The sequence below is a fragment of the Bos taurus genome, chromosome 17 (assembly GCF_002263795.3).
Source record: "Bos taurus isolate L1 Dominette 01449 registration number 42190680 breed Hereford chromosome 17, ARS-UCD2.0, whole genome shotgun sequence".
Lineage (NCBI taxonomy): Eukaryota > Metazoa > Chordata > Mammalia > Artiodactyla > Bovidae > Bos > Bos taurus.
This window is the reverse complement of record NC_037344.1, coordinates 16,467,260-17,007,339: the sequence shown is the minus strand read 5'-3', so window position 1 is coordinate 17,007,339 and position 540,080 is coordinate 16,467,260. Positions and strand designations below refer to the sequence as shown.

Sequence of the window (540,080 nt, the reverse complement as noted above, 5' to 3'; positions counted from 1 at the left end):
TGCCTCTTGAGAAATTTGTATGCAGGTCAGGAAGCAGCAGTTAGAACTGGACATGGAACAACAGACTGGTTCCAAATAGGAAAAGGAGTTTGTCAAGGCTGTATATTGTCACCCTGCTTATTTAACTTATATGCAAAGTACATCATGAGAAATGCTGGACTGGAAGAAACACAAGCTGGAATCAAGATTGCTGGGAGAATATCAATAACCTCAGATATGCAGATGACACCACCTTTATGGCAGAAAGTGAAGAGGAACTCAAAAGCCTCTTGATGAAGGTGAAAGTGGAGAGTGAAAAAGTTGGCTTAAAGCTCAACATTCAGAAAACGAAGATCATGGCATCCGGTCCCATCACTTCATGGGAAATAGATGGGGAAACAGTGGAAACAGTGTCAGACTTTATTTTTTGGGGCTCCAAAATCACTGCAGATGGTGACTGCAGCCATGAAATTAAAAGACGCTTCCTCCTTGGAAGGAAAGTTATGACCAACCTAGATAGCATATTGAAAAGCAGAGACATTACTTTGCCAACAAAGGTTCGTCTAGTCAAGGCTATGGTTTTTCCTGTGGTTATGTATGGATGTGAGAGTTGGACTGTGAAGAAGGCTGAGCGCCCAAGAATTGATGCTTTTGAACTGTGGTGTTGGAGAAGACTCTTGAGAGTCCCTTGGACTGCGAGGAAATCCAACGAGTCCATTCTGAAGGAGATCAGCCATGGGATTTCTTTGGAAGGAATGATACTAAAGCCGAAACTCCAGTACTTTGGCTACCTCATGCGAAGAGTTGATTCATTGGAAAAGACCCTGATGCTGGGAGGGATTAGGGGCAGGAGGAGAAGGGGAAGACAGAGGATGAGATGGCTGGATGGCATCACTGACTCGATGGACGTGAGTCTCAGTGAACTCCGGGAGTTGGTGATGGACAGGGAGGCCTGGTGTGCTGCAATTCATGAGGTCGCAAAGAGTCGGACACGACTGAGCGACTGATCTGATCTGATCACTTTCTGCCATAAGGGTGGTGTCATCTGCATATCTGAGGTTATTGATATTTCTCCCGGTAATCTAGATTCCAGCTTGTGCTTCTTCCAGCCTAGTGTTTCTCATGATGCATTCTGCCTAGAGGTTAAATAGGCAGGGTGACAATATACAGCTTTGACGAACTCCTTTTCCTATTTGGAACCAGTCTGTTGTTCCATGTCCAGTTCTAACTGTTGCTTCCTGACCTGCATATAGGTTTCTCAAGAGGCAGATCAGGTGGTCTGCTATTCCCATCTCTTTCAGAATTTTCCACAGTTTATTGTGATCCACACAGTCAAAGGCTTTGGCATAGTCAATAAAGCAGAAATAGATGTTTTTCTGGAACTCTCTTGCTTTTCCCATGATCCAGCGGATGTTGGCAATTTGATCTCTGTTCCTCTGCCTTTTCTAAAACCAGCTTGAACATCAGGAAGTTCATGGTTCACATACTGCTGAAGCCTGGCTTGGAGAATTTTGAGCATTACTTTACTACCGTGTGAGATGAGTGCAATTGTGTGGTAGTTTGAGCATTCTTTGGCATTGCCTTTCTTTGGGATTGGAATTAAAACTGACCTTTTCTAGTCCTGTGGCCACTGCTGAGTTTTCCAAATTTGCTGGCATATTGAAGGCAGCACTTTCACAGCATCATCTTTCAGGATTTGAAATGCCCAAGAGATTAATAAAATGCTAAAGAAACCAACTGCTTTCCTTGTCTTCTAGCTGAAGGTAACCTGTCAACAAGGATTTTTTTTTTTTTTTTAATGCCCGGACCTAGTCTGTCCAACTTGGAAGGGCAATAGTTCTAGGAGAGTATTTGTAATTTCTACTGTCCAGTGAGATAGAAGGAGAATGGTGATCAGTTGGAATGGGGAATAGTAATATTGTGTCAAAGATCCAAGCCTTTGCAGTAGCTTTGATATCTGATACAGAGACCTTCACAGTGGATCTGAGTTGCTCATCCAACCGGAAAAACTAGACCAAGCAGTCACCACAACAGTCTCCTCTGCAAGTAATGAGGCTAATTGATGATACCAAAGCCACAGTTTGGTTCTGTCAGCTGTAAGTAGCTGAACAGATCTGCAGCCAGGACCATCCTTCTGTATAGTGGGATTTGCAGGGAAAGATTCTTCAAACTACCTTTGATATCTAATAGCCCTACCTTGCCTCCATTCAGTGAATCACTCTGCCTTTTGAGTTCTGAGATGCTCTGGAAATCAAAACTGACTGAAATATTATCTCTCTTCATGTCAGAGAAGCTGTGGCCAGCTGACCTCTGTCAAATGCATCTGTGTTCCTGCAGTGAAAGAAGGGAAGAAGACAGCAAGCTCTCCAGGGAAGAAAAATGAAGAACTGTATTAGCAGAGAGCTGATTAACTATCAGTTAAGAGGGCATGTGTTAATGGCTGGGGAAGAACGACGAGGTAAAGAGCTTAGACCACATGGAAAAGTGAATACATACTCACCCCATCTCACACTCCTCCGCTGCAAGTTCCTTGAGGCCAAGACTGTGGTGAGATCATTCCTGTATCCCCGGGTTTAACACTGGAATCTCTGTAAATGTCCAACTGGGAAACGCTTATAAGACTCCTGAATTTCTAAACTTCAGAAAGGTTTAGTGATTTAGAAAGGGAAAGGACCTTTAAGAGACCCTGAGTGCAGCTGTGTTGACCTCATTTTATATACAAGAAAACTGAAGTTCAGAAAAGGGAAAGGACTTGACTTAAAAACTGGTTTTATCATTTAGGAGACAATTATGACCTCCAAACTTAATAGCAAATTTGCCTTCTTTCTGCAGTCATTATTTGTCACATTTTTCTCAAGCATTAAAATGCTATATGTTTATATAATGTTTTCATGGCCTTTATCTATCACTGTGGCCTGGGTGTTAGGATCCACTGATTGGCTAGAACTGAGTCACATTGTTACCCTGAAGAGGTAGTGGCAGAGGGTAGGGGTCAGTGGGTGTGGGGTAGTACCTAAAAGAATATCAAAGGGACTTCCCTGATAAAGAATCTTCCTGCCAATACAGAAGACACAGGTCTGATCCCTGATTCGGGAAGACTCCACATCCTGCAGAGCAGCTAAATCTGTGTACCACAATTACCGAAGCCCACGCTGTGCAACCAGAAAAGCCACTGCAATGAGAAGCCCATACACCACAACCAGGGAGTAGGCCCCACTTGCTTCAACTGGAGAAAAGCCCAAGCAGCAACAAAGACACAACACAGCCAACATAAATAAAGAAAAATTTGAAAAAGAGTATCAGAGAACTGTTATCAGACAGGTGAAGGACAGTGAGCAAGCCTGCTAGAAAACCTACTTTTGACAATTTCTTTTTTCTTTTTCACAGTTTGTTTTTTAATGACTATATCTTCTTGGTTGTAATTTTATATTGCATAAATATAGCATATTTTGTTTAATGCTAAGAAACCTAGTGGTCTGATCCTTTTGTTAATTAAGGTCAGAGGTCATTTAAGTTACCTTAAAAAAGAGAGAGAGAGAGAGGTTACCGTAAGGCTTAATTAGACTAAATTCGGCATGGAGACCTTCAGAAAGTTCTGAGACCAGTTTCTGTCCTTGTCTCTGTCTCTCTCAGTCTCTGAATCTCTGCTTCTTTGCATGTTATACATTGGCTCTAATATCTTTTCTCCACCAGCCAACCTCCTTTCCTTACCCATAGTTTCTGCTCCCTCATAACTCATGAGATCCTCTCTGGATCTTTCTGTTGTTGCTTCCAAGCTATAGCTCTTATCACTAATTGAATAATTTATCTAGATATTTCATGGCCATACCTCATGAGAGAGAAAGTGATGGGCTTACCTAATCTTTTCATCCAAGGACCAGATTGTTGCCCAGCTTATGACTGGCCGATGTTGGGTCAGATCACCAAAGCATGGCAGCCATGACTGTATGCATTTTTTGTACGACTGAAACTTCACAAATTTTTGCTTAAAGATTATTTTTATTATAAAATGAGTCATTCTGAGAGTTGACTTGGCCTTCAAATATTCTACCGGCTGGGAAATGTCTGAAGTCTCCCCTGTTTTACATAAGCCAAGCAGCCATAGAAATAAAGGCAAAAGCTCTTTAATGTGGTATGTTATTGTGGACTCTAGAGATTCTAAAATAGCCTCCTTATTCCTTTTGGGGAAAAGGTTTGTTTTTCTTCCATGGTTATGCTGCTCTTTTGCCTGTGACTCATTTGTCCATTCAATCTCTCATGAAACAACACAGACACACAAAATCCACTGTGGATAGTATTGGGTTGGCCAGAATTTTCATTTGGGTTTTTCTGTAAGATGGTAAAGAAAAACTCAGATGAGCTTTGTGGCCAATCCAGTATTTCTTCAATCACCACGAGTACTAGTACCAAACATGCAAATATGGGTAAAAAGCAGATTGGGACATTAATCTGTATTAACGATAGTGTGTTTTGTTTTGTTTTTGTTAATTTGGCTGTGCCAGGTCTTTGTTGCAGCATACAGGATCTAGTTCCCTGTCAGTAAGTAAGTCAGTAAGTAAGAGTTAGTCGCTCAGTCCTGCCCAACTCTTTTTGACCCCATGGACTGCAGCCCACCAGGCTCCTCTGTCCATGAGATTTTCCAGGCAAGGATACTGGAGTGGGTCTCCATTTCCTTCTCTAGGGGATCTTCCCAACCCAGGGATCGAACCCAGGTCTCCTGTACTGCAGGCAGATTTTTTACCGACTGACCTACAAGGGAAACTTGCAAGTTGTTATATGTAAGCTTCATGGTAAACACAAAGCAAAAACCTATAGCAAATACACAAAAGATAAAGAGAAAGGAATGTAAGCATACCACTAAAGAAAATCATCAAATTACAAAGCAAGAGAGAAAGACAATAAAGTAACAGTAGAGAACTAACCAAAAGTAGCTAGAGAGCAATTCCCAAAATAGCAACAAGCACGTAACCTATCAATAATTACTTCAAATGTAAATGGATTAAATGCTCTAATAAAAAGACATAAAGTGGCCAAATGGATTAAAAGAAAACAAAAACCAAGAACCATACACTTGCTGCCTAAAAGAGATACACGTTAGACACAAGAACACACAAAGACTGAAGGACAAGACATGGAAAAAAATATTCCTTGTGAATGGAAATCAAAAGAAAGCTGGAGTAGCTATACTAATATCAGACAAAATAGACTTTAAAGAGAAAAAAGAAGAGTATTACATATTGATAAAGTGGTCAATTCAACAAGATGACATAACATTTGTAAGTAGGCACTAAATTTAGGAGTACCTAGATATGTAGTGAAGTGAAGTGAAGTCTCTCAGTCGTGACTCTTTGCGACCCCATGGACTGTAGCCTACCAGGCTCCTCTGTCCATGGGATTTTCCAGGCAATAGTACTGAAGTGGATTGCCATTTCTTTCTCCAGGGGATCTTCCCAACCCAGGGATTGAACCCAGGTCTCCTGCATTGTAGACAGACACTTTACCATCTAAGCCACCAGGGAAAGTAAATATTAATAAACCTACAAGGAGAAATATACAGCAATGCAATAACAGGATTTTTAATATCCCACTTCCATCAATGAATAGAATATCCAGATAGAAAATCAATAGGGAAACTTTGGAATCAAACCACATGTTAGACCCAAAGGACTTCAATATTTATGAGACATTCTATGTCACAGCAGCAGAATACACATTCTTTTCAAGTATACAAGGACCATTCTCCAGCCAGTTCAACCACAGAACAAATCTTAATTAAATCTAAGAAGATTGAAATCATATCAAGCATCTTTTCTGACTGCAATGGTATGAAACTAGAAATTAATCACACAAAGGAAACTGGAAAATTTGCAAATATATGAAGATTAAATGGGGTTTCCCAGGTGGTACATGTGGTAAAGAATCCACCTGTCAATACAGGAGGTGTGGGTTTGATCCTAGGGTCGAGAAGATCCTCTGGAATAGGAAATTGCAACCCACTCCAGTATTCTTGCTAGGAAAATTCCATGGCCAGAGGAGCCTGAAGGGCTACAGGCTATGGGGTCACAAAGGGTCAGATACGATTGAGCGACTGAGCCTGAAAGATTAAATAATTTGTTGCTGCTGCTGCTGCTGCTAAGTCGCTTTAGTCGCTTCAGTCGTGTCTGACTCTGTGCGACCCCATAGACAGCAGCCTACCAGGCTCCCCCATCCCTACTGACCAACTAATGGGTCAAAAAAGAAATTAAAGAGGTAATTTTTTTAAATGCCTTAAGACAAATGAAAACTGTAGTGTAGCACACCAAAATTTGTGGGATACAGCAAAAGCAATCCTAATAAGGAAGTATAGGTAATCAATTCCCACCTCAAGAAATAAGAAAAGTCTTAAATAAAGAACCCAACTTTATACCTCAAGAGCATTGTGCTAAGTGAAATAAGTTAGAGAAATGCCATATGATCTCTCTTATATGTGGAATTTAGAAAACAAACCAAAACCCAAGCTTATGATGCAGAGAACAGATTGGTAGTTCCTAAGGGTGGGAGTTAGCAGGTAGGAGAAATAGGTGAAATGTTTTTTTTTTCTTCAGTTTAAGTTAATTGAATTTTAAAAATTAAAAAAAAAAAAAAAACTTAAGGGGAGAATGGCAGTTTCCTTTTCAGAATAATACAACTCAGCTGTCTTTCTATTATAGTGACAGCATTCTCATTAGAGAAATACTATAATCTATCTTGAATTTCAAATCTTCAAACTTTTTTCTAAGTGTTTGACTAAATGATTCAAAAGAAAGAACATCTAGGCACCAATACTAACACAAAGGAACAGCTTACTATCAAAGCCGTCTAATTGATCAATTATATTTAAACCCCTTACCTTTTTCTTTCTTTCTTTCTATTTTTTGGCGGTGGAAAGGGGCACTGGGGATCTTAGTTCCTCGACTAGGAATGGAACCCGTGCCCTCTGCAGTGGAATCATGGTGTCTTAACCACTGGATCACCGGGAAAATCCCAACCCCCTTACCTTCTAAATTCCAGCCTCCCAGAGCTTTCAAACAGGGTTACAGATCATAAAATTTATATGATTTGAAAGTCAGAAGTATTTGAAAAATTTTAGGTATAAAACAATAAGTGAGAAAATGAACGTATTCACCACACCAAAGGAGAAATAACAGAGTTCTGATCACTTAATTCCCAGCAAATAAGAGTGAGAGTTCAAGCTACCTTTATCTGAATTGAGGAAAAGGCAAAAAAAGACTCTATTTGTCCCAAGGCATTCTCTTTAGGCATTTATCACTGAGGTTTCTTTTACAGAAGGTACAGCCCTTCTATGATGTCTTTTATTCCTTCTATAAAATACAGACCTAAATAGGAATTTTCATCATAAAATTGTACTGGTGAGAATTTTTTTTTTTTTTTTTTTTTTGTCACTTGCAATCCTCTTATAGGCTGTGAATTGCAATCTTCCATAAAAAGAGATGCGTTAAGTCGCACTAATTTCTATTCCAATGAAAATTACAGTTTGCCTTTAATGGGAATGACTCAGTCAATCAAACTGAAAGCTGAGACATGCTGTCCCTGAATGGAAGTTTTAAAAACATAATTTCTTCTCTCTGCCCTTACACAGAGCCACTCCTCACTCACCCAAAGAACACTGAGGCGGAAGGCACATATTGAAAACAGAAAGGAAGACCTACCAAATGCAGCTTTGTGTACAAACTGTGGCCTCGGATTTTAACACAAAATCTAAATTTAAAATCTGTCTCGGATGTGCCAATAGGAAATAACAGAATTCTAAATAAAGATATCTGGTTGGTGGTTAAATGAAACTACTATTTAGAGATTAGATTTGATCAAATCAACTCTATGTAGCTATCTTTATGGCTATATTGGGGCTCCCTGGAGCTGGTGCCACATCATATGTAGGTTTTATCAGAAGATGGGACAGGTAACTATCTGTATTACAAGATGTGTGTCGTGGGGTTTGTGTGTGGGGGGAAGGGGTGTCACATGAGCTATTTTACAAATATAAACATCTCCAACTAATATTCCTTCTGATGTTTAATTTTTAATCACACAAGTGAATCATACTGATTGTAGAAAAGTTGGAAAATACAGATACGCAAAAAGTTTTAAAAGTTGAAATCTACAATATGTAGTGTGATTTTCTTTCCAATCAGATGTGAATTGACACCACACATAAACGTGTGTAACTTGCTGCATGAATATATTGTGAGCACATCCCCAGATTATTTTAAATGAACGTTTATATCATTACTTTTATTGCCTGAATACTATTTAATTATTTAATGGATCTTCATGTATTTAACTTGTCTGCCTTAATTATTTGCATGTTTAAAATATCATAAGTGAATGTTAATGAACTTGTTTGACTTTGCATCTTTGCCTAATTGTCTCCTTTTTTTCTTTTATAAGATAGGCTTTTGTCTTTGGGCAGAAAAAAACACACACTGATTTTAAGACTGGAATTTTAAGAACAGACACAACTAGTGATATTATCAGAAGAAAGAAATATCACTGCAGGCAGCTTTTCATTTGAAACAGCTTAAACTGTTGCAACTCAGTATTGCTGACTTGTCAGTTATGTAGGCAGCTTCACAGGAGGAAGCCTGACAAAAAGTGCAGGGGATTCTATTTTATGTATCTATCAGAGAGAAACAAGTTTAAAACCATGCCAAAATTAATCATTAGAAAGAATGTCAATAGGCACTGCCCTGTTGTAGATTAATAATACCTTATACTAGAGTTATCAAAAGAATCTAATAATTTTCTTAATATAGACTCCTAGAAGTAGAATTTCTGGGCCATGTAGAATGCATCTTTTCTTAGATGTAAAATTATATTGTATTTTATTTTTTTATTGAAGTACAGTTGATTTACAATATTGTGTTAGTTTCAAGTGTACAGAAAAATGATTCAGTTATTTATATATGTATATATTTTTTCTGATTATTTTCCACTATAAGTTACAAGATACTGAGTATTATTCCCTGTGTTAAACAGTAAATCCTTGTTGCTTATCTATTTTATACATAGTAGCATGTGTATGTTAATCCCATAATCCTAATTTATCCCCCCTTTTCCCTTTGGTAACAAAAAGTTTGTTTTCTATATCTATTAACCTTTTTTTTTTTCACTTATTGTAGGTAGATTCAGGTCTTCACTTGTAGCTCAGTTGGTAAAAAATCTGCCTGCAATGTAGGAGACCTGAGCTCAATCCCTGGGTTGGGAAGATCCCCTGGAGAAGGGAAAGGCTACCCACTCCAGTATCCTTGCCTAGAAAATCTCATGGACAGAGGAGCCTGGTGGGCTGCAGTCCATGGGGTCGCAAGAGTCGGGCACAAATGAGCGACTAACACTTACTTACTAATTATATTCATTTGTATTATTTTTTAAATTTCACATATAAGTAATAGAATATTTGTCTTTCTCTGTCTGACTTATTTCACTTAGTATAATATTCATAACTGAGCTACTGAGCACGCACACATAATATTCTCCAGATCCATCCATGTTGCTGCCAGTGACAATATTTCATTCTTTTTACAGCTGAGTAATAGTCCATTATCCCCTTCCCAGATCACTGCCTTGTAGTGGTGAAGGAGCTTGCATAACTCAATGAAGCTATGAGTCATGCTGGGTAGGGCCACCCAAGACGGATGGGTCATAGTGGAGAGTTCTGACAAATGTGATCCACTGGAGGAAGCAACGGCAAACCACCCCAGTATACTTGCCGTGAGAACCTCATGAACTGTATAAAAAGACAAAGAGATATGACACCAAAAGATGAATCCCCCAGTTCGGAAGGTGTCCAATGTGCTACTGGAGAAGAGCAGAGGAGAACAACTAATGTTCAGTTGCTCAGTTGTGTCCCAACTCTTTGCAGTCCCATGGACCGCAGCACACCAGCTTCCCTGTCCTTCACCACCTCCCGGAGCTTGCTCAAACTCATGTCCATTGAGTCAGCCATCCAACCATCTTGTCCTCTGTCGTCCCCTTCTCCTCCTGCCTTCAATCTAAGTAGTCTTAGAACTTCTAATAGCCCCAGAAAGAAGGAAGTGGCTGGACCAAAGCAGAAATGCTACTCAGTCATGAATGTGCCTGTTGATGAAAGTAAAACCGGATGCTGTAAAGTAAAATCACATTTCAGTTCCGGTGTTTTGGTCACCTGATGTGAACAGCTGACTTATTGGAAAAGTCTCTGATGCTGGGAAAGATTGAGGACAGAAGGAGAAGAGGGCATCAGAGGATGAAATGGCTGAATGGCATCCTCAACTCAATGGACATGAGTTTGAGCAAATTCCAGGAGATAGCGAAGGACAAGGGAGGCCTGGCGTCCTGCAGTGCATAGGGTCACAGAGTGGGACAGGGCCGGGTGACTGAACAGCAACAGCAGCAGTATTCCATTATAAATACACCACGTCGTCTTTATCCGTTCATCTTGATGGACACATAAGTAGTTGCCATGTCTTGGCTTTTGTTAATAGCTCTGCTATGAACATCGAGACTGTACCATTTTAATACTCTCAACATACATTGGCAAATAATAATCCCAGAAAGATTGTATCTAATCCTTTCCCCAGAAGCATGGGACAGCAGCCCACAACCTCATCTGATATTTTGTATGAATGTATCTCTGCTTTTTTGGGTGGAACGTACTAATGTGACTTTGAATTTTTGTTACATTTTAGGATTTTCAACAGATATAATAATACTTTCTTTCCCCTCAAGAGTAAAATGGTTTAATTTTTCAGATTATAAAAACACCAAATGTTTATTATTTTAAAAAAATGAACATAATAGAAAAGTATAAGAGAAGAAAGAAAATCTCCCCAAACACCAGTATTTAGAGATAACAATTGGTTCCCTGGTAGCTCAGACAATAAATAATCTGCCTGCAATTCAGGAGCCCCAGGTTGGATCCCTGGGTTGGGAAGATCCCCGGGAGAAGGAAATGGTAGTATTATTGCCTGGGAAATTCCATGGACAGAGGAGTCTGGCAGGCTACAGTCCATGGGGTCACAAAAGAGTCAGAGACAACTGAGTGACTAACACTGATAATTGGTTTTTTGGTAAATATCTTTCCAAATAGCAATCGCTATCTATCAACATATATGAACAAAGAGACAACCTTTATTCCCATAGCTAAGTGCTGTTTTGAGGTAACGTGTCTTTGTGTCTGTATCCCAAAGATTTCTTTGATGCTTCTTTAGTCTGTAGAGTTAACTGAAGGTCTGGACAGCAGTTATGGCCTCCTTCTCTCCAAGTATACAAAGGCAGGTTTGTTTACATTCCACGTTCTTATATGTGTGTAGAAATGGCCCTGAAAAGAGCTGTGAGAGTATATGAAAAGGTCACTGGTTACGCTAGCACTTGCTCAGACTTGAAGAAACAGAGGATCATGCAAACCACTCTGAACTCCCCTCTTTAAAAGAGACCAAGGGCTCCTATGTAAAATTTGTGGTTACCTCCCCTCTGCAGCTGCCAGAGCAGACACAGTGTTTCCTAAACAGTGAGACCCAGGTTCATGCATGCAGGAGGCCCACCTCTTAGCACAGCTGCCTCACAGTGCTTTGATGAATCTAACATGGTTTGAAAACTGATGCCTCCTCAAACTGCCTTTCAGTTCAGTTCAGTTCAGTTCAGTTGCTCAGTCATGTCCGACTTTTGCGACCCCATGAAGCACAGCACGCCAGGCCTCCCTGTCCATCACCAACTCCCGGAGTCCACCCAAACCCATGTCCACTGTGTCAGTGATGCCATCCAACCATCTCATCCTCTGTCGTCCCCTTCTCCTCCTGCCCTCAATATTTCCCAGCATCAGGGTCTTTTCAAATGAGTCAGCTCTCTGCATCAGGTGGCCAAAGTATTGGAGTTTGAGCTTCAACATCAGTCCCTCCAATGAACACTCAGGACTGATCTCCTTTAGGATGGACTGGTTGGATAGCAGTTAAAAATATAAGCATTTAATGTCATTTTAAATGTCTCTTTCCTAACCTATTTGTTATGATATGTTTTTCTTGGCAAATGGGGTTTTGCTGACGTGGTGCTTTCAAGAGTATCCGTCTTTCTCCATGAGGAGGAATTCCTATGCATGGATTCAGGGTGGACATGTGTCTCTTTGGCTGCTCATAAGCTGAATGTTCTTTGGCTTGTCAGGGGAGCCCCTCCAATGGCAGCCAGACTTTCTCAGCCAGGACTGGCTCAGCTCACACATGGCTCCTCTGCAGAGTTGTAGCTGGATCCACAGCCCTGGAGTCGCCACACCACACCCTTCTGGTACCACTAACCTTCCTCTCAGGCATGGAAACCCTTCCAGGCCTGCTGGCCACTGTTACTGCTTCCCGGTGATGAGTGGGGTGGACAAAGAGGAGATGGACATTTTTGGATCCTTCTCTGCCTCTCCTTGGGCTTCCCTGGTGGCTTAGACGGTAAAGAATCTGCCTGCAAGGCAGGAGACCTGGGTTCAGTCTCTGGGTCAGGAAGATGCCCCTGGAGAAGGAAATGACTACCCACTCCAGTATTCTTGTCTATAGAATTCCATGGGCAGAGGAGCCTGGCAGGCTATAGTCCATGGGGTCCCAAAGAGTTGGACACAACTGAATGACTAGCACTTTCATTTTCACTTTATGCCTCTCCACACAGACATAGCTCTTCCACCACACCTAGCCCAACTCCATCCCATTACAGCTAGCTCAACATGGTAGGCTGTGTGTGGATGAGGGGATTGGGGGGAATCAGGATGGGATGTTTTCTCACTGAGGCACATTGGTTTGCTTGTATGAGAGGCTAACATACTCCTGTTATCTTAGACTTAAAGCAGAAACTCTGCTGTCACAATATCACCTGGGATTTAATCTGAGGAGGCTGTAGGGGCAAGACTTTGTGTGTGTGTGTGAATATACAGACACTCTGCATGTTGTGTGGTTTGTATTTATGAACTATATGCCCAAGTCATATATATTATTTCATTTAATCCTCATCAGATCAGATCAGTCGCTCAGTCGTGTCCAACTCTTTGCGACCCCATGAAGCGCCGCACGCCAGGCCTCCCTGTCCATCACCAACTCCCGGAGTTCACTGAGACTCACGTCCATGGAGTCCGTGATGCCATCCAGCCGTCTCATCCTCTGCCCTCCCCTTCTCCTCATAGCAACCCCATAAGGTAGGACCCGCATGTACTATGAACTCCAGGTTATAGAAGAGAAAACCAAATCACAAAAAGCTAAAGTAACTTGACCAGCATCACACAGCTAGGAAGTGGTTGAGTCCAATTTCAAAACCAGGCAGCCTCAACCTAGCCTGCACTCTTCATCATAACCTAGTTCTTTCCTATAAATATTGTCTATCATCACCACTATTTTATATTATAGTTGTCTCAAAACTACCTCAATAAATGTTGTAAAGTGATGGAATTACTCTCACATCATCTTTGGTGTACGAGGGGCTTTTATGTGCTTTATATGCAGGTGGGCAAGGCTCTGCATGAGGTTGTACAGGAACTGAAAGGACAGTGAAGAAACAGTGGGAATTCCCTCTCCAAGGTGCTTTCAGCAGGGGACCGTTTTCTTGTTTTTTTTTTTTTTTTTTTTTCATATCTTCTTTCCTTTTATTGAAAAAAAAATTTTTTTCAATAATTTTATTTATTTATTTTCAGTCATGCTGGGTCTTTGTTTCTGTTTGAGCTTTTCCCTAGTTGTGGGCGAGCAGGGGCTGCTCTTCACTGCAGTGCATGGATTTCTCATTGTGGTGGCCTCCCTTGCTATGAAGCGCGGGCTCTAGGGTGCGAGGGCTTCAGTAGGTGCAGCTCCCGAGCTCTAGAGCACAGGCTCAGCAGTTGTGGCCCACGGACTTAGCTGCTCCACAGCACAGGAGGTCTTCCGGGACCAGGGATCAAACCCCTATCTCCTGCATTGGCAGGCAGATTTCTTTACCACTGAACCACCAGGGAAGCCTGAAAAGCAAAATGTTAATGACAATTAATAAAGGGAACAAACAAACGAACAGGGATCTACTAGTGGAAAACATAGATAAGATGAAACTAAAAATGCAATTGGCTTCTTTAATTGATTAAGAGCACAAAATGAAACAGGCAGAAAGTCTCTTTTAAACAATTAAAAAGCTGTGTTTTTTTCCCCAATTATCTCCAAGTCAGATATATATACGCCCAAGAAAATAGTGTGTAAAGGAAAACTGTCACACACAACAAGTTGTACCCTGAATTAAGGGAAACAGCTGTTGAAATACAACACAATTAATATAATAAAGTCAGCAACAGGTTAACACTTTAAAAACTAAGGCTTCAAATGCCAACAGGGAGCTGTTGAACAGCTCAAAATCTTGTATAGGCTCTGGTCCCCGTTTCTTCCCTCCATTTTTCTTCACATTTCCACCAAGAAACTCAGATTCCAATATTTTTATTGGTTTTCTTTTTTCCCCTATCATTTGAAAGTGATAAGATTTGTGTATCTCAGGGGTATCTCTTAAATGTTAGTGTGTCTAAACCCCCTGGAGGGCTTGTTAAAAGACCCCTGCCCCCAGAATTTCTGACTGAGACCTGAGATTGTGCATTTCCAACGAGTTCGCAGGTGCTGTTGATGCTGTTGCTCCAGGAGCAACACTTGCATGAACCACTGGTATAAATCTAAGGGTGCTGCGGCTGGAGGCTCTCTCTTAGATCAGCCTTGGGTCTATTTAAAGATACTTGCGGGATTTAGGTATTGCACCTTCTGCCTTGGATTAATTTATCCCTTGTCATTAGACTCCAATTTATGAAATGATCTAAACTCACTCTCAGTTGTACATCAGGCCCCATATTACCATGCGATCCTGTATTCATGTGTTGGATTCTATTTACAACCTAACACATTAATCCACTAATTGTTGGTGAACACATAGTCAATGCCTGGTCCTGTGAAAGATGCTGGAAATGCCAACACTGTTTATACCCTCAGGAAGCTTTTAGCAGGTGTATGTGCTTAGCATGTGCTTAGTCCCTCAGTTGTGGCAATCCCATGGACTCTAGCCCCCCAGGTTCTTCTGTCCATGGAATTCTCCAGGCAAGAAAACTGGAGTGAGTTGACATTTCCTTCTCCAAGGGATCTTCCTGACCTGGGCATCAAACCCAGGTCTCTTGCATTGCAGGAGGATTCTTTACCATCTGAGCTACCAGGGAAGCCCACTTTATAGCAGGTAGGAAACAAATAGGAACAAATATATGTAAAATTCAACTGTGTAATTGCTAAGGAGAAAGCCAGTGCTCCATGATCTCAAAGTTACAGTTCTTAGATTCGACTCTTAATTTTGATTCTCTTTCTCTTCTGTTACTAGGTGGAAACTAAGAAGAATCTGAAAAGTTGCTGCTCACAGCAGTGTGGTGAAAGTGTAAGAGTCCCACAGGTGTGTGTAGCAACAGAGAGAAGGCTGGCTTGTTCAGCAGACCAGGTGACTTTCCTGGTGACCCTGCCTTCTAGGATTATTCCCTAAGTCAAGTTCAAGAAGAGGTCAGTCATATGACATTTAGATGAATGGAGGTTGTTCAGGAAAGACCTTTGATAATGACATCGTAGAGAAGTATAGCTAGGTAGCCAACTAAAAAAGGCCTCCTGCTGTCTCTAAACGTTAGATGAATAGCTACTTTTGACAATTTTTTTTTCTCCAATTTTTAAATTTATTTCTAAGTTAAACACAAGACACATTGACTTCATAGGAAATCCACTGAGAAATGTTTTTGTAGGCTGAACACCTGTTTTCCCTAAATCTCCCTCAGCAGAGCATGTACATGTTAATTGCTTTCATTCTGTGATCATTGCTGTCCCACCGCTATACCACAATCACCTTAACTGTGGCTGTGATGTTCTGAATGTTCTTCGTTCGACCCCAACTTCATTAACTGCGAAAAATTTTCTCGGATAAACTGTCACTTGAATTCTTTCACTCATATTTATGAAATAAAATATCCAAAACTGCAAACATCTTCTGAATCAGAAGCTTATTTGCAAGCATATATCTCACACATATACTTGTACCTGTGCCAAAGATAAATGTACATTTATTTCATTGTGGCATCATTTGTATTGAAGCACAAAGACTGAAAAAACCTGAAAGATCTTTCGACACAAGACAGCTTATACAGTTTGTACAATATCCTTATAGATAACAGAAATAAAAATGTTAAAAATATGTATATGTAGGTCCCTCTACGTGTACATCTTCTATGAAATGAGTTTGTAAGTTGATAAGTTTTAAGAAAAGCAAGATTCAGTATAGTATACGTGGAATGTTCTCATTCATATAAAAAGAGAAGTTATATAACCATAAAGTGAAAGTGAAGTCCCTCAGTCCTGTCGACTCTTTGCGACCCTGTTGACTATAGCCTACCAGGCTCCTCCATCCATGGGATTTTCTAGGCAAGAGTACTGGAGTGGGTTGCCATTGCCTTCTCCAGGATATCTTCCCGACCCAGGGATCGAACCCAGGTCTCCCTCACTGTAGGCAGACGCTTTACCATCTGAGCCACCAGGGAAGTGCATAGATCTGTATATATTCTAATATGTTAATAGAAGCATTTTCCTCTAGAAATGGAAGATGGCAGGGGTGAGGGTCTGGGGTGAGAGGAAGAAGTTAAGCTTTCTCAAACCCCATGTGTACATATGAACATTTTACTATGCCCATGTGTGTTCCCTGTACAACTAATAAGAAAGGTTTTTTTGGTTTTGTTTGTTTGTTTTAGGAAAACGGGCTTGCGTATCCTCCTGGTCTACTCCAGCATGGGTTGGATTCTTTGAATTTCACAAAGCAGAGGTTACATTATATGTATAATAACCTGGTGTGTTAATCTGCTCAGGCTGCCATAACAACATGCCACAGACCGGGTGGCTTAAACAACACACATTTACTTTTCTGGAGGCTAGCAGTCCACGATCAGGCTGCCAGCGGAGCTGGTTTCTGATGAGGCTCCTCTTCTTGGCTTGCGGGCAGCTTCTCGCTGTGTCCTCACATGGCCTGTTCTCTGCACACGTGAGGAGGGGGGAGGGAAGGAGAGAAAGATAGAAGTCTTCCGTGTCTATTCCTCTTCTTCTAAGGACATTGGTCTTATTAAAATAGGCCCCATCCTTATGTCTTCTTACCCTAATGACCTCATTTAAAGCCCTGTCACCAAATACAATCACTTTGGGTGTTGTTTTTCAGTCGCTAAGTCTTATCCGACTCTTTGAGACCCCATGGACTGCAGCACACCAGACCTCCCTGTCCTTCACTATCTCCTGGAGCTTGCTCAAACTCATGTCCACTGATTCAGTGATGCCATCCCATTATCTTATCCTCTATTGCCCCCTTCTCCTCTTGCCCTCAACCTTTCCCAGCATCAGGGTCTTTTCCAATGAGTCAGCTCTTTGGGGGCTAGGGCTTCAGTATATGAGTTGGAGGAGGGCACCGTTCAGTCCATAACACCTGTTCCATAAATTTCAGAGCACTGACGTATTTCCTAATCAGCCTCGCCTTTCAGACATCCAAGAGCCTTTGGTTTGTGTTGCTTTTAGCACCAATAGGAGCAGGTGAGGAGGTAAGAACTGGAGCAAGAGATTGTTGGGGAAGAAGTTGTGTTTAAGCTGGAATTGATACTGCTTGTGGCTTTTATGTTCTACCACACCCTGACTCCCACCATTCTAGGGCCCAAAGCCAACAACTGAGGACACATGACCACAGACTACTCTGATTTCACCACATCCAGAATATCCGAGATCTGGGACTTCCCTGGTGGTCCAGTGATGAAGAATTTGCCTTCCAATGCAAGGCAACATGGGTTTGATCACTGCTCCAGGAAGATTCCATGCGCCACATGACAACTACGCACCGCAACCAGAGGGGAGCTCCACTTGCTGCAGCTAGAGAAAGCCCGCTTGAAGCACGCGAGACCCAGGGCAGCCAAAAATGAATGAATAAATAAGTGAAATTTTTAAAGATTTGGATTAGCAGATACAAACTGTTATATATAGGATGGATAAATACCAAGGTCCTGTGGTATAGCATAGGAAACTATTCAATATGGTATGATGACCCATAATAGAAAAGAATATGAAAAAGAATATATCTGTATAACTGAATCTTTTGCTGTACAGCAGAAATTAACGCATTGTAAATCAACTATACTTCAATAAAGTTTTTAAAAAGAAAAAAGGAATATGCAAATTATCTACAACAAAATCATTGATGAAATAAAATGGTATCCTGAATGAGTTCATTGTCTCAGTTTTGGAATGAGCTTCTTTTTTCTCCACTTTGGACCTTAATGGGATGAAGTCAGTTGCTAAGCAAGAAGCCTGAGGCCTTCCCCATCTTGCATGTGAAGGTCCTTGGTTTTATCAGTGCATTCTAGCCTGTGAACCATAAGGCATTATACGTCATCTTATCCCCTATGATAATTCACAAAGTCTCTGAGGGAGAGAACTTAATTGTCTAAGCAGGCCATGTTTTTGCTTCCAGTGATTTTCAAAGCGTGGGAGGGACAGCTGGTATATATAAGAAATATACACTTCATGGAGGTGAAGGATGAGGGTAAAGAGAGATCCAAGGGTGAGTCAGAAGTCCCGTGGCAACTCAGACGGATGCATTTGGCTCTACTCGGGATCCTGAAGTGTTCTGCCACAGCTTTCCAAATCAAGTCTCAGCCTGGTCTACAAGGGCACGCACCTCCCTCTCAGCCTCACCCTCCACAGTCCTGCCTCAAGCTCTATGCTCTGGCAATACGAACCTGTGTTGGTTGTTGATAGGTTCGTCTACTCAAGGCTATGGTTTTTCCTGTGGTCATGTATGGACATGAGAGTTGGACTGTGAAGAAAGCTGAGCGCCGAAGAATTGATGCTTTTGAACTGTGGTGTTGGAGAAGACTCTTGAGAGTCCCTTGGACTGCAAGGAGATCCAACGAGTCCATTCTGAAGGAGATCAGCCCTGGGATTTCTTTGGAAGGAATGATGCTAAAGCTGAAACTCCAGTACTTTGGCCACCTCATGCGAAGAGTTGATTCATTGGAAAAGACTCTGATGCTGGGAGGGATTGGGGTCAGGAGGAGAAGGGGACAACAGAGGATGAGATGGCTGGATGGCATCACTGACTCGATGGATGTGAGTCTGAGTGAACTCCGGGAGTTGGTGCTGGACAGGGAGGCCTGGCGTGCTGCTATTCATGGGGTCGCAAAGAGTCGGACACAACTGAGCGACTGAACTGAACTGAACTGAACTGAACCCCTTCACACTGACTCTAGATTCTTTGCCTCTGCTCGAGCTGTATTCCCAGGCTGAAATCTCCTTTCTATATGTCTCTGCTTTGATAATTAGATCTCATCTCCCAGCATTCAGCACACAAGTCATCACCTGCAGGAAGCTTCTTTTAGGTTCACAGGCTGAGTGCCTTCCTCCTGTGCATCTTCTGCTCTGATCACTTACTATCTCTCCTCATTCCTCCCTTCTTTTCTCTCTTTCTCATGACTTACTTTTATATTCTAACCAGCTGTCATAGTGCCTGCACACAGTAAGTATTTTTATAAAGCATATTTTGAATTAAACACTTTAATTTATCTAATGAATCTGATATCTGTTTGCAGAGATCAGAACTTTTTCCTAGTTAAACTGGTGATTGAAGATTGAAGTTGGGACTCCAGGTAAAATGTCTATACATAATATTATCACTAACTAGGAGTTCAAAGCACAAAAGTGCCTGCCTGCTTATCTGGAAGTAAAACTGGATAAACAGTTCACAACATGAGCAATAAGAGAACAGCTGGAAGGTCAAGAGCTCTTTACTTTAGGGTCTGGGTAAATACTCACTCAATTATTCATTCATTACAGCCTCACCTTAAGACCGGCCTGGCACTGCCTGCCCCAAATAAGACTCAGGCCCTGCTCTCCAGGAATTCACCGTCTTGTTTGGCTGATCGATGTGTAAACAAACACAGCTGATCCTTCCTCAAGCATGTAAAGTTCACTGCTTTGATGGAAAGCATCAGACAAGCAGTGATTCATCATTGAGCCCATGCCCAAGTATCAGAGAAAATCAGCTCTTAGTTAATAAGTAAACAACAATCCAACAACTCAGCCTATATTGGCTTTAACCTTCTTTATTAGTCTTTTCTCACAATGGAGACCGCAGTAGCTCTTTTTTATATGTTGTCTTAGTTTTATTTATTTAATTTAAATTCTTACTGAAGCATAGTTGCTGTACAGTGCTGTGTTAGTTTCAGGTGTACAGCAAAGTTTGTATGGAAGTGTTAGTCACTCAGTCGTGTCCCTTTCTTTGGGACCCCATGGACTGCAGCCCTCCAGGCTCCTCTGTCCATGGGATTTCCTAGGCAAGAATACTCTAAAGGGTTATCATTACCTTCTACAGGGAATCTTCCAGACCCGGGGATCGAACCCATTTCTCCTGTATTGTAAGCAGATTCTTTACAGTCTGAGCCACTAGGGAAGCCAGGAAAGTGACTTATATATATATATATATATATATATATATATATATATATATATATATATATATTCCTTTTCAGAGTCTTTTCCATTATAGGTTATTACAAGATATTGAGTATAGCTCCCTGTGCTATACAGTAGCTCCTTGTTGGTTGCAATAGCTCTTAATATGTCCCTGAGATTAGAAAATTAAAATTCTCACTCTCCTGCATATTGTAAGGAAAATATGCTCTATCAAAATTTTTGAGAACTTAGACATTTGCAAAGGAGATTTGGAACATCTCTATGTAATGACTGTGCACTACGAGTATGTATTTACTATCTTAGGTGATCCTAGGGATGGGGGAGAGACCGTTAGATAGGCTTGGTGAAGAAAGTAACAAATAGACAAAGATCCCATTTTCAGCATGAAAAGTATTTCTCTGTGACGTCCAAAAAGATCAGACTCGTAAGAAGACTAAGTAACATGAAGACTGGCTCCTAAAGTGGAGAATTTTCCCCCAGAGGGTGATTTAGGATTAAGTCTATAATCTAGGGCATATCTTCTTTCAAGGGACACATTCGTGATTCTAAAGAAAATAAATGTAATCCAATCTGATTCTTCTAGCAGCTCTGGCCCCGGAAAGCTCATGGTGCAGCTGGAGGGAAAAAAAAATAGGCTAGTTGGCAACCAGGACTAAGTTTAGTGAGATAAGGGGAAAGGAAGCTGGACCAAGTCTCTGGGTCCTTCCTCCGTTTAAAACAGTTCCTCATGCCAAGGGCTGACCAGTGACCTTCCATGTCTTGCCTTTAAGCAAAGCATCTATGAGAATGTTATATTGAAATAAAGCCCAGATAAGAAGAGCATTGCTCTGTACCCTACAAAAAATGCCACTCGACCTACTGTACCACCGGAGTATAATGAAAGTATTTTGTTTTGAATGGTTTCAACTTGGCAATCTGTGAGTGTATTGCAAGTTGAATATTGAGTGTGAGTTGTGCAAATTTGGAAAAATCTTATGTAAGTTTGTGGAAGTTAGCTTTCTTTCCCTTGGCAAATGTAATTTTATGTGAGGCAGCATGAGTAACATGTTTAGCATTTAATAACTGACATACTTGCATACTTTAAGAAAAGGAAGTACTAACTTTGGTAAATTCTGCTTTTGTTTTCTTGTTTCCTTTTTTTGTTTTATTCATTAGTTATTATATATACTTTTTTTTTTAAGATTTCACATATAAGTGATATCACACAGTATTTGTTTTTCTCTGCTTGACTTATTTTAATTCTTTTAACAGTTAAATAAGTCATAGCTGTTTTCCCTCTAGGACATCCTGTAAACTTGAACAATACTGAATTCAGTCTAATTTGGTCTCCTGGCTTAAAAAATTATCAGTTAATTATCGCTGCTTTCAACAGAATCCAAAGGTTAGACAGATCAAATGGAATGTAGCCTGGGTACCATGAATAACTCAAATGGTAAATTTGGTTTTCTTTTGAAATTTAATACTTTATAATATAAAATTTTGTTACTAAAATGAGCGGGGTAAACCTCATGCCTTTTATTGACACTTAAAAGGTACATCTTAGTAAAACCTGTATTTACCCTGAAAATATGTCAACAACATGTGAAGTGATATTTGCAGTGAATAAATTCATCTTTTTCAAACAATTTTTAAGTTGGCTTGTGGATTAGCTACTTTGACTGATAAACTCATTCTTGTTAATCTAAGAATAAATTAATTGAAATAAATATCTGGCTTAATTGATTTTTTGACTAAGTTGACTGATTGTTTAAAACATTTAGCCAAACTGACTTTTTTTTTTGGTATTTAGTAGTCATAACCACTATAATTAAGGTTTAATTTGCAGTCTAGATAAGCCAAGAAGCCTGGAGGGATCTCCTCATGATTTTAAAGATGACTACAACATAGGGAGAAAATCAGAAGACAGAGCTGGAAGAATGTCTTCTATAATATCTAGAGTACAGGATTTCTTAAGGAGAAAAATCTAGACGTGTACTATTATATTGCCAAAGGCATATCACATGATTGCTAACTTCCTTCAAAACTGAAACTTGAGTGTTCATACTTACGGGATGAATGAATGTCCTTTATTGCACAACAAAATATGCCTGTGCCTCACATAAGCTGGCTGTAAGCATGTGATTAATCTAAGCATCCTCTGAGGTGAGGCAGATGATGCATCATGACTAACTAGGGATCCGTTCTTTCCTGGTAGGTTTAATACAGTGGGGCAAGATGACAACAGGGAGGTAGAAGAGGAAGCCAAGTACACAACATATTTTGTAAAATTGTGCCTTCTGTTTTGTGAGCTGTACGTTTGGTCTCATATCTAAGCACAAGAAAAGAAGTATGAGGCAGAGTTTGAGTCAGCTTCTCTTTTCAATGTTGATCATTACCTTAAATTAGACCGTTTCTGTGTCTTGGTCCATCCCCCAGCTAGAAGCGGGGAGACGGGAGACAGAAGCATGACTGGGATTTCCTGAGTGTTTGTTTTGTGCCAGCCCTGATTCTGGGCATGTTCCCTATGACCTCACTGACTCAGAGCATCAGGACCAGTAATGTTAAGGGTGGACTCTGGCAGCAGGCTTCCTGGCTGACGTCTTGGGTTGGCCCCTGAAACCTGTGACCTTGGGCAATTCCTAGCAACTCACACTCATTGAGGTTTCCCCTGTACTAGACTCTGTGTCGAGTGTTTTGTTTGTTTGTTTATTTGAATCCTCACAACATCCTTATTGTAAGGTACTATTATTGTTATGTTAAAGACACTGAGGTAAAGATAAGATAAGGGTGAGAAACTGGTGTCAAGATTAAAAGCATCTGGTGGTAGAATGAATAGGAATCTGCCTGCCGATGCAGGATACATGGGTTCAATCCTTAGTTCAGGAAGATGCCACATGCTGCAGAGCAACTAAAGCCTGTGGGCTCCAACTAGCGAAACCTGCATGCCCTAGAACCTGCGCTCCTGAGCAAGTGAAGTCACTGCAGTGAGAAGCCTGGCACCACAACTGGAGGGTAGCCCCCACGAAGAGCAGCCCCAGCTCACTCACATAGAGAAAACCTCGTCCAGCGCAACCCAAAATAGATAAATAAACAAGTAATATACATTATATATATACTCATATATACATATATATATGTATATATATATACGCTGCTGCTGCTGCTAAGTCGCTTCAGTCGTGTCCGACTCTGTGTGACCCCATAGACGGCAGCCCACCAGGCTCCCCCGTCCCTGGGATTCTCCAGGCAAGAATACTGGAGTGGGTTGCCATTTCCTCCTCCAATGCATGAAAGTGAAAAGTCAAAGTGAAGTTGCTCAGTCGTGTCTGACTCTTAGTGACCCCATGGACTGCAGCCTACCAGGCTCCTCTGTCTATGGGATTTTCCAGGCAAGAGTACTGGAGTTGGGTACCATTGCCTTCTGCGAGATAGATATCAGATCAGATCAGATCAGTCGCTCAGTCGAGTCCGACTCTTTGCGACCCCATGAATTGCAGCACGCCAGGCCTCCCTGTCCAGCACCAACTCCAGGAGTTCACCCAGACCCACGTCCATCGAGTCAGTGATGCCATGCAGCCATCTCATCCTCTGTCGTCCCCTTCTTCTCTTGCCCCCAATCCCTCCCAGCATCAGAGTCCTTTCCAATGAGTCAACTCTTCGCATGAGGTGGCCAAAGTACTGGAGTTTCAGCTTTAGCATCATTCCTTCCAAAGAAATCTCAGCCGATCTCCTTCAGAATGGACTGGTTGGATGTCCTTGCAGTCCAAGGGACTCTCAAGAGTCTTCTCCAACACCACAGTTTAAAAGCATCAATTCTTCAGCACTCAGCCTTCTTCACAGTCCAACTCTCACATCCATACATGACCACAGGAAAAAACATAGCCTTGACTAGACAGACATTTGTTGGCAAAGTAATGTCTCTGCTTTTGAATATGCTATCTAGGTTGGTCATAACTTTCCTTCCAAGGAGTAAGCATCTTTTAATTTCATGGCTGCAGTCACCATCTGTAGTGATTTTAGAGCCCAGAAAAATAAAGTCTGACACTGTTTCCACTGTTTCCCCATCTATTTCCCATGAAGTGATGGGACCAGATGCCATGATCTTCGTTTTCTGAATGTTGAGCTTTAAGCCAACTTTTTCACTCTCCACTTTCACTTTCATCAACAGATGAAATAGATATATATATCTATTATATATATTATATTTATTACATATATATTATATATATAATATATATTAATTAGATATATATATATCTAAAAAGAGATATATAGATATATATAATCTGCTTCTAGAGCAATACTGCCCGGGTTCACATTCAGCTAGACCACTTATTAGTTGTGTCAGTTAGGCGAATTATTTAATCTCTCTGGAGACACATAGAGCATACTTTGAACAGTGCTGGGTGATAGGAGAACCTTAGTGTGATTTGGTGAAATAGTAGGCATCCCTGTTTGCAAGTATATTTACCGCTAGTATCCAAGGGAAGAGGCCAACGTCTGGTCTACAGGACTGTGATTTGGGGCCAGTCGGTGTACAGCACACATGGGTATGTGTACGTGAGTATTTAGGGCTGTGCGTAGCTCCCTGGCCTGTCTCCACTCCAACAGGGTCTGTGGTGCTCTTTTGGTTCCTCTTCTGAGGTGGGGTGGAGATAAATGGGAAGGGGATTGTACCATCCCTTGTGATGTCTCTGAAGAGCCCATCAAGGCTGCAGTAAGGAACGTCATAGAGTGTTCAGTCGGTGGTACCCACATCCAAGACCACCATCATCCTGACAAGGGCTGTACCTGTGACATGTAACACACCCAACAGAAAAAAACCTAATCAACTCAGAATTCTGTTTGGCTTTCTCTTTATTTGTGCTCAAAACTTTGAAGCACAATGGTGAGAACCATAAAATAAATGAAGACATCTCTATTATAGTACTTAGAGGATCCTTTAACTCAAGATTTTTGAACATGGCAAAAAGACTAGTTTACAAAAATGGACAATTACTCTTATAATGACAAATTTATGAAACATTTATTAATCACAATAAAGTGATGAATTGAGTTTGTGTTTAAGCTCATTTTCAATACTAGTACTTTGGCTTTTAAAAATTACCTTTAATTATGAAGCCAATTAAAACTTATAAGAGAAGACAGTCAATAAAGGGCAGTTATCTTTTTTAATAGAGCATAAAGATACTCATTCATGCTTCCCCTCATGAATTGCTGCTCATCCGAAGACTCTTTCATTTTGGAGGAGCTGTCAGCTATGATGGCTATGGATGCAGAGAAATCCTTCAGAACCAGAGAGGTCCCCTGCCACTTTGACAAACATGAAGCATGGGGTCCTTGGCTTGGCAGCCCCAAAGCCAACAAGCTGCTAGAGACCCGTGATCAAGAATACATGTCCACATTTCTGTCTGATGTAGTACTTCATTGTTTTTCTCAGTCCACCTCTTCTCTAGGTCTGACTCCCAGCCTATTATGACATGGGTTTGGCCCGACTACATAGAAGAATCTTCAGATGGAGATGATAATCTTGGAAGGAAAATGGCAACATCATTTGAATGGTTTCCATGGATCTTCTTTGGGGATACTTGAATGAGCATCTCCTAAGCAACCTGCATGGTTCAAAAGGTAGATTTCAGTGTTTCCTATCTGACTAGGGTTAGGTCTTCACTGAGATCACCATGGCAATTTGTTTTGAAACATGAAAAGGGCCTGTTAAAGGGCAGTTAATAAAGAGAAGGCATGTCCCCAGGTTTGGAGCATAGACTGCTATCTGCTCCTTTCTAAAGACAACACTTTCTGTTTTTGAAGTGAAAATAGACACATTTTAAATGAACTGGTACGGATAATCAAATAGTGTACGTAACAGTTACAGCATGCCTACTCCCCAGTAAGTTAAGCTATAAATAATAACCAAGATTACTTTCATTGAATTTTCTAATACAAAAACTTAGCTTAAAGAAAACTGTAAATATAAAAGTGGTAAAATAAAATTATGTAAAAATAGGGTGAGATTCCCTAAAGATCAAGAAAAATAGGAAGGATTAAAGTAAACTGCCTCTGGACACAGCTGGCAATGACTAGTTTCTTTCTAGTACATGGGTGCTCTAAAAGGGATGGAGCATAAAGTAGGCTCTAGAACTGGCTCTCCCCCATCTTATCTCAATGTTCTTGCATTCTTCCCTCTCTCCCCTACTCCCCCATGCAACAGACAGCATGGATTTGTGGAGCATCACTTTGGCTGGTGACCCAGGGTGGGGTGGGAGAGAGAGAGACCTCTTGTTTTATATGAATAGCAGCTGCAGAGGAGGTGCTCCTGATGCCCCTTTTCCTCCCACCAGGCTGGTGGAGGCTCAAGAGATGACAGGCAGGGAGTGACCTTTCCCTTCCTGGGTTAAGGCCATGATGTGTGTGTAGCAGAGGGAAGGGAGGAGAGAGAGTGGGGAGGGGGCACCTGAGACCCTTTCCCCACACTTCTCTCTGCATTGCAGGGCCTCAACGAGCAGTTGATAAGACCTGGAAAAAGCTTACCTCTGTCTCTGCCTTGGGCATTTGCAGAAGCTCCATTAATATCTGTGGTACAGTAACAGGAGGAAAAGCGTCAGGGCACAACTTTCAAAAGAATGACTTGGCCCAAGGATAGAACATAAGCCCATTAGAATCAAACGGGGCCAAGACGGCAGACAAGTCTAGATCTTGATCCTCAATCATCAAGTGAGTTTGACAGTTCCAGTTCAGTTCAGTTCAGTCCCTCAGTCCTGTAAGGCACTGTCAAAAGGAGTGGAAGCAATGCCAGACTTTGTTTTGGGGGGCTCCAAAATCACTGCAGACGGTGACTGCAGCCATGAAATTAAAAGATGCTTGCTCCTTGGAAGAAAAGTTATGACTAACCCAGACAGCACATTAAAAAGCAGAGACATTACTTTACCCACAAAGGTCCATCTAGTCAAAGCTATGGTTTTTCCAGGAGTCATGTATGGATGCAAGAATTGGACTCTAAAGAAAGCTGAGCGCCGAAGAATTGATGCTTTTGAACTGTAGTGTTGGAGAAGACTCTTGAGAGTCCATTGGACTGCAAGGAGATCGAACCAGTTAATCCTAAAGGAAATCAGGAGGAGAAGGGGACGACGGAGGATGAGATGGCTCAATGGTATCACCGACTCAATGGACATGAATTTGAGTTAACTGTGGGAGTTGGAGATGGATGGGGAGGCCTGGCGTGCTGCAGTCCATGGGGTCATAAAGAGTCGGACATGACTGAATGAATGAACTGAACTGAACTGAGCATACTCCACAAACAAGGTGTGGGCCATCTCAGAAAGTGAGTCCCTGAAATATGGCATGGTTAGTTTTTACAGGACTGGGTAATTTCATTTATAAAATGAAGCAAGACAGAAGCTAAAAGAGTGCTGCCAAGAGAATGCACTGGTCACAGCAAACACCTTCTTCCAACAACACAAGAGAAGACTCTACACATGGACATCACCAGATAGTCAATACTGAAATCAGATTGATTATATTCTTTACAGTCAGCAAAATTAAGACCAGGAGCTGACTGTGGCTCAGATAATGAACTCCTTATTGCAAAGCAGGGAAAACCACTAGACCATTCAGGTATGACCTAAATCAAATCCCTTATGATTAAACAGTGGAAGTGACAAATAGATTCAAGGGATTAGATTTGATAGACAGAGAGCCTAAAGAACTATGGACAGAGGTTCATGACATTGTACAGGAGGCAAAGACCATTCCCAAGAAAAAGAAATGCAAAAAGGCAAAATGGTTGTCTGAGGAGGCCTTATAAATAGCTGAGTAAAGAAGAGAAGTGAAAGGCAAAGGAAATAAGGAAAGACATACCCATTTGAATGCAGAATTCCAAAGAATAGCAAGGAGAGAAAAGAAAAGTCTTCCTCACTGATCAATGCAAAGAAATAAAGGAAAACAATAGAATAGGAAAGGCTAGAGATCTCTTCAAGAAAATTAGAGATACCAAGGGAACATTTCATGCAAAGATGGGCTCAATAAAGGACAGAAATGGTATGGACCTAACAGAAGCAGAAGATACTAAGAAGAGGTAGCAAGAATACATAGAAGAGCTATACAGAAAAGATCTCCATGACCCAGATAACCATGATGATGTGATCACTCACCTAGAGCCAGACATCCTGGAGTGCAAGGTCATGTGGGCCTTAGGGATTATCACCATGAACAAAGCTAGTGGAGGTGATGGAATTCCAGTGGAGCTATTTCAAATCCTGAAAGATGATGCTGTGAAAGTGCTGCCTTCAATATGCTACCAAATTTGGAGAACTCAGCAGTGGCCACATGACTGGAAAAGGTCAGTTTTCATTCCAATCCCAAAGAAAGGCAATGCCAAAGAATGCTCAAACTACTGCACAATTGAACTCATCTCACACACTAACAAAGTAATGCTCAAAATTCTCCAAGCCAGGCTTCAATAATACATGAACCATGAACTTCCAGATGTTCAAGTTATATTTAGAAAAGGCAGAGGAACCAGAGATCAAATTGCCAACATTCGCTGGATCAACAAAAAGCGAGAGAGTTCCAGAAAAACACCTACTTCTGCTTTATTGACTATACCAAATTCTTTGACTGAGTAGATCACAACAAACTGTGGAAAATTCTTAAAGAGATGGAAATAGCAGACCACCTGACCTGCTTCCTGGAGATCTGTATGCAGGTCAAGAAGCAACAGTTAGAACCGGACATGGACAACAGACTGGTTCCAAATTGGGAAAGGAGTACATCAAGGTTGTGTGTTGTCACCCTGCTTATTTAACTTACATGCAGAGTACATCACGTGAAATGCTGGGCTGGATGAAGCACAAACTGGAATCAAGATTGTTGGGAGATAAATCAATAACCTCAGATATGCAGATGATACCACCCTTATGGCAGAAAGTGAAGAGGAACTAAAAGGCCTCTTGATGAAAGTGAAAGAGGAGAGTGAAAAAGTTGGCTTAAAGCTCAACATTCAGAAAACCAAGATCATGGCATCTGATCCCATCACTTCATGGCAAATAGATAGGGAAATAATGGAAACAGTATCAGACTTTATTTTGGGGGACTCCAAAATCACTGCAGATGGTGACTGCAGCCGTGAAATTAAAAAACGCTTGCTCCTTGGAAGAAAATTATGACCAACCTTGACAACTTATTGAAAAGCAGACATTACTTTGCCAACAAAGGTCCGTCTAGTCAAGGCTACGGTTTTCCAGTAGTCATGTATGGATGTGCGAGTGGACTATAAAGAAAGCTGAGTACTGAAGAATTGATGCTTTTGAACTGTGGTGTTGGAGAAGACTCTTGAGAGTCCTTTGGACTGTGAGGAGATCAAACCAGTTAATCCTAAAGGAAATCAGTCCTGAATATTCATTGGAAGGACTGATGCTGAAGCTGAAATGCCAATACTTTGGCCACCTGATGCGAAGAACTGACTCACTGGAAAAGACCTTGATGCTGAGAAAGATTGAAGGCAGGAGGAGAAGGGGACAACAGAGGATGAGATGGTTGGATGGCATCACTGATTTGAGCAAGCTCTGGGAGTTGGTGATGGACATGGAAGCCTAACGTGCTATAGTCCATGGGGTCACAGAGTTGGAAACAACTGAGCAACTGAACTGAACTGAAGTGAATGAGTGGGAGGATTATCCCAACTATTTTGGGGAAAGTGGTGGGGATTTGCAGGAACTGGGCCACTGCCTACTTTTTGATCTTTGATGGTCAGCCTTGCAAGCATTTTGGTGCTGGTTGGTGTGTCAGCTAGCTTATGCTAATATATTACAATGAGCATTTAATGAGACTCAAGGTCTATTGGAAGTCAAATCTTCTACCATCTTGGATCCAGTTGGTTTTTACCAGCTTTTGTCATGTCATATGGTTTCCCAGGTGGCTCAGCGTGTAAAGAATTAGCCTGCAATTCAGGAAACACAGGAGACATGGGATCTTTCTGCGTCAGGAAAATCCTCTGGAGTAGGAAGTAGCAACCCACTCCAGTATTCTTGCCTGGACAATCCCATGGACAGAGGAGCCTGGGGGACTACAGTCTACAGAACCACGAAGAGTCAGACATGACTGAAGCTTCTGAGCACACACGTGGCCACATCATTCTTTTAAAGGCTGTGTCCTGCCCCCTTCCTTCCTGTTTCATTATTTTGGCCTCAGGCCAACTCCAATCCACTGTGGCACTCTGCCCTGGCTTCTGCTGCCTCAGGGTGGACTGCGGCAGGCTCTTTGAGATTATGGAAGGAATTTGAGATTCACTGAAGTCCCCGAGCTGTGAGAAGGAAGCAGTAACAGAAGTGTTGACTAAAAAGATGCACAGCTTGAAAGTTGCAAGCTAAATTTTATTGGGTGCAAAATGAGGACAGCAGCCTGGGAAGCAGCACCTCAGATAGTTCTGAGAGATGCTCCAAAGAGGCAGCAGGGGGAAGGTCAATATATACAATTTTGGTGGAGTTCAGTGCAATCAAGCACTTACTTTACAACAGATTTTCTACTAGTTAGGAAGATCTGATGTTGTCATGAAGGGATTTAGTGATTTTCTAGATATGAAGAGATGCAAGGACTGGGATCATGAAATCAGTTCCAGAAAATATCTAACTGTCTAAATACCTGTTTCACCAGATTCCCTGGAGCACAAAGTGCCTCACTCCACCCTGAACTCCCTCAGGGGTGTCAAAGGTCAGCAGCTACAGCAGCACAGGGTTCAGGCTCCACAGAGGCAGATGGCAAATACCCTTGTTCAGGCCCTGGCAGTGATCTTGGCAAGTGCTGATTTGTAGTTGACAGAAGGAACTAAAGCTATCTCAGAGAAACATTGCTGAACATTCAGATAGGTCAGGCGGGAGACAGATGGGTGCCAGGCTAGCCATTTACAACTGGCAAGAAAAAGATGGGCTTTGGGCTGCTGGGCGCTTAAAACTAGCCTCCTGTTTGTATTTCCTAAAACGGATGATAGACGGGCTCCAGGTTAGATATTTACAACCAGCTTCTTGTGGAAGTAACAACTGAAATGGTAAATAGCCAAGCCTTGTCTGCTATGGACAGCTTAAGATAACAGCCATGTAAGGAACAGTTCGGTTCAGTTGCTCAGTCGTGTCCGACTTTTTGCGACCCCATGGACTGCAGCATGCCAGGCCTCCCTGTCCATCACCAACTCCCAGAGTTTACTCAAACTCATGTCCATTGAGTCAGCGATGCCATCCAACCATCTCATCTTCTGTCGTCCCCTTCTCCTCCTGCCCTCAATCTTTTCCAGCATCAGGGTCTTTTCAAATGAGTCAATTCTTCACATCAGGTGGCCAAAGTATTGGAGTTTCAGCTTCAGCATCAGTCCTTCCAGTGAATATTCAGGACTGATATCCTTTAGGATGGACTGGTTGGATCTCCTTGGCAGTCCCAGGGACTCTCAAGAGTCTTCTCCAACACCACAGTTCAAAAGCATCTATTCTTTGGCACTTAGCTTTGTTTATAGTTCAACTCACACATCCATACATGACTACTGGATAGACCTTTGTCAGCAAAGTAATGTCTCTGATTTTTAATAAGTTGTTCAGGTTGGTCATAACTTTTCTTCCAAGGAGCAAGCATCTTTTAATTGGAGAAGGGAATGGCACACCACTTCAGGATTCTTGCCTGGAGAATCCCATGTAAGGAACAGAGAAGGACTAAATGCTGTTTGACTAAAGGATTAGGAGGTCATATATTTCCTACACTTAGGGCAAGGGAAACTTTTCACATGAGCAGAAAGTCTCCTTGGGGCCAAAATGGAGGGGGAGCCACTCATAATATGTGATGCTAATATGTGATCCCATAGGCCTCTGGGCTGAAGTCCATCTTAGAAAAATCGCACACCCATGTTGGGGAGGATCCCAAGGTAGGTCAGGTACCTTGTCAGAAAAAGAAACTATATAATTGGCTAAAGGTAAACAAAGACCTGGAGGAACTACCATATATGAATGACTTCAGGTCTCTCGATTGCACTCCTTCTCCCCTTCATTACATGGTGGTTTAGTCATTAAGTCATGTCCGACTCTTGGGACACCATGGCCTGTAGCCCCCCAGGCTTCTCTGTCCATGGGATTCTCCAGGCAAGAATCCTGGAATGGGTTGCCATTCCCTTCTCCAGGGGATCTTTCCCTCCAGGAATTGAACCCAGGTGTTCTACATTGAAGGTGGATTCTTTACCGACTGAGCTACAAGGGAATCCCTCTCATTACAGATGACACACACACCATTTCTTTCCGGGTGCCCATCTCTGCCTTGGTTCCCTCTTAACGAAACAAAACTGTTTCTCTTTATGCTCTCCCACTTGTTGCTGTGCTGTGTCTCTAATAATGAACTTTGTTCCTGCCTTTATAGTTTAGCCTCTGTGAGAAATGCATTTCTTACTCGGGACAAAGATCCAGGGAAAAACAGCTTCTAGCCTGTAGCCTTTGCTGATCTGGTGGCTAGGTTTCCTGGTTTTCATCCAGGGTACCCAGGTTCAATTCCTGGGCAGGGAATTATGATCTCGCTTCATGCCAGTGCTCACTGCTGCCTCTCCAAAATCAGGTCAACTGGGTCTGTGGATCACAGTCTGCATCAACGTGAGAGCACTGGAGTCACCTTATCTCTGAAATACCCTCTGTACCCTTGTAGAATAGAAACCATTCACCTCGGATTGGGACTTGAACCCATGTGGCTGTACCGGGGTCCAGCCCCAGCAGGATCCAGGGGTACCCTCAGGATGACAGCTTAGGCGATAAGGATAGCGAAGTGGAGAGATCAGAGGCTTGATCCTCCTTGATTAACACAGAAAGCCAATAAAGCTCCTGTGCCCCAAGGAGTCATCCTGAAAGAAGAACAGAGAGAGAAAAGGAGGGAAAAGGAAAAAAAGAATGACACGGGGAGACCAAGCTTCGGTGAGCAAGGCCCATAACTTTATTTTCAAAAGAAACTTTTATACCTTGACTTGTACATAGAGGGAAATGAAAGATGCAAAGTCATACAGAGTCAGCCCAAACATTACATCTGTTTTGTCTTTATCAAAACCAGGATTTTTTCTGCATACCTTTTCCATAAACAATGTTGTGTACATTATCTTCGGGCCTTGGAGGCCTGTGGACATTTTATGACCCTTTTTTGATAAAGGCTGCTCAACCAGAAAACTTATTTTCTCTTGAAGTGTTTTTTCTCTATTTTTCCCAGCCTCAGAAAATACTAAATAAAGTTACATTCTCATGGAGCAAAGGTGCAGTGGGTCACAACAAAGAAAGAACCAATTAGCTCAAAGGTCTGATGTGGTTAATTCCAAGGCTGCTGCTTGTTTTTCTTACATTCCAACTATGTTAACCAATGCACTCCCAGGTATGCAATGGATAAGGGATATGGGCACTTGGCAGCAAGCATTGGCTCAATAATGAAGCCCTTTACCAGTACTATCTATTCTAATCATTTTTCATCCCTTAAAGGACTCTATGCTCATTAGGACTTTTAGAATGTTTTGGCTTCCCGTGCCTTTCAAGGTTGGGGAGTTGTGAACAATCATGTGTGTTAATTGTAAGAGTATGGATAAACCTGTCAGGCAAGCTAGAAAGCCATCAGAGGGGTTTGAATTGAAATACTCCTATCATGCCCAAGAGTCTTATTAAAAGCCCTAAGTTGACTTTTTCCAAAGAAAGGTGGTCCGGGATAGCCCCCTGTTAATGTCAGAAGAGTTGGTGAAAGGCATAATATAGTAAGACAGACAGATTCTGGTTCAGGGGGTCCCTTGAGGCCTGATCTGCCTTTGCCTGTCAGGTCTCTTCCGCATGACCTTTGTCATGGGTGGGATCTCCCGTGGTGGCTCCCAGCATGGCTGGACCAGAATCTGGCCCAAATTCTGCTTGGGACTCTAACCCATGTGGCTGGGACTTGAAGCAGCCAAAACACACAATCTTCCAACTAAGATCACATGCCTGGTTTCAGGACCTAATGAAGCTCAGGTACTTGATGTCTCATCTCAGAAAGGATTCAAAGTGAGACAAAGTGGTAGATAAGAAACACCTACGCAGACAGAAACACACTCAGAGAGAAACACACTCCACAGACAGGCCACCAATTTGGTGTGGTTAGCTTTTATGGGCTGGGTAGTTTCACAGACTAATGAGTGGGAGGATTATTCCAACTATTTTGGGGAAGGGGTGGAGATTTCCAGGCATTGGGCCACAGCCCACTCTTTGGTCTTTGCTGATCAGCCTTGGAATTGCCTCTGGGTGTGTCATTCAGTTGGTGTGTTACAGTGAGTGTTTACTGAGGATCAAGGTCTAGCTGAAGTTGACTTGTCTGTGGTCATGGACCCACGTGATTCTAATCAGTTTGTGTTGTATCCTCGGGCCGTGTCATTCTTTCAAAGGTTGTGCCCTGACCCCTTCCCTGCTGTTTCAGAAGGAAAGACTGAAACTGCTGCCAGGGAGGAGGCTTCCCAGGTGGCTAGTGATAAAGAACTTGCCTGCCAATGCAGGAGACATAACAGACGCATAACATTCCTGGGTCGGTTAGATGCCCTGGAGGAGGGTATGGCAAGCCTCTCCAGCATTCTGGCCTGGAGAATCTCATGGACAGAGGAGCCTGGTAAGCTACAGTCCACAGTGTTGTACAGAGTCGGACACTACTGAAGCGCTTTCGCATGCATGCTGGGGAGTCTCAGACCTGGAAAGGCTGAAGGGCGGAGTCAAAGATTCATAAGTTAGAACCGAATTCACATTCACCACAGAGCAAACCAGTTATTCAAAGGTGATTTTCCGAGTTCCTCGTAGTCCTACTTCTCATTTTTCCCTTTTGATTATGCCCTTCCTTATGCTTAATATCCATTTAAATCTTCCTCACAAGACCCCTGAATAAAAGTATAGGTTTAGAGTTGGACACGACTGAGCGACTTCACTTTCACTTTTCACTTTCATGCATTGGAGAAGGAAATGGCAAGCCACTCTGGTGTTCTTGCCTGGAGAATCCCAGGGACAGGGGAGCCTGGTGGGCTGTCATCTATGGGGTCACACAGAGTTGGACACGACTGAAGTGACTTAGCAGCAGCAAGAAGAGAAAAATGAAAGCTTTCGGAAACCCTCTGTTGCCAGGTCACAACAAAGACACTCTTTGAGCAAATTCTAGTCAGGCTCCTCTGAGCCAGCCGGCTTCTCAATCCAGCCTCAGAAAAATGGTTGATAAAAATGCAGACCCACCCCGAGGAGGACTCCAGCACCCCGTTAAAATGCCTGCTTGAGAAAGCTCAGTGCTGCCGGGAGAATTCACTGTCTGTTCCAGCCCAAACCTGGTATAGGCAGATATGCTATTGAACCCTCCCACAGAGCAGATACTTTAGAAAAGTTGCAAATATAAATGTATTCTCTGCTCCTTTGAGACAGGAATTTTCTACCACCCTGATCTATCTTTTCAAGGACCTGAGGGCTGTCTCTTTGAAATGCAAACATTCCAGGAGATAAGGTCACTGTCTGTCCCCAGCTTCGTGGGCATCTTTTCTAACTGACACCACAGCCTCCTGCAGAAGTTTATTTCTTTTCTGAAAGTGAAGTTGCACAGTCGTGTCCGACTCTTTGCGACCCCGTGAACTGTAGCCCCCCAGGCTCCTCCGTCCATGGGATTCTCCAGGCAAGAATACTGGAGTGGGTTGCCATTTCCTTCTCCAGGGTATCTTCCCAACCCAGGGATTGAACCCAGGTCTCCTACATTGCAGGCATATGCTTTAACCTCTGAGCCACCAAGGAAGCCACCTGCATGAGTACAAATGAACAGCCCTAGATGGCCTAGTCATATGGACCACCCCCTTTCCCATTCTGCAGTGCCTTTCCTGAGCACACCTCAGCTGGAAAGGTCTGCAGCCTTTTGTTTCAGCCAGGGTGAGGTCAGTTCACACTGGACTCTTCTCCCTATTGCAATGCATTTGCAATGCATGTGCAATCAGTCACCCAGACTCTGCAACCCCATGGACTGTAGCTCACCAGGATCCTCGGTCCATGGGATTCTCTAGGCAAGAATACTGGAGTGGGTTGCCATTTCCTGCTCCAGGGGATCTCCCTGACCCAGGAATTGAACCCGTGTCTCTTATGTCTTCTTCATTGGCAGGTAGATCCTTTACCACTGAGCCACCTAGGAAGCCCTCTCTATTGCAATAGTTATTGTTGAATAAAGTCGACTGCAGCTATGAAATTAAAAGACACTTGCTCCTTGGAAGAAAACTATGACCAACCTAGATAGCATATTAGAAAGCAGAGACATTACTTTGCCAACAAATGACCGTCGAGTCAAAGCTATGGTTTTTCCAGTAGTCATGTATGGTTGTGTGAATTGGACTATAAAGAAAGCTGAATTGATGCTTTTGAACTGTGGTGTTGGAGAAGACTCTTGAGAGTCCTTTGGACTGCAAGGAGATCAAGCCAGTCCATCCTAAAGGAAATCAGTCCTGAATATTCATTGGAAGGACTGACTCATTTAAAAAGACCCTGATGCTGGGAGGGATTGGGGGCAGGAGGAGAAGGGGACAACAGAGGATGAGATGGCTGGATGGCATCACCGACTCAATGGACATGAGTTTGAGCAAGCTCCGGGAGTTGGTGATGGACAGGGAAGCCTGGCGTGCTGCAGTCCATGGGGTCACAAAGAGTCAGACATGACTGAGTGACTGAACTGAACAAAGTCCACCTTTTCTCCTCTAGCTAGATTCCAGCTTTGTTTATCTTTGACATTAAGGTGTTAATGCATTCAGCTTCTCCTGACCTCCATGTGCCTTTGACTGGTTCTCATTCCTCCCAGGTTTTCATCTTTCTTTTTCCCTGAATATAGGGAGAGCAATGGTCAGATTCTCCTAGCAAAGGATAAAGCTGCTTCAGACTGAAACACAACAGAGGATATGTGACAGACCTTGGCTAGATTATAATCATTAGCATATTGTCTGATTTTTTTTGAATGATTGACTCAAGTGTTGGATAAGACTTAATAAAAATCCATTTTCTCTTTGCTCATTCTTTTCTCTTTTCCACAACCTTTTTCTGTTCTTCCTGCTTATCCTTTTTGTAGAAGAGTTTAAACAAAATATTACACTGGCAGTCTTAAAATTATATTTGATGTATGAAATAAAAGGCATTTTCCCAATGTAACTCTGCTACCTGAAAAACTGCGTTTATCTTTTGGTGACATAACCAGACCAAAGATTGGGAGAAGGAGGCATTTATTATCTGTAGCAAGTAAGGAGAACACCGGGATCCTTTACAAAGCAGTATCCCCCCAAATAGCAGAACTGGGGAGGTTTTAAGCTAAAGGTATTCATAAAGGGGCTTTGCAGTTAACAGAGCCCTAGCATTAGCTGATTGAAGATCCCGAGGATCAGAAAAGATCAATGTCATCTTCTCTTAAGTTCCAGCTAATCCTGATAGTTGAGCTCTTCAGACTAATCTTTACAATTAAAACATAACTGGGAGTCTTTATAATTGATATCTTTACTATTGTTACTTCTTTTGTCTGACAACAGTCTTTCGTTTCTGGATGCTTTTGTTCCCTTAAGGTCATTCGTTTCTGAGACCTTTTCAAGGGCAATCCTTGTGCCCAGACTGAGATCACAAAGTGACTTAGGCTGAAAAAGCCATGCCTGGTTCTCTTTCTCCAGGGACCCTCTACCCTATCTGCTTACAGCTCTGCTTAACTAGGGTAAACCTTCTGAGCTCCATCCATCTGCTTTCCATGCCAGTTCAGGAGAATTGAAGGAAGGCTCAGGGTAGGAACTTCCAGGGACACTGCTTCACTTGAAAGCCAGGGTGAGGGTTGATCTTGTCAACTGAGGCCATAGGTGGCTTGGTGAGACCTAGAGTGGGGGTTGGGATGGTTTGACTGGACGTCTTGCCTGCCCTAGTATAGCCCTTTGCAGAAGAGAAACCCCAGAGTTAACACTGAGAAGCTGGTGTGGTTGGGTGAGTATCCAGTCACCCATCTGCCATTCAAATCAGCGATTGTGGGTCTTCCACATCTCTGTCCACACCAAAACACACATGCACGGCTGTGGCTGTCAAGGACAAGCTTCCAGTTGGGCATTTCCACCAACCAGACCAGCAAAGCAGAGACTGAGGAGTGTAACACCAGTGGCCAAAATCCAAACTTCCATGTGGGTGAAAATTCTTCATCCAGAAACCCTGAGTATTGATACTTCCAGGAAATACTCTAGGATGTTTTTTAAAAGTGTATAGTAAACACTTGATAATGGTTCAGATGGTAAAGAATCTGCGTGCAATGCTGGAGACCCAGGTTTGATCACTGGGTCAGTAAGATCCCCTGGAGAAGGAAATGGCAATCCACTCCAGTATTCTTGCCTGAAGAATTCCATGGACAGAAGAGCCTGGAGGGCTATGGTCCATGGGGTCTCAAAGAGTCGGACAAGACTAACACACACAAACTATGCTGCAGGCACTGTGTTAAGTGCTTTATAAACATCTCATTTAATCCTCTCAAGATCCTCTGTGTTGTTTAGTCCTTAAGTTTTGTTTGACTCTTTGTGACCCCATGGACTGCAGCACACCAAGCTTCCCAGTCCTTCACTATCTCGTGAAGCTTGCTCAAACTCATGTCCACTGAGTCAATGATGCCATCCAACCATCTCATCCTCTGTCGCCCCCGTCTTCTCCTGCCCTCAATCTTTCCCAGCATCAGGGTCTTTCCAATGAGTCAGCTCTTCGCATCAGGTGGCCAAATTATTGGAGCTTCAGCTTCAGTCCTTCCAATGAATATTCAGGGTTTATTTCCTTCATGATTGACTGCTTTGACCTCCTTGCTGTCTAAGGGACTCTCAAGAGTCTTCTCCAGCACCACAATCAAAAGCATCAATGTGTATAGTTTCTGTTTCATGCATGTGAGCTCAGTTGCTCATGTCTAACTCTTTGCAACCCTGTAGACTGTAGCCTGCCAGGTTCCTCTGTCCACGGAATTTTCCAAGCAAGAATACTGGAGTGGGTTGCTATTTCCTACTCCAAGGCATCTTCCCGACCCAGGGATCAAACCCATGTCTCTTGTGTCTCCTGCATTGGCAGCTGGATTCTTTACCACTGTGCCACCTGGGAAGCATATTCTATTACTACCCTTTTTTATAAAGAAAACAGAGATGAGAGAAGGTAAGTAATTTGTTCAAGGGCAAACTCTTAATGGCAGAGCAAGAACTAGAACTCATGATGTGATCCCTCCCACCTCTCTGATTTTATACCCTTACCAGGAGATCTCTCTCTCTCTCTCTTTTTGTGTTTCAGACCCCAGGTGGCCTCTTGGTCACCCCAGTGAGCTTCTGGCTCTTGTTCCTCAGGACAAGCACACTCTTCTCTAAGACCTGAGCACATGCTGGTCCACTGGCCTGGACTCCTCTTCCCTCAGATACATGTGGACTTCTTGCTCCTTTCATCCAGCTCTCAGTTCAAATATCACCTTCTTGGTAAGGTCTTTTTTAAACTCTCCTAATGTAGAATGGATGGAGAAGGCAATGGCACCCCACTCCAGTACTCTTGCCTGGAAAATCCCATGGATGGAGGAGCCTGGAAGGTTGCAGTCCATGGGGTCGCTGAAGGTCGAACATGACTGAGCGACTTCACTTTCACTTTTCACTTTCATGCATTGGAGAAGGAAATGGCAACCCACTCCAGTGTTCTTGCCTGGAGAATCCCAGGGATGGGGAAACCTGGTGGGCTGCCGTCTATGGGGTCACACAGAGTCGGACACGACTGAAGTGACTTAACAATAGCAATAGCAATGTAGAATGGATCCCCAACCTTCACCAATACTCATCAATACTTCATCAATACTCTGCCTTATGCTTTCTTCTAGCAATTATTTTTTTCATCCAGGAGATCTGTCCCCAACTCCAGGATGTGATTGCCAACTTAACATCCCTACTTGGCTGTCAGTCAGCTTCCTCAAACTCCCGAGAGGGAGCTCAGATTCCCTTCCTGCCTTCCCCTAACCTGCTATTCCTGCAATCTTCCTCATTTCAATTGATAGCAACTCTATTCTTCCAATCTTTTGGAGCAAAACCTTAGAGTCACTTCTCATGACTTTCCTTTTCTCACACCTCCTACCCAAACTGTCAGCAAATCCTCTTCTCTACCTGCAACATATACACTAATTTCAGCTACTTCTCACCTTCTCTCCCGCTGCCTGCTGCCTGGTCACTTTTGCTTCTCATCTGAATTATTGCAAGAGTCTCCTAATTGATTTCCCTGCTTCTGACCCAGGTCTCTTCAGTTTGTTCCCCACACAGCAGCCAAAGTGGTCCTCTTAAAATATTAGTCAGACCACATCATTCGTCTGCTTGAAACCCACCAATAGGCTCCTATTTCACTCAATGAGAGCCAAAGCCCACCTAATGGGCTAGTATCTTTGCACTCTGTGCTTCCTTAGCTTTTTCCTAAAATCTGGAATAAATAACTGCAGTATCTATTGGAATAATGAATGAACTGATAGCAAGACCTCCTTGTTCATCTGTTCGTTACCTGTCTTTCTCCACCTGAATGTAAATGTCATGAAGGCAGAGACTGGCTCATGGTAGATGTGGGTTCAATCCCTGTGTTGGGAAGATCCCCTGAGAAGGAAATGTCAACCCACTTTAGTATTCTTGCCTGGAGAATCCTATGGACAGAGGAGCCTGAAGGGCTACCGTCTATAGGGTTGCAAAGAGTCGGACGTAACTGAAGTGACTTAGCACACACATAGTAGGTACTCAATAAATATTGATAAGATGAGTGAACATCTAGGTAGATTCAGTCTATCTGAATATGAAAACATGTGCTTACCCCACTATACACCACCCTGTAAAACAGCTGAACTTCAGGACTCTCTAGTTTGTTCTGTTATTGGTTTTTTATGTTTATTTTACATTGTAGTATAGTTGACTTTACAATGATGTGTTAGTTTCAGGTGTACAGCAAAGTGACTCAGTTATAGAAATACATGTGTCCTTATTCAAATTCTTTTCCCATTTAGGTTATTACAGAATAGTCACCAGCATTCCTTGTGCTATACAGTAGGTCCTTGTAGGTTATCTATTTTATTTATTTCTTTATTGGAGGAAAACTGCTTTACAGTGTTATTGGTTTCTGCCATACAGCACAGCAAATCAGTCATCATTATACACATCATCTATTTTAAATGCAGCAGCCTGTATACTTCAAACCCAAACTCCTATTCGGGATTCTCTGGTTTTAGGATACACTGGGAACCTTTCTCCCAACATTATCTTCACTTCTCTGCAGCAATTTGACACTATAATCTTCTGCTTTCCCCTCTTAAAAGAGATTTCATGTGTGATACTTTCCTTCTATGCTAACGGTTACCAAACCCAGTATTTCAAGTTCCAGATCTGAATTTGAGGATAGGTGCCATGATGAAGCCTGATCCTTGAGAACAAAGTAAAAAAAGTCACGCCCAGTATCAGCACACAGTGCGCAGCCAATCAATGTTAGTACCTGTTCTCGGGATATTGAATAGGCGCATATTAGTTCCACTTTATGCTGGGATGCAGCTGGGGGAGATGGGGACCCAGAAGTAGGGTGGCTCTTTGGCCAGCAGAAAATCTCCATTTTATGTTATGCCTGCCCTGTAGACTTTGCCTCACTTGCATCAACCGGCAGAACATGGAAGTGAAAATCTGTCTCTGGCCACTCTGCCCCCACTCAGGCATCCCTGCTTCCTTCCTCTTTACTATAACATTAAGTGCTCTTCTTCCCTAGACAGGAGCCACAGCTTGCCATCCCTCTTGCATGTTTCATCAGAAACTGACTTCCAGCCATGCTCCTAGCTACCCCCCTGATGCATGTCACATCATTTTTTTCTTTTCGGTAAGAAGGAGTTTCTCATCTGCAGAATGGGTATACTATTTGCTCTGTCTAGTGTTGTGATGCTCAAATTAAATAACAGGATACAATGGAACTCTTTGGTTTCTTGTTTTTGTATTTTTTTCTCTTTATTGTTTTTTTATTTTATTTTTTGATTTTTATCCATTTTTTTGAGGTGGATTACAACATGTAAAAATATTTTATATTGAAGTTAGTTGATTTACAATATTGTGTTAGTTTCAAGTATACAGCAAAGTGATTCAGTTATACATATAAATGTATTTATTTTTTTCAAATTCTTTGGCTGCAATAGTACTTTAAAGATATTAATACTATGTGTATATAAACTTCTTTTATATTGGAATAAACGTATGGGAAAACAGAAAAGTGATTGTCAGGGGTGCAGGGTGGGGGAAATAGGGAGAAGTTGGTAAAAGGGTATAAACTTTCAGTTGTTAGATGAATAAGGCCTTAGAATCTAATATAAAGCCTGGTGGCTATAGTTGATAAAACTGTATCGTATAATTGCAGTTTGCTGAGAGAAGAGAACTGAAATGTTCTCACCAAAGGTAAAAAAGATAAATATGTGAGGTGATGGATATGCTAGTTAACAGATGGAAGTATTCTTTCACAACATATCCATATATCAAGTCACCACAAGGTACACTTGAACTGTCTTAGATTTTTTTTTTCCTTACCAGATTGCTGCAGGTTTAATAGTGGCCCCCAAAAGTATGTCCAAGTTGTAACCCCTAGAACTTGCAAAGATGACCTTATTTGCAAAACAATCTTTATGTATTGTGGATTTTGAGATCAGATCAACCTGGATTTAAGGTGGGCCCTTGTTTGTTTGTTTTTTTGATGTTCAATCATGTCAGATTTTTTGTGATTCTGTGCACTGTAGCCTGCCAGGCTTCTCTGTCCTTAGAATTTTTCAGGCAAGAATACTGGAGTGGATTGCCCTTTCCTACTCCATGGGCTATCTTACAATTTTATATGTCAATTAAACCTCAATAAAGCTGAAATTTCGGAGAAGGCAATGGCATCCCACTCCAGTACTCTTGCCTGGAAAACCCATGGACAGAGGAGCCTGGTGGGCTGCAGTCCATGGGGTTGCAAAGAGTCGGACACGACTGAGCGACTTCACTTTGACTTTTCACTTTCATGCATTGGAGAAGGAAATGGCAACCCACTTCAGTGTTCTTGCCTGGAGAATCCCAGGGACGGGGGAGCCTGGTGGGCTGCCGTCTATGGGGTCGCACAGAGTTGGACACGACTGAAGCGGCTTAGCAGCAGCAGCAGCAAAGCTGAAATTTAAAACATAGTAAGAAAGTGTATAGTCTATTAAATTCTTCCATAGTATGTAAACTTGCCTTATCTCAAAAACACAAGGACATGCCTCTTGAGTAAGAAGCTGAATTGCGCCCTCCATCTTGAACTCTCCAAATAGCAGTGACCATAATTTGAGATTTCCCTTTATAGAGAATGAAAAAAGGGTAGACTTTTTTCCATTTTGAGGCTTCTTCTGAATTTTCTTCTCACCCCCTCAATCTTTGCTTCCATTAATTTTTAAAAGTTTTGTGGTTGTCACTGGTAAGGTATAATAAAACACAATAAAAAATATTTTTAGAAGATTTAATTTAAAGAAAGAAAATGACATTATTAGTTTCCTATGGCTGCTATAACAAATGATCACAAACTTGGTGGCTTAACACTTTGACACATGTATTCTCTGCTGGTTCTGGAGGCCAGAAGTTCAGAATCAGTTTTTCTGGGCTCAAGGGAAGGTGTCACAGGGCTGTGCTCCTTCTGAAGTCTCTGGGGAAGAAAAATGTTTCCTTGCCTTTTGTAGCTTTTGGTTGCTGCTGGCATTTCTTGGTCCATGGCCCTCTTCCTCGTTCTTCAAAGCCAGCAATTTAACATATTCACATCTTGCTTTTATCATCATCACATCTCCTACTTTCTCTTCTCTGTTACATCTTCCTCTGACTGCCTCTCAGAAGGATGTTTGTGATTAATCAGCCCACCTGAATGTTCCAGGATAATCTATCCATTGCAAAGTCTTTAATCACATCTACTAAACCCCCTTTCTCTATAATGGGCTTCGCTGGTGGCTCAGTTGGTAAAGAATCTGCCTGCAACTCGAGAGACCCAGGTTTGATTTCTGGGTTGAGAAGATCCCCTGGAGAAGGGAATGGCAATCCACTCCAGTATTCTTGCCTGGAAAATCCCATGGATGGGACAGCAAAGAGTCCAACGTGACTACACGACTAATATTTTCATTTTCACTTTTTCTCTGTACTTTTCTCACCGGCTCCAAGGATTGGGACTTGGGTTATCTTTGAGGTCATTATTCAGACTCTACCCCAGAAAGGCTGCCACTGCTTATTTGTTTTTAAAGTTCAAAACTTTTCCATCAACTATGAAACTTTGATAAATCAATTATAATTCAATTGAAAAAACAGTTCGAATTTTTTTTGCTAAATAATAATAGTAATGGTAATACTTATATAGTGCATTCCATGTGTTAGACATGTTCTGAGTGTGTGTGTGTGTTTAACCATTTGCTTCTCACCTTGAAGATTTTTGACTCAGTTCTATTTAGAAAGTACAAGAGATCCTTTGGCCCACTTGCATCACACACTTCAATTTTCTACTAGTTAAGGAATTTAGTTATTCCAGTAATAGCAGTGAAATGTTATTATTAGAGCAACTGAGAGGGAAAGGGGAAGTGGAAGGATTGTCTATCTGTTTGTGTTTACAACACAAGTAGAATCGTTTAAACTTGAAGTGCCCTGTCTATCTTAAAATATAATTACAGGGAAGTTATAAGTCCAAAAAAAAAAAAAAATGTTGATGCAGTTGTTTAACAAAACCTAAGCTAGTTAGATAGCCAACAATAAACTATATGAATAACAATGAAGGTAAACTAGTCGGAATTGATAGCTACATGAACAAAAAAGAGTCGTAATAGGAAATACAACCATCTCAGAATAACACTGATGACAAGATGAGCTTTCTGAAGGCATCTGGAATGCCAACACACACCTGTGGGGGGTGTATGGGCAATAGGAACTTTGATACATTAACAATTGTTACCTAGCAACCAGCCTACTGAATTACAGTCCGTAGTATACTGTAGACTATGCTAGATTTCATTACAAATACTGACTTTTATTAACATTATACTTAGAGGCTTACTGTAACTAGTAAGTCTTGATAATAATGATGATGAAGACACATTTTTTTTAGCCCTTTCTATGTGCAAGCACGGTGCTAAATACTATAGTGTATTAATAGGAATTAAGAGTCTGAAGCACAGAGAAGTTAAACTTACTTCAAGTTAAACAGCTGAAAAATAATGGAACTGGAGGAAGAACGTTGGCAGCCCTTAAGAATTAAAATGGAAGGCTACACCCTCTTCCAACAACACAAGAGAAGACTCTATACATGGACATCACCAGATGGTCAATACTGAAATCAGATTGATTATATTCTTTGCAGCCAAAGATGGAGAAGCTCTACACAGTCAGCAAAAACAAGACCAGGAGCTGACTGTGGCTCAGACCATGAACTTCTTATTGCCAAATTCAGACTTAAATTGAAGAAAGTAGGGAAAACCACTAGACCATTCAGGTATGACCTAAATCAAATCCCTTATGATTATACAGTGGAAGTGAGAAATAGATTTAAGGGCCTAGATCTGATAGATAGAGTGCCTGATGAACTATGGAATGAGGTTCGTGACATTGTACAGGAGACAGGGATCAAGACCATCCCCATGGAAAAGAAATGCAAAAAAGCAAAATGGCTGTCTGGGGAGGCCTTACAAATAGCTGTGAAAAGAAGAGAAGCAAAAAGCAAAGGAGAAAAGGAAAGCTATAAACATCTGAATGCAGAGTTCCAAAGAATAGCAAGAAGAGATAAGAAAGCCTTCTTCAGCGATCAATGCAAAGAAATAGAGGAAAACAACAGAATGGGAAAGACTAGGGATCTCTTCAAGAAAATCAGAGATACCAAAGGAACATTTCATGCAAAGATGAGCTCGATAAAGGACAGAAATGGTATGAACCTAACAGAAGCAGAAGATATTAAGAAGAGGTGGCAAGAATACACAGAAGAACTGTACAAAAAAGATCTTCATGACCCAGATAATTACGATGGTGTGATCACTGACCTAGAGCCAGACATTCTGGAATGTGAAGTCAAGTGGGCTTTAGAAAGCATCACTACGAACAAAGCTAGTGGAGGTGATGGAATTCCAGTTGAGCTATTCCAAATCCTGAAAGAAGATGCTGTGAAAGTGCTGCACTCGATATGCCAGCAAATTTGGAAAACTCAGCAGTGGCCGCAGGACTGGAAAAGGTCAGTTTTCATTCCAATCCCAAAGAAAGGCAATGCCAAAGAATGCTCAAACTACCACACAATTGCACTCATCTCACACGCTAGGAAAGTAATGCTCAAAATTCTCCAAGCCAGGCTTCAGCAATATGTGAACCGTGAACTTCCTGATGTTCAAGCTGGTTTTAGAAAAGGCAGAGGAACAGAGATCAAATTGCCAACATCCGTTGGATCATGGAAAAAGCAAGAGAGTTCCAGAAAAACATCTATTTCTGCTTTATTGACTATGCCAAAGCCTTTGACTGTGTGGATCACAATAAACTGTGGAAAATTCTGAAAGGGATGGGAATACCAGACCACCTGACCTGCCTTTTGAGAAATTTGTATGCAGGTCAGGAAGCAACAGTTAGAACTGGACATGGAACAACAGACTGGTTCCAAATAGGAAAAGGAGTTTGTCAAGGCTGTATATTGTCACCCTGCTTATTTAACTTATACACAGAGTACATCATGAGAAATGCTGGAGTGGAAGAAACACAAGCTGGAATCAAGATTGCTGGGAGAAATATCAATGACCTCGGATATGCAGATGACACCACCCTTATGGCAGAAAGTGAAGAGGAACTCAAAAGCCTTTTGATGAAAGTGAAAGTGGAGAGTGAAAAAGTTGGCTTAAAACTCAACATTCAGAAAACGAAGATCATGGCATCTGGTCCCATCACTTCATGAGAAATAAATGGGGAAACAGTGGAAACAGTGTCAGACTTTATTTTTGGGGGCTCCAAAATCACTGCAGATGGTGACTGCAGCCATGAAATTAAAAGACGCTTCCTCCTTGGAAGGAAAGTTATGACCAACCTAGATAGCATATTCAAAAGCAGAGACATTACTTTGCCAACAAAGGTCCGTCTAGTCAAGGCTATGGTTTTTCCTGTGGTCATGTATGGATGTGAGAGTTGGACTGTGAAGAAGGCTGAGCGCCCAAGAATTGATGCTTTTGAACTGTGGTGTTGGAGAAGACTCTTGAGAGTTCCTTGGACTGCAAGGAGATCCAACCAGTCCATTCTGAAGGAGATCAGCCCTGGGATTTCTTTGGAAGGAATGATGCTGAAGCTGAAAGTCCAGTACTTTGGCCACCTCAAGGGAAGAGTTGACTCATTGGAAAAGACTGATGCTGGGAGGGATTGGGGGCAGGAGGAGAAGGGGACGACAGAGGATGAGATGGCTGGATGGCATCACTGACTCGATGGACATGAGTCTCAGTGAACTCCGAGAGTTGGTGCTGGACAGGGAGGCCTGGCATGCTGCGATTCATGGGGTTGCAAAGAGTCTGACACGACTGAGTGACTGATGTGATGGAATAATTTGGAGCAATCTTCAAGAATTGTTGTTTTAGACATTTAGACCATTGCTTCTTCCAGAGCTGATGTTCAAACTCCAAGCACTTTTTCTGACCTTCACTCAAGCCACTTTAGAATTGGATTGTCATTACCCATTTACTCATAGAATTTCTCCATTAAATTGTTAGCTCCTGGATATCAGACAACACTTTTATTAGTTTATTTTGTAAAGCCCTAGCAAAATATCTCACACAGAGTAAAGGCTCAATACCTGTCACACTCTTAACTTTAATTGTTTCACGTTGTAGAGCTGACCACCATGTTTTACTTCTTTGCTGCTCAAAAGACTTTATCTTAGTAAATATGTATGCAACATTCTAGCCATGGGTCAACCTCAGACTTGGGGACAGAGTGGTGATAAACTTACAAATGATGCCTGCCTTCAATGAGTTTGCATCTACTCGGGGAGGCAGACACTGAAGGAGCCCTTAAGATGATACATTGATAAGAAAAGTAGAGATGCCATCTCAGCACATGGTAAATGGGCTGATTCTAAAGAAAGGTCAAGAGGGACTTGCAGGCAAGTTTTTAAGGTCCAATGCTAAAAGCTGAGTGGTGGTGAAGTCAGATGAAAGAGGGAGGGAGCGGTGGAGAGGTTAAAGAGTGTCCTAGATGGGGGACAGGGTGTTGAAGGTGCAGAGATGAGAACCACTTAGATTCAAGTTCTTGAGCTACAGCACAAGAGGGAGAAAGGCCACTAAGAGGATTAGGAAAGGGCCAGCTCGTGTGTTAAGAGTATGGACTTTATCCCAAGGCACTGTGATAGGGGGTTTTTAAAAGGTTAGCGTCTTGCTAGGATTTACATCCAGAATGATTTCACTTGCTGCCTTGCAGGGAATGACTTGTAAGAAGAAAAATGGAAGGCAGGAAGACCAGTTAGAGGTTATGGAAGTGGTCTAGGTGATGGAACATTGTGGTGGCTGGATGGAGAGGAGTTTCAGAAGCAAAGGTCTAGCCAACTGAGAAGGTCAACCAAGTTCCCAATCAAAGTATTGGAACAAGACTTTCTTCAGCTGTGTGTATCATTATTCTCACCCTCTGTGAGCTTTGGGAGGGAAGAGTATGTGGCTTTGTTTTGTTCTGATTCTAACCTCCATCCTGAAGGTCATGGGAGCAATCTCCATAGTGAAGAGGAATGGTCACCTCTGGATGGGAGGACAATTGAGGGCTGAAAATGATGATTTTCAGTTAGAGCTGTGCATCCCAGTCATCTGTAGAGCCTAGGGCCCCATCTCAGGCCCACTGACTCATACTCTCTAGAGGTGTCTTTTTTTTTTTTTTCTTAAAATAGTATGGTTGATTTATAATATTATATTCATTTCAGAGGTGCTTTTGATACCTTTTGATTAAGAATTTTGTGTCTAGGGCAGGAAGTACTGAAGGCCTGAATAGAGCTTTTAAGAGAATATTGATGTGGAAATTAACAGGAAGGTATAATTTCCAGGACATGCAACCCACAGGATGTGACCCACAAAAAAGGCATGCTTCATTCATAAAGATATTTGCGGTTGTTCTCCAGGCCTATTGCAACCTGGGCAGTGCTGTTATGAGAATGAAATAGAGCCACCCCTCTGGGCAGCAGACTTCCCTTCTGCCCCCACAGAATACCGTCTTGTCCAGTCATCAATTGTGCGTGGAAGTCCTGGTTTCCCACCTACAGACTGGAGACCTAGGCGTCACAGGAGGTGAACTGGTGAGCAAAGAGGCTGAGAGGTTTGGTTTGGGTCGTGGTATGTCTGAGAGGTGGTAGAATATCCATCTACCTGTAGGCATCGCTGGTAAGCAAAGTGGCTTGTGAGCATGCTAAGTCACTCAGTTGTGCTCTATTCTTTGTGACCCTGTGGCCTGTAGCCCACCAGGCTCTTCTGCCCATGGAATTTTCCAGACAAGAATACTGGAGTGAGTTGCCGTGCCCTCCTCCAGGGGATCTTCCTTACCCAGGGATGGAGCCCATGTCTCTTATGTCTCCTGCATTGGCAGCCAGGTTCTTTACCACTAGTGCCGCCTGGGAAGCTCAGTAAATGAAGTGAGGGCTGCTGCTGCTGCTAAGTCACTGCAGTCGTGTCCGACTCTGTGCGACCCCAGAGACGGCAGCCCGCCAGGCTCCCCCGTCCCTGGGATTCTCCAGGCAAGAACACTGGAGTGGGTTGCCATTTCCTTCTCCAATGCATGAAAGTGAAAAGTGAAAGTGAAGTCGCTCAGTCGTGTCCAACCCTCATTGACCCCATGGACTGCAGCCTACCAGGCTCCTCCGTCCATGGGATTTTCCAGGCAGGAGTACTGCGGTGGGGTGCCATTGCCTTGAAGTGAGGGCTACTGTTTATTTAAAACCAAAGGTAAAGCCCAGAGCTATCAGCATAGCACAAAGGCCAGGCACTCCCTGGTGGTCCAGTGGTTAGCTCTGCACTTCCAGTGCAGGGGGAGCTGATTTGATTCCTGGTCAGAGAGCTAAGAGCCCTGTGGCATGGCCAAAAAATTTTCTTTTAAAAAAGGCCAAAGGTCAGACATTCATATTGCCAAAGGGAAGATACAGATAGAAAACAGGTTCCCTGTTACTCCAGCATAACTGATGGCAGTTACATGTACTGGGAATAAACAATCACTTAGGCAGTAATCAATAACAGAACAGAATTCCCTCCCCAAAACTTAAAAGTTAACTTCCTGAAACTTGGTATAGAAAACAGTACAGAAAAAATTTTATGTTTGCGTAACTTAAAGGCCTTAGGGGAAAACTAGCACAGAGGAACGGACCTTGTGGGAAGTTACAAATGTCACATTTTCTAAATTCAGACAATGGAGGGCACACTTAAGCAGTCCACTGCTGACACGAAACGCAGCCTGAATCAAAGGGCACAGGATGATTAACTGTCATGTAGCATCTCTGGCTTGCTAGACATTTCTCAGGATCTCTCCATTTCATGGAGATAGTTACAAATTCACTTCATATTACTGCGTGCAAGTGTAAGTGCTTAGTTGCTCAGTCATGTCTGACTCTCTGTAACCCCATGGACTGTAGCTCACCAGTTTCCTCTATGGGAAATCCATGGGACTTCCCAGGCAAAAATACTGGAATGGGTAGCTATTCCATTCTCCAGGGGATCTTCCCAATTCAGGGATCAGACCTGGGTCTCCTGCATTGCAGGTGGGTTCTTTACCGTCTGAGCCACCAGTGAAGCCCTATATCATTGCAGATGCTGCTTATTTGCACTTTAAGACATATTTGCTTTTTTCCTGTGTCTGGTTTCCTGCTCAAGTGTACAGGCCTTACTGATCTGGAGTTGTTTCATCTTGCTTCCTAGGATAACTCGGATGCTTGTGAAGGAACACTTGCATAACTCAAATTCCTCTACTTAGACACAAGGTTTATGAAGACTTCATCCGAAGAGAGCAGAACCTTGCAACCTGGCTTTGTCAGTTCCTCTTAGAGGTTTCAGTTCTTTTCCTCTGTAGACACCAGCTAATAACAATCACCATTTGTTGAACATTTCTCTGTGATGAGTGTTTTATATATGTTGTGCTATTTACCCTTACAATAACATTGTGAAGCGGCTATTTAGTAAAGAACCAGCCTGCTAATTGTCAATGCAGGAGACTTAAGAGATGTCGGTTTGTCCCTGGGTCGGGAAGATCCCCTGGAAGAGGGCATGGCAATCCACTCCAATGTTCTTGCCTGGAGAATTCCATGCACAGAATTCCTGGTGGGCTACAGTCCGTGGGGTCACACAGAGTGGGACATGACTGAAGCAGCTTAGCACACACTTAGTGGATTTATAGTGCTGTGTTAGTTCCTGCTGTACAGCTAAGTGACTCACTTATACCTATACGCCTTCTTTTTCATATTCTCCATGATGGTTTATCACAGACTGTTGAATATTGTTTGCTGTACTATACAGTAGGATTGAGGCGTGTATTATTACCATTTTTTTAGAGATAGGGAAACCTAACCTAAAACATTTGGTCAAAGTAATATCACTCATCAGTGGTAGATGTTAATTTGAACTCGAGGGAAGCTGACCATAAAGCTCTAAATGTTTTTTTTTTTTTTTCATTATTATAGAAAAATATTCATAACACAAATTAACCATGTTAGCGATTTTTAAGTGTACAGTTCAGGGGCATTAAGTACATTTATAGTGTTGTTCAACCATCACCCCAGAGCTTTTTCACCTTTCCAAATTGATGATCTATACCCACTCAACTACAACTCCCCTTTCCCCCTCTCCCTCACCTCCTGGAAACCATCATTCTACTTTCTGTCTCTATGAATTTGACTATCCTAGTTACTTCATATGAGTGGAGTCATACAGCATTTTTCCTTTTTTATCTAGCTTATTTCACTTAACACAATGTTTTCACAGTTCACCCACGTTGTACCATGTGTCAGAATTCCCCCTTTTTTTTTTTTTTTTTTTATGGCTGAATAGCATTCTATTGATAGGATACGTGTTGTGCAGTGCTATGGCACTCAGTCGTGTCTAACTCTTTGCAGCCCCATGAACTGTATCATATACCATGTTTTATTTATCTGTTCACTTGTTGATGGACATTTGAGTTGTTTCTATGTTTTGGCAATTGTGAATAACGTTGCCATGAACAAAATCCCGGCTTTTAATGTAAAGTCCCAACTCTGAAGCAGGGCTCCACAGAGCAGCAATTTTGCAGCTCTGACAACTGATGAGATGAGTCTGCAGTTGCTATTATATAATCCAGAACACCCCAAACATCACAGGAGAGGAAAGGAAGGCATGGAGGCACTATGCTGCCCTCTCCGTCAATCTCCCAGCAGAAAAACAGATTCTACTATGGTTGACCTGATTCTACCTGGAATCAGTTGCAGAGGTTGGAAACACAGTCACAGTTCTGTTTCTTCTCTTTCACAATTAAAAAAAAAAATCACCACGATAGAAAATACTTGTTTCTAAAGCTACTCTTCGGTATACTTTATATGACCATTCCATTTCAACCACACTTGTTCACCTGCCTGCTTTTCTCCCGGTCTATCCATGGGAGCTTTTGTTCATGCTGATCTTTGCACAGGTCTGTCTCACCGGAAACACAATCCTCACTCTCCTTCAATCATTTTCTGTCTTGACAGATAAAGTGGAGTTTATTTCTTGGTGATTAATCAGAAAAAGGTAAAAATAAAACTTTCTCTTCTTATTCTCCTTGGTATTTCAGTTCAGTTCAGTTGCTCAGTCATGTCTGACTCTTTGCGACCCCATGAACCGCAGCACGCCAGGCCTCCCTGTCCATCATCAACTCCCGGAGTCCACCCAAACCCATGTCCATCGAGTCGGTGATGCCATCCAGCCATCTCATCCTCTGTCGTCCCCTTCTTCTCCTGCCCCCAATCCCTCCCAGCATCAGAGTCTTTTCAGTGCCAAACATTTCCAACATCCCTTGTCTGTCTGTCTGTCTCTCCCTTTCTCACTCCTTCCTTCAGTTTCCCCGGATGCCACTGGTTCAGAATCCCTGGAAGAAATTAGGGAAGAGTTAGCAACATGTCAGGTTTGGTGAAACCCCAGGGTTTCAGGAGAAGGACCCACCTGCCTTTGCTGACATCCCGTCTCCTAAAGCTGCCCTCGGATACCATTTATTTTGCCTCTCCGTTCTCTCCCCAGCACCCAGAGCCACATTTTTTTCCCCAGTGAACCCTCCACAAGATGTGAACCTAAATTCTAAAAGTTGAAGGAAAGGTATGAGAACTAAATCTGAGCCCTAGAAGTTTCCAGCTGCCATCTGTCAGCAAGGAGGTAGCTATCCCTTCTTCAGAGCAGCAGGGGCAAGAAAACTACTGACCGAACCCTCCAACTGACCTGGGGAAAAGTCAGGGTTTGCAGTCAGAAGGCTAGGAAGAAAGGGCATGAGGCTTTTATTGTCAGGAATCAGAGAATGAAGCCAGGCTGAGGAGGAATCCTGTAGGGCAGGTCACCCGATAAAGGGAGACCGAACTGTGGGTTGAGGGTTGGGGCCAGAGCCCTTAATATGACTCCTCAAGTTTGGACAGGCAGGGTGAGAACCTATTAGGATGCTCCTGAAGATCTTTCGGGCTCTATCTCTCTATTTCAATCTCTTTGTCTTCTAAAAATAATTTTTAGTAATTAAAAAATGCATTGCTTTATTTGGCCGCGCCAGGTCTTAGCTTCAACATGTGAACTCTTAGTCGCTACATGTGGGATCTAGTTCCCTGACCAGGGCTCTAACCCGGGCCCCCTGCATTGGGAGCGTGGGGCCTTTAGTCACTGGACAACCAGGGAAGTTCCAAGAAGATCTCTCTTTTGGTAGTTTTCTATGGTTGCTCATTTCTAAGCCTAAATTGGTTATGAAGGAAAAGCCGTCTTAGAAGGCTTGGTAATATTTTTATTCAGTCACTTTCATTCTTAAGGTTCTACTATGGTGAGACTTTATGTACCTATGCACTAAGAAATCCACATTTTGGTACTAAGATCAAGTTCCCTCTGAATTTTTTAGGCAGCAGGTGGAATACCTTGTAATGGGATTCACAGAATAAGAAATTAGAATCCATTATTAATTTTGGCCTCAAAACTAATTTTGATATTCATTTTGCAATCAAAAATTAAAGCTTGGCTTCCCTGACACTCTGGTGCCTGGTAGTCAGCATTTGCAAAGCTCTTGCCATCCCCAATCTCTTCCCTCCCCAACCGAGGCAAGTCCTCTCCTGGCTCTTCTCACATTCAAACACAACCCCGTGTTCCAGGTCTGGGAGAGTGCCTTTCCTCTCCTGTCACACCTCCGTGCCTCGTTTAGGAGAGCCATTCTAAGGGAGGACACTAGCTTGGCTCAGCAGACTTTGTTTTCCAATTTTTCAATTAGGTCCCTCTATGTCAATTTTCTTTTCTTTTTTTTTAATTGCTTGTGATTTTGAGTTTTCTTTCTTTTTCTTATTTTATTCTCTGCTATTTTATTTTTAAAAATTTAATTTATTTATTCTGCTATTTTTCTTATGAGCTTAATGCTATATTATATAGCACATATTGTTGGATCTTTGTTAAGAATTTTACCCTTTGGGGAATTCCCTAGCAGTCCAATGCTTCCATGCTTCCACTGTTGGGGGGGACTAAAATCCCACATGCCATATGGCACAGTCAAAAAACTGAAGACTAATTTCTTTTTAAATTTAAAAAGAAAAATATTTCTCCCTTTATCTTACAAAGCATCCCACTTTTTTGTGTGTGTATGCCTATTTTAATGTTCTTTTTTTTTTTTTTTTTTAATTTTTGCCCTAAGTTAGACATGAATGGTGATTTTCTAAATCTCATAACTAGAAGACGAACATTTGGAACAGGGAAAGATGGGGGATTATTCAGGGTTTTACAGAGAGACAGAACTAACAGGATCTGTTTTTATCTATCTAAATCTATATATGAGAGAGGAGGAAACAGAGAGATGGATCTTGAGGAATTGGCTCATACAATTGTGGAGGCTTGGAAGGACCAAAATCCTTCCAAGGGGAGGCTGGCAGGTTGGAGTCTCAGGGAAGAGTTCCAGTCCAAGTTCAAAGGCAGTCTGCTAGCAGAATTCTTCAGTCTTTGTTTTGTTGAGGCCTTCAACTGATCTGTTGAGGCCCACCTACACAAAGCAGGATAATCTGCTTTATTCAGATTCTATGAATTTAAATGTTAATCTCATTAAAAAAATGATAATAACAAAACTCCAAAAAAACAAAACAAAAAGTAAAACAAACCCAAAAAGTCACCCTGACAGAAATATCCAGTTACATTTGACCGAATATCTGGGCACCATGGCCCAGCCAAGTTGACCCATAAAATTGGCTGTCACAGTCGGGGAAAGAGAAGAGGGTAAGACATTGGATTTTAGACACAGAGCTTCACCACCTGCTGGATTGAATGACAGAGGCCTTACGGAAAAGGCTTCTTAGAAATCTTTTCAAATGAGACTAGAAAACAAATAAGCTAAGCTCCCTAAATGGGAAAAGGTCAAAAGGGAGAGATGCCATTCAGATCCAGGCTGTTGGTTTTTACAAGGAGATGGACAGATGGGAAGACTTCCTGCTAAGAGCATAAGGCACCTCTCTTTGGGAGGCTGGAGACAGCTTTTGAGGGAGCCTCAGAGCTGCAGCCTGGCTGGAGTCTCTTTCTAGACCCCAGTGACCCCAGACTCAGCTGGTGGGCTCTTCTGCAGCTGACAGCTGCCCCCAGGAGTTCCCTTGTGGGCCTCTGCCCTCTGGGCCTCCAGCCAGAGAAGCAGGCCGGGGCCAAGAGTGCCTTGCCCCCTGCAGAGCCCCACCTGTCCCGCCCAGGCCGCTGAGAGGCCATCCTTGTCTTTCCTCCTCCACCCAGGCAGCTCCTCCTCTGACGCATCGTGGCTAGTTGCTTTCCTAAATACTTGGACTTGGTTGTGTGCATCAGACAGCATGACTCTAACATAGTCATAGTTCAAAGTCAGGTATCCCTTAATTGTTGAAAATACTATCTTCTAACCATAATTGTCTTCAAAGTAAAGAACATTTTTCTAGTTTACTTCCATTACAGACACTTAAGAGGTGTTCCCGAGAGAATAAACCAAACTCTAATTAGTAAAGAAAAACTAAGACCTATGGAACACTTTGGAAAATAATGCTATGTGAGAATTATAAATTCCTTGGTTGAGAACAGGTAAGAATTTAAAAACTGATATTTTATATACAATTATATAAAAATAGTCCAAGAATAAAATTCAGCAAGTATTCCCCTTTGCTCCTGTCACAGTGCTGGTATTTTCCTTAGGTTTACATGCCGCTTGTATTCGTCTATATCTCTGATTGCAATTTTTCAATTCCTTTAACTCTTATTTTCCTGTCCTCTTCCACCAAAAATTTTTTCATAGTCCCTAAGAACTTAACCATTCATTTTTTCTTTTTCTTACTCTCCTCAAGTCATTTTACTCATTCTCATACATTTTCTATACCCATACACAAGTTTTGAGTAGAATTCCACTTAAAATTTCCAAGTACTTATTAGACATCTGCATTTGAACATCCACACAGCTGGCTCTGAAACAACATATCTAAACTGGTCCTCTGACCTGTTAGTGATCTCCTTCTATTGTATTATCAACCTCTACCTGGAATATATAGAAAATCTGTAAGGGCTATAAGCAATAAGGAAACAGGAGTGATCACCACTCTCTGCTATCACCAGCAGAACATCTCCTTGATGAGATCTATCTGTACGGGGGCATCACGTGGCGTATAACATTGATGGTCATGGTGGGGAGAGATATAGAAGACACTACATATCAGGAGGGGTTACAAATCTGTTCTTTACCATTTCTAACCATTTAACTTTGGGCCAACTCCTCTATCTCACAGAACCTCAGTTTCACCAATAATTAATAAAACAGGGGAACTGAGAGCATCATTTCAGCTAACAATAATAATAACACCCTTCTAGGAGAGAGGCAACCTGAAGGTTGCTGCTGAGTGGAAGACAACAGAGCACAAAATCGAACAAAACCCTTGTCCCCTATTGTCTAGCACAAGAAACTCTGCTCAGTATTTTCTAACATCCTAAATGGGAGAAGAATTTGAAAAAGGATACATGTATATGTATAACATGTATATTATACATGTATATGTATAATAAACATGTATATGTATTATTTTTCTGGGCTCCAAAATCACTACAGATGGTGACTGCAGCCATGAAATTAAAAGACGCTTGCTCCTTGGAAGGAAATTTATGACCAACCTAGATAGCATATTCAAAAGCAGAGACATTACTTTGCCAACAAAGGTCCGTCTAGTCAAGGCTATGGTTTTTCTTGTGGTCATGTATGGATGTGAGAGTTGGACTGTGAAGGCTGAGCGCTGAAGAACTGATGCTTTTGAACTGCGGTGTTGGAGAAGACTCTTGAGAGTCCCTTGGACTGCAAGGAAATCCAACCAGTCCATTCTGAAGGAGATCAGCCCTGGGATTTCTTTGGAAGGAATGATGCTAAAGCTGAAACTCCAGTACTTTGGCCACTTCATGCAAAGAGTTGACTCATTGGAAAAGACTGATGCTGGGAGGATTGGGGGCAGGAGGAGAAGGGGATGACAGAGGATAAGATGGCTGGATGGCATCACTGACTCGATGGACGTGAGTCTCAGTAAACTCCGGGAGCTGGTGATGGACAGGGAGGCCTGGCGTGCTGCAATTCATGGGGTTGCAAAGATTCGGACACGACTGAGCGACTGATGTGATCTGATCTGATATGTATAACTGAATCACTTTGCTGTACACCGGAAACTAACACATTGTTAATCAACTGTACTCCAAGATAAAGTAAAAAATTTTTAAAAAGCAAAAATTGTCCCTTGTCCCTGGCATTAAAGAGATGGTAGCATTGGAAACAGGCAGAACTGGTGCTGAGCATGTTTGTGACTGCAGGGATTGGCAACATGTCCAAGAAGAAAGTGGAAACTAGGCAACTCTTTTGTGTTAATTCCTGGAGAAGGGAATGGCACCCCATTCCAGTATTCTTGCCTGGAGAATTCCATGGACAGAGAATCTTGGCGGGCTACAGTCCATGTGGTCGCGTAGAGTCTGACACAACAGAGAGGCTAAAACTTCGTGCGAATTCATCTTCTGGGTATGTCTCCCGTCTCCTTGACAGTAACCAGTTCTTCTGGAAGGTGGCAGAGTCAGAATTTCCTTGAGCATAGGTGGCTCCCACAGAACCTTCCTACTGCTGATGAGCAGCATGGGATGTGATGATGGGGTGCTTCGCAAACGTCCAGCGAACGATGAACATAGCTTCTGTTGCACACTCAATATCCTCTAGACATCTGGATGTGATGGGATGGGCTGTAGGGTCCATGAGATATTTCCTTATATGAGCGCATCTCCCTAACACTTAGGTTGTCATTTGGTCGTAATGAAATAGGTGCTTGACAGTAGAGATGCGGACATGGATAACAGACCTATGGACACTACAGGGGAAGGAGCGGGTAGGACAAATTGAGAGACAGAAGCACTGAAAAGTGTACATTACCACGTGTAAAATAAAGAGCCAGTGGGAATTTGCTGTACAACACAGAGAGCTCAACCTCGCACTCTGTGGAAACGTAGAGGGGTGGGATGGGATGAGAAGGGGAAGGCGGGTTCAAGGGGGAGAGGACACACGCACGCCTAAGGCTGATTCGCGTTGATGCGCGGCAGAAACCAGCATGACACTGTGCTGCAATTATCCTCCAGTTAAAATAATTTATGAAGAAGACATGTGAGCTCAAAATTATCACGAAAGACTTTACTTACATCCTTCAGAGTGTTATTCTACCGCCAGGGGTATTTAATCAGCCTGATTTACAGAACTTAGCATTTTTGATTGGGGAAAGAGAGGAAATTGGAATCAGCTCTGGCTAAGTGCGAAGAACTATTTTCAGAACATCAGTGAACTGAGGCTCATGGGCATGGTTCATATTTCAGCACCAGGAGAAGAAAATTTAAAAGAAAATCCTACAAATAATGGAAATCGTACAGTCGTGCTGCAGTTGTTCCAGTTTTGCTGGAACCCAAGCTGATGCTTCCTCTGCTGCTCACCACTGGCTCTGGTAACCCATACTCCACATCAGGCTGCTGGCTAAATGTACCAGGTATGGGATGCTCTTGATGAAAGAGTGACTAAACGTTTACAACAGCTATCACTTAATGAAAGCTTCATAGTGAAACACAAAACTGCATTAAGGTGAGCTGATCATGGAGCAGTGATAGAAACAACTCTTTGGTGTCGTAGCTGGTCAGAATGTGTGAGAAATCAATCAGGATAGAAGTATGGGGATGAGAATTTGGCGGACAGTACTGGCTCTATTCTGAGAGTTTCTTTCTCCTGCTAATCTCATCACTTGTGCCAGATGGAAGGGCGTGTATGTGCTCATTCAGTCGTGTTCAACTCTTTGCGACCCTGTGGGCTGTGGCCCGCCAGGCTTCTCTGTCCATGGGATTCTCCAGGCAAGAATACTGGAGTGGGTTGCCATTTCCTCCTCCAGAGGATCATCCTGATCCAGGGATTGAACTTGCGTCTCTTATGTCTCCTGCATTTGTAGATGGGATCTTTACCACTAGCACCACCCGGGAAGCTCAGGTGGAAGGGACAATGAGTGAAAATTCAAAGAATGGTTTTCAGACACAAGTAGGGCATTGGGAATCCAAGGCAGGTCTCCTCGGGGGGTCGGGGTGACAGAGGGTGGCAGATGAAGGCACTTTGGTGGTGCGGCTTTAAAGCAGGTCTCTGCAGGCTCAGTTGTAACTTGTACAGCCAGCCCTGGTGACCGAAGAGAAGCATCCCTGTTTGGGTTTGCCAGCAAAATTGTGGAAGAGAGCCAGAGCAGAAGAGAAGGAAAGCACAGATGTCTGGTGGTGGCATAAGGTATTTGTTTGGGGGTTTCCTTCTTTCCCAGAGAGACTTGAGGGGAAGGAGCAAGAGGCCCCACCCAAGTGGAAGGGAGTGAACCAAATAAATGTGTTAAATCAAATCACTGAGGAACTTGCCTGGTGGTCCAGTGGTTAAGACTTCACCTTCCAATGCGGAGGGTGCAGGTTCCATCCCTGGTCAGGGAGGGAGTTAAGATCCCACATGCCTTCTGGACAAAAGAACCAAGACACACACACAGAAACAGAAACAATATTGTAACAAGTTCAATAAAGACTTAAAAACATGGTCCACATCAAAAAGAATCTTAAAAAAAAAGCAGATCACCAAATTAAAGTATCCTAAATGCCTATCAGTTTATGCCCAATCTCAAGCCATGACATCACTAAAGAGACTGTTTACTGTTCTTTTCCCAGTTTAACTTGGTGACTTGGAGATTTCACATGGCACGGTCTTGTTAGATATCAACAAAGCTTCCAGAAGCCTCTGTAAGTTTGCTCTTCTGAGAAAAGACTGTGAAGATGCATTTGGTTTATCTCCTGGATGTCCTTCCGAAGATAAAGTTACTGAAAGATGAAAGTATTTCCAGGATTCTACAGTAGATACTTGGCCTAATTAGGAAAGATGTTTTTACACCTTGAATCAGCTAAGTGTGTATTATCTATGTATCTTTTCTTGCATGAACTTCTAAGGGGTTGCTGTCCCCAATTTCTAAGCATCCTTCCCTGCTCCTACTAATAAATGTACATTTTTTTTGTGATGCTCTTAAGCTCACAGAGCACATTGACCTAACTTCTTAATGGATTTCCTTCCCACAAGAAGGTATGGACCATGCTCTGTGAATGAAGGAACTAGTATTGTGTTCAAGGGCCAGCTGCTAATGAAACAGATGCTACCCAAACCCAGATCTCCTTCCTGCCACCAAGCCTGTATTCTCTTTTCTATGCAGAGGAATATGATACTACCATGAGTGTTGTTCATGAGTCATTCATTTCTAAAATGTTATTTTATCCAGAACTTATCAACCAAGTTGTTGAGCTGGAAAAAGGGACAGACTTCCCTCTCTCTGATTTAATGGAGAAAATCGACCGACATGCAGCCAGCAGGAATAAAAAATATTCTGAGAAAGCTCAGGCTGTAATGTGGGTGTTGGTGTATGTTTCTCAGAGAGAAGTTTGCTAAGACACCATTGGCTGTGTGCAATGCTGCTCTTTGTTAGTGCCCTGGCACCCGTGCAGAGTGCATGCAGAGGGCTGGCTCTGTCCTGTGAACTAGATGTCTTCTTTGCTGTCTGACTTCCTCATCTGAAGGCTGGGCATGGTATAAGCAGTTCGCCTTCCCTGTTGCTAAAACAGCAGCAGGCATTACATTGTTAAACCTACCAGCCATCACTCTTAAAACACCACATGGCAAAGTGGGCCTGGCCCATCCCTCCTGCTAGGTGACCCCCCAAACTCTGCCTTTTCTGATTTCTTTTCCCCTTCAACACCATTTTTTGGTGTTCCCATGAACGTTAGAAATCCACTTTTTAAAAAATTTTTTATGTTTTGGCTGTGCTAGGTCTTTGTTGCTGCTTGTGGGCTTCCTCTAGTTGCAAAGAGCAGGGGCTACTCTCTAGCTGCCGTGCGGGGGCTTCTCATTTTTGTAGTTTGTCTTGCTGCAGAGCAAAGGCTCTAGGTGTGCAGGCTTCAGCAGTTGCAGCATGCAGGCTCAAGGACCCTAGGGCGCACAGCTTTCAGAAGTTGTGACACGAGGGCTTAGCTGTTCCGAGGCGTGTGGGATCTTCCCAGACCAGGGATCAAAACAGTGTCCACCTCTGCATTGGCAGGCGGATTCTTCTACAATGTGCTAAAGGGGAAGTCCGTGTTCACTTGAAATTGATGACCCTCCTTTGAAAACTAGAGGCAGCCCCATGATTTCATTTGCCCCAGTCAAAATCCCTTTTCTCTTATTGAATAACAGATTTTGTATATTCCTCCAGGAATCTATTGTCTTAAAAATAACCCACTTGACTTCCATGTCATCTTAAAATATAAAAGCTCATAGGATTAATGTGAGTAAGAGTTTGAAACCATGGCGCCTGGTCATAGATGATTTGTGGACATCTGCAAGCTAGCTTCTTCCTTTGCTGTATTTGGAGCAAAGGCTCACTGTCAGTTCGGTAATACAGGAGAACTCCTTAAGCGCCAACCACAATGCACAGGACACAGAGCAGGAGAGTTTCCTACCAGTTGGGTGATTACCAAGGATAATTCAAGACACTCGCTATGCAAGGCAGGCGCCATCTTCCTGGACCTGTCATTTCAATTATCAGCTGTTTCAGTTTCTAACATACAAAAGCAGCGGTTATGTATGAAACACGCACTTTTGTTTAGTCGTTAGAGCCCTTTTGTTTCTCTGACTGTGGTTGGCTCAGTTCCTCTAATTTGGTTCCATTTGTGCAGACTATGCCTCATAGCAAAGTGCAGGCCCTGCCCTCACAGAGGTCTCCCCCGTGGCTTTGTCTTTATGGTGGAACCTGGGCTTGTCTTCACCCTGAAGCTGCTGCCCACTGGTGAAAAGTCACAGGTTCCTTCACAGGAAGCTGGTGCTATGGAGAGCCACGTTTAGATGTAGGAAGTGAGGGAGGGGATCCCAGACCATTTTTTTTGTTTGTTTGTTTTTGATATTTATTCATTTGGTTGTGCCGGGTCTTCACTGCATCAAGCAGGATTTTTAGCTGGGGCATGCAAGCTCTAAGTTACAGCATGTGGGATCTAGTTCCCCTGACCAGGGATCAGACCTGGGCCCCCTGCATTGGGCACGTGGAGTCTTAGCCACTGGACCACTAGAGAAGTCCCCACACGACCTTTTAATCGCTTGCTTTGTATCAATAACGTCTTTACATTTGTATCTGAAATAAATGTTTAAAAGCACTTCCAAGTTGTGCAAACTGTCTGATCTCAAGAATCGTGTTAACAGCAAGGATGATTATCCAGAGTCCACAAATGGAGAAATGTTTGCAAAAGCTGCAGATGCAAAGCTCAGACTGTACTTGTGGTTTACATATTCTCTTTGTGCTAAGGCAGTTCAGTCATGTCTGACTCTTTGTGACCCCATGGACCATAGCCCACCAGGCTCCTCTGTCCATGGGATTCTCCAGGCAAGAATACTGGAGTGGGTTGCCCTGCCCTCCTCCAGGGGATCTTCCTGACCCAGGGATTGAAACTGCGTCTCTCGTCTCCTGCACTGGCAGGTGGATTCTTTACCACTAGCACCTTACTGTCTACTGTCTATCTCCCCTCTGCTTAAATTTAACTTCCACAGGGTGGGGATCTTTATTTTTTCTCTGCTGCGACCCCAAAGCCTAGAACAGTGCCTAGCCCATGGTTGGCACTCAATAAATATTGGTTGAATGGATGAACTGAGTCTCTCCAGGTCCAGGCTTCCTTTTTAGGCATTTTAGTTTAGGAAATTTTCACGAAGGAATAGAGATGCAGAGAAAACAGTGATGCTCTTGGCTGTGACTATTGGTTTCCCCGAAGGGAATGAGACGTAATCTGTTCTTCGGGCTAAGAAATGAGATGTGAGTAGTAAATGGAAAATTGGTCAACGATGGATGTGTCGCTGTCATCTTCTCCTCCTCGTTCTTTCTTCCGTGCAGCTGGTCCCAGAATTGCCTGGTTTTCTCTCTGTCTCCTAGAGGCTTTCCAGATTGAGCAGGCGGGGGAGTGAGAGTCTGGGGTTGCCTGGTGATTTGGAGTGAGTTTTGTCTAATTAGAACAGAATCAGCAGCCCTTACCCTTCATCCCCCAAAGAATGAGGAGATGCTGGGAAGCAACAACTGCATTCCCCAAACAGCTCAGGAAGTTTAATGCTGCTATTTTTTCCCAAAGCCTTGTAGATAATAGGAAGTGATTAAGGGAAGTGAAGTTCCTCTGGCTGACCTCAACTATTTCAGTTTAACTTTGTTCTCACTTGTCTTACTCACTGTGCTCTTCAAGCTTAATGATTTTGAATTAAGCATAATTCTTTAGCTAGGCCCTTACCACTGTAATGGGTGGGGAGCGTGTTACAGTTTTACTTCGTTATCAAACTAGGTTAACACGCAAATATATCCAGAGGATGATGGGGAAAGAAAAAACAAAACCAAAAAATCACACCAGCTTTCTGCCTCTCTCCTGGAGCAGCTTTAGTCTACAGAGTCCAGTTCAGAAGGAGATAAAGCATCGTCCACTCGTTTCCTCATTTTTTCTCTGTCTACCCTAAAAGTCTCAGTTCTGCTTCTTCCTCTCTGGTCTGAGGTGCCCTTCATTTTTATCCCCCAAAGCATCTGGTTCTCCCTTGGAAGTGGTGTCAAGTTGTTATCAAACCAGGTTCATTTGCCCAATGCTCAGCAACTCAAAAGTCCAAGATGCCAAGGTTTACAGCAAAGGAAGGGTTTATTCAAAAGGCAGCCAAGTGGGAAGATGGAAGGGCAAGTCTCAGATGCAGGCAAGGGGCTTGAGATATTTATGGGATAAAGAAGCAGGGTGGGGGACTTCCCTGGTGGTCCAGTGGTTAAGAACCCACCTTCTGATGCTGGAGACAAAGATTCGATCCCTGGTCAGGGAAGTAAGATTCCAAATACCTCAGGGCAACTAAAGCCACGCACCACAGCTAGAGAAGACCACACACTGCAAAGAAGACCCAGAGAGTCAAAAAAAAAAAAAAAAAAGAAGAGGAAGAAGAAGCAGGGTGGTCTTAAGCATGGGGAAAGATAATGGGAAAAGTGAGGTAATTAGTATACTATACAGTGAAGTGAAGTGAAGTCGCTCAGTCGTGCCCGACTCTTTGGGACCCCAAGGATAGTAGCCTGCACCAAGCTCCTCCGTCCATGGGATTTTCAAGGCAAGAAGTACTGGAGTGGGTTGACATTTCCTTCTCCAGGGAATCTTCCCAACCCAGGGATCGAACCCAGGTCTCTCACATTGTAGACAGATGCTTTACCGTCTGAGCCACCAGGGAAGTCCAGTATACTATACAGGCATATCTGAATTACCTGCTTCTTCATGGGATGGATGGTCATAATTGGGGGTGCTTAGCAGGATTTGAGGGTGGAGTTTTTGACCCTCTGAAGTCAAAAGGTCATTCATCGGACACCTGAGCTGGTCCAGTTTTACGGTGAGTGGTCCCAACCAGTGTTGACCAGCTCCAGATCACTAGACGCAGCTGACTCCAAAATCCTGGAAAACAACTTAAGCAAACATCTTATTGTTTTGGCGACATGAGCCTTGGAGGACATGCAAGCGGCAAGAAAATAGTTAAAGCGGGCTAGCTCAGTGAAGGCAGAGGATATGCAGAGTTTTAATAAGCTGTAAGAAAAGCTCAAGACTTTCTGTTACTCAGGAGTTTTTGTAGCTTTTATTAACCCTAATGGGTATGGTTTCAAAGTCACAAGCAGATAATAAAGGAATGAAGGGAAGGGATCTTTTGAGATTCAGATTGTTGCTGGTAAGACTTACCATATTGTAGCTGAATTCTTCAGTGTTAACCTTTGTCTTGTAGAGAATTCCCTTCTTTCATTTATTTATTTTTAGAATGAGGCAAGGCCCCCAGATGAGGTAGACTTGTATCCTCCCACAGGGAGAGGATGAAAAAGGAGAAAATCTCCTCCATGGGTATCTGAATAAATGTAAAATCTTTAATTCTAGCAGGTAGGAGATTTCTTCAGGTAGCCAGATGTACTTGAAAAAGACAAAATCATGTTTCAGAAGATAAACTGCCAAGTGGGAAAAATAAAATATGCTAAAAAGTGTGAGGACAACAATTACAAATTGATCATGAATAAAAAAAAAACTTTGTCATTTTGATGAGCAGAAAAATTAAATTTTATTATTGTTTTAAACTGCATTTCTTGCAGGCTGATCATTTTTCCACTCGTCTGTTGCATTTCCTCTTTTGTGGTGTGTCTGTTCATGACTTTTCTCACTTAGAGTTTATATGTATGTGGCTGTTCCACTTAACTGTGTTAGTAACTTTTAAAGGAGACATTTGAAACTGCCTAAGGACACATATTGTCACCCTGCTTATTTAACTTATATGAAGAGTACATCATGAGAAACGCTGGGCTGGAAGAAGCACAAGCTGGAATCAAAATTGCTGGGAGAAATATCAATCACCTCAGATATGCAGATGACACCACCCTTAGGGCAGAAAGTGAAGAGGAACTAAAAAGCCTCCTGATGAAAGTGAAAGAGAGTGAAAAAGTTGGCTTAAAGCTCAACATTCAGAAAACTAAGATCATGGCATCTGGTCCCATCACTTCATGGGAAATAGATGGGGAAACAGTGGAAACAGTGTCAGACTTTATTTTGGGGAGCTCCAAAATCACTGCAGATGGTGACTGTAGCCATGAAATTAAAAGACGCTTACTCCTTGGAAGGAAAGTTATGACCAACCTAGATAGCATATTCAAAAGCAGAGACATTACTTTGCCAACAAAGGTCCGTCTAGTCAAGGCTATGGTTTTTCCAGTGGTCATGTATGGATGTGAGAGTTGGACTGTGAAGAAGGCTGAGTGCCAAAGAATTGATGCTTTTGAACTGTGGTGTTGGAGAAGACTCTTGAGAGTCCCTTGGACTGCAAGGAGATCCAACCAGTCCATTCTGAAGGAGATCAGTCCTGGGTGTTCATTGGAAGGAATGATGCTGAGGCTGAAACTCCAGTACTTTGGCCACCTCATGTGAAGAGTTGACTCATTGGAAAAGACCCTGATGCTGGGAGGGACTGGGGGCAGGAGGAGAAGGGGACGCCAGAGGATGAGATGGCTGGGCATGACCAAGTGACTAGCACATACAAGGATCTCTTAGGAGGAATGTTTAAATAAATCTTGGTATATAATTAACAGTGGCATTTTGTGTGACCATTACTGGTTTTGTGTTTGTTTTGTTATCCTTTTAAGACTGTAGACAAACAGAATTTAGTGGCCTTTGTGCATGAGACATAAGAGACTCAGGTTTGATTACTGGGTCAGGAAGATCCCCTAGAGGAGGGCAGGGCAACCTACTCCAGTATTCTTGCCTGGAGAATCTCATGGACAGAGGAGCTTGGAGGTCTACAGTCTGCTGCTGCTGCTGCTAAGTCGCTTCAGTCATATCTGACTCTGTGCGACCCCATAGACGGCAGCCCACCAGGCTCCCCCGTCCCTGGGATTCTCCAGGCAAGAACACTGGAGTGGGTTGCCATTTCCTTCTCCAATGCATGAAAGTGAAAAGTGAAAGTGAAGCTGCTCAGTTGTGCCGACTCTTAGCGACCCCATGGGCTGCAGCCTACCAGGTTTCTCTGTCCATGGGATTTTCCAGGCAAGAGTGCTGGAGTGGGGTGCCATTGCCTTCTCCGGTCTACAGTCCATAGGGTTGTAAAGAGCAGGACATGACTGAAGTGACTTAGCACACACGCACAGTTAATTTACACTGTTGTGTTAGTTTCAAGAGTACAGCAAAGTGATCCAGTTACACACACACACACACACATATTCTTTTTCAGATTATTTTCCATTATAAGATATTGAGTATATTTCCCTGTGCTATGCCATAGTAGGCCCTTGTTTTTTTTATTTTATATTTAAATAAAATATTTAAATATTAATATTTAAAATATTTAAATATTTTATATTTAATAGTGTATATATGTTAATCTCAAACTCCAAATTTATCTCCCCAACTCCTCTTGGGGTAATACAATCTGGGAAAGATTGAAGGCAGGAGGAGAAGGGGACTGCAGAGAATGAGATGGTTGGATGACATCACTGACTTGATGGACATGAGTTTGAGCAAGCTCTGGGAGTTGGTGATGGACAGGGAAGCTTGGTGTGCTACAGTCCATGGGGTTGCAAAAAGTCAGACATAACTGAGCGACTGAACTGAACTGAGTAATACATCAATGTATGTGTGTGTGTGTGTGTGTGTGTGTAATCACATCTTCTTTATTCTTCATCTGCCCATGGATATTTACATTGCTGCAGCACATTTTTTGAACCCTGCAAATCTGGCTGGGGGCAAGAAATTATAGTAATTAGCAGCATGGCAATAATTTAGTTTTGAGAAGAACATAGGCCCTTCTAATGTTAAGGAAAAAGTGGAGTCAAAACAGAGCATTGCCTTCTAAAATTAAGGGAAAATCACTGAAAAGTCATCAGTGTATAATGAATGAGAAGTTGACCAAGAGAGGATATCTGAATTTTAAAAAGAGAGCTTGTGCCTATTGAAATCTTGAAGCCAGGCCTAACTGAGCAGTAGGTACCCTCTCCTAATTTCATTAACTGCTCTCGCATCATGATTGGGGGTAGCTGGCATTCCTTGATGTTTGGGGAATATGACCAGTTTATTCTAATTCTGTCCTGCTGGAGATTCTCTACAAACAAGTTCTGAAAAACTTCAATTTCCTTCTTCCAGTGAACAGTTTACGATCTGTGCTTTGATGTGTATATGAGACAACCCATGCTGTCAGTTGAACAGAGTTTGTGGGAAGGACAAGAGCTTGTAAAACTTGACATTGACCTGTGTTCAGAAAATAACAAATCTTCTAGGAAGAAGAGATTGCTTTCCTCTTCAGTGAAAGTCATCACACCTGCCTCTAAGCATCTCTACCTCAGCTTGCAAAACTGTCACAGCCTCTAAAAACATAGTTACCCGACCTGAGACCTGGTGTAGGTCAAGAGAGACACAGAATCCAATCATAAAATAGGAACATAATTCAGAAAAAAATCAGGTGGGAAATGAGGTGAGTGGTAGAATCCATGGGGCTTCCCAGGTGATGCTAGTGGTAAAGAACCTGCTTGCCAATGCCGGAGACGTAAGCGATGAGGGTTTGATCCCTGGATTGGGAAGGTCCCCTGAGGAGGGCATGGCAACCCACTCCGGTATTCTTGCCTAGACAGTCCCATGGACAGAGGAGCCTGGTGGTCTATAGTCCATAGGGGCACAAAGAGTTGGACACGACTAAAGTGATTTAGTACACACAGACAGTAGAAACCAGGTCAAGAGGCGGAAAATCCCAAGCGATGCAAATTTCCATCTCCTCAAAGAAGGAGGCAGTAATAAGTATGGGAGGACTTGAATCCAAGGAAGTGGACTGCAGAGGATGAGTCCCTGTTGCAGCAGTGACTTTGAAAGGAGCTGGGTCATCCACTGGAGACATCGACGGGTTTGCCTCCAGCCCTAGATCTAGTGTCCTGCTTAAACTTTCTGGCCAATGAGCAATCCCGCAGCACGTAGACATTGTCCTCTTTTCTCTCATCATGGCAGCTCCAGCAGGGTCTGCAGCGAAGGGTACCAAACTCAAGTCACCACCATATCTGTCAGCTTTTAACCTGTCATAATTAATTTATTCCCACCCCAAACAGCTGCTCTGGATTCCACTTTATACTCCTGTTCCCCACCTGCTGCCCCTCTGCTTCCCAAAGGTATTCTTTTAAATAAGCACGAGACTATATTTGTTATCAGCTCCTGTGTAACAAACCACCCCCAGACACGGTTCACATGAATGACATTATTTTGCTCACAAGCCTGCAAGTTCACAGTGTTTGCCAAGAACAGGTCATCTTCGTTAAAGCAGCCTAAAGACTATGAGCTGGAAGTGAAAGTGAAAGGGTTAGTCGCTCAGTCGTGTCCAACTCTTTGCAACCCCATGGACTGTAGCCTGATAGGTTCCTCTGTTCATGGAGTTTTTCCAAGCTGGAAGACTTGAGTTGGTTGCCATTTCCTTCTCCAGGTGATCTTCCCGACCCAGGGATCAAACCTTGGTCTCCCATATTGCAGGCAGATTCTTTACCATCTGATCCATCGAAATCTTTCTCAGTTAGATGTCTGGTGCCTAGGCTGGGAAGATAAGAACAGTTCATCTGAGGCTCCCTGGGCATTGCCTCCTCCATGTCTGTTCAGTCTTTCTACACTATGGCTTCAGACAGCTCCCCTTCAAACATGTCAGCTCAGGGCTTCCAAGTTGTATGTCCTCAAGGGGAGAGCCCAGCGGAGGCTGTATTGCTTTTATAACTTAGTCCTTGAAGTCACATAACATCACTTCCTATGTATCCAATCAGAGACCCCAAAGTATCAAAGATCACATTGTAATTAGGATTGTAGATTGTTGCAGCCATCTCTGGAAAATACACTCTGCTGCAAAAAATTAAGGTAGGTTACTGGAATGGCCCAGATGTAGCTTTATGAAGGCTTGCTTCCTCACCCTGGCATGTTCAAGAAAGGCTTCACTGTGCATTGTTGTAGCTTAGTCCCTAGATCACGTCAGACTCTTTGAGACCCAATGGACTGTAGCCTGCCAGGCTCCTCTCCCCGTGGGGTTTTTCATCATATGCCACCAGATCAGCTAATTAGGGGCTTGTAATCAGTGTGTGATGCTCCAGGTAATTTTGCCTTCCTTGTTCTTCCTTTTTCACTTGTCTGGACTGTCCACACTGTCTGACAAGGAAGGCCAAGTTACCATGTGGTGGGCAATGTTCTGCCTGGACTGGTCAATGTGGGAATACAGTCCTTTGCAGCCTAGCTGATTACAGGGTGAACTTCCTATTAGACTTCCTATTTTATGTGGTCACAGGGGCTTTCGCTTTTCTCTTCCTCTCTCCAGAAGGTCCCCAAAATGAAAATTCAATATTTTTAAGGTGAATAACTGTTCTCGGATCAAAAGAAGCTTGTCTTTATTTGTACCCCTGGGATCCTGATTTCCCTTCATTGTAGGCTTGGTAATTCCTTACTGTCTTGTCTGTTATTTGATTATTTTAAGATATATTATTAAAATTCTCCAAGCTTCCGCAATATGTGAATCGTGAACTTCCTGATGTTCAAGCTGGTTTTAGAAAAGGCAGAGGAACCAGAGATCAATTGCCAACATCCGCTGGATCATGGAAAAAGGAAGAGAGATCCAGAAAAACATCTACTTCTGCTTTATTGACTATGCAAAAGCCTTTGACTGTGTGGATCACAATAAACTGTGGAAAATTCTGAAAGAGATAGGAATAGCAGACCACCTGACCTGCCTCTTGAGAAATCTGCATGTAGATCAGGAAGCAACAGTTAGAATTGGACATGGAACAACGGACTGGTTCCAAATAGGAAAAGGAGTACGTCAAGGCTGTATATTGTCACCCTGCTTATTTAACTTCTATGCAGAGTACATCATGAGAAATGCTGGGCTGGAAGAAGCACAAGCTGGAATCAAGATTGCAGGGAGAAATATCAATAACCTCAGATATGCAGATGACACCACCCTTATGGCAGAAAGTGAAGAGGAACTAAAGAGCCTCTTGATGAAAGTGAAAGAGGAGAGTGAAAAAGTTGGCTTAAAACTCAACATTCAGAAAACGAAGATCATGGCATCCAGTCCCATCACTTCATGGGAAATAGATGGGGAAACAGTGGAAACAGTGTCAGACTTTATTTTTTGGGGCTCCAAAATCACTGCAGATGGTGACTGCAGCCATGAAATTAAAAGACGCTTCCTCCTTGGAAGAAAAGTTATGACTAACCTAGGTAGCATATTCAAAAGCAGAGACATTAATTTGCCAACAAAGGTCCGTCTAGTTAAGGCTATGGATTTTCCTGTGGTCATGTATGGATGTGAGAGTTGGACTGTGAAGAAGGCTAAGCGCCAAAGAATTGATGCTTTTGAACTGTGGTGTTGGAGAGGACTCTTGAGAGTCCCTTGGACTGCAAGGAGATCCAACCAGCCCATTCTGAAGGAGATCAGCCCTGGGATTTCTTTGGAAGGAATGATGCTGAAGCTGAAACTCCAGTACTTTGGCCACCTCATGCAAAGAATTGACTCATTGAAAAAGACTGATGCTGGGAGGGATTGGGGCAGGAGGAGAAGGGGACGACAGAGGATGAGATGGCTGGATGGCATCACTGACTCGATGGACATGAGTCTGAATGAACTCCGAGAGTTGGTGCTGGACAGGGAGGCCTGGCATGCTGCGATTCATGGGGTCGCAAAGAGTCGGACACGACTGAGCAACTGAACTGAACTTAACCGAAGATGTATTATATACATATTAGGACTTCCTAGGTGGTACTAGGGGGGAAAAAAAAAACCCACCTGCAAATGCAGGAGATTTAAGAGACATGGGTTTGATCCCTGAGTCGAGAAGTTCCCCTGGAGGAGGGCATGGCAACCCACTCTAGTATTCTTGCCTGGAGAATCTCCTGGACAGAAAAGTTTGGTGGGCTACCATCCAGTTCAGTTCAGTTCAGTCACTCAGTCATGGCCAATTCTTTGCGACCCCATGGACGGCAGCGTGCCAGGCTTCCTGGTCCATCACCAACTCCCAGAGCTTGCTCAAACTCATGTCCATTGAGGCGATGATGCCATCCAATCATCTCATCCTCTGTTGTCCCCTTCTCCTCCTGCCTTCAATCTTTCCCAGCATCAGGGTCTTTTCAAATGAGTCAGTTCTTCACATCAGGTGGCCAAAGTATTGGAGTTTCAGCTTCAGCATTAGTCCTTCCAATGAATATTCAAGGTTGATTTCCTTTAGGATTGACTGGTTGGATCTCTTTGTAGCCCAAGAGACTCTCAAGAGTCTTCTCCAACAAGACAGTTCAAAAGCTTCAATTCTTCAATGCTTAGCTTTTTTTATAGTCCAACTCTCACATCCATACATGACTACTGGTAAACCATAGCCTTGACTAGACGGACCTTTGTTGGTAAAGTGATGTATCTGCTTTTTAATATGCTGTCTAGGTTGGTCATAACTTCCAAGGAGCAAGCATCTTTTAATTTCATGATTGCAGTCACCATCTGCAGTGATTTTGGAGCCCCCAAAAATAAAGTCTGTCACTGCTTCCACTGTTTCCCCATCTATTTCTCATGAAGTGATGGGACCAGATGCCATGATCTTGGTTTTCTGAATGCTGAGTTTTAAATCAACTTTTTCACTCTCCTCTTTCACTTTCATCAAGAGGCTTTTTAGTTCTTCGCTTTCTTCCATAAGGATGGTGTCATCTGCATATCTGAGATTACTGATATTTCTCCTGGCAATCTTGATTCTAGCTTGTGCTTCAGCCAGCCCAGCATTTCTCATGATGTACTCTGCATAGAAGTTAAATAAGCAGGGTGACAATATATAGCCTTGACGTACTCCATTACCAATTTGGAACCAGTCCGTTGTTCCATGTCCAGTTCTAACTGTTGCTTCTTGACCTGCAGACAGATTTCTCAGGAGGCAGGTCAGGTGGTCTGCTATTCCCATCTCTTGAAGAATTTTCCACAGTTTATTGTGATCCACACAGTCAAAGGCTTTTGCATAGTCAATAAAGCAGAAGTAGATGTTTTTCTGGAACTCTCTTGCTTTTTCTATGATCCAGTGGATGCTGGCAATTTGATCTCTGGTTCCTCTGCCTCTTCTAAATCCAGCTTGAACATCTGAGTTCACAGTTCACATATTGCTGAAGCCTGGCTTGGAGAATTTTAAGCATTACTTTACTAGCGTGTGAGATGAGTGCAATTGTGTGGTAGTTTGAGCATTCTTTGGCATTGCCTTTCTTTGGGATTGGAATGAAAACTGACCTTTTCCAGCCCTGTGGCCACTGCTGTGTTTTCCAAATTTGCTGGCATATTTAGTGCAGCACTTTCATAGCATCATCTTTTAGGATTTGAAATAGCTCAACTGGAATTCCATCACCACCACTAGCTTTGTTCTGAGTAATGCTTCCTAAGGCTCACCTGACTTTGCATTCCAGGTTGTCTGGCTCTAGGTGAGTGATCACACCATCATAGTTATCTGGGTCATGAAGATCTTTTTGGTACAGTTCTTCTGTGTATTCTTGCCACCTCTTCTTAATATCTTCTGCTTCTGTTAGGTCCATACCATTTCTGTCCTTTATCGAGCCCATCTTTGCATGAAATGTTCCCTTGGTGTCTCTAATTTTCTTGAAGAGATCCCTAGTCTTTCCCATTCTATTGTTTTCTTCTATTTCTTTGCATTGATCGCTGAGGAAGGCTTTCTTATCTCTTCTTGCTATTCTTTGGAACTCTGCATTCAAATGGGTATATATTTCCTTTTCTCCTTTGCCTTTCACTTCTCTTCTTTTCTCAGCTATTTGTAAGGCCTCCCCAGACAACCATTTTGCTCTTTTGCTACCATCCATGGAGTTGCAAAAGAGTCATACAGGACTTAGCAACTAAACAACAAATATACATATTATCTACACTTATTTCTACTTTATCCCATAAAAAAATAAGTTTTTACAAGGGTCTTTGGCCTGAGTAACTTAACTCAGCATTTCAGAAAATGGGCTAAGCTTTGTTAAGAGAGTAGATGTCACGCAACCTACACACTGTGGACAAAGAGAATCTCTTTATTATTTATCTCTCTGGCTTTACTTCCTCTGAGGTCAGCAGGAATGGATTTTAATCTCATCAGAAGTAGTAAATTCAGAAATACGAATGTTGTTTTTCTGAGTCTGTGTGTGCGGTATAGGATAACTGAATAATTAATAGATATTGTCATTCTTTCATTACTTGTGTCCTTGAGATTCAGATTTCTCATTACAGGATAAAGAAGATGCATACAGATGTAATAGAGAAGTGGTTAAAAGCTTTGCAGGACTAAACTTGAAGTGAAAGTGTCACTGTGAACTCAGGAGTCATTTTTCCTTCCTTTTTCTTTTAAAAATTGCATATATCTCTGAAGAGGCATAGAAACAATAACCAAGCCAGTAGCAAAGAGGATTGTTAGTGCCCACTGATATAATTTCTTAGAGCTATGATGAATTGCATCTTTGTGGCAGGAAATGTATGAGGTAACTCTGAAACATTCATTACACCAAGACAGTGGCAATGCTCTTTAAGAGTAGCAATATCATCAGGACTTAGGGGACTTTCTTGGTGGTGCAGTGGTAAAGAATCTGCCTTCTGATGCAGGAGACGCAGGTTCTATCCTTGGTCAGGGAACTAAGATCCCACATACTGCATCTAAGTCCTGATGCAGCCATAAATAAAGAAATATCAAAAAAAAAAATTAAATGAGAAAGACTTAGGAGTCAACTCAAAGAAAAGCCCATTGGCCGAACATAGGACAACTTGAACTTCTCATAGCAAAGCCTCAGCTAATGGAGTATCTTAATTGGTGTAGACCAGCTTAGCAGAGTCCTGCATGGAGCAGGGCTTTCCCTGGCATTCTCTTCTAGCTTTCTTTCTCTCAGTAGAGCCTCGCTTTGCTAGGGGAGGCTGATCTGAGTCTAGGGCTGAGTTTCCCAGGTCCCTGGTTTGATAATAATAGCCTGCCCCACCTGAATTAATACCAATACTTCATCTGCTCCCCATCAACACTGGTATCCCAAGAGATACTTCTTTAGAAGAAATGCCCCTCTGATGACTTGTCTCAAGTATGACACAATTTTTGCTCTATGCCATCTAATCTCTTACTCTTGTCTAGTCTTTTCTCGCATATTTGGCAGCTAACACTGAAGTGCTCTGCTTACATTATTTTCCCTCAATTTCCCAAACAGCTTGATATACAACACTCAGATATTACTAGTTCTAATTCCTGGGTAAAATGTTTTTTTTTTTTTTTTTTCCTTTTTGTGTGAAAAGAATAAAACAGGTAGTTGGGAGCTGGACTGCTGGCAGGAACTCAGTCTATCCTTAGGTTATTTATTGTACAAAGACATATAGAAAACTTATTCTGAGCCAGGTCCTGTTCTGGGCACTGGGATCCATGGAGAATAAAAACCTGAACCCCAATCTTAAGGAACATGTGATTTAGAGAGGAAAACGGATACCAACCTACTGATCACATAAGTGAATTATTAACGCTGGACATTGTCCAGTGCTACGTTTAGTATACGCTGTTGATCTGTGATTAGAGCTATGAGGGCAAAGTATAAGGTGCCATGTAAGCGTTTAACAGGGCTATCTGACCTAGGGGTGAGAGAAGCTTCCTCCAACATGTAGTGGCTGAGGTGAGATCCAAAGGGCAGATGGACATGAGCTCGAAGAAAGGGAGTGGGTCTGGAGCCCTGGGAGTGAGTGGAGAGTGTTATGAAATAATTCTGGAGGGTGTTAGGGGCCAGATTACACAGGACTAAGGAAATCATGTTAAGGATTGTTGTACTTGGACTTAACAGAAAGAGAAGGGCATTGAGTCAGTATGTGTGTGTGTGTGTGTGTGTGTGTGTGTGTGTGTGTGTGTAAGGGCTGCTCTTGCAGCTATGTTTAAGGTAAAGAATTAGATGCATGAGCTATCTTGTGAAATGCTATATGGAGTAAGACATTTGTGGCCAATTAGTGAAGAGATGCTACTGTAAGAATATTCCTTTCACAAGACTTTTCAGGAACACGGGTCTGGCTGGGGAGAAGGCACTTTTAGTTTTGACATTTCTAACCTGCTTTTCATCAGGGGATACATCGTTTCAGTAATAGTGACTTGGCCAAAAAGTTCGTTTGGGTTTTTCTGTACTTACATAGGGTTTTCTGGTTTAGTCCAATACACTTTCTTCCTTCTCCAAAACATTTGTTACCTCAACCGTGTTGGTTGGTGTTGTATGGCCTCCCTTTCCTACTGTACAAGTATTCCTGGAGAAGATTTCTGAGTAATTAGTCGTTCTCAAAGTTAGCCTGCAAATTCTGTTCCAAGTGGCATCTGCTAAGTTGCTTCAGTCGTGTCCGACTCTGTGCGACCCCATAGACTGCAGCCCACCAGGCTCCCCCGTCCCTGGGATTCTCCAGGTAAGAACACTGGAGTGGGTTGCCATTTCCTTCTCCAATGCATGAAAGTGAAAAGTGAAGGTGAAGTCCCTCAGTCGTGTCCGACCCTCAGCGACCCCATGGACTGCAGCCCACCAGGCTCCTCCGCAGCCCACCAGGCTCCTCCGTCCATGGGATTTTCCAGGCAAGAGTACTGGAGTGGGGTGCCATTGCCTTCTCCCCAAGTGGCATCTAGTACCTCTATTCGTCGACGCCAGGTCACCTTTTCCATTTGATGGTCAAGAGCGCCCCCTACTGGGAGAAACAGGTCAACGACACAAAGGCCCCACAAAGGGCCAGTGTTTCTAACATTCAGTGCTTTTGTGTGTATGCGGTTTACCATCCAACATTAAATGCAATTTCTGTGCACCAGCTAAGAAACCTACTCATTACCTTCGCCATCACTCTGACATATAATTACAAATGATTAGCTTCTAATTCGGTGCATTTTCCAATGATTCTGAATTGAAGAGTCATTGTAACAATACAAATCACAAATTTATACAATTAATTTATACAATTCATTAACAATTCTTACAAATCACCGAGGAGCCTGGTGTGCTGCAGTCCTTGGGGAGTCACAAAGAGTCAGACATGACCTAGTGACTGAACAACAATAACAGACATATAGTGTTGGAAAATCTGGAATTAATGTCCAGAAATGATTTGTTCCAGTCTCCTGCTTCAAGAACATCTGAACTCTTCAGGATACTGAGTACTCTGTTCTGTTCTAAAAATTTCTGGAGAAGGACAAATCTCAATAGCATCAAATACCAATTTCTGTGTTTTTAGCAATTTACTGGGTTCATACATTTGATAAAGAACATCTCTTTTAAAATAATCTTAATTTAGAATGGTAGGGAGTTAGGTGGCTCAGTTGGTAAAGAATCCATCTGCAATGCACGAGTCCTGGGTTCAGTACCTGGGCTAGGAAGGTCCCCTGGAGAAGGAAATGGCAACCCACTCCAGTATTGTTGCCTGGAGAATTGCAAGGACAGAGGAGCCAGGCAGGTTGCAATCCATGGAGTCACAAAGAGACAAAGCTGTGCGACTAAACCACCGAAACCGCCACCACCACCACCAGACTCGGAGGAAAGTTGGATAGTATGGAGAGTGCCTGTTGCCCCTCACTTCGTTTTCCCTGTCGTTAAGATCTGACATCACCCTGGTACATTTGTCACAGTTAAAGTCAACACTGGTATATTGCTATGAACTAAACTCCAGCCTGTATTTTTTTTTTTTTTTTCTTTCGGAGTTTTTCCCTAATGTCTTTTTTTGTCCCAGGATCCCATCCCAGATACTACATGTCATCATCATGCCTTCTTAAGCCCCTCTGATCTCTGAGAGTTTTTGTGACTTAGTTTTTGATGATCTTGACAGCTTTTAAAATAATTTTATTTACTTAACTTTTGGCTCTGCTGGGTCTTCATTGCTTTGTGTGGGCTTTCTCTAGTTGCAATGAGTGGGTGCTCTTCTTCCTTGCAGCCTGTGGGCTTCTCGTCGTGGTGGCTTCTCTTGTGGAACACAGACTCTAGTCTCTAGGCTTCTGAAGTTGAAGCTCACAGGCTTAGAGAGCGGGCTCAGTAGCTGTGGCACACGGGCATAGTTGCTCCGAGGCATGTGGAACCTTCTTGGACCAGGGATCGAACTCGTGTCCCCTGCATTGACAGGTGGATTCTTTACCATGGAGCCACCAGGGAAGTCTGATTTTGATAGTATTGGTCATTGATTTGGTAGGAGGGTTTTGGGAGGAAGATCACAGAGGTGAAGTAACACTCACATCACATCTTACACGGGGACACACTAGCAATATGACTTATCACTGTGGAAGTCAGCTTTGATCACAGTGACATCTCTCCACTGAAAAACAAAGTTACCTTGTTTAAATCTCTTCTCTTGTGTGTTGTAGAGCTCGAGAAACTTGCCAGGCTCTCCATTCAGAAGAGGGGAGGCAATGTAATGTGGTGAAGAACAGCTTTTATGAGCCAGAAAGACTTGGGTGTGTGAGCAGTTTTGCCACTTAGCACCTGAGTGATCCTGGATAGATCCAACCAGTCCATCCTAAAGGAAATCAGTCCTGAGTATTCATCGGAAGGACTGATACTGATGCTGAAACTCCAGTACTTTGGCCACCTGACGTGAAGAGCTGACTCATGAAAAGACACTGATGCTGGGAAAGATTGAGGGCAGGAGGAGAAGGGAACAACAGAGGATGAGATGGTTGGATGGCATCACTGACTCCATGGACATGGATTTGGGTGAACTCCATGAGTTGGTGATGGACAGGGAGGCCTGGCACGCTGCAGTCCATGGAGTTGCAAAGAGTCAGACACGACTGAGCGACTGAACTGAACTGAACTGCTCCTGGGTATGTTACCTCCTAAGCTTCACTATGAGAACTTATAAAACGGGCATAATGACAGCACTTTCTTCACTCACTAGGTGTTGGACGCACCATATGGTGTCTGTAGGCCCTGACACTAGCTGAATGCCTGGTGCAGGAACATGCAACCTAGTCTGACACTCAAGTCCTCACCGTCGATCGTAAACAGTATGTATTTCTTGAAGGTCACTGTGGGCTTAGTTTTTCGGAGTCAGAAGCAGCAATTTCTCAGAATGCTATGTGTTGCATTAATAATGCTGGCCTGGACTAGGGTCTTTGGGCTAAAGGGTTGTGCTCTTTGGGTACAGCGCCCCCTAGTCGGGAGACGTGGTACTTCTGCTTTGGGCCTTTCTCTACTGCGAGCCACGACAGACCAGTCATTAGTTAACTGTGCCTTGAACTCCTCCTGGGTCCTGAGGCTACATGGTTGAGCCAGGGACAGACGCCACGTGGCTGTGGCCCTGCTAGTCAGGTGGAGATTGTCCATATCCTTTGGAACTTGGTTTGTTAGGATTTCTTTGCAGCCTGAGTTTAAGACTGTTTCTCCAAGGACAATATGAGTTTGATTCTACCAAATACTTAGTGCAACTATCAGTCTGGGCCAATTTATTTTATTATTTTTAAAATGTTCATTTATGTACTTTTGGCCCCACTGGGTCTTCGTTTGTGCCCACAGGCTTTCTCTAGCTGTGGTGAGCTCTCTTGGTTGCTCTGTACGGGTTTCTCACTGCGGTGGCTTCTCGTGCTGCAGAGCACAGGCTCTGTCTAGGCATGCAGACTTCCGGAGCTGTGGCACACCAACTCAGTAGTTTAGGCTCCATGGCAGGTGGAATCTTCCCAGATCAGGGATTGAACCCTGTCTTCTGCATTGGCAGGCAGATTCTTATCCACTCCACTACTAGGTAAGTCCCTTTATTTTTATTTTATTATTTTAAAATTGAAGTAGAGTTGATTTACAATATTATATTAGTTTTAGATGTATAGCACAGTGATCCAGTATTGTTGCAGATTATATTCCATTATAGGTTATTACAAGATAATGGGTATAATTCCCTGTGCTATCCAGTATATTCTTGTTGCTTATCTATTTTATATGTAGTAGTTTGTATTTCTTAATCCCATAGTGCTAATTTGTCCCTTCCTGCCGAGTCAGACACGACTGAAGCGACTTAGCAGCAGCAGCAGCAGCCTTCCCTCTCCCCTTGGTAACCAACAGCTAATTTTCTATATTCATGAGTCTGTTTCTATTTGTATATACATTTATTTGTATATATCCAGAAAAAGTGAGAATGCTGATTTGAAAAGATATACGCAGCCCAGTGTTCATAGCAGCACCATTTACTATGGCTTACTCAAGGGAACAATCCAAGTGTCCATCAACGGACGAATGGATAAAGAAGATGTGGGGTGTATACACACACACACATATACACACTACATCTTCTTTATCCATTGTATATATATATACATACATATATACATTTATAAAATTATTTATAAAATATATATAATGGAATATTACTCAGCTGTAAAAAATGAAATATTACCATTTGAAGCAACATGGACAGATCTAAAGAATATTATGCCTAGTGAAATAAATCAGGCAGAGAAAGAAAAATACTATATATCACTTATATGTGTAATTTTCAGTTCAGTTTAGTCACTCAGTCGTGTCTGACTCTTTGCAACTCCATGAATTGCAGCACACCAGGCCTCCCTGTCCATCACCAACTCCTGGAGTTCACTCAGACTCACGTCCATCGAGTAGGTGATGCCATCCAGCCATCTCATCCTCTGTCGTCCCTTTCTCCTCCTGCCCCCAATCCCTCCCAGCATCAGAGTCTTTTCCAATGAGTCAACTCTTCACACGAGGTGGCCAAAGTACTGGAGTTTCAACCTTAGCATCATTCCTTCAGAAGAAATCCCAGGGCTGATCTCCTTCAGAATGGACTGGTGGGATCTTCTTGCAGTCCAAGGGACTCCCAAGAGTCTTCTCCAACACCACAGTTCAAAAGCATCAATTCTTTGGTGCTCAGCTTTCTTCACAGTCCAATTCTCACATCCATACATGACCACAGGAAAAACCATAGCCTTGACTAGATGGACCTTTGTTGGCAAAGTAATGTCTCTGCTTTTCAATATGCTATCTAGATTGGTCATAACTTTTCTTCCAAGGAGTAAGCGTCTTTTAATTTCATGGCTGCAGTCACCATCTGCAGTGATTTTGGAGCCCCCCAAAATAAAGTCTGACACTGTTTCCACTGTTTCCCCATCTATTTCCCATAAAGTGATGGAATCAGATGCCATGATCTTTGTTTTCTGAATGTTGAGCTTTAAGCCAACTTTTTCACTCTCCACTTTCACTTTCATCAAGAGGCTTTTTAGTTCCTCTTCACTTTCTGCCATAAGGGTGGTGTCATCTGCATATCTGCCGCTGCTGCTAAGTCACTTCAGTCGTGTCCGACTCTGTGTGACCCCATAGACGGCAGCCCACCAGGCTCCCCCATCCCTGAGATTCTCCAGGAAAGAACACTGGAGTGGGTTGCCATTTCCTTCTCCAATGCATGAAAGTGAAAAGTGAAAGGGAAGTTGCTCAGCCGTGTCCGACTCTTAGTGACCCCATGGACCACAGCCCATCAGGCTCCTGAGGTTATTGATATTTCTCCCGGCAATCTTGATTCCAGCTTGTGTTTCTTCCAGTCCAGCGTTTCTCATGAAGTACTCTGCATATAAGTTAAATAAGCAGGGTGACAATATACAGCCTTGACGTACTCCTTTTCCTATTTGGAACCAGTCTGTTGTTCCATGTCCAGTTCTAACTGCTGCTTCCTGACCTGCATATAGGTTTCTCAAGAGGCAGGTCAGGTGGTCTGGTATTCCTATCTCTTTCAGGATTTTCCACAGTTGGTTGTGATCCACACAGTCAAAGGCTTTGGCACAGTAAATAAAGCAGAAATATATGTTTTTCTGGAACTCTCATGCATAATTTTAAAATAGCATAAATGAATATATATATTCATACCTGGATTCTGGTCCTGGGCTCACTAGAGGGCTTGCCTGTGGTTAGGGCATCTGAGATGACAAGTGGGGTGGGAGGATGGGTACTCTAGAGTTTCTCTTCTTTATCTGGAACCAAGTCCTCCGCTGGTAAACACCTGTCCCGACTCCTTCTGCAGGCATGTTTTTCCAGTTTACCCACTGAGGTTTTCCTAGTGTATCTGCCACTGTGGGTGCTGATTTGGGGTCATGGTCTCTGATTCTGAACTTTGTCCCTGTCCCCTTCAGGAGAAACACAAACCTTTCCTGTGGGCTGCTTTTGTGTCCTTGAGCTAAGGACAGTTTTTAACCTTTTAAAAGGGTTGTTAAAACAACAATGAAAGAAAGTGACAAAAGTCATATGTGACTCACAAAGCCTGAAATATTGACCTGGCCCTTCACAGAAGAGAATTTGTGGATCCCTGTACCAACAGGGGTCAGCACATAGCCCAGGGGAACCTCTGGGTCTGGAGTTCCACTTTCCCCTCTGGGTAGTATTTTCTTATAAATTCTGGCTTTCAAGAAGTTTTCTTACTTTCCACCAATTTAGCTACTCATCAAAGAAGGGCTTCCCTTGTGGCTCAGCTGGTAAAGAATCCCCCTGCAATGCAGGAGACCTGGGTTCGATCCCTGGGTGGGGAAGATTCCCTGGAGAAGGGAAGGCCTATCCACTCCAATATCCTGGCCTGGAGAAATCCATGGACTATATAGTCCATGGGGTCGCAAAGAGTCAGACATGACTGAGCAACTTTCACTTCACTTCAAAGAAGATTTTAAAATATTTTGTCCAATGTTTTTAAGTATTCTGTAGTTTGGAGATTTTCTTTGGATATCTGATTTCTCATAATATATGGGAAAGACAATCCACTCCTCTGCTTCCTGTTAAGCAAGTCTCGGTGTTGTAGAACTATAAGAATGGCACATTGTTGACTATGAGTCAGTTTTGGAAGGTACAGCACCATAACAAATTTCACTTTTTAATTTTTTAAAAATAATTTTACTTTATTTTTGCCTGCACTGGGTCTTTTTTAAAATACATTTGTTTATTTTAATTGGAGGCTAATTACTTTACAATAGTGTAGTGGTTTGGCCATACTTTGACATGAATCCACCACGGGTGTACATGTGTTCCCCATCCTGAGCCCCCCTCCCACCTCCCTCCCCATCCCATCTCTGCACAAGTTTTCTCTAGTTGGGATGCTCAGGCTTCTCTTTGCCATGGCTTCAGTGGCTGTGGAGCACAGGCTCTGGTCCATGGGCTGCAGTAGCTGCAGCTCATGGGCTCTAGAGCGTCTGCTCAATAGTTGGTGCACAGGCTTAGTTACTCCGTGCATGTGGAATCTTCCCGTCCAGGGATTGAACCCGCGTTCTCTGCATTGGCAGGCAGATTCTTCTTATCCACTGTGCCACCAGCAAAGTCTGTAACTAATTTTATTTTGAAAGAATGAGCGTAGAGCCTAATACCTCACACTGGGATCTTAAGGCAAGGTGCTTTCTCTCATAACTAAAATGAGGCAACATTCCCTGGGACCCACCTTGTGGATGGTGTGTGTGTGTTTGCACATGTTCCTGCTTGGAGACTATGGTTGCATCCATCCTATTTCTGTCTCCAGATTAAAACTGTTCCTGTTCAAGGAGTGTTCCCTGAGTAAACAGCGATCTTCCTATCAATCTAATAATATTCAACTTTCAGGGGTTTTTTTTGCTTTCCATTCCTGAGATTTTTGAGCAGGCTGGAGATGCCTGCCCATTTATGGAAGCAGCCCCAGGGTTTCTGGCAAAGGAGTTGGGAAACCCAACCTTGTCAGCCCAAACTCTGGCCCTAAATAATATCCTCCCTTTTCTCCTCCTCCTCATTCCAAAAAAGACAGAAAAAGAAAGTAATATGAGGCAAACGGACCACATCTAATTTTCTCGATTGTTCGGGAAAGGCTATGTGTTGTTAGGTGCACAGGGGTTTTGCTGGTGTAACACCAGGCCTGGGCCCAATCTTATTCCCAGGTCTAACTCTGTTGTGTTCTTGTATTCTGTAATTAACTTCTCTGAGCTCACATTTATTTATAGATATTGATGTTATTCCAAAGTCCTGAATTTTTTTTTTTTTTCCTTAGAGATGTGAGACCCTTGGCTCCCGTTAGATCTATAATACCGATGACAGCTGTGTTGTGTGTACAGCGCTCATAGCAACCAAGGGCTATGCCCGCCAATGAAAACTGGCTCTGGTTTCTCCCCCGACTATTTAGTGAATGATCCTTAAGAACAAAGAAGGCAGGAACGTTGGAGCGAGGCACAGAATGCGGGCCTAGGTTGTGGGGGGAGGGGCATCATGACTACCATCTGACCTTCTGGATGTTTCCACAGGGGACAGAGTGGGAATGTCTTCCACAAAAGAAAGGTCTGAGGGCTTGGGCGAGTCTCATTGTTAACGTCTACGCGTGTGTGCTTAGTCCCTCAGTCGTGCCCGACTCTTTGCAACCCTGTGGACTACAGCCCACCAGGCTCCACTGACCGTGGAATCTCCAGGCAAGAATTCTGGAGTGGGCTGCCATGCCCTCCTCCAGGGGCTCTTCCCAACCCAGGGATCGAACCCAGGTCTCCTGCATAGCAGGCAGATTCTGTATCGACTGAGCCACCAGGGACCTGCCAGCAAATACGGGCTCCCCTCACACGCACGCCCCTCCCCGCCCCCCACCCACCGTTGGAGACTTTGGTGGTATTCTGCCTGTGCTAGGGTATGCGACTGCAGATGGATGAAGGGACGTCTAAGCATTTTTTTTTTTAAGTCTTTATTGAATTTGTTGCAATACTACTTCTGCTTTGTGTTTTGGTTTTTTTTTTGGCCCCAAGTCATGTGGGATCGAACCGTCTCCTGGTCTTTGATGGAGCAGAAAAGTCTCTTAATTTTTTTTAGTTGGTTGACCACCACTAAGTATGCATCTCTAGGAGATGTGTTCTCCTAGAGGAAAGTGGTTGTAGGCTTATGGGGTGGGGCGGGGCGGGGGGGAGGGAAGGGAGACAGTTTAAAAGATATTTTTATTTATTTGACTGCACCACCTCTTTGTTGCATCTAGTTCCCTGACCAGGAATCAAACCAGGGCCCCCTGCATTGGGAGCGAGGAGTTTTAGCCACTGGATCACCAGGGAAGTCCCTCCCTGTCCCTTATGCTTACTGCCAAGAACAGAGAATCACTGTGAGACCTGAGGGTGACTCTACCAACCAGTGGGATGAAATACTGTGCAAACTAATTTCTGTTGTTGGATCCCTAAGAATGATGGAACCATGGTTCTAAAACATCTCAGAAATAATGAAACCTGTCTAGGTACTGAATTTCTTGTCAGTTGGTACCCTCACTTTATGTATAGTAATTATCACAGAGCAAAAATAACCTACTTCTTCCCCTATCAGGCCTGTTTCCCCAATCTGGTGGAATGAATCATTCAACCAAGGCGAGGAGATGAGTGGGAATGCTGACATTGGCATAGAAAGGATCGTGAGACTTAGAAAAGAACTCAACACATATTCTTTCTTATTTGTTTGGCTGCACCGGGTCTTGTGTGGCATGCAGGATATTTAGCTGTGGCATGCAAACTCAGTTGCAGCATGTGGGATCTAGTTCCCTGACCAGGGATCGAACCCTAGCCCCCTGTATTGGGACCTACTGGACCACGAGGGAAGTCCCTAAACACATTTTCCTATGTTTTGAATAGCGGTTTAGCATCTAGTACTCCAAATAAGGGCATTAACAGTCTAGGAAACTGGGTGGTCAAGTTGGCTCAGCTGGCTTATTACAAAGCACTGTGGAGTTTTGCATTCTCCATTCTTGAAACGATGAGTATACTGCATGGCTTCTTAAAAGCCCATGAAGTGGAGTGTCTAAAAGGGCAGCGCCTCTACTTCCTGAATGGGGAATGGTAAATAAGCCATGTGGTCACCCCTGCCTGCTCCCTGACACACAGGTGACTCTGAGGGACCCTGGTGACCTGTGTCCCAGGACATCTCTGCTCCAGGGAAGTGGGCACCAGGCTGGCGGTGCAGGCTGTGCACGTGGCCCTTTTCCTGTTACAGCTGGAGCAGGGACAGCGCTCTGAAGTGGGAAACAAGGTCCAGCAGCTTTATTCTACCTCAAAAACCTACACATTCTCTGCAAGTGGTCTCATCTAGCACAGTGTTGAAAACTACGATCCTTGACAGAGAGGAACAGTGATGACTTAGTGAAGACCTGCTTGGAAGTTGTTAATGTGTTTTGTACGAAGCCTTGTTCCAGTGGAGTTGCCCTTGGGACTTGGCTGCTGAAGTTCCTAGCATAGTGAGAATGGGTCCCACTGAACACATTTGGAAGGACCATGGACGACGGAGTCAGGAGGGATGGCTTCCAGATCTTGGGTAATAGCTTCCACCCCAGATGGCAGCTTTGTTGGTGATCACAGGTGCTTGGGGAGATCAACCTTGTGATCGTGGAGGCATGAGCAAAATGGAGAGTGCCTCCCAATGTGGCACAGGCACAGTTACCAATAATCTCCTTCAAATGTCCTCTGACCTAGGAATGAAGCATGGATTGGCCTCTGATGCTTTCCAGCCATTCACAGAGCAGTGGTCACTTGGGCAGGAAGCAGCTCTGGGAGGCCAGGGCATCCAACATGGCTTGCTTGGCTTTTGCCAGCAAATAGTGTAGTGTTCACAGCCCCTGGAGGTGGGCCAGGCCAGGTGGAAGGCCTCCGTCACAAGCTGAACCACGCCAGGCACGTACGACTTGCCTGCCTCGAGGTAACACACTGGCATCTTGGATGGGCCGGACCCAGAGGCTCTGAGCCACACCAGGGCCTGCCTGGTGGGTGATAACAAATAGGGTACCGCTCCCCTTTTTCATCTTCCTTTCCTACTTCCTTAGGCTGGCATTCCCACCTTGCTAATGTGAACAAATTGCTGTTTAAAACCTGTTAGACGTGTACAAGTAAGTATAAATGAGGACTTGCTGCCCCGGCCCATCTGGTGGGCTCCGCAGTGTAACCTTCTTTACTCACTACCTATCTGCCCACTGGTAGCTCAGATCAAGTGTTCTGTTCCTACCCAACAACAGTTCAAGAGACTTCAGCAGCCGTTCTTCTCCTGAGCTGCTCGAAATATAGTTTTCAATTTTTAATTTTTGGCATGTGGGACCTTAGTTCTCCAACCAGGGATTGAACCCGCACCCTCTGCATTGGAAGCACAGAGTCTTAACCATTGGACCTCCAGGGAACTCCCTCAAAATCTTTTTAATTACTTCACTTAGAGCCACAGAGCTAAGAGGAGGTCTACCTGGCATTTGACTTACCCGAGAGAGATAAAGAAGTTATTAAAATCTCTAGTTCTTTGAACACAATCATGACAGCGATAAATATGGATGTTTTCTCACCCACAGTGCCACCATGGAATCCCAGATGAGGTTACAGTTAGGGAAAGGATGACACAAACATACGCCTCAGGTTCCATTTTATTAAAAAACAAAACCAAACAAAATTTTGCAATGGAATTTCCTGGAATTCACAATCCTTTTCAAATTTTCATAACTGCATGTTTTTTGAACTTTACAGAAGAACACGATTGCACTTATTTACATGATAGTCTTCTATATAATAAAAAGAGCCGTGTTGTATGATTGAATAATTCCAATTATTATCCTTAATATCTTATCATTAGCCCGTATGAGACAACAGCTTCTGCTCTCCAAGCACATAGAGAATAGAATAAATCAAAATAAAAGTTGTGTCTTCTAATAGAAGACAATTCCTGTTAAAGATGGTTTCTTTTAAACTTCTGTGTATTTCAAGAGGGATATAAAGTGCTTTAGAAGAAGTAAGGTAAGTGCCTGAGGTGGGGAAGAAGAAAAAGAGATTTATACAGAAAAAAACAAAATGAAACTCAATAACTACACCATCTGAACTAATCATTTAAATATGCCTGTGACTTGTATAGAAGATAATGTTTGGGTAGAACAGCTACATAATTCACTACTGAAATTTTGTTTTTTTTAACAATTAAGAACAAACCAAAGTCCAAATAAGAAGTTACTGGTGAAAATGCCGTGGGGAGTAACTTTGGTGATTTTGAGTCACGTGGCAAATAAAACAAGGAACAGTCTCATAATCTGAGTATCGTGAGAATGAGTTAGGGACCATTACACGTGGATCTTCAGACCTCAGGGGGCCGCTGAGTAAAACTCTAACAGTGACGTCATTCGTTTTACAATGAAAGCACTTAATCTGTGTTGGCAGGGGGTGGGGGGTGGGTAATAAATCCACTGAATTTTTTTCTTGTTAGTAGGAAGGGACTAGACATTAACTTAAAATGTCATGTCTGAACTATTTCTGAATGGTAAATTCATTCTTTGTAGGAGATTTTTTCCCCCCTATGGAAATAATAATATCCTACCTAAAGAGGTTAAAATAAGTTGGTTTTTCTTTCCTTTTCACATTGCGGAGCTGTCAGTTGCTGGTCTTGATCTGCAGTCCACAGAATCAGTGTCTTGTATATACTGCTTGGGAGGCTCTTCCCAGAAACTGGAATAATCATCCTTCCAGCTTGTGAACATTTAAAAGAATAACACCCATTATTTTTTCAAGAAATGAATGGAATGTAACTTTTCACAAGTACAAAATTACTTCAAGTTTTCTAAATATAAGGGACTTCTCACTATAAAAATAACAACCCCTCCCTCCCCTCCCCCACCTCGACATCTCTTTCTAATTATAAAATGGTACAACCATTTCAGATTACTAATGTGAAAGCAGGAAGTAAATATATTATGTACACGTACAAAACACGTCAGTATCTCACACCATTTACATTCATATGAAAGAAATCTGTTTATTGATCTTCCTTTGCAATTTGACAAGAAAAAAGTTGAGATAACGTTACAAAACAATCAGGCCCTTGTCTTAGAACTCTGTACAAACATTCCAGCCAGAGGCATCTCCTTTGCAAACAGAGCAAACAATATTCTTTCAACGTTTTCTGGAAGAAGGGGGCTGCTGACAGAGAGATGTTCCACGGGGCCCTCCTCCAGTTTTCAGAGTTTGTGACATTCCTCCCTATTCTGACAAAAGTGGATCAAATTCTCAACTACCGAGGAAACTACAAGAAAAGGCAAATCACTACCAGTTGTTGAGGAAATGGTGACTCTCGTCAGATGAGCTGGCCGAAAGGATAATGGCGAGGATTCCAGCAGAGGGCGCCCTGCTCCCTTGCAATAACATCCCGTTTAACACTAAGTACCGTAGACGCCAACGCAAACACAGACTGAAGAGTCCTTAAGTTAATAGTCCTGCCATTGATTCACGATCTATCACTACAGGCAAAGTTTGGTATTTTCTTCAAAAGAGCAGGATATGCTATAATTAACTAGCTCTTATACACGAAAATTCTTTGGCTATTTAAAGTCTTCACATTCTCAAAGAGAACAATATTCTGAGTTCAACAAAGCGCTCGATTTGTCTGAAACTTCTGAGGGAAAAGGAGACTAAGCACTCGACTGTCAGAATGGTGCAGTACTAAGGCCATGATGCTTTTTTTTTTTTTTTTTTTTTTAGATTTCTGGATATCATAAGAGAAATCCAGCCTGCAAGAGAAACCCCCCTAAGATTTCATTCACAGTTTCATTCAACCAAGTGAACCAACTTCACTTTTATTTATGAGCACATTGGGAAAAAGTTACACTAGCCACTGGAAGAAACATGTGTCCATTGGGAGGGTGGACACGTGTTTGGATGGTCTTTGGTTTATACAGTACACATGGTCCCCACCTGATGTTCTCTGCTTCTCCAAGTCTTTCACTTCAGTAAGGAGGACAAGACCACTGATGTCCTGCCAAGCAACGACTTTCGGTGACTCAGAATGAGCTACCTTCTCCATGGGTTTTCTCCCTCCCTCTCTTCAGACCCACAGAGCCTCTGGAGAGATGCATGTTTTTGACTTATTATCCTCAACAAATATTTGTCCAGTGGCTAGAGACAGAATGGCTTGGTGGTAAATGCAAATGTTAACAGTAGCACAAGGAAAAGAAGGTCTTTAATCACGGAGATTTCTGGAGAAGCCACTTGATCATGAAGCACTCAAGGCATGCATCATTTAGAGGACAGTATAGAGAGATGTAAATAACCTCAGCAGCTCCTTTGCAGAATGAGAGGGGTTTGCAATTAAAGGACTTGATAATGAAGAGTCTACATCCAGGACCTGGATGCATTGCTTGAGTTTTGGGATGATTAATTTAGTGACACCCAAAGGTCAAAGAGCACAGTGTGGCTACTCATCTGTGGGTCTTTATAAATTACAAGGGGCCTGGAGTCATGAGATGGGGAGGGGAGGGCAGGAAGGTAAGAGGTAAGTGATGAGAAATGCACACCTGCTTCTCAGAATTAATTTATTTTTCAGATAATCCCAACCTTCTTTGCAATCAGGAGTGTTTAACTCACAAGCGTTAAACTCCTTAAGATGAACACAAGGCCTCATAGAGGTCTTGTGGAGGATTTTAGTTTTAAATCCTCTGATTTAAAACTGATTCAGGAAGAGCATCCATGCACTTTCCCTGCCATCTTCTTTCCTAACTCCCTGTGGGTAAAAGCATCTCTGTGCATGAGTGCTTAGTTACTCAGTCGTGCCCAACTCTTTGCGACCCTCTGAACTATAGCCCAGCAGGCTCCTCTGTCCATGGGATTTTTCAGGCAAGAATGCTGGAGTGGGTTGCCATTTCCTCTTCCAGGGAATCTTCCCGACCCAGGAATTGAACTGGCATCTCCCACGTTTCCTGCATTGCAGGAGGATTCCTTACCCGCTGAGTCATCAGGAAGCTGTATCCTCACCACCTTTTAATTGCCCTTATCAAAAGTACTGTTCAGTTCTGGCCATGCAAATAACACAGAGGGAGTTCTGTGATGCAGGGCACCTCACAAGGAACTATGCATCCCTAACTTTGGGTGAATGGTTTCTTTTTGCTTCTTTTTCAGTTTCAAGGAAGAAGTGGCCTCTCAGATCACTTACAAAGAGCAAGTTCTTGTGCCAAGATGTTAAGAAGCAGGAGTGGACATCGGATACGGTACAGCCCATGTGTTTTTCCAAGAAATCCTAACCCTGGGGGCCTGTGGTGAACTGAGAAGGTCACAGATGCTGGGGGTAGAAGATAACAGATTAGACAGCCTTCTGGAATTGTTACCTTGCCATTATTTGCCTCGGAGACTTTGCTGGAAAGGAAGTCTTTTTTTTTTTTTTTTTTTTAAGGCAATAGCTAGAGGTGGTCTGTGATAAAATTAGTGACATGAGAAGTGAAAATGAGGCAAACTCCACTACAGAGGAAGTTAATTTGCTTTTATAGTCAACTGGTTTTCCTCATCAGAAGTGCAGAGATAGATTCTGCCACACAATAAAAAGAAGAAAAACATCAACAACAGGAAGGACGGTAATCACAATAATAACACCTCTTCAGATCCACTAAGGTTTTTCTGTCCTAAAAGATGGGAAAAGGATTCATGTGGGGGTGTGCAGACAAGGAAAGAGATAGGCAGTCAGAGAGCCAGAGAGAGACACACCCAGACAAAAAAGGAAAGAAATCTAAATGAAAGTATTATTAAAAAATGCTACCAGAAATGGCCTCAGAGGCTCTATTACCACAGAGGGTTGGAGCCTCCCTCCACAGAGGGTGTGACTCTCTCTGTGGTTTTCTGAAAGGGTTTTGCTTTGATGAGGTTTCTTTGTTTTCAGTCCAGGTGATGCCTTCAACAGACAACTAAATGCTCTGCAAGAATTTTCATCTCGACTAGATGAACGTGATGGTAGTAAGAGTCCAAGACAGGCTGTCTGTCATCGTTTTTGGTTCTGAAAGGATGTCAGCTTCAGGAATGTCAGAGCACTAGCAGAACTAGCCTGGGTACCATTGGTTGGGATGACCGAATCCAGACCCAGGAGCATGCAGGATGTTTCCAGCAGAATGAGGGAAAACAAAACAGAGAAACCTCTTTGACCTGTGACTGATTCATGTTGCTGTATGGCAGAGGCTAACACAATATTGTAAAGCAATTATCCCCCAATTAAAAGCAAAACAAAAAAACACCCTCTTTGCCTCCATGGTCATGATCATTACTCAGTGACGTCAGAAAAGGTAGATGCCTTTGCTACTTTTAACTTTCTACCTTCTCCAAGCTCTCCATCACTCCCTGCCAGGATGACAGAGTTGACACTTTAGGGGTGATCCAAACCTAGAGATGAAATCAAAATATCGATGCTCTATTCATGATCGAAGTTCAGTTCTGCCCAAAGGGACCAGCCACACAGGATACAGCAATTCCTAGAGGGGACTCTAAATTACACTGAGGGAATGGGGATGCCCGTTTTCTTGCCCACCTCCTTGGGGCCGAAGGGGGATGCTTACTTCTGAGTTGAGAGCTGGTTTCTGAGTTTCAGGGCATCATAATTCACAACTTGAGGCTGGAAAGTCACAAGCTCCTAAGACTTCTCCTGTATTGAGAAGGCCACACAGAGTCTCGTGTTTGGAGCCTGTATGTACCTTGCCACTTTTTCCTCCCAAATCCATGCATTTTAGCCAAAGTGATGGGGCTAGGGGCCACTGGGACTAGGAAAAGACCATCTGCAGGGGGACCAGGGGTGGAAGTAAATCTGCATTACTAGAATATGGAATTCTGTTTGGCTCCTGAATGCCACACATCCGTCCAAGGGTGGACGTGAAGGATATAATTTTGTCTCAGCACCAAACCAACATGCTTTGTGTGATTTCTTTAAAAAACAAACAAACAAACAAAAAAAAAACTGGTCAAGGAAGTAATGGCAAATGGTCATGGACAATTGTGGTAAGGTTAAACAGGCCCAGCAAAAATTTCAGGAAGGATGTTCTGAATATTTATCCATTATAAGACAAGTGGGTCTCTGGGCCTCTCATTAGGTGACCTGGGTGGGATCCAGTTCTCTCTAGTGGTAATTAGGTTTTACCCCCTTTTATTTGTAAGGGTCAGGGAATCTTGGGAGAACATTGGAGAAGCTCTAGTCCTGTGTTCTCCAAGGTGACGATGAACCACGTGTGGCTGCTGAGGACTGGAGCATCAGCCAGTCCAAATGGACAGCTGAGTGACTGTCAAACACACGCTGCCTTTAGTAGACCTAGTATGAAAAAGAATGTCAAGTATTTCATGAATACTTTTTATACTAATTACCTGTGGAAACAGTAACGTTGGAACAAAGAAGTATATTATGGAAATTACTCTTACCTGTTTTCTTTCGCTTTTTAAAAATGTGGCCGGTAGGAAATTTGCAATTACATGTGGGACTTCTACTATATTTCTATTGGAGAGTACTCATCTAGACCCTATGGAAAAATGCACATCAAGTCTGCAGATGCTTCAAGAGGGTTCCCATGTCCTTTGATACTTTCTACGAGCCACGGGGGGCCCAGGTCAGGGTTTATTCTTTGGGGGGACGATCTGTGTGGGAATGGTTCTTTCCATTTTTTTTTAACCCTTCCATGCCAGTTTTTTTTTTTTTTTTTCTTAAAATTAACAAAGTCATGGGAAAATTCTTCAGAAACACGTCTTTGGTAAAGGAGAACCTTCTAGACTCACAGAGCTTGCAGCAGAACTTTCCTAGGGTCAGGTCCACAGACTCAGCTCTGCCACCTGGGCTTGTCATCACCTAGGCAGCATCTTTTAGGGGCTGCTGGGCTACGGCACACATAAGCAACCAATTCCTGATCTACCTGGTCACTGGCAGGAAGAGAGAACACCCACCAATCCTAAAGGCATTTTCTCTCTGGGCATGGGATCCAATTTATGTAATTATCCTCTTCATTCCCTTTGACTTAATACCAAACTTTGTTTTGGACAAAGTGGACTGAAGGAGGGGTAGATGGTACAGGCCTTTGCTGACCTAGAAAAAGAAATATCTTGAGATGAAGAATTCCACACTGAGAACGAGGATTTGAAGGTATCCAGAGACTGCAGACTCTGTGACTAAGTGTGGCTTTTTAAAGCAAGGCAAAATAAAGCAACTCCTCCTTGGCCTTAGAACTTCCATTATTTAGACAGTCAGTCTCAGCCACACAGGCGTGCTGAGTCTCAAAAAGCTGTTGTTATATGTTACATGTCAAGTAACTCTGCCTGCCCAAGGTAGAAAGTCTGCTGCGTGTCATCACTCACCGCTAAAAATGGGTCCCCCTGGCAAAATGCTCATTAGTGGTCCTAAGACCGGCAGGAGCCTTGGGCATCATCTTGTTAAACACCTTCTCTTTACAGATGCTGAAGCCGAGGCCCAGCAAGCACGCGGCTCATCTCCGCCTCCTGACTCCGGATTCAGCACTGCCTTTATTCTTCCCTGCCTTGGACACCCTGAATTTCAAGACAGGACTCCTACAGTGATGTGACATTTCTGAAGGTGGTGACCATTTTCTCTGCCTTTGCTGCCTACTTAGAAAGTATCAAATAGGAAATCGTTAAAGGTAGAGAAAAAAGAGCCTTCAAGGGTCTCCCTTGACATCTACACCGTGTTCCAGCAGGCAGCCCAGTTTTACAGCAGAACCAAACTCTGTTTTTGCACGAGGATGAGTGTGGCAAGGCAGAAGGGCCTCATCACATACGTAAATAACTCGATGAGAGAAACGTTCTTTCCCAGGTAACCCATGCCCAGCAGCCTGGCCTTTCACAGATGTCGAGGTGATCCATCTAATAGTCCAGAGAAACAGTGTACACTGCCTTAGTCATCCATGCATCTGGAGAGTCTTGAATGTATTACAAAATTGCCCACTGAAAAAATAGCACATCTCTGTCATAGTTACAAAAAAAGAATAAAAACATAAAGAATTTAAAAACATCAGGTGGATTTTCAGAATTCATTTTGATACCTCGTTTCCTCTCCCTCTGACTTTGTCTCTCAGTCAGGAGAAACTTGATTTTAACAATTCCCACTCTGTACTTTTTAGATCGAGTGTTCTATTACACTCCACCTCCCACCTCCCACTTGGTATCTAGACGCACTCGGGGGAGCCCTGGGAAGCAGTTTCCTAAGGATTCACCTAAATCCTTCCTCGAGGTCTGGTGAGATTGAACAGAAGTGTACTGGAATTAAAGTAAGACCTGGATGCTCTGTGTTGGATCCAAAGATGCTTGGATCTTTTCTAAAGCTTCCATCTCCTGCAGGACCCACTTGTGGAGGTAACAGGAGATTGTCCCAGCCTTGGGGAAACCAATGCAACAGATGGTTCACTTTCAGGAAGGGTATGTGGTATCTGGTTTGAAAATTAGGCTTGTTGTCCCAGCGACGGACAAGCCCTACAGCCACTTGGAATGGCACTAATGCCCCGAGAGGGAAATTGTGATTTCAGCATTTCAGTCAAAGACTGCTAAGACCCAGAAGGATTGACGTGCCTCCCTAGAGCTTCCTCCTCAAGTCACGTGGGTCCTTAACAGAGCTGGGCAAGTGGAAGCCAGGGTGTGTAGCTGAAAAACATGAGCAGTGGCCTCCGCAGATTCAGAGCTCGGTGCTGGGCTCTCTGGCAGCTGGGAGTTTTAAGACCCACTTAAAGAACTTAGATTCTAAACGAAAGCTGGCCTTAGACTGTTTCAAGGTGCCGAGGCACTTCCCAAAGCCATGCACACTTCATGCTGAGAGGTCAAGGCCATTAATCTCAGAGATGGAATACAAACTGGTCAGAGCAGGAACTGATGCTTCTAAACAGAACTCAGTACGAAAGCTGGAGTGAATCAAAGGAAACACAAAGGAGTAAACATAACATACACTACACATAGTCCTTAAAAAGAAACTGCAGAAGAAATCAACCACATTCCCCAAACAGGAAAACAAGACCCCGGGAAAAACTGAAATGAAACCAAGAAGCCCTAAGAGTGTCCTTTCAGTCTGTTTTGGGAACTTCTGAAGTGTGTGTTTACAAGGACATGGGAGAGAAAATCAGCTTTCAGCTTCCCAGGTGCCAAGGCCAGGGTCTGCTGCAGAGACGGAGAAACTGCATCCTGATGAACGTGACTTTGGATATTGCTTTGCGGTACCATTCTTGAGTGGAGCGCCCTGGAGTTGCCAAGGTGTTCTGGAGATGTGAGTGCCGGGTCCAATCTTGGGGCACTCCTCCCTTCCTTCCCCTCGCATCCTACCATCCCTTTTTTCTCTATTTGCCGTTTCAAGATTTCACCTCTTCGCAGTCTTGGTCGGTGGAGAGTTCTACATCAGACAGTCCAACCTCCATCGCCATGATCAGTGAGATATCAGAATCACTGCTTATAGCTGGCTCCTGCTCACCTGAGGGGGAAACAAAGTTCATGGTGAACACTGAGCTACGTCTTCAGAGGCTTAATACGGTTGCCTTTAATAAGTAACATTTCATTGGTGCCAAAGTCTTGGTGGTACAGTGGCTAGCATAGCTGCCTTCCCTTTCACTGAAGCTCAAGAGAAGGTATCAGGAAAATTGCCTAGTTTGTAAAAAATAAATACATAAGAAAAAAGTCTAGTTATCTTATGCTAAGGGCATGTGTGGTAAGTCACATCAATTTGTGATCCCACAGACTGTAGCCCACGAGGCTCCTCTGTCCATGGGATTCTCCAGGCAAGAATACTGGTGTGGGTTGCCATGCGCTCCTCCAGGGAATCTTCCTGACCCAGGGATCAAACCCGCATCTCTTATGTCTCCTGCAGGGGCAGGTGGGTTCTTTACTGCCAGTGCCAACTGGGAAGCCCTTCTCATACTATGAAAAGATGTATAAGTATATATCTAAGGAGGAAAAAATACACTGAATATCTCTAAGTAGGGAAACAAATTCTATATGGAAAAACAGTTGAACAATTCACAGATGAAACGACTGAAAAATGTGTATAAAATTTTTCAGAATACTAAAAACATGAACAATAAGATCAAAGGTATATGTCACCCTGCGGAACTTCCCTGGTGGTCTAGTGGTTAAGACTTTGCACTTCCATTACAGGAGGCACTGGTTTGATTCCTAGTCAGGGAACTAAGATCCTGCATGCTGCATGGTGGCCAGAAAAAAAAAGTATTATGTCATGCTGGGAAAATTTGTAAAAAATTCACTGAGGGTTGTATTCTTAATGTACAGAGAACTTTTAAATAAATAAGAAAAACTAAGAGTCCAACAGAAAAAATGGGTAAAGGTTACTGTTATACAATTCACAAAAGAATGCAATACAATTGACCAATAAATATCAGGGAAAAAGGAGCTACTCCTTTTTGTTTTGAAATCTTCACTCTTTAAAAAAGACTGTATTACACACATTTCGGTAGATATTTTGATCAACTGCATTCAGAACTGTGAAATTTTCACCCTGTAATTTCATTTTCACAGTATATTACAGAAAAATAATCAGAGATGCAAAAATATCCATTTAAGCATTATTTATAGCAGCAAAACATTGCAAGTAACAAAGCCTAACAATAAAAAATTTCTAAGTAAACTATGTTACTTCTAAAAGACAATCTTCTTGTTATAATTATTAAAGTGATATTTCCAAAGAGTCTGTATTTACAGAAGAAAATGCTCCCAGTAAATGAAAACAGAAATATTCAAAGCTTTATGTGCAGTGAAGTCAACAGAGAAAGTTAACTGGAAGTAAGAAAGCCAACAATATTAATAAGAGTTGTCTCAAATTTGGGGATTTATAATTATTTTCTTTTCTTTAAAAAATTTAGCTTTACTCCTAAACATGCTTCAGTGAACATATATCATTCATTCACTCAACATGTAATTGAGTCCCTACTATATGCTAAGAATTGTGCTAGCTGTAGGGATATAGGGGTGAAAATGAGGGCAATTTCAGTCCTCAAGGAGCTTACTGTCCAGTAGGCAGGCAGACCATTGACTTGTCAATTACCCCAACATGATAAGCTCTTTGTTGTAAGATGTACCTGGTGTTATAGGAAGTAAGGGTGCTACGTAACCATTTGCTGAGTCTAAGAAAGCTTTCCACTGGCTACCATGTCTAAACTGAGTCCTATAGGATAACTTGTATTTCAGCCAGATGAATGAGAAGGATGAATCTTTTTTAAGCAATAGCAATAGCATGTACAGACGGTTGGAGTTGATAGACAGTTTTGTGCAGACATCAGACTGTATTTAAATATGACTGGGATGCAAAGGTAAGCTAGGGAGTATGAACAGGGGAGGCTGGAGAGCTCAGCTGCCTATAATTGAAAGTGTTAGTTGCTCACTTGTGTCTGACTCTTTGTGACCCAATAGACTATAGCCCACCAGGCTCCTCTGTCCATGGGATTCTCCCAGGCAAGAATACTGGAGTGGGTTGCCATTCCCTCTCCAGGGGATCTTCCTGATCCAGGGATTGAACCCAGGTCTCCTGCGTTGCAGGCAGATTCTTCACCATCTGAACCACCAGGGAAGCCTATCAATTCAGTTCAGTCGCTCAGTCGTGTCCGACTCTTTGCGACCCCATGAATCGCAGCCTATAAGGCAGCTTTAAAACCAGAAGATCTTGTATGTTCCATTACCCTACAGAAGAAACATGCAATTAAAAGACCAACAAAATATCTAAGTACTAAAGAATGCAGATGGTTATAATACTTTTGCTCTCATAATCACTGATATAATTTCTTCATGTTGAGGTACAGTTAAGAAAAAATAAATATGAGTTTCATGAAGGGCAGTGAATTTTCAAATGTTTACAAGGAGACAAATAGAGAACTGACACAGAGTTATGGTCTTAAGAATCAGTTTTAGAGAAATAAAGTGTCTCACAGGGGTGTAGCCAACCTAAAGACTGAGATCTATAATGTTTCCTAGACCCAAAAGTGCATGAGGTTCACATAACTATAGACAGATCAATGGGTAGAATAAAACTTTGGAAACAGATCTTGGGTAGAAGTATTTAGCTTTGTCAATGGTGGCATTTAACAAATTTTCAGGGGACTTCCCTAGTGGTCCACTGGTTAACAATCTGCCTTGCAATGCAGGGGACACAGGCTTGATCCTTTGTTGTGGAACTAGGATCCCACATGCCAGGGAGCAACTCAGCCTGAGCGCTGCAACTAGAGAGTCCGTGAGCTGCAACGAAAGATCCCACGTGTCACAACTAAGACGGGACTCAGCCATATAAATAAGTAAACATAAAAAAAACACACTCACACAAATATTCAATAAAATTATTCATGCAGAAAAAAGAGGAAATTGGATTCTTGCCTCACATCATATACATTCTAGGCTGGCTAAATATCTATATCTACATCCATTGATATATCTGTATCTACATCTATATCTATACCTATGCTGTGCTGTGCTTAGTCGCTCTGTTGTGTCCAACTCTTTGTGACCCCCTGGACTGTAGCCCGCCAGGTTCCTCTGTCTATGGGATTCTCCAGGCAAGGATACTGGAGTGGATTGCCATGCCCTCCTCCAGGGGATTTTCCCAACCCAGGGATCCACCTGTGTTTCCTGCATTGCAGGTGGATTCTTTACCAGCTGACCTGCCAGGGAAGCCCATCTATACCTACACCTGTACCTATGGTCCATCTTTATTTCGCATGTGTTACTTCCTTCTCATTTATCCTCTTCTCCAGAGCTATCTGGTGCCTTGCATCCCTGACCTTTGGGGAATTCTTTGATGCAAACTGGGGTGGTCCTCCTCTTCCTCATGTCTGCTTAGCACTTGTTTTCTCCGCATGGTTATGCGCTCGGCACCACCTGGTGGAAGCTTTCACTCTGCAATTGTAGTGAGCAGCGGGCAATGGATTTGGGCAGACACAATCTGCACAGCTAGACACAGAGGATTGCTCTGATTTTTAGGTCCACTAAGTCACTGACGATTTATTCATTTCCTCCCAGTTGCCCAAATTTTTCCAGGGTTTCTTCTTACACTTTCCCTGTCCATGTTGGAAAATCCCTTTGCTACAGCTTTTGTGGGGTTTTAGGAGTGCCTAGAAGTAATTTCACATGTTCAATGCATACTTTTTACTCAGTGTTCTCCACAAACATCACTTTTACAATGAGAAAACTATATGGGTTTCCCTAGTGGTTCATACAGTAAAGAATCTGTCTGCAATGCGGGAGACCTGCGATCAATCCTAGGGTTAGGAAGATCCCCTGGAGAAGGGAATGGTTACCCACTCCAGCATTCTTGCCTGGAGAATTCCATGGACAGAGGAGCCTGGCGGGTTACAATCCAAGGGTCACAAAGAGTTGGACATGACAGAACAAGTAACACTTAAAATTACAGCTATGAGAGCTGGGATCCTATCTTACTTTAGGAGACTGTAGTCTCAGCTGTAAGTAATTATACATGTTACTCTGTATAAGTCACTTTCTCCTCTGGGGCTAAAGCTTTAAAATCTATAAAATGAGAGTTTGTACTAGGTATATTAGATGTCTTTCCAGTTGTTACAGTTTACTTGTGTATATGTTGATGCAAGTCTAGCACAGTGCCTCAGACATGGTGGGTGCTCAATACATAATTATTTAATAAAATTACCAGTGATAAAGAGTTGTAAGTTTTTCTTTTGCCATAACTCTTCAACATGTTGTTTTCTACTAAAAACTTTTCTCTTAACAAAGAAGAAAGCCTGCAATTGTATATTTAGTACAAGTATGCACTAAATGTGAGAATTCACTACTCTGAGGTACAAAGAAAATGGGAATATTCTTATTCCTGGAGATAAAAAATGAGGGCTAAGGATATGGAAGCAATGTAAGTGTCCAAGATAGATGGACGGATAAAGAAGATGTGGTATGCATATACAATGGACTACTGCTCGGTCATAAAAAAGAACACTCTATTGCCATATGCAGCAACGTAGACAGACTGGGAGGGTGTTATGCTAAGTGAAATAAGTCAGATGGAAAAAGGCAAATATTGTATAATAACACTTATATGTGGAACCCAGAAAACACAACAAACTAGTAAATACAAGAGAAAAGAAGCAAATACACAGATACAGAGAACAAACTATGGTTACCAGTGGGATGAGGGGCTAGATAGGGCTGGGGGACTGGGAGGCACAAACTAACGTAAGACAGGCTACAAGGATGTAGTACAATACAGGGAATATAGCCAATATTTTGTAATAACTGTGAATGGAGTGTAACCATTAAAAATGGTGTAAAAATTTAAAAAAATTAAAATGAGGTCTACGTTGTAGAGATATATCCTCCCCCCTCCCACCGCTTCCCCTTTTGCATCTGTCTCCTCCTCCTCCTTGTTCTTTTGGGCAAAAGTCCATGAATCAATTCAGCTCATAAGAAGCCAAATATTGTAGCTCACAAGTAAACTACAAGTCAACCAAAGAGCTCATCACTGAGTGATTCTATGGCTTTCAATAGAGCAAGCACAAAAACAAAGCACAGATAAGAGCTGACTGGTACACAGAGAGCTCACTGTTCCTGCAGCTTCCCACCTTCACGCCTGTCTTCTCAGCCACCGGCCTCAGCAGATTTCATGGCTTCATTCTCACTATGGTGCTTTCTAAGCTGGAATGTGTGAATTGAAAGAAAAAAGGGCCGTGTGGACTGCTATAACTATTGGCTGTTGAATTTATGATGCTATTTTGGAAACTGACTGTCCTGCACAGCTCTAGGCAAAGATAAATTCAAATCAATACAAACAGATTTGCCAAAAGATGGTTCAATTTTCATGATGAGACATTTCGTCACCCACAGTATCTAATCATTTTTCATTCCAAAACTGTAAAAAATGATCTGAAGACATCTGAAATTATTCTTTAGTCTGTGCTATGTTTTTAATTGGACTTGGTTTGTTCCATAATTTTTGAAAACAGAATTTTTTTCTTGAATTGAAAGAAGAAAGAAAATATTAGTCACTCAGTCATGTCTGACTCTGTGACCCCATGGACCGTATCCTGCCAGGCTCCTCTCCCATGGGATTTCCCAGGCAAGAATACTGAAGTGGGTTGCCATTTCCTTCTCCAGGGGATCTTTTCCCCCAGGGATCAAACCTGGGTCTCCTGAATTCCAGGCAGATTCCTTACTATCTGAGCCTCCAGGGAAGGCTCTCTTTAATCAAAGCAGATGTTTTAATTTGAGACCATAATAGTACAAATAAAAATGCGGACACTAAAACATTTAGAAAGTTCTCTGTAGGTGGAACTAATTGAGGAGTATGAAATAACTGTTAACTATCAAAATGTTCACTGAATTTTACCTTCTCTCTTGTGGAAGTTAATATAAAATGAATACAAAAATAGCATTGGTCTTTACTGATTTCTCACAACAACCCTTTGATGTGTGGGTATTATTATTTCTATTTCACAGATGAAAAAACATTTAGTCCATTTGACACAGTTGCCCAATACTACTAGACACTCTTCCTTTCTTCTTTTTGTTTCATTCATTTTAAGGACATTGAGAGAATTTAAACAGGGAGTAATATGACCTGCTTAATATTTTAAAAGATCACTCTTGCAGTTAAGTGAAGAATAGATTGGTAGGTCAAGGGTGGAGGTAATCCAGCAAAAACCACTGCAGCAAAACAGATGAAACACGGGGATGGTTTGTTATAATATGAACAGAGGTCAGATGTTATATTAAAGTAATATTTTATTTTTTTACTACTTTAAAATTTTTATACAACTTTAAAGGTTGTATAATTTCCATTATAGTTATTACAAAATATTAGCTATATTCCTGTGTTGTACAATTCATCCTTGAGCCAGTCTTAGACCCAATAGTTTGTGTCTTTTAATTTCCCACCCCTAAATTACTTCTTACCCCATCCCCACTGATAACCCCTAGTTTGCTCTCTATGAGTCTGCTTCTTTTATGTTATATTCACTTCAGCACAGAGAAAGTATTTTGGTGGATTTAAGAATTGATCCCAAGTATCTAGCACTCCATCTTGAATCTCTTAGACGGTAAGCAGAAAACATGGCTTTAAATGGCGCTCTGTGACCTGTTTTGTTGACTCATAACTACTACTTGCATATATTAGCACATTTAATTCTAAGTAAAATCCATCAGTAGGCTAACTGTGGTTAACCAAAAAATTCTTAGTGGCGGGATTTGTTTTTATTAATTCCATTTAGTCCATAAATTATTCATATGGACTTTGGTTTCTTTGTTTCCTCTTTAATACAAAGAATGTTACCTAAAGAATTCAGTTCAGTTCAGTTGTTCAGTCGTGTCTGACTCTTTGCGACCCCATGAACCGCAGCATGCCAGGCCTCCCTATCCATCACCAACTCCCAGAGTTTACCCAAACTCATGTCCATTGAGTCAGTGATGCCATCTAACCATCTCATCCTCTGTCGTCCCCTTCTCCTCCTGCCTTCAAACTTTCCCAACATCAGGGTCTTTTCAAATGAGTCAGGTCTTCACATCAGGTGGCCAAAATATTGGGAGTTTCAGCTTCACCATCAGTCCTTCCAATGAACACCCAGAACTGATTTCCTTTAGAAAGGACTGGTTGGATTTCCTTGCAGTCCAAGGGACTCTCAAGAGTCTTCTTCAACACCACAGTTCAAAAGCATCAATTCTTCGGCGCTCAGCTTTCTTTATATCCAACTCTCACAGGTTTCCTTTTGGGAAACAGACACTGCAGCTGTAGTTTTGCTGTGGGTTTGCTATAACTATCTCTATAACAGTGGGCCTGGACGACATAACGTTCCTCCCAACCTGAGATGTGGCCTGTCCTGTCTTGGGCAGGATGGGGTCTGTCTCACTTAACAGGCTCTGGCCCATCCATTGTCAACATTCCCAACCCTCCATAAATAGGAGGCACTTGGTGAAATTGAATTTCCTCTCTGGACATAGGGTGTCAAAGGGTGATGCATAGGGTGTCAAGTTTTATGTTTTATTAACTAACAACCATAGAGTGCTTATTGACAACTTAGCATTAATATATGCCAGAGACTATCTATCTAAGTACTTTAGATTGTACAATTGAATATTCACAATTAACCTGTGACAAAGGAAAAATTATTATTTCTGTTTTCAAGTGTTAAAACTAAGGCTCAGAAAAGTAAAAAACTTCCTGGGTTTACACAACAGTAAGAGTCAGATTCAGAATTCACACCGAGGCCTCTCTGACACCAGAGTTCATGAACATGACTGCATTTATACTTCAGAGTTGAGAGTCTTAGTCTGAGGATGTCCCAGGCAAGAATGCTGGAGTGGGTAGCCATTTCCTTCTCTAGGGGATCTTCTTGACTCAGGAATTGAACCCATGTCTCCTGCATTGGCAGGAGGATTCTTCACCACTGAGCCACCAGGGAAGGCCTAAGCACCAGGAGCAATGCCCAGAAGATGTTGACTTTCAGGGGAGTCTGCGTATCCACAGTTACATTCACGCCTATATGGTTATGTGCTGCTGCTGCTGCTAAGTCACTTCAGTCCTGTCCGACTCTGTGCGACCCCATAGACAGCAGCCCACTAGGCTCCTCTGTCCCTGGGATTCTCCAGGCAAGAATACTGGTGTGGGTTGCCATTTCCTTCTCCAATGCATGAAAGTGAAAAGTCAAAGTGAAGTCGCTCAGTCGTGTCAGACTCTTAGCGACCCCATGGACTGCAGCCTACCAGGCTCCTCCATCCATGGGATTTTCCAGGCAAGAGTACTGGAGTGGGATGCCATTGCCTTCTCTGATATGTGCAGATATGCATTTTTCTGGGGAGAGGGTTGCTTTTACTAGAGTCTCACAGAAATGATAAAAGTCTCAGAAGCATGCATCTAAGAGGTTTTGTGCCTAGCATAAGTTGTTCTTTTTTTTAGGCTGTGTCATGCATCATGTGTGATCTTAGTTTCCTGACCAGGGATCGAACCTGTACTCACTGCAGTGGAAGCACAGAATGTTAATCTCTGGACCACCAGGAAGTTACCAGGGTAAGTTGAAGAAAACACTGTTGTCTGTAACCAAGAATGGCTTGGCTTTTTAATTTTTTTTAAATGCATTTTTTGGTTTACATTTCACTAACTGTGTGTTTCATTAACTTGATGGGACACTTTTCATCTGAAATCTCTGCTTTCCTACTCGATTGTTTCTAAATGATGGTTATTCAAAGCTAGAGCAGAAAATGAGCCATCCCAGAATGCGTTTGATATTTACTCCACTGCCTGAGCTATGAAAGGAGGCACAGAGCAGTAGTGGCTGGAATAAATCCTCCTCTGTTGGGAATTAACAAACGTCGCCCGCATAATGTGGTCTCTGTGTTGAGAGAAAGTAAGGGGTTGACGAATACCAACCCCCAGGTATTTTGATTCTCCGGTAAGTTTGATGTTCACATGTTCTGCACCACATAAAAGCTTATTTCCCCCCACCATGTACTTGAAAAATAAGTTTTCAAAGAAATTAGCATCCTTCTGGACATTAATTTGGATTCTGAGGCCTTCCCAGGTGGCTCTGTGGTAAAGAATCTGCCTGCCAGTGCAGGAGACATGGGTTTGATCCCTAGGTCAGGAAGATCCCCTGGAGAAGGAAATGGCAAGCCACTCCAGTATTCTTGCCTGGGAAATCCCACGGACAGAGGAGCCTGGCAGGCTACAGTTAACGGGGTCGCAAAAGAGCTGGACATGACTTAACAACTAAACAACAAACACTGCTTATGTATATATTCCCTGTTGTAATCTTAGTGGGAAAGTTGCTTCAATTCCAAATGCAGAGTATTTTCAGTAAGGAAATGTGTCTCTTTTACGTGTATTCCTTGCTTTTTTCTCTTTTGCTTAATAAGAATTTTTGAGAAGATAAACTTCTGATTTGGTTTAAATTTTCTGTGTTATGAGTAGATTCTTCTGTGGAGATGGTGAATCTTTGGGTCACTTTCTTCAGAGGCTGTGCAACAATATTAACAATAATTCCAGGCATTGCTCTAAGCAATTACATGTTACGTATGTCATCCTCACAAAGATGCTATGGAGTAGATGAATGATTACCCCAATGACTGCTTCACATTTTACAGGTGAAGTCAACTTGTCTAAGGTCAAGAACAGAAAGAGGCAGAAATGGAATCCCAACCCAAGAGCCAGTGGTGTCGACGGCTATGCTATTGTGCAATGGCAGTGGCATAGCTGCTAGATTTCTATCTGGCTGCTGTGGTTTAGCCGCTCAGTCATGTCTGACTCTCCACGACCCCATGGACTGCAGCCCGCCAGGATCCTCTGTCCATGGGATTTCCCAGGCAACAATACTGGAGTGGCTTGCCATTCCCTTCTCTAAGGGATCTTCCGGACCCAGGGATCAAACTCTCGTCTCCTGCATTGGCAGGTGGATTCTTTCCCAACGAGCCACCTGGGAAGCCCTAGGTTATTCCCAAAGATGATACTTGGCCACCTTGGAGAACCAAACATTCCAGGCTTACAATATAAATTCACCCATTTTAGCCAAGTGACTCCTAAAAATTGTTCAGATATAACAGGGGAACTTTTGCCTTTTTAAATGTTTGCTCTATAATCATAAATGTAAATATGGTGAGCTCAAATCAGGAAAATTCTTTCTCACCTGGGGACATTTACAGCATTGTTTTTTATTCTGACTTAGTATAAGAGAACTCCCTGAAGTTTGGATATCAAATTAGATCACAAGTTAGGATTTAACTCTTTGCTTTTATCTCTTTGTCATTGGTTTTCTTTCCCTGTGACCCTTCACCTAGCAGAGGAAGATTTTCTCCAATTGCTCAAATTCCTTTTGATTTCATTAAAAATTCATTCATTGAGTAATTCCTTACTGAGTGCCAAGAGAAGGCAGAAGATGACTTTTGCATTAGTTGTACATTAGTTTTTACAGGAAAGAAAGCAAAATCTAGTGAACATTTATGCTGTTAATAGCTATTTTACAATTCCTGGTTAGTACTACCTACAGGAAACCTTCAGCATTAAGCATAATATCTGGTATACGGAATGCTCTTGGTAATTGTGACTATGATTGGAATGAAAAAAGAGTAAAAGAGGGAAGGTTACCAGACAGGTTTAGAGAGACAGGTAGATATCATGCAGATATTAATTTCTTCAATTATAAAATTATATTTTATAATAAAATCATAAATTACATTAATTTATATTGCAAGTAGAAAATTATATATAGGCTTCATGTATTCATTCATCAATTTATCACTTATTCATCCAATAGGAATTTATTGAACACTTCTTAGGTACACAGCACTGTTGATGACCTTTGGAGGAAATAAAGATGAACTAAACACAAGCTCTGCTATTAACTTGAAAGCAATCTAGTAAAAGAAATCATATTTGTGTCCATATACATCTAATACTGGAGAAGGAAATGGCAACCCACTCCAGTATTCTTGCCTAGAGAATTCCATGGACAGAGGAGCCTGGCAGGCTACAGTCCATAGGGTCACAAAGAGTTGGACACAGCTGAAGCAACTTAGCACACATGTATGCATATCAAATATAAGATGATATATGCTAAAAGAGAGGTATAAATAAATGCTAGAGAAACAGAAAGGTAAGGAAAACTTCACCTCCAGCTGGGTAACCCTCATGAAGTAGGTTACATGTAAACCAGTGGTGAGAGCTGACTAGTGCTGGGAAGTATGGAGATGAGGAAGACGGCATTTGTTTTAAGAGATATAAGTACCTGTTATATCTGAACAATTTTAGGAGGCACTTGGCTAAATGGATGAATTTACACTGTAAGCCTGGAATGGTTGGTTCTCTAAGATGGCCAAGCATTGTCTACAGGAAGATGGCTTTTATTTTAGGAGAACCTACCTGACTAACCATCATCAGAGCGAATGTCAAGGCATGCGGATGGTTGATTCAGCTGTAGCTTAGGATATGGAGAACCATAGCAAAGTACCAGATCAAGCCCATAGACACTCTGCCCTCTTCTTTCCCTCTGTGCTTTCCCATTCTATAGGGAGCCAGAAGACTGGGAACTACATTTCCCAGCTTCCTTTGGCAGTTGGCTTTCTCTTAGGTCCTGCCAAGGAGATTGGAAGGTGGGAGGAGGCCCTTGCGCTTCTAGTTCAGGCTGGTCCCTGTGGGCTCCAGAAGTGTTGGCCGTGCCTTCAACAGAATCAGAGAGCGAAGGATCCTGACTGCCTACTCAGAGCTGGTGGTCTCCCCAGCATAAGCCAGACAGTTCTGGCAACATCAGAATAGTGGAAGTGTGCTCAGGATCTCGGGATATCTCGCTCTTCCAGTCTTCCAAACTGGTTTTGTTTTTGATAAATCTACTTTAATGAAGCATGATTTTGATGAGTTTTGATGGATGTGATGGATGTAAGTATTCGATTTCTATTTCCCCCAGAGTTTTGTCTTCTCTCTTTATGGTCATTTCCTCCCTCTGTCCCTGGTCTCAGCTTATATCTGATCTGCTTTTTTTTTAATTTAAATTTATTTATTTTAATTGGAGGCTAATTACTTTACAATATTGTATTGGTTTTGCCATACATTAACATGAATCTGCCATGGGTGTACACGTGTTCCCCATCCTGAACCCCTCTTCCACCTCCCTCCCAGTACCATCCCTCTGGGTCATCCCAGTGCACCAGCCCTGAGCACCCTGTATCCTGCATCGAACCCGGACTGGCGATTAGTTCCTTATATGATATTATACATGTTTCAATGCGTTTCTCCCAAATCATCCCACCCTCTCCCTCTCCCACAGAGTCCAAAAGACTGTTCTATACATCTGTGTCTCTTTTGCTGTCTCGCATATAGGGTTATCATTACCATCTTTCTAAATTTCATATGTATGCGTTAGTATACTGTATTGGTGTTTTTCTTTCTGGCTTACTTCACTCTGTATAATAGGCTCCAGTTTCATCCACCTCATTAGAACTGATTCAAATGTATTCTTTTTAATGGCTGAGTAATACTCCATTGTGTATATGTACTGATATGCTTTCTTTTTTATAACTCTTTTTCAGGGTTTGTCAACACTGGCACAACTGATACATGGGGCTGGAGAATTCTTTGTTGTCATGGGAATGTGCTGGGAATTGCAGGACATTTTACAGCATTCTTGGTCTCTACCCATTGATGCCATTAGCACCACCCCCTCCCCAGTTATGACAATCAAAAACTCTCCAGTCATTGGCAAATGCTCTCTGAGAGACAAAATCACCCCTAGTGGGTAACCATGGCTCGAGATAAATGTATATTTTCTGTAATTTTACATACCTGCAATTTTATAGTATGCACTCTTGTGTCTGGTTTCTTTCACTCATTATACTCATTGTGAAATCCACTAATGATGTCACATATATCAATAGTTCACACCTTTTTATTGCTGAATAGTGATTCACTGTATGGATATATCACATTTTGCTTATCCATTCATAAACTGACGAACCTTTGAATTATTTCCAGTTGTTTGGCTACTGTAAACAAAGCTTCTCTGAACATTTATGTGCAAGTCTTTTTGAGGGCATGCATTTTCATTTGTCTTGAGTAAACGCCCAGAAGCACATTGCTGGGTCCATCTGGTGGGTCTATGTATCTACAAGAGAAACTGCCAAGCTTTTGTGTGTGTGTGTAGCAAAAAATCACAGTGCATTAAATTCACTCTCAAAACAACTTCCAAGTATACAGTACAATACTGTCGGCCACATGCACATTGTCGTACAACAGATGTCCAGGACACCACCATCCTGCATGATTCTTGCAAGATAAGGGTCCAACTTCTTTCTTTTGCTCATGCATTTCCAGTTTTCTCAGCACCATTTGTTGAGAAGATTATCCTTCCCCACTGTGTAGTCTTGGCATCCTCGTCACAGAGAATTTGACCATATATGTGAGGGTATATTTTCGGGTTTTCTCTTTGCTTTCCTTGGCCCATATGTTTTTATGCCAGTTCTACACTGTTTTGATTATGGTAGCTTTGTAAGATACTTTGAAATCAGGAAGTGTGAGCCCCCTAGCTTTGTTCTCAGAGAATCATTTTGGCTGTTCAGGGTCTTTTGAGATTCCATATAAATTTAAGGATTTTTTTCAACTTCTGCAAAACACGACATTGGGATTTTGATAGAGGTTGCATTGAATCCACAGATTGCTCTGCCTAGTATGAACAGTTCAACAATATTAAGTCTCCCAATCCACAAATAGGGGATGGCTTTCTATTTATTTGCATCTTTTATATTTTTTCAGCAATGTTTTCCAGTTTTTAGTGTACAAGTCTTTCATCTCCTTAGTTAAGTTTACTCCTAAATACTGTATTCTTTTTGATGCTACTGTATGAGATTGTTTCCTTAATTTTCTTTTCAGGTTATTCATCCTTAGTGTATGGAAAAGCAACTGGTTTCTGTGTGTTTTGTCAAATGCTTTTTATGAATCAATTGAGATGACCTTGTTATTTTTATCCTTTGTTCTACTAAATTGGTGCATCACGTGCAGAGATCTATAACACATTTCAAGTTAATTTTGTGTATGGTGGAAGATAAAGGCTGGCGTTCAGTTTCTCCTGACACTTTTGTAATCAATTTCTTGTATTGCATTCCCCTATTTTGAAATACCTAGAGCATTTTCCACTTTCCTGACTGGTCTCACTGAATACAGCAAAGGGGTTGGAAAGATAGGCTGTGCTAAAACTGAAGAGTGATTTGAGTGCCAGGCTGAAGTGTCATGACATTAACATACCTGGATTATATCATGTTTGCGCATAAAAGTACTTGCTTAAATGGGTGAAAATAAACAACCTCAGTTTCCTTATCAGTGAAATAGTGACAATAATATTTTTGTAGTCTATAACAAGATCTGGTCTCTGTGTGTATGTGTGTGTGTGTGTGTGTAAACACACCGACATAGGGCTTCACTTCACAGTGTCTGGCACATGCTGTGCCAGATAAGAGGCAGCTATTATTGTATTTAGTACATGTACTGAGAACCTGCTTTATTCCTGTCCCATTAAGCCTCTTGGCTTCCTTCTTTGTCTATCAAGATCCTGATGGACAAAGGGTGCCCTTTCTTTCTCTGGCCACTACCCCACTGTTTCTGTAATGCTCTATTTCTTCAGTGTGATCAGATGTAGGTTAATGCATCAACATTTCATAAAGAGCTCATTTGCCATGTGACAGCCTTATCCCTCTTGCTGGTACAAGTGTCGCTCTGTTACAAGATAGTCCAACATAAGAGCCAGAAGAAACTAGAGAACAGGCTCTGATGGAAATACAAGATCTAGTTTAAAGGTCAAGCTGCAGAACACAGCAAAGTAGGGGATCCTTCACATCTCTCTAGAAGGGGCTGGGGAGGGGAGGACAGACACAGGAGCACAGTTTCTGACACGTATTTTTATTTTTAAAGAATGAAGCAATTTAAATAGCGAAACTGTTGAGATCAAGTCCTCAAAAAAAGCTTAAGCAAATTATAGGCAGATAAATAGCCAAGTTTCCCTGATGGCTTAGATGGTAAAAAATCTGTCTGCAATGCAGGAGACCTGGGTTTGATCCCTGGGTCAGGAAGATCCCCTGGAGAAGACAATAGCTACCCACTCCAGGGTTCTTGCCTGAAGAATTCCATGGACAGAGGAGCCTGATGGGCTTTTTTCCAAACAGCTCAGCATTAAACTAGAGATGCAACACTGCCATGAGCACACTGGAGTCTCCCTAACAGGCATCATTTTACAGCAACCTGTTTTACTATCACAATTGATTTAAGGTTTTTTTTTAAAATAATTATTAATTTGGCTACAGTGGGTCTTAGCTGTGGTACGCAGCATCTAGTTCCCTGACCATGGATTGAACTCAGGCCCCTTGCATTGGGAGTATGGAGTCTTAGTCTCTGGATCACCAGGAAGTCCCCTTGATTTAAGGTTTTTAATATAGTTGTTGTTTCTGACCTTTCTGACCACACACTTCTCTATAAAACACATGGAGAAGCCTGTTTAGAAAATGTCAAGACTGCAAGTCATTTGTTTAGAAGAACTCAGACTGCCTCCTCCTCCGATAAATACTACATAATTCACCTTTGGCTGGTTTGAGAACAGGTCACAACCTGGTGTTTGGGGGCAGGAGGGGTGGGCTCAAAGTGGTGACAATACTAAGCCCTCAAGAACTGATATACACACTATTAGAAAAAGGGTCCTGATGTTTTGACCCAGAGCCTGAGTTAGTATTGCAGCAATAAATGACTGAGATTCACCTAGTTGGATGTGTTTACACACCTTCCTGGAAAACCTAATGGATTCTATCTTCACCTTCTTGCAAGAGCAGTGGGCCAGTCATGCATAAAATCTGATCACAACCAAACCCATTCCTCTGGCTCACAGGATGCAATTTCTAGCTCTTTGTATCTAGAACAAAACCCAGACTTTTAATCAATATTTGGCCATGCAGTGGGAATCCCTTGGCATGAGTTTAGGGTGAGAATAAAGGTGATACAAATGAGGAGAGCTGTTCAACAAGGACAAGTAAAAGGGCAGAGGGCATACGGGGAACATTAAGCTGACCAGACATGCATATGGCAGGGGACAACAAAGCGGGGGAGTGTGCGTGGGTAACGGCACTGTTAGGAAATAGCCGGGAAACGGCTGAACCTGGGACTCGAACTCAGCTCTTCAGTTCCTGTTCTGAAGGTGTTCATGGTGCTCCATGACACCCTAGGGTTCTGCAGTGAGGGAATTGGGGAGACCGAACAGCAGAGGAAGATGGTGGTGATGACCACAAAGGTGACGACAGCAGCTAGGTCAAGGACAGCTGAGGCAGGTCCCCCCAAACCCATCACTCCCTGCTCCTCCCCTAGTATTCAGTGTAGCAATATTCAGAGGCAGACGACTAATTAACAGTGCAATGAATCTTTACTGAAATCACTTCATTAATCTGATCTTCATTGCCTTTGCTCATCTGATCTTTATTTCCTGGGAAGCCAAAACAAATCTGGTAGTTACAGTTCACTTCACCAAAATGCCTCTTTTTAAGATGATCCAATGAGGGAGGGGAAAGGGCCTAAACTTCACTAGACTCTGTGCTGGGCACTTTTCACTTATTTGCTTGAAAAACCAAAGATTTTAAACTTCCATGTTTACTGCATCTGAATTGTACACCCATATTGAATTATACATATGAAAGGGTTTGGCTACTAAAAACCCAAGTAAAAAGAAGGGTGTGGCTAAGTTCACCCTTCCCCACAATGGCATTTGCATCCTAACTTGGTCTCTCACAGGTGGAGTAGAAGCTCTGGATGACTCTGCTCCTGGTCCCCACTGATTCCTTCCCATCAGGGAGGGGTGTGGTCAGAGGTTGGAGGGTACCGTTGCCCACTGCAATCCCCCTTTTTTCTGAAGAACACCTGTAACCCACAACATGCCTGATACCTGATTAACAGCATTGCCATATGTCACTGTTTAAATAGATATTCCACCCATGGATGATTTTCTCTTACCTAGAGCAGACTGTTCGCTCTAAGAGGGCTGGAGCTTATTTTGCATAGCCACTACCAAACCTCTATCTCCTACACTATCCAAATAAAAGAAACACAATGGTTATCAACTAAATGAACTGAAAAAATGAGTGGGAAGATCGGAAGAAATCATATTAGTTTTTTAAAGGCTAAAAACATTGGGGAGGGAGATTCCTATTCTTCTGATTTAATTGTGAAGTTGAATACATTACACCAAGGCATCAGGCGAGCCCATAGAATAGGCTGAGGAAAACTCGAGATTAACATACACATACTACTATATATAAATGAGATAACAAGGACCTACTGTATAGCACAGGGAACTCTACTCAATATTCTGTAATAACCTATATTGGAAAAAATCTGAAAAAGAATAAATATATGTATGTACATATTAAGTCACTTCAGTTGCGTCTCTTTACAATCCTATGGACTGTAGCCTGCCAGGCTCCTCTGTCCATGGGATTTTCCAGTCAAGAATACTGGAGTGGGTTTCCATGGCTTCCTCTGGGAGATCTTCCCAACCCAGGGATGGAACCCTTGTCTCTTACATCTCTTGCATTGGCAGGTAGGTTTTTTTTTTACCACTAGCGCTACCTGGAAAGCCTCAACATACATAACTGAATCACTTTGCTCTACACCTGAAACTAACACACCATTGTAAATAAACTATACTCCAATAAAATTTAAAAAAATAAAAATACAAAAAATACAAAAAACCCCAGATCTACACCTCACAGTAAGTGGCTTATTTGTATGTATGAGCCAGGAATTTTACTTTTGCTCTTTCGAAGTCCTGCACCTTAGTAGGTATCTTCTATCTTCTATTTCTGGCTTCTTATTTCTCTTTAACGGTTTCAGAATTATTCTCAGCACCTCCTTGAGAAAAGGGGCCCCCTGTTTGGAATTCTGTCCCTGGAATAGGTGTGGGTGTGGCCAAGCCAGGTGGGGGTGTGACCAAGTCAGTAGCTTGTTAAGCTTGAAAATGTGAATTGGAAAGGTACCACTTATAGTTGGATGACCGTGACTGGGGAAACATATCAACGATAAACACAGAATTGAAAATGACTATAAACCCAGCAATGTTTCAGTAGAAGGATGAAAAAATCTGAGGCAGAAGTATTGCAGCCTAATATTCTTGAATATGTGTTTGAAGGCCAAGTGCCTTGAACAAGCCTGATGGGAGTTTCTGGAATTTAACGTAGGGGTTAAGGTCTTAGTGTTTTCTGCACCAGCCCAAGAGCGATCATTCCTCCTTCTCTTTTGTAAACTAACGAAAGCTATACAAATCCCTTATGTAGACAAAGCCTTTAGCAGATCTGGCAAATGATACCTATTTTTTAAAAAGAGCACTTGGCAAAGTAACTTCTACTTTGTACACATCTGTTTTACATCTGTTAGAATCTAAATTTTTTAGAGAAGGGGCAATTTTATCCAAGCTCAAAATAGGCATTAATAAATACTATTCTAAATCACTACCATCGTTGGCAAATGGTTTCATTTAATTAATAAAACAGACTTTGAGATTAACCTCTGGTAAGGTCTTCGAGATATTTTAAGAATATTTTACAATGTCTTTTCTCCCTAGTTATTCTTAATATTTGCGATTTTGGATAATTGAAAGTCATTCCAACATATGGCCCATGTAGAGTCTGAATTTTTAAGAAATGAATCATGCTTCTGCTTTTTGGAATGATTATTGATGTTTATAGTATATGTCCAGTCCCTCTCTCTCTCTCTCTTTTTTTTTACTCCATGGTTGATTTACAAATTTTGTCTGGGACAGTGCTCCTGCCTAACTTTGATTGCTCCATACTGTGTTTATCATTTTGCCAATGTTTTCCAGTAGCACACGACCAGTGAACATTTTGAACTTGCATTTTCAAAGAATCTGCAGCCAGATAACAAATAGGAGGTGCTATATTGCTAGAGAGATCTTACCATGTTCATTTCAATGTCCATTTTTTTTCCCGTGCTTTTCCTCCTTGAAAATATTTTATATTTCTTTGTCATAGAAGACCAGCTGCCTGAGACTATTTGTAAAGTCTCCTGCAATGTAGGATGCTTTATCAATAATGGTAAATATGGTGTTAAAAATTAGTAAATCCACAAATAACATGCAACATACTCATCTGATGCTAAGTCTCCATGGATACCACGGAAGCATCTTCAATTCCAGAGATGTCCCAGGGAGAGCAGATTACCTCTGGGATCTGCAAGCCCTGGGATCTGGCAAAAGCAGTGAGGGTCCTTGAGAACTTTATCTTTACTGGTTCTGTTTCTGAACCTACTAGGCTGCCTTCAATTTTCCTCCATTCTCTCTAAGGAAAATAAAACTCATGGAGAGAGACCAGGAGGTGTGAACAGAGTGAGAGCTGGTTGAAATTTCTGAGACTCCTTGAACATTCTCCCTCAAAAAGTTGACTGTAATTCCAGTATGGGGGCAAATACATTTTTCCTTTTTATGGCTGCAATTTTAGAGACGGGGTGTTTCTAGGAGGAAGGATACACATGTAAGCACCGAGAGAACCCTGGAGGTAGAAGATGGACAGATGATGAGCACAGACATGCATCACCATAAAAGCAAGTCCCATCAAACTGTCTTGGAGGATAAAAACTCTAAGAAATGAGCTATATACATTATGAGGATTAAGCCATGATTCTATATATCCCATAACTGCCACTGTCATCAAGACAGAAAAATAAAAGCAAAGAAAGACAGTTCCTACCATTATTACCTCTTTCCAAGTGCTGTGTGTGTGTGTGTGTGTGTGTGCTGTCGCTCAGTCGTGTCTGACTCTTGGCAACCCCATGGACTGTAGCCTGCCAGGCTCCTTGGTCCATGGGATTTTCCAGGCAAGAGTACTGGAGTGGGGTGCCATCGCCTTCTCTGTCCAAGCGTTAAGTTCCTCAAATATATTTTCAACACTATATCTTTGGTAGAAATTAATGCTGTGCAACCACTACCAACTAATTAGAACAATTTTGCAGGTCTGAGCTGCCAAGAACATAAAGGAACTATAAGATGTAACGTTGTTGCCTTATCCTTTTCTATTTAGCAGTTAATTTGATGACACTAAAGACCTCTTTTCTCAGCAAAATTACATATTTGAGAAAAATCAACTGCAATTCTTTCCAAACTCATCTTTTGCTCTGTTGGATCAAGGACTTGCTTTAGTATCTCAGATTGTTACAGGCTGCTTCTCTACAGAAAACAATTGCTTTTACCCTAGGTGATTCTGGAGTTAATGGTTCTGCTCACAATGTAATTGAATGCCTGCATCAGCACATAGGTTATACATCAGGTGTGCAGTGTTTCATGAGCAAAGGAGCAATTATAACAATAAAAAGACAGTGTCCTCTGCCCCATATAGCAATGTTGGCTGCCAGGATTAAGCCTCCATCAAGATCATAATCAAGGCAGGCTGAATAAAAATGTACTTGTATTTTCCATGGAGTTTCCTTTGGCATTGGGATCAGTATCACAGGGACCAGTGATGGTCTTCATCACAGGCATGGATAGACGGGGAGGGGGGTGTCTATGAAGAAGGATCCACCCAAGGACCAATCACACAAAACCACACTATTGTGGTCCGTCGGAAAATTTACAAAGCTGAGTCAACAAAGAAGGAGGTAACCTTAGTTGGGTTGAAGAGAATGTTCCAACTCCAGTGCCCCTGAATGCAATTACTATGGGAATAGATACAGACCACATTTAAATGGGCCCTAAGGATAAGATGGGCTTCCCTGATGGCTCAGCAGGTAAAGAATATGCCTGCAATGCAGGAGATGCAGAAGACCTGAGTTCGATCCTTGGGTTGGTAAGATACCCTGGAGAAGGCAACCTACTCCAGCCACTGTTGCCGGGAAAATCCCTGGACAGAGGCATGCAGCAGGCTGCTGTTCGTACGGTCGAAAACAGTCGGACCCAACTTAGCGACCGAGCAGCACACAAGGATAACGCTATGAACGTGAGTCATTCAGGTTCTGTCCTCCTTGGGCGCGCATTCTGGGGTAGAGGCATACATTTCCAAACTCTGGTTTTAGAAAGAATCACATGGGAAGTTTGGTAAGAATGACCGTTCTCAGCTCATCCATGGAAATTGTGATTTAGCAGATCTGGAGCGGAAGCTGGGGTCTGCACTGTAATTATAGCCTAGGCAGGTATTCAGACCACACTTGAGAAGCTCCAGTGTGAGACGAGACCCTGGGGTGTGGAGAAGGACAAGAGCTCTCATGCCAGCCTTCCACCTACTCGACGTAGGACTTCTGGTGAGGTTCCCAACTGCTCTCCACTTCAGTGTCTTGTATGTAAAGGAGTGACAGCAATTGTGAAGGTTAACTAAAATATGTAAAAACATTCTCTACAAGATCCTTGGCACATAGTATATGCTTAATAATGTCTGAGTTCCTTCTACCTCTTCTCTGAGAGATAATACAAACATGTTTTTTTGCTTTTTAACTTTGTATTGGCTTCCCTGGTGGCTCAGATGGTAAGAATCTGCCTGCAATGCAGGAGACAGGGGTTCGATCCCCGGGGTTGGGAAGATCCCCTGGAGAAGGGAAAGGCTACCCAGTTCAGTATTCTGGCCTGGAGAATCCTCATGGATAGAGGAACCTGGAGGACTACAGTCCACGGGGTTGCAAAGAGTCGGACACGACTGAGCAACTAAACACATATTGTATGGGGTACAGCCGACTAACCATGCTGTGATAGCTTCAGGTGGACAGCAAAGGGACTCAGCCATACATATACACGTATCCATTCTCCCCAAACTTCCCTCCCATCCAGGCTGCCACATAACATCAAGCAGAGTTCCATGTGCTATGCAGTAGGCTCTTGCAGAGAACACATTTTGAACACCCTTAATGCACCAAGTGCTTTTCTAACGCATTTTCATTACACTTAATCCCATGAGGTAGATGTTTTTCTTACTCTATTTTACAGGTGAGAAACAAAGATGCAGAAAAGTTAAGCAATTAACCCCCAGTTGCCCAATCAGCAGGTGACAGGGCCGGCCTTGACTTAGCTCTACTGCTGAGAACTTAAATTATCTGCAGAGGTGTCAATTAGGGATGGGAAATGTTAAAACCTCTCCATGCTGTCTCATAAAGGCCCACCCTCTGCTTCCCAGAAGCTTTGCCATCTGGCCATGTCCCCGATGCCTCACCAGCTGAGGATGACACGCTCAGTGTGGACACAAGCACATACAGCTGTGATCTGGCTGTAAAGTCTATCATAGGGCACAGGTGCTGGGAATCACTGTACCTTAAACTAGGAACTGTCTTACTTGTAGGGCTGTCTTTCCTTTGTTCAGATATTGGAGCCTTTAGATCTATTTATGGTCTTTCCTGATGGCTTAGATGGTAAAGAATCTGCCTGCAATGCAGGTGGCCTGGGTTTGATCCGTGGGTCAGGAAGATCCCCTGGAGAAGGGAATGGCAACCCACTCTAGTATTCTTGCCTGGAGAATCCCATGGACAGAGGAGCCTGGTGGGCTACAGTCCATGGGATTGCAAAGAGTTGGGACATGACTGAGTGACTAACACACAGATCTATTAAAGAAACAAAATCCTAATATAAATTTGGAGAGCTGTTCCCTTTCTAACTAGCTAAACTGGAAGCACAGTTTCACTCCTAGGAGGAGCAAATTGACAGGCATGACCAGAAACCCCAATTACCCCTACTGAGATGTAGTTAGCTACCGGGACACAAAGTTGTTGATCTTGGGTTGTATTTATGTCCACCTGTATGCCATCTAAACACAGAGACTACGGGTGTGTGTAAACACTGTTTGAGGCACTCCAAAAACTACATATAATATGCAGTTATGAACGTGTGTATACACATGTGATTGTGTGTATAAATAGGTGTTGCTGTGTTCCTGCTATACACATGTGCCTACACGTGAATGCTTCTACATATAACATGTATGCGCCCACACATGTGAGGGCTTATTTATCCTCCTGCATAGATTTTCTTCATCTCCATGACAGGGAAGACATGCCTTTGAATCCATTGTGTTTCTGCTTGGTTTGACTTCCAGATCCATTTTTCTAATTGACGACTTATTTAAATAACAGTTGAGGTATTATGCTGGCATTATTTTTTCTGAAAAAATTCATTCTACTGTTCTCGTTGCACAGCAGGAGTTTAATGCAGCCAATACTTTCTGGTGCTGACAGCTCTGATTAAGGCAGAAGTATTTAGATAAATAAGAATGATTGGTTTGACAAAGAAGAAATTCAATGGCACTTGAGTACAAATCTAGTAATCGCTCCTCCCTGCTGGGAACATTAGTTAGCAGTGAGTTTTAACTGTGTAATGGTTGCTTAAGTGACATACACAGTGGCTCTGCATGATTTTACCAGTAGGTATTACTTTAAGGAGACCCAATAGGACAATTCAAAACACTGACTGTCCCTGAGACATCAGTGCATATGGAGGAAGTATTCTGACCCTGAGACAATCCCTACATTTGGGGTTCAGAGGCGTGGTGAACTGCAGAGCACACGCCCTGTCTTGGGGCTGCTGCAACTCAGATCCAGCCAGTTGCCACCATCAGGGAATGAGACCCAGGATTGCTGTTGCTTCCAACATTTTCAGGTTGCCAATTCAGATCGGTACGGAAAGCTTTGCTGTATTTAAATGTTGGCTACTCACTGAACATAGGGCTTCTCAGGAGGCATAAGTGGTAAAGAACCCACCTGCCAACACAGGAGACATAAGAGATGTGCATAGATCCCTGGGTAGGGAAGATCCCCTGGAGGAGGGCATGGCTACCACGCCCGTATTCTTGCCTGGAGAATCCCATGGATGGAGAAGCCTGGTGGGTTACAGTCCATGGGGGTCGCAAAGACCCCCATGAACTGATCATGTTCAGTGAATGCGACTTAGCATGCATGCACTCACTGAACATGATCAGAAATTCTCAGGGCTAAGTCCAGCCCATCTGCAGGCAGGAGGAGTCAGATGGGACTTCGCTTTGCTCCCTCTGCCTAGAACATCTGGGAACCTCTAGAGATCTGTTTCCTCATGGTTTGGGATGATGAGCGAACACCCGGTGACCAGTGGTGGTGGTGGTGTGTGAAGTGCGCATGCATGCATGCCTGTGTGAGCACATGTGTATACCTGTGTGTATATGTCTGTGTGCATGGAACCTGGCTTGATTCTCACCCTGGTGCCCCAGTGTGTGCCCCACCAGAAACCTCTGGAGGAAGAAGGAAGGACAGTTCCCTACCGACCTGGCATCCTAACTTATCCACACCTAATTGATCACCAGCTGTGTCTTGGATAGAGCTGGAGAAAAGAGTTTGGCTCAATCCCTTAACCACAATATATTTTCTTTTCTTCAGAAGTTTCTCAGCAAGTTTTTCCCCCAAAGGGAGGAAGTGCAGCAAGGACCACCCCTGCTGAAGCCAATGAGTTCAAGATACTTCTATATTTTAACAGATCTCCTACTGGACTTTCTCGGTGATGGTGCGGGGCCCAAGTGCTGACAACTTGGAGGCTTATATCAATGGGTACATCCAAAATTTTTGCTCTGAGTCATTCCCTGAGATTTCACTTACAAATGCACAAAGGGCATTGTGTATGTGCGTGTGCTCAGTTGTGTCCGACTTTGGCCCCATGGACTGTAGCCCGCCAGGCTCCTCTGCCCAGGGAATTTTCCAGCAAGAATACTGGAGCGGGTTGCCATTTCCTCCTCCAAAGGATCTTCCCGACCCAGAGATGGAACCTGCGTCTCCTGCGTTGGCAGGTGGATTCTTTACCACTAGTGCCACCTGGGAAGCCCCAAAAGAACATCAAGACTTGGCAAATCTAAAATTACTAGTTTATCTTTTATTTAAGGCATCGGAATGATTTAGATCTGTTCTATAAAATATGTGACTTAAGAAAATAAAATAAACCAGTATAATTAAAAAAAATAAAACTACTGGTTTATCTACAGATCATTCCTCTGTCAGTCTGTATGCTCAAAACACTCTCTAAGATTAGTGGGAGGGCTGCTGTCTGTTGAATATAACCAAACACAAAGTCATACGTAGAAAGACATAATTATGACTTTCTAGGAATGACACTAATGGGTTGTTGATTGATAGATGGGCTGCCTAGTGATGTTGCTGATAACCTGAGAGGTTTCTCTGTAAATGGTATTATAAGGACAGTCATTATTTTATATGAGATCATGGTAATAAAGATTGCTGTTTATAATTCAGTAGTCCTCAAGTGATCAATTAATGGAAACGATAAATAACTAAAAGAGAGCATGCAGTTCTGGCTCAGGAAGTAAAGTAATTCTGTTAACTGAAGAAGAACAAGGTGATTTTTTTTCCATCTTCACAGGCAACCTAGAGCTATTGGGCCTTGGAATCTATCTGAGAAAGGTGGTTTACAGATATTGGTATAAGGACATTTCTATTGTGTTAATAGGTACCTGCGATGTGTCTGTCCAACGTGTGTCCTCGTGGGGAGGTGATGTGGAGGGTGGGGGGCAGAGGTAATGTTTGTGATTGAGTGCCAGGCACTGAGTCAGCAGCTGTCTATACACTGATTCATTTCATGCTCACAACATACTTGCAGGGTGGATTTTATTTGAACAATTATTTTTTTGGCCAAGCCACTGTAGCAGGTGGGATCTTAGTTCCCTGACCAGGGATCAAACCTGCACCCTCTGCATTGAGAAGTGAAGTCTTAACCACTGGACTTCTAGGAAATTCCCTGGTCAGTTTTAAAGATGAGGAAATTGAGGCCCGGGGACGTTATTTGTTGACCATAGCTATTTAGTCAGAGGCCAGCCAGTGTTTGGGCCCAGAACTGCCCAGTGCCAAAGATAACTGATTTCTCCAAGTCTATATTACTCTGGGTAGGCTCATCTCCACCCATCGTTGTTGTTGTTGTTCAGTCGCTAAGTCATATCCGACTCTTTGTGACCCCATGGACTGCACCACGCCAGGCTCTCCTGTCCTTCACTATCTCCTGGAGTTTGCTCAAACTCATGTCCATTGATTCTATGATGCTGTCTAACCATCTCTTCCTCTGTTGCCCACTTCTCCTCCTGCCCTCAGTCTTTCCCAGCATCAGAGTCTTTCCTAAACATCAGCTCTTCACATCAGGTGGCCAAAGTATTGGAGCTTCAGTTTCAGCATCAGTCCTTCCAAAGAATATTCAGGGTTGATTTCCTTTGGGATTGACTGGTTTAATCTCCTTGCAATCACTCATCATGGGTTAATAGGAAGTAGGAAGAGGGGTGTTGATGGTGCAAAACAAAAGATGAAGAGCATTTGAGCTACACTGGCCCCTGGGCTCTTAGTTTGAATGACATTCTCAGGGCATTTGCAGAAAGGGAGGCACAGTCAGGCAGGAGAGTCTTTGCCATCACATTTTCTTTTGCCACATTTTCTGCCACTTTGTCTCTCTCCACTGCTTTCAATCCCTTGTTTCTTCTGTGTAGTCCCATATCAATAATGATTAATAGTAAGTCATTAACCCATTTCTACAAGGCATTAATCTCCCTCCTTCCTTGTGATGGGGGACTAGTTTAGCATCTGTGCTCCTGTCACAGGGGTCTAGGGTCCCAGTGTCATCCTAGAGGAACAGGCTATAGGCAGAATCATTTGCTGGTGTCTTGGTCCAGTTTTGAATGTCCTTGGAAGACCACATACCTATTCTTTTCAAACACCAATATGTGTTGCAACATAGACTCTTCCAGTTCAAACTACTGCTATCGTTGCTTTCCTTTAACATTCAACACATCCATTCATTTATCTACTAATGTTATTGAGTCTGTGTGCATGCTTAGTCCCTTCAGTCATGTCCAACTTTTTGCAACCCCACGGACTGTAGCCCACCAGGCTCCTCTGTCTATGGGACTTTCCCGGCAAGAATCCTGGAGTGGATTGCCATGCCCTCCTCCAGGGGATCTTCCTGACCCAGTGATTGAACCCACGTCTCTTGCATTTCCAGCATTGCAAGCAGATTCTTCACCACTGAGCCACCGGGGAAGCCTGTTATTGAATCTAACCGTAGCCATAACTTGTGCTGGGTTTCAGAACATGATGGTGTAAAGCCAGAGTCCAAGCTCTGCAACCTGCAAGTTCAGTGGGGCAACAGATGATTCCTGAAGAAATAATAACAGAGATAATGGTTTGAAAGGAGATATTTTAGAACGATCATTAGATTCTTCTCAGAGTAACAGAGAAGGCATCTCAGAGAATACAGCAGATTAGACGTGCCTGAAGGATATGCAAGACTTAGCACCTACAGGGAGGAGAGCTGGGGCAGCCAGTCTGGAACCACTTACATATGCTTCCCTATAAAGCTCACCACTGGGAGTGGCAAAAAAAATCATGGAGAGCTATGCAGAAGCCAAATGCTTAATGATTTGTTTAGATTAGCCAGCTTGAGATCTTAACCCAGAGGGGATAAACATGTCTTGAAGATTTCTATAGATGATTATTTAGGCAGTGCAGGAATGCAGACAGACTTGGAGGATGGTAAGACTAGAAACAGGGAGAGTGAAACGGCAGCCACGGCAAAAACCAAGGTTAGAGATGCTAAGGTCTCTAATTATAGCCATGAGGAAGAAAACGGGACATGGAGAGAGATCTAAAAGGCACAATGAACATGGTTGGTGATTATTTGACTATGGAAGGCAGTAGAGTGAGAGAAACAGAGATAATCCAAACTTTACTGGCTCGAACACTGGAGAATAATTTCACTGTAAAAACTGAAGTCACTAATTTGTAAAATAAACCTATACACTTAAATCTTGAAAAGATAACACACATGTAGCATACTAAAAGGAAATGCTCTTAAAAATTTGCTACCAAACACATTTTCTGAAGCCAAGGAGGCCAGCCAAGAAGCTGTGATTCTTCACTGTAGTAAAAAGACATTATCAGGGTGGAATGCTAACTCAAAACATGTGTTGAAAAAGTGGATGAATTCTTCAATGGCATGTCAACTGACCCTTTTTGTTTTTCCTTAGTTTTATACTTAATTTTTAAATCAAATTAACTTTTTTCCAATTTTTATTTCATATCAAGAACATAGTTTAACAAGACAAATGTTATTTCATCTTTCAATTATTCTGTGAGAATTTTCACTCTGATATATGTTTTAAAATTATTTTTTAATTTTCAAGATCTCCTTCTCATTCTCAAAAAAATTCCTATCATCTGCTTCTTTTCCATAAATGTAATATTATCCCATATCTCTAGGATACAAATAATAGTTTATAGAATTTTGTGATATGAATTATTTTGGTTTCCTTGGTGTTTATTTTCATTTGTTACATCTCTCTCTCTCTTAGATTTCATGACTTTTTGCAATTCTCGAGCCATCCTTGCCCTCCATTCATATTTGCAATGAGGCACTACGATTAAGTGTGATGGGTGGGACACGTTGACTAGGGAAGGGACTTCAATAAGAGTCCGAGGCAACGACCAGGCAGCTCAGAATGGGAGACACAATCTGGGAGACATAAATGCTCTTTACACAGTATTTCACCTAATTTTCTTTTGAGCATCACTGCATACCACAGTCCTTCTGGGTATCTGGTGCCCTATACCCTGAGCTAGCTGCAAAACTCCTAGCTTCTCACTGGCTTCTCCCTTAGAGGACACTAAGAATTCAACCTTCCCCACTTCACTAAGTGAGTTTCCACTTATTTGTCTTCCAAAATTTGTTGTAATCTTTGCTCTAGCAGGTTTATACCTTTTATGAATGCTTTGGTGGGACTCTGGGGGGTAGCAGAGATAAACCTGTGGGCTCAGTCTGCCATGTACAGCCAGAAATCTTGAGCTGATTCTAGATGATTCATTTACCAAGAAGACCAGTGCTGATGCCTTGATTTAAAAATCATTCTCTGGGACTTCCTTGCTGGCTCAGTGGTAAAGAGTCCATCTGCCAATGCAGGAGACTCGAGTTTGATCCCGGATCTGTGAAGATCCCACAAGCCATGGAGCAGCTAAGCCTGTGTACCACAGCTGCTGAGCCTGTGCTCTCGAGCCTGGGAGCTGCAACTGCTGAGCCTCTGTGCCACAGCTACCGAAGCCTGCATGCCTAGAGCCATGCTCTGCAGCAAGAGAAGATGCTGCAGTGAGGAGTCTGCACATCCCAACTGGAGAGTAGTTCCCGCTAGCCACAATTCGAGAGAAAGCCTGCAAAGTAACGAAGACCCAACACAGCTACAAATAAACAAGCACAAGTTATATTAAAAATATTAGAAAAATGAAAATCATTCTCGGGACTTCCCTGGCCATCTAGTAGTTAACACTTCACCTTCCAATGAGAGGGTGTGGGTTCTATCCTTGATCAAGGAGCGAAGATCCCACAGGTCTCTTGGCCAAAGAGCGAAACATAAAAAACGGAAACAATATTGTAAAAATTCAGTGAAGATTTTAAAAAATGGTCCACATCAAAAAGCCTGCAAAAAAATAAATAAAAATCATTCTCCTGTGGGCATGCTTTGATTTAGTTTCTAACTCTATACTATCAGCATGGAAAAAGTGAGCTTTCTTTATAGGGAACCACTTAAACCACGTGATGGAATATTGGAAAAATAATTAGGCTGGGGCCAGAACTCGATTTAGCCCCTCTCCTTCTGTTTTTCTTCCTGGGATAGATGTTACTGTTTCTACTGTGCAGGAATGTTAGGAAGACAGAACAAGGTATTTGGGTGAAGCACACTTTGAGATGGTAGGAAGAATGATCAGTCAGTGAATTTAAGGTATTTCTTGGACTTCCCTGGTGGTCCAGGGGCTGAGGACTCCGAGCTCCCAACGCAGGGGGCCCCGGTTTGATCCCTGGTCAGGGAACTAGACCCCACATGCTGCAACTAAGACCTACTGCAGTAAAATAAATAAATGTTTTTTGAAAAAAGCCTTTTCTTTCTGCCAGAAGAGAGCAAGTCTCAAATCCCTGAAAGATGATATTAAGATTTTTTATTCTTGCAGCTTTAAGGATGGATGGACATGAATTATTAACACTTTTCTGCATCATAATTTCAGAGGCACAAAGAAAGAGAGAAATTCACTTTTTAGTATTCAACTTGTTAAACAGTTCAACTAAATCCTTAATAAAGCATCTGGAGCTTAAATATTTTAGTGACATGTAAAACAGTTAAGTTATAAAATATTTAGATGGATTGGAGCTATTCTTAGATGATTGCTAGTTTCCTTTAAAATTATGGGACAGATACATGAATGGATTCATACATAGTATAGACTACCCTGGAAATGGAGTCCAGTGAGAGAGGTTTTCTTCCTTAATTTCAGCAACAATGACTCTTTGCCACTCCATGGACTGTCCATGGAATTTGCCAGCCCAGAATACTGGAGTGGGTAGCCTTTCCATTCTCCAGGGGATCTTCCCAATCCAGGGATCTAACCCAAGTCTCCTGCATTGCAGGTGGATTCTTTACCAGCTGAGCCACAAGGGAAGCCCAAGAATACTGGAGTGGGTAGCCTATCCCTTCTCCAGCAGATATTCCCGACCCAGGAATTGAATCAGGGTCTCCTGCATTACAGGTGGATTCTTTACCAACTGAGATATCAGGGAAGCCCCCTGAATGGGATACTTGTGCCTTAATATCCTCATTTGTGAAGTGGAGATAATATCCATTCCAAATGAAGTCTTTTTTTTTTTTTTAACTAATTCCCTGAGAAAAGAAAATGAGACAACATATGTGGTATTTACTGTAAAAAAAAAAAAAAGAAAGCACTATACACATGCAAAAAAAAAATTCTATGTGTAGATGTGGGAGTAAATATCAAACTGTGTATTTGCATACATATGAATACATAAACAGACAAACACTGAAACCACTATCTATTGAAAAAAATAAAATGATTTTTTTCTAAATATTGCTTTCCCATTGTCTAGCATTACTATTAAAACAGAAGTAAGACAGTTGCTCTGTATACTCTTTTGGTTTATATGACTTGCCATTTACTTGCTGATGTCATCCCGATAGCTGTTATTGCTAAAATCAACACTAAACACTGTGTGTGTGTGTGTGTGTGCATACACGTGTGTGTTAATTGCTCAGTTCAGTTCAGTTCAGTCGCTCAGTCGTGTCCGACTCTTTGCGACCCCATGAATCGCAGCATGCCAGGCCTCCCTGTCCATCACCAACTCCCAGGGTTCACTCAGACTCACCTCCATCGAGTCAGTGATGCCATCCAGCCATTTCATCCTCTGGCGTCCCCTTCTCCTTCTGCCCCCAATCCCTCCCAGCATCAGAGTCTTTTCCAATGAATCAACTCTTCGCATGAGGTGGCCAAAGTATTGGAGTTTCAGCTTCAGCATCATTCCTTCCAATGAACATCCAGGACTGATCTCCTTTAGAATGGACTGGTTGGATCTCCTTGCAGTCCAAGGGACTCTCAAGAGTCTTCTCCAACACCACAGTTCAAAAGCATCAATTCTTCAGTGCTCAGCTTTCTTCACAGTCCAACTCTCACATCCATACATGACCACAGGAAAAACCATAGCCTTGACTAGGCAGACCTTTGTTGGCAAAGTAATGTCTCTGCTTTTGAACATGCTATCAGGTTGGTCATAACTTTTCTTCCAAGGAGTAAGTGTCTTTTAATTTCATGGCTGCAGTCACCATCTGCAGTGATTTTGGAGCCCCCAAAATAAAGTCTGATACCGTTTCCCCATCTATTTCCCATGAACTGATGGGACCAGATGCCATGATCTTAGTTTTCTGAATGTTGAGCTTTAAGCCAACTTTTTCACTCTCCTCTTTTACTTTCAAGAGGCTTTTTAGTTCCTCTTCACTTTCTGCCATAAGGGTGGTGTCATCTGCATATCTGAGGTTATTGATATTTCTCCTGGCAATCTTGATTCCGGCTTATGCTTCTTTCAGCCCAGCGTTTCTCATGATGGACTCTGCATATAAGTTAAATAAGCAGGGTGACAATATACAGCCTTGACGAACTCCTTTTCCTATTTGGAACCAGTCTATTGTTCCATGTCCAGTTCTAACTGTTGCCTCCTGACCTGCATACAGATTTCTCACGAGGCAGGTCAGGTGGTCTGCTATTCCCATCTCTTTCAGAATTTTCCACAGTTTATTGTGATCCACACAGTCAAAGGCTTTGGCATAGTCAATAAAGCAGAAATAGATGTTTTTCTGGATCTCTCTTCCTTTTTCCATGATCCAGTGGATGTTGGCAACTTGATCTCTGGTTCCTCTGCCTTTTCTAAAAGCAGCTCGAACATCTGGAAGTTCACGGTTCACGTATTGCTGAAACCTAGCTTGGAGAATTGCTCAGTCATGTCCAACTCTTTGAGACCCCATGAACTGTAGCCTGCCAGGCTCCTCTGTCCATGGAATTTTCGAGGCAAGTATACTGAAATGGGCACCCATTCCCTTCTGCAGGGAATTTCCTGACCCAGGGATGGAACCCGAGTCTCCTGCATTGCAGGCAGATTCTTTACTGTCTGAGCCACCAGGGAAGCCCATATATAATACTGGTTCAGACTTACTAGATTGATTTAATGACCCACAATTTGAAAAACAATTGATCTAGGCATATGATTTTGGAATCTATAAAATGGGGATGACACTCTCATAAGATTGTTATGATGGTCAAATAAGACATTCTATGTAGAGGACACAGAGCTTGTGTTCAATGAAAGGTAACAGTTAATAACTGTCTTTAAAAACAAAGAAAATGAACACTGTCTGAGTCTGGGCATAGCCAGCATCCCAGTGGCCCAGGTAAGTGCTGCTTGAGAGTCTTTTTTGAGCAGAAGGCTGTGACGGTCTGAGTACAGGGTTTACGGCACCAGGGGATCCTAAGAGGAATCCAGGTTAGAGTCATGTTGCTCTTCCAGTCCCTGACACTCGTCTGTCTTCTCTCCCATTCATTTTACAGGAAGATATACAGAAAATGTGATCTATAAAAGACTGGGCAGAAACTGCCATCTCATAGCGACCCTCTAAAGTTTCAGAGGATGCTGCAGCGGGGAGAGCGCCGAGCACAGAGCTCCTTGCTAGGATGACTTGATGGGACTGGAAGGAGAGAGGGATCAGGAAGGGCTTGTAAGTGATGATGCAAAGTCTTGACTGAGCCTCTCCTGGCAAAACTTGGAGGGACATCAAGAGAGGGAGTCTAATGTTAATCATAGAATTATGGAACCGGTCTTAGGAGTCAACTGCTGGTAAAAGTGCCTCATTCGACAACGGAGAAAACAAAAGCACAGAAAGGATAGGTGACTCACACGAGGTCACACAGCTAACTGGAGGCCACATCACACCTATGGCCCCACTTTTTTGTTTCTGACTAGTGGTGTTTCCATTATAATATCTGACTTCAAGTAGCTCCAGTGATGTTCTGACACTTTTTTTTTTTGGTCCTGAACCACTGAATTTCATTTCCAAAATATTTTGAGTTGTGGAACCCTGACTCTGAATTTTAAGAGCCAGTTCTTATGTCAGCTAAAGGATATTTTCAGCGCTTCCCTGCCTTCTTAATCTCTGAATGGTGGAACATGCCCCCTCTGCCACGTGCTTTAGAATTGAAAAGCAGAGAGAAACGTTATCTTACTTACACTTGATGCTGTTTCACCACTGAAAAGGGGCTTGACCTGCCAATTATGTTTCTTGCCATTGGATGCCACGTCCCTGCTGCAATCCATGCTCAGTGTGTCAATATCTGGTAGAATTCAGGTCTGCTCAACAGCTGTTTCCTAGCTCACTTTTGGAGTGTGTACTGAAAGGGAGACAGCACTGGGAGAAATTAATCAAACTGGAGATGGTGCTGCTGCTTAGTCACTTCAGTCGTGTCCAACTCTGTGCGACCCCATGGACTATAGCCCGTGAGGCTCCTCCGTCCATGGAATTCTCCAGGCAAGAGTGCTGGAGTGAGTTTGCCATGCCCTCCTCCAGGGGATCTTCCCAACCCAGGGATCGAACCTGGGTCTCCTGCAGTGCAGGGAGATTCTTTACTGTCTGTGCCACCAGGGAAGCCTGGATATGGTGCTATCAATAACTCAGAATATTTGAGACACTCTCCAAGCAATGGAAGGATTTTGCCTGCTTGCTGGGCCATTTCATTTTAAGAGGGCAGTGTCTCCCAAGTCAATGGCGTGTATCATACCTAGGCTGAGTGCTCCCAGCAGCAATGTATCTGTGGTCTAAACTGATGAACTCTCTCACAGGAAGCTTGTACATCTCCAGATCCTCCACACACTCGTGGCCAAGGCACCAGACACAGGACAGAAAAGTCCTGGGAGTCTGGCCCCGAGTGGGCTTTCTTAGGTTGGCAAATGCTTTCAATTGCAGAGGAATGTTGTTATAAAAAAAATCTAGTGGCTTGTGGATTGTCTGGTTGTCATTTGGGAAACTTGATGAAAGCACATGCATATCACAAAGATCTCTGCTCTTCAGAACAGTTGCTCCTCTCTGGAAGCCTTGATTGAGCTGGTGAGCTGGAGGGCTCAGAAACAAGGCGGGGACAAGACTCCATGGACCTGGCACAATCTGAGCTATCGAGATGAGTGGGGAGAGCAGTATCACTGTCTGCAAATGCTTCATTTTGTATAGAAGTAATTCACCATGGCTGAAATATTTCCTGAAGGGCAGAGAATAGTGAGGTCTAAAATCTTACCCAGTTGGCTGATTCTGTTGTCTGCCACAATGGAAGAGGCTCACAAATCAAAGCAGTCATCTTTCCAGGGCTAATGGGAATCTTATGGGTACCAAGGGACATCATTCTCGTTGATCATTCCAGCCGGCATATTTATCCACAGTCAAGGGGAGCTACTTTGACAGTTCAGGCCTATCTGATGCAAGTCAAAAAAGCAGAGGTGGCTATTCAGTCTTGTCCTTTCTAATCAAGGCTGGAATGCTTTCTCTAGAGGTGTTTATTTCTGGATGCACCAGCATATTTTGCAGTCACATTAAAACCTGGAGATTGCAGCTTTGCAAATGTAGCAAAATGTAGTTGCCCATTTGGAACAGAAATAGGATGTTCATGCCAAGCCTCCCTTTTGCTCTCAGTTGCCTTGACCCAGAGATTCAAAACTGAGTTCTCGGGAAAAGTCATAAATATTCTCTCTCTTTAAATTTTTACTGGAGGATAGTTGATTAACAGTGTTGTGTTAGTTTCAGGTATATAGCAAAGTGAAATGGTTATACATATATCTACTCTTTTTTAGATTCTTTTCTCATATAGGCCATTACAGAGCACTGAGTAGAGTTCTCCCTGGTGGTCTGGTGGTTAAGACTGCACTTTCACAGCAAGGGCGCATGGGTCTGATCCCTGGTTGGGGAACTAAGGCAGTACTAGTGGTAAAGAACCGCCTACCAAACCAAGAGACATGGGTTTGATCCCTGGGTTGAGAAGATCCCCTGAAGGAGGGCCTGGCAACCCACTCCAGTATTCTTGCCTGGAGAATCCCTTGGACAGAGGAGCCTGGCAGTCTATATTCCATAGGGTCGCAAAGAGCTGGACATGACTGAAATGACCTAGCATGCGCATGGGGGACTAAGATCCTCAAGCTGTGGCCTAAAAAAAAAAAAAAAAAAGTCACTCTTGTGTTTGTATTCAGCTTGTGGTTGGAGCAAGTCTGGGGGCATTTACAACTTTTGAATGTAGATATTCTGATGCTTCTTCTATGGCTCCCAAAATAATAAACATAAAACTTAAAAAAAGTTAAGAACGAACATCTTTTCTGGCCTCATTTTTAGAGAATGTGTTTTTAGGAATGAAGACTCCCTAGAGAGGTTCCTATTGAGTTCCTCAAAGAAGAGAAAACGGATCCTTCCAGAAATTACAAAGCACAAGTCTCTGAATGAACTCTTTGGGAGTTCTTTCCATAATTAGTATCTCATCTGTGTTCCTGCAGAGCCCTCAGCGCTTACAGTGATAGCTGGTAAATACGTTTGCTGAAAATGACTTTTTGCTGGGCTGCAGTTTCAGCTTTGCTGTAACGATTACTTTTTGTATCATGAGTATATTTTGAAGAGTGTGTGTTTGTGTGTTTTTTCTCTCTGCAAATGAACTGTAGTTCAGTTCCTGTGTGTGTGCGTGCATATGCATGTGTGTGTATGTTAGTCGGTCAGTCGTGTCTGACTCTTTGCAACCCCATGGACTGTAGCCCACCAGGTTCCTCTGTCCATGGGATTCTCCAGGCAAGAATACTGGAGTGGGTTGCCATGCCCTCCTCCAGGAAATCTTTTGGATCCAGAGATCAAACCCGGGTCTCCCATATCAGCTAGAAAGGTGCCCTCTGGTGAAGCCCATGGAGACATTTAGGGACTAACTCTTCTGCACTTGTGGGGCTCCTCCTGCCTCAGTTCCTACTGAAGAGCTACTGGCAACAAAGAACTCGGAGACAGCCTTTCCCACCTCCCCCAGCCCCTGGACCGCCCATACCACTGCTGGATGGAGTAGATGTGAAGGGCACCTGTTCGATGACTCTGGACCTCATTACCCAGTTAATGACAGTAACAAGGGGGGAGAGGGAGAGAAACGCGGGTAAATTGGAAAAGAGCTTAGCCAAGGAGCCAGCGTTGACTCGCTGAATCCCACTCCTCTAGAAGGGGTGGGGAGGGGCTACTGCCCAGGACCACGCCCACTGAGGGGTTCCTGTAAGAGAAACTCCACCCCCTCTACCACAAGGAGATTCTGAACTCTGCTTCATGTAGGTGGGACTCAGGGAGAACAAACTCAGGCCTTAGAGAAGCTAAAGCTTCTCTTCTTCAGGGACTTCCCTGGTGGTCCAGTGGTTAAGACTCTGAGCTTCCAATGTAGGGGACCTGGGTTCAATCCCTGGTCAGGGAATTAAGATCCCACATGCCTTGTGGCACAGCCAAAAGGTTAAAAAATGAAACAAAACAGAGTGTGGACTCAGGTCTCCTGTCTGCCTGGAGTCTGGAGGGAGGAGGCTGATGGTCTGTGTGGGGTCAGAGGATGGGAACAGGGCTGTACTGGAGAGGGCTGTCAGGACAGATGATGTGTGAGGTCCCAGAGGTGACCACCCGGGGAGTGAGAGGACTGGGCTCAGCTTGGACAGTCAGAGACTGAGCAGACAGAGGCCAGATGTGCAGGCGTTGCAGGAGGCCTTATGGGTAAGCAGTGGAGGCCCATCTGTCCACAGTGATGGGTCTCACAAGGGGAAAGGCCCACAGAATAAAAAAAAAAAATCCTTTTGTCCATGTTTGGGACATAAAGGGACTCTTGAAACTGTCGGTTACCTATAGGTGAGCAGAAAATTCCTGCTGGAACTTTCCTCCCCGAGCAGGGTCTATTATACCAGCTCCATATAGCAGGAAGTTTCCCAAAGGAAACCCACACCACGTTTCAATTCAGCTGGTCGAGTCTGAACCTGTTAGCCTGTATAAGGATTTATGTGGACTGCTTCCTTCTGTGAAGTCTGAAGACCAGGTCTCCTGACCAAACTCACTATGTCACGTGCTCATCGGAACATACAGGGGCGAATCTGGGAGAAATGGACACTGTCTATCTCCTCCCTTTCTAGCTCCCAGCTCCCTCCACCCCTTCCACCCTCCACCTGCCACCCCAGGGCTGACTGCTGATTCCTTCTAGCTTGAGTTGGAAGGAGTGGCAAGTGGGTAATGATCTGGAGGCAGCTAGAAGACGCCGGTAGTGACTCAATACAAGAAGTGGATGGTGGTGTCAGCAACTTCATTGAAAAACAATGGGAAGGTCTCAGACCCTCTTGAGAAGTGTGGAGGGATGTGGGATGTTTTGGAGGAGTGATAGTGTCTTCTTTTCTGTGTGTCTTTCTCTAGCTTCTGTCTGGAGTCTCTAAACACACCAGGTCTTTTGTTTAGCTGTGTTTTCCTTTGGTCCTAAGGAACTTTTTCCCCTGCTGAAGCCAATCCAAGAAGCTACAGGCTCAGAGAGTCAGAAGGCAGGTACGGTGCAAACAGGAAAGCAGATAAAGACTGGTGAGTGGGGACTTTTCTGGTGGTCCAGTGGTTAAGAATCCGCCTGCTAATGCAGGGGACACCGGTTCGATCCCTAGTTCAGGAAGATTCCACACACCACGGAGCAACTAAGCCCGTGTGCCACAACTACTGAGCCTGTGCTCTAGACCCAGGGAACCGCAACTACTGAAGCCTGGGTGCCCTAAAGCCCATGCTTCCCGACAAGAGAAGCCACCACAAAGAGAAGCCTGCACATAGCAACGAAGACCCAGCACAGCCAAAAACAAACGTGAATCAATTAATTAATTAAAAAAAAAAGATTGGTGAGTGACATTTGTGCATGCATACAAATGACTCGCTGCACCAAAGTGGAAGAGAAACTGTGATTCGGTGCTGCCGTGTGAGGGATAAAAGCTGAAATGTCAGAAACATTAACAAGATGCATATGAGAATGTCCTTCTCTCAAATGTCAGACTGGCAACCAGTCTGGATTTCCTTTCCTTTGTAAATGTTTTTCTTCTTTTTCTTTTCCTGGGAACTGAAGGTGATCCTTTACTGCCACATTTTCCCATTTTCACTCTAAAGGCAATCTGTTCTACGCTGTTCCCCCCGAGGGCTGAAATGACTTCTACGTATATTTAATTGACTCTAAACCAAAACTGTTTGTCAGGAAAGGAAGAATGGAGGTAGGGATGAGAAGGCAAGTTGAAACTAAACGCACTTTTGAACTTTCAGAGATTTAGAAAACTGGAGGAAGAGAGTAAAAAAAAAAAATGAAGTGAGCACCATGTTCATTTTCTCCCCTTTCTCATCCTGCGAACATAGCTAGGCATGCTCCTCAAGAGTCAGCTGGTCCTGAGAATTCCAGCTCCACCTGTCCCTAGCTTATGACCTCAGGCCAGTTACTTTAATCTCTCGGTGCTGCTATTTCTGCATCAGTAAAATGAGGTTAAAAATAATATTTACCTCATAGAGTTGTTGTAAGCTAATACACATAGATAATGTGAAAGGATGCCTGGTACTGAGTTGGTGTTAGGTATTTGTTAGCTACTGTTACTTCTTCATTTTCTGTAATTTTCTAGTCAGTGTCTGGATCTTTAGCGATGTGAGGTAGGAAAGGATAAGGGAGGAAAAAAAGGTCAGGTCCAACCTCCAGTGGGTTATTTGTGGTCTGTAGCAGTATCACACCCCCACATCCCCTCCTTTCACCATCTGTGTTTTTTTTGATAGCGTTAGGGAGTTGGTTACGTGGATGAGAGCTTGAATCTTTCTGCTCATTTATTCATGCATCTGTGTTTGGTCCTTTATTGATTATGCGACTTAGGGCACTATGCAATGTGCAATCTGTATAGAGAGAATTTTCCCTTAAGGAATCTACAGCCATTTAGTTAGTGGTATAAATCATTAACATCTAATCAGGCTCACAAGGGAGGGGATATATGTATACCTATAGCTGATTCACACTGTTGTACACCAGAAACCACCCCATCATTGTAAAGCAATTGTCCTCCAATTAAAAAATCTAATCAGAAAAATTATGTTTGGGATATTCTGTTAAATCCCAATAAAGAAAACTACTCAGAAATGGTCTAAAATATCATATGATATCACCAATATATGGGATCTAAAAAATGACACAAAAATAAACAAAGGACACAAATGAACTTATTTATGAAAGAGAAATAGACTCAAAGGGACAGAATACAGACTTACAGCTACCAAAGGGGAAATGAGGATAAACTGGGATTAATAGATACACATTTGTGTGTGTGTGTGACTCTTTGTGACCCCATGGACTGTAGCCCATCAGGGAATTCTCCAGGCAAGAATACTGGAGAGGATTGCCATTTCCTTCTCCAGGGGACCTACCCAACCCAGGGATCGAACCCATGTCTCTTGCATTAGCAGGAAGATTCTTTACCACTGCACTGCCTAGGAAGCCCAACAGATTACACATTAGCATGTATAAAACAGATAAACAACAAGGAATTAATATATAGCACAGGGAACTATATTCAATATCTTGTAATACTCTATAATGGAAAAAAATCTGAAAAAGAATACATAGTAATAAAACTAAATCACTTTGCTGTATACATAAAGTATTATAACATTATAAATCAGCTATACTTCGATTAAGAAAAGAAATGGCCTAGGAAAAGTATTTTGTGAGAACAATTCAGTTTCTGCACTAAGAGGCTGTATCTTTAGCCATATTGACATATGGCATTGGTCTTCAGACTACAGATGTGGTCTCTTGTCTCTTCATCTCTACCAAGACCTTCCTTTGAAATTACCTGGCATTTTTCCTTCTGTTGTGAACATAAGCTCCCTGTTCAAGTTTAGATCAAACATTTTTCACTTCGAGTCATTCAGTGAATAGCTACTGAATGCCCGGTATGAACTTAAACACTCTGAGTCCGTTTTAGCCAAAACCGTTGGAGATTATGAATTATCTGGATACAGACTTTAATTTCCTATTTCATTTTTGGTTGTATTTTCACTCATAAACTATGCCTTTTCATTTGTCATCTGGGCTTTACTGAGATGAAGTATGTGGCCACTTTTCAAAATCAGGAATCTAACAGACGACACACTTTCTCTTGAAAGTCGATCAATCATTTCACTGCAAGAAATAGAATCCATTTTTAATTTGATTCTTTTTATAGGCTCAAAAGGGATTCCCAGTTGGTATAGTGGTAAAGAATCTGCCTGCCAATGCAGGAGAGACAGGAGACACGGGTTTGATTCCTGGGCTGGGAAGATTCCCTGGAAGAGGAAATGGTAACCCACTCCAGTATTCCTGCCTGGAGAATTCCAAGGACAGAGGAGCCTGGAGGGCTATAGTCCATGGGGTCCCAGAGTCAGACACGACTGAGTGCAGCACAGCCTCAGCATGGGCTCAAAAAAGGTTCATGCGTTAAGTGTTTTTGAACTGCTAGCAAAATTTTATCAGGTCTTCCAAAATATTATACTTCACTTAGACCACTAATGGTGATATGCTTGATGGTAACTAACATGTCCAATAAATGAAAAATTAGGGGGTAATGTTGTACTTTGCAAAAAGAACTTAATATTTGATCTGAGTCAGTCACTTGCTTACTCCTCTGTTCAATTTTCCTATGGTGAAAACCAGAAGTTTATCACGGTTAAGATTAAATGACCTTTAAAGTTCTTAGATCCCTAAATTACTAGGATTCTAAGTCTGTGTTCTCCAATATGGTAGCCGGTGGCCACACATGGCTTCTGAGCACTTGAAATGGAGCTAGTCTAAATTGAGATGTGCTCTAAGTATAAAATACACACCAGGTTTTGAAGAGTTAGTATAAAATGAAGTACGTAAAACAGTTTGGCTACATTGGGTTAAATAAAATATTTTATTAAAATCAACCCTACCAACTTGTTTTTATTTAGTATGGTTATAAAAAGTTCAAAACTGCTTTTGTACCATTTTAGACCTTCAAAACAAAGGGATCATAATCTATCTTTAGGGACTTCTTAATGTGTAATGGTTAATGCTTCAGTATTGAGATCCTCATGCCTCTAAAAGTCAATTCAAAACTCATATCTATCCAAAACTAATACACCCTGCATGGGCAGATATTTAGCACCTAGTAACTCTTAAAAAAAAAAATTATTTGTGTGCATCAGGTTTTGGTTGAAACACATGGATCTTTTAGTTGCAGCATACAGGATCTTTTGTTGTGGCATGGGAACTCTTACTTGAGGCATGTGGGATCTAGTTCCCTGACCAGGGATGGAACCGGGGCCCCCTGCATTAGGAGTGCAGAGTCTTAGCCACTGGACTACCAGGGAGTCCCATCACCCAGTAACTCTTAGTTACTCTCCATGGGGTCCATGCAGTCCATGGGGTTGCAAAGAGTCAGACATGACTGAGCAACTGAATTGAACTCTCCGTTGAGGTCTTGTGAAAATTCTGTGGTTACAATAATGAACGTTCACCCCACGCTTATTGTCTCAACTATATCAAAAGATTATCAGGAAAGACACCAAAATGTTAACAGTGATCATTTCTGGGTAGTGGGGTATTGATTCATTTTTTGATTTTTTTCGTTATCTTTCAGGCTTTCAACAAACAATGAGGGCTGTTATGCTTCTTCATCAGAAAAATTTATCTTTAAATTTCAGTGTGAATGAGCTCCTGAAGTGTATAAACATCCTGAATATGTAAAAAAGAGGTCAATTTAAGAGGAAATATTTCAACATGCTTTCATCTGCTTTGCTTCATTTCCAAATTTTCTATAGTGAATAGGCTGCTTCTACCAAGGGAAAGAGTACACCTCATTTAAAAACTGCACTATCCACCTACCCTTTTAACCTTAAACCTAAGTTAATTTGAATGATGGTTTCCTTAGAACTGACACTTCTCTCTCTGCTGTATTAGACTGTAGAAGAAATACTTGAGGTTTTAGCTTCAGTCATATGCCAGAATAGCTATTTAAATATTTTTATACCTTACTGTCCACCAGAACAGCATTTAGTTTGTCTATGCAGGAGATGGGGAGGAAGCTCTAAGGATATTTGAATATGTCACCATGTAAGTGGTTTAGGTTTTACTGCAAGAACGTTCATGTAAAGGAGTGCCATTTGCATGAGTCTTGCAGCCAGAGCAAGGATAACACTCCTATGTGCTGTCCAGACCAGTTCAGACTGCCATGGACATGCACACTCAGGAGGGCTCTAGCTTCAGTACACACACACACACACACACGCATGTGTGGTGAGCCCCATCCCAGTCCCACTACCCATCCCCTGCAGTTGCTTTTCTCCCTTGCCTTCCACTCTTAGAGGTCAGACCCACTGCCCAGCTTGCTTCTGCTACCACGGGGTGTGTGCAGGGCTGTGGCATCCGTGTGTGGGTGAGCAAGACCCATGCCAGCTCTGCTGTCTGCCCTGCTGCATCAGGAGTGAGCTGGGCTTCTCAAGGACTGCCAGGTGTGACGGGTTAGCCTGGCAACGTTCTACTCATTTAATTTCTTTTCTTTCTTCTTGAAGACAAGTGCCTCTTTCCAGTTCTCACGAGGTGACAGCCTTTGGGAATAAGGGCACTTGGTGTGTGCACGGCAGAACTTACTGTTGGTGGTAAAGATGATCTCTCCCTCCTGAGGGGCGGGGTCTGGGTCCTGGACGACCTGCAGGGCTCCCACAGTCCGGACAGCAGGGTCCAAAGTGACCGAGCTTTCGTTTACGGTCGTGTCACTTGCGCCTGTGATCTGGTTGGTGGGCGGACCTCCCAGAGATCCCTCGTAGTCGGTGGGCAAGTCGTCTAGGCAGTCGGCGTTGGGCTGACAGGAGCAGAAAAGGACCTGTTCTTAGTGGACATCATCAAGTTAGGGATGAGATGTCTACAGCCTCAATATTTTGTCCTGCCGGAAACTAAGTCTTTTACTGTTTCTTCCTGAATCACTTTATTTAAAGACATTCCACAATATAGTTCCTGTAATTACCATGAAAACATCTTCCAAAATTTTCTTTCCAAAGTCTCTGTTTAGATCTAGAGACAAGGTTTTAATTCCAGGAGTAGTAATCTCCATACATTAATAAAATTAGTTAAGGGGAATAATATGACATTTATTTATAATAATAGCTCTTCCTTATATATAGTGTTTACTTCTCATAATAGGAAGTAGATGACAGCCTGATAATTTGCCCCAAAGACCCACATGTTGTTTGCAAATGAACTAATGGCATGAGAGGAGAGACAGAATAAGACTCATTGTGAATTGTTTATAAGAGACACACACATATACACACACACACACACACACACACACACAAGCACAAGCATTTGTTGTTAGCATAAGCCAAAAAACCAGCTGGAGAAAAAAGTCCTATTTGTAGAACATACAATTGATCACATATTTATCAAATTCTCTAAATTAAAATCTTAAAATTATAAAACAAGGGTGAGACCACCCAGTGTAATTACCCACTCACTACAGGACTCTTGCCCCCCTAATCCTTCACAGCTCCACTTGAAACATATAGAAATGGGGGGCTCCCTATTTGGTAAGGCAGCCTGTGTCACCAGCTTTGTAAACTATTTTCTTACTGGACTATCTTACAGTCTCACTCTGGTTATAGTTCTGCTGGCTGAAGTGGTATTGAATATATGACTATCTCCTCCGTATGACTATGACTATATGAATATATATATATATTCAACTATATATTGAATATATGACTATGCTCTTCCATAAGCAGCTTTTGAAAAATGATTTTCAATTGTTCTGCCCCTGCCCAAACTCATAAAAATTATTTTTAAAGGCTGGGGGGGGGTAGAGAGATATGATCTTGAGAAGTAGTAGGAATAACTACTTATCATTTTTTTTGCATCAGTCTGAACAGCAACATTGCCTTGAGTGATGACAATGACACGGCTTTGTATCCTTAAAGGCTTAGATAAGGAGAATCCTGGGTTGACACTGATTGAATTAACATCACAAAGACCAGATTGGGTGCAAAGTTTAAAGAGAAAATCTACAACTCATGGACTCACTGGGAGCACAAAGCAAGGAATTCAACCTGCTAGACTCCTGTGCGGGATTTCCATTCTGAAACCACGTCTCCTGAGCTCCATACCTGCGTTTCCAGCAGTTGGCTGGAAATCTCCATCATCCCACAAACCCTCAAATTCAGCTCCATTCCCTCATCCCTGTGTTCTCTTTTCTTTCTGCTTTCTCCATTTCCATTGGCAGTGAGTCAATTCATTGAAATTCGACTGGTCAAAAGTCAACTCACAGAATTGACCTACTGAGATGACTGGACACGAGCAGGTATGTTCTGAACACTTTTCACCCCATTACCAGTCTCCCCATCTCCCTACAGTTTCTTCCACAGTATGCTCCATTCTCCACTTTCTCACCAGAGTACTTAAAAAAAACCATAGGTATGATTTTTTTTTTTATCCCCTAAAGAATGAATGATAAGCTCCTTACTATAGCAAACAGGCAGTGTACAGTCTGGCCCTAGCCTACTTTTCTGGCCTTACCTTCAGCCTTTGGAATATATCCACTATTTCAGTGCCTTAGCATGTGCTGTTCCTCTACTCAGGATGACGTTTATCGCAACCATCCCCTTCCCCTCGCCCAGGCCAAGGGTCAAGCTTACCCTGGTGAACTCCTACTCACCCCTCAAATCCCAGGCCAAAATGCGTCTTTGCTGAGTGGTGCTCCCTCCCAAGTAGTCACCTTTGCTACGGTAACTTTTCACATTTCTCCAACTCTGTTGAACTCATCTGTTACTGTGTTTGTCTCACTCTACTAGTCTACAAGCTTTTTGTTTTTTAATTCCAATTTTATGGAGATATAATTGGCATGGAATATTGTATTAAAGTTGTACAACGATTTGATACACGTACATATTGCAAAATGATCACCACAATAAGTTTAGTTAATATCCACTGCCTCACACAGTTACAAATTTTTTATTCTTCTGATGAGAACTTTTAGAATCTACTCTCTTAGCAACTTTAAAAAATACAACACAGTGTTGTGAACTAGGGTCACCAAGCTGAACATTATATCCCCAGGTACTATTTTATAACTGGAGGTTTGTACCTCCTGACCCCCCTCACCCAATTTCACCACTCCCCACCTCCCACCTCTGGCAATCACCAGTCTGTTTTCTGTTTTTATTCCATGCGGATTCCACATACAAGTGAGACATAAGCTTCTTAAAGTGAATCAACTACACTGATCTTGAATTCTAAGCCCTCACATAGTGCCTGACAATTATTAAGTGCTTGATAAATGTCAATTGGGAAATTTTATGTAAGTCTCAGTTTTTTGCTCTGAAAACCTGGGAATATTAGTATCTGCCCAGATCTTAGATCAATGAAGGGAAGATTTGAGAAAATACTTAAAAAAATTCAATTTTTGTGCAAAGCTAAAGTATACCTTTGAAGGGTAGCAGAATGTGCAACCCCAAAGTATGCTACTTTGGCAAAAAGATTGTTTTTCGTAGAAACAATTGAGAAGTAGGTAAAGAAAGGCTCTCCCCACCTCTTGTCTAAAAGCAGAACATAAATTTGTAAGGGTGTCTCTCTCTTCTACTAGGAAGAGGACATTTTCATCATCAGCTGCTGGGTGATTTTGACACCAAAATGGAACACACAACAAACCTGACTGACATGCCCTTATCTGCCATTGGCTCCCCCATATACTTAACTTTCCACAATTTGCTGCCCTAGAAACTCAAAGTCCTTTCCTTTTGTCTCATCACTTCTCTAAAAATTTCTTGCTCTTTTTTTTTTTTTGGCTGTGTGGCATGGCATGTGGGATCTTAGTTCCCTGAGCAGGGATGGAATCCATGCCCTGTGTGTGGGAAGGGTGGAGTCTTAATCACTGGACTGCAGGGAAGTCCCTATTGCTGCTTTTTGAAAATGCTATATAAGCTGAAGTTCTAACCAGCTCTGGGAGTCGCTCATCACCAAGTGCTGCTGTGGCTACTCATGGCTCATATACTGTTTGATTTTCTCTTGCTAATCTGTCATTTATAAGTCTCATTTATAGGGACCAGCTGGTAAATCTAGAAGAAAAAATGACTTTTTTCCCTCCCCTATTCTATGTAAAGATGCTCGTGGGCATGTCCCGTTGTGTAGGGGTAGCAGGGAGGAGTTCCCGGTAAGGATACTGTGCCGGTTGGTCTTCCAGCCATAAACGTCTGAATGTGACCATAGATGCAATAACAACTGATATATTTTTCAAAATGTTGACTTTGCTTGCTGATCACGTTCCTGCTTTCTTTCTTTTTTTCTTTTTATGAAATTATTTTTATTAATTTTGATGCAGCATGTTCACTTTTACTTTGTGGGCTAGGAGGAACAGTGTTATGTTTTTAAGAGAAGGGACTAGAGGAAAAGAGAAACAGTGGATTAGCTCAGGGAGACTGTTAGTGAGAGCAGGCATGAATAATTTGGCTTAGCTATAGTATTAATATTTAACAGACCAACCTTACAGAACCTCACGGTTTATATCAGCTCAAAATGGTTCATCAAAATAGAGTTATATTTTGAAAAGAAAACCACTTTATACACCACTAAGAGAAATTACAGTCATAATGTTTAGTAAGAGATGTCAAAAGCCATCTGTAAGTGAACAGCATATAGGTATTCAAATTCAGGTTAGCAGGGAAACTCCTCAAATAAACCAACTGCTAAATAGTTAGGGACTAGTGAACACAGCAACTCCATGGGACTGTCTATTCATTAACAATCATCCTTCATACCAGGATAATAGTGAGGGAGACAGTGCTTGCTGGGATAAAAAAGGCCTGTGTTATATGGTGCCTTACCAGAGTGCTTAGTGATGTGTTCTGTCATTCTGCAAAGACACCCCTAAACCTGACTGGAGAGAAAGGAGGATGAAGCTCTTGAATGTAGATAAAGGGATGAAAATGCTCTGACAATAAAGGACTCCCCCACCCACCCCTTTCAGTTCAGTCTTTTATTTCTCTTGGCAAAAAATAATGGGAAAAGATACCATTGTGATGGGAATTTCACAATCCATGAGCCTCGCTCTCATTCTTTAGCTCGTTTTAGAGAACCTCTTACAAAAATGAACACGTCCCCAGCCCTAAGCTTCCCACTTGTATTTATTTGCCTTAGCGCACAGCAGACACAAGACTACTCAGTTAAAAACAACAAAAGAAAGACCCAAATCAAACACAAAACCCTATATTTGGACGATCCAGCGGATCAGGATTATAGCCAAGTCTTTGGTGAATGGACATTCCTCAAAGGAGAATCAGGGTGAATTTCATAAACACCCCTCTGTGACTGGCAGCCTTCCCACTCTGAAGGCCTACAAAGCCACAAACATTTACTGAGCTCTAAGCACGTGTAAGGGATCCAGAGATGAAGGACCAACAGGCACCAATTATCAGAGAGGCTGACAGGCTCTTTTCAATTTTCTTTGATGAGGAAGAAATGGAGCACAAGGAGTTTAAAAAAAATTATAGAACAAATTCTTTGAGCTGCATGAAAAGGGTTTCAGTTAGCTATAGGAAGTTTTTCCTAATTGAGAAGGCTGTGAGCCTGTCCATTTACACGATGAGTTCTAAGAATGGAGTGAAAACATCCTCTCTTTGGTATAATGTAAGCATGGTACTACCATGCTTAAAGGTTTGGAGAACAGCATCCCAAATTGGTCCCTGATCCAGACTTCAGTACCATCCTCCAGGACAAAGCACCAGGGAGGCATGGGGGCAGCCATATGCCTCTGTGCTGCATGAGAGGCAGCCTGCATGCCTGCCTTCTTCTTCATAGAGGACGTTCTGTTCTCTGGGGCCAGCTTGGGTGGTGTCATGTTCCTGTTTGACTGGCCTTTAAGAATCCTTGGCAAAATCCAAAGATGCTACTGACTTTTACTTTTTTGCAAGTGTGCTGAGTAAAATCCTATCCAGACTGGACAAGAAACAAACTGTGGCCAGGATGCCAGACTGCTAAAAGTTAAAATGTTATTCGATTCTGGAAAGAAGCCCAAAGGCCACCCAATAATTCCCTTTTAAAAACAATGATTAGCTGTATTCTTGAAGCATTTACAATTCTCAGATATTTACAAGGCCTGCAGAAGTTATACTTTCCCAGAAAAAGTCTGGAGTGGCATGCTATTTAGTATGAACTGTAACCACTGGGGGTGGTTTGGTTTCATTGTCCTGACTGAGAAGCCCTGGGGTTGAAAACTGGGAGCTTAGAAGATATCCTTAAGCAACAAGCCCTAGGTTAAACGATGTAACTGTCTACCTTTAACTGCGAACATGTTAAAGATTTTAGAACCCAAAGACACACATACACACATGTAAATACACACATACATACATTTCCCTCCTCCCTGGTAAAAACCAGTTAGAGCCAGATATGTGAAACATGCAAACAGAGAGTTAAATTTTCTAAGTCATTAGTATCTGATAGAGATGCTGGTTTTTTTGCTCATAGTTCATGTTCACTGTCATTGATTTTCACCTTGAATTTATTATGCATTGACAACACTGGTCTGAAAATTTAATGCATTGCCTTTTAAAATCTAACTCAAAGCTACAGTCACACAAGTTGATTTGTGTTTGGTGTACTGAGTGTAAGAAAAAAAAAATCAGCATACAGCTGGCAGAGGCAGCTGGTACAGGGCAGAAAATTCAGCCAGTTCATGACCTCATGATGCTTCAGGTGTACTCTGTGCAACAGTCACTCTGATCTTCCTGGGATAATTAGCCTTTTGGCATTAAATAAAGCCTTTGATATCTGAGCTGATCCTTTCTTCTTCAGTGACATCTTGGGACTTTAAAAATTCTATTTCTTCTCTGCCATGAGTAGTGAGGAGTGATGAGAGGCAGGCTGCAGCAAAGCGGAGGGGGTGAGAGGGAAGAGGGTCTCTGTATCCTGCTGGTCTAGCTTCTCTTAGACGGCACCTATGCCGTTCTCACATCTCTCCGCGCCCTTAGGTCTGGTGGCCTGGCTTGCTTCCCGCCCTCGTGACAGCAGCTGGTGTCTCACAGCCACCAGCCCGTGGCCTTCACTCGATATGAGCCCAGGAAAGTCCTTCCCTGGAGCATCAAGCCAGCCTGCTGGGGGATGTTGTGTGCACTGGGTGAGAGACTGAGTTTGCTAAAACATGTAACTGAGGGAGCCAGCTTGATGGGAGTGGGGGAATTTAGGGCTTCTGGCTCTGGTTTCCTGCTCTCTCAAGCTCTTGCAGAGATGTGAGTTTAGCAGAGGCCGCCGAGCCAGATGCCCAGAGGCTGACCTCTCTGCCCCTTGTCCGGAAGAGCTTGTCTCCTCTGGAAGCTGGGCGATGGAGGGAGAAGCGTGGCGGCTGGGTCTGCATGAGGACGGTGCAGGTAAATGACAAGAGAGTGTCATCAGCGTAGCCCTGGCCTCTGCTGGGGTCCGACCCGCCGTCACCCACTGCAGCCCAGAGGAGGAGCCCGTGAGCTGCTCAGGCAACATCTCGACTCACAGACAAAACAACAAACTCGGTGGGAGGGTCACGATGTTCTCAGATGGAGACAAAGGGAGAGGAGAAATGTGTCCAGATGGGAAAGTGCTCCCAGGGCCTCATCACGTGACACCGCTGCTCTGGGGTCGAGGGGACACAGACAACCCGGGGCGCTGTTTTCTCCCTGCTGAGTGGGAAATGTGGAGAGACAGACACGATGAGGCTGTAGGCTGTACTGTGCTTACCGGGATCCCTAGGGCTTTAAGAATGTTCATCTTGCACATGGGGCAGGTGCGATGGTCTAGGAGCCAGGGGTCAACACAGGACTTGTGGAAAAGATGCCTGCAATGAGAACCATACATCTTAGCGTGGCGGTAACTGCGGAGAGCACCGCGTCCACTCCAGCCCGGAGACTCGTCCAGAGTCATGCACCGCTCAGCGGCAGAGCCAAGACTCCGGGACCTCCATCTCCGAACACCCGGGCCGATAATGCTCTCTGTTACATCTGTGGTCATACAGTGAGCATCTGTCTGGCTCCCGGGAGGGTCATCTACGAATTGCAGCCAAGACTTCCAAGTTTCAGAAAAGACAGAGAACGTAGAAACAGAGAGATGTTTCTGGATAGAGAGACCCTTGAATGGAAAGAAGGCAAATAGGTGAAACTTGCACAGACCCTTCTGGGATAACTTGACAGTGGCTACTTTTAAATCAATCCCAAATGTCTTGTCCCACCATCAGAAGAAAACCACAAAACAGAGCCTCATTTCCATTGATATTAGGGCAACTCACAAAAGGCAGAAGAGCTCTTGGAAGCAACTCACAGCACAGGTGAGATTTTAAGCTGTTATGACCGGTGGCTGTTAGGTCAGAAACCAGGTGAGCGGTACCATAAGCTTTACTGTTCAGCCTCACGTGCCCACCCTCAGGAGCCTTCCTCTGTGTGGCAGGATAAGGGGGTGGCATTTAATAGGTATGGGGGTAGAGGCTCCTAACTTCCTCTCAACTTGGCTCACAGGAGCCCACTCAGAGATATCAGGGGCTGTCTTCTCATGGAAGTCTCACGAGACTCCAGACCACAGGCAGAAGTAGTCAGAATTTCCTGCCTGGGGCAAGAAGAGAGAGAACCATCTGTGTTAAGTATGCGGGCATCCTTAGGACACACCACCCATGCTTGACTCCTCAACCTTGCACCATTCCTGGAATCCTTCCAGACGCTTCCCTCATTCTTGTGAGCTATTGTTCTAATGATCCTAAGAGTTTTGTGTCGGAATGCTTTAGGCTCAAATGCTTACAAAGGACCTCTCAAATCAGAGAAGAAGCACTGCTTCTGAAAGTGACATGGAGAAGAACCCATGTGCCATGGCTGGGACTGGCAGTGTACAGGAAATGATCAAACTGGGGATTAGGAAACAGAGAGGAGCCTTGTTTAGATGCCCTACAGATTCCCTGATTAGAAGAAAACACATCACATTCATTCATTGCTTTATCCGTGCATCCATCTGACAAGTAACATCTGCTAAGAACTGTGTCCTCGCTGGGAAATCTGCATGATAGTGATTTGGTTCCTTTTCTTTTGAGAGTGTAACAGGAGAGGCAGACACTAGTAAGATAGAAATAAGCTACTTCATGAAGACAGTGCTATATACCTCATTAGAAGAACATGGTGTTAGCAGAGGGTGGGGGGAGCTTGTAACTGGAGATGGTGGATGCACATAGAAAGTTTCCCTGATGACGTGCTGAAGCTCAGACCTGAAGGTTTACACAGACATGGTCCACGTGAAGGGGAGGGGGGAGGAAGAAGGGTCTTCTAGGCAAAACGAATGGCTTGTACAGAAGCCCCGACCTGGGCACAGGAATGCACTGCATGTCCCAGTGCAGCAGTGGAATGAAGGGGCTGATGCTGGACAAAGCATCCTGTACCCCCCACACCTGGGTTCGATCCCCGGGTTGGGAAGGTCCTGTGGAGAAGGGCATGGCTACCCACTCCAGTATTCTGGCCTGGAGAATTCCATGGACAGAGGAGCCTGGCAGGCTACAGTCCATGGGGTTGCAAAGAGTCAGACACGACTGAGCGACTAACACACTCACACTTTCTGTACCCCTCACCCAAAGCAATGATCAGCCTCTCTACGTGCAGGCTCTACATTCAGAAAACAAGTTCCTAATCTAATTGTGCTCACTCACTGGTGGTGTTCCTGGTAAAACGGCAGATATTCTGGTCTCTTTGACTGTCCCTGGGAGGACAGGCTCTGTGGTGTTTCCTGCACGTATGCTGGAGACAGAAAGACAGCAGGGCCAGTTAGCTGTTTTAAGTCCCCAAGTCTCCTCTGCCTCATCTGTAAGATGAAGATATCCCTATTCCTCCCTGAGTCTGCCAGACACAGGAGCCAGTACTTACCACCCTAGGTGATTTCTCGCTCTGCACTGGTCATTCTTCCATCTCCTCTGGGAGGGTCAGTTTTATGTGTCAGATTGGTTCGGCTATAGTATCAGTTATTCAGTCAAACCCTAACTGAGGGTATTCTGCAGATGGGATTCATACCTACAATCTGACTTTATATACAGTAAGTCCCCTACATATGAGCCTTCCAGCTGCGAACTTTCAAAGATGAGGAAGTGCATTCCATCCACGTCAGGGGTGAGTGAAATTGCAGACTGCCCTCCATTTGCATTAGTTGAGTACCTAGGCTAGCTTCGTTGGACTTACGAACAAATTGGACTTAATAAACAGGCTCTTGGAACAGAACTTGTTTGTATGTAGAGGACTGATTTACTGTAAAGGAGATTATTCTAAATAATCCAGGTGGGCCTGAGCAATCAGTTGAAGAGCCTTAAGACCAAACAAAACTGGTTTCCCCGAGGAGGAAAAAACTGCCTCAAGATGGCAGCATCAGCCCCTGCTCAGCGTTTCCAGCCAGTAGACCTGGCCTTCAGATTTCAGGCTTCCCAGCCCTATAATCAGAAAAGCCAATTCCTTGGCTTTTATAGTGGGGTATAGTGGCCATCTGGAGAACTCTGACTGGTACATCCTAAAATGAGACTGTAAGCTCTCTGAGAGCAAAAACTTTCATTTGCCTAATTCACTGGTAGATCCCCAGCAACTAGCCCACGTTTTTGGCACACAGATGATGCGTCAGAAATATTTCCTACATGAATGGATATTTATCAAAAGGCTGGCCCTGCTCACTGCCTGCTCACGGCCATCAAGTCCATGAACGCTTTCTTTCTAAACCTTTCCCACCTTCATTGCCTCTTTTCTTCTCGCTGTGCTGCCCCCTCATTCGTGATCTCATTAATTGTTGTAACAACATCAGAACCGCTTGCCATGCCACCAGTCTTTCCCTGTTCCTTTCATCCCACTCATCCTTGCCAGATTTATCTTCCTAAAATAAAGTGTTAGCGACGTCACCCTCTTGTTCGCTCTGTTCTGGGCTAGGAGCTGGGTACCGAGATGAATAAGACAAGGTCTCTTCCTTCAAGGCAGTACCACAGTGCTGCAGAGGTTCCCTGGGAGTTGCATCAGAAAAGGTCATTGAAAGGCCACTCTCTGGGATCCACTGTTTTCTGGCTGTTTGATCTCAGGCAAGCCTTAGCTCTCCAAGACTTTAATCCTTTTCCCAATCAAATTTTATTTTATAGGTATGGAGTTTGTGAGTGATCGAGTCTGTGTGTGTGTATGAGAGAGAGAAGAAATAAATAACGCCCATGAAGCTTAAATCATTAAGTCCTGGCCCTCCTTAATTGTAAGCTACCATTCATCCTATTAATACCACTATTACATCTTGTTTTTAGATATTATGTTATCACTCTGATTTCTACTTTAAACTTTCTAATGCTAAAAGCAAGTAACTGCAAATTAAAAAAAAAAATCAAAGGGAGAACTAAGGGCAACAAAAACAGTGTTGAAATGATACACAGGGTGATCATGGTGGTTATTAATGAATACTCATTAACTAACGTTCATTTATTCCTGGTACCATATTTCTTGGGTTGGCCAGATAGGAAGACTATATTCTTATAATTGGGATTGCAAAACAATCTTTTTTTCCCTCTTATATGGAAAGAAAAATAGAAGTCACTAGACTAAATAAATAAAGGAATAGGGAGAAAATCTGGAGTTTAGCGAAATGCAGCAACAGTGTAATAAACATCTCTAAGGCAAAGTCTATCTCAGCTCATCCTGTCTGTAAGATTCACAGCAGGGCGCTGTCCCTTCCCATGCTTTAACAAAGACTGCATGAGAAAGTACACAGAAAGGAACAACAGGATGATAATCTGTCTCCTAACAATCCTGACAAATGAGAAGTACAACTGACAGTTGACCAAAACACCTCTTCTTCCTTATTCACCAAAGAGAAATGCACACTTTATAAAGAGGGCTTCAAAGCCCTGACGAAAGATGATGGCAACTGCATCACAATGCTGAGATGATTATGAATAAGATAATCATGTAAGTTCTCAATTTGGGGGCCAGTAATGACAAACCTTTGCTTAACTTGTTTCCACATCAATTGATTCTCTTTTAATTAATTTTTTTTATTAAAAATTGTTTTTATGGAGTATAGTTGATTTACAATATTGTGTTAGTTTTGGGTGTACAGCAAGGGTAATCGGTTAGACATACCCATATATCCACCCTTTTTTTAGATCCTGGGGCTTTCCTTTTGGCACCAATGCAAGCTGTTTCGTTCCCCTTGATGAAATAGTGCTCAGAGAATGCGAGTCACTCAGGGACCACAGAATCCCATTCTTCTAGGCAATGTGTTTAAATAAGATCTATCCAGTGGTTCTGTTGTTGCTGTTCAGTCACTAAGTCGTGTCCGACCCTTTTGCAACCCCATGGACTGGAACCGGCCGGGCTCCTCTGCCCATGAAATTTCACAGGCAAGAATACTGGAGCGGGTTGCCATTTCCTTCTCCAGAGGATCTTCCCCACCCATGATTCTATAGGGAGTTAAAATGTTTCTCCAGAGCTTCTGAATCTTCTTTGCAAAGTTGTTAATGAGTGAAGAGTCAGTGTTTAGTTAATAAACATGAATTTAATTAATAAACAATATCTACTGGTTACTGAAAGCTACCTAGCATATTATATATATTAATTCACAACAGCCCTATGAGGTAGAAATTACTATTCCCATTTTATGGAGGAGGAAGCTGAATCTGCTTAAAGTAAATTCTCCAAAGAGCTAATAAACTGCAGCTGCTGTTGCTGTTAAGTCACTCAGTCGTGTCCAACTCTGTGACCCTGTGGACTGTAACCTGCCAGGCTCCTCTGTCCCTGGGATTCTCCAGGCAAGAATACTGGACTGGGTTGCCATTCCTCTCTGCAGGGTAAACTGCAACACCAGGACTCAAACCCAGTCCTACTCTTCGTATATGGACCCAAATCTACACTCTATTATCCTTCCTCGCGGCACTGAATTGTCATGAGCAAGACAGGGGAGTTGGAGGAATTCAAAGTTTTATCCTTTCTCAGTGTATGTTTTGTGCTCCAGCTTCAAGAGGGCAGTAGCCCAGTTACAGACTGTTAGGGACTGAGCAAAACCAGTGGAAAAGTCATCTGCCTTACGTGTATTCACTTGGCTACAGCAGAGAAACGCTGTCAAATATTGGCTTCATCAGATCTACACTCAGCTATCAGTCTGCTTGAGTTTATTCAGGAAGATGGTAAAACTGGTCTCGAAATGTTCTGTTCTCCCTCATTCTCCATTGCCCAATAAATCTGGTAAATGTTATTTGGCAGCTCTGCACAAATTTTCAGATTCTTATCATGAAGCTCCACAGAAAGAAAGATCTACTTTTCCCGAGGCTCTTCCCAATGTGGTCTGGTTTCTCTTTCCAGCCTGAGGTTTCTAAAATACAAATATATCACTCCCCACACTGGAAATGCTTCAGCTACTCCACTGCCTACAACACAAAGTCACAGCACAGAAAGAAGGCTCACTCCGTCTGGTCCTTGTCACATCTTCTGCTCCACCCCCATGTTTCCCCCACATTTTCACCGTAACTCCGGAATGTCCTTCTCAATTAAAAATTTTTATTCTGGTATGGCAAACCTTGCTCATAATTCAAGCAAGTCACAGCTCAGATGTCCCTTCTCTTCCTTGAACATCCCACCCTTTTCCTCCAAACTCTGCCAAGGAGAGTTGGTTTCTTTTCTTTTTCTGCCTACTCTGTTTTCTTACGTATGCTGCTGCAGCCGAGTATATGTTCCAGTTTCAGGGACTGAAGAACCCTCCTTAGCTTTGTGATCTCTGGGAAGTAATTTAAGTTGCCTGTTATTCAGTTTCCTATGTTTTATGACAATGTCCTTTAACTGACAACACTCTGAAATAATAGTTCGCTATAACCCAACAGAAGGTTTTTACTATGAGAGAAGGACAAAGATCACAAACAGCAAATGAAGCTCAAAAGTTAGCAGAAGGAAAGAAATAATAAAGATTAGAGTGGAAACAAATGTTAAAAAGACAACAGAGAAGATCAATGAAACTAAGAGCTGGTTCTTCAAAAAGATAAACTGAATTCACAAGCTCTTAGCTAGATTCACCAAGCAACAATGAGAGAGAATCCAAAGAAATAAAATTAAAAATGTAGGAGGTGATGTTACCATTGATAACCTCAGAAGTACAAGTGATTATAAGAAAATATTGTAAACATTATATGCCAACAAATTGAATAACCTAGAAGAAATGAATAAATTTCTAGAAATGCAGTAACAGAATGAAGGATAAAAGTCAAATAATTGTCTCAATAAATGCAGAAAAAGCATCTGACAAAATACAACATGTATGAGAAAAACTCTTAACAAAGCAGTTATGGAGGGAAAGTATCTCAACATAATGAAGGCCAGACATTACAAATGCACAGCTAACATTATACGCAACAGTGAAAGCTGAAAGAATGTCCTCTAGCCACTTTTATTCAACATAGTATTGAAAGTATTAACCAGAGCATTTAGACAAGAAAAAGAAGACATCTAAATTGGAAAGGAGGAAATGTACTATTTGCAGATGACATGATATTATATATAAAGCACCCTAAAGACTCCTTCAAAAACTGTTAGAATGCATGAATTCAGTGAAGTTGCAAGATACAAAATCAATGTTCAAAAATATGTTGCATTTCTATACATGAATAACAAACTGTTGGATACAGAAATTAAGAAAATGATACCATCTACAACTGCATCAAAGAGAATAAAATATTTAGGAATAAATTTAACCAAGGAGATGAAAGACTGCATATTGAAAACCATAAGACACTACTGAAAGACCCTGAAGAAGACACAAATAAACGGAAAGATATTCCTTGCTTTGGACTGGAAGAGTCAGTATTGTTCAAATTGCTCTCTATAACCCAGAGCAAGTTATAGATTTAGTGCAATCTCTACCAAAATTCCAATGAAATTTTTCAAAGAAATAGAACAAACAATCCTAAAATCTTTATGAAGTCACCACTCCCCCTCAATTAGCCAAAGGAAGCACTGAGAAAGAACAAAGCTGGAGAACATGGCCTGATTTCAAACTATATTACAAAGATACAGTAATTAGAAAAGTATGGTGTTGGCATAAAAATAGACACATAGGTCAATACAACAGAACAGAGAGCTCAAAATAAATCCACATATATATGGCCAATTAACTTATGACAAAGGAGTCAGGAACATACAGGTGAAAAAGGACAGTTTCTTCAATAAATGCTGTTGGGAAGACTGGACAGTCACATGTAAAAGAATGAAACTCAACTATCTTATACCAGATACAAAAATGAACTCAAAGGAATTAAACCTGAATGTAAGATCTGAAACCCTAAAACTCGTAGAAGAAAATGTAAGTGATAAGCTCCTTAACAGGTCTTAGAGATAAGTTTTTAAAATCTGACAACAAAGCCAAAAGCAACAAAAGCCAAAATAGACAAGTGGGACTACATCAAATAAAAACGCTTCTGCGTAGCAAAGGAAACCATCAAAAAAAATAAATAAATAAAAAGAAAACTTTCTGAATAGGAGAAAATATTTGCAAATCAGGTATCCGATAAGGAGATAATATCCAAAGTATATATAGAGCTCATACAACTCAATAGTAAAAAGCTCCCAAATGGTCCAACCAAAGAATGGACAGAAGATCTGAATAGACATTTTTCCAAAGAAGACATTCAGATTGCCAACAGGCATATGAAAATATATTCAGCACTTTTAATCATCAGGAAAGTGCAAATCAATACAAAAATGAGACATCATCTCACACCTATCAGAATGGCTATTATCAAAAAGACAACAAATAATAACTGTCACTGAAGATGTAGAGAAAGGGAACCCTCATGCACTGCTGGTGGGAATGAAAATTAGTATAGCTGCTATGGAGAACAGTATGGAGGTTCCTCAAAAAATTAAAAATAGAACTACCATAAGATGCAGCAATTCTGTTATGTATTTGTCCAAAGAAAATGTAGATACTAACTCTAAAAGATATATGCACTCCCATGGTCGCTGCAGCATTATTTACAATAGTCAAACATGGAGACAACCATTGATAGATAAATGGATAATGAAATTGTGGTGTATATATACACAATGAAATATTATTTGACCATAAAAAAGGATGAAATCTTGCCATTTGTGAAGAAACCTTGAAGTCATTTTGTTAAATGGATAAGTCAGATAGGGAAAGACAAATACCACATGACCTCTCTCATATGTGAAATCTAAAAACAAACAAACACAAGCTCATAGATATAGGGAACAGATTGGTGGTTGCCAGAGGTGTGGGATGAGGAGTCAGAGAAATGGGCGAAGGGGGTTAAAAGGGAAAGAGAGAGACAAGTTTTGTTACTGATTAGCTAATGTCATTCCAGTGAATTGATAACCGTTGACTGCATGCTGATCTTATATCCAGAAAACCTGAAAATTATTTTGCCTGTTCTAATACATTTTTAATAGCAATTATTGTGTTGGTAAGAAATATTTCTTGCTAATTTTTTTGCTCAAACTCATTTTAAGACTTCAGATAAATGTGTTAAAACACTTGTAAAAACACTTCCTAACTAAAATCAGAAAAACGAAAATTATGCAAGATCATTCTTATTCATTCATAACTGGCATTTACTTTTAAATTCAATAATAGCTCACACTGGCAATGGTGTACACAGTCTTACATACTTCGGTGGGAATGTAAATTGATCGAACCTTTTGTGAGGGCAATATGCAGAGTGAAATCAATTTTGAAATGCATAACCTTCTTAATCTAGTTTAAAAAAAGGTTTCAGTTTATAGATTTATGTCTTCAAAGTGAAAATAAATATAAGTTGTTAAACAGAAAAGAGGACAAAAACACATTACCTGGCAATTAAGAAGCTGAAGTGTCATTATCTAATGAACAGTGATTGAATTCTTATTCCTTGCCAGTGAGTTATCTATAGTAGAGCTTACAAAGCACTTTCCTTAATTTTTATGGACTCTTAAAATATGAAAGAATCCTGCCTTCTTCTGGGGGCCTGATGAGGACATTATGGGGTTGGTGAGCCCATATTCTGCTCAGACTGTCTGGTCGACATCACACCAGGCCATTCCCCCCATGCAAATCTCATTTCAAGATCATCAATTTATGGATCTCGGCGCAGGCATTATCGAGGTCACTCAGTTAGAAAGACCAAATTGCACTGGTGATGACACTTATAGAATGTCAACTGAGCCCAGACAGTGTAATGAATATTGCTTAGGAGAAATGTCCCTGATTCCTACCCAGAGGAAGAAAATTTAAAGTGCCCTCATTGATTTTCTTTTTTTTTTTTTTTAATTTTATTTTATTTTTAAACTTAACATAATTGTATTAGTTTTGCCAAATATCAAAATGAATCCACCACAGGTATACTCATTGATTTTCTAAAGTAGGATTTCACTCCAACCATGCTCTTAAAATCAGGTCAATTCAATGAGAACTTCAGCAGAATCTTGACTGCCATAGCTTTGAAAAACACAGGGAAATCACTGACTACTTCTATGCATTATCTTTGTCTGGCCCAAATGCCATGCCTGTGTTCCAGTGACCAGTAACCCGAGCATTCAGTGTATCATGAAATTTCTCTGTTTTTTCTACTGTGCTGTACTATGCAAAGCAGTGGGTTTAATCTCCAACCTTGTTACGGAGAAAAGAGCCTTTCTGACGTGGTGGCACTTTAGCACAGTGTAGTATGGAATCTGGATTTCTAATTACACATGAGAGAGTCTGAAAAAGAGAGTTTCTGCATATTGTTAAAGAGATTCTAAAACTGATACTAGAACTCACTACTGGGAATGCTGAGTTCTGGGAAAAAAAGTAGGAAAATCAACACAGAATGACAATTCATTAATGTGTAACAGTTATGTGGTAGTACTTCCTGCAGAACATGGTGCTAGATGAATCAGGCATGCCTGCTATTATTTTTTAAGTCTTTTGAAAAATTTATTTATTTATTTATGACTATGGAGTCGGATGTGACTGAAGTGACTTAGCAGCAGCAGCAGCATGCTGGGTCTTTGTTGCTGCATGGGCTGCTCTCTAGTTGCGGTGAGTGAGCTTCTCACTGTGGTGGCTTCTCTTGTTGAGGAGCACAGGCTCTAGGCCACAGGGGCTTCGACAGTTGTGGCATGTGGGTTCAGCAGTTGCAGCTCCTGAGCTCTAGAACACAGGCTCAATAGCAGTGGTGCACGGGTGGGCTTAGTTGCTCCGCGGCACGTGGGATCTTCCTGGATCAGGGATCAAATCTGCGTCTCTTGCATTGGCAGGTGTATTCTTTACTGCTGAGCCACCAGGGAAGCCCTGGTGAAGTTTTTTAAATACAGAGTTGACAGGCTGATAGGAAGATGTACAACTGATACTGTGTAGAGCTTACAAACTCAGGCCTGGGGACAAAGCAGATTCCATTTTTAATCTTGGTTGACTATTTTGGAATAACCCTTTAACTTTTCCTAGCCTTAGCTTCTTCATTTACAAAATGAGGGTGATAATAGGACCTCTCTGAGGCACTCATGAACACTGTTCATCCCATCTGCCGGTTCTCCATCTTTAGGGACACAAGAAGAGTACAGGCTCTCACGGGCTATGGCCATGTGACTAATTCTGGTCAATACATTATGATGAGAAATAGCAGATTTCACTTCAGGCGATGGCATTTAATTACTGAGCTGTCAATGCACATTGTTCAAGATGGAAACAGCTTTGTTAGCCTAGATCAGCAGACTCTCCCTTCTGACACACGTAAAACATAAGAAAGATATCTTCATTGTATTAAGCCACTGAGAGTTGGGTGGTTTTGTCGTTATCGTTACTGCAGCAGGTCCTAGCCTGTCCTGACTAGCACCTTACAGGATTGTCCTAAGGATTCTACACTTGCTTGTGAAACGCTTAGTGTTCAGTGGGTAATAGTGACAGTATTTTAAATGATGTTAGTATAACATGCAAAGTGACAGATCATAAACACATACAAGCCAAAGTGCCACAGAATTCAAGGAAGGGAGAATTCTTGAATTCTGGGAAGAACTCTGAAGATTGGAGGAAAAAAATCCAAGGAGAAAGAATTTCCGTGAGAAAAGGCACAGCAGTGGTTTTGTGATACGTGTGAGAAGCGCAGCAGGATTGAAAGCTACACACACAGCCGACTCACTTTGTTGAAAAGCAGGAACTAACACAGCACTGCAAAACAATTATACTCCAATTAAAAAAGTGAAGAAAAAGTAGGAACAGTAAATAAAGTTGGAAAGTAAGTAAGGTCACTCAGTCGTGCCCGACTCTTTGCGACCCTGTGGACTGTAGCCCACTAGACTCCTCTGTCCATGGGATTCTCCAGGCAAGAATACTGGAGTGGGTTGCCATTTCCTTCTCCAGGGGAACTTCCCAACCCAGGGATCGAACCCAGGTCTCCTGCATTGCAGGCAGACACTTTAACCTCTGAGCCACCAGGTTGAGTCCAAATCAGTGCTCTGAAATCATCTAGATGGGCTGAGTAGGAGGCATGAACTACGAGGAAAATAATCATGGACTTGAGCCAGACTTGCCCTTATTCCTTATGATCATGAACTTCTTGACAAGTGACTTTCTTCAGTGGTGCCTCATCTTTCTATGTCTCCTATACAGAAAGTCCTTGCTGTGGTGACCATGCAGTATTACGGGGCCAGGTAAGTAGACGCCAGCCTCTCCCTATGATTAATTCCACCCAACCAGCCCAGTGCCTCTCTGTGGGGGTGATTCTGCTATTAGATTTGGTCTGAAATGTTTGGACCAATTTTGAGAAAATTCATTTCCCTGATTCCCCCTATTTAGTTTACATAAAAATCATTTTTAAAAAGGTGGGGGCAGAAAGAAAAAAAGGAAAGGACTTAAGACCTTTGACTCTATGAGTTAAGGTTCTCCTTAAATTACAGCCTTAATGGTCCGTGTGTGTGTGTGTGTGTGTGTGTGTGTGTGTGTGTTCAGTTGTACAACTCTTTGCGATGCCACGGACTGTAGCCTACCAGGATCCTCTTTCCATAGAATTTTTTCAGGCAAGAATACTGGAGTGGGTTGCCATGCCCTCCTCCAGGGGATCTTCCCGACCCAGGGATCAAAACTGCACCCGCGTCTCTTGGGTCTCCTGTGTTGGTAGGCAGATTCTTCACTACTACACCATTTGGGAAGCTCCAGTGGTCTCTACCCTAACTCTATTATAGGCTGTTTTAAGATGCAAAGTAGATAATATACGCAAAAGACCTTTGTAACCAGTAGCATGCTTTTCAAAGTCACATAGAACCAGTAGTAGCCATATTATGGCTGTTATAAACGGAATTGCTTTGTTTTGGCAAGCTCATCTGCTATGCTAGCAGTTTTACCTGGTGGAGAGGGAAAAAAAAGAAATAAAGTAAATTATGCAACAAAGTAAATAAAGCAATAAAGTAAATTATGGCTCACCTCACTAGCACAAACAGTGCCCTTCTGTGAAAAAGAGCTGCTCTGTTTTTAGGCCCACAATAACAAGCTTGGAATCATTGTGGAGAAAGCAAATTCCTTAAAGCGGGGCTAGATTTGATCTGGATTCCTTAGGGTTCTCAGACATTTGGCTTACTTAGAGTGAGATGGGGCTTCCTGAGGCAGACTTTCAGCCAAAACCACAGCCCCAGAGAGTTGAATGCACGGGAGAGTTACCTGGGGGCGGGGCGAGGAGGGGTTAAGTTGTCAATAGCTCTGCAGTGGTATCAGGACATTGGAAAGAGTACGGGCCCAGAAGTCAGAAGCCTAGTTGCACTCTGGACCCTATGATCCCACGAGTAAAGATTTTCTTTTAGTCAAATAAAGCAGTGTTAACAGGCCCTGCCCTAACTCTATTATAGGCTGTTGTGAGATGTAAAATAGACATTATATGTAAAAGACCTTTGTAAACAGTAGAATGTTTTTCAAAATATTATAATAAATGGCCACTTATTTCAGCCATTTGTCCATAGTTTGGAGTTTAAACAGCGTTAAAGAAAAACCAACAAAATTTAAAGAACCAAGAAGCCACATCAGATCCTCCTGCTACTGAAGAAACCAGTCTTTTGGGAATGCAATTTCAGAGGGAATTGCAGGATTGGCCTCTTACAGTGTGTCTCATTGCTTTGGGTTCTGGCAGAGGGAGGCTCTGTGCTTAAAACTTGACCCTGGTCTAATTATATTGTTTGGCTGGGGCAGCAGAGCTGGTTGGCATTCGTCCCGAGTGTCTAGTTGATGAATATAACTGGGGACCAGGACATTTGAAGTCAGAATGCCATATTTAACAAGGTTATTATGGTTCAAGACTGCTTTCTGAAGCATTTGCTCTGTTGAAAATAACAACAGAAAATAACACATCAGATATTTACCAATGTTGCTATCTCTTTCATGTTTCCTTCTTTTAATCCCCTAGATGAAGTGATGGCTAATTTTTGGCAGTTTATACACAAAAATCCAAAGTAATCAAAGAAAAATGATAAGAAAGCAACATTAGCAAACTCTGAATTTAAATTTTATGTAATTTTGACTAATGTACAAAGTTAATTTTTTTAAGTCCACAGCCTAGTTTTTTTGGTACTGTAAAATCTCTTTTATTATTTTATTTTATTTCATCTTATTTTGGCTGCGCTGTGTGGCTTTTTTCCTGACCAGGGACTGAACCCATGCCCTCTGCAGTGGAAGTGTAGTCCTAACCACTGGACAGCCAGGGAATTCCCCTTTCATTCTTTTAAATGAAGGCTTGCTGCTGCTGCTGCTGCTAAGTCGCTTCAGTAGTGTCCGACTCTGTGCGACCCCACAGACGGCAGCCCACCAGGCTCCCCCGTCCCTGGGATTCTCCAGGCAAGAACAGTGGAGTGGGTTGCCCTTTCCTTCTCCAATGCATGAAAGTGAAAAGTGAAAGTGAAGTCGCTCAGTCGTGTCCAACTCTGTGCGACCCCATAGACGGCAGCCCACCAGGCTCCTCTGCCCATGGGATTTTCAAGGCAAGAGTACTGGAGTGGGGTGCCATTGCCTTCTCCGAAATGAAGGCTTAATATACAGCAAAATGTGTAAATCTTAAGTACGCTGGATGATTTCTTAAGTAGGTATACATTTATGTACACACTACCCAGATGAAGATAAAGACTGTTTCTGTCACCTCAGAGTCCCCTCCTTCTCCTGACCAGACAATACCCACTCCCTGCCATGAATCTATCATTAGAATTTTTGTTACTGAAGATTAGTTTTGCCTGTGATTGAATTTCATTTAAATGGAATCATAAGTATAATAATTATTATCTTAAGTATCTATTTTTTTTTGCTTGGCTTTTTTGGTTCAACATAATGCTTTCAGATTCATCTGTGTTTTGATGTACATCCAATTGTTTGTTTCTTTTTACTGCTAAGTAATATTTTACTTTATGAATGTACCTTGATTGAACCATAGATTTTTCTGTTGTTAGACCTTGGGGTTAGTTTTTGGTTATTATGATGAAATTTGCTATGATGATCACTCTTGTACAAGTCTTTCTGTGACGGTATGCATTCATTTCTCTAGGGTATTATATCCACCAGTGAAATTGCTAGGTTAGAGAATAGAGAATAGGTTAACTTCAGTAGAAAGTGACAAATTCCCAAAGCACTTAGACCATTTTAAACTCCCACTGCTCTATATAACTTTTAATTTGGCAGAGTATGTAAAATTATGTTCTTGAAAGAATGAGTTTTTTTTTTTCTAGTTTTTTTTCCTCCAGTTTTATTGAGAAATAACTGACATACATCACTGTATAAGTTTGGGGTATACAGCATGATCTTTTGACTTACATATATTGTGAAACAGTAAGTTTAGTTAACATCCATTATCTCACTTTGATACAATAAGAAGAAAAGAGAAAAAAATTTGTCTTGTGAAGAGAACTCCTACAATCTACTCTCTTAACAGCCTTCCTATGTATCATCCAGCAGTGTTTTTTAAATAATGTTTTTCATAAATAATGAGTATGACTGGGATGCCCATATCAACATAAATTTCAGAGAAATCTGAAAAATGTACTAACTGCTCAGTTGTTTTACTGTATTTTGTTTTGGTAAAGAAAGACTAAAAGAAGGGGAGATAAAATTCATAAATTTTATAACTTTTTTCTATTAATCTAAAAGCATAAGACCAAAAATATTTAAATGAGAAAAAGCCCTATTTTCCAAAATATGAAAACAAAGTATTAAAAATAGTTAATATCACATTTTATCAGTTCTATGCCATATCATTTTCCTTTCCCACTTTAACATCTCTAAAATTAGGAAACATCTTACTACCAATGACGATTTATATTTACATTAGACATGCCAACTAAAAACTGTCTCTTGCTATCTGGTTGCACAAGAATGAAGTCAGTAGCCACTTGCTAACCTTCGACACTCCCCCAAAAGAAGTTCGAGGTTAAAGATCAGGAATGAAGTACTCTGTGTTCTGGGAAAAACTGGCAAAACAAGTCATCAGATAGTCTGATATTTTCAGAAGATTTTATGAGCCCAATTCCTTGCATCTTCTCATATATAGCAAAGCACTAAAATCATTAATGGAGACATCTGCTCTTCGTGGCTAGCATCAAACTTCTGCCAGAAGGTGTGCTTGCTGCATGTATCCCCTTCACCAAAATCACATGTACACTGACCCCTCCCTCCCCAACCTCTTCAGCATAGTTCCCTAGAGCCTTCTGTCTCCTGGGCTATGGTCTTCATTAAGCCCCAAATAAAGCTGAACTCACAACTCTCACACTGTGAAAACTCTTTCAGTTGATAGATATCATACATGAAGAGCTCTGTTTACTCAAGGGTAATATCTCAGAGAAATCAAAGGCACAGGAATTAAAGCTAAGTGCTACTGTGTATCTGGCTATTAGACGAGAAAGAGGGTTAAAAATGGTACCACTTCTTGATTCCAAAAGAACACTAATGCAAGCACATCCTGCTGGTGTGGGGTGTAAATCATAACCACTTTTCAGGAAAGCAGTTAGACAAAACTTATCAAGATCCTTTGTTAAGTACTTTTGACCCAGGAAGTTAACTTTTAGGAGTATATACTAAGGGATGAATATAGAAAAAAAAGATAAGTAAGGTCATGATTTTACAATGATGAACACTGGAGGCAGTTTAAATGGTGAACAATGTGGGAAGGGCAGTTAAATACACCCCAACAATGGACTATTATGCAACCACTAAATATTTTAAGATAATTTCTAAAGTTATAGGAAAATGCTTACTTTATAACTTTATTTACTTATTTACTTTATTTACTTACACTTTCTCAAAAGTAGAGAAAGTAGAATAAAAGCTGTATTAATGGCCTGACTCTATGTTTAATAACATACATGGGATGTTTATATATGCACATACATTATAAAAATTAAATACAGTCATATTAACAATGATTATTTCTGGATGGTGAGATTATTATTTTTCTTCTTTTTATTTTTCACCCTTTTCAAAATTTCTTACAATTAGCAAAGAAATGAATGTTTTCTCTGCTGTTTTATACTTTTAAAAAAACTTTCAAGGTTGTAACATGGGCATGAAAGGGTAAGTGAAATCTTATTAAAATCAGCCAGCATACATCACATTTTTAGAAAAACGAACATGGAAAAAGAAAATCTGTTTCTAGTCAAGCATATGGAACAGGCATGGCAGGGTAAAGTCAGGACAGGCCATTTCTGCCTGGCTAGAAAGCATCCCTGTTTTCCACTTCACGAGTTATAAGGCTCAGAGTCGGAATCCTGATCACATTACAGTGTTTTGCAAATTGTTTTTTACCCATAAAGAGTTTGGAATCTCCTGTTCACACAGACATTCAGTTCTTTGACTCATTCTTAAAATTAGATGGGTGGCTGGGGTTAGAAATCTTAAGGGGCCAGTGTTTATTTTTAATGCTTTGGAAAAACTTGTGATTTTTGAAGTTTTCAAACATTAAAATGATATTCATGTCTCAGTTCAGTCGCTCAGTCATGTCTGACACTTTGTGACCTCATGGATTGCAGCACGCCAGGCTTCCCTGTCCATCACCAACTCCTGGAGCTTGCTCAAACTCATGTCTATTGAGTCGGTGATGCCATCCAACCATCTCATCCTCTATCATCCCCTTCTCCTCCTGCCTTCAATCTTGCCCAGCATTGGTGATGCCATCCAACCATCGCACTCTCTGTCATCGCCTTTTCCTGCCTTCAATCTTGCCTGGCATCAGGGTCTTTTCCAATGAGCCAGTTCTTCGCATCAGGTGGCCAAAGTAGTGTAGCTTCAGCCTCAGCATCAGTCCTTCCAATGAATATTCAGCCCTGATTTCCTCTAGAGTTGACTGGTTTGATCTCCTTCCTGTCCCAGGGACTCTCAAGAGCTTTATCCAACATCAGACTTCAAAAGCATCAATTCTTCAGTGTTTAGCTTTCTTTATGGTTCAACTCTCACATCCATACATGACTACTGGGAAAACCATAGCTTTGACTAGACAGACCTTTGTCGGTAAAGGAATGTCTCTGCTTTTTAATATGTTATCTAGGTTGGTCATAGTTTTTCTTCCAAGGAGCAAGCATCTTTTAATTTTATGGCTGCAGTGACCATCTGCACTGATTCTGGAGCCCAAGAAAATAAAGTCTGTCACTGTTTCCATTATTTCCCCATCTATTTGCCATGAAGTGATGGGACCAGATGCCATGATCTTCGTTTTCTAAATGTTGAGTTTTAAGCCAACTTTTTCACTCTCCTTTATCACTTTCATCAAGAGGATCTTTAGTTCCTCTTCACTTTCTGCCATAAGGGTGGTGTCATCTGCATGTCTGAGGTTATTGATATTTCTCCTGGCAATCTTGATTCCAGCTTGTGCTTATTTCAGCCCAGCATTTCTCATGATGTACTCTGTACAGAAGTTAAATAAGCAGGGTGTCAATATACAGCCTTGATGTACTCCTTTTCCTATTTGGAACCAGTCTGTTGTTCCATGTCCAGTTCTAACTGTTGCTTCCTGACCTGAATACAGATTTCTCAGGAGGCAGGTCAGGTGGTCTGGTATTCCCATCTCTTTAAGAATTTCCCACAGTTTGTTGTGACACACAGTCAAAGGCTTTGGCATAGTCAATGAAGCAGAAGTAGATGTTTTTCTGGAACTCTCTTGATTTTTCTATGATCCAACAGATGTTGGCAATTTGATCTCTGGTTCCTCTGCCTTTTCTAAGCTTGAACATCTGGCAGTTCTTCGTTTATGTACTGTTGAAGCCTCACTTGGAGAATTTGAACATTACTTTGCTAGCATGTGAGATGAGTACTTTTGTGCAGTAGTTTGAACATTCTTTTGCATTGCCTTTCTTTGGGACTGGAATGAAAACTGACCTTTTCCAGTCTTGTGGCCACTGGTGAATTTTTCAAATTTGCTGGCATATCGAGTGCAGCACTTTCACAGCATCATCTTTTAGGATTTGTAATAGTTCAGCTGGAATTCCATCACCTCCACTAGCTTTGTTCATAGTGATGCTTCCTAATGCCCAATTGACTTTGCACTCCAGGATGTCTGGCTCTAGGTGAGTGATCACACCATGGTGGTTATCTGGGTTGTGAAGATCTTTTTTTCATAGTTCTTCTGTGTATTCTTGCCACCTCTTCTTAATATCTTCTGCTTCTGTTAGCTCCATACTGTTTGTCTTTTATTATGCCCATTTCTGCACGAAATGTTCCCTTGGTATCTTCTTTTCTTGAAGAGGTCTCTAGTCTTTCCCATTCTATTGTTTTCCCCTGTTTCTTTGTGTTGGTCACTTAGGAAGGCTTTCTTATCTCTCCTTGCTATTCTTTGGTACTCTGCATTCAGAGAGATATATCTTTCCTTTTCTCCTTTGTCTTTCACTTCTCTTCTTTTCTCAGCTATTTTCAAGGCCTCCTCTGACAACCATTTTCCCTTTTTTGCATTTCTTCTTCTTGGGGATGCCTTTGATCACTGCTTCCTGTACAATGTTATGAACCTCCATTCATAGTTCTTCAGGTACTCTATCAGATCTAATCCCTTGAATCTATTTGTTACTCTACTGTATAATTGTAAGGGATTTAATTTAGGTCATACCTGAATGTTCTAGTGGTTTTCCCTACTTTCTTCGATTTAAGTCCGAAGTTTTCAGTTAAGGAATTCATGATCTGAGCCACAGTCAGCTCCTGGTCTCGTTTTTGCTGACTGTATAGAAATTCTCCATCTTTGGGTGCAAAGAATATAATCAATCTGATTTCGGTGTTGACCATCTGGTGGTGTCCATGTGTAGAGTCTTCTCTTGTTTTGTTGGAAGAGGGTGTTTGCTATGACCAGTGTGTTCTGTTGGCAAAATTCTGTTGGCCTTTGCCCTGCTTCATTTTGTACTCCAAAGTCAAATTTGCCTATTTCTACAGGTATTTCTTGACTTCCTACTTTTGCATTCCAGTCCCCTCTGATGAAAAAGACATCTTTTTTTTGGGGGGGGTTAGTTCTAGAAGGTCTTGTACGTCTTCATAGAACTGTTCAACTTCAGCTTCTTTGCCATTACTGGTTGGGGCATAGACTTGGATTACTGTGATATTGAATGGTTTGCCGTGGACACAGAGATCATTCTGTTGTTTTTGAGACTGGACCCAAGTACTGCATTTCAAACTCTTGTTGACTATAAGGGCCACTCTATTTCTTCTAAGGGATTCTTGCCCACAGTAGTAGATATAATGGTCTTCTGCATTAAATTTGCCCATTCCAGTCCATTTTAGTTCACTGATTCCTAAAATGTCAATGTTCACTCTTGCCATCTCCTGTTTGACCACTTCCAATTTACCTTGATTCATGGGCCTAACATTCCAGGTTGCTATGCAATATTACTCTTTACGGCATCAGACTTTACTTCTACCACCAGTCTCATCCACAACTCCGTGTTGTTTTCACTTTGGCTCCACTTCTCTTTCTGGAGCTATTTCTCCACTCTTCTCTAGTAGCATATTGGGTATCTACTGATCTGGGGAATTCATCTTTAAGGATCCTATCTTTTTGCCTTTTCATACTGTTCATGGGGTTCTCAAGGCAAGAATACTGAAGTGGTTTGCCATTTCCTTCTCCAGTGGACCACGTTTTGTCAGAACTCTTCACCATGACCCATCTGTCTTGGGTGGTTCTACATGGCATGGCTCATAGTTCCATTGAGTTAAACAAGGCTGTGTTCCAAGTGATCAGTTTGGTTAGTTTTCTGTAATTATGGTTTCCACTCATGTCTACATCAAGTTATAATTCTTCTTTATATTACGTTCTGTGTTATGACCATGTTGTGTCTGGCAGGGAGACTGAATGAGAGCCCTAAGTTCAGAGATGAATACCAGAGTCCCAACTGTTCTGTTGCCTTAGGTTGTCATTAAAGAACCCAAGATCTGAGTCCCACATGAGAATTTCAGGGGAAGCAGGGGAGGCTATGAGCTGTCCAGGTGTGTTTGGTTGGAAGAATCCAAGAAGAACAAGGAAACTCTCTGGGACACAGTAAAAAAGGAGAGAGAGAGGCCCAGCAGATGCAAGCCACTGTTAGTCACACACTCCTCAGGCAGGCCTGGCACTGGCACCTACGTTAGCTCTGTAAATCTTACGAATTTGAACTTAAGGATGGTGGGCCTTTAGCCGGCAAGTCACTCTGGGAGCCTTAGGATTCACGTTTGTTCAGAAAGCTTTACAAGTGGATCCCTCTTCTGTTTGTCATGCATCTTTTTAAAAAAATTTATTTATTTATTTACTTGGCTGTGCCGGGTCTTATTGTGTGGCATGTGGGATCTGGTTCCCCTACCAGGGACTGAACCTGGGCCCTTTAGTGGTAAAGCTTGAAGTCTTAGCCACGGGACCACCAGGCGAGTCCGTGACATATACCTTTTTACTAGATCTTTCCCAGAGCTGTTTCTCTTGTAAAGGAAAACACCACATGTCCTTAGGGACAAGAGTTAATGAATTTACTATCTGAGGAGTCAATGATTAAATCCATGTTAAAAATATACATATGTCAGTCACATTAACTGAGAAAGGAAAGCAGTTGGTTGTTTAGGTAGACGGACAAAAATGAAGTATAAGCCTCTTGCCGATTCTAGACATGTGGTATGTAACAGACCTTCCGAGAATTCACTGCGTTAGAAGACCAAATCTAGGCCTTGACTTTTCAATAGCCTTCAGAAATTCTTTTTCCAAATCTCCAGGCTTACCCCTTTCAGTATTTCTCTGACTCAGAGGCTGGAATGTCATGAGAAATTCCTTTGCACATTGTGAATCTATTGCCCTGATTTGCGCATGTAAGCTTTATTACTCCTTCTCTATTAATTTGTTTTCTACTTTAACAATAACCATTTATTCTATTTGCACCTTTTAGCCTGGTATATTATTGTGTTTAAATCTCCATTTCATCTCTTTCAACACCAACGCTGTTAGTCATGTTCTGATCTTTGTAAAACTGTAGACTTAAGTTTCAAAGAAAAAGAAAAAAAGGAAACGGTATGATATATTCTTTGTTCTGAATTACTTAAGAGATCTCTTACACAGATACAATAGAAAATTAGGCTCATTTCTAAAGCAAAGAAATGAGAAAGAGAAAGGGTAGTGCAGCATTTACACACAGAATCTAACGACTGTCTATCCAAAATGGAACTTTGCCTAAATGGCCCAGTTACGGGATTGTTGCGGGATGAATAACTCAAAAGGAAATTTTAAAAAGATAAGCCAATGCTGGTCCTCAAGTGTTTTTTGTTTTGTTTTTGAGTGAGAAACAAAATCTGTTTAAACCTGTTTTGGTTCTTAAATGTTTCTTCTGTTACAGTATTTGAGTAGTAGTGAGCTAGCTGTTGGATTTTTTTCTATTGTTTAGAATCCAAATGGAAAGATATGAGCAGGTTTTAAATGAAAACAAATACAGATGTATCTATCAGTCACCATCTGACAGGGGCAGCTATTTTCAAGTATTCCAAATGGCTGACTCAGGCTAGGTTTACCTCCTGAATCTCCTCTGACTAGACTAGATCCTTCTCCCTACACGTCCAAATCCAGCACTCCAGTCAGGCCTCCAGCACTTCTTGCTTTGACTTTGCCATAGTCTTCTAACTGGCTCCTCTGACCCCTGTCAGATCCCTTTAAGCCTCACTCCACATGCTGCCAGTGTGCTGTTTATGAAACACAAATTGGACTCCTCAGCAGGTACCTCAGAAGTTGGCTTTAACCCTGGCTCCTCAGCATTCAGGTCCCAAGTGATCTGGACTGGCCTATCTCTCCACCATTATCCTGACATGGGTGTTGCATGTGTGTATGTGTGTGTCTGTATGTGTTTAGTTGCTCAGTCATTCACGTCCAGGTCTTTGTGACGCCAAGGACTGTAGCCCACTAGGCTTCTCTGTTCATGGAATTTTGAGGCAAGAATATCAACGTGGGTTCCATTTCCTACTCCAGGGGATATTCCCGACCCAGGGATTGAACCCATGTCTCCTGCATTGGCCGGCGAGTTCTTCACCACTGAGCCACGTGGCAAGGCTGACATGTGCATTATATTCTGACAATTCTAGGATATTACTTGGAGTAGTCTTCTTATCTTTGACTGACTGGAACATTCCTTCAGTACCACTTTCTGGAAAGCAACCAGGCAATTTGAATTTGTAACCTTAGAAACAAAGAAATGATCTGAAATGTAACTAAGGTCCACACACACATAGCTATTTATCACAGCCTTATTTGTAACAGCAAAAGAAGTACGTGGGTATGGAGGAGGAAATGACATAACTGTCCAAAAACAGTCAAATTACGGCACAGGGGATATTATATATCAATTAAAAATGACACTGAGAAAGTTTTAAACACATGGAAAATGTTTATTGTAGAAAGGACTTAAGGTGACTGGAGAGATGCAGATATCCAAAGGGATGCCGAAAAAAAAAAAAGCAGAAGAAAGAAAAATAAGAATAGAAACATAAAACAGACTCAGGAATGAAGCTAAAAAATCCCTTTTGGCTATGGGATGGACTACAGATTTGGCTGTTGGCTTTCTATCAACGAAACAGGGAAAAAAATCTGAAAAACAGCACAATTTTGTATCCACAGCATAAAAACTTTCTCCCATTCAGGAAAAAGGTAGGTATTATATGTGTGAACTGCTCTGGCGAGTCCTCACAATGAAATCAGAGTAGAAAATCCTAACAACAGCTACAATGGCAAAATTCCTAAGATTGCTTCTTACAGTAATTCCTGAAAAAATCAGTGGCAATTGCACTAGTTCACTCTCTTGTAAAAAGCGAATATGAGATAGTGTACCTTCTTAATTTTCTGTGAATTTACTTTGTTACAGAAGTCCTTTTGAGAGAAACAGAAGACAGAATTATACTTCAGTATAATTTTAAAGTCATACTTCTGATACACTTAATGAGTTTAAATTTGTACTCACTAAAAAAGTACCCAAGGTCCAGTTAATCTAGCTGGATAATAAAAAACAGACATCAGAATGAATGATTAAGGGGCAGGAGTAGAAGTAGGGAGATCAGGGAGAAGGCTATTGCAGAAAGCCAGAGAAGAATGGATGGTGGTAACGATGTCAGTAATAGTAAGAGGAACAGTAACAGTTCTAATAATAAGAGTAGCATCATATTAGTATTGTAATAATAGTAATAACGGGGCTTCCCAGGTGGTTCAGTGGTAAAGAATTTGCCTGCCAATGCAGGAGACACAAATTCAATCCCTGGGTTGGGAAGATCCTCTGGAGAAGGAAATAGCAACCCACCCCTGTATTCTTGCCTGGAGAATCCCATGGAGAAAGGAGCCTGGCGGGCTACATTCCATGGGGTCACAAAGAGTCAGACACAACTGAGCAACCAAACCACAACAAATAGCACTACTAACAATACCAGAAATACACAGAATTATCATTCACCATCCATTTTTGAATTGAATATATAAAAATCAATTTTTAGCTAAGCAACTTAAATTAGATTCTTGAGTCAAAATCTAATTTGTCCATGGACATTGTCTTCTGTTAATAAAAATCAAGCCTAAATTAAAACACACAGACACACACACACAACTCCAGACTGGGGGAATGGAGAGTTAATAATGTTATTAATGTTTAACGGCTACAGACTTTCAGTTTGGAAAGATGAAGTTCTTGTGGAGATGAATGTGCTGATGGCTGTGCTGTAATCCACTGAAATATAAACTTAAAAATGGTTCAAATGGTGGGGGAGGTTCAAGAGGGAGGTGACATAGGTGTACCTATGGCTGATTCATGTTGATATTTGGCAGAAAGCAACATAACACTGTAAAACAATTATCCTCCAAATATCCTCCTTTTAACTTATATCCACAATTATCCTCCTTTTTATTTATTTAAAAATAAATAAATCTCATTAAAAAATGGCTAAAATGATCAATTGTATGCTACATATATTTTACCACATGCACACATACACACTCCCTTCCAGAAATCTCTAACGGGTGAGCTTGTTCAGGACAAAACAATCCTATTGTGAAGACTGAGGAGTCCAACAAGCCATGGACCTGCAGAGCCGCTCACCGACTTCGTTCCCTGGCTTCAAAATACAAAGACCCTAGAAAAAGTGCTGGGAGTATTGACAACAGCGCCTCCTACAGAAGCCTCCAGGAAGCACCATCTACAAACCGTAACTACAGAAGGCAATCGGTAAGTACATTCTGTGTACGAACTGGTTAAATGCTTGAGGCGCAGCTATCTAAGATTATTAACTTGGGTTTTAGAGGATTTTATTTGTAATCCAACTGTGACAATAATAAGCCAGCAAGACACACAGCCTCCACGGGCCATTATTATCCAGACAAACTCTATTGTCTGTCTAGGCTAAACTGCTTTTCTCTCTCAGGGGCTGGGATGACGAGACATGAATAGCTCATCGATGGGTTACTAAGGAATGAGATGAAGGGAGTTAGGACACACTCAGGTTTTACCTCAGTGGACAATTCTGATGGGCCCACAAAGTGGCCCTGATTCTTGAGGAGTAAGAGCCAACATTCAGGGTGTTTGGTTGATTTATTCAACTCAGATTTTGATCAGCTTCTGCCTATGGAGTTGGAAGGTCAAAATGAGCCACAGAGAACTTAGTACTATTTCTAGCAAATTCTTTCAATGCTAAGTGAAAACAGCAGGATATTAAAAGAGAAAGTGAAAGTGAAAGTCGCTCAGTCGTGTTCGATTTTTTGCAGCCCCACAGACTATACAGCCCATGGAATTCTCCAGGCCAGGATGCTGGAGTGGGTAGCCTTTCCCTTCTCCAGGGGATCTTCCCAACCCAGGGATCAAACCCAGGTCTCCCACATTGCAGGTGGATTCTTTACCAGCTGAGCCACAAGGGAAGCACTGAAAGAGCAGGATATTAATTGCTGTTGACAGCAGTATGTCAAACTTGCACAAAACAGGCATAGGAAATAAAAGGAAATGATAAAAGTGTCAGCAGTGGATCCCTGTATGAGGAAGTTACACAGATGATTAAATATTTATCCTTTGACAAATTTTCTAAAATGAGGATGTAATGGGCAAAACAATCATGGTTAGAAAATATGAAGACATATTTGTTTCTGTGCTGTGCTGTGCTCAGTCGTGTCTGACTCTGTGCGACCCCATGGACTATATAGGAGACCCCACCAGTCTCCTCTGTCCATGGGATTCTTCAGGCGAGAATACTGGAGTGGGTTGCCGTTTCCTCCTCCAGGGGATCTTCCTAACCCAGGGATTGAACCCATGTCTCCTGCATTGCAGGTGGATTCTTTACTGACTGAGCCATCAGGGAAGCCCCTTTAAATCTACAGAGCCTTTCTTAACTTCCTGTGCCTGGTACTAGTTCCTCCAGATTTTTAATTTGTTTTATTATTATTGTTGTGTATATGATCCTCTGTGCTGTGACCAGTTAGTTAAATCCCCACCTCTCTCTCACTAGCCTGACTCCCTTTCAAGCAGGGACCATGCCATCCATCTTTTCATTTCTGGTACTTCACGCTATTCCTGGTAAACAGTTGCTACAAAAGAAATGTTTGTTGTTTCAAATAAAGCATTTAGGTACTAAAAAGAATATGGCAAGGGTCTGCTTATTGCCAAGGAGCTTTATAATTTTTCTTGAATTGTAGGGCAGAGTTTGCAAACAAAGGGAAAGACAGTAGATGAAACGAATATCTTCCCAAATTAGTGACAATGCTTTTAGCAGTAAAATAGCAATAGGAAAGGACTGTATAGGCAACTTAGAGAAAGCATGCGTACATTGCTTTGTTTTTATTTTTTATTTTTAATCTTTTTTTTTTTTTTTTGCCTTGCCTTGTGTGGGATCCTAGTTCCCTCACCAGGGCTTTAACCCTGCACTGGAAGGGTGGAGTCTTCGCCACTGGACCACAAGGGAAATTCTGCTTTGTTCTTTAAAAAACTGGCAAACAGGGACTTTTGCTCTGCCCAAGGAGATCATGCTCTTTCTGAAACACTGCATTTGCAATTGGGTAGTTAAATAGATTGAGATGAATAACCATTGAAGGACAGTTCAGACACCATAGGATAAAAGCCACGGAAGACTCAGAAAGCCCAGCTTATTCTCTGGACAAGAGAAGGCAACAGAACTTCAGTAAGATCTCCTTTGTGGCTAAAAATCATAACTGCAAGTTCAAACCTGAGTCACAAAAGCCAGCCTAAAAATACAGTGAATTGTATGCTTTGGCATAGGTATGCTACAGCAAAACTGGAGTTCCTTGGAAAATATCTTAGTGGTATATTAGGATCAACTCCAAACCTCAAAAGTTAGACCTGAGGTGTTCTGTGTGCGGCTGTGGGTCCCTCCCTCACATTAAATGTGTGTGTCTAGGCTCACCCCACGGATAGGCTTGCCTTCAAGCGCTAGAGAAGGACCCGACTTAGAAAGAACAAAGGGGAAGAAGTAGTCCATGAAGATGTGCACAATTTAACTTGAACAATTACCATGACTACAAAGAGGAAGAATCACTTATTAATTCATCCTAATTGTGCAAGTGCCTTTAAAAGAGACACAGTCAAGAGGATGATCTTGCAAAAGTCACGGCGCAAGTGATGCGTGATTTGGCAAGACTCCGTGCATGGTAACCATAGGGAAGAGGAGCCCAGCATGTCAGGAATTAGGAGGCCACGATAAAGAGGGGGAGAGAAGAGAGACAATATGCTGGAACATTTTTAAAACAGTTTTCATTCCAAGGAGATGCAAAGAATTCTGTGGATGAGTCAGCCTGGAAATAATGGGAAAGAGAGTCTACGAGGTTCATAGGAGCAAAGGCTTAATAATGCCCCAAAGGAAATTATCTAGCAAAAAGCAAATGCCAGTGCATTTGTTTGATAACATCCATTAGTGCAAACTGTCTGGCAGAGACCAGCAACAGGCATAAAAATATCTTGATTTTAAAAGCCGCATGGAAAAATTGCAAGAGCGCTTCAAAGAGTAGGACTGGGTGGCTCCTCTAAGATCAAACACTAACTATAACCTGCGTGTTTTTTTTTTTTTTTGTTATTTAAAGCAGGGCCCACAGGAAGGAATAAAGACAGATGGACAGTGAGGAACTTGAAGCAGAAAGAATCAAGGAATGAGCGGAGAAACAAATGATGACTCAATAAAGAGGAGCCTGAGGCCAAACTGAACTGATCTGGGGCAAGAACGTGAAAGAAAGAAAGTGAAGTCGCTCAGTCCTGTCTGACTCTTTGCGACCCCATGGACTGTAGCCCACCAAGCTCTTCCATCCATGGAATTTTCTAGGCAAGAGTACTGGAGTGGGCTGCCATTTCCTTCTCCAGGGGATCTTCCCGACTGAGGGATTGAACCCGGGTCTCCTGCATTGCAGGCGGATTCTTTACCCTGTGAGCCACCATGAATGTGCTGGAGCAAGAGCTAGCATAAACAAAATGAAAGTTCCTAAAGATTTGTGTGTGTGTGACAAATATTAAAGTGCTATTTTTGTCTTGGTTAATATTTCCACAAAAATCCTATAAAAGGAGATCTGGAAAAATATACTACAGCCATCTAAATACTGCTAAAGCAATGTAATTTGTCATAATTAAAAACTGAAATCAGCCAAATGGTCCACAACAGGAGGATGGTAAATTACACTGTGGTACATTTATGACCTGGATATTATGTAGCCTCTAGCAATTATATGCAGTCATATGAAATATACTCATGAAAGAGCCCTCAGTGAACAAGCTGTTTTATAAAATATGAATGACGGAGCTAAAGTAAGCCTAAAGATGTCCTTAAAACAGATTTTCTTAATTACATTTGTAAAGTTCTTTCGATATTCAGGGAAAAGATGACAGTGACCTTTAATTTTAGCTTTGGCTATTTTTTATTAGTAGGAGCCTCACAGGGCGCTAAGCCATCTCCAAAGGAAAGTAAAAGCAAGTACTTTCCTTGCCTATAGCTAGGAGGCTTTATAAAACTCCTAATAAAATACCGCAGAGAGGAACGATACTATCTGGAGAGGCTCTCTGCAGTTCACTTATCACCATTCTTGGCCAGCGTTTCAGAAATCACCAAGCAAATACCAAGTATAATGTCTAGGGAGAGAACTTATCTATAGTACCCTCATATGAAGGACGTTGCCAAGTATTGATGTATCCCAGTTTATGATTTGTTCTAGAGACGGTCAAGCATCTCTAAGAAAAGCGAATCCCGCTTGAAGGCTTCAGCTGGGGCCACCAGAGTGCACTTTCCACAGGCCTGTTTTCCTACCGATCAATTTGCGTGAGAGCACTTCAAGCCCATTCACTCCCCTTGGAGTGCGTGCATCTGTTTGAGTATCTTGTTCCTTTTTGTCACTTCTCTGTCATTTGGGGATTATTAAACTCATTCCTCTAAGGCATGATTTCTTTTGTGTTTTTAATAAATAGTTCTTAGCATTGCATTGTTTTATGACCAAATGAATTGTTTTATATCTTGGTGGTATCTGTTTTCTACTTTAGTTACTTAAATACTCTGAGAATTTTTAAAGGCAGGATTTCTAAGAGAAGAATATTTCTCTAAGGCAGAATTTAATTTATATTTTTAGGACACTTGCATAGATGCAAAAACACTAAAGAAGCTTTAAGCAACTTTAAGATATTTTGTCGAAGTATTTAAGTTTATTTAATTTGAATTGTATAAAAAGAATCTAGAGAAGGACTAGAGTTCTATGAGAATCACCCAGGCAGTTTTCCAACTACCTCTGTTGACATTCTACCCTAGATCCTAGAAGTGTGGGGGTTACTGTCACATTCTCTTTTTGTCAACAAAAAATAAAGGAAAAGGAAATCTGCCTTTGGCTTCCTGCCCACTCCTGACTATAGTCTGGTTGCTGATCCCTTCATGATCACCCAGAAGACATTTTTAAGAGTTTATTATTTTAATGAAATAGCACTGTAAAAGCGGGGATGATTTTGAGTATTACAGGTCTGCTGTTAAGAAAAACTTGAACTTGGAGCTACATGGTCCAACCGTGCATCATGAGGTTCTAGGTCACAGAGCCTTAGTTTGGTATGAAGAGGATGGGAAAACAGTGCTAATTTCACAAGACAGAATGTTTCCAAGGAGAAAGGTTATACGAAACGAATCAAGAGTGCTGGTTGTTTCTTCCTGAACCCCAGAAGTGTTTGGGCAGACTGACCTTGCAGGGCTAGGCCAAGCAGGTCGGAACCAGAGAGGCCAGCAGACACTCTCCACACAGGCCCCCGTCAGAAGCAGGCAGCTAGCCACTCACCGGCAGGGCAAGATCCGGACGATATCATTGGGCTTGTACCCCTCAATACAAACGGCACAGTTGTCAAAATCCGGCTCCATTTCCTGCAACACAGAAAGCACAGATGAGCCTGCTTTGCGAGCTTCAGCTTCTGTAAACACACAAGCAACAAGCCAAAGGAGAGCTTGCCTGGAGCAGGGCTTCTGACTCTCTCGAAGCTGGCTGTCTTAATCCATAATTTATTATGCACTGGTTCAGTTTCTAGTCCTTCCAACCTCCATTTTTTGTTTCCTGGTTCCACAGCAAGAGCTTTGACAAGGAAATCGTTTTTTAATGTACCGTTACTAATCATGCTACTTATTATAATCAGAGGTGACATAGCAAAGTCTCAAGGATGAGAGAAATGCTATTCATGGGGACTCATCAAAATGATATTTAATCTATCATTCCTCGGGAATCTAATGTATACAACTCTAAAATAGTGGTTCCAGCTTTCTTTTCAAATACTTAAATCTCTTTCAACACCCTGTAATACGTTACTTATGTAACAGTCCTTGTTCTTTTATTATTCCGTTTGAGGAGAAAACAAGTACTGAAAAAATATGCTTTAAATTTAGTGATGCTTTTAAAATGAATTTTATCCTATTAAGCTCAAAGGTATTTTTATATAGCTGAAAACCAGTAGCACCTAATTAGTGAGACAAATCAATTATTCACACTAGAGACAACACCTCAAATACAAGTAGAGCTGTGAATCTCTTACAGTGGCTCAAGGAGCCCCACATTCATGGACTGCAATCCACTGCTCTAAAATTTCTCCTGGGGGAAAAAATTCTCCTGGGGAGAACAGAGGTCTTTAGAGGTCTGTGGGCCCTGACCAGCTTGCATCGTGGTCCTTCCTTAGGACATGCTTCTGCTTTTGGCTTTATGTCATCATCCTACAGCTAGAGAGTTCTAGAATGACTGTCCTGGAATGAGTTCTGCTGTCATAACTTTGGGGTTCTGGAAACTCGGTTTCAGGGGGACTAAATATGCTTCTTGCACTTTTTTTATCGTTGTTTAGTTAGAGTCGGACACGACTGAAGCGACTTAGCAGCAACAGAAGTTGCTAAATCATGTCTGACTCTTTGTGACCCCAACTGTAGCCTGCCAGGCTCCTCTGTTCATGGAATTCTCCAGGCAAGAATACTGAAGTGAGTTGCCATTTCCTTCTCCAGTGGATCTTCCTGACCCAGGGACTGAGCCCACGTCTCCTGCATTGCGTTAGATTCTTTACCACTGAGCCATCAGCATTAACTGCAGACTTAAGTGGTATACATCACTTAGCACCTAAAAATGCTTTTCGTGCAAGGATTCATGGAAAAATTTTCTTAAGTCATAATTCCAGGAACAGGCATTTCATTTTTATCTAGTGGGACACTGGAATAAGGTACTCAGATTCGTTTGAATATTGAATATTTTCTCCTTTGCACTGGCTGCCAGAAAGCCCCAACCTAAATTTTGGACCCATGTCTGCTTTTCATTTCAGGTAATGAATCTGTGTACTATTTCATCCTGGTTTTATCTACTTTTCCTAAATTTACTTTTTAATTTCTCATATTTTTTCTCCAATGACTTTACGGTCCCATTGCATGCATTTTACAAACTGCCTTAAATTATATTTAATAACAGTGGGCATAATAACAGATGCTTATAGGAAAACTATTAGCATGTATTTCCCTTCCTCATCTTCTTATCTACATTGGTTGCTAGGAAACTCAGAAGCTTTAAATAGCTCCTCATCAAAAAGAAAAGACTTTGCCAACAAAGGTGCATATAGCCAAAGCTATGGTTTTTCCAGCAGTCATATACAGATGTGAGAGTTGGACCATAAAGAAGGCTGAGCACCAAAGAATTGACGCTTCTGAACTGTGGGGTTGGGGAACACTCTTGAGAGTCCCTTGGACTGCAAGAAGATCAAACATATCAGTCCCAAAGGAAATCCAACTCTGAATATTCACTGGAAGAACTGATGCTGAAACTGAAGCTCCAATACTTTGGCCACCTGATGCAAAGAGCCAACTCATTGGAAAAGACCCTGATGCTGGGAAAGATTGAGGGCAGGAGGAAAAGGGGGTGACAGAGGATGATCTGGTTGGACAGCATCACCATCAACTCAGTGGTCATGAGTTTGAGCAAACTCCGGGAGATAGTGAAGGACAGGGAAGCCTGGCATGCTGTAGTCCGCTGGGTCGCAAACAGTCAGACATGACTTTAGCAACTGAACAATAGCAACAACAAAAAGAAAAGAAGCTGTTACCTTGTCGCCCTTCTTAATGGTCCTGATCTGGAGCTTGCTGATTGCTTTCTTTGCTGCATCTCCCAGTCGACGCTGAAAAACCAAAAGCTGCTTGTTAGTAATAAAGACTTCTCATTCTTAACTTCGTGTCTGATAGCATTCAGTAAACCATGGCAGCTATCTCTGAAATCATGCACAAGTGGCAGGAATGTTAACGAAGATGGCTGGAGGAGATGGGGCAGTGACCTCTGTGCAGAGTGGCTTGGCTCACTGTGGTCTATTAAAGAGTTCAGTCATCGAGAGAAGCTCTTCATGCCTGATGTTAAGCAAACAGAAGATGACATGGGAAGATTCTGTCCCACAGCGACTCCAGTGCAGGTTGTATCCATGCAGAGAAGAAGAAAAGTTCCATAATCTGCCCCACTCTAGCCACTCAGTTTGTGACATGGAGATAGCCAGTCTGGAGTAGTTGGAATAGTTTTCATCTTTTGTTCAAAATCAGGGTTTATTGCTTTCATATTCCTTTCAATTTGGAATTTTAAGCAGTTTGCTTTGCTATATATATCTCCAACCTAGACTTATATTTGGTTTGTACTATTCTATCTAGCATCATCGACTCAACGGACATGAATCTGAGCAAACTCCGGGAGATAGTGAAAGACAGGGAAGCCTGGCGTGCTGCAGTCCATGGGGTCACAGAGTCAGACACGACTTAGTGACTGAACAACAACAAATTCTATCCCATCACTTTCTTACATGCCAATTTCATCTCCATTGTGTGTGTGAGTATACACATAGGAAGATACATAAAGCATACATACTCAGTTAGCTAATAATTATAAAGTGAACACCTGAGTAACTACCATCACTCATGTTAAGAAACAATGTATTAGGTATTCTTTTTTTTTTTTTTAATAGAGAAAGTTACTATCCTAATGACCCCTGCAGTAATGCAACGATAGAGCAATTTGGAAGAGTGGGAGAGGGAGAAGATGGAGGGAGAATTATGTTTTAATCTTTCAAGGAAAAAAATCAGTTTGCTTGTATGCTCGTGAATTTTCCACATATTGTTATCTTCTAGTTTGTGACAGATGTGCGTTTGCAGCAGTGAAACATACTTGAAGGACTAAGATAAATGGGGCAAACATTTAAACAGAATAATTACTTGTTTTCACTAACTTTATGCCTTTTGAAATAACACTCAAACTTCTCTCTTTTCTTTAAATTAGCACATACTACCCTGGTGACTCAGTGGTACAGAATCTGCCTGGCAAAGCAGGAAACATGGGTTCAATCCCTGGGTCAGGAAGATCCCCTGGAGGAGGAAATGGCTACCCACTCCAGGACTCTTGCCTGGGAAATCCCACGGACAGAGGAGCCTGGCAGGCTACAGTCTTCGGGGTTGCAAAGAGCCAGACACGACTGAGCAACTGAGCATGTGATGAACAGTTAACATATCCTAAGTACCATGCTAAAACTTTATATACAATATCAGCTTTCCCTTACAACAACCCCATGAGAAAAACATTATTTTATAGAATGAACTGGGACTTAAGTAAACTGTTTAATATCACAGAGTTAGGACAGGTAAGCAAAACTTACATATATGTCTTTTGAGGAGAAAAAGGATCATATTTCGGCAGAGATTGATGAAGGATATAAAGTCTGCACTTCGAAGGGGAAGAAGAGATGATCTAGACAGCTGGAAAATATGGAAAACCAGCTTCTGAGATATAGATGATAACTAAGGGACCTGGTAGAACTAGGCTTTGTTTTTTTTTTTTTTTTCTATAGGAGTTCTGGACTGACAAAATAAAAGGAAAAGTGCTGTAAAGTTTTAAAAAATGCTATGACCATTTGCAGGCAGCCAAACCTTGTCAATATAAGCATGTTTCCATTTCTTCTCAAGTGACATGAAAATCAGGAATACTGACTTCTGGATGAAAACCATTGTCTCATTTTCAACAATTTTCAAACAACTAGTTTGGATTTCTAAAATGCAAACTAATCAGAGAAAGACACAAACATTCTTAATAAAATGGCCCAAATAAGGCAGTTGTTACTTCTGCAGTTGATCTCTTAAATCTTTGGGTTTTTAACTGCACCGAGTATCAGTGAGTGGGAAGTCTATAGGCTGTGCTCAAAACAAGTCTTACACATAGTCTGAAGAGAGAATCTAGAGACTGGAACCCAAAGTCCATCACAAAACAGACTCTGTCCTTTGTGGTGCTCAGAAATGCAGTGATGTGATGCCAATAGATGGCGTAGGGACCACCTCAGGTCTGTGTGGGCCTTTTGTTTCAGGTAAGGATTACTCCCCCTTCTCCAGGGGGCTCCTACAGATTTTCTCTAGCCCAACCAGATTCAAATCATATTACACCTTTCATTAAAAACTGTCAGGAGTTGAGACATCTTGATAATTAGGTGCACTCATCATTTGATTGAAAAAGGTAAAAGAAAATATTTAGCAAGGTTATTAGTTCCTTGACAACAATGAAGATAAACAGCTTTATGGAAAATAAACACAGAACCATTTATTAGAAAACTAAAGTCTGACATAAATACCAACAAGGATGGTAAACAATGACAGACTCCAATTCAACTCAAGATGTGTAATTTAGCTAGCTCCTAAGTACTTAAGAAATCGAGAAAAATAAAGACATCCCCCTCTTGTCCTTCTCTGGATTATAAAGAGAAATGCAGTCAAGGTGAGAAAAAACTAGGAATAAGTATGCCAAACACAGCATTAAGTTGCACTTATGTTCCTCCTAGTTCATTGGGTTGAATAAATCGATCCTGTGCTTAGTCACTCAGTCATGTCTGACTTTGCAATTCCATGGACTGTAGCCCTCCAGGATCCTCTGTCCATGGAATCCCATAAGCAAGAATACTGGAGTGGGTTGCCATTCCCTTCTCCAGGAGATCTTCCTGACCTAGGGATCAAATCCAGGTGTCCTGCATTGCAGGCACATTCTTTACCATCTAAGCCACCAGGGAAACGCTAATTCTGTACCGTAACTGCCCCCCTTTTCTTCCCCGACAGCTATATTTTATAGTCATTGATTATTATCATCACCATCATAACCAAGCAGAAAAATAACTAGGTGTTTTCATGTTCTAGGTGAAGAGAGGGCATCATAGACCTAAACAGAATCGTCCCAGCCATGTGAAAGCTCACGTGGCCACGGCTGACTCTGACACTTCCTCACTTGCTCTCCTACGTAATAATGATCCTCCCAGGTCTGCTGGATGGGACAGAGATCATTGCACAGCCAGTCCAATCAATTTCTGTGATGTAGATCACCCCTCCATCCGTCTAGAAAGATGGATAAAAGATGCAGACTATTTTGGCGGCCATGGTGAACCACAAGGTGATGGCTTACAGTTGCTTATGCACATGTGGCACGGGATAAAATCATCATCACTTTTTAAAGTGAATTACTTAATTTTGGCTGTGCTGGGTCTTCATTGCTGCATGTGGGCTTTCTCTAGTTGTGGCCAGCAGGGGCTACTCTTCACTGTGGTGTGTGGGCTTCTTTCTGCAGTGGCTTCTCTTGTTGCAGAGCATGGACTCTAGAGCGCGAGGGCTTCAGTAGTTGTGGTGCATGGGCTTAGATGCCCATCGGCATGTGGAATCTTCCTGGATCAGGGATCGCATTGTGTCCCCTGCATCGGCATGAGGATTCTTAACCATTGGACAACCAGGGAAGTCCCAGGGTTCTTCTTTCTGGGAAGAGTTGTAGAGGAAATGGCAATGGTTGGGAGTTAGGAAACTCAGCTTTTGCTCCTGTTTCTGTTACTCACTGTGTGACTTAGGCCAAGTCACTTAAATAGTCCAGGCCTTAGTTCCCCTTATTAGTAACCTGCGGTATGTAAACTTATGCTGTTTCCAGCTTTATCAGCTCATCACTGTCATCCATACAGAACAGAACTGGGAGGCAAAGATCCCTTGAGACCTGAATTATGGAAACAGAGCAAACCAATGGCTAATGACCTCACCGAATACTCTGTGAATTGCTCTGTGTCCCCTGAGGGCTCTGAGCTTCCTCCAGCCAACATCAATCAGAGACCATTTTGGTTCCTGTTCTTTGGTTCCTGTTCCTTTATGAGACAGAAGCATCACCACCTACAGACCCTCCTTTGATGGCAGACACCTGGCCCACTTCTATCCCCTCCCCTTTCTCTTTCCTTGTGAAGTCCAAGTTTGTTTTAAATTCCACTACTTCTTTGGTTCCAACAAAACTTCAGCACTAATATGTGCAAAAGAAACCCAAGGGGCATGGACCATGCATATGCAAATAATAGAAGAAGCCATTCTCAGGGAGAGGGAGCTCTTTCAAGAAAGTTTGGCTGAATGCCATTACCTGATCTCAGGTAAAACAATACAACACACACACACACACACAAAAACAATACAACACAGGTTTGGTTTCCTTGGATTGGCCTCAGAGGCAATACTGCTTATTAAAAAAAACAAAAAAAGAACCTGATTCACTTTATCTGATCTGCCCATATCTGAAGAAGCTGTTATCTACTAGAAGTCCCTTGGTTCTCAGAATGCAGATCCAGTTCTTGTGTTAGAGGTGGGATATCCTCGGAGACAGTGAGACAAAGTCCCGGCACATGGCCCAAGGCAGGCTCACTGGCCACAAAGATGGCAGGAATGCTACCCACTGGCTTTGCTTTACCACCAGAGGGTTTCTATAAGGGGCTTCCCAGGTGGCGCTAGCAATAAAGAACCTGCTTGCCAATGCAGAAGACGTAAGAGACGTGGGTTCCATCTCTGGGTCGGGAAGATTCCTTGGAGGAGGGCATGGCGACCCACTCCAGCATTCTTGCCTGGAGAATCGCATGGACAGAGGCAGGCTACAGTCCACGGGGTTGCAAAAGAGTCGGACACGACTGAAGCAACTTAGCACACAGCACTCAGGATTTCTATTAGCAGGGTAAGAATGTGGATAGCAGCCAAAGTGGTGCACCTGGGAAATGAGGTACCCAGGGCTTCTTAACATCCTGGTGGAAGGGGAGGGCGGCCCATGGTGCATATTGGTGCTCATGATCAAGAGTATCAGATCTGGCTCCCCAGCTCAAGGTTCAAATAGAGGTCCCCGGACACAGAGGTCATTAGTGGGTAGAATGAAGAAGACCCCTTAGCATCCTCTGGGAAGCTCCCTGAGGTGGAGAATCTCAAAATAGATATGACAAAGGGCCTAGCAACTAATCTTTATTTCCAAAGCCCCAAAGGGCCAATCTTCACATAGTAGCATGGTTGGGCGTTCCTCAAGTTTCTGCTGTGACAGATGGAGGAGTGGGTGATCCTCCTTGTGGTTCAGGGCTCCTCAGGACCTGTATTGCGGAGGGAGCTTGGTCATTGGAAGCCACCCTGCCTTGAAATAAAAATCCTGCTTGTGTGCCCTTGGGGAAAACAAAATCACTTAACACCTCTTTTTCTCAAATTCATTACATCTAGTGTCCCCTTAAAATTCTAAATACTATGATTGGGAGTTTTGGATTGACATAGACATGTTGCTATATTTAAAATGGATAATCAATAAGGCCATAAGTATAGCACAGGGAACTCTGCTCAGTGTCATGTGGCAGCCTGGGTGGGAGGGGAGTTTGGGGGAGAATGGATCATGTATACATATGGCTGAGTCACTTCTCTGTTCACCTGAAACTATCACAACATTGTTAATCAGCTATCAGTTCAGTTCAGTTGCTCAGTCGTGTCCGACTCTTTGCGACCCCATGAATTGCAGCACGCCAGGCCTCACTGTCCATCACCAACTCCCAGAGTTCACTCAAACTCATGTCCATCGAGCTGGTGATGCCATCCAGCCATCTCATCCTCTGTCGTCCCCTTCTCCTCCTGCCCTCAATGCCTCCCAGCATCAGGGTCTTTTGCAATGAGTCAGCTCTTCGCATGAGGGGGCCAAAGTATTGGAGTTTCAGCCTTAGCATCAGTCCTTCCAATGAACATCCAGGACTGATCTCCTTCAGAATGGACTGGTTGGATCTCCTTGCAGTCCAAGGGACTCTCAAGAGTCTTCTCCAACACCACAGTTCAAAAGCATCAATTCTTCAGCGCTCAGCTTTCTTCACAGTCCAACTCTCACATCCATACATGACCACTGGAAAAACCATAGCCTTGACTAGACGGACCATTGTTGGCAAAGTAATGTCTCTGCTTTTGAATATGCTATGTAGTTTGGTCATAACTTTCCTTCCAAGGAGTAAGTGTCTTTTAGTTTCATGGCTGCAATCGCCATCTGCAGTGATTTTGGAGCCCAGAAAAATAAAGTCTGACACTGTTTCCACTGTTTCCCCATCTATTTCCCATGAAGTGATGGGACCAGATGCCATGATCTTCTTTTTCTGAATGTTGAGCTTTAAGCCAACTTTTTCACTCTCCACTTTCACTTTCATCAAAAGGCTTTTCAGTTCCTCTTCACTTTCTGCCATAAGGGTGGTGTCATCTGCATATCTGAGGTGATTGATATTTCTCCCGGCAATCTTGATTCCAGCTCGTGCTTTTCCAGCCCAGCGTTTCTCATCATGTACTCTGCATAGAAGTTAAATAAGTAGGGTGACAATATACAGCCTTGACGTATTCCTTTTCCCATTTGGAACCAGTCTGTTGGTCCATGTCCAGTTCTAACTGTTGCTTCCTGACCTGCACATAGGTTTCTCAAGAGGCAGGTCAGATGGTCTGGTATTCCTATCTCTTTCAGAATTTTCCACTATACCCCAATGCAAAATAAAAAGGTTTAAAAAAAAAAAAGGATAACCAACAAGGACCTACCACATAGCACCAGGAACTCTGTTCAGTATTGTATAATAACCTAAATGGGAAAGGAACTTGAAAAATAATAGATAACTGAGCCATGTTGCTGTATATCTACAACCAACACAACGTTGTTAATCAACTATATTCCAATATAAAATAAAAATAGAAACCATGATCCTGATATCAGGCAGTCAGTTCTCAAATAGATGAGTAGAAAGGCCAGATATCCAATGCCTCCAGTCCTCATACGTGTGGTTTCTCATCTGCAGCCTTTGTGGGAACCCGGGCTCTCAGGGCTGATCTGAGAGGTATCTGGGCAACACCGGGTACAAGTCCACCCTGGTGACATCAGGGTGCTACTTCCTTACAGTGCCAACCCAGGGCCATCATGAGGACTCGTGAGGAGACAGAGACGCATGGCCTAGCATTTAAAAATAGCCTTGGCATGTGCTAAACAGTAAGCAGATATTTCTTTTCATCATATAGAACCATTCATACTGTTCATGGGGTTCTCCATGTGTGAGAGTGGGCGGTGGGCTGCATCTCCCCTTCCCACACCATTGTGCCACCTTTACCCGAGTATCCTTGCACACTTTATAGGTCAGAGTGTGATGGAAAAGGCTTTGTGTGCCTCCGCACCATTTCCTCACTTCCTCTCACTTTGTTCTGCCCGGCGGGCTGGACCACTGTTCCTGTATCTGTGATTTAGATCCAGTTCCTGACTCCCAAGATTCCTAAGCTCTCCCTTCACTGGACTGTCCTTCTGTCTCATGACCCTGCCCTGCCCAAGTCTCTGATTCTACTTTGCTCCAAAACCAGAGTTAGATAGCAAACACTCTATTCATCCTTACAAGGTTCCAGCTCCTAACACATCAGCCTTGGTAGTATCCTAGATCCTCACTTAGCTGTCTGAGAGGGTCCCATTTATGTCTGGGTCTGTTTGATTATGTAGCAGAGAACTCTGGGCTTGGTCGGAGCTGAGACTCTGTTGGCTGGAATGTGACATTATGAAAAGCAGCCCACCTAAGGGTCCTGTGTGTGCTCTGAGCCAACCTGTACCCTAACACTTTCATGGGCTGCTTTCATGGGCTCTTCCGGGCCACAGGGTTTGTTCAGGACTGGAGTACAGGGGTCCAGCCACCTCCATGAACCTGAAATAGACACTGGACTCAGGCATCCACAGGCTGGCTGACGGCAAGGTCCCCAAGCAGCCTGGCCCTGGAGAAAAGAGGACAGAGCTTCATCAAAGATAAGCGATATGAGTGAAAGCCACAGCAGAGCAGTGACCCTGAGCCAAGGAGAACTGGATCCAGAGGGAGCATGAGGCTGTGGTCTCTGCTAACCAGCACCCTTGCTTCCACTCCATAAGAGAGCCTGTGGGCCAGGGGAAGGTACAGGGCAAGGAGGAAATGGTTTCAAACAGTGACAAGAACTGGGAAGAAAATAAAGCAAATAAAAGTAATATGATGGAGGGAGAAAGACTGGGGCACAAGTGTATACCCGGCTGTCTTCAGGCCTCTTCTCTGGATGCCCATTTCCAGGAGGCACTCACTTTGTTCTGACCATTTAAATGGCATCTCTGCACAGATAACTCTTACATTGCCACCTCCACCTCTTCTCTCCTAAATTTTCAGCTTGTATATCAAATACCTACCAGGCTTCTTTTTTCCAATGTTTATTTAGTATCTGCTTGTTTTTAAAAATTAAAGTATAGCTGATTTACAACGTTGTGTTGGCTTCTACAGTTTATTATCTCCATACCCCATTTCTGGCTTCTCTGGCCCTTCTGGGCCTCTTTTTCTGCTTTTGCTGTTTCAGTTAATGTTGCAGGAACTGACCTAATTGTACCCTTGATTCTTCGGTTTCCCTCACACATAAGATAACCATATGATTATTATCTAAACTGGAACACTTGTGAGAATAAATGGGTGGGTTATTAATAATTAGGTTAGTATGTGCGTGTGTGCCAAGTCGCTTCAGTCCTGTCTGACTCTTTGCAACCCTACGGACTGTTGCTCACCAGGCTCCTCTGTCCATGGGGTTCTCCAGGCAAGAATACTGGAGTGGTTGCCATATCCTCCTCCAGGGGCTCTTCCCCACCCAGGGCCTAAACCTATGTCTCTTCTGTATCCTGCATTGGCAGGTGGGATTTTTATCACTAGCACCATCTGGGAAGCACAAGGCTAGTATAGCAGGTATAAACTAGGATAACTGGTTTATATGCTACATCAAATCCACGGAATTTCAAAATATTGCCCTAATTTGATGCCCATCTGGCTTCTCCATCTCGCTTACTCTAGTCCGAACCCATCACCTGCTATCCTGATTCCTGCAGTCCTCCAAGTGGGCTCACATCTGTTTTTATGTGTATTCCTGTGATGTCCCTATAATATATTGCCATGTGAAGGCAGAGTCCTTGTGTATGTATAATAATAAATGTGGAAAGGAACTTTTCTTATTTATAGACACAGAAACTTCTGGAAGCATAGAAATGGAAGTGCTAAGGCTTGTTTCCTCTGGGGAGAGCTAGAGGGAGGGAAGTTGACAAAGAGTCTGGAGCGGGGGTGGCAAACACTTACTTTTAAATGAACACTTTTATTTTTGCCTTTTTCTAAAAACAGTGTACACAGTGTTATTGTGAATTAAAACACACTGTTGCATGGGAAGGTATTTTCCAAGAACGCCAGGTTTTTTTCTCTGTAGTCTATGGATATGTCCTCCTTTCCTCCTAACTCCGGAAAAATAATTCCATTTTATTTCAAACTGTGTCACCTGGGACGCAAAGCCCCTATCCAGACTTAACTATATGTGAGTTATGTAAGAACTTGTCTATTTAAATTTGGGAGGGAAATACTGTTTTCTAAGAGACGCTTTACTCATTAAAGACAACCCAGGTTGGGTTTTTTTTTGAGCATGAGCCACCCATTCTCCTTGACCGGCCCTGCAATAAATCTTTCTGTAGTCCAAAAAATGCAATCTTGTTAACAACTCTCTGATAACCTACATGCATTTTTTCATTGGGTCCTTGCATCAAGCCTGGGGGGATGACCTATGGTCATTCCCAGTTTACACGTGAGGAAATCTAGGCACAGAAAGGTAAGGACCCAAACAAGATCACACCACTAGAAACTGCCAAAGATTGCCGTCCAGACCCATCTGACTACAAAGCTGTGTCTTTAACTATCACCACACACTAGCACCATCTTGGTACAGTGTCTTTAGAAAACATGCCACACCAGTCAAGTCTCCCTCTCCATTTCAAGTCATGGCCCTAATCTTCCATGTCGTCATCTTAAAGACGCTGCAATGACACTACTACCATAACGAACACCTAGCAAATCTTACTCCATGGGACGCTATATTGCAATGATCTGAAAGGGCTAATGATCATGGAAGATGATGGTGACTTTCCTCTAAGTGTGACCTGCACCAAGCCAGGCAGAGACTGAGGTGTGCTGCTGGCCACTTCAAGTTCAGTCTCTTAATTACATACTGGAATGGCCAGATACTTCACCAATGTAACATTAATGCCTTTGATAGTCCATTTTAGACTGTGACTCAACTTCTAACCTGAGAGTTCCTCTTTTTGGAAGGGCCAATAATGCTTCAGGAAAAATAAATGACTTCAGTTTACCTGATGCTTACTAAAGCTATAGCTCAAACAGCTGTTAACTTTCTGTTGACTGGAACGAAGCACTCCCCATCAAAAGAGAAATATTTGTCTAAGGGAAATTATAGATCCTTATTTCATTCGTAAAAGGGCTAAAGTATGATGTCTATTTTGATCAAGAAATACTGTTTTCAGCATGATCCAAATTCACTGAGTGAACCAAAGGTAGCATCCTGTAATTCAAGGAAAGTTAATAAAGAGGGAGCAGAGTAAAAACTTAAACCTCATCCACTTCGTGCCATCCATTCTAATTTCCTTTTCACATATGTCACAGAGTTGCACATGTCAAGACAGAAATGCAATCTATATCTACCTGCACAAAGAGAACTGGCATTGGAAACAGTTACTCAACTGATTCAAGACTAAAAGTTTCATCCTTGCCTCAAATTCCCAAAGACTGCTTGGATTAGCTCTAGACTCAAAAAGATAGGGGTACCATCTCTATCATTGTTGGATCAGCTGGTAAGTATCTTTGTGATAACTGATTTATATTTGTACAGGTTCTTCAAATGTAACCTTGAGGAACCAGTGGAACTGAACTTATTTTTTGTTCCATATCTAGTTTCACTGCCTTGTGTCTAACCGGTAATGCATCCACTTAAATTCAAGAATATTCAGTAAAAGTATCAAAGTTGGAACTGTATGTAATGGTTATGCAATTTATATGATGGTAATAATGATACCATTCATTGAGAGCTCTGTAAGTGAGTAATTATGCTCAGGCATCTTAAAATATGAGACACTTTAAGCCATTTAATCCTCACTATAACTAAAAAAAGAAAGCATATTCCTCTTTAGAAATCTAAAGCATAAAATAACTTGCTCGCTTTAGGAGGTAGAACCCGACTACTATGTAGCTACTAAAAATCATGTTTTAAATATTACTTAATGATGGAGGAAATGCTCACCATTTAATAAAAAAAAACACACACAAATTTATATGTCTAACATGTGTGTCTGTATCTCACGCATCTATAACACACATATGACAACAATTTACTGAATATATGTATACATATGGAGTTAAAAGTCTGGAAGGTAATGTTCTTAATTGTTAACAAGTCAGTAGGGTGATGAGTGATTTGTTTTCTTTTAGTATTTTTCTGATTGCCAAAATTTTTAGAATAAACATGCATCATTTTGAGAGTCAAAAAAAGCAATAAAAATGTTCAAAAAATTGCTCCAGATTCTATAGAAAATTTAAACAGATGAGTTTTCATAAAATAAATAGAAAGTCAAAGAGTTGTCCTCCTAAAAAAACTTTGAATTTATTGGCTTACCAAAAAATCTAAAACACGTTAGTGAAGCAAAAGTCGCTCAGTTGTGTCCAACTCTTTGTGACCCCGTGGCCTATATAGTTCATGGAATTCTCCAGGCCAGAATACTGGAGTGGGTAGCTTTTCCCTTTTCCAGCTGGACCTTCCCAACCCAGGATCAAACCTAGGTCTCCTGCATTGCAGGTGGATTCTTTACCAGTTGAGCCACAAGGGAAGCCCAAGAATACTGGAGTGGGTAGTCTATCTCTTCTCCAGGGGATCTTCCCCAACCAGGAATCGAACCGGGGTCTCCTGCATTGCAGGCGGATTCTTTACCAACTATAATGGAAGCAAGCTCTATAATACATTAAGGGAAGTGAAGTGATGTCGCTCAGTCGTGTCCAACTCTTTGCGACCCCATGGACTGTAGCCCACCAGGCTCCTCCATCCGTGGGATTCTCCAGGCAAGAATATTGGAGTTGGTTGCCATTTCCTTCTCCAGGGGATCTTCCTGACCCAGGGATAGAACCCGGGTCTCCCACATTGCAGGAAGATGCTTTTAACCTAATTCCAACACTCTTTAAAAGGTTCTAGAATTAGGCCATCCTACAGGACTTTCCATGATGATGAAAATGTCCTATCTATGCCCTGCCATCCAGAAGCAACTGGAAATGTAGCTAGTATGACTGAGGAACACAATTTTAAATTTAATTTTATTACAATTAATTCAAATAGTCACACATGATTAGTGACTGCCATGTTGGACACTACAACCCAACTAAAGAAAATGGAACAAAATCTCCAAATTCTTCTTAAAAAACCAGTAGCACTATTGCCTAAACATGACAAAATGTAAATCGTGACTTCTCTGGTGGCGCAGTGGATAAGAATCCGCCTGCCAATGCAGGGCACACGGGTTCGATCCCTGGTTGGAAAGATCCCTTATGCCACGAAGCAACTAAGCCTGGACATCACAAATACTGAGCCAGTGCTCCAGAGCCCATGAGTTGCGACTATTGAGCTTGCCTGCTGCAACTGCTGAAGCCGGTGCTCCTAGAGCTGTGCTCCACGACAAGAGAAGCCACCACAGTGAGAAGCCTGCAGTGAGAGTGCTGCAACGAAGAGAAGCGCCCAACTAACTGCAATAGACAAAGTCCGCACACAGCAACGAAGCCCCGGCAGTCTCAAAGATACATACATAAATACAAATTTAAAAGGTAAACTACCGGCAAATTTCACATGCGAATATCAAGGTAAAAAGTAAATAATGTACTAAATAAGGTATGAACAAAACAATTCAGCACACATTAGAAGATTAGTTATGTACTGGAAATTCAAGACGGCTCAATATTAGGAAATCCGTTAATTTAAACTACTATTAATAGATCAAAAGAGAAAAGTCAGAACTATCGCTGTTGAAAGGCATTTGTTAAAAATACATTCCTGATTAAAACTCTGAATAAAATAGGACTATGTTTACATTTGCATAACATGTTAAATATATATCTCGACCTAGAAGACTGCATGGGGAAATAATAAAATTGAGAAATGATAAAAACAATCCATTAAACTCAGAATCGGAGAAGGCAATGGCACCCCACTCCAGTACTCTTGCCTGGAAAATCCCATGGACAGAGGAGCCTGGTAGGCTGCAGTCCATGGGGTCGATAAGAGTCAGACACAACTGAGCGACTTCTTTTACTTTCATGCATTGGAGAAGGAAATGGCAACCCACTCCAGTGTTCTTGCCTGGAGAATCCCAGGGATGGGGGAACCGGGTGGGCTGCCGTCTATGGGGTCGTACAGAGTTGGACTCGACTGAAGCGACTTAGCAGCAGCAGCAAACTCAGAATGCTCCCATAAATACTGATGCTCACTATTACCACTCACTATTACCACTATTACTTTAGTCGGTTCTAGAGACACAAGTCAGTGAAGTTAGACAATAGAAGAAAAAAGGAGGTTGAAAATTTGAAAGAAGTAATATATTATCATTCACTTCATATTATTAGTGTAATCCTGGTAGACTAATTCAAACAATTACAAACACTATAATGTACTGGTTAAGAGCATATGTTCTGAAGCTGTGATATTGGTTCAATTGCTGTCTCTATTAAATAATAACTAGCTGTGTGACCTTGGGCTAGTTATTTAAACTTTCTGTTTCCTTCTCTGTAAAACGGGGACAATAAAATTATCTACTATAAGGTTATTAAGAAGATTATGTATGTAAATATATTGAGAGCTCATATAACATGCCTGTATTTAATATATACTATATAATATCACTATTAAGATAATAAAATTTTAAATAATAAATTACTGAATACATGAATTATTAAATTATAGTAATGTGCAAAATAAACAAAAATCAAAAGTCTTCCCATATTAAAAAGATTTCATTTATAATTGCAATACACTGAACTAGGAATAAACATTTCTTATGTGCAAGAGTAAATGAGGATACTTAAAATGCTATTAGGGAATAAAAAGAATAGTTAAATAAAGGGAAAACATGTATCATTCTTAGATAGGAAGATTCAACATCATTAGGTTATAGATTCCTAAATTATTCTATAAATTAAAAAAACTAGCTTAAAGTGATTCTAAATTCATACAAAGATACACATGAAAAAAGCGAAGACAGAGCAATAAAAGAAGATGAGCATGAACAGATATGAGGCATAGTATGGTGCTAAAATATTCAAAAGAGTATGCTATCAGAATGTGAAAAGACAGATTAAAGCTACATTTTATAGAGCGTACAAACAGAACCACATATGCAGCTTTAATATATGCTAAATGGGGGAGGTTCTGCATATGAAAAGGAAAAGATTAATTATTCAATAAACACCAGTTACAAAAACCAGTAGGCAATCTGAAAAAAAAATAACGTTGGCTCTGTACTCGATTCTTTAAGTCAAAATAAGTTCTCTGTAGATTAGAGTTTTAATTGTCAAAGTGAAAAAAAAAAAGCAGTGGATGAAATACTGTTTTTCTATAATCTTGGACTATGGAAGATCTTATGATATAAAACTTGGGAGCTATAAAAAATTGGTAGATTCAGTTATGTAATACCCCCAAAGATACACCAGAGACAATGATAAGTTTAGAAGAAAAACATGGAATCTGGAGCAGTGCCACAAAGAGTTAACTACTCTGACCAGTAAAGAGCTTATACACATCAGTCAACGTGACCAACAACTCAACTGAAAAGCGGTCTAATAATATAAGCAGATACTTCAAAGAAAAACAACTTTTTCTATTTAATGGAACTTGTGATCAGAAACATGTGATGCCATTTTTATCTTATTAAATCACAAACAACGAAAAAAGCCGTAACATTTATACGGTGAGGATACTGGAAACAGTGCTTGTTATTAGTATATTGTTGTATATGTTAGTATTTGTTGTTTAGTCACTAAGTTGTGTCCGACTCTTTGTGACCCCATGCACTATAGCTTGTCAGGCTCCTTGTCCATGGGATTTTTCAGCCAAGAACGCTGAAATGGCTTGTCATTTCTTCTCCAGGGGATCTTCCTGACCCTGGGATCAAACCCACGTGTCCTTCATTGGCAGGGGATTCTTCATCTCTGAGCCACCAGGGAAGCCCCATATGTTAGGATAAGCAGTATTAATATCCTACTGGAGGAATGTTGTTTATATTAGTATCAGTATTACTATATTGCTGGTTCATGTATAAATTGGTTCAACCTTTCTGGCAGACAATTTGGCAGTATCCATTATAGTTTAAAGGCTTTCCTGGTGGCTCAGATGGTAAAGAATCCTCCTACAATGTTGGAGACCTGAATTTGATCCCTGGGTTGGGAAGATCCCCTGGAGAAGGGAATGGCAACCCAGCCCAGTATTCTTGCCTGGAGAATTCCACGGACAGAGGAGCCTGATGGGCTACAGTCCATGGGGTTGCAAAGAGTCGGACATGACTGAGCGACTAAGCACAGCACATTATAATGTAAAATACACATACTATTGCCCTAGCTATAACACTCAGAATTTACCATACAGATACACTCACAAACGCGCTGTGTCACATGTACATTTGTGTGTGTGTGTGTGCTCGGTTTTGTTTTTTGGTGAGGGAAAACACATTCATTGATAGGAGCTGGCTAAATAAATGTATTTGGAGAAGGAAATGGCAACCCACTCCACTGTTCTTGCCTGGAGAATCCCAGGGATGGCGGAACCTGGTGGGCTGCCGTCTATGGGGTTGCACAGAGTTGGACACGACTGAAGCGACTTAGCAGCAGCAGCAGCAACAAATAAATGTAGTATATGCAGAAAATAAAACATTATACAGGCATACCTCATTTTACTGTGCTTCACAGATGTTGTGTATTTTATAAATTGAGGGCTTGTGGCAACGCTGCATTGAGCAAGTCTATAGGTGCCATTTTCTGACAGCATTTGCTCTTTGTATCTCTGTGTCGTATTTTGGAAATTCTCACAATACTGCAAACATTTATTATTACTATATTTGTCATGGTGATATGTGGTCAGTGATCTTTGATGTTATTGCAAAAAGATTATGATGCGCTGAAGATTCAGATAATGGTTAGCATTTTAGGCAGTATTTAAAATTAAGGTATGTACACTTTTTTGGATATAATGTTATGACTACAGTATAGTGTAAACATAATTTTATGTGCATTGGGAAACCAAAAAATTCCTGTCGACTTGCTTTACTGAGATATTTGCTTCATTGCAGCGGTCAGGGATCAAACCCACAGTATCTCCAAAGTCTGCCTATACAGTCATTAGAAATGAGAAGACAGCTTGGATTGAGTGTTGATAGGAATTAATCTCTAGGATGACGTGAGAAATATTGGTACAGATTTATATGTGCTCTTATTGGTTTAGACACACACACACACACATACACACACACACAAGTATTTGTAAGCGCATAAAAAAATTCCTTGGGTGAGAAGATATTCCGGAGAGAAAAACTGCATAACTGAGGGACAGACATGGGAATGTAATTACTCTTCATTGTATACCATGTTGGGCTTCCCGGGTAGCTCAAATGTCAAAGAATCTGCCTGTGATGTGGGAGACCTGGGTTATACCTTTTGCATTTTATACTAAGAGTATGCTTTACCTGTTCCAAAATGTATTGCTTTCAAAATATATTTTATTTATTTATTTTTGTTTCTTTCTGTTCTCAAGGAGGAAATTCTGGCTCTTTCCATATTATACTGATACAATTAGCATAATCTTAGCTCTTGTCCTCTTTCCCCCTTTATTTGTGTCTGGTGGTTTAGTCGCTTAGTCATGTCTGATTCTTGCAACCCCATAGACTACAGCCAGCCAGACTCCTCTGTCCGTGGGATTTCCCAGGCAAGAATACTGCAGTGGGTTGCCACTTCCTTCTCCAGGGGCCTTCCTGACTGAGGGTTCGAACCCGGGGCTTCTTCATCGTAGGCTGATTCTTCACCAACTGAGGCACTGTCTAAATAGTAAATAACTGTCCCATGAATGAGCAATAGGAATGTGGGACAAAGCATGTCCATGTTACAGAACAATGTTAGCAAGACATTAAAATACGTATACCTGGAAAAGACCTGAAAACCTCTGCAGCAAATGTTAACAGTGTTTATCTTGAGTAGGGGCATCATAGGTAAGTTTGGTTTTGGTCATGGCATTTTCTGTGATCTCCAAAGTTTACACCATAATGTCTTACTGTGGTAATAATTTTTAAGTTTTTTTTTTTTCTTGTATAACTTTCTGCTACTCACCTGGTTCCTGTCCCTGGCATTTGCATATCGAAACCTCTGGATATAGTAGAAGACCAGCCAGGCAAGGGAAATGATCATGAGCACGATGAAGGAGATGGACACAAACACGACCGAGGTGCGGCTCACGTATTTCTGCAAGTTCCGGGTCCCGATGGTGATGTACATGGTCACAGTGATGTTTCTCTCCAGCAGGCTTACTATCTCCTTCCCCTTGGGCTCAGGGATCATGATTGCCACGATGTCTTCGACACCTGTTGTGAGAGGACAACAAGTGTAAGGGGATGAAAGAGAAGATCACCGGAAAGTGTGTGAACAGAATAACATGCATCAAATAATGGTACTTCTTTCAATGAGTCTGTGCCGGACCAGACAGCCAGGTCTAATTCCCAGCCAGAAATGGAGGTGAATTTTCCTTTCTTCAGCTACTATGGGATGCTGCTGTCTTACAGATGAGTAAAGAACCTAAAACAAATGCCTGTTTTTGGTACCAGCGAGGTCATGATCCTGCTCCTTTTCTAGCTCCCCAAGGTGGTGTTGGCCCTGGCCCAGGAAAGATGGACCCTCCCAACCAGCCCAGTTTACAGTTCTATGTTGCATTTCACAGTCACTCCACAGAGGGGAAAAGGTACTTTGCGCCCCATGGCAAAGGATAAAATACCCAAATTTACACCATCTGTCTGTGAGTTCTCTCCTTCCCCTTCACAGACACTAGGAGCACTCAGTCATAGACTTCTATTAATCATTTCCAAGACAGGCTTCTCCTACAATATCCAAAGCAATCACAAAGCAGATTTTTCTTTTTATTAAAGTATAGTTGATTTATAACATTGTTAATTTTAGGTACATAGCATCGTGAGTCAGAATTTTTGTAGCTTACATTCCATTGTGAGTTATTAAGATAATGGCTATAATTCCCTGTGTTACACTATATGTCTTTGCTGTTTATCTGCTTTATACATAATAATTAGTTAATCCCATACCCCTAATTTGTCCCTGCCCACTTCTGTCTCCCCTTTGATAACCACAAGTGTGTTTTCTATATCTGTGAATCTGTTTCTGCTAAACAAGTTTTCTTAACAAGCTCTAATATGACCTGCCAACATAAAATAACAGTCTCAGAATTATCTTCTGCTTATTTTACCTAATTCAATGTAAACATTTTGTGTATCCTCATGCCAAGCAAAGAGAGGAGAGAAACTGTACAGATAACTCCAGGATGGTTTCATCTCCACTCTCAAATACTCTTACTGCGGAGCCCCTGTTTATTGGACATTTTGAAGCAAAAGTGGTACCCTTCTTCAGTCTGAGATATCTGGGTCATTTTCCCTTCTCCTCATGGCACTCTGAGGCACAGCCTCTTGGTGAGGAGTTCAGAGGCCTCTGTAAGGGGTCTTTGGTAAAGATAATGATATCAGCTCCAAATGAGCCAACTCAACATGTCACTAGTGGCTGATGCTCAGATGAGAATAACAATCCCTAGGTTAGTTTTCAGGGAGTACCTCAACTCCAATCCATCCTACAATGTTCTTCATGGGCCCCGTTTCCACATGGAAATGCCCTATTACTTGAGGTCACTACAAATTAAACTGCAAACTTGCAATTAGGATGTAGGTTCTGGAGAGAATTAAACACCCCTTCAGCTGCTTAAAGCTGGCCTTATCCATGCACTGAGGTCAGTCAGTGAGACAGAATTACCAGATTATATTTGTTCAGGGTGTTGCAAGTTTCTTAGAAGCTATTTAGGGCTTTCCCTTGACCTTGATCTCTAGGCAGTTTTTCCATCCTAAATTCCTTGATGGTATTTCACTTAGGCCAAATGAATATTTTTAAAAGCCAGCTAGATACAAAGGTGTCTATGTATGAGACATCAACTATATGATTTTTTAAATTCCTGAAACCTTTGCACTGGCTCAACTGTAAAAATCACAGAACTACACAGTGTTTAGATTTGGCCGTTCTTTCTGGGAATTACTGAAACCGATGGCTTAGATTTCAACTCTGCAGAATTTACTGACAATCCTGATGCTCGTTCTCTCGTCATGTTTACTTTGGCTAATGGCTGTATGTGGTCTGAGGTTCTGTGAGGAATCAGAGCTTCTGGCAGGTTTTGGCTCTATAGAAATATGATCTTTGTATACTGGACTAATCTGGCCTGGTGAAGTTCACCCCGGTACTGGAGCCACACTGTAGATATTTAGTCAGTGATAGATCATAAGTTTTCACTTGATTTTTTTTTTTACTTTATATATTTTTCAAGTGAGTCTATTCAAGGTTCCAGAATGAGACCGTTTTTCTTTTTGGAGATGAGGTCTCGGGGTTATTTATATAAGACTTTGTATGCTCAGACTTTGGAGAATCCCATGGACAGAGGAGCCTGGTGGGCTACAGTCCATGGGGTCGCACAGAGTTGGACATGAGTGAAGCGACTTAGCACTCATGCATGCTCAGACTTAGACCAATTTCACTCTTTTTAGTAGTCAAATTTCATCAATATATTCCTTTATGACTTCTACTTTTGATTCTCTGTGAATGAAGCTCTTCTTCATCAAAGATGATAGAAATATTCATCTAAAATTTCTTTTAGCTGTACTTTAAATGTAGTTCTACTTTTTACATTTAAATCTTGAGCAATCTGAGTGCGGTTCAATAGAAACACCACATTTAATGTGATGGGCAGAGAGGAGACAGATAGGATGCAATTTGTTTTTTTCCTAAATTCTCAGACATACAGGGGTCTATTTTTGTTTTTTTTTTTTATTTTTATTGTAAGGTGGATCTATCTTTTGGCTCTTTTAGCTGTGGAGCTTTTAACATATTTACTATTTGGTAGCCTCTTTACTTAGTCATTTCTGTCCTTACAATATTCCTATTATCTATTTATATTAAGGGACCATTTATAAAAAAGAGATATCACAGAGCCTGATAGTGAAGGTTTGGGCTTTGAAACTGGACAGGTTTTTTTCCAAACTTCAGTTCAGCATGTTAAAAATAGGTAACCAAATTTTGGATATCTGAAGAGTTTTACATTACCCATCACCCACTTTCAGGACACAAGGAAACATCTTTTTTTCCTGTAAGGTATAATTTGCTATTTTAAAGCACTTATTTTAAACCTAAGTGCTCAGTTGTACTACCTGTGTTGTTTATCCCACTGCCGCACTTTCATGATATATGATATCTGCTCAAAAAGACTGAAAATGGAAATGGCGTGGTTCTTTTCATGTGGACCTCAACCTTATGCATTTTCAATGTTCATAATGAATTTCTAGGGCTAATGTTGGTAGAAAATAGATGGGATTCTGAGATATTTCTCCCTGTACTTTAGGCTACTTATTGTGCATGGTAAAAAGAGACACTGAAGGCATCCATTTATACCAACAGAAATAGTCATTAATAATCTTGGCATTTAGGGTGTCTAAAAATGGTACAAAGCAGACTTGTGAATTATTTCAGCAGTCTGATCGATGCACAAAATCTGCTATAGGACCTAATCTATTCAAATGAGATGTGTGCACCAATATGGGTTTCCAGAAAATTCCCAGATCTTTGCTTCATTTTGGAAGATGCAGCCAGTGTTCCAGAGAAGCTGGAAGATTCTCTCCAGTTAGCTTGGAGTGTAATTGCTTCTGAGGGTATGTGTGTGTTGGCGGGGGGGGGGGGGGGGTGCGGGGAGAAAGGGAGAACCAGGGGTGATGGGGGAGAGAGTGCTGAAAGCCCAGCTGAGTTCTCCTCGGAGGTAAGTGCTGCCCTAAGTATCAAATCTATGACACCCAGGAGGCTCTGAGTCTCAGGAGAGAGAAGTTAACAAAGCATATTTTATATGGGTAAAATCTACAAAGAGACCCCGCTATTGGGGCAATTTTATGTTTACTCTGGGACTTTCCAGGTGGCTCAGTGGTAAAGATTCCAACTGCCAAGCAGGAGATGGGAGTTCATCCCCTGGAGGAGGGCATGGCAACCCACTCCAGTATTCTTGCCAGGAGAATCCCATGGATAGAGGAGTCTGGAAGGGTACAGTCCGTGGGGTCTCAAAGAGTCAGACACAACTGCAGTGACTAAATAACAACAACAAATGTTTACTCTGATGCCCAGTCATTGTCATGTGCAGCTCCTCTTTTTGCAAATGATGTCAGCCTACCATCTATTTTCCTCCCAAAGGCACTCTACTTTTGAGTGATCACTGCTGTGTAATTATCGTGTATCCTGGAAAAGCTCTTCAGCCCTGTCCCGTGACCAGGACACAGATGACCCAGCTGCCAGACAAACAGCAGAAGCGGCCCAGAGTTTTCGTGCTTCCTTTTCCTGGGCGTGGGCTCAACTGTCATCTAATTTGGAGAAGGAAAAGCAACGCGCTCCAGTATTTTTGCCTGGAGAATCCGATGGACAGAGGAGCCTGGCGGGCTGCAGTCTGTAGGGTCGCACAGAGTTGGACACAACCAAAGCAACTTAGCACAATTTGGTACATGCAGATAAGTAAGGAATCAAAAGTTCAAAAAGCCAAATAATGTTGAATGTCAGGGAAATTCTTTACTTATGGATTCAAAACCAGGTTGTAAAAACTCTCTCAACAGAATGTTTAGAAAACCAGCAGAGGGCTAGATAGTTTACAGAGCTGGCAGTCCCATTCCTCCTCGTACATCCTGGAGAGTGATAAAATTCCTCGGAATTCATGCAAGCAAAAATCCTTTTTCAATTCTCTGTATCCTCTCTCTCCTCTAATTCTCATTTTAGTTTCATGGATTGTCCTTTAGAATTCAGTCAATACTAAGAGAAACCTGCAGTTTCCATTTGTAGATACTTTCTAACACTTCAGTTCAGTTGCTTAGACGTGTCCGACTCTTTGCGACCCCATGGATCGTAGCACACCAGGCCTCCCTGTCCATCACCAACTCCCGGAGTTCACTCAGACTCATGTCCATCGAGTCAGTGATGCCATCCAGCCATCTCATCCTCTGTCGTCCCCTTCTCCTCCTGCCCCAATTCCTCCCAGCATCAGGGTCTTTTCCAATGAGTCAACTCTTCGCATCAGGTGGCCAAAGTATTGGAGTTTCAGCTTCAGTATCAGTCCTTCCAATGAACACCCAGGACTGATCTCCTTTAGGATGGTCTGGTTAGATCTCCTTAAAGTCCAAGGGACTGTCCCGGCTTCTCCAACACCACAGTTCAAAAACATCAATTCTTCAGTGCTCAGCTTTCTTCACAGTCCAACTCTCATATCCATACATGACTACTGGAAGAACCATAGCCTTGACTAGATGGACCTTTGTTGGCAAAGTAATGTCTCTGTTTTTCTTTTTTTTTTTTATTTTTTTTATTTTTTATTTTTTATTTTTTTTTCTCTGATTTTATTTTATTTTTAAACTTTACATAATTGTATTAGTTTTGCCAAATATCAAAATGAATCCGCCACAGGTATACATGTGTTCCCCATCCCGAACCCTCCTCCCTCCTCCCTCCCCATACCATCCCTCTGGGCCGTCCCAGTGCACCAGCCCCAAGCATCCAGCATCATGCATGGAACCTGGACTGGCAACTCGTTTCCTACATGATATTTTACATGTTTCATTGCCATTCTCCCAAATCTTCCCACCCTCTCCCTCTCCCACAGAGTCCATAAGACTGTTCTATACATCAGTGTCTCTTTTGCTGTCTCGTACACCGGGTTATTGTTACCATCTTTCTAAATTCCATATATATGCGTTAGTATACTGTATTTATGTTTTTCCTTCTGGCTTACTTCACTCTGTATAATATGCTCCAGTTTCATCCACCTCATTAGAACTGATTCAAATGTATTCTTTTTAATGGCTGAGTAATACTCCATTGTGTATATGTACCACAGCTTTCTTATCCATTCATCTGCTGATGGACATCTAGGTTGCTTCCATGTCTTGGCTAATATAAACAGTGCTGCGATGAACATTGGGGTACACGTGTCTCTTTCCCTTCTGGTTTTCTCAGTGTGTATGCCCAGCAGTGGGGTTGCTGGATCATAAGGCAGTTCTATTTCCAGTTTTTTAAGGAATCTCCACACTGTTCTCCATAGTGGCTGTACTAGTTTGCATTCCCACCAACAGTGTAAGAGGGTTCCCTTTTCTCCACACCCTCTCCAGCATTTATTATTTGTAGACTTTTGGATCGCAGCCATTCTGACTGGTGTGAAATGGTACCTCATAGTGGTTTTGATTTGCATTTCTCTGATAATGAGTGATGTTGAGCATCTTTTCATGTGTTTGTTAGCCATCTGTATGTCTTTTTTGGAGAAATGTCTATTTAGTTCTTTGGCCCATTTTTTGATTGGGTCGTTTATTTTTCTGGAGTTGAGCTGTAGGAGTTGCTTGTATATTTTTGAGATTAGTTGTTTGTTGGTTGCTTCATTTGCTATTATTTTCTCCCATTCTGAAGGCTGTCTTTTCACCTTGCTAATAGTTTCCTTTGATGTGCAGAAGCTTTTAAGGTTAATTAGGTCCCATTTGTTTATTTTTGCTTTTATTTCCAATATTCTGGGAGGTGGGTCATAGAGGATCCTGCTGTGATGTATGTCGGAGAGTGTTTTGCCTATGTTCTCCTCTAGGAGTTTTATAGTTTCTGGTCTTACGTTGAGATCTTTAATCCATTTTGAGTTTATTTTTGTGTATGGTGTTAGAAAGTGGTCCAGTTTCATTCTTTTACAAGTGGTTGACCAGATTTCCCAGCACCACTTGTTAAAGAGATTGTCTTTAATCCATTGTATATTCTTGCCTCCTTTGTCGAAGATAAGGTGTCCATATGTGCGTGGATTTATCTCTGGGCTTTCTATTTTATTCCATTGATCAATATTTCTGTCTTTGTGCCAGTACCATACTGTCTTGATAACTGTGGCTTTGTAGTAGAGCCTGAAGTCAGGTAGGTTGATTCCTCCAGTTCCATTCTTCTTTCTCAAGATTGCTTTGGCTATTCGAGGTTTTTTGTATTTCCATACAAATTGTGAAATTATTTGTTCTAGCTCTGTGAAGAATACTGTTGGTAGCTTGATAGGGATTGCGTTGAATCTATAAATTGCTTTGGGTAGTATACTCATTTTCACTATATTGATTCTTCCAATCCATGAACATGGTATATTTCTCCATCTATTAATGTCCTCTTTGATTTCTTTCACCAGTGTTTTATAGTTTTCTATATATAGGTCTTTAGTTTCTTTAGGTAGATATATTCCTAAGTATTTTATTCTTTCCGTTGCAATGGTGAATGGAATTGTTTCCTTAATTTCTCTTTCTGTTTTCTCATTATTAGTGTATAGGAATGCAAGGGATTTCTGTGTGTTGATTTTATATCCTGCAACTTTACTGTAGTCATTGATTATTTCTAGTAATTTTCTGGTGGACTCTTTAGGGTTTTCTATGTAGAGGATCATGTCATCTGCAAATAGTGAGAGTTTTACTTCTTCTTTTCCAATTTGGATTCCTTTTATTTCTTTTTCTGCTCTGATTGCTGTGGCCAAAACTTCCAAAACTATGTTGAATAGTAATGGTGAAAGTGGGCACCCTTGTCTTGTTCCTGACTTTAGAGGAAATGCTTTCAATTTTTCACCATTGAGGATAATGTTTGCTGTGGGTTTGTCATATATAGCTTTTATTATGTTGAGGTATGTTCCTTCTATTCCTGCTTTCTGGAGAGTTTTTATCATAAATGGATGTTGAATTTTGTCAAAGGCTTTCTCTGCATCTATTGAGATAATCATATGGTTTTTATTTTTCAATTTGTTAATGTGGTGTATTACATTGATTGATTTGCGGATATTGAAGAATCCTTGCATCCCTGGGATAAAGCCCACTTGATCATGGTGTATGATCTTTTTAATGTGTTGTTGGATTCTGATTGCTAGAATTTTGTTAAGGATTTTTGCATCTATGTTCATCAGTGATATTGGCCTGTAGTTTTCTTTTTTTGTGGGATCTTTGTCAGGTTTTGGTATTAGGGTGATGGTGGCCTCATAGAATGAGTTTGGAAGTTTACCTTCCTCTGCAATTTTCTGGAAGAGTTTGAGCAGGATAGGTGTTAGCTCTTCTCTAAATGTCTCTGTTTTTCAACATGCTATCTAGGTTGGTCATAACTTTCCTTCCAAGGAGTGAGCGTCTTTTAATTTCATGGCTGCAATCACCATCTGCAGTGATATTGGAGCCCCAAAAATAAAGTCTGACACTGTTTCCACTGTTTCCCCATCTATTTCCCATGAAGTGATGGGACCAGATGCCATGATCTTCATTTTCTGAATGTTGAGCTTTAAGCCAACTTTTTCACTCTCCTCTTTCACTTTCATCAAGAGGCTCTTTAGTTCCTCTTCACTTTCTGCCATAAGGGTGGTGTCATCTGCATATCTGAGGTTATTGATATTTCTCCCGGCAATCTTGATTCCAGCTTGTGTTTCTTCCAGCCCAGCATTTCTCATGATGTACTCTGTGTATAAGTTAAATAAGCAGGCTGACAATATATAGCCTTGACGTACTCCTTTTCCTCTTTGGAACCAGTCTGTTGTTCCATGTCCAGTTCCAACTGTTGCTTCCTGACCTGCATACAAATTTCTCAAGAGGCAGATCAGGTGGTCTGGTATTCCCATCTCTTTCAGAATTTTCTACAGTTTATTGTGATCCACACAGTCAAAGGCTTTGCCATAGTCAATAAAGCAGAAATAGATGTTTTTTTGGAACTCTCTTGCTTTTTTCCATGATCCAGCGGATGTTGGCAATTTGATCTCTGGCTCCTCCGCCTTTTCTAAAACCAGCTTGAACATCTGGAAGTTCACAGTTCACATATTGCTGAAGCCTGGCTTGGAGAATTTTGAGCACTACTTTACTAGCGTGTGAGATGAGTGCGATTATACGGTAGTTTGAGCATTCTTTGGCATTGCCTTTCTTTGGGATTGGAATGAAAATGGACCTTTTCCAGTCCTGTGGCCACTGCTGAGTTTTCCAAATTTGCTGGCATATTGAGTGCAGCACTTTCACAGCATCATCTTTCAGGATTTGGAATGGCTCAACTGGAATTCCATCACCTCCACTAGCTTTGTTCGTAGTGATGCTTTCTAAGGCCCACTTGACTTCACATTCCAGGATGTCTGGCTCTAGGTCAGTGATCACACCATCTTGATTATCTCAGTCGTGAAGCTCTTTTTCATACAGTTCTTCTGTGTATTCTTGCCACCTCTTAATATCTTCTGCTTCTGTTAGGTCCATACCATTTCTGTCCTTTATTGAGCCCACCTTTGCATGAAATGTTCCCTTGGTATCTCTAATTTTCTTGAAGAGATCTCTAATCTTTCCCATTCTGTTGTTTTCCTCTACTTCTTTGCATTGATCGCTGAAGAAGGCTTTCTTATCTCTTTTTGCTATTCTTTGGAACTCTGCATTCAGATGCTTATATCTTTCCTTTTCTCCTTTGTTTTTTGCTTCTCTTCTTTTCACAGCTATTTGTAAGGCCTCCTCAGACAGCCATTTTGCTTTTTTGCATTTCTTTTCCATGGGGATGGTCTTGATCCCTGTCTCCTGTACAATGTCACAAACCTCTGTCCATAGTTCATCAGGCACTCTGTCGATCAGACCTAGTCCCTTAAATCTATTTCTCACTTCCACTGTATAATCATAAGGGATTTCATTTAGGTCATTCTACTTCATTATCATTTTTAAAAGAGTCAGCTCCGATTATCATGTATTCTCAACTGAGATAATGTATGTGAAAGGACTTACAAAAACTGCAGTGAACCATAGAAATGTGAAGCATTACCACCTTCTGCACTGATGTTTGTTATCTGTTTGGCTGCATTGGGTCTTAGGGCAGTGTTCATTGTGTCAGGTTGGATCTTTTGTTGCATGGATTCTCTGGTTGCTGCTTAGCTGCTTCGCAGCATGTGGCATCTTAGTTTTCAGACCAGGGATTAAACTTGGGTCCCCTGCATTGTAAAGGCAGACTCTTAACCACTGGACCACTCTGCATTAATTTAAAAATTATTTTTAACAAACACAGATGCAAAAAAAAAGCATTCACAAATGGATTCCAATCAAATAGAAAAAAATATTCATGATCCAAGAGGTTTATCCTAGGAAGGTGAGGGTGATGTAATATTGGAGAATGTGTTAATGCGTTTCAGTACATTAACAAATCAAAGGAGAGCAGCACATGGTTATCTGGTGTAGCTATCTGTTCTCCAGCATCTGCTGTCTTGCACTTCTGTGGTGTTAGTGTCTCAGATGGGCACAGGCTGTTGAGTGAAAAGCATTAATCATCAGCAACATTCCTTGAGGCTAGCTAGATGTAGCCATGTGATGAATATTTGGCCTTTGAGATGTTGAGTAGTGATGGTGTTTGCTACTCCAAGGTCATATCCATAAATGGCTGAGTATGTGCACTCCAGATCTTATCTCCCCCTTTCTCTGACTTCACATGGAGAGATGTCAAGCAGCCAGCTTCTTACAGAAGGAAGCCATATGTTGAGAATGGCACCCATTTCTCATTCTTATTAAGAGAAATACAAGGAAATTTACTTAATGTGATACAAAGCATCTCCTTGAAATAGTGCATTAAATGGAAGAAACAACATTAGAAGTTTTCAATTTAAATCATGAATAAGACAAGGATGAGCCAATATTTAGGACTTCCCAGGTGGCGCTAGTGGTAAAGAACCTGCCTGCCAATGCAGGAGACTTGAGACATGGCTTCCATTCCTATGTTGGGAAGATCCCCTGGAGGAGGGCACGGCAAGCCACTCCAGTATTCTGGCCTGGAGAATCCCATGGACAGAGGAGCCTGGGGGGCTAGAGTCTATAAGGGCACAAAGAGTCAGACTCAACTGAAGCAACTTAGCACACACACATGCACAAGCCAATGTTTAAAGTAGATGTTTGGCACAAAGAAACAGGAATTAGAATGGTAAGTCTAGGAAAGGAAGAGTACAGTTCAGTTCAGTTCAGTTCAGTCACTCAGTCATGTCTGAATCTTTGCGACCCCATGAATCACAGCATGCCAGGCCTCCCTGTCCATCACCAACTCCCAGAGTTCACTCAAACTCACATCCATTAAGTCGGTGATGCCATCCAGCCATCTCATCCTCTGTCGTCCCCTTCTCCTCCTGCCCCCAATTCCTCCCAGCATCAGAGTCTTTTCCAATGAGTCAACTCTTCGCAGGAGGTGGCCAAAGTACTGGAGTTTCAGCTTTAGCATCATTCCTTCCAAAGAACACCCAGGGTTGATCTCCTTTAGAATGGACTGGTTGGATCTCCTTGCAGTCCAAGGAACTCTTAAGAGTCTTCTCCACACCACAGTTCAAAAGCATCAATTCTTTGGTGCAAGGAAGAGTACAAATTGTCATTATTTGGGGGAATCACATGACCACCTAAAATGTCAAGATAATCTAGCTTTTAAAATTAGAAGAACGTTCAGTAAAAGACAAGATTCAAGATCCGCATACAAAAATTAGGAGGTTCCTATACACCAGTAATACCTAACCAGAATATGTAATGGAAAATGTGATCTATACTTATAACAACAGAAGTCATAAAATATCTAAGGAAAAGCCTAATAAACACTAGCCTTATATGAAGAAAACTATACAATAAAGTTTATTTGTATGACTTTGAAATCTGAAGAAGCAGATTTCATGCCAATGGAAAAGGTTATTTAGTACTATGCATTTAGTTTCCAAACATATGTGACCTTTAAAGTTAGCCATTTGTAATCACTATTATTGTTATTCTTTGCAGCCAAAGATGGAGAAGCTCTATACAGTCAGCAAAAACAAGACCAGGAGCTGACTGTGGCTCAGACCATGAACTCCTTATTGCCAAATTCAGACTTAAATTGAAGAAAGTAGGGAAAACCACTAGACCATTCAGGTATGACCTAAATCAAATCCCTTATGATTATACAATGGAAGTGAGAAATAGATTTAAGGGACTAGATCTGATAGATAGAGTGCCTGATGAACTATGGAATGAGGTTCGTGACATTGTACAGGAGACAGGGATCAAGACCATCCCCATGGAAAAGAAATGCAAAAAAGCAAAATGGCTGTCTGGGGAGGCCTTACAAATAGCTGTGAAAAGAAGAGAAGCAAAAAGCAAAGGAGAAAAGGAAAGATATAAGCATCTGAATGCAGAGTTCCAAAGAATAGCAAGAAGAGATAAGAAAGCCTTCTTCAGTGATCAATGCAAAGAAATAGAGGAAAACAACAGACTGGGAAAGACTAGGGATCTCTTCAAGAAAATCAGAGATACCAAAGGAACATTTCATGCAAAGATCAGCTCGATAAAGGACAGAAATGGTATGGACCTAACAGAAGCAGAAGATATTAAGAAGAGATGGCAAGAATACACAGAAGAACTGTATGAAAAAGAGCTTCATGACCCAGATAATCATGATGGTGTGATCACTGACCTAGAGCCAGACATCCTGGAATGTGAAGTCAAGTGGGCTTTAGAAAGCATCACTACGAACAAAGCTAGTGGAGGTGATGGAATTCCAGTTGAGCCATTCCAAATCCTGAAAGATGATGCTGTGAAAGTGCTGCACTCAATATGCCAGCAAATTCGGAAAACTCAGCAGTGGCCACAGGACTGGAAAAGGTCCATTTTCATTCCAATCCCAAAGAAAGGCAATGCCAAAGAATACTCAAACTACCGCACAATTGCACTCATCTCACACGCTAGTAAAGTAGTGCTCAAAATTCTCCAAGCCAGGCTTCAGCAGTATGTGAACCGTGAACTTCCTGATGTTCAAGCTGGTTTTAGAAAAGGCAGAGGAATCAGAGATCAAATTGCCAACATCCGCTGGATCATAGAAAAAGCAAGAGAGTTCCAGAAAAACATCTATTTTTGCCTTATTGACTATGGCAAAGCCTTTGACTGTGTGGATCACAATAAACTGTAGAAAATTCTGAAAGAGATGGGAATACCAGACCACCTGATCTGCCTCTTGAGAAATTTGTATGCAGGTCAGGAAGCAACAGTTGGAACTGGACATGGAACAACAGACTGGTTCCAAATGGGAAAAGGAGTTCGTCAAGGTTGTATATTGTCACCCTGTTTATTTAACTTATATGCAGAGTACATCATGAGAAACACTGGACTGGAAGAAACACTGGACTGGAAGAAACACAAGCTGGAATCAAGATTGCCGGGAGAAATATCAATCACCTCAGATATGCAGATGACACCACCCTTATGGCACAAAGTGAAGAAGAACTCAAAAGCCTCTTGATGAAAGTGAAAGTGGAGAGTGAAAAAGTTGGCTTAAAGCTCAACATTCAGAAAATGAAGATCATGGCATCTGGTCCCATCACTTCATGGGAAATAGATGGGGAAACAGTGGAAACAGTGTCAGACTTTATTTTTCTGGGCTCCAAAATCACTACAGATGGTGCCTGCAGCCATGAAATTAAAAGACACTTACTCCTTGGAAGGAAAGTTATGACCAACCTAGATAGCATATTCAAAAGCAGAGACATTACTTTGCCAACAAAGGTTCGTCTAGTCAAGGCTATGGTTTTTCCAGTGGTCATGTATGGATGTGAGAGTTGGACTGTGAAGAAGGCTGAGTGCCGAAGAATTGATGCTTTTGAACTGTGGTGTTGGAGAAGACTCTTGAGAGTCCCTTGGACTGCAAGGAGATCCAACCAGTCCATTCTGAAGGAGATCAGCCCTGGGATTTCTTTGGAAGAAATGATGTTAAAACTGAAATTCCAGTACTTTGGCCACCTCATGTGAAGAGTTGACTCACTGGAAAAGACTCTGATGCTGGGAGGGTTTGGGGGCAGGAGGAGAAGGGGACGACAGAGGATGAGATGGCTGGATGGCATCACCGACTCGATGGACATGAGTCTGAGTGAACTCCGGGAGTTGGTGATGGACCGGGAGGCCTGGCGTGCTGCGATTCATGGGGTCGCAAAGAGTCGGACACAACTGAGTGACTGATCTGATCTGATTATTGTTATTGTTGCATTATGGTCAAGGAACATTGTCTTGCTCTCTTTTTAACTTTTTATTTTGTACTGGGTTATAGCCAATTATCTCTCTTTGAGATTAAAGCCGATCTCAAAGATGCCACTTTCTTACTACCCATCAGCTTCCTCCTGGCTTCCCTTCTGTTCTCATTACCTAGATCACATGGCCCATAATTATAAGAACCCCTCTAAAAATACTCTTAACCCCCTTGCTCTTTCATTTCTCCAAAGAAAGTGCCCTACAAAGTTTGCTTTTTTTCTATGCCCCCACTTCATCATAGGAACACGGCTAAGAGAAAAACCTCACCAGTCATCTGTTTTCACTTTAAATTTATGATTCCTTTTTTCAAATGAACCCCTCGCCCTCGCTTTCCCCTTCCCAAATCCCTGATGTCCACTTATCTGTTCTCCATCTCTGTAATTTTGTCATTTCTAGAATGTTATATAAATGGAATCATGCAGTATGTAACCATTTTGAGATTGGTTTTTGGCTTAGTTTTTTCACTCAGCATAATGCAGACCATCCATTCTACTCTATTCTGGATCTGCTTTTCCTTTGTCTACGTGATGACCTCATGTCTTCATGTTTACATGCTCATATCTTTATGAGCTCATATCTTTATATACTTCAGTCATGTCCGACTCTTTGTGACCCTGTGGACTGCAGTCAGCCAGACTCCTCTGCCCAAGGGATTCTTTAGGCAAGAATACTGGAGTGGGTTGCCATGCCCTCCTCTCATATCTTTAATATCTCTCCTCATGCCTCCTATATGCTCTTTTCCACCCTCATTCTCTATTAGCAATCTTACTGTAGGATCACTGAGAAAAAATACACAGGGAAATATCCTGTCTGATTATTAAAGGAGGTAATTTATAGTGAAGAATGTTAGCACAGGGGCTGCCATATAAAACCACAATACAGACGGCAGGTTTTATCAGTGTCATTATTGTATTTCTCATTGGAAAAGACCCTGATGCTGGGAAAGATTGAAGGCGGGAGAAGAAGGGGATGACAGAGGATGAGAAGGTTGGATGGCATCACCAACTCCATGGACGTGAGTTTGAGCAAGCTCAGGGAGGTGGTGATGGACACAGAAGCCTAGTATGCTGCAGTCCATGGGGTCACAAAGAGTCGGACATGACTGAGCAACTGAACTGAACTGATTGTCTTACTACTGCCAAATATATCCTCAAACCCATGTATCCTTCCTGAAATTTGTGTTTCTACATTTGCTGGGAATGGGAAAGATGTTGTCTGGACCACAGTCTTAATCTGGACAATAAAAATTAGTTTTCAGGGGATAAAAACAAATTCACAGTAGGACAACTTTAGGAGTACAGAAATTGATTATTCAGGAACCAAAGTGATAACCTATAGTGCAAACTAGCTGATATGATTTCTCCAGAAGCCCTCTCAGTTAAAAATAGTAAAGGTTCATCCAAGTAGTTGAGTAGAAACTGGTCATTTGTGGTTCCTAATGCTTTGCTAACAACTTGAAATATGTCAAATGCTGGGAGTTACTAAAATGCACTTTATTTTTTTAAATGAAGCCAAAATCATAATTTATGAATTAACATATGCCAGTCATATGGACCAGGTAATCTTTCTTTTTTGAATGATTCTTTAATTTTATAGACCTTAACAATTTTTGGAAGTTTCACACACATGATTTCATATAATCACATAGTAACACTCTCCGCACCAACTCCCCCACCCCCGTACTGCCCCTCCTCCCTTCCCTCTCCCCATGGGTAATCACTAATTTGTTCTCTTTGCGAGTCTGCTTTTTTTTCCATTTAATTCTAAAGTGCACTTTAATTATGCACCGGATACCCTAAGTGGAGATTTGTCATTACACTTAGAGGGACTCCATAACAACTAACTTTTATGAAGTAAAAAAGAAATCTTTAAAGGAGATGCTAACGACAGCCAACTTTATTTTCTTTGGAAAAGCTCTAGTAATGAACTCACTGATGTTAGTTCCTCAGCTACATCTGAGATGATCAATGACTCGCATTTTTAAAATATTCATATTTTCCCCTAATTTAAAAGTGTGCAGAATTTTCTGTGAATTTGTAATAATTGTTGGGGGAGTGATGAATATAAAATAAGGTATTTTATTTATAGCCCACGTGTAAGTATTTTCATAGAACAGTCAGCACATCAGACTCAAAAATAACTTACTTCTAGTTTTTGTGAGAATTTTAAACAGTTAAAAATGCCAGAGTCCATGCTGACATAAAATAAATTGTAGAATACCAAATTGACTTATACAATAATTCAATTTTTATTGGAACCAGTAATAATGCTGAGAGAACCTTCTGTTTACATATAAAATGTTTTAAGTTCTAATTTTAGTTTGGACAAAAACCAATATACATATAAGTCTCATTAAGGAGCAGAATAATGGAATTAATTGCAGGAGAGGAGATTACAAGAGAAGAAAAGTCCCTAACATTATCTCTTCCTAGCAATCTAATCAATGAAATTAACTATCAGAATCATTTATTGTAACTCCTAGCTGGGTGACCTTGGAAGATTTACTAAATCTTCAAGCTTCAGGATTTCTCCAAGCCTCTAGTAGTAAATGTACCGAATCCAAATGGTTGAGTGAGAATTAAATGAGATAATGCATATAAAGAACCCAGAGTATAGTGTTTAATAAATATTTATAGTTATTATTATCATGAATACCATCTATCAAATAATTATTTTAAACATTTCAGATAGTTGCACTTAGACCAGAGGAGCTAAGTAGGCATGAGAAGGAACACACCAACTTTGGTTCGAGGCCCAGAAACAAAGAATGAGCTTCCGGACAACCTGGAGCCCCTGAATGCTACAGGGACCCCTCGACACAGCTGAGGGCCTCGTGCTGAGCAAAGTCCCATTTATGCAACGTGAAAGGATGAACTTTCCACCTCACATTGGTCAATGAAAGGAAACTACAGCATTTAAATAAAAAAATTAATCTTTGAAGGAAAAAGTGAACATACCTGGGTTAACAATTAGCAATTAATGGCCCAACTCATGTTGCTCTCTTAAAGTAGTAAAAAATAAAAATTGGATAATTTTTAGTTTGAAACTGTCACATAATCAATACAAACATGGATTTGTGTTTTGTTCTGCTGTGAACTACTGGGAAAAGTCACATCAATTATACCTCACTAGATAGCATATTAAAAAGCAGAGACGTTACTTTGCCAACAAAGGTCCATCTAGTCAAGGCTACGGTTTTTCCAGTGGTCATGTATGGATGTGAGAGTTGGACTGTGAAGAAAGCTGAGTGCCGAAGAATTGATGCTTCTGAACTGTGGTGTTGGAGAAGACTCTTGAGAGTCCCTTGGACTGCAAGGAGATCCAACCAGTCCATTCTGAAGGAGACCAGCCCTGGGTGTTCTTTGGAGGGAATGATGCTGAAGCTGAAACTCCAATACTTTGGCCACCTCATGTGAAGAGCTGACTTATTGGAAAAGACTCTGATGCTGGGAGGGATTGCGGGCAGGAGGAGAAGGGGACGACAGAGGATGAGATGGCTGGATGGCATCACTGACTCGATGGACGTGAGTCTGAGTGAACTCCGGGAGTTGGTGATGGACAGGGAGGCCTGGTGTGCTGCCATTCATGGGGTTGCAGAGTCGGACACGACTGAGCGACTGAACTGAACTGAACTGAGACTATTTTTAAAAATACACGGCCAGAACTTACAATTGAAAAACTATCATATTATCTTGGATCTACTGAACTTCTAGATATTTATTTTCTGAACTGCTACACAGAATAGAGAAATACACATGAATCATATCTTTTCATAATTTTTCATGTTTGGTAGAAATGACCTAGAATTCTCAATTCATTGCATAATTATGAAATCCCTCATTACTTTACTCGATTCATCTCTAGTTCCTTTTTAGTATCCTCCAAAGTTGTTTTCAGTAGTTTCTGAAAATTAGAAGTGAAAGTTTCCTTTATTAAAAGTTCATATTGGAAAACCCCTTGTGTAAGGGCAATTAAAGTTTATTAGTTTTGGTTTCTAGAAGCTGGGAGTCCCCACAGAGCTTTCCCTATGGTAAGATGACATGGACTACGAATTCAACAAATAATATTAATGTCAGTTAAAAGACCAATTATTAATATATTGAGAAAACATAAAAAATGGCAGAACTTGATGTTATACCTTGGTGGATAGTAAACAGCTTCTCATAGCCCAAGCTCCAAAATGGAAAACACTGCATATCCTTTGGCTGGACCCATAAATTCGAGCAACTTGTTGTGACAGACACTGGTATGAAATGATTCTAGACTAATAGGAAAGTCAGTCAAGTTTATAAGGCTCCTTGGTCTTTATGGCTGTATCGGTAGATCTCAGGACAGGGGGAACTGGGTACATTTAACATGATCTCAGGTCTAGGAAGGGGAAAAAGAGTTGGGAAATTCAGTATGAATTTTGAGACAGCTCCACATTATATTTTTGAGACATTCTACATTATAAGTCAGAATGTCTACAGCAGATGTTATCCATTACCCACCTGTATCCCCAGCCCGTACCATTTTAGTATACGCTGTCCTGATTTTCAACTGCCAGACTCAGGATTTCTTTGCATAAATGGCTTTCCTTGACCACTAGAGTCACTTGGACTGTGTGGGTAAGGAGAAGTACTATCTCTGGAGGGCAGTCTTGAACTAGTCACCGAGGATGCCGGTGCATAAATACCTCAGCTCCCTCCTTCCTATGCTGGTAGAAGTCTGTGGCATATTTCCAAGCCATTTCCCAGAGCTCCTCAGGGCGATCAGATTTCAGTGACTCAGGGTGGTAACTTGCTTAATAGCATACTATACTGGCTTCTTTCCCTCCCTCTTGCATCTCTCCATTCCCCAACTGGTATTTCCTGGAATCACCGCTCAAATAAATGGCTTGTACTTGAATACTTGCGTTAGGTCTGCTTCTGGGGAAACACAAACTAAGGCTGTCCCCAAATAATTTCTCTTCTTCTTTTCTTTCTTTATAATTCTCTGATATCCTAAATACTGTCTCTACTGGCTTGTACTTTAGTGATATATACTGCTTCATAAATATCCCTCTTCAGTAGGTTTACAGATAGAAAAACAATCCAAAGCAAAAACCTGAACTCCTCCCCACTTATTTTTTATTAAAAAAGTCATTTAGCAGAAGCAGCTCTTTCATACCTTCTCATGCCTACTTGCCCTCTTATAGTTGTAGTCAACGTATAGCTACTGAAGACTATCACTCAAACTACATATCTGAAGGGAGAATCAAGCACTCTTCTTTCCTATCTCTACCCTTAGGGAAAAAGAATATTCTTTGGATACTGAGTATCCGCTGAAATCATTTGAACACATACCGATCATTCTATAAGGCTTGCTGTCCAACATGGGAGCCACTAGCCACAGGCTGCCATTGAGTACTCGTAATGTACCTAGTATGGTTGAATTTCTAATGTTAATTAGTTTAAATTTTAATTTAAAACCATTACTCAGCTCAATTACTAGAAAACTAAGTATGTCTGAGATAACTTGTGTAGGACAATCTATTTTTTCAAGTGTTAAGTTTTATAAAATCTAAATACAGATCAAGTATGTCAGTGAAGATGTAGCATCCAGACTGAAATGTGCTTAAGTGTAGAATACACACTGGAATTTGAAGAACTGGCATTAAAAATATCATTAGAAATTATTAATATTTGATATTAATAATGGGATACTTCATGGTGATTAGATATTGAAAACATAGTTTAGATATATTGTTACATAAAATATACTAAATTTAATTTCTTCTGTTTTTCTTTTCTAATTTTCAAAATGTGGCTACTAGAAAGTTAAATTACATATGTGGTTCACATTATTTCTCTACTGGACAGCACTTCTTGGTCACCTTTACCCACAACTTACATTTGCTAGCCTAGTGGGTAAAATCACTGCTAAATAAAAAGATTAAGGCAAAAGAATAACATTCCCTTTTATTAAGAGGTTGGTATTTCAAAAGCAATGTCACAAGTTTGCTAATAATATTGAGGCCAAACTTAAGAGCAAAATAAAAAATAAAGATATATAAAACTTGCTCACTGACAGTAGCTGCTTTCAGACATGAATAGATTACTGATATTAAACTACAGAAAGCGATTTAAGGAACAATATTATCCTCGTTAAAAGCCTACAAAGCTTACTCTGCCTGAACAACGAAGTAAAGGCTTTGGCAATGTCAGCTTTTTAGAGTTGAATTGGATAAAATAATCAGGCAACAGGTTTGAGAAGGAAACTCATCATCCACCCTGACATCATCATCTCCTTCATTTTGCAAATAAGGGAAATATGATCTAACCAAGGTTAGGTGACTTTTTTAAAAGTTAGAAATGATTTTGCTCTTTCTCAAAGGAAAAGAAAGACATTCATTCTCAGATATAATTTAAGTTCCTATAAGTAAAACACTTTCCATCACTGCAAAGTTTATACACTGAAACCAGCGGTTCTCAGATGGGCCAACTCTTCTTGACACTTCTGCTCATATTTCCTTCCATATTTCTAAATATGTTGATACTAGTATTTCTTGGGTTATCAATTTTGGACATTTTCTATGGACATTCTGCCCAGGTAGATGACTTAACTCACACTCACTCTGCCATCCTTGTGTCTCCACTCAAGCCCTCACGTGTGTGTGTGCATGTGAATGCACACGCTTCAGTTGTGTCTGACTCTTTGCGAGACTAGAGCCCGCCAGGCTCCTCTGTCCACGGGATTCTCCAGGCAAAAATACTGGAGTGGCTTGCCATGCCCTCCTCCAGGGGATCTTCCCAACCCAGGGATTGAACCTGCGTCTCTTCCATCTCCTGCACTAGCAGGTGGTTCTTTACCACTAGTGCCACCTGGGAAGCCCCATGTCCCCAGAGAATGAATCAGGATTATTCAATGTAAATACTGTTCATTGTGTAGCCAGGTAGTATTTAAATTATTTTCATCATTTCTCCTGAAGTTAATGATTACATCATTCTTCCATTTGCCTGGTTTCCATATTTTTATTGTTCCTCCTGCCCCCCACGCTACTATCTCTGTCACATTTTCTAAAATCCTCAAACACGTTAGCTCTACTTGTCTTTTAAAGACTTTTTTTGATATGGATCAATTTAAAATCATTTTTGAATTAGTTGCAATATTGCTTTTGTTTTGGTTTGGTTTTTTGGCTGTGGCTCATGTGGGATCTTAACTCCTTGACTAGGGATCAAATCCACTGGAAGTTGAACCCATTGGAACACCTGCATTGGAAGCCGAACCACTGGACCTCCAGGAAGTCCCACTACTTTCTTTTAGACTGGGGCAGTTCCCTTATGGAACTCTCTGTTCTCCTGCTCCAATATGGCCTGAATGCTTTGAAGCTTGATCTGCAGCAATTATCTTATCTTACCCGACAACCTAAGGATGGGAAGATTTTACTTGATTTTTCACTTTTCAAGTCAACTGTAAAACTGTCTCTTATTTGTATTTTGTAGACATATATTAAATAAGAGCAAAACTGTTCTGCCACCACCACAGACAGCCCAACACTGCACACATTCAAAACAGTGACTGTGAGTTCTCATGAATATGTACAATGCAAAAGAGTGCCCTTATTTTAAGCACTTTGGTTTTTTGCTCCTATAGCAAATTCGCAAGCCATAGAAGTTTAGCCTCACTGCCGCCCAGAGCTGGTTGTTTCCAAAGTGGCCCTAAGGTATGGAGTACACAGGGGCTGGTGTCAGCGAGGTTTCCAGGGTGACTATCTATCACATCACTTTTGCAAAACAGCACCAAGAGGTTTTACGCTAAGGTAACGTGGATTTAGTTGGAATTTCAAGACAGGGCTTTATTATTGCGGTGGTGGTGGCATCTGGTTCCTGCTTGTTTAATTGCATCCAAAGCAAGTGCCGATTTTAAACTAGCTACCAAGGAGATGCTGATGTGGGCAGAGCTATGGAAAAGTGTTGTAGAACCACAAAGCTCTACTTCAGGGAGCCATCCAGAGACCACCTACAAGTTCAATCTCCGTATTTTGCAGGACAGAAAACGGAGGGCTAGGAGGCTTACCCAGACAAAAATGAGGCTGATGGCAGCTTCTAAGCAGGCTTTAAAAAATTCAGAAAGATGAAAGTAACTGACTGGTAATAGGTTAATTATGATCTTGCAGATGGAGCTTGTCATTTTGTGTAAGCTAAGCTTCCTCAAAGAAGCAAAATCATATAAATATTCATATCAATACTTCTAACTCTTGAACATTCACTTGCAATATTAACAAATTAAAATGTTAAACTGAAGCACAAATGGAAAATGTGTAAACTGAAGCAACGACTCACAATCTTTCTATCTTGTTGTTTTTTCCTAAACCACATGAAACACAAATCTTAAAGATATTATTTATCACCTGACTCTGGAGAAGACAATAGTTGAAGCAAGTTATAGATAAATCCTGACAGTCGGGCTGATTCTAGAAAGACCCAGACAGTCATAGGTTACCAAACAGAGAAATTAAGAGTCTTTCACTTCTTATTCAGAGAGAGCTTTGCCAAAATCCTTAGACATGGGAGTGAATTCGTTAACTTACTTGTATCCAGAGACAGTGGCCAGTAGCCATAAAAGAAAAAATGTTAAGAACTATGAACAAAATGAAAAAATAACTATTTTTGCTTTCTTCTGGATCTGTTTTTTATTTGAATTTTCCAAATTATAGCTAGATTATTCTAGACCAACCTATGAATGCACAGCAATTCTGGCATTTATAGTCACTTACATTCATGGCTTACACATGCCCACAGACTGTATTCTAAACATGAAGGAAGCGGGACTTCCCTGGCGGTCCAGTGGTTAAGACTTTGCCTTCCAGTGCAGAGCATGCAGGTTTGATCCCTGGTCAGGGACTTAAGATCCTACACGTCTCACAGCCAAAAAACCAAAACATAAAACAGAAACAATATAATAACAAATTCAGTAACGACTCTAAACATGGTCTACATAAAAAAGATTCTTAACAAAATAAACACGGAACCAAAGGCCTCTTTGGATACACATCACAAGCCTTCCATATGCTGCCTCCATGGTCAATACAGAGTGTTCATAATCTGGAGCTAATCGTTTCCTTTTGCTTATTCTAGAAATTACTACTTGTTTCTCTCTTGCAAACAACTCTGAAGTGAACAAAATGATAGCTTTCTTCACCATATGAACAACTTTCATTTGGAAAATCATTTGCAAATATTAGTTTCTGGAGCCTGAGAATCACTCTAACATTATAACTGTAAAACTTCATTTCCTCACTAGAAACATACCATTCTGAATGTCAAGACTTCAACCTTAAGTAAGATTCTAACTAAGGCAAAAGATAATTACATATTTGAGTTGCTGAGCAACCGATAAAGCATCTTTCCAAATCTGAAGCAAATAAATACATTTTAGGTGAAATTTAAGAACAATACATTACATGGGAATCATACTAACTAAAGGATAAATTTAGGGGGCAAAGATAAACATGGCTGACTGCCATGAATTTAGGAGACTCAGACTCTCTTTTCCCCTAACTGTAACCCTCTTCAATCTGAACTGGTCTTGGTGGCTCACTTGCAACAATGCTATTGAAGCAGAATGGCTGCTTCTTCTCTTCCGGGGCTGGCTCCGAAGAAGAGTCACAGCCTCAGTCTTGGTCACTTTGAGAATCTTCTCTTGAAATCCAGCTCCTATTCAGAGGGAACCCCAAGCCATATGAAAATTTCAAGCACTTTCGTAGACAGTTGCATATGAGTACCCACCCCTTTGAGTGACCCAAGAGTAAGTGCCAGTCTTTAAAAAATTTTTTAATTTTATTTTTGGCTGTGTTAGGTCTTTGTCGCTGTGCAGGCTTTTCCCTAGTTGCAGCGAGCGGGGGCTACTCTCCAGTTGCGGTGCGTGGGCTTCTCACTGTGCTGGCTTCTCTCGTTGTGAAACACAGACTCTACAGCATGGGGGCTTCAATAGCTGTGGCTCCCAGGCTCTAGGGCACAGCCTCAATCACTGTGTATGGGTTTAGTTGCTCTGTGGCATGTGGGATCTTCCCGGACCAGGGATCAGACCCGAGTCTCCTGCACTGGCAGGTGGATTCTTGACCACTGAGCCATCAGGAAAGCCCATGGATACCAGTCTTGAGAGTACAGACACCTTCCAACTTTTCTAGCCCCAGACATTTGAGTCTCCCTGAGATATTGGATACTGTGGTTTATCTGAATTCTTAAACCATATTTCTTGAAAGCATAAAAATGAAATTCATTTTATGCTATCAAGTTTAGAGTGGGTTTGTTTCAAAGTAATAAATGACCAAACCCTTCATAGTGCTATGAAGGCAGGCACTATTACTAATGGGCTTTAAGTAAATTGAGGCTCTTAAAGCTTGGTGAAAATAATAATGACCAGAAATATTTATTGAGCCCTTCAATGTGTCAGGAACTTTGTGCAGATCTCATTTAACCCAAATAAAACTCCATATAACCCACATAAATCACTTACAAAGTAAGTAATTTTTTTAAACCCAGCAAAAAGAGAGAAAAATTGTATCAACTGTAGAAAGACTGGAATCATGCTAATACTCTCATCTTCAGAGAGGGATCACCCTGAGAACTAAAATTCTTAAAATAATGCACAATGTTTTCTGTGGAGAGAAGGAAGAAGGAGAAGAGCATGGGATTAAACTGCTAGGTATAAAATAAGTAAACAACAGGATATATTGTATAATACAGGGAAATATAACTTATTTTGTAATAACTTTAAATGGAGTACAATCTATAAGAGTATAGAATCACTGTGCTGTACACCTAAAACTCATATTGTAAGTCAACTACAGTTGAATAAAAAAAGAATTAAGGAAAAAGATGACAAAGATATTCACTGGAGAAAAACTTATAAAGACCAAAAACTGGAAACAACTGAAATGTTTAACAACAAAAGAACGGGTAAATCATTTGTGGAATATACTTATCATGAAATACTAATATAAATAAAATATATGAACTACAGATTTTTCAACAAAAGATGAATTCACAAACAAAATATGGATGGTGATACTGCCTTTTTTTCCGGCTGGTTTGGCTGTCACTCTTCCCGGCTTTATTGGAGTATAACTAACAAATAAAAATTATATATATTTTTAAACACACACACACACAAAATGAAAAAACAAAATGTTTTCTGAAAGTATACTTAGTATAGTATATCTGGTTTGCTCCCAAGAGGAAGGGATTTTATTAATATGAAAAATCCTTCAAGGTCTTAGATTCCTTGGCCCAAAGGAATGTGCATAAAATAAATAAGCAATAAGGACATACTGTACAATACAGGGAAATACAGCCATTATTTTGTAATAACTTTCAATGGCACATAATCTATAAAGATACTGAATCACTGTGTTGTCCACTTGAAACTAAGCAGAGCGACAGGTGACCAGGCACTGTGGCATCCACTGTCCTCCCAAGAATCCATCAAAGGCAGAGCGGCTTCGGAGATGATGCCCCGGGGAGTGATCATCTTCCCTGCGGGTGTCAGAATCTCTCTTGGGGTTGTATTCATTTCCTTTCACTGCTGTGGCACATTACCACAAATGTAGCAACTTAAAAATAGTAATTCATTAACTTAACGGTTTTAGGCATCAGAAGTCTGAGATGGGTGCCACTGGGCTACTGTCAAGCTGTCTGCAGGGCTGTGCTTCCTTGGAGGCTCTTGGGGGAAGCCTATTTCCTTGGCTTTTCTGGCTTCTAGCAGTGGCTTGCATTCCTTGGCTTGTGGCCACATCACCCCAACCTTTGTTTCCCTTGTTACATCTCTCCCTCTCTCTGACCCTCATGCCTCCCTTTTATAAGATCCTTGTAGTTACAGTGGATAAGCCAGGATAATTTCCCTATCTCAAGTTCCTTAATCACGTCTTCATGATCCCTTCTGTCATGTAAGACAATGTATTCACAGCTTCTGGAGCCTAGAACATGGACCTCTTTGTTGGGGGGGCCAATAATTCCTGTCCACCACAGGGAGAGTGGCAGTAAAATGTAGTTTTGGAATAGGAAACCTATTCCAGGGGCATGCAGGTCTTCCCTAATCATAGTGAGAGCTCCTGATTTTTTCAGGGGTTTATGTGGCCTAGAGAAATTGTTTATGATTTTTCTAAGATCTTCATATTGCTTGAATAGATTGAATTCAGCCTGGTGCTGACTTCAATAAACACTGAAGTCATTATCTCTGAGTTGAGAAAGATAGTTATTCCTTCTCTGCTTTTTCCCCTCCCTCCCTACTTAGCTCCTACACCGCTCCCCCTTCAATGCCCCACTTCTTAAGTCCAAATCCCAGCCCCCCGGCAGGCATGCAGTCATGAGCAAGAACATGGGGGAGAGAATTCGAAGTAAGGCAGTGACAGTCACTTATCATAAAACACTGGCCCAGGAGGGATGACAGGCCTGGTCCATTCTGGCATGAATAAAAGTTGCCTGTGTGAGTGTTGTTGGCATAACAGTGGTGACTTGCCTCTTAGGATCTAAATATAGCTGCCACCAGCATCTGAGAATGGAAGAGTTTTCTAAATCATTACCCACTCCATCTCAGTTCCTCCAAACCTTTGCAAACCACATGGAGACATGCGTGCCTCTAGTTCCTCCAGGAGAACAGCTCGTGGAAAGGATCAAAACAAGAGCCGGCAGATTAACCATGTTTAGAGTGGAAATCCAAGGTCATGCCAGCTCCAAAATAGCCCTGCCAAATCCGGAAAGATTTTTAAGAGGGTAAAGTGTTGAAACCTGCAGCCAGATTAATGTCCCCCCTCCCTCAGTCCCCACAATTAGTTACCAAGTTGTCTTGAAGACAAAGACCCAAAGGATCCCATAGAGGCTACTCTAGAACCCAGTTGACCTGCATGCATATCAGACCAAGGGTGAGAGCCAGAGGTCAGAATAAGACTCATTGGGAAGTTTATTTATCCTAAATATCAGTATTGGTTGTGGAGTTGGTGCTCACACACTTAATCCACTGCCTGTGCAACCAGCCCTCACAAACTCAGGCCGGAAGCTAATATTCAACAGTGAGTGACCTCATTGTGGTGCCGGGTACTACCACAACAAAAACCACACTGAAAAAGCATCAAGACCAAAGCAAGGCCTGGGAGCGAGGAAACCCAGGCTATGCAAAAATGAAAAAAAGGTTCTTAGGTGACTTAGCATAGCATAGCGACTAAACAACCATCTGTAGCTCTTTATTATCATGTGCTCAGCACTGCTGCTGCTGCTGCTGCTAAGTCGCTTCAGTCGTGTCCGACTCTGTGCGACCCCATAGACGGCAGCCCACCAGGCTCCCCCGTCCCTGGGATTCTCCAGGCAAGAACACTGGAGTGGGTTGCCATTTCCTTCTCCAATGCATGAAAGGGAAAAGTGAAAGTGAAGTCGCTCAGTCGTGTCCGACTCTTAGCGACCCCATGGACTGCAGCCTACCAGGCTCCTCTGCCCATGGGATTTTCCAGGCAAGAGTACTGGAGTGGGGTGCCATTGCAAATGTTAAAAGAAAGCATGAGTCAGTGGAAAGGAAATGTGATTTAGAATAGTTAACACTGGATTAAAGTTCTGCCTTTACCATTTCATAGCTAGGTGACTTGGGCACTTAATCTCACTATATCTCAAATTCTTCACCTCTATGATGAAACAATAACAATACTAATTATATATTAATTAGATATCATACTAATACATTATTAAAATTTATGTAAATATGAACATCTTTTATCATTATTATTGCTATGGCTACTTCAAAACATAGAGGAAAGAATAAAATACAAAAGCAAAAATTCTTTTCTATCCTATTAAGTGTTATAAAAATTATATACTACTATTATAAAAGCAAAGTAAGTGTTGGTATTTTGCTAGGGAATCTAATTAGGGAAATAGTATACATACAAGAAATATTTGAAGAGAAAAATTATATTTAGCAAAGTGTTAGAGAGTCCTGTCTGTAAGTAGAGTTCATGATTCCTGTACAGAGGATCACTGCGTGGAACGAACCAAGAAAAAAAGTAAGAAAATGGTCATCAGGGAAAACTTCATGAAACAGAAGAGTCTGAGGTGGGGATAATGAAGCAAAAACAACCTGGGAGAACATTTCAGAGTACGAGATTTGTGAGTCAAATACACACAGATAACACAAAGCAAATCTGTGTAGTTTCTCTGCTTCCAGGAAACTGTCACATTTGAGATCCACTTACAACCCTCTCCCAGAAACCACGATGGGCAGTGATGTGAACGGACCTAGAGTCTGTCGTACAGAGTGCAGTAAGTCAGAAAGAGAAAAACAAATATTGTGAATATTAACGTACATATGTATAGATGAACCTATTTGCAGGGCAGGAATAGGGATGCAGACATAAAGGATGGGCAGGTAGGTACAGGGGAGGAAAGGGAGGGCGGGACAAGCTGGGAGAATAGCACTGACATAGACACTACCAGTGGAACACATTATACCAACACTGGTGTGTATACACTGACAACGGGAACAGTGAGAGACTTCATTTTTGGGGGCTCCAAAATCACTGCAGATGGTGACTGCAGCCATGAAATTAAAAGACACTTGCTCCTTGGAAAAAAAGCTATGACCAACCTAGACAACATATTAAAAAGCAGAGACATTACTTTGCCGACAAAGGTCCGTCTTAACCAAAGCTATGGTTCCCAGTGGTCATGTATGGATGTGAGAGTTGGACTATAAAGAAAAGTGAGCACTGAAGAATTAATGGTTTTGAGCTGTGGTGTTGGAGAAGACTCTTGAGAATCCCTTGGACTGCAAGGAGATCCAACCAGTCCATCCTAAAGGAGATCAGTCCTGAATATTCATTGGAAGGACCGATGCTGAAGCTGAAACTGCAATACTTTGGCCACTTGATGCAAAGAAACTGACTCATTAGTAAAGACCCTGAGGCTGGGCAAGACTGAAGGCAGGAGAAGGGGAAGACAGAGGATGAGATGGTTGGATGGCATCACTGATTCAATGGACATGGGTTTGAGCGAGCTCCAGGAGTTGTTGATGGACAGGGAAGCCTGGTGTGCTGCAATCCATGGGGTCACAAAGAGTCGGACATGACTGAGCGACTGAACTGACTGACATACACTACCATTATAAAAGAGCTAGTGGCTGCTGTATAGCACAGGGAGCTCAGCTCGGTGCTCTGTGATGACCTAGAGCGGTAGGGTTGGGGGGGGGGGGCTGGAGGGAGGGGATATATGAATACATATAGCTGATTCATGTTGTACAGCAGAAACTAACAACATTGTAAAACAACTACACTACAATTAAAAAGAAAAAAACAGGATAGGGAGCAATATGGTCATCTCCACCAAACCATAAATGTACACACCTTTAACAAATCTATTCCACTTTTAGGAACCTACCTAAGGAGGTATGTACATGAGTATACATATGTGAATAATATTTATAATCACTGCAGCCTCGTTTGTATATTTGATAGAGTTACAATTTAAAATCGAGAAATATAATCAAAGAGGTCAACAATAGAAGGAGATTGGTTAGAAAATTATGATATATCTACAATGAAGTATTTCACAGATTTTATGTGCTTCCTAGGCGCTAACCCATCTGCCAGTGCAGGAGACATAAGAGATGTGGGTTTGTTCCCTGAGTCGGGAAGATCTCCTGGAGGAGGGCATGGCAATCCATTCCAGTTATTCTTGCCTGGAGAATCCCATGGACAGAGGAGCCTGGCGGGCTACAGTCCTTAGGATTGCAAAGAGTTGGACACGACTGAAGTGACTCAGCATGCACACATGCACATATTTTATATTAATAGAAGGCAAACTATATAAATGTATTATTTTCACATGTACTATGTTAAATAATTGTCATGATTTATTGTTTAGTGAAAAAAGTAAAGTCTAAAACTGTGAGTATAATGTGCTAACATTTGTGTAAAAAAAAGTGACTACGTACAGATTGCCTATTAGTGCACAGACCACCTTATAAAAGTAAATAAGTCGCTATTAACAGATTAGGGTAGAGGAGTGAGAGAGACATACTTTTCACCATGTACCTTTTTGAGTTCCATACTACCGGATGTATCACTTGTTCAAATACTACTTTCAGAGTATGGTCCAGTGGCCCAGTGCTGTCAGAGACTCCAGATAAATTTGTACTCTGACTTCAATTTAGGAAGCCCAGATACATGTTCCTTAAAGAGCCTCTAATAGAAAAATTGCTTCCAGGTAGATAACAAGGTAAAATAAAGTTATCCAACCAAGAGTCTAGTCCAGTTCCCTGCGGATTTTATTTAATGGCTGAGTACTGTTATGGACTCAATTGTGCCCCCCAAATCATTGTTAGGGCCCTCACCCCCAAAGTGACTGTATTTGGAGATGGAGCTCTTAAGGAGGTAATTCGGGTTCACTGAGTTCATAAGCGTGGGACCCTGATCCTATAAGACAGTTGTCCTTACAGGAAGAGACATCAGACCTATCTCTCTCTCTCCACCATGTCAGGACACTGCAAGAAGACAGCCATCTACAAGCCAGGGAGAGAGTTCTCACCAGAAACCAGCCCTACTGGCATCTTGATCTTGGATTCCCAGCCCCCAGAATTGTAAGAAAATAAAATTCTGTTGTTTCAGCTACTTGTGCTCAGTTGCTCAGCCATGTCTGACTCTTTGCGACCCCATGGACCGTAACCAGCCAGGCTCCTCTGTCCATGGCATTTCCCAGGCAAGGATACTGGAGTGGGTTGCCATTTCCTTCTCCAGGGGATTTTTCTGACCCAGGGATCAAACACGAGTCTCCTGTATCTCCTGCATCGGCAGGCATATTCTTTACCACTGAGCCACCTGGGAAGCCTACTTGGTCTGTGGTATTTTGATATGCTGGCCCCAGCTGGCTAAGACGGGTAGCATCATGGACTCTTGGGGTGAGATCAGTGCTCAGGCCTTTAAGCCAGTGCTTATCCTCCAGCCAGAGAGAGCCAAGCTCAAGTGCTCACTGCAATGCCTGGCCTGCAGAGGAGCACCTCAGAAACACAACAGGGTGGTACTAGGTAAAACTGAGTGAAGGTGTGTAACAGCCCAGAGTCCTGGTTTCTGGATGGCCCTCCTGTCTGTGACCTCGAACTATTAGCCTCTACAAGATTTGTCTCAAGAATCTCTAAGTTCCTTCCAACCTGCGGGTTCCAAGATGTGTGACACACAGCAAAAATATGCTGCTGCCAAGAGTCAAGTTCGCTTCTAAAAATAGTGCAGTTTCATATTTGTGAGAGATAAATAGCAGCCCGTAACCCCAGAGTTCCCCATCAGTTAAGACAGATCTACTGGAGATGGCAAAGCCTTATGAAGCTGGCTGAAGCGGTAGCAGCTGCAGACACAGAATCTACCTACCCCCATCCAGTGCCCCTCACACCCACCCTGAGTATTATGGGCCTCCTTAAAGGTACGGAAGGTGGTGCAGATTCTACTCTGGGAATTAACTACTCCGAGAATCCACCTTTTCTGAAACCCTGACACTTCGAGGGACTTTCCTAGTGATCCACTGGTTAAGACTCCCTGCTCCCAATGCAGGGGGCATGGGTTCGATCCCTGGTAGGGGAACTAAGGTACCACGTGCCATGTGGTGTGGGCAAAAATAAATTAAATTAAAAAATAAACTAAACAAGTCTAGAAAGCCTCAGATATCTAAAAATGTAGGCAATTTGAGCTTTTTTAAAAAATTGAAAAAAGAAGAACTCTGACTTTTCAAAAAAAGGGCAGTAAAGAGGGCATTCTATTGCAAAAGCAGGCAAAAACTCTGACGATTCTTATTGTTATTAAAGTGATAAAGGTGGTATTGACTGAAACTCACATGGCTCAGCTATCAATAAGGAATTGACTCTGTTGATGTGTTGATTCAAATTCTGGAAAGAGAAAGATCCAGAAATACTCCTGTGGTTGAAACATACATCACAGTGAAACAGTAATATTGGAAAGTCTAACTGAAATGCTGATACTTTTTTTTCAGTTTAAGGTTTAAATTCTTATTATCAAGGGTATACATGACACAGCAACACCTAGGAATGGATATCCTCCTAGTGAGGACATAGATAACTTTTTTGCTGACAGTAAAGTTAGGGGAATAGCGTTGTTTGTGACAAACACTGAAGCATGTGGTTTCAAGAGAAAATTCAACTCAGAATTGTGGGTAACAATTTCAAGACTATTGAACTCATACTTAACTCTGAACAGAACACATGTCCACTGTATTCATCCCAAGCAAAGCTGAAGGAAGAGCTCTATCAGATGAGAACCTGAAATGGACTCGAAAATCAGTCCTGGAAGGCAAGTAAGCCTCTTAAAGGAAATCAATATAGAGAAATTCTGCCTCCATATCTCTTCTAGTAGATAGTCCTGAAGGTATGCCAAATTTTACTCACTTAAGTAGTTCAAAAATAAGAATGATAAGCTATTTAAACACATTCTTGATTTCTCAAGTCAGTATACATAAGGAAGAATCCTGGTTATAGTTCTTAATTTCTTAATCCTGGAAAATCTTTACAGCTCTGGGTGACATATGTTTACCTCTTGAATCCTTATTACAAACTGTAAGTATGCAAGATATTAATATATTGGTTTATCAACAAATATATTCAATTTTGAGCAACATCAAATTGCCAGGCAGCTATTAGACTAATAACTGTCAAAGTATTAAAAGTAAATGAAATTAAATTTTTATGCACAAATCAAAGGATGTTCAAATGATATCAACTTCAAGACAGATACAACTGCCTATGTGGATTTAAAATTTTTGACTTTGTTCTCACCACACACGTAGGTCAAGACAAAGGTACTAGGATTTGTTAAAAATTGGCTTCCCCACAGCCCTAATGAGATGTTGTCTAAAACGTTATATTTTAATTCAATTTTGTTTGGGAGGCTTCATAAATGTTAAACTCTCAAGATAGTCATCCTTATTCAAAAGTCATTTTAACTAGCTACAATTACAAATGGCACTGACTATAAATAACTACAACAATATGGAAACTTCTCAGTTGAGTTTTTCAAATCTTATGTCATAATAACTACCAGAGTGACTCATTCAGTACTAATTTATCTGTGGCCTTTTGCAACACAAAAAAGGAATTAGAAAAATTAGTCTGACTTTGCTTATAATTGAATAACTATGTTGGAAAATGTTGGAAATGCACAGACTTAAGATATAGAGCTAGAAAATTTCCTCTATCTACATTTGATCAAGTTTATGGAGAATTTTCAAGAGCTCATATTTCCACGTTGCCTATAGTCATAAAATGTAACCTACCTTTAAAAGCCAATTGAAAATCCTTCAAAATGAATTGAATTCTGTGTTATTCCATAAAAGCATAACTCTGGGAGTATATTCTGCCTCTTCTCTATAGATACTGCTTTACTGACTCTTCCCTTTTTCACCAGCTTCTCTCTTTTTTCCGTTTCTCCAATTCTTGCTCATTCTTGTAATACTTCCTCTTCATTTGTCTTTTCTACTCCCTTCTCTCCTGTTTTTTCAGTTTCAATGATTATTTAATAGAGATTTGTGTTTCCTACTCTTAACTGTAAAAGATGGAAGTAGTTTATATAATCTCTAATGAGGATTAAAAGTAAAACCAAATTTAATTTTTTTTTTTTTACTTTTCTTTTTATAATTTTCCATCAGTTTGTCTTCTGTTCTTTATAGACCTTCTTTTCCTACTTTTGGTTTAAAACAATATCCAAACTAACTCAATACATTTTTGTATTAAATGTATGCAAAAGAGTAAATATATTTAGTGAAGGAGGGTTACTGGAATTAGAGTATTCTTTTTTTTTTATTGGAAAAGACTTTCTTGAAAAATCAGGGTTTTCTTTTTTACAGGCATGGTCCAAAATTCTAAAGATAGTATCAGTAATTGAAATCTATTTAAATTTTGTTCAATGATTTACACATATTTGTTATTGGAAAAAAATTTTTAAGCTCTTTACAATACAACACACTTCGTTTTTATTTAAACTCACTCACTTGAGCTTTTGCTTTCATACAGATGAATAACATTTGTGAAATTATGGGTTTGATGTGGTTAATATATAAGTGTGTGTATGTTTCTATGCTATTGATGCCCATATCACCCGAGATCATTTCATGGTATAAGTTCCTACTTCAGTTGGAGGATCATCTCAGGTCTACTTAGAGAGAGCAAATGATTTTATTACAGATTATTACACAAAGCAAAGATTATTAGTCAAAGCTGCAGTAATTGAAGAGTTACAGTTCTAAGAATTAGTAATGCTTTTCATCAGAGGGTTTCTTGAACTTTTGTACTGTAAAAGCTGCCTGCACAACACAGCCTTTATTGTTTCATTAAGCTCATACCAGGACAGGTTATCTGATTCCTATCTTAGTTCTATCAACAGCCTCTCATTCTAAGAACAGATCTATGATGTCAGCCCTTAATCCACCTCCTTCCCCGAGCTCCTTCCTCTCCTCACTATCTTCAACTATGCCACACTGAATGATAAAGAGCTTGGGTCAAGATGCTGTGCTTACATAAACACCCACTATTTTTGTCTTAGGGAAATGCTTCCCCTGCAAGTTACTCAATATGTTTCTCAGCTCAGAGAATGCCTCTCCTCCCTCGACTTGCGTTGAAAATAATATGGCTTAGCTTAATCCCACTGACAAATTGCTAAACCTTTGAAGGAGGACTAATGCATGCGCCAAGTGACAAAACTAAGATCTGAACAGGGCTAGCAGCTCAGAACCAAGCCAGAGGTAGTGCAGAGTGAAAAGCTGCAGAGGGAGGGCAGACAGACCTGAGTTCTTGGTCTAATTTCAGCTCTGCCACCTTGGGCCATTCTCCTTCCCCATCCAGCCAGCGTTTCCTCAATGAGGAAGTCAGCTTTCATCATCTCCAAGGTTTTGCCCAGTTATGATGTTTAAGCTCTTCAAGGAGTGTGCTCTCAGTTCCACAGGGGATGGAAGTAAAGGGGCAGGTCGACCACTGCAGGAGGACAGGAAGCAGCCCCACAAGGCCTTCTGTGCCATCACGCAGCCTCCACAGCTAAGGACACCTGGCCCACTTGTGCCCAGCACTCTCTTTCCATTTAGTTCCCCTTACAGGTCTCATTCTCACCTTTCTTCTTTTCCAGCCCAGGTCTGAGTGGGCCTTTGATTTGTATACATTTTAAGTCGCTGCTAAGTTGTGCCCAGCTCTTCTGCGATCTCATGAACTACAGCCCATTGGGCTCCTCTGTCCATGGGATTCTCCAGGTAAGAATACTGGAGTGGGTAGTCATTTCCTTTTCCAGGGGATCTTCCCAACCCAGGGATCGAACCCGTGTCTCCTGCAGTGGCAGGCGGATTCTTAACCACTGAGCCACCTGGGAAGCTCCCGAGCTCTTGATTTATGCCATTAGAACACCACTCACTGGTTAAATCCCAGAATAGTCTGCAGATAGGGAAAGCCCATCAAGATCAGGGGTAAAAGGGCAGGTCTTTGAGTAAGAGGAAGGAATGGGGTTGTGTACCAGAAACAAATTAGAATTCTGAATTCAGTTTCTCAAAGACATGTTATACCTACAGTGGTTTGGTAGTTTTCAACCCATCCCTTCCATAGCATTCAACGAACATCTCTGAGCATTTACAAGATGTCACATGGAGATTAGGTAGTGCTACTGGTAAAGTACTTGCTTGCCAATACAGAAGACACAGAGATGTGAGTTCGACCCCTGGGCCAGGAAGATCACTGGAGAAGGGAATGGCAACCCACTTTAGTATTCTAGCCTGGAGAGTCCCATGGACAGAGGAACCTGGTGGTCTGGATCCATGGGGTCCTACAGTCCATGGGGTCAAAAAGAGTCAGACGTGACTGAGCACACACAAACAACAAAACAAAACAAAACACTGAGATCTGGGGCTGTAGTGATGGGGAACACAAAAACACATGTGTTCTGTATTTTCATGAGTTTAAAGTTTAGTTGAAGAGACAGATAAGAATTTGTAAAAATCTCCAACCATACATGTTCAGTTACAAACTGAGATGACCTTCAAGAAGAAAGGGAATGAGATTCTCTGGGAATGTTCTACAAAGGAGCCTGCCATAAGGGTAGGAGTCAGGACATGCTTTCTGGAGGCCTGACATTAAAGCTGAACTCTGGATAATGAGTTGGAAATTTTTCAGAACAGGTGGGAGAAGAAAAATGAGGAGGCATGAAATTATAACCTCCTTGGACTTTAAAGTCAAGACTATAATTTTCTACAGGACTTTGTACAGATATGGCTAATAGCATCATGTCTGAAAATTTTCTAAAAGACAGTTGTTTGTGAGAATACTCATGAGGTAAGAGGTTACAGACCCAAGGAATTACGGAGACAGGGTTCTTATTAATGACTCTTGTGTCATCAATTCTATGTCTTTTACTCACCCTTTTTTTTTGTATTTTGTAACTACACAGTTGTCCTTGTTGGATTGTTTTTTTTTAAGAAGCTGTCTTGAGACTTATGGACTTCAAAAGCGCTTGCCTTTGTAATAGAACCATTAATCCTGGTTGTCATAAGAAATTGCTCTCTACCTTGTATTTTACAGAAGAGCTTCAAAATTCTACCCTCTATGCTTCTTTCCTCCAGGCCTAAATGAGTCCACAGATAAGCAACTACTGCAGATGACTCCCTTCTTTAAAAAAATAAATGCTCAAGTGAGGGGACTCTGTTCTAACAGTACAAGCAAAGGCCCTGTGGAAACAAAGAACACAGAATGTTCAAAGAGTAATGGAGAGAAATGGATGAATTAGGAGGCAAAACCCGACAGATCGTGTAGAGACATGAATGTTGAGGGAGGGTTAGTGCTAAGAATGACCCTGAGATTTCTGATCTCCACACCTGGACAGATGGGACAGATCAGAGAAGGCAATGGCACCTCACTCCAGTACTCTTGCCTGGAAAATCCCATGGACAGAGGAGCCTGGTAGGCTGCAGTCCATGGGGTCGCTAAGAGTCGGACACGACTGAGCGACTTCACTTTCACTTTTCACTTTCATGCATTGGAGAAGGAAATGGCAACCCACTCCAGTGTTCTTGCCTGGAGAATCCCAGGGACAGAGGAGCCTGGTGGGCTGCCATCTATGGGGTTGCACAGAGTCGGACACGACTGACGCGTCTTAGCAGTAGCAGCAGCAACACCTGGACAGATGGGAGAGCTAGCCATTCTTTGAGCTGGGGAGACATGGAAGAAACCCAAATCTGAGAGAGAAGGCATGTTTTTGGATGTGTTTAATCTGAGGTGACTTTGAGAATTCCAAATGGAGAAACTGTGGCTAGATCTTGGAGAAGTTCAGGAGGGAAGATAAAAATTCAGAAGCTGTCAAAATGGACATGGTACCTGAAGCATGGCTGTGGATGAGGCTGAACTGGCAGATAGTATAAAGAGAAAACAGCAGGCAGCCTAAGGGTCAAGCATTGAGAATTCCACATTTAGTGCCGAGGAAAGGAGAAGAAGCATGCCAAAGAGTCAGGAAAGAAGCACCCAGAGACAGAGGAGAGAACCAGGTCTGACCAACACTGCAACCACGCCTGCTAAGAGAGGAAGTATTAACATTTTTTCAGAATCTGGAATTCTAGGATCAGTAGGCTTCTTTAACATGGTATGAGAGGGACTTCCCTGGTGGGCCAGTGGTTGAAACTCCAAACTTCCATTGCAGGGGCGTGGGGTCCAATCCCTGGAACTAAATTTCCACATGCTGAGTGGTGTGGCCGAAAGATAAAAAAGTTTTAAAATAATAAGTAAAATGGTATGTGAGCCTAAGCACTGTGCAAAATATTTTTACTGGAAAATTTACCCTGTATTGCAGGTGAGTGTATGAGAAAAGTAGCTACACCAAAATGAGTGTGAACCAAATAATATACATTAATTGTGGGATCACAACCCATTTGCAACTTGAGTACATCATGCACTATGATAGAAGGACTCATTTCATTTTAGTTACATCTTAAATATTTTGAGTGGATAGAATTCTTTTTTTTTAAGATTTTTTAATCGAAGGATAATTGCTTTACAATATTGGTTTGATTTCTGCCTTATACCAACATGAATTAGCCATAGATGTACATATGTCCCCTCCCTCTTGAACCTTCTTCCCACTTCCCATACTTTCCCACTCCATTTAGATTGTTACAGAGCCTCAGTTTGAGTTCCTTGAGTCATACAGCAAATTTCCATTAGCTATCTATTTTACATATGGTAGTATATAAGCTTTGATGCCACTCTCATTCATCTCACTAGAATTCTTAAAAATAGCACTTTAACCTTGGAATTTGCTATAATTTAAACTTCTAATTTTAAGAACTAGAAAGAAGAATAAAGAGAAATGAGACATACGTACATTTCTCCATTCTTTGTATATTTTTCTTTAGTTTCTGTGTGCCAGTTTAGCCACCAGTTCTATAGTTTGCTATAAACGAAACCCTGCCTTCTGTGTGGTAGCAGGAAGAACTGACCAAGAAGATCCTTGGTAAAGCGATGTCTGACAACCAGGAACTACAGAAGGGAACACAGCTAAAACCAGAGACAAGTGTCAAGTTTCTTTATATTTAATCCTCTCAATACAACTTGATTGACCTGGACACGGTTGATGACGCATAGGTGCTTGTTTGTTTCAGTTGACACGTGGAAATTTGAGGCTTTGGCTCTACTGAAATCCTTATCAGCTTTCCAGGGACAGGAAGGTACACTGATAAAGAGCAAGCTCTGGATTCCCAGCTGTGACGGGCCTTCACACCCAGTAGACTTTTCTAAATGTCAATAAATACTTTTGAGGTTAACAAATCTTTTTTTTTTTTTTTTTCCAGTTCTTATATCTGTATGTGTAAGTTTCAGAATGACTCTTCAAAGTGTAAAGCCTGGAGGAACCAACCGGATTTAGTTATTTCTTCCTAAAGCAAGTGCATATATACTTGAGTTTATATTGCACTGAGAATACATCTAGTCTAAAATATAGACATGTGTAAGAAAACTGCAGATGTCCGAGAAAGTTAGTTCTCAGTGGAAACCAAGAGTTCTGTGCACAAAGCTAGCTCTTAATAGGCATTCCAAGGTTTCGAATTTTGTCAATCAGTATATTACTTTTTGACTCTCAATATAATATACATTTTCATTTCCAAAGGCTGGAAAGGAATTGATGCACTAATCCACCCCACTTCCTCTTTTATAGTCTGTCTCCCAAATAGCCCACTGATTAATATCCATAGACCCAAAATACAGAAGAGCTGAAAGGCAGCTGGGGCCCATCCTTGGTTCAACGTAACAGAGATGTTCTGAACATTAAGCTGACCTACACGTGGGAGTGCGGTAGTGGCAATGACAGGCTCTCCGAAAACCCTCCTTCTGGAAAGTGAAAGGCTACCAGCAGAGATCTGGGGGACTTTAGGTTCAAGTCTTGCCTCTGCCCTTGTTAAACACATGATTTTGGCCTAGGAGTAGATGTCTCTAAAACACATCTTCTTCCTCTCTAACACACAGTGAGTGGACAGCACACGTTAACTTTTAAGACTTTTGCAAGATCTACAATCATACTTTTCTTATGTTTTGGTTGATCTGGGGTACCCTGAGTGCTCCTAATCTTCTTGGGTACTTGAAAGGCAGTCTGATTTGTTCTTTGTGTATTTAAATTTTCCTCTTGTTAAAAGTGAAATTGGATGTTGAATTAGAATTCCCCAATATTTCACCAACATAAAGATTGAAAGATTTTCTTTAACCAAAAGTAGATTCAAAAGTTGATCGAGTTACTTGGTGTAACAGGATGAATAGAGGTGGACTTTGTTTATAAACCTCTATTTCCTTTTGGGACTTAGAAAGAATGATGTGAGCTGAAATTCAGGTGAGGGTGTGAGGACGACCTTTTCATTTAGCTGCCAGAGGGCTGGCTTCATAGGTTTTAGTAGGTTTGGTACAAAATTAGGTTTGGCTAATTCCAAACCCCATCTTCCTTCTAATATATCACTTTGCTTCCAAGAAAGCCAGTTAAAGACTGGAAATTCCTTCAGTTATTAAAGGGAAAACAGCAGTCTATTACCTATTTATCCCCATTTCTTAACACAAAGCCGTGCTTTGTGTTGATATTAGGTATACAATGATTAATTTGGGAAGAGTCGGGGGTAACAAATTCCCATCATCAAAGTCCTAGCTTTATGTCATTTAACTTGTGGACCAGGGTACTGTATCAATTATAGCTCTTCTTTTATTAATAGACATCTTTGTAGATGTGGACCAAAATGACTACATCTTCATCTTGGGAATTGGAATGCTTGATGTTCTGATTCTGTATATTTCCGTTGCACAGCCTTCAGGATTTTTGTGGTGGGTGTCTGCGTGCGTGCATGCCCATATGCTTGAGCACATCTGACTAATTCCAGCGAGATATACAATCACCATTTCCATTCCCACCTCCAAACAGTAAGCATCTTCACAAGAGGGCTTCTTCAAGTTTTGAGAGCACAAGTATATTTTCACTTGCCCAAGGGAAGTGAATGAAGGTCCTCTGTGAAGTAAAAACCCAAGAGTAAGGAAGCCCGTGAATAAGAATAGAGAGACGTGTAGCTCCAGTCCTTAACACAAATTCCAGCAGTACTCAGCGATCACGGCCAGGTTCCAGATGCACTCAGAGGTTGCTACCTACTAAGCAGGTACTCCTATTAAAGATAAATATACTCTCTCTGTAGCTATGTGCCTTGGTGATTCAGATCCTTTGATTTTAGTACATAATTAAAGAACTGAATTTCAATGTTTGCTTGAAAACTCTATTAGCATCATTTCAATTTTTTTTGATATTTGTTATCCTCCTTCGTAAAGTGTCTAAACCATTTGCCAATTTTTAATTAGGTTGGCTGTCTTTTCCTTACTGATTGGTATGAGCTTTTTTTTTACCTCTAACTATAAGTCTTTTTTATTATATACATGTAATGCAAATATCTTCTACTGTGTGGTTGTCTTTTTATTCCCTTCAGTTCAGTTCAGTTCAGTTCAGTCACTCAGTCGTGTCCGACTCTTTGCGACCCCATGAATCGCAGCATGGCAGGCCTCCCTGTCCATCACCAACTCCCAGAGTCCATCGAGTCAGTGATGCCATCCAGCCATCTCATCCTCTGTCGTCCCCTTCTCCAATTGCCTCTCAATCCCTCCCAGCATCAGGGTCTTTTCCAGTGAGTCAACACTTCGCATGAAGTAGGCCAAGTATTGGAGTTTCAGCTTCAACATCAGACCTTGCAATGAACACCCAGGACTGATCTCCTTTAGGATGGACTGGTTGGACCTCCTTACAGTCCAAGGGACTCTCAAGAGTCTTCTCCAACACCACAGTTCAAAAACATCAATTCTTCAGTGCTCAGCCTTCTTCACAGTCCAACTCTCACATCCATACATGACCACTGGAAAAACCATAGCCTTGACTAGACGGACCTTTGTTGGCAAAGTAATGTCTCTGCTTTTGAATATGCTGTCTAGGTTGGTCATAACTTTCCTTCCAAGGAGTAAGCGTCTTTTCATTTCATGGCTGCAGTCACCATCTGCAGTGATTTTGGAGCCCAGAAAAATAAAGTCTGACACTGTTTCCATTGTTTCCCCATCTATTTCCCATGAAGTAATGGGACCAGATGCCATGATCTTAGTTTTCTGAATGTTGAGCTTTAGGCCAACCTTTTCACTCTCCTTTTTCACTTTCATCAAGAAGCTCTTTAGCTCCTCTTCACTTTCTGCCATAAGGGTGGTGTCATCTGCATATCTGAGGTGATTGATATTTCTCCCGGAAAGCTTGATTCCAGCTAGTGCTTCTTCCAGCCCAGTGTTTCTCATGATGGACTTTGCATATAAGTTAAATAAGCAGGGTGACAATACACAGCCTTGGTGTACTCCTTTTCCTATTTGGAACCAGTCTGTTGTTCCATGTCCAGTTCTAACTGTTGCTTCCTGACCTGCATAGAGGTTTCTCAAGAGGCAGGTCAGGTGGTCTGGTATTCCCATCTCTTGAAGAATTTTCCACAGTTTATTGTGATCTACACAGTCAAAGGCTTTGGCATAGTCAATAAAGCAGAAATAGATGTTTTTCTGGAACTCTCTTGCTTTTTCCATGATCCAGTGCATGTTGGCAATTTGATCTCCGGCTCCTCTGCCTTTTCTAAAACCAGCTTGAACATCTGGAATTTCACGGTTCATGTACTGCTGAAGCCTGGCTTGGAGAATTTTGAGCATTATTGTACTAGCGTGTGAGATGAACGCAATTGTGCAGTAGTTTGAGCATTCTTTGGCATTGATGAATATATATTCTTAATAATGTCCAATTAATCCATCTTTTTATGGTTGGTGCTTTTTATTTCCTATCTAAGAAATCTTTGTTCAACCCAAAATTATAAAGATATTCACCCATGTTTCTTCTAAAAAGAGGAAATTGTTTTATTGACTTGTGATCTATCTTAATTTTTTATGTCAGGAAGTAGGGTTCAAAGAACTTTTTCTTCTACACAGTTTTAACCGACTCGGAATCGTTTATTTAAAAGACCATCCTCAAAAAAAAAAAAAAAAGACCATCCTCTTTCCTCTATGTTGCAACGGAAACTGCTCAGATTAAGTGCTCCTAAATACTCTGGTCTGATTCTGCACTTGCCTTTGCTAGGCTGTTGTCCAACCTGTCTATCCTGGAACCAGTATCACACTGTCTTGTTTACTGCACTTTATTATAAGTCTTTATATTTACTAGTATAAGTTTCCGTACTTTGCTCTTCTTTAATACTGCTTCGGGTATGTCTAATCCCTTTGGATTTTTATATAAATTTAACATCAGTTTGTCAATTTATAGACACACACACACATACGTATATGTATGCATGATCTGCTTCAGATCTTAATTGTTTTACACTATCTATACACCCATTTGAGAGAATTATAGTTAATTAGAGAGACATTAAAATCACAATAGGATACCACTCCTTATCCAACAAAATGGCCAAAATTTACAAAAGGGAAAAAAATGTGATAATGCCAAATGTTTTCAAAGATGTGGAACAACCAGAACTCTTTTACATGGCTGGTGTCATACAAATTGATCCATTCACTTTGGAAAAATGTTTAACAACCCCTTTCAAAACTAAACATATTCTTACATTTTATGCAGTGATTTCACTCCAACCTTTCAGGCTGCTCCATGTCTGGCACACCTTCCTTCTATTATGTGTGGGATACCTTTCTCTCTACAGTATGTGGTTTACCACACAAGTCCTACAGGCAGACTGATTGCATCATATTCTCCACCTTACTGGCTGTGTGACTCTGGGTGAGTTATTTCATGTATCTCCCGTGAACAAACTGGTTAGAGTGTTTATACATTGTTTTATTATTTTGATCTTCAACTCAGGGATGGAGTGAATATACTTACCTACCCCATAGGGCTGTTTGTGCTGGGAGGACTAAATGATACATATAATCCACAAAGGAACAGTGCCTGGCAACTAGTAAGGGCTCAGTAAATGCTACCTATTATTATTATTTTCTCCCAATTATAAACCTATTTATTTTTCAATGCTTATCTAGTTCAAACTGCACCTCCTCCATGAAATTATTTTTAGACAAAGAGAAAGGAAATGTTAATTCTGAGAGACATTTAGTCTCTCCCTACACTTTGATTCTTCTTTTTTCATTCTCAGATCTGGCTTTGATTATGAATTGCTTCATTGGTGCTTGCCCTTCCAGACTGCGAGCATTTTCAAGGGGGAAATCTCTGCTCAGGTGAATGTCTCTCTAGATCTCTGCCTGTTGCTCTACTCCTAAGTGTTCAACAGACGCTCGTTACATTGCATCGAATGAAACCAAGGAAGGGAGCCTGCTAGGTTCTTTGAGTAATAATGATACTGGATGTGTTTGCTTCCCAAGAAGCTTGTCATTTGGAATTGTCCTTAAACAAATGGTTGAACTCAATGGACAGACAGTTTTTTAGTGATCTAAGAGCATGACAATGAGCCATCATGCTAATGTCCAAGAAAGTGTCTTGAATCCTGGCATGAAAATGTTTAGGCTGTCTAAAACAAATAATTGAGGTAAAATCTGTCTCTATTATGAAATGTAAAGATCATGGCAATTTCTCCTAATATAATCTCAAAAGTAGTAATTGCCTAAGAGGATATTAAGATACCTGTGTTTTAAAAAGAGAACTGGATTTTTCATGAACTGGGCTGAGTCTTGAGTTTGTACCTGGAGAACCTTGGGTTTTCAGTCCTGGAGTTTTTATTTACTCAGGTTGATTCTTAAGGTCAGTCTGTGCCAAAGGCTTTGATTTATTTTGCATTGAGTTTTACTTACAAAAATCTCTGAAGCACTTCAGTGAAAGAAGTGGTATTTCTCAGGCTGCTGACTGTTGCAGGAAGAAGTACATATTTACACCTCATACCACATGTGTAAATATGTACAAGGTATACAGTAAGGTTGTTATTGTTGAGTTGCTAAGTTGTGTCCAACTCTTTGCAACCCCATGGACTGTAGCCTGCCAGGCTCTTCGGTCCATGGGATCTCCCAGACAAGAATACTGAAGTGGGTTGCCATTTTCTTTTCCAGGAATCTTCCTAATCCAGTGATCAAACCCACGTCTCCTGCATTGGTAGGCAGGTTCTTTACCACTGAGCCACCAGGGAAGCATACATTAAGGTAATGAATTGCTAACAGAATATATTCTATCTTCCCACATTTATAATGACCTAAAAGCCACCCTCCAGAAGACGGACTTAGGAGAGAGTTGCTGGGTCCTGGTAGAGGGAGTTCTGGGATCCAGGAACTCTTGTCTGACACTGAGGGGAAAGAAAATTTGTTTTCTCTGTGTTGTCCTCCCTTGTATGGTAGGGAGGGTATGGTTTGAAGAAGACCCATATTAAACAAGGGTTTCCAATATCAGCCCCATAGCTGGGGTCTAGTCTGTCTAGTCAAGGCTATGGTTTTTCCTGTGGTCATGTATGGATGTGAGAGTTGGACTGTGAAGAAAGCTGAGCACTGAAGGATTGATGCTTTTGAACTGTGGTGTTGGAGAAGACTTTTGAGAGTCCCTTGGACTGCAAGGAGATCCAACCAGTCCATTCTAAAGGAGATAAGCCCTGGGTGTTCTTTGGAAGGAATGATGCTAAAGCTGAAACTCAAGTACTTTGGCCACCTCATGTGAAGAGTTTACTCATTGGAAAAGACTCTGATGTTGGGAGGGATTGGGGCAGGAGGAAAAGGGGACAACAGAGGATGAGATGGCTGGACGGCATCACTGACTCGATGGACGTGAGTCTGAGTGAACTCCGGGAATTGGTGATGGACAGGGAGGCCTGGCGTGCTGCGATTCATGGGGTCACAAAGAGTCGGACATGACTGAGTGACTGAACTGAACTGAAGAGCAGCACTGAAGCTACTTAAATAATACGCATCAAGATAACATATCTCAGAGCATTATTAAATGTTTATGTAGAGGCCCTCCTGCCATTCCTAATCACCAGTACTAGAGTGCTAAACAAAAATCTGTGTTACTTTTCTTTCCCCAACACTGAAAAGCCTTCAGCTTTAAAAAAAAAAAATGCATAGAAATGCTGAAACATAAGTAGTTACAAGAGAGCAAGCAAGCAATTTTACTTGGGCTTTGTTACCATCGTAATTTTGAAAGCCATGGACTTGGTGCCATTTTGATAATACATCGTTCAGACTAACTGAAAAAAAAAAGAAAATAATGTGAGATTTTCCTATAAAACCATGCCATCATGAGCCATCTGGCCAACTGGAGGATGTTATTGGTGAAGGCTCATCAGAAACTCTCTTCTCTGGCAATTTGAATTGAGTGGTCTAACCTCACTCTGCTTGGGCTTCCCTGGAGGCTCAGACGGTAAAGAATCTATCTGTAATGCAGGAGACCAGGGTTCGATCCCTGGGTTGGGAAGATCCCCTGGAGAAGGAAATGGCAACATACTCTAGTATTCTTGTTTGGAGAATCCCATGGACAGAGGAGCCTGGTGGGATGCAGTCCATGGGGTCTCAAAGAGTCAGACATAACTTGAGTGACTAAAACAAACACACACACACAACCCACTCAAGTTTCTGCATCTATGGGGGTCTACTCTTCTCTTGGAAACACAGACATTTGAACTTCAGATTTATTTGCTTACTCATTCTGAGAAAAAAAAAAAATGCTGTCATATAGTATTCGAGATGCCTTCCTGTCCAGGCAACATGTCTGAATAACTCAAAAAAAAAGCTTCCAGGTCACACAGATTTGATTTCCCTTTTAGCTCTGCTATTTCATCACTGTATGGCATGAGTGTGGGTAACACTACAAAGTTCACAAGCTATGAGGATTAGATGGAATCATTTCTATAAAAGGACTTGGCCCAGTGCTACGACATTCAATGAATGTTCACTATCTTCTCCTTTTTTCTCTATTTGTCTCCACTGTATTCAACTCAAATTTTTAAATCACCACAAAAGTAGATCCTTAATGACAAATTAGAACAAGTCTTGTTCTAATTTCATGTGTTCACTCTATGATTATAAATTCTGTATTAGAATGTATAAAATCAAAAGTCAGATTCACATGTGCAAAAGTCTTCTTAGAGTGGAAGGAATTTTGAAAGCTTATCAAGCAAGGAACCTGGTGGTTCGGAAGAACAAAGAACATGCTTGATATTAAATTGAGCTCCAAGACTTCATATTCTGAGGCTGTAGCTGCACTCACATTAACCTCACTCTTTTATTGAAAGAGCTTACAGCCACCTTTTAAGAAATTTCTTTGTCACTAATCACTGCCAATCATACGGGAGCTATTGCAAAATAAAGGATCTTTTCTTTCAAAAAGCCACAATTCAAATCATAACATGCAGCCCTACAAAGAGTTAGGAAAGTTCCCGAGATGGCTGCTTCTCCTGGAGATGTGCCCAGAAGCTACCTGCAAACAAGCTCAGAGTCTCACCTGTCCTTGGCTGCCCGGAGGGGTGGGGTGGGGCTGCTGATGCTGACTGAATTCCTATGAAGCCATAGAAATTCAATTTCCCTGACCTGAAATGTAATTGTTGGTTGTGCTTAAGTGACTTCAGTCCTGCCCAACTCTTTGCAGCTCTATGGACTGTAGCCTGCCAGGCCCCTTTGTCCATGGGATTCTCCAGGCAAGAATACTGGAGTGGGTTGCCATGCCCTGCTCTAGGGGGTCTTCCAGACCCAGGGATCAAACCCATGTCTCTTTTGTCTCCTGCACTGGCAGATGGGCTCTTTACCACTAGCACCACCAATTGTTGGCATCGCACAGGTAAATATGGGCTTCCCTGGTAGCTCAGATGGTAAAGAATCTGCCTGCAATGTAGGAGAACCAGATTTTCCAGGTCTGGAAGATCCCCTGGAGAAGGGCATGGCAATCCACTCCAGTAATCTTGCCTAAAGAATCCCATGGACAGAGGAGCCTGGAAGGCTACAGTCCATGGGGTCACAAAGAATCGGACACGACTGAGCAGCTAACTGTTTCACCTTCACTTTCATAGATAAATAAATTGGCTTTATTTCTTCTCACCTTTTACTTTGCAATACTGCAGTATTTTGAGTCTATGCATGTGTGTGTGCCATCCTGGCAAAATGCAAATATTCACACAAAAAATGGAAAATATGTACCCATATATGTGTCTGTTGTAACATTCTTTTTATATGTAAAATATGCTCTAACTTCTCTACTTAAAAAAAAAATCAGATCAAAGCTGCTTGTGACAGACAGACAGATGTTATATTTAAAGGGAATTGCGTGGGGACATATATTAATAAATTTCTGGTGTTTTTGTCTGCAAACAATTCAGGGCAACGTCTAACTGAGGCACTACTCCCCAAGCAGCCCTGGAATGGAAGCTTCCATTGGAAAAAAAAAATCAACTTTTAAGAGAAAAAGTAGTTCTTGCTGTTAGAAATATGCTAAAACAGTTTAAAACAGTTCTAAGAATGTATGAACTATATCACAACATCATCAGGGTTTCTAGGTTCTTTTTCTTTCACTGTGAAGAGTCTGAGCTACCAGTGAATGGAGGCAGCTGCTGGCAACCCACGGAGCTGGCAATCACACATGTATAGAAGCAAACAGCCAGGATAAGAGAGACCCCGATGGGCCTTCCAATCAGGAGCAAAGTTTTATTTTTCCCCCCAAAATTTAAGGATATTAAAAAGTGAGACCTTCTGATAGTGTAAATGTTCTGGTGAACTAAAGAAACAAAAAACATTAAAAAAAAAGAAAAGAAGGTGGATACCACACCTTCTTATCTCCGCATTATAAAACCATCTTCTGATGCTCTCATCCCTTCAGTCCATTGCCTTCTGCTTGTTTTCTTCCCTGACACCTGCTGTTTGCCCGGCTTTTGACAATGTTTGCTGACCCCACCACCTTTCTCAGAAATCAGCTTATTTTCCTAATAGTTTTACTCCTGTGAGGAGCATTTTTATTGCTATTATTTTAGTTATAGGCTTAAGATTTGGGGTCATCTTAGACCTTTTTTTCCCAATTAAATAGAATTTATTTTTCAGAACGGTTTTAAGTTCAAAGCAAACTGAGCAGCAAGTACGGTGTTCCCACAAGTGTCTCCCAAGCCTTCCAGTCTCCACCACCAGCACCCCTTCACCACCGTGGCACCTTGGTACGACTGATCAATGAACTTACACTGAAACATCAAATATCACTCAAAGCCCTTTGTCTATATCAGGATTCATCTTCGTGTTACATATTCTCTGGGTTTTGACACTTGGATATTGACATGCATTGACCATTACAGTATCATACAGATACTAAAAATCCTCTGTGCTCGCCTCTTCAACCCTCTCTCTCCACAAACCCATGGCAACATCTGATCTTTCTACTGTCTCCACTGTTTTGCCTTTTCCAGAATGTCATATAGTTGGGATCATACAGTCTGTAGCCTTTTGGGACTGACATCTCTCACTTAGTCACATGCATTTATGGCTCCTCCATGCCTTTTCCTGGCTTGGTGGTTCGTTTCTTGTTAGCACTGAACAACGTTCCGTTGTCTGCAAGTACCACAGTTGACGTACCCACTCACTGACTGAAGGACACCACGGTCGCTTTCAAGTTTTATTATGAGTAAAGCTGCTATAAACATATGCATGCAGATTTTTAACTCTTTGTTTTACTCCTCTATAAACCTCCAATAATAAATCCAATATAATAATAAATATATAATAGCCAGGACTAGGAAGCAACCTAAGTGTCCCTTGACAGAGGTGTGGTATATATACACAATGGAATATTACTCAGCCATAAAAAGAATGAAATAATGCCATCTGCAGCAACATGGATGGGCCTACAGATTATCATACTAAGTGAAGCGTGTCAGACAGGGAGTCAAATATTACATGATATCACTTACAGGTGGAATCTTAAAAACAGTACAAACGAGCTTATTTACAAAAGTGAAATGGACTCACAGACAAAAAACTTACGGTTACCAAAGAGGAAAGAGGGAGAGGTGTAAACTAGAAGTTTGGGATTAACATATATTCACCACTATACATAAAATAAACCGCAAGGTCCTACTGAATAGTACAGGGAACTATATTCAATATCTTGTAATAACCTACAATGGAAAAGAATCTGAAAAAGAATTTATATATACATATAACTGAATAACATACATCTGAAACTAACACAGCATTATAAATCAACTATACTTCACTTAAAAAATAAATAATCTTTCATAACACACTGCCAATAATAAAACACTGTATACTTCTTAGAGAATGTAAACATGTAAAACATACCATTTTGTGGGTTGCAGATACTATAATTTCCTAAAATATTCTGTTTTGTTGGATGCAGATATTATAATTTCCTAACTGCCAACACAGGATGGGGGGTGGGCAGGGCAGATGAGAAGCATGCATTTAAGGTGACACCGCGTGAAGGCGGACGCATGTAAACTTGAGCACAGCCTTTTCTCCTTAAGTGTCAGTCTTGTCCTTCCAACTTGCCAGGCCCTAATATTCTGCATCTTGAACCCTCCCTTTCCTTTTCATGTCAGCTCTCACCAGAGGGGTTCAGAAAGGGCCTCTCTGGCCTTTGCAAAGCCTCTCTCAGCGTTCTCCTATCCAGTTACACTCCTCTAGGTCCACCAGAGCCCTTCTCTGCTTCACCGCCAGGACCACATCATCCAGCGTCTTAATACCCTGAACCATCTCCTCCCTGCTTGTGAGACCTCAGGGTCTCTTCACTGCCGGCTGAATAAAGTTCAGAGGTCTCACTGTGGTACTCGGAGCCCTCCAGCCTGGGAGCCTGTGCCTCCCCCTGAACGTTGACATTCTATACATGAACAGGCATGGCAACACCCCTGGCCTTATCTAACTTCATCTAAGCCTTTGCCACTGAAATAAGCCTTCTGCCATGCAAATCCTCCCTACCTGGTTTTGGCACATGGCTTCCAGAGACAGACAGCATGAGAAGAGCGGCCAGAAAGGGTTCAGAGCTGCCAACTGCCTGCCAGGCGATCACAACAAGGATGGTAGAGAAGATGCCACAAGTCACTTTCCCAGCATCCTACAGTTGTATCCATACATGATTTTTTTTTTTTTAAGGGAAAATAGGGACTTCCTGCTTGGAGAGCTCAGATTCACATGCCTTGGGGCCAAAAAAAACCCAAAACATAAAACAGAAGCATTAGAGTAACAAATTCAATAAAGACTTAAAAAAAAAAAAGGGAAAATAAAATTGCCCCCAGAACTACTGATCTATTTTTTTTGACCCCATATTTTTTGACCCAAAGAAATAAAGATGGAAAAGGCAGTAGCTTCACTGAATATGGCACAGGACTTTTTCCTACGGGTTGTCCCAGTTATACGACACTGCCAGGCTTTTTTCCTATTTAGCTGTAGAGTTATCAAAAAACATCCAATGAAAGCAACTTGACAGCAAAGAAATATAAATATATATATATATATATATATAAAAGGAACTTTACCCAAGAAATGTTAATAGAGCAAATAAAATGAGTTCAGGATTTCCTGAAACATAATTTTTGATTTTGTATAGACCATATCAACATTTTAATCTTGTTTAACCAAAAGAGGCAAACACTTGGATTCAGAATGTAAATAAAAATCAATGGTCTAGAATGAAAAGATTCATGTCAAATGTAAAATACCTTATAATCATCAAGAAAATAATTTCAGGTATTTGTGGCTGGTGCCTCTTTAGTTCTATATAATTGATCTACAGCTCTATTCTCTACGTATGAAAAGAGATTTTTTGAAATATCACTGTCATGCTTGGTAGGAGTCCTAGAAAGACTATATTTAGTTCTTATTAGATGAAGAAAATCGACAATCAGATTGCTTTCATTCTAATGGGAATTTTACTGTAAAAATGTCTCAGAATGAGACACAGGGTTTTAAAGTGATTTCTCAAGTAAGCTGTGCTCAGGATTAGAAATATGCACTAAATTTTAAATTTTCATAATTATTAACATCACCTCTCCCGGGGTCCATGCCACACCCCCTCCCACTGCCCCCTCCCCACCGCCCCGTCAAATTTCTCAACATATGTTTATGAACTCAAGTGAGATTTAAATACCTTCCATCTGGAAATGCGTATGAAAACCTTAACATATCTCCAAGTCTGGTTAAGAGCAAATGTCTCTTTCACATGCATTTAATATTAACCAATTCAAATGGGTTTCTGAACAGCAGGTATTTAAAGTATAGAAGGTTCCCAACAGCAAGGTTATTTCCTTGGTCCTTTGATAGACCCTCTCAAGATAACACAGAAGAAAGCTTTCAATACACAAACTGACTAGGAGTTTATGGTTAGGCTCTAAATACAGCTTGTTAAGTCAAAATTAGCCTGGCAAACACCTTGAATCACCCATGAAGTATGATATAAATGCTAATATGTATACACTGTACCACCTGGTTGTATCCCCTCCTTTAACCTTCTGAAAATCACTGCTTCTCTAGATGTCCCAGCATTCAGCTGACTCATCCACAAAGCAGTCTCTTCTCAGCTCCTTGGCGACTGGAGACTTTTGTTGGCATGTTGGCTTGTTTTCGTTTTATTTTGTTTCATTGGTCGATGGCAAGAACAATCCTTAAACTCTCTTACACAGATATTTTGTAGGTTTCTCTAACTGTGTGACTGGTCCACGGCCTCTGGTACTTTGGCTGACTCTTGTTTAGTGGGAATTTTGAGAGCGAGTTTTTCATCTCCCTCTCTCCTCAACTCTCCGGTAGGCAAGAGTTTTATGGGTAATTTATATGCACAAGCGTTACAATTCTGTGCTGTAAGGTAAAGCCACTACAAAAGGCAGTACATGTTGGGAAACGGCTTTAGGCTGAGGAGCAAATGGGCTGGGATTCAGCCTAACCTCTGTGGCCCAATCCCTGTGCCTATGGAGTGGGGGCCTGCTCATGGAGATTTTCAGGTTTTCCCAGAGGTAATTTCTCAAGAGCCCTGGCTCTAAAAAAATACCGCTCGTCTGTCCTGTTTGCAATCCCTCTTTCTACTGCCCAGAGGACCAGAAGTTTGTGGGCATCTTTACGCCATTCTTTCAAAACAGGAGAACAGGACAAACTCTATAAACCGTGGCCAACCATCCAATTCCAAACTACTCAGCTCAGCTGACCAATTAGTCATTTGATGTATCATTTCATGCTGTGCCTTTTTTTTTTTTTTTTCTCAGAAGCTCTTCATGATCCGAGACGTTTCATTTGATTAGATTACTGAGTAAGATCCATGGAGGGTTGAGGAGGAGGTTCTGGCTAGACTGGACCCTTCACACTGCCCATGAAAATAAAAAAACACTGTGGTTAATCTGCATTGAGCAAATAAAACATTTTCTCATCCTCTTTTTCTGTTGTTGGTGGCGGGGGGCGGGGGGGGGCAGTTGCTGCACACTGAGAAACATCCCTGAGTAGCATCAGAAATCTTAGGGGTCAGGAGGTAACAGAAGAGGTGCATAATCATGAAATCTGGCTCTCCATGACTTTGGGGACTATTTTTTTTCCCTTCAGCTAACAATGGAGGTGACTGGGCAATTCCGTGCCTGCAAACTGGAATGCTAAACATACGGGTAACACGGGGAAGACATCTGATAAAAGTTACAGATAATTCCACTTCAAAGACAACTGAGCTTTCCACTTCCAAACGCTTTAATCATTTGGTCCATATGCCTGTTTCCCCAACATAGGCCCTTGGGGTAACAGATGTGTCTCACCGTTACAGGTAAAAGCCCAACACGTGGGAATCAGGTTTATCCGTAACACGCCCAAAAGCCACCGGTCTCTGGCGCCCTATACCCATACTCCACGCACGGAGAAACTGTGAATGAGATAGACTTCTGTGGCAGTGGGAGTCGAATAGGAAAGCATGAGACCTAGCTGAGTCACACAGCTTGTGAACTGCTCCTGTAACTCATAAACAGAGGAGAGTTTGCCCTGGAACTCACGCTGCATTCCTGATCTGAGCAGAATGCTGGGGCAGAAGCTGCACTGACTTACAGCAACTTGAGGCCCAGCAAATGTCCTAAAACATCGGTGTCCATTTCAGAGAATAAGGGTGACCAGAAAGAAGGGCAAAAATGATCTCTGGGGACAGTCAGCTGGTACACAACAGGCTCAGGATGCCTTGGCACTGGGGTTTATTCTGCAGGCTGGTGGAACAACAGCTCTCTGGAAGCCTCAGATATTTTAGACAAATATTTTATTTTACGATCCTCTTTCACAACGTTACTACTCTATCCTGCCCCTTAGAAAGAAAACATATGGACTTGGTTACAGCGGTAATGTGGGAGACCTGCATTCGATTCCTGGATTGGGAAGATCCCTTGGAGAAGAGAAAGGCTACCCACTCCAGTAATCTGGCCTGGAGAATTCCATGCACTGTATAGTCCATGGGGTCGCAAAGAGTCGGACACAACTGAGTGACTACCGCTTTCAATGTTTTCACTAATACAAGGCTTAATGGCTATATATAGATGGAAGTGAGGTGGTGCCTTTGTAAACTTTTCGTCTGACTGACTTGCCAGTTACAATTCATCTCTCAAGGTAAAGGCAAAATGCTATACAGTAATCAAGCAAGCTTCAAAATTCTGGAATGTAATAAATAATTTTTTCTACATCCCAGCAGAAGGCTAATTCAGGGAAGAGATTGGCTAAAATTTCAGAGAAGAAAATAATATCAAGTTGAGAAAGTTCTGATTGCATTCTTGAGATTCCTTAAGTCTTTTTCATGATATATTATGCCAAAATATTTCTACATCACCAAAACAAAGTGTGATGAAAATGTGGAAAATTATAGGGGTGTGTTGTTCTCCTCAGGCGATTGTCAAAAGCATTTATCTAAATTCATTTTCCTCAACTACTTTCCATCTAAATGTTCCACCTGGAGGGAACTGAATTCTATCCTCACCTCTTGCACTTCCTTCGATGGATGAATCTGATCCACAGTAAATCCAATATGGGAAGTGGTTTGCTGATATTGTGGGACTCATCTTTACAGCTCCATTTACAGCTCCAAAATCACTGTGGATGGTGGCTGAAGCCACGAAATTAAAAGACACTTGCTCCTTGGAAGAAAAGCTATGACAAACTTAGACAGTGGATTAAAAAGTGGAGCCATCACTTGGCACACAAAAGTCTGTATAGTCAAAGCTATGGTTTTTCCAGTAGTCATGTACGGATATGAGAGTTGGACCATAAAGAAGACTGAGTGTCAAAGAATTGGTGCTTTCGAACTATGGTGCTGGAGAAGACTCTTGAGAGTCCCTTGGACAACAAAGAGATCAGACCCAGTCAATCCCAAAGGAAATCAACCCTGAATATCCATTGGAAAGGTTGATACTGAAGCTGAAGGTCCAATACTTTGGCCACCTGATGCAAAGAGCCAACTCATTGGAAAAGACTCTGATGCTGGGAAAAATTGAGGGCAGGTTGAGAAGACAACACAGGATGAGATGGTTGGATGGCATCACTGACTTAATAGACATGAGTCTGAGCAAGCTCCAGGAGATAGTGAAGGACAGGGAAGCCTGGTATGCTGCAATCCCTGGTCATAGAGTCAGACATGACTTAGCGACTGAACAAAAAGTGTTTTTTTTGTTCAATTCATATTTATTGTGTATCTATAATGTACTCTAGTGTTGGTCAAGAGAAACAGGGGAGGTATAAATAAAATTTAAATGTGAAGGGGAAAGTGAAAGTTGCTCAGTCATGTCCAATTCTTTGCAACCCCATGGAATTCTCTAGGCCAGAATACTGGAGTGGGTAGCCTTTCCCTTCTCCAGGGGATTTTCCCAACTGAGGGATTGAACCCAAATGTAGCCACATTAACAGAGGTGATATTTAATATGTTTTACTCAATATATCCCAAGTATTACTTTAATAGATTATTAATATAAAATTTTATTAGAATATTTTACTTCCTTTTTAAATATTAAGTCCTCAAAATCTAGTCTGTATTTTACAACTTCAGCATGTGTCCACCACTATCCACATTTCAAGTGCTCCAAGCCACAGAGAGCTGCTGCTGCTGCTACTGCTAAGTCGCTTCAGCCACACAGAGCTAGCAACTTACAAAGTGGACAGCATTTCTCTAGACAAACTAAAAGATAACATACCGCCTTTGTGCTTTCCTGTCTCCCTTACTTGTTTGCTCCATTTCTTTGTGCCATAAAGTTTTTCTACTTTATCCATACATCCATTTACTCATTTTCCATGCAATAAACCTCAGTTTATGCCCATGTATAGTTAACTGGTAAATGTATTTCTTATGAAACCCTAAGAAATGCTTGCTAAAACATAACAGATATTCTTTGAAAAGCACTGCTAGGATTTTGAGCCCATGAGGAAAATTTGCAGAACCAAAAATTAGATAGGGTGGAGGTGGCGGTACCTGAATGGCCAATGGGTCATAGGCAACTGAAAAGTTAGACTTCTATTGTAACAAAAAACAAGATGTGCCAGATGCTCAAGACGTGAGTGGGAGTTGAGATCCATCTCTAGCAATGGAACTACAGAATGGAATTTGAAAACAATATAAAAAAAATGGACCTAAAGAAACAAGAATAGGGGCGGGAGGTGACTGGAGTTAAAACGTTCTAAGTTTCTTCTGAGAACAGGATACTTATTAGCTTTACAAATCATATACACATTAAAAATTTTAAGAGCAAAATAAAAGAACTTAAGTGTCTTTTAATCTTTAAAATATGTACAGAAAGAGGGGACAAAAGAAACCTGATCGTAACATTATGTGTCAGGCACTTTACTAGACTCTGCAACCCCTTAGCATGAACATACCAATCATCAAGGAAAGAAAACACACAGCTGATGACTAAGAAACATGGACAAATATTTATGACACATGGAGTAAAGCCACAAAGTGAGAGTATCCTGGAAGAAATTATTTGCTCTGCATAGAACGTTCATGGAAGAATTAACAAGGAATCCCACAGCTGCATAGAAATGTAATATGAGACATGTGTCAAGTGCATAGTAGTCCCGTGTGATCCGTGCTGACCACATTGGACCACACAAGTCAAAAGCAGCAGCTTCCAACTTGACGTTCTGTGTATCAGTGCCCAGGGACATTTAGGTGGGGTATGTGATACATTTTATGTGTTCCTAGGAGGAACACAATTAAACAAGAGTCTAAGCTGCAGAGCTTCTCAGAATCTTCAGAACATATATTCTCCCAAGAGGCGATATAGGATGCAGCATATAATCTTTCACAAATGTATTTGCTCATGTACTACTTTTTTGTCTGCCTCACAGCTGAAAATGCCTTCCAGAAAAATCTGCCATGGAATATCAGTGTGAGAAACTCTGGTTTCAGTCATAGGGAAAACTCAAAGGACTTGGCAAGATGGAAAGCTGGAAACACACAGGCAAACAGATCAGAACCTCATCCATTAGGCGAAGAAGTCAAGGTCTCACAATGATAAAGAGTATGGGACTTCCCTGGCAGTCTAGTGGTTCAGACTCTGAGCTCCCAATGCAGCGGGCATAGGTTTGATCCCTTGTTGGGGAAGATCCTGTATGCCATGTGGCACAACCACAAACAAAAAAACAAACAAAAAGCACGCAATCCTCAAGAAAAGGAAAAGGAATCATAAGGAATGTGAAGACCCGTAGGCATTTGAGCAGGGGAGTGAGAGGGAACGCCTCTGGGTCTCAAATGGGACCTGTAGAGCTATGATGCGCTGTGGCTGCCATTCTCCAGACCAAATTTGAGGTGGGGGGTAGTCCTTACAGTGACTTTTAGGGGCATGATTAGATGCGTTCCCCTAGTTCAACACAGACAAGGCTAACTCCTGTCTTATCACCTAATCACACAATCATTCCTTATTGGTGGGCCATACAACTGAGACAAGGGAAGGAAAAAAAATCCCCAAATTGAGGAATCCAGGTCATGGAGAGGTCTCCCCTGATTCTGGAACCAGTCTGGTTCAAAAGGAATTAGAGCATGTGCGTAAGCCATGATAAATGACAAAACCATCTGGAATACATGGTGTATAATTGAGGATAAGGGCCCCAAATGTTATATAGACAATGACTTTACTTCTTCTGAAAAGTGTCTTTTATTTTTGGAATAGGTTACATATTTACATTGTTCAAAGGACACAGAGACATACTCGGTTATACATTAAAGATGCCTCAGTTCTGCTCTTCTTCTTCTACCTGGCTCCCATCACTTCTACAACAGAGGCTGGGTAGCTAGCATCTCAACTTGCTTCTTCTGCACCTTGGCACACAAACTCCAATTCCCTGTCTCCCTCACGATTAGCTACAGCCATGGGATTAAGTCCTGGTCTGGGGCATATGAATCACCTCCCTGCCCGGACCACAACCACCTTCCACTTCCTTCTCTTTTCCCGACTGCTGGCTGAGCGTGGACACCCAGAGAAACCTTGGGAGCCATGGAAGGTGAGCTTCCATCAGCCTTGGTCCCCGAGTGATGGAATGGGGCAGAGCACACCTCCATAACCCCACTGTTTAGATTGTATGGACATATTCCAATTGTTTTAACAAGTATTGTTCAAGGACATTGGCTTAGACATGACTTTTTTTTTTTCTTATTTAAAAAAATTATTTATTTTAATTGGAGGATAGTTACTCTATGAAATTGTAATGGTTTCTGCCACATGTCAATATGAATTGGCCATAGGTATACGGGTGTGGCCTCCATCCTGAAGCCCCTCCACTATTCCTGCAGGTTGTCACAGAGCAGCTTTGGGTCCCTACATCATACATCAAACTCCCACTGGCCATCCACTTTACATATGGTGATGCATATGTTTCAATGCTATTCTCTCAAATCATCCCACCCTCTCCTTCTCCCAATGAGTCCAGAAGTCTCTTCTTTACGTCTGTGTCTCCCTTGCTGCCCTGCATGTAGGATCGTTGGTACCATCCTTCTAAATTCCATATATATGTGTTAATACATGGTATTTTTAGACATTGCTTTTTAATCTTTCCTGAACTGGCATTCTTCTCTCTCTTTTTTTTTTAATGGTAGTCTCTCTTTATTGATGTCTTCCTACCAAGTCATAAGCAAGCTTGAGTCTGAAGAGGTAATTGCTGTTCCCACAGAGTGAGTTGAAATTAGTATGATAGCTCTTCTTTCAAAAGAAAACCAATACTCTTTTAAACATTTATTAATTATTTTGTTTTAGTTCTTCATCCTTGCCCTAGTAATAGGAGCTTAGTTCAGAATTTTTTCTTCTTTTTATAAAAATTCCCAATCTACAATACTTTTTAACTTTTCTATATACCTTGACAAGAACCAGAACCATGACAAGTTCTTATCCAATAGAATGCAAGTCACCAGTTCTTTAAGAGTGCATTCTTAAAGATCATCAGCTAGTTCATGAGCTTAGAGTATGTTTTGGTCCACTCTTGCCTAATCAGGATGCGTATCTAGTGCAGAGTCACTCTGACAGGAACTGAAAGCTAGAGTAGAACAGACGATGGTGGCAGGGCTGAGCATGCTCTGCTACTGATGGACACCCTGTGGAAATCTCACTCTGCATACTGCGTGCACAGTGTCAGGACCAGCTGGAACCCCAAAGCTCCTCGGTGGGATTAATCACATGACTGTGTGGAGCGCTAGACAACTGCTGCATTCAAACGTCACTGATGTCATGTGAAAAAAAAAAATCCTGATGGGTTCACATGTGGCTTTCATTAAGAGGCAGTGGCTAGAACTACTCAGAGTCCTTGATGATTAATCTGTGATATGCATGGCTACAAATGGTGCTCGGTCACTCAGCCAGATGTTCCTCGTGGATTCTTCCGGAGGACTGGGGCATGTCTCTGAGATCATATGCTTAGTCATTTAACTAGAGCGCTTGCTTCTGCCAGCAGCTTGACAGTTTCAGAAAGAGTAAAAGCCTGTTCCCCACTGGAGATTTCTGGAATTTTGCCATAATCATTACATACGGTGCTCTTAGGAAATTCCAGCTTTATGGCTCTTTAGATAAATGGAGTGTGAATTTTACTGTCAGGAGAGAACCCTAAAAAACAAAGTAATAAAGCAACAATGCAGCACCATGCTCTTTAATCTCCTTCTTTAAAATTAAATATCGATTACAATCTTGCGATTTATTTTCAAGGAAGAATTGTTGAGTACTTGAGCCTCTGGACTTTAGGGCTGGTGTCGGGGTTATGGTGAAAATGAATGTTTCTTAATTTTAAAACACTACAAAATTCCCAAAGGTAATCTTGACTTTATTTCATGTTTTTTTAATAGTGAAAGTATCATTTCAAATTAAAAAATCCTTGCCAGTAGAGCTCATGTGCTAAAAGGCAACCAATTATTTATTGAACTTTATTTGATACAATGACATCAATTTAGAGAAGATTCAGAAATCAGTGATCAAAAATAACATTAAGGTTTATCAAAACTGATATCATTTATTAAAATATGCCATAATCATGAACAATAACTTGCTTTCTCCACAGGTGCTCAGGAAGCATTTGATCCTAAGAATGGGTGGCCTAGATATTTTCATAGTTTTTCTTGCAGTCACCCAAGAGTTAGCTGCATTTTAATGGAGAAGCCAGCTATATATAACTTGTGAACACACTGATATTCCCTTAGATGAAATGTTCTACAGAAACCACAGAATGCACATATTTCCTTAAAAAAACAGGCAAACATTTTCCCTGAATTCTATCCTGGTTACTTAGTATGTCATCTCCTTGATGATTTGTAGAAAGAAGCTCTATTCTCTTGCAATTCCAAGCAACTTGCAGATCATCTCTACTGATACAGCTTATATTTTCTCAAATACCATGGGAGAGGCCATACAGTACAAACCACACATCTCTCTTCACAAACTCAAGATCAGGCATATAAGACAGATGGCAAAACAAACTTTCTGTGCCAACTCTTCAGCTCCTGTTTAATTTGTGAAGAGCTTTAAATCAGAGCACCCTGTAACACTTTTCACATGAGAAGAGTTACAAGAAGAATGTAAAGTGAAGTGAAAGTCACTTAGTCATGTCCGACTCTTTGCCACCCCAAGGGACTACACAGTCCATGGAAATTCTCCAGGCCAGAATGCTGGAGTGGGTAGCCTTTCCCTTCTCCAGGAGATTGAACCAGGGATCGAACCCAGGTTTCCCGTATTGCAGGTGGATTCTTTATCAGCTGAGTCACAAGGGAAGCCCACAATAAAGATGGTAAGGTTTTTTGTTTTTTTTTCACATATAGTAGTTTTTATCTGTTAATCCCATACTCCTAATTTATCCTTGCCCCTTCCATATCCCCTTTGATAACCTTAAGTTTGTTTTCTATGTCTGTGAGTCTATTTCTGTTTTGTATATAGATTCCTTTGTCTTATTTTTTAGATTCCACATGTTAAGTGCTATCATATAATATCTGTCTTTGTCTGACTTCACTTAGTATAATAACCTCTATGTCCTTCCATGTTGCTGCCAATAGTAATATTTCATTCTTGATAAGTTTTTATTAAAGCTTTGGTGTAAAGAAAAGTTCAAAAACATTGCCCTTATTATTGCTATTGGTTTTATGGAAGCTAGATAACTTTAACAAAACACAGAACTGAATTCCCTAGTCAGTACTTATTTGGGCAGGAGAAATTACTGGTCATACATCAGCAAACCAAAGATAATTCCTTCACAAATAATATTAAAGCTAGTCCTATAAATCAATGGAGTGAAAAGGCAAACTACAGAATGGTAGAAAATATTTGCAAATCAAATATCAGATGAGTTAATACCCAGAATAAATAAGGAACTATAGTAACAAAAAAACAAATGACTCAATTGAAAAATGGACAAAGAACTTCAATAGACATTCCTCCAAAAAGGATACAGAAATGGCCAACAAGCATACGAAAAGATGCTAAACTTTACTAATCATTAGAGAAACGCAAATCAAAACCACATTTTCACCCTCATATCCACTAGGATGGCTACAATCAATAAAACAAAATAGAAAATAGCAACTGTTAGTGAGTATGTGAAGAAACTAATTCTTATGCACCAATGATGGGATTGCAAAATGGTGTAGTCACTTTGGAAAATAGTATGGCAGATTCTCAAAAATTAAAAACAGAATTATCATGTGATCCATTAATTCCAATTGTGGGTATATATCTAAAACAATTGGAAGCAGGATATTGATGAGATATTTGCACATCCATGTCCATAGCAGTATTATTCACAATAGCCAAAAGGTAGAAGAAACCCAAGCATCCATTGACATTTAAATGAATATATACAACACGTGTGTATGTGTGTATGTGCATGCACGCGTGCTAAGTCACTTCAGTTGTATCCAGTTCTGTGCAACCCTATGGACTGTAGCCTGCCAGGCTCCTCTGTCCATGGGATTTCCCAGATAAGAATACTGGAGTGGGTTGAAATTTCCTCCTCCAGGGGATCTTCCTGACCCAGGGATCGAACCCTGTCTTAACTGACTCATTTGAAAAGATCCTGATGCTGGGAAAGACTGAAGGTGGGAGGAGAAGGGGATGACAGAGGATGAGATGGTTGGATGGCATCACGGACTCAATGGACATGGGTTTGAGTAAACTCCGGGAGCTGCTGATGGATAGTGAGGCCTGGTGTGCTGCAGTCCATGGGTCGCAAAGAGTCGGACACGACTGAACAACTGAACTGAACTGAACTGAACGTTGGCAGGCGGGTTCTTTACCCTAGTGCCACCTATATACGTATAATACACACATATAATGGAATATAGTACTATTCAATCTTTTTTTAATATAAATTTATGTATTTTAATTGGAGGCTAATTACAATACTGAATTGGTTTTGCCATACATCAACATGAATCCACCACAGGTGTACATGTGTTCCCCATCCTGAACCCCCTCCCACCTCCCTCCCCGTACCATCCCTCTGGGTCATCCCAGTACTATTCAACCTTAAGAAGGAAGGAAATCCTGTGAAGCTCGAGGACATTATGCTAAGTCAAATAAGCCGGTCACAAAAAGTCAAATACTGTATGATTCCACTTGAATGATGTATCTAAAGTAATCAAATTCATAGGAACAGAAAGCAGAATGGTGACTTTTAGGAGCTGGGGCGAGGGGAAATGAGTTATTGTTTAATGAGTACAGAATAACGGTTTTGCAAGAAGAAAAAGTTCTAGAGATCACTTGCACAACAATGTAGATATATTAATGTTGTTCAATTGACACCTAAAAACTGTTCAGTTGGTAATTTTTTTTATAATTAAAAACTTAAAAAAATTATAAACAAAACAAAACATAGTTCTTTTGGCTGGTCTAGGAAACTAGTTATGAAAACTCCATTAGGGGATTTGCCTGGAGGTCCAGTGGTTAAGACTTTGCTTTCCAGTGCAGGGGGTGTGAATTCAATCCCCAGGAGCTAAAATCCCACATGCCTTGTGGCCAAAAACCAGAACATAAACAACAGAAGGTAACAAATTCAATAAAGACTTTAAAAATGGTCCATGTCAAAAAAAAAAAAAAAATGAAGAAAACTCCATTAGAACCCTATGGCTCTCAAAGGCAGGACTAGTTGCTCCTGATCTGACCAAAGCAACCTTAAGGTAATGACAGTTATCCTTTACTTTCAACAACACTTCACAATTTAATGCAAAAAGCCACAGTTCCAATATGTTTTTAGTAACTCTCAGGTTGTCAGGCACTTTTCCTTCCAAAGCTGAGTGAACAATAAAGGGACAAAACTGAAATTTGATGAGAGTGGAACTTAAATGTCCTCACCAAGAAACAAGTAATAAGGTGATGGATGTTTAATACCTAGATGGTGGGAATCTTTTCACAATGTATACCAAATCACCAAGATGTATACTTTAAACATCTTACAATTTTATATGTCAATTACACCTCAATGAAGCTGAAAATTTACAAAAAGGGACATGACTGAAAATGTTTCCTCTGAATTAGGTGTCCACTGTGGGGAATGGAGAAGCTGGCATTTGCCCACCTTAAGTGTCCTCTCGATGTGAGCCAGAATGCAAAAGGCTCCAAATCAGAGGTCCTTTCTGCTGCTGCTAACTGTTCACCTTCACAGCTGTCAAGGTCACAAACACCTGAGTCCTCATTACAGTTTAAGAAGAATGCCATTCAACGCTTAGTAGATGAATGGATATAAGGACACTCACAAAGTTAATTATGCACTTAATATCAATGGGGAAAGTGCATGTATCCCTAAGCCCCACGTGGTGAGACAAGTCTAAATCCCATAAAATGGCACTGTTGCTTCAGGAGACGATCCTTGTTATCAGAACACAGCATAACAAGGCAGTGACCCTCATTAATGACTCCACTCAAGGCTATACCCGCAATGATTCATGGGAGTCTAAGTCTGACCACATAAGACACTCATAATGAAGTATCAAATGGATGGCATTTGGTAGTATACAAATGAACATTTAAAGTAGAAATTAAAGGCAAGAGATAAATAAATACTAAATAGAAATAAACACTAAATATAAATGAATACAAATTTATATATAAGTATAAATTTAAAATGAAAGTATGGTGATTCCTTAAAAAGCTGGAAATAGAACTGCCATACAACCCAGCAATCCCACTTCTGGGAAATACACACCGAGGAAACCAGAACTGAAAGAGACACGTGTACCCCAATGTTCACCGCAGCACTGTTTACAATAGCCAGGACATGGAAGCAACCTGGATGTCCATCAGCAGATGAATGGATAAGAAAGCTGTGGTACATATACACAATGGAGTATTACTCAGACATTAAAAAGAATACATTTGAATCAGTTCTAGTGAGGTGGATGAAACTGGAGCCTATTATACAGAGTGAAGTCAGAAAGAAAAACACCAATACAGTATATTAACACATATATATGGAATTTAGAAAGATGGTAACGATGACCCTATATGTGAGACAGCAAAAGAGACACAGATGTATAGAACAGACTTTTTGGACTCGGTGGGAGAAGGCGAGGGTGGCATGATTTGAGAGAATAGCACTGAAACATGTTTATTGTCATATGTGAAACAGATCACCAGTCCAGGTTTGATGCATGATACAGGGTGCTCAGGGCTGGTGCACTGGGATGACCCTGAGGGATGGGATGGGGAGGGAGGTGGGAGGGAGGGTCAGGATGGGGAGCACGTGTACATCCATGGTGGATTCACGTCAATGTATGGCAAAACCAATACAATATTGTAAAGTAATTAGCCTCCAATTAAAATAAATAAATTAAAAAAAGAAATGTAACTTAGATATAAAAATATTAAAACAATGAAAGCAATGTATTTGGTGTGTACTATGAAAATAATTTTCAAGATGTTTTAATAATGCCACTTCATTTCACAAGTCCTCTTTTGTGTCTGTTATATGCAAAACACTGTACTAAGCCCTCAGTCAGGCCTGGGGAACCAGGAAAGCTACATAATGTAACACAATAGGGCCGTCAGAGGAAGAGCTTTATCGCTGGGTTATGTGTAAGTGAAAGTGAAGTCGCTCAGTCGTGCCCGACTCTATGCGACCCCATAGATGGCAGCCCACCAGGCTCCCCCGTCCCTGGGATTCTCCAGGCAAGAACACTGGAGTGGGGTGCCATTTCCTTCTCCAATGCACAAAAGTGAAAAGTGAAAGTGAAGTCACTGAGTCATGTCCGACCCTCAGCGATTCCATGAACTGTAGCCCACCAGGCTCCTCTGTCCATGGGATTTTCCAGGCAGGAGTACTGGAGTGGGGTGCCATTGCCTTCTCTGGGGTTATGTGTAATGAAGTCTTAAAAGATAAAAGGTCTAGAAAAATGAGACTTGAGAGGGAGGTGGAAAGCTGGGAGGGCTTTAGGACTAACAGAGTATCATAAACAAAGCTATGCTGCTGCTACTGCTGCTAAGTCGCTTCAGTCATGTCCGACTCTGTGCGACCCCATAGATGGCAGCCCACCAAAGCTATACAAGTACATAAATGTGAAGCGTGTATGGAGAATACTAAAGATCTATGGCAAAGCATTAGGAATCGAAACAAACATATAGTACCCCTTTCTGCTCTGGCAATATTTTATTTTAAATTTTGCAAGTGGGGCTGTGCTTGTATAAGTTTCTGGCATATAATGGGTGCTTGTAAAGATCTGTTGAATGGGTAAAGAAAGATGAAGCTAGAAAGATAGTGGAGGGGCCAGATCATGACTGCCCTCGACTGCTAGATTTAGTATGTGGGATGTATTCTGTGTGTGGTGAAAAATGGGTTATATAACATTTACTATCTTCACCATTTTTAAGTGTACTACTCAGTACATACACGCTGCTGTGTCACATCTCCAGAACTTTTCTGAGAAATTTGGAAGAAGACAAAAAATATGACCAATCTAATGAGACTATTGAAAGTGAAAGTGAAGTAGCTCAGTTGTATCCTCTTTGCGACCCCACGGACCATAGCTCACCAGGCTCCTCCGCCCATGGGACTTTCCAGGCAAGAGTACTGGAGTGGGGTGCCATTTCCTTCTCCAGGGGATCTTCCCAACCCAGGGACCGAATCCAGGTCTCCTGCATTGTAGGCAGACGCTTTTACCGTATGAGCCACCAGGGGAGTCCCAGTGAGACTATTAGACCTGCAGTTTTCTCTGAAGGAAATGAACAGTTCAAGGTTTGGAATTTCCAAATTACTTTGAGGAATGGAAACTCTGTACCACTGAACAACACGAGAACATGGATTCTGTTCTGTGAGCAATAATAAGTCTCTGCAAGTTTCTGAGAGAGACTCCTGCATTTGGGAACATAACCTGTAAGTAATGCTAATGGTGTGTTAGAGCCGCAGTCCCCAGCCTTTTTGGCATGAGGGACAGTTTTCGTGGAAGACAATTTTTCCACGAATCCAGAGTAGGGGGCTGGTTTGGGGATGATTCAAGGGCATTACACTTACTGTGCACTTTATTTCTATTATTATGACATCAGTTCTACCTCAGATCATCAGGTATTAGATCCCGGAGATCATTGGTTTCATGAAGGGAAAACCATGAGGTGGTTAGTGAATTTCTATAGTGAACTGGCCACACTTTATATTCCTATTTTGTTATGGAAAATCCTAAGTGCAACATTTTTGTTAGAATTGTTGATGTACAAATTTATCTGAAAAATACTGATAATGCTTACTCATGTCACATTTAATTTTTTTAAAAAAAGAAATTATTCAAAACAATATCCTAATACCAAACAGCACAGCACAAGATAAACGTATTCTTCATTATATCTTACTTAAAAGGCCCTCAGTGCAAAAGTACTACAGGTCATGGACAGCTGGTCTGAATGTATTTCTAACCACTCCATCAGCCTGAGTCCCAGCCTTTCGCCTTCCCCCGTGGTCTTGGCCCTGACCCATTATTTAGCACAGATGCATCAGCATTTCATTTATTTCCTGCATGCAATTCTTTAATACGATATAAGAAGAAATGCATATAGCGGTGGTTGTAGATGGAAATTATAGACTGGCTGGTTGTCCTTATTTACTCTAATGGAAACAGTATTCTATATTTTTCTAAAGTGACACTCCATTAAAGGTTTTTTTTTTTTTTTTAGTAAGCAAGATCACTTCTATCATTATCCTCCTACTAAATCACCATTTAGCTTTTTAGAAAGCATAAAAGCTAGTGACCATAAATGTACTGCATATCCCTCAAACAGCCAATGTAAATTAAACTACCCTACTTTAAGTCAATACTTAATCACTTATAAAGACTAAGAGACCAATGAAGAATGTTTACAGGGAAAACTTTAATGTGAGGATAAGCTAATAATAACAAGGGAAATCAATTTCTTTAGGAGAAATTTGGAAGAAGACAAAAAAAAAAAAAAACAGAACAAAACAGAAACAATTTGATGAGACTATTAGACCTGCATTTTCCTCCGAAGGAAATGAAACAGTTCAAGGTTTGGAATTTCCAAATTACTTTGCGAGCGTTTGGTCCCAGTTTCCCCCCAAAATAATATAATTTATTTTCTTTTCTCATCATATAAACAGAAGCCTGAACCATTTTTGCAATAAACTGTTAGATCAAAAATGCATTTTTCCCAAGATAGAAAGTTAAGGAGCTCAACGACAAGGACTAAATTGCTTCCAGCTGTAAAAGTTGATTTCATTTTTCCTGGGAAAGATGGTATTAGCTGAAGCCAATCTCATTTGTATAACGTTTAAGAAAGGACACATTAATAGAAGATTAACCATGTGAATGCTAGTGGGCCCCATGTACACAGTCTTAAAAAAAAATTTTAAGTTCCCACCTTAGATATACCTATTTAGAGGAACTGATCTTTCAAAACAGCCAAAATGAAAACAAGCATATATACTAACAATCTGAAATATATATTTTGCTAAGTGAAAGTACTTATAGTTTATAGAATTTATATTATACTTGTAGCACAAGCAGAGAAAGGGCACTCAACTTTGGAGCCCCATCCTTAGAAATCTGGGACGTCAGGCTAGTCCTTATGGAGATTCAGGTAAAAAGAATGCTTGACGGCTTCTCAGGTCCCAGAATAAAGCCCCCAAAGAGGTGGAGGTGAAGACCTCTCTCCATTCTGGGAGACACACTGGAGACAGCTGGCGGGGCATGCTGAACTTTGGAATATTCCTTAGAACAAGACCTTTGGTGGTACCACTTCAGTATCTTCCAACCTGTTCAGAGGACTCAGTCCAAGAAATCAAAAAAGAAGGCTGGAAAGTCCACAGAGCTGGCAGCTTCTTTTTGTGCTCAGGTCTGAATATTTGTGTTTCCCCCAAAACTCACACCTTGGAATACTAACACCCAGTGTGACAGTTAGGAGGCGGGGCCTTTGGGAGGGGTAGAATACAACCCTCTCTTGTATTCGACTAGAGACCCACGGAGCTCCCCAGCCCCTTCTACCAACTGAGGATACAAGACGTCAGTGCCCCCTTCCAGCCATGCTGGCACCCTGATCTAGGACGTCCAGCCTGTGAGAACTGAATTTCTATTGTTTATCATTTACCCAGCCTGCGGTATTTTGTTATAGCAGCCCCAGTGCCTTGACATTTGGGGACCTAACAATAGCTTTAAAAGGAAAATCTTCCCGTTTGATGACTGCAGGAGCAGAAAAATGACTTAAAACAGCAGGAGATGGTAAGAGGCGTGTAGAGAAGCAGAGACAACGGCCCATGAAAGCAGAAAGAATAAGCGGGAGTGGAGGTCACCTTTACTCATTATAGGCTGAGGGTCTCAGATGAGACACCCTCAAAACAGAGAAACACAGAGGCAAAAGCAAGGCTCTGGGGGAGAAGGGAGGAGGCTCTGGGAGGTGATTTGAAGCTCCATGTGGATGACAGATGAGGGTTCATGATGTTGAGGCCCCATGATTGAGGCCCCACCCAAGATGCTGTCTACCTTTGGGAAGGATGCAAAAGCCCAAGGGGCATCTGTATGGTACCGGGAGTCAGGGGACAAAATGTGGGAGTAATGTTTACAGAAAACAACTCAGAAGCACCTGGGAAAACTCACTGTACTTCTCCAGCTTATGGTCTGGGAATCGGTATCGATGGAAGACGTCCCTCCAGAGTTTGTTTAGTGAAAAGTAGGTGAAATCCAAACAGGGAGCACCACATTCTAGACAATGGTATGGAGCAAGAGAGGGAGAGGATAAGGTGGCTCAGCGGTAAAGAATCTGGCTGCCAATGCAAGAGACACGGCTTTGATCCCTGGGTCGGGAAGATCCCCTGGGGAAGGAAATGGCAACCCACTCCAATATTCTTGCCTGTGAAATCCCACAGACAGAGGAGCTTGGCGGGCTACAGTCCACAGGGTCGTGGAAAGTCAGACATGACTGAGCGTGCATGCATGCACTCATATGGAGCAAGAGATAACTTGAGACCAGTTTAACCGGTTAAAGTTAGTGAGTAATTTGCTCAGCAGGGGAGAAAGGGAGAGTAAGTGCAAATCAAGAACAGAGGAATAGCACAGACGAACTGCACGCAAAAATAATCAAACCCACGATACAAAAAATTATTGTTGTTTAGTCACTAAGTCATGTCCGACTCTTTCTGACCCTATGGTCTGAGGCCCACCAGGCTCCTCTGTCCATGGGATTTCCCAGGCAAGAATACTGGAGCTGGTTGCCATTTCCCTTCCCCAGGGGATCATCTCATCCCAAGGATCAAGCCCGAGTCTCTTGCGTCTCCTGCACTGCAGGTGGATTCTTTACCAATAAGCCATCAGGGAAACCCCACAAAAAAATCATACTTCTCACATAAATATAGAGCTGCACCTGGCCTATAGTCCCCCAGATACCAAGATTCTGTAAAATACAATCTGAAGCCTCTGACTAGGAGAATAATTTTTCAAATATATTTCTTTTGTGGGCTGTTTTAACATAAAGAAAGTTCCATGGATTACTTTTGCTTGCCACTGGGAAGAAAAATGAAGAAAAAGAAAACTACCATAGAATGAATGGAAGATGCCAATAAGATGATATTTGCTTTATATCAACTATAATGCAAGAAAACAGAAAAGAACTGAACAAAGTTTTCAGATGTCCATTATGTAGAGGAATATTGTAAGTAATATTTAACATTAAGTCTTGGACCATCTGCAAACACCACCATGAACTATGACTCAAGAAGCAACTCTGATAAGTGCATTTCATTCTTGGGAATGACAGGCCCCCACAGATAAGACCTAATTTATTTTCAAAGAATGTTTCATGAAGGTATATCTTGATAACTAAAAAATTATGTACATAATTATAGGTCTCAATGGGGCTCATACGAGAAAGAATCTACTTTCTCTCTGAAAAGTTAGTGATTCAAGAATATGAAATCATCAGTAAAAATTAAACAGGTATTTATTGGTCATGTTCTGGCAGCTGACATTTTCAGCTTACCTACCTATAATAAAATGAGGAGGAAAATCAATAAAACCCAACAACTCCTAGTGAATCAGAGAAATTCAATTTACTTAATAGCATCCTGAAGGAATCACTGTGCATCAGGAGGCTATTAGTCTTATTGCATAAAATGTGAGCCTCATTCTACCTAAAGAATTAAATTGCTCAAGACAAAATTTTAAATCAATCAGATTAAATAAAGGCCAATTCAACACTTCCAGGTCTCTCAACTTTGACATCAAATACCCACGACATTATTATGAAAGAACAAACTATTTCAAAGTTCTGAGGCATTTCAAAAAATGGATACTTTCTCAAAGTTCAGCTAGTTTCATTTGAGTTGGTTTTCTTTCCTTGAGGCTCTTTCTATGCAAGAATGAGATGAGTCTGAAAAAATGCAATTTGGCTCCATGACTACACTCTTGATTTTTCACTATGTGAGTGAGTGAGTGATAGTCGCTCAGTTGTGTCCAACTCTTTGTGATCCCATGGACTGTAGCCTGCTGGGCTCCTCTGTCCATGGAATCCTCCAGGCAAGAATACTGGAGTGAGCTGCCATTTCCTTTACTATGTACAAAGCAAACAGATCCTAAAAGCTCTAGGATGACAAAAGATACCAGCAATTGCTACCAGTATGAAACAGAAAATTGAATACCGGAATATATAAACTGAAAAATAAAAATCAGAAGTAATTAGCAATTTCTGTTGAAGGTGAAAGTGAAGTCACTTGGTCGTGTCTGACTCTTTGTGACCCCATGGACTGTAGCCTATGAGGCTCCTCCGTCCATGGGATTTTCCAGGCAAGAGTGCTGGAGTGAATCGCCATTTCCTTCTCCAGGGGATCTTCCCGAATCAGGAATCGAACCCGGGTCTCCCACATTGCGGGCAGTGATCCCTATTTCCTGTACAGATGTTCAACTTGCATTTTGAACGCAATATGCATTCAACTTGTATTCATATATTCATTCTCTTCCCCTCCATCCCAACTCCCTCCCTCTATGTGTGCTGGGGGTGATGGGGCTGGTAGTGTCTGTCCTTTCTTCCTTATATCCTCAACAAAAAGCACACGCAGAGAGAATCAGGGAAGGTTCTGAAGTCCTTGAAGTCTGTCCTCAGCATCCTCTTCCAGGTAAACTGAGAGGAGCAGTAAATATTCCAGGAAAGACTTTGGTAGAATTGTATGACAATCTTTTCTCAGACTGAAAATGTGCTTGCTCTGACTTTTTATTGGAAATATAGTCTGAGTACTGGTATGTAAAAAAAACAAAAAAATTCAAATCTAGTTTCTCTGTGGGCAGTGAGCCTGCAAATAAATAACAAGAGACTCATTTGGAAAGGAAAACTAGAAATCTTCCTAAGAGCTAGGGAGGTAATTAGCGAAGGAGAGAGTGGGATTTTAAGACACACAAAACTTGGTGTGTCTGTGAAAAACAGGGGTAAGCCACCTGTAGAACTGACTTCTGAAACTGTCTCATAAATGTTAGATGCCAGTCTATACCTAAATGACAGCAAAGAAGAGTTTCTAGAAGTTTACTGCTACTAATAATATGACAATGGGTCACTTTTTTAATGCAAAAATTCATCAAGTATTCATTTCTGCTACAAACAGCTGAACAAAAACATCTGTTCCGAAACGCTCAGTAATGCTAGAAGGAGGAAGCCTGATTCTAGGCATTCCTGGTCAAACTCACATGATACTTGAGGTTTAACATCTTGTCTACAGAAGTTCTATGTAAGGAGACTAACCATATGTAAATGCTTTCTTCCTACCAATACATTCTTGGCATCTGACTCCAGGTTTGGACATCTGATCTTGTACTGTTAACCAGATTAGCCATGGGTGAGCATGCAGAATTAACTTATTTTAGGAGGGTAGAAAATTGGAGGTTAGCATAAAGGGAAGGGAAGCCACTTTGATAGGTTTGGGTGTAAGGTCAGTGTTTGGGTGGCTCAATTAACAGCCAGTTTCTGACTCCAAGGAACACAATGGTTTAATTGTAATCATTCCTTTCTGTACTATGGAAGAAAGTCAAAGAGGTCATCCTGCAAGTGGAAGTATATGCAGAAGTAAAAATACTACTCAGGATTCATGGACGACAACCTTGATTTCAGGCCCCTAAAATAATCTCCCCACCCTCAACACACATACAACAGCATTAAGGTTACCTGGAAGGATCAGCGTGTGTGTATGCATGCTCAGTCGCTTCGGTCGTGTTCGACTCTTTGCGATCCCATGGACTGTAGCATGCTAGGCTCCTCCATCAATGGGATTTCCCAGGCAAGAATAATGAAATGGATAGCCTATCCCCCCTTCACGGGATCTTCCCGCCCCAAAGATCGAACTCACGTTTCCTGCATTGGCAGATGGCTTCTTTACCACTGAGCTACCTGGGAATCCCTCTGGAAGGATCAGGGAGACTCCAAAACAACCAACATCTAAGAAGCACCGAGGTTATTTACATTATCTCATTGAAATCTCAGAATATCCTTGTGGGGTATGTAGTGGGTTTGAAGTCAATATATTCTATTGATATCTATCAACATTTCCTTCTCTTCTTTATGCAAATTAAACATACATATGCAAAGTAACACTGCTACTGCTGCTGCTGCTGCTGCTAAGTTGCTTCAGTCGTGTCTGACTCTGTGCGACCCTATAGATGGCAGCCCACCAGGCTCCGCCATCCCTGGGACTCTCCAGGCAAGAACACTATATTTTTAAAAGATGCATGCATGATTAAGGTGACAGATCAAACACATCATCAGATCAGATTAGATCAGTCGCTCAGTCGTGTCCGACTCTTTGCGACCCCATGAATCACACATGCCAGGCCTCCCTGTCCATCACCAACTCCCGGAGTTCACTCAGACTCACGTCCATCGAGTCAGTGATGCCATCCAGCCATCTCATCCTCTGTCGTCCCCTTCTCCTCTTGCCTCCAATCCCTCCCAGCATCAGAGTCTTTTCCAATGAGTCAACTCTTCTCATGAGGTGGCCAAAGTACTGGAGTTTCAGCTTTAGCATCATTCCTTCCAAAGAAATCCCAGGGCTGATCTCCTTCAGAATGGACTGGTTGGATCTCCTTGCAGTCCAAGGGACTCTCAAGAGTCTTCTCCAACACCACAGTTCAAAAGCATCAATTCTTTGGTGCTCAGCCTTCTTCACAGTCCAACTCTCACATCCATACATGACCACTGGAAAAACCATAGCCTTGACTAGATGAGCCTTTGTTGGCAAAGTAATGTCTCTGCTTTTGAATATGCTATCTAGGTTGGTCATAACTTTCCTTCCAAGGAGTAAGCATCTTAGAGGATGGCTTTTGGAAGGGGGAAGGAGTGCATATAATATATGTTAGCAAAATGCTTTATTAATGATTATGAAGTCCACCCCAATAGAATCCCCATTTTATAGAAAAGAGAACTGGCAGCTTTGAGAGGTTGAGAAACTTGTACAAAAGCATTTGGCTAAAAAGTGTTGATTCCAGTAATGCAAGCCATGTCCTGACTCACTATGCTTTACTGAAACTCCCAACACTGATGTACTGGACTAGAATACGCTTTTAAATCAAAACAGGAGATTTCACAGAAGCATCTTGTTAAACGGAAAGTCACAACAGCCCTTTCACTCTCCAATGTGTGTGTGCCAGAGAAACTGGATAAGCACTGCCAAAATAATTATCTTCAATACAACAAACCCTAAATTAAGCTCAGTGAACCCTTATTAGGGCCTGACTCCATTTAAAATATTCTGCTTTGTATCTTGGGCTCTAAACATTTATGTCAATGATGTGCCTGATTTCAAGCAATTATGCTGATACAGTAACCTATGAAGTGTAGGGATCTATTTTTATTTACACACATATCCTGATCAATTATTATTATAATCATTTTTAGATAAATAATATCACTAAAGGGTTCTCTTAGTCCTCAAGTATAAATATCTATACAATACATTTTATTGGAGAAGGCAATGGCACCCCACTCCAGTACTCTTGCCTGGAAAATCCCATGGACAGACGAGCCTGGTAGGCTGCAGTCCATGGGGTCGTGAAGAGTCAGACACGACTGAGCGACTTCACTTTCACTTTTCACTTTCATGCACTGGAGAAGGAAATGGCAACCCACTCCAGTGTTCTTGCCTGGAGAATCCCAGGGACAGGGGAGCCTGGTGGGCTGCCATCTATGGGGTTGCACAGAGTCATTCAGATACACCATATTTCTTGGTCAAGGTCTCTACATGGAAGGTTGAGTTGAAATAAATTACAAAGGGAAAGGGAAAATGGTTTAACAGGAAAGCCAAAGAGAAGGGTTAGGAGATACAGGAGATGGGATAGAAATGGGAACATCTTAAAATTACAGAAATGCTGGAATTAATTAAGATCCTAAGATGGGATTCAGTACAACAGGCAAAAGGTTGTCAAGTATCAACTTGGTCTGATTGATAGTTGATAACGTTTTCTCTCTCTCATAACTTTGGATGGGCTGGAGGAGCTATTTTTCTACAAAGCTTTCAAACGTTGTTTCCTACCTGAACAGATACCAACACTCCTCTTTAAATAGAAAGCATTCTTTTCTGTTACTCACATTCATGACTGGACTAGAGTCTATTCTTTGGTTGCCAAAGCTTGGACCATTTATATAAACTTGTTATTGAAGCATTCTAGGAAATACACAACCACAAGTCTGGGAGGAAGCTGCAGAGTAGACTTTGCTTTCACAAAACTGTAATTTACTGACACCCACCAGGGCCAAAATTGAAGTTCACACTTGATGAGTCACTGGTTCCGTATCTCTGGAAGCATGGTGTATGAAGAATTCTTTTTAAACTGCGTCCTCGGCTTCCGAACATCTGTGTTGCTCTGTTCCCATGACCATTTTTATTTTGTTTTTTTTGCCAGCTGAAGATTAATCCAAATCAAAAGGCAATTCATCATGCTCAGTTTTCTCCACGCTTCGTCCACTGGTAAGGGAATTACTGCCAGACAGTACAGTCTTGTGGCCTCATAATTCGTGGGTCTAAGGTAAGAGGAGGTATGTTTGTTATTCCTTATAAACAGATATAAGGATGTAAGGAGATATCTTTTTTGTTTCACCTGGTTTGCAGTACATTTTTGGATCTTATCGTTTTGTTTGCCTTTTAAATCCTAACTTTTCCTAGTCACCAATTTTTAAAAATCACCCCTCTCCCCTGCAGAATTAAAAGAAAACACACACAAAAAAACACTCAAACATAGTCCAGTCCAGATCTTTCCAGGCTCATGGGAGCACAGGGTGTGTGTGTTTCCCTGCTTTAATATTTCACAGCTTGCCTAAATCTGAAAAAAGTTGAAGAAACATGCGTGGGGGGTTGGTTTTTTAAAGTTGCTAGTTTGACCTATGTCAAAACATACACGACAGTACTCTGAACACGTCATATGCCTTCAACCTTCCCTGCAGAAGGAATTTTGACCTCTTTCTGTACCCCCACAGTTCTCCACTGTCAACTGGGGTTTTATTTGTAGCAGAGAAAGGCAGAGGTTGGTCCCGATCCAGGATTTGGGCTTGGAAACTCTGAGCACATTCCCAGAACTGATCAAAGACAGATGCACACAAAGTGGGTGACTCATGGGATACATTTTTCATTGTAAATAAATAATCTCAAGTAATATATCAATGGATATTGGTTATAAATCATTTTACCTTGGAAAAAAAACAGAAAATGGAGCCAAATTAAGATTTTTTTTATTTGTCCAACTGCTCCCCTAAACACATAGGAAATTCTGTCAAAGGATGCTAAAGTGGATACCAGAAACTTCTTTATACTTTTGACTTTGTTCTTGGATTCCATGCGGAAGAGTACCTTCTAGGGATCACAGTTAGAGACACCTAAGGCTATAGACTGACTGACTCTGAAAAGGGCCTCATCAATTTTTGTTTGGGAGGGGTATTCTGACTCTTTCCATCCCTCCTTCTGTTAAAACTGTATCTTGTTTTTCATCAGTAAATTTAATGTGTCATATATTTCTACAGGATGTCACTTTTGCTCTTTTCACTCAAAGACGGCCAAAGCTGTCACTTGGAATGCAGAATTACCCAGGAAGCCTCCTACCAGTGATAGAGCAATCAACCAGGAGGGAAACAAGTAGAACAATGAGAGGATGGTGGATGATGCCTGAGAAACACATGGTATCACAGAGAAGACCAGGGAAAGCTCAAACCCAGAAGCGTTGTGACCCACTTTCTGCAGGCTCTTCAAAGACCAAGACACACTCTGCTCCTTACGTTCACTTTCATGGGCACGTTCATCCATGTCATGTAAAGCCACGTCTTACACTCCCTGGAAAACCAAGCCTTGAATGGAACCAGTGAGATACAGCTTGCTATAATATACCATCACTTGGCTGAGACTGTGTGGAGAAGTGACAGGGTAATTCAGAGCAGTTGCTGCATAGTGAGCTAAAAGAAGCTTCTGGAAATACAGTGAAGTGCAAGGTCTCCATTCAGCTATGTTTTGATGGAATGTTACAGATATTTCATATTCATAGGCCACCAGTGAACAGAGCCCATAAGACCCATCTTGGCATGCAGCCATCTAGGACGGGTCAGTACGGTGTGTAAGTGACAAAGAGCTGGCTGCTGTAATTTTGTGAGAATGAAGAAGAAAGCATGTTTACTACATATGGCTTTTGTGGAAGCTGCCTAGCTATAGCAAGATGACAGGTATCAACATAATCCTTCTTTCATTTCTCACTTTCTCTACTGGTAAAATCTAAAAACCAGGGTAGAAGTAACAGCCTTTCAAAATAAAAGCAGCAGGGAGGCATGATATTCAGCCACAGTCAGGACCTGGCCAGTGGCTCATGGTTGGCACCTATTTTGAGAGACAGGTATTACAGAATACTGTCAATATCAGCTGTCCCTCAAGTAAGGGATGACAAAACCTTAGAAGTATGAAGCAAAGGGGAGAATAAGGAGATAGATGGGGAAACAGTGGAAACAGTGTCAGACTTTATTTTTCTGGGCTCCAAAACCACTACAGATGGTGACTGCAGCCATGAAATTAAAAGACACTTACTCCTTGGAAGGAAAGTTATGACCAACCTAGATAGCATATTCAAAAGCAGAGACATTACTTTGCCAACAAAGGTCCGTCTAGTCAAGGCTATGGTTTTTCCTATGGTCATGTATGGATGTGAGAGTTGGACTGTGAAGAAGGCTGAGCACTGAAGAATTGATGCTTTTGAACTGTGGTGTTGGAGAAGACTCTTGAGAGTCCCTTGGACTGCAAGGAGATCCAACCAGTCCATTCTGAAGGAGATCAGCCCTGGGATTTCTTTGGAAGGAATAATGCTAAAGCTGAAACTCCAGTACTTTGGCCACCTCATGCGAAGAGTTGACTCATTGGAAAAGACTCTGATGCTGGGAGGGATTGGGGGCAAGAGGAGAAGGGGACAACAGAGGATGAGATGGCTGGATGGCATCACTGACTCAATGGACGTGAGTCTGAGTGAACTCCGGGAGTTGGTGATGGACAGGGAGGCCTGGCATGCTGCGATTCATGGGGTTGCAAAGAGTCGGACACGACTGAGCGACTGATCTGATCTGATCTGATCTGAGGTGCTTCAAGGGTTTATACTTTGCTAACAGTCAAAGAGAAATTATAGTCTATTATTAAGTACTAGAGATAGTAATTGAAAAGTGTAGCCAACACAATCAAGGATAAGGACATTAGTCTAAAAAAAATCTTAAGAAACATATCTAGAGGACATAACAAGTGGCACACTCAAGAGGAAAATGGTAAAAATAAGAGCTTTTAGGACAACAGAATTAAGGGGAAAATGGAATGGAAGAGGGGGAAAAGGTTACAACAAACTATAAGAAGTAAAGGGTTAATTTCTAGTAAAATTAAAAAATGTTTAATGTTTTTATAAATATTAAGAAATTAAAAAATATTTTTAAATAAGACCACCAGTAAAACCCCAATGAATAAGTGGGTAAGCAATTCAAAAATTTAATGAAAGATGAAATACAGAAGGTAGGAAAAAAAACCCCACAAAGTCATTGCTAATGATTAAAGAAATATAAAGGGAAGTATACCAGCAAATAGTCCAGCAAAACATTTTTTAATTAAAAAAAAAAAAATACTCTTCAGGGTTAGAGTGGAGAAAATAAACTCATTCATTGCTAATGACATTACAAATACCACCTATCTGGAGAAATATTTGCCCATGAGAAGACAATAAATATGTTCAGTGACTGCCCTGTTGTAAATTAATCTATGGTTATAATTTTAAAAAAGTGTATGACAATAAAAACTAACAGAAACAACTCCAGTGCCCATTAATGGGGAGAAGCCATGTACCTTAGAGGGCAATTAATACAACTGAATATGATGCTGTCAGTAGAAGGATAAATATGATTTTTAAAAATGTGGAAATTTACTAAATCGTTAGAAGTGGAAATATATATGCAACATACACATATAGTTATCCATACAATACTGAAATTGTATAGAAATTACTTAAACTTTCTTTCCCTTTCTGTTTTTGTGAGATATAATTAACATATAGCACTGTATAAGTTTCAGGTGTACAGCATTATGATTTGACTTACATACATCATGAAATAAATAAATTCAGTGAACATCAATCATCTCATATAGATACAAAATAAAAGTAAAATGAAAAAAAATTTGTCATGATAAGAACTCTTAGGATTTACTCTCTTAACAACTTTTATACATAACATACAGCAACACAAATTATGTTTATCACATATCACATTTACAGTTTATCACACTGTACATTATAACACTGATTTAACTTTCAACTGGAAGTTTGTACCGTGTGACTGTCTTCATCCAATCCTCCTCCTACCACCTCCCACCTTGGGTAACCACAAATATGATCTCTTTTTCTATGAATTTGTTTATTTTTGAACTACAATTGGCCTACAACACTGTCTTAGCTCCTGGGGCACAATATAGTGATTTGGTATTTCTATACATTACAAACGGAGAAGGCAACGGCACCCCACTCCAGTACTCTTGCCTGGAAAATCCCATGGACGGAGGAGCCTTGTGGGCTCCAGTCCATGGCGTCGCTAAGAGTCGGACACGACTGAGCGACTTCACTTTCACTTTCCACTTTCATGCATTGGAGAAGGAAATGGCAACCCACTCCAGTGTTCTTGCCTGGAGAATCCTAGGGACGGGGGAGCCTGGTGGGCTGCCGTCTATGGGGTCGCACAGAGTCGGACACGACTGAGGCAACTCAGCAGCAGCAGCAGCTGCAACCTGGCCAGCAAATGATCACCACAATAAGTCTAGTTACTATTGGTCATCATACAAAGATGTTACATTATTACTGACTGTACTCCTTACACTGTACATTTCATACCCATGACTATTCTATAACTGGAAGCTTGCACCTCTTAATCTCCTTCATCTATTTTCTTATATCCTGTCCCTCTCTTCCCTCAAGGAACTACTTATTTATTCTCTGCATCTATGACTATTTCAGTATGTTTGTTCATTTGTTTTTTAAATTACACATATAAGTGAATTCATATAGTATTTGTCCTTCTCTGTTTGACTTATTTCACTTTAGCATAATACCTCTGGGTTCATCCATGTTGTTGCAGATAGCAAGAGGTCATTATTTTTTATGGCTGAGTAATATTCCATTGTGTGTATATGTGTGTGTGTGTACAAGTGCGTGCATGCTTAGTTGCTCAGTCATGTCCACCTCTTTGTGACCCCATGGGCTGTGTAGCCAGGCTCCTCTGTCCATGGGGATTCTCTAGGCAAGAAGAGTGGAGTGGGTGGCCATGCCTTCCTCCAGGGCATCTTCCCAACCCATGTCTCCCACATTGCAACCTAGGATCAAACCCAGGTCTCCCGCATTGCCGGCAGATTCTTAACTGTCTGAACCACCAGGGAAGCCACACATGCAAAAACATATTTATACATATGTATTATACATATCTATTATATATATATATATATATATATATATATATATATATATAAATACACACACACACAAGCATCTTATTTATCCTATCATCTACTGATGGCCACTAAGGTTGTTTCCATATCTTGGCTATCATAAATAATGCTGCAATGAAGATAAAGGGGATTATCATTTTGAATTAGTGTTTTCCTTTTATTCAGATAAATACCCAATAGTAGGATTTCCTGGCGTGCTGCAGTCCATGGGGTCCCAAAGAGTTGGACATGACTGAGTGACTGAACTCAACTGAACTGAGTAGAACTGCTGGATCCTATGGTAGTTCTAGTTTCAATTTTGTGAGGAACTTCCATAGCATTTTTTCATAATGGTTACACCAATTTATATTTCCATCAACCGTGCATGAAGGTTCCCTTTTCTTCACAACCTCGCCAACAGTTCGGTTTTTTTTTTTTTTTTTGTCTTTTTGTTAACAGCCATTCTGATAGATGAGAGGTGATATTTCATTTTGGTTCTGATGGGCATCTTCCTCATAATTAGTGATGTTGAGCAGCTTTTTATGTGCCTGTTGATCATCTGTATGTATCCTTTGGAGAAATGTCTACTGAGGACTTCTGTTCATTTTTTGAGTTGTTTTTTTATGTCATTAAACCCTCATCAGACATATCATTTGCAAGTATTTTCTCCCATTCAGTAGGCAAACTTTTCATTTTGTTGATAGTTTCCTTTGCTGTGCAAAAGCTTTTTAGTTTGATCTAGTCCCTTTTGCTCATTTTTGGTTTTGTTTACCCTGCCTAAGGAGACAGATCTGATTAAATATTGCCAAGACTGATGTCAGCTTACTGTCTATGTTTTCTTCTGGGCATTTCATGGTTTTAGGTCTTACCTTGAAGTCTTTAAACCATTTTGAGTTTATTTTTGTACAAAGTGTGAGAAAGTTACAAAAATTATTTTAAATTTATAAATACTGAATATTATGCTGCCATTAAAAAGATATATATACACACATAAGTGTATATAAAGAAATATGGAGAAGTATTTATAAAAATATTAAAAGTCAAAAGATATATATGTACACACATATATTTTAATATATCATAATTATATACAAATTTGAAATAAAAATCAGAAAGTAGCACACAGAAATGAAACTGTAGCAGTTAGAATATTTAATTATGGATAAATATTTTTCTAGATACAATTTGATTTTTCCTATTTTTTATTATACAGGTAGATTCAAGAGAAAAAGTTCTTAAAACCCAGAGAAAAGCACGTTCCAATCAACCATACTCTAGATTATAACAAACCACCAAATAAATTGTGAGTTTATAGGCCTAGAAGTCTCAGGAAGGAGTTTGGTAAGTTTATAACTATGACAGACCATTGATATTTCACTATATAAAAAATCCATGTCAGTGAGAAAATATTCAAGACAACACTCAGCTCTTAAAGTTTTCCTTTCTCTCTAGAAATACATGACTAAAATTGATGAGTATAATATTTGATAGTGGTATATTTGATGTATGTGCAGAAAGTCGTTTCTTCTCACTGGCAATGAGCAAACTTACATGTGTAATAATTACAAATGTACACACACACACACATATACACATATGCACTGTACATTCACACACACATACACTCAGTGAATGACAGCCTTTTAAGGTAACTAAGCATCGTTAGGAGATGCAAGAGATGTGGGTTCAATCCCTGGGTTGAGAAGATCCCCCGAAGGAAAGGGCAACCCACTCCAGTATTCTTGCCTGGAAAAACACCATGGACAGACCAGTCCATGGGGCTGTGAAGGGCTGGACACGACTGAGCAATAGCATGAGCACAAGCAAGCATTGTTAGATAATAGAGCGAATGTTTGGGAGAGATCTTCTGAAAGCAGCAGAGCTCCACGTCATGCCTCCCCCTGCTCCAGCCACTCGATTAGGACTGGCTTCTGGTACACTTGAACATGCCCTGTTTCTGGGCTTTCACTGTGCTGTTCTTCCTATCTGGAATGCCATTTTCCCCATATAGTCACAAGGCTCAGCCAGGGGTAATATGAAATATATTCAACAGCTGGCATACTTCTGGGAAATAACCAATTAGTCCAAACATCTGGCCAATCAGAAGGACGCTGGGTGTAGAATCCATAAGGCTATGCAGGGTCCTCACACCAACCTTTGTGCCCTCACTCCCTTCAGGTCTTGGCTCAAATAACACCTCTTGGAGACGTATTCCCTGACAGCCCTATATACAGGAGCATCCCAGTCATTATATCTCATGATATCTTCTTTTTTTTTCCTATAGCACTCCTCATTACCTGTCAATATATATTATGTATTTATCTGTCAAACTTTGTATTGTCTGTATTTCTCCTATTATGTAAGTTCCAAGAGCAGGGACCTTGCCTGATCTCAAGGTTGCCTGTGACCTCCACTTGCTAACTCCAATAATCAATTCTTACTTCTCATTTTTGAGTTCTCATTAGCGATTGACCACTTTTTCTTTTTTGAACCCTCCTAAGCTCCAGGACATCAAGAGTGTTTAATTGTGTTTTATTTTTCTCTCTGCTCCTTCTCAGTCACCCTTCATCTCCCTGACCTCTAAGACTGGTTGGAACACTCCTGGCCTCAGACCTTCGTGTTCTCAGCAAGAACCATAGCTTTAAATAACGCTGTATGCTGATGACTGATTTCTACCTTCAGTCTGAACTTCAGACTCATCTATCCAGTTGCTTGCTTGTCATGTCCCCTGGATGTTAAACAGGCATCACAGACTTGTTTCAAATGGAACTCCTTGCATTACCATCCCCCAACCATGTTCCTCTTAAATCCTCCCTAGCTCAGTTAATATTAACTTTTCTGATTAGTCTGAAAAACTTCATCTCATCTTTGATGCTACTTTTTCCGTCATACCCCACCTCTGGCCTGTTAACAAAATGTGCTGATTTATCTTTCAAACGATACCCAGAATCTTATCTGTTCTCATCACCTCCATTTCCACTATGCTGGTCTGAGTTGACATGATATCTTACCATGCATTGTTGCAAAGGCCTCTTAACAGATTTCCCTGCTTCTTGCCTTGTTCTTTTCAATTTATAACAGTACCAGATCCAGGATGCTTCTGTTTAAACGTGTGAGTGAGATCATGTCATTCCCTTACTGAAAACCAGCCCAGGGCTTCCAAGTCATGTAGATGTCATTAGACCTAAAGGTTCATTTTGTCCTGGTTCCTTGTTATCTCTCAGATCGCCTCGGTCACTGCTATACCAGCCACACTGGGCTCCCCTCTGCCAAGCAGACATGCACTCAGAGACTTTGCACATCTTTCCTCTACCTGGAATGCTCGTCCCAAGATACTCACCTGGGTGTCTCCTTCATATTACTTAAAGTCTCTTCCTTAGTGAAGTCTTACCCAGCCTGTCTACCTAAATTTAAACTTTCCCCAACTATTTCACTCATGTAACACTTCATTTGATTATATTTCCAATGCTCCTAGTTTCAAGCATTTTAATGGAAGATGAGGCTTGAGAAGAATGCACAGGCCAGATCACAAGAGCCTTGTGAGCCATGCAAAGCCTTGACCTTTTCCACAAGGCAGTGAGGCTGCAGCAAAGGCTGTTTAGTCAGAGACGTGATACCATCACAACTGTGTTTTAAAATCATTATTTTGGCAGTGCCGATTTTTTTTAATTAAGCATAGGGAATATCAAGCTCTGGTATCACAAGGAAACCAACAGAATTTTATTGAAGATTTCACACAAAGCTAAAGTCTTCCTTAGTCAAATACTTTCCATTTCTATTCATTGCTCTATGACAGCTTTATTCTTCAGTGATTATGTTCACTGAGTCCATTTCCTAGGGACTGATTAACTTCAAATTCTTGAGCCACTTGGGACTTCACATGAATGATTCCCCATAATACTCAAAGTTACAAAGATTAAACAGAAATCCCTAAATAAAGCAAGATTGTATAGTATGATAAAATTCTAAGTGACATGAGCCCAACTGTGGCATGGTGGGAGGGAGCCTATTTCCCCTCTAAAGGAACAGATTCTACTCAACTCCAGCAAATTGTTGTCAAACCCTTCTATTTTTCAAAGAAAAGCCAAAATTCAGATGTTTATGTGAAAGCTCCCAAGGTTTGAAATACTGAAATGAAGTCAAACCTTCCCACAGTCGCCTTCAACTCCAGCTGTGGCAATCTTTGCCATCTGATGGGTGATTTTTGGAGTCTGCAATACTCTAGGTCACTATGTACTTGCTTAGCAGTTCTGTGCCTCAGTTTCCTTACCTGTGAAACCTGGATAACTCCACAAATAAGACTGCAGTTAAGAACAAATTATATCCTAAGTAGAAAGTGTTTCCACTAGCGCACGTTCTATCGTAAGTCCTCAAAAAAGTCACTATTCGCATGATCAGTTTGCCATTGGAAATAAACACTTGGCATCTGCCCACCTAGAAGTGACAACGTTTCTGGATCAACTGAGCACATTTTCTGATACACACTTGGTGGAGATCCCTCTTCTGAGGCCTGTGCAAATAGGCAAGGAAAATCAGAGTAAGTGAGCATTAAGTCAACTTGAGGACAGGCACCAATATTCATGAAATGGATATGAGGAAAAGTGAGTTGCTCAGTCATGTCTGACTCTTTGTGACTCTATGGACTGTAGCCCACCAGGCTCCTCTGTCCATGGAATTCCCCAGGTAAGAATACTAGAGTGGATTGCCATGCCTTCTTCCAGGGGATCTTCCTGATCCAGGGATCAAATCCATGTCTCTTAACGTTTCCTGCATTGGCAGGCCGGTTCTTTACCACTAGCGCCACCTGGGATGCCCAAAGTCCATACAGATGAGTCCATATAGGGTCCTTAGGAAAATGAATGTTTAGGCAGGTTTCAAACCGGGACCAGAGATGATGCTGAAACTGGTGGATACAATGGGAAAGAAAAGTAATGAGAAAGTGAAGGAAGATTTCATGGGTGTCATCCGAGTGTGTATGAGAAAGGCTGTCCCGACTAGAGAAGCTCTGGAAAGGGAAGAAGGGCCTCTGGCATTTGGCCATGAGGGCGGGCATGAGAAGAGAGTATCTGTCAACAGTGATAAAAATGAAAAAGAGAATGAGATAAATGACCCAGCCTCCTTTCCTCTGCTAAAGCCGCCTCTTCAAAACGTCTCTCCCTCCAAAGGGAGCAGTGTGGAAAATGTGGTCCCTGAAACTTCACACTGCAAGCCCTCTCTCCCCAGGCAGTAGGAAAACTCTGCAAGCACCTGGTCTGTGAGACAAATGAGATGTCCTATATTTATCTACACTTTCTTTTTTTTCTTCACGTTTGCTGTAAAAAAATCGCACGTTTGCTGTAAAAACCACATGATGACATTTAAGGGAAATATCTCAAATGAATAAAATTACCTTTATTTCCCAAAGCTAACACAATTCTCTGTTTTACATTTTTCTGTCTAATTTTTGTCTGTAAGTCTACTGCTCTGTCAAGTTATAATCATTGTGAATATTTAATTCAATCGTCTATTTTGTGCATTTACCACATAACTAAGTGTCCCTTGAATTTCTACAGTCAGCATTATGACTTCAATGTCTGCATAATAGTTCAAGTCAATGCCCTCTAATTTGCTAAAATATCAGGCATTTAAATACTGTCTATTCTTTTCTGTTAAAGAAAATGCTATAATACCCATCATTTTGTATAGCTTTGTGCTTTTTAAAAATGCTGTTGGACAAATCCTCAGGATAAATTCAAAGGAGTGGGATGCTTGGGCCAAATGGTATGAACATTTTTTTTCTTATTATTAGTTTTAAACTTTTTATTTTGTGTTGGGATATAGCTGATTAACAATGTTGTTAATGGTTTCAGGTGAATAGTGAAGAGACTTAGCCATATACATACATGTATCCATTCTCCCCCAAACTCCCTTCCCATCCAGGCTGCCACGTAACACTGAGCAGAGTTCCATGTGCTATTCAGTAGGTCCTTGTTGGTTATCCATTTAAAATAGATCTGTGTATACACTACCATCTCCAACTTCCTAACCATCCTTTTCTCCCAACCTTATCCCCAGGCAACCATAAGTGGTGTGAACATTTTAATTTCCCCATGAGTATGGACGGATTGTAACTGGTAACTCTGACTGCATAACCAAAGACACATAGCCTGCAGTGTGATTTATGCCAACTCACGCTTCAGTCCTCAAAATGCTCCACAACCTCATAAGGGGCTGAACACATTAGATATGGGCCATTACAGAGCACAACTGAATGTCAAGTCGTGCCTTTTTTTCCTCCCTAACTCCCCCAACAAAGTTAATGTGCTGATAGTAAAGACGTAAGTAACCACCTTCTCTCTTTGAATAAAATGCTCAGGAGAGATATAATAGTGAGTCTTCAAGCCTTGAAACCTAATAAACAAGAATTATCCATTACTGAGAAATCTGAGTGAGGCCAAGCTCTGACTGTATTAGGCACTAATATAATAAAAGGATGAGGTGAGCACACACATCAAATTGAAACTACAAATCACACAGAGTACTAGAGAAACTGTGATAATGAAGAACAAAATAGAGGTTAGAAAACCGGCGACATTTTATAAAACATTACTTTAAAATACACACGAAAAAGAAATGTCGAGGTTATTATTATTGAAGAGCACAATGAGAGTGAAACCACTCTGCCCATAGTTTTTAGTTAAGCAGTTAGTAATAAAAAAGTGCTTTGGAAGGAGTAGTGATAGATTTTAATAAAGATGGAAGGCCGTGGGAAAAAAAGACTAAATCTAGAGGTTAAAGCGTCTGCCTGCAATGCGGGAGACCTGGGTTCAATCCCTGGGTTGGGAAGATCCCCTGGAGAAGGAAATGGCAACCCACTCCAGTATTCTTGCCTGGAAAATCCCATGGACAGAGGAGCCTGGTGGGCTACAGTCCATGGGGTAGCAAAGAGTAGGACACGACTGAGCGACTTCACTTTCACTTTCAAGCTTCCATGAGGCAAGGTGAGATGAAGATTGGTTAGTCTTTTTGGCTAATCTCATTAGGAGGAAAGAACCAATTCTGGAAGTTCTGTAATTTCGCTTGACCATCTAGGGTAATAAAACACTACTTACTGCCAGGTGCCCAATGCCATTGGTGGGTGCTGGGCACACTGAGATCACGCCTCTAAGAGTGGCGATGTGCAAATCGCAGAATCAGAGCATGGTCAGCTCTGCTTCCCTTGGCTACCCACCCCATGGACCGAATAGAAAGCAGTCTCTTCAGTTATGCAGCAACCCCCAGGGAACGGTCAACTCAGCGGTGCCCTGCGTTGGCCAGCTCAGAGGCAGGGTGGCAGTCTGTCTCCGTCTCAGGCAACACCACCAGCTCTGACTCAGGACACTGGGTTCTTGGTTTGATCTCAAACTACTTTCAAAGGACATTACATGTCAAGGGCAACATGATGCTACATAATTCCATTTCCAGGAGAGTGGTGGTTTAGATGTTCCGAGGGGCCTTCTCAAATTTGAAACAGTCAGCACAGAAAAGTTGTATTCCCTCTCTGAACTCATATGATGTAAGAGAGACATCTGAGCTGAATAGTAAAAAAAAAAAACCCAGGGCTTGGAAAAGTGGTGTTTTCCTGAGAGCAAATGCTTATTGTCACGGCTATGGTGGGAGACTAGCATGTGAGGCAGTACCAAGGTGGCAGAGAAGAGCCAGAGGGCCCCTGATTAAGCCTGAGATGCTGGGCAGGGTCTAAAGTGGCCCTACATCAGCAAGTCCTGATGACAAACACAGAGAGTCTCTGGAGGAAAGGAGCCTCAACTTAGACTTTCTAGTTTTTCACAGTTAACATCAATCAAATCTGAACTTCATCATGAATAAGAAGCAGAAATAACAAACAACAGAGTTAGACAACAAGCACTTCATATGTTGGAATAAAAAATAAGTAAGGAATGGTTAAAAAATAAAAAAGCGATTTCCCCAAATAAGCAAGCAATCGGAGATAAAAAATGATCAGGGGACTGAAAAATGCAACTGTTGGAAAGAAGATGAACTCCTGAAATAAAAGTACTTTGCTGGGTCATGAAGATTCCCCGGACGAGGAAATGGCAACCCACTCCAATAGTCTTGCCTGGAGAATCCCATGGACAGAATTTCTGCCTGGCGGGCTACAGTCCATAGGGTCTCAAAGAGTTGGACACGGCTGAGTGGCTGAAGACGCACACACCGACAAAGACAGAATAAGTAAACAGAACGATGGGTCAGAAGAAATTACTGACAATGCAGCACAGAAACCTGGAGACAGAAAATACGCTAAAGAAGTTATGAGATGTGGAAGACAAAGAATAAGACGGTCTAACGTATATCTAATGAGAGCCTCAAAATGAACCATTGGACACAAGAGAGGCTGTATTTAAAGGTACAATGTCTGAGGATTTTCCCAAAGTGCTTAAAAAATCCAGAGATACAGGAAGTACACTTTAAAAAGAATGACTCAAGAGTTCATACTTCAAAAAAATGTCTTACCCCCTGCATAGTGGCACATTTTAAAGAAAAGGTGTTGCACCTTAGGTCAGCATTTATTAAATGGTCAGGAAGTGGTCTAAGCACTAATTTGCCAGAGAAGTTCATTATAATTAAGGTGTTCCTCTCTTATACTATGTAATCGTTGGCCCTAAATTTTGCATATTTTTTTTTCTTGAATCATATCTGAAAGGCAAGGTAGTATACTGCTATTTTAAAATATCCTATTATTCATATAAGACTTTTGATAAAGAGGGGAATCTTTTTACAAAACCAAATATTAAGAAACTGTGATTCTTCCTTCACACACTCCATTTTCTAGAAACAGGATGTAAACACATATTGTGAAAACGGCTATTTTTACATTGCTGTTAACATAAACTTCAAAATAAAACCTAAACACCTGCTCAGGCCCTTAAAATTAGAAGGATGTGGGCTGGTGAGAGAAACGGCTGAATAGTCAGTACTGATGATCTCCCAAGCACTTTTTAAACTTGTCAGAGTCTTAGGCTGCTCCTCAGCTCCTTTCTCCTCTGCCGGAGGCCCTTTGTAAGCAAATTTTAAAGACATGCAGCAGAAGGAGAAACAAATAATCTTTGCATTCCTCTCTTCCTCTGCACCTAATCTTCACCTCTTTCTTTAGTAGTCAAAGAAATGAGGAAGGGAAAAAAAACCTCTCCTTCTCCTCAGCTCCCGCCCCTGCCATCAAAGCTCCCAGGTCTCAGAAGAAGATAGAGGACCAGGGCCTATGAAGGCTCCCCTGGTGGTCGGGTGGTTAAAAAGCAGTCTTCTAATGCAGGGGTTGCGGGTTTGATCCCTGGTCAGGGAACTAAGATTCCACATGCTGAGGGCAACTAAGCCCGTGTGCCACAACTAGAGGAGCCTGCCTAACAAAGTGAAGACCCAGCACAGCCAGAACAAAAAGAAAAGACTTCTTGGCTTTCTTTCCTTTCCCTAGTCTTCATATATCTTTGCATACCTTTGAATATCGCAGAACACAGGCCCCAGGGCCCAGAATTTAAGAAGAAAATCTACCTATATAAAAGGCATAAATGTATTAAAAAAAAAAAAATACACGATTCACAACAGTAAGCGTGCGTGCATGCTTGACTCTTTGCGACCCCACGGATTGCAGCCCGCCAGGCTGCTCTGTTCATGCGATTCTCCAGCCAAGAATACTGGAGTGGGTTTAAGATAGGCATTCAATAAATGCTAATTCATACTTTTAAAGATTATATTTATATAAGTTTTATCTCAATTATGTTTTACACAATTAAAATTAAAGAATCAGACATGACAGAGCAACTTTCACTTTCACTTTTGCATTATACATAAATATAACTTTACAATAATTTAGATAAAGTCTTCACTTTCACTTTTCACTTTCATGCATTGGAGGAGGAAATGGCAACCCACTCCAGTATTCTTGCCTGGAGAATCCCAGGGACAGAGGAGCCTAGTGGGCTGCCGTCTATGGGGTCACACAGAGTTGGACACGACTGAAGCAACTTAGCAGCAGCAGCAGCAGCAGAAGGATATAACCAAAAAGGTTCACAGTGGTTACTTCTGAGTAGGAAGGTTAGAGATTGATTCCTTTTTCCTCATTTTACTTATCTGAATTGATTCCATTTGTCTGCAATTAATATGTATTACCAATGATTATAAAAAAAAACTCATTAGAAACCACTTGTTGAATAATTGAAACAACTATCATTTTTGTATGGTTATCCCAAATATAAAGACATTGAAAAATATTATGCTTCCTTATGTGACTAAGCTATCTTAGCTTTTATAAACATGCCCAGTATTCTGAAATATTCTTTGCAAAATTACTTTTTTGAAAAACATTATTCTTACAAAAAGACAGTGAAATTTCTTTGACCAACTTGTGTTTGCTCATTTCAAATCCTTACTGGCTCTAGAGAAAAAGTAACTGAGCGGGTGTTCCTTAAGTTTCAATACATTTGATGGTGTTGCTGTTAGGCTCTTTATCAGAGCATCAGCAAAAATCATTTTGTTTGCCAACATGAAATTTATAGTTTAAATAAATTTCTTTTCCATGCAGGAAAGAAACCCAACATATCACAACCACTGATGTAGGTGTCAAAATTAAGCAGAGATGAAGGGAATACACTGTCCAGTTGAAGGCTCTCAGAGCCAGAATGGGTTATTTAATTTGACAATAATATGGGATTAGGTATCTCAACCATTCAGATTCCCCAATTGGGTCTTTCTAGCTATACAGCCATGACGATGGTGACAGAAGCAAGTAATTATAGTTGGTAATTAAGAATAACAAGGGGACAGATGATTGAAAATAGATACTGAAAAATCATTCTATTTGGTTTTGGAATGAAGTTGTGATTCATTTGGCAAATTTGTTCTCCTTATTCCAGGAGTAAGCAGTTCACTCACGTGCAGAGAAATCAAAGACACTGGTCAGTATTCAATTTCTCTCTTTAATCCCATAAGGTAAATAATTCACATTAAGGTAATTAGGAGCACAATGCTTTGTTTGCTTTTTTATGGATGAGCTTTGACACTGGAAAAGAGCCCAGAGAAACAGTCTGCCTGATGAATACATCTCTGGTTCTTTAAAACAGAACGTGCGCACATGCTCAGTTGTGTCAGATTCTTTTGTGATCGCACGGACTATAGCCCAACAGGTTTCTCTGTCCATGGGATCTCCCAGGCAAGAGTACTAGAGTGGGTTGCCATTTCCTACTCTATGGGATCTTCCTGACCCAGGGATCAAACTCGTGTCTCCTGCATCTCCTTCATTGGTAGGTGGATTCTTTACCACTAGCACCACCTGGGAAGCCCCCACAAACACCCTGCTGGACAATCAATGAGCAGCTACAGCCCTCCACCCTGACTCTTCACATGCACCCTTTACTGTTGACCTGCCCCACTGCCTCCCAGGGGACTTCCCTGTGTCCTGGTAACTACTCACCCCTAACACATGCATTGACATGCCCGCAACAGAGCCCAAGTGTTCTGGTATATGCCCTCTTCTGCTTCACAAACAAATCTGGCAAGAGTTCAACACCCCACTCTGGGCATCTTGCCTGTCAACAAGACCAAAAATCCCTTTGCTCTGAAAGCAGTGAGCATGAAGACTCAACTTCACTGTGTAGGCCATAATAACTCCAAATAATTCCAAGTGATTCCTCCTAATTAAACTCAACATCACCTACCCTTTGATACAACTGAAATAATTCACTTTAAGCAACAACAGGAAGCCATGGCAGTGATTCCATTAACCACCAGATGAAACAACTCTGTGCACGAAATCAATGGTACATCTCATCAATAAACTGTGTACACACGATTGGTATTCTGATCTTGATATCCCAAATGAATGTATTCCTATTAAGATGAATGAACATCTATTTTTCTACCTATGGAAGATGTGATCCTACTGGAAACTTTAATAACAGGCTTCTTATTATAAAATTACTACATATTCACTGTAAATGTTTGAGAAATATACAAAAGAGGAAGAAAGGGGAAAAAAGAAGTAGAGGGAAGAGGAGGAGGAGGAAAACTCTCAACCTAACCATCCACAGACAATACTGTGAATAGTTTGGTGGCTTTTAAGAATTGAGAATATAATATACTTTCTGATTTTTAGTCTGCCTTTCCCCACAAGATATGCTACTAACATATTCTGGTTAGTACATAATCCTTACAAAGCTCTGGGAGCAACAGGAGACAACATTTTGCCCTTACCCGGGATCTAGTGGATCGTTCTGCTCTCTCCACTTTAAACCCAGAATCTTCCTGTGGCTACAGTGTCTGCTCCACAGGTTCCATTCCTTCTGAGTTACCCTCTTTGTCACCAGAGCTTTCTTGGCCACCAACAAACCAGCCAGAGCACCATACATTTAGCCAAATAACTTATTCCTCAGCCTCCTCACCTGTATTCTATGATCCTTTGATCCCTTCTGGACACAAACTTCAATGACTTGGGTTTTGCTTCAGTTCCACAAAGTCTCAATATACAAGGTTAAAAAAGCTGACCAATCAATCATCAAATGGAGAGTTCTACTGCTGATCTGTGTTAACCATATAGTCATACATTTAAAACAACAAAATGTGCTTTCATCAGAAGATTAATGGTTTTATCCCAAGGCCCAATTTCCTGCATTTCTTTTTTGAATTCATCCTACTTGCAGTTTGATATTCTCTGCAGTAATTTTTTCCTAAGGTAAAAGTTTCCATTGAGTATCATCAACTATTCACTAAGAATTTCAGTGAAATTTTAGATCTATTTGTATCAGCAAAGTAATTTGTAAAGTTGAGGTAATCTACCTGGAAATCTGAGATTTAAAGAATCTGGCTATTTTGGGAGAGTTTACAAGTTAAAAAACTTTATCTTTTATCTATGTATTCACATCTTAGAATGAAATACACAACTTTAACATCTTTAGTGTTCATATTTTTGGTTTCTAGTATTCTCTGCCAATTCTTTTAGGTTTCAAAGAAGAAAAGTATTTTATGAAAATTAAAATTTATAACAAAACTTATTTAATATAACAAAATTCTGAATATATGCTTTCTATGTGAAGAAGTAGCTCCATCTTAAGTGAGTTAACTGACTGTAAGAGGACAAAAGAAATAATCTAGACATAAAATCTTATTGAAGCTTCCACTGTATCATACATTATCTCAAAATGTATAATATCATACATTTTTTGAGTGATGTTGATATTTATTGATATCAATGCAAAATAAGCTAAGTTGCTATTTAACAGGAACAAATATTGGTGCAGGTTCCTTCCTGGAGAGGGTAGGCACTCAGCTCATGGGACCTAAGGTCAAACAAAGACTGGATCGTCAAGCATCAACTAAGGGTTAGACTGTACGAATATAAAAATTGCTAAAGGCAAAAGTAGATGTTTTTTAAAAAATTGTTTTACACTAATTTCACGTAAGCAAACAAAGAACTAAAGTGAAAGTGAAAGTCGCTCAGTCGTGTCCGACTCTTTACGACCCCAGGGACTGCACAATCCATGGAATTCTCTAGGCCAGAATACTGGAGTGGGTAGTGGTTCCTAAACTAGTCCTAAAACTTTAGGACATAAGCTATCAACATGACATGACTATTTAAATTTCTGGATAAGTGAAAATGTGTTATATCCTTCACTGTACTTGTATTACAATTACATGCTTCTTGCTTCTAAACTACACAAAGTCAACAGTTATCACCAACAATGACTATAACTGGATCCGAACGAAACTTCACAGTGACTCTGCTCCACTGAAATTTAAGAAAATTCAATCCAGGATTAACAAAACCTTTTGATTTGAAAGCCAGTTCTCGTACATTCTTCTCGTGTCATACCTAAATAAGTCCTCTTGTGACATTTCTTGCCTGAAACTACAGTGCATGTCCTCTCCTCCTCAGCTTTGTCTGACACTTTAAATTTAATTTGTAGAAACTGTATAAAAAATGAAAATCGTACTTCCAATCTGAACCTGCTATCGGCTTCCTGCTTTGACGCAAAACATACCCCTCGGCAGTGTACCCCACCAGCCCAGCGACCCCCTTCCTCTCTCTCTTTTCCTTTGCCCCGAAGGCACTTCTGGATTGCTTAATTCGTGCTCTTCGGCTGCCGAGACAGTCAGGACACCTAAGGCCATTTGGACTATCTCTCCTCGCTTCCTTCTTTTCTATGGCTAACACCACTTTCCTGCTTTTTTCCTATGGCTGACTCTCCAGACTTGGTGCTGTCATCAGGGGGACAGAGTCGATTTTGGCTTCGAGCTCCTGGCTGGTAAAGCTGCATCGCCGGGCACTCCTTGTTTCTTATGTGAGCTCCCTTAACCACTTCTCTCTTTTCAGTCTTTTTCTGAGCTGCCTACTGGCTCTGTACTTTCAGGCTTCTTTCCTTTATCCGGAAGTGCTTCTTTCTCCTTCCTTTCTCTTCGCGCTCCTTCTGCCTGCGGTGCTCTTCTTCCCGCCGCTTCAGCCACTCTCTCTCCTGCAGGATGCGCTCTTGGTCTCGTTTGTAATCCCGCTCCTTCTCCCTGTATTCGCTGCCACCTCATCTTCAGGTCTCTCAGGCTTTCCATCTTTAAATTCACCCTCAGAACGCTTGCGCAATGTACAACTCTGCCCACTGGCTCTTTCATCACTCAGATTCTTTGTCCGATTTCTTGAGCTTTATTTCTTGAGCTTTTCTCTTTTGTCCAGTTCTTTTTCATTTCCTTTTTCTGGCTTCTTGAGCAGCTTAATCTTTGGTTCATCCTTTAATCTGTCCCTTTCTGGAACTCTATCTTCTTTGGCTTTTCTATATCTTTCTGTTTTTATTTCTCTTTCCACTTCCTCCTCTCTTCTTCTCTTTGCCTTTTTCTTTGCATTTCTCACCGTCTCCTTTCTTCTCCCTTTTCTTCTCTCATCTTCTGCTTGTTTTTCAGGAAGCTCAAAAGTGGAGTTGTCTTTTTGGCTATTAGCTCTCTATTTTTTGCTTCTATTTCCTCTAGTAGATGGAGTAGATGTCATTTTCTCATTATCTGCAGCATAGCTCTCCAAAAATTTTCTTTATTCTGGATCATTGGTAGTCCCAACTTTAGTATCTTTTTTCTTAGTCTTATTTTTTGCAGCTTTTTAAAAGGTGCAAATTCTACGATGCCAGGATATTCCTGACCTTTATTGTCAAGGAATACATAACCATCAAAACGATCCCTGAACAAAATAATGTCCTCTTGGTTTTTAAAGTTGATGTATGCTCTTGCATACACATGAGGATACAGACCAGTATCATTACAAAAAAACTCAAAATAGTCATGCTCAGGCATAGGCTGACGATGTTCCTGAAGCTGCTCTTGGTCAAAGTGGGCGGTAATCTCTGAATTACCACCTGGGCGAGTCAAGAGGGTTACTCGCTTCTCCTTAGGCTTATGTTCCTTGTCTCTTTCATGGCTACAGCTTCACTCCTCACCGCGGTAGCTCGGCCTAAACCAATATCATACATCATTTTGAAAAATTCTATAATTAAGTTATAGAATCCAATAATTCTATGTTTTATTGAAAACACATTTATCTTCATGACAGAGAAAGCTGGCAATAAATCGCTATTATATAAAATTTATTTTAGCTTAGGAGCTTCTATGGATTACGATAGAACACTGTTCATAATTACTACTGTTACTATGGATAACTGTCAAATATGTAATAGATGAACCTAGAAAAGAATACAGACATGAAGAGTAAAATATTAGCAGGAGGAGTGTGTGGCTTTTGGGCTTAAATTTGTCTTATGTGCTAATGTAAATTATATCAAGATAAAAGAAATCCAAAGGGAAAACAGAAGTGCTTCATATCACCTCCCCCACGCTGCTGCAGCGTAGATGGGCACTTACATAAGACCCCACAGAGATCTGCTGGACTAGACATTCATCTTTTACGACTTCATAGAGGTTTCATTCGGAGAAGGCGATGGCACCCCACTCCAGTACTCTTGCCTGGAAAATCCCATGGACGGAGGAGCCTGGTGGGCTGCAGTCCACGGGGTCGAGAAGAGTCGGACACAACTGAGCGACTTCACTTCCACTTTTCACTTTCATGCATTGGAGAAGGAAATGGCAACCCACTCCAGTGTTTCTGCCTGGAGAATCCCAGGGACGGGGGAGCCTGGTGGGCTGCCGTCTATGGGGTCGGACAGAGTCAGACACGACTGAAGCGACTTAGCAGCAGCAGCAGCAGAGGTTTCATTATTCTTTCTATACCATTTCAGAAAATATATTTTGAGCTAGTGAGCCATCTGCTCACACTGTGGGGATAAATAAAATACACTCCTAAAGGATGCTTAGAAAAAAGAACTCACTAACACTATATCCTCATTTTATATGGTAGCAAATGAAGTAAGTCTTTAAAATAATCAGACCAGTGGTATGCACTATTTTAAATTTAGCCCAGTATGATTCACAATAAACAAAATGCAATATGACTCTTCCAGAAGATGGGAGAAGTAAACAACACACATTAGTGAGAAAATGCCACTGTAAAGGAAATCTGACTTGTCTTAGAAAATTAAGTAGAGCATAAAAAATTTGATACAGCGAATCAAAGAAAAATGTCAATAAATTCTTACTATAGCTTCAAAGGGACACTGGCAAATGTAGGCTTACTTGGCCTAGACAGCACAGTGGCCACTACATGTGAAAAAATTCAAGAAATAAAAAATTCATAAAAATATAACACAAAGTATTTTATCATATTTTAAATGAATCATTAGCTACTCTGCTTATTCTAGCATATTCCACCTACATACAAAAGGATCTGAATTAAGCAGGTTCTACTTCAATTAAATAAATCGCATTTCAAAAGTAAAGAAAACGTCTTCTCAAAGTATGTAGAGATTTTAAAATTTATCAAAGCATTTAAGAAAAGAGGCTCAATCAGATAACTATGAGCTGCAGAACTGTTATAAGCACATGAAATACTTTTATGAAATCACCTGTAACTGAGTTATCTTTTGATGTCCTAAGTTTGGAAGGTTTGAGAGACTTATTTTTATACTAGAGTAGAAAAACAAGCTTTTTTTTAAAAGGGAACAAAGAAAATGGAATATATTATACCCAAAGTAAAGTAAGATATAAAAAGGAAGTAAGAAAAACTGTAGTTAAATATTGGTTTTGAATGCATGGGATGATGAGTTTTCTTTTTGGGTTTTTGATGTGAAATTGATATTGTTTTAAGTTTCTTTGTATTATAAAAGAAACACACACACATATACACATGGTAAACATGTATATCAAACACCTGGGGTGCAAAATCCCCCATAATATCATACTTAGAAGCAGCACCTTTCAACAATATGGCATCCAGCCAGCTAACCTCAATCCTACACATTCTTTAGATAGCTGAGATTCTATTGTGTAGGCAATTTTGTATTTTTTTTTTACAGATAATATTATATTTGTGTTTTAAAAATATTTGTAAAGAATATGAATAACATTCATTCACAAATTTATACATAGAGGCATTGTATTAAATGAGTCATGAGCAAATTAGCTTATTTATAGTGTATTTTACTTACAAAAGCCTCTGAATTTTGTAGATGCTATCTCAATTGATATAAACCAGTTTTAAAACTGAATGAACTGTCTCCCAAAAGGACATAGATTTTAAGTTCTACTCATGCACACAAAGTTTATTTAATCATTTCCCTTTCTGTCCTTACAGCTATGTGTGTATGTGTTCAGTCACGTCTGACTCTTTGTGACCTCATGGACTGCAGCCAGCCAGGCTCCTCTGTCCATGGAATTTTCCAGGCAAGAATACTGGAATGGGTTGCCATTTCCTTCTCCAAGAGATCTTTCTGATCCAGGGATCGAATCTGCATCTCCTGCGTTGCAGGTGGATTCTTTACTGCTGAGCCACCTGAGAAGCCCAAATGAAGGCAAACAGGTCTGTACATAATGCAAAGTTATTTCTTTATGATAGAGTCTCAAAAGTTAAATTTGTAAGGTAAATAATATACATTATTTTTAAAGTTCTCAATGAAAATAAGCAAACTGCTTTCCTGAAAGACTGTGCCACCTTATGTATTTCCAGAAGTCACAGGTCAAAGTGATGGTTTAGAGCTAACATTGTTTTTAGTTCTTCAAGAAGGACCTGCAAAACTGGGCTTATGCATAAAAATAAACTGATTACTTAAAACGTGCCATTTCCTTCTCCAGAGGATCTTCCCGACCCAGGGATCCAACCCAGGTCTCCCGCATTGCAGGCAGACGCTCTACCGTGTGAGCCACCAGGGGAGCCCTAAAATATGCTATGGACAAGTTATTATGCTAGACTCCAAGAACACAAAAATAAATACCGTATTCTTTCCTTCACAGATCTTCCACACCCTCACAATTTAGAATGTGTATGCATTCCTGTGTGTGTGCATGTGTATCTGTTTGTGATGGCTGGGGTGGTGGGCTAAGGACAAAAACTGAGTAACCAAGAGTCACACGCTTTATTTTACTTGACGGCTTTGACTTTAGCCCCTCTTGCTTACTGAACTATAAAAGCCATTCTATAATGAATCCATGACAGAAAGTCCAAAGCAACTGATTGGTGACTCCATAAATGGATTTCATCAAAGTTAAAAAGCAGATGGCCTCAATGAAACCAAACAACTTTAACATTTCTTTTTATTTTATTTTATTTTTTACTTTGTAAGCTCTACTTAATAATCATAAAATACATATTGAACATCTGCTGTGTGTCAGATACTATTCTAAGCACTTAGCATACTTTGACTAATTTAGAGCTGGCAATACCCCTATGAGTTAAGAACCTATCAATTCCCTCATTTTATATCTGAGAAAACCAAGGCCACATTGCTAGTAAGTGGCAGAGGTGGGATTTGAATCTTTGTGCACCGAATAAGGAAATGCACAGTAGGTGTGCTTACTATAAGGTGGAGACTTGGAAAACATGAACCAGTCCTGGCTATGTATGTTTCTGTTTTGGCCTACAGGTTGTGAATACTGTGAGGTCAAGGGTTATGACTAGAATGTCTTTATGTGGCTTTCCTCCAATTAGTTACAGTTAATAATTAGTTCCAGTTCTATTATATTCACATAAAAATACAAAGACACAAAAGACAAAAACAAAAAGTAGTAACGTGGGGAGTAGACAGTCTCTCTCCAGGATTATTTGCCAAATTAAAGGCAAAGCAGAGGGACTTCCCTGGTGGTCCAGTAGTTAAGACTGCAGTTTCATTGCAGGGGGTGCCAGGTTGATCCCTAGTCGGGGAACTAATATACCATATGCCTCATGGTGTGGCCAAAAAAATTGTTTTTAATTAAAAAAAAAAATCTGTTCAGTTGCTCAGTTGTGTCTGACTCTTTGCAACCCTTCTTTGCAACTGTAGCTCGCCAGTCTCTTCTATCCATGGGATTTTCCAGGCGAGAAAACTGGAGTGGACTGCCATTTCCTTCTTCGGGGTGGGGGGAGAAATATATATACATATATACACACACACACACACATATATATATTTAAATCAATATAGATAAATGCTTATAAGATTTTTTTTCAAAAAAGGTTTAACAAACATAAACGAAGTCAGAGCAGAGGCTTTGACACTGTGATGTGGCTTTATAAGCTATAGATTTAATAGCCTGACAGTTTTAAATAAGTTCTCTGTATATCACAGGGCTCAATGTCTCCAAATCAACCTGCTTCTCTAGTTTCAGCATTGAATGAATGCACTTGGGTTACTTTGACCTACGGTGCTGGGGAAGCCACAGGCTTGACACTAATGTGAAAGGCAGAGATAAGGGGGAAAAAATGCCAGAGAGAAATATATGACATAAAGGAATCCCTTGAGACTATCTGTATCTTAATGCTTCTGACCCCTCTCAAAATAGGAAAACACTATTTTAAAATATTGAAACACAAATAGTTCCTAGAATTGAGTATAGGAAAAAAAAAAAAACGCTCCCTATTTGTAATATATTTCAAGTTTGCTATGCCAGTGGCTATTAGGTAACCATTAAGAGATGCCTCCTAAAGAAAAGGGAACCCTCTTGCACTGCTGGTGGGAATGTAAATTGGTGCAGCCTCTATGGAGAACAATATGGAAATTCCTTAAAAAACTAGGAATAAAACTATCATATGACCAAACAATTCCACTACTGGGCATATAACCTAAAGAAACCATAACTGAAAAAGACACATGTGCCCCAATGTTTTTTGCAGCACTATTTACAATAGCTAGCACATGGAAGCAACCTAGATGTCCACTGACAGATGAATGGACAAAGGAGTTGTGGTGCATATACACAATGGAATATTACTCAGCCATACAAAGGAACACATTTGAATCGGTTCTAAAGAGGTAGATGAACCTAGAGCCTATTATACAAAGTGAAGTAAGTCAGAAAGAGAAAAACAAATATCATATATTAACACATAGATATGGAGTCTAGAAAGATTGTACGATGAGCCTATTTGCAGGGCAGCAACGGAGATGAAGGGCAATGGAGACTAGTGGACACTGCGGGGGAAGCAGAGAGTAGGACGAACTGAGAGAGTAGCCCTGAAACATATACATTACCATCTGTAAAACAGATAGCCAGTGGGAATTTGCTGTATGACTCCACAACACAGGGAGCTCAAACCCGGAGCTCTGTGACAACCTAAAGTGGTGAGACAGGGTGGGAGGTGGGAGGGATGCTCTAGAGGGACGGGACACATGTATTAATATACCTATAGCTGACTCATGTTGACATATGGCAGAAACCAATACAACATTGTAAGGCAATTATCCTCCAATAAAAAAAATTAATAATAAAAAATAAAGAAACAGAAGAAAGATTAAAAAAAAAGATGCCTCCTAGGAACTTAAGACTTTGAGCTCCCAATGCAAAGGGGCCTGGGTTCAATCCCCAGTCAGAGAACTAGATCCCACATGCTGCAACTAAAGACTTCACATTCCACAACTAAAGATTCTGCATGCTACAGCAAGGATCAAAGATCCCACGTGCCACAACTAAGACCCAGAACAGCCAAATAAAGAAATGTTTTTCTTTAAAAGAGATGCCTCCTCATGAAAGGCAAACTTTCAAGGGTAAGGGTGTATACGCTCTAAGAAGAAATTCATTATAATTCACACTTAAGAAAGACTAGACTTAGCAATTTCATAATATTTCTCAAGAGGTCAAACACTGGAAAAACTGACCTTGATATCCTTAAGTCCACTGGGGTATAAGAGCAATATTCACTCCAGATCAGATCAGATCAGTCACTCAGTCGTGTCTGACTCTTTGCGACCCTATGAATAGCAGCACGCCAGGCCTCCCTGTCCATCACCAACTCCCGGAGTTCACTCAGACTCATGTCCATCGAGTCAGCGATGCCATCCAGCCATCTCATCCTCTGTCGTCCCCTTCTCCCCCTGCCCCCAATATTCACTCCAACTGTCTATCAAACTCCAATTCTTTGAACACATATGACCTCCATCTAACTACACAAAGCCATGCAACTTAAATAGATCTCCCCAATAGAGATGGTGTATAACTAGCATATCCATCTCTATCTGAATGTTGACATTGGCTGCAATCAAGTATCTTCACACAGTAACTTCAGAAAAGGCTTGCTTTCCTGAAGCTGTTCGTGATGAAATAACACATTGCAGGCATTCTCTCTGCATGGGTAGTCTGATCTTCCCCATCTCTTCCTTGTGATTAACTTCTAAGCCTTCTCACTGCTATTTGATTCATTGGATCCAAGGGTGTTCAATTTGGAAAGGAATAAATCAGCATGAACTTCCTCCTCCTACTGTTAAATTATTTCTCCTTATGACCCTTCTCCTCTAGATGTAGGAAGATTAGAGCAAGGTGCAACTATTAAAGGCTATCATTTGTTCAGTGTGTATGTAAAAATATCAATCCATTCCCCAGTAATTTGAGTACTCTACAAATTACACTATACATTTCAGAAATGGGTGTCTTCAAACCTGCAAGTCAGTTGATTCTTTGCAGCAATATCAATGCTTCCCTTCCAAGGAGAAGGCATCAAAAGAGACCCTCAAATTGTGAACAAGTGAGTCAAGGGCAATTCAGACACTGAAGCTTAATCTAAAAATGATACCGATGCCAACTTTATGGAACACTCTAGTTAATTTGCACTTCTAAAATGTTTTAGACACAAATACATCTTGATACTAAAACACTTATCCACATCAAGAACTCACATTAATTTTTTTTTTAATTTTAAATGAAGCATACTGTTCCAAAGCTTTCTAGGCAGAGGGTTAGAGCACTTTAAGTTAGCATTGTACTATGACAGTCTGTGCAACTAAAAGGTGTCCATAGATTTTTACTTCCTGACAGGCAGGGTTGACGGCCCAACTCAGCCCTGAAGCAGCTATAGAAGGCAGACTGTCACCTTTCAGCTTCCCATAAAATTATGGAAACAAAATCTCTAAAGCAGGGGAAGAGACAGCAAGGCGGCAGGGCATAACCTTTAAAAGAATGACACAGCCCAAGGATACGACATAAAGTGATTAGAACCAACAAGATCCAAGAATGTAGATGAGTCTTCTTCCACTAGACCCAGAGCATCAGTGTACACTCGTTGTATACTTACACATTGCGATGTTGTACACATCTGCAAGCTAAATGACATACCACCAGTACCACAGGTCACAAAGTAGGCGGTGGACCAATTCCTAGAAATCTCCACCCCTTCCTCAAAATATTAATAACTGGAATATTCCCCAACTCATTAGTCAATGAAATCACCCACCGCTATAAAAACCGACCACCTCATACCCTCATGCCTCTCTTGCCTTCCAAGATGGCCCACACTGTCTATGGAGTGTGTTTCCTCCCTAAATAAACTCTGTTTAAGTTTAATAAATAAAAAAACAAAAAGTCTCTGAAATATGAATTCGATCCAAGTACTTTTACAAATTTTTGCAAAGCAGATCCTTCCCCCAAACATCAAAGACATACAAAGCCACAACACATAAATAATGTAGACTACTTGGTTGGCTACTAATGTAAATTAGTGTAATAGTGAATTATTAATACTGAATAACCATTATGTACATGTTTTTAAATAACTTCAGATTAATTACTTGCAGATAGATCACTTGCCTAATTTAGTTTTCACATGTAATTAAAACAGATAAAATAATCTGTTGTTAGAATACAAATTACTTATTATTTGTAAAAGAACACATAATAGAGTGATTGAAGTTGTCAATCTTTTTGTAGAAGTTTGAAGTCATCCTTAAGCTATTAGCTTTCTAAGTCAATTTTTTTTTCCCCAGAGAGAAAACAGGTCAGTCTTATCAGAAGTACCACAAATAGATCAGCTTTATTCCAGCTCTTGCTACGAGTTGACAGGTTATTTTCTGTTGTCGTTCAGTTGCTAAGTCGTTTCCAACTCTGTGACCCTATGAACTGCAGCATGCAGGCTTCCCTGTCCTTCACTGTCTCCCAGAGTTTGCTCAAATTCATGTCCACTGAGTCAGTGATGCTGTCTCTAATCATCTCATCCTTTGCTGCCCCCTTCTCCTCTTGCCCTCAGTCTTTCCCAGCATCAGGGTCTTTTCCAACGAGTTGGCTCTTCACATCAGGTGGCCAAAGTACTGGAGCTTCAACTTTAGTGTAAGTCCTTCCAAGAATATTCAGGGTTGATTTCCTTTGGGATTGACTAGTTTGATCTCCTTGCAGTCCGAGGGACTCTCAAGAGTCTTCTCCAGCACCACAATTAGAAAGCATCAATTCTTCAGTGCTCAGCTTTCTTTACGGTCCAATTCTCACATCTGTACATGACCACTGGAAAAACCACAGCTTTGATTACATGGCCCTTGGGCGGCTAAGTGATGTCTCTACTTTGTAATATGCTATCTAGGTTTGTAATAGCTTTTCTTCCAAGGGGCAAGCATCTTTTAATTTCATGGCTGCAGTCACCATCTGTAGTGATTTGGGAGCCCAAGAAAATAAAATCTGTCCTTGTTTCCACTTTTTCCTGATCCATTTGCCATGACGTGATGGGACCAAATGCCATGGTCTTTCTGAATGTTGAGTTTTAAGCCAGCTTTTTCACTCTCTTTCACCTTCATCAAGAGGCTTGCTGCCATTAGAGTGGCATCATCTGCATATCTGAGGTTGTTGATATTTCTCCTGGCAATCTTGATTCCAGTGCATAATTGCATTTTTTTAAACACTGACAACATAGTGGCATATATTATATAGCCAATCCAGCCTGCATTTCTCATGATGTACTCGGCATATTTACTGGATTCATCCAAAGTCTGTGGCTCAGTATATTTTTATGGTAGAAACGATCTGACCAAGATTGTTTTTCTATGCAAGAATCAGAAAGTTCTAGACTAAGCATTTAGTGTCTCTTCGGACATGATCAAAACCAGAAAGAGGGTTTGATTAAATTCAGGGCATATTACCTCCCTGCTGTTGAGGAAAAAAAAATTCCTTAATCCTAATGATCTAGATTGGTTTTCAGGATCAATCAATATCATCACATAGTTATTTGTTAAATGACTTGACTATAAATTACAAGAAGGTGATCTGTTAAAGCTTTCACTTTTGATTCCCATTTTCAAGTTCAGAGAGGATAATCTCTCATAAAGGCTTTTTATGCTAAGATAGAAAATGTCTCTAAAAGCTCAAAGAAAAAGTCAAATAAACGAATTTTATACTAATCTAGGGATATAGGTAAAAATTAAGGATCTCTTTGGAAACAGTCACATATAAGATACTTTCCTACTACAGGGAGAGTCAAGATACAGTCTTCTAAATGAGCTAAATTTGCTTTTAATCACTCAGATTTTTATATGATAAGTTTTAGCACTGAGATCAAAACAAACCAAAAAGTATTAGTATTTCCAAGGCTCTTATCGGTGAACTTTGTCTTTTAAAAAATGGAATAAGAAAAGTGGGTGGTGGAATACAGTCAATAATATTGTAATAAATTTGTATGGGGCAGATGGTTACTAGACTTGCTGGCCATCTCATAACATATGCAAATATCAAGTCACAATGTAGTATACACCTGAAACTAACATTATGTTGTATGTCAACTATATTTCAATTAAAAAAAAAGAAAATTGTGTAGCATTTCCAGTTTGTCTTAAGAGCTGAAGACCTCAAATACTTCTGCAGTATCAACAAGAAGAAACGAAAAAGGAAGGAAGAAAATAAAGGAAGACAGTGAGAGAGGAAGTAAGTGGGGAGAGAAGGAAATTTCTTACTGGAAAAAGCAGAAAATATCTGACCTAAGAGTTTAATCAATTTAAAATATGGTTGCAATCTAAATACGTGGGCTTTCTGAGTGTGAAAACATTCTTCCATGAAAATACAGCATGCTATGCCTCTTGAAAGGACATTTAATGGGAGGCCCAGGAAAAGTTTTATGGGAAACAGAGTCACCTATACACTTTTAGGAAATACAGACATTTTAAAGGAAAAAGATAAGGATGGGAGCCTTGTTCTTTTGGAGTAAAGGCCATTCACCAGTAGTGAAATCTTGACAGCAACTGCATCTGTACAGCTCCAAAGCTATAGTGTCAGAGCTGACACTGCGAATCTGGGTAACACTTACTTGTTCTTCTTTATGGGAGATGAAAATCAAATACAAATGGGAGATTCTGCCATGCTTTCAAGCAATTTCAAGGGGAATGAAAGTGAAAGTGTTAGTCGCTCAGTTGTGTTTGACTCTTGGAGACCTCATGGCCTGTATAGCCCGTCCGGCTCCTCTGTCTATGGAGTTCTTTAGGGAAGAATTCTGGAGTGGGTAGCCATTTGCTTCTGCAGGGAATCTTCCTGACCTAGGGATCGAACCCAGGTCTCCTGCATTGCAGGCAGATTCTTTACCGTCAGAGCCACCATACTTTCAAGCAACTTCTAGAGGAGGGCTATTTCAGTCTCAATGTGCCTCTGAACCACCTAGGGGTCTTGTTAAACTGCAGGTTCAGATTCAATAGGTACAGGGTCTGAGACTGTGCAGGGCAGCGTCTGCAGCATGAACTCACTGGAGCAGAGTCTAGGGCCTCAGCACGGAGGACCCTTATCACCCACAACCACGCACCAGTGTCACCAGAACTGTTGCAACAGGCAGAGTGTTTTATATGTTGAGAGGAACAGATAAATGTACTTTATATTATGAAGGGATGAAATTCTTTCCTACCCACTGACCACTTTCGGAAAACAGAAACTGCCTTATCAGAAACCTCAATAGTGGCTGAGGGTCTCTGCAGAGATGTGACATATTGCCGTAGGTTAACAGAGATAGTACAGACTGAAGGAGATGCTAACACTTGTTTCTCTAGCATTCTGTAGTTCAGGCATGCATGTTTTCAGTGGGACAAAAAGGAAAGAAGATTTAAGATTTATGTGTATTAACTTGCTTTTATGGAACAGTCTAACTGTATAACATCAAATAATACAACATCTGTCTCCTACCAAGTAGCATATTAAAAGGGCAATCACAAACATAACTGCATATAAAGTCATTTTGTACAAACATTTGAAGACTGTAAATTATAAAAGACATATTAAAAGTACACATTTACCATCCTTGCCCCAAGATAGCATCAATTCTCAATCTGATTTTTATTCGATTTTTATTCAGCGCATCACCATGACCCACGAGCAGGACAGTATCATATTCAGTCTGGCTCCTTTTTGCTGAATCATCTCTAAGAGTCACAGCCCCAAAGCAGAGAGTTTCAATACCTAAAAGCAATGAATTTACATTGTTTTGAATCGCTCCACAGTCTACACTGGAAATTTCTCCCTTAGGCTTCATATTTGTCAATGTCCTCCACAAAGCTTGAGAGGTAAGTCATCACAGAGGACCGTCCACTCTAGTTCCATTATTCGCGATTCCTCAGGAATCAGGGTTTGGTATTGGTCACGCTGCCTGCTCAGCAGGGGATGTTAGTCACAGCCGCTGTGGCAGAGCTAGGGACATGGGACGCAGTAGAAGAGGAAGGAGAAGCAACTGAAGTGGAAACAACCTTGGAAACGTAGGGAAACGACCCCTCCAAGGCTGCAGCCAGTCTCTTTCAGCTTCTGGGGAATAGCCATGGAAGGTGGAAGTGACCATCCCAGAGACACGAACACAAGGGGGCGCTCTTGAAACCCGATGGGGCAGCACCGCCTGTGCTCTCCTCACCTCTGCTCCGACGCAAAACAAACATCTCAGGCATGCCTCATCTTCAACGTAAAATGTCAAGAGGACCAGCCCTTACCTGCACTCTGAGGTCCTTGTGCCTCAGCTTCTTACTTTTTATTTTTTAATTTAATTTTTTTATTGGAGTATAATTGCTTTACAATGTTGTGTTACTTTCTGGCTGTACTACAAAGTGAATCAGCTCTATGTATACATATATCCCCTCTTTCTTGAAGCCTCCCTCTCCCCCAGCCCCATCCCACTCCTCTAAGCCATCACAGAGCACCGAGCTGAGCCTCTTGTGCTATACAGCAGGTTCCCACTAGCTTCTCAATTTTCATAACATAGCAGTAATCACCACTCCCCACACCACCACTCCCAGATCGTGGAGGATGCAGAATAAAATAACACGAATAAAAAGACTGAGGAAAGAGAAAGGACTATACGATTCAACGTTATTATTATTACTCAGTGCTTCTGTTTTTTAAATATATCACCTGCATATCCAAGGAGCCAATTGACATGTGGTACTCAGTGAAAAAGCCTGGGGAAAAATGGCAGAAAGGTCTAATTTTTAAATTTGAATTCCATGTAATTCTTGTTGTTTTGTCTGACAAGCCAGGTCTCCAAGGAAGGAGCCCTTCCTTCCATGGAAGGCCTTGTAGCTCAGCTACAATCTGAGCTCCATGGAAGACCAGAGATGCAGGTACAATGGAAGCTTTAGCAAAGACACGATGGATGAATAGGGTTGTCCAGGCTAAGAGAGGGTGCAGGGGGGTGGTTCTGGGAAAGAACTAGAGGCTGGGTGAGGCGTGACAGATTGTTCAACTCAGATCCGGGAGCAGGGCTGGTGAGGATCCGGAAGTGGACAATTATTTCTGGATCGTCCCCATCCTGGAATTCTGGAGCAAGCAGAAGAATCTGGTAGCTTGAAGGCAGTGAAAGGAGGCATAGCCAACACAGGGGGACCATGTAATTACTGATCTTGAACTCTGAGAATATATTGTTTTAAAAATAATACCCAATGAATACAATCTGCTAGGAAGTGGCCGATATTAAGCAACACCTTTCAAGCAAAGCGCTGGCTTCTGGCGCACGCACATCACTGTCACAGGGACTGGCACACAAGTCTGGCCTAGCTGGTCGTGTGGCATGACCGCAGGCTGTTGACAAGCGAGGGCAGGTGCGCCCAGCAACCAGAAAAGGGGGAATCCTGACCATCAGAATGTGAACGGGTGACTCCAGGATTATTCTTGATGGCAGGCTAGACGCCACTATGGGTCGGGGTCATGTTTGAAAAACAGAAACCACTCTGAGTATGTCAAACAAAGGAAACTGGTTCACTAGGGAAAGCTGAAAAGCAAACAGGGGAGTTTGAGGCAACCTAGAGATTAGCCTCCACAGGAAATTCGACCCCTCTTGGGACTGGAGGAGCAAAAAGAACGAGTGTGTTACTAAGGCCCAGAGGCTGGGGCTGGCCTGCGGGACCCAAAACCAGAGTAAGGCTGCCCAGTGGAGCGGAACCAAGAAATGGGCTAAGCACTCCAGAGCTGCCACCCAAAATGAGTGAGAGAGAGAAATATCCAGGCTTCTCCTGCCCCTGCTTATATCAGCGCTTACTGTTGCCAAACCTTCCAACCAACCCGCTGGCAGGGGAACCTGGAATGCTCTCTGGAATACAGGGAAGGGCAAGGAATGCTAGCCAGCAGATGATGGAGACTGACTTTAGCTCCCCTGGAGAAGGAAATGGCAACCCACTCCAGCATTTTTGCCTGGGAAATCCCACGGACAGAAGAGCTTGGGTGAGCTACACTCCATGGGGTTGCAAGAGTTGGATAGGACTTAGTGACTAAACCACCACCACTACCAAGACTTTAGCTCAAAGAGTTATCCTATTAGTTAACCCCTCGCACTGCTCTTACACCAAACAACCTTCCAAACATCATTTGTTCGGTGAAGTGAAGTGAAGTGAAAATCGCTCAGTTGTGTCCGACTCTTTGTGACCCCATGGACTGTATAGTCCCTGGAATTCGCCAGGCCAGAATACTGGAGTGGGTAGCCTTTCCCTTCTCCAGGGGATCTTCCCAACCCAGGGATAGAAGCCAGGTCTCCTGCATTGCAGATGGATTCTTTACCAGCTGAGCCACAAGGGAAGCCTGAGAATACTGGAGTGGGTAGCCCATCCCTTCTCCAGCGGATCTTTCTGACGCAGGAATCAAACGGGGGTCTCCTGCATTGCAGGCGGATTCTTTACCAACTGAGCTACTAGGGAAGTGAACAGAGACTATTCACCAATCAGCAAATTAAGTATTTTGTTTCTCTTGGCAGCAAAATTTCTGACTGTAAATTAACAAACAGGAACTTCTGCTGGCCATGAGTTTTATTACTGCAATTCAACCTCTCTGAATGCAAATCAAGACCTAGGTCCTAAAAATGGAATCTGGACAAACGCTGCTGAAGTAAGGGTAGCCTTGGTTCCAGGGCTTACTCCAGGGTAAGGGGGTCGGGGGCAGACTCTTTTGGAGAGTCAGAAGGTAAGTATTTTAGGCTACATGGGCTGTACAATCTGTTGCATAGACTACCCACAATGTCACTCTGCAATATAAGGAGAAAGCAGCTCTCAACAGTGCTTACACAAATGAGTGTGACTGTGTTCCAACAGCACTTTAGATACAAAGAAGAGTTGTGGGCTGGATTTGGCTGTCAAACTGGGCCACAGTCTGCTGACTCCTGGCCCAGACCAATGTCAACCAAGTAAAGGAAAGCCCATCTTGAAGTAATTCTCAAAATGAAGCAATAATAAGTAGCTAAAAACTTGAGGGTACAGCTGATATTCATTGCTATTTACTAACTGGAATTATACCCTTTAATCTCAATTTAATAAAAGGTTCAAGATTTATTATATTTCCCTGAATTTCTCCTTTATATTACAGATCACTCAGAAAATCTCTTCATTTTGCCTCAGAGCAATTTTTATATTTGTGATGACTTTTGACTTACTGCTTTTCTATATAATTTGAGTTGTGTGTAATTATAACAGGACTTTAAAGAATTTTATGTTGAGATTTTCAAAATATTTTCATTCCTAGTACTTAAAAACTCTGCCACCATTCCTTTTTTTCTCTTTATGTAACATTTGGTGGGAAAATCTTTAGCATAAGAACATTTTCTTTCAAAAAAACATTTTTCTAGATCTGACTGAAAAATGATGATAACTATCCACTCAGTTGTTTTCAGAAAAATGTGTAAGAATATAATATCTATTAAAAGATTACATGCCTTTTTATAAAATTGCAAATAGGGACAACTTTTTAAAGATTTTTTTTGAAGTTTTCTAAAATTGCACAGGGTTTCCCTGGTGGCTCAGTGGTAAAGAAACCAACTGCCTGCCAAAGCAGGAGACAATGCTTGGGTCTGGAAGATCCCCTGGAGAAGGAAATGGCAACTCATTCCAGTATTCTTACCTGGAAGATTCCATGGACAGAGGAGACTGGCAGGCTACAGTCCATGAGTCGAAAAAAAGTCAGACAGGACTTAGCGACTAAAGAACAAGAAGAACAAACTTGCACAACATAAGCTGACATGCATAGGTTAAATCATTTCTAGTCCTTCTAGATTTTGCAAACTTAGCTCTAATGCCTTCTGCTGTTTGCCATTTGCTCCAAATTCATTTCTTCTCTCTAGCAGTCTTTCGGAGAAGGCACTGGCGACCCCCTCCAGTACTCTTGCCTGGAAAATCCCATGGACAGAGGAGCCTGGTAGGCTGCAGTCCATGGGGTCGCTAAGAGTCGGACATGACTGAGCGACTTCACTTTCACTTTACCCTTTCATGCATTGGAGAAGGAATTGGCAACCCACTCCAGTGTTCTTGCTTGGAGAATCCCAGGGACGGGGGAGCCTGGTGGGCTGCCATCTATGGGGTCGCACAGAGTCGGACACGACTGACTCGACTTAGCAGCAGCAGCAGCAGCAGTCTTTAGTTAGGCCTACTTCCCATTTCTATATTAAAACTGCTTTTAAAAAAAACTGCTTAAAAAAAAAACTCAGTTTTTCTTTGCATTTTTCTCTTAAGATAAATGCTCTCTTTTCCTTTATCTAGAGCACAAGATGAGGCCACAGATTCTAAGACACAAGCTAATCTGATTCAACTTAACCGGTCTCTCGGGGTTTGGCTCCTTATCTTCACAGCATATGTTTTTTTGTCAAGGTTTCAAACTGGTCTTTCCACTCTTCACATATTCGTCTTCTTGCAAAATTTATTAGCACCTTCATGTGGGTGGACCCTGACTCTCTGTTCCTGACTTCATTTACACATTAACTTTTCATCACATTGGCATTGGCCGGCCCTCTTAAGGGGCTTCCTGTTGCAGTGGTAAAGAACCCGCCTGCAGTGGAGGAGTCACAGGAGACACAGGTTCAATCCCTGGGTCAGGAAGATCCCCTGGAGGAGGCCACTCCAGTATTCTTGCCTGGAGAATCCCATGAACAGAGAAGCCTGATGGCCTACAGTCCATGGGGTCACAAAGAGCTGGACACGACTAAAGTGACTTGCATGCACACATGCATGCATGGCCCCCTTGAGATCTTTACTTCCAAGTCTCTGATTAAAAGGAAAAACACTGCCCATAAGACACAAATACCATTCCCTGCAAAATTCCAGATGATAAACACTACACGAAGTTCTTGACAATTTCAATTTTGCTTATGTTTAAATATTTAATACAGTCACATGGTAATAAGTGTTACTTTCTTCCCTTGGTCAAAATGACTCCATTTGGAGGAGGAGAGCTAATTCAATCACCACTCCAGTCATGTGATATCAATGGAATTGCTACTTTTGCCTTCTGAAGCCCCAGATGTAGGTCTAAGGAATATAGTGTGAGAGACAGCAAGCAGCCTCGGGCGTTGGAAAAGCTGCCTGGCTGAGGGCTGTGTGCTCTTTAGCTGTGCCTGTTATCCTTCCTTCTGACCACACTGTGAGAGAGGAGGGAAGAAAGGGATGGAAATCAGTGAGTTATGCCAGTTCAAAACAAGAGAGCCTCAAGAGAAAACACAGGTCCACACAACAGCCTGTACGTGAAGGTTTATACAGCCTTGTTTATAATCACCCAATGCAGAGATCCTCAGTGGTGAAGCAACGCACACAGCGTGGCACATCAGCAGAGAAGACGCCACCCAGGAGCCAACTGCTGATACACACGAAGTGAAAGGGAAAGTCGCTCAGTCCTGTCCGGCTCTTTGTGACCCCGTGGACTATACAGTCCACGGAATTCTCCAGGCCAGAATACTGGAGTGGGTAGCCTTTCCCTTCTCCAGGGGACCTTCCCAATCCAGGGGTCGAACCCAGGTCTCCCACATTTACCAGCTGAGCCACCAAGAAAGCCCAAGAATACTGGAGTGGGTAGCCCATCCCTTCTCCAGCGGATCTTCCTGACCCAGGAATCGAACCAGGGTCTCCTGCACTGTAGGTGGATTCTTTACCAGCTGAGCTACCAGGGAAGCCCACTGATACACACAATGACAGGGATAAATCTCAAATGCTATCTTTTCGGTAGAAGAAGTTAGATGTAAAAGGCCAAAGACCGTATGATCCCATTCATAGAGCATCCTGTAAAAAGGCAAAACTATGTGGATGGGCCTGGCTGCCAGAGGATGCTGGCGGGGGGAGGATCTGACTACGGAGTGGCAGCACCAGAGTATTTCAGGTGGTGGTGGAACTCTTCCGTATCTTGATTTTGGTGGTGGTACATGACTCTTGTCAAAACTCATTTGCTGTTGTTTGGTCTCTAAGTAGTGTCTGGCTCTTTGTGACCCCATGGACTGTAGTCTGCCAGGCTCCTCCGTCCATGGAATTTTCCAGACAAGAATATTGGAATGGGTTGCCATTTCCTTCTCCAGGGATCTTCCCAACCCAGGGATCAAACCCATGTCTCCTGCATTTCAGGCAGATTCTTTACCACTGAGCCACCAGGGGTCAAAACTAATAGGATTGTAAAAAAAAAAAATAATAATAATAAGTGAATTTTATTTACTATATGCAATTTTAAAATAAATGTTAAAAATGAAACCAAGATGCGACTTCCCAGGTGGTGTTAAGACTCTGTGTTTCCACTTCAGAGGGCACAGGTTGGACCCCTGGTTGGGGTCCTACATGCCATGTGGCTTGGCCAAAAAAAAAAAAAAAAAAGGAAAGAAGTATTTCAAAAAAAACAAAAGTAAAATCAAGAGAGGGGAGAGCCTCCTGGCTGTGGAAGCAAGAACAGAGACCAAAGATTAAATCCCCCACTGTTTAATTAATAACCTGGGGAAGAGTCTCGTCTTCTTTTCCTTAAGTTTCCCCTCCCTGGTGCAGTGTGAGTGGCCAGGCTGGTGTTCTCCTCATGTGTCAGGAGGATCTGTGTTTGCAGACACTCTGCTCACCCTGGCCCTGCCTGATTCTCTGACCACTGAGGCTAAGTCGTTTCTTCTCAACTAAATGATGGAGACTGATTTTTCTTGCAGCAGCTTGAAAACAAAACAGTCAAAACCCCAGCAGCTGTTGCCTGCATCTATCTCTGAGATTTTCATCAGGGCCAAAAGAAGCTCTTTTTTCCTTCTTGAAACCTAAGTGTCCCCGGGGAAGCACAACAGTCTGCTCTCAATTTTTTATAAAGTGTAATCACGCTCTGAAACTGAGAAGGCCACACAAATGGCATAAATCGGTTCTCTGGGAATTTATGCTGCTCCAAAATGAAACTCAACGCTAGTGTCAGATCCTGTGCTTGAAAATTCCCTGAGGCCTGACAGGGTTGTCCTCGGCCAACATGGACTTCGATGAATAAAGGGAACAGGTATCCATTTTCTCCCCTCTGAAATCTCAGAAGGTCTTCTGGGGTTTGAAAAGGTGTATTTGGAGGGAAGGGCCTCCATTTTATAAACTTCACTGCTTTGCAAGGGGAATGATTTCGCTGTCTCCCATATTTCACTATTACCAGGCCTGCTTTCAAAAGCAGAGGAGATTATGTCTATAGTTTTACAAGCAGTTTAAGATGAGAGATAAGTTTCTAAGAAACTCTCTTCCATTTCAAATGCAAAATATCTCTGCACAACTCTCGGAGATGGCACAGGGTTAGATTGTTCTGTTTAATGAAGAGCTATCTTGTTTCATCATTTTTATCAGTTGTCAGGTTCTAATAGAGACAATTTGTTAACAGATGTGCCTAATTCGTTGTAAAACATGATAAAGGGTATTTAGTTGCCGTGAGGCATTCTTAGTGTGGAGACTGTTTGGAAAGGTCAACTCTTGGCTAAAAATATTGGCTGTCTGCTCTGTTGTATTCAACAGATCCTATCCTGTTTTCAATGATCTTAAAATGAAGCCTTGCTTTATTCTGGAAAAAAAACACTAGGCCAACAAACGCCTAAGAAAGTCAAATGGCTGCTTTGATATCTTTTCCCTTTCTTACTTCCATTTTTCATTTTCATTCTTTGAGGAGCATATAAGTGATCAATTGCTAGAGTGAGACCCCGCCCACCCCTGCCCCACCCCACCCCCTACCCGCTGGGGCCCAAATTCTAGTTCCACCACTTAATAGTCCTATGAACTTGGGCAAGTTACCTAACCTCACTGGGCTTCAATTTCCTCATTTGAAAAATAGGGATGGTCAATGAGAGTACTTATCAGGAAGGATCATTGCTCCCCCCCCACCAAAAGAAGAGTTATAAAATATCAAGTACTTAGAACAGTGCTTGGCACAGAGTAAGTTCTACAGAAGTATAAGCAGCTATTGCTGTTATCAGGGCAACATCTGGTGAACACCACATATAGTAGTGCAATGAGAATGATTTGGCAGGTCAGGCAGATATGACCTTAAATTATACCCATGTATAGGAATCTAGGAAGACACAGTGATGAACCTATGTGCAGGGCAACAGTGGAGACACAGATAAAGACAACAGACTTAAGAGTGTGGTGTCGGGGAGGACGGAGAGGGTGGGATCCAGGGAGAGAGTAACACAGAAACATACACATTACCATATGGAAAACAGATAGCCCATGCGAATTTGCTGTATGACTCAGGGAACTCAAATTGGGGCTCTGTAACAACCTAGAAAAAAACAACCTACAAAAAAGATCTTCACAACCCAGATAATCACGATGGTGTGATCACTCACCTACAGCCAGGCATCCTGGAATGTGAAGTCAAGTGGGCCTTAGAAAGCATCACTACGAACAAAGCTAGTGGAAGTGATGGAATTCCAGTTGAGCTCTTTCAAATCCTGAAAGATGATGCTGTGAAAGTGCTGCACTCAATATGCCAGCAAATTTGGAAAACTCAGCAGTGGCCACAGGACTGGAAAAGGTCAGTTTTCATTCCAATCCCAAAGAAAGGCAATGCCAAAGAATGCTCAAACTACCTCACAATTGCACTCATCTCACATGCTAGTAAAGTAATGCTCAAAATTATTTATCCAATCCAGGCTTCCACAATACATGAACCATGAAATTCCAGCTGTTCAAGCTGGATTTAGAAAAGGCAGAGGAACCAGAGATCAAATTGCCAACATCCGCTGGGTTGTGGAAAAAGCAAGAGAGTTCCAGAAAAACATCTATTTCTACTTTATTGACTATGCCAAAGCCTTTGACTGTGTGGATCACAATAAACTGTGGAAATTTTTGAAAGAGATGGGAATACCAGACCACCTGATCTGCCTCTTGAGAAACCTCTATGCAGGTCAGGAAGCAACAGTTAGAACTGAACATGGAACAACAGACTGGTTCCAAATAGGAAAAGGAGTATGTCAAGGCTGTATATTGTCACCCTGCTTATTTAACTTCTATGCAGAGTACATCATGAGAAACGCTGGGCTGGAAGAAGCACAAGCTGGAATCAAGATTGCCAGGAGAAATATCAATAACCTCAGATATGCAGATGACACCACCCTTATGGCAGAAAGTGAAAAGGAACTAAAAAGCCTCTTGATGAAAGTGAAAGAGGAAAGTGAAAAAGTTGGCTTAAAGCTCAACATTCAGAAAACGAAGATCATGCCATCTGGTCCCATCACTTCATGGGAAATAGATAGGGAAACAGTGTGTCAGACTTAATTTTTTTGGGCTCCAAAATCACTGCAGATGGTGACTGCAGCCATGAAATTAAAAGACGCTTACTCCTTGGAAGGAAAGTTATGACCAACCTAGATAGCATACTCAAAAGCAAAGATATTACTTTGCCAACAAAGGTCCGTCTAGTCAAGGCTGTGGTTTTTCCAGTGGTCATATATGGATGTGAGAGTTGGGACTGTGAAGAAAGCTGAGCGCCAAAGAATTGATGCTTTTGAACTGTGGTGCTGGAGAAGACTCTTGAGAGTCCCTTGGACTGCAAGGAGATCCAACCAGTCCATCCTAAAGGAGATCAGTCCTGAGTGTTCATTGGAAGGACTGATGCTGAAGCTGAAACTCCAATACTTTGGCCACTTGATGCCAAGAGTTGACTCACTGGAAAAGACTCTGATGCTGGGAGGGATTGGGGGCAGGAGGAAAAGGGGACAGCAGAGGATGAGATGGCTGGATGGCATCACCAACTTGATGGACATGGGTTTGGGTGAACTCCTGGAGTTGGTGATGGACAGGGAGGCCTGGCATGCTGCGATTCATGGGGTCGCAAAGAGTCGGACACGACTGAGCGACTGAACTGACTGAACTGAACAACTTAGAGGGGTGGGATGGGGTGGGAGGCAGGTTCAAGAGGGATGGGACATAGGTATACCTATGGCTGTTTCATATGATGCTTGGCAGAAACCAACACAATATTGTAGAGTAATTATCCTTCAATTAAAATAAAATAAATTTAACTCTACCATGTACTATGTTCATGTCCTCTGAGCCTCAGTTTCCTCATCTGTAAATGAGGCTGCTAAGCTGCTATGTTGCTTCAGTCGTGTCTGACTCTGTGCGACCCCATAGATGGCAGCCCTCCAGGCTCCCCTATCCCTGGGATTCTCCAGGCAAGAACACTGGAGTGGGTTGCCATTTCCTTCTCCAGTGCATGAAAGTGAAAAGTGAAAGTGAAGTCGCTCAGTCGTGTCCAACTCTTAGCGACCCCATGGACTGCAGCCTACCAGGCTCCTCTGTCCATGGGATTTTCCAGGCAAGAGTACTGGAGTGGGTTGCCATTGCCTTCTCCAGTAAATGAGGCTAATGCCTCCTAATAGGACTGCTGTAAACAGATTTAATGCCTAGCATTTAGCTAGCATCCTGCTGCTGTATGGTAGCATTCAGAACTGTAGGCTCTGGACCCTTAAGTCTGTGAGATTTTGGGCAAATTACTAACCTCCTGGATATTCAGTTTCCTCTTAAATGGCAATAAATGTAGTACTGAGTTCATAGCACTGATGTGACGACTATATGAAATAAGGTCCATGAAGCATGCTGTTGTTGTTAGTTGCTAAGTTATGTCTGACTCTCTTGCAGCCCCATGAACTGGAGCTTGCCAGGTTCCATCCATGGAATTCTCCAAGCAAGAACACTGGAGTGAGTAGCCATTTCTGTCTCCATGGGATCTTCCCAGCCCAGGGATTAAACCCGTGTCTCCTGCACTGGCAGGCAGGTTCTTTACCACTGAGCCATTGGGAAGCCCCAGAGTAAAAATAATCGCCCAATTAGCAGGGCCTCTTTTGTCAATTTCACCCATATAAAATATGCTTTGTTAACTTCTCTGTCCCGCGTCTCAGGCCTCCTGGGTGTCAGAGACTCGATACTTAGGGCAGCGCTCACCTGTGAGGAGAGCTCTCAGCTGGGCTTTCAGCGCTCTCTCCCCTTGCCACCCCTGCGTCTCCCTTTCTCTCCCTGGCCTCACACTTACCCTCAGAAGCAATTACACTCCAGCCTACCTGGAGAGAATCTTCTGGCTTCTCTGGGATATTGGCCACATCTTCCAAAATGAAGCAAAGATCCGGGAATTGTCTGAAAACTGACACTGATGCACGCATCTCATTTGAACAGATTAGAGCCCATGGCAGCTTTTGACTCTAGATTTTGTGCACTGACCATTTATCAGACTGCTCAGATAATTCACCAAGTCTGCTCTGAACCATTTTTAGACACTCTAAATGCCAAAATTCTTAATGACTATTTCTATTGGGATAAATGGATACTATCTTTTTTTTTTTTTACCATGCACAATACGTAGCCTCAAGTCAGGGAGAAACATCCCAGAATCCCATCTATCTTTTACTATCATAAAGCATGGTCAGGTCTCATGATTGTTTAAAATTATAAGACAGTCACTCCTTTCAGAGAGCCAGCATACTGGAAAAAATATTCCTAATTTTAAAAGACATGTGGTAAATTACTTCAGTCATGACCAACTCTATGCACCTCCATGGACTGTAGCACACCAGGCTACTCTGTCCAATGGTATTATCCAGGCAAGAATACTGGAGGGGGTTGCAACAGGGAGATTAACCTAGAGCAGCACATTAAATCTCTCCATACTCCGTCATGAAGTCTTCCTGCCTCTTCTTTCAGTAATCTCTGAAATCTCTCTTTCCCCTCTTCCCCTACTGCTAACATTCTAGATCCATGTTATTACTATTTAGCTTCTGCTGCAAGAGACAAATATAAAGCAAAACCTCAAATTCATCATCAAATCTGAAATCACCTATCTGAATTCCGACTACTTTCCTATCTCCACCCCATCCAGGACCAGCTGCTACTATCCATTTAAGTTTTCCTTTCTCATTGTCAAAATGTGTCAGTGTGACCACTTAAAACACGCTTCCTAATTTCTTAATTAGCTTCACTTGATATTCTTTACTCATTTCAAGTATGTCTCCTTTTCACAACGTCTCCCAAGAAATGTTATATTCTATGAAATAGCAACTACTTATCTGAAATTGTGGGTGTGTCTTTTTTTCCCAGGTTTCTTCCTCTAAATGGATTATATTTGTGAGGGAAAGGGCAAGGGGACAACGTGTCAGCTGTTACAATCTAGGCTTAGCTCTGTGGAGGGCTTTAGATGTAGGTATCCAGACAGGCTGACTCTGATTGTGATGGGAGAGAGGGATACAGAAGCCATGCGTGCCCAGAAGGGGGAAGTGGACTCAGGGAGAAGGTGCAGGGAGGCTGGCACAGGAGGTCTTCAGGAACCTCTCAGAGGGCAGGGGGCGCCGCCACGGGTGGAACAGTCCCCAGGCGACCTATAAGCGGTGTGATTACCAACTGAGATCTGTTCATCTGACTGTGAGACCTCCATGGTGATAACCACAACCACAACCACACTGAACCACTGAGCAACAGCTGTGTGCTTAGTCGCTCAGTCACGTCCGACTCTTTGTGACCCTATGGACTGCAGCCTGCCAGGCTCCTCTATCCATGGGGGATTCTCCAGGCAAGAATACTGGAGTAAGTTGCCATGCCCTCCTTCAGGGGATCTTCCCCACCCAGGGATCGAATCCAGGTCTCCCGCATTGCTGGCAGATTCTTCACTGTCTGAACCAGCAGGGAAGCCCACAGGATTTCTAAAATATTACCCTTGGGTAAGTGGCCATCCCGAGTCACAGTGCTGCCGACACAGCCCTAAGTCTCAACTATCTGGATCACTTGCTGCTCTGTCTATGGCCTTCATGACTATCAGCCCCGAGGATACACACATTGTCAAGTGTAAGGAGCCATTACTGCTGGAACAGCTGGAACAGCTGGAACACTCAATGACTAGAAAAGCAGGTCTAGTCTAAGGGCATGTCAGCATCTGGGGAATTCTATTTTACAAACAGCTCTATCGGTCATTAAAGCACATGCTGTGTAGATGTTAGCTGAGCTGTTATTTTGAGCAGGGTAAATTTTCTCTGCTTTCTTTCTGTCTCTTCTCTGAGCTCCCTTCTTAACTTCATCTGCCAAGCAACTCACTCTACACAAAAGGCATCACAGAAAAGGGAACAGTTCTTTTGTCTATTGACAGACATCTGGAAACACTGTGAGACAAAAGGAAGAAACCTGCGTGTGTGTGCTTAGCCGCTCGGTCGTGTCCAACTCTTTGTGACCCCATGGACTGTGGCCCATCAGGCTCCTGTGTCCATGGGATTCTCTGGGCAGAATCCCTACTCCAGAATACTGGAGTAGGTTACCATTCCCTTCTCCAGGGGATCTTCCCAACCCAGGAGTTGAACCCGGGTCTCCTACATTGCAGGCAGATTCTTTACCATCTGAGTCACCAGAAAAGATCAAAAAGAAACCTATGCTGCCCCAGTGGAAGCACCTGAAAAGCTTTTGCTTCAACTGGACAGAGATAAGAAAAGAGCCTTGTCAACCAGATCTTAGCACTAGAGGGATTTTTTGTGTTTCATATTTAGAAACTTTAGATTCATGAGACTTCCCTGCTAAAAGAGTTGATTTTTTATCTTTCAAATTTTACTGGAAAAACCACCTAAAAGCATAATGTAGAAAAATAAGCAAAAAAAAGAAGTCTGTGAGGTTCAAAACTTTTTAGAACAAAGTAAGAATTGAATTATTCTCTCTTTCTCTCTGTATGAGACAAAGAGGGTGAGGGGGAGGAGGGAGAGAGAGAGGGAATATGTACCTAAATTTAGAGAATAGATTGTGTTTTCTAAAACTGATTGTTCCTTTAGAGACAGGCAATCTTTATGTGAGTATAAAGAACCACTTAAATTGATTTCTCCACTAATATTTGCATTCGGTCCCACTCAATATCAATGGAATTGAAAAGCTTTGGGTTTTCTTTTAGATTTCTACCCCCTTTGGAGAATTCTGCTTAATTTCAAAACTGTCAACTGTCCCACTTGTGCCCCAGGGTTCTTCAAACTTCATGGTCATTCTGCATTCACTAGTCTTTCACCGTCAACGTGTAATTCTGTGTTTATACCAAAGAAAGTGAATGCTGTTTGCTTCTCAAAAGCAGGCTTCAGCTTGGCAGCTTCTGATCCTGACTTCCCACCCTCCTCCTCCCTGCCTTTCTAACTCAGTGCAGAAGGGAAAAAATGAACCTAACCAAGGTGGGGGGCTGGTGTCTGCAAAGTCAAGACACAAGGTAAGAGTTTTAAGTAGTATATTAGGTTTTTGTTGCTGTTTAGTTGCTCAGTCGAGTCTGACTCTTGGCGACCCCATGGACTGTAAGCCTGCCAGGCCCCTCTGTCCATGGGATTTCCCAGGCAAGAGTACTGGAGTGGGGTGCCATTTCCTTCTCCAGAGGATCTTCCCTACCCATGGATCAACCCGTGTCTCCTGTACTGCAGGTTCTTTACCACTGAGCTGCTTGCAAATAGCACATTAAGTATGGTTTTTTTTCAAATCAGGGGAAGGAACTCTACATTAAAGCAATGGGTACAACAGTGAATCTGGGGGGGGGAAATATATATATATATAGCAACATTTTCTTGTGTTTACAATCTTTTAGACTCCCTCCTGATACTCACACTTATGTGCTCTGAAAATAAGCCTACCTTATGTTTTCTGACTTTCAGGATACAGTAAAAGGCATACTCCTAATGAACTATCAGAATGGTTCATGAAATGATGAATCCAATAAGGGTGCTTAACACAATTCCTCTTTATGCTATAATGCGATTTTTCAACAACCTCAAAAGCAGAGAGAAATAACCAGTTCTTTTGAATTTTTATAACTAGGAAATGAGATCCTTAGATACTGACTTTTTACCATAAACAGAAAAAATCAATAACCATAACCCAAAACCAATCTAATAACTCGCTGAAAATGCCTTATGTTCAAGGCCACAGTCTGGATCCTAAATTAAATCTTTTTCTTGCCTTCCTCCTCTTCTTTTTCTGCTCCAGAACTATCAGTGGATTTGATTGACATGTTGATGATGTTGGTTTCAGTGATCAATTTTGGCTCTGCCTTGTCTGGAAGTTACAAAGCTGAAGTTACAAGAGGTGCTGAACCAAAGAAGACACAGCATCATAAAAGACGCATGAGCGGTGCCTTCCCTCGGGGTCCAGTGGCTGAGACTCCCAGCTCCCAGTGCAGGGGGCCTGGGTTCAACCCCTGGCTGGGGAACTAGATCCCTCATGTTGCAACTAAGAGTTCATAAGCTGCCACTAAAGATTCTACATGCTGCAACTTAAGACCTGGTATGGCCAAATAAAGAAAGTAAAAAAGACAAGACCTGTGAGTGTATGAAGGGGAGTGAGATCAGTGGTCACTAGGAAAGCTATGCCATGAGCAGAGCTTTGTTATACATTTCCATTTGTCCCTTCTTTTTTGCCCAAAGGCAGAGAGACTCTGAGAATGGATACACAGCTGGTTGTGGACACACAGCAGTTCTGCCGGTGTGACTGAATGTGCACACACAATTCACATGTATATGCACCAAGCAGTACAGTACAAATCCCTCACATGACTGATATCTTCCTAGGCATGTATGAAAGCCACAAAGGCAATTGACTAAAGCTTTACTAAAACATGCGTAAATGAAGACTGAGCAAAGATGAAAAATATGCTCTTTGAAAGTATAGTGAGGAACCAACTCAACAGATTTTATAAATGCTGCATGTCCACCTCTGCACACAATACCTAATTTCTATCTCTTAGTAAGTAGTATCATGTGGTATAGGTCAGACTACCCCAAATGTGAATCATGTTTAAATTTATATAGAATGCAGACTCAAATCAAATGCACCCAATTCATTCCTAGGCATGAATCAGAAATACATGACCAACAATGACATACAGCTCAGGACTCTTTAATATTGACCATTTTAATGATTTCAGCTTAGCAGATGATTGTTTCTCTGATCTAAAGTTCTATCACTTTCTCCTAAAGAGTTGAAAAGAATACTTGGAGTATTCCTGTATATGCTGAAATATCTGTTCAATCTGTGCATCTGAAAGACAAAGAACATCCAGAGATAACTCTTTTTCCAGGAAACAAAATCAAATATAGTTTTATCCTTTAAAAGAGGGAACTTGCAGAGCAAACACAAAGCTAAATACAAGTGGTATGGCATTTTGAAAACAATTCCAGTGTCTATAATCATACTTATCTTAAATTTGCCAACTACAGAAACAAAACGGACCTTAAAAAACAGAGACACTTTCACTTTTCCCATCAAGTCAATTTGTAGCAGCTGAGGGCTGAGTTGATACTAAAGGATGCTTAGGTTTCTGACCAATAGAGAAGATAGTCATGGACAATTCTAGTAAAGATTTTGCATGAACTAGGGTAGACTCATGAATCAGCCCAAAGAACACAGAGGTGAAAAGACTGGATGGCTGAAATGAAGATGAATTTTGGCAGAATGTGGCTGGACAGTGTGGTAGACCATATTTTACAAATACACCATCACGATATCTCCCGTATCATAGATTCTTCTCACAGTGTGACCCTGTACACTTCCCACAGAGAGGCGGGGTCTGCGGCTCTTCCCTTGAACCTGGGCAGACCTCTGTGACCCTGTCCACCAGCAGAGTGTCATATTATAGAAGCTCTGCAACTTTCAAGTCTAGATCTAAAAAATGCCTCACCCCCTGTGATATTTGCTCTTGAGGCCTGCCTGCCACCGCACTGTGTAGGAGTCCAAACCAGTCTGGTTTAGACTCCATGCAGAAGCCTTATGGAGGTGCTCCGCTTGACACCCCAGTGAGTTCTCCACAGCAAACCAACACCAACCACCAAACACACGAGTAAAGATGATGTCAGTCTGTCTCAGCCATCAGGTCACCCCAGTTTTTAAGTCTTCTCAGCTGAGAGCCCAGCAATGAAAGTGTCGAGACCTAATCACTGGACCACCAGGGACTTCCCAAGTGAGCTTTGATGCTAACGGAGTTTGAAAGATAAGGGAGTGAGGGGAGTGTCACGGTTTTCCCAGGGGCCATTTGCAAGCAGGACAAACAGAAAGGAAAGCCAGTTACCAACAGATAGGAGAAGACAGCTAGCCTGTGTTTTAGACTCAGCACAAAATCAGCAAAATAACAAAAACAAGGACAGCCATAATTCCAAAATTTTTTAAAAATTTGAACAAGTAATCTGAATCTTTACTGAATTCTCTCTGATAGGTTTCAAGCAGGTAATCATACTATGAAACTGCATAAATGTTTAAAAAATCCTCTTTTGATTCTCTAGTGGGTTGCATAGTGGCTTCTAAGAAAATATGTCCAAGTCCTATCCCCTGGAATCTGTGACTGTGACTTTATTTAGAAAAAAAGGTCATTGCAGATATAATCCAAGATGATCTTGAGATGACAAATGTTCCTATGAAGGAAAGGCAGAGAGATGACCGGGACTCAAACATACAGGTGAGGAGGCTGTGTGAAGATGGAGGCAAAGGCTGGGGCCAGGCCACAGAATGCCTGGAACTACCAGAAGCTGGAAAGGCAAGGAAGGAGTCTCCCCTAGAACCTTCCAAGGGAACACAGCACTCCTGATACCCTGATTATAGACTTCTGGCCTCCAGAACTCAAGAGATAATATACTTCTGTTGTTTTAAGCCACCCAGTAGGGTAATTTGTTATTACAGTCCTAGGAAACTATAATTTCTCTCCAAAGGCCCATTACTCATTACAACCCTTTGCTACAAGTCTCTTCTTTTTTCTTCCTCAAACTCCAGCCAACCAGGGTCTCATCACTTCTCCCCAGCTCCATTCCACTCTTCCAAATATGCTTTCTCCAGTATGTCTGTGCTCTTTACAAACTTAGCAAATATGTCCAAATTTTTTTATATCTTTCTACTTAATTTTGCTTGATCTACTTATTTTTCATGAAGGAATGTTGAAATCTTCTGAAGCCTTTAGAGTGAAGCCACTAAGTTTTCATTACTTAGAATCTTTAGTGTAAATACAGCACAGAGTCATGACTATAATGTCTTCTTAGTGAATTGTTCCTGTTAGTAATAAAGAGCATTAGTCCTTATCCCTGTCGGTGCTTTTGCCTTAATTCCTAAATATTGCTATCATTGTTAAGGCCAGCTTACTTTCAGTTCATAGATGTGTGTGTGTGTGTGTGTGTACACAAAAGGAGTACATCAACATCAAACTAATTAGTACTATAGATGAACTCTACGTAAATATGCTTACCAGCTTAGTAATGCATACTTTCCTGTTTAGCAAGTAAAGGAATATACTTAACTGAACTGCTAAATCCAAATGTGTACAGCGTATAGTACTTCACTAATGTCAACGCACTCCTTTTGATGTCACACTGAAACACAGAATGACTCTTGCAAGTATTAAGGAGAGGTAACTGTAGCAGGTGGTCACAGCTGCCACTGCTTTCTATCCTGAGGTGTAGAAATAAACTACCACTGCACAGTTGACACGAAACAGCCATCTCCTTGTTACAACAGTACTAAGTCAACAACCCCTTTGAACAGGGCCTGACTACGAGTTTGTGCTTTGGAAAATGTTACTTTTTTTATTGCATATTTCCTTCTAGTGCCTCTTTTCTACCTCTACCTTCCCTCTCCCTATTTTTCTACTCTTTCCTTTATATTATTCTAAGAGGATAATAATCTGTTTCTACCCTAAAACTTAATTTCTTGTTTCCATGTTCCTTTCTTTTCCCCCAACGCTTATAACTTTGAACACTACAAAAACACATCTGCTTTGAAATTTTGAAATACTGGTTGTACAGTGGCTAATAAATGACTTTTAAAAATAGCCTCTGCCCTTAACTTCAAAATCAGCCAAGTTTTTATACATTTCTTTTTAAAAAGCCCAATACACTATTTTTTCTTCCACACATCACCAAATTTCTTATCATGGGTCAGTGACCCTCCCTAGAGAAAAAGTTCCTCATTTTAGCACTTACCAGTTGGACTATAAGAATGTTTCTGTAATAATGGCATTTATACCTTTTATGACGGCTGCTTTGCAGACATTATTTTAATCAACAGGAAAATGTAGATGCCTACGGGATGAATTCTGAATTCCTCAGGTTGGTATCCAAAGCTTCCCCCAATGAATCTCAGCAGTGGTGGGCAGCACCCCTCCCTGGAGGAGCAAGGTGGTTTAAGAGAACGAGGATGAGCTCTGAGGCCCATTGGAGGAGGTTTGCACATCAGCTTTGCCATTTGACTAGCTGGGTAACTGTGGACAGATTATTTAAACTTTTGGGGCCTCCACATACTCATACACAAACGGGAACATCAAAATCCACTTTTCAGGGAATTTTAAAGATCAGCATATTAAGGTCTGTAAAGCATCTGACACACAGTAGGTGTTCGCTGCATATTAGCTGTTCCTGCCATCTGTGCCCTGCAACTCACCCGAGTAATAACCCCGATTTCTGCTTCTCATTCCATGGGAGGGAAAGGGAGGAAAACACCAAACTATCACGTGATCAGAATGATCACACTTTAGGGATGCTTAATGCCATCTGGGTCGCAAAGAGTCGGACACAACTGAGCGACTAACAAACACACATACACAATGCCATCCTGAAGGAGAAACTGGCTGGAAAGAATCTGAACTGTGTGTCTAGTTCATACCAGAATGGTAGCCTCACAAATTAAAAGAATGTTCTCTCTTGCTTTAGAATTACTGATTAAAACCTTAGGAGAAATTTGCTTGGAAGGTGCTGCATTAAAAAAAGTAAAATAAAAGAAAGCAATTAAACCGTAAGTTCATCTACATCTTTTTTATGTTAGCTGGGCACATGGCCACTGTGAAGAGAATCAGCATATTTCAGCCTCTTTTGAAGCCTGATGCTGGCCCAAGTCAAGTGTCAGCGACACTGATAACAGTTGACTTCTGAGTGGTCCCAGAGAGTAGTTTGAGCAGCCCCAGAATATGTGTTAAAGATGGTGACACTACAATATTATGAGACGACTGGGTCCCTAAAAATCATGAAGCTGCTGGAATCACCCTGGATAGTACAATTCTACACTTCATTGCCATGACAAGGAAGCTTCTACTGGATTAAGCCCTGCTACTTTGGATTTTCTGTTATTTGCAGCTGTACCTAATCTTAAAAGACTAATAGTTAATAAGAAGGATACGTGAACCAGGATATAAAAAGGCATCAGAAATTTTTTAAAGGTAATATTACAAAGCTATAATAATCACAGGTATGGTACTGGCAGAAAAACAGATTTATAGATGAATGGAAGAGAACTGAAAGCCCAGAAATAAACCCACACACATATGGACAATTTATGACAAAGGAGCAAAAAACATACAATAAAGATAGGATAATCTCTTCAATAAATACTGCTAGGAAAACTGGATAGAGACATGCCAAAAAAAGAAGAAAAGAAACTAGACCACTGTCTCACATGATATACAAAAGTCAACTCAAAATGGAATAAAGACTTGCACTGGTAAGACCTGAAATTGTAACTCTCCTAGAAGAAAACAGAGGCAGGATGTTCTTTGACTTAGCCTCAGCAATAGCTTTCTGAGTATGTCTCCTCAGGCAAGGGAAACAAAAGGCAAGATAAACAAATGGAATTACATCAAACTAAAAACCTTTTGCTCAGCAAAAAAACAGCCAGATTCTCCAGTTTTTAGATCCTCCACCTTCGTTTTGCTTTAAGCTGTCATTTAATGACTTTACTTCTCGAATCACATTAAAGTCTACAGGAATGCCTTTCTTACTTACAGCATCCCACATTCACATAAACACTGCATTTTCAATATAAGATTAAAAGGTACTTAGCAAAAAGTGTGAATTTTTCACATCTCCCGGCACAGCTTCAGTGACAGCTTCACAAATTTCCTTTCTTCTTCCTTTTCTTTTTTTAAACGATGATCCTTACGTTGGATTCATTTCTCTCGAGATGGTAGGCAACCATAGCTGCAGGCCTCAATCTATAGTACATATCAGAGGATTCAACTTTTTCTTGTAATGTCATGACTTTTCTCTGTTTCTTGGGAGCATTTCCAGCATCACCACTGGCACTTCATACGGCTCAGTAGCATGCTTTTTTTTTTTTTTTTTCTAGCACATAGTTTTTTAGCTTTCTACTTATAGGTGGCCTCTAGTTTCATACTACTGTGATCAGAAAAAAATGCTTGATATTATTTCAATCTTCTTAAATTTATTAAGACTTGTTTTATGTCCCAACATATGGTCAATCTTTGAGAATATTCCATGTGTACTTGAGAAGAATGTGTATTCTGAATTCGGATGGAATGTTCTGTATAGATCTATCAGGTCCATCTGGTCTAATGTTTCACTTAAGGTTGCTGTTTCCATGTTGACTTTGTCTGGATGATCTATTCATTGATGTAAATGGGGTGTTAAATTAAAGTTCCTCGTTATTATTGTACTGCTGTCAATTTCTCCCTTGCTGCTGCTGCTGCTAAGTCACTTCAGTCATGTCTGACTCTGTGCGACCCCATAGACGGCAGTCCACCAGGCTCCCCCGTCCCTGGGATTCTCCAGGCAAGAACACTGGAGTGGGTTGCCATTTCCTTCTCCAATGCATGAAAGTGAAAGTGAAGTCGCTCAGTAAGTGTCCGACTCTTCGTGACCCCATGGACTACAGCCTACCAGGCTCCTCCGTCCATGGGATTTTCCAGGCAAGAGTACTGGAGTGGGTTGCCATTGCCTTCTCCGGCCTTCTCCCTTAAGGCTTGTTAAAAATTGCTTTATATATTTTGGCACTCCTATGTTAGGTACATATATATTTATAACATATCTTCTTGATGAACTGTCACCTTTATCATTATGCAATGTCCATATTTGTCTCTTCTTACCTTTTTTTGGTTTGAAGCCTATTTTGTCTCATATGAGCATGGTTACACCTGCTCTTTTGGGGGAGGGGCTGCCATTTGCTTGGAGTATCATCTTCCATCCTTTCACTTTGAGCTTATGTGTTTGTCTGTAGAGCTGAGGTGAATCTCCTGGAAAGAGCATATAGCTGGGTCTTGTGCTTGAATCCATCTAGCCACTGGTTTTTGATGGGTGAACACAGTTCACTGACATTCAGGGTGATTATTGGTAAGTGAAGAATTACTACAGCCATTTTATCTTCTGCTTTCCAGTTTCTCTACCTCTCCATTGTCTCTTTTTCCTTATGCTTCTGCCTGCCATTCTAGTTTGGTGGTTTTCTGTTATGCTTCTCTCATTTCCTCTTTTTTATGTTCAGTGTCTCTGCCCTAGATTTATGTTTTGTGGTTACCATGAAATTTGTAGAAAATGTCTCAGATAAAACAGTCCTTTTTCTGCAGGTAGCATCTTATCTTCACTTATCTATTCAGGTCCCATCCTTTTCCTCTTTCCTTGTTATGGTTTTGTTGCATCAAATTGTTCTTTTTCATGTTGCAAGTTTGTTACCAAATTGAAGTAGGTATCCTTATTTTTTTATGAATTTTTCCCCCTTTGAACCTTATGTTAAAGTATTTAAAAACCTATTCTGATATTAACAATAGGTATAGTGAAAGTGAAATTTTCTGATTCTATTCATTACCCACTCAAAATTTTGTGTACTTTTGCCTTTTTGTTTTTGATAGAAGAGCTTCTTTCAAACATTTCTTTTAAGGCAGGTCTAGTGTTAATGAAATCTCAGTCACTGTCTGGGAAAGAAAAGGCATCAGATTTTATTTTTTTTTAAAAAGCTGACCTAACCAAATAAAATTTAATGGGATATATGAGAAAAAATTACCTCTACATTTATTGACACACAAATCTAATCACACACTAGGACAGGGAAGCATGTCTTAATGGCATGCTGAGAAAGCAATTTGAGACCCCGTGTACAAGACAACATTAGCGTAGGAGCTCAAACAGCCAATATATCCTTCAGTTACATACATAAAAACAAATACCTAGACGCTAGATTCATACCTTCAGATGGCTACAGGGGTCTGTAGGTGAAGGATGCCAGTCAGAAAGAGGCAGTGAAGTGGGAAAACACCCTGTACCGACAGCCAGTGCTCTGCTCCCAGCAATGGTTGCTTTTTAGGAATGAGGGCCCAGGGTGACCAGAGTTCCTGATTTTTCCAGAGAAGCTAGAAACGTGCATTTCTATGTGATATCTCCATTTCTTTTAAACATTGTTTATTAATAAAAATTTTTTAAAATAAAACCATGAGCATGCGTGCATGCTCAGTCACTTCAGTCATTCTGATTCTTTGCTACCCTGTGGACTGTAGTCTGCAGGGCCCCTCTGTCCATGGGATTCTCCAGGCAAGAATACTGTACTGGGTTGCCATGCCCTCCTCCAGATGATCTTCCCTACTCGGGGATCAAACCTACGTCTCCTGTGGCTCCTGAATTGCAGGTGGATTTTTCACTGCTGAGCCACCAGGGAAGCATTAAAAACAAACAAACAAACAAACAACACCATGTATGCTCCAAAAGAGCCATATCTTCATGGGACTGAGGCAACCTTTTCAGATGACAGGAGTGGATGGTCCCACTCTAGCCAATTCAGGTGAGCCCACACCCGGGATAGTGTGTTTTCCTGGGCATTAACCTTAAGAAGAAACAGTGAGAAAGAAGAGTGGTAAATCAGTGAAGGAAATGGGGTCTGGCTTCCAGAGCTAGTGAGACCATGGTTAGAATCCCAGCTCCACTTCTTACCAGAAATGTGGCCTCAAGCAACTTCCTAGGCCTCTGTAAAATGGGGGATCATCATATCTACCCCAACTGGACGGATATGAGGATTAAACGAGTTAAAGTCTTGTATCACACATTTTAAGCTAAACATGAGATGAGAAAACACGAACATTTGTTTTATAAGGAACTGTAGGAACTTGTGATTTTCCCTCAGATTAGAAAAAGATCAAACGGCAACACAGAACTTGTTGTCAACTGTTGACGATGTGGGGGTGGTTGAGCCAGCCTTATTATATGAGGTCCAAGAGCAGAACTGGAGGGAAACAAAGGCGGAAAGTTAAAGGGAGACACATTTGGATCTGGTCAAAGAAACAATCACAAGTTAAGACTCTGCTGTCTCCAAAGACAACATGGTAAGTTCCTTTCACGGAAGGAAATTAAACCTAAATTAGACAGTTGTTGGGCAGATACGGCAGGATGAAGTTTAAATACTGAACTACAGCATGTGTAGGAATTAGGTAAACTAGATGACCTTCAGGCCCCTTCCAACTCCGAGATTTCTGTGATGCATTTACACAGCAGCAAATACATTCAATTTCTCAGACATTTTTTATGACAGACCCACTGATTCATATCAACGAAGCTACCAACACAAACAAAGGACCTACAAGTCAGTACTTCATTTGTGCCTAAAAGGAACTGCCAATGATGGTGCCAAGAAACACACACACACATTCAGTATCCAAGACCAACATACCTGACTGCAATCTCAAGTAGGTATACTGACTTAAGGCTATTGTGATGATAAAAGCTCCCAGATCCAATATTTTATTTTGGTTGGCATCAAGAAAAAGGGAGACAAACGTGACATCGTAAGGAAACTTGTATTCATTACTTTTTTCCTTAAAACCCTTAATATCAAGTACATGAAATGTTTATTCTTAGCACCAGTAAAAATAATGTCATATGTTTATGGGTACTCAATTTATTACATTCAAAGTTACATAGTCTTACTGTTTTTCTTATAACATATCAAGAGGCAGGTCAAACAGAGATTTTCAGTTTATAGACCAGAAACCTGGGCCCTGGAGGGGATAAAGTGAATATGTGGCAATATAGAGTCTTCTAAGTTCAAATTCTATATCTTTCCCATTATGCCTTGCTGCTGCTAAGTCACTTCAGTCGTGTCCGACTCTGTGCAACCCCATGGACTGCCACCTACCAGGCTCCTCCGTCCAAGGGATTTTCCAGGCAAGAGTACTGGAGTGGGGTGCCATTGCCTTCTCTGCCATTATGCCTTACTGTATTCTTAAAGACTCAAATAACTTTTCTTTTGAGAGGTGTGTAGGCATACATATTATGCATAGGTAAACAGAAAGGTATGGTTTATCCATTCCTGTCCTACATGGGTAAAAGAAAGTAATTCTAGGACAAAACATCTGAATACATTGGGTAAATATTAAAAGCATCCTTTGTAAAAGAAACGAGTTGGAGAAAAAGTCAGCCTAGATACATTAAGAAGACACATCTCCACACAGGAAAACCAGCCATGAAGGGCTACTGCCCTGAGGGCATCTCGCACTCCTGGTCTTGAACCAGGGTTTATGAACTACATCTGTGGGGGAAAGAAGACAAAACCTGGGGGCCAGAAGAGTTGGAGGACAAAAAGGAAGACTCCTGTGTGAAGCTGGAAGCCCTGAAGGGCAGCCCTGAAGTGAATGAACCAGAGAAAGAAAAAACAAAAAGCAAAACTAAAACAACAGTCTTTTGGACTCTGTGGGAGAGGGAGAGGGTGGGATGATTTGGGAGAATGGCATTGAAATATGTATAACATCATATATGAAACAAGTCGCCAGTCCAGGTTCGATGCACGATACTGGATGCTTGGGGCTGGTGCACTGGGACGACCCAGAGGGATGGTATGGGGAGGGAGGAGGGAGGAGGGTTCAGGATGGGGAACACATGTATACCTGTGGCAGATTCATTTTGATATATGGCAAAACCAATACAATATTGTAAAGTTAAATAAAATAAAAACAAAAAACAAACAAACAAAAAACCTGCTTGGTAGGAGAGCCTTGGTCCAAGAGTGGTAAAGAAAAAAATCTCCCTTGGGTTATTTCTCATCCCAAACACACATCTACACAGGTAAGACCTGAATTCACCCTTCGGGGCGGCCCATAATCCCTTACTTTCCAAATTTTTTAAAGTGGCCTTAGCATGGAGCTTTCAGTAGAAGGAAACCCACAGTCTTCCAGAAGAACTCTATAAACACATGCTTCGAGGAAAAAAAAAAAAACTCTCATGGAAAAAGCTCTAAGGAACATGAACTCAATCAAATTCACTAAACACATGAAAAAATAAGCCTCCAGGATTTAGACTTGGGAAAAACAAAGTACAGAAGCAGACGTGCAAAGCCTGCAGATAGTAACAGCATATAAAAATAATGGGTTTATTATCTTTAAGTGAGTGAAAGAAGAGACTGAAAAGATGATGAAAGATCAAGAGACTATCCAAATGGACTAAACAGATTTGAACAAAAACAGAAAGAGAATGTGCAGAAACAAAAAATATAACTGAAGATCTATGCAGAGGATTACATATGCAGCTGAAGAGATGGTTAATGAGGGGGGGAGGCTGAGCTGAAACATCACAAAGAATGCAGGGAAGAGAAGATATAAGCAGAGGTTCAGAGACGTGCAAAATAAAACAAAAGCACTTAATATCCATTCACTTGGAAGGTCAAAAGCACGTAAAGAGATATGTGGAGAGGCAATATTCTAAGATAGTAACTAAGGATTTCCTAGATGAGGAGCTCCATGCCCATACATCTCACAGTGAAACTGAACAATACGTGATACACAGGGAAGATGCTCACAGTGGCCAGAGAGAACAGACATCATGCCACAAAACAGTGACTCAGAACCGTATGCTGATTTCTTAGCATCAACAAGGGAAACTAAAGGACAATAGAATATTATCTTTGAAATGCCAGAAGAAAGTAACTGTCAATAGAGACTATGGCCGGAGGTTGGCAACCTTTCTGTAAAGTGCCAAGGTGTAAACACTTTAGGATTGCAGGCCCATGTGTCACTCTTTCTTTACTGATATTGTTATTGATATTGTTTTGTTCTTTACCACCACTTGAAAAATGTAAAAACTACACCTACCACCGCTAAGTTAAGTCGCTTCAGTTGTGTCCGACTCTGTGCGACCCCACAGGCGGCAGCCCACCAGGCTCCCCAGTCCCTGGGATTCTCCAGGCAAGAACACTGGAGTGTGTTGCCATTTCCTTCTCCAATGCATGAAAGTGAGAAGTGAAAGTGAAGTCGCTCAGTCGTGTCCGACTGTTCGCGACCCCATGGACTGCAGCCTACCAGGCTCCTCTGTCCATGGGATTTTCCAGGCAAGAGTACTGGAGTGGGCTGCCATTGCCTTCTCCAACACCTACCACAGGGCTGCACAAAAATAGACTTCATCTCAAACTGGGGCTGAGTGGCCCCAATTTGCCAGTCCCAAGAAGTGACAAGAAAGCTTTCTGTCAGGAAAGAAGAAAAGACATTTTAATAAATGTATATATTAATTTTAACAACATGTCCACCGACTCTCATTAAGAAAACTTTGACAATATACCTTAGGAAGACGCAAACTGACGCCCAAAAGTTGGAGACAGAAGAAGGAACAGTCTGCTAAGTATTAGTAAAACTCTATGAAAGTCCAAACAAGCTTTATGAAATTTAAATGTATAGAATTAAATACTAGAAAATGGGCTTCTGCAGCTTCTAGCTTGACGATGACAATAAAAACCAGAAAAAGCAACAGAATTGCAACTTTTCTCGACCCTTTCAGAGGGCTGAGGGCAAGGGAACTCAAGGACAGTGAATTCCAAGGTGGGAAGGGAAGTGTGGACTGCCTCACCTGGTGGGGCACCACAGTAGGGGTAAGATGACATTAGCTACCATTTTAAGAAATTGCTGAAAGTCACGTTGGACCCAGGATGCCATGTTTTTTATTATATAGATAATGGGTCAGGTGGGAGCCCCAAACACAGAGGGGTTTGCAACCAGTTGTAGTAAATTCCACTGAGTTCTCCCAGGGAAAGACCAGGGACAGGGAAGGGGGCCAGAGAGCGTCCTCCCTTAGCACAGGCATGAAGGGCAGTACAGGCCACTTTGCCCAGGAAGGCACAAACCCATTCCTCACCCAGACCCTTCTGTCATATGGAGCAAACTGAACTGAAAAGAAAGAAGAGACCTACATGTCTATCAAAAGAAGAACTGATAACAATAGATATATAAATCACAGAATATTCATACAATGGAATATCCTACATGCTTTAAGATGGACGCTTCCTCAAGACTACACAATGTTGGAAAGACAGTCTCTTCAACAAATGTTGCTGGGAAAACTGGACAAACACATGTGAAAAAATGAAATTAGAGTGCTCCTTAACTTCGTACACAAAAATAAGCTCACAGTGGATTAAAGATCTAAATGTGAGACTGGACACTATAAAACTCCTAGAGAAAAACATAAGCAGAACACTCTCTAACATAACTCACAGCAACATTTTTTCCATCCATCCCCCAGAATAATGGAAATAAAAGCAAAATGAACAAATGCTATCTACTTAAACTCAAAAGCTTTCTCACACAAAAGGAAACAATTTACAAAACAAAAAGATAATCCACAGATTTGGAGAAAATATTTGCAAATGATGTGACAGATAAGGGATTCAGTTCAGTTCAGTCACTCAGTCATGCCCAGCTCTTTGCAACCCCATGCATGCCAGACTTCCCTGTCCATCACCAACTCCCGGAGCTTATCCAAACTAATGTCCATCGAGTTGGTGATGCCATCCAACCATCTCATCCTCTGTCATCCCCTTCTCTCGCCTTCAATCTTTCCTAGCATCAGGGTCTTTTCCAATGAGTTAGTTCTTTGCATCAGGTGGCCAAAGTACTGGAGTTTCAGCATCAGTATCAGTCCTTCCAATGAATATTCAGGACTGATTTTCTTTAGGATTGACTGATTGTATCTCCTTGCAGTCCAAGGGACTCTCAAGATTCTTCTCCAACACCACAGTTCAAAAGCATCAATTCTTTGGTGCTCAGCTTTCTTTATAGTCCAACTCTCACATCCATACATGACTACTAGAAAAACCATAGCTTTGACTAAAAGGACCTTTGTTGGCAAAGTAATGTCTCTGCTTTTTAATATGTTGTCTAGGTTGGTCATAGCTTTTCTTTCAAGAAACAAGCATCTTTTAATTTCATGACTGCAGTCACCATCTGCAGTGATTCTGGAGCCCCAAAAAAGTTTCTCACTGTTTCCACTGTTTCCCCATCTATTTGCCATGATCACCAGTGTGTTCTCTTGGCAAAACTCTGTTAGCCTTTGCCCTGCTTAATTTTGTACTCCAAGGCCAAATTTGCCTGTTACTCCAGGTATCTCTTGACTTCCCACTTTTGCATTCCAGTCCCCTATAAAGAAAAGGACATTTTTTTTGGGTGTTAGTTCTAGAAGGTCTTGTAGGTCTTCATAGAACCATTCAACTTCAGCTTCTTCAGCATTACTGGTTGGGGCAAAGACTTGGATGCCCCAACCAGTAACATTGAATGGTTTGCCTTGGACATGAACAGAGATCATTCTGTCATTTTTGAGACTGCATCCAAGTACTGCATTTCAGACTCTTGTTGCCTATGAGGGCTACTCCATTTCTTTCAAAGGATTCTTGCCCACAACAGTAGATATAACGGTCATCTGAGTCAAATGTGCCCATTCCAGTCCATTGTAGTTCATAGATTCCTAAAATGTCGACGTTCACTCTTGCCATCTCCTGTTTGACCACTTCCAATTTACCTTGACTCATGGACCTAACATTCCAGGTTCCTATGCAATACTGTTTTTTACAGCATCAGACTTTACTTCCGTCACTAGTCACTTCCACAACTGGGTGTTGTTTTTGCTTTGGTTCTGTCTCTTCATTCTTTCTGGAGTTATTTCTCCACTGATCTCCAGTAGCATATTGGGCACCTACCAACCTGGGGAGTTCATCTTTCAGTGTCCTATTTATTTCCCTTTTCATACTGTTCATAGGGTTAGTCTCCAAAGGGATTAGTCTCCAAAATTTACAAACAGCTTACGATGCTTAATAGCATAAAAAACCCACTCAAAACCCATCAAACAACCCACTCCAAAAAATTGGCAGATGACCTGAATAGACTTTTCTCTAGAGGGGACATAAAGATGGCCAATAGGAACATGAAAAGATGTTCAACAACACTAGTTATTAGAGAAATGCAAATCTAAAACTACAATGAGGTGTCACCTCACACCTGTTAGAATCAGAGATCAGATCAGATGAGTCGCTCAGTCGTGTCCGACTCTTTGCGACCCCATGAACTGCAGCACGCCAGGCCTCCCTGTCCATCACCAATTCCCGGAGTTCACTCAGACTCACGTCCATCGAGTCAGTGATGCCATCCAGCCATCTCATCCTCTGTCGTCCCCTTCTCCTCCTGCCCCCAATCCCTCCCAGCATCAGAGTCTTTTCCAATGAGTCAACTCTTCACATGAGGTGGCCAAAGTACTGGAGTTTCAGCTTTAGCATCATTCCTTCCAAAGAAATCCCAGGGCTGATCTCCTTCAGAATGGACTGGTTGGATCTCCTTGCAGTCCAAGGGACTCTCAAGAGTCTTCTCCAACACCACAGTTCAAAAGCATCAATTCTTCGGCGCTCAGTCTTCTTCACAGTCCAACTCTCACATCCATATATGACCACAGGAAAAACCATAGCCTTGACTAGACGAACCTTTGTTGGCAAAGTAATGTCTCTGCTTTTGAATATGCTATCTAGGTTGGTCATAACTTTCCTTCCAAGGAGTAAGTGTCTTTTAATTTCATGGCTGCAGTCACCATCTGCAGTGATTTTGGAGCCCAAAAAAATAAAGTCTGACACTGTTTGCCCTGTTTCGCCATCTATTTCCCATGAAGTGGTGGGACCAGATGCCATGATCTTCGTCTTCTGAATGTTGAGCTTTAAGCCAACTTTTTCACTCTCCACTTTCACTTTCATCAAGAGGCTTTTGAGTTCCTCTTCACTTTCTGCCATAAGGGTGGTGTCATCTGCATATCTGAGGTTATTGATATTTCTCCCGCCAATCTTGATTCCAGCTTGTGTTTCTTCCAGTCCAGCGTTTCTCATGATGTACTCTGCATAGAAGTTAAATAAGCAGGGTGACAATATACAGCCTTGATGTACTCCTTTTCCTATTTGGAACCAGTCTGTTGTTCCATGTCCAGTTCTAACTGTTGCTTCCTGACCTGCATACAGATTTCTCAAGAGGCAGGTCAGGTGGTCTGGTATTCCCATCTCTTTCAGAATTTCCCACAGTTTATTGTGATCCACACAGATCACAATAATCCACCTGTTAGAATGGTTATCATCAAAAAATCCACAAACATATGCTGGAGAGGGTGTGAAGAGAAGGGAAACATCCTACACTGTTGGTGGGAATGTAAACTGGTACAGCCACTATGGAGAACAGTAAAGACGTTCCTTAGAAAACTAAAAATAGACCTATCATAGGGGCTTCCCAGACAGTGCAGTAGTAAAGAATCCACCTACCAGTGCAGGAGACGTGGGAGGCATGGGTTCGATCCTGAGTCAGGAAGATTCCATGAAGAAATGGCAACCCATTCTAGTACTTTTGCCTGGAGGATCCCCATAGACAGAGGAGCCTTGTGGCTACAGTCCAAAGGGTCACAAAGAGTCAGACACAACTAAGCAACTAAGCAAGCAAGCACAGAGCTACCGTATGACCCTGCAATCCCACTCCTGGACATGTATCTGGAGAAACGCATTATCTGAAAGGATACACGCACCCTAATGTTCACGGCATCACTGTTTACAACGGTCAAGACGTGGAAGCAACCTAAATGTCCATCGACAGAGGAATGGTAAAGAAGATGTAATACAGATACACAATGGACTATTACTCAACCCTTAAAAAGAATGAAATAATGCCACTTGCAGAAACACAGGTGGACTAAGATTCTGTGTCATACTGAGTGAAGTAAGTCAGAGAAGGAGAAATATCGCATGACATCCCTTATATGTGGAATCTGAAAAAGAAATTATACAAATGGACTTGCTTACAAAACAGAAAGATCACAGACTTAGAAAACAAACTTATGGTTGCTGGGGGAAGGGATAGTTAGGGAGTTTGGGATGGTCATGTGCGTCCTGCTATATTTAAAATGAATAACCAACAAGGACCTATTATATAACACACGAAACTCTGCTCAATGTTATGTGCCAGGTTGGATGTGTGGGGGTTTGGGGAGAGTGGATACATGTACAGGTATATCTGAGTCCCTTTGCTGTTCACCTGAAACTACCACAACACTGTTAACTGGCTATAGTCCAATACAAAATAAAAAAGTTTAAAGTTTGGAAAAAAAGATGGATGCCTCCTTAAAATGAGGGGAAAAAATGGATGAATCCCCAAAGCATAATTCTAAGGGAAAAACCAGATACAAAATGATTCTCTGTATGTAAAATTAACCTCTTTTATAAAGTTGTGCAAAATTTACAGAGAGTTTATTGATAGTCAGGTGATAGATGTATACACATTTTTATATAGTGTGCAAAATGAGCAAAAGAAAAATACATGTGTACATGCAAGGTGATGATTTAAGAACCTCAGAAAGTGGCTGCGTCTGGGCCAGGATTCTGAATTCACCACAGAGGGGCACCCAGGGACTTCTAACGTGCTATTTATGAATAATCCAGTTATTATACTGACTGCTGGGAATATGTGTTATTTGCAATTACAATTAGTCTTTAACTTTACATATATGTTACATGCACCCTTATGAATGGGATTTTCCAGTCAAGAATACTTGAGTGGGCTGCCATTTCCTTCTCCAGGGGATCTTCCCAACCCAGGGATTGAACCTGTGTCTCCTGCATTGTAGACAGACACTTTATCGTCTGAGCCACCAGGGAAACCCACCCTTATGAATGCATGGTAGTTTTTGTAATTAAAATGGAAGTTCTGTGCAGATCAGATGTGCATGTAAGAGTTAACAGCAGAGCCTCCGTTGATAGGGAAGGTGGAGAGGAGTGTTAACAGTCATGTTTACTTCTTGCTTAATGCGCTTTTGTTTCTGGGTTTGTTTGGACTTTTTTTTTTTTTTTTTTTGGCAACACAAGGAGGAGTGTGTATTTATACATTTTTAAAAAACACTAAAGATAACTTTTAGCTACTAAAACTATGAATTATGTTCATTTTAGGAAGAGTCCTTTCTGCTACATAGTAAGATTACCTTGAAAGGATAAACATGAGATTTATACAACTTTCATTTTTCTAAGATACTAAAAGACACACAATTATTAAAAAATATACCATATTTAACTATAAAATCTTCTTTGCCATATTTGCTTCTTTTAGAAACGACGTTTACCATGGCCAAATAATCTTTTTATTTTCCTTGTAGACAAGGTAACATGGTGATCATAAGACTGCATATTCCTTTACACAGACAAGAGATCCTGAGGTTCTGAAAAGCCAAGTAGAGAAAGTAATTAGAATGCTTGGCTGAAATTCCATGAAACCCCAAGAATCAGTGCTGTGTTTCTTTTATCCCTAGGTAACTTCCAAATTCCTTTGTGTGGTTAACAATGGCCAATAACCAGAGTGGGAAGATCTTTACATGGGAGTTAATGCTCTCTCAGGCTCTTTCCAGGTCTAAAAATCTTTTGGGTTCTTTTCAATGCAGCCATATCCGCAGCCACTAGACAATGTGATGTAATTAGACTCCCTCTCCTGTGGTTTTATCAGAGACTAACAGCCTGAATAGAAAAGCGTTATTTACCAAAGCAGACCACAATCTGCAGAACTGTGTTGTTTGGGGATATTACTTCTCCCCAAATAGAACGTGAGTCCCACAGAACAGGGGACCTTGTGTTGGTATCTTAGCATTGCTGGAGTCTAGTTCAGGGTCAGGAGTGCCCAATGTATTGACAAACTGTTTGCTAAGTGCATCTGTTTGCTCAGCAGTTCAGAAAACTAACTTCTTTTAGCCAGCCATCCATATATGTCATCACAAATCTTTACTTAGCACCAATTCTGAGCCAATTACAATGGCAGATCCTGAGACCACAAATATGATTAATACACTTTTCTGCCTTTAGAAGGTTAGATCTACACCAAAGTATAGTCTGGAATTATATCTATCACTAACTACATGGATAAAACTCACATGTTGAGTGAAAGATGCTAGACACAAAAAGAATCCATTCGGTATAATTCTGTTTATATCAAACCAAAATAGGTAAAACTAAGCTATGGAATTTGAAGTTGAGAGAGTGATTCCCTGAAGGAGATTAGTGACTGGAAGGGGACCTGAGGGGGGCCAATGAGATCAGTTAGTGAGTGGTCTTTTTCCTTAATCTTCACATGATCAATTTTTGAAATACACCAAGCAGTAAAATTCATGATTTGGGTACTTTTATATATATATGTTATATTTTTTAAAGTATTTATTTAGTTATTTGCTTGGCTGCACCAGATCTTAGCTGTGGCATGCAGTGCCTATCTTTCAGTTGCAGCATGTGGAACCTGGTTCCCTGACTAGGGATCAAACCCAGAACCCCTGCTTTGGGAGTACAGAGTCTTAGTCACCGGACCACCAGGGAAGTCCCTATGCAAGTTATGAGTTCATTTGCAAAAGAATAACACTTAAAAAAAACTGTACGACTTGTCTCATGGGATTTCTCCACTGTTCATACAGTTCAATATTCTCCACACTTGGCCAATCTTGTTCTAACTCAAATGCCACCTCCTGCAGGAAGTCCTCATGGAACCCCAAACTTGAATGAACTTCTCCTTCCTCTGAAATGCCACAGCATCTTACTAATGCAGCTTCCTTACTTTCCTTTAACTCTGAGCAGTGTGTCAAAATATGAAACAATCCTCAACTCACACACCTATCACAGTGCTTTGGAGGTATCAGGTTCTAGAAAATTCTTTAGCATATATAAACACATAACACTTTATTCCTTGAAGTGCTGCACGTGACTTCTTACTGTGCTTCCGGGTGATATTTAACCTGTCTTTAATTCAGTACAACATATACCTATGGGAACCATCCAAATGTGATGTTAATAAGCCTGAAACCCTTTCTACCGATGGCTCAGACATGCTAAAAGGAAAATAGCATTGTCTATCCATTCTCATAATAAATATAATAAAAAAATTCAAAACAAAAATGTTACTAGTAATTTACTATATACATCGTCTTACAACTTGATTTTTACTCTTCAAATGCCACACACATTTTCTCATGTCTGCACACACCATTCTCACTGAGGTTCACTGCATTTTGGAACAATGCTTTGGCAGAATGGCCACAGGCAGAAAGAATGGATCTGACCTTGCTTAACTAACTCCCCATCTATGGACATCTGGGCCATTTCAAAATGTTTACTTTTAAAATGATGAACATCTTTATTTAAAATTGTCTGTTCATGCTAACCATGTAAGGGTAAATGCCTAAGAGGTTTACTTTCTGGGTTAAAATTATATGGGGCTTCTCTGGTGGCTCAGATGGTAAAGACTCTATCTGCCTGCAATTCAGGAGACCTGGATTCAATCCCTGGGTCAGGAAGATCCCCTGGAGAAGGAAATGGCTACCCACTACAGTATTCAAAAGTATACTGTTACAAAGGATTTTCTAGAGTATACCTGTTAGATACAAAGACTGCAGGGATGTCTGCTTCTACTGTAGCAAATCCCACATTGCACGGATGCACTCTTTTCACTTTTCAACATCTCTGAAGTCACATCTCTTAAGATCAATGGCATCTTCCAGTCACTGTCAGGCAGCTGGCTGTTGGGATTGGGTTAACTGCCTGCACCAGGATGTAACCCCTCAGCCAGAAAAGGACCTGGAGACCATTCCAGGGATGGATGTAAGTGCTGACTATTGTCTGAAATCATTGTGATACCTTCTTTATGCTTCAGAAAGTGCCAGAATTGAATCTCGCAGAAATTCAGCAGCTTAGGAAAAAATTCCAGAGGAATAAGGATAAATAATTTTTTTATGAAATGCTTCATTCTTAGGGCTCTCAAAGGCACAGCTGATAACAGTGTGAAAAACATAGGTGTAGATGCCCTAAGTTGAAAAGAGATTCAGGAGTGTTGAACATTTATATGAATGGAGGGCAGTTTGATGTGCGTTTTCCTCCTTCCCATTTCACAAGGACTGGGTATGACTTGAAAGTCAAGGTTAGAAACCTCAAAAAGCTTTATTGCACTTCTGACCCACTCACCTCAGCCAACAGAGACTGGCCCTGGAAGCACATCAAATTATTTTTCCAGTTGTTTCCTTTTAACAATTCAAGGACAGAGTTCTTTTAGCATTACCTTAAAAACATCTATTCTGTGATGGCCTAAAAGAAGTTTAATAGAAGTTTATTTTCCTGAAATGCATCCTTTTGGGAATTCCTCAATGGCACCCCACTTCAGTACTCTTGCCTGGAAAATCCCATGGATGGAGGAGCCTGGTGGGCGGCAGTCCACGAGGTCACTAAAAGTCAGGCACGACTGAGCGACTTCACTTTCACTTTTCACTTTCATGCGTTGGAGAAGAAATGGCAACCCACTCCAGTGTTCTTGCCTGGAGAATCCCAGGGATGAGGGAGCCTGGTGGGCTGTCGTCTATGGGATCACACAGAGTCGGACACGACTGAAGTGACTTAGCAGCAGCAGCAGCAGCTGCTTCCTCATGTCCGCATCCCAGTAGGTTTGCCCCTGTTTACACAGCTAAACTGAAAATTAATCCTAAGATTTACTATTTACAGTTTTAATACAATTTTGCATTTCTTTTTTAAAAAAAAGCTCCAGGTAAGAGGCAAAACCATCCTGCAACAAGCTAGGAGATAAATGCATTGTTCTAGAGGAGCAGCTGTAGAAGAAAGGAGGGCAGTGGAGAGGAGCCAGGAGAAAAATGAAGACAGAGAAACTCCTGGTGAGTGATGGTCAAATGTGTACCCAGCCACCACGGGAACCATGCGATCGTGTCTTACACCAAAAATAAGGGGGTGGGGCTCCTGAGACGTTTGCTGAGAAACCACATGAGCCAGTGGAAGGCTAGTATGGACTATTTTGACTTCTGAGGCAGTATCTATTTCAGCGAAGCAGGTGGAAAAGTCAGGGACCAAAGATGCAGGTGTGAACACAGGGTGATAACCCAAGAGTGACTGACATGATGGCAAAGAGAAAGGCATGTCACTCACCCACACTGCCAAAGTTAAAAAAAAAAAGAACCTTTCAACAACGAAAATATCTAACTAAAATGCAAAGCTGAATCATACAGTATGCGATGTGAGCCCACAGATTTTCAGAAGAATCCTGTACACTAAGAGTATGATTGTGTGCATGTGAGTGTGTGTGGTGAGGGGCAGGTGAGGGATATGCTTTGGTAGGGTCTTCATCTTGGGGAGGAGCTGGGAGGAGAGAGGGGAAGGAAGAGAGAGAGACAGAAACCTGATTAGGTTTGGATCACCCTGGTGTATAACAGTGACACCATCAAAGGTCTTATGACAAGCATGAAAATATAAGCTCCCTGGAAAGCTCAAAAAATTCCAGAGAAGGATTGAATGGTTTATAGGATGAGAATGATGATTCAAATCTTCACCATGTAGACTTCAAGGGACTGATAGTCCCCAACTGCTATCTCAGTTTTACTTCTCTATGAAAATACGGTTTACATTACTCCATAGTGTGCTAATTATGTTCTAGTCTTTGTATTTATCAACACTTGCTTTTCTTTCAGAAGAAAAAGGTGAGGGATTTTCATCTCACTGGAGATGCAGTTCTGGAATGGATTCCAGAATCTTTCACTGATGGAAAGGAGTAATATTTTTCTCTTCTACATTCAGAAAACGAACATCATGGCATCTAGTCCCATCACTTCATGGGAAATAGATGGGGAAAACAGTGGAAACAGTGTCAGACTTTATTTTGGGGGGCTCCAAAATCACTGCAGATGGTGACTGCAGCCATGAAATTAAAAGACGCTTACTCCTTGGAAGGAAAGTTATGACCAACCTAGATAGCATATTCAAAAGCAGAGACATTACTTTGTCAACAAAGGTCCATCTAGTCAAGGCTAAGGTTTTTCCAGTAGTCATGTATGGATTTGAGATTTGGACTACAAAGAAAGCTGAGCGCCAAAGAATTGATGCTTTTGAACTGTGGTGTTGGAGAAGACCCTTGAGAGTCCCTTGGACTGCAAGGAGTCAAACCAGTCAATTCTAAAGGAAATCAACCTTTATTCATTGGATATTCATTGGAATGACTGATGCTGAAGCTTCAATACTTTGGCCACCGGATGCGAAGAGCTGACTCATTGGAAAAGACCCTGATGCTGGGAAAGACTGAGGGCAGAGGAGAAGGGGATGACAGAGGATGAGATGGTTGGATGGCATCACCGACTCAATGGACATGAGTTTGAGGAAATTCCAGGAGCATCACTAAGTCAATGGACATGAGTTTGGGCAAACTCCAGGAGATGGCGAAGGACAGGGAAGCCTGGCATGCTGCAAGTCCGCAGGGTCACAAAGAGCTGGACACGACTGAGCAACTGAACAACAATGACACTAAAAATTTCAGCTTTCAGCACAGATATTCAGCTGTATAGCCACCCCTACCTTCCCCAACAACGCCAGGGAACGCTTGGAGGTTTGCCATCTTCCTAGTCAGGGTGAAATGGATGATGCCACATTGACCCTGTCACTGGGAAATTCCTTCCTAAGTGACAGTGTTTACAGACATGATCCAGAAACCTCTCTGCAGCGGGCCAGCTTCTCTGGCTCAGCTGGACATCAACCCAGGAAGGCAACAACAGGTAAACCTGCTGATAATCCATGAGGAAAACCCTTTCAGCTTCTGCATTTACAAAGCCATAGTGGAGAAACTGATCGCAGACCATGCAGTGAACTGCAGACTGTTTACTAAGCAGCGATCTTCAGCAAACAGAATAACAAAGGTAGAAATAAAAACTGTGGATAATTAAGAGTGTGGTTCCAGTGTTACAACAGTGCTTCTTTACAAGGTATTACTAAAAACACAGCCTGGAGAGACTTGGTCCTTGTTTCCAGTCGACAATCTCTTCCTTCTTGTCCCTTGGTTCTCTGTCATAGGTTCATTCACTTCCATTTTCTCAGATGCTTTCAGGATGAAGACACCAATGACATAACCTTCACCTCACTGTTCCTCTGGTTTGGAGATGAAAGCACAGAGCCTTTCTCCTGGACTCCAGGTACTCTCCACCAATGGTACTCACAGGGCTCCAGAGATTCTGGATTCCATTTCCTTTAAAAAAACATTTATTTTTATTTATTTGGCCACACTAGGTCTTAGTTATGGCATGTGATATCTTTTTTTACTTGTGGCACATGGGATCTAGTTGCTGACCAGGGATGGAACCCAGGCCCCTTGCATTGGCAGCTCAGAGTCTCAGCCACTGGACCACCACAGGAGTCTCCCCATTTGCTCCTTCATAGGAGATAAAATTGCTGGAGATGCTTCTCCAGTGTGAACACACGGCCTTCTGCTGCTGATAAAAACCACACACCTCTGCTCAGTAGAGGACAGTGCTAGAGAGCTTCCTGGCTTCAGTTCAGGAAAGACTAGCCTCTGAGTTGGGAAGACTTTCCTTTACCTAGAAGCCTTTCTGTGCGAGCTTTTATTACCAAACCTCTTGGCGGCAGCAGGTTTCAGCCTGCTCTGTGGACACTGCTGCTGCTGCTGCTGCTGTCGCTTCAGTGGTGTCCAACTCTATAAGACCCCATAGACGGCAGCCCACCAGGCTCCCCTGTCCCTGGGATTCTCCAGGCAAGAACACTGCAGTGGGTTGCCATTTCCTTCTCCAATGCATGAAAGTGAAAAGTGAAGTGAAGCCGCTCAGTCGTGTCTGTGGACATTACACAGGGTCATAAGGCTGGACGTGGCAGGCATTTTTATAGAGGAAAATCATGATGAGTCACTGGGCTATTATCTAAGACCTTGGCTTTTAAATCCACTGTGACCTTTCATACACACAGGTGGATTTGTAATAAAACACAAGTTTTGCAAAATAATAGCTATCCATATTATGTGCAGTGAATTGTAATAGTTTCTCCTTCTGTTTCACTTTTAGAAGTGCCATGTAACCTCCTAAATTTTTTGTAAGTGCAATGAGAAAAACAACATAAAAGGTTAATGAGACAGGTGAAAATATAACTAAATTGATCTATTTATAGGAAATCTCAGAAACACAAGTGTGAAAGTTTTAGATATGAGGTTCTATTATTTCAGGTACTAGAATGATTCCCTTTCTATCAAATTCCAAACACAAAGGTCTAATTAATTTTTATGAAAGGATACAGCAGGGGCTTCCCAGGTGGCTCAATGGTAAAGAATCTTCCTGCCAATGAAGCAGATGTGACTTTGATCCCCAGGTCAGTAAGATCCCCTAGAGGAGGAAATGGCAACCCACTCCAGTATTCTTGCCTGGAGAATCCCATGGACAGAGGAGCCTGGTGGGCTACAGTCCATGGGGTTGCAGAGTCAGACAGGACTTTGAAACTGAGCACACGCACATGCAAAGGATAAGGCAGTAAGACTGCAGGTGGAAAACATTCTGAACAAACCTGTAATAAATTAACAAGGTTACACCGCAACACAGACATGCTTGATGGAGATGGGTGTTTGTTCTGATCAGGGATTATAAAGGGAAACAAGAGGTGATGAGGCTGGGGGGCATCGGAGGAAAGGAGTGAAGGTCAAGTTTTCTTGGTTTGTACACATCACCTAACTGGCTCACTTCTGAATCCAGTGGAGAATGTTGGCAACTGCTACTTGAAGCACAAAGGGAAGAGACTCAGGCGATTCAGGTCAGAGGTCACCAGTAAAGATACCAAAAAAAAAAAAAAGAGCTGCTCATCCTTCCAAAGAGCCATTTTCCCACCTATTAACACCAACATCATCCACCCCGCAAAATTCTGAGTGCATAAACCTCTGTCTTCTGTTTTGAATCATCTCCAACAAAGCTAATGGCAATCAAAACTGAGCGGAAACTGGGCAGCAGAAGAGCTAGGAAATGTTTCTATTCTTTAAGGAGAGGGGTTGTTATTGAGCCGCTCAGTCATGTCCAACTCTTTTGCGACCCCATGGCCCGCAGGCCACCAGGCTTCTGTGTCCATGGGATTTTCCAGGCAAGAAGACTGGAGTGGGTTGCCATTTCCTTCTCCAAAAGGAGAGGAGAGAGTTAATTAAAAGCCTGCAAAGTTCCAATGACTAGATTTTTGCCTCTACATCTCTTTATCCATTAAGAACGGTGTGTTCCAACTTGAGCAAAGCATGGCTTCCCCTCATCTGAAGCTGTCAACAAATGATACTCTGCACAATGCGAGTAATGTGAAGACTCCACTCAATGTCCCAAAGGCAGACTGGTTGAGGATGTGAGAGGACCCCAAGTTGTCAACTTCTTTTTGCCAAAAAAAAAGGAACAGTTGCAGAAATGCCAGTATTTGTGACAGCCTTAATAACGATCATTCAAATGATGAAGATTCTATAGTATGAGTTTATATCTTTGTGAGTTTGGAAAGGATGTCTAAGTTGAAATCATTCTAGTAAGATCTAAATAGAAACCTAGGCACTGCCAGCACCATCATAGTGATCTATTTTCTCTCTCTCTCCCTCTCTTCCCTCCTCTCTCTCTCTCTCTCTCTTTCTCTCTCTCTCACACACACACACACACACACTCTTATACATCTCCAGACTTATTTATCCCCATCATGATTTGGCATCCAAATACTAATATGATGACTGCGCACTGCCCTCATTTTATTAATCCCAACCCTGTATGCCTACTGTTTAGAAGTTAAATTTAGAGTCTTCTGAATTCCACATATTCTATATAATCAACCATTAACATTTCTCTTTCTGGAGATTTAAATGCCAGGATTAGAAACGGTAGTACCAAATTCATACCCATATACGGGAAAAGGCTTCTAGTAATGGTTTTGCAAATTAATGGGTTTCTCCAGATTGGCCAGTTTACCTAAAATTATACTTTGCCCTTGAGAGAATCTAGGGAAAACTCCCAATTTTAGGCCCAGAATCTTAAATGGATGGAATTTTGACATCTTCTGGTCCAAGTGCATCATCACACATCAACTACGACAGCCCCAGCCTCTTGACAACGTCTGGTTCTATGTGCCTCTTTACTGAAACTCTCTCATTCGTAGGTTTCCATAGTTTTAGTGAATTTGGCTTTATTCTAATCAGGGAGCTCCTTTCCACTGCCAACCCCCCCCAATGCCGTCCCACCTACCCTCTGTTCTGTCCTCCCCTTACACCTCCTCCAGTGCTGGTCCCATCCAAACATACAGTTTCAACCTTCAGCGCTACATCAGCGGCAACGTCCATGTGCCCAGCCTCCAGGATCTCCAATACAACATGCCCAACACTAAATTCACGCTTTCCTTCCAAACTTCTTTTTCTTGTGTTCCTTTTTATAATACCATTCATCAGTCACCCATCCAAAACTGTCATTTTTTTTTTAGTCCATCCTTATTCAGACATCAGTTTCTCAAATTTATTTCTGAAATTTCTAGCTATTGTTACCAGCTTCATAGTTAACACTGTCTAAAACCAGTGTCTCCTACATACACTCCTCATCGCAGGTAGAAGGAAGATTTTCTCAAACAGAGCTCTGAAAATGTTTGCTTAAAACCTTTCATGGCTTCCTATCACCGACAGAAGAATGTCCAACTTCCTAGTGTCCCTCCCTGAGTCTCAACCTATTTTTTGATCTCATCTCACCAAACAAGCCACCTGCTTGTCACTCAGGCCCACTCACCTTCTTTCAACAATCAAATAAATGGTTTCCTCTGCTTAAAGTGCTCACATCGGCTGCTTTCCTCACAACTCTGATTACTTTAAAATGTCACCTGCTCTAACAAGCCTTCTTCAAATCTCCAGGCCCACTTAATCATTCCTGGGTGTTCCTGCAGCACTCTGTTCATTCTAATAATATCACGCATAGATGATGCCTTCTTGTTTGCCAGATGGTAACCTGCTTTAGGGAAAAAAAAGTGGCACCTTGCTCTCTGTATTTAACACACGTGCACATAGTAGGTCCTTAACCTTAACAACTGCTAAGTAAATATATAAACACAGGAAAAACACTCTTGAATTAAGAGAAGATGTGATTTTCAGTCCTCCCTTGGGTAGGACTCAAACTTCAAGCTCTATCTATAGACTGATAAATAGTATTGTTCCTGTCTATGCAGTACAATTACAAGAATAAATGAAATCAAGCAAAGTACTAGATCTGCTGCTGCTGCTGCTAAGTCGCTTCAGTCGTGTCTGACTCTGTGCAACCCCGTAGACAGCAGCCTACCAGGCTCCGCCGTCACTGGGATTCTCCAGGCAAGAACACTGGACTGAGTTGCCATTTCCTTCTCCAATGCAGGAAAGTGAAAAGTGAAAGTGAAGTCGCTCAGTCGTGCCCAACTCTTAGCGACCCCATGGACTGCAGCCTACCAGGCTCCTCTGTCCATGGGATTTTCCAGGCAAGAGTACTGGAGTGGGGTGCCATTGCCTTCTCCAAAGTACTACATCAAATACAGACAAATGTATTAAGTATAATCCAAGAATATAATCTTTTAATGTCTATTATTTCACCTAGATATATCAAAGATTAAGAGAGTCTATAGCCAATGTCTAAATTGTGGATGAATATAAGCGTAATGAAAAATAGGTATTTTACATATCTTAGCAGTCATTGTTCTAGAAATTAAGGGTGACCTCAATTTAATATCATTATGCTGTACAGATCACACTAAGTATTAGTTAGCATCAGAAGCACTCACTATGTTATAGAGATAAAAAGCATAGACTTGATTAAAATAGGTATGAATTTTAGCACCATATTATTACTTTGCTTTCTTATTAGCATGATCAAATTACAAAATGCTAATTATAAAATGCCTTTATAGCATTTATCATATGTATAAATACTTTACATATATTATCCCGTTATTCTCACAAGAATCTCATGCAACATTATTCCCATTTTACATCAGAGGAAACTGAAGCAGCATGTTTGGTTAACTTGTCCTGGGTAGCAAAGCTATTACGAGGCAGAGCAGAGATCTGAGTCTGCCCAGTCTGGTTCTAATCACTAACCCAATGCAGCCAATCTATAAATGACATGACAGATGAGTACAGTGCATGACCCATAGGAAATTCTTGACAGACGTTATATTCCTTTTGTACTAATGCTACTCAGGTGATGATGATATATGCAAGTGGTCCTGAAGTCTGCTTCATCATCGCCTGACCACGCCCCCAAGCCATATGGACTCTGTGAAATGGAGATCTTATCTGTATGGTGTACTACCCTCTTGCCTGTATAAGCAGAGTTTCCAAGAAAACTAGAAAAAAAAACCAAACCATTTTAGAAAGCTATTAATTCATCCATTCAAATGGGAGCTAGATAGATCTATTTTTTCTTTTGCCGAATCATTAAAATGTCATTATTCGGGGCTGAGGCAAAGGTAGAGAGTTTGCCAGTTCTTTCAGACCCTCTGGTTGTCTTTCAACAAATCCCAGCATGTCAATGTCACTGTCTATTACAATCAGCGCAGTTCACACTGTGTTCCCTAGCTCCAGCTCTCCCTCCCCTTCTGAGAATCTCAGAAGCTCTCCTCTCACAGGGATGTTGCTGCAGTTCCTCCTTTAGCCTATCATTCAGGGAAGAATGCTATGAAACACTCTCCAAATATAGCTCCCATTTCTGCAATGCTTTTGGCTGGCGCCTGCTTCAGATGTGAAAAATATATTTGCTTACAACTATTGGGGTAGACAGACTTCTTCATGGTTCCCTCAGCTGGGTTAATTCTTACATATACACCTTTGTGGGTACCGACACACTTTTTCATTGTTTTCTTACAAATATTTTTCTAGTTTAATACTTTTCCTATTTCAATAAATACCATGTGTCTCCACTGTCAGCTACACAGGGGTTCTTGAATTATGTACTGCACAATGTCAATACTTAAGAGTCATATATTTTTTAAAATATTGCTTAGTTTTTACTTCTTTATTTGTGTGTGTTTTTCTAATTATTTATCTGGTCACTCGGCATGTGGCATCTTAGTTTCCGATCAGGGAGTGAAACCTTGACTTTTATATCCCTGCATTGGAAGCATAAGAGTCTTAACCACTGGACCAGCAGGGAAGTTCCAACATCTTAATAATAATTCCTTTAGCACTTACCATGTACCAGGTTCTACACTAAATGCTTCACATGCATTCTCAACAAACTCACAGCAACAGGACAACAAAGAATTACTGGGCTAGAAACGCCAAGAGTGCCATGATTGAGAATTCTGCTCCTGAGGAAGTGATCCTTCTATCTTTCAGAGATAACACCCCAACTATACTTACTACCTGCTCTGTGGTTTCTACGCAGCCATGAACTCTTGGGGCTTTGTGATTTTCACTGATAAAGAAATTAACTTATACTTTGCAATCAATAAAATAAAATAATTAAACTTGATGATCCCTAAAATCTTTCAGAAAATGTCTGTTTTCATTTTGTGGTTAATTAAAAAAATATCAAGGTAATTCTGATCATCCAGAGAGAAAAAAATTAAAAATTCATTGGCCTACAGGCAGACATAAGCTCACACTGTAAGGACCTTTTGAGTCAGCTTGCCTGGGGAGATTTGGGTAAAACACTGTATGTTGTCAAGAAAAAAAATTGAAGATTTTGAAGAATCATACAAGTGAAAACACTAGGACTTAATGTTAAAATAAGCAACCAAAGGAAATACTAAAAATAGATGAATGAAATACTGCGCATGAGAAATCAGGAACACAATTAAAGAAAATCTTATTTAAAATCAAGGGAGTAGCAGTTTAATGAACAAGCAAAACTGCTCTGGGACTATGAGAATCAGGCATCTTCTAAGACCAATTAAAATCCTCCACTATGTATTATATGTTCATGTACACACACACATTTTTAAAATTCCCTCAGTGACAGTAACAGGCTTATTCTTTTATTTTGATCTTAAAATATCTTTCAGGTAAATGGGATTTGTATTACTTGGCAAATATTCACAATAATTACAAATTTAGGAAAATCACAGTAAGATAAATGTAAAGGAAATGACTTATTTATAAAACTCAAAGTAACATTTAGTGGTAGAAATCTGCATAGACCCTTTTACTTCAATAGCATTAGTAGACAGGAGCCTGACTCAATTCTCTAAGAACAATCAGCATTTTAAACTAATGGGAGTAAGTCACTCTGAGAACTGAAACTATTCTTTAAGCCAAAATATTCAGACAATGACTAACCAAAGGCATTACCATATTCACAGAGCACAAGCTTTGGCTTATGGATTAAATCCACAGTAGTCTGTACTTTGCCTGTGTGTGGTTAGTCACTTCAGTCGGGTCTGACTCTTTGCGACACCATGGACTGTAGCCCGCCAGGCTCCTCTGTCCATGGGATTCTACAGACAAGAATACCAGAGTGGGTTGTCGTGTCCTTCTCCAGGGGATCTTCCCGACTCAGGGCTTGAACCCATGTCTTTTATACCTCCTGCCTTGGCAGGTGGGTTCTTTATTGCTAATACCATCTGGGAAGCCAGTTTGTACCTTATATGTCTATAATAAATATTTCTTATATAATGAAAGAACTGCATTGCTGCAAATATACAATTTAATACTAATGGCAAATTCTTAAGTTATCTAATGTTTATGGGGAATTGTTTGCAGACAGATTATCTTAAAGAAGTTTCTTTTCATTCCCCCCTTATATAAAAAAAAAAGCACACAAATATAAAAATTAGTGAAAAGTAAAAGAAATTCTACACATTTCCCAAGATAGTTGAAAGTGATATAGACCTGAATTAAAATATCAGCTTTGCTTCTGTCCATCTGTGACTCTGGGCAAGTTTCCAACTCACGGGGTGTATGAAAGGAGTGAAGTACGAAAGACACCTAATTCAGTGCTTAGAGCCTTGTATGTTCAGAACTAGTGTTGATTCTCTTCTTTATAGTATTTATTCAATCCAGCAAAGATCTGCTGAGCTCCTCAAAAAGACCAAACGTGGCTCAGATGGAAAAGAACCTGCCTGCAATGCAGGAGACCTGGGTTTGATCCCTGGGTTGAGAAGATCCCTGGAGAAGGAAGTGGCAACCCACTCCAGTATTCTTGCCTGGAGAATTCCATGGACAGAGGAGCCTGGCGGGTTACAGTCCATGGGGTTGCAAAGAGTCAGACACAACTGCGCAACTAACACTTTCTAATGAAGAAGGTGATGAATTTATCATATATGCCTGGAACCACAAGAGGTGACTTACAGAAAGGGTATCTTGGTTTATGCAAAAAGGGAGAGAATTCTCTTCAGTGGTCTCCCATGGTAGGAGAAGAGATGGCATGGGGGAGACAGAGCTCAGAGCTCAGGGCATGAGCTCAGCCACATGCCCCTCACACAGAGGCTGCTGGACGCTCCCCACCTACTATCCAGTCATCTCTAAGGGCTTCTTTCAGAGCTCCATAGGCCTTGCTCCCTGAGAACTGATGTCAGGGCTTCTATCTGGCCCTAAGCTCCTGAATCCTGGAGCATGGTCTGACGCTGTCCATCAATGAGTTGCTAGACTCCAAGGCCCTAGCAGGCGCAGAGGGTCAGGTCATATCCACTTGCACTTGAACCCGGCTGCCCTGTGACCCTGGCAACTTAACAAGTTTTGGGTGATCTCGGGTTTTTCTCATATCCCGAGTTTTTGTCAGCCTGTAGCATATTAAAAAATGGCCAGCACTGGACACTTATGGGTGGCTTGCTGTTGCCAAAATATTGGCTCTCTGTACACAGGTGCCAAATAGAAATACAGAGACAGAGTTTTGAAGGAAAGAGAAACTTTATCTCTTTGCCAGGCAAAGCAGGACAGAACAGGCTCAGGATTTGAAAAATTGTATCCCCACCTGGAGAAGACAGTGAGAAGTTTTATAGCAACAGTTCAAAGAGGATGTGATCAGCTCCTGGACATTCTTCTGATGGGTCGGTGGTGAGGTAAGCAGGAGTCAGCATCATCAACCTTCAGGTCCAACTGGTCTGGGGTCTACATGCTTGCAGGCAGCACACCATTGTTAATCCTTAATTTCTCCCACCTGGAGGGGGCTTCAGTATCCGCAGAATATCTCAAAGATATTGTGCATATCCTTTTCTGGGGTACCAGGACCTTGCCCCAAGGCTGTATGATTGTTTCTCTTGACTATTTGTTTTTCTTGTCTTCTATCCTTTCCCTTCCCTAATTAGTGACAGCTTGAGTCTGCACATTGGAACTCAGAGAAGGTCATGGAGGATAAATGAAGGCTATTTCCTATAATTAAAGAAATGGGGAACATGGAAAGGCTTTGTGCCCAGAAGCCCCCGAGGGCCCTGTTTGGTATCATTACTACTTGGTGTTGAGATAATCTTATTTAAACTGCCTGCTAGCTCCAGAAGGGCAGTGTCTGCTTCACCAGAAATGCCCATTCCTCTGAAAAAAGAAATGGAATCTGGGCTGAGACTCATCCAGAGGCACAGGACAGTGGGATGAGTGCTCTATGACAGTGGACCCCTGTCCCTCGCCCCAGTCAGTCAACCTGTGTGACAAGACATCTTCTTTTTAGCAACACTGTGGTCACCAAAAAGGTAGTGGCCTATTTGGGGGCTATTATTCCTTTTAAAACATATGCCCCATCTCAGTTACCAAAAATCAATCAAGGGCCAAAGTTTGAGCTGTTTTTCTGTTTTCTTATTTAAATTGCTCCCATGGTAAACATGACAACTGCAAACAGGAAATGAAGCAGAATATATTTGCATGAGTCAATGAACCACAATTATTTTAATGCATTGGTGACAGCCTGTGCTCTTCCAATATCTTAACCTCCTCAGAAATTTCACTTTAATGCCAAAATAGCACTTATTCTGGATTGCACAAACTGTACTGTAGTAATTAGGTGCCACCTTTTCAAAGGCTAAATATAAAAATAGTGAGCAGGCTCATGGTTATGCTCTGGTTCAAAATGAATTCTAATTAGCTTCACTAAAGAAAATGGCTTGTCCTCTTCTTCCCTACAATGTAATGCCTTTTTCACACTCTAAGTTAATGAAACACAAAAGTCTTTTTATGAGTAAGACGCTCAGATATACTTAATATGGTACCTCAATAGAAAAGAATGCTTATGCGTTTCAGACAGCAGTAAGCCAAATTACAAGTCATTTAGGTCTACCAAAGAGAGTAGGACTTTCTAATTTGAAAGGATCGAGTTTTAATTAGGTGAATGGTTTTTCAAGACAGTCAGAGAGGTCAAGAACATAGAAGAGACTAATGAGTTTTTCACCTGCAAGACTTTGGACTGTAATAAAGCATCACCTCATGTCTTTTCTGAGCACGGCCCTGTGAGAAGGAAATTGACTTCTCACGCATAGGTCTAGTGTTTGCTGCAAGGTGAGCCTTAGACATGTTGATTATTTCCTTTAAACATTTGGTCAAAACTCCAGGCACCTCCCACCAAGTGGCATCCATGATTAAGCAGAACAATTAGCTAATATTACTGCAGACAAGGAATCATTCAAGACACTGGAGCTAGTTCCCAGAGGAAGGGGCTGGGTGCACATGGCACCTTCCCCCAGGAAGCTCACAGTCTAGCAGGAAAGACAGCCAGGTAACAGAATTCATCTCAGTGAGGTGGACATAATCACTGCACTTAGGAAAGGAAGAAAGAATAAAGTAAGGATATGCATTTTTTGTAGAAATAAAGTCAAACTGATAAAGATAGTATCATTTCATTGTTTCAGAGCTAAAAAGTAAAGTATGCAAATACACAAGAGATTAAATTCATTCTACAGCAACTGTCAACTGCTTCAACAAACAATTGCTTTAACTGATGCTTGTTATCCTGATTTCAGAGAAAACTTGAACTTTCTCTCCTGGTTCTCTCATTACCCAAAAGGCCACAACTTCTCATATCTCACTGGTTATTTCCTATTTACAGAGATAGACTGACTATACAGACTATACTATTATACAGACTATACTATTACAGAGATAGTCTATTCATCATAAACTATACAGGTAAGGTTTACAATCAACCTCTAAGATTCCCTTCCAAGTAATACTCGGGTCCCCTTGAAGTATCATGACTACTAGATGTTCATCTTCCAGTAAAAACATCAGATGGCTCTGTGTCCAGGTACTTCTCTCAGATTTCTGTGTTTGATTAACAGCTGACTCTCAAGCTGACATTTCTAATCCATTATCTTTAAAAATCTCGCCTTGCAGAACCTCCAAAGCAAAGTTCCTCAGAACAGAGATGCATTTGCTTACAGGAATGGGGGGAGAAGGCATCCAGGTCTTAGACAAACTGGCAGGGTAACAGGAAGAGATTTCAGGACATAATGACTGTCAAGGATCAAGTTCAGGTTAGACAGCAGATTAATTCCTCAGCACAGGTCTGGCAAGACAAGAATCACTTTGCTGTGCACAAGAGAAGAAATGAAGTGTGTAATCTCTCAAATTAAATCTTGCCTTCAACATAAGACAAATAAAGAGTGTGGAACATAAAGTCATCACTTCGTCTCCTAAGTGAGTGATGCACCTGAGAACCGTGGATGGGTTCATGTTGTACATTCACTTATCCATTCATATTTTCAATAGATATTTACTAGATGCCTTTTATGTGCCAGGCTCTAGGAACACAGCTGTTGATAAGACAAGAACCTTGCCACTGTGGGGCTTATATGTTCATAGGCGTGCCAGTCATCAAGTAAATTATTGAAAGAAATAATATAATAATTTCAAGTAATGATAGAGAGCTAAGAAGAAAAATAAGGGAGGATAAGGCAAGAGAGTAAGGAGCAGATTAAGTTTTTTTAATATGGCCAAGGAAAACCGATGAAGGGGAAACTGAGCAGAGTCAGGACTGCTATGGAGGGGTGAGTCAGGTAAATATCTGGGAGAAAGATGCAAAAGCTGAGAGTGGCGACTGGTAACTTTCCCTGCCCATGTGAGTAATAAAACTCCATGATTTTATAATTGTACTCTGTAGGAAGATATTTTCCTTGGAGTACAGGTGACAAAAGAGCAAACTGAGTTTTTAAAAAGGAGTTGGCTAAACAAGGCAGAAGCAGGCAAATGTCCACCAGACATTCCTGTTTGGGAGTCATTCTCACATAGTACAAATGCATAAAGAGACGCTTGCTGTGTGAATAATAATTCTATCCAAAAGTTGGTGGGGGAAACAGGGTCCCAAAGGCCCTGAGGCTGGGGCAAGCTTGCCGGAGTAGGAATGGGAGCTAGACAGTGGCTGGAGATGACACAGCAGTTGAAGCAGAGATGATGATGGCCAGGACTTGGTGGGTGATAAAGGTGGTAAGATATAGTCTGATTCTGAATATGTTTCTTTTGAAACATAAGTAGACTGAACATGTATCTGATGCTCAGAGCTGTCCCTCTGCTGCATCATGCAGTGTAAGAGTTCACAACAGCTCTGATGGGGACACGTGAGGCGCACTTCATAGGGTGAGGCTTAGGTTAATCACGTGGCTCCTGTGTTTCTGGGCTCTCTCTGCCCAACACGACCACAAAGTCTTGGCGGCTCCTTTATCACTGTGCTCATTTTAGAATGGTGCAATCTCACTCTTACCAACTCAATGACATCAAACCTCTATCTTGAGCCATATGTTGCTTTCTGTCTCGCAGGCAATTGGTTCAGGTCAATTGGGTACCAGAATCAGCTTTTTCACCATCACCCTATACTATCCCCCAAACTTTGATGAGCAAACTGGGGTCCTTCCTATTTGGGGAAAATATCATGGTATTGTTAACTCTGTGGCCAGAGGCCTACCTCCAAGATAATGAACATTTAGCACATCAACAAAATATCACCCAACTCAATTAAAATGTCTAATAATTTCGGATTCATTATTGTATACACTTTGACTGTGTTAAAGAAGTTTGTGCACTTGCCAAGTTTGCCATTTGTTTCTCTTTGAGCTGCTCTCCAAACTCTGGTGATTTTTAGGGAGTCACTAAATCATGTCTTGAGGTGATACGTAACTGTACATAGTATTAGCTATCTAAAAAAATTATTTTATATTGGAGTATAGTTGATTTACAATGTTGTGTTTGTGTCAGATATTCAGCAAAATGATTCAGTTATACACATACATATATTTATTCTAGATTCTTTTCCCATACAGGTTATTACAGAATATAGAGTTCCCTGTGCTATACAGTAGGTCCTTGTTGATTATCTTTTACATATAGAGCAGTTGTGTACTCAGCTGTTCAGCTGTGTCCGACTCTGCAATTCCATGGACTGCAGCCCGCCAGGCTCCTCTGTCCATGGGATTTTTCAGGCAAGAATACTGGAGCAGGTTGCCATTTCCTCCTCCGTGAGATTTTACTGACCTAGGGATCGAACCCATGTCTCCTGGGTCTCCTGCACTGACAGGCAGATTCTTTACCACTGAGCCACCAGTGTTCATATGTAAATACAATATCCTAACTAATCACCCCTCCCCACCTTTCCCCTTTGATAACCATAAATTTGTTTTTTATGTCTGTGAGCCTGTTTCTGTTACATAAATAAGCCCATTTGTATTATTTTTTTAGACTCCACATATAAGTGATATCATATGATATTTGTGTTTCTCCGTCTAACTTCACAACTTAGCATGCTAGTCTCTAAGTCTATCCATATTGTTGCAAATGGCATTATTTCATTCTTTTCTTGTGGCTGAGTAATATTCCATTGTGTATATATATATACCACGTTGTCTTTGTCCATTCATTTGTTGATGGACACTCAGGTTGCTTGCATGTTTTGGCTACTGTGAACAGTGCTGTGAACACTGGGGTGCATGATAACTTTTCAAATTGTGGTTTTCTCTGGGTACATGCTTGGTGTGGGATTGCTGTATCATATGGCAGCTCTATTTTTAGTTTTTTAAGGAACTTTCATAGTGGCAATCAGTAAATTTTAAAAGTCCTTCTTTCATGTAAGGATTTTATATGGTCAAAGGAAAATGCACTGTTTCTTTAAATACATGCAGAACCATGGGATAGGAGAACCTGAGGAAGATTCTACATTCACCCACGGTGGTGGCTGTCAACCCTGGTGGCCCATCAGAATCATCTGGAGAGTCCCCTCCCGCCACCAGACAAATTACATCAGAATCTCAGCAGGTGGGACCTAGGAGTCATTTTTAAACTCCCCAGAAGATTCTAATGTGTGGCCAGGATGGAGAAGCACTGATCCAAACCAAATTCCCCTCTGGGACCCTCCTGCTTATCACTTTCAAATGAAAGAAAATGAGATCCAGAGGGGGGAAGTGACTTGCCAACGGTAAAGCCAATTTAAGGCAGAACCACAACTGAAACGCGAGTTTCCTAATACCCTGTTCACTTTGCACTTAGCCCAGAGATGGAAGAACGGAAGGAACAGTGAGGGCGTCACCAACCGCAATCCTGATGGTTCTGTCACCGAGGCTTTACTTCTCTTTTAATTCTCCACCTTCTGTGTTCTGCCCTGACTGTCAAGCTAGTCCAGCTTGGAGCAGAGTGATGCAGAAAGCTGTGCCAGGGTCTTGCAACAGCACCAATGTTCATTCTGACAGATTCAGCTGACAGATACTCTTTCGTCTTCAAAGGAGAGCCATTCTAGGGAGCGAGCATGTAACTGAAGACATCACTGCTGCTGCTGCTGCTGCTAAGTCGCTTCAGTCGTGTCCGACTCTGTGCGACCCCACAGACAGCAGCTCACTAGGCTCCCCCGTCCCTGGGATTCTCCAGGCAAAAACACTGGAGTGGGTTGTCATTTCCTTGTCCAATGCATGAAATTGAAAACTGAAAGTGAAGTCGCTCAGTCATGCCCGACTCTTAGCGACGCCATGGACTGCAGCCTACCAGGCTCCTCAGCCCATGGGATTTTCCAGGCAAGAGTACTGGAGTGGGGTGCCATTGCCTTCTCTGGAAGACATCACTAGACAGGCTTAAAAAAAAAAAGCTCTATGTCTGCACATGAATAGCCTTTGACTTACTAGTGCCATATTCAGGCACTTGACCTAAGAGAATCATGAATATACACCCATTTTTAGGCACATAAAGATTCTACAGCAGTACTGTTTAGGTAGGGGCAAAGTGCAAACATCAAGGAAGTTTCAACACGTGCCTTTAAATTTTAAAAAGCTATAAAAACACATGTAATATATTCCCAGTTTGGTAGAAGGAAATATGTAACCACAAAGTGAAAAAACACTAGAACTGAGTGAGTAGTTGAGTTATTGATGGTTATCTTCCTTTCTTTTTAAATGTCCTATATTTCCAAAATTTTCTACAAGGGATATGTCTTTCATTTTAAAATATATACATATACAAATGGATATTAAAGCTACAGGACAATAAACATATGCACAGATTTGTATTTGATTACAACATTTTTGTATGCCCTGATCCTTTTGCTTGTTACTAGTATGTCTTTTTTCTCCTGAGATGAGGGCATGAACCCGGCACTCACTTCATGTCATATTCTACAAGATGACTCCATCATTTTTAACAGGAAACTCAAATTAGAATCTCCCTGACCTCATTTATACAAGTTAAAAGCTAAGAAAAAAAATTTTAGTGTCATAGAATATTTTTTCATGAAATGAGAGCAGCATGTTAAGAGAGTCCATCTTTCCAGTCTTATTTAACAGATCTTAAGGTTTACTGAGCACTTTCCATGCACCAGGGATCATCCTAGGCTTTGGAACTTTACCATGAGCCAAAAGCGTCTAAAAGCCCTCCTTCTTGTGGCCCTTACATTCTGGTGGGAGAAGACATGCTAAGGATAAGTAAAATGAAGCCGGGAGAAGAGCAGCATGTGCTGGGGGAGGAGGGGGAGGGATGCTGCCATTCCAAACTGAGCAGCTAGGGAGTGCCTTAGTGATGAGGTCATGGAGAAGGGGCCTTACAGAGGCAGCCAGTCCTGCTTATCTGGGAGGAAGAACATTTCATGCACCTTGGTAAATAAAGGAGGAAACACTTTACTAAAGAGAGGGGAAAACATCTTTTCTTTTCCACCATTCTTTGGGTCACTTGGAATTACATGTAGGTATAATCAGTTCATGGCTACAGAATGGTCAGATGAATAGCTTCTGCAGAAAATGAGGATCAGGGAAAACACTTATGGGAGAAAAAAGGCATTTGTACACTGACAAGACCTCTGAAAAATCTCAAATCCTCCTTTTCAATAGTGCTTACTGGCAGATTGCGTGTGTTAAGAAGAAAGTTATGATGGAGACATACCAGGCTGAATTGGTTAAGAAAGACAGTATTTCCTGGATCTCGCCTAATATATATGCTCATTATATAGTTTTGCCTGGACATGAACTAGCCACACATTTAATGCAAAAGCACTTCTTTTTCAAATCTCTATCATGAAATATGGGACTTCCCTGAAGGCTCAGAAGGTAAAGAATCCACCAGCAACGTAGGAGACACAAGAGATGTGGGAAAAGATGTTCCTACATCAAATACAGAAAAGCCTAACAATCCAACATATAAGCTTTAATTTTATGGCAAATGATTCTTATCTCTACTGAAAATGATTTTCTAAATACTGCTATATCATGGAATAGATAAGATTTAAAAAAAAAGATACCAGTAGAAATAAACGTATAAACAATGCTTTTGAGGCAGTAAAAGAAATTTAATTTTCCTCTCATATAGAAAAATAAAAGAACTAGATCAAATCATAATTGTTAATATTTTTATTTCAATCTATGAAGCACACTTATCCTATCATGAGTTAAACTGCCAAGTGATTAACCTCTCACAGCTTAAAATAAAAGATTATAGTACACCTATGGACAAGGTTTCCATTTAATAGAACCACTGTTATCGCAGCTTAGTGGAAGAACAATCACACAGCACAGGCAGTTTTATTTCTCTGGTTTTATATTACCAACAAAACCCTTCAGAGCTGACATAAAATGAAAGTCAAATTCTATTCAGATTAATTCAAATTTAGCAACTCAATTTACATGATAAAATACACAGAATTTCAGCATATCATTTCAGTCACTCGGTAGTAAGTGGAGGTCCTCCTTTGAGTATATACAAAGTGAAGTATCTCTTCTGAGGATAAACTGAAGACTTTCAGGGGCTATCAAAATATTAAGTTCTTTATGCACCAAGTTTCATGTCCAAAAAATCCAACAATTATGGTCAAGGGCTTCTTTTTCAAAAGCTGAGACTGGTTTCTAAACACATTTGCATTGCATCAGAAGCATAATCATTCCTTTCTAAGAAACTAGAAGAATGAGTTATAAAGCACGAGGCTCTTTATGAACCTTTCCAAATTTCACAGTCATAAAATTCCTTCCATTTTGAGAAGCCAGGGGATTTTTAAGAATAGAAGCATTGGGAGAGATGAAGACAGGATTCTTACTAAAGATTAAAAGGTAAAGACAGGATTTTATGATCTGAAGTGAGTAAACAAACCATACAGTTTCTTGAAATGCCCAGACCATATTAAGTTACATTACCAATAATGTTATTTAACACTGACACTAAATTAGGGCTTTTAATAACAGAGTCTGGAATTTCTGACTATTGGGTATCCACCTGCCAGCAGAGAGACAGGTGAAGAAGTACAGTTGAGCACCAAATAAAGACAAAAATACTAAGTAGGGCGGATGGGATTCTTTTGGCCTGGGAGATTAAGACCAGGCATAAATGGTAACTTTTCCATATGTAGCTTAAGAGGGAAATGAAATGGAAACTGAGGCCATTAAGAAGTTTAAATATAGAAATGATAGAGCATCAGGGGCTCTCAGGCTTGGGAAAACCCTTCGGTCACCCCCATCGGAACTCTGGGCATAAATCCTGTGTTCAGCTCCCACCTGAAGGCAAGAGAAGGTTTCACCTCCCAAGAAAACCTCTTCCATCTCTCAACAGCTCTAACTTTATAAACTGCTTTTTCTCCTTTGCTTAACCAAGTCTGCATTCTATAACTTCTCCTCACTAGTCCTGGTCTGTCTCCATAAAGCTGAGGCTCCAAATACATAAGTCTCAGAGCTGAGGCATGGGGCACACAGGAGCAAGGCAGGCCCAGAGCCAGGACATCCACAGTGATGGGGCCTTGGGCCAGATAACGGGCACACTGTTCACCTAAACGGCCAGTCACTTCTCTGCCCAGACACCGTGCCCTGTCATCAGATCTCATGAGGAGTCAGAAATGTGATTTTTCGTAAAAGTATCCTGGTTTTTTTAATGTATAAGGAATAAACTGCGGTGTTCAAATAGCTCTTGACATGCAACGAATCCAAACTTCTCTATTTATAAGTGAGAAACCTGAGGCCCTGGATTGAAAGTGACGGATCAAAGCCAATGGTTAATCAGAGGTTGCTCTGGAGGAGGGCAGCCCCAGCACAAAATCCCATCTCTCCCGTCACAAAAATGCAGTCTGCAAGGCCATGTGTATTGGGCTGATAGATGTGCTGGAGTATTCAGAAATGAGAATCAGCTTTAGATCACTTCCTGTCTCCACTATGAAGTCACCACTGTCCACAGCTAGTTTGTAGGGTTTGAGCAGCAGCTACAAGCACAGACTCAGGAGACAGACGGCTCAGGTTTGTAAGCCTGGCTCCGTCACTTACTACCTGCATGATCAAGTCACTTCCTCTGTCTAAACCTCAGTTTCCTGATCGATGAAAGACAGCTAAGAACAGTACCTATAGCTCAGCGTGATTGTGGGAATTAAATGAACTGATACACAAAGTGCTTACAACATGCCTGACACAGAGTAAGCAGCACACAGGCAGTGTTATTACTACCCAGAGAGAGGGCTACCATATGCTGAAGAGGGGTAAACGTATTACTTAAAGGAAAATGTAAAACAAAACGACACAAAGATACCCTAAAAATAAGAGCTCTGCAATAAATTCAAGCAGCTAATTACTTTACAGAGGCTGTAAAGGAAGGCTTCCACACTTAACAGTAAATGTAGCATGGACCCACACATTAAAATCTTAGCACCCACCTACACAGGAAAGAGCCTCAATAAATCTCCTACATTTTTTCCTCCAACCTTGGAGAAGGCCCTAGAATACATTGAGATATACCCCACTCTGGGCTCCTCCTCACCAACGGCTGAGCTTGTTTTTCAGATGGTTACTTCAACCATCTCCTCCCTCCCTCCCTCTCTAGGTTATTACTAGGAATCCAGTCTCTCAACAGTTCTTCCTAGATGACTAGATGCTTAGTTTTCTCCTTTCCCTTTAACTGTGTACTAGCAAAAGACAAAAACATAGCAAACACACTCTTCAAAAAAGTTAAAAAGAAAATGCATGATTTCTCCAACATATAACTCGGACACTCACCGCCTCCACTCACTTACAGATATACCAATGTTCACCATATAAATATATACAAACCATACATAGGTACATCTCGTATTTCTCTGATGAGGCTTTAATTTAAGTCACGAGAAAGCACAATTATAGGAGGAAAATTCTCAAATGTTCGCCCACCATCAACGGGAGCTGGGACACTCGGTCTCAAGTCATAGAAACCACAGAGAGAAACTGGCATGGCAGCTCTGACATCTAAAGCAGAAGAGGGTGAATGAAGAGCTCTTTACTAAGGCTGCCAGGGCCACTGTGAGCCTCTGGGGGTCTGGGAACCCACGGAGTGGTTCCTGTCACCATTCACAATGCCTATAAGGGTACACGCATTGACAGCTCCTGCCAGCTACAGACACGAGCACTGTACACCTATGAATTCATTTAATTTCCATAGCCACCACCTGAGGCTCCCCCATTTCACAAATGAGGAAACTGAGTTCTTGAGAGGCTAATTTGCTCAAAGATCCACAGTGAGAAAATAGCAGAGCCAGGACACAAACTCAAGGGGCTGGTGAGAGGCCACATTCCTAACTTCAGTTCAGTTCAGTTCAGTCACTCAGTCGTGTCCGACTCTTTGCAATCCCATGAATCACAGCATGCCAGGCCTCCCTGTCCATCACCAACTCCCGGAGTTCACTTAGACTCACATCCATCGAGTCGGTGGTGCCATCCAGCCATCTCATCCTCTGTCGTCCCCTTTTCCTCCTGCCCGCAATCCCTCCCAGCATCAGAGTCTTTTCCAATGAGTCAAGTCTTCGCATGAGGTGGCATTCCTAACTTACCACTTCCCAAAACAGCCTCTGGGCTTCCCTGCTAGCTCAGATGGTAAAGAATCTGTCTACAATGTAAGAGACCTGGGTTTGATCCCCAGGTTGGGAAGATCCCTTGGAGAAGGAAATGGAAAACTCCTCCAGTGTTCTTGCCTGGAGAATCCCATGAACAGAAGAGCCTGGCGGGCTAACAGTTCATGGGGTCAAAAAGAGTTGGACACAACTGAGTGACTCTCACTCAATACAGCCTCTCGAAATTGCTGACACCACTTCCCTCAGAGTATACTTCAAGTTTCACAGGCATCTGAGCAGCTCCGAGGAGGTCATTTGGGCCTGGCTGCCTTTTCCTGTACCTGGCAGAGTAGTTCTGGAGCTCTCTGATGGAAGCTGCATTCCTACACAGCTTTTCAGGCAAGCCCTCCTATTGCTCTCTCAAAGCAAACATGGGGAGGAGCTCTAAAGCACCAAAGATGCAGTTCCTCATATTCTTTGAGAGGGGGCATAAAGAATCTCTGGTCCATGGGCTTTTTTTCCGTTCCCAACTGAAAGAGGTAGATCTCTTACTATTTACTAACCTCCTTTCTTCTTTAAGACAAAACATGAATGAGCTGAAGAAAACAAATAATGGTGAGCAAGGGGGGAAGGAGCAAAATGAAAAACTAGAGAAAGAACTGCTTAGTTTCTAAGTCGTGTCTGACTCTTTGCAACCCATGGACTGTTGCCAGGCTCTCCTCTGTCCATGAGATTTTCCAGCCAAGAATACTGGAGTGGGTTGCCATTTCCTCCTCCAGGAGATCTTTCCAACCCAGGGATCAAACTCACATCTCCTGCTACAATATTGTAGGCAGATTCTTTACCGCTGAGCCACCAGAGAAAGAATTAAGATGATGTTAAAAAGTAACTCTGGGGCTTCCCAGGTGGTTCAGCAATAAAGAATCCACCTGCCAATGCAGGAACTGCAGGAGCCGTAGGTTCAATCTGTGGTCAGGGAGATCTTCTGGAGGAGGAATGGCAAGCCACTCCAGTATTCTTGCCTGGAAAATCTCATGGACAGAGGAGTCTGATGGGTTACAGTCCATGGTATCACAACGAGTCAGACATGACTGAGTGACTGAACACACATGCAAAAAAGTAACTGCTAGTCATCAGGGATAGCATACTAGATATACTAGATACCACATTAAAAAGCAGAGACATTACTTTGCCAACAAAGGTCCGTCTAGTCAAGGCTATGGTTTTTCTAGTGGTCATGTATGGATGTGAGAGTTGGACTGTGAAGAAAGCCGAGCGCTGAAGAATTGATGCTTTTGAACTGTGGTGTTGGAGAAGACTCTTTGGACTACAAGGAGATCCAACCAGTCCATTTTGAAGGAGATCAGCCCTGGGATTTCTTTGGAAGGAATGTTGCTAAAGCTGAAACTCCAGTACTTTGGCCACCTCATGCGAAGAGCTGACTCACTGGAAAAGACTCTGATGCTGGGAGGGATTGGGGGCAGGAGGAGAAGGGGACGACAGAGGATGAGATGGCTGGATGGCATCACTGACTCGATGGCCGTAAGTCTGAGTGAACTCCGGGAGTTGGTGATGGACAGGGAGGCCTGGCGTGCTGCAGTTCATGGGGTCGCAAAGAGTTGGACACGACTGAGAGACTGAACTGAGTCATCAGGGACATGCAAAGGAAAATGGCAATGAAGACACTACTTCACAACCACCAGGATGGGCAAAATCAAAGAGAATGACAAGCGCTGATGAAGACGGACAGAAACTGGAACACTCCTACACTGCTGGTGGAAATGTGAGATGGTGTTTCTTTGGAAAACAATCTTACAGCTCCTCCAAAGGTTAAACCAGACAGTTGCCATACGACCCAGAGGTTTCACTCCTGGATATGTACCCAAAAGAAACGTCCACACACAAACTTCTATATGAATGTTCACAGCAGCATTATGTACAATAACCAAAAAGTAGAAAGAAACTAAGCATCCACTATTTGATGAATTTTTAAAATGTGGTTCAGTTCAGTTCAGTTCAGTCGCTCAGTTGTGTCCGACTCTTTGCAACCCCATGAATTGCAGCACGCCAGGCCTCCCTGTCCATCACCAACTCTGGAGTTCACTCAAACTCACGTCCATTAAAATGTGGTATATACATACAAAGAAATGTTATTTGGCAACAAAAAGCAGTGTAGTACTGATACATACCACAGCACTGACAGATTTTGAAAACATTAAGATAAGTGAAAGAAGTCAGTTACAGAAAAAGCATATTACTTGATTCCACTCATATGAAATGTCCAGACTAGGCACATGGAGACAGAAAGGACATTAGTAGTTAAATAGGACTAGGGGACTAGAGAGTAAAATGAGGAGTAAAAGCCAATGGATGTGGGGTTTCCTTTTGGAGTCAGTTGTGAGGGTTCTACAGTTCTGTCCATAGAGTAAAAGCCATTAAGTCGGCCACAGGGGTGAGGAGGAAGAATGAATTGGGAGAGTCGGATGGACATATGCACACTAGCCTCTGTAAAATAGATAGCTAGGAAGAAGCTGCGGTGCAGCACAGGGAGCTCAGCTCAGTGCTCTGTGATGACCTAGAGGGGTGGGATGGGAGGGTAGGGGGAGGCTCAAGAGGGAGTGGATCTATGTATACTTATGGCTGATTCGCTTTGTTGTATAGCAGAAACTAATACAACATTGTAAAGCAACTATACCCCAATTTTTAATATATATATACATATATAGAGAGAGTGAATTCTGTGATACATAAACTCTCTCTCAAGGAAGCAGTAATATTTTAAAGAGATTTTTAAAACTGATTACAAACTAAAGCTACTAACCTATCCCAGGAAAATTTGGGTCTTTGTGAATGAGAAAACCATAACTGCAGAAGTGTTAGAAACCCAAAATCATAAGCCAGTAAAGAAAAAGCAGAAAGGTAGGCTCTATGGAAAGGGAAAGGGAAAATGACTTCCATTTAACTGAATTTCAAGACAGTGGGTGTATTGGTGTCACATCACCCCAAACTCACAGATATTACATGATGGGTTGCATAACACTAAATTCAGACTTTCTCCTCACCTGAAAGTGATCAGTGCCAAAAATAAAGGATCTGGAGAAGAGGTGAGAATTTTTTTTTTAATGTAAAGCTGATGTTCACTTTTTAGAGACTGAACCAAAAAGTTCACAAACGTAAGGAACATCTGGTATACTGCATCCCATGTTCACAAAATAAGAATATTTGATCTAAAACATACACCTAAGATACATTTCCTAAGATACAACTGAGTCAGAATTCTGAATTCAACTAGAAAAAGTAAAGCCTCCAGGTTCTCGAGTAAGTGTAACACACTGACAGCCAGAGCAGCGCTGGCACAGTTTCAGGTTCAGGCAGAAGAAGTTAAAAGTGAAAGGTTTGCCAAGCTACCAGGTCACAGATCTCCTCATAATGAGACTTTAGCAGCCATCAATGCAATCGCTGACTAAAGTGAATCCAGTCCCCTAATGTGGCGATACATCAAATGATAATATGGAATTCTCATGGCTCTTAGCAGTGACAACATAAATGCATTTTTGGAAACAGAACAGCTAATAGAAATCTCCTTGACCTTTTTTAGTCTAAATTTCAAACTATTACCAAGGCCTTTATTTATTCCCACTATATCTTAGTCAAGCATCATTTTGTGTGGAAAATCCGCTCACTGCTTCCTATAAAAACAGATGAGCCATTAATTGATCCAGTGTGTTGGCAGTTCTTTTTAGACAGAAACAAATGATGCCTCTTAACTTTGTGTTTGAAGCTGAAGAATCCGATTTCACGCACATGCAAAAAAAGAGACATGTTTAAAGGATCCTGCAAAGGCGACTAACAATCTTCTTGAGGTAAAGAACAAAAACAAAAACCCCTCCTTCATGCTCTCCCCATTGAGGTTTAGATATTAAATGTGTTTCCCAAGATCTTTTACATGATTTAAAATGCTCTTCCACAGTCCTCCAAATCCTCGACTATCATAAAGTTTACACAGGGCTCTTATGATTCAAGCTCAAAGTACAATCTTTTTCACCTACAAAACTGTTGAGCTCAATAAAGTATATCAAATGGTCCTCAATGCTCTATATTAACTTTTTAAAGAAGTTAACTGCCTCTTCCTCCCCTTCATTCATTCATGCATTGCATTATTTTTCACCCTGAGTTAGAAGTACTGTGTCCAACTCTGTGCGAACCCATAGACGGCAGCCCACCAGGCTCCCCCGTCCCTGGGATTCTCCAGGCAAGAACACTAGAGTGGGTTGCCATTTCCTTCTCCAATGCATGAAAGTGAAAAGTGAAAGTGAAGTAGCTCAGTCCTGTCAGACCCTCAGCGACCCCATGGACTGCAGCCTTCCAGGCTCCTCCATCTATGGGATTTTCCAGGCAAGAGTATTGGAGTGGGGTGCCACTGCCTTCTCCGGAACCTTCCCCACCCCACCTGTTAGCAGCAGGGTTAAGTTCCTTGTCTGTAACAGCTGATGTTGACCACCAGGGGCAAACACACGGTATATTTCCCTAATAGGTGACAGGAGCTCTGTGAATGAAAACTTGTCCCTGAAGAATGCATCCCTTCCCCAATGTGGCCAAAGCCTGCTACTCCATTTCAGAAGCATAACTGTTTAATTTCTTTAAAAGCCAGATTTTAATAATGTCTTTGATCCGGTGACTCCAGTAAGAAAATTCATCTGCCACCTTCACTCCCTCTTACTCCCTCCCTGATGCCATAGCCTCAAACCCAGCTTCTGGCAAAGAGGGGGCAAGGTTCTAGGGGCGCACAGAAACAAGAAGTAACCCTGAACTCAAGGAGGCAAAGCTGCTAAAATGAGCTGCTTTTGCTAACAAACCTGGAGAGGACTTTGCTGTTTCTACCAAGGAAGCACTGTTATGTCAGGCACACGGAGAAATAGTGCGTCTTAGGGCAGTCATGGATTTCCAGTCTGGGCACCCGGCGATCTTTACGAAAACATTATTTCTACCGTGAAATCTCCTTTTCGCCCTAAAGGAAATGTTCAGTATACTTAACCTCCCAAGCCGGGGGCAAGGATTGCAATACTAGAAAAGTAGGCATAACTTTATGGCCACTATGCTCTTGTTGGCTTGTGAAGGATTGTTGATCATTTACCATCGTGCCCGCCTGTCAAGCTGTCCGGATGACAGCTTGGCAGAGCACCGGATTTTCAGTATTATTTATGACGTGCGTCAACCCAGCGGGTGGCGCGGGGTGGGGGGTGGACTCTTAATCTCCCACGAAGAGCTGAAACCCTGAAACCCGACTTGAGCAAGTTGGCGGTGGCGAGCGCCAGCATCAGTAATCCTACCTCCCTCCTGATACAGAAACGCCGGCATCAGGAGTATACCTGATGCACACATTCAAGATCAGATCTCCGGGTCCCAAACAGATGCGAGGCCAGTCACTAAGCCCAGAGCAACATCCGAGCCCTGCCCGCCCCCTCCTCCCCCTCACACCCCACCTTCCAGATCCTCCTCGGAAAAGTTAGGCCCCCTCGGCCAACCCCTGTCCGAGTGGCTCTGTGTTAAGTGGAACGTACTCCCTGGTCCCCACAATGCAGTGAGTCCTCTCTTCTTTGCAAATCCCACGAAGTGACGCAGAGCGAAACTTAGTAGGTCTAGGCAGCAGAGACGCGTCTTTAGCAAAGCACAGACTTCCCAGAAAGGAGCGAGGAGGCAGGCGCTGGATCCTTCTCGGCGCCTCCACCCGCCCTGGGCTCCCCGCCCCCGCCCCGAGCCCGCCCGGAGCCCGCTTACCTGCGTGGGGCATGGTGATGGTCTCGTTGGTGTTGGAGCCCACGTTGAAGATGACCACGGCGGAGGCGTTCTGCAGGAACGCATTCCGGATCTTATCCCTGTAGGTGCAGTTGCCCTTGGGGATGAGGGCTATCCAGTTCTTGCCGTGGGCCGGGGCGGCGAACTTGGTGTTGGGGTCGCAGGCCAGACGGTCGTGGGCCGAGCTGGCCATGACCACCTCCCCGCGGGCGTCCTGCTTGGGCGAGTGCTCCCCGTAGCGCCCGCACTCGGTCCTCTCGGTGTGCAGCTCGGCGGCGGTGGTGGCGCCGCCCGCCGCCCCGGCCCCGGAGTCCGGCGCGGGCTCGGCGTAGGTGATGTTCACGAAGGCTGTGTACCATTCCTCCTTCTCGGCCACGGTGAAGTCCAGGCACACCAGATGCACGAAACAAAAGGAAAGCAGCCATGTTGAGAGAGCCAGGCTGCGGCACGCTTGGATGAGAGACATTGCCATCTTTATCCGCCGGGGCCCCCTCCCCGCCCCCCGCGCGCTCCCCCCCGCGCCGTCCCTCCTCCCCAGCCCCGGCCAACCCTGGGCCGGCCGCTCGTCGTTGTCCTCCTCCTCCTCCTCCTGCTCCTGCTCACTCCCGGGCCCGGGGGGCCGCGGCCGGGACGCGCAGCCGCCGCGGAGACAGAATTCGGAGCGAGCGGATGGCGCCGGCCCCTTCCCCTTTCAGCCGGAGCGTGGCGGTTGCATCTCGCTTCGCGGGCGCCGGAGGGGCGCGGGCGGAGGGGGCGCTCAGGGTTTGCGGCGGAGTCCGGCTGCCGAGCGTCCTGCTCCTTCGCCCGGCTTCTCCTTCTGGCATAAGGGTGGCAGGGGGCCCGGGAGCGTGCGGGGTGGCGGCCCGGCGCCCTGCAGCCCGGGCGGGGACGGGCGCGGCTGCTCGGAGACCGGGGTGCCGGCGAGGTGTCCCGGTCGCCGTCGCCGAGCGCTGGGGCGAACGGGTCCGGCTGCGGGCGCGGCGGCCGCCACTGCTGCGCGCCGGGTCCCTCGGCTGCCGGCACTCGGCTCCTCGCCGGCGGCGCCCAGCACACACTTGCCGCGGGAGGGGCCGGCTCGGGGGTACCGGGAGCAAGCCGGCAGAGAGAAGACTACGCGGTCAGTGAGTGTGTGCGTGCGTGTGTCTGTATATGTTTGTGTGTGTCTACTGTGTGCGTGCAAGGAGGAGCTTAGTGTGATGTCAAAGATTCTAGGCTTCTCTTGCCACGCTTCCCCGGTTCTCTCTTTATGGGCAGCAGCGACCCCTGCCGGGTCTCAAATTCCACCTACTCTGCGACTTGGTCCAGGTGGAGGCGAAAGGAGGAAGCGATCCCTAGACCTAGGAGGACAGGAACAACTTCCTGCATCTTAAATGTAGAGACGTCTGTGTGTGTGTGTGTGTGTGTGTGTGTGTGTGTGTGTGTGTGTGTGTGTGTGTGTGATAAACTTTTCTGTTTGCAGAAGGAACTGCAGCGAACTCCTGCATCTTAAATGTAGAGAAGTGTGTGTGTGTGTGTGTGTGTGTGTGTGTGTGTGTGTGTGATAAACTTTTCCGTTTGCAGAAGGAACTGCAGCGAACTCCCTAATAACCCATCCTAGGGCCAATGGGTAACTTTAGTTGGTAGCCAGGTCTTTCCAACACCATGCCTCGAGTGTCTAGGGCGGCGATAATCAAAATTGAAAGTACATCCGTGTCACAAGAGGGCGGAGGCAGAGTAGGTGGTATTTAAAACTCAGACTGATGGGCCCTGCTGCAGTTTCTCATTCGGTACATCTGGGGTGAGTTCCATATTATGTTTTTCTAACAAGTTACCCAGTCATGTTGATGCTCCTCGTCTAGGGACCACCCCATCAGCATGCATCTACACGTGGGCTTCTTTCTTACTGTCTGGCAGCAAACGTGATATATGTTTTCCTATAGAATGAGTGTTCTCTAACTCCTTAAGAAAATAAATTGGGTGAGCTATTTCTTTACTGTGGTTTTTTTTTTTTTTTTTTTCCTTCTGGTTGTCATGACAGGTAACAGAATACTTACAGCTCAGTAGACAAGGTATGTTGGTTTAGGGGTTGTTTCTAGAGTATTGCCCAGCTTTGCATAGAGATCACAACTAGTTATCAAAGAGTAAGCCACTCTGGAGCTGTGTTCTTAAAACTTCGATACAGCACAATTCCTTACCAAGTAAATGAGTGGTTAACTTTTCACACCCACAGTTTCCCTGGCTTGAGATACCCATCAAGTCTCAAAAATAATTTGTGTGATGGTTCTTAATCACCCACATTGAACTTCCCAGCTGGCACTCTTTCCGAGAACTCAGGATCCAATTCATGATGAAAACAAAAGTCCACCTTTCACCCCCTCCCACCCCAAACATTAGCATGTTTGCAGAGATCTGTTAATGGCTACCCATCAGCACGGGCTGTTCTTTTTCCAGCAGGGATAGGAACAGCTGGTGGCTGTTAGGGAGACCAAAGAATCCCAGTTATACCCAAATTAGAAGCAGGCCCAAGAAGAACTACTTGGAAGAATGTGTCTCTGTGGTATTGGATGTGCTGGGTTTGTGTGTTTCCCTAACTTATTCATCTCAGAAAATAGGCTTCTAGGCAATTGGGACAGTGCTTTTTATAGCGCCTAATGCCAAAATGGCAAAAGTGAAGACTGCCTGGCAGCTGGTTCCTGAACCACTAGAGATCTGAGTCCATTGCCCAAAAATCCCAGCGAGGTTTTTGAATAGAGGCCTCACAAACCAGAGTGGTTCACCATATTTCTCTGACTCTTAGCATTTTTTCTCCAACCACAAAACTTGGTGAATCTGATTCATTAAGAGTGTGTGACTTACCGGTTCTTCTCTCCCTTAGAGGATAAGTCAGAGGCTGAGGAGATGGCAGGATGAAGGAGGTAGCTTCCTGGCTGGGAGACTGATTAATTATAGGGCTATTGGGCAAATATGTAAAATATTAAATATAATGGGAGCCAGGTTTCTTAGTACTGAAGAAAGAATTTATGAATATGGAATGAAAGAAAGCTATAAATGTTACCCATCTCGGGTTTGACTGCTTACCCTTGGAAAGCCAATAGCTGAGAGACAAGTTGGTTGAAAAGGAAACATTGGTTTATTCAAGAGGCCAGCAACCTGGGAAGAAGGTGGCTGCTGCTGCTGCTGCTAAGTTGCTTCAGTCGTGTCCGACTCTGTGTGACCCCACAGACGGCTGCCCACCAGGCTCCCCCGTCCCTGGGATTCTCCAGGCAAGAATACTGGAGTGGGTTGCCATTTCCTTCTCCAATGCAGGAAAGTAAAAATCGAAAGCGAAGTCGCACAGTTGTGTCTGACTCTTACCGACCCCATGGACTGCAGCCTACCAGGCTCCTCTGTCCATGGGATTTTCCAGGCAAGAGTAATGGAGTGGGTTGCCATTGCCTTCTCTGGGGAATAAGGTGAACTCATGTCCAAACACCGACTTCAAAGATTCTTCTGGATCCTGAATGGTTTTAAAGGGAGAATCACTGGGGGAAGGGGTCAGAGTCTTGATTTATCTTCCCCTGTGTGCAATCTTCCTTCTGATTGGTTCGTGGTGAAGTAACACAGTGGAGCGCCAGGAATATTGCGCTCAGCCTGAAGTTGCCGTCATTCCCCTGGGTAGGGGCCTTAGTTCCTGCAGAAGAACTCAAAGATATTGTTATATATATTCCTTGAAGAAGAGCCAGGACCCTGCCCCATTGCTCCACTATTGTTTTGACAGCTACTTCTTTGTTACTGCATGTCCTCCCTTCCCTGATAAGCAACTGTTTGCATCTGCCCTTTGAGACTCAGGGAAGATCATGGAGGCTGAATGAAACCTATTTATTAAATAAGAAATGGGGTCACAGAAAGGGTTTGTACCCAGGTGGGCCTCACAGGATCCTGCTCAGCTTCATAAAGAACCCTAAGGTGTTGGATTGAATTCAAAATGACTGGGAAATCATCACACACACACACATAGACACTGTAGCTATTTTCATTCAGAGGCTAGAAGTAATGGACACATCAGGTGCCCAGAAGGTCTTGGTTTCTGAGTTCCATCCTCCCTTAAGTGAAACCAGGGCTGATTCCTGTGCATGGGCTGGGAAAGTACAAAGTGAGCTAGGAGCCCATTACAGGAAGTGCTCAAAGCACGACGGAAACATGCTGAAAGGACGTGCATAAGCTTCCGCTGGCCAAACCTGGGGCTATCCGGGTATCAAAATAAATAATGATGGTAACTGACTGCAACCTATTGGGTCAAATAGAAATCCATGAATCTATGCTAATATAAATGAACGAATAAATAATGATATAATAAGTGGAATAAATAAATAAGTGGGAAATAAAGGACAGCTCTTCCTTATGAAGAATTTCAACTAAATAAGGTTGATAGGGGACTTCCCTGATGGCCCAGTGGTTAAAACTCTGTGCTTCCAATGAAAGGGACATGGGTTTGATTCCTGATTGGGAAGTAAGATCCCACATGCTGTATGCCCTAAAACAAACAAAAACCACTGGTAGACAGAGTAAGTCATCACTTGCCTGTGTTGGTTGATTGTGGCCAGAGTCCTCAGTTTATGCTGAGGCTGATGACTGGGTGTTTCGTGTGAAGCAGCATGTCAGCCTGATCTTAACATATCTTCTGAAACGTATCTATTGATTACATGGAAGGAAATGGAAATTCATTGAACAGAGCCCTGGAAGACACCAAAATTGGCCAGGTCATCAAACGAGCATCACCAGGAAGAGAACCAGTCACATCATGTTCCTCCTGATGTGTTGTGCTGAGCAGAGCACCGCATCTTTTCTGTTACATCCTTCAGGAGATTTAAGAGGCATGACCACTAAATGCAGTGACGAGTTCTGGATTGGCCCCTGAACTGGATAAGAAAAACAAACAGTTGGCAAAAATGGAATGAGGTCTATGGATGGGTTGGTAGTGTCTTATAAATGCTGATTACCTGATTTGAATGTTTATCTTGTAGTTATGTAGAAGAAGTTCCTTATGTGGGGAATATGTACACTGAAGTATTTAGTAGTGATGAGGCATTCTGTCTGCACCTTGCTCTTACATGACTCAAAAAATAATAATGATAATCTCTAAGATCTTGATTTCTACTGGCCACAATCTCAGAGAAGCAGAAATGCAATTCACGATAAAATAAAAAGTCCATTTCGAGGGCATGGTCTTAAGTTGTTTCCAGCCTTGTACTGATGATTGCTGTTCTTTAGCCCAGTGCTCCTTTTTACCCCAGGAAAAGGAGTGTTACCCTTTTAACACTACTTGAACCACTAGGCTGGGTATCCAATAGGAAATCAAATAGACGAGGGTCACAGAAGTTACACTTTGAGGTGGGAGAAACAGAAAAATTCTGAGTCGTAGATAGTGCCAGGCAATAAAAAGTGCTATGAAGAGAAAGGCAATGGAGTGACGGAGGGTAAGCTCACTTATATTAGGCGCTATTTTACGCTAGGATCAGCTGCTCTGATGCCGTGAATTTTGAACAGAATCCTAAAAGAAGTGAGGGATCTACGTGCACTTTGGGCACACTGGTTATCCTAGAAAGAGAGCATCATAAACGCGATAATCCTGAAGGGCGATTGTATTACATTTGATGTGCTTGGACCATGGCAAAGAAACCATTGAGAATGGAGAGGAGTGAGGGAAAGAAAGAGTGAAAGAGAAGAGATCAGAGAGATGAGAGGTGGGTCAACACTTTGGATTTTATTCTGAGTGACAGGAAAAAAACCTTTGGAGCGTATGAAGCCGGGAAGTAACATAAAGCTGACAGGCAGACTGTGCGTGTCTAGCAGTTTGTTCTGACTGTATTGGAGCCAGTATGGAAACGAGGAAAACAAACAGGAGCTATAGCCATAATTCAGAAACAGAAGATGATCTCTTATGCCAAGAAGGTGGTGCTGAACATGCTGAGGAGCAATTGGATTCTTGATATATTTTGAAGATGGAACAGACAGTATTCTCTGGTGTGTTTGAAATGGAATATGAAGGAAAGAGAATTGCAGAAGCCCTCTACAGTTGGGAGCCTGAGCAACGGCAGAAAGGAGTGGTCATTTTTTGAGATGAGGGAGAGGCAGGAGGAACTGATTGGGATAAGAATCCAGAGTTTACAAACAGGAGCTCTGGATCAACCTAGAGGGGTGAGATGGGGAGGGAGATGAGTTTCAAAAGGGAGGGGATATATGTGTACCTATGGCTGATTCATGTTGAGGTTTGACAGAAAACAGCAATATTCTGTAAAGCAATTATCCTTCAATTAAAAATAAATAAAAGCATCGAGAGTTTAGAATATGTTAGGTTCAAAGTGCCTAGAGATATTAAAATGGCAATTTCATGTAATTTTCCTCAGCTTAAAATTCCAGAAGGAAGATCATTGGTCAAAGCACACGAACAGTTTTCAAGTTATTGACACATACTTTGGATGGCCAAATTGCTTTTCCAGAGGTTGGTCTCACTTCATATACCATACTCCAGAGTAGGGGGAGTTCCCTAAAGTATTTGCTTTTGAAATATCACCAGAAGACAGTCTAGTGGTGAGCCCATACCTGAGGGGGACTTTCTCCACCAGCCAAACAGCCCAGGCCAGGTAGAATGAGTGGTTCTCCCCAGGGCTCTTTGGTGTAAGGAGGTTTTCTTATTTTCATTAATGGTAGAGGCAGATTTGACCTAAATGCATGCAACGTGTATATGTCCAAGTCAAAAGTAAAGAGCAGCCTGTCAGCTGCAAATTGGCACTTGCCATTGGTACTTGCCATCCCTGGTGGCTCAGATGGTAAAGACTCAGCCTGCAGTGCAGTTCAGTCCCTGAATTAGGAAGGTGTCCTGGAGGAGGGCATGGCAACCCACTCCAGTATTCTTACCTGGAAAATCCCCATGGACAGAGGAGCCTGGTGGGCTGCAGTCCATGTGGTCGCAAAGAATGGAACATGATTGAGCAGCTAAGAATGCACACATCTCTGCTAAGCTGCTAAGTCACTTCAGTCATGTCCGACTCTGTGCGGCCCCATAGATGGCAGCCCACCAGGCTCCCATCCCTGGGACTCTCCAGGCAAGAACACTGGAGTGGGTTGCCGTTTCCTTTTCCAATGCATGAAAGTGAAAAGTGAAAATGAAGGCTCTCAGTCGTGCCCGCCTCTTAGCGACCCCATGGACTGCAGCCTACCAGGCTCCTCCGCCCATGGGATTTTCCAGGCAAGAGTACTGGAGTGGAGTGCCATTGCCTTCTCCAATAAGGAGAAGATAAGTACGCACACACCTCTACAAGGATTAAATCATGTGCTGTTGCTGACCTTCAGCACTCCCTGAAGTGGGGATCAAAAGTGAGGCAATCCGTGCTGGGGCAGGGATTGGTGGGGGCAGTGAACTGGCCAAACAGGTCTTCAGACAGTTAGATATTTTCAAGAGCTGATTTTGTGAGCTCAATTCTTGTATCTCCTCATATGTAGAAAAGCACTAAAATCCTTCATTGGGACGTCTGCTCCTTGTGACAAGTAGAAACCTGAAAAAAAAAAAAAAAAGTCCTCAATTGCACTTACTCTCCCTTCACCAAGCTCACATATATACTGACCTTCCCCTACCTTTTAGGAGCAGTCTCTCAGAGCTATCTGAGATGCTGTCTCCCAGGCTACAGACATCATTTTGCCCCAATAAAACTTAACTCTCAACTCTCACATTGTGCATTTTTTAAGTTGACAAGCCCCAGTAGAAAATGGGAGGATGTCATTTCTCCAAATGCCAGCAAATGAGACTTTATGAAGCCCTCAGCCTTGACACTGCTTTGCTTTAGCATCTTGCCCCTCATATGTGCCGCATTTTTAAAGGACACTCTACAGTAGACTTCGAGAAAACAAAGCATTTGAAAGTGCAGTTACTCTACATATGCATGTTTTAGTGGCTTAATAAAAGCTTAATGGGGAAAAGTTTCAATGCACAAGGTTTGATCCATATTGTATTTTTTTAATTTGATTTGATTGATTGGTTGATTGCAATTTAAAAGAAATTGATGCCTGTTCAGTTCTTCAGGGTAGGTCTTTTCTTCACAATAAGCTCCTGAATAACTATCCGCATGACTGAAAAGGGGGGAACTCTTTAAAAATATTTTCCACATAAGGGGGGAAGAATTCTCAAAATATAATAGGGGATTCACATTACTTTACATGTGCTGCTAAGCTGCTAAGTTGCTTCAGTTGTGTCCGACTCTGTGAGGGCTAGCATTATTGTTTTAAAAATTCATTTCCTGGGAGTTCCTGGCAGTCCAGTGATTAGGACTTGGTACTTTCATTGCTATGGCCCAGGTTCAATTCCTGATCAGGAAACTAAGATCTCACAAGCCACAGCACAGCTAGGAAAAAAAAAAAAAATCCATTTCCTAAGGAGTAACATCCTGTGATACTTGGTATCCTATGGCCTGTCTCAATGATTTTCTTTTTTTTCCATCTTACATTTGCTTGGAGGGGAGATACAATGTGCTGGGCAGAGGCAGAGCTTTGGTAGCAGATGAACCAGACTAGGATCTCAGTCCTGCCACATGGGCAGTTTTCACAGTGCTGAGCCACAATTTTCACTTTGAAACTGGAGTGATTTCACCTCCTCCCAGGACTGTTGGAAGATCCTAAAGGGCTCATGGAGGATGAGACCCTAAGGGAGGTCAGGACAAGAGGAGTAGAAGGGAACAAGGTCTAGAAACTTTAACGTCCAAAAAACGTTTCAAGAAAGACTGTTTATTGATTTTTTTTTTTTAATGTATAATTGCCTTGTTTGTGTTAAGCTCTGTCCTGAGGAACAGACAGGAGTCCTCCTCTCAAGGAGTTTAGAGTCTAGTTTTAGAGATGGACAGATACATCCAAGGGAATTTTGAAGGTAGCGTGTGGTAGTTTTAAAAAAACACACATAAGAAGAATTCATTGAGAGCAAGAAATACTACATAGAAGTAAAAAAATAGGGACGATTGAGCCAAGTTTGCACAGATAACCTACAGGGGCCTAGGCTTGCAGAGCTCCTCCTCTAGGACATCCTGTGCTGTGCCTAGTCACTCAGTCGTGTCCAACTCTTTGCCACCCCATGGACTGTAGCCCTCCAGGTTCCTCTGTCCATGGGGATTCTCCAGGCAAGAATACTGGAGTGGGTTGCCATGCCCTCCTCCAGAGAATCTTCCCAACCCAGGGATCGAACCAGAGTCTCCTGCAGTCTCTTGCATGCTGTAAGTCTGGCTCACGGGGGCATCTGTCAGTGAGATGAATAATAAACAGTAACAAAAGATGCAATTTTTGAATACTTAATATATATGTAGACACTATGAGTTCTAAGTTCTTTATGTAGACTGATTTACTGAATTCTCAGAATGAGCTTAGTCCCATTACAAAAGTGCCTGAGGTAATACGTGTAGCAAGGGCAGAAAGGGACCTTTTGTTATTGGAAGTCTGATCAGTACTGGAAAACCAATTACTGTCTTAAGGGCTATGCTGTTGCCTTGGTATTCTGTCTTAGATATCCACCATCTTATTCATGAACTTGACTCTGATCTGTAACTTTACTTCTTATGCCTCTGCCGATTACTTTTCTGCTCCTATGAAATAGCTTTTACCTCCTTCCCACCACTTTACCCTGCTGCATGGGTGGGCTGTATTGCTTCTCTGAGACCACATACTAACTCTCCAGACAAAGTAGAAGAACTTTTGGAGTCCAGCAGTCCCTTTTGCTGCAAGTACAGCAAATGGAAATGGAAGATTATGGGTACGTGTATTTATTTTGGAGAACGTGCATGAAACTAACACCACTCATTTCTCTGTTCTTTATTCCTTTACTAACTCTCCAAATTTCAGAAGACAATACTTTGCTAATAACTTTTTTTTCTCTTTTTTGCTCCTTTGTATCATCAAGTGAGTTCTCCTTATTTCAGTCTTTGACACGATTTTGACATTTAGTTTGGCCTTTTTTGCTTTTCTTATTAACCACATCCCCATCCAAACAACTTTATGTCATGAATTTTTTTGGAAAGTCAGCCTAGAAAAACTCACTTGGGACTTGAGCCAAAACCAACAGAAAACTTTTCACTACATCCCTTTTTCTTAATTGTTTTTTATGTGGTTCAATTTTTGTTCTAAACTATTACTTTTCACTGGGTACATTTAAAAATCTGGCGTCTTTTCTTTCTCTGTCCTTTTAAAAATCATCTTGTCCTCTTTTACCAGAAGACTGAAATGGGGGAGGATGTATCTACACATGAAGACATTCAGAGAATTTCACGCTGACTGACCATAACAACTGTGGTCATAAACAGCTGTAAACTGTACTTTGTCAAAATTACCAGAGCTGAGAGGAGGGGAGAGTATCCAGGACAAGGGAGCCTAGCATGCTGCAGTCCATGGGGTCGCCAAGAGTCTTAGCGACTGAAAACAACAACAACAATTTGAAACGATGTTTTTATGAATAATTTCCCTTTTACAGTAAAGCCCATTCCCACAGGGCTGGTAAACAGCAAGCGCCAAAATTGAAGGAGACAGCCTTAGGACTGAAAGGAGCAGGTGTCAGGGTTTTAATCTCAGCCCAGTGTCTAGTTTGATTTTAGGTCGAGACTGTGGGATGATTCATTACTCATTCTGGCATACAGTCGTCCCTCCGAGTCCACGGGGGATTGGTTCCAGGAGCAGGGGCCAAATACCCCAATAGGCGGATGCTCAAGTCCCTAATATAAAGTAGAATAGTACAGTGAATGCAGTTGGTTCCCCAGACCAGCGAGTTTTGAATCTCTAGATTCAAACAACCTGAAGATAGAGAAGGCAGGGTCTTCACTGCTACGGGAGGGTTTTCTCTAGTTTCCGTGAGTGGGAGCTTCCTCTCTAGTTGTAGCGCTCGGGCTTTGCATTGTGATGGCTTTGCACTGTGATGGCTTGTCTTGCAGTGGAGCACACGGGCTCAGTAGTTGTGGCACACTGGACTTAGTTGCCTCAAAGCACATGAAATCTTCCAGGACTGGGGTTCAAACTCCTGTCCTCTGCATGGGCGAGTGGAATCTTAACAACTGGACCACCAAGGAAGTCCCCCACTGGAGACATTTCTGTCCTTTATGTAACCTCTCAGCAGCACTGGACGCAGTCTACAATGCCTTCTGCTTGAGATGCTCTCGCCTTTCTTAATTTCCTCTGAACTACTCTCAGTTTGACGAGTAACTCTTGGGTTCCCTAGGGCTCTGCCCCTGAAGGTTCTTAAAAACCCCACGGGCTGCTGTGGCCCATTTTTCATCATTTTGTACTTTATTTAAGTGATGTTTCCCCAGTTTTAGTATCTTGTCTTCCATGCCTGCTGATAGCTGATGCTTCCTGAATCTATTTTTTTTGAAGCCCCAGACTCATCTCATTGCCTAATTTCCATATCCCTGTTGATGATTAATGGACATCACACAATTCATATGTCAAACTCTGAGCTCCTGATTCTTCCTCTTCCTATGTTCATCGTATAACAAATGGCACCATCACCCACTCATGTACTCAAGCCAGGAGTTGTTCTTCATTCCTTTCTTTTCCTCACAACTGCCCCTCAGCCACCTGTATATCTAACCCATCAGCCAGTTCCATTAATTCAATCTTCAAAAAAAAAAAAAAAACATAAACCTACCCTCTCCTCTCCATCTCCCCCCCGTTACCACCTTAGTCCAGGTTACCAACCATCTCAGCAAGACTGGGAACTGGGCTAAGGCTTCCCTCCTCCATGGGACTCAACACAGTAATTCAAGTGAATTCTAAGTGTAAATCTGGTTGGGCCACCCCACACCTCACTGAAGGAGTCCATGACTTTGTGAGCCGCCCCTGCCCTTTCCTCAGGCTGGTATCCTCCTCTTATCACCTCAGCCACACTGGGTTTCTTTTTTTTTGGCCATGCCATGTGGCTTTCAGGACCTTAGTTCTTTAACCAGGGATCAAACCTAGGCCCTTGGCAGTGAGATTGTGGAGTCCTAACCACTGTACCACCAGGGAATTCCCCTGGTTTTTGTTTAGATCCTCAAATGGGGCAAAAAAAAAAAAAAGTCCCAGGGCTTCTGTACAAAAGTCCCTGTGTCTAGAATGCTCTTTTCCTTAGCATTCACAGAGCCACTGCTTCTTCTTTTACTTTTTTTTTTTTAATTGAAGTATAGTTGATGTACAATGGTGTGCCAATCTCTGCTGAAAGGCAAAGTGACTCAGTTATATACTTTTTTCGTATAGACATCTTTTCATATTCCTTTCCATTATGGTTTGTCTCATTATGGTTATTGAATATAATGCTCTGTATTATACAGTAGGACCTTGCTGTTAACCCATCCTGTATGTCTCCAAAGCAGAAACAGACTCCCAGACATAGACAACAGACTTGTGGTTGCCAAGGGGGAGGCGTTGGGGGAGGGAAGGACTGGGAATGTAGAATTAACAAATGTAAATTCTTCTTCCTTTACTTTTTTTTTTTTAAGATTGATTGATTTATTTCATTTTTGGCTGTGCTGGGTCTTTGTTGATGCACATGGGCCTTCTTCGGCTGCAGAGAATGGGGCCTCCTCTCTAGTTGTGGTGCACGTGTTTCTTATTGCAGTGGCTCTTCTTGTTGCAGAGCATGGGCTCTAGGCATGTGGGCTTCTGTAATTTTGGCCCACAGGCTCTAGAGTGCTGGCTTAGTACTTGTGGGTGTGGGCTTAGTTGCGCCATGGCATGTGGGCTCTTCCCAGACCAGGGATCAAACCTGTATCTCCTGCATTGGCAGGCGGATTTCTTACCACTGAGCACCAGGGAAGCCCTTCCTTTAGTTTTTTTTTTTTTTTAATTAATTTATTTTTTAATTGAAGGATAATTGCTTTACAGAATTTTGTTGTTTTCTGTCAAATTTCAACCTGAATCAGCCATAGGTATACATAAATCCCCTCCCTTTTGAACCTCCCTCCCATCTCCCTCCCCATCCCACCCCTCTAAGTTGATACAGAGCCCTCGTTTGAGTTTCCTGATATATATAGCACATTCCCATTGGCTATCTATTTTACATATGGTACTGTAAGTTTCCATGTTACTCTCCATATAACTCACCCTCTTCTCTCCTCTCCCCATGTCCATAAGTCTATTCTCTTTAATTCTCCATTGCTGCCCTTCAGATAAATTCTTCAGTACCATTTTTCAAGATTCCATATATATATGTATTAGAATATGATATTTCTCTTTCTCTTTCTGACTTACTTCACTCTGTATAATAGGTTCTAGGTTCATCCACCTCATCAGAACTAACTCAACTACATTCCTTTTTATGGCTGAGCTAATAGCAACCCACTCCAGTACTCTTGCCTGGAAAATCCCATGGACGGAGAAGCCTGGTAGGCTGTAGTCCATGGGGTCGCTAAGAGTCGGACACAACTGAGCAACTTCACTTTCACTTTTCACTTTTCACTTTAATGCATTGGAGGAGGAAAGCAACCCACTCCAGTGTTTTTGCATGGAGAATCCCAGGGATGGCGGGGCCTGGTGGGCTGCCGTCTATGGAGTCACACAGAGTCGGACACGACTGAAGCGACTTAGCAGTAGTAAAGTAATACTCAAAATTCTCCAAGCCAGGCTTCAGCAATACATGAACAATGAACTTCCAGTTGTTCAAGTTGGTTTTAGGAAAGGCAGAGGAACCAGAGACCAAATTGCCAACATCCGCTGTATCATCGAAAAAGCAAGAGAATTCCAGAAAAAACATCTATTTCTGCTTTATTGCCTATGCCAAAGCCTTTGACTATGTGGATCACAATAAACTGTGGAAAATTCTGAAAGAGATGGGAATACCAGACCACCTGACCTGCCTCTTGAGAAATTTGTATGCAGGTCAGGAAGGAACAGTTAGAACTGGACATGGAATAACAGACTGGTTCCAAATAGGAAAAGGAGTACGTCAAGGCTATATATTGTCACCCTGCTTATTTAACTTCTATGCAGAGTACATCATGAGAAATGCTAGGCTGGAAGAAGCACAAGCTGGAATCAAGATTGCTGGGAGAAATATCAATAACCTCAGATATGCAGATGACACCACCCTTATGGCAGAAAGTGAAGAGGAACTAAAAAGTCTCTTGATGAAGGTGAAAGAAGAGAGTGAAAAAGTTGGCTTAAAGCTCAACATTCAGAAAACGAAGATCATGGCATCTAGTCCCATCACTTCATGGGAAATAGATGGGGAAAACAGTGGAAACAGTGTCAGACTTTATTTTGGGGGGCTCCAAAATCACTGCAGATGGTGACTGCAGCCATGAAATTAAAAGACGCTTACTCCTTGGAAGAAAAGTTATGACCAACCTAGATAGCATATTAAAGAGCAGAGACATTACTTTGCCAACAAAGGTCCATCTAGTCAAGGCTATGGTTTTTCCACTGATCATGTATGGATGTGAGAGTTGGACTGTGAAGAAAGCTGAGCACCAAAGAATTGATGCTTTTGAACTGTGGTGTTGGAGAAGACTCTTGAGAGTCCCTTGGACTGCAAGGAGATTCAACCAGTCCATTCTGAAGGAGATCAGCCCTGGGATTTCTTTGGAAGGAATGATGCTAAAGCTGAAACTCCAGTACTTTGGCCACCTCATGCGAAGAGTTGACTCATTGGAAAAGACTCTGAGCTGGGAGGGATTGGGGGCAGGAGGAGAAGGGGATGACAGAGGATGAGATGGCTGGATGGCATCACTGACTCGATAGATAGACGTGAGTCTGAGTGAACTCCAGGAGTTGGTGATGGACAGGGAGGCCTGGTGTGCTGTGATTCATGGGGTTGCAAAGAGTTGGACACGACTGAGTGACTGAACTGAACTGAATGTTCCATTGTGTATATGTACCAGGACTACTTTATCCATTCATCTGTCAATGGACATCTAGGTTGCTTCCACGTTCTGCTGCTGCTGCTGCTAAGTCACTTCAGTCGTGTCCAACTCTGTTCGACCCCATAGACGGCAGCCCACCAGGCTCCACCGTCCCTGAGATTCTCCAGGCAAGAACAGTGGAATGGGTTGCCATTTCCTTCTCCAATGCATGAAAGTGAAAAGTGAAAGTGAAGTTGCTCAGTTGTGTCCGACTCCCAGCGACCCCGTGGACTGCAGCCCACCAGGCTCCTCCATCCATGGGATTTTCCAGGCAAGAGTACTGGAGTGGGGTGCCATTGCCTTCTCCGTTCCACGTTCTAGCTATTGCAAATAGTGATTCAATGAACAATGGGATAAATGTGTCTTTTTCAATTTTGGTTTCCTCAGCGTATATACCTAGGAGTGGGATTGTTAGGTCACATGGTGGTTTTATTCCTGGTTTTTTAAGGAATCTCCATACCATCTTCCATAATGGCTGTATCAATTTACATTCCCACCAACAGTGCAAGAGCGTTCTCTTTTCTGTACACCCTCTCCAGCATTTATTGTTTGTAGACTTTTTGATGAAGATCATTCTGACCAGTGTTAGTGATATCTCATTGTAGTTTTGATTTGCATTTCTCTAATAATGAGTGATGCTGAGCAAATGAGTGTTAGTTAGCCATCTGTATGTCTTTTTTGGAGAAATGTCTATTGAGGTCCTTCCCCCACTTTTTGATTGGGTTGTTTGTTGTTCTGGTATTGAGTTGTATGAGCTGCTTGTATATTTTGGAAATTAATCCTTTGTCAGTTGTTTCATTTACTATTATTTTCTCCTATTCTGAAGGTTGTCTTTTCACCTTTCTTATAGTTTCCTTTGCTGTGCAAAAGCTTTTAAGTTTAATCAGGTCCCACTTGTTTACTTTTGTTTTTATTTCCATTACTTTAGGAGGTGGGTCATAGAGGATTCTGCTTTGATTTATGTCATTGAGTGTTCTGGCTATGTTTTTCTCTAAGAGTTTTATAGTTTCTGGTCTTACATTTAGGTCTTTAATCCATGTTGAGTTTATCTTTGTGTATGGTGTTAGGAAGTGTTCTAATTCCATTCTTTTGCATGTAGCTGTCCAGTTTTCCCAGCACCATTTATTGAAGAGGCAGTCTTTGCCCCACTGCATCCTTTGTCAAAAATAAGGTACCCATAGTGCATGGGTTTATTTCTGGGCTTTCTTTCTTGTTCCATTGATCTATATTTCTGTTTTTGTGCCAGTACCACACTATCTTGGAGAAGGAAATGGCAACCCACTTCAGTACTCTTGCCTGGAAAATCCCATGGATGGAGGAGCCTGGTAGGCTGCAGTCCATGGGGTTGCAAAGAGTCGGACATGACTAAGCAACTTCACTTTCTTTCTTTCTATAGTTTCTTTTGGAGAAGGAAATGGAAACCCACTCCAGAGTTCTTTCCTGGAGAATCCCATGGATGCAGGGGCCTGGTGGGCTGCTGTCTATGGGGTTGCAAAGAATCAGATGTGACTAAGCAACTAACACACACACATACACCATACTCTCTTGATGACTGTAGCTTTGTAGTATAATCTGAAGTCAGGAAGATTGATTCCTCCAGCTCCATTCTTCTTTCTCAAGACTGCTTTGGTTATTTGGGGTTTTCTGTGTTTCCATATGAATTGTGAAATTTTTGTTCTAGTTCTGTGAAAAATGCCATTGGTAATTTGATAGGGATAACATTGAATCTGTAGATTGCATTTGGTAATATAGTCATTTTCACAATATTGATTCTTCCTATCCAGGAACATGGAATATCTCTCCATCTGTTTATGTCATCTTTGATTTCTTTCACAAGTGTCTTATAACTTTCTGTGTACAATTCTTTTGTCTCCTTGCTGCTGCTGCTGCTGCTGCTAGGTCACTTCAGTCATGTTCGACTCTGTGCGACCCCATAGACAGCAGCCCACCAGGCTCCGCCATCTCTGGGATTCTCCAGGCAAGAACACTGGAGTGGGTTGCCATTTCCTTCTCCAATGCATGAAAGTGAAAAGTGGAAGTGAAGTCGCCCAGTCGTGTCTGACTCCTAGCGACCCCATGGACTGCAGCCTACCAGGCTGCTCCATCCATGGGATTTGCCAGGCAAGAGTACTGGAGTGGGGCACCATTGCCTTCTCCTTAGGTAAGTTTATTCCTAAATATTTTATTCTTTTTGTTGCAATGGTGAATGGGATTGATTCCTTAATTTCTCTTTCTGATTTTTCATTGTTAATATATAGAAATACAAGTGATTTCTATGTATTGATTTTGTATCCTGCAACTTTGCTAAATTCACTGATGTGCTCTAGTAATTTTCTGATACTATCTTTAGGGAATTCTATGTACAGTATCATGTCATCTGCAAACAGTGAGAGCTTTACTTTTTTTCTGATCTGGACTCCTTTTATTTCTTTTTCTTCTCTGATAGCCATAGTTAGGATTTCCAGAGCTATGTTGAATAATAGTGGTGAAAGTGGACACCATTGTCTTGTTCCTGATCTTAGGGGGAATGCTTTCAGTTTTTCACCATTGAGAATAATGTTTGCTGTAGGCTTATCATATATGGTCTTTACTATGTTGAGGTAGGTTCCTTCTATGACCATTTTTTGAAGAGTTATAATCATAAATGGGTGGTAAATTTTGCCCAAGGCTTTTTCTGCATCTATTGAGATTATCATAGGTGTTTATCTTTTGATTTGTTAATATGATATATCACATTGATTGACTTGCATATATTGAAGAATCCTTGCATCCCTGGAATAAACCCAAGTTGATCATGGTGTATGAGCTTTTTGATGTGTTGCTGAATTCTGTTTGCTAAAATTTTGTTGAGGCTTTTTGTATCTATGTTCATCAGTGATATTGGCCTGTAGTGTGTGTGTGTGTATTTGTGTGTGTGTGTGTGTGTGTGTGTGTGTGTATGTTGTCTTTTTCTGGTTTTGGTATCAGGGTGATGGTGACCTCATAGAATGAGTTTGGAAGTGTTCCTTCCTCTGCAGTTTTTTGAAAGAGTTTTAGAAGGATAGGCATTATCTCTTCTCTAAATGTTTGATAGAATTCTCCTGTGAAGCCATCTGGTCCTGGCCTTTTGTTTTTGGGAAGATTTTTTATCACAGCTTCAATTTCAGTGCTTCTAATTGTGTTGTTCATAATTTCTATTTCTTCCTGGTTCAGTCTTGGGAGATTGAACTTTTCTAATAATCTGTCCATTTCTTCCAGGTTATCAATTTTATTGCCATATGGTTGTTCATAATAGTCTCTTAGGATCCTTTGTATTTCTGCATTGTCTGTTGTTACCTCTCCTTTTTCATTTCTAATTTTGTTGATTTGATTCTTCTTTTTTTATTTATGAGTCTGGCTAAAGGTTTGTTAATTTTGTTTATCTTCTCAAACAACCAGATTTAAGTTTTATTAATCTTTACTATTGTTTCTTTCATTTCTTTTTCATTTACTTCTGATCGGATCTTTATGATTTCATTCCTTCTGCTAACTTTGGGGTTTTTTAGTTCTTTTTTTTTTCCAGTTGTTTTAGGTGTAAAGTTAGGTTGTCTATTCGATGTTTTTCTTGTTTGTTGGGGTAGGATTGTATTGCTATAAACATCCCTCTTAGAACTGCTTTTGCTGCATCCCATAGGTTTTGGGTTTTCATTGTCATTTGTTTCTAGAAATTTTTTTTATTTCCCTTTTGATTTCTTTAGTAACCTTTTGGTTATTTAGAAATATATTGTTTAACCTCCATGTGCTTGTGCTTTTTACAGTTTTTTCCCTTGTAATTGATATCTAGTCTCATAGTGTTGTGGTCAGAAAAGATGCTTGATACGATTTCAATTTTCTTAAATTTACTGAGGTTTGATTTGTGACCCAAGATGTGGTGTATCCAGGAGAATGTTCCATGTGCACTTGAGAAGAATGTGTATTCTTCTGTATCTGGATAGAATGTCCTGAAGATATCAATAAGATCCATCTCATCTAATGTATCATTTAAGATGTGTGCTTCCTTATTAATTTTCTGTTTTGATGATCTGTCCATTGGTGTGAGTGGGGTGTTTAAGTCTCCTACTATTATTGTGTTACTGTCAGTTTCTCCTTTTATGTCTGTTAGTGTTTGTCTTATGTATTGAGGTGCTCCTTTGTTGGGTACATAGATATTTACTAATTGTTATGTCTTCCCTTGGATTGATCCCTTGATCATTATGTAGTGTCCTTTATCTCTTGTAATCTTCTTTATTTTAAGGTCTATTTTGTCTGATATGAGGATTGCTACTCCAGCTTTCTTTTGCTTCCTATTTGCATGGAATATATTTTTCCACCCACTCACTTTCAGTCTATGTGTCTATAGGTCTGAAGTGAGTGTCTTGTAGACAACATATATATGGCTCTTGTTTTTGTATCCATTCAGCCAGTCTGTGTCTTTTGGTTGGAGCATTTAATCCATTTACATTTAAAGTAATTATTGATATATATGTTCCTATTGCCATTTTCTTAATTGTTTGGGGTTGCTTTTGTAGGTCTTTTTCTTCTCTTGTATTTCTTGACTGTATAAGTCCCTTTAACATTTGTAGTAAAGCTGGTTTGGTGGTGTTGACTTCTCTTAACTTTTGTTTGTCTGAAAAGCTTTTTGTTTCTCCATCAATTTTGAATGAGATCCTTGTCAGGTACAGTAATCTTGGTTGTAGATTTTTCCCTTCCAGTACTTTAAATATATCCTGCCATTCCCTTCTGGCCTGCAGAGTTTCTGCTGAAAGATCAGCTGTTAAATGTATGGGGTTTCCCTTGTATGTTACTTGTTGCTTTTCCCTTGCTGCTTTTAATATTCTTTATTTGTGTTTAGTCTTTGTTAGTTTGGTTAGTATGTGTCTTGGCATGTTTCTCCTTGGGTTTATCCTGTATGGGACTCTTTGTGCCTCTTGGACTTGATTGACTATTTCCTTTTCCATGTTGGGGAAATTTTCAACCATAATCTCCTCAAAATTTTTCTCACACCCTTTCTTTTTCTCTTCTTCTGGGACCCCTATAATTCAAATGTTAGTGCATTTGATATTGTCCCAGAGGTCTCTAAGACTTTCCTCAATTCTTTTCATTCTTTAACTTAATTCTTCTCTTCAGAAGTTATTTCCACCATTTTATCTTTCAGCTCACTGATTTGTCCTTCTGCTTCAGATATTCTGCAATTAATTCCTTCTGGAGTATTTTCAATTTCAGTAAATTGTGTTGCTTGTCTCTGTATGTTTATTCTTTTGTATGTTTATTCTTTAATTCTTCTAGGTCTTTGTTAACTGATTCTTGCATTTTCTTTGTTCTGTTTTCAAGGTTTTTGATCCTCTTTACTATCATTATTCTGAATTCTTTTTCAGGTTGTTTGCCTGTTTCCTTATTTGGACTTCTGTGTTTCTAGCTTGTTCCTTCCTTTGGGTAGGTTTTTTCTGCCTTTTAATTATTATTTTTTTAAACTTACTGTCTTTGAGGTCTCCTTTTCCCAGCCTTCAAGGTGGAATTCTTTCTTCCTTTTGGTTTCTGCCCTCCTAAGTTTGGTCCAGTGGTTTGTGCAATCTTCATATAGGGTGAGGTTTGTGCTGTCTTTTTTTTTTTTACTCTGATGGGCAAGGCTGAGTGATATGGTAATCCTGTCTGCTGGTGATTGGGTTTGTATTTTTTGTTTTATTCATTATTTAGATGAGGTGTCCTGAGCAGGGTGCTACTGCTGCTTGGGTGATGCTGGATTTTGTCTTCAGGTGGTTTCCTTAGTGTGAGTTCTCTCTATCTGATACTCCCTAGGGTTAGTCCTCTGGTCGTCTAGGGTCTTGGAGTCAGTGCTCCCACCCCAAAGGTTCAGGGCTTGATCTCTGGTCAGGAAGGAAGATTCCACAAGTGGTTTGTTATGGCATTAATTGAGATTAAAACAATACCTAAAAATGAGAAAGCAAAGATGAACCCAGACAACTGGCAGTTACAAAATCAGGCAAATAATAATTAAAATAATAGAATATACACATATACATATACACACATGTGTAAAATCAAAGCAGTCCAACAAAAATAAAGTATGATAAATTGACCTGGTGAACAAAGGAACCAAAAATTATATCTACCAGTTAAGAACAAAACTAACTAAAGCACAAACTGGGAAATAAAACTAAAGCAAGGTGCCAAGTGGGGAATAAGCAGTGAAAACAAAACTAACAAATATGTTGAGAGGAAAGGAAAGAAAGAAAGAATAGATATGCTGAGTTAAATAGAGGTGGATAAAGAAGATTTATAAACATTAGAGATTAACTGCAAGGGGAAAAGAATAGTAGGAAAAGCAAACAAAGTAAAAATGTAGAAAAAATAATAATGGCCTTAAAAAATTAAAATTAAAAAGAAAAGAAAAAAAGGAAAACTCCACAGAACTGCAAAAGCCCAACATAGAGACAGAGGTTTATAACAATAATAAAAAGTGTGACTGAAAAAAAAAAAAACTCAAAAGCTTAATTAGATTTCATAGTGCCAATAAAATTAACAACTACAACAGAGGGTGGAAAAAAAAAAGAAAAAAAATCCAAAAGAATCTACAGAACAAGTCAAAACATAAGAATAATAAATGTTTTTCTTGAGTCACTGCTGTGAGAGTCCTTTCCCTCGCTGGGAGTCACAGTCCACCTCACCTCCCTAGGATGCCCTCCAACACCGTGCTGGTCTCTGGACCTGCTGTGGGGGCAGCTCAGACTCTAATCTGGTCCTACTCCTGTGTGTTCTTGTCTCTGATGTCCACAGCTATCAGAACTAGTGCATATTCTTTTGTGGGAGCTCTCAATTCCTTTTATGTATTCCATAGACAGAGTCTGCCTAGTTGATCATGTGGATTTAATCTGCAGCTTGTACAGCTGGTGGGAAGGTTTTGGGTCTTCTTCCTTAGCCACACTGCCCCTGGGTTTCAATTGTGGCTTTATTTCCACCTCTACATGTGGATTGTCCACTGGGGTTTGCTCCTGAGGCTGCCCTTGGAGGACTTGGGTCTGCCCCTGTGAGGACCAGCTGTGGAGGTGTTGCAGCTGCTTGGGTTGCCGGGACCCTGGCAGCACCAAGTGTGCAGAGACACAGACTGCCTCCCCTGCAGGAATTATGGCCCTATCAGAGTCTTTTTTTGAGTCTCTTGTAGCTGGCAATCAGAAGGCCTCTTTGCCAGTCTTTCTCTATCAGATCAGATCAGTCGCTCAGTCGTGTCCAACTCTCTGCGACCCCATGAATCGCAGCATGCCAGGCCTCCCTGTCCATCACCAACTCCCGGAGTTCACCCAGACTCACATCCATCGAGTCAGTGATGCCATCCAGCCATCTCATCCTATGTCATCCCCTTCTCCTCCTGCCCCCAATCCCTCTCAGCATCAGGGTCTTTTCCAGTGAATCAACTCTTCGCATGAGGTGGCCAAAGTACTGGAGTTTCAGCTTTAGCATCATTCCTTCCAAAGAAATCCCAGGGCTGATTGCCTTCAGAATGGACTGGTTGGATCTCCTTGCAGTCCAAGAGACTCTCAAGAGTCTTCTCCAACACCACGGTTCAAAAGCATCAATTCTTCGGCGCTCAGCCTTCAGGCACTTCGAGGGCTCCTTCTCTGTTGTTTGGGGCATCAGGCACATAGAAGGGCCCCCCCGGCTGGGGTCCTACTCTGTAGAGCAGCATGTCAGGCACTTAAAGGGGCACCCTGGATGGGGTTCTACTCAGTAGTTCCATGTGTCAGGCGCTTGGTGGGCCAGCCTCTCTATTGTTCAACTGCTGATGGGGCCTGTGGGGAGTGAGAGGCTATGGTGATGGCTCCACCCCCTATGCATGACTCATCAGTATAGCCTTGCTTCGATGGCTGCCTGGCTTTCCTCCACAGGCACTTCCCACCATAATCTCCTCCCTCACATCCCCTCGATCTGTCTCTCTGCAGTCAACAGAAGCCTTGCCCTGGGATTGCTCCACAATCCCTAAACTCCAGCTCTCAGTCACTGTGCCTTCTAGGGGACTTGTGTCCCTGTCTGGGGTATGTATGGCATGGCTGAGGCAAGGACTGTCTGATTCTCATCCCATTTAGCCTGCCACAGATCAGCTGTTTCACTCTCAACCTTAAATGTTTCTCTTCTGACTCAGACAGTTTCCCCTGTGTGGGGATGGGACCCCTGCTTCAGTTCCCCCACCTGCCGAGGGCAGGTCCGGTGCTACTGACACTCCTGTTTTTCCGCTTAGTTCTTCCATCCTGCCGAGTTTTGCGTGGGTCTATATATTCTTTTCCTCTGGTCAGGTACTCCTGTCCGCTCTCAGCTGGTGTTCTGCATGCACTTCTGTGTCTGAAGGTGTATCCCTGATGTATCTGTGGAGAGAGATTTACTCCACGTCCACCTACTCCTCCGCCATTTTGTTCTCCCCATCTTTTAGTTTTAAACATGATTTTCTCAGAGATATTTCCCCTGACCACCTTTCCTAGAAAAAAAATTCCCCTTCAGTTATTATCTTCCTCAAAACCTGGGGGGGAAATAAAGTGTGTAGAAGGGAAAACAAGTATCCTCACCATATTGCAAGTATGTGGGGCTTATCCTCTTGTGAAGAGCTATAACCGCTGTTTGACTAGGTAAGACTTTGTGTTCTGTAATGTGACATGCGTTGGCTCAAAATCCACTATTCCAAACACATAATTCTGATTCTCACAGTGCATAGCTGATCAGCCTTTTCAGTTCCTATGCCAGTAACTATGCCCCACTGATGAAGACTGAGTTGTGTTGAAGTATTCTACGGTTGGCCATTGTCATGGTCAACACTATTGCTTTGGAGGCTGGTTCTCAGAGGTCCTTTGCTTAGGAGGAGCCCAGTCCAGTTGATTAGAAATGAGTAGGAATTCTGTGCAGAAGATTGTCTCCGTATCGGGCTTTGTGGCTAAATAACTCAGTTTCCTAGTTGATGCTCCTTAATGCTTTTAGAAACATAAATATGCTTAGACACCAGAAAATTTAGGACAGGGATGATTCCTTCTTTCACTGACAGAAGATAAGAAAGGAATAATTATACATTTTTTCCATCAGAGGAAATGTAGGAAAATAATATTTACTTTGGACAATATTTTCTACAGGGCCATGATTCTTTCCTGAATACTAGAATTAAGTGTCATGAAACCAGATATCCTATCTGTATTCCTAAAGTATAAAAGAGCTGGTGTATACTGGATTCTCAATAAATATACATGGAAGGGAAGAAAGAAGGAAGGAGGAACAGGCAAGGTAATTAATCAAGGCAACCCCAGTAACAAGAAATACTGCTTCAGCCAAACATTTAAATTTGATAATAGAATATTTATATCTATAGGACAGAACCACACATCCTCTGGTCTTTTCTCTAAGGTTTCGATTGAAATGCAGTTCTGGTCATTTAAGATATTTATTTCCCATTTGTATTGTGCCTGTTCCAGAAAAACAATTGTTGGCAATCGATAAAATCAAATATAATAGAAACTAGGCCAATTAAAAATAAAAAAGTAAATTAAATTAAGAGGAGTAGGAAGAAAAATGTGACCAGCACAAGAATATATTAATTACTGTTCTTCTGTGCTGAATTTAGTCAAAATTTCCTAGTAGGAAAGATACTAGATTACATAGATTTTGTTTATTTGGTGAAAAAATAAAGATGATTTGCCTTTAGAGATATATTTTTCCTTATTACTCATTTTAATATATTCACTTTCATTGTGATTATTATTGTAGCATGGTAATCAATGTCTGACTACATTTTTGCAAAAAAACAAAATCAAGGTCAAATGGGCATTTCTACCCCTATGAAATCCAAGAGAAAGCATTGAAACAGTGCAACTGAGGCATACCTGTGGAGCATATAAAATGGAGATAATAAGGGTACATACAAAACAGACTAAAATTCATTTGTATCAAATGCATAGAATAATAATTTCCTCATAGTAATAAGTAAATATTAACTCTCACTGTTACAATGTGCTACTGCTTCTGCTATCACAAATGATCATCGGGCATTAAATAAGGACCCTATATCATGATGTATAGTAGGAATTATTCCTGTGGTTTCCCAGGTGGTTCTAGTGGTAAAGAGCCCACCTGCCAATGCAGGAGACATAAGAGACTCAGCTTTGATCCCTAAACCAGGAAGATCCCCTGGAGGAGGGCATGGGAACCCACTCCAGTATTCTTGCCTGGAGAATCCCATGGACAGAGGAGCCTGGCAGGTTACAGTCCATAGGGTTGCAAAGAGTCGGACACGACTGAGCAACTAACCGCAGCACAGCACGATCCTGTGCTATTAAAGCCAATAGTTGGCAAGGATCCACTACAAGGAAGAAAACAAATACGTATGTGTGTATTTGCGTGTATATCTAGCTCTCCAATTAGCTATAGAAGTAATTTTTGAGATCTTTAAAATTTCAACCCAGATATATTAATACATATTTGATCATATTTAGTAAGAATGTAAAATCTGGGTGTAGTTTTCGGATTTCAAGTCACTTTTATCCTTAATTCTTAATTCTCAACTCTCAACTAACAACCACGTATTTATTGGTGATGACGGATATGTAAGAGAGGACAGTCAAATTACTTCATTTAGGTCCATGTTGCAACCTTTGGAATAAGTCAGTATTCTCAACCCTGGCTTCTTATTAGAATTGCCTAGACGTTTTTTGCTTTGTTTTCATTTTTGCAGAATATAAATATCTGAGATTTCAGAATCCAAATATCTGAGATTTGGATTCAGTTGACATGAGGTGGGACTCTAACAATGGTAATTTTAAAAGCAACCCCCCCAAAAAAACACAAAACAAAAGTAAATAAATAAAAGCAACCCAAGAGCTTCTAATGTGTGGCCAGATTGAGAACCATAAGTAATTTGAATAAATTTGGAAAAGAGGTGAGAATTTTAAAAAACTAATAAATAGTAACAATTGTAAAATACCTCAATTCCCACATTATGCAGTGTTTATAACTAGGTAAATAATTTTCTGAACTTTACCTAATTGGGAGTGTTATGTAAGTTTTTTAATGGCAAAATTGTATAGAATTTAAATCATTTACAAAATAATATTAGAGTGATCAAAAAAACCCCACTGGCCTATGAAGAAATAAATACAAATGGAATTGCGAATGTTTTCATTTGACATTAAAAAGATTAATAAAAATGTGCAAAATGGAGACTATTATGAAGCTTACCTTAATATGCATCAAGCAACAAAGAAATATAAAGTTATTATGAAGATAATTTTTAAATTGGCTATATAGCTAAATATGCATAGATAATTTCTAATGAATAAGAGTGAGTGTGTATGCCTGTATATGTGTGTATGCGTGTGAACACCTGTCTTCTTGTGATTAGTATAACTGACTTTTTTTCCTTTTTGAAAAAAATTTTTTTTTATTGGAGGATAATTGTTTTACAATATTGCCTTGGTTCCTGCCATACATCAACATGAATCATCCATATGGTTGACTTTTTATCACAGAGTAACTTCTGTGGGCTAGCCAATGACCTATACCCTACTTCAACTCTTACTGTATTTTGGCATGGCTGCACTAAATTGAATAATCTTTAAAACCAGGTCTGACAAAAAGAAAAAGAAATTCTCATTTTCTCATGTCTAGACAAAAAGTAACAGACAGAAATTGTATCAACTGCACAACTGTCTCTCCATCCAAGATAGAAATCTCTCCTGGGTCAGGGCCTCTGGGGCGACTCTATCTTATGGAAGATCCAAAGCTCAGGTTCTGCCATGGTTCAGGTTCCCTACTTTCATATCTTATGACAATTTTGAGGAGTCAAGCTGGGTCTCGGGTTATCACTGTGTCAGGACGATGTAACATCAACCGCAGCTGCCTCAGTGGGTGTCTAGGCTGTGGAGATTTTCATCGTCCCACTGCCTTCTACCTACTGCTCACTGGGACATAACCATCTTCTCATCGTCCCTTTTCCTAGTACATCAGAAGGGAGAGCTTAACTCTGCTGGTTAAATCTTTCTAGGATTCAGGGAAAGGAGATGTAATGTAACCAGCGATGGGATTGACTACTTTGTTATTACATACACGTGCACATTTAATACATCAGAAACAGTCTTTGTCTTGTTGAGTATGTCAAAATAATTTTTAGATTTGTGTCACATTATGGATCCAAATTATAGAGACTTTGACTTTATTTGTTTGGGAGGAAAAACTATAGGTGAAACTTTCCTTCTTCAATATTTTTTTTATCACAAGCTCCAATATTATATGATAACAAAACATAATTGCTTGATGTAAGAAATTTTAACAACAGCATTCATAGAATTTTAACTTCATTATTTAGGAAAAGAATGGGCCACACCAACATGTGGGTGTGGTCATGTAATATGAATCAGCTATCCTAAATGTGTGGGTTAGGCCACTTTCTCATTTATGAAACTCAGCTGCCCTCTGGAACTATAGGCAACAATTTCTGGAATTATCAGCAATATGGTGCATAGAAAAATTTGTTGAGGGTATAATGCAAGAATTAAAAAAAAAAAACTAACATTTTGGATGAGACCATACACTGCTCCCTACTCAAATTTGCCATTGAACATTGACCAAAATGTGGAACGCTCTTAGACGTGAAACCCACCAAACGACTGGCCCGCATCTTCTAGGTCCTACATTCCAGGCAAGTCAACCATATCATATACACCAAGAGAACTATACAATCTGCTGGAGGTTTAAGAAATTGATAAATAATACCCCCTTCCTCCTCCCAAGATTAGAACAAATTGAGATATAGACCAGGATTCAGACAGACGGAAGCAATATTTGTTTTATTACTGATAAAAGCTCTTTGGAGAATTTGACTTGTATTTGTTATGGTTAAGAAATGCTGTTTTGCTAACAAACCAGCTCTAAAGTCTCAATGGCTTAATAAAACAAAAGTTTATTTCTTACTCATTCAAAGCCCAACAAGGATGTCCTGCTTGGCAGGCAACTTTTAGTGACCTTTCATAATATGACTCTATTATCCTCAAGGGCTTTATAATGTTTTCTGAAGTCTCTGTGTTTGGCCAGTAGACTGGGAAGAGTGGGTGTGAAAGATTACACAGGAGGTTTTTATGTGTCTGTACTGGACAAAAGTTCAATTCTTGTTCCATCACCTGGAACTCAGTTACATGGCTTCACTTGACACTAAGGAAGATTGGGAAAGCAGGAAAATTTAGTTCTACATCCACAAGGTAGAGACAATGAATTTCGGTGAAGACCTAGCCATGTTGGCCAAAGTACCTCTTAGTCCAGCTGTTTCCTTCCAGAATGAAGCAGTGTGTGTGTGTGTGTGTGTGTGTGTGTGCGCGCGCGTAAACGCTCAATCACTCAGTCATGTCTGACTCTTTGTAACCCCATGGACTGTAGCCCACCAGGCTCCTCTGTCCATGGGATTTCCCAGGCAAGAATACTGGAGTGGTGTGCCATTCCGTCAAATGAAGCAGACTCACCCCTAAAAACAACAGAACCTCTGTGCAAGGTATAACCTGCCTCTCTAAGCTTTTGTACAGCTGAGAGAGGCTCAGAGTGTACCCTCTCTGGAGGGCAGATTCCAGACAGAGAGGAGAAAATGGTTGATTGAACCTTCCTGATTCTCCCAATCTCATCAATGAGAGGAAGGGGGATGTGAGAATCCAGGAGTGTGTCTCTAGGAAAATGATCCACTTGGAAACCCTTTATTCAGCCTAGTTTCACTTCCACAGCTGCCTGAGCAATCCTGTTAAACACAAGTCAGGTGGAGTCAATCCTCTGCTCAAAAGCCCCTAGTGGCATATCATTTCATTTAGGGCAAAAAGCCAAGTGTTGAGAATGGCCTATCCACATGGCTCACCCCCTCACCTCCTCCCAGCCTTGTTCAAATCTTTGCTTCCTTGATCACTCTGCTAAAAACAGACACTCCTCTTATCCACTTCCTGTCCTACTCTTTTTTTTCCCAACCAATTTCCTTTTAACGTAGTATATAGTTGACTTTGTTGTCCTTCTTGCTCTCTCTTTCCCCTCTAAGAATAAATTACGAAAAGGCAAGGATTTTCATCTATACTCTTTACTGCTGTAAGTCTAGCTCCTGGATTAGTTCCTTGAGTGTAAGACAGACCTAATACACAATTCTGGAATGAATGAATTGATCAGTTATTTTAAGTTAATTTTTTGTATTACTTGACTTAGTAAGTTTTGTTTTTAATAGTTGTATAAGAATTGTAAGAATAAAACTAGTTTTATGTTTGAATCTATTTAAGTAAGTCAACATTGGGAGCTAAAGAAATGTTTTTCTTTAAAAGAGGTTTACATTATAATTATACTTTACTGTTTGAAATACAGGCTTCCCAGATGACTCAGTGGTAAAGAATCTGCCTGCCAAAGCAGAAGACACAAGAGACATACGTTCGATCCCTGGACAAGAAGATCCCCAGAGTAGGAGAAGGCAACCTGTTCCATTTTTCTTGCCTGGAAAATCCCATGGGCAGAGGAGCCTGACAGGCTACCGTCCATGGGGCTGTAAAGAGTTGGATATGATTGAGCAACTGCATGCACATACTCTTTGAAAAACACTATTCTAGCCAGGTTTATAGTGGTCTGAAAGAATCAGAAAATTGCAAAAATATTAAAATTAGGAGGTAACTTAAATATTATCGATTCTAACACTTGACCTTAAAATAGAATAGAACAATTCTGGCATTATGGGAGATTAAAAAAAATTCTATGATTCCTTGTTTGCCAAGCTTTCTGGATTTTATGGGCAAGGAAATGATGTTCTTAATCCTTACAACATTTGTATTTACAAACAATTTGAAATTCCTCAAGGAAGGAAATGTGTTCCTATGATAAACTAAAGTTCTTCATGGAAAATATCTTCAGTATACCAGCTTTAACTTTCATTTAGAAATGAAAAGCTGTTCTAATGAATTTAACAGGTGGATATTAATGGAAAATACTGAATTCTTGGGGAAAATGCATGATGTAAGCCTACCTTGTGTTCTTTTACAAATCGTTCATTTATGTCCAAAGAAAATATTTACTTTAGTCACAGTGATAAAATTGTCATTTTCGCTTATAATGGCTTTTAAGCAATCTATTAATCCCTCTTAAGCAATTTGGGACATGTTGCTATGAATCATCAGAAATACATGAAGGTGTGAGCTGTGAATTTTTATTAGGGAATTATATAAATATTATACCACAGGGATTCTTCAGTGGGTAAGACAATGCCAGGATGCAATTCATTAAAGAATTCAGTTATATTACCTGCAGAGTGGATTAAACATCGACACTGTGGAATTTTTTCCAGTCATATTTTAAAAATGAGAGTTTCTTTTTAAAGGCATTAAGTTTTGAGATGAATGGAGCTAAATATTGTGCTGGAAAGGAATAGTCTACCCTCTTGAAAAATGAACATGGCATGTCTGAATATTATTTCAAATTGTGACATGACGTTGTCACTTTAACACACTGCAAATTACAAACTGCCATCCACTTTTTTATTATAGCATATGTTATATATTATCTACAGATTACATATTTGATTAATTGTATTATGTTATACATTGACCTATATTTTATATTATATATGTTTATTATTGCAATAATAGTTGTAATAACTATTGTAAAATTATAATTTTATTATTTCTTTGTATTAAAAAGGTGAAATTCACTGCCCCTGATTCACTAAAGTGGATAATGGGTCTAACCATGAATTATTTAGGAAGACTTCCCACCCTTTTTTTTCCTTTATCTGCTTAGGACCAACTCTTAATTTTTTCCTTCCCCAAGAGATGTTTAGGATATACTAACCACTTCTGGGAGATATGAAAGGAAGTTTGACCTTGTTATTAGGATAAACTTCACTTCATGGTACACATATATGTAATATCTTGTGATGAGGAGAAGGTTAAATTAGCCTGTGAAAACAATTCCAGGCAGTGTTTTTGAATAACCAAAGGCTTGCCCCTAGGAATCATTCACAACATCATAATTATACACTTTGCTTGCAATACACATAATTATGTTCTTCTTTCCCTGCCTGAAGCAGAGAAAGGTTTTTAATTCTTCTGAGTGCTGGAAGTTCACAGTTGTTAAAGATGTCAAAGTATTTTCTGGAGAAGTTGTTAGGGAGGAGGAGTTAATACATTGTAATGGGTTGAATCATGTCCCCCTCAAATTCACATATTGGAGTCCTAACCCAGGTACCTAAGAATGTGACTGTATTTGGAGGAAGGGCCTTTACAGAGGTGATTAGGTTAAAATGAGGTCTTTAGAATGAGCCCTAACCCAGTTCTACTCATGTCCTTCTAAGAAGAGCACTTTTGGACATAGATACGTATTGAGAGAAGACCACTGAAGATGCATGGTGACAATGGCCATCTACAATGCTAAAGAGAAAGCGTCCTCAGAAGAAACTAAGCTGGCTGACACTCGAAACCTGAACTTCTAGCTCCCAGAACTGCAAGAAAATAAACTTCTGTTGTTTAAAGCGACCTAGTCTCTGTGACGGAGAAGGCAGTGGCACCCCACTCTAGTACTCTTGCCTGGAAAATCCCATGGACGGGGGAGCCTGATAGGCTGCAGTCCGTGGGGTCACGAACAGTCGGACACGACTGAGCGACTTCACTTTCTCTTTTCACTTTCATGCATTGGAGAAGGAAATGGCAACCCACTCCAGTGTTCTTGCCTGGAGAATCCCGGGGACCGGGGAGCCTGGTGGGCTGCCGTCTATGGGGTCGCACAGAGTCGGACACTACTGAAGTGACTTAGCAGCAGCAGCAGTCTCTGTGAGGGGCTTCCCAGGTGGCACGAGTGCTAAGAAATCCGCCTGCCAATGCAGGAGACATAAGAGATGCGTGTTCAATCCCTGGGTCCGAAGATGCCCTAGAGTAGGAAATGGCAGTCCACTCCAGTATTCTCGCATGGACAGAGGAGCCTGGCTGGCTGTAGTCCATACGGTCGCAAAGAGTCAGACATGACGGAAGCAACTTAGCAGGCATGAAGTCTCTGTTATGGCAATCCTAGCAAACTCATACACACAGCAAGGCAATAGTGGCAAAAAAATATTTGGTTGAGCCTTGTCCTCTGGAAACAGAAGCTAGTGGATGGGTGGATGATGTAGTAGGTTAAAAACAGTTCCGAGGGACGTAGGGTCTCCATTACCTGTTTCTCTATATGTTTCACAACTGAATTGTGGTGTTCCTTAAAGCAGGAATGATGTCGAAGGTGTCTTCAGCCCCCTGGCTCCTTGTACACAGTAGGAGCTCATGCATGCCTAGTGAACATGTCAATGGCTAAGTGGAGGAGTGGCGGCCATGTGCACACACATGGCGTAATGCATGGCTGACAGAGCACGCTCAAGAGGGTGGTCGCCCGGGGTTGAATCCCACATCTGCCACTTATTGGTCATCTGCAGGCTTCTCCATCTCTCTGTGCCTCTGTTTCCCCATGAGGAAAACAGAGACCATCTTTATACCCACCTCCTCAGTTTGCTGTGATTATTAAATGCAAAAACCATGATTAAATTATTCAACGTAAAAGCACTTAGAACAGTGCCAGGCATATAAAAGGCACTTATTAAATCTTTGCTATTAAATTAGTCATTTCAAGAATGTCCAGCAAGTATGTGACAGGGGAAGCTCTGCTTTCATTGTTGATATAGCTCTGGCCTCTGGGACCCAGTGATAGTACTATCAGTTCTCTGGCCAAATTCCAACTTTCGTTCTTGCCTTAGAAGCAATACAGTCCTCCCCACTCCAGGAGAGGAAGTAGCTTTTAAAAAGCTAAAAAGGAACTTCACAGCCTGCATATTAAAAAGCGAGGTCATTCTGCCCTTTCTCAACTTGTCTGTGGAGCTCAGCACTGTTATGTCAGGAGGATTGCTAAAACAGGCAGTTCTCATCAATTATTGGGTAACGACTATGTTTAGGTCAGAAAGATAAATATGGGGGGACTGGGAAAGGGTTGAGAAGAGTCAGAGAATGCACATACTCACAAATAAGGAAGGCCAACATTTTTGCCTTCCTGACCTCCTTGCAATCCTGGTGAGTATCTAGAGACAAGAATATGCCCAGATGCAGCAGAAAACTTAGCAGTTGTAGATAAAACTCAGACCACAGTCTTGAGTGCAAAGAGGACCTAAATTAACAGATAAGTTTAATTTGGGAAGAGCTTGTGTGAGAGTGTGAGCTGTGCAGGAGGTTTGATGGGTAGGGATGAGGAGTAGAAGGAAACCGTGACTTAGTGAGAACCTAAATTTCAGATTCAGTTTCTCATTAATCCTCTCAATGAACCTGAAGGTGGAAACTACCATTATTCCTGGCACATTGTGACAGGAGATAGGAACTGTGTGCTTTGTCACAAAAACAAATGCTGGGCGGTATCATATTCATCAAATATATATATATATATACACACACACATATATGTATCAAGTATATATATGTATATATGCATATATATATATGTGTGTGCGTGCTAAGCAGCTTCAATCATGTCCAACTCTTTGCGACCCTATGGACTGTAGCCCAACAGGCTCTTTGTTCATGGGCTTCTCCAGGCAAGAATCCTGGAGTGGGTTGCCAGGCCCTCCTCCAGGGGATCTTCCCAACTCAGAGATGGAACCTGCATCTCTTATGTCTCCTGCGTTGGCAGGCAGGTTCTTTACCACTGGAGCCACCTGGGAAGCCCATATATGTACATTTATATATTAATACATTGCAGTATAGTTGATTCACAACATTGTGTTAGTTTCAGGTGTACAGTAAAGTGATTCAGTTATATCTCTATATATTCTTTTTCAAATTGTTTTCCATTCAACAAGGTATTGAATATGGTTCCCTGTGCTATTTGGAGGTTCTTGTTCATCTGTTTTATATATAATAGTATGTATCTGTTAAACCTAAACTCCTAATTTATCCTCCTCCTTTTCCCCTTTGGTAACCATTAGTTTGTTTTCTGTATGTGTGAGTCTATTCCTGTTTTGTAAATAAATTCATTTGTGTCACACTTTAGATTCCACATATAAGTGATATATGTCTTTCTCCATCTGGCTTATTTCATTTAGTATGATGATCTCTAGGTCCATCCATATTGCTGCAAATGACATTATTTCATTCTTTTTTATGGCTGAGTAATATTCCGTTGTATATACAAAGAACATCTTCTTTATCCAATGGATACTTAGATTTCTTCCATGTCTTGGTTATTGTAAATAATGCTGCTATGACCATTGGGGTACATGTATCTTTTCAAATTAGAATTTTCATCTTTCCTGGCTATATGCCCAGGAGTGGGCTTGCTGGATCATATGGTAACTCTATTTTTAGTTTTTTTAAGGAGCCTCTATACTGTTCTCTAGAGTAACTGTATCAATTTGCATTTACTCCAAAAGACTAGGAGGGTTCACTTTTCTCCACACCCTCTCCAGTACTTGTATGCGTGCTAAGTCACTTCAGTCATGTCCAACTCTTTGTGACCCTTATGGAGTACAGCCCACTATACTCCTCTGTCCATGGGATTCCCCAGGCAAGAATATTGGAGTGGGTTGTCATGCCCTCCTACAGGGGATCTTCCCAACCCAGGGATGGAACCTGTGTCTCTTACATCTTCTGCTTTGGCAGGCTGGTTCTTTACCACTACTGCCACCTAGGAAGCCCTCTCCAGTACTTATTTGTAGACTTTTTGATAATGGCCATTCTGACTGGTATGAGGTAATAACCTCGTTGTAGTTTTGATTTGCTTTTCTCTGAGAACTTTTCTCTGATTTGCTTTTCTGCTGAGCATCTTTTCATGTGCCCATTGGCCATCTGTATGTCTTCTTTGGAGGAATCTCTATGAAGGTCTTCTGCCCATTTTTAGTAGAGTTATTTGTTTTTCTGATACTAGGCTGTATGAGCTGTTGCTTATTTTGTAAATTGATCCTTTAAGTAATTAAGTCCAATGATACGGTGTCAGTTGCATCATCAGATACCAATATCTTCTCCTTTGTAAAGATTTCTCTTTAGTCTGAACCCCAGTTGTTTCACTAATATGAAAACTATGGTATACATTATATTTAATTATAACTCTATGAACATAAGCTGTTGTTGTTCAGTTGCCCATTCATGTCCAACTCTTTGCGACCCCATGAACTGCAACACTCCAGACCTCCCTGTCCCTCACCATCTCCCAGAGTTTGCCCAAGTTCATGTTCATTGCATTGGTGATGCCGTCCAGCCATCTCATCCTCTGATGCCCTCTTCTCCTTCTTCCCTCAATCTTTCCCAGCATCAGGGACTTTTCCAATGAGTCAGCTGTTCGCATCAGATGACCAAAATACTGGAGCTTCAGCTTCAGCCTCAGTCCTTCCAGTGAATATTCAGGGTTGATCTCCCATAAGATTGACTGATTTGATCTCCTTGCTGTCCAAGGGACTTTCAGGAGTCTTCATATGCTGTAGATGATTTTTAAAAAGGAATTCATCAAGGCCCAGACATTTCCAAGCTTAGAGGCCTTGAGAGTGACAACACCTCATGGAATGTGTAAGGCTACCTTCCACTACAAGTAACAAAATTTCCAACTAAATATGTCCTTAAAGGCAATGGGCTTCATCTCTCACACTACAAATACACAGGTGGGCAATTCTAAGACTGGCAAAACCCACAGTGCAACACTGTTTTTAAGGATTCAGGTAATTTCTGCATCTCTGCTCTGCTGCCTTCAGGGCACCACCAGTGTCTCCTCCCACAGTCACAGACAGCTGCCGAAACGCCAGGTATCCCGTGCAGACATGATCATACCCCCTCAAAAACAGGGGCTGGAGGAAGGTTACCATCTGTAAATATTTTTTCCATAGCAAGAATAACAGCATGGCTGTGCATGCTACTGCCCCCAGGAAGAATTCGGATCCTATCAAGCTGGCTGGGTCATATAACTGTGGCCAAATCCGGTCACTGGGAAAGAGAATAAAAGTATGAGCGACTTAGATCCTAGTGATTTATAAAACATGGGAGGGTGAACCCCAAAATGAAACTAAGGCTCTTCTGGTAAGAGAGAACAGGGAAGGAAGTGGCAACCAATGGTGTCCACCTCATGAAATCACCATAGACTTGGAGAACTTCACATTTCTTTCTCCTGGTCTCTTTGAAGTTGATTTCATGTTTTAGCTTCCAGAGGGCGATTTATTTCTTCTGTTCTTGGGTCTGAATGGAAGGTTGCCCATTCCTATATCAACCCCATATGGCTTGACCTTCTTGACATGTTTCAAAAACTCTAAAGAAGGAAACATACATGACATAGTACCATTTCTCTGCAAGGAAATACTACTCTTTATACTACAGTATAAAGAGTGTTTCTGAGTATGCTTTCACTGTTACTCAGAACAGCACTGGGACAAGGCTGAGGCTCAGGGAAGTCCAAAGTGACCTTGTCCAGAGTCAGCTTTTAGGTCATCGCATGTGCCCCAAGGCTCTGTCTTCTGACTCTTAGCCCATGCTTTTCTCTCCTGATGCTCAGAACAGTGCTGACAACGAGACACAGTCAACCTAAACGTGTGAAATGAAAAGATTAATGTTTAAAATCTGGAAAAGATTTTATCTTTTTGTTTGTATCATTTATGTAATTTTTTTTTTTAAGCAGCATTTGAGAAAATGTAAAGCACTATAACAAGACAGCCACTGGAGGTCACTATTATTTCACAAAAGGAGAATTTTTTTATTCTTTCAGCAAGAACAGACTGATCCTGTTTTTAAATCCCTAGTGAAATGATGATGGTGGTTGTTATGTAACATTTACTGACTTCCAGAGGCTTTAGGAATTACAGTTACACATAGCTCATGCTTAGTGTTTTTAGCGTTAACATTTACCAAACATTCTGCTGAGCCAACATAGCCATTTTTTTCTGTGACATTTCCCCATATTTAGAATTACCTTTTTTTTTTTTTATAATACAAAGATGGTGTTATTATTTTGTCAACAAAAAGGTTCTTTCCTCAAAGTTGATTTTTCCCCCATAGTTATATTCCCAAGGAAGAGTTGTCCATACTTCCCACTGATGTAATCTGAAAGACATTTAGAACTCAAATTCTCTTTTACACTGGGAGATGTTTGCAATGTATTCACAGATAACTGAAATTTCATCATTAGCTCTTCATTACTTTTTTTATTTTATTTTTACTTTTTGCCTTTTAAAACTTTTTATTTTGTATTGGGGTGTAGCCTATGGCTCAGATGGTGAAGAATCTGCCTGTAATGCAGGAGACTTGGGTTAGATCCCTGGGTCAGGAAGCTCCCCTGGAGAAGGGAATGGCTACCCACTCCAGTATTCTGGCCTGGAGAATCCCATGGACAGAGGAGCCCCATGGACTCCCACAGCCCATGGGAGTGTGAAGAGTAGGAGCTGACTGAGGGACTAATCAGATCAGATCAGATCAGTCGCTCAGTCGTGTCCGACTCTTTTCGACCCCATGAATCGCAGCACACCAGGCCTCCCTGTCCATCATCAACTCCCGGAGTTCACTCAGACTCACTTCCATTGAGTCAGTGATGCCATCCAGCCATCTCATCTTCTGTCGTCCCTTTTTCCTCTTGCCCCCAATCCCTCCCAGCATCAGAGTATTTTCCAATGAGTCAACTCTTGGCATGAGATGGCCGAGGGACTAATACTTTCATTTATTTCATGAGCAATTAACAAACAACGATGTGATAGTTTCAGGTGAATAGTGAAGGGACTCAGTTACACATATACATGTATCCATTCTCTCCAATTTATTTCTTTTTCTTAATTTGCATCCACACACTGAAGGCCTGTGCTCAAGAACAGCATTTCCCAAACCGGTGTTTTTTAAAATGTGTACAGTATGAGGCGTTCCACAGAAAGGAGGGTTCCTCAGTCAAATCAGTGTGGTAAATGCTTCAAGCAACAGCACCCAGCTGGAGCTTGGACAGCACAGTGACGTGGAGGGGAGTTCAAGAGCAAAGAATTTGAAAAAGAACAGATACATGTGAATGTATAACTGAATCAATTTGTTGTAAACCTGAAGTTAACACAACATTGTGAATCAGCTATACCTCAGTATAAAATGAAAAGTTTTTTAAAAGTTGGTGTTTTGTTTAACAAGCTGTTTCTGCATCTTTGACTGAAGGTCAGCATAAAGGGAAAAGGGCCAGATAAGGAAAAATAAGGCTTGATGGGTCATCCTGGGTCTCTGTTGAAACTTCTCAACTCTCTCATTGTGGTGAAAAAGAAGCTCTGGACAAAACATGAATGAATGAGTGGGTCTATGTTCCAATAATGGCTTGTTTATGAATACTGAAATGTGAATTTCTTATTTTCACACATCATGAAAAACCTCTCACATATTGATTTTTTTTTCTTCCAACCACTTTAAAAATTGAAAAACTCACAGCTATACACATTTTGGATGCAACTTCTAATATGCCCCCAAACAGGCAGTAGACCAGATTTGGTTCATGGACCACAGTTTGCCATCCCCTGCTTTAGACTGCAAGCCTTCTCTCCTTACTTTTTTCACTTTTCATGTGGATTCTATCAAGATTTAGGGGGCTGTGGAGCCTTCAGACTGAAGCCACCTTGATGGATATTTTGCTTGTTTTCAATTTTTAGTATTGTAAGCAATGCTGTAATTCATTGGTTATATTCCTAGATCTTTTTTTAAACACATCATTTTCTCAGATGTATAACCTGGGACATACATGGGGACAATTGTTGTTGTTCGGTCTCTAGGTCATGTCCAACTCTTAGGGACCCTATGGGCAGCAATGCTAAGTTGCTTTAGTCATACCCAACTCTTTGCAAGCCTATGGACTAGCCCACTAGGATCCTCTGTCCATGGGATTCTCCATGCAAGAATACTGGAATGCATGTTGTTGCCATTTCCTTCTCTAATGCACAGCAGTGAAGTGAAGTTGCTCAGTCATGTCTGACTCTTTGTGACCCCATGAACTGTAGCCTACCAGGATCCTCCATCCATGGGATTTTCCAGGCAAGAGTACTGGATTGGTTGCCATTTCCTTCTCCAAGGGATCTTCTAGACCCAGGAAGCGAACCCGGGTCTCTCACATTGTAGACAGACACTTTACCGTCTGAGCCACCAGGGAAGTCCAATGGGCAGCAGAGGCACCTATAATTCAAGAAAAACTATGATTTTGCCTTTATTTCTGGACAGATGACATTTTACCTTCTGTTTGCTAATAAGAGTCATTAAATATCTGGGCATTGGCCCAAAGAGTAGGGGAGAGAAATTTATGAAGACTCCACACTTTTGGCTTTGAATAGGGATAGAAGAATGTGTTGGAGAAAGCAATGGCACCCCACTCCAGCACTCTTGCCTGGAAAATCCCATGAACAGAGGAGCCTGGTGGGCCGAAGTCCATGGGGTCGCTAAGAGTCGGACAAAACTCAGCGACTTCACTTTCACTTTTCACTTTCATGCATTGGAGAAGGAAATGGCAACCCACTCCAGTGTTCTTGCCTGGGGAATCTCAGGGACAGGGGAGCCTCGGGGGCTGCCATCTATGGGATCGCACAGAGTCGGACATGACTGAATCGACTTAGCACAAGAATGTGAAGGAGAAAGATTTACATGGATTTTTGTTTCTTTTTCTTTTTTTGATGTGGACCATTTTTAAAGTCTTTATTCAATTTGTTACAACATTACTTCTATTTTATGTTTTGGTTTTTTGGTCCCAAAACATGTGGGATTTAGCTCCCCAACCAGGGATCAAACCCGAACCCCCTACATTGGAAAGCAAAGTCTTAACCACTGGATCACCAGGGAAGTCCTAACTCATAAAGATTTGACAACAAATCATTCTAGTAAAGCTGTGCACACTGGGGAAAGCAACATTAATTCTGGGAATAGAATTTTAATATTTTTGAGCTATACCTAGGAAATTAAAAAAAAAGAAAAGAACAAACACATCTAGGAAAAGAACTTGACCTTCTAGCATGGCACTCTAGAAATGTCAAGTCAAGTCAAATAAAAATAAGTCTGAAAAGTGAGTAGAAAAAAGTAGATATCCTATATTTGGGGGTGTCAAGGTGGCAGATACCCTGGTTGAGGGGAGCTTTGATGGCAGCTTTAGAAATTCTAAGACCTCTTAATGTTTTTGAGTCTTCAGTCTTTGAATTTTATTCCAATTCTATCTTACTTATTTCTGATTGGTTTACTTGACATTTCAGACATAGTCAAACACCAGTAGTTGGTTTTTAACTCCCAAGCTTTCTTTCATCTGTTACAATCTGCAGTAATTGGGAGAACTTCACAGCAATCCTGGGTGGTGTATTTGCCTTGTTTCTTAATGTTTTACAGCTTTGATTCTGGATGCTGGATTCCAGATCAGCAGCAGCAGCACCACCACCACATGGCCCCTTGTTACAGGCCCACCCCAGACCTATGGAGCTGGTGCAGGAATCTGTGTTTTCATTATGATGGTTGCTGAAATTTGAAAAACCACTGTTTTATACTCACTAGCCAGGACACATCATAAGACAAGAAAGAGAAAATCTGAAACCTGTCATGGATTATTTGGCTAAGGCGTATCAACTGCCACAACAACGGGTATAGAAGAAAGGAAGCGTGATGGAAGGAAAGGACTGGATGAATCAGAAATCTGCATTAGGGGAAAATGCTGGTGGGTATCCTACCGAATCTTATCCAAGTGTCATTTAATTGTATGAGATGTCTTTGCAAAGAAGAATAAGAATAATTGTAAAGCTTTACAAATAATCTAAATACGTATCTCCCCATGGGAAAACAGAATTAAATAAATTTCTCAGTAAATATTTCTTAGGTAATTTTTAGATGGCTATAACTTGGTAAAGATTCAAAGTAATTCATTTAGGAAGGAGAAATAAAACACTCGTTGAGCAGCAGGAAAACATCCAAGAATCACAGTAAAAAGGTTAATGTTAAATTTTAAAGGAGGATGTCTGGCCTGGGATTCATGAGAGAGCCAGAGTGAGCAAGACACGTTTTGAAGTACACTTGCTCCTGTATGCCAATATTCTCATCTTCCTGTGAGAGATCTATTCAGGTTTGGATCTACTTTACCTAAGTTATAAATTCAAGTCTCTGATGATTATTCTATCCATTTTCATCTTTTAGGTCTAACCTCGGTTTTGTTGTAATACTTGCCATTCTTTCCTTTTTGACAAGTATAAAGGTAATTATTGTTCTGGTGCCTATACAAGAACTATTTAGCTTATCATTGTCTTGACTCATTCAACACATGTTTCTAATCTCTGTTACCACCGAAGTCCTCAGTTGAATTTCTATGATTTTACAATTTTGCATATGTGCTGTAGTCTAGAAATCCCAAGAAGAAAAATACAGGAGATGTGTGAATTTCTTCAGAAAAACATTTAGAAATAAGAACCTCAACATTAATGTTTATTTTTCACTAAACTAAACATGAATCTAGATTTAGGGATGGTTCACAGCTCATATAATTAAACTAATGTTACAGAACTACAGAATCTTGAATCTGCAAATGAGAAGAAATGGAGTTACCGAATCAAATTTAGAGTTAATGAGCCTTTTCAGGCTTCATCGTGTTAAACACTACATTCCATTATTATAAATATTTGTAACAGTTATAAGTCAGATGATATGCAGTACATTGATGACTGCACTTTGGACCAAGTAGCCTGTAAATTCTCAGTTATTTTGGGGAACTTTATCGTATATAAGACATTTACTTCATGTCTTAGGACACCTGTAGAGGATTTTTTTATTGTGACATAAATCACCATATAATGCTTGACTGGCTGAAGGGTGCCTCTAGATTATCAGAGCTGTCAGAATCCATTTTTACACATCAGTTTGAGAAAAAAGGAACTCCCTTAATTCAAACTTGTTATTTCTATTATTGTGATATAGCGCCTCTTCTTCACTTAGGAAAGTGAAACCTATAAAGATTATTTTTTCTGCCTTTGCAAAGGAGAGTCTATGATTAAAGCAGTAAAAAATAACTCATTTTTTCCTAAGATAAGTAATAACTTTTATTTTGATTTCTAAAATTGTATCTCCATTATGGTGGGAATATTGAGTATCTTCCATACAGGCTTGTGGCTCAGCTGATAAAGAATCCACCTGCAAGGTGGGAGACCTGGGTTCTATCCCTGAGTTGGGAAGATCCTCTGGAGAAGGGAAAGGCTACCCACTCCAGTATTCTGGCCTGGAGAATTCCATGGACTGTATAGTCCATGGGGTTGCAAAGAGTCGACATGACTGAGCGACTTTCACTTTCACTTTCACTTTCCATACAGGCATGTTGAAACAGTCAGTAAATAATCTCATTTTGGAAATGGCCACAGGAAACAAATGACAAATTGCCTTGTATGTCAACTGGCTTCAGAGTGTTCCACAGAATAATCGAACATTCATTCTTGCTAAAACTTGATAGGTGGCACTGTCAAAATGATGGCAATGTCTCCACTCTGACTCTCTCCACCAGTTGGATAAGTTTATGCCCAAGATATGAAGCATCAAGACTTCTTTTTTTTTTTTCGCCTGAAACACTTATTAATGGATATTACATACCAACCATTGTGTTAGAAGCTGAGGATACAAAGAAAACGTGACAAGTAGTGAAAATGTCACTCAGTCGTGTCCAGCTCTTTGTGACCCCATGGACTGTAGCTCGACAGGCTCCTCTGTCCATGGGATTTTCCAGGTAAGAATAGTGGAGTGGGTAGCCATTCCCTTCTCTGGGGGATCTTTCTGACCCAGGAACTGAACCCAGGTTTCCTGCATTGCAGGTGGATTCTTTACCATCTGAGCCACCAGGGGAGCCTGAGAATACAAAGAATACGCTATAATCCTTCTTCAAGAAAGCAAGGGTCTTCTGGAAGAAACAAATGGGCAAAAATGCAATTGTAATATAGTTGTGTAAATATCATGACAAGTACACACAGTCTATGTAGGAAGCAAGGGGAAAGCACTTTCAATATATGCCTGGAAAGACTGGTTTGTGGGAGGGAGGCTTACAGGAGGACACCACTGCCTTCCCTCCAGGCCAGCTAGGGTAATCCTGGGAGAAGGGGGTCCTTCTCAGTCTTAGCACCAGGACTCAACCACAGATCCTATGCTTCCAGTGCTCTTTCCACTAACAAAGATGTTTCCTGGGAGAGATTTCCTTCTTTATGGTGGTCTACGTGAAAACCGATCCTTACAGTGGAATCTCCTTATCAGTGAACTCAGTAAAATGTATCTGGAGAAAGAAAAGTGTGGAGTGGGGTGGAAGGAGTAGGAATTCTCACTGCTTGCCTATGAGTGAGGGTATGGGAGAACTGAGTCTGTGCTTCCCTCAGTTAATCTGTTTCCATGTGCCTCTTAGGACTGCTTTGAGACCTTCTCTAGCACACGGAGATATGGTGACTTTTGAGGCTCTGCTGCTGCTGCTGCTACTGCTAAGTCACTTTAGTCGTGTCCGACTCTGTGCAACCCCATAGACGGCAGCCCATCAGGCTCCCCTGACCCTGGGATTCTCCAAGCAAGAACACTGGAGTGGGTTGCCATTGCCTTCTCCAATGCATAAAAGTGAAAAGGGAACGTGAAGTCTCTCAGTCGTGTCCGACTCTTAGCGACCCCATGGACTGCAGCCTACCAGGCTCCTCCGTCCATGGGATTTTCCAGGCAAGAGTACTGGAGTGGGGTGCCACATAGCTAAAAAAACAAAAACAACCCCCCCCCCAAACCAAAGTGCTATTGACTAGTTGACAGCAAGTTTTATTTTGTAGATATTCAATTAAATAGTGTCAACCTTTCCCCCCCATACTTTGGAGCCAGTCATTTTCTTCAGGTTTCAGACAGATCTCAATGCCCCCTGTAAAGCTTGTCACTGGTGGGTATGGTTCCTATCCTGCCTAGGTGCCTCTTTTACTGTGATCATCTAGCCCTGATTAGAGTGAGTTAAAATACTTAAATTATATTTTCATTATATGCTCTTAGTGCATGCGTGCTCAGTCACTTCAGTCATGTTGACTCTTTGCGACCCTGTGGACTATAGCCTGCCAAGCTCCTCTGTCCATGGCATTCTCCAGGCAAGAATACTGGAGTGGGTTGCCATCTCCTTCTCCAGGGGATCTTCCTGACCCAGGAATCGAAACTGCATCTCTTGTATCTTCTGTGTCGCGGTTGGATTCTTTACCACTGAGCCACAGGGGAAGCCCATATGCTTTTATACACTGTATAATACTGCATACACTATTTTATACCTATTTAGGTGGCTGGATGGCATCAGTGACTCGATGGACGTGAGTCTGAGTGAACTCCAGGAGTTGGTGATGGACAGGGAGGCCTGGCGTGCTGCAATTCATGGGGTCGCAAAGAGTCAGACACGACTGAGCGACTGAACAGAACTGAATAAGATCAATGTTTTAATTAGCTATTGCCACAATGATTTCTAGCAAAGAACCATAAAATCTCAGTGGCATATAATAATAGGCTTTTTTTCTCCTCTCATGGGTTTGCTGATCAGCTCTGTAAGATACTTCTTACTTTCTCCTGGGACCCTGAGCTAGCATGGGCTTCTCTCATGGTGATGGCAGAGGTGTGAGAGAGCAAGTAGAAACTCGTGAGATCTCTTAAGACCTAGAATTGGAACAGATACGGTCACTTCTGTCTCTGTTTCATGGGCAAAGCAAGTTACGAAAGTGAAGAGGCAAAGAAACACCCTCTCCACACTGAGATTGCACAAGTGTGGATGAGGATAGAGGTGAAAATTCTGGGGCCAATACTTGAATCTGTTATGTCACCTTCAATCACATGCAGTGATTCCTATGCTCTGTGAGTGGTTAAAAGGGTGTTACAGGGTTATAAAGACTTCTCTGGTGGTACAGTGATTAGGACTCTGAACTTTCACTGAAGGGGCATGGGTTCAATCCCTGGTCAGGCAACTAAGATCCCACAAGCCACGCAACAAAACCAAAGAAAAAAAGAAAAAGAGACAATATTATGGACTCACCGGTTGACCTGAAAACCTATCTCCTGGAGGTGATGTGATCCAACTCCACCCCCTCCAGCTGGTGAGCTCTGTGCCTGGGATGCCAAGCCACCCAGGTGAACTTCCAGGATTGGAGCTGCCTTCCTTCAAGTCTAAGATAACCATACTCATTTGGGCATTAGTTAAACCGAGATCAAAAGCTGGATTTATGAAAACCAGGATATTTATTTTACTTTGAAGCAAAATGTTGCTGAGCTCATGGTTTCCAAGAGAAAAGCCACCCCAATCAGCTCATTGCCTTGTGACAATCAATGACGATTTGCTTTGTTCTAGATGTTGGCTGTTTGTCTACAATGGCCCAATTTCTCTTATAAGGCTTTCCCCTACTCTCAACTAACCCTTGATGCCTTGATCAGTTACTGCCTGTCACTTGCTGTGATTGCGTACACACTTGATTTATGTTGGATGACTTTTATAAATGGTTACACATTTATTTATTTTCATTAAATAATGCTGTATATTTACTATAAATTTTTGAATACATAGATAAGCAAAAAGAATCAAGCACTGAGTGCTTTACAAACATCATTTCAAATATTCCCTGCAATAACCCAGCAAAACGCATGTTGTTTGGTCCATTTCACTGAAGAGAGAACTGAGGAAGAATGAGATCACAGAACTTGACTAAGTTGACGCAGTTGGTAAATGGCTGTCAGAATCTTCTGGTGCCTAAGCATTATACTATGGCATACTGTGCTTACACACAATATATAATTCTTTAATTACACACAAAGTACAATTCCTGTCTTTGAGTTTTGTGGTATCTCTATTTCTCTAAGATTCTAGTTAACACAAATAATAAATGTAGTCTCAATATAAAAACTTAGACAGTTTAGTAATATTTAGAGTAAAAAGTGAAAGTTAGCTTTCAAAAATCCCCAAATCTCATCCCATTTCCCTCCCCAGAGGCAAGCACCATTTTCCCTTTGGTGTTAATGTTCCCAGATCTTTTCCGTGATTTTCCGAGTACACAGCTGATGCTTTGTGGACGTGTCCCTGCAAGTGTGTGTGTAGATGTGTGTGCTATGCTGAAAAGGAATCATATATGATATGATTTCTTCTATAACTTGCTTCTTCACTAGTCTTCAACAGATTTTTTTTCTTACCTAGCATTCCATTTTGGACATGTTTCTGTGGCAGCATGCTAGCTGACTCCAGTCTTGTTACTCTTCAGTAATAAACAGATTATGATCTGGGAACATGCAGCCCAGAATACAGTGGCATTTTTTTATCCTTCCTGGAAGCTAGGTGTGGACATCTGAGTAAATTCTGGGCACCAGGATTTACACGGAAGCGTCTGAGACCAGTCCTCATTCCCTTCTATACTGAACAGCTACCTGTATTGTTTGGGTCTCTCTTCTGTGTCCTTCCTCCATCTCCCTGTCTATAAAGTAGACAACACCACCCAGAACCAAAGGAGTGGGACCAAGGGCAACAGAGAAATAAGATACGGAGGTCCAAGTGTCAACACTGTGGAGTGTCATAACAGCTCTGATCCTCCTCTTTTCTTAAGAGACAAATACATTTTGTTTAAGCCACTATTTTTCAAATTTTATTCTGTTACTTGCAACTGTCCTAATCCTAGAATCATAAGTGGATTGTAGGAGGTAGAAGAATCAGAGCATTTGATTCTAAGGACAGCTTTTTCATTCTGGAATCTGCAATCTAAGTTGTCTCAGTGGCTCCCTGGTAACCAATAAGAGAAAAAAAAAACAACCTTGAATCTCCAAATCAAGCAGTTATAAGCAATGTCTCTGAAATACAGCTTTTAGCAGGGGGTAGCCCAATAGCCCCAAGTCCCTTTCAATCACCTGCTAAGAGTTTTCTTGAATGACAACATTAGTCTTCATGCAATAGGGTTTAGTCTGGAGTCAGATTGCTGGAATTTTACATACTAGCTGTGCAAACTTAGTAAATGGCTTAATCTCTCCACGAAGCAGAAACTGATTGAACTTTAATTATTTTGCCAGGCACTGTTCTTGGGAAAACATGGAGGGGGAAAATGAACAAAAACGGTCCCCACTCTCATGGGTCTTGAGTTCTAGTGAGAGGAAAGAGAAAATTATCAAGTAAAGATATGATCAAGAATCAGTTAACAGGATAATTTCAGATAATGGAAAGTGGGAGGAAACTAAAGCAGGGTGTCGAGAGAGTGTTGCCAGCAGTCACAGTATCCAAGGCTAAGTTCAGATTTTAGGCTATTTCTAAAATTCTTTGGTAGTAATCACTGCTGGGGTTTAAGAGAACCTAATATATTGCAACTCTGCTTCCCACTTGACCTTGGTACCAGCTGAGAGAGAAAGCAAAAGACTTGAGGCTGACCCCACTCAGTCTGTCGTTTTTGTAACCAGGAAAAGCTAAATTCAAGTACATGGCTTGGTCTGTTGCAAAAATGAACTTTGGAATATTGAACCTCAGAATTAGACTATCTTTTCCATCCAGTCATTGGCAGGACTGCTTTGCTTACTTTTACTCACAAGTAACTTACAATTTAAAGCCTCAATTTAACAGGAAAGCACAAAGCAAAAATCTGATTATTAATAAAAAGAATCTTCACCACCACACAAGACTATGGTTATATTTTTAGTATCTTCAAGGAATCTATTTTACAACTCTTTCATCATCTTTTATTCTGATAACAAGGAAAATAGCTCACTTGCTGTTCTTGAGTCACTGAGTCATGTCCGACTCTTTTGTGACCCCACGGACTGTAGCCCACCAGGCTCCTCTGTCCGTGGGATTTCCCAGGCAAGAATACTGGAGTGGGATTGTTGTTTCTTTCCCCAAGGGAGCTTCCTAACCCAGGGGTCAAACCTGCATCTCCCGCATCGGCAGGTGATTCTTTACCACTGAGCCACCAATGAAGACCAGCTCACTCAATGCCTTGTGTTCTTTAGATGTTATGTCACTAGCTCAGAGCTTCCTATTTTTTTTTCAAGCATCTCTACTGAACATGCTCATGTCTACTGGTTTTATTTGAAGTCAAAGATTATTTTAAAAATTCAACATAGAAAAAGTTTAATTCTACAATATCTTTAGTAATAATCTATAGTTACACCTGAAACTAACAATGCCACAAAAGAGAAGTATCCTGAATTTTTGAAGTGCACAATCCTATAAAAATGAGGATTACAATGTTCTCTTTAAAATGTGTTTCTAATTCCCTCCAGTGAACCCACTGTCGAGAAATGAAAATCCAGGCTTGGATCTTTGCTGCTCCATTCTGATACGTCCTAAACCCAAGTCCATGTTTCTACTGAGGATTGTAGGGTCAGGCAGCAAGGCAGATTTACAGAGTAGGGACATTGGTGTGGGCATGTAACCTTGATCTCCACCACCCCTACCCCACTCATGATATAGCTTCAAATGTAAATTAATATCAGGGCAGATATTGTGGCATAGGGCATTGCATTGTCCTGGCATGCCAAACTCTCCCAAGAAATGAATTTTTCTTTGAGAGAATTTCCACAATCTAGATGCATGCCCTGGCATTCTCTTTCCTGGCTCTATTATTCCCCACACCCAGTTCTTGTTCTATTTTCTCTGACACTGTGGAATAAAATTAATGGAACAGAATAAATTAAGAGACTTGGTGCTTTATCATCTTAACTGCTCAGCAAATTGAACTGATACCTTGGGGAGATCAAAGGTATTTGCTGATAACTGCTTCAGAGAAAAGAGTTTTTTGTTTGTTTTTATTTACTTTTATGTTCTTTTTGTCATAAAGATATCATAAAGATCATACTGTTATGGTGCTGAATAGACAATAAATATAAAGCAAATGTGATAAGTAAAGTTTAGGAGGAAATGAGAACTTTATGCTTTCAAATTACACTGCAATATTTTGTCCCCAAATATCTATAGAACTGACAAACCTGGTCATCTGATTAAAAGGAAATAAGCAAAACATCTTTCAGTTCAGTTCAGTTCAGTCGCTCAGTCATGTCCGACTCTTTGCGACCCCACGAATCGCAGCACGCCAGGCCTCCCTGTCCATCACCGACTCCCAGAATTTACTCAAACTCATGTCCATCGAGTCGGTGATGACATCCAGCCATCTCATCCTCTGTCGTCCCCTTCTCCTCCTGCCCCCAACCCCTTAAGTTTTATTAAAAATTCTAGAGTATTTGTAACATTAAGAATATTGTAGAAATTCTCTTTGTGGAGGGTCTGGAATGAGATTTCTTTATTTGGGGAGAATTAGGGCTGAAACCTAGAATATTTTCTCAGTTTCTGTTGAAACTGCTGTGTGTCTCTTTGTGTGTGTGTGTGTGTGTGTGTGAGAGAGAGAGAGAGAGAGAGAGAGAGAGAGAGAGAGAAGAGGATACATAAGAGTGCTCGTGCACATAGGATTTTCTGCAGAGCTGAATTAACCATGCTAGCATATTGGAGGTTCTTTACCTAATTTGAGGTCTGTAGCTAAATCCAGGTTTAAAATGAGAATTTCCTAAATGAGGAGTAAAAGAGCAATCTTTGTACTTCAGATTCAAAGAAGGTAATTTTCTCTTACATTTTCTTTATTTTTTTTCCATGTGAGAAATGTGTCAGAAAGGACAATTTCTACAGGAATTTCAGGTCAAACAAGCAGGGCTGCTTCTCAATAGCTCAAAATTATGAGCAGAGAGGCCCACCTGTTATTCACTGGCCATCTTTAGCTTGAAGAAGATGAGTTCCTGGGGTTGAGAGGGGGCGGGGGAGAGTGCAGATGGCAAGAGAATGATGGAAAGACAAAGCTTTGAACCTGTACTGACAAAAGCCAGGGCAGATGGGATTCACATGGATGCAAAATTAGGTTCTCCAACTGCTTCTTAATGTCAAGTATCAATTTTTTTAGGTTCAATTATGTACTTTTGTCATTATGTGTTATGTGTCCCACAAAGCTGAATAATTCTACCTAGACTAACACCTACTAATTTTTCAGATGTAAGCTCAACATCACTTTCTCCAGGAAAACTTATTTTATCTTGAAGTTAGAATTAAAAAAAAAAAAAGTTTTCTCTTTTGATACCATGCTCCTTTTCTTTAGAGAAACATATGTGTAGAAACCCATGTATATGTGAAGGAATATGATGTATAATTACACATTAAGATATCCTGTTTCAAGTTTTTCCTCCCATATGGGGCCATATCCTGTAGCAGAGCAGGTGCCACATCCGGACAGTGGCACCAGATGGTAGACGGCCAATCCATATTTCATCAGAGAATAAATCAGTTAATGTTGCCTCATTTTCTCATATTGGAATTCGTGAGTTTCTTCGTCGTCAGTTCTAATTAAACTTTGATCAGCATTATCTCTCACCAGTTTAGATGAACAATTTCGTAGTTCTTTCTTCATTGCCAAGGGGATTTAATATTTAAAGGAGTTCAATAGTGATATGTTTTGCAAAGAGAAGAGTCATTTGAATGTGTAAACATTCCATATTCTTTTTCAAGGTGAAATTTATTTTTACAAATAATCCCTTGTTTATGGGGTGTTCCCTGCTAGGGCAGTGTCCTTTCACAACTGTTGAAACACACGTGTATTTTACTAAGGGACATGGTCACTTTTCACCACCCGACAGTACAATTTAATGGCATCTGGGGAGACTGGTTGCTTTTTGCTTGCAGATGGCTACAGGTGGTAAGTCTGTCCTTATAATCCCTAAATGCACGTTAGCTGTCAGGCCAGAGCCTTCTAGCTGCTGTTACAATCTTATGCCTCATGGAGCCCAGGGGGAAAGAAGAGATGGATGAATTGGTACCAACTACACTCGAGCCAGAAGACCTCCTGTTAGTATGACAAAATACAACAAAATCCACTACCCAGTTTGCTCAACTGATCAGGAATTTCAGGTTATGCAATTCGGATGCACACATGGATACTCTTTCCTGGGAAACAACACAGCTGAGTCAACAAAGCCAGAAACCTGGCCTTGGCTGTACTGTCCCCTCTGGTGACTATCCAGTTTATCTTTTTTCTTTTAGTCACAGATATCTCAAACAATGGCATATCTATTTAAAATACACTGGGCTCTAAATACCAGGTGATCTAACAGTCATTTAAACAGGAGGAAATGATTCTTCTCATGTTACAAGAAATCAGGATGGTGGCTGTTGCTGATGTCCCCTCGGTGGCTCACCAAGTCAGGACTTTGGCATTGGGGATCTCTGTGATTGTCATGGTCCTACCCACCTGGCTGTCAGGGGGACTGATGTAGTTCCCAGAAGCCTCTGTTCCCAACCCTAGGATCAGGGGCAAGTAGCAGGGAATTATAGCCCACTCCCATTCTCTTAGGAGGGAGAAGCGTTATTCATCAATTTCCTGCATCTATGACCTCCCCTTACATTTCACTGGCCATAACTGAGTTACATGACTACTCATGCTGGAAAAAAAAAATGATTATTAGGTTGTCCAATCATTTTAGTAAGTAACAGACAATGGAGAACGGGGTTGGAAATGTTTTGTAATGCTTTTTTTTTAATTGTTGTAAAAGTCACTTAATATAAAGTATACTATTTTAACCATATTTAACTGGGAAAGCTTGAAGGCAGGAGGAGAAGGGGACGACAGAGGACAAGATGGTTGGACGGCATCACAGATTCAATGGACATGAGTTTGAGCAGACTCCGGGAGATGGTGAAGGACAAGGAAGCCTGGCGTGCTGCACTCCATGGGTTTGCAGAGTCAGACACGACTGACTGAGCGACTGAACAACAAGTATGCAGTTCAGTGTCACGAAGTGGTGGTGGTGTGGTTTAGTCACCAAGTCGTGTCCGACTCTGCGACACCATGGACTGTAGCCCGCCAGGCTCCTCTGTCCATGGGATTCTCCAGGCAAGAATCCTGGAGTGGGTAGCCATTTCCTTCTCCAGTGCCACTAAGTACATTCACATTATTGTGCAACTCTCACCATCATACATCTCCTGAATTTTTCATCTCCCTAAACTGAACTTCTATCCCCATTAAACACTTAACTCCTCCTTTCCCCTTCCCCACTCCATCCAACTCTGGCCCCTGGCATCCACTTATGTACTTTCTGACTCTATGAATTTGACTATTCTAGGTACCTCGTATAAGGGGAATCAAACAGTAATTTGTCTTTATCTTTATAATGCATATTGGAGGAGAAGGAAATGGCAACCCACTCCAGTATTCTTGCCTGGAGAATTCCATGGACAGAGGAGCCTGGTGGGCTACAGTCCATGGGGTCACAGAGAATCAGACACGACTGAGCAACTAACACACACCCACACACAATGTATATTGGAATTAATTTTTAAGGTTGAATTAATATATGTCCTACAAACAGATTGTACCTTAAAAAAAAGATGGAAATGGTTTTTGAATAGGTGCACAATGGATTATAATCTGAGATTCTGCTTAATCCTTTATAATTTGTTTTATTCCCTGGTGGCTCAAATGGTAAAGAATCTTCCTGCAATGCAGGAGACCCAAGTTCAATCCCTGGATTGTTAAGATCCCCTGGAGAAGGGAATGGCAACCCACTCCAGTATTCTTGCCTGTAGAATTCCATGGACACAGGAGCCTGGCAGACTACCGTCCATGAGGTCACAAAGAGTCAAAATGACTGATCAACTGACATGCATAGGTCTGAAGCTGCATTCTTGGTGGTGATCTTCTCTCAAACATTAGAATGCACCTCCTTCTCTGTTCAGTTCAGTGCAGTCGCTCAGTTGTGTCCGACTCTCTGCGACTCCATGGACTGCAGCACGCCAGGCTTCCCTGTCCATCACCAACTCCCAGAGCTTGCTCAAACTCATGTCCGTCCAGTCGGCAATGCCACCCAACCACCTCATCTGTCATCCCCTTCTTCTCCTGCCTTCAATTTTTCCCAGCAAGAGGGTCTTTTCCAGTGAGTCAGTTCTTCACATCAGGTGGCCAAAGTACTGGAGTTTCAGCTTCAGCATCAGTCCTTCCAGTGAATATTTAGGACTTATCTCCTTTAGGATGGACTGGTTGGATCTCCTTGCAGTCCAAGGGACTCTCAAGAGTCTTCTCCAACACCACAGTTCAAAAGCATCAATTCTTTGGCACTCAGCTTTCTTTATGGTCCAATTCTCACATCCAAACATGACTACTGGAAAAATCATAGCTTTGACTAGACAGACATTTGTCAGCAAAGTAATGTCTCTGCTTTTTAATATGCTGTCTAGGTTGGTCGTAGCTCTTCTTCCAAGGGGCAAGCATCTTTTAATTTCTTGACTGCAGTCACCATCTGCAGTGATTTTGGAGCCCCCCAAAATAAAGTCTGTCACTGTTTCCATTGTTTCCCCATCTGTTTTCCATGAAGTAATGGGAGCAGATACCATGATCTTTTGTTTTTTGAATGTTGAGTTTCAAACCAGCTTTTTCACTCTCCTCTTTCACTTTCATCAAGAGGCTCTTTAGTTCCTCTTCACTTTCTGCATAAGGGTGGTTTCATCTGCATATCTGAGGTTATTGGTATTTCTCCTGGCAATCTTTATTACAGCTTGTGCTTCATCCAGCCCAGCATTTCACATGATGTACTCTGCATATAAGTTAAATAAGCAGGGTGACAATATACAGCCTTGAAGTACTCCTTTCCAGATTTGAAATCAGTCCACTGTTTCATGTCCTGTTCTAACTTTCTCAGGTACTGCACTTCCTAGAGTACTAAAGGTAGAAGTTTATAGCCGATGTAGTCAATTTGTTATCTATATAAAGGAAATAAGATCTGTAATTTCATGATTTGGGACATTTGAAAGGACACTAGGGTGAACTTCTCTATAATTTATTATTTTTTGAAAAGGTAATATGATATTAAAATGCCCCTCACCCACCCAGCCTTTCTAAAGTACACAGTTTAATCAAAATCTCTTCATGCTAGCAATGTTATCATATACTAGTAATTTACCAATCAATCACAGCCTCTTGGGTTTATTCATCATCCCCCAGCACATGACCTGTCACTAAATTTCTACCTGTGGTATCTTTTAAGTCATCTGTGCTCTTGAAGGGCAAGTGGATTCTCATTTCACTTAGCCAGGAATAAAAATAAAAATGGGCTCATCTTTTTTGTTATTATTGGTAGTTCAGTATGTGATGCTGGAAAGTCACCTAATGTACTAAACTTTCGCATGAAAGAAAGAAAACAGAATCTGCATAATCTTCCTGTAATTGTGATGTGGGGCTGAAATTGATTGACCTGAACTATTTAAATTTTTTCATCTGTATATAATTAATAAAAAATGAGTTCTGCAAACCAAACAATATTTTTGAAATTCATGTGTTTGGGAGTCTTGATTTGACCTCTTTGAAAATAGCCTGCAGCTCTGTTATTTGTTTGTTTCCTTGATTGGACCCCAGGAATTGCTCATGCACAGAAGCTCTTACTGACTCAATGATTTCTCTTTTGCATACAAATGTTCTATTTTTTTTTTTTTGCTGTCATCAAATGTCCATGTGATACAATCTACAAATGTGAAGACTATGCTCATCCAGAGAGAGTTTAGTGTTTAAATAAAATATACAGCAAAGTTAATCTGGTATACATTTAATGATGTGTATAATTGTTATTGTGCTGCATGGTAATTGGGCGTACGTTGTAAGTTACTCATATCATAGCAATGGAGGCTCTATGTATAGAGAGACTGGCATTTTACAGTCAGCAGTGAGAAGGAGTTGAGACTAGGAAGAGTGAGAATGGGAGGGAGATTGTGAAAAGCCTCTTCCTGATCACAGGAGGACTGAACATTTACCTGTTTTCTCCTGGCTCTCTTAGATCTGATCTTAAGGAAAGATGCGTAGCATCTCAGGGATTTTCCTATACTGATTTCCCCAGGATTTAGGTGGACCAACATGTCAATCTATACCGGGGCTTCTTAAGCACTTACATGTGGGTCTCATTTTGAAAAGAGAAGACGCTGATTAAAGGAGTAAAGTGTCCAACAACTGTCAACTGAACAAGCAGGAAAAAACAACAACAACAACAACAACAAACATTTTCTACATACAATTATCTTGATCAGAGTGCATGCTCAGTCACTTCAGTCGTGTCCAACTCTTTGCGACCCCAGTGGACTGTAGCCCACCAGGCTCCTCTGTCCATGGGATTCTCCAGGCAAGAATACTGGAGTGGGTTGCCATTCCCTCCTCCAGAGGATCCTCCCAACCTAGGGATCAAACCTGGGTCTCGCACATTGCAAGCAGATACTTTACCATCTGAGCCACTAGGGAAGTCTAATTACCTAAATATACAGAATGTTGCTTGTGGCTCAACTGGTAAAGAATCCACCTGCAGTGCAGGAGACTTGGGTTTGATCCCTGGTTTGGGACAAATCTCCTGGAGAAGGGAAAGACTCCAGTATTCTGGCCTGGAGAATTCCATGGACTGTATAGTCCATGGGTTTTCGAAGAGTCAGGCATGACTGAGTGGCTTTCACTTTCACTTTGCACAGAGTGTTCAATTGTGAATCAACTGAAGCAATTTCTGCTTCACAGAGGTTATAGCCTGGTGAGAGAAACAGATGGTATATAAATACGCATGTAATGCTGCTGCTGCTGCTGCTGCTGTTGCTGCATCGCTTCAGTCGTGTCCGACTCTGGGCAACCCCATAGACGGCAGCCCACCAGGCTCCCCCGTCCCTAGGATTCTCCAGGCAAGAACACTGGAGTGGGTTGCCATTTCCTTCTCCAATGCATGAAAGGAAAAGTGAAAGTGAAGTCACTCGGTCTCCCTCTGAAATAGCCCCCTATCTTTTCTTCAAACATGCCAGGCAAGTTTCTACCTCAGCGCTTTTGCACTTGCCATTCTCTGGCTGAAGGCTCTACTGCCAGATAGCTGCAGGGATCGTCTCATTTCTTCTGGATTTACTCGAAAATCACTCTGTAACACCTGCTATGGCCTCCTTATCTAAAACTGCAGTTCCTCCTATACTTTATGTTAATCTTCCCTGCTTTTAGAGTTCTTCTTAACACTTATCACCTAATGAACTATATATTAATATATATATATATAACTATAATTATATAACCATATAGAACTACATATATATGTATATGTCATTCATTATATAATATATATACACATTTGGCTGGGCTGCATGGCTTGTGGGATCTTAGTTCCTTGACCAGGAATGGAACCTGGGCCCTTGGCAGTGAAGACACAGAGTCCTAACCACTGGACCACCAGGGAATTTCCTAAGAAACTGTATTTTATTCATGTATCTTACTTATTTATCATCTGACCCCCATGTACTGTAATCTGTGAGGGCAGGGATTTGTGTCAGCTTTTTTCACTACAGTATCTTAGCCATTAGACTAGAACCTGGCGCGTAGGAAGCATTCAGTACACCTTTGCATATTGAGTGGATGAGTGGTTGACACTGCTTTTTTGGTGCGCTTGGTTTGTTTTCTTCCCTGCCTCATGGTATTTGCTCTAATTCAGTCCCTCTCTTCTCTTACAGGCATACCCCGCTCTGCATCATCTCAGGCTCTTTGCTTCTGCTTCTCCAGCAATCTGACACATCTCCTGGGTTTTTAGATAGTGAGTCAAATTCTGTTCCTTCTTTCTTGCCTTTAATGATTATTTGTAGGGCACCGGATACCAAGCAGGACCCTATGGGGCTCCTAGGCACAAAAACCTCCCTGTGTTCCCCATTTCTTGATTACAGGAAATAGGCTTCATTCAGCTTCCTTGAACTCCCCTGAGTTCCAGCGGCAGGTTCAAACAGAGGCTAATTAGGGAAGGGAGGAGACTGAGAGAGAAGGGAGGGACAGTCAAGAAACAATAGGGGTAGCGTCCTGATAGTGAAGGAAATGAGTACGTGCTCAGTCATGTCAGACTTTTAGTGACCCATGGACTCTAGCCTAGTAGGCTCTTCTGTCCATGGAATTTCCCAGGAGAGGATACTGGAGTGGGTTGCCATTTCCTCCTCCAGGGGATCTTCCTGACCCAGGGATTGAACCTGCCTCTCCTGAATTGCAGGTGGATTCTTCACCACTTGAGCCACCGGGGAAGCCCATAGAGTCCTGCTTCCCCCTCAAGGGCTCTATATAACAATATCTTTGAGCTGTTTTACAGTTAATCCCAGCAAGTGGAAGAAGTTAACAGTGGCTGCCCACCAGTATGTAGACCCCAGACTAGTTGTAACCAGAAGGTTGATGATGCTGACTCCCTCTTACCTCGCCACCAACCAATCAGAAGAACGTCCACGAGCTGATCACATTTGGTTTGAGCCATTATGATAAAACTCCTCACTACTCCCTCCAGGTTAGGACACACAGTTTTGAGGGTATTAGCCTGCTGTGGCCCCACTTTGCCCAGAAAAACAATAAAGCTATTCTTTTTACTTCACCCCAAACTCTTGTCTCTGAGAATTAATTTGGTGTCAGGATATAGACTTCCCTGGCTTCCCTGGTGGCTCAGACTGTAAACTATCTGCCTGCAATGTGGGAGACTCAAGTTCGATCCCTGGGTCGGGAAGATCCCTTGGAGGCAGATGACAACCCACTTCAGTATTCTTGCCTGGAGAATCCCATGGACAGAGGAGCCTGGTGGACTACCATCCATGGAGTTGCAAAGAGTCAGACACTACTGAGAGACTAACACTTTCACATTTTCAGGATATAGAGGCTGGACTCAGCTTCACACCTACTTTGTACCAGGCACCGTTCTGGTCATGGGGGATTTGATGACAAAGAAGACAATATTCTTGTCTTTACAAATTTAGACTTTAATCAAGAGGTTCCCCCTCGCCCCAAGAGATTCTGTTTTGTGACAAACACCTCTCCCCTCTCTGCTGCCTTTACCTGTCATAGGGCAGCTCTAACAGCAGTGGCCAGCCTGGCGGAGCATCTGCTGTTAAAGTAAATAAACGTGGCACAAACAAAAAACAGCATAGGATGTAGGAGCCAGGAAGGAGAGAGGAGCCTGTCTGGTGCAAACACTGCAGAGGGAGGCAGAGGTGCCTGGGCAATGCCCCCCAAAAGGATTTACTCAATTGGGAGAGGGTGGTAAGGTGAAGACTCTCTGCTGTGCTTAGTCGCTCAGTCGTGTCCGACTCTTTGCGACCCCATGGACAATAGCCTGCCAGGTTCCGCTGTCCATGGGTTCTCCAGGCAAGAATACTGGAGTGGGTTGCCATGCCCTCCTCGAGGGCATCTTCCCAACCCAGGGATTGAACCCAGGTCTCCCACATTGCAGGCGGATTCTTTACCATCTGAGCCATGAGGGAAGCCCATGAATACTGGAGTGGGTTGCTATCCCTTCTCCAGGGGATCTTTGTAGACAAATGCAAGCTGGTCATCCAATTACCCAGTAGTGTTTTACTTCCTCTTTACGTGGTCAGGAGGATTATCTCATTCTGAATTTGTTCTTAGATAAATTAGAATGGCCGCTGCGGAAGAATGGCTACATCTGTGTAGACCGTAAAAAGCAATGAAGCACTGCCATCCCAATTCCCATAAGCACATGGCTTTACAAAACTTGATTACTCACAGGATGTACCATTTGAAATGCACATATTGCACACTCTAAATGACACACTTCTAATGTGGCAGATGCTGACAGAAAGTTAACTGAAAAATCTAACAGCTTACGAAAAACCTGAATGAAATTTTTGGCCAACCCAACATTCTGTAAGATAAGCACACATACTCAAAAAGGAGATACAAAATATAGGAGCAATAAGCACTTTTCTATCCCTTCCCCCTACACACCCCTTTTCCCGACACATGGATGCGTGCGCACGCACACACACACACACACACACACACACATCTTCACACGCACATAAACCCCTCATGAAAATGAAAAGAGAAGAGCTTCCTTCACAGGCTACCAGGAAAAAGCCTTAATTCTCTCCTGGGCCTTCTGATGTAGTGTCTGCCCTTTTAAATGAACCCAGTTTGCCCTTATGAGCCTGAGCTGGGATTACTTAAAGGCTGTGCAAGACCTCTGAGCTCCATCCTTGGAATGCTGCCAGGTCATTTTCTATCTGCCAGAAGTGCTAATCCTTGATCTTGGTGTGATTAGATCATCATCTTTTCAGATAATAATTTTTGTGGCTTTCTCCCCACATCTTTTCTTTAACAACGTCCCTATCTTTCTCTCTCCCTCCCTCTACTGCCTCCATCCAAGCTTAACCTAGACTCAGCTCAGCTTTTTTCAGTGGCTGTTGGAGGTGGGGGCAGGGTTGGGAGTCTGGTTAGAATGGAAAGCACTAGTAACCTGCACCTCTTGACTTTCTTTACTCAAAATCTAAGCCCTCAGGATAATTAGAGGGCTTGTAAAGTTGCTAGAAAGGCGAAGTGAATGTGTGTGGGTGAAATGATTTGGAAGAAACCCAGGGGAGAAAGATTTCCTGCAGTTTTTGCAAAGGTTCTGTTGGATTGCAACAGCGTTTGCAGTCTTAAGGTTTTATCAAGAAAAGAGACCTGAAAAAAAAAAAAAGAGACCCGAACGTTCCTCCTGACAAAAATGCCAGCATTAACCGTGACTCCAGGAGGACTGGCTGCACAGAACGTTGGGAAGTTGGAATCCCAGGCACCTCATTAATGATTTCCATATGCAAAACCCGGGTTGAAAGTGACAAAGAGCTGGCAGAAAGCAGACATGTGGACAAAAATTACAGGATTCTCCAAGTGATCTATGAAGACAGCAGACCAGAATCCGGGCTTTGGTGATGTAGAAAAATGGGAATAGCAGCAAAATGCTTGTGCATGGAGAAACTCCAAGAAATAACTGTTTTCTACTGATATGGTGGAATGAAGCTCAAAATAGAAATTAATTTGATATATACAAAATAAAGAGGTCTGATGGCTCTGGCTGGGGTTTTTACCTTGCAGTGTTCTCATCCTTTCTTCCACTACAAAAACTCTGGCCCACTTTAGAGAAATTATATCTTTTCCACTTGAGGAGACGTGATGAAATTGTTGATCAAGTCTTTCTACAGAAAATTGGAGAAGGCACAAAGTTCAGACTAGACCAGTTAGATTTCTCCTCTTAGGACTTTGAGAAAAGTGATGCAAGTGCAAAGAACTGTTGGATCTGATCGATCTGTTTTAGAAGTCATCAGTTCCTGCCACCGAGATCCTCAGGGCTTCTCTGGGTTCTGCCCTTCACAAGTTCTGTTCTTCGGGTTTGTGTTGGATGCCAAGAATCTTCCTTTTCAACTTAGAAAGGCTGTTAGTAGGAATACAAAGTTAAAGAGAATTGGCATTTTGGTTCCAACTCCTAAAATGAACAATTCTTCGAAGTGTTACACCATCCTACTGCACATGGCTTCGAATTAAGGAACTGTTGATGAATTGCAGCTGTAGTTGGCCTTGACTCTATGCCAAGGTATGCATTTTGGCATCTGTTTTGGTTTCTCATGCTGATTCTTCTTTTCCCTGAATCAGCCCAAGTGGTTGATTCTTTCTACTCCCCTTCTCCCAGAATCTGCTTCACAGGAGGAGGACCAGAGAGTTAGTCACTGACCCCAAAGCTCCTGATCAATGAGAAGATGCTGTATCATCTTCAGTATGTTTCAAGATGCAGTTTATTTCATTGATATCTAGTTTTTAAAACATTAGCATGAACCCTCTTGATCAGTGGCTGATATAAAGAACAAGATTAAGTTTTGTCCCAAAACCAGAGTGATTTTTCTTTCACCCTTTGGTGTCATTTCCTTCTATCTGAATTGTAGCTTTTGTTTGCTAGACAAATGCCATGCTAAATTTTTTATTTTACTGAAAATTATTCATCTTAAAATATTAGTGAATTCACAATTGCAACCCAATATTGAATATCTTCATTTATTTTGCCAAAAGTTTACTTCAAATATTTATCAATGTTGTTTTGAATCATTCTATAACAAATTTAATTTTATACTTTTCAGTTCAGTTCAGTTCAGTTGCTCAGTCATGTCTGACTCTTTGTGACCCCATGAATCATAGCACGCCAGGCCTCCCTTTCCATCACCAACTACCAGAGCCCACCCAAACCCATGTCCATTGCGTCAGTAATGCCATCCAACCATCTCATCCTCTATCATCCCCTTCTCCTCCTGCCCTCAATCTTTCCCAGCATCAGGGTCTTTTCAAATGAGTCAGCTCTTTGCATCAGGTGGGCAAAGTATTAGAGTTTCAGCTTCAACATCAGACCTTTCAATGAACACCCAGGACTGATCTCCTTTAGGATTGACTGGATGGATCTTCTTTTAGATACATATTTTCTTGATTTTGAGTGTTTCCTCCTTTTTTGCAGTTTAATCATCAATATTTTAGTATGATTGTGGTGGTAAATATAAACTACGTTTTTGTCAAACATAGAACTTTAGGCCATAAAGTATGAATTTTACTGTATATAATTTTTTTTGAATGAAAAAAGCAGGTTTTTTTTTTTTTTTTCCTTTTCAGTTTCTTACAAAAAACTGTAAATAAGGAGATAAAAATAAATGCAATTTTTTGTTATCACACTTGGATATCCTCTGGCCTGGATTATATCTGAGGTCTGTAAATAACTCATGAGGTTACATTACTTACACATAGCTTACGTGAGATTTTCTGGGGAGCCATAAATCTGTATATTCCAGTTTTGATAGGTGATCCTACATAGATCATAATCCTTCTAAAGACGTTACGTAGATAAAGATTCACCTCCTAGTAAACATTATTTACATGTTTTCCTGAAGGTCAGTCTTCAAGTGTTTACAAGTACATTTGACTAGATCACCTTCCTCATTTCTTCTCTGGAGATGCCACTTCCCCATTTCCCACGTGAAAAAGTGGATGTAGTCCTGCTGTTACTTCCTTTTTGGAACTTTTTAAGTCAGAAAATCTCACCAAGCCTCTCTCCCTCTTTCTGTCTCTCCCAAATAGATTTTTTCCCCCTTGTACTTTGGAAGATGGTCACCAACAGCTTTATCTTAGAAACTCCAGTAGAAAGAATTATCATCATCATTTTTTGTTTCTTCATTTCACTCTCAGAATCCTAGGGAATTTAGGGATGGTTCCTTTTGAGGTCATGTGCCGTCTCGCTGTTGGAGGATTTAAGCCCCTGGATCAAATTGAATCAGGCAGTAAGTTCTATTATTTAAGAAGAGAGACAGGAAAACTTCCTGGGCAGCAAATCTAATAGCCCAGAGTCCAATAAAATGTCAATCATTTTTGTCTTAAACACAATCAGAATTTGGTCAGAATCCTCGTATTTTGTTCATAAATATGCTTCCTAGGTAGCTCAAATGGTAAAGAATCTGCCTGTAATGCAGGAGACTAGGGTTTGATCCCTGGGTCGGGAAGATCCTCTGGAGAAGAAAATGGGAACCCACTCCAGTATTCTTGCCTGGAGAATTCCATGGACAGAGGAACCTGGCGAGATATAGTCTATGGTGTAGCAAAGAGTCAGACATGACTGAGCGACCAACACTTTCATATTCTTAAAGATATTTTTAACCATGGTATTTTTTATCCATGGTTATTAGATGTAAGTTTAAAGTAAGACTTTTGCTTAAAAATATCTCACTAATATAGAGTTATTATTTTTCAAGTTAGTTTTTTGAAGGAAATTATACTCTTCTTTAAAGTATTCTGCAAATATTGAAAAGATTTCTGAAATTTTCTATAGAAAAGCTTTCAAAATCAATTTGTGAATTACACAAGAAAATTATTCTTGTTACTTCATAACAACATATTAAATTTTAATGTCTGCAGTCAAATGTTTTATCATTAGCATTTGTCTTAAGAGAAGACTCTGAAAGTTATTAAATATAGAGTGACAAAAAATAATTTTGGAAGTCTTTAGGGATCAAATCACTGCCAAATTAACAAACAGTAGTATTTTACTCTGCCACTGCAGGCTAATCCATACAATGGAATGCTGGATGTGGAGAAAACAGTGGCAATAAATCCTAAAACAAAGTATGCTTATTTAAGACATTTTTAAAATAAAATTCATGGTCTCTTTGGAAATGCCAAAAGATTTATTTCCAATTTTGTTTCCTAATATACATTTTGATGATATGACCACACAGTTGGATCTATCTTCAACAGTAAATATATATATATATATATATAACCTCAGATATGCAGGTGACACCACCCTTATGGCAGAAAGCAAAGAAGAATTAAAGAACCTCTTGATGAAAGTGAAAGAGAGTAAAAAAGTTGGCTTAAAACTCAACATTCAGAAAACTAAGATCATGGCATCTGGTCCCATCACTTCATGGCAAATAGATGGCAAAACAGCAGAAACAGTGGCCAACTTTGTTTTTTGGGGCTCCAAAATCACTGCAGGTGGTGATTGCAGCCATGAAATTAAAAGATGCTTGCTCCTTGGAAGAAAAGTTATGACCAACCTAGACAGCATATGAAAAAGCAGAGACATTACTTTGCCAACAGAGGTCCATCTAGTCAAAGCTATGGTTTTTCCAGTAGTCATGTACGGATGAGAGAGTTGGACCATAAAGTTGAGTGCTGAAACATTGATGCTTTTGAACTGTGGTGTTGAAGACTCCTGAGAGTCCCTTGGACTGCAAGGAGATCCAACCAGCTCATCTTAAAGGAAACCAGTCCTGAATATTCACTGGAAGGACTGATGCTGAAGCTAAAACTCCAATACTTTGGCCACCTGATGCAAAGAACTGATTCATTTGAAAAGACCCTGATGCTGGGAAAGATTGAAGGTGGGAGGAGAAGGGGATGACAGAGGATGAGACAATTGGATGGCATCACTGACTCAATGGACATGAGTTTGAATTACCTCTGGGAGTTGGCGATGGACAGGGAGGCTTGGTGTGCTGCAGTCCATGGGGTCACAAAGAGCCGGACACGACTGAGCAACTGAACTGAACTGATATATATATATCTACTGTAGATGTTTGCATGCTCAGTTGCTCAGTTATGTTAGACTCTTTGCAACCCTTTGGACTGTAGCCTGCCAGGTCTCTCTATCCATGGGATTTTCCTGACAGGAATACTGGAGTGGCCATTTTCTCCTCCAGATGATCCCACTGACGCAGAGATCAAACCAGTATCTCTAGTGTCTCCTGCTGAAGGTGGAGAATCCACTGAAAGTGGATTCTTTACAACTGAGCCACTGATGAAGCTGCCTATAGATAGATACAGATATAGATAAAGATATATGGGATCATAGTACAAAAATATGTGATTATAATGAAAAGTGTGGCCTCTAATCATTCTGGGTAACTGACTGAGAACTAATTATGTCTTCGTCACCATTTTCTTCCCACTCCAGTCTTTGAGTAGACAAGGATCACCCTATCTGATTTACTAGAGAACTGAAGGCACTTCTCGTCCCTCCTGACACTTTCAGGGTCTTGTTTTTGCATTTTTGCAAACCAGCTTGGGAGCACCTTCAAGGGGGATCTTGTTTGGTTTGGCTTCTCCTTTTGCCCAGAGTGCTGCTACTTTCTGAGGTGGAGAGAGAAAAGGCTCATCAAAAAGGACAGGTGTGGGTCCACCACCACCAAAACTCCCAGTAACCCCACCACCGCAACCAGTACCAGCAGCACCAGCACCACCACAAATCAGCTCAGGTCTGCTTAGCCTCTAACTGTGAGTTGAGAGTAACAGAAATATACTCTCCCAAGAACAGAGAAGAAGAAAAAAAAAAAGAAAAACGGTTCTTCTCTAGACCTTCTCAGAGGAATAACATTTCTGTTAAGAATTTTGGAAGGATGAATAGGGCTCAGCAGGAGGGCAGGGGAGAGTGAGGGAGATAAGATCTCCAGACCAAGGAGACACAGTATTAAGTGTGAAGGGTCAGGAACTTCTAGCAGTTCACTGTGGACCAAGACCAGTGGCTTCAGGCCATGAAGTATCCTGGTTTGTCAAAGAATTTGGACTCTACGAAATCTGAGAACTACTTCAAATGGAGAAGCAATACGAGCAGACTGCAATTTGGAAATACCAGTGTTGCTGCAGCTAGAGGAGGGATGCAGGCAGATGGAGTTAGAAACAGGTTCCCAGTATCTTTCATGTGAGAATAGGTGAAATATGCAAGCTTGTTCAGGGGCAGGGAGAATGGAAAAGGGAGACATGTAGGAGCTATTACGGATAACTGACGATCTACTGGGTGTGAGGATTGAAAGGGAGGCATTCTTACTGCCGCACTCAGAAAACTGCAAAAACTAATTACAATGATCCACTCACCTTGTTTAAAATGCTTTCATTGACTCTGAGGTTTTCAGACAAAGATGAAATTCATCTACTCACCTTTGCATCTCTAGTACCGAACGTTTAGTACCGAGTGTACTTAATAAGTACAAGTATTTTTCATCTCATCTCCTTCTCCCTGGTCTCTGAACATGCATGTATGCTAAGTCGCTTCAGTTGTGTCAGACTCTTTGTGATCCTATGGACTGTAGCCCTCCAGGCTCTTCCATCCATGGGATTCTCCAGGCAAGAATACTGGAGCGGGTTGCCATGGCCTCCTCCTGGGGATTTTCCAAACCCAGGGATCGAACCTGCGTCTCTTATGTCTCCTGACTTGGCAGGTGGGTTGTTTACCACTAGTGCCGCTTGGGAAGCCCACATGAGCTATTTAAGTTGATCTTTCCCTGAGGGTGAAGAAAGATTTTAAAGGAGATAAACTGAGGTTTCTGTCAGTGGCAGAACTGGCAAGAGCTCTTGGGACTCACAGTGACAACCTGACACACATTTTGCTCAAATAAGGTAGTTAGGGTAAATTTCTCAATAACCTATAAATTGTAATATAAAGATTATGATTATGCTCTATTGCACATTTTACATTTGCTGAGTTGGTCCTTGGTCTTTGGTAGAATAGTAATAAGTGTTCTTAGGGTGAGAGATATGAATGTTCTAATCTCAGCATGACCATAAGCTCAGACTATTTATTATTTTAAATGACCTTTTTTCATATAAGTGAAACTCAGGGGTATTTTAAAGTGTAGAATGTTGGCAAGGCCATCTGATATATTCCTATAAATGCATACCCTGAGGCCTTTCCTGAACATAGTTAACCCATTTGGGATAAACATTCTTAAAATTATCCTACATCAAATAAATATTGACATGTTTTTAAGGTCATTTGCTACAAGACTAGAATTTTAACAGAAAGCTAGATTTGATGTAATTTTTTAAACCACTAAGTGGAATTGAAATTCATGGCATTTATTTGAGAGTATAAATCTTAAGCATTAAGAAATCATTTTGAATTTCTGTAGTTCCTGTCATACCCTAAGCTGCTGGTATATATATAGGCTATTCACATACAATGCCTGTAAAATATTCTTTATATCCCATTTTTTTCTAAAATGCCCAGAAACCTAAGGATTTGAGGTGATAAAACAGAAGATTCTTTTTCATTGTATTATACATTTATTCATTATATATATAAGGGATAAATTCCAAGCTATTATTTATCTCTGTGCTTTTCACTTTTTCCTTTCTGGATTATGCTTCATAGATAATAAAGGAAACAAAAAGACCGAGAATTGGGTCTGGGAGGGCAAAACTAGAGAGGAAAAATAGTTTCTATTATTGAGATAGACGATGGATTTAGAGAGGCAGGGCAAAAGGTTGTCATTCCTCTAATGAATATTTTTGTTCCACATTGAAGCACAAATATGTTTCAGGATTTGTGTGTGAGGGGGTATCCATAATGAGAAGAAACATTCTTCTTCGGAGACAAATAGCAAGAACATATCTCATCTCACAATAAAACTAGATACACGTTTTGTTTATGTGACAAGAGAATTGATGATGTCTTTACATCTCACAGAGTAACCTCTTAATTTCTGGGTTCCCAGGATCAATCCTAAATTCCCCATCCACCTTAGATCAGGCTTTTGGCAAAAACTTATTCTAAGAAATTGCTATGCTTCCCAGTTTTGGTTGCTTATGTGTGAGGGGGTGTGGGCGGGGGACAGGAAGTTGTTCAATTAAAAATAATTACTATGCACAATTGCTGAAGAAGGGAAGAAATGGCTTTTACATCTTGATTTTTAAAAACAAAATCACTGAGGCAATACCTTTATAAGATGATGCACTCTGTTTCCAAGTCCATGCATGACCACTCCTGGAACACCTGCCCTTTCTCCCAAGTCACCTTGAGTTGGCTTTGTTATCATTGCTTTCTGAAAATCAAGCACTGGCAATGCCTTTCTGTCTCTCCCACTCTTACTCCTACTTAAAGTAAAGTCCAAAAACCAACTTTTGGGGTTTAAAGATGATTCCCACAGTCAAAGCAGATCATAAGCATTCAAGTGAGGCTGTCAGATGAAGAAGACATAACATTTAAATGCTTAGGTGGTAGACAAAATCCTTCCCTCCCCTTACAGCGGTGACCATGCTCTAATCCTCAGAACCTATGAATATGTTATATGACCTGGCATAAGAGACTTTGCAGGTATACTTAAAGATAAATTATCTCAGATTTTCTGGGTAGGCAGGCTTCCCTGGTGGCCTAGTAGTAAAGAGTCTGCCTGCTAGTGCAGGAGACAGGGGTTCAATCCCTGGGTCAGGAAGATCCCCTGGAGAAGAAAATGGCAACCCACTCCAGTATTCTTGCCTGGGACATCCCATGAACAGAAGAGCCCGGTGGGCTATATAATCCATGGGGTTGCAAAAGAGTCAGAAACAACTTAGTGACTAAATAACAGCATCAATCTGAATAGGCACAGCAGAGAACCTGCTCTGGCTGGAGTCAAAGAGAGGCAGCAGCAGAAGTTAGTGACAACCCTGCATGCAAGTTGGCTATTGGAGGAGGCCACATGGAAAATATGAGCACAAATGTGGGCAGCTTCTAACAGTAGAGACCAGTGCAGGGGGATGGCCATAAAATACACAAGGATCTCAGTCCTCCAACCATATGGACCTGAACTGAACCGACAAGCTGAGTTAGCTGTGAGTCACACTCTAGACCAATGAATGCAGCCCTCATGACACACTCATTTTGGCCTTGAGAAACCCTACACAAATACCCGTTTAAGCCTACCCAGACTTCTGACCTACAGACGTTGTAAGAATAAAAAACAATAACAGGGACTTCCTTGGTGGTCCAGTGGTAAGAATCTGCCTGTCAATGCAGGGGACACGAGTTCGATTCCTGGTCTGGGAACTAAGATGCCACATGCTGTGGGGCAACTAAGCCCCCACACCACAACTACTGAAGCCCGCTCGCCCTAGAGCTCTGCTCCAAAACAAGAGAAGCCACTGCAATGAGAAACCTGCACATTGCAAAAAGAGAAAGTCCATGCACCAGAACAAAGACCCAGTGCAGCCAAAAATAGATAGATAAATAAAATAAATGTTAACTATAATGGCTCAGGCCAATCCCATCACTTCATGGCAAATAGATGGGGAAATAATGGAAACAGTGACAGACTTTATTTTCTTGGGCTCCAAAATCACTGCAGATGGTGACTGCAGTCAAGAAATTAAAAGATGCTTGCTCCTTGGAAGAAAAGCTATGACCAACCTAGACAGCATATGGAAAAGCAGAGACATTCCTTTGCCGACAAATGTCTGTCTAGTCAAAGCTATGATTTTTCCAGTAGTCATGTATGGATGTGAGAGTTGGACTATAAAGAAAGCTGAGCACTGAAGAATTGAAGCTTTTGAACTGTGATGTTGGAGAAAACCCTTGAGTCTCTTGGACTGCAAGGAGATTAAACTAGTCAATCCTAAAGGAAATCAGTCCTGTATCTTCACTGGAAGGACTGATGTTGAAGCTGAAACTCCAATACTTTGGCCACCTGATGCGAAGAACTGACTCATTGAAAAAGACCTTGATGGTGGGAAAGATTGAAGGCGGGAGGAGAAGGGGACGAAAGAGGATGAGATGGTTGTATGGCATCACCGACTCGCTGGACGTGAGTTTGAGCAAGCTCCAGGAGTTGGTGATGGACAGGGAAGCCTGGCGTGCTGCAGCCTTTGGGGTTACAAAGAGTCGGACATGATTGAGCCACTGAACTGAACTAAATCGATAATGGCTCAGGCAGTAAAGAATCTGTCAGCAATGCAGGAGACCTGGGTTCAGTCCCTGGGTCAGGAAGATCCCCTGGAGAAGGGAATGGCAACCCCCTCCAGTATTCTTGCTTGGAGAATTCCTGAGGTTACAGTCCATGGTGTCGCGAAGATTTGAACAAAAGTGAGTGACTAACACTTTAATAAAAATAACAACAACAAAAACAAACCCTTCCAATGTTATATTAAGTCACTAAGTTTGTGGAAATGTTACAGAAGCAATAGAAAACTTAGAGATGTAGCTACAAATTCTAATAGAATCTTTACTTCTACTTTTACTGTTAAAGTTTTGACAGTGATTAGGGAGAAAGGAAAATCAATTTATTTATTTATTTTTACAAATTGTGAAATTATTTGTTCTAGCTCTGTGAAGAATACTGTTGGTAGCTTGATAGGGATTGCTATTGCTAAGAATAAAATACTTAGGAATATATCTACCTAAAGAAACTAAAGACCTATATATAGAAAACTATAAAACACTGGTGAAAGAAATCAAAGAGGACACTAATAGATGGAGAAATACACCATGTTCATGGATTGGAAGAATCAATATAGTGAAAATGAGTATACTACCCAAAGCAATTTATAGAAAATCAATTTAGAGTAGCTTTTCCTCAAAATTTACCAATTTTTTTGTCAGACAAGTTTCAGTCAGTAAAAAAGAAACCATTGCAGGTATTTTGAGTAGGAAGGATATAATATAAGACATTAAGCACTTTAAAAAACAATAACAAAAACAAGGGTTGAAGAAACAAAAGTGAGCAAAACCACCTCTCATGAAACATGGAAATTGAAAGAACTACAAGTAACCACTGCTGCTGATCTCAGTTATCTGTGGTACCAAAATGAGTTGTTCTCAGAATGACTGGGAGCAGTTGGCAAAGCTTCATGTCTACTGCTTGCTAAAGTGAATGCTTGCCTTGCTCTGCAGGAGGAATAATAATGGCTTCTGCCTCTGTCCTGCTTTCTGAACCTCACGTAACTGGTGGAATCTAACCCAGAAACTAGGCTTCCATCTCGTGCAATACAGAGACAAGAACAGAAGGAAAACAGCCCTGAGTGGCTGGCACATGGCTGTACATCATTGTTGCCATTGCATCAATACCCACATGTAGAAAGATGAAGAAAAATGAAGCAGGAAGAGGAAAAAATCACCATCCACCAAAGTATTCAGTGACAAAGATTCAGACACAAAATGAAATGGAAAAAGCTCCATTGTATCCAGATGAGTACCTCCACTCTACATCTCTAGATGTCTTTTTCTGCACTCACACAATATGACATCATGGAATACTAAAAACTAGTTCCATTTTCTCCTTTTACATAAAAGGAATGGAAAAAGTCTATAGAGATTGTGTGATAGTCCAAAACAAGTTGGCTGGTTAGGCGGTAAACAGGCTCAAGGGCTTATGGAGTCTTTCTAGTCTCCCAACTTTCTGTCAAGGTCTAGGAAATGTCTAGGTTTTTACCTAACTTAGAGGATAACACGGAGAAGGTGATGGCACCCCACTCCAGGACTCTTGCCTGGAAAATCTCATGGATGGAGGAGCCTGGTAGGCTGCAGTCCATGGGGTCACTAAGAGTTGGACACGACTGTGCGACTTCACTTTCACTTTTCACTTTCATGCATTGGAGAAGGAAATGGCAGCCCACTCCAGTGTTCTTGCCTGGAGAATCCCAGGGACGGGGGAGCCTGATGGGCTGCCCTCTATGGGGTCGCACAGAGTCGGACACGACTGAAGCGACTTAGCAGCAGCAGCAGCAGAGGCTAACAAGTTAGTCTGTTACCGTGTATGGACGTTGGCAGAAGACAGGAGACTCTTGGATCAGGGACAACGGACTTTAGTCCTCATGTCACAGCAGTGGCCAGGCTGTCAGATGGTCATATTGGCCCCCCTGATTGTCAAACTTCATAGAAGTGATGCGGAGGGGCCAAGAGGCTGCTATGCACACAGTAGGTTTGTGTCATAGCCAAAGAACACTGAGCTTCAGGAATATTCTGCCCCCCTTTTTTTTTTTTAGCAAATGGAAGCAAGCCTACTCTTTGTCCTATAAAACATGTTACCTCAATCTTCAAGGTAATTCACTACAAATATAACCCTGAGAAACGACATTGATAAAGGGTTTTGCATTCTCGGCAGACTTGCAAGAATGTGCACCAGAGGGTCCGTGGCAACTCACCCCTTCTAACACCACTCATGGGCTTCCCTGGTGACTCAGCCGGTAAAGAATCCGCCTGCAATGCAGGAGACCTGGGTTCGACCCCTGGTTTGGGAAGAGGAGGAGGGCATGGCAACCCACTCCAGTATTCTTGCCTGGAGAATCCCTGTGGACAGAGGAGCCTGGTGGGCTACAGTCCATGGGGTCATAGGGTCAGACACCACTGAGAGACTAAACACTACACTACTACTAATACCACTTATAATTTAAAATACTTAATACTATATGCAAAACAACATATGTAATGTATGTAAATATTCCATCTCTGAAATTTAACCAATTCTGCATATGGTTTTAGTCCATTCATTTTCACTACCGTATAATATTGCAATGGGTGAATAGGTAACAATTTATTAATCCTTTCTCCTGCTGGTGAACATCAGGGCTGGTTTGCAGTATTTTGCTGTTATGCTACTATGAATCTTCTTGTGTACATTTCCCAGTATCTTTGTGCAAAAGTTTGTCTAGAGGATGTGATGAGATGTGAAATTATCTGATTATTAATGAAGTTAAAAATAACTTCTTATGTTTTAGTCACAATTTGTGTTTCATGTCTACGAATTGCCTGTTTATATTTTAAGCTCATTTTTCTGCTAGGTTGCTTTTCTTTAAAAATTTAATTTTTAAGAGTTCATAGTTTCATCACTGATTCATGGTTAAAACCAAATCTCTTAGTAATAAGAACATTCTTAATCTACACACACATACCCACCCCGCTCCCCACCACTGCCAAAAAAAAAAAAAAGGTATCTATTAAAACCTGTAATTGCAAACATCTTTTAAATGACAATCTGATAAAAGCATTCTTTTTAAAATCAGAAACCAGACAGAGATGCTCTCTATCTTGGCTTCTAGTCAACATTATATTTGAAGTCTTACCTAGCTCATTAAGGGAAGAATAGAAAATAAAAGATATAAGAGGAAAGGTAAGAAGAAAAAAATCATCAATCACAGATGAAATCATTGTCTACTTAGAAAAGCCAAAATTATTCAAGGAAACATGATTAGAAATGATAAGAGAATTTATATGTTGCATGGGCAGGTTTAGAATCACAAATGAGTGATAATGTTTTTCTGCAGCTAGTGAGATGACAATATTCTTTTTCTCTTTAAGCTGTTAATGTGATGAATCACTCTTGTCAGTTCACTCAGTCGTGTCTGACTCTCTACGACCCCGTGAACCACAGCACGCCAGGCCTCACTGTCCATCACCAACTCCCGGAGTTTACCCAAACTCATGTCCACTGAGTCAGTGATGCCATCCAACCATCTCATCCTCTGTCGTCCCCTTTTCCTCCTGCCCTCAATGTTTCCCAACATCAGGGTCTTTTCCAATGAGTCAGCTCTTTGCATCAGGTGGCCAAAGTATTGGAGTTTCAGCTTCAACATCAGTCCCTCCAATGAACACCCAGGACTAGTCTCCTTTAGAATGGACTGGTTGGATCTCCTTGCAGTCCAAGGGATTCTCAAGAGTCTTCTCCAACACCACAGTTCAAAAGCATCAGTTCTTCTGCATTTAGCCTTCTTTATAGTTCAACTCTCACATCCATACATGACTACTGGAAAAACCACAGCCTTGACTAGATGGACCTTTGTTGATAAAGTAATGTCTCTGCTTTTTAATATGCTGTCTCGGTTGGTCATAACTTTCCTTCCAAGGAGTAAGTGTCTTTTAATTTCATGGCTGCAATCACCATCTGCAGTGATTTTGGAGCCCCCCAAAATAAAGTCAGCCACTGTTTCCACTGTTTCCCCATCTATTTGCCATGAAGTGATGGGACCAGATGCCATGATCTTAGTTTTCTGAATGTTGAATTTTAAGCCAACTTTTTCACTCTCCTCTTTCACTTTCATCAAGAGGCTCTTTAGTTCTTCTTCACTTTCTGCCACAAGGGTGGTGTCATCTGAATGTCTGAGGTTATTGATATTTCTCCCGGCAATCTTGATTCCAGCCTGTGCTTCATCCAGCCCAGCGTTTCTCATGATGTACTCTGCATATAAGTTAAATAAGCTCTTGTAGATTTTTTTTTTTTTTTTTTTTTTTTAGTATTTAGACCACCTCTGTGGGTATTTGTTCATCTTCTATTGCTATCTCATGCTTAGTTGATTTTAATCCATGCTTTGGACAACCTGGAGACCTATGTTGGCAATTCTTTCCTCCAGCAAGTATTTACATTTGTTTCTTGTTGAAGTCCAGGAAACCACCGACCTAGAGCCACATTTGCTGTCTTCAAGGACCCAGGTTAAAACCTGAGCTTCTGATTGAGCTCCTTGAGCTGATTGCTGGCAAGAGGCTTAGTCTCAGGTGTGACCTGCTAATGTTGGTTCTGGCCCTCAGACAAACATCCCTTTCATTTTAGCTTACTTTTTAACATGCTGATTGCGATTCCAGGGAAGGGAGGTGGTGGTGTTAGAGGTTTTCCTTATTTCCTGTGAACTCAGCAATGCACTAAAAATTAAGTTGCATGCGGGATCTAGTTGTTTTGTACTGGAAGAGATTTTTAAAGAACACTGTTTCCCATTTTGACCCACATTGTCTTTTCAATCTACCCTAATGCTTTCAAATTTCCTGTCTTGTGGAATATAAAAAATCAAGATGTGGCTGAAACTGCTGGTTTCCTACTTAATATCCTATCCATTTCTCCTTTAATAACAGACCTCAATTTTATTCAGGGTTTCAATGTGTCCAGCTGAAAAACTGTATTTGCCAATCTTAATGGCAACCAGGCTTGCTCATGTTATTCAATTCTGGTCAATTATCAGAATCCAGAGTCACTGATTGTGTTTCAGGAAAGCCATTGACAGAAGTTAACTCAACCTTGTAGGTCCTTTTGCTTTTCTCCCTTCCTCAATTTTCCTATCTAAAAGGTTCTTTGAGAGCTTGGCCAAAAGAACTCCAAAGACTTTGGCAGTAAATTTTTGTACCCATTCTGGACTGCCTGTAACATAGAGAGAAACAAACTATCTTGTTTTATTCACTATTATTTGGATCTTCAGTTACATATACTGAAAGCAGTTCCCTACTGATATATTTCATATCTGATTTTGATGTAACTTTTAATTGTTGTCTTAACATATTTAAGTAGCAGTCTTTAGGAAAAATCACAGTCACAAATCCCATTTATTTTATGTTTGGTAATTTAAAGTGTTTTGTTTTATCATGGTTAATTATGGAAACAGCTGGAGATGAAATACATCTAGGCTTGTTATTTCAAGAAATTTTTATTGAAGGTATAATTTGATCCTATTCAAAAAGAAATGAATCTATAATTTGAGTCAATAGCTATTATCTGATATTAGATATGTATCTTGATTTCCACATTTTACACTTCTAGTTAGAAAATTATCTGATTCCATTTATAATCATGCCTGGTTATTTCCTCCAAGTGCAACCATTAATGTACTTCAACTTTTATTATACTGAGTCTGTTTTAAAGGCATTGAAAGTTATCTATGCATTGTTTTCCCACTAGTCCCCAAGTAGAAAAGTAATAGAATCAACTATCCCTTTAGCTATTTTCATTTATTTTAGTATACCTTAATTTTTTTGGACATCTGGTAACTATTGCCATGCAGATGGATATATATTGGATAAAGATCACATTCTATGTTCAAAATTAACAGTAATTAACTTTTCAGTTTTGATAGATAGGGCCGTTTGACTTGGCTATATGATCTCTACTGTCAATATTTTAATTAATTTTTTAAAAACTCATTTCATTGGAAGCTCCACACTCAGGCAGAGTGGTGATGATGATTATTTCTAAAGCAAAGAGGAGAATTTAATCAGAGAGGAAACTTGAAAAAAGAGCATGCTTAGTTGATTTATGGACATGAGTTAGTGTAAGCTCCGGGAGTTGGTGATGGACAGGGAAGCCTGGCATGCTGCAGTCCATGGGGTCACAAAGAGTTGGACATGACTGAGCGACTGAACTGAACCGAACTGACTAGTTGATTTTGAGCTGAGCCTACACATGATAACCTGTAACCATCCAATATGATTTAAATATCTCCCGTCAGTGTTCCCAGAGTCCTCAGTGCTATAAAGACAGTACCTCACTGAAAACCCTGAAGGATCCACTGAAGACCCTGGAGGCCTGAGGTCTCAAGGAGCAGGGGATGGGACTAATGGATAAGAAGGTGCTGAACCATAGCAAGGAAGCCAAGGAAGAAAGAACTCTGCACTAATTTTCTCCTTTGTGCAGGCAATTGTGCTAAGTCTCCATATACAGCACATACCTAATTGTCCCAGTGAACCTCATGGGGAAGGGGTTTAGTAATCTCCGACCAGAGATGTTGAACTTTAGAAATGTTATGAAGTGCAAATGCTTGCTCCTATTTGCTACTCTTATTTCACTGGAAAAACAGTGAAGGAAGCCTTAAAATCAAACTAACTATTACTGGGAGGTAGGCTTCTGTTTAGGAATTCTCTTGTGGTGCTTTTAATTTTTATTTCTTCCCACTCTACTAAGAGACAGAGGTGACACAGGGAATTAGGCCTCCCATCTTCCTCTAGGTGGCAAGATTTTTTTTTTTTAAATTATGAAAGTATGATAACACACTTAACAGGAGTCAGGAAAACTATAGAACAAAGTTACATATTGTTCCATTATATATAGTAATTCTTTTTTAAGTAGATAAATTAAGATTTTACTTGGAGTTTCAATATCAAACTCTCAAAAATTAATAGAATGAATATAAAGAAAAGTTGAAGGGTACAGTAGACCTGAAAAGCACCATGAAGCAATTCAGCATGATTAAGATTTATACAATTTTCACACAACAGAATACAAATTCTAGTCCAGTTCCCATAGACTATAAACTAGGAGACACTGGAACATATCCAGGGCCATAAAACAAGGTGCAAAAATTTCATGGTCTAAAAGTATTGAAATCCTACAGAATCTGTTCTCTTATCACTGTGGAATTATGTTAGAAATCAACATCAAAAGATATTTGAAAATAACACATATTTTCAAGTGCAATGTGACATGTATAAGTGGCAAGATTTTTTTTAACTTTGTTTTTTTTAGTAGGGTCTCCTCCCAGCTTTATGCAACAATGTTACCCAATATCCCACTCTTCTTGGCCACAGGGCTCTTGTCTCCAGGGCGCATGTTATTCACCAGAGTCTAAGTTCTGAGTTCTAGGTCACTCAGGTTTTCAGATGGGCCCAGCCTAATGTCAGCACTGGGGCTTGCTTACTGTCTGGATTCCCACCCTCTCATTCCTCCCAGAATCCTTGAACTTCTATTACTTTCAGTTTAATCGTGCCCTGGAGAAAGTTTTCTTTTAATGTGTTTTCTTTTGTTTTATCCAGAATCCAGAGTGTTCTGTATTAGAGTGTCTTCAGACATCCTTCCAGAAATAGATGATCTGGATTTACTGAAAGAATGATCCTGACAGATAACTTGGAAGTCATATTACAAAGGTTTAATGATTATTGATGGATAGGAGAGCATCTGGGTTCACTCACAAATTTCTGGCTTAAGCAGATCAGTGCCCTGAGTTCACTGAGTTAAGACACCAATAACAGAGCATCAGTTTGGAAAGAAAGATGCTGAATTCAATTTCAAATAGGTATCATTTGTCATGACTGATACAATTTCAGCATTCTTATTTGTAAAATGGGGATAACATCTACTTTACAATAAATTGTTTCTATGTGTATTAAATATCATAATGAATGTGAAAATCTTAGCAAACAATAAAAGACTATACAGGCATTAGATACTTCAAAACCCTACTTCTCTTCTCAAACCTAACAGGTCAGTGTACTTGGAGATTCCCTTATAATAAATTGGATCAGTGGATAATAGGGTGTGATAAAGTGAAAAAAGAAGAAATAATTTGCTAGATGGTTATGGATGCTCTAAGACTTTTCCAAAAGACACAAGCCATTTGTTAAGGATCATTTATTGGAAAATTCCATGGACAGAGAAGCCTGGTGAGCCACAGTCCATGGGGTCATGGAGTCGGACTTGACTGAGCACACACACACCCATTAGCCTAACTAAAAAATGTGATGCTTTAAAGAACTGAGGGGGCATCAGTCCTTCAGTTATTTTATGAAATCCAATCACTTCCCTCCTGACTCTTGAGGATAGACGGATACACAAAAGATGAGTACACAGGTGTCTGAAATTGGAAGGTGATTTTCTCAGCTAAAAAGCAAATACTGGTTTTCATAATTAAAATGAAAGGAAGCCAAACTGAAAGCCCTTAAATGTGCAGGTTAAGGAATTCCATAGTTCAGAAGTCCCCAGACTATCCACCCCAGCACATTTCTGTGCTACAAATAAGTTGGAAGTGGGCCTCTATCTGGGCCCTAGAGTTGGAACAGAAATGGAAAATCCTCTTGCTTCTAGAAAAAATAAATTTGAGAGGTACCTGTTACGAAAATGCAAAGAATAATTCTCTCAGGAAGATAAATGAATAGGTATTTTTACCTTCTCACCTGAAAAGAAGAAAATGAAAAGGGGGAAAAAGTCACAAACAGAGTTACCTTTGGCAACAAATAGATCTATCCTGTTTACTCCAGTGTGTGTACCTTCAGTTGCTTCAGTTGTGTCTGACTTTTTGTGACCCCATGGACTATAGCCCGCCAGATTCCTCTGTCCCTGGAATTTTCCAGGCAAGAAGACTGGAGTGGGTTGCCTTTTCCTACTGCAGGGGATCTTTCCAACCCAGGATCAAACCTGTGTCTCTTGCATCTCCTGAATTGGCAGGTAGGTTTTTTACTACTAGCACCACCAGGGAAGTGTATCCTATAAATATTCTTTTCTATTGATGCGAGGAGGAGAAGGCAATGGCACCCCACTCCAGTACTCTTGCCTGGAAAATCCCATGGACAGAGGAGCCTGGTCCTCCAGCGACTTCACTTTCACTTTTCACTTTCATGCATTGGAGAAGGAAATGGCAACCCACTCCAGTGTTCTTGCCTGGAGAATCCCGGGGGTGCGAAAGCCTGGTGGGCCCCTGTCTATGGGGTCGCACAGAGTCCGACACAACTGAAGCGACTTAGCAGCAGCAGCAGCAGCAGCAGCATTGATGCGAGGAAATGTTTAGGAAAAAGCATTGTAGTATGGCTACTTTGAAAACTTTCATTGAGGTTTTCTGCTTCTATTTTTAACTGATATTTCTTTACAAAACTTGAAACAAAGTATTACATGTATGCTGCTGCTGCTGCTAAGTCACTTCAGTCGTGTCCGACTCCGTGCGACCCCATAGACGGCAGCCCACCAGACTCCCCAGTCCCTGGGATTCTCCAGGCAAGAACACTGGAGTGGGTTCCCATTTCCTTCTCCAAAGCATGAAAGTGAAAGGTGAAAGTGAAGTCGCTCAGTCCTGTTGGACTCTTCGCGACCTCATGGACTGCAGCCCACCAGGCTCCTCCATCCATGGGATTTTCCAGGCAAGAGTACTGGAGTGGGGGTGCCATTGGGCATGTATAAATGACATCAATCACAAATTACAGACTGAGGAATGTTCAGACTTTAAACACTATCATAGGCAGAAAATTTCCAGCATTCCAGAAGCCCTACTTGGGAACTCTTCCAGTTGCTACCTTCTCCCAAAAGGAACCACTGTCCTGATTTCTAACCTCATGAGTTTTGACTATTTTTTCTTTATATAAAGGGAATTATAATGTGCTGTTTTTTCATTCCTGACTTCTTGTTCATTGCTGGTTTCTTGTTTAGCATTATTTTTGTGAGATTATTCTATACTGTTACATGAGGTTGTAGTTTGTTTATTCTTGTTGGTGTATAATACTTTTTTATATGAATATGTCACAACTCATTTATCCCTTCTTCTGTTGAGAGAGAAGTCTGTTTTTAGTCTTAGCCTATTTTTAGTTTGGGGGCTACTGCAAATGAGTGCTGCTATGAACATTTTTTACATATACTTTAGTAAATGCAAATATGTATTTAGTACATAATGCTAAATGATTTTCAAAAATAGTCCCAGTTCACACTCCCCAAACTGAATAATAGTTCCAGTTGCTCCACATTTTATCAACACTTGGTACTGTCAGTCTTTTAAATTTTGACATTTCCTTCTGGCAAATGTCATGTTGTTATATATGTTTTTAAGTTAGTATTGCTCTGACAACTAAAAGTACAATTCATCATTCATCTGTTTCCTTTCCCTCACTGGAAATAATAAAAACCTGAAGTTAATATCACTTCTATAGATGTTTTGGTTCTTTTACTACATATGTATGTATCCATAAATTATGTATATAATTGGTCTTTTGTGTTACAACTTTACATAAAGAGTTACTTCAATTTGCTTTTTTCTTTGACATAATGTTTTGGGATTACCCATGTTGATGCTTATAGATTAAGTTCATAAAGTTTAATTGCTATATAGATTGCATATAATTTATTCCTTTTCTAATTAAGATAGGTTGTTTAAAATTTTTTGCTATTAAGAAGAGTGCTATGGGTTTACCAATTTATGCTCCTACCAGAATTGCTTAAAATTTGTTTCTCCAGCTTTCCTCAGTTTTTTGCATTGCCAGGTTTTTTAATTTTGGCTAATCAGATGAGTGCAAAATAATACTCCACTGTATTATTGAATTTGATATTTTTCACGCTATTTAGATTTCTTCTTCTATGAAATTTTCTGTTTATGGATTTTACCTGTAATTCTTTTGGGTTGTTTGTGGTTTTCTCACTGAATAGTTGCAGAAGGAAATGGCATCCCACTCCAGTATTCTTGCCTGGAGAATCCCATGGACAGAGGAGCCTTAGCAGGCTAAAGTCCATGAGATCGCGAAGAGTTAGGCACGACTGAGCAACTAATACGCACTGAACGGTGGTTCTTAATGGATTCGTTGAGTCTGTATATAAAGTTTCTTTTAGTTATATAGGTATCAAATTCAACCTCCTAATATTTGGTTTGCCTTATCACTTTACTTGTGGTGTCATGCTGAAGTTTTAAATTACATGCATTAGGTATTTTCTTTAATTTTTGCTTTTTCGTGACCTATTTAAGAAATCACTTGTACTTTCATATTGTAATGGTATTCTCCTATATTTTCTTACAATAGCCTTATAATTTTTCTTTGTATATTTAGATCTTTGATCCATCTGGAATTTATTTTTATGCATGCTGTTAAATAGGGATCTAATTTTATTTTCCTTCATGTGGATAGCCATATATCTCTTATCAGTGATGGTTAATGCAGCCTGTACCATTTAGCAAGTCACCAAATGTATATGAGTCCTTAACTAGGTTTTCTATTCAGTCACATCAGTCTATTTGCTGGTATCTGTTTTAGTTACTGGAACTTTATAATAAATAAAGGTATTCTCTTCTGCTGGTGTTTAAAATGATGTGAGCTGTTCCTGTCTCTTCACTTATCCATAAGAACTTTAGGATTAATTAATAAGATTCCACTTAAAAATCCCTCTCAGCATTTGATTTCAATTGCATCAAATTTAGAGAATATTTAAGCCCCTCATAGTTTTCAGATCCAGTTTATTATAGTTGTTTTGTACAGATTCTGTTTTTTGATTTGCCAGTGGTAAAGAACCTGCCTGCCAGTGCAGGAAATGCAAGAGACTCGGGTTCGATCCCTGGATCAGGAAGATCCTCTGGAATAGCAAATGGCATCCCACCCCAGGATCCCTTCCTGGAAAATACCATGGACAGAGGAGCCTCACGGCCTACAGTCCCTGGGGTCCCAAAGAGTCAGATCCGACCAAACAACTGAGCACGTCTGCACACAGCGCACATGCCCTACGTCAAAGGAACTGATTTCAGTCTATGACTTTTTGTATCCCCTCCTTCCTTCTGAATTCTGTTTGCATCTTCCTGAAGCGCCCTCTTTGGAATTCTTTCAGTGAGGGTCTGTGAATGATAAGGTTTCTTTGTCTTTTTCTGAACATTTCTTGATTCTGTCATCACTCTTTGTAATGAATACTGGAAGCTACCACCCAGATTCCTCTTTAGAAGTGAAGGACTGAGCTGCTGGTAGTACAGCAAGCTGACAAAGCCCAGCTGTCAGCCCTTCTAAGGAGTAGTCTAGTCCAGGGTTTACACCTGCTTCCCTTGTCAGCCCACATCCAGTGACTGATGTCTCAGGTGTATAAAGGCTGAGTCCACTCACCTTGACTCTGAAGGGACATGCCAGGTTCAAAATCAAGCCCTTCCCTGAGACCATAATATAGGCCAACTCTTCACTTCATCCACTGCGGCTACCACCCCTTCCTCATGTGATGTTCCCAAAGCATTCCCTAACAAACTCCTTACACTCATCTTGGACTCAGGGAAGACATCCCAAGTTGATTGATGTCACGGTTGAACCAAAAAAATAGGAGCCAATATGGAATTTTAAACTTGAATCATTAGCCCCCTGACTGTCAGTGTAGACCTCTTCACTGATGACAGATGAACAACAGGTGAACTTTGGCACAAGGTAACAGTGCAATAATTAAAACTTTTATCAGTAAGTAACTGGGATGTATTCTAATGGAAGGTAACATACTAGAAGTGGGTGTAACATATCAGGTGTTTAAGAAATACAAGTGAAATGGCAACCCACTCCAGTGTTCTTGCCTGGAGAATCCCAAGGACTGCGGGGCCTGGTGGGCTGCCATCTATGGGGTCGCACAGAGTTGGACATGACTGAAGTGACTTAGCAGCAGCAGCAGCAGCAGCAATCATCTTAAGAACAGGGACATTGGCTTAAGCAAAACTGATTCTTAGGAAAAAGTAAAAAAGTTGAGAATGTTTAAAGGCTATTCGGAATCTAAGAGTAAAAAAGTAAAAAAAAAAAATTAGTAGCAAAGAAAGAGGCTTTTATCTCCTGAAGTAGGAGGGCAGAAAGAGCTGAGGAATAGGCCCAATGCTTAATCATAAGGGTGGCAGAGCTCCAGAGAAGATTAACAACCACACAACCCAGGCAGGTTGGCCATGCCACGTCAGAATCCTGGCTTGGAAACAAGAAATCCTGATGCAATGGGCTAGGTTGTGACACCTGGAAGTCTTGAATCCCTGGATTCTCCTGAACCTCCTGAGTCTGAACACAGAGTCCAACTTTCCCGATCAGTGACTAGTGCTCCCCTTGGCTTAAAACCATGAAGAGGCCTCCGCATGAAGTGCAACAAGTGATGCCTTCAGGATCTGCCTGACCTCTCCCTGCCCCCAGCCCTGCCACTGGGTCGATAACTTGACTCAAGTTACAATGTAACCTGGCACATATTGCAATGAGTGACAAGAAGAGAGTGGCAGTGAGGAAGAGGGGTCTGATCCTCAGAGGATTGTTGTTGTTTAGTTGCTAAGTCCTGTCTGACTCATTTGCTACCCCATGGACTGTAGCCCACCGGGTCCCTCAGTCCATGGGGTTTCCCAGGCAAAAATACTGGAGTGGGTTGTCATCTCCTTCCCCAGGGGATCTTCCTGACCCAGGGATCTAATTCACATCTTTTGCATTGGCAGGTGGATTCTTTGTATCACTGCAACACCTGGGAAGCCCATAATAGGCTATACTTTAACGTAAGATAAAAAGATTAGGGAGATGGATGACAGAATGTGGTCTCTCTGGGAGTAATAAAGATGGAAAGCAAACAGGGAGACTTCTCAGTCTGTACATTCAAAAGAAATCAAGGGAGTGTCCAACCAGGAGCCAGAGAAAAATGCTCTAATAATGAGTCACAATTCCTTGCTTAGCTTTAAAGTCTGAGCCAGTTTTTGGATCTGGAAACCATCAAAAGAGAAAAGATCAGATCCACAGGAAGAAGGCCTTGAAATATCATAAAAGATTTACATCGTAATAATTTCCCCAGCCTTCCCCTAGAGTGTTTTTTGAAATTTCCTTAGCTAACTATAATAGGAATCATGGAAACATCAAAACATTTCTCAATGGAATGGCAGATACAGGAATTTATCTGCCTTCTTTTAAGCTTTGGGCTTCCCCAGTAGCTCAGACAGTAAAGCATCTGCCTGCAATGCAGGAGACCAGGATTCAATCCCTGGGTCAGAAAGATCCAGTGGAAAAGAGAATGCTACCCCATTCCAGTATTCTTGCCTGAAGAATCTCATGGACAGAGGAGCCTGGTGGGCTACAGTCCATGGGGTTGCAAAGAGTTGGACGTGACACTTTCACTATTAAGCTTTACAAGAAAGACATTTACAAAACTTGTAGACAGTACCACTCTCCTCTGTTTTATATTTGGGGAAATATGGTTATTTCATAGAAATATGCTATTCATGCTAACATGTGATAGACTTATCAGGATAATTTCCAATAAATGAACAGCTAAAATTTATCAGTTTTATTTTTCATATATGTGTGTGTTTGACTCTTTGAGACTCTGGACTGTAGCCTGCCAGGCTCCTCTGTCCATGGGGATTCTAAAGTGGATTGCCATGCCCTCCTCCAGGGGACCTTCCTGAGGAATTGAACCCTGGGTCTCTTATGTCTCCTGCATTGGCAGGCAGGTTCTTTACCACCAGTGCCACCTGGGAAACCCGAGTTTTTTATATGGTAAATATCAATTGACTATAACCCACATAAACAAAAGTTTGTTAAAATTCTCAAGTTTTAATTAAGAGTTTTTAAGGGGTCTTGAGACCAAATTTAAGAAAAATTTAAAACTACAATAGACAACATTACAAGCTAAATCATCTATTTGATGACTGAAGCAAGTTGTACAGTCTCTCTGACCTAGTTACGTCATGTGTAAAATTAGGAGTTAATGATACACATGTAAACGAATTAGAATGCCAAGAGCATGAAACATTATTGTTTAGTTGTTACCAATACTATTCTATTTTCTCTGTGAGAAAGGAAGCAATAATATTTGCTAAAATTGATGAAGTGGCAGAAGTTTGATGAAAGGGGAGATTCGAAAGTCCTCATGGAAAATGAGGACAGTCTTGATTAGGAAAACATAGAAGGCTAGCAGGGCAATTTTGGGAGACCTGAAGAGGTCAGTGACTTTGGATTTAAAGTAGAATCATGATTACATACTTTTTCCCCCTCTATAATAACACTCAGAAGTTCAGTGTAGGAAAGAAAAGGCAAGTTGTTGAATTAACAGAATTCAGCACATTCCAGCTCAGGATTAAAAAAAAAAAAAGGAAAATTGTGAGTGAAATGATGAACTGTGTTTTAAAAGCTGGGGAAGAAAAGAGTATATTGATACCGAGAAAAGAGAAGGATGGAGCAATTCCAAGTCTTCATTAGGGACAATTGAGAGAGTTAACTATACAGGAGGTTGGATGGTTAAACGTTTGAATTTTGGATTTCAGTGGTTCCACCTGATGACAAGTCCTCCTGAACAGTCATGACAGTGGGTGTCCGTCTTAGAGCAGAGATGATGGCTACTGGAGATGAAAGCCAGAACCCAAGAGGACAGGTCTTCCATTTAGATGTTCATGCGACTTCGGGTGATGGCCAAAGTTGGAACCAAAGATTTTCATCAGTAAGGACAGAGTAACACAAAGCAACAAGGAAGGATGAAAAGTGGCATGGCTACATAAAAAGGAGGAGGGATTATCCGAGTAGGTCACTGGGGAGCAAGGGGACAGACCCTAAGCTCCTAACCAAGACATAAAGGAAGTGTGGAAAAATAAGCCATCTTCACTTTAAAGCAAGCAGCCTCTGGGAGGGAGAGGATGTTCTGTCTCAGCTAAAGACGGAAGAGCACACTGGAGATCTAGAATGTGGAAGAATTTATTCACAAAAGACTGGAATTCCAGAGGCCAGTGGAAACAAAGGAGGGTAGTACAGAACTTCACGGGCGACTAAAGGTCCAGCTTGTGCAGCAAACATGAAAAGTGGTTGTGCGAGAACAAAAAAGTTTCCAGAAAAACTAAGCAAGCTGATCCAGTACCAGGTTGTGAGTCTCTTTTTCCTTTTAGATTTTTCTCTTCCTTTAGCGTTCTCCTTTTCTGAAAACATGAAATTGATGGCTCCTTTCCCAACCACTTTCCTCCTACTGTTCCCTCCTTTTTCCTCATCGCCCAGGTTCTCTGCACCGCATTGGGAGCCCCGCCGCCCGCGGGAGGGGCAGGGACGGGGCGGAGCGAACAGAAGTGGGCGGGCCCTCCTCTATCGACGTGTAGCCGTAAGGACGCTGCTGACGTCAGAGGACGTCCGGTCCGGCTCCTAGTATCTGTAAGCGCTTCTGTCCGCGTTTCTCCGGGCTTAGTAGCATTTTCTCCTAGGGTTGTGGTTCGCGCGTTGGAGCTGCTGCCGCCGCGGCCGGCTTCACGCCATTCCCTGCCCCTCGGCCCCGGAGTGAGTCCGGCCTCCCCGCGAGGGTGAGCGAGGTCCGCCCGGAGCGCGCGCGAGGGAGGGTGCCCCGCGGGCGGGGACGGCGATCGGTTTCCCCAGCCGCGTGGCACGGCCGCCTAGTCTCGCCTGGACGCCCCCTTCACCTCCGGCCCTCCTGCTGCAGGCTTTGCCTCCCAAGCCGCAGTGACACCCCCCCCCCCCCCCGCCCACCTCCCCAACCCCGGGGCTGTTTCTTCATTTCACGACACGGGCCACGTCCTGAAGAAGGGGGAACCTTCCTGGAGAATGGCTTAATACCATATAAAACCGAGAACAGAATTCACTTTTTAAGTTTACAAAACAAACTGGAGGCGTAAAAATGAGGCTCAGCTTTCCCAGCGGATTCACCCCTGGGAACGCAGAAAATTTCACCCGAGGAACACCTTGTGATTATTTCCGGAGCTTATTTGGCGAGGGCAGTACACGTTTTTTCACTTTGTGTATCTTGTCACTTTAAATATTGGAAGGGTGACCTAGTGGACTTGGATGTTACTCCACATCACCACCCACTAAACCTCTTGGCCTGCTTTGTCCATTCTTTCAAGGCTCAACTAACCACCACACGGTTTATTGATTGGGCATTCCAGCGTTAGAGTTGAAACCCAGAAAGTAGAAAAACTTTGAGTGACTTTTAGTCCTGTTCCAGGCACAAGCTGGTGTGTGATTTTTGCGGTGCTGTAATGAGAAATAAAAATGTCGAGGTGTGCTTTCTTAGAACTCTTTCCCTCTATCATGGACACGACTCCGCTTTCTTTGAATAAGAATATTTTTGACTTCATGGAGGTGTTTGTCAGTCCGCCGTGAAACTTGAAACCATGCTTGCAAGTTTCGGATTTGTAGATCTTGGATAGAGCCTAGAAGGCTCAGTTTGTACTTTTATAGATTTCCAGATAATTTTTGAGAACCACTCTTAGAAAAGACTTTTTAAAAAGTATATGTAGTTTGAAGAATATTAGGAACTTTAAGTTTCTATTTCAAAGCAAGCATGTGGACTTGTTTGTGTATCTCTCCAGTTATTAAGTGCTTAATTTATGCCCAAAGGGCTGGGAGGCAAAGCTTGTCAAAAAAGATAGAACTGGAATTTTCAGGGAACTTGTGGTCTTCAGATGGGATAAAAAGCCAAATAAAAATGTGTTATTTAGTCAAAATCTTGTTTTTTATAAGTGTGGTGGGTTCTTTCAACTACCTGATAAAAGCCAGTTTTAAAGTCCTTATTTTGATGTGTGGTAAGCACATACTCTTAAATTTGAAGTTAAAATTACATGCTCACTGCAGGTAAAAGTGTAAGGAAAGGCAGCTTTCAAGGAGTCAAATTGATTCTGATGCCTTTAATCTTTTTTCAGAAAGGATAGTTTGGCTTTTAGTTGATGTCATTTGACATGACTATTGGATGTTTTATCTAGGTATTATGTGGGAGAAATTAGACCTGAAGTCTTGGCAGCATCAGGTTATCTGAATATATAGCTTAAAAAGTGAAATAAACTGGGTAAATAATACATTCCTAATAATTTTTTTCACTTGGTACAAAGTAATTTTTAAAGGATATTGTGTAACATCAAAGAAACTTCTCTGTGGGAAAGGAAACCATTTTGGCTGTTAGGATAAATCTTTTGATGTTTACATTTTTTAGAACTGTTTGATAATACAAATAAGTGCTTTGTTTTTTTTAAAGCCATCTATTTTATTTGGAATGATGTATGCTTAATGTTTCATAAAGGCTTAAAATGTGCTTAACCATCAAAATGGCAGAGTTGAGTTTAAAATTTAATGGAATTAGAGCATTTCATTCTTCTGCTCCTTAGTTTCTTTAAAACAGCAAACACAACAAGGCAATTATATCTTCTCTGCTTGCTTGTGTAGAAAGAAGGGAAAATGCCTAAAAAAAAGACTGGTGCAAGGAAGAAGGCAGAGAACCGCCGGGAACGGGAAAAACAGCTAAGAGCATCAAGAAGCACCATAGATTTAGCTAAACATCCATGCAATGCGTCAATGGTAATGGGTTTTTTGGTTCTTAGTTGAAAAACTATGTAAATCTGTGTTAAAGGCATGTCTGTTGTTTTCATTAACGCCTAATAGCAGTTGAGTTCTGTTTGATTGTGTTGTTTATAAAACCTGTCATATTGTCTTGGCTACTATTGTATTGATCAAGAATACATAGTAGGAACTGTGTGACATTTTCCAGCCTCTCTAACCTAGTACACTTTCCTCAATTTGTCCTATTAATTAGAGCCTTTTCCCTACATGTCATCATTACCTCATCCCTTCCTTGGCCCACGTTTTCTCTGCGTTGTCCACAAACTCGGGTTTGCACGCCTCTCTGCTTTTTCTCTTCCCATTCCTTTTTATGTGTACTTTTGTTTCATCAAACATTTATGAAATGCGTAATATGACTTAATTCCTCAAATGTTTATTGTGTACCTGCTCTGGTATTTTAGGCACTATGGAGGATACATAGATGAATGACACAGTCTCTGTTTCCACAAGCTGAGGGCTCAGTTGTTTTGTGTATTACCTAATGTTTATAAATGACAGAAATCCAAGTTAAGTAACTTCAGGGAGAAATAGAGTTGATTGAATGAATAATAGACTAACTTGTGTGGTTGGAAGGTCAAGGATGTAGCTGGGATGCAGAAACAGCTGGAACCTGGAACAACTTCTCGTCCTGTCCCTTTCTTTTATTTAGTTCCATTTTCTCAGGTGGTTGTTTTTCGTTTGAGTTCATAACCACTGGGTTTATAGCTTCCATGTTACATCACACATTGTCCTGAGAGAGGGGAAGCGCTCTGATAGGTTGGGCATGGGTGGGTGTCCATCCCGGGGATAACCGACATTTATGACTGGGTTGGGGGGTGAGCGGGAGCAAGGTTACATTGTATAATTAGGACAGTGGGGACTCCCTTCTCTGTGCCAGGGTCATTTCTAGAGAAGGAAGACAAAGGAAGACATGACTCATCCATAAATATATGCAGTGAGGGCTAGACTTTGGTAAGTGCTGCAGAAAACGTACAATTGGGACTAAGGTATATTAGGAGTAAAAGTTGGTAAAAGATGAATTTTGGGCTGGGGTTCAGTTCATAGAGGAGGTGGGATCATCACCAGAGCTTGCAGCAAGTAAAGGAGTGAGGAGGGACTTTTCAGGGAGACATATTAGAATAAGTAAGGCAGGGAAAAGAAAGAATCCAAGATATATTTTGAGAACAACCGGCAAATAGTGGTTTGAATCTAAAGAGAAGAGGCCAGCGAAGTTTGAAAAGTGGCTAGAGGCCAGACTGTGGAGTTCTTAGTACCATTTTCAGAATTCTGGATTTTCTGTGAGCTTCAACATATTGTGTTCTCTACTGTTTCTTGTACCATTCTGTATTATTTTTCTGATTCCTTAAAAAAAAAAAATTCAAAACACAGACCACTACTGTTTTTAGCCTCTTTTGTGAAAATGCCGCTTCTTTCTCTAGTGTGGTATGCCCAATAGCATACCTTTGTTATTAAAGTATGTGTAAATGCTGGTACACATGGGCTTTTGAGCAAGTGTCCCTTACATTTTAACATGAAAAATAGGATATTCTTTATAACACAAGTAACTACACAATTTTCATTCAGTAGAAAGATTGATGTTATGTTTTTATATCTTACAGGAATGTGACAAGTGTCAGAGGTAAATTTTATTTGTTTTTCTATCTTTTTTCTATCTGTATGTAATAACATAGACGGACCTTTTACCTGATATTGACTATATTTAAAAATTTTCTTTTACATGACAAGGCGGCAGAAGAATAGAGCATTTTGCTACTTTTGTAATTCTGTACAGAAGTTACCAATTTGTGCACAGTGTGGTAAGTATATGGTAAAAATGCATGCCTTTTCTTTTACTAAAAATTTATTTGGTATTTATTTAGTTTGAACCTGTGGGTTCATCTTTATCATTTACAGTAATGTTATGCTTACTGTTAATAAGATAACATAAAATGTTATTTGGCTTACCAGAAAACTATCGTGTCTTGGTTTTATCTCTTTGATGTCACGCTGGAAAAATAATTAAGATACAGTTTAGGTACCATGTATGTTGTTTTAAACATGAAAAGATTAAATTTCAGACTCATAAGATTTGGTGATCCTGAACTTTTCTTCATGCTGTCTTAGTCTTGTCGGTATCTTTTGTTTACTCTCCTAGCTTGATTCTTGCTGGTAACTGCCTGCAGTATGTTGGTTAGACCACTGAACGTGATTTTATCGAACGTTTACCTGGTGCTGGTTTTTGTGATCACTTGTTTTCTTATTTGGTCCTCAGTGTATGGTTCTTGAGTTTCCTCACATGTATTCCCAAGTAAGTGGAATAGAGATCCTAAGCCATGTACTTCATGGATTTTTATTCAGAGTGAATGATTATTCAGAGTAAAACTAAATAGTAGTTCACAGAACAGCAAGGTTGATGTTTCCCAAATAGCCTTCCACAGGGCACTTGGTATATTAATAGGTACTCTTCAAGCAGTGCATGCATTTGAGACGTACTGCGTGTTTCCCTCACTGCCATCGGAGAGAATTCTGTTACATATGTGTATGTTTAAGATTCTGTAGACCTCCAGTAAGGAAGCCTGATTAACTGTATTCACTCCAGAAGCACCCCCAAACTTTTGTTTAAACACAGGTTCCCCTTGGGTTATGGGATGGTAGTTTCAGGTGAAACAGAGGTTGAGAAATGCTCATCTAAATGTGTTTATGCATGGTAACGTCGCAGAAAGTTAGGAAGGCTTAGGGCCACACCTCTGAATATTTCCAGTGTGTTCCAGCTTCCAAAGACGTCCTTGAAGTCTGTAATTAATGGAAAAGAGAACACTAGCCTAGATAAACCCATCATCTGCTGGTTTTTATATCTTTATTCACAAAAGACAAATGGATGTGGAATGCAGAAATATAATAGATTGTGGAGAAGACGGAGACACAGTCTCGCGAGGCCCTTCGCCTGTTTTCAGCGTCTGTAGTGCCGTGCGTGGGTGCATCTCCTGCCCACCAGTTCTTGCCCTTAGTGTTGGACATGGAACAGTTGGGGTGCTGCTGCCTCTCATTTCCAGTTTCTCTTTCTTCCCATTTCCTCTTGTCTAGCTTGGTTTCCTGGGTAATCCGGGTAATGGAAAATCGAGAGTCTTCTGTTTCTTCCGTGTTCCACTTTGTGGTGGCTGAGATGTGTGACTAGTATGTCACCGTTAATCCGCTCATGGCATGTGATAAATGAATTTCCTGATAGTGTTTCGGATTGCTAATTCACTGCTAGATCAGAGCTCTTGTGGCTGTATTGTGATTTTTTGCTTTATCACTGTGTTCTTGAGTTTTTGTGCTCACTTGGGCACTATTTGACAATTCTTTTGGAAGAATGCTTACCTGGGAGCTATGTTTATAAATTTTTAACTATGGATAAACATAAACAATGAACTAAGTAATTGGAATAGTTATTTTATATTTGGTTTGAGATGTTCTATGGAAAGAAGCAGTCCCTTCAAGTCAGACTGCCTTTATTATGAATTATAAAATGTGCGTATTACTCTGAAATCTCAATTCATCTGAAAACTCAAAAAATTCACAAGGTTTTAAACTGTTCTAGTGATGATTAGATAAGAAGGCATAACCTTTAATTTCTGGTTTTACTACAAACATGAAGTAGTATGTAAATTCCTAATCTGAAAAGATCTGACTCTGTTAAGATCTCAGTTATATCCATTTTCTTTTTTCAGTTACGTAAGCAGTAAACAGTGCTAGTCTCTATTTTCAAATTATTTCCATAGGAACTTGGGCTAGATAAAAAGAGGAATTAGTGAATATTTCCATGGACCACTTTGTAAGACTAATAGTGAAAATTCATTTCTTTGCTAGGGAAAACAAAGTGCATGATGAAGTCTTCAGACTGTGTCATAAAGCATGCTGGTGTCTACAGTACTGGCCTTGCCATGGTGGTAAGCTTCTTGTCATATCTTTTAGACCAGTAGATGTCCAAGGAGATGAGAAGGCATTCTTACCAATATGCAGTTATTTTTCCCCAAATGGTATTGCTTTGTCCCTTGGTTCAGTTAGTCTGGAGTTATCTGGATTATCTGGCATGTTTTTGTAGGATTTTCACTCATTCTCCACTTGTTTTTGACTACTTCCTTCTTTTCTTACTGGGAAATGTACAGACAGCTTCCTTCTTCCTTACTGGGAAATGTACAAGGAATGGAAACTCATCTCATATGGACCCAAACAACAATTCATTTGTCAGTGGGGCCTTTTTAATGTGTCTTAATTAGACCTCAGCAATATATTATTCCCACATTGCAGGCAGATTCTTTACTGTGAGCCCCCAAGGAAGCCCTTTCTATATTAAAAGTTCTGCTAAATTAAGACCCAAGCTTTTGGTTGAATAAGCAACCTAAGTTCCAAAACAACCTACGATTAATTGTATTTTTAAAGCTTTACATTTCAAAAAAGAGTACGTAGTTAACAGAGTTTTGCTCTTCACTACATAGAGACATAATGTACTTCGTTGCATGTAGTTATCCTTCATGACATGTAGAATTTTCAAAGGAAGTTCATTGTTTTAAATAATAAACACAGTTGTGTCCTGTGATGCCTTTTGCTCTTTTTTCACTAAAAGATGTTATCCTTTTGACCCTTCTTACCTTATTCTGTTGTATTAATTTATGCTCAGTTCCAAATGTCAGTCCATGAGGAATATAATATTTAAAGTAGAACATAAGTAATAATTTTCCAGGAACACATAATTTTTCATCATACAGTAGACCTTTACATTTTTCATGCGTGCATGTCTTGCAGAAGTAAGAGCCAGAATTATAATCATCTTGTGAAAATTCGTCTTTAAGTATAGGATTGTCAGTGTTGCCTTTATTCAGAAGCTGTTATAATCTTCCTTGGTATGTCTAGATTTATCAAATTACTACTTTTTTAATTCACTGAATTGTGTGAGTGTGAATGATCTCTTATATAAAGAATACATTTAAGTAGAATCATGCATTGTTAACTCTGAGTCCTAGAACAGTGATTTTCTGGCTATTTTCTATTTGCCAGTTAAGATTCCCTCTCCCTTCACCCTTCTCCACCCTGATTTGTCATGGGAGCCTGACCTGTGAACTGGATTGGTGACTTTCTTACTTATGGCTTTTTTTTTTGGTTTCAGCCCATGGAGGGGCTGACGAGGGGAGGAAATTATGACCTGGGTGTTTATTCTTCGAGCTTTCTCCCTACCATGTTGTCCTGGTTTCCTTTATTTGAATAGGTGGTCCTCTCCATACGGCTCTCTCTTGTGGTTCTAGAACCTTCTTCTTCCCCTTGCCTGTATCCCTTCAGGTCTAGGGGATGTGTGTATCATCCCTTGATGGCTTTTTATACCCTTCCCTGTTATTTGTGAATTATCTCTTTAAACTCCCTTGGATCACCCAGGTGAGTGTGTCATCTTTCTTCTGAGTTAACATTCGAGGATTTGTTATCCACACTGGTAATCTACTTTTACAAGTCCAACACATTCTTCCTATTTGCCCTTTACCACTTTTGTTACAGAGCCTTGAATTGTATTGAATGCGACACTGAACATTGAGGTTCAGAAGACCTGGATTTAAATCACAGCTCCTCTCTAATGTGGCTCTGGAACTTGCATCATGTCCCTGTCCCTCCTCACCTGTAAAGAAAACCCCATTTAGTCCCATTTTCTGAAGAGTCTTTCTAGCTCTTAGTGTCTTGTAGATGTCATTGTGTCATTGAAAGGCATAGTCTTACAGTCTCACCTTGATAGAGGATTGGAGTCTTATTACCTTGTCATTTAGTAACTTATTTTACTTTAGTTTTTTTCTACAAAGAAATATATTAATGATTTACACAGTAATGATTTAATGTGCTGTGTGTGTGTGTTCAGTCACTCAGTCATGTCTGACACTTTGTGACCTCATGGACTGTAGTTTGCCAGGCTCCTCTGTCCTTGGGATGTTTCAGGCAAGAATACTGGAGTGGGTTGCTGTTTCCTACTCCAGGGGATCTTCCCAATGCAGGGATCAAACCTGCATCTCCTATGTCTCCTGCATTGGTAGGCAGACTCTTTATCCACTGAGCCATTGGGGATTTAAAACATAAGCTGCTTTAAAAGAAAAAAGATGCTGGCAGCAATTTAACATTTTCTCTCTGTTATTCTACAAAAGTTATATGATTATTTTATAAATTACACAGATAAGGATCTTTCTTAAGTCAGAAGCGGAGAAGGCAATGGCACCCCACTCCAGTACTCTTGCTTGGAAAATCCCATGGACGGAGAAGCCTGTTAGGCTGCAATCCATGGGGTCCTAAGAGTCAGAAACAACTGAGCGACTTCACTTTCACTTTTCACTTTCATGCATTGGAGAAGAAAATGGCAACCCACTCCAGTGTTCTTGCCTGGAGAATCCCAGGGACCGGGGAGCCTGGTGGGCTGCCATCTATGGGGTTGCACAGAGTCGGACAGGACTGAAGTGACTTAGCATAGCATAGGTTAGAAATGTTAATATTTGAAAAAGTTCAGTTTAGCTAACAGAATTGCTATAGGACAGGAATGTTTGAATTGTGGGTTCTAGACTTCATTTAATTTAAAAGCAGTTTGATGACTGTCCACTCTTTGACTTATTTTAATGATTAATGTTAGAGTACGTGTATAGTTTTCCTCTTGCTTCTTTTTCTTTGGATTTGTAGCCCAGATTTGTATATTGTAAATAGCTATTGGTGAAGAAGTTGGATCTTCAGGGAACCTTGTTTAATTTTGGGTTAGAGAAAGCAGTCCATTTTTAAATGCAGCCACTCATCACTGAACGTTGATGAGTGGCTGAATGCATATAATTTTGGTGATAACTTTTGCTTAAATAATGGTTGTAGCCAGTCAGGTGGCAGATTAATTTTTTGTGTTCTTTTGTTGCAGGGTGCAATATGTGACTTCTGCGAAGCTTGGGTCTGTCATGGTAGGAAGTGTCTCAGCACACACGCCTGTGCCTGCCCGCTTACCGATGCTGAGTGTGTGGAATGTGAACGGGGTGTGTGGGACCATGGTGAGTGGTTATGTACAAGTGATGAGCTTTGCTGGAAGTGAAGGATGACCTTCAAACATTCTAGATGCTCTAGTTTGATTTTTCTTTTTACAGGATACTCTCAGTCCTAAGTATTGGCACTGTTTCCATTATCAGTTTAGTTCAACCTCCGAGCCACAGACTGGTACCTCCTGTCAGATCAGGAGCTTGAGATTGGAAATAAAGCACACAATAAATGGAATGTGCTTGAATCATCCTGAAACCATTCCCCCATGTCCCCAAACCTGTCCCTGGTGCCAGTAAAGGTTGGGGACCAGGTAAACTTTAGTTGGAAAAAGGATTTATACATACCAACATTAAGAGGCAGTGCTAGGATTGTCTACCGAGGCAAGTAGGGAGGGGAGTACGTACTGGAGAGGAAGTATCTCTTAGCATTGTGCGTTATGTTGGGAGCTACGATATAGTGGGAGTTCACTCTTTTGGTTCAGTTGGTTAGTTTTCTTTGTAGCTTTTACCAGAACAAAATTGCTATGCTATGTTGGTATACATCTGAAATAATTTGCCATCTTTTCTGAGCAGTTTTATAGATGAGAATTTTTTAAATTAAACTTTTATTATATTTACATTTATGGGTTTTGTTCTTTAATCCAATAGGAGGCAGAATTTTCAGTTGTTCTTTTTGCCATAACTTTCTCTGTGAAGATGATCAGTTTGAACATCAAGCCAGCTGCCAGGTTTTAGAAGCGGAAACATTTAAATGTAAGTTTTTAATATATTACATGTTCTTTATACCTAAGATTCTTAATAATGTAAGTGTTAAACTTACTGGAAAAGGAATCTGGTTTTTGATATGGCCTCTTATGGACTGTAATTTAATTCAGTATCTGTTTTCTGTTTCTAGAAAAAATTCAGAACACATATAGTCCATTGTTTTCCAACAGTGGTTCCAGTGGCATTTTGGTTGGGTCAGTTCTTCATTTTGTGGGATTGATCAGGCATTGCAGGGCTCGTAGCAGTCCTGATCCTGAGTACCAAATGGCGTTTTCACTTCCAAGTTATTATGATAACTAGCCCCTCTCCCCCACCCTATTTTCAGATGTCCCCTATTTTCGAATGTCCCCAAATAAGTGGTTCAACCCCTAGTTTGTTCCTGCTTTTGGTTCCAGTGATTCTTAGACAGGAGTCTGCATTGGAAACACCTGTGGAGGTTTTTAGAAAATGGAGGTACCCAATCCTCATCCTTGGAGATTCTAAGTCTGTGGTGGGGGCCAGGCATCTGTATTTAGCCTGTACCCATAACTCTCATGTATATTCCAGTTTGAGAACCGGTGTTACTGATGGGTTAATGTATCATTTTTACAGATAAGATTGTATTGTATTCTTACTCTGTTAATTTCTCAAAAGCTCGTTTTAGATTCAAACATTGATTTTTTAAAATTTAAATTTATTGTAATTGGAGGCTAATTACTTTACAATATTATATTGGTTCTGCCACACATCATCACGAATCCGCCACGGGCGTACACGTGTTCCCCATCCTGAACCCCCCTCCCACCTCCCTCCCTGTACCATCCCTCCAGGTCATCCCAGTGCACCAGCCGCAAGGATCCTGTATCGAACCTGGACTGGCGATTCGTTTCTTATATGATATTATACATGTTTCCATGACATTCCCCCAAATCATCCCACCCTCTCCCTCTCCCACAGAGTCCAAAAGACTGTTCTATACTTCTGTATCTCTTTTGCTATCTCGCATACAGGGTTATTGTACTTGATTTCTTATGGGCCATATGTTTTGGGGCAAATTATCAAATCTTTCTAAACCTGAGTTTTGTTATGTTTTAAAAGGAAGATGCTAATTTTTTCCAAGAGTTAACTGAGAAGAGAATCCATATGAAGCATCAGGACGGTACCCTTTCTAAGGGTACTTAGAAAGCCCTTAGTAAATAGTAGACACCATTGTAGGAAAGGCTGAAATTCCAGGTTCACTCTCATGAATTTGGTTCTTGTTCTGCTATAAAATGTTAATCCTTACACTCATCTATAACATCTATAAATACAAAGTTGGTAAGTCATCAGTCCAAACACATATGTAATTCTCACAGTATTTATAAAGAAAATGTCAAAAGATTAAAGGAACATGTCAAAGTAGTTAGCATTTTTGAGCTGTTCCTAGACTTGTGCAGAATGTGTAATATAAAAATTGAAATATTTTATTTGAAACTTGGGAGCTTTATGTATTTTATAGTATTTAAACCCAAAGACAGGCAACTTTGAGTGATAAAGTTTTAGTGACTTGGTAAAAGACAAAGGAAAAATAAAGATACTGAATAGTGGAAGGGATTTTAATATAAATCTGTTACCATGTCTTTGATATCTCATATTGAAGTCATTCTCATTTCAGATTCATAGGTTTCTTTGGCTTAGTGTAATTTATCCTCTTTCTTTACTTTTTTCATTGCTTTATTTTTTCTTTGTCATTCTTCCTTTGCCAGTTGCCATTCACTGCTTGAAATATTTGCTCTGAAATACTGCCCTAATCATACACATAAGCCCCAAAGATAGTTTGTTTCTACTCCCTTACTGGTCGTATCTCATCATTTTTGGATTTAAACTTATAACTATGAATGGGAAATTATGGGAATTCTTTAAAATACTTATTTTACTTGCATAGCCAGTGGGAAGAATGTCTTGAGGGAAAAAAAATCCCCGCACATGTGTGTACTCTGCCTTTATTTTTTCAAATAATGAAAATGGCCTGGGGGCCTCCAATTTAAGTGGCTTATTATCAGTAGTCTTTGATGTATCCAAACCTGCTTTCTTTTAAAATGCTCTGAAGACGTAGAAATAGATTTAAAAAGAAAACCATTCCCCAGTCTAAAACTAGGAAAGTCACAATATTTTTTAGAATCTGGAAGAAATGCATTTTTAAATATAAACTCAAGATTTTAATTCTTAGGGAGAAAAATTAACAGGACAGAGAACTGGAGTGCCTGTGTGCGGGGCTGAGGTAATTAGCAGAAGACTGGCAGGGCCACGTCCCACCAGAATGGTTTGGGTTCCCAAGAGGTGAAGGTGAGGGTGCGGTAGACAACAATGAATTTCTTAGAATTGTGTCTTTGTGGCATGTCAAAAGCTCAGCTGGCGGGGATGGGAAAAGGGTGTATTGAGAAACGCTTGGTGCACAGGGAAGTTGGGTTAGGCACTTTGTACTTGCAGTGTGTGTCTGGTTCTGTATTTGAAAGGGATTTACAGCGTATGGGCTTCCCTGGTGGCTCAATGGTAAAGAATCTACCTGCCAAACAGGAGACAGAGGTTCGATCCCTGGGTTGGGAAGATCCCCTAGAGAAGGAAATGGCAACCCACTCCAGTACTCTTGCCTGGGAAATCCCATGGACAGGGAAGCCTGGTGGGCAACAGTCCATGGGGTCTCAAGAGAGTCAGACACTACTGAGCGACTAAACAATAATCCTTATTTTGACTGAATGAAGACTGAACCTAAGAATTCTGGACATATCTTTAAGTAGAGATGATTGAGATTTCAAACTTTTTTCTCCACAGACTGAAACAATATAGTTATTATAGGAGTAGTTTGATATGCTTATACGTATCTAACATTTGGTGAGTACTCAGTTGATTTTTTGGAGAAGGCAGTGGCAACCCACTCCAGTACTTTTGCCTGGAAAATCCCATGGATGGAGGAGCCTGGTAGGTTGCAGTCCATGGGGTCGCTAAGAGTCGGACAGGACTGAGCGACTTCACTTTCACTTTTCACTTTAATGCATTGGAGAAGGAAATGGTAACCCACTCCAGTGTTCTTGCCTGGAGAATCCCAGGGATGGGGGAGCCTTGTGGGCTGCCGTCTATGGGGTCGCACAGAGTCGGACACGACTGAAGCGACTTAGCAGCAGCCGCAGCAGCAGTTGATTTTTACTTTTACTGTTAGCATTTAGGACAAGTAATACAAATCCATCTGAATTAGTGGTGTTACTGTGGAAGGAAGAGGGGGGTTGGACAGAAACAATAATAATACACATAATTGAGAAATCATCCTTGAGTTTTTAAAAAAATAACTCCCTGGTCCAGATTGAAAAAGCTTCCCATGACCCATGCAAACTTAAGTAAAAGAATCCCCAAGTTAGAAATATCTGGTCAAATATTTGAATTATAAAGATAAAATTCCTTTTGTTTACTTTTCTTTTTTCAAGACCTCTGAGTAAATTGAAAATTAATAGTTTATACTGTATCAGGGTAAGGCTTAGTTTATTTTCTTGTTCCTATATGTCTCAGTTATTTTTGTCGTCCATATTTTGACATACTCAATATATGCCAGACATTTTGGCTGTTCCAAAATATTTGCACTTCAGTGTAGATTTTTTTGCATTAATTGTAGATAATGACCAAAATTAATGTGGCTTACTGACTAAAATAGAAAATATTTTGGGATTTTTCCATTTGTTTTCCTGCCCCCTTGAACATTATTTTCTCTTCACAGTCATGCTTTTCCACCTGAAGTATCTATTCTCATCAGAAGTTTGCAAAAAATGGCAATAGCCTATACCACCAGGAGATAATGTATATTAATGGAGATGCTATTCTTTTAAAAATAGAAACATTATATCATTAAGGGAAGAGTCTAGCCAGTGTCATGGGGAAAAAAAGATGTTTTACCATTTCAGGTTTTAAAATATCACTAATGACGTTTGCCATCTCCTAGTTTTGGAGGAATGGAAGGAGATTAGAGGATAATTAGAGTTGTAATAGTGAAAGAATGCTGGGGATGTGCAGTTGCTGGCTTCCTTCCCTCTGGCTGGCAATTCCATCTCATTTTTTTGTTTCCTCAAAGTTATGAGACAAAAAAAATGTTGATAGTTAATCTAAGATAAGACAGCACAAGTATAAATCTGTGGAAAATAATGTTTTCATTCCAAATTTGAATCTGGATATTATGTACTTTCCCCACAGGTGTTTCATGCAATCGGCTTGGTCAGCATTCCTGTCTCCGTTGTAAGGTATACTTTTATATTTTTTAGTCTTAGATTTGTTTCTAATCCCCATATATTCCCACCAGCCCTTAGAATATTTTTAGTTGTAATAAATCTATAAGGGTCCTTAAACATTATGTGTGGGTTTGCCCGGTGTCTCAATAGTAAAAGAATCCTCCTGAAATGCAGGAGATGCAGGTTCAATCCCTAGGTTGGGAAGATCCCCTGGAGGGGGGCATGACAACCCACTCCAGTATTCTTGCCTGGAGAATCCCATGGACAGGGGAGCCTGGTGGGCTACAGTCTGTAGGGTCACAAAGAGTCAGACACAAATGAAGCAATTTAGCATACATGCCTGCAAACATTATGTAGTTTAATTCTTTTATTGTAGAGACTGTGAATGAAGTTGAGACAGCTTAGAGACGTTTCAGAACTCATCCAGCTGGCGTGTGTTGACTTGACACTAGTGTGCGGGTCTCCTGAATCTTAGCTCAGTGTTTTCATACCTTATATTTGTGGAGAACATTCTGACCCAAATGATGGGAGTGTATTTTATGTCAAAATGGACTTGCTTGGTAGAGTTTGAGGAAAGTGAAGATTTCCATAATGTTCTGCTTCCTTACACCTTGTCTCCAACATTTCCATTTACTGAACAGATGTACCCTGATTCACTTCGTCTCAGAGTAATTTCTCTGGTTCTTATTAATACTTCTAGTCGTATCTCTTCTCTCCCAACTCGTCTCCAAGTTGGTCTATGCTGTTTCCTCTGCCTTAGACAACTCTTCCACTTGCGCTTACCCTGTTGCATCCCCATTCTCCATATCTTAGATCTCAGCTAAGACAGCACGTCTCCTGGAAGTCTTTCCTGAATCCCTGATCTGGCTCGGCGCTCCTCCTGCGCTCTTGCCTTTCAGTGCATAGTGTCGTGTAACTGCATCTCCACTTGTATGTGTCCCCAGTTAGACGGTATGCCCTGTGTGGATAGATGAGCTGTTCACCATTATGTCATCAGCGTCTTTGTGAATACTCATATTCATGAAGAAAGGTGTCTGCATGTCACACCCTGTGTATACTTTATGCCATGTGTTTAGGTCATAGTTCAGAAGAGTTCTGGCAGAGAACTTTTCCTTGAAGGGATTGAAATCAAGAATGTTACCAGTCCCAACAAAACTCATCTTCGCCTGAACAAAGTATATCTTTAAATTTCCTTGATATATTGAGTGATGGACCAGAAAGAAGGCTGAGCACTGAAGAACTGATGCTTTCTAATTGTTCCAGAAAAACAGAGTTCCAGACTTTATATTTTTTGGCTCCATGCATGGTGACTCCATGCATGGTGACTGCAGCCATGAATACCAGAAAAAGAGAGTTCCAGAAAAACATCTACTTCTGCTTTATTGACTATGCCAAAGCCTTTGACTGTGTGGATCACAACAAACTGTGGAAATTCTTAAAGAGATGGAAATACCAGACCACCTTACCTGCCTCCTGAGAAATCTGTATGCAGGTCAAGAAGCAACAGTTGGAACAGGACGTGGAGCAACAGACTGGTTCCAAATCAGGAAAGGAGTATGTCAAGGCTGTATATTGTCACCCTGCTTGTTTAACTTATATGCAGAGTACATCATGAGAAGTGCTGGCCCGCATGAAGCACAAGCTGGAATCAGGATTGCTGGGAGAAATATCAATAACCTTAGATATGCAGATGACACCACCCTTATGGCAGAAAGTGAAGAATTAAAGAGCCTCTTGATGAAAGTGAAAGAGGAGAGTGAAAAAGTTAAAAGCTTAAAACTCAGTGTTCAGAAAACTAAGATCATGGCATCTGGTCCCATCATTTCATGGCAAATAGATGGGGAAATAATGGAAAGAGTGAGAGACTTTATTTTTTTGTGCTCCAAAATCACTGCAGGTGGTGACTGCAGCCATGAAATTAAAAGACATTTACTCCTTGGAAGAAAAGTTGTGACCAACCTAGACATCATATTAAAATGCAGAGACATTTCTTTGCCAACTAAGGTCCATCTAGTCAAAACTATGATTTTTCCAGTAGTCATTATGGATGAGAGAGTTGGACTATAAAGAAAGATGAGCACTGAAGAATTGATGCTTTTGGACTGTGATGTTGGAGAAGACTCTTGAGAGTCCCTTGGACTGCAAGGAGATCAAACCCAAGTGAATCCTAAAGGAAATCAGTCCTGAATATTCACTGGAAGGACTGGTGCTGAAGCTGAAACTCCAATATTTTGGCCACCTGATGTGAAGAACTGACTCACTGGTAAAGACCCTGATGCTGGGAAAGATTGAAGGTGGGAGGAGAAGGGGATGACAGAGGATGAGATGGTTGGACATCATCACCGACTTGATGGACATGAGTATGAGCAAGCTCTGGGAGTTGGTGATGGACAGGAAAGCTTGGCGTCCTGCAGTCCATAGGGTTACAAAGAGTTGGACATGACTGAGTGACTGAGCTGAATTGTGGTTCCCAAGAAGACTCTTAAGAATCTCTTGGACAGCAAGGAAATCAAACCAATCAATTCTAAAGGAAATCAACCCTGACTATTCATTGGAAGGACTGATGCTGAAGCTGAAGCTCTAGAACTTTGGTCACCTTCTGCAAAGGGCCAAGTCCATTGGAAAAGACTGAGGGCAAGAGGAGAAGAGGGTGACAGAAGATGAGGTGGTTGGATGGCATCACCAACTTAGTGGACCTGAGTGTGAGCAAACTCCAGGGGATAGTGAAGGACAGGACAGCCTGGCGTGGCGGCAGTCATAAGGTTGCAACTAGTCAGACATGACATAGCGACTGAACAACAAAACACTGAGTGATGTCTTCATGTATTTTTTGAGTTACTTATTTAACTTCCTAATTTTTTTTTTCTCCTATATAGGCTTGTTTCTGTGATGATCATACAAGGAGCAAGGTGTTTAAGCAAGAAAAAGGAAAACAGCCTCCGTGCCCTAAATGTGGACATGAAACTCAGGAAACTAAGGATCTTAGCATGTCAAGTAAGGCTTTTCTTAAAATAACACTGGAGTGATTTTGCTTTAATGCATAGACAAGATTTGTTTCTTTTTTTCCTTTTTCTATTTTTGTTTTTGCCTTTTCTTCATATTTGAGAAGATGAACATGTTCTCCTAAGCAAATGGAATTTTGTAGCCTTGGAAAATTGTGGGTAAAATTTTTCAATTTAACATAAGAAATTTAACATCATTCACTTCAATATTTGGCATTTGCTTCAGTTAATGACATAGTGAATACTGAAATTTAAGACCAAAAAGAGTGATTTGTCTGTTTTTGCTCGGGCTTCCTTGTTAAATAATTGTTTAGTAATAAATCCTTAATATTCAAGTTCTGGTAATCTTCAGTACTTGGAAGTTGGAATTCATTGTGAAGCTATTCTTAGGTGTCTGATATTTGAGCAGCAGTGCTTATTATGTTATACGCTGCTACTGTAGGAAATTGTTTTATGGTCTAATGTGATTTTTCCATGAAGGGATGCAACTACTATACCGTGCTTACAATAACGCAGCTCACAATTTTGTTAAAGAGAATTTGACTCTTTACCAAGCATATCAGAACAGAACCATAATTCTAAATGACTCTGACCGTACTTTGTTTAATCAGAGATACAGTTACACAGTGAGGTGAGACACAATTTTTCCACTAAACTTTGTTTTGCTAGTAAGGCAAAAGAAATGACAGGCTTTATTTTCTAGGATATCTGAATTACAAAATAGTTCTTTTGAGAAGAATATAATGACGTGAAATCAAGTGTTCTATAATTTGAAAATATACTTTTAATTAATCAAACAAAGGCCTTTTAGACCTTAATGTTCCTTATTTAATGTATGTATTTAGAATGCTGTTCTTATTTTGTTTTCCAACTTTGTCTAGATTGAGTGAAACGACACAGTCGTGTTTATCATTTGTTTTATATGACGTGTATGTAGACTATGAGTAGGATATAACCGATTGTTTTTTCTGACGTCTCCTTTTCTTCTTTTTAGTTTTATTTATTCGTTGCTGCGCACGTTCTTCTCTACTTGCAGCAAGAGGGCACTGCTCTCTAGTGCTGTACGCAGGCTTCTCGTAGCAGTGGCTTCTCGTTGCAGAGTATGGGTTTCAGTAGTTGCAGCACATGGGCTCAGTATTTGTGGAGCATGGACTTAGTTGCTCCGTGGCATGTGGGATTTTCCCAGGTCAGGGATCGAACCCGTGTCTCCTGTATTGGCAGGTGGATGCTTTACCACTGAGCCTCCAGGGAAGCCCTGAGGTCTTCTTTCTTTCGAGTTAAATTTTAAGTGACTAAATAAGGCAAATGTGACTGACTTTTGCATTTGAGAATAAGAAGCAGATAGTCAGGTTCACATAATTTTATGTGCTGTAGAGGATTTGGAGGATTTAATCAAACGCCACGTACATATCTGTGTTTTGTAGCACGTTCCCTGAAATTTGGCAGGCAAACTGGAGGTGAAGAGGGAGATGGAGCTTCTGGGTATGATGCCTATTGGAAGAACCTTGCATCTGATAAGTATGCTGGTGCTAGCTACCATGATGAGGAAGAAGATGAGTACGAAGCAGAGGATGACGAAGAGGAAGAAGATGAAGGTGGAAAAGATTCAGATGCTGAGTCATCAGATTTGTTTACTAATTTGAATTTAGGAAGGACCTATGCCAGTGGCTATGCTCACTATGAGGAACAAGAGAACTAGGACAGCTGCTTGCCCTTTGATGACCTTGTCTTAGGAGCTGGAATCTGTGTGCTTGATGAATCATGTGTGAATGTTCAAAAGTATTATACATATTGTTACTTAGCCTTGTGCAGAGACTAGTCACATTTATTGGGACAAGGAGTAGGGCATAGCATTTTAATAGGAACTGATAATCAGGCTTCTAACATACGAACAATGAATTTCAAATGTAATATGATCGATCTAAGCAATTGAAGCATCATGGATTGGGTTTTTACTGATTTCTGTAATCTAGTAGGTTTGCCAATTAAATATACATAAAGGGATAAAGGAATAGGATGATAATATATTTGTTTGAAATGAAATTGCTGTTTTTATTAAAAAACTGCTTATAAAATCATTTTGTCTGATTTTGTAAAATGTAATGGGTAAAATGAATTATTGTATTTTTTCTTATTTGTCCATAGGATAAAAGTCAGATGTTATATGCTAAATTTTCATTAAATAGTCATGTTATCTTAAGTCATTATATGTATATTTCAGCCATTGACTCATTCAGTTCTTTCTTCACTGTGTGTCCTGAACAATACCTGTTATTTATGCTTAAATGTATGGACAAAGGTGACCATATAGCCATTTTTCAGAGACACAGAATCAGTATTATCACAAAGATGTTTAACCCAGGAAATTTGATTTCTCTTTGAATAAATCTAGTATCTCACTTATATACTTTTGACATTTAATTTCTTATTCACACTGTTTTAAACCTATTTTGGAAAGCATTCCAAAAGTTTTGTATAAATGGTGTCATTTTTTATCTAATATGTGAGATATAGGTATCAGAAATGTATAGTGTGGGGTGGACACAAAGTGATTCAGCTGGACCCTGTCATTCATGGTGGGTGGGGAATGGTTGCAGTTTACACTGATGATGCATGGGGATGGTATGATAGAAAGGAATGCAGTATTGGACTGGCTGGGATTTGAGAATCTGGAGAAAACTGAGCCTTGAGGATAACAGGGTCCAATGGCTATTACTGAGCCACTGTTACTCCATAGAACTGTAATGAACAGCTGAGGGCAATAACTGGCACCAGAAAACCAGGTGTGGCAAGCCAGAGATCCTCTAGATGCATGTGGAAAAGCTTCCATCTCTTGTAGCAGGAGAACTGAGAACACTGAGGACCAAACCAGGACCTAGTAGTCCGAATGGATAAACTTAAAAGACAGCTGTCAATCAAGGCAGGTCATTTTGCAACGGTCAAAGGACTGGGAAAGTTGAGGACTCTGACAAGTGGGATGGCGACGTCTGAGTGAATGCTGCTGAACGTTTGCCCTCACTAGGTTCCTGAGCTTCATGAGCCTGCAGTCACAGCCCACGTCTCTGTTAAGGGCAGGCAGCCCTAACCCACTCCCAAGCTGGGTGGTGATGCACAGGTCTCTTTCCCCAGGCAACCTGTCCCCTCTTCAGGGCTTGCTCTGTGTCCATGCCACGAGACCTAGAACAAGGGGTGAGCAGCTGTAATTAGGGTTAAGCAAAACTCAGCCAGCGAGAGGCTGGGCCTGATGTGACAGGAGACAGACTGTACCCCAAGGGAGCTGCAAGAGTTGGCCTGTATGTATTGGGTGAAACAGGAGAATGCTTGGGACTGGAAGCTGAAGGTATTGACTAGGATGGGGAGAACTTGATGATAGCACCCACATTGGGTCTTTGGGTTGAAAAATAAGCTATCTTAATAGGATTTGACATCCTGGTTAGGATCCCAGGAGATGTGAACTCACTATTAGGGTGGCTTCTAGAAACATGGAAAAAGCAGTGGCCAATTCTGAACAAAGTTGAGTGACCACTGGTGGAGGAAAGCATGAAAAGACAGGAAACGATATGCCAGAATGATAGGTTTCTCTTTGGATGATTATGTTCCATAGAAAGGCCATAAAGACATGGGCTGATAGGGGCACAAGGGCCCCTAAAAAGTTTGGTGGTAACTCTGGAGGCTACAGCTAACAGTAGAAACAAACTATGGTAGAGGAAATCAATCCTGAATATTTGTTGGAAGGACTGATGCTGAAGCTGAAGCTCCAGTACTTTGGCCACCTGATGCAAAGAGCCGACTGATTAGAAAAGACCTTGATGGTGGGAAAGATTGAGGGCAGGAAGAGAAGGGGGTGACAGAGAATGAGATTGTTGGATGGCATCACTGGCTCAATGGACACAAGTTTGAGCAAACTCTGGGAGATAGTGAAGAACAGGGAAGACCGGCATGCTGCAGTCTATGGGATCGCAAAGAGGCAGACACGACTTAGTGACTGAACAACATCTGGAAAACTTAGCTTGCTGACGGCAGTGGGTGATAAGACCCAGAAACAGTGGCTTGTGGCAGTACCTATTTGCCGAAAGTCAATGTGGCCACAGTTACGTAACGAGGACCAAGGTGGGAGAGGGCATACACAGACACACGAGGAAGAAGGCCATGTGAAGACGGAGGCAGAGATTGAGCTACAAGCTAAGGAATGCTGAGAATTGCTGGCAACCACCGGAAGCTCAGAAACTTGGAGCAGGTTCCCTCGAGGGCCTCCAGGAGGAACACTGCCAACACCTTGATTTCTGGCTTCTGGCATTCTCTCTGTGAGAGAATGCATCTCTGTTGTTTTAAGCCACCGAGTTTGTGGTCATTTGTTACAGCAGCCCTGGACAAATGCCGTGGGAACCAAATGCAGAAGCAGGAATTGTCATCTTTCCCAGATTCACTGGGGAACATCTTGCTTCCTGTCTCAGTGACTCTGGGGATCTGATGACCCCAGTCCATGGGTTCTCAAAGAGTTGGACACAACTTAGCGGCTAAACCTCACAGGTCACCACAGCACTCAGTAGAGTTCCCTGTGGTATACAGTTTGTTCTCATTAGTTACCTATTTTATGCATAGTATCAATAGTGTATATATGTCAGTCCCAATCTCCCAGTGTGATGGGGACAGAGGAATCTGGGTGCAATCTAGGGGATTTGCTTGAATTTTCAAGGTGTTCCTTGGCCCACTTGGCGATTGTAAATAGACGTGGCAAAGCACCCCAGCCCAGGAAGGGTATGGTGACTAGATCCCTGGGGGATAATGGTCTGGGTCATTCCACCAGCTAAGCCACTGAGACCAGCAGAGGTAGGAGCAGTCAATCTGCTTCCAGGTCGGACTCTGCTGCAGAGCTGCCTGGGCGGAATCCAGTCCTTCCTGGGGCACAGCATGAATCTGGTGACTGAGTGACTTGACTGGCTATTTTGACTCAGTATGACTCAATCATGACAAATAGGTATTAAACTAATATCCATATAAAAACTAGCGGCTGACAATGTGGGGGTAAATATGTTTTCCTCCTCTGAATTTTGGTCATGTGTTGCAAACTCTTTGCTGGAATATTGTATCAATGTGTGTGAGGGTGACCTTTGTAAGTCACCTACAAGCTTCTGCTCATGCAGAATGTATTAGTCCAATTCAGGAAGTGAATAGACCATACCGCAGGCACACCTGTGCTTTACAGGATGACCCCAGCTACTTAGTTTGGCTAATGGGAACACTTCAAAGGATGCCACTTAATATATTCTTCATCATACTTTGTAGAATCAGACATAGTATAATGATAAATTAGACATATTAAAATATTCTTAGTAAAGAATCAGAACACAACATATGTAGGGGCCAGAGGGTTTCTGATAGAGTCTGTGTGTGAGGGCAGAAGAATGTGCTAAGTGCAATTTGCTTATTTTCCCAAGCTACACTGAGAGGCTTAGTGTAAAGCTGCAAGCCTTTCCAGATTCTCAGTTCTTTCTCCTCTCAGAGTATCTGCTGGGCTCCACCACAGTCCCTCCCCTTCCCTGAGCAGCGGGCAGTAAATTGGCATTTGCTGGCAGTAAGCTAGGGCAAATGTAAGGTTCATCTTATTAGTTTCTCATCTCGTAGGGATCACCATACCCTTTATTACCTAATATCCTGTGTCTTGAAAACTGTTATTTCATGTATTTTGTCCCTGTTTTTTTTCCGAGGTGGGGGAGTATCCTGGTCTCTGCTTCTGCATTCTGCCTGTGGTGTTGTCATAAACTATATATTTAACTCCACAGAAACTTGTTCTCCAGAGCTGACTGTTCTTTGACATATTTTCCATCCACATTTATAGGGATTCTGTTACTATTTTTAATCCATCAAAGAACAAAGGGAGGAAAAAAATCTCCTTATAGTACTGTGCATATCTATTCCTAACTCTATTAACTTGGTTGTATTAATAATCTCACCTTTAAAAAATTCTTGACAGGTTTCCATTAGTAAAACAATAATAATTCTTACTACCAACTTTACATTTAGGCAATGTGTTTCAAAATTATATTGATTTCAGGTTTAATATAAATATGTTTTTACTTGTCAGGAGAAATCATGACAACCAGTGACTGTTGTTTTTATTTTTTAAAAAAAATTTTGGCTTTGCCACTTGGCATGTGGAATCTCAGATCCCTGACTAGGGATCGAATTCACACCCACTGCATTGGAAAAGCAGAATCTTAACCTTGGACTGCCAGGGAAGTCCTCATTATTTTTATCTTTTTTTTTTTTTTTTTTTTAATTTTATTTTATTTTTAAACTTTACATAATTGTATTAGTTTTGACAAATATCAAAATGAATCCACCACAGGTATACATGTGTTCCCCATCCTGAACCCTCCTCCCTCCTCCCTCCCCATACCATCCCTCTGGGTCGTCCCAGTGCACTAGCCCCAAGCATCCAGTATCGTGGATCGAACCTGGACTGGCAACTCGTTTCTTACATGATATTTTACATGTTACAATGTCATTCTCCCAAATCTTCCCACCCTCTCCCTCTCCCACAGAGTCCATAAGACTGTTCTATACATCAGTGTCTCTTTTGCTGTCTCGTACACAGGGTTATTGTTACCATCTTTCTAAATTCCATATATATGCGTTAGAATACTGTATTTATGTTTTTCCTTCTGGCTTACTTCACTCTGTATAATAGGCTCCAGTTTCATCCACCTCATTAGAACTGATTCAAATGTATTCTTTTTAATGGCTGAGTAATACTCCATTGTGTATATGTACCACAGCTTTCTTATCCATTCATCTGCTGATGGACATCTAGGTTGCTTCCATGTCTTGGCTATTATAAACAGTGCTGCGATGAACATTGGGGTACACGTGTCTCTTTCCCTTCTGGTTTCCTCAGTGTGTATGCCCAGCAGTGGGGTTGCTGGATCATAAGGCAGTTCTATTTCCAGTTTTTTAAGGAATCTCCACACTGTTCTCCATAGTGGCTGTACTAGTTTGTATTCCCACCAACAGTGTAAGAGGGTTCCCTTTTCTCCACACCCTCTCCAGCATTTATTATTTGTAGACTTTTGGATCGCAGCCATTCTTTATTATTTTTATCTTTTAAAAAATGTTTGGAAGTTACATTTTCATATTCATAGAAGAAAAGTCCTAAGGCTAACGTGGTGAGAATCCTGTAGTTTTGATGCTGTTGGGGGAGCATTTTGTTATTAATTTCTATACCCTGGAAAGTTAAGCATCTGTGTCTTCATGGTGGTGGAGAGAATAGGATAAACAGAAAAGCAGTGCTCTGCAGATCTATAGCAGGTTTACAAGTTAGAAAGAACCCTAAGTGTCACCAAGTTTAGTTTCCCACTCTGTTCAGGAGTCTTCTGTAGATAGTTAATGTTTATCTCAAACTATGATCCAAATAGGGAAAGGAGTACATCGAGGCTGTTTATTGTCACCCTGCTTATTTAACTTACATGCAGAGTACATCATGAGAAACGCTGGGCTGGAAGAAGCACAAGCTGGAATCAAGATTGCCGGGAGAAATATCAATAACCTCAGATAGGCAGATGACACCACCCTTATGGCATAAAGTGAAGAAGAACTAAAAAGCCTCTTGAGGAAAGTGAAAGAGGAGAGTGAGAAAGTTGGCTTAAAGCTCAACACTCAGAAAACTAAGATCATGGCATCCGGTCCCATCACTTCATGGCAAATAGATGGGGAAACAGTGGAAACGGTGTCAGACTATTTTTTTGGGCTCCAAAATCACTGCAGATGGTGATTGCAGCCATGAAGTTAAAAGACGCTTACTCCTTGGAAGGAAAGTTATGACCAACCTAGACAGCATATTAAAAAGCAGAGACATTACTTTGTCAACAAAGGTCCGTCTAGTCAAGGCTGTGGTTTTTCCAGTGGTCATGTATGGATGTGAGAGTTGGACTATAAAGAAAGCTGAGCACAGAAGAAGGATGCTTTGAACTGTGGTATTGGAGAAGACTCTTGAGAGTCCCTTGGACAGCAAGGAGATCCAACCAGTCCATCCTAAAGGAGATCAGTCCTAGGTGTTCATTGGAAGGACTGATGTTGAAGCTGAAACTCCAATACTATGGCCACCTGATGCGAAGAGCTGACTCATTTGAAAAGACCCTGATGCTGGGAAAGATTGAGGGCAGGAGGAGAAGGGGATGACAGAGGATGAGATGGTTGGATGGCATCATTGACTCAATGGACATGGGTTTGGGTGGACTCTGGGAGTTGGTGATGGACAGGGAGGCCTGGCGTGCTGTGGTTCATGGGGTCACAAAGAGTCGGACACGACTGAGGGACTGAACTGAACTGAACTGATTGCAAAACTGCTTTTTTTTTTTGAACTGCATATAGTTATGTCTATAGCTTAATAGGAAATGAGTATTATCATACAGAATAAAGTTAATCATCTGTACCTGAGACTTAAATAGATAGGATCATGGGATCCTGACTCATGCATAGAGTTTTAGATTTTTGGCATCATTAAAAGTCTGTCTTAGTGCCGTAGGCAGAATAATGGCTTCCCGAAAAAGTCCACATGGTAATCCCAGGAAACTGAATATGTTATGTTACATTGCAAAGAGGAATTAAAGGAGCAAATGGAATTATGTTTGCTAACCAGCTGATCTTAAAATATGGAGATTATTTTGTGTTGCTTGGATGGGCCTAATGTAATCACCAAGATTCTTAAACTTGAGGAGGGGGCAGAAGAAAAGGTTTCGGTGATGGGGAAAAAAAATCAGGTCTCCCTTGATGTCTTTGATACTGAGGAAGGAGACTACAAGCCAAGGAGTATGGGAAGCCTCTAGAATTGGAAAAGGCAGGGAACTGAATTCTCACCGGGAACCTTCAGAAAGGAGCACAGCCTCACCAACACCTTCAGTTTAGCCCAATGAGTGTCAGATAACTCACCTACAGAACTGCCAGGTAACAACTTTCCACTGTTTTAAGCCACTAAACTTGCTATAGTTTTGTTACAGCAGCAATAGGAAAGAAAACAGTCATTCCCAAAACTTTAAATGAATGTGTTAATTTAACACTTTGGCCTGTTTCTATAAATTAGAATCAAAAATATTTTTGCATAGAATAGTTTGTATTTCCAAACAAAACTGAAATACTCCCAGAGTTTACTGGGAAGTAATTATTAGATTAAGCCACAGGTTAGACGCAGAAATTCTAGCGATGCAACCCCTCAAAAAGAGAAAATAGAGGGCGGCAAACGTCTTCCACAATATCAGCACATTGTCTGAGAGCGTTTACATTCATGAAGAAATTGAAAGCTGACTCCTGAATCTATACTTTTTGAGATACTCTTGCCAGGCTGCAATGAAAACCAAAGATGCTAAATTACTGAGACTGGCAGTCATCATGGCTGTCATATTTGGTCTCTGGAGTTCTTTATTCGGTATTGCCTATGAGGTTTTTGTAGAGCAATGAGGGCTAAGTCATTAATGAAATTTCAAAATGAGCTCATTCTAAACATTAGGAAAGTAAGATTTTTATTACAGTACAACTTTCTTGGGCTAGATTTATGTTGAAAATCCCACACTTGAGTTCTTATAAGAAAATGTACAGAAAGAAGAGAAATGGTCTGCGGCTGTTTTTCATATCAAGACCTTGCACAGCCCTGAGAATGCAACTGTGGACTCTGATGAGTCCATGGGATGGACTAGTTATAAGGGCATAGCTATTTTTATGTAAAGTCTATGTGCTTAACACAGGTGTAAAATACAGAGTAAAAATAGCTGTAGACTCAACATAGCTCATGCAACTGTGAAGCAAAAACACTTTTTGCATAGTTAATTCCAGGAAATGATTACCATATACGAGAACCACAGCTCAAAATATGCAGGACTCATGTACACATACACACTGCTATTTTAAAGTCCGAGATTTACATGTTACCTGTGTAACATCTCTGTAAATTTATATATTTCTCATATTTTGTAAGTTTGGCCTCAGTTATCAAATTTTTCTTAGCTTCCTAAAGAAAAAAAAATGGTGTTTTAAAAAAAAACACAGTGAAAGAAAGGTTCCCATAGTATATATAGTTTTGACCTTTAAATAATATCTGGTGCCAACTACTGTCTGAGTCCATGAGTTTATAATATACCCGATGAACTCATCGAATTAACTTCCTTTGCTGATAACATCTCTGTTTTTAAAAAGAGATATACTTAATGCTACCAGACAATCATGGGAAAAAAAGAAGTAGTGTCATTGAAGTTTTATTTGGCTGGAAACTCTTTGTTGGATAAAAAGAAAGTTTAAAGAAAAGATTTTTTCTCTGAATTTCAGTCTGGAATGCCACCCAGGCCTCTCCACCCAACTTTGAACTGGAGTCTAAAAAAGATGTTTGATCTTTTTTGTCTTTCAACGTGACAAAATGTCCTTCTTTGAAATCTCCTTTTTGTTTTATGTGTGCTTGTTAATGTGTTTTAGGAATGTAAAATTCTTGGGGTAATGTACAAGTATTTTTTGCTTAACCTTTGAACACTCTCCTAAGTGTCTACTCCACCAAGTTTGCATTCTCTAAATATTTCTCATTAAAATCTTATTCATCTTGTAGTTTAGAAATAATGACTTCTTGTTTTTAGCTTCTTCACTTGGAGCCTTTAAAAAATAAAAATTCTCCAAAGTAACATTTCCTTCCATTCAACAAATACTTCTTAAGACCCTTCTACAGGGCAGTAGTTAATGTTCAGTGAAAGATTAGTTGACATAGCCCACATGATCAAATTCTGTGGTTGATATATATAAAAAAAAAACTTAAAAGTGATTCATGGATTTTTAAAAAAAGTATGCTTTTATTGCGGAGAAGGCAATGGCACCCCACTCCAGTACTCCTGCCTGGAAAATCCCATGGATGGAGGAGCCTGGTAGGCTGCAGTCCATGGGGTCGCTAAGAGTCGGGCACGATTGAGCGACTTCACTTTCACTTTTCCTTTCATGCATTGGAGAAGGAAATGGCAACCCACTCCAGTGTTCTTGCCTGGAGAATCCCAGGGACGGGGGAGCCTGGTGGGCTGCTGTCTATGGGGTCGCACAGAGTCGGACACGACTGAAGTGACATAGCAGCAGTAGCATGCTTTTATTGGGACAAAAAAACATAACTTGTTGCAATGACATTACTTGGTCAAATAATCAAAGAATACCAGATTCTAGCCCTAAAATAGGGCTACCTTTCATTGGATGAAATACATATGCAGAGACAAGGGCAAAATTATACTTTATTATCAGGTATGGATTTTGCTTTAATCCTAGGGAGAACTCCATGAAAAACTCTTCCCTAAATGTTACTAGCCTGAAATGTCCACTCTGTGCGTCTCTCTTTCATGAAAGTAGGGTTTGTAAATGGGGATGAAGAGAAGCCAAAATAGCATAATAGAGAACAATTCAAGAAAGAACTATGATTTATCAAAATACGCTGCATGAATCTAGATAGAATAACAAGGGTAGCCCAGTCCTTGTTCTAAGTGATCTTCTCTGACTCGGTGGTTAGCTTTCAGTAGGAGGCCTCTGTTGTTGCCTTAATTTTTGTTGAAATAAAATGGATATAAGAATATTCTGATTTTAGATCAAACATCCATCAGATTCTGCTTTAGCAGAAAGCCTACAGCCATTAGGAAGAACAGATAAGCTGCTAAGAGAGCCACTAATAAGTAAGAATATGTAGTTCAAATAAATGCACTTGCATAACACTTTACACTATATCTCAAATAATAAGGCATTCAGTGATAAAATTAGATATTTATCTCCCCTGGCATTTTTCATTTACTCACTTTTCATTTTAAAAAGGCACTTCTTTTGGATTGCCTTCAGAGGATTCCTGACTCAGCAGATGTCTTCTAATACCAGAGTACAAGACTGCCATGACCTTCATTTTTATTTCAACCATGAGCTGAACCTAGAAATAGACATGATAGTATCAACAGAGTATACTGCTATATTACAAACTATGTCACGGAGACACTGTTTTTAAGGATACCTAGAGAGTACTCTGGAGAAGGCAATGGCACCCCACTCCAGTACTCTTGCCTGGAAAATCCCATGGATTGAGGAGCCTGGTGGGCTGCGGTCCATGGGGTTGTGAAGAGTCAGACATGACTGAGCGTCTTCACTTTCACTTTTCACTTTCATGCATTGGAGAAGGAAATGGCAACCCACTCCAGTGTTCTTGCCTGGAGTATCCCGGAGTCAGGGGAGCCTGGTGGGCTGCCGTCTATGGGGCCGCACAGAGTTGGACACGACTGAAGCGACTTAGCAGCAGCAGCAGCAGCAGCAGCAACAGCAGCAGAGAGTACTCTTGCCTGGAAAATCCCATGGATGGAGGAGCCTGGTGGGCTGCAGTCCATGGGGTTGCTAAGAGTCAGACACGACTGAGCGACTTCTCTTTCACTTTTCACTTTCACCCATTGGAGAAGGAAATGGCAACCCACTCCGGTGTTCTTGCCTGGAGAATTCCAGGGAAGGGGGAGCCTCGTGGGCTTCCGTCTCTGGGGTCGCACAGAGTCGGACACGACTGAAGCGACTTAGCAGCAGCAGCAGCGAAGAGAGTGTTATTCTTGGAATTTCCCTGGTGGTTCCGTGGGTAAGGCTCTGTGGTCACAATGCAGGGAACCTAGTTTCGCTCCCTGGTCACAGAACTAGATCCTGCCTGCCGCAACTAAAGATCTCCCAAGTGGCAATAAACATCCCGCGCACCGCAACTAAGACCCAGTGCGGCCAAGAAAATAGATGAATAAAAAGAGAGAGTCTTATTCTTAACAGACTTGGGAAAATAAGAAAAATCAAGGTGACTGTGGCAGAGAGTGAGAAGGCCCTGCCACCCACAAGCGGAGGAAAAAATAAACCTCCACAGGGCTCCCTGGCCCGGTAGGAGGGCTGCTGGGTGAACCTCGAAGTGGTTGGTGGGGCTGCAGCCACCATGCAGCTTTGGTAGAAGAGGGAAAATACCCTAAGGAGGATTTTGGTCTATAGCGTCACTCCCCATTCACTCTTCTTAAGGCCAATCTGGCTTCTACCCCACCCCACTGACCACTTTTTAGGGACTGTTTTCATGGAGCGTACTGTGATCGCCGTGCCCTACATCCAGGGATCGCCTCCCTGTTATCTCACTTAGCCTATCCTCAGGCTTTTACACAGATGGCTGCTATTTCCCTCTCAAACATTTTTCCTGTGTTTTCCATTATATCACACCTTTTGCCTCACTGTCCATTCCTGCTCTTCCTTGCTGGCCACATCTCCTTTCTCCACTTTAAATGCTCTATCTATTAAAAGCTATTGTAAGTAAACATATACATTCTACATTCTGTATGTAGAAGCATATACATTCTACCTATATAACCTCATCCCCTCCCAAGGCTTTAATTTTATCTTCTGAATATATGGTGACTTCAAAACACAAAGCATTTTTCAGAAAAGTGTTTAAAATTTTAACACCTGAAATATACACACTTTAAGAGATATAAACTAGCTAAATCTATGCTTAGTTGTTACTTTGATAGTACATATTAGCAATTACATGTTATATAAAGGCACATTATAAAGTAATGTAGAGGTATTACTTTTCCCATTCTTACAGTCCATGAAATAAATACATGCAGAATCTTCATTTGTGGCCTTGGATATCAGTCTTTGTCATCATTGGAACCATTTTCAAGTCAAGACAGTTTTCCTGAAAACATCCATCTTCACTTCCACTTAGGTTTTTAAGGTTTTGGAGTTTTTTAATATATAATTTTAAAAATATTTTAATGTATTTTTTAAAGGTTACACTCCATTTACAGTTATAACAAAATGTTGGTTATATCCCTGTGTTATGTAATACACCCTAGGACCTATTTTATACCCAGCAGTGTGAACCTGTCACTCCTCACCATCTATTGCTTCTCTCTCCCCCCACCCCACCCCCACTGGTAACCCCCAGTTTGTTCTCTGCATCTGTAAGTCTGCTTCTTTTTTTGTTTTATTCACTAGATTGTTGTATTTTAGCCCTTTTGGAACTTTGTAGGATAATATCATTGGACATTTTATTCCATTAGGGATATCTGTACAACATTATTTGTACAACATTAGAACAGCTATTTTTTCATTTGTCTTGTAGATGCATATTTGTGATATCCACAATGTAGTCACTTTCTTTAGGTAATTTCAATAGGTGTGCTTACAAGGATACCTAACACTTGTAATTGTGAGATCATACCTTCCATTATAGTTAAATTTATGGGTTATTTTTGCCTCCATTTTTATGAAAGGTGGCTTCCATGAGCATCTAAAACTAGAATTAATTGCAAACTATTATATATAGAATGGATTAACAACAAGTTCCTACTGTATAGCATAGGGAATTATATTCATATCCTGTAGTAAACCATAATGGAAAGAATATGAAAAAGAAATACATCCATATGTATAACTGAATCACTTTGCTCTACAGAAGAATTTAACACAACATTGTAAATCAGCTATACTTCAATAAAATACATTTTAAGGAAAGTAGAGTTAATTGAAGTCCTTTGTGCCTGAGTTTTTCCTAAATATTACTACAATTCTCATATAGAGTTATCCACTAATCTGTTTTTGGTGCCCTTGAGATTTGTGTATTGCCTTTTGCACAGAAATAGAGCTGATTTCTGGTTTAAAAATGTAATATTAAATATATTGAGTTGTCATATTATAATGCCATTTGTTCCTTTAAGTATAGGTTATAAATCTCTATTCTATTTATAAATATAACAAATGTTAACAGTCTTTTTAAGGGGCTTTTGAAAAATGTTTGTGTCTGTTTATAAGCTTAGTTAACAAAACATCTTCAAATATTATAAGCTGCATTTATAAATTTAATCTATTTGATTTCATTTTGAACTATATCAGTTACCTGGTTTTAGAGGATAAACGTTCCCAAGTACTAAAAATGGTACAAATCTAACAAAATAAATGTATATGCATGGTGAAACTCAAGTATTTTATGGTAATAAATCTTTCAGTACTATAATGTAGTAAGATGTAAGCCCCAATGCCAAAGCATAAATTACACAGTTACAAATTTTAAATTGCCACTCAAATATGTCAAATTCTCCTAATCATTACAACCACATATATTACCAAAAAAGCACAGATTCATTCTTGACACAAAACTAGATATATTCTGGTCTTGAGTCTTCTTAATCTTCTTAAAATTTTAGATGTTACTCAGGTTGAAAAATCAGTGTTTATTTAGAAAGACGGCTACTGAGGTTATTGGGCTTCCTTGGTGGCTCAGCTGGTAAAGAATCCACCTGCAACGCATGAGACCTGGGTTTGATCCCTGGGTTGAGAAGATCCGCTGGAGAAGGGATAGGCTACCCACTTCAGTATTCTGACCTGGAGAATTCCATAGACTGTATAGTCCGCGGGGTCGCAAAGAGTGGGATATGACTGAGCAACTTTCACTTTCACACACAGATTCATTCTTGACACAAAAATAGATATATATTCTGTATTGAGTCTCTTAATCTTATTAAAATTAATTTTAAATGCTACTTGGACTGAAAAATAAATGTTTATTTAGAAAGACAGCTATTGAGATTATTTTGTACACATTCTCATCTGGGTTTGTGAACTGGCCAGAACCAATTTGTTATTTTTGGTAAATGTTCATTGCCACATGTAGCTAATAAATAGGTGAAAGCTCCTCCCCACAACCAGGAAATAATACAGACAGGAGTCAGACTAGCTTCTGCCTGCCAAACCAATGTCTTCTAGTGAACAATTACTAAATCACATCACAATAATTTAACATGTTCTGTAAGTCTACTGAAGTCACAGTTTTCTGTTCTTTTGGTGATCAATAACCTCTTACATGGGGCTTCCCAGGTGGCGTTAATGGTAAAGACCCCGCTTGCTGATGCAGGAGACATACAAGACGTGGGTTCGATCCCTGGGTTGGGAAGATCCCCTGGAGGAGGGCACGGCAACCCACTCTAGTATTCTTGCCTGAATCCCACGGAAAAAGGAGTCTGGTGGGCTATAGCCCATAGCGTCACAAAGAGTTGGAAATGAGGCAATTTAGCAAGTACACATGCAGCCTCTTATGTGAAAGACTTAAGGCAAATTCAGCAATATTCTTGTTTCAGGAATTGGCTGGTCATCTATTGGAGATAGGCAACCAAGAATCCTCAGAACCAGCAGCTGGACATGAGATCATATAGGGATCCAGCCTTGGGTGTTGTACCTAAATGTGTAGGTTACATGGCTCTAGATTTTCATTCATCCAAATGTAAGGGAATGTTTCTAGAAGAGTCTAAATGATATCCTAAACAACTCTAAATTTATTCTGAACATCACTAACTTTTGTGAAGGAAAAGCCTGTTTCTTACATATGTTATGCAAATTATCAAAGCCCTAACTTTGCTAAGAACTGAACATTGTTAACAATTAGCCACACAAAGAATGTGAACTTTCAGTTCAGTGCTTGCTAACTACACCTGAGATGTGAATTTCAGATTTAGGCAACCGGCCTTCCTCATGTAGACTGAAACAAACCAAAACAAATTTATATCACTGGTTTTACTCAACAATTTAAAATAAATTATAGATATAAATACACTGGTCAAAGAGGCATACTCATTAAGGAAGACAATTACTATCCTAATTAACTGAGTTTACATACAACCAGAGATTCCAGCCATAAGCAGACTGGAGTCCTGTCAGTCACTATGATGGAATACATAGAACTTTAGTTACTATGTCCATGACTTTCCAAATCGAAGTAGATGTTGTTATTTGGATTCATATTATATACACTGTTTAACTTTTGATCATACCCATAGAAATTAGGATGTCCTACTCAGCTTGATCACTTGACTGGATTTTTCATTTCTTTGGCTTTTTGGAAGCATAATGAATACAGATACTTTTTATCTTTAAAGATTTTTAAATCTGATGTTGTCCTGTTTTTACATATAATTTCAGGCTTCTCAAATTCTCGTATGGCTATTTCTATTAACTCAGTTTTACTTATTTCTCACGGCTTTGTCTGACTTCTGGTTGTTGTCCAGTCGTTCAGTCACATCCAACTCTTTGCGACCCCACAGACTGAAGCACGCCAGGCTTCCCTGTCCTTCACCATCTCCTGGAGCTTGCTCAAACTCATGTCCATTGCGTTGGTGATGCCATCCAACCATCTCATCCTCTGTTCTTTCTCCTCCTGCCTTCGATCTTTCCCAGCGTCAGGGTCTTCTCCAATGAGTTGGTTGGCTCTTGGCATCAGGTGGCCCAAGTACTGTAGCTTCAGCTTTAGCATCAGTCCTTACAATGAATACTCATGCTTAATTTCCTTTAGGATTGACTGATTTGATCTCCTTGCAGTCCAAGGGACTCTCTAGTAATGACTTCTGATAAGGATTCATAAAATCAGTCTATGATATAATTGTTATTATGCCCCATCCTGTGAAACATCCCAGTATAGGAACTCTTCTTCCGAGCAATCATTTTTTTCAGAAGAAAACATACTGTGTTATATTTAGGTATATATGGTACATACCAACAACCCCACACCTATATCTAACCTAATCATGCTCCTGAACTCTAGAGTTGTATTTCCAATCAGGTAGTAGACATTTCCACTTAAGTGATAATAAATATCTCAGGCAATCATGGGCAAAATCAAACCACTGAATTTTGCATCCCACTTACTCAATCTCTTCTTCTTTGTGTCTCTCTCATGTCAGTTCAAAGCATCAGCATCCATCCATATGCTCAGAGCTAAAAAGTCTATGGGTTACTCCTGATGTTTCTTTTTCTCTTTTCCATTTATCTCACCCCAACTACCCCCATCATCAATTTCTGCTGCCTCTACCTATAAAATAGATCTGAAGTCACCTATTCGAGTCACCATTATGTGTCAACAGGGTGATTTCAGTATCTGGTAACTGGTCTGGTCTATTATCCATTATTAATGCAGTGGTTTTATTAAAATTGAGATTAGATCTTTCTCCTATGCCCAACGGAGAAGGCACTGGCAACCCACTCCAGTACTCTAGCCTGGAAAATCCCATGGACAGAGAAGCCTGGTGGGCTGCAGTCCATGGGATCGCTAACAGTAGGGCACTACTGAGCAACTTCACTTTCACTTTTCACTTTCATGCATTGGAGAAGGAAATGGCAACCCACTCCAGTGTTCTGGCCTGGAGAATCCCAGGGATGGAGGAGTCTGGTGGGCGGCTGTCTGTGGGGTCGCACAGAGTCGGACACGACTGACGTGACTTAGCAGCAGCAGCAGCAGCCTATGCCCAAAACTCTAAAATTTTGGAATAAAATCCAAACTCCTTACCTTGTCCTATGTGATAGGATCTTTACAGAGTCTCTGATCTCATCTCCCAGCCCTTTCCTTTCTAGCTAGATGCCAAACAAAGAGCTTCTACTTCCCTTAAACTCACTGAGCTCATTTCTGCTGCACGACCTTTGCTCTAACCCCTCTGAACAGAAATCCATTTCCTCTTATCATAGGACATTGACTCTTTTTGAATAATTAGAATTTCATTCTAAATTTTACTTCCATAGATAAGTATCTCCTATCTCCCTAATCTAAAATAGTGTCATTTCACACTATTGTAATACTGTCTACGGCACTTACCAAGACTTACATTTAAAAAATTTTAATTCATTTTTAATTTTTTTTTACAGTAGATACTTGTTAGTTATCTATTTTAAATATAGCAGTGTGTACATGTCAACCCCAACCTTCCAATCTATCCCTCTTCCCCACCTTTCTCCCTTGGTAATTATAAATTCATTCAGAAAGTCTATGAGTCTATTTTTATTTTGTGAATAAATTCACTTGTATCTTTATATTTAGATTCTGTGTATAAGTGGTATCATATGATATTTGACCTTCTCTGTCTGATCTACTTCACTTAGTATGATCATCTTCAGATCCATGTTCACTACTTTTCTTCTCTAATAATATATGCAGATCGTGTTTAGTTTTTCATTATTATATTGCCTGGGCATTTGAAGCACAGAGTCTTAACCACTGGGGTTTCCCAGATGGTGCTAGTGGTAAAGCACCTGCCTGCCAATGCAAGAGACATAAGAGATGCGGGTTCGATCCCTAGGTCAGAAAGATCCCTTGGAGGAGGGCATGGCAACGCACTCCAGTTTTTTTTTTTGCCCGGAGAATCCCTTGGGCAGAGGAGCCTGGCAGGCTACAGTCGATAGGGTTGCAAAGAGTTGGACACAACTGAAGCAACTTAGCACTCATGCACGTCTTAACCACTGGACCACAGGGAAGTCCCAATGGTGAATGGATTTTAAGTGGTATATTTTTAAGAGCCCCCTCTGGTACTGAGGGTTTCTGACCCAAGAGCAGGTAAGAGTGGAGACCCAGAGTGCCATCAGGAATCAACTGCCATAGTCCAAGCAAGAGAGGATGATGGCCTGGACAAGGATGGTGGCAGTGGCATGGAGAGGAGGGAGGAGTTAGAGGTAGAATGGGGAGGTGGACTCAATAGGGCCTGTGGCTGGATCAGGTCCTAAGGCGGAAGAGAGTGGGGGTTGGACAGGCAGGTTTCTAGCCAGAGCACCTGGCTGGGAGAATGGGCTGTTTTCTGAGTGAGGGAGCCTGGGAGAGGAGCAGCTGTTGTAGGGACAGATGCAGGAGAGATCTTTCTAGAAAAGCCAGGAAGGCAACTGGATAGAGAGGTGTGGTGCCCAGAGGACTGTCCTTCAGAAATGGTTCTCACTCTTTGGATGGTTTGAGATTGGGAAAAAGAGGATGAGATGACGTCAAAGGAGTGGTTGATGAAAGCAATGAAATCCAGGGGATGTGGGATACTGGAAGGTCAGAGAAAAGTGTGTTTCAGGAGGATGTGATGAACAGTACCAATTGCCCCCCTACAATCCAGGAGAAGAGGACCAGCAGGGTTCACCCACTTTGGGCAACATGGAGTGTTTCTCCTTATACTGAATGGGTTCCCCCTGGAATTTTACCCATCTACCCTTATTGTCAGAGAAGGGAATGGCACCCCACTCCAGTACTCTTGCCTGGAAAATCCCATGGATGGAGGAGCCTGGTGGGCTACAGTCCATGGGGTTGCTAAAATTTGGACAAGACTGAGTGACTTCACTTTCACTTTTCCCTTTCATGCATTGGAGAAGGAAATGCAACCCACTCCAGTGTTCTTGCCTGGAGAATTCCAGGGACAGGGGAGCCTGGTGGGCTGCCGTCTATGGGGTCACACAGAGTTGGACATGACAGAAGTGACTTAGCAGCAGCAGCAGCATTGCCTGGGCACATGGGATTTGATAGACAGCCTATATTTTTTAAGAACAGTCAGAATATAATCCATACATCAATATGTCTATTAACAACCTCCCTCTGCCTATTACATGGCTCCTCACAATTTAATTCCATAACTGCCCCTTCTTCTGGTAGCCCCTTAATCATCTGTCAGTGTGACATTTTTTGGATGCCTTTATGGGTGGTTTAGGGGCCCAGAGAAGATCAAAGCAACATCTTATTTAGTCTAGCCTAAAAATTTAATTATTACCTTTATTAACTGGCAATTTTAATCACGTTTGTTTGTTTTAACCATTTACTCCCATTTCTCTAAACCATATTTAAAATTGGTATTAGATTTATTTTAAAAGTACTTCATTTGAGTCACTAACAAAATTGAAAACTTTTCAAGTGCTTAATAAACCATTTTAAATCTAAATTGATACCTGTGACTTCCCTGGGAGCTCAGTTGGTTAAGAATCTGCCTGTTAATGTAGGACATGTGGGTTCTATCCCTGGGTTTGGAAGGAAATGGTAACTTTCTCCAATATTCTTGCCTTGAGAATCCCATGGATAGAGGAGCCTGGTGGGCTGCAGTCCACGGGTTTGCAAAGAGTTGAACATGACTGAGTTGACTAAGTAACAACAAAACAACAATGTCTAATCTTACATTCTCTGAAATGTTGCATTATTGTTTACAAACTAGTAGAATTGCAACTTAAAACCCAAGTCTACAGAACAAACATATGATTGCTGGGAGGAAGGATGGGGAGAAGGCATAGTTAAGGAGTTTGGGATGGACATGCACACACTGCTCTATTTAAAATGGATAACCAACAAAGACCTACTTTATAGCACATGGAACTCTGCTCAATGTTATGTGGCAGGCTTGATGGGAGGGGACTTTGGAGGAGAATGAATAAATGTATATGTATGGCTGAGTCACTTTGCTGTCCACCTGAAACTATCACATTATTAATCAGCTATGCCTGAAAACAAATAGAAAGTTTTTTCAAAAACATAAAGAGATGTGAAACTCTATTTTCAGATAATAGCATGTTATACCTGGAAAACTCAAAAGAATCAATGACTAGCTTAACTGCCAGAGATTCAATAACTTTCAGTTCAGTTCAGTTCAGTCGCTCAATAGTCTACCACTCTTTGTGACCCCATGGACTGCAGCACGCCAGGCCTCCCTGTCCATCACCAACGCCTGGAGTTTACACAAACTTATGTCCATTAAATTGGTAATGCCATCCAACCATCTCATCCCCTGTCATCCCCTTCTCCTCCCGCCTTCAATCTTTCCCAGCATCAGGGTCTTTTCAAATGAGTCAGCTCTTCGCATTAGGTGGCCAAAGTATTGGAGTTTCAGCTTCAACATTAGTCTTTCCAATGCATATTCAGGACTGATTTCCTTTAGGATGGACTGGTTGGATCTCTCAAGAGTCTTCTCCAACACCATAGTTCAAAAGCATCAATTCTTTGGCGCTCAGTTTTCTTTATAGTCCAACTCTCACATCCATATATGACCACTGGAAAAACCATAGCCTTGAAGTTACCATCCCAACAGATTTGCACGGTTGGATTCTTAGCTGATTGAGGTTGCATCTTACTCTGCAAATGTGCAAGGCAAACCTTTTTGTTTTTATGCCACCACCTGTCCGCCCAAGCTTTCAAGCTGTGATGTAAATGCCCTCCAGATGGGGTGGACTTGAAGTCTGTTCCCTGGTTCTACATTCCCTAGTCTCACGTCAGATGAATCTGCAAATCCATCCCGAGTTGCAGCTCATTTTCTTCTCTGCATGCATTGGATTTTTTTTTTTTCCTTCTTTGCCCTCTAAGATATTTAATTTTTATCTGAATGGGCTCTGCATATCATTTTAATATTTTTCTCACTCTCTTTGTACAGTTTCAAGATCATGTTAATGACATCACCCCAAGGGTGAAATTTGAAAATAAATCTGCCTTTTCCACCAACCCTTCCTGTATCAAAGTTGTCACCTCTGTTGACTCTATCATTGATCTCAAATTATTCCATTTTTCTCATTCTCACTGTTATTGCCTTAGTTCAGGTTGTGATTTTTTTTTTTCTCATTTAAACTCTTGTTCTTCTTCACAACTATCCAACTCACTAGGCATTGCACACATTTGTCAAAGTGATTTTTCTTAAATGCAAATCTGCTCACATCATTATGTTAAAATCTTTTCACAGTTGTAGGTAAACTCCTGGCTTAAATTTAAACTTAACATGGCATTTTCATCCATTCATTCATAGTCCATTCATTTTCCATCCATCCTCTATCCATCAAACAAATAGTTCTTGCTCATTGCTGGATGTTCAGTTCTCTCTCTCCTATTTCCATCTGTAAAACCTTAATCTTTAAAATTTTCCAACCTCCTAGACCGTCTTTCTTTTTATTCCATGTATTTTTAATTGAAAGATAGTTGCTTCACAATATTATGTTGGTTTCTACCAAATATCACATGAATCAGCCATAGAGTTTCCCAGGTATACTCCTACTTGAACATCCCTCCCACTCCCCTAGTCTCTTCATCACCGTCTACAAATGGCCTTCAGGCAGGTCAACTGGTGTACATTCCTTAAAAATTCGATGACTCTTAGATCTGGTTGGTTTGGCTTCTGCCTGGAATTCCTCTCCTTCCTCAGCCACTGGACTATCTTGTACTCAGCCAAGGTGTTGAGTTGAATCTAAATCTCTCATTTGAACCAGCAATATGTAGTTTGCAAAATCCTTAAAGAAAATTTGTATTTCTTGAGTGTATTTACCACAAGGACCAAGTCTGGGAGACTACTTTCTTTTTTTATCATTCATACTGATTCAAAAGGCCGTTTTAATTTTTTTTAATATAAATTTATTTATTTTAATTGGAGGCTAATTACTTTACAATATTGTATTGGTTTTGCCATACATCAATATGAATCTGCCACAGGTGTACACATGTTCCCCATCCTGAACCCCCCTCCCACCTCCCTCACCATACCATCCCTCTGGGTCATCCCAGTACACCAGCCCCAAGCAGCCTGTATCATGCATCAAACCTGGACTGGCGATTTGTTTCACATATGATAATATACATGTTTCAATGCCATTCTCCCAAATCATCCCACCCTTGCCCTCTCCCACAGAGTCCAAAAGACTGTTCTATACATCTGTGTCTCTTTTGCTGTCTCGCATACAGGGTTATCGTTACCATCTTTCTAAATTCCATATATATGCATTAGTATACTGTATTGGTGTTTTTCCTTCTGGCTTACTTCACTCTGTATAATAGGCTCCAGTTTCATCCACCTCATTAGAACTGATTCAAATGTATTCTTTTTAATGGCTGAGTAATACTCCATTGTGTATATGTACCACAGCTTTCTTATCCATTCATCTGCTGATGGACATCTAGGTTGCTTCCATGTCCTGGCTATTATAAACAGTGCTGCGATGAACATTGGGGTACACGTGTCTCTTTCGATTCTGGTTTCCTCAGTGTGTATGCCCAGCAGTGGGCCATTAAAAAAAAACTTTTTATTTTAAAATAAAACAGATTCAGAAAGCCACACAAATCAAACACGTAGATTGACGAATTATTATAAACCAAACAACCCTGTTAAGAAGTAGAATTTTTCTCGTTACCTCAGATAACCCTTCCATGTGTCCCAACCTCATCACAACTTGCTCCCATTCTTAAAAGCAGATCATCACCTTTGGGTAATCACTTCTGTTTTAAAAAGTAATTGTTTTATCACAAGATGCATATCTAGCCATGATATTTTAGCTTTGCCCATTAAAAACACTTTGATATATCTCTAAAATGCCTGTGGTCCCTCTTCTATCCTTTGCATTTACTGACAACTTCTTTGTTGAAGAATTCAGGCCATGTGACATGTAGAGTTTCCTACAGTCTGGGTTTTTCTGATTATTGCCTTGCTATTTCCTGAAACTGGCACCTGGATTACAAAGATTTGATCAGAATCATATCTGATCTCTGTGGCAAGACTGTCAGTGGCTCATGTAGGTAACCTGTGCCATCTCGTTGTCTCTTTTGTGGAGAAGTCAGCAACTGTTGCATAGACATATGTCTGTATGTATCCTAGATCCAGTTCATTCATTCAAAGCTGCAATTCTTTTTCACTTATTTACTGCAATACTCTCATAAGGAGAGACTCCTCCCTCTACTAAAGGCTATTTAGTGTTACAGTTCCTATAAGAAATGCATAATAATGCTTGATTCTTTCTGTTTATTTTCTGGTTTTCAAAACAAATAGTGGATTCCCTGGTGTCCTTTGAAATGGACCAGCTAGTTATTATTTTTCTTAGTATAGCATTGTGAATTTGGGGATTTAAACATGTTACAGGTTTTAGTTTACTCTATTACTTATTCTTGTTGAAGTTCAAAGTAACCTATTATTGGCCAGTGAGGGCCTCTTCAACTTGGCCCCCAAGTCTTTTGGATATGATCCTAATTTTCTTAGGTAGATTTTTTTTTATGTGGAATGATAAGATATTCCAGGGTTATCTAGTTCATTTTCTGCCCTGCATCTAAAATACCCAGGTTTCCAAAAAACTGTCTCTTAGTGAGAAATTATATTTCAAAACCACAGCTTTAGGTACCAAGGATGCTTATTGCTACTGGAATGATCACTCTGGCCAAAAGCCTGCTTGACTGTTTAAAGGGCCAAGTCCTAAGAGGACTCACATTGTTAGCCCAAGTGGATAAGGTTAGAAGAATTGGAATCAACTGTTTTCTTCCACCCTAAATTTTTTTTAGGCAAGAATTGGTGTAAAAATTTCACCTTATTTTTGCCTGCTTTTAAAATATAAATGCATTTAATAACTCCACGTCCTAGACATCTATCTTCATGGTCATTACCAACCTGTGCAGGTCAGAGGCTATCAAGATCAAAGTGAATTTAATGAATAACATAGCCCAGGGTTATTTCAATAGCTGCCTTAAAACTTGCAGAGCTATGGTCCTGAGCAATTTTTTTTTTTTTTCCTGGAAGCCTCAAGGGCAATGCTTCCTCAATAAGAATCTTAATATAAATTTGAACTAAGCAAACACATACAGTGCAAAAGAGAGCAAGTGTTTGATTTATCATGTGTGGATACAAAAACAAATATGACAGAATTAGCAGTTTTTCCCACAATTATTTCATCATTCATATGATTTTTACAAAATAAATTTGATTTCAAGAAATAAAATTTCTTGTGTGAAAGGAATTTAACTTCTCACTTTATACAACTTTATGTCCTTGGGGAAAATATAAATATCCAGATGAGAATCCTTTCTTATTAAGAGTCTGCATATCAACTCTAGCCATACTGATTATCAATCGGATGTTTGTTGAATGAATACTAATAGCTATGAATTATTAGGTCCCCAAAAACGACAGAATGATCTCTGTTCATTTCCAAGGCAAACCATTCAATATCACAGTAATCCAAGTCTATGCCCCAACCAGTAACGCTGAAGAAGCTGAAGTTGAATGGTTCTATGAAGACCTACAAGACCTTTTAGAACTAACACCCAATAAAGATGTCCTTTTCATTCTAGGGGACTGGAATGCAAAAGTAGGAAGTCAAGAAACACCTAGAGTAACAGGCAAATTTGGCCTTGGAATATGGAATGAAGCAGGGCAAAGACTAATAGAGTTTTGCCAAGAAAATGCACTGGTCATAACAAACACCCTCTTCCAACAACACAAGAGAAGACTCTATACATGGACATCACCAGATGGTCAACACCGAAATCAGATTGATTATATTCTTTGCAGCAAAGATGGAGAAGCTCTACACAGTCAGCAAAAACAAGACCAGGAGCTGACTGTGGCTCAGACCATGAACTCCTTATTGCCAAATTCAGACTGAAATTGAAGAAAGTAGGGAAAACCACTAGACGATTCAGGTATGATCTAAATCAAATCCCTTATGATGATACAGTGGAAATGAGAAATAGATTTAAGGGCCTAGATCTGATAGATAGAGTGCCTGATGAACTATGGACTGAGGTTCATGACATTGTACAGGAGACAGGGATCAAGACCATTCCCATAGAAAAGAAATGCAAAAAAGCGAAATGGCTGTCTGGGGAGGCCTTACAAATAGCTGTGAAAAGAAGAGAAGTGAAAAGCAAAGGAGAAAAGGAAAGATATAAACATCTGAATGCAGAGTTCCAAAGAATAGCAAGAAGAGATAAGAAAGCCTTCTTCAGTGATCAATGCAAAGAAATAGAGGAAAACAACAGAATGGGAAAGACTATGGATCTCTTCAAGAAAATCAGAGATACCGAAGGAACATTTCATGCAAAGATGAGCTCGATAAAGAACAGAAATGGTATGGACCTAACAGAAGCAGAAGATATTAAGAAGAGATGGAAAAAAAAAAAAAAGAAGAGATGGCAAGAATACACAGAACTGTACAAAAAAGATCTTCACGACCCAGATAATCACGATGATGTGATCACTGACCTAGAGCCAGACATCCTGGAATGTGAAGTCAAGTGGGCCTGAGAAAGCATCACTACAAACAAAGCTAGTGGAGGTGATGGAATTCCAGTTGAGCTATTCCAAATCCTGAAAGATGATGCTGTGAAAGTGCTGCACTCAATATGCCAGCCAATTTGGAAAACTCAGCAGTGGCCACAGGACTGGAAAAGGTCAGTTTTCATTCCAATCCCAAAGAAAGGCAATGCCAAAGAATGCTCAAACTACCGCACAATTGCACTCATCTCACATGCTAGTAAAGTAATGCTCAAAATTCTCCAAGCCAGGCTTCAGTAGTACGTGAACCGTGACCTTCCAGATGTTCAAGCTGGTTTTAGAAAAGGCAAAGGAACCAGAGATCAAATTGCCAACATCTGCTGGATCATCGAAAAAGCAAGAGAGTTCCAGAAAAACATCTATTTCTGCTTTATTGACTATGCCAAAGCCTTTGACTGTATGGATCACAATAAACTGTGGAAAATTCTTCAAAAGATGGGAATACCAGACCACCTGATCTGCCTCTTGAGAAATTTGTATGCAGGTCAGGAAGCAACAGTTAGAACTGGTCATGGAACAACAGACTGGTTCCAAATAGGATATTGTCACCCTGTTTATTTAACTTCTATGCAGAGTACATCATGAGAAACACTGGACTGGAAGAAACACAAGCTGGAATCAAGATTGCCAGGAGAAATATCAATAACCTCAGATATGCAGATGACACCACCCTTATGGCAGAAAGTGAAGAGGAACTCAAAAGCCTCTTGATGAAAGTGAAAGAGGAGAGTGAAAAAGTTGTCTTAAAGCTCAACATTCAGAAAACGAAGATCATGGCATCCGGTCCCACCACTTCATGGGAAATAGATGGGGAAACAGTGGAAACAGTGTCAGACTTTATTTTTGGGGGCTCCAAAATCACTACAGATGGTGACTGCAGCCATGAAATTAAAAGACGCTTACTCCTTGGAAGGAAAGTTATGACCAACTTAGATAGCATATTGAAAAACAGAGACATTACTTTGCCAACAAAGGTCTGTCTAGTCAAGGCTATGGTTTTTCATGTGGTCATGTATGGATGTGAGAGTTGGACTGTGAAGAAGGCTGAGCACTGAAGAATTGATGCTTTTGAACTGTGGTGTTGGAGAAGACTCTTGAGAGTCCCTTGGACTGCAAGGAGATCCAACCAGTCCATTTTGAAGGAGACCAGCCCTGGGATTTCTTTGGAAGGAATGATGCTAAAGCTCAAAATCCAGTACTTTGGCCACCTCATGCGAAGAGTTGACTCATTGGAAAAGACTCTGATGCTGGGAGGGATTGGGGGTGGGAGGAGAAGGGGACGACAGAGGATGAGATGGCTGGATGGCATCACTGACTCGATGGACATGAGTCTGAGTGAACTCCGGGAGTTGGTGATGGACAGGGAGGCCTGGCGAGCTTCGATTCATGGGGTCGCAAAGAGTCGGACATGACTGAGCGACTGATCTGATCTGATCTGATTAGGTCCCCACTAAGTGCTGGGTATTTTATAGATGTTTTATTCTTTCTATTATCCTCACAATAACCCTGAAATGTATGTAGTCATTTCTCCCTTTTATAGATTAGAAAATGGAGGACAGTGTATTTGAAAAAACCAGAGCCAGACATTTTGAAGCTGAGGATTCCACATAGGGGAGGTCTGGTTTTAGAGACTCTGTTTTTATCTACTAGAGCCTACAGCTGGTTTGGACTACACAGACAGGAATTACATCGCTTTCCATGAGCAGACAATGAAGGATCTTTGTAGACAATTTGTTGTTAATGTCTTTCTTCCTTGGTACTATTGGGGGGATGTGTTGTGATGTGATTTCTTTTGTGTGGTGATTCTCACTCATCTTGTGTGAAACTCATAGGATTGAAGCTCAGTTAAGGAGTTCAAAATGGAGTCACAGTGGTCAGTATGAACTTCCATATTAGATGTTGCAAAACCCTCAGGTATAGATGGCAGGTGTCTTGGAGTGATAAACTGTCAGTGTCATTTTAGATAAGGAATCTGGCAACATCTGCAAAAGACTTCACTGGAACAAAAGGAGCAACTGCTGGAGACAAGACCTCCTGGATGTTAACCACCAATACACCCTACTGGTGGACTCCTTAAGATGAAAACAATATTCCAAGTGACTTAAAGGCTATTTGCTGGAGGACCTGACTCTGAGCTGCTAAGATGTTCGGCCTAGGCTCTGTTGGAACACACCTGGTGGGAGGGAGACCCTTTGCTCAACCAGACTGCTGCTCACACTGAGACCCTTCATCCCAGACTTTTCTTGGTGTAATTCACTACCCCTTTCCTCTCTTCCCCACTCTGACTAACCTGCACTGTGTGCTAATTATGTGCAATAAACCTGTGATCCATGAATTGGATACTGGCTGTTTGTATATTTCCAATCTCATAATTCTTACAGGACATTACCACTAGGTCCTGTGACAAAGGGGATGAAAAATAGATGTAACATTTCAGCTAATTATGAGAGGGATGGATTTTAATATCCTAAATGACTAATAACTTCAAATTAAAAACAGTTAAACATTATCAGGTGGCCAACTGTGTATCTACTAATTACTGGACATTTTGATCCCTGGGTTGGGAGGATCCCCTGGAGGAGAAAATGGAAACCCACCCACTCCAGTATTCTTGCCTGGGAAATCCCATGGACAGAGGAGCCTGGTGGGCTATAGTTCATTGGGTCATAGAGAGTCAGACAGGACTAAGCATGTACACACAGAGAACACACAGTAGGAGACAAGAAATGAAAAAAAGCATAGTGCTCATTCTTTAAAAACATTATACCCTAATGAAGAGGTAGTTCAGTTCAATTCAGTTCAGTCACTCAGTCGTGTCCGACTCTTTGCAACCCCATGAACTGCAGCACGCCAGGCCTTCCTGTCCAACACCAACTCCCGGAGCCTACCCAAACTCATGTCCATTGAGTTAGTGATGCCATCCAACCATCTCATCCTCTGCCGTCCCCTTCTCCTTCTGCCCTCAATCTTTCCGAGCGTCAGGGTCTTTTCCAATGAGTCAGCTCTTTGCATCAGGTGGCCAAAGTATTGGAGTTTCAGCTTCAACATCAGACTTTCCAATGAACACCCAGGACTGATCTCCTTTAGGATGGACTGGTTGGATCTCCTTGCAGTCCAAGGGACTCTCAGGAGTCTTCTCCAACACCACAGTTCAAAGCATCATTCTTCTGTGCTCAGCTTTCTTTATAGTCCAACTCTCACAGCCATACATGACATAATGAAGAGGTAGACACATATGTAAATAATGTAGGGTGTTTACTTGCTGTTAGAAACTTCAGGTACTTATTCAGAATGGTGAAGAATCTTGACAGAAGAGTCTTAGATAATTTGAGGCTGGGATAGTAGTGTGAATGAAGGAACAACTTCTCTTCCATTGGAAGAAATGACCCTTTCAAAGAGCTCAGAGATATTCCCTGGTTTTAAAGTGCCTGGGAGAAAAATTGTCACAATCAAAGTGGTAGGAGCCTGCACCATTCCATTTCCTTATCTTCATTCCCCCAATTTTTGACTCTTTTCCTCCATTTCACTCTTAGCAGTTAAAGCTTCAGAAAAAGCAGTCTTTGGTTTTAACATGAAACATACAAACCTTCCTATATATGTACCCATCTGCTCTTCCCTTTTCTCATGGAAATAGAAAATTTCTCTTCTAATTCATCTCCCTGCTTTAGATCCAATTTCCTCCCCTCACCACCTCCAATCCTTAACATAAATAAAGTCCTTTTCTCGTCCTTTCTACCTACACTTTCCCAGCTGGATTTGTCCCATTGACTTCAAAAAGCCTGATTCTTCCTTATTTACATGTTCCAAAGAAAAATGAAAGCTTCATGAGTTTCTTGATCCCTGTCCAGCTCCACCCTTTTCCCCTCCTCCCTGTTTTTCAGAACCAAACGACTGGAAATAGTTGTCTGTAATTCTGTCTCAGTGTCCTCCTACTCAGCTCTTTTGTATCTGGGTTTCTCATGCATTGATCTCTCTACTGAAATAATTCTCCCTGAGACCACCCATGACTAATTCTTGCTGAGCCTCATTGATGTTTTTCATTCCGATCTGTGCTAGTCAACATAGTTATTGCAAACTTGGACAACAGATATACCTCTAAATACCAGTTGTTTAGTCACTAAGTCGTATCTGACTCTGTGACCCTGTGGACTGCAGCATGCCAGGCTTCCCCATCTTTCACTATCACTGGGATTTGCTCAGATTCATGTCCATTGAGTTGGTGGTGCTATCTAAATATCAATAGCATAACATAAAAGTGTTATGCTTTCTTTTTTCTTTATAGATTTTTTGTTGTTGTTGAAGACCACTTTTAAAGTACTGACTTGTTACAACATTGTTTCTGTTTTCTGTTTTGGTTTTTTTGCTAAAAGGCATGTAGGCATTTAGGATCTTAGCTACTTGACTAGGGATTGAACCCACACCCCCTGCATTGGAAGGTAAAGTTTCGACCACCGGACCCCAAGGAAGTCCCTGTTTCTTATATTTTCTTAATTCTGTACAGTCTCATGCTGGTCAGTGGCCCCTTACATTTTCTAGCTATGACATATGGAATATATAACTCCTCCAGTTATCTACCACTGTATAACAAACTATTTAAAACTTGGGCTTCCCTGATAGCTCAACTGGTAAAGAATTTGCCTGCAATGCAAGAGACCCCGGTTCAATTCCTGGGTCGGGAAGATCTAGTGGAGAAGGGATAGGCTATCCACTCCAGTATTCTTGGGCTTCCCTGGTGGCTCAGCTGGTAAAGAATCTTCTGCAATGCAGGAGACCTGGGTTTGATCCCTGGGTTGGGAAGATGCCCTGGAGAAGGGAAAGGCTACCCACCCCAGTGTTCTGGCCTGGAGAATTCCATGGACTGTATAGTCCATGGGGTCGCAAAGAGTCGGACGTGACTGAGTGACTTTAACTTTCTAAACTTTCACTTTAGTGCCTTAAAGCAGTGTCAATATTCATTTTGTTTTTGAGTCTGAAATTTGGAAAGAGATTTATAGATATAGTTTTTTAAAATAGATTTCTCTGATTCATTCAGCATCTGCTGGAGTAGCTCCAAGGCTGAGGGCTGGACTTGCCCAAAGATGCACTACCTCATTAATCTGCAGGTTGGTTTCTGGCTGGCACTTCAGTGGGGCTATTCCCGGAATACCTACACTTGACCTTCCCACATGGTTGCTTGGCTTCCTCACAGCATGATGTTTCAGACAGGCAGGCCAAGGAATTGCAAGGCAAAAGCTGGATCCTCTTTCCTGAGCCACTGCTACAAGTCATAGAGCATCACTTCCCCTGTCTCCCCTGTGGATGCAAGTTACTGAGACTGGCCACCACACCACCTGACTTGGCTCCTTAGCAGCACTGATGCATTAACTCTGCTTCCATAGGAAAGCTTCTCTTTCCTTCTTTTTTATGACTCCACATCTCCTAGCTTCACTTCTACATTTTTGCTCCTAAGACAACACCCCAAATCTACAATCTGGTCTGGCCCACATCTGTCTACACGCTTGTCTTGCACCATATCGTCCTTTGATTATTCTGCCTCAGCCACATGAGCTGTTTTTCATCTCTCATCTAGGCCACGTTCCTTGGCGCCCTAAGGCCTCTGCCCAGGCTGTTTTCTTTTCCTGAAATGCTCTTTCCTTAGTGCTTGTGTGTCTTCTTCAGCTACTTTAGCTAGACCTTCAAAATTAGTTCAAATCTCCCTATTGAACCCTCTAATAAAATCATACATATCTTCATTCAATGCCTTTATATCAGTTCTCAGTCTGAGTTATTTGCTTCTTATGTATTGTTCATCTTCATCTCTACATATAAACTCCATAAAGGGGGTCTGTTTTGCTTATCAAATTTTTTCTATTGTCTGAATGGCAGAGTGCCTGGTACATAATAAATATTTATTGAATAAATGAATGCATCACTCAGCTTAGGAATCTTGGGTAGCAAGAAATATCTTTCTATTAATAGTTCTCAAGATTGGAAATGTGTGTATGTATGTGTGTATGTGTGTGTGTGTGTGTCTAGGATCCTGATATTTTTGATGGAGCTCAGATCTTTTTCTCATCCTGCAGTGAACAAAGCATCTCATATATAATTATCCCACACCCCATGCAAATAGTGCCTTTCCCTGCTTTGAGAAGTCATAAATAGATGGTTTAACTGACTTTCTTAGCTGATTCCTGTATTAAAAGAGCACATCCTCAGACCTGCAGAGATGAAAGGAAGGCCTATAGCATTGAATCTCTCCATCCAATCTTCTCATTCTGTAGAAGGCCAATTTCCTGGGTATCCACTTTTGAGTATGAATACGGTAGACAGTAGTGACTGCTTGACCTCCAAATCTCCAACAAATCAGCTCTCCTCCCTGACCTCTAAAACTTGATAGAGTTGCCTTTATACACTGGCAAGGGGACAAGTTCACTGACTCCAAAGCCCAGCACTTCTTTACCTCTGAGTATAGCAAAGAGTGAGCAATGACTATGTATCCAATTAGCTTCTTTTTTGTTTGGTTAGTATAATGGAGGTGGCTGAACAAACAGGGAGTCCTTTGGACTGCAAGGAGATCAAACCAGTAAATCCTAAAGGAAATCAGTCCTGAATATTCATTGGAAGGACTGATGCTGAAGCTGAAGCTCCAATACTTTGGCTACCTGATGTGAAGAAGTGACTCATTAGAAAAGACCCTGATGCTGGGAAAGATTGAAGGCAGGAGGAGAAGGGGATGGCAGAGGATGAAATGGTTGGATGGCATCACCCACTTGATGGACATGAGTTTGAGCAGGCTCCGGGAGTTGGTGATGGACAGGGAAGCCTGGTGTGCTGCAGTCCATGGGGTCCCAAAGAGTCAGACACGACTGAGTGACTGAATTGAACTGAGCAGACATGACAAAAAGTTGATGTGATCAAAATGCTTTTGGAGGAAATTGAAATGCATATCAGTTCAGTTCAGTTCAGTCGCTCAGTCGTGTCCGACTCCTTGCGACCCCATGAATCGCAGCTCACCAGGCCTCCCTGTCCATCACCAACTCCCAGAGTTCACTCAGTCTCACGTCCATCGAGTCAGTGATGCCATCCAGCCATCTCATCCTCTGTCATCCCCTTCTCCTCCTGCCCCCAATCCCTCCCAGCATCAGAGTCTTTTCCAATGAGTCAACTCTTCGCATGAGGTGGCCAAAGTACTGGACTTTCAGCTTTAGCATCATTCCTTCCAAAGAAATCCCAGGGCTGATCTTCAGAATGGACTGGTTGGATCTCCTTGCAGTCCAAGGGACTCTCAAGAGTCTTCTCCAGCACCACAGTTCAAAAGCATCAATTCTTCGGCGCTCAGCCTTCTTCACAGTCCAACTCTCACATCCATATATGACCACTGGAAAAACCATAGCCTTGACTTTTTGTTGGCAAAGTAATGTCTGTGCTTTTCAGTATGCTATCTAGGTTGGTCATAACTTTCCTTCCAAGGAGTAAGCGTCTTTTAATTTCATGGCTGCAGTCACCATCTGCAGTAATTTTGGAGCCCCCCAAAATAAAGTCTGACACTGTTTCCACTGTTTCCCCATATATTTCCCATGAAGTGAAGGAACCGGATGCCATGATCTTCGTTTTCTGAATGTTGAGCTTTAAGCCAACTTTTTCACTCTCCACTTTCACTTTCATCAAGAGGCTTTTGAGTTCCTCTTCACTTTCTGCCATAAGGGTGGTGTCATCTGCATATCTGAGGTTATTGATATTTCTCCTGGCAATCTTGATTCCAGCTTGTGTTTCTTCCGGTCCAGCCTTTCTCATGATGTACTCTGCATAGAAGTTAAATAAGCAGGGTGACAATATACAGCCTTGACGTACTCCTTTTCCTATCTGGAACCAGTCTGTTGTTCCATGACCAGTTCTAACTGTTGCTTCCTGACCTGCATACAGATTTCTCAAGAGGCAGGTCAGGTGGTCTGGTATTCCCATCTCTTTCAGAATTTTCCACATTTTATTGTGATCCACACAGTCAAAGACTTTGGCATAGTCAATAAAGCAGAAATAGATGTTTTTCTGGAACTCTCTTGCTTTTTCCATGACCCAGCGGATGTTGGCAATTTGATCTCTGGTTCATCTGCCAGAAATGCATAGTGAAATGCATATCACTAAACAAAAGAAGCTCATCTGAGAAGGTTACATACTATATGATTTCAGGTATATGACATTCTGGGAAAGGACAAACTATGGAGACAGTAAAAAGATCATTGGTTGCCAGCAGGGCTTGGGGAGGGAAGAGATATTAATAAACAGGCAAAGTACAGATGAGTTTTAGGGCAGTGAAAATATTCCATATCATCTGCATGACATTATAATGATGGCTATATGCCATCATATGCTTTTCTAAACCCACTGCAGATACAACATCCAGCATGATCCCTTAGGTAAACTAGAAATTTTGAGATGACGAGGTTACTTTCACTGAGTATGACCTGGATAGACCTAGAGATTATCATAGAGTGAAGTATGTCAGACAGAGAAAGACAAATGTCAAATGATATTGTTTATATGTGGAATCTAAAAGAGTGGTACAAATAAACCTATTTACAAAACAGAGTCACAGATGTGGAAAACAAACTTAAGGTTACTTAGGTGGGGAGGGATAAATTGGAAGATTGGGACTGACAAACACTAATATATATAAAATAGGTATAGCACAGAAAACTCTACTCAATACGCTGTAATGGCCCATATAGGAAAAGAATCTAAAAAACAGTGGATATATGTCTATGTGTAACAGATTCACTTTGCTGAACACCTGAAACTAACATAGCATTGTAAATCAACTATATTCTGATAAAAATTAATTAAAATATTTTAAAATGTGGGATAAACTTTCACATAAAGGCATAAATAATTCTTGGTGACTCAGATGGTAAAGAATCTGCCTGTAATATAGGAGACCTGGGTTCGATCCCTGGGTCAGAAAGATCCCCTGGAGAATGGAATGGCTACCCACTCCAGTATTCTTGCCTGAAGGATCCCATGGATAGAGGAGCCTGGTGGGCTACAGTCCATAGGAGCTTGCAAAGAGTTAGAGATGACTGAGTGACAAACACTTTTTCACTTTCAAGGATCACTGGAGCCACCTTGGAGAGTGTCTGCAATAGTGACTTATCCAGTTCTCTAGGGCTGAGTTGGAGATGTCTGATTATTGGTAAAGGATTCCTAGTTGCTTGAGGTTCTGCATTAGGATGAAAAATGGTCCAATGACTTTTGCTATAAGAGAGAAAATGGGAATATGGTGGGCAGAATTATGGTCCCCAATGCTCAGAACTTGTGACTATGTTGCAAAGCAAAGTGACCTTGCAGATGTGATTAAGTTAGGAATCCCGAGATGGGAAGAGTAGCCTGTTTTATTCAGGTGGGTACAATGTCATCACAAAAGTCCTTACACAGGGAGGCTGGAGAGACAGAGGAGATGCAGCTACAGAAGCTTAGCTTCAAGTGATGCAGGACCACAATCAAAGTATATGGACAGACTCTAGAAGCCAGAAAAGTCAAGGACTGGAATCACCCCTAGAACCTCTAGTGGAAAGGCAGCCCTGCTGACACCTTGATTTGAGCCCTGAAAGATCCATTTCAGACTTCTGACCTCCAGAACTGTAAGCTAATATATTTATTTTGCTTTAAGCCCCTAATTTTGTGGAAACTATAGCAGCAATAGGAAGCTAATACAGGGTGTGATAAGGATGCATTTTGGAAGGGAAAGTGTAGTGTTCTTTTCAAATGGTTCCTCTTCTAAACCTTGCAAGGCTTTCGCCTATGAATTCTGTGAGAGGAAGAGTAAAGCATTCCCTCCCATTGATTGGATGTTTGCTGAGCTTCCAGGCTTGTGGGCTTGTCCCACTACTATCAGAAATGACTAAAAAAATATTTAGGAGGGAGGGCATGGTAGCATAGTGAGACAGAAAGGAAAGAGTAGCCTCTGGGGTTCCTTCTTCCAAGAGGAAGAGACAACAGAGTTGCTTGCGCATGAAGGCCCTGAGGTGGGGAGTTCCAGAGGATGGGTACAACCAGAAGCTGCCTGCTACTGACCTGAGGTGAAGGGGTGCAGAAGCCAGCAGTCATAGCCAAGCCTCACAAGGGACTTCTGGTCCTTTGGAAAACCATTTGAAAGTGTGCTGGCTCCAAAAATTGGACGGAAATTTCAGAATGGGGAGATGACATGTTTATAACCAAAAGGACACTGCCTTCATAATTAAAAATGACTGAAAAATTATGGAATCCCTCTAAGGTAGCCCCCTGAGAGTGGGTTTCCACAGAGCTGACTTGGTACAAGTTTCTGGCACATTAAAATATTTTTGTATGTATGCCTCAGTAAGTTGGATGCTTCCGCTGAGCTAGTTATAGGACCTATTCTTTTCAACACTGAATAACAACACTGGAGTGAAGGTAACCATCCAATTAAAGATACGCCCTGGTGTCAGAGGCTAAATTTTGCACGTTAATAAATATTCTTAAGTCTCAGTTACATTGTGTTTCTCTTGACCACAGCTATGAGCCCCGGGTAAATTACAGGGCTGGCTACACAGTCCCTGGGATCCTGGGAATGACTGCAAAGCTTGGAACACTGTAGTGAGCCTGTAATGACTGTTATCATCCTGGTTAAATGAGGAAGGAAGTGGAGGAAAATGAGCACCCAAGTGTTGCTCATCACACAGAAATTGTGTGTTGTACTGCACTGAAAGATGTACAAAAGATGGATGACAAGTCTGAGAGTAAGAGAAAGTGAGGTTTGATTTGAATCCCCTCTCGGGATATTTGTTTTCAAATATTCAGATGTTTATATAGATGGAACTGAGAGAGCTTTCTCAGAATTTAACAACCAACCCAACCCATTTCCCTATTATTCTTTTAAAACTGCTCAAAGTGTGAGATTTAAAATTTTTGGTAAGATCTCTCTTGTGAAACAGGGCCTTGAAAATTACATAGTGTTTGCTTTTTAACGATGAATTGCAAGCAATAGATTAGTCAGAGCTTTCATGTTTTATGTAGGCTTTAAAAAATATGGGTAGTTTTCTGATAATACCATTTAGATTTTGAGAAGCCTTCTACATTTCAGTTTAGGCTTATTTACTCAAGCTTAAAATAAATAAATATATAAGAAGAGACAAAGAGGCCTTAAAGCATAATCTTCAGAGTCTGAACTTGTACAAAATCCCAGGGTAAAGGGTAGAGACTGAGCTGTGGTTCTGGAGAAGACTCTTGAGAGTTCTTTGGACAGTAAGGAGATCCAACCAGTCAATCCTAAAGGAGATCGACCCTGAATATTCCTTGGAAGGACTGATGCTGAAACTGAAGCTCCACTACTTTGGCCACTTGTTAAGAAGAGCTGACTCATTGGAAAAGACCCTGACGAGGGGAAAGATTGAGGGCAGGAGGAGAAGGGGGCGGCCAAGGATGAGATGGTTGGATGGCATCACCGACTCAATGGACATGAGTCTGAACAAACTCCAGGAGGTGGTGAAGGACAGGGAAGCCTGGCATGCCACAGTCCATGAGGTTGCAGAGAGTTGGACATGACTTAGCCACTTAACAACAACAACAAAGGGTAGAGAGAATTGTGACACCTTGAGAGGCATGTGGCAGAGGGGACCTCAGCTGCGTTTAGTAGTCACACAGACCTTAGTTTAGGCTTATATCTGATTCAGCCTCTCCCCAGCTGTGTGGACTTGGTAAGTTACGATGTCTCTTTGAAGATGTAGTACTTCATCTATAAATTGAGTACAACCCCTCATGCTTGTGTGGGAGTCACTGTTATACGAGAAATACCTATTTTTGCTCTTCTCATTACATGCTTTAAAAGTTTAAATGAATATGTAGAGACAAAAGGATGAAAATCTAAATGCTTGAAACTTCCACAAAGTTTTATAGATTATACTGTATATGAAAGAATGTCCTTGTTTTCTTTTTATGATACAGGTTCTTGCAAATTAATATACCATAATCTCTTTTAAAAATTGAAGTATAATTGACATATTAATTTCAGGTGTACAACAATGATTCAATATTCATAATATTGCAATACGATCAGCAGGGTAAATCTAATTAACATCCAACACCATACATGGTGATAGAATTTCTTTTGTTGTGATGAGAACTTTTAGGACCTACGCTCTTAGCAATTTTCAAATATGCAGTACCGTGTTGTTACTACAGTCCCCATGCTGTACATTACATCCCCAGGACTTATTTATTTTATAACTGAAAGTTTGTACCTTCCAGAGGTCACCTACCTCTGGCCTCTGCCAACCACCAATCTCTTCTCTGCTGCTGCTGCTGCTGCTGCTAAGTTGCTTCAGTCGTGTCCGACTCTGTGCGACCCCATAAGGCAGCCCACCAGGCTCCGCCGTCCCTGGGATTCTCCAGGCAAGAACACTGGAGTGGGTTGCCATTTCCTTCTCCAAATCTCTTCTCTAATACACTATTATTTCTAAATTTGAATAGTGTCACATTTTCTTCCAATTACATTATTATTCTTTGTCTCTCTCTAGAAAAATACTGTATACAGGGCTTAATATATTACCACCATGATTGCCTCAGGGAAGGGCGCATGACCCATTCAAGCCAAAACTGTGCAACAGGATTTTCAGTAGGATTCCTGGGAAGGGTCACATCTCTACTATGCTGGATGCAATGTTGAGAAAATATACAGGATGGATCTGTCACCATTATCTACCGTGTGAAGTCCAAGAAGAAGCCACACATGGTTGGGGGGTGGTGCTAAGAAACAAGTGATGGAAGCTGAGTCCTAGGGACATTGCCTGACTCCTTAAAGTCACCATGTTTGAAGCCAAACACAGATACCTCTAGATTTTTCAGGCTATGTAAACTAAGAGATTTCATTTTTGTAGTGAAACTCATGGTTGTGAAGGGTTTGTCTATCACTGCAACCCTGGGCTGCTAAGTGATGCAGAGCTAATGGTGCAACAATTTAAGAATGGAAAACTAAAATTTGGCATATCTATTTGGCAGCTAGTAGGTAGTCACTGGGCTTCCCTGATAGCTCAGCTGTAAAGAATCCACCTGCAAGGCAGGAGACCTTGGTTCAATTCCTGGATTGGGAATATCCCCTGGAGAAGGGATAGGCTATCCACTCCAGTATTCTTGGGCTCCCCTGGTGGCTCAGATGGTAAAGAAACCACCTGCAATGTGGGAGACCTGGGTTTGATCCCTGGATCGGGAACATCCCTTGGAGGAGGGCATGGCAACTCACTCCAGTATTCTTGCCTGGAGAATCCCAAGGACAGAGGAGCCTGGTGGACTGCAGTCCACAGGGTTGCAAAGAGTCAGACACAACTGAGTGAGTAAGCACGCACGCACACACGCAGGCAGTCACTAAAAGTGATACTTATGAAGACTATGGAATGACATGGAATGAGACAGGATACAAAATACAGTGGATCCTCATGATTTGTGGATTACGTACTTGTGAACTTGCCTACTTGCTAAAGTGTATTTGTAGTTCCAAATCAATACCCACAGCTCTTTGAAGTCATTCATTGCCATATGTGGAGTTGAGAACAATCTGAGTCATCTGATGCCAATGTGCCCTGTTGAGTCTGAACAAGTCTCTCTGCCTTCTTGTTTCAGTTCTCAAACTATGAGCAAGTATTCCTGTTGAGTGTCTATTTAGTGACATGGTTTCTGAATTTTTGTGCTTTTTTTCAGTGATTTCACTGTTTCAAATGGTCTCCTAATTGTGCTGCTTAATTGTTTTTGAGTTTTTTTAAGTGCAAGAAAGCTGTGATGTGCCTTATGGAGAAAATAAATGTGTTAGATAAACTTAGTTCAGGCATAAGCTATAGCGTTATTGGCTGGAGTTCAGTGTTAATGAATCAACAATGTATAGTAAATTAGGTATGTTTAAACAGAAACACACACGGTTATGTCTGACTGGGTGATGCAATATTGTGACCAGAAGCTCACAAGAACCTCATTATTCCCCCAGGAAAAATGGTTAGCATTTGTTAATTTTGTGTTTGCTGCAACTTTATAGAACATAATTGCTATCAATAAGTAGATTCAACTGTATGTAAAAAGCATACCCCAAAGGGAAAAATTGGAAAAAATGAATCAAAATAATAGTGGTTGTGCTAGAGTGATGGAAATGAACTTTTTTCATCTTTTCCCCTAATTTTCAAATGCTATAGATAAGAGCACTATGATAAAAACATATTATGCATTTAAAAATATCACACACATATAAAAAAAATATCACCAAATCAAGAAGACCAACCAAACAACTCTCCAAAACATGTTAGGCATCTGACAATCAGTTTAAAGAAATACATTAGAAGTGTTTCATTACTTTAAGCTCTCCCTGTATTTTATAAAACATACACAAACATACATACATTAAATACATTTGTTTTGTTATAACTCAGCTTGACTGTTCAATCATATCACCACATTGGTCTCTGAATGATTTCCCCGCCTCAAATCAACTTTTTATCCAAGAAATGCGGTCATGCCCTAAACGTATAGCAATCAGAGAAATGGAAAAGATGCTGGGGTTTATTTCCTGTAACCTCTCTTTCAATATGTATTCTCTTTCATCACCCACCGAAAAGCATTTAATTTTTAAAATGTTCTTTCTCTATAAAGGAAATTTACTATCACATAATATGTTTGGTCAATTATAACCATTGTATCTCTTGTATTTATCCCTATTCCCACCATAGTCTGTGTTTTCTCAATACAGAGGATGAATCAAATCCTCTTTATACATCATAGCTCTTGAAATACTGTAAGAGAGCCACTATATTATTCCTCTGGCTTTTCTTTCTAGGTTAAATATTCCCAGGAACTTTATCCACTCCTCATTAAGAGTATTTCTCGATATCCTTTGCTGTCCTGCTTCCCCTCCTCTCCTTGAGCTCTGCCTGATCAATGCCCTTCTTAACATGGTGAAATCAGGACTGACCACGGTCCCCACCCCAACTCTGTCCCTGCAATTGACATTTTCAACAGTGAAAATACACAATGAGGCTGAGACATGTGGCTTCTGAAAGGAGTACACTATTTCACCACATGACTAATGCAAAGGGAAAACACTCACTGCGATGAATAGGATTAGTATGTCTATTAAAATAAAAATCAATTTATTAGCACATTTCTTGTATTTTCTTGTATTTTTCATCTCTTTCTATTTTCTAGTTGTTTCTTGAAATTTCATGGGCGATAAATTCAAACAAATCATTCCATTTTGATCCCATGCAACCTTTTTTATTTTTAGGTTCTAAGCTGCCTGCTTTTATGGAAATTATAGATTTAACAATATTTTTTACATAAGTTACTATTAAAACTTTCTTAAATTCTTAGAAGTATTTTTGTCATAGTACTTAGAGAACGGTTTTGGTTCTGAATTTGTTACCCTCTGTTTTCATGCCATATTGCCAAGGTTTTCATTTGTTAAGCCTGCCGATGATATAATGCAACTTTAAATTTCCTAAGATTACTCACTGAATAATAAAAGCAAACAGTTGTAGGGTACTGAATGATTCAGGAGAATGTGTAAAGATTTTTGTTGTTGCTGTTAATTACATTTTAAAAAATGTTTATGCATTCAGCTAGCCCTAATGGTAAAATTCTATATTTAAAATTTTTCTTACAAATGATTTTGTTGAGTAAGGCATCTGTCTTAATAAATGTCTAAAATTGAGTCCTATATTTTATCAAACTTGTCATAATCTTGGATTTAGGAACAGAAGCATGAACATTTTTTTACATTTATATTTCCGTATACTTTTCAACCCAATAATTCCTTGTTGCTGTTGTTCAGTTGCTACGGCACTTCTGACTCTTTGCAACCCCATGGACTAAGCTGCCAGGCTTCTCTGACCATGGGTTTTGCCACGCAAAAACACTGGAGTTGGTTGCCATTTCCTTCTCCAGGGGACCTTCCCTGACCTGGGTCAGGGACTGAACCTGAGTCTCTTGCATTGGCAGGTGGATACTTTATCACTGAGTCACCAGAGAAACTTGTAGTAGTTCACTTTAATAGAGGAAGATAATTTTACTTATCAAGATTTATTCAAAGTAAATCTATCTCTTTTTTATCTGCCTTGATATTAAGTATAAAATAGTTCTATCTTTTTATGTAAATATTCATCCTATGAAGATTAATTTATCTATCTTCTCAACTCATATTTCCATGGCAATTTATATTACATTAATTCCACATTTTTTTGTTGTTGTTGGTAAAGAACAGATTCAGATCAGATCAGATCAGATCAGTCGCTCAATTGTGTCCGACTCTTTGCGACCCCATGAATCCCAGCACGCCAGGCCTCCCTGTCCCTCACCAACTCCCGGAGTTCACTCAGACTCACGTCCATCGAGTCAGTGATGCCATCCAGCCATCTCATCCTCTGTTGTCCCCTTCTCCTCCTGCCCCCAATCCCTCCCAGCATCAGAGTCTTTTCCAATGAGTCAACTCTTCGCATGAGGTGGCCAAAGTACTGGACTTTCAGCTTTAGCATCATTCCTTCCAAAGAAATCCCAGGGCTGATCTCCTTCAGAATGGACTGGTTGGATCTCCTTGCAGTCCAAGGGACTCTCAAGAGTCTTCTCCAACACCACAGTTCAAAAGCATCAATTCTTCGGTGCTCAGCCTTCTTCACAGTCCAACTCTCACATCCATACATGACCACAGGAAAAACCATAGCCTTGACTAGATGAACCTTTGTTGGCAAAGTAATGTCTCTGCTTTTGAATATGCTATCTAGGTTGGTTATAACTTTCCTTCCAAGGAGTAAGCGTCTTGTAATTTCATGGCTGCAGTCACCATCTGCAGTGATTTTGGAGCCCAGAAAAATAAAGTCTGACACTGTTTCCACTGTTTCCCCATCTATTTCCCATGAAGTGAAGGAACCGGATGCCATGATCTTTGTTTTCTGTATGTTGAGCTTTAAGCCAATTTTTTCACTCTCCACTTTCACTTTCATCAAGAGGCTTTTGAGTTCCTCTTCACTTTCTGCCATAAGGGTGGTGTCATCTGCATATCTGAGGTTATTGATATTTCTCCTGGCAATCTTGATTCCAGCTTGTGTTTCTTCCAGTCCAGCGTGTCTCATGATGTACTCTGCATAGAAGTTAAATAAACAGGGTGACAATATACGGCCTTGATGAACTCCTTTTCCTCTTTGGAACCAGTCTGTTGTTCCATGTCCAGTTCTAACTGTTGCTTCCTGACCTGCATACAAATTTCTCAAGAGGCAGATCAGGTGGTCTGGTATTCCCATCTCTTGAAGAAGTTTCCACAGTTTATTGTGATCCACACAGTCAAAGGCTTTGGCATAGTCAATAAAGCAGAAATAGATGCGTTTCTGGAACTCTCTTGCTTTTTCCATGATCCAGCGGATGTTGGCAATTTGATCTCTGGTTCCTCTGCCTTTTCTAAAACCAGCTTGAACATCAGGAAGTTCACGGTTCACATATTGCTGAAGCCTGGCTTGGAGAATTTTGAGCATTACTTTACTAGTGTGTGAGATGAGTGCAATTGTGCAGTAGTTTGAGCATTCTTTGGCATTGCCTTTCTTTGGGATTGGAATGAAAACTGACCTTTTCCAGTCCTGTGGCCACTGCTGAGTTTTCCAAATTGGCTGGCATATTGAGTGCAGCACTTTCACAGCATCATCTTTCAGGATTTGGAATCCCTGCTCAACTGGAATTCCATCACCTCCACTAGCTTTGTTCGTAGTGATGCTTTCTAAGGCTCACTTGACTTCACATTCCAGGATGTCTGGCTCTAGGTCAGTGATCACACCATCGTGATTATCTGGGTCATGAAGCTCTTTTTTGTACAGTTCTTCTGTGTATTCTTGCCATCTCTTCTTAATATCTTCTGCTTCTGTTAGGTCCATACCATTTCTGTCCTTTATCGAGCTCATCTTTGCATGAAATGTTCCTTTGGTATCTCTGATTTTCTTGAAGAGATCCCTAGTCTTTCCCATTCTGTTGTTTTCCTCTATTTCTTTGCATTGATCGCTGAAGAAGGCTTTCTTATCTCTTCTTGCTATTCTTTGGAACTCTGCATTCAGATGTTTATATCTTTCCTTTTCTCCTTTGCTTTTCGCTTCTCTTCTTTTCACAGCTATTTGTAAGGCCTCCGCAGACAGCCATTTTGCTTTTTTGCATTTCTTTTCTACTTCAGTATTCTTGCCTTGAGAACCCCATGAACAGTATGAAAAGGCAAAAATGATAGGATACTGAAAGAGAAACTCCCCAGGTCAGTAGGTGCCCAATATGGTACTGGAGATCAGTGGAGAAAGAACTCCAGAAAGAATGAAGGGATGGAGCCAAAGCAAAAACAATACCCAGCTGTGGATGTGACTGGTGATAGAAGCAAGGTCCAATGCTGTAAAGAGCAATATTGCATAGGAACCTGGAATGTCAGGTCCATGAATCAAGGCAAACTGGAAGTGGTCAAACAAGAGATAGCAAGAGTGAATGTCGACATTCTAGGAATCAGTGAACTGAAATGGACTGGAATGGGTGAATTCAACTCAGATGACCATTATATCTACTACTGCGGGCAGGAATCCCTCAGAAGAAATGGAGTGGCCATCATGGTCAACAAAAGAGTCCGAAATGCAGTACTTGGATGCAATCTCAAAAATGACAGAATGATCTCTGTTCGTTTCCAAGGCAAACCATTCAATATCATGGTGATCCAAGTCTATGCCCCAACCAGTAACGCTGAAGAAGCTGAATGGTTCTATGAAGACCTACAAGACCTTTTAGAACTAACACCCAAAAAAGATGTCCTTTTCATTCTAGGGGACTGGAATGCAAAAGTAGGAAGTCAAGAAACACCTGGAGTAACAGGCAAATTTGGCCTTGGAATATGCAATGAAGCAGGGCAAAGACTAATAGAGTTTTGCCAAGAAAATGCACTGGTCATAACAAACACCCTCTTCCAACAACAGAAGAGTAGACTCTATACATGGACATCACCAGATGGTCAACACCGAAATCAGATTGATTATACTCTTTGCAGCCAAAGATGGAGAAGCTCTACACAGTCAGCAAAAACAAGACCAGGAGCTGACTGTGTCTCAGACCATGAACTCCTTACTGCCAAATTCAGACTGAAATTGAAGAAAGTAGGGAAAACCACTAGACCATTCAGGTATGACCTAAATCAAATCCCTTACGATGATACAGTGGAAATGAGAAATAGATTTAAGGGCCTAGATCTGATAGATAGAGTGCCTGATGAACTATGGACTGAGGTTCGTGACAGGAACCTCAGTTTTTGTACAGGAACCTCCTTATTGTACAGGAGACAGGGATCAAGACCATTCCCATAGAAAAGAACAGATTAGGACAGAGTAAATAGGCTAGGGAATGTGTAGCTTGACATCTAGAAGGGAAATTTAATTTATTTGACTTTCATGGTGTGGAAGATATTTGGGTTTTTCACTAGTATTTCTGGTTCTACTCTTTCCAGGTGCATGAGGTTGCAGTGTAGAAATAGGAAAGGTATTGTATTTCCATTTCCCCTGAGGTTTGGTGAGATCTGTGACACACATTAACCAATAGAACATGAGTAGAGGAGCCATGTGCTGCTTGGTGCCCAAGATCTTAGTACCCGTGTAACCAAGGAGGACCCTATTGGCCTTCCTGGGACAGACTCCTCCCCATCGTGTCTGCTGCTTACCTCTTGTTTGTGGAAAAGCTGTACTCTCCCAGGCCTCCCCTGAGTCATAAAAGCCTGGCTCGAGAATTAATGGAAAGGATGTGAACATGTATTCACAAGGAGAGCAACTGGGCTAGGAGAACTGGTAAGAATTTAAGCAAGTAACCAGGCATTCAGCAGTTATAGAATCTTTAATTCCTCCTCTAAATATTGATACATAGATAACAGTATCTGATGCACATTTCTGCATCGATTTATAGATGCTAAAACCCCCATCAAATGGGAGACGTTAACCGTTAATACTTGAGGACTATGAGACCTACTGGAGCCTGAGGACCGATAATGCAAACCCTGTGGCACCACCCTGATACCGCGTTGGTGCTCAGTCACTCAGTCCTGTCTGACTCTTTGCGATGCCATGGTCTGCTGCCCGTCAGGGTCATCTATCTTTGGACTTTTTCTAGGCAAGAATACTGGAGTGGGTTGTCATTTCCTCCAGCAGGGTATTTTCCTGACCCAGGGATTGAGCCTGTATCTCCTGCGCCTCCTGCATTGGCAGGTGAATTCTTTACCACTGGGCCACCGGGAAAGCCCTCTGTGTTACATCACCCTCAACCAATCCGAGAATTGGGTAAGAGCTGATCACACATCCAGCAGCTCCCTTCCCTCACTTTGCCTTTGAAAAAACGCTTCCCTAAAACCCATCAGGCAATTTGGGCTTTTTGATTATTTATCTGTCCCAGGTTCCTTATCTGGCACCTTACTTAATGCTGCACTTACCTTCACCACAACCGGGTGTTAGCAGATTGGCTTTACCGCACTTCCGAAAGCGAACCCAAGTTTGGTTTCCTAACCCATATGAGATAGCCCGGATATGCTCTTTCCTTGCTGTGTGATCTTAGGTGCCAGGAATGTTGCTTTGCACACTGGCCTCCATATGTGGAGGCAAGGAAAAACCGAAAAAAGGAGGCGGACCACTCCAGGTTTTTAGGCGGAAGAGTGGAAGAGTTCACAAACAAGGAAACTTACACAGGAGGGAGGTCTCGCGTGGCTGCGAGATGAGTGATCGCCTCCCCGCCGCCCACCCGCCAGAATCTTAATAATTTGTTAGCGGGGAGGCCTTAGCTGGGTTCAGTTGCCATTCCAGCCAGATGGCTTCAATAAAACATTGCTCTGGGAAGGCTGACTCCTCGAAAACGGCTCCCGCTGGAGTGAGTACATACTCCGAGGGCACGGCGGGAAGAGCCTCTGTTTTCCAGGGTGCGTCCTGTGGGTCAACCCTAGGTCAAGTCCTCTTGATGACCTTCCTAACAAGGAGATCAAGGCAGCCAGCAAAATCGAGACCATATCTCCAGGAAGAGGCAGCAGAGGACTTTGGGTGAGAGAGAAACACTTTCCTGTGTTCTGCCTCTTATATTTTGGTGTTTTACCTCACCACAGCATAAACCAATGGCACCCCACTCCAGTACTCTTGCCTGGAAAATCCCATGGACCGAGGAGCCTGTAGGCTGCAGTCCATGGGGTCTCATAGAGTCGGACACGACTGAGCGACTTCACTTTGGCATTGGAGAAGGAAATGGCAACCCACTCCAGTGGTCTTGCCTGAAGAATCCCAAGGATGGGGGAGCCTGGTGGGCTGCCGTCTATGGGGTCGCACAGAGTCGACACGACTGAAGTGACTTAGCAGCAGCAGCAGCATAAACTAGCTAGTCCTGTCTGATGTATGTGGATACTATTTCTGTTTTAGTTAGGTTGTTCCTTGGCAGTCACTGTGTTAGTGGTTCAGTCCTGTCTGACTTTTTGAAACCCCATGGACTATTTACAGCCAGTCTCCTCTGTCTATGGAAGGCTCAGATGGTAAAGCATTTGCTTGCAATGCAGGAGACCTGGGTTTGATCCCTGGGTGGGCAAGATCCCCTGGAGAAGGGAATGGCTACCCACTCCAGTATTCTTGCCTTGAAAAATTCCATGGATGGAGGAACCTGGTGGGCTATAGTCCATAGGGTCACAACAAGTCGGACACGACTGAGTGACTGACAGTCACTGTAATTTTCTTCCCATACCTATCTATCTTCGATTGGTTTTTGATAACCAATTGCGTTTTCCCCAAGGAGTGTAAAGCTTTGGAGTTTTCTGCCTTTTACCTTTACCTTCTCAAATGAAAAGCATTAGACATAGTGTCTGGGTACAATGCTTTCTAATCCATTGTGCTAGCTCCAACGTGAGAATTCTCTGAAGCATCACACGAAGACATTTTCCCATTGGTTTGATTTTATGGGTGAATACAGTACACTACGGAAGCAAAGAATGGGATGCCAACCAGGTAGCAGAAAAAAACTTTGGAACTGCTGCAAAAAAATGGAAAGTCATTAGGAAACAGCATGCTTGTCTAACTTTGATAAAAATGACTGAGGATTTGACATTCTCTCTTCTTTAGAAATCCTTGTTCTTGAATAAACCAGTGCAGAAGTACTTATTTTGAGGGGAAGACTTTCTTCAAATTCTCTTTCTCTTGACACTTCTTTTATGCCATTATAATCTGTACAATAGTGGCCTCTGGAAGGAAGAATTTAAGATGTTTTATGGAGGGGGAGGAGGAGGAAGGGAATATGGTGGTTCACTTAACTTGAATTCTTTTCATTCAAAGAATCTTAGTCTGGCAGTCCCCAGACAAGGAAAGAATAATTTCTGATAGAAAATCAGGGACATTGGAGAATTCTGGGGAAAAAAATCCATTTATAAAATACATTTAATTCATTTAGAGAGTATACTCATCCAGAGCACATTCATTTACAGCCTAAATGAGGCTTGAGTTGATCCAGCAAAGAAGGTAGTTGCAGTGCCAGGTCTCAGATGCAGAGTGCTGGGCCCCCTCCTATCTGAGAGTGCTATCACTACATCCTGCAATCAGCATGATGGCGCCTGCTCATTAGGAATTCACTGAGTGCTCGTGCGGCTATAATGCACTTCCATTTGTATTCTGGAACCATTTAGCCACTGGAAACTTAAAAGTCATTTGATCAATCTTGTGTGCAGCTTTTGTTTTTACTCCAGGCAAATTAATGTGAAGATCGTTGTGACAAATTAAACAGATTTAAGTGTTCATTGATCAAGCAGTAACTCTGAAATGCACATGCTTTAAGATGTAATATTTCCTCAAATTTTGAGGGTGTGAAAAAAATGTTATCTTAGACTGAGTGACAAGGATAGAGGAAAATGAACATTGAACATATATGTAAAACTTACTAGTTTTTAAAATTTGACATAGGGTTACTTTGGTTTAGGAATAAGAAGATATGTTATGTGGTTTGCTCATAAAATCATAGTTTCTTGTACAGTAATTTCTCTAACAGTGTTGGCTCTATAGATTAGTGTTTTGCTTTATTTTAATGAATTTAAATGATTCTAAAAGGTGCTACAAGCTGTTATATCTGGGAATTTAGTATCTTTTCCCATTTTTGCTGAGCTTTGTGAAGCCATTATAACTTTAAGATTATATCCATCTTCAGAGTAATAGTAAGACATGAAAAATGGTGGTGGAACTGGGCTTTTGTGAACTCTACCATGCTGTGCAATAGAGAAAGCACTTATTTTCAGAAAAGAGGTTGAAGGAGACAAAAAACAAACAAACAAACAAAAAAATGAGGAGAAACCCCGTCGCTCTCAAACCTACTGCTTGCAGATATTGCCAAGTCTAAACAGTCTTGTTTTTATGAATGGTCATGATTAATATATTCCACTTTGTCATCTTATGTTTTCTCTTATTGAGCTATAGTTGATGTACAATATTGTTAGTTTAAGGTGTACAGCCAAGTGGCTCAGTTATCAGATTCTTTTATAAGTTACTACAAGGTACTGAATAAAGTTCCCTGTGCTATACAGTTACACCTTGTTGTTTATTTTATATATAGTGGTGCGTATCTGTTAATTCCATGCACCTAGTTTATCCCTCAATTCAGAGGTTTTCTCAGATAAAGAAAAGGCTCTCAGCTTTTTCTTTCTTGCCTTTATAGATTTATAAATATAAATGTTCATGTTTTGTAGAAGAATCCAGAGAAGGTGAGAATATAAATCAAAGACAGTTTTATACAAAAACATGCCAGTCAACATATTATATGAGGGGCTAGAATTAGCAATATTTCTGACTGTCATGTTGGAACAGATACCTGAAAATCCTAAGTGTGGAGCTGTAATGTTTTGGAAGAGATCATTACGATGATCTAGTGTAATTCCCTCATCTGACAGGTGAGGATACTGAAACCCAGTTATCAAAAACTATCTTTTTCTTTTTTTGTCTTTTAAATTTTATTTTATTTTTAAACTTTACAAAATTGTATTAGTTTTGCCAAATATCAATATCTTTTTCTTTTTTACTTTGAAGATTGGTGAAAGTAGAGCACTTAAGAATGACACTAATAGCACCACATAACAATTTGAATATTAGTATAACTCCAGATGCTTCAACTGCACCATTTTAAGGTCATATAATTATTTTATGTTTTCTTATACTTAGTTTGCATGTTTACCCTAAAGGTGACCAGATTCAAGTTCACACTGAAGATCAAAACAAGCACAAGGCTTTATTCACTCATTTGTTTCTTGCAAATTATCTATTGAGAACAAATGGAGTACTAGTTCTAAATGCTTGAGGTTTATTAGTCTTTGTAAACAAAAAGCTGTGCTCTTATAGGGGGAGACAGACAACAAATAATAAACATAATAAATAAATTAGAAGCTAGAAGCTAATTGTGCCCTGGGGAAAAAACAGAGCGGAGTGAGAGGAATTGGAAGTATGAAGAGGTGATTAGTGTGAAAGCCAGTTGCATCTTTAAATATGGTGGTCAAGGTGGGACTTGTATATGGTGACATTTGAGCAAAGATCTGAAGGTGGGGAGGGAGTTGCCAGGTAATGCCCACTGGAAATCTGGTAGAAGAGCATTCCAGGCACAGGGAACATCTAGAGCAAAGTCCTAAGGTGAGCTCCTGCTTGGTATATTAGAGAAACAGCTAGGATCTCCATGAGGAGTGGATTAAGGAATGGGGATTGAAGGAGGAAGGGCTGCCAGAGGTTCAGAACACGTGGGGCCATGTAAAGTATCTGGCTCACTGTGAGTGAAATAAGGAATCATTAGATTTTGGTGGAAAAGGGCCATAATCTGAAACAATGTTTTTAAAAGATTATTTTGGCTGTGTTATATTAATAAGAGGCTCATCTTTATGCGGAGTTTTATCTTCAACAGACTTCCTCAAAACCTTTCTTCTTGCACTTTTTTGTTGTTGTTGTTATTTTGCTCTTGTGTTACCAGCGCTTTCCCTTGATGTCAAAGGCTTGGGTTATTGATGACTCTTCTCAACTCAAGGCCCCTTTGGTGATCTGCTCTATCACGGGTTCCACATTTAGCTGACTCCTAGCTTTGCTTCTGATGGGTGGCCTGCAATAGATTCTTTTCCCTTGTGATACCTGTTTTCAGCCACTCAAGTGGATATTTTTCAGTATCCACTCTCCTTAGGAAGTGGATCAGATCAGATCAGTTGCTCAGTCATGTCCGAATCTTTGCGACCCCATGAATCACAGCACACCAGGCCTCCCTGTCCATCACCAACTTCTGGAGTTCACTCAGACTCACGTCCATCAAGTCAGTGATGCCATCCAGCCATCTCATCCTCTGTCGTCCCCTTCTCCTCCTGCCCCCAATCCCTCCCAGCATCAGAGTCTTTTCCAATGAGTCAACTCTTTGCATGAGGTGGCCAAAGTACTGGACTTTCAGCTTTAGCATCATTCCTTCCAAAGAAATCCCAGGGCTGATCTCCTTCAGAATGGACTGGTTGGATCTCCTTGCAGTCCAAGGGACTCTCAAGAGTCTTCTCCAGCACCACAGTTCAAAAGCATCAATTCTTCGGTGCTCAGCCTTCTTCACAGTCCAACTCTCACATCCATACATGACCACATGAAAAACCATAGCCTTGACTAGACAAACCTTTGTTGGCAAAGTAATGTCTCTGCTTTTGAATATGCTATCTAGGTTGGTCATAACTGTCCTTCCAAAGAGTAAGTGTCTTTTAATTTCACAGCTGCAGTCACCATCTGCAGTGATTTTGGAGCCCCGCAAAATAAAGTCTGACACTGTTTCCACTGTTTCCCCATCTATTTCCCATGAAGTGGTGGGACCGGATGCCATGATCTTCGTTTTCTGAATGTTGAGCTTTAAGCCAACTTTTTCACTCTCCTCTTTCACTTTCATCAAGAGGCTTTTGAGTTCCTCTTCACTTTCTGCCATAAGGGTGGTGTCATCTGCATATCTGAGGTTATTGATATTTCTCCTGGCAATCTTGATTCCAGCTTGTGTTTCTTCCAGTCAGTGTTTCTCATGATGTACTCTGTATAGAAGTTAAATAAACAGGGTGACAATATACAGCCTTGACGAACTCCTTGTCCTATTTGGAACCAGTCTGTTGTTCCATGACCAGTTCTAACTGTTGCTTCCTGACCTGCATACAAATTTCTCAAGAGGCAGATCAGGTGGTCTGGTATTCCTATCTCTTTCAAAATTTTCCACAGTTTATTGTGATCCACACAGTCAAAGGCTTCGGCATAGTCAATAAAGCAGAAATAGATGTTTTACTGGAACTCTCTTGCTTTTTCGATGATCCAGCGGATGTTGGCAATTTGATCTCTGGTTCCTCTGCCTTTTCTAAAACCAGCTTGAACATCAGGAAGTTCACAGTTCACATATTGCTGAAGCCTGGCTTGGAGAATTTTGAGCATTACTTTACTAGCGTGTGAGATGAGTGCAATTGTGTGGTAGTTTGAGCATTCTTTGGCATTGCCTTTCTTTGGGATTGGAATGAAAACTGACCTTTTCCAGTCCTGTGGCCACTGCTGAGTTTTCCAAATTGGCTGGCATATTGAGTGCAGCACTTTCACAGCATCATCTTTCAGGATTTGGAATAGCTCAACTGGAATTCCATCACCTCCACTAGCTTTGTTCGTAGTGATGCTTTCTAAGGCCCACTTGACTTCACATTCCAGGATGTCTGGCTCTAGGTTAGTGATCACACCATCGTGATTATCTGGGTCGTGAAGATCTTTTTTGTACAGTTCTTCTGTGCATTCTTGCCATCTCTTCTTAATATCTTCTGCTTCTGTTAGGTCCATACCATTTCTGTCCTTTATCGAGCTCATCTTTGCATGAAATGTTCCTTTGGTATCTCTGATTTTCTTGAAGAGATCCCTAGTCTTTCCCATTCTGTTGTTTTCCTCTATTTCTTTGCATTGATCGCTGAAGAAGGCTTTCTTATCTATTTTTGTTATTCTTTGGAACTCTGCATTCAGATGTTTATATCTTTCCTTTTCTCCTTTGCTTTTTGCTTCTCTTCTTTTCACAGCTATTTGTAAGGCCTCTGCAGACAGCCATTTTGCTTTTTTGCATTTCTTTTCCATGGGAATGGTCTTGATCCCTGTCTCCTGTACAATGTCACGAACCTCAGTCCATAGTTCATCAGGCACTCTATCTATTAGATCTAGGCCCTTAAATCTATTTCTCACTTCCACTGTATCATCATAAGGGATTTGATTTAGATCATACCTGAATGGTCTAGTGGTTTTCCCTACTTTCTTCAATTTAAGTCTGAATTTGGCAATAAGGAGTTCATGGTCTGAGCCAAAGTCAGCTCCTGGTCTTGGAGGACCATAAATATATAGAAATTAATACACTTGGTACTGGCTCCCCAATTTTTGTTTTTCTGATTATAAAAGCAGCATATTTTCAATGTAAGACATAAAAAATAGAGACACACAAAAGGCAAAAAAAAAGACATATTCACAATCCTGCCACTTTAACATACTTTTTGTATCTTTCCAGAACTTTTCTCTTTGTATATTTTTAAAACAAAAATGGATTCATCTTATGCCTAGATTTGAAATCGTATTTCACTTACTATGTCATGACTGAATCCATGTTAATAAATATTTCTTCATAACAATGTTTTAATGACTTAATAGTTTTCCATTATATGAGTATACTGTTGTTTAATCATCACTGTATCCTTGGATACTTAGATGGTCTTGTGAACATTTTTTCCCGTATCTTTAATTTTTTTTTTGAAGTTAGTGTCTAGAATTGGTATTTGATATCGAAAGGTCTGCATGTTTTATATTTTTGGTGTATATTGCCATGTTGTACTGAGTGTGTTAATATCAGTGCTTCAGCCACTCAAGGCATCATTAGCCCTAAGAACAAATACTACATCTCTGAGACTCCCACACATGTGCCTGTGGGTTTTGAGAACATTTTCATGAATACTCTCTCAGGTTGCTTCCTCTCTCCCAAACCCTCACTAATACAAGATATGATTTTAAAAAAATTAATTGCAAATACAGATGGACCTTGAACAGTGTTGGTACTGGGCTTCCCTGGTAGCTCAGCTGGTAAAGAATCTGCGGACAATGCAGGAGACCTTGGTTCAATTCCTGGGTCAGGAAGATCCCCTGGAGAAGGGTTATACTACCTACTCCAGTATTCTTGGGCTTCCCTGGTAGCTCAGCTTGTAAAGAATCTGCCTGCAATGCAGGAGACCTTGGTTCAGTTCCTAGGTCAAGAAGATCCCCTGGAGAAGGGTTACACTACCCACTCCAGTATTCTTGGGCTTCCCTGGTGGCTCTGCTGGTAAAGAATCTGCCTGCAATGAGGGAGACCTGGGTTCGATCCCTGTGTTGGGAAGGTCCCCTGGAGAAGGGAAAGGCTACCCACTCCTTTCCCTACTGGCCTGGAGAATTCTGTGGATTGTATCTAGGGTCACCAACCCTCCCCACAGTTGAAAGTTCAAGTATAACTTTATAGTTGGCTGACCATATCCATGGTTCTGAATCCCCCAATTCAATGAAACTTGGATTGTGTCATCCTGTGCTTCCTATTTAAGTGAAAAAAAAATCCACTTATCAGTGGGCCCGTATAGTTCAAACCTGTGTTATTCAAAGATCAACTGTAATAAGATATGAAGAAGTGGTATATTATTACTATTTTATTTTGTGTTGCTTTGATCATTAATGGTGATAAATGTGTCAACACTCTGTAGATTTTGACTTGGATATTTTTCTTTCTCCTGGAAAGATTCTGACCCCTTCATTCTGGGCTGTCTCTCTTTTCTCACCATAGAACTCTGGACTTGGATTATTACCTATTTTTGCCAATGTAATTCTGTCTTTGCCTTACTAGACGTTAAGATCTATGAGGACAGGGGTTCTCCTTTCTTATTCATCACAGGCCAGTGCACATCATGGCTTCTGAGTAAGTACTTGTTAATCAAATCCTGGAAACTGTAATTTTAAAGAGCCATTGGTTAGTATCTTCTTCCATTTATTAAAGAAAATATATTTCACTTAACTATTTTAACAGCTAAACAGTGACCTCCAATCACTGAAGACTGAGTTAAAAACAGACCACAACAACGCAAAACCACAGGCAGGGGAGGGAACAAAATGAAGGATGTGTTTGTTTGATACCTCAAAATGGATCATATTCTACTTTACAGATAAATTCAAGTTTGGAGTTGTACCCATGACTGGATTTCCAGCTAATCCTTTATTTTTCAAGTTATCTAGATATACTTGTAGTCTGGAAATCTTGTCCTAAATGAATAAAGAATAAAGGAATGTCTATATTGAAGATTCCAAATCTTAAGATTTTTCTGTTATTTATACCGGGAATTTTCAACTAAATTTCTGTTGAAATCTATTCTAAGCCTCAAATGATTGACTGTTTTATTAATATATATTTAAAATTATTTTTTATAAATCAGAATGTTATTTGGCTTACCTAAATTTAATAAAATTTGTAAATTTTCAAACATTAAGAAAGAGGTAAATGATGATAGTAATTTAAATATAACTTGGAAAAGGGGAGAAGTGCAAAAGTCTTGATAAAAGCCCATTGGAAATGAGTTTTGATTACTTAGTCATCTAAGTTCAACTGATGTGAACATAGTAGAAAGTGGAGAGTTTTAGGAAAAGACTCATCAGTTCAGTTCAGTCCAGTCGCTCAGTCGTGTCCTACTCTTTGCGACCCCATGAATCGCAGCACCCCAGGCCTCCCTGTCCATCACCAACTCCCGGAGTTCACTCAGACTCACGGCCATCGAGTCAGTGATGCCATCCAGCCATCTCATCCTCTGTCGTCCCCTTCTCCTCCTGCCCCCAATCCCTCCCAGCATCAGAGTCTTTTCCAATGAGTCAACTCTTCGCATGAGGTGGCCAAAGTACTGGAGTTATCTCTTAATTACTGGGAAAGCAACTACGAAGGAACATTTGGTGGTGTGAAAGCAATATAAATAGTCTGTTATTAAAATTATATTTTAAAACATAATGCAGGTATGCTGGAGATTGGGAGTTGAATGCAAAGCGCTAAAGAGAGAGTTTGAAATTAGTAAAAAATAATGTTTTTTTTTTTTATTTCTAAACTTAATTTTCAGGCTTAACATTGGTAAGAGCTTATATGCAGAATAGGTATAAGGGGCACTATTGCATGATGGGTAGATTGTTGAAAAGAGTTAGCTTCCTTCTCCTGTAGATCTGTTTATTTTTCAGTTAACAAAGAGTAAGAAGCCTTTTTTTAAACATTTTTGCTTGGAAGACTGGATTAAAAAGTATGCCATTTATGTTTGGTATATTTAATTAAATGTTTGGTTTGGGCTTATAAGGAATTTCTATTTAGCCAATTTAGATTGTACTAGATCATTAAAAATTCCATTAGAGGTTATTGACATTATGATAAAAGTTTATCTGACAGAATAAAGCTTCTATGTTACTAAATTTTCCACTCTTTTTTGATATATTTTTAATTTGGTGACTGTTTTAATCTCATCATTTCTTAGTGGTTTCCTGATTTTATTGTTTATGACTCAGATAATGCTATTTAATCAGTGGGTCAGACTAATAGACCAAAGCTCATGCTCACTAAAATCTCAACATAAACAGATTTGGATAAATGTGTTATCTTATCATTGCATTGCTTTTTTGTGCAATTGCCTGTACAGTTATTGCCCATTTGATGTTGAAGCTTTGGGAAGATGAGAAGCACATCTCTGTAACTTGATCTGAAAAGTTTTTAATAACATATCAAGCCAAGATAGATTAAATAATGACAGTAATAATGATATCAGTAATAATTTAACAATTAAATACAAAAAAACCATTTCTGTTTCACCTATTTTGTGCCTGACACTGTGCTAAGAATTATATATGCATTATCTCTGCAAGGTAGATATTATTATCTCCATTTTATACAAGAGTTAGTTGAGGTTCCAGAAGGTTAAATAATTTGCTAACTATTTAGATATATTAAATGTTAGAAATACAAAGCAGCCTGCTTCACTCCAAAGATCATAATATATTCTATTACACGAGTATTACTGATAACTGAATGACATCTATACCATCAGGTCTGTTGTGTTTCACTGTATTCTTATTATGAAAGAGCAGTGCTTCTTAGACTTTAGTATGAGGATCTAGTTAAAGTGAAGATTCTGATTCAGGAAGCCTTGGATCCTGCATTTCCGGCAAACTTGAAGCCCTGCATTTCCAACAAGCTCCCAGGTGACGCCAGTACTGCTGGCCTGTGGACCACCACTTTGGGTAGCAAGCTCCAGAGCAGAGATGCCCAGTATGGTCGAGAGAAGATGTGGGGAAACATACTCACTGGACTGAGTGTTCCTTTTCCAGGAAGAATCTTGTATGCCTTTCTCCGCCTCCTAAAATCAGTGCTGAAGAGAGCCATGAATACTGATGGGAGTGCTTGCTCCATCCCTCATGTGTTTTGGGATAGAAAACGATTGAAAATGACTGATCCAGCCAGTTCAGATGCTCGAATACTAAAAGCTAGTTGGAGGCATGGGTGACTGTCAGAGCGAAGGCAGAGGGGAAAGAAAACATAAAAAAAGGGAACTGTGGGACAGTGTAAAAGCATTCCTAAGGGGAAAGTTCATAGCAATGCAGGCATACCTCAAGAAACAAGAAAAAAGTCAAATAAATAACCTAACTCTACACCTAAAGCAACTAGAAAAGGAAGAAATGAAGAACCCCAGGGTTAGTAGAAGGAAAGAAATCTTAAAAATTAGAGCAGAAATAAATGCAAAAGAAACAAAGGAGACCATAGCAAAAATCAACAAAGCCAAAAGCTGGTTCTTTGAAAGGATAAATAAAATTGACAAACCATTAGCCAGACTCATCAAGAAACAAAGGGAGAAAAATCAAATCAATAAAATTAGAAATGAAAATGGAGAGATCACAACAGATCACAACAAAGGATCATAAGAGACTACTATCCACAATTATATGCCAATAAAATGGACAACATGGAAGAAATGGACAAATTCTTAGAAAAGTACAACTTTACAAAACTGGACCAGGAAGAAATAGAAAATCTTAACAGACCCATCACAAGCACGGAAATTGAAACTATAATCAAAAATCTTCCAGCAAACAAAAGCCCAGGTCCAGATGGCTTCACAGCTGAATTCTACCAAAAATTTAGAGAAGAGCTAACACCTATCCTGCTCAAACTCTTCCAGAAAATTGCAGAGGAAGGTAAACTTCCAAACTCATTCTATGAGGCCACCATCACCCTAATACCAAAACCTGACAAAGATCCCACAAAAAAAGAAAACTACAGGCCAATATCACTGATGAACATAGATGCAAAAATCCTTAACAAAATTCTAGCAATCAGACTCCAACAACACATTAAAAAGATCATACACCATGACCAAGTGGGCTTTATCCCAGGGATGCAAGGTTCTTCAATATCTGCAAATCAATCAATGTAATACACCACATTAACAAATTGAAAAATAAAAACCATATGATTATCTCAATAGATGCAGAGAAAGCCTTTGACAAAATTCAACATCCATTTATGATAAAAACTCTCCAGAAAGCAGGAATAGAAGGAACATACCTCAGCATAATAAAAGCTATATATGACAAACCCACAGCAAACATTATCCTCAATGGTGAAAAATTGAAAGCATTTCCTCTAAAGTCAGGAACAAGACAAGGGTGCCCACTTTCACCATTACTATTCAACATAGTTTTTGAAGTTTTGGCCACAGCAATCAGAGCAGAAAAAGAAATAAAAGGAATCCAAATTGGAAAAGAAGAAGTAAAACTCTGACTATTTGCAGATGACATGATCCTCTACATAGAAAACCCTAAAGACTCCACCAGAAAATTACTAGAACTAATCAACGACTATAGTAAAGTTGCAGGATATAAAATCAACACACAGAAATCCCTTGCATTCCTATACACTAATAATGAGAAAACAGAGAAATTAAGGAAACAATTCCATTCACCATTGCAACGGAAAGAATAAAATACTGAGGAATATATCTACCTAAAGAAACTAAAGACCTATATATAGAAAACTATAAAACACTGGTGAAAGAAATCAAAGAAGACACTAATAGATGGAGAAATATACCATGTTCATGGATTGGAAGAATCAATATAGTGAAAATGAGTATACTACCCAAAGCAATTTATAGATTCAACGCAACCCCTATCAAGCTACCAACAGTATTCTTCACAGAGCTAGAACAAATAATTTCACAATTTGTATGGAAATACAAAAAGCCTAGAATAGCCAAAGTGATCTTGAGAAAGAAGAATGGAACTGGAGGAATCAACCTACGTGACTTCAGGCTCTACTACAAAGCCACAGTTATCAAGACAGTATGGTACTGGCACAAAGACAGAAATATAGATCAATGAAACAAAATAGAAAGCCCAGAGATAAATCCACACACATATGGACACCTTGTCTTTGACAAAAGAGGCAAGAATATACAATGGATTAAAGACAATCTCTTTAACAAGTGGTGCTGAGAAATCTGGTCAACCACTTGTAAAAGAATGAAACTAGAACACTTTCTAACACCATACACAAAAATAAACTCAAAATGGATTAAAGATCTAAATGTAAGACCAGAAACTATAAAACTCCTAGAGAAGAACATAGGCAAAACACTCTATGACATACATCACAAGCAGGATCCTCTGTGACCCACCTCAAAGAATATTGGAAATAAAAGCAAAAATAAACAAATGGGACCTAATTTAACTTAAAAGCTTCTGCACATCAAAGGAAACTATTAGCAAGGTGAAAAGGCAGCCTTCAGAATGGGAGAAAATAATAGCAAATGAAGCAACTGACAAACAACTAATCTCAAAAATATACAAGCAACTCCTACATCTCAACTCCAGAAAAGTAAATGACCCAATCAAAAAGTGGGCCAAAGAACTAAATAGACATTTGTCCAAAGAAGACATACAGATGGCTAACAAACACATGAAAAGATGCTCAACATCACTCATTATCAGAGGAATGCAAATCAAAACCACTATGAGGTACCATTTCACACCAGTCAGAATGGCTGCGATCCAAAAGTCTACAAGCAATAAATGCTGGAGAGGGTGTGGAGAAAAGGGAACCCTCTTACACTGTTGGTGGGAATGCAAACTAGTACAGCCACTATGGAGAACAGTGTGGAGATTCCTTAAAAAACTGGAAATAGAACTGCCTTATGATCCAGCAATCCCACTGCTGGGCATACACACTGAGGAAACCAGAATCGAAAGAGACACGTGTACCCCAATGTTCATCGCAGCACTGTTTATAATAGCCAGGACATGGAAGCAACCTAGATGTCCATCAGCAGATGAATGGATAAGAAAGCAGTGGTACATATACACAATGGAGTATTACTCAGCCATTAAAAAGAATACATTTGAATCAGTTCTAATGAGGTGGATGAAACTGGAGCCTATTATACAGAGTGAAGTAAGCCAGAAAGAAAAACACCAATACAGTATACTAACGCATATATATGGAATTTAGAAAGATGGTAACAATAACCCTGTGTACGAGACAGCAAAAGAGACACTGATGTATAGAACAGTCTTATGGACTCTGTTGGAGAGGGAGAGGGTGGGAAGATTTGGGAGAACGGCATTGAAACATGTATAATATCATGTATGAAACGAGTTGCCAGTCCAGGTTCAATGCACGATACTGGATGCTTGGGGCTGGTGCACTGGGACAACCCAGAGGGATGGTATGGGGAGGGAGGTGGGAGGAGGGTTCAGGATGGGGAACACATGTATACCTGTGGTGGATTCATTTCGATATTTGGCAAAACTAATACAATATTGTAAAGTTTAAAAAGAAAATAAAATTAAAAAAAATAAAAAATGAGCAGATAAAACTGCTCACCAGCTTAATAAACATCACTTTATTACAAAAAAAAAAAAAAAAGAGGGAACTTAGGGAAAGAAGAGAGGTGAGAGAAGAAGAAAGATGAGAGAAAGTGAAGGAGACTAACTGGTTACATATGTTGACAAGTATTAGGATGGTGCTGAAGATTGCCCATCATTCCAGCACATAATTTGAGGGAGCTCCTCATGTCAAAAATACAACTCTCCTCATGAGGTTAAAGTTTTGATTCAGAGCAATCTCTAAGATAGTATACTATGTCAGTTAGCCTCTGCTACCCACTAGCAGTTTCAGGGAGATTATCTCGAGCTGGGTAAAAAATAACCTTTCACCTTTGCTTTAATCTTTGACATAACTGCTCTAGTGCTACCTGGTGTTTATAATTTGGCTAATGTGTTAGTGTAATTGGTAAGAGTGAGATGGGATGTACATGTGTGTGTGTTCACTCAGTCGTTTCTGACTCTTTGTGACCCCATGGACTGTAGCCCCTCAGGATTTTCTGTCCATGGAATTTTCCAAGCAAGAATATCAGAGTGGGTTGTTATTTCCTACTCCAGGGTATCTTCCCCGCCAGGGACTGAACATGCATCTCTTGTGTCTCCTGCATTGGCAGGCAGGTTCTTTATCACTGTGCCACCTGGGAAGCCCCTAGGGATGGGGGTCATCAAATTTCATTAGTTACTTTGTTCCTGAGAAGTGTGTGTACCATGTGTATGTGCACATGTGTGTGTGTGTGTGCATGCTAAAACACAGTATACATGCGTGCACACACACCACTTCTCATCTCATATCAGTAGACACCTGAAAAGTGACAGCAATTTTTTTCAGCTGTGTTTTAAAGAGGCATTGCTTGCATAATTCCTTGTTTGAAAAAACAACTAGGTGAACATGCCTTGGCCTGGTTATAGAAGTGGATTCCAGATGGAAATGCAGAGGACACGAGATAATTTACAAAATATAAACATTATTGTGAACCTGTTATTGCTTCTCCAAACCCTCCATAAAATGAAACCTTATGGGATGTTCTGGTAATAGAGATAGTAACAAAGGAAAATTGTGGATCAAAGGCACCATTGCATTGCTTGAATATAATATTGAAGAAATGAACCCAGATTTTTGATGGTCACCAGAGAGGTTCTCATTTCAAATGCAGTTAAGCAGCAGCAACTGTCTAAAACTTTATTGATCCAAGTCTACTCAAATTATCTCCTAGTAATGAAAATCCCATGGATGGAGGAGTCTGGTGGGCTGCAGTCCATGGGGTCGCTAAGAGTTGGGCACGACTGAGTGACTTCACTTTGACTTTTCACTTTCATGCATTGGAGAAGGAAATGGCAACCCACTCCAGTGTTCTTGCCTGGAGAATCCCAGGGACGGAGGGGCCTGGTGGGCTGCCGTCTATGGGGTCGCACGGAGTCGGACACAACTGAAGTGGCTTAACAGCAGTAGCAACAATGTGCTCTTATATGAAACAGCTGATTAAGAAAACTCACTTAACAACCAGTTTATGCCCCTATGTCTCTGACGGGAGTTTTCTAATCCTTACAAATGTGTTTACTCTCATTAGCACCTTGATATGTATGGTTATACCTGGATGGAATCTGTGTAGTCTATCTCAGAATTTTAAAGCTCTTCCTTCATTTATTGATTCACTGATTTTTATGTTTTCAACCTACAATTTATGCTAATTTCTTCCTGGAGAAATTTCAGGTATGTGTTTTAGTTTAGTTGGTAATTTACAGAAGAAGTCTATAGAATAGTAGTCACAGTTATTTCACTATCATTGATCATTGCTTTGCACATTATGACTTTGGGGAGAAAACTAGCAGGAGTGACAGAAGATTGTCTGCAGCATTTACTGATAATTTACAGAGACTCTGACTTTGTGGACCATAGACATTATGGCCTAAGCTTTGTGAATGTCCAACTGAACCTGAGTTTCTGATACTTCTCTGAAACTGTATCTTAATGCATACAGTTAAGATGAGATTTGAGAGGCTAAAACCTCTCATGAAGAATCAGAGGTGGATTTAGTCTCCTTCCAAATTTGATTCTAAATGACTTGTTTAGAATCAGTTGGATGTATGTCTCCTCCTTTATAAAATTAAAATTTAAATACTTTATTGTCTTCTCTGTAGATGAAATGGTTTGATTTATCTCAAACCATAAAGGACTTGAGATTCAACCAGTCTTGCTAATGCACTATAAAATCTGGAAAAAATGCATTTGACATAAACTATTTCAGAGTTAGAATCATGAATTTGAATTCATGAATCATGAATCTGAATTGAATCCAGAATATACTTTGTTTTTATCCATTTCCTCTAAATGGCCTGAATTGCTGGTCAACCCATGAAGTCCATCCATCATGTTTCTTTCTCTGTCAGGAGAAAATTTACTAACCAGATTTATTAGTTGATTGAAATTTAAAATTTGGTCCTAAGAAATTGAATTAGCATACTTTTATTTTTATTTTATTTTTTAATTTCAATTTTTTAACTTACACCATACTTTTATTTTTATTTTATTTTTTGCTAGTTTTTTGGAGTATAGTTGCTTTACAATGTTGTGTTAGTTTCTTGCTGTACAGTGAATCAGTCACACATATACACTTATTCACTCGTTTTTAGATTTTCTTACCATTTAGGTTGTCTCAGAGCACTGAGTACAGTTCCCTGTGCTATACAGTAGGTTCTCATTAGTTATCTATTTTATACATCAGTTCAGTTCAGTTGCTCAGTCATATCCGACTCTTTGCAACTCATGGTCTGCAGTATGCCAGGCTTCCCTGTCCATCACCAACTCCCAGAGCTTGCTCAAACTAATGTCCACTGGGTCAGCGATGCCATCCAACTATCTCATCCTCTGTCGTCCCCTTCTCCTCCCACCTTCAAGCTTTCCCAGCATCAGGATGTTTGCCAATGAGTCAGCCCTTCACATCAAGTGGCCAAAGTATTGGAACATCAGCTTCAGCATCAGTCCTTCCAATGAATATTCAGGACTGATTTCCTTTAGGATGGACTGGTTTGATCTCCTTGCTGTCCAAGGGACTCTGAAGAGTCTTCTATAATACCACAGTTCAAAAGCATCAATTTTTTGGTGCTCAGCTTTCTTTATGGTCCAACTCTCACATCCATACATGACTGCTGGAAAAACCATAGCTTTGACTAGAGAGACCTTTGTTGGCAAAGTAATGTCTATGCTTTTTAATATGCTGTCTAGGTATCGTAGCTTTTCTTCCTAGGAGCAAGTGTCTTTTAATTTCATGGTTGCAGTCACTATGTGCAGTGATTTCGAGCTGTCACTGTTTCCATTGTTTCCCCATCTGTTTGCCATGAAATGATGGGACTGGATGCCATGATCTTAGTGTTTTGAATGTTGACTTTTAAGCCAGCTTTTTCACTTTCCTCTTTCTTTTTTATTTTTTTAATTGTTCTTGTTTTAATGTTCACATAATGACAGGCTAAGCACATGAAATACTTTGCAGAAGTGCTCTTTTGTTTTTTATAATTTGAGTTAACTTTATTTTTAATTGGAAACATCTCTATCTCTTTTTTTTTACTTCTTAAGTCAACTTTTTTTATTTACTCTTTTTTTAATTTAAATTTATTTATTTTAATTGGAGGCTAATTACTTTACAATATTGTATTGGTTTTGCCATACATCAACATGAATCTGCCATGGGTGTACATGTGTTCCCTATCCTGAACCCCCCTCCCACCTCCCTCACCATACCATCCTTCTGGGTCATCCCAGTGCACCAGCCCCAAGCATCCTGTATCCTGCATCGAACCTGGACTGGCGATTTGTTTCTTATACGATATTATACATGTTTCAATGCCATTCTCCCAAATCATCCCACCCTCTCCCTCTCCCACAGAGTCCAAAAGACTGTTCTATACATCTGTGTCTCTTTTGCTGTCCCGCATACAGGGTTATCATTACCATCTTTCTAAATTCCATATATATGCGTTAGTATACTGCATTGGTGGTTTTCTTTCTGGCTTACTTCACTCTGTATAATAGGCTCCAGTTTCATCCACCTCATTAGAACTGATTCAAATGTATTCTTTTTAATGGCTGAGTAATACTCCACCACATTAACAAATTGAAAAATAAAAACTATATGATTATCTCAATAGATGCAGAGAAAGCCTTTGACAAAATCCAACATCCATTTATGATTAAAAACTCCAGAAAGCAGGAATAGAAGGAATATACTTCAACATAATAAAAGCTATATATGACAAACCCACAGCAAACATTATCCTCAATGGTGAAAAATTAAAAGATTTCCCCTAAAGTCAGGAACAAGACAAGGGTGCCCACTCTCACCACTACTATTCAACATAGTTTTGGAAGTTTTGGCCACAGCAATCAGAGCAGAAAAAGAAATAAAAGGAATCCAAATTGGAAAAGAAGAAGTAAAACTCTCACTGTTTGCAGATGACATGATCCTCTACATAGAAAACCCTAAAGACTCCACCAGAAAATTACTAGAGCTAATCAATGAATATAGTAAAGTTGCAGGATATAAAGTCAGCACACAGAAATCCCTTGCATTCCTATACACTAATAATGAGAAAATAGAAAGAGAAATTAAGGAAAGAATTCCATTCACCATTGCAAAGAAAAGAATAAAATACTTAGGAATATATCTACCTGAAGAAACTAAAGACCTATATATAGAAAACTATAAAACACTGGTGAAAGAAATCAAAGAGGACACTAATAGATGGAGAGATATACCATGTTCATGGATTGGAAGAATCAGTATAGTGAAAATGAGTATACTGCCCAAAGCAATCTATAGATTCAATGCAATCCCTATCAAGCTACCAACGGTATTTTTCACAGAGCTAGAACAAATACTTTCACAATTTGTATGGAAATACAAAAAATAGCCTCAAATAGCCAAAGCAATCTTGAGAAAGAAGAATGGAACTGGAGGAATCAGCCTGCCTGACTTCAGGCTCTACTACAAAGCCACAGTGATCAAGACAGTACGGTACTGGCACAAAGACAGAAATATAGATCAATGGAACAAAATAGAAAGCCCAGAGATAAACCCATGCACCTATGGACACCTTATCTTTGACAAAGGAGGCAAGAATGTACAATGGAGAAAAGACAACCTCTTTAACAAGTGGTGCTGGGAAAACTGGTCAACCATTTGTAAAAGAATGAAACTAGAACACTTTCTAACACCATACACAAAAATAAACTCAAAATGGATTAAAGATCTAAATGTAAGACCAGAAACTATAAAACTCCTAGAGGAGAACATAGGCAAAACACTCTCTGACATTAAATCACAGCAGGATCCTTTTATGACCCACCTCCCAGAATATTGGAAATAAAAGCAAAAATAAACAAATGGGGCCTAATTAAACTTAAAAGCTTCTGCAAAACAAAGGAAACTATAAGCAAGGTGAAAAGACAGCCTTCAGAATGGGAGAAAATAATAGCAAATGAAGCAACTGACAAACAACTAATCTAAAAAATATACAAGCAACACCTGCAGCTCAAGTCCAGAAAAATAAATGACCCAATCAAAAAATGGGCCAAAGAATTAAACAGACATTTCTCCAAAGAAGACATACAGATGGCTAACAAACACATGAAAAGATTCTCAACATCACTCATTATTAGAGAAATGCAAATCAAAACCACAATGAGGTACCATTTCATGCCAGTCAGAATGGCTGTGATCCAAAAGTCTATAAGCAATAAATGCTGGAGAGGGTGTGGAGAAAAGGGAACCCTCTTACACTGTTGGTGGGAATGCAAACTAGTACAGCCACTATGGAGAACAGTGTGGAGATTCCTTAAAAAACTGGAAATAGAACTGCCTTATGACCCAGCAATCCCACTATTGTGCATACACACCAAGGAAACTAGAATTGAAAGAGACATGTGTACCCCAATGTTCATCACAGCACTATTTATAATAGCCAGGACATGGAAGCAACCTAGATGTCCATCAGCAGATTAATGGATAAGAAAGCTGTGACAATGGAGTATCACTCTCCTCTTTCTTCATCAAGAGGCTCTTTAGTTCCTCTTTGCTTTCTCTCATAAGGGTGGTGTCATCTGCATATCTGAAGTTATTGATATTTCTCCTGTAATCTTGTTTCCAACTTGTGCTTCATCCAGACTGGCATTTCACATGATGGTCTCTGCATAAAAGTTAAATAAGCAGGGTGACAATATACAGCCTTGACATACTCTTTTTCCAATTTGGAACCAGTCTGTTGTTCCTTGTCCGGTTCTAACTGTTGCTTCTTGACCTACATACAGATTTCTCAGGAGGCAGGTAAGGTGGTCTGGTAGTCCCATCTCTTGAAAAATTTTCCAGTTTGTTGTGATCCACACAGTCAAAGGTTTAATGGAGTCAATGAAGCAGAGGTAGATGTTCTTCTGGAATTCTCTTGCTTTTTCTGTGATCCAGCAGAAGTTGGCAGTTTGATATTTGGTTCCTCTGCCTTTTCTAAATCCAGCTTGAACATCTGGAAGTTAACAGTTTATGTACTGTTGAAGCCTGGCTTGGAGAATTTTAAGCATTACTTTGCTAGTGTGTGAAATGAGAGCAATTGTGTGGTAGTTTGCACATTCTTTGGCATTGCCTTTCTTTGGGATGGGAAAGAAAACCGACCTTTTCCAGTCTTGTGGCCACTGCTGAGTTTTCCAATTTGCTGGCATGTTGAGTGCAGCACTTTAACAACATCATCTTTTGGGATTTGAAATAGCCCAGCCAGAATTCCATCACCTCTACTAGCTTTGTTTGTAGTGATGCTTCCTAAGGCCCTCTTAACTTCACACTGCAGAATATCTGGCTCTAGGTGAGTGATCACACCATCATCGTTATCTGGGTCATGAAGATCTTTTTTGTATAGTTCTTCTGTGTATTCTTGCCATCTCTTAATATCTTCTGTTTCTGTTAAGTTCATACCATTTCTGTCCTTCATTGTGCCCATCTCTGCATGAAATGTTTGCTTGGTATCTCTAATTTTCTTGAAGAGATCTCTAGACTTTCCCATTCTATTATTTTCCTCTATTTCTTTGCATTGATCACTGAGGTAGGCTTTCTTGTCTCTCCTTGCTATTCTTTGGAACTCTGCATTCAGATGGATATATTTTTCCTTTTCTCCTTTGCCTTTCACTTCTCTTCTTGTCTCAGCTATTTGCAAGGCCTCCTTAGACAACCATTTTGCCTTTTTGCATTTACTCTTCTTGGGGATGACTTTGATCACCACCTCCTGTACAATGTTACGAACCTTGATTCATAGTTCTTCAGGCACTC

The 540,080-nt window shown here is 41.2% G+C and overlaps 2 protein-coding genes, 1 non-coding gene and 1 pseudogene across 10 annotated transcripts; 1 reads left to right on the top strand and 3 right to left on the bottom strand.

The window, feature by feature from the left end:
• Positions 1-88,020: 88,020 nt before the first annotated feature.
• RNF150 (ring finger protein 150) lies at positions 88,021-369,788 on the bottom strand. 5 transcript variants are annotated; one of them, XM_024977572.2, is made up of 7 exons: positions 368,648-369,788; positions 196,661-196,911; positions 179,213-179,299; positions 176,935-177,017; positions 146,982-147,078; positions 139,878-140,088; positions 88,021-89,125 (listed from the first exon to the last, which is right to left on the bottom strand). In XM_024977572.2, the coding sequence occupies exons 1-7, from the start codon at positions 369,135-369,137 to the stop codon at positions 88,986-88,988; spliced, it is 1,359 nt and encodes a 452-aa protein (XP_024833340.1). In that variant the 5' UTR covers positions 369,138-369,788; the 3' UTR covers positions 88,021-88,985. The 5 variants fall into 5 exon arrangements, with proteins under 5 accessions (XP_024833340.1, XP_024833336.1, XP_024833337.1 ...); XM_024977568.2 differs by having other exon boundaries at positions 179,213-179,284; XM_024977569.2 differs by lacking the exon at positions 88,021-89,125 and adding an exon at positions 89,386-96,848.
• TRNAR-CCU (transfer RNA arginine (anticodon CCU)) lies at positions 138,526-138,598 on the bottom strand. The gene has a single exon. It is a non-coding gene; the product is annotated as a tRNA-Arg (tRNA).
• LOC132342664 (regulator of nonsense transcripts 3B-like) lies at positions 273,895-292,445 on the bottom strand (annotated as a pseudogene).
• Positions 369,789-453,806: 84,018 nt separating the features above from the next.
• On the top strand, positions 453,807-473,423 carry ZNF330 (zinc finger protein 330). 4 transcript variants are annotated; one of them, XM_005217567.5, is made up of 10 exons: positions 453,807-453,836; positions 455,856-455,987; positions 457,628-457,647; positions 457,755-457,825; positions 459,858-459,937; positions 462,913-463,039; positions 463,673-463,777; positions 467,984-468,030; positions 470,895-471,012; positions 472,445-473,423. In XM_005217567.5, the coding sequence occupies exons 2-10, from the start codon at positions 455,868-455,870 to the stop codon at positions 472,717-472,719; spliced, it is 963 nt and encodes a 320-aa protein (XP_005217624.1). In that variant the 5' UTR covers positions 453,807-453,836; positions 455,856-455,867; the 3' UTR covers positions 472,720-473,423.
• The last annotated feature ends 66,657 nt before the right edge of the window (positions 473,424-540,080 follow it).

Bases quoted from the DNA above. Each gene is read 5' to 3' on its own strand.
- RNF150 (XM_024977572.2), bottom strand. From the start codon at position 369,137: ATGGCAATGTCTCTCATCCAAGCGTGCCGCAGCCTGGCTCTCTCAACA. The intron at 196,912-368,647 runs GTAAGCGGGCTC...CTCTCACAACAG, and splicing joins CATCACCATGCCCCACGCAG to GTGTCGAAGACATCGTGGCA. The intron at 147,079-176,934 runs GTGAGTGGCTAG...TTCTCATTGCAG, and splicing joins GTCCGGATCTTGCCCTGCCG to GCATCTTTTCCACAAGTCCT.
- ZNF330 (XM_005217567.5), top strand. From the start codon at position 455,868: ATGCCTAAAAAAAAGACTGGTGCAAGGAAGAAGGCAGAGAACCGCCGG. The intron at 455,988-457,627 runs GTAATGGGTTTT...TATATCTTACAG, and splicing joins ATCCATGCAATGCGTCAATG to GAATGTGACAAGTGTCAGAG. The intron at 471,013-472,444 runs GTAAGGCTTTTC...TGTGTTTTGTAG, and splicing joins TAAGGATCTTAGCATGTCAA to CACGTTCCCTGAAATTTGGC.